Raw genomic sequence first — 464814 nt, forward strand, 5'->3', positions numbered from 1 at the left:
ACTTATCTATACAAGCTAAATTACAGTTTTTGCAGCGTATTTCTAAAGAATACTTTTCTTCCTGAATACGTAATGTCAATATTACAAGTTTTACAAAGAAATATTAGTTAACTTATTATATAAAGAAACATTAAAAATACCAGCCTGTTATATTATACCACCGGATAATAATATAATATATTAACGAACTTAAATCAATCAATTCTGTCAATGTTGATATATAAACAATTTTACTGTTTGGGCTAAACACTTTATCATTTGGTTTGGTTGATGGTTTATGTTTAATTGAATCTTTATATTTGTAACGATAAAATTAAATAAGCTTGCTATTAAAGTAACACAATATATCACTTAATATTTTCCATGCCATTCTTTTTTTAGTCGGTTATCTTGTGTTATAAAAAAGTGAATGAGTTATTAAATTTATTATAATGTATTTAATGTAAACTACTAATTAGCGTTCTAAATTATTTTAACATCTCAATGGTACAGTTAATAAAGCTATTTCAATGTGTCTACCTAAATAAAGTTATGATATTATAAATTATAGTTACATTTATCAGATATATTTTGTCTATGGCCATAAACGCGACCCACTAAAGAGGTTCTACACTTTGCCGCTAATGTCGATTGTCGCTGCAGTCGGTAAATGGACGTTTGATGTGGTGTTTGTCAAGATTGTGCTATTGTGTGTTTACAGTGATTTTTATCTCGTTACTATAATCCAAATTAAAGTATAAGCTTTTAAGGAGTAGATGAAGGTATGCAATTTTTATTAAAATAGTTTTCTGAAGTTAAGAATAATCATAACTCTGGATAGTGATTTGGCGCTTGTAGACCGTCAACTGTGCGTCGACCCATCTCTTTTATGTCAGCTGTATACAAAGATCATACGCATTTACGTTTTTATTGGCTAATTAATGAATTAAATCCGTATTTTTTTCATGAAATAGGTCTTATATATTTGTCGGAAGCCTGTGATGACCAATAATTCATCTCAATCTTTAGGTTTACCTCCCGAACTACGGAGGTTATGGAACGCTCCCGTTGTCCATATTTCTCAAGTGAAGATAATCCTTTATCACACAAAGCCTTTTTAACACCACTAATGACCCCTCGCGGTACTAAAAAGGTATCGTTCTTACTATTTAAATTCGTATACTTTAGTATAATAACAATCTCCTATCATTGTTTTTGTAGATAATTATTGCTTATATCTTTGAGATATATTTATATGTTGTAGTTACTCAGCGATTAAAATGCATCAAGTCGTCTTACGACTCGTTTAACGTTGATTGTAAGCATCCAATGTGTTCACATCTAAATTCAATGTCAGATGTTTGTCTCTGTGACTTTGGCCCCAATTTCAAAAGTAATGTTAGCTTGAATAATTCTTATTACTGAGTGCTATTTATTCTTAGGTTTCAATTCCATTGCTATAATATACTGTAAAAGTATTTACATTTGTCATAAAGTTTCAGTATAGGTTAGGTTTTATGACAGAAGTTTATATGCTTATCATTAATAGAACTATTAATAATCTCAATTTACAAGAATAATAAATTGTATACATGAAGAAAGGTTTTTTTGTAAAAATAATGCTTTATACCATATAAATAAACGTCATATTTTAAGTGAGACTATTCACACAAAAAAATTATTAATATATCAGTTAATGAACAATTTCACAAATTATTACTTATCATCCCTTAATTATACAATACTATCTATATATTATTAATTTGTTTTCTTAGTCATCGATGATTAAGATATTAGACCTGTTATAGCTAGATATATTAAGCATATGACTAATTTTCATATAAATATTTGTATACATATAATTAATGTCTAAATTAGAGTTAAAGTGTATGTGAAACTTTATATAAACAAGCCCCATGCTTAACTATTTTGTTAAAACTTGAAGTATTAAAATAAAAAGGAAATTATACACTCAAACATAACGATCAAGTAATAAGTTAACCAAGATTATTATTTATCTAATGACATTAATATATCATTTAACATTAGCTGTAATAACTTTTAAATATTTAAAGAAAATATTATGTTAGTGAATTTGTAATTTAAGGCAAAAAGGTGTCATTGAATAATCTCTGAAGGATTAATAAAATAAATTGATGGTGATATTTATTATAATGTTACTATTAACAAATCATATATTAATAAAGCGAGATGTAAAACAATCGGGCCATATTCTGTCATATCCATATATAACAGACAACCTTTAGTGATAGAAGTTTAAAAACGAAAACAACTGAAAGCAGATATAGATAGAAAGAGGAGATAATAACTATAATTTAAGAATACTTATATTAAAGTATAATAATAAACTACACATATATATATATCCTAATTATCCACATATAATAATATTATATATCCTTTAATAGACAAGATTATATTGTTGATACTTCTCTTTTTAAATGTGCACACACAGTATGGTGATAGAACTTATTGCTCAGTTGATAGGATGTTTATTATCTGTGGAAATGTAAATAATCATTAAATAGAATACCATTTCTAAAGTCCATTTCAATAAAGTTACATGCAAAGTTTGTATGTAATACATTGTTTGATATCATTAAAACAATGGCAATTGGCCAAAAATGTTAATAGGAATGTAAGCAGAATTAAATATGTTTTAATATGTCACATATAAATTGGGTTTTTCATATAACAATATATAGAGTGTTTTAATAATAATCTTATCAGAACTAATAACTATATATAAACGTGGAAGTACTTCACACACCTTTTCTCTATTGTACTATGTTTTGTTCAAACCGAGAATATTACTGATAATATATCAAGGATATATTGCTATTCATATCGTAACTAATAGTACAAGTTGAATCAGCTTTTCAAATATATATATATATATTTAGAATACTACTAAAAATTTTATACATCATTTAATATTTTTTTTTTTTAATTATTATTCACTTCAGCAATGATGGTTTTACTGTAAGCCAGCATAGCTTTACGAATGTTGATTAAACTATATAAATAAAGTAAAAATTAAAATAACTCTTATTCCACCTCATTGGTCTAGAGTTTGTTCTGTTTTTTTTACATGCAGGCTGTCATCACTAAGTTTGAAATTGTTAACTTTATATTTCAAACAGTTGATAAGACAATTTCTTCATCAAATAAAATTGTAAATGGTCCTTTTCATTACTCAATGTATATTTATTTACGTGTGAGTTTACGTTGCATCGCGTTAATAAGTATTGTTAATAAATGTGTTGAATGGAAACTTATTAGATTTCTTAGATAGATAATATTTTGTACGTTGAATCAGAGTTCGGAATATCTCAAATGGTTTCCGCGTGAAGTGAACAGTCAGGCAATTTTTCTGAAATGAAATATCAGCTCTGTATCGTTTGTTGTTCCTGAAATTCCAAACAGCATTTTTAAAGAACTTATGCATATATTGCACGCTGCGTGCATATAGTGTGCAGATAACGAGATTGAAATTCAGGGTCCGGCTATTAAAAAGTTTTCGAGTTTTTATTTTGACTTTTTTCTGTAGAAACGCGGTGTTTGGAATGTGTCATATCTGTAATCTGCCGTAGAATCTCCACCCTGCGGAGATGCTAGTCTCCGTGATGAACGACCGACGTGGCCGAAGTCGGACAAAATGACATAATCACATATTATACAAATGGAATAGTTTACGATAGATTTACTGTATTCTCTTCAAATCATGGTTGAGAATTTTTTGTTAAAAATTTAACTTACAATAGTGCTGCATCTGTTTCAAACATTTTCACATCGAATTTTAAAGAACTAACGAGTTAGAATTAATTGTTAATTGTACGCAACAAAAAAGGAGAGACGCTATGACCCAATAATTAATACCCAATGGGTTCAAATCAGAGCACTGCAGAGTACGCCGCGGTGTAGGAAAACATGGTAAGGATGCATGTATCAACACGCATTTCAGCGGCGTCGTGGAATACGCTCCAACTTTACCTACTCAAAAGAGGAAGGCTTTGCCTTGCTATGGAACGCTTACAGACTGCTTCTTGTGAGAAATATATATCATTGGTTTAGTTCTTTTAAATGTACATAAATAATAGTCAGTATCTCACAATATTAATAGAATCAGTTAGGTTAGTCAAGTAGAAACAGTTTGACGAATGCATAACATTTATACAACTAAATGTATTGTAATTTAAACCTATTTCTCGATATATTTAAAGCGACCAATTGGAGCATGAATCATATTAAAAATACGTGTTAAAATTAATTTGATCCATGTACTAAAACGAATACAATTTAATATACATACTAAATGTTTTGCCACTAGCACTAAAAGTGTGTATAAAATTTTATTGTGTAGATACACGAATACTAACAAATTAAGTTAAATAAACACTCGTTAAAACAAGCAATATATTGTAATATCGTTTATTTCATCTTCGACAGATGGAGGCACAAATTATTTCATTTAGTGGTAGGGCTTTGAGCAAACTTGACTGGGTATGTACCACCCATTCATCCGATATTCTACCGCAAAACAGCAATACTTATTATGTTGTGTTCTGGTTTGAAGGGTGAGTGAGCCCATGTAACTACAGGCATAAGAAACGCAACATCTTCGTTCCCCATCAACGTCCCCAATATTGGTGGCTCATTGGCGATCTAAGGAATGGTTATTGGCTAAAATTTCTTTCAGCGACAATGTCTTTATGCGGTAGTGACCACTTACCGTCAGGTGGCTCATTTGTTTGTCTTCCTACCTATATCAATAAAATAAAATAAAAAAAAAATCACTCAAGAAAACTTATAATTGTTATCCTAGGTCATCAATTATTACAATGCCGCGTTTTATTAATCGATAAAGTGGTTTCGCGTGACGCGACAGATAGACTTTAATACATATTAGTTGTGTAAACATTGTGTAGTTTTATTGACCATGTACATATACCTAATTAGGTAATACACAAAACCACAACATGATGTTCCGTTCATTTATTACAGGCCTTGCTAATTTAATCGCCTCGACTCTCATAAAATAAGTAGAACATATTTCTTCATGGTAAGAATACATAGTTTTTAATGAAAGCAAAAAGAATAACTAAAAATGGTTGCGTCAACAAAAAAGCATTAGTATCGCGAACGATCAGTACGAAACTGAACAGTTAGTCCGACACGCGTAAATATAACGATTCGATTCCGCAATTAGTTTAGCAGAATCTAAAAATAAAAAATAAAACAATTGATGTTAAGATTCTTTTTAAAACCTTTTAAATTAGTCAATTGCCTTTGAATGTATTTAGAAAATTTATATTTGGAAATAGAACAAAAAAAAACGTGCTGTCAAGATTCATTAGGATCTCGTTTAGCCATTTTTAGTCGGGAACTCTAAAAATGTATCGAATGTAACTAATGGTGACTATTAAGATGTAGTCAACGTAAAAACGAACGGAATACAGAACGTGCGTGGTAAAATTTCACGCAAGTGAAACCGTAAGCCACGCCATTATAAATGTTGATTAATTTATTTATATACATACATACATCATTATTTATCTGTAAATGTAAACGTGTGAAGAGTAATGTTAATATAAAAATATTTATAATCTGGTCACGTATTCTCTTAGATTTTGATTGGAGTTCGTCGGTTGAGCAACCTTTCAATCACTCATAAAGTCAATTATACATGATTTGTTTTAATATATTATTCATATTAAGTACGATGCAAATATAATAAAAGATTTTCGATTAAATAGTCATCGTAAATTTTCGTTTTGTTAATTAAATTATTATTAATAACAATTTTGAAGAATAGGGAAAGTTTTCCTGGTGATATAAATAAATTATATGTAAATAAACCTTATTTGATACGCGATATGAATGACATATTCCACAAAATATATGAATTAAATATTAATAATTTACGTATTAATGTACATCTAAGAAATAATATGTGGAGGTTATTGTTCTTTTAAAACATGTTTGTTTTTATACAAGTATGCTAATATACGAAGGTGTTCGCGTGATATCATATTATTGCACCAACTAAATTGTTATTTTCCTTCTTTTTTTAATTCTTAAATAAAGAAGAAGAAAAGTGACGTAGTCAAATTTCATACTGTACACACTCAAAGAATCTTTAAAAAGCAAATATTACGTAAACAAATCTATAAAATATTTAATATTTTTATACGTGAACATCATATACGTCGTTTTTAATATAAAACATTTTATTCGAATTCGAAAGCAGAGACTACCACAGATAAGGATACTAAAAATGTTATTATTAACATTAAAAATGTGACCACAGACGTGCCTAGTTGCGTATAAATAAATTTACATAAATGCCTTTAAACGAAATATCATTATTAGGATACAGCAATGATGATATCCTTCTGCCTGACTACAGCTATATTCTAAAAGATAAATATAATTAACAAGTGTGTGTGTTTGTGAGTGCACAAGCGCATTACCTTTTTTTCACTCTCATTAACGGAACATCCGATGAAATCCGAAAAAGTTCATCCGCGTTTGAACTTTTGCGAGTTCTTCGTGTTTATCCCAAGATACATGCAATAACTTCTAATTTGTCCGACAAGGGATTTCAAAGTATCGTTAAGTACGGTTACTACTAGTACTGTGTATACTAATAATTTAACTACATATTAGGTATATTTTAAACATGTTTGTAAAACAATGATGATTTTGAATAAATTAATATTTATAAAAACTATAACATTTGTAACTAGTTTTAATACCTACGTTATATATAAAGACCAGGTATATTTTTTGTGTAGTAGTACATTGATGTCCGTTTCTCACGTTTATTACACATAATATCTAACTGTTCGTTAAATCATTAAAATGATATAAAATTATTGTTTTCGTTTATTCTTGAATATTATATGATTATATAATCTCGTTAGATATAATCATCACTTTTTAATTATTTAAGTTCTGTTTTTGTGAAGAGTAATCATTGTTATTATTATACCTCGTCGTGGAAAGCCTCTGAATGTCATTAAGTATGTACTGTGTGAAACTTATAATACTAGGTTAGCGTAACTTTGACATATTAAAGTTTATCCAAGTTTCTCGTTAATCGATGTTAGATATATTAAGATCGAGCTGGAGGTACTGAATAATTATAAACTAATACTGATTTATAAACTAACTTAGAGCCGATTTAAAGGATTCTGAGTGAAACGTGTTGATTTCAACACGTAGTTAAATAACAAACAAACAGTCACTAACGTTGTTACATTGTTTTTGTACAATTCAACATTAAGGTGGAATCAGACGGTTCTTGGTAAATCTATCATTTGGTGTTTTACTCAAAGTTACACTTCTAAACAAAAGAATGATCAAAGGTGACAAATGATAATTTCATTAGTGCAACGATCAAATAATATTGGATACTGGCAGTCGTAGTCGTAGGCTTTGAATCGTCATGTTACGGTGTTGAATTAAATGTAAAGCTAACACTGCTTCGGAAAGTAGATTCTATCGAGCAGAATCGACAAGAACCTCAGTAGTTACTTTTTTCCATCATTTTAATTACAGATTATGTCAGTAAAGAACAATTAAATATTTATATATCCTGCCCAGAAACCAATAAACACTAAGTCCAGGATTTTTATCTTTAATGTAATCTTGTATTGGTTAATATACCTTATTGATCAATGTTTTTTTGTCATGAGCTTTAAATTTTTTAATAGGCCAAGTTAACAGTAGCTGTGGATTCTTGTTATAGAAACGAATACCGTGCACAAGGAAGTATGTATTAACTTTGCGGAGTCGGAAACTAAGTGTTATTAGTTTAACCGCCATTTACTCGAGATGTCGTTCTTCAGTGTGAATTTGTTCGTTATCAGATTAAGGTTCTAATTTTGTCGGCACATGACGTTTGGCCTTTCAAAATTAAATCCAGAACCTCGTTAGCATCTCGCATCTCTTAGGACATCACAATCGATTTGCAATCAGATATGTGAGTCAATGACGTTCAGCCATTATGAACGTCTTTCATTGACAAATGATATATGATATATTCGTTTAGCGTGGTTCCGTGCACTGCCGTGCGAGACCATGGGTTAGCCTATGTCTCTAACCTAAAAAGGCTGTATAGTTCTTCATTATATTTTTAAGACTATACGTAGTTTATATCCTTATAGAATTGTTTACATATTGCAAGCAATTTTTGAAATTTTTATTTCTCAAAAACTTTACTAAAAAATTAATTTACATGAAATATTTTCGTAGTCAAAATAATGACTTTGTTTTTGTCGTTACTAAGTATGTTTATGAAATGCTTGTGAATGATAACATATGCGTAAATAATATTAACGTGAATAAGGCCATATTATGTTTTAATACCGGCCAATTTGTTGCAGTCGTAAAGATTTGTTTTTCATTTTTATTTTCCTTGACTTTAATAAGAAGATGGCAACATTATATTACGAAATAATACTACATTTTCTTTAACTCTATTAACAATGAACATGCGAATCTTAATTAAAAGCCAAAGATTAAATAAAAGAGCAAGTATTCTCGTAGTTTTTATTTTCATTCATTAATGGAAGCCCTTTCATCACTCAGGACGAAAAGTATTATGCACACACACATACATGGTACACTAATACGAAACGAGTTTCATTTGAATACATTCCACATACCTTAATACATCGATAGAAATATAAATAGGTAGTATGAAATACTTTTTTTGTGTATAACAGGAAGGGCAAATGGGTCATCTGATAGTAAATGTCACCTCTATCCGCATGTATAGACATTGTAAGAAAAATCAAATAATCCTAAAGCCAACTGCGACGCCAATTCTCGTGTTACTTATTGTAATTAAACTTTCTATCTCAATAAAAAGTTTTAATGTTAGATGGTAGCTACTGCGGGTCTAGAAAAATCACATAGTGATTGTCGATTCCGTTGTTGAAAAGGTCACAATATATCTAAATGATATATGTTCGATTTGTCTAGTCAGCAATAATTGCAATATTGAATTGCATAATGCATACACAACGCCTTCGTGAGAGTTTAGATCTATAGATGAAAACGAAGTTAAAAATCTCTTTTTTTAAATATATAACAGTTAGGCCGACGAGCAAATAAGCCACCACATGATGGCAGTGAGTTGTCACCACAGCTCATAGATATTGCTGCTGTAAGAAATATTAACCTTGGGGTTAAAGGTGTTTATGCCCTTTGTCCCTGCCGTTGCAATGACTCAATCGCCTAAATAATATACCTTTATATGTTCTGTTTGTAATTACCGAGTATATAATTTTTCAACGATTTTCTTGGACTTAGACAAGACATTCGATTCGATTTGAAGCGATATCTATCAAATTTCTTTTGTATATATCTATTTATATTAGAGTTTTGTATCAACAAATTTCTTAATCGAAGTCGGTTTTTAGGTGTTAAGCATAAAAAGGCCTGTGTCCTTCCTTGGAGTTCAAGCTTGCTACATACGAAATTTCATCAAAATCGGTTCAGTGTTTTGGCCCTGAAAGAGCAACAGACAGACGTTTACTTTCGTATTTATATTAATACAATATATAATATATGTAAAGTTTTCAATTAAATTCTTAAAACCAATATGGAACAAGTTCTAATGCGATACGTTTTTAATTGCTAAACAATAAATACAGTCAAAGACTTAACTCGGTTTCGTTTACTTGAAGTCGTATAAATGACTAAGAACTGTTTAAAGTAACTGAAAAGCGTTACCGGTAATGTTAAACAACGTTTAGCGAAACAAAGACTCTTATGAATGGTTCTTTTTAATTGTTTCAAAAAGAACTTAGGTAATGAATATGAGAATTTAGTGATAGTTCTATTCTATGCTAAAGGAACGAATTATTGTGAAGAGAATTTTCATTTAATTAGGTAACTACACTTGTTTTTCAAAATAAGGACCCTTTAACCTTTAGAAGGATTTTGATGAAATTTAGAATTATGATAGATTATGAACGACAGTGACAGGAATGTTATTTAATACATAAGATATTTTTTTTCACTCTTCCACATCATCATAACCAGATCGCCGTACAACGTAGTCTTGGCCGCGTCATATGTTGTACGTTGTCTTTACAGTTTAAACTTGCGTAATAGATTTTGATTCAATTCTCATTAAAGTCTTCGATGGAAACGATGCACGTTCTATTCTGACGTACACGTACGAGTTACGATATCACTGAATTATAAAAATTAGTCGTTTGAGAAATAGAGTTAAATGTTTTGATTTCTTTTAAAGCAGCAAGATCTCCTTTTCCCTCGTGTGTTTTAAATTCATGACATATTCTTTAAGAAATTATCACTACACATTTTATATAGCCATAAGTATATCTTATTACATTATAAATACGTTTTTTTTGTAAAGTGACAACGCTTTATATAAATTTGGTATATTGGAGACCTTAGTTGGATGGTACAAAGTTTAGGTAGACTAATTGTAAAAACTCGTTAGAGGTATTATGAAAGCAATCTTGCTTTTGAATATTTTTGTGGTAACATCTTACATATGCTTTCCAAATGAACTTTATACTTATGTCATTATTTTTAACTTGACTTAAAGAAGAATGACGTGTGAAGTTAATTAATTTGTTTTCAGTCAGTCATTTTTAATGGGAAGGGGAGTTTGGTATGTCAATGTTTCGTTTGAAACCTATTTTTAACATATCAATATAGGCCTTGCATAAAGCCACACTAGACGTGGTCATAGGTTGATTAAGATTTCAGAAAATTTCAGGAAACTGACCCCGGTCTACCCAAACGTGTTAATTTGTTAGTTTTGTAGTGTTGCCTGTTCTGTTGTGTGTTTATGATTGCTAGTTTTTTTCCTAGTAACCTATTACCATTGTTTAAAGCTAAAATTTCACAACAATGTTAGCTCATGTGCTATTTCATATTGAACACTTATTCGAATAACTTAAATTGTGTCCTGAGTTCTGTATACAGATTATAAATCAAACTCTTCCATAATTTTTATTTTTGTTAGCTTATATTTTACATTTTTTTATTCATAAAAAGTATTAAGAAAGTAAAATTATTTTGGATTTGAAATGTATAAAATACGATGTATAGAACGTATTTCATATTGACTTAAATTATATGATGCGTATATTATGTATTATAATAAACATTTAAGACGAAAAAGTTTAATCTTTAAATTAATTACTTTAAAATATCCTCTAGATGTTATTTCGTAAGTGTGTAAATGATTTCGAAAGAAAATTTTCCGTTCTTACGTCTATTCGTGGAACGCAGTTGCTTAAAAGGATTCCTAATATATGAAATAAATAAATTCAGTACAGATTAAAAATATGTTATTAATAATCTTCAACGGAATATCTTCACAGCCAATAAAATGTAAAAACAGTTTTAAAATATAAAATTGCTGCTGAGAGTACACTTATTTGTAAATAAGTAGTAAAAATGTTTTTATTTTTAATACTATTCGACGAAGAGTAATTGATGTAATTGATGAGTAGTATTCAAGTAATTTATGATTTTATCATTCAAAATAGTCACTTTATGTATGTAGCATACGTATTCTATTACATTTTAAGAAATTAAAATACATAAATACTGAAAATATTTTGTCTAAGAAAAATTTTAAAATCTTTTTATTTAATAATTGGCTGGTGTTGTTGTTGTCCTTCTAGAATTTGCATACAACTCTACACTTCACTTGCTTCGTACCAAATTTCACCTAAATTGATTCTGTGGTTTAGTCGTGAAAGCGTAACAGACAGACAAAGTTACTTTCGCACTTATAATATTCTAGATCTATTGGTCTATTGATCTATTAGTCTATTGGATGAATTGTCACCAGCCCCAAAAGTGGGACCAACACGTTATCTCTATAGGGTTGAGTTATATTAGTTAAAATTAATGGCCAAGATTTCCCCCCACACATACACACGCACTGCTGAATATAAATGAAAGCTTGTAAAGATTGTACATCTATATGTATATGTACATATAATAAAAATGGAGTGTCTGTTTGTAATATTAAAATAACCGCTTGTTACTAAATGCATATATACGGTACATATACCGAATTGTTGCCTGTCTGTCTGTTCCGGTTAATCTCTGGAACGGCTGGACCGATTTTGACGGGATTCTCACTGGCAGATAGGTAGATGTAATAAGGAGTAACTTACAGCTACAACAATAATTTTATTAAATTCAATTTTATTTAAATTCAAACGCACACGAAATCGCGTGCACAGCTAGTAAACAATATAATTTAGAAAACTTATTGTAAACTCTAAGTATAGCACATGTGTACCGACACTTTTACGAGACTCGGATTTTCGTTAATATCTAAAGTTCGTAAAACTTTTTCCATTGGGTTGGCTTTATGATATAATACTTTTTTACCCGCGACTAAACCTCTGTGCAAATTTAGGGATATAAAGCCAATGTCTCTTTACGGCACATACATTATAACGATTAATATAATTGTCTGTTTGACCAAGTCTCCGTTGAAGGGATTTAGGAACGAAACTAAACACACTCGCATTTATTATAGAAGTAGGGATATTCTTTTACTTACTAAAAACCTTCCACATAGTCCTATATAGTAATTAGGTATAAACTAATGCGTGCGGAACCTGATTAACTATGTCGGAGACCCTAGGCAAAGCATTTCTCGAGACCCTTATACCCTTTTCTAGCTTACTATAACGTATTAATTCCAACAAGGTATTTTTATGCGAAACAGTGGCGTTTTTTTCCTATCATACGAAGGCCCTAATCAAATAAAATTTCCCAATTCCTGGCAAATTTTGGGGCCCGTAGGCAGCCTAAACTGCTTAATGGATATCCAGCCCTGAATGTGTGCTTCTGACACTGCTAATGGACTGCCACAGCAGTAAATATATTGGTTTTCTTAAACCCTTTCATAACATGGATGCATTTAACGCGGGTTCATTTGATTTGAGTTATAAAGGTACATGTTCTTTAAATACACATGAGCTAATTTACTGAATACGAGTAAAGTTGCCAGAGCGTGATTTAATATTTCTGTTTTGGTCCTTAACCTAGTAGCGAGAAGTATTCTACATACATTACTTAATAAGACTATTACAAAAATAATTATTAAAATCAAACTTGCATTTCCTGTGATAAGTGCAAACTTACAAACACTGCAGCTGTATATTATAGTCAGATAGATATGTCCCATTGGTTAAAATACTTTAATCTTAACCGATGTATCCGGACTTAAACCCGGGACTGCCCCAATGAGTTTTTATGTACTAAGGTTTTTATATTTCATATCATGTCAGCCGATGAAGTTAAACTTAGACAAGTTTCATGTAAATCTGCCACGTGTATATCATGCATTTTAGCAGCTTGATGGAAGTAAACCCAAAACCTTCTCCTCAGCTAATGTATAAAAATATCAATAAAAACTCATTATGTAAATCATTGAATACACATTACATTGTCAACAACAATAGATAGAATAAATACTTGTTTAATAACAGTGTTCATTTACTTAATTTATCATCCGTCGGTAACATTGTTACCTTTAAAAAATCTCAGGGTCATACAAAACGATGACCTATTTTGTTTTATTTGTTATGTATTTACGTTTAATTGAAAATCAATATGTCAAGGTTTGTTACAAATTCATAATATAGTTTGTATCAGTGCCGATTAGCAGCTGAACTGCGGAGTTAGGCAACCGATTTTGGTTCTGACTTGAATGGATTAGAAATTGGCCTACTTATGTACAACGGAGAATTATCGTTATTTTTGGTTGTGGTTGCAAAATCATACGCATCGCAGTTTGCAGTTTGAAATGGTGACGTAATGTCGGTATGATAATTTATATTTTATACGCAATGAGAAAAAAAAAATTTTACGCCAAGATATTGTATTGTGGTTGAGGCAATATTTAATTCTTCATAGATTTCGTTATACATTTACGAATTTTTTTTTTTTTTTTATCTATTTATAGGTTCATCAACAATCACACTTATTAAAAACTTACAACTATGTTATATATACTTAAAACAATTTCTTAGTTTTGATATATCATTTAAATTAACTTAACAATATAATAATTAAATAATACTATATTTTAGAATACTAATAGAAAATTAATTTATGTTTATAATTCCTCTCGTGCTCGGCGGTAAAGGAAAACATCGTGATGTAACTTGCATGTGTCTAATTTCATCGAAATTCTGCCCCATGTGTATTCCATCAACCCGCATTGGGGTAGCGTGGAGGAATATACTCCAAACCTTCTCCTGAAAGGGAGAGGAGGCCTTAGCCCAACAATGGGAAATTTACAGGCTGCTAATGTAAAAAAAAAATAGAAACCAAGAATGAAAAATAATATGAATTAAAGTATTAATTGTTTATTAATTTATTTTCTTAAATTTAATTAAGGCACAAAACATGTCAAGATTAAAAATTTTAGAGCTGGTGTTGTTGTACTTAGAATACAGTCTGTTCATATATTTTCTTAATATTATGCTGTAGACTAAACAATCTCATAAGAATCGGAGATTTAAATATGTATGTAATAAAGTACATCTCAAATCTGTATTAATCGGTAGATCGATCATCAATCTGCGTCCTTCTGACAAAATTGAACCGTCACAATATTACTTAACGACAGTACTGCTTTGCTTGAAAAATAATTTATATTTTACTTATTAAGTTTTAAAGTTGACTTACAGTGATATGACATCCTTTATATTTGATAATTATTACATTTAATGATGCATATCACTTTATTATATTTTAAAATCGTGTTCTGTGTTGAGTTTCCTGTTTGTATGCACAGATAATCTCTATAGATATAACACTATATACACTACCGTTCATAAGTTGGAATCACCCTAATTTTTGTCGACAGATAAACTATACCGCAATAAAACCATCAAAAACATGATTGTTATTGGAAATTTGTATTTTTATGACCGTACTAACAACAATATTTAACAAAAACACTACTTTTTTATCAATTATCCATTGTATTCAAAAAAATCCGAAACACGTGCTTTATAGATATGACACTATATATACGTATGTAGAAGGTATCTCAATGTTTTTGTCAATGAAGCGTTTGAAAACATTTTTTTTAAATTATATTTATTATGGATAATATGGATTTCTAAATTTCTAAAAGCTTTTACGATGATCATTTATTATAATTATTTATAATTAAAAAACAACGGTGCATAAAAATTGCATCTGTAATACGACAAGTGACACATATACTGATTATATGTTTTTATACAAAACGAATCTCTAATTTAAGATCGGACATTCGAAGATATTTATCCAAAATTTGTTGTGACTTAATCATATCTGACTAGAAATCTGACTTTTTGAAATCAAGAGACTTTATAATAGATTGATTATTAATTACGCTCGTAAATTTAAATGCATTTCCATTACAGAATGGTTAAGAACTTATAATAAAACTAAAGATTAACTAGCTTCTAATAACGACTTCTTATACGCGAAAGTGTAAAGCACTTAACTCACGGTAAAATAATTTTACTCAAATAAATTATGTAATTATAATATTATACGAAATCCGTATGTACTAGAAGCGTTGTTATTCGTCACGAAATAATCTCATAGTAAATAATTGGGGAGTCGAGATGGTGCAGTGGATAGGACAAGTGTATTTTAACAAGCGATCGGGTTCAAGTTCGGCGCAACGACACTTAGTTTTATGTTTTTTTATTTATAGAACTTATTTGGTATATGGGCTTGGAGCAAGCCTTTATGGGTAGGTACCACCCAATCGTCATACATACTGCCGCCAAGCACTAATACCAAGCACTAGTACGTGGCGTATTACCGTCGTAAGAGATGGTTACTATTTCTTACAGTGATCATTTCTAAGGGCAATAGTTGCCACTTACTTCAGTTATTTTGCCAGTCTGCCTCCTCGTAGGAAATTAAAAATATAGCTCGGCAGTAATTATAATAAGAAAACATCGTAAAGTAACTTAAACGTGTTAGACGAAATTCTACCTTCTAAATAGTTCCAAACGACAGCCAGCATACCCATCCAGCCTAACTATAGCTGAGAAAAGCTATTATCGCACGACTTTCCCTTTTACTCCTTCATTAATGTTTCTATAAAATATAGAATTATTCGCTCGTTTGCTTTTTAGAAGTCATTTTTAGGATCTACATAAGCCTTATAGATATAGTAAAACAGTACGTACACAAAAGGATACGCTTTACATTTAATTGTGTACGATACCTAAAGCGTATTTATAGACAACGGTTACGTATACAGACATCGGGAGAATATAATTCTGTTATCTAAACTATCTATATATTCTATCGCCAAACTATAGTACTTTATATTGTTCTGATTTGAAGGGCGAATAAGCCAGCGTAATTACAGGCACAAGATACATAACATCGTAGTTGTTATGGTTAGTGATGCATTCATGATTAAGGTTAAGGAATGGATTGTATTTCTTAAAGCGCACTGAATTTTCATGTGCTTAATTTGTGTTTATAATTCATCTCATGCTCGGCGGTGAAGGAAAACATCGTGGGAAAACCTGCTTGTATCTAAGTTCATCGAAATTCTACCACATGTGTATTCTACCAACCCGCATTGAAGCAGCGTGGTGGAATATGCTCCAAACCTTCTCCTCAAACGCAGAAGAGGCCTTAGCCCAGCAGTGGGAAATTTACTGGCTGCTAATGTAAAGCGCCTAGTATGTTGTAGATGTCGATGATGATTCTTAAATGATTTTCATGTCTCGAACTGCAGAGTACGTCAAATTAAGTCGATGTCTATCTTTGTCTAGATTTTCGTCAATTTGTTATTGCGTTTCTAAAAATATACGAATCGGTAAAGCATTTCAGTACGTTGAGCGTATTGGTCGTGAAAGTGCGAATACATCGTGATGCACGTGCGCCGGTTTGCATGTTACGGGTATAATTTTGGTGTATTACTTGGTATTGTGCTCTGGGAGTGGGTCATACAATCGTCGTGTCATCATATATTTGTATATTTCATAATTTGCTCGTGTAACGTCTTCTTTTTATCATATGATTTCATTATCTTGCTAATATATAAATGCGAAAGTTTGTGTGTCTGTTTATTGTTTAATCACGCTCGAAGATTTGGACGGATTCAGATTAATTTTTTTTTTTTCATGGTAAAAGTACCGTTGGTTATATTTACTTTGGTAGTGAATCAGCAATGTAACTGTTAATTTATTATATTACCAGAAATAAACTTTTTATTTAATGCGAACAGATTAAGCGTCCGTTTAATTGCCCTTGCTTAAATTATTTTTCGAATTTTTGTCGCTCGTAACGATTTAAAAATAATTATAATAATTACATTGCAAGCATTAACTGTTTTACTATTGTATTATATTCTAACATAAAATAGAAACTAAGATAAATACACACAAGAGGTATTGTTCTGTACAAGGTTTTTAATAGATAACGTTGATACGTTGATTATTTATCGTGCAGGATTTAATATAATTGTAAATATAAATATATTATGTACCATATTGATTAAATAACGGTTGAGTTAATTGTCGGTTTATCACTGTAGAGAGCACATCAAACTGGTGGTAACTTTGAATGAGCCAGATACATAACACTGTAATACGTTAAGTCTAATAAGAAAAATAATAATAATGATACTTTCAGGTATTACAGTAAGGTAGCCAATCGCTAGACCTGGTGAATCTTAACTGAAGATGGTGGGTTTAAAACCGAGCGAGCACCACTTAATTTTTTGTGCTTAATTGTTATTTAGTTTAATTGCAAGCCTCGAATGAATTTTTGCGTTTTCCGCCAAAAAGCATTGTATTAGCATGATGGTTAACTTCAAACCTCTTCTCCTTAAGAGTGGAGTAAGCCCAGCTGTGGGCTTACAAGCTGTTGTTTGTTGTACAAACGGGTACTATATATAATTGTATGTATCTATTATTTATAACGAAATATTCCTCTTTATAATATACTATTTGGTATCGTAAGGAGTCGCATATAATCGCATATCATAAGTTTTTATTTTTTTTATTTTAGTTGTCAAAGTAAAACAGATTTTGAAGTGGTCATAGTTTGAAAATCTGATGATTTTGAGCTTCTTCAATTTCCTAAAAAAAGCTTATATAAAACCTTAAAAATCTTAAAAGATAACTTATATTAAGATAAAACATAATATCTTTTGGAATGTAAAAATTTTTAAATGAACGCAAGACTAGTAGGCAAGTAATGAGATACTGAGTTATACGCATTAATTGGTTGAAATCCATGTTGAGAATATGATTTATGTTTGATTACATAACAACAATACCAAAGTACTTGCAAATAGCCTCCCAAAGGCGTTTATTTTAATTTTCCATACAACAACATAATACTATGATTTTTATAAAATCCTTCATTCATTACAGAAGTTTATTTTTTTATTATTTTTATTTAAAACATCTAACATAAAAATAAAAGTGAAAGGATGTAAGTTTTTAAAAGTAGTACGCAAATGGCTAACTGTATTTCAATGAAATTAGGAGGTTATTAGCAGCAGCCCGTAAATGCCCTCAACCTCTACTTCAGGAGAAAGTTTGGAGCTTACTCCACTACGCTGTTCGTAAGTGGTTTGGTGGACACATCAGAGGCAGAATATTATCAGACACGTGAAGATAATCTCAGGATGTATTCTTCAACACAAATTATTCGAATAATTATATTTTTTACCTGTCAGGTCCAGATCATCTAATGATTCTACCTTACCAATGGTTTGATCATCGATCGAAACCGTTGATTGTTTAGTCATAATCAACAACAATATAGATTGTTAAGCCGTAAACCATAGTTTTAGTTGATCGATAAAACGACGATCAAACCTCGATCGATGGATTGACATGGACTCTCTAGCAGTGTAGCGATGATTCGGTAAAAAAGTAGAAACTGTCATCGTCATCGACAATCTCTCAGACGAAAGTCTGGCAACAGCCTAAATCTACCTTGGACATAAAAATGTATTTGCATTTTTCTCGATACAACGAGAACTTATTATATATGAAATAATAAATGAGAATCTTATCTAATTGCGGAGTAATCGTATCAATTCACCCGAGACTACATTATGAAACTTACAACAGTCTTCCAAGAGAATACATCAGCGTTAACTCGATTATTATAACATTACGTCTCCCGTTTCGAATATGATCTGATAACTTCCCTTTCAAGCTAACGTTCCAGTCCAGAACGTTCTTCAACAATTATACGAGTTCTTAATAATTTTGTTATTAAATTTGTAACTTAGTTAACATTGATTACATGAATGAAATAATAGATCAGTAGCTAATAATCCATTTAATTACGTAGATAAAATACAATTTAGAAAAACTCAATGTAAATTAAGTAGGTAAAGGTATCGTAATTAACGTCTGTAGAACAAAATAGCATCTTAATGTAATCATTTGCCTCTCGATTCTGATTGGCAAGTGTCTCGTGATCTAGTTTTTAAAGAAATAGTTTTCGAATTTGTACTGAATAAAGTTTTACGTACGTTTATAATAGATATTTGTATTTGTTGTTTTTTTGATAGAAAATGTTTTTATTTTCTGAGTAAATTTGAATTTTATTAAAAATATTTTGGTTGTATGTCTTGGTTCGTACGTCACTTCTTGTTTAGACTCTTAACTCCTAATCTGACTAAATACTGAACACTGATTGGTCACCTATTGCGTCATGGTTGTCATTAACCAATCACCGTTTAGATTAAAGTTAAACTTCGATCAACGTTTTATGTTTGATATATATGCAGATATTTGATCGTTTGTTTGGTGTTCTCCGCTCCAGGTGACAGAATGTCTCGCAATAAAGACAAGCATGAGGGCGCTAGCGGGCGCACGTACCACATTATGTCGGAAGCGGAGCGGGCATCTGGCAGGCGCGGAGGCTGGACTACGCTTGAGGTGAGTGATGCTCGATATCAAATACTTCGAATTAGCGAAGTAATTAAAGATAAGGTAAGTTGCTAAGAGAAAGTCACGATTATATGATATCATATCGCGAGATATGACGATGTAAATTAAATCAAATTGAAAAGATTAGGTTTTAAAATTAGCCTAAATATTGACATTAAAGTCAATGACCTTATGTTCTTATAACCTTTGTAAACCAAAACAGATTAGGAAATGTCTGTTTTGGCATTTTTTTAATTAATTCATCATCTTAGATCTTAAGCCATCGTGTAATTGTGCTGTTTTAATTTAAGATAGTTTATAATTTGCGCATATGGATGTAAAAGTCACAAGGGATCAGATCTTTTGAGCTAGGTCCATTTACTACATTTAGAAAATAAAATAATACCAAGATTTAAACAATAGATGAGATGACTACGGGTTTAAACTCGGACTGGTAATCATGAATTGTGTGAAGGAAAAGGAAACAGGGGTTGGATTCGAGCAGATGGTAGCAGTGAGCTCAAAAACTACTCCTTATAAATAAAATTAGACTTGACTAGCCGTGACTTTGCAGGTCGTTAATGTTGAACATGTGAACATTTCGATTAAAATATTTTAAGGATATTTTCCATGTTACAGATAACAGGAGGTGTGCGCGCTCTGGCGCCTCCATTGTTCCAACTGACGCACCTGACCGCGTTGTACCTGAACGACAATTCCCTGCAGAGGATCCCGCCTGACATCAGCCAGCTGGCGAATCTTCACACGCTCGACATGTCCAACAACAAACTACGAACCTTGCCCGCTGAGCTTGGAGATTTGATACAGCTAAGGTAGTCTAAAGAATCTTTTGACTGAATTATACTTCATACAAGTAAAATCTAAAAATGCTATTTGAAGCTTCATTTTAAAGATTTCGTTTACATGTAACCGGTGTACATGACGGAGTGTAGATTCTCTCTACGAAAAGAAAACGTATTTGTTACACTTTTTTATAATTGGTAATAACTATTTGGCAATAAATAAATGTACTCCATGTTAACGCACATTTTTTTTATTAATTTTTTTTTGTCACTGGTGGTATTAATCTACATTATTCCTGAGTGCTATAGACTATATATTTACATCATATCATTTTCTTTATAAATAAACTGCACATACATCTTGTATGGAGTACCTTTCCTATAACCTTGTATCGTATTGTATGTCATCAATTTATTTATAAATTACAAAAATGATGATAAAATGACATAAATTAGTGTCTGGCTAATGTGTAGTGTTTTTTTTAAATTTTGATATAAAAAAAATACATTTTAAACGTAATCTTTGTTAATAAATACCAAGATGTTTTTAAGAATTGAATTATATATACGTAATTCTATATTCTATGATTTACATTTTATATTTACATAAACTATCTATTAAAAAGTTATTGATAAAAAATGTGATATAAGTTTGTTTTATAAAAATCATATTCATTCGAATATCAAAACGAAAGACGTTATCAGAGAAAGCGTTTCGCATGTTGTGTATAATTATTATCATTGGCGTTTAATGTTCGCGCAAACCTACAGATAAAGAATGCCGTCCAGTGAATTAGAATTGTTGATTCGTTGAATTTACTTAACCGTATATAGATTTTTTCCTTATTAATCTATGCATTCGTAAGAAATATGTACATATGGTTTCTAAATTTTGTTACTTATGATGATTATTTTCTCATACGTTTATTTCACGTAGCAAATGGCCAGTCCGATGGCAAGTTATCTTTGACCATAGACAATAGTCATGTAAGAAGTATATATCTATTTAGGTATCACAGGAACATTTGACGCTTTTAAAATTGTTGCATTTAGATTGGGGCGTTAATATTCTTAGAGAACGGGTCGAATCTATAGTAGAGTCAAAATCGTCTCCACTGATGGCAATCGCAACGGTTTAAAACGAAGTCGATTTTCAGGCTTTTTATATAAATAACGGTCACTTGACAACTAAACGTTGGGTAAAAGTATCTCCCGCTATACGGAAAGATAGAGATGAATGTTATACAATAATTCACATCGGATTGTAGATTTTCAGAATTTTCAGAAAACATACTTTTCATACGAAGTTTTGTAATAATTAAAATAAAATACTAATTCTCTATACTAACATATATTTACCACGTAATCAAACCAAAACAAAATATTTATCCGACCTGTTTATAAACAAGTTTACCTTTGTATTTATAATAAAGCGAATATTTTATTAGCATATATGTTTATATATTAGACGCTAAGTATTTTAGCATTAATAAATTTATATATAGCTTCTTGATAGAATCGACTTCACTATCACCTTCATAAAGATCATTCTGATAAATAGATTAAAAACGCCAGCGCGTAATCATATTTATATATTCGCTAAAAACAAACAGCCTGCGTATATACAAGGTCATTGAACTCTGTCTTGCCATGATAAGCGTGTTATATGACTATATTAGTAAACATATTGCGAATTCAAAACAATCGTTTAATATTTATAATGAATATATATAACGTTATTAATATTTATTATAGAACTTTTTATTATAAATGAATTTGTTTGAAAATTGTTGCCATGCTAGATTTAAATGGTTTTTTTTTTTAAATATATAACAAAACAAGGAAAATCCTCGTTTATACATATGTATGAACGAATACGTAAATTCTAAATAATGTAACCGTGGGTAACTTTTAGACACTTTATATTTGAATATATAAATAAAGGTAAGAAGTCGATGACCTGACGTAGTGGTCAGTGAACCTGTCATCGATTGTCAGTTGTTAAAAATAAAACATCTGTTTTAAAAGTGACAACCCGTGGAATATCGCACCAGGCCCTTGCTAGGCAGTGCGTTCCCTCTCAGATCTCATCAAGTGTCTTGAAACTTATTTTGCGTCGCTGTTATAGGTGGTATGTAAATTTGGTAAAATTTGAAATAAATTAACGCGGCCTTCCTTACCCATCAAACTTTTCCAAAAATAAGTACTTTTATAAGGAATTAGCCATATACCAGTCGGTATTACAAAAACAGAGGATTTATTATAGGCTGCTACTTTTATTGCTCGTCTATTTGTAAAAAATATATTCTATTCTAGAAATAATATTTTTCGAAGATGAACTCTAATTGATTGTTTGATTTATCTTTATGAAATATTATTTCTGTTTATGAAATAATTAAGATTTTTGGAGATTCAATAATAATCATTACTTCTCCGAGTATTCCTCAAATCTGTGTCGAAGGTCGTAAGAATTTCTGGCTAAGACCCCTCCATATAACCGGATCTTCGATATTTCACTTGCGTAATTAAAACCGGCCCTAATGAACGGACATCCAAGCGTACTAGGCATCTTGTGGGCTATATCAAAACTTTTCAAGATTTTGTAAATAATTCGCTGTTCTAATTATAATCATAATTAAACTCAATGTCTCTTCTCTTTCAGAGAACTTCACCTACACAACAATTACCTCAGGGTATTACCATACGATCTCGGGAAGCTGTTTCATCTCCAGCTGCTCGGTCTTCAAGGGAACCCGCTCAGCAAGGAAATGCTCTCCATTTACAACGACAACAACGGAACCGCTAAGCTGCTGACGTACCTCCTCGACAATTTACAAGGTAAGTTATTTTTCTACTTAATCGTGTTACTAAGAAGCAATTAGTATTGAAATACGCAAATATAAAAGATATAAAATATATTTGATATGTATATAGTATGTGTTTAAAGCCGCACTGAATATAAAAAATATAGTTAAGGAATGTTATATTATACAATAAGCTATCATTGTATGAAATCGCTATGCCCTTAAGATTATTATATACTAGGAGGTATTTGCGTGAATTAAAAACTCCTCTATCGCAATAGTATTAGTGCTGCCATCTATTGACAACACAACTCAAGTTGACTCATGCCAAGTGCTGAGTGCAGTATAATGAATGTAGATGTTACAAATTACAGAAGAAATTACTTCTGTAATTTGTTTGCTATAGTAAAATAAGAAACGAGACACTTCGTATAATATAGTATTTCTTTAGTTTTAATAGATGGCGTTACCAGTTTCGTGAGTTTATTATTGGATCGAAGTACTATTACCAGTGGCGTAGCTATCGTAGGGCCAGGTGGTGCAGTGCACCAGGGCCCCTGATCTCTGGGGGCCCTCTAACCTAAGCTATGAAAAGAGCTTTGAATAGAGATGAAGTATGGATTTAACTTACTAATGATATGTTCAACTCACTGTAACCTGTATCCCATTCTTATTACTATCTATAATTTTGAATGCCAATATACGTTAAAGAGGGGGCGAGGGCCCGATTCTTTTTCTATGCACCGGGGCCCTTACCCACCTAGCTACGCCACTGACTATTACGCGGTTTACAGTAGAGTGAATTGGCTGAAATCGACACGTAAGGGAAAAGAGTTTTGCCCTCTCAAAAACATTCCTGCCTTTCTCTTATATCTATTTATATTATTTAAACTTAATTATTGTTAATGTTTTAATTCATATGTAATTTTTAATAACAAGTTTAGTTCTTGTCATTTAATTATTCTCAAACGTGGTTAATTTATTTCGTTGTATTTGTTATTTAATCATAATAAATAGCAAAAGCTTCATTCATTCAATGAAAGAGTTGATTCCAAACGGGTGTCCCACGACACATTAGTTCGCATAGACGATGTCACCAGTTTTTTCGGTGAAATGTCGAATGATTTGTTTTGAGTAACGCGATATGACCTAACAGTTAAAATTAGTTAATCCTAACGTAAGATTTCGCGTTTAAAGCGACTCTTCCTCGAGTGTTGAGTGCCAAATTTGTGTTTACAATTCATATTTTAAATAAACTCTGCGTTTTCATCATCCTTATATGATTATTGAGTTTATTTTAGAAGTATAACTGTAAGCATTTTACTATTTTTAAATATTTGTACCACGTAAAAAATGTTGTATTATAGAAATAAATCGGTTCATATTCCAAAATTACATTTACAATGTTATACACACCGTATATATATTATTAATACTGTTATTAATTTTTTATTTCGTTCGTCAATATAATCGAGAACTAGTCGTTAATTACAATAACCCTTTTAACAAAAAATAAATGGAAGTAATACCTGTACGGTATCATTTTTATATCCATGTATTTTTTTCTTATACCTCTGATGCATAATGTTTTAGATTACGAGGCCTGAGTTATTCCCTGGGCAACGGCTTCCTTTTTAGGATAACCCTTATTCCAATGATGGATGGAATGTGAAATAATTTTCTTTGAAAAACGTAGGTTTCCTCACGATGTTATTGTTCACTAAAAACTACAAATGTATTAATACTGCACTCGAAAAATGAGTGGCGTTCGCCGGGGTTTAATATAAAAATAAAATAAAAAGTGTATATTTTCTCTCTACTCTAAAATTAAAATTTAGATTTACAAATTTATGACTAAGCGGTATATCAATACTGTGTACATTTTCTTCCATAATTTTCGCGAAAGTTGGAAATTGAAATAAAAAATGCCATTTAAAATAAAAACAATCCACTAGACTTACTTACACGAACGGCTTAGTTAGTAAAATAACTACCATCGATTGCTCAAATTGAGTTGTCCGCGAACGTCACGCGCCTCCATTACTTCTTTTATTTAGGCAGCGTGATCTCTCGATACCTTAATAGCCTTTTTCTTTTACACCGTATTTTCTTTATTATGATTTCATGAATTATATAGAAAGTATTATTTTGTTATTGTTATATTTATTTCAGAGCAATCATTGTGGCTTGTTACGGTTTGAATTTTTACGTCGTAATTGATTCAATCTAAATGTTCAATTTTATTTAAATTGATATAATTTCAATCTATAATACACATTAACAAGAAATATCAATGGTTTAATTCTGTATACAAATTAAGACAAAAACCTTTTTATTTCTATTTTTGTTTATTGAAATCTAAGATATAAAAGGCGGTTTTTTGTGTACCCTCCCCGGTTTTACACGGGAACGATAAGAGTTTATTTTATACACAACTTTTACATTGAACAAGAAATATAAAAAAATAACGAATAAATATTATTGTTTTTTTTTTCCGATTAGGAAAGTTGAAACTCTCGGCTTTTGCAAGAAAATATAATGCATGTATTATATGTATATGTATATGAACCTTCCTCTTGAATCACTCTGTTATGGAAATCGCATTAAAATCCATAGCATAGTTTAAAGATCTAAGCGTTCAGACGGCGGGAAGCGACTTTATTTTATATCAAGTAGAGATTTTAATTCAGAGTAATAACAGCGACTTGTTACAGTTTAAATTTTTATGTTTATTTTTTATCTCTAAATGTTCCATTCGATTAAATTGATATCATCAATAAACAAAAATCTGTACTAAGAAATATAAATAGTTTAATTTTGTATAAAAATAGAAAGAAAGAACGATTTGTTACTCTTTTATTTATTGAAAACTAAACTGTCAGATATCACATTAACAGCCTGTAAATTTTCCCACTGCTGGGTTAAGGCCTCCCCGCCCTTTGAGGAGAAGGTTTGGAGTATATTCCACCACGCTGCTCCAATGCGGGTCGGTGGAATACACATGTAACAGAATTTAGTTGAAATTAGTCACATTCAGGTTTTATCACCACGTTTTCTTTCACCGTCGAGCATGAGATGAATTATAAACACAAATTAAGTACATGAAAATTCAGTGGTGCTTGTCTGGGTTTGAACCCGCAATCATCGGTTAAGATGCACGCGTTCTAACCACTGGGCCATCTCGGCTCGCAAATAAACAAACTGTCAGATATTAAAGTCGATTATTTATACGTATATATTCGTACATTAAAAATGTATAATAATTATTGTAAAGTCGAACATATAGTGATGTCTTGTCCATTCCTCCAACTTTTTCGTTCGTGCCTTGTCAAGTTGTACATCTTGTTATTTGGTATGGGAAGAACAACAGTATAGTAATGCGTATTATTAAATATAATTACTATTATAATATGCCTCAAAACATTATTTATATATTAAAAATGTAACGAAGAAGAAATCGATAGGCCATTTATAAAAAATACATTTTCAAGTTTAAAGACACGTCCGTAAAACCATTTTAATTTACCAATAAAAAAAATATTTTAAGGAATTTTTAAATAATACATAAATACTTTATCGCTTTCAAAATGACTAAAACCACTTCGATAAGATTAACATTTAATTACTTGTTTCTTTATTCAGGCCACGGTGAGAGCAATTCTTTTGAGACGAATTGATGCACTCTGAATTGAATTCGTTTTTGTTGAAAATTCTCCGTTTATCCAATCTTTGAATTACGTACATACTTAAGGTTTTATTGTTTTATCTTTAATCATTTCATTAATTTGTTTATATTTTTGCTCTTTTTAAAAGATATTGAAATCACTTTGATAAAATTTCATGATAAGTTAATTCGTATTTTTTAAATTAGTTTACAGAGATATATACTTTTGTAATTAAATCTCTCTTGAAATATTATAGTATTTGTAATGTTTCTTAAACTGTTTGATTTAAAAATATTTTATACTAGTTTGCGTCTGCGTCTTCGTCCGCGCGTTTAAGGGAGTCAGGTATTGAGGTACAAGGCTTGCTTCATAATAAACTTTATCAAAGCCGTGAAAGCGTAACAGTCAGACAGACATACAGAGTTTACTTTCGAATTTTTAATGTTACTAATTATATATTCATTTGTTAATATAAGGAAACTAACCAGAACTGTTAGCGACTTGCGTTTAATCATTCATCTAATTTGTGTTAAATGTGTCTTTAATATTAGTAACTAATATTTATTGATTTACTAAATTAGTTAAGAAGTTATATAAAATACGTTAACTATGGTTTTTCGTTTCTTGCGAATATTAATAGGTTTATTAAATTTTATATTCTTTTGTCTTCTTTAAATAATAATTCTTATTTAATGAACTAAGAAAGCGTATTGATAAAAAAGCCACTATCGATAAGAATAGTCCTACAAAATATCGATAATACCAAAGTTTAATTAATTATATAAAGGGAACCCATGCCTTTAATTTTACTCGTTACGAATCAAATCCGAAGCGCATCGCTCGACCCACTAGCGATTGATCTAAAAATCGAAATAAGAACGCGAAGGTCGCGCGGATCACAAATGAAAGTCATCAACGAAATCCCGGTTGTTCAACAAAAATGTCTGATTACACTCGACCGAGACACAACAATAAATCCGCGGGAGATATGATTGTCTCACTCCAGCACAATAGCGTTAGAAAGTGTGGGAAGACATGCCGTCTATGTAATTGATTGTTTTATACTCCGTTACCGAGGCTATAGGAGAAAACGTCCGTGGAAATGTCTGTTACAAGGTTGTAGTTTTATTTTTGTGAGTGATATTGAAAATGTATTGTTCTTAAATGGTTCGTAGCTTTTCAATTGACACTGACCATAGAGTAACAGGCGAACAATTCCGCGTGACTGGTTTCAATGGATACTGGTCTTGTTAAACGATTGTCTGGTTTATTTTGGTCATTCGCTCTGACTGCGTTTCACTAAACGATGTACAATAGCGGATATGTGGCTGCAAAGTATTTATTGTTATTGGAATTTTACTTCAGTTATATATTTTTATATATTTTTATTTATGGTATTTATTATCGCTAATAGACGTTGAAACTGTCAGAAGTAATAAATATACTTTACACCGTCAACGGGCTGCTAAATATGGGAACGCCTTCCCTCTGATTACACTAGCTCGGTTATCCTTTAAACATAAAAACGGAAATACAAAATTATTGCTGTTTGGCGGTTAAGTAATTGATGAGTTTTACCAACCTAGAACTTAACTATAAACAGCGGACGTGCTTGCATAAAACCTTACAAGCAAATACAAAAATTTCTAGTTTCGAATATATATAATATAATATTTTGATTTGTTATTGAAATATTTTAAATACTGGCCATTTAAATTTTTGAATTATCCGTACTTAATTTAAAAGTATTTAATAATTTAATTTTAAATTTTTTCTCATAACAGGTACCATTTTACGTTGGTATTGTAAATACGTAGGCAGCTTTAGAGCGCTATTTAATTAGACCATCTGAACTCTCTACATGAAGTATGTAGTCAAGATAGATGACCTAATGGATAAAATGCGTAATTGTTAACCGAAGTTCGCGGATTCAAATCACATCTGTTTTTTTTATGCATTTAATTACTTGCTAAGTTATTAGAAAAGAAAACATGAAAAAATCTTCATCATCGATGAGAATTACGAGCCAATAGGATAGAATGTTAGATTGAACAAAGTCATCTAGACGAGGGTAGATTTAAAAAATATCTACATATATATTTAGAAATTATTTTGAAAAGTTATTAAAACCAGTTACAGCGTTCACGAAGTAATAAAACGAAGCAAAAAGGTGTCAAATTCATTTAAAGAAAGTACGAAAAAAAAACAAGCTCCATTTAACTGAATGATAAAAAGTAATAAATATTCATAAGTGAAATATAATTGATTTATGATATAATCAATAAATATGCCTCCGTTTGATCCGTTGTGTTTTGTGAAAGTTATCGTGAAGCGAGGTTGTTGAGTTAGGTTAGTGTTTCCACTACGTATTATTGCGTAAGTATTTTGAAAGTTAAACTGGTATCGAAATCGTGCGGAGTCGCGGCGAATCGCTTGTTTTTGTTAGGGCATATAGAGCAGACTTGCTTTTTACTAGTACACTAAGGTACATTTGTTTTTTTTTTGAAAATCAAGTCTTATGTAATAGTTAATTTCTTTGAATTTTTAGAGGGGAATGTGAACCATCTGAGCATGATAGTTTTCACTCCCGACTATAGAAATATACGCAACAAATAGAAGTCGTTTCTTTAATTGGCAATAAACACTTGCGTGTAATATTTTATTTTTCTTAAGTGGTCATTATTGCCTGTAGACGTTATGTTTCTCGGTTTGGCTCATTAACCCTTAAATCTAGAATACAGCAAAGTATTAATATTTGGCTGTAGAATATCTGACGAGTGGGTGTTACCTAACCCGATGGGGTTGTAGGAAACCCTATCACCAGCTATAGCTTGTTATTCAATACTATTATCTATTTTAATCTATTTTACCTCAAGAACTTATCTTTGTATCGTTTCCTCTCAGAGCACAGTAAATCTTGGAGCAATAGATTTAACTCCAGGACTTATAGCATTCACTTGCGACAAGAGTTCTCGTTCTAGTGAATCGGTCTTGCGATTCAACTGTGAAATAACTCTAGTAATATTTGCTACTATTTCTTGTAATTATAATTTGTCTTATAGTAATCATTATCTATATGATGTTTGTTACTAAATCATGGAAAATATGAAGATCTGCGACTGGACGAATTTGGGTGTATGGAATAGAAACTGTCTATCCTGTATTGACACTTATGCTTGCTAATAATACACAGTTGTTCTGTATCTATACTAATACTATAAATGCGATAGTAATAGTCTGTCTGTTTGTCCGTCTGTTGCTCTGTGACGACCAATACACTGAACCGAAGTTAATGAAATTTAAGATGTTGAACTCCATGGAAAGACGTAGGACTACATATTTATTCTTGACGATCACCCCCTAACACGTAAGCGAAGTCGCGGTTGACAACTAGTTTTTTTTAAAGTTATGTTTCAATCTTCAATGCTACAAATAAACAAACTTTGATGTTCTAATTGATTTTGTTGGCTCTCTTTGCTTAAATTTTCCTTGAATGTCATTCGCATTTGTCTCGACGTTCTGTGTCGGATCACTTTTGTGTGACTCTTGAGTTCTCTCATATCAGTTTAAAGACCTCGTTAAAATTATATAAAAGAACAATAAAGAACAACGTCACCATATCAACTAAACACGTACACAGATAAAATATAATGACTCGTTTATTGTCATAGACTTATTATGTTTTTAAATATATGATTTTAAAGACTTGTCTAACTATGGGTACAAAGTTTTAAATATCACTTTGCAATTACGATTGTTATCCACGTACGACCTACAATAGTGTTGTAAGAATATATTACTAGTTTTTGACTGGTCATCGATTCTCGTGGAATGACAATGTAATCGACACGCCCGGTCCGACCGGTGAAAGTGTTCGCGAAAGTGAAGCCGGAACCGTGCGGTGACGTCACGCGCGATTTGCGCAAGAGCACCTCCTATGGCGACATTGCGAAATGTTATCTCGTATTGTTAGTGTTGCGATTTAAGATTTAATTTATTCGATATTTAGTCTTATAAAATTTTAATATATTAAGTGTTAACTGCGTAATTTAAATAATTTCTTACCTTTTTCTTTTTCGTGAGTGGTTTTTATATTGTCCAACTCTTTCTTTTCGATGACCGTTTTAATGAGGCTAAAGTTTGTAACCGCATCACGAATGCAACCGCAAAAAAGAAATCATGATTTTTTAACAGTTTTTTACTTACGACTGAGGTCACGTTTTAATAAACGCATTTAAATTCAAATTAACGTAATTCGGCTCGGATCCTAAAAGGATTTTAAATTTTGACGAGGTTCTTTTGTCGTTCACGAAAGTAATTGAGATATAAAAATTTTTAACACGTTTATTATTATTATTTAAAAACGTACAAGATTAATTCGTGTCAGAGGTATTCTGCTGGCCTTCTTGTTCTCTGTTCTTGTTAATCAATATTTAATCCGAACTTTTATGCAAATTATTAACTTTCGAAAAATTTATTCACGATAAACAAATCCTACTTAAATTAAATAATGAATTTATTTTTGAATTAGAAATATCTCACATCACTATCAATAAGTTCTAAGCATTAATATCTAACATTGCTTCTAAAGATAGTGCGCTAATCATAGGTTTTCAGTTGTCCCAAGTACGAAGGGCGGACGCTAGATGCAAGGGCGGGACGACCTTGTCCCGACAGGGCGCAGTCTAGAGGTCGGGGATGTACCTTCCCTACCAGTCCTGTGTCAATGTTTGCGTTCACATGACAAAAGTTTTAATAGTCTATTGTTTGGTTTTTGTTTTCGGTGTCTATTTTCAAAACGTTTCATTTGAAAACTCCTTTTCTCAAAATGCGCACCCAAATACCTATTATTATTGAGATACTTTTTATTGTATTTATTTATAAAAAATATATATAAGAAATAAACATATATCGATAAATATGATTTAAACATCCCTGCTTTCTCTTACCGGGACTAAAATAACTTCAATCGTGAAAACGCGAACGACTGAATGATGATTTCTTATAAACGGCACATTTCCATCGGATTTCGCCGAACATTTTAGTGTAATATTATTACTCACGTAGTTATACTATAAACTAGTAGACCTGGTCACGCGTTATTGTGGCCACGTAACATGTTCGATAATGTTTAGTCAAAAACCTTTGAAGCACGCTGAAAATAGTGGTCGAAATATTCAGCGGTTTTTGCGCGAGTCGCGCTAAAAAACAGCGATCATTTTACAAATATAGATCACATCTATTACATACATTTATAACACTTATTTTGTATATACGCCTTATTGTATATACGTCATTATTTTGACATATTCATTGTAGGTAAAGACTTTTTCATGATACACGCGATGTTTACATTAATTAATTATCCATTCACACCAGACAATGAACCTTATCATATTTTTTTTATATAATTTGGAGTTTTGTAATGTAATATATACATTTTATAAAATTAAAAAGAAAAATTTATTTATAATACATTTTATTTTTATTTATTTTCTACCTAAGAACTAAGCTGGCCCTGATAGTGGGCCTTATCTGAACCAAAAATCATAGGTTCAAGTATGGGCAAGCACGATTGAGATTTCACGTGCTTCTTCGGGTACGCAAATTACCGAGGTTGAGTAGGACGGACATAATTTTCTCAAAGGTTCAATAAATACCTATCGAAATAATCTTGCCTTAATTTAAATGAAGTAGGTACATTTTAGGCGTACATACTTTAGGCGTATGCCTATTTATGAAAAACCTGCGTAACACTCATAAATTACCCGTTTTACTTCACCCTTGATTTGAAATATTAAAAAAATGAACAACCGGTCGAAAAGGACACGTCGACAACTGTTACAGTTAGGTCAGATTTCCAAGGGATAATACATTTAAAACGTTAACAGCACTCGGTTATCGAAGGGCGGACAGACGTCCTATCCTCATGTCTAAAGGTCGCCTTACCTTACGGCATGCATAACCTTAAGATTATTCTTCAGTCGTCTTAAAATACATGACCTTGATGTAACAAATGCTTATGAACGGATATCAGGATCACTTCAGCGTCGTATCGAAATGTTTTATTCGAGATCTAAGTGATCTTCTTGTTTGTACATCTAATATCTAGTGAATAAGTACTCGTAACGGGTGTAGACAAAACTTTATGGGTAAATCTATAGCATACCTATATATCATTTCTATTTATAATGAATACTGTTATTTTTTAGATCGTCATTTTTAAGATTCATATGAATGTAATACGTGTAGTAATTTACTATCTTGACTGCACCTATATCGATAAAATTACGTACTATATGCTTGGTTAGTTAGTAGGATTTTGTACGTCTGTGTAGGTCACCAGGTACCTACCACCAAGTCGTCATATATTCTACCGCCAAGCAGCAATAGTATTGTTTTCTTCTTTGATGTTAGGAGGGTGAGTGAGACAGCGTACTACAAGATTCATAACATCTATTTCCCAAGGTTGGTGATGCATTGGCGATCTAAGGAATGGTTAATATTTCTACACAGCGCCCATGTATATGAGCGGTGGTGACAAATTTGACTTCAAGAAATCTTTTATAAGGCTTATATATAAAAACTTACCTATGTAACATAATTCATAATCATTCTAAATATACATTAAATTAAATATAAAAATAAAAGAACACGAAGTTTTAAAAAATTTGTATATTAATGTAAAATTGACGGTGACATTACACCAGTTAATGCTTGGTAAATTAAATGATGTTGAATTCGTTTCGAATGTTTTACATACTTATCATTATTAAAAAAACTTAATTTGTTCTGGTCTTGTGTTACGTCTGTACCGTGGTCCCCGACTCTTTCAAATGTTATTTTTGTTATGTTAACAAAATATCATTTACTTTAGTTTGATATTTCGTTTTTATTTTAAAGAATGCACCAGATTTTCTCATATTTGATTTGACATTTTGTGTTGATTTAAGAGAATGAGAATTATAACTTATTATAACTAGAATTGGTTGAGAATGGTTGCCCGGCGGGGGGTGGTGTTGTGATCGGGAAGTATTGAATTAATTTATTTCTTATTAATTATAAAAGGATAGTATGAATTCTATTTTACCCGGGCGGGACGGGTGGTTTTTCATAAAAATTAAAGCTCGTCAAATACTATGAACAAAAAAAAAAGAAAATCGTTAAAAAATAGAGGAAAAAAGTAACAACTGAACTGTTTTATCGTTCCTATTTATATATGTACATATATAAATAGTTAAATAAATAATTATAAATATATAATCAAAGGGAAAGGAGGCCTTTAGCCCAGCAGTGGGAAATTTACAGGCTGCTAATGCTAATATAAAAAAAAAACAAAGCTAGTAGGTACCTACTGATGCTATAATGTTCAAGCTCTTTGTAATATGAAGCTTACATTGTATTTGTTGATTTCGAGGCGACATTTTATAACACATTCATCTTCATTGACTGGAATAAACATATAATGACACAACTTAAATATATTTATCGACTTCAACTAACGACATCACGACGTACTACCTATTTGTCTCGTACGAAAATCCTTGAATTTATACGAAATGGATACAAATAGGTATCGGAGAGTCCAGATAGCTCTTAATATTGTGATCTTAGAGGCTCGACACAGCGTTGTTTATTGCGTCGTAAACCGAGCTCGTGCCGTAAACCGACACAACTCAGAATTAAGATACGATTTCTTTGTGAAAAGGGCTTTGCTGAACGCGTCTCCGCGACGCCGCGCTCACGTATCGTAAATACACTCGGATGAGTCTACATTAAATACCCATTAGATTTTATTGTTTCCAGGGAGGTTAGAGTCATATATTATAATAAAATGGTGTTATAATTATTTTAAAGGTAAATACAGTACAGGTACAGTGGTTAGTGCAACAGACTTGCGCATACGGGCTCGGGTTCGACGAGAAATACGTATTTCAATCAGGCATTTCCAAATTAAATATTAATGGTACTTTCAAAATAAACTTAAGTGGAACGTAAATCTATTAAAAGAATTGTTTTTTTTTTTTTAATTGCTATTGAACGAATTCTGTACAAAAATTAATGTATGCAATCCCCACACATCTTCAATCATATAGGATTTAGACGATCTAATAAAATAGAGTTAAAAAAAAAAAACAAAAAATTGTATTTATTATAAAAGGAAAAATGTATTGCTCCCAAGGATGGATTACACTGACTTTGTGAAGACGGATAGCAAAGAAAGTATTCTATTGGCTATTCACGTCAATTTCCACTTGGTTTAGATTATCGTGTTTTCAAACCACTAACATATTCTTTATTATGAGATAGTTTTATAATAATTTTTAAATTAAACAGAACTTTAGATTTCAGTTGTTATATATTTATGGATACCGTACACGTATTACGTATTTTCATTCGATTCATAAACGTTTAGGTTGAATTTGGATATTTTATATAGTATGGTTACCAAGTCAAATCGTTGAATAAAATAAAGCAGCCGTAGCATAGGCTTGTAACGTAAGTGAAAGTATAGCTTTGAGCGGCGCCAATCAAAAACGCATTAGCTCGAAACGCGGCGCCGGCGCAGGCGCGTACGTTCAGTGTTGTTCTAATGTTTGTTTCGGATATCGATATATTTTAAGCTTGCTATAATATTTGAATATTATTTATTTAAACCGAAGAAGGTGAATGTATTTGTTTTATTGTCTGTATCATTAAAACATAAGCACCTTCAATGTAAAAGGCAAAAGCATAATTTATATAACTACATATTTCAAAAATTGTAGGTTTAAATTTTCTTTCATTAGCTAAATAATTGCAATTGAAATTTATTGTTATACTTTAACGACTTAACTATAAACCCCCCACCCACCTTCCGCGCCGATGAAGCTGCGGGCGGAAACTAGTTATATAATTTCCCTTTTTTTCATTTTAGTACGTTAAAATAATGAGTCGTTACGCAATCCCCGGACTTACCTAACGTTGATAAGGACTAGAACCGGTCCATACTTTGATAACTATTACATGTTCGAGCAGCAAGGAAAGGGCCATTAGGAGCCTTTATTGTACTTACAAAATGATTGCAATTGCGATAACGCTAACAACTTGCTGCTATTAGTTTCTGTTTGGATCGAGAGGACCGATGGAAAGTGGGATGCGATAATGGTAGTATAATTGACGTACAAATTCCATTTTAGCGAGTTTTCGAAGCTAACCACAGGTTACCACTACGAGTATATGTTTTGTTCATATGGCCTTTTAGTTTCACTGTGTGTTTTGTGAGTAATATTAATTTTCTAGCAATATCTAATTGTTCAGTTGTTTTGTTTTGAAGTAGATATATGTATGTTGTTGTTGTTGTTGTTTAACTTATAAGGCAACTGATACCAAGGTTCTCTATTCCTGAGTTAGATTCTCGTTAGTAAATTATTAGGGGTCTACTTCTTCGCTCGCGTTTTAGGGGTCGGTCCGGATTTTGGTACAAAAAAGCCTATATCCCTCCTTCGTTGAGGTTCAAGCTTGATTCCTACAAACTTTCATCAAATTCTGTTTTGTGGTTAGGTCAGACAGAGTTACTTTCGCATTTATTATATTAGTATAGGTTGTTTAAATTGACAGTTACAGCAAAACAAAAAAGAAAAAATAAAAAAAAATGGACTTTTTTTATGTAATGATTATTAAATTTTATTTAATGTTTATTAAATTATCTTCTAATCGTTCTTTGACACGTAAATAAAATTATTTTGCACAACACTATGTTAGAATTTTATTAATTAAAACAATAATTCTCTTTTTATTTTTAAGATACTCTAAGCACGCAATTTATATTCTCCATTCCGTCCAATGAATTCACATCACAGAAGTATTCCTTCAATAAGCGTACTTTTTGAAAGTGTGATTCATATCGAACACAATACGAAAGTATCAAAACGCCTGCCTTTCATAATAGTGTTACGTAAAGCTCAAGAGAAATCAGCTTGCTCTCCGGCGTTATAGCTAAACTGAGAGTTCGAGATCCATCACCGGAACCAATTCAATTGGATTTATCTATTAAATGTGAAACTTTGAGTCATCGTTGCTTTCGCATCATATGGTCGCGTAGTTAAGTGAAACATACTCGAAACTTAGATACTACTGACAATACATCAATTAATAACAAATTGTTAACATTAAGGTTATACAATTTTTTAATGGCTGATTGTCGTAGGGCACCGATTATTTCACCAATGTCACGTTCGAGGGAGAAGACTCGGTCGAGGTTACAGGCTTAATTTAATTTAGTTTAGCAGGCGTTATAGTAGATAGTAATACTTTATAATTCTATAATTGATTTAACATGAACTTAATCCGATGGAGGTTGGTGGCAGATTCGGCAGATCTACATCCGACATTTTCCAGGTTTCCTTACGGTGCTATCTAACTCAAATTAAATACGTGAACATTTGGTGGTGCTTGACTGCGTTTGAACCTGTGAAGTGAAGGAAGAAAGTGAAGAATGAATATATCATTCATTTGTTATAACCAGTATGCTATGTCGGCTCTTATACTTTTAAATCGTTTAATTGATTTAACTTACCCCATCTTGGCCGAGTTGATTTCCATATGTTATCGTTTTTTAAGGTATAAATTATAATTAGTTTTAACACGCGACTTCGCTCCCTATTTAGGTGTTGGTCGTAAAGTTAGGTATAAAAAGTAGCCTATTTAATTCCTGGGAGTTTTTATCAAATTATTTTTAATACGGAGTTAATTTCGTATTTGTAATATTAGTCCATATATTGTCAATACTATTTATATAAACAAATCGAGTGTGTCCGGACAAAGAACCCTGACTATGCATGTGTTGAACTAGTGTTTATAATTCATCTCGTACTCGACAATAGAGGAAAATATTTTGAGGAAACTTGACAAGAAATATTGACACACGTGTATCCGCTAATCTGCAGAGGAGCACCGTTGTGAAATAACCTTGATCATTATTATTAGCAAGAGAAAATACCTCCATATGGTAACCATTACTATTTATGGTTTGCTACTTCATATTATATATTTATATACTCTTGTATAATAATATGTTAGTTTAATAAAACGGTTCACTACACTACATTACAATCATCAAAACTGACCTATTGTTTGGGCTCGTTTAAAAAATCAAATTACTACGCGTATTCACTCATTACGGACTTAGTCTTCCTAAGCAGCTAGCTAGAAGACTATTGTCGATTCAAATCCAGATAGACAAGTATAACTCAGTTTTCATGTGCTTTATTTGTCTTAAGTTCATCATATGCCAGAAAGTGAAGTGAAACGTGTAGAAACCCGCATACGTTTGATGGAACCCTTCCACATTCCATAGCGTGGTGAGAAGAGAAGCCCTTTTCTTAACTGTGGGATGTTTTGAGGTTGATACATTTAAGATAAACCTTCTAGATTTACTTACAAATTCTCTTAGTTACATACAATTATACAAATTAATCTAATTATTTTTTTATTACATTTAAAATAGAGAAATACGTCAAGAACGATTATATTATTTTGTTTATAGTAAGTATTTAAACAGAATTCTACACGAACTTTTTATTTTAGAAATGGTTATTCGTTTGTTTTCTTTTTCATTATTTGCTATCGTCCAATGTTATCTCAACAACTTTCTCTTATTAAATTAGTTTTATTCGCAAGTTATATAACATATAAAGCGTTACGTTTAGATAAACTTATATAATATGCATATACAACTTTAGTATATAAACTGTGATAGCGACAAATGATTCGTTGAAAGATATAAAATTTTATCGTAATAAATTAACGATATAATTGTTACTATAATAATGTCTTAGTTACAGTAATTAAGTAAGGATTATGTTGAGTACGATTACAGATTATTATGTAAAATATTTCATAACGAATAGTACTGATTCTTTTAAAACCGAAGCATTTAACAATGATTAATGATACGAGCCTCATCACTTACGCAACAGCGTGCCCATAACAGACTGTAACCTTAATAACTTTCACCTAACACGAATTGGTAATCAGCCGGTTCGTAATAACCATAATAACGAGTAATAAAACTATTTGCAACGCATCCACGATAGTGAGAGTGGATGTATATATTTTGTTCGAACACGCAATGTTAAAGGTCGTCGTTGACGCCGATTGCTTTCCTTTTATAGTTTTACGAATTTCATCTAAAAGCTATGTTGTAACAAAAAGTCTGATGTTGTTAAGAGGATTATGAAAGTACCTAACAAAGTCGACCCGTAATCGAAGTTAGAATCGTCGGATTAACGAAACGGTTTCTAAAGATTAAACGATGTAGCCGTGCGTCTGCATACTTGTATAAATTATTTTTATCTCAGATATTTAAATTTTTATAACTGGTAACATGGTTAAATTTACTTTTTTTTTAAATTTCTTACACCTGATAAGAGTAAAAATTGTTATTCGAATTTGAGTGCCATATGTAACGTTTCATAGAGACGATATGGCCCAATAGTGAGCACGCGTACATCCTAGCCGATGATTGCGATGCTGAATTTTTTGAAACGTGCGTGTGTCTAATTTCAACGAAATTTTGCCACATGTATTTTCACCCGCATTGGAACAGCGTGGTGGAATATGCTCCAAATCTCGTCTTCAAAGGTAGCGGAGGCATTAGGCCAGCTGTGGGAAATTTACAGACTGATAATGTTAATGTATATGTAACGTGTCTGGTTTAGTTTCACTATAGAGTGAACGGAAGGCACTCGTTTCTATTTCTATGTTTCCTTGCCTTTCATTCACAATACTATTTACTTTTTGTAATATATTTTTACGAATAAAATAAGAGACGTTTTTTTGTAATGCCTAACTGAAAAACTGATACCAGATGCAGCGTTTTCGGAGGTTTTAGTACTTCATGTTATATATATAATAACATTAGGTATATACCTAATTAACGTGACGAGCGAGCATGTTATTGTAAAAATATAAACACACATAAAATGTTCCGTATAAAACTTAACGCTTTCAATTTCATTTAACTCGCATTTTCTTATATTTTATTGAAGGACACTGACCTAAATTGTGCTTCAAATATATGAGACTTCACTGTATTTTTATTTAAATTGTAATTAGTTTTGTGATGTCATATCCGCAACAGACTTTCGATACGACTCATGATGAAAGTTCGTCGTAAACACGTATGCAATTATGCATATGCTAAATGAGATTTCATACGAAGACCGAAGCTATCTCTATAAAATCAAAACTCACAATCCAATATCGACTTTATGTGTCACGAATAAAGAATATAATTAATTATCGATATATTATTGATATGTGGTGATATTTTTCAACGTCGTACGAACCAGGTAGACTTTTATCGAGAGAAAGAGAAGTTGACTCATTAAGTTTACTTTCACCCAACCCTGTGGGCGCGAGTTTCCGAAGGTCGATATAAACATATTTTGATTTGACGTTTCGCGTGATCTTTTTTGTAGGTACTAAAATGTTTATTTACATAAGAATGATTTACATTAATGCCTTAATTGTACACGAATTAATATTTAGTTATTGTACAAATAATGACCTCATGGAATAGAGGCAGGAATACCAATAATAATGTACTAACTGATGTGAGGTTATTAGCAGTTTTGTACTTCTCGAATCTCAAAATCGAAGTACAGTAGAACGCCGATTATTCGAAATAATTGGGACCGGGGTCAATTCGGATAATAGGCTCGTAATAAAGAATAACGAACTGTCACACATAGAATAAACTTTATTAAGTTTGACAAAAATGACTTAGTTTTAATTTTTTATATTACGCTTAGGATCAATTCGGATAATAATTGATGATTCGGTTAATCTGCGTTCGGATAATCGGCGTCATGCTGTAAATTAAAATCTTATCAATATCGTTACGAAATGATATTGAAGCTTCGAAATTTGAAAATAGAACATTCTTTTATATCTGTGACTCGCTACCCGTCCCGGCTTCACACGGGTATAATAAGGGTTTTAAAAATAATAATAAATTTAAAAATAATAATAAACACAGTTTTACATTGAAGAACAAAAGGGTTTTTCCGTTGAAATTCTAGGCCTTTATCTACTATAATACACATTTATTATACAAACAAACCTTCCTCTTGGATTACTCTGGTTATTGATGGGCACATGAAAATCTGTTGCTTAGTTTAAAAGAACTAAGCGAAAAGAGACTGTTTTATACTATGTAGATAAATAAAAAAACTTGTTTATATATAATAGTATGTTAATGTTTTACATATAAAAAACGAACGTCTTTGTGTGTTTCGTTTGTAAAGGTCTGTTTTTTTTTTTCTTGAAAATATTGGCGCTTAAAGAAATAACACGGATTTGAACATTTGATTGTTGAAATAATTGTTTTTTATTGCTAAAATGTTGCGACAGATTATATCGAGGAAGTAATTTTCAGTTTTGTGGTCGAGAGGTCAAGACCGTCTTTATCTTTTTTCCTTCATAACACATTGTTATTATTTTTAAAATTTTGTGATATCTTTATTGCTTTTGTAGGATTATTAAAGGGAAGTATTTAGCGAGGTTAATCGCGGAAGAATACACTAAATATAACGACTAAATATTTGGTCTTGGAACTTGGGTTAAAGTTTGTTTTTTCTTCCAAAAAACCTGAATCTGTTTTATTAAATATATTTTTACAGTTTATAAAATACGATTTTATATTGAAATGTTTTATGTTGGACACTTCTTTGCGACGTTTCTTGTGGTCACAATTGTTTCTTTGTCTTGAAAAAAAAAAGAGAAATATAATAAACTTACTTTCAGAATATGTATTCCTTTCTTTTAAGTTATCTGTATCAATTACTAGACTAACCGGCTCAGGTTGTAGGAGAAAGTCGAGTAAGTTAGTCATTCGGGTACTTTTAATGTATTGTATGTGTATAGGAAATTCTAGCAAAACATTATACGGCGTAATTTTGTTATTTGTTGAATACGTAATTGCTTCATTTATGTATTATGTATTTATTTATTTTTTTATTTATTTATAAGGTTTGCTAGCGATTTTTACATCTTTTCATACTTAACTAGTTACATCTTAAATTATAATCATGGTCAGCGTATGTAAAATCGTATAAAAGCAAACACTACATGCATTTAAAATTCCATTCATTAAAAATATTAGTTACGATAAAAAGTCTAAAAGCGAGTTAATAACAATTTACAACAAAAAAAAAAATAACAACGCAAATTTATACATACTAATATAAATATAGCTTTCCATCATTAACAAATTTAAATTATATTTCAATTCAACTATTAATTATTTCATACATTTTAAAATTAATAAATATATATGTATTTATGAAATAGTAATTTTAAATGCAGATATTTATTGTAAATGATATCTGATATTACTAATTATTATCATTCTTTTGCTATTGATACAATACTAGTACTATAATGATATTATTACATACTATTTTTTTCCGGCAAAAAGATTTTCAAAGAGACTTGAAACATGTTTATTCAAATTGTATTTTGTCTAGTTCCGCCGTGAGAGCTACAATGAAAACTGTGTACTGAGAATTCGGAGAATCGAAATAAAATCACTTCTTATGCTAAAATATAGAAAAGGCGTAAAAATAACTGTTTGTAAATAATTTATGAATCAGAATAAAATCAATAGTCAGGTCGCCTTAAATTAAAATTGACTCTTAAACGTAATTTGGACTGCTATATTTGAGAATTAGTATAATTAACATACGTTATGTTTGAAAAAATTGCATCAGACTGAAAAGCACAGGACGTCGGCTAACATCTATTTGCTCTTGGTTCACGGCCCGAGGAAATATCGCTTGGAGCGATAGATTTTAAATAAATAAAACCTTATTTATACCCGTATAAAATCGCGCAGGTCTTTTTTTTGTACAATAGTCATTCACGCATTCAAACCAATTACCGCTGTTTTTCCAATACCTATATATTTTTTAATTTATTTAACAAAATATTTATTTATTTACGCGCTTCACTTGTAAAACTTTCACTTACATTTTTACAACTTTTCTGTAATATGGCTAATAAATGACACATATTTATATTTAATAAAACATTACTAGGGATTTTTAGAAAAAAATATATTATATAATAAGATACAAGATGTGCTCAGTATAAAAAGGTACTGTTATATAAAAATATATATTTTTTTTGTTTCAGGTAAGCCGAAAAATCGATTACGATTACGAAGGCAGGCCTCGTTTGTTTAAAAGTAAGTTTAAAATAAATTGTCTTTTCCAAATCGGTAGTTAATTATATTTAAATGAAATTTTGATTACTTGTTATGTATATAATGAATTAACCGATATAATCATTTAATTCTAATTCAATTATCCGTCGGGATAATTATGTAGAATTATTTTTAAAGCGCCTCAAAAGTAAACAACGATTTAATTGCGTTGTGGTTAGGGTTGTAAAGCTTTCCGCTGCATCCACGCCGGCGATAGTCGCATGGTGCGGCGCGGCACTCCCACTCGTCGTTCTTGGCCGCGGCCGGCTCGCGCTCATTCACTTCAGTCCACAGCCGACTACCGCGGCGAACGCACGCGACGATTTACGCGCCTCCGATGTTAGTTTACGATTACGACATCGCGTCGCAACACGGAATTTCGCCGTGACATTGAATATAACTATTTCGAATATGGGTTAAACGACCCCGTAGACGAAATGAGTCCGGGCGAGCGCGCCGCCTTAGGGCGCCGCGAAGCCCCTCGCCCTCACTATGCGGCCACCGCACCGGGTTTCCCGCCACCGTACTATCCGCCCTATGGTGTGCCACATCCTAATGCATGGCTAGGAGCACCCCTTATATCTATGGCAGGACGTACACCGCCACCTCGTGAAAACCCTGTATCTAAGCTTGCGATGCATACACAGGGCGCTCCACTCATAATTCAAAATAGACATGATCGAAGAAAATACACTACTATACCTGAACAACGAAATCATCGGCCCGTGGGACAAACAGAAAATTTTACGAAAGACAGAATTGATGTGTCTGAAAACAACAGGCCAAGAAATCAACATCATCAACAACATCAACAACAAACACGTCCATCGCGCAGCGGCCGTAACAATAACACGGATGCAGTTAGCGTAGCGAGTGATGAAAGTTCCGGATCTACGAATTCTGAAACAATGCTACCGAGAATCATAAAACCGCGAAAGCGACGTAAAAAGGACCGAAAACCCAATAATATGGTACCACATGAATTAACATCTGCAGTATTGGATCTAGGCGACGTCGAACATTGTGCAGTTACGAATATGGGGTCAACGGCACACGGTGTTTACGAGGAATCTTATTGCCGTGATATATCGTTGCCCTATCGTTTAGACGTAAAAGTGTTAGATTACCCGGATCCAGCGCCAGAGACTTATAGAGTATCTGCGTTGGGAGAAGCTTTGGAGGCTACGCGTTTTGGATTAGTAGAGGCAGCTTCACCGTCAGAATCTGCTGTTAGTTCATGTCAGTGTCGTTATTGTGATCCTGTCGGACAGATTTGGGATGCTGATTCAATAGCCCATTTATTGGATGAAAATTCTAGTGTAGATTTTGCCCCGACTAAATTAGAAGAGTCGATGAAAATAGTTGGTCCATTGGGCAGACGTGGCGCTGACACAATGTTAAGACGAAGTTGGAGTGATCCATCGGCGCGAGTACCGGAAAGAAAAGTAAATAATAGCGATACGATGTCGGCTCCAAATCTTTATTCTTTATTCCCACCGCCGAGAAGAACCAGTATTCCGGAGCCTAGATCGCCACTGGCTTTGGAAATATCGTCAGAGATTGTTACTTCGATGAACGGACACCGTGACTTGGAAATTAAGTTATTTTCGACCTCGCCCCCGGCCTCGACCTCCGAACGTCGTTCTTTCTTCGATGATAAAAGTGAAAGTGCCGTTAACGATAGATGTGCGAACACAAATTCAAAGCAGATAGCAAACAGTGCAGTGAGTAGTGAAAAGATGGTGTCGAGTGCAAACAATATTCAAAAAAGTGGAAATATGGATTCGGGATGCATAAAGGCACTACTAACTGGCGATAATTCGCGCAACATTTGTGATTTAGCCTTAGTTTCTGTCTGAGGTCGTCGATGACCATGTTTATAATAATTATAACATTTGGAAGCGTATGATTACCAGTCCAGGGGCTTAACGCTCGCCATTTGAGCTGGACTCAAATTTTCATAGCGAGGCAAACACGGAGCGTCTCAACGCGACCCTATGATATTGAGATCTCCGAATCGGTTTCCTGTAGATCCTATAATTAATTTATTTTTTAACCATAGTTTATGAAACTGAAATGAAACTTTGTCTGGAAATTTTATAATTTGTGATTCGCCGTTATGACTTAATATTGTCATTCATTAGTGGGAGAGATGAATCTGGGTGCGGTGTGTTAAGTTGATACAGAGCGTGTTAAATACCTAAAGGTTATTATGCCAGTAAAAAATAATTAATGTTGCAATATTATTATATTGTCCCAACTTGTGTGCAATTAGCGTTTCACACTACTGACACGGTTGCGGATGCGTGCTCGCTATTGCGGTTTCCCGAGGTTTTCACCGCGCGCCGTTCCGGGTGGCGCCTCGTGCGCACCGGTTCATAGCGTTAATGACTTTTTTTTCCATTTCTACTCGTGGCTCACTTTTACCATAACCGTTTACTTTGACGACCTCCTGGTCTTGAAAACTAATGGCCTTAAATATTAAACGTTTAATTTATAATTTAATACGCGTACGTTAATACGTAAATTAGCACTTATATTCGCTATCATAATTTTTTCTACCATTAGTAAGTTATCTTCATACGTTAATGGTATGATAGCTCGAGAGGCAACAACTGTATTATATTTTTTACTGCACATAATTGAATATTTAATATAACGGTATTCATACATCACCGGTTACGTAGATATTTGAACAATATATTTAAGTCATTATTTAGTTTGCTTATAACTTTTATTAGACTAGACTATAAAAAAATGATAATCAACTTTTAGCCTCTTAAAGCTTAAACCGTGAACAGTTACCGATTTCATCGTTGTATAGTTTTTATGGAAATTTACAGTGATAAAAAATTGAGCCATATTTTTAGTTTCAATAAGACGTCGTTTTTATTTTGACATTTAATTAGTTACACGAAGACGCGCTGATAAAAATAACGATAATTTATTTTTTTAACATTCCGTTATCAATGTTTGTCGAACAAGCAACCAGTTCATTAACATTACATTTCTGTTCATAAAAACTTTATACGTTCCTTATCGTCTTTCTAGAGAATTTGACGAATTTCTCCTAAATACGAGGATTTCGGAACGTCAAGTACACACCAGATCTCTATAACGTCAACTGAACGAATTTTCTCATAATACTTCTTCGTATGATAACAAGAAATGTTATTAGCGGCGAATCAGTAATGTTTTCTTTAAGTCTACGTGTATTTCTTCGAGGAAGGGTCCAATGGGTATACCAGATAAAGTTTCATAATGTAGATAATGTGAATATAATTTAAGTTATTCATGGTTCGTACTTCGGTACACCGCTATCGTTGGCTTTTACACACTATGGGCTGTTTAGTATATTCTACGTTTTTATTTTTGTGTTGTGTTAGCTTATATTGCTCGGCGCATGCGTGGGGCGACATGATAAATCGGTTCTTGCTTTATTTTTCTCTAAGATAGGCTCGACGTAGACGAGGAGTTATTACAGTATCTTATCAACAGAAAAATTCTGATTTAAAGCGCATTAGCGGGACTGTTGATTGCGTTATATATCAAGTTATTATCGCTATTCAAATGACGAACCGGTCGTAATTATAGTACGCGAGATTCATTGCTGCTATCCAAATGTAAAAGGGCGAAGGGTTATTCATTATATTGATAAGAGAGAAAAAAAAACCTTAGATATAAATCGATTACATTGTTCGACTGTAAATATTCATCGTCAACGTCGGGTCGCTACTTGTGTTGGGATCAATATACGATGTGACAGCTGTAAAACTCAACGATACACTTAATATTAATGTAAACAAATATAGGCTATGTCTAACTTACTGAGTGAATGCATTTTATACATAAAATTATATAGGTTTATTATTTGTTTGTGTACGTCGTGAGGCACGAGTTACACGCTTGCACACTATTTTTGTACAATAAAAAACCATCATGCCCTGATAATTTTTGTTGTTTTATTTTGTGCTCGGTTAATTGAGCACAATATGTGAGCACTTTTTAAAAGATTACCCACTATATTTATGTATATATATTTAAAAAAAATCGTTCCATATTTGAATATTTCTCTTCGAATATGTTACGTTAGTCGATTCCAATTCACCAGGTGGACTCGATAAATATATTAAGGTACTGATATTCGGTAACAAAATGTTCCTTTTTTTTAATATTCAGAAACCCGTATTGTTAGTAGCGTAGCCGTTTACGTAATTCTTAACTCGACTTTCTATTGTAGTGAAACAGCTTATGGTTACGCGTTTGCTATTGTATTGTTTGTTTACAAAAGAAATATTCGAGTATGTATCACAGACGGTGGGCGAATATTTCGAAAATAATACCATTCAATTTACGATTACGAAATATGTACTACAGGGGCCGATTTTTTTGCTATTTTTTTATTAAATTGGAAACCACATTATGTCATTTGTCAAATCGCCATAAGCTTAACTTTTGTAATTCAGACGAAAATACATATGTTATATAAAACCACAAACATTCTTGTTTTGTTATTGATATTGTCTCATATAGCGCCAGTCCACAGAATATGTATAACAGTACTACACGCTATTTATAATTACTTAAGGAAAATGCAGTCATTAATGAAACATGATTTTTTTTTTATATTGAATATCAAAAATATATAAAATTATGACTTGTTTGGTATAAATCGAGAGGTTGATCATTGCGCATGCGAAATGAATTTATTTATAACTTTTTACTTTCAATATTAATTAACAGATAATATTTTTATCGCTTAATTATTTCCTTTTTATATGTCTGACATATATGTATGTTAATTTATCAAAATTTCAACAACCCGGTGATTCAGACGTCATAAGTAATACTGTCAAACTAATGATTAAAAGTTTATCTGTGCGACTTCCGTCGATGGATGACTAACGATACTTATTTTAATTAAAAAAGTTTCACTTTGAAATAATGTTTTTAGAACATATTCTAATTCTCTCACTAAGTTTATCTATTCTTGTTATGTAATACCGCCCTGGATTTCTTTTTAGATAACAAAAAATATAAGATAGACGTCAACCGAAATGTATACACATTGGAGTTCTATGTAATTATGTACAAGCTTTATCGACAAATAACCTAATAACGACCTCGGCCCAAAAAGAGGAGACAGCTTAATAGGCTTTACGGCCGTGTACCACTTCTTGGACTAGCTGGAGCTTATGACCATGAACGAGACAAATTAATAAAATTCAAGGATTACTGGATTGTTTTCTCATAATTTTAATGTTTTAAACATATTAGCTTCGGGTTCTGTTACTAAGAAATATCATATATCTATGCGTCGAGAAAATTTGATACGTGAAATTATATTATTTGGAGATAAATACATTAGTACGCTTTTACTCATAAACTGTACCAAATACTAAAACGAAAGTGTTTGCGGACGGTTTATATAGTCACCTGGCTACAAGGACAACGTAAAATGCCAGAACAAATGTTGATTTTCTAAATTTGTACTGTAACATCCGTGAGAGACTTAATTAAAAATACCTTCAAAAAGAAGGAACTCATTTATCAAGATTAAATAAAATGATAGTGTGAATTATAAGATACATCACTATCGAGTGTATCCTTCGTTATACTAAAAGTGCTTAGATTATGCGCCAAAGGGAAAATAACGCAATAAAACTATTACTCAAGTACTTAAAGAGCCACTTGGTTCTCTACAATTAAAACAATGACTTATCTCATACTTATTAACTACGCTATAGGAAATGTAATTAATTCTATGAACATTCAAACCGTAGCCGTTTTAACCAATAACAGCACTAATAGGCAATGTAAAAATTAACGAATCGACTAATTAATCATTGATTAGATCGTGTAGAACAGAAATTCTGCGAGCCAATCAAAATTAAATGCTAAATAACATTGACAGCGGTGTAAGGAGATCGGCTACTTGATTAGCCTTTGAAAAACCGGTGGTAAGTCTTCTCAAATGAAGACTAATTTCCATGAATTCGAAGTAGACATTTTTTTAAGTATACTCAAATTAATAGTTTTTTTTTTGCTCCCGCTCTTGTTAATTCGTATCTCGTTATCTAATAATATGACAAAGTGATTTCGAACATTCCAGACGTTCTCTAGGACAACCGTAAAATGTATTCGCAAATTACACGTGTTATCTGTTCTAGACTATCTCTCAATTTTGATCGACTACATAAGAAATAGTCCACAAGATTAAACCTACAATTTAAAAGTTGTCGACATTAATACACGAAGAAAAGTATTTATTAAATACTGTTTGAACCGTGTCTTTGATATAATTATATATTTTGGACGGGACATGCAGAGAACCGGATTTGTAATCAAATATATATATTTACTAGCTGTGACCGCGACTTCGTGCGCGTTTGATTTAACAAAAGTAAATTGTTGTACCCCAAGCTACTCCTTATTACAACAGCTGTCTACTCCGTTCCAGAGGTTAGCCGGAACAAACAGACAGACAGAAAAAATTGAAGAAAAAAATAAAGTTTTTTTGGTATATGTACCGTGTATACATAAAAATGCATTAAGTAAAAAGCGGTTAATTAAAAATTACAAACAGACACTCCAATTTTATTATATGTATATAGATAAATAAGCAAAAACAAAACAGTTCAGTATCTTTTTTCGCCCGTTCGTCAAGCGATTCTTTTTTTTTTGTTGGTAATTATTGAAGGATTTTAGTTGTGTCAATAAAAAAAAAACAACAATGGGAAAAAATGTTCTAACAAGCTAGTTCATATATATTCAATAATTATTATTTAACGAGTCGAATTTCGACCACTGATAATACAATAGTTATACGTCATTGTATACACAGTAGTTATCACTTGATATAGATTCGATACAGATCGAACATTACTTGGTAAAATAAATAAATTGTCTTCTCTCTTTTATTTAGATGTTTGCCGCTCAGATTCAGTAGAACTAACAAGAATAGATTTTCCCACTAGTAATATAATGCGACAGTCTATCAGATAGCCGTCTTTATTATGTACAACAAATACCAGTACAGTAAAACTGAAATAATTCATCGTGAACAAGTATCAGCTGATATAAAATTTTAATTTATTTAAGGGTTCCCTTTGGTTAGCTATTCTAACGGTATTCCAATATGATAGTATTTTTACGACGAGTGTACACATTTGTCGAATTAAATTAACAGTCTTATCATCGACGTCATTATTAAAAAAAAATATTTAATATTCATGAGAACGATATAGGGTTTTTATTATTAATAAGTCTACTAGTTATGGAAATTAGGCGATAGACCGTGAAAAACACCAAGGTGATGTATAAACAGCAACACATTTACAAATATTTGTAGTTCTTTGACGTCACATAATGTTTAATATTTATGGACTTCAAATATTAACGTATAAAACCATGGAGCTGTAACAAAGCAGTGCACATAACGCCATAAAACGCGCACGTGGCGTTTGACCTTGGGAACGACCGGGCATTGAAGACGTTTCAAAGTAAACACGCCTACAGTACAATAGCAAAGTCGCAAATTATAACAGCGTCGTAATAAAATAAAGAACTTCAAACTATTCGAGTATTTCCTGTACTTTGATGAAGATTTTCTAGTGGACGTTGTCTCGATTAGATTCCACGGAGACATTATTCCTAGCTGTAATTTAGCCGTTTCCATAAATTCTGATCTTAACTATTGAACTGAACGCTGATCTATTTTTATTACTTCATGTTTATTTATATTAACATTTTTTGCATTTAGATAAAGCCCAAAATTTTATATTTTAAATCATAAAAAAGGGCATAAAATGTTAGTATGTAATTAAATTAATCTAGTCTTATTTTTAATTTCAGAATACTCTTTAAGCTATAAAATTTACCGTTGTAGTAACTTATAACCGGTTTATGCGTCTGACTTATATGACTATTTAATTATTTTTTAACATAAACTCTAATTATTTCAAGTAAGGTGAAATAGTCATCGGCGTATTGGTTTTCTCCTACACGTCGAGTTTTCTTCTGGACGACAGGAGGCGGGGTAGAAAGCAGTCTCGTATCCGATAGAGGTTTCACGAAAGATTTCACTCGCGAAAGCACTCGTCATCTGAGATCTACCTATCGCATTATTATGATATGATTCGCTGTAGATTAGTTTTGTACGGTACTTTGAAATGTCTCACTTGGAACGCTAGAAATATTCACATTATGATAATAGTAAAATAGATGCTCAAGGCGTGGGAATTTTAAATCGAATCTCTGAAGGTGATTCTAAAATTTAGTATTAAAATGTCGTAGATAATTATAATTAATTCAATGTCCCAAATTAGCAAACGTTCCGTCCTGTGCTCTTGGCCTTTTATTTTATCACAACAATATGTGATCTTCATATTTTGTACTGTAAGGTATATTTTTGTCATGAGGACAAATGACGGTCGTTACGATATTCTCATTTGAAATGGCTTATCATCTAAATGCAGCGGTTGGGTCAACGCTCGCATGGTGATTTTGCAGATTATGCTTATCCTTATAATTTTAATACAAAGTCCTGAAGTTATTCTCATTATTTAGATATTTTTGTAAATTATTATCGTACTGCACGGTACGGTTTAACTTTATATCGCATTTAGTGCTTATAGAAAATGTTTAAGTGACTTTAAAAAAACGACAACATAACGATCCTTTTGATATACTGCTTGCTAGATGCCTGACTCCTTCGAAAAGAGATAAGTATTTATTTTAAGCGTATAAAGCGAGAGCAAAAATATATTGAATGAGAATGCAGTTGCCTTAAGCGCAGTTTTTGCCACATTTACTCCTTTATTAAGAGTTCTGTTTAGTCATCTAATGAAGTATTCAGGATTGAAAGCGATAAGGACTGGTTCAGTCCGATCGGGTCTGCTTTTATAATTCACTTGCCGCAATTGTGCTTCCTATTATAATTTATTACTGGCCACTTTGTTACAAATGCTCCACTGTCAATAGACTTAGGACGTTTCATGAATGATTACATTTTCAATTGTTAAATCATCCGTGCATTGATCGACTTTTTGTATGACATCACTAAGTATTCCATTTCCGAATACGTGTTTACGTTTAAAGAAACATCTTAATTTATAAAAATAGATAATCGAATCTTAATCATCCCACGTGAATGTACCTTATTTATCTGAAAACATTTCATTGAGCGGTCGATGACTCTCTTTCTTTTATAGACACTTACGTACGAGATGCTTGAACTAGTTCGAAATGCAATTTTAAGCTTGTTAATTTGATTAAGAATCGTTTTTTGTTAAGAGTCTTTAAATATATATGAAATTGTATATTTTTTTTCCGATTACATCTCTAATTTTATATTGAATAAATTGTATGTATTCATAAAGGTACAATCTTTTCCATATCATTATGACGGATGGATTAGTGCCGCGGGTTTTGTGATTTCATAATTTTCACCGGGCGGTTTCTATGGGCGCGGACCGATAAAGCTGTTGCGCTTGCGACTGGAGAGAAAGCAGATAGTGTTGCGTTTCTCGATGTTCTTGCACCCAACAAGGTTTGGACTAAGTTAAAGTTTCGAGCGGTAAGTTGAATATTTTTCTCTCTTAATCCGTTATCGTATTGAAATTTCGCTATCATTAATGTATTTTTAAATATATCTTTGTTTATTTTTTAATAATTTGAAAACGTAATACCATAAATCATTAGCATTATTTTTTAAAACAGTTTCGATCATAAATGTCTTCGATCGTAAACGGTGTCAATGTCCATATTATAAATTCAGTTTTGTGAATTTTATCTGTGAACTATAATATAATTATATTAAATTGATGATCGTTATATATAAAATTTGGCGTGATCGCTCGTCGTTTCACACTATAACACAAAACTCGTACGCAACACCGGTTGTACACGCCGATACGAGAGCGCTGAGAAAGTTGCCTCGCTACTCTCTCGACGCGATTGATTCCCGCTCGATGTTTCGCTCCTGAGTGCTGTAATGATATTATCACTAAACGAAAGTGTTATTGTCCTGTTACTAGACTCTAGATCAGGCGAATTGTATCGAATAAGTATTCGATTTCATCAAATCTGTTCAATCTAGGATTCTTTTTTTGGTCCAAAAAACGTGATTGATTTTTAATTTCATACAAGTTACTATATTTATTATTAATATTTATATAAAATTTAAAGTAAAGTAAGTGTGTAAAAGTACCACTGCCTGGCTAAGGCCTACTTTAAGGAAAAGGTTTGGAGCCAATTCCATCACGCTGCTAAAATGAGGGTTGTTTGATACACATGTGACAGAGTTTCATTGAAATAAGACGCATGCAGGATTCCTCATGATGTTTACTTCACCGCCCAGCACGAAATTAATTATAAACACAAATTAAGAACATGAAAATTCAGTAGTGCTTGCCTAGTTTGAACCCGCAATTATTGGTTAAGTTGCATGCGTTCCGACCGCTGCGCTGGGCTGTCTCGGCTCTATGTATTTACATAATTAGTGCCAATTCACTTTTGATAGTATAACTGGTACCATTAATGAGCGGTGTGTTCTAAATATTTATTGTCCTTAATAATATTCAATCTGATCAACAAACTGACCTTGTATTTTTTTTTCTAAGAGATGTCATGGTCAACAGTCTACATACCAGACTAACAGTCTTTTTTTATACAATGAAATACGTAAAAAAAATTATCGTCGCCATTTATCAATATAGTTAGTATATAAAATATCTGTATATTTTTTGTTAAATTTGAAACGATTTTAAATGTCAGATTAAATTAATAAATATGTATGAATAAGTCTCTTTTCATATCGTGGCAGTGTTAATTGATATTTATACAGATACTTTGCTTGAAAAGTGTGGTCATTTTAAACTTTAAATTTTTTAAACTTGGTTACTATGATCGGTTGTTTTTCTATAAGTATTGGTTTTTTTTTTTAATAATTATTATGTCAATTTTCTTACTAGTAATGTTGCCATATTAAATAAGATATAAAATATTTTGTTAAAAATCTACTTTGGATATGTTTTTGTCATTTAATGTCAGCTATGAATAAGCTTGTATTGAAATAAAAGCCAAAAAAGAGAATGTATTGAATCTCGGATGTCAATTCACCTCATTGAAGTGTTATAAATATTTTCATGCTTCAAAATTTAAATTAAATTTTTATATTCAATAAATTGTAATTTTTTTTTATTTAACTTACTTTATCGAATATGAGAATAAACGAGCAAATAATATTTAAAGATGTTTAATTATTTCAAGTCTTAACTTAAAACATGTTTTCCCAGCCAGTGAGGCGTTATTCCCTGGGGTAAAGATATATATGTATATATCACACGGATCCGTCTATTTAAGAAAATCGACTTACAATATACAAATATTAAATTACAATCAGAAGATACAGGACACAATAATGTCTAGCTAGAAAAAACAAAACACGCATGCAAATCAAAATGAAATAAAGAAATTTATAAATAAGATATAACAACGCCACAGACAGCGCGTCTGTGGAGATACAATAATGACAATAAATTAAAAAAGAAAATCTAGCTTGGAGATTAATTAATGATTCTAGTCGATTGCGGTGGCGAAGGCACTTGCAACCAACTAGAATTACTTTTGATTCATCTTATCGATGCTCATTCAAGCTTCGGCTACTTATTTTTATTGTGTTTGCAATTCACTAGCGTTCACCGTTCGGGTACAGATCATGTCTACTATTGATATATTGTCGTAAATTGATTTGTTCCATTTAATTATTAATCAATCTTGTTTTTTATCTGTTATTTATAATTCATTTCTATTATTTCGTTAATGTATGCTTTCGGATTCGCGCAGGTTTGTTTCGATTCTAATCAAATGTATCTTTATTTAAACGTATCTAACGTCTATATTCGTGTATCGTGATTAGTGTTCGTAAGTCGCTTTCGATGGTGCAATTAACACCGCATCGTTAGATTCAAATCTGTTAAACACTAGGTCACGAAGGGTCGCACCTCATGCTTTCGCTTCTTCTAACGAATATGAAAGTGTCAAATCATTATACGTAATATCTACTTTTTTTATTTATATCGTGATGTGTGCACGGCTAATGGTATTGACGCTTGTCAAAATAAACAGTTTTCGTTATTTTTAACGTCAACATCGATACGATGAAAGAGGTTATTAATAAATACAACTTCATATTCATGTCGATTATGAATAATTATTAACTTAGATGATTTTGTTGTATCTGGGGGGTGTAAACGCCGTGACATAATGAGTCACGTGATCGGAATCGTTTGAAGGGACAAATGTCACGTTTTAAATTATTTCGAGAGCTATGAGTCGGGAGCTAAATTTTTATTATAGAGAGCGATACAGTTCGGGCCTTCCAAACGGGACCGTTGGTTCACGCAACTCGGATAGTTATAATATACCAACTTTATAATTTGTGATTGCTGATTATACCTACGTTGTGGTTAATTGCCTGAGACCTACGCCATGAACCCTGTACCAGAAGCCCCTACCGATGCCGGGCATCCCGCTGATCTATCGCAGTCACCGTCATACACATAAATATAAATGATTTAAATAGCTTAGTCGTCGTTATTTACTGCGACTAGCCGATTCTAATTTGTTGCTAAATGAATGCGATTTATTGTGTTCACTGAATATATATCAAAATAAGTTATCGGTCGATGTTTAGATATTGATAGTAGATTAAAGCTCACCATCCGTATATCGATTGTGAGGTCGTGTTGCGGGAAAGTCCAGTGAAGCGTGCGAAGGTCGGATCATTTACCCTGTAATGTGATATCGAATGCGTTGCGTAACTGAGATAACAGTTACGTAACGGAGATTTGGACTCTAAAGTGTACGACGTGTGATCTATAATCGGTCGAGGTTTCGTATACCTGGTCGGACACCGATTTCGTCCATAGATAAAGTTTGAAGGCGTATCGTTAAAATAAGCGGCCGTTAATATTAAATATACTATTACGATCTTGTAATATTAATTCTTACAATACGTTTCATGATTATAACACGATGTATCGATTCTTATTCGCGCTAAGATGGTACCGTAGATATAATATACGAGTATCTACAGTAATAAAGCCGGACCAGATAGTCGGCACGTGCGTGTGTTCAATTTACAAGAATTATCTAATGGCATTAATTAAAATAGCACGTTCTATTTGATTAATTATACGCTACATCACGTCCTGTGAGTGTATGAAATGGCGGCGCGTATAATCTTGCTCATCTTACTTGTGCATAGTACAAAAAAAAAAAAGTTATATCTATAATTAACACTCCTTTCCTGGACATGTTTATAATAAATGTTGTCTATTCATATTAGTCATGCCATCTCTCTAATTTCAAATACGTTTGGATTTCTCCTCCTCCTCAGATATTTTATTTTGACTGTATATCTTATATAATGATTCTAACTTTTTATATTATTTCGATATTTTTGGATATGGCCCAGTGGTTAGAACGCGTGCATGTTAACCGATCTCGGGTTCAAACCACGGATTTTTCATGTGCTTAATTTGTGTTTAATTCATCTCGTGCTCGGCGGTGAAGGAAAACATCGTAAGGTGACCTGCATGTGTCTATTTTCAACGAAATTCTGCCACATGTGTATTCCACCAACCCGCATTGGAGCAGCGTGGCGGAATACCTTGCTCCATACCTTCTCAAAGGGAGAGGACGCCTTAGACCAGCAGTGGGAAATTTACAGGCTGTTAATGTAATGTAATTATTAAATATGACTGCATATGAACGTTATATAGTTTTTTTTTGTAGATGATTTAAAGCATTTGTTTTCGGTACATTAATTTTTAACGTTTCAATTCGAGAAAGGCAACACAAAGAGCATTTTTTAGTTTAATTTTCATTTTTAAGTACAGCTTTCGTGGTTGGTAATAGTGGGCGTTCACGATTTCCCCGGAGTACTGCCGGGTCGCGAGCAGTGACGTCGAGTGGCCTTCTGGTGCGCTTTGATTTACTGCTATTGTTTTTGTTCGTATTTTTATTATTACCACCGCTATAGGATTGTGTATATTTTCCTTTCAATTTTTTTTTTAAACAATTTCAACGATTTATTTTATAAATGTAGGCGTCGACTAAATCCGTAATACATTTTTTTTAAATCATCTTTGGCTCCGGTTTTTTGTAGAACAATGTGTGGTAATTTGGATTATATGTCTTCTATTAATCAATTTAGAATGTATTAAAACGTGTGGGTTTTAAACAATTTTAAATTTACGTACATTCGAAAAGAGGTTTTAGCAAGTTTCAAATAAAACAAGATCTCGCCCGCCTATCCTCGTGCCAAAATCTGGGTGGGACGTTAGTAGAGATATCCGGACGCTAGACCACTACCGGGGACCGGGGTCACGGCCGGGCTACACATTAAACTTTACCTTGATCTGGATATTTTATGTTCGAAGGTCAGACCCGACTGAAATATTAACATAAAATACGCTTACGACCTATAAAAGCGTAATACATTTGCGTTCTAATGTTCACTCAGAAAAAAAAAGCCCGGCATAATTAATTATATCATTTTTTTATTTATAACACAATCAAGGCGATGGTAACACAAACATTTTAAAGTAATATAAGAATGAGATACGATCCGAAACGGCAAAGACGTAAAACAAGTAAAGGATATTACCGTAAAGTATTAGTAACAGACGGAGGCATTTAAGTTTTTATGTTCCTGTAAAGCTACTATTTCCAGCCACATAGTTTGTATACACGATCCTAATAACAGTTTACTATCCACGTATTAAGTGACGTAACGGTACCCCCGATATAGAATGATACTAAGACGTCGAACAATATAGTCTTTTTGTGTAACGGACATAGCTGAATCGTAAATGTCATCGGTGCTGGATAGCGATGTGAAATACGTAGGAGATTCTCGTTATCTAGGACGATTGTCTACGGTCTCGTAAGCGTTAGTGGGTAGGTTTATGTATGACGGGTTCTGTGGGACGACTTTGTTTTTTGCCTTGCATTTTATTTTATTTAAATAAAAACATCATTTATACTTATATTATAAATGCTAAAAGTAACTCTGTCTGTCTGTCTATCGTGACCGATCTATTGTGACCGATATATTTGTATGCATATATTTTCATATAATAAATTTAACCGTCTTGATTTGTTTCGTTCACTTGGTGAGAACCGGCTAAGTGGGTAACCTCTCATTCATTAGTTTACTCTACAGTTAGACAACAATACTTTGTCTTGCTATGTTTAGGGTTTAGTTTTAGGTTGACGGCTAAATTAATGGCGTTAAGAAAGCTTTAAATTATTAACTAACTCTAGTAATTCCTTTTTCTAACTTATTAATTAATGTTGATGTTTTGGTACAAATAAAGAAATTTGAGGTTACGGATAAAAAATATAAAAGATTGATTCCAAGCAAAAGGGAGAAGACAAAATATATCGTGAAAATATGAAAGTATCTCAAAGTAACTCATAATTATAAGAATACTTACTTCGCTAACAAGCAACTAGACTACTCAGTTGTACTAGATATTAACGAACTTACGAATAAATATAACATTTTCTCGTTGTAAGCAATAAGCTAACATCCGAATGAAAAATCGAGTAACCAAACGATCGCTTCACAGCGTTTATTGGGACGGGAGTGTAACTACTCGATATGACCGCATGCCACACACGACGATCATAATGCTTATGCTATGTAATGTCGTTATGCTATGTAATTTAATATTGTAATATAATAATTTATTACAATGTTGATACAAAAAATTCGCCTCTTTTTACCGAGCGTGGCTTTTTTATCGATTTATGAATTATATTTAATAAAAGGAAAGTTATATTTTTATTTGGATACTAACGACCCTCCCCAGCAGTCTTTTAATTAAGAAAATAATATTATATAATTATAATTTGTGTCCTATAACACTCAGGACTACCTAATGTAATTTTGATAATGAAAAAGTTTTTAGAATCGTTCCGGCGATTACCCTCTTTATAATATAAGTAAAGATAAATATAAAAAAAAAATGAAGACAACACAAAGCATAACTTTTGATAACATTACATATTTATTCCCATGAATAAGTAGCTGGGACTAAATTCGTAAAACGTGTACGTGATTTTTCGTAGTCTGTTGCGTCAATATAAATAGCCACCTACATAACGCTATAATTGTTCTAAAAATTACGTCCACGTTTTCAATATTTGTAATTTACGACAACGGCAACGTAAATGGCTATTTCTGTATGTTTGCCACTAGAGTTATCCACGTAGTAACTGTTCCTTGGAATTGCTCAAGACTATTTCGTATTTGTAATTTATTATAAACAAGTTGAACCACATATGCGTTTTAATTTTAGCCTCGGTATAGTGGCTAGTTTATAGGCCGCAAATCTTGAAGTCGCGGTCTCGATTCCGAGGTCGGCTCTGGGAGTTGGATCGGGTCCCATCAGATTATGAGATGCCATTCTCCGTGGCTCATCACACACATAATATCACATCAAAATATATATTTAAAGTAAATATTTAATCTATTAATTACAATATTATCATCATCCTTCTCATCCTCCTGCCCTTATCCCAATTTTATTTGAGGTCGGCGCAGCATGTCTTCTTGCATACTTCTCTTTCTGACGTCATCTCACAAGTAACATTCTTTCCAGCCATAACGTCTTTCACACAATCTTGGTTTCTTTGGTCGTGGCCTATATACCCATTTCTTATTGATTATTTAGAATAATAAACATGTTATAAAATTTATCTGGCTGCGTGATCAGTTGCCGTTTCGCGAGTATTGGGGGAGTTTTGGTGATGTCTCCACTTGGATACACACGATCCAGGCGTGTCATGCAGGCTATACGTACTCTACGTTACAATCGTTTTGTTCGAGTTTTATTACCCTTAGCTGGAAACTTCCGAGTGGGGTCGTGGCGAAAGCAAATGTTATTATATTTTCTTGTCTGAAACTTTATTATTTGAGTTCGTGAACTTCTCCGTTGGAGTTACGAGCATTGTCAACGATATAAATGTAATATAAAACCATAGATAGATACTTGTGAATATGAAATTTATATTATTAGTTATTACATATGAAATAAAAGCCTACATACTTTTACGGTGTAACATACATATTCATAATAATATGTTATGTTATAAAAATAGTGAATGACCCAAATATCGAATATGAGAATCTGCAGGAGAAATGTTTCGGATTGTTTTTTAGGGATTAAATTTTTAGTTTAGTTTAAATTTTTTGCAGTAACAGCGTCTAGAAGTAGTCTAGCGTAAAGGAGGTGGCTACATACCAAAACCGTTGTATGTTGGACCATTAATAAGCATTTGGTGATAGGGCTTGTCTGGATAGGTAACACCTACTCATCAGATATTCTAATGTCAAACATTAATACTTAGTATCGTTGTGTTCCGGTTAAAAGGATGAGTGAGCCAGTGTAACTACAGGCACAATGGACAAAACATCTTAGTTCCCGAGGTTGGTGGCGCATTGCCGATGTAAGGAATGGTATTATGAATATTTCTTAAAGCGCCAATGTTTATATAGGGGTCGTCTGACTACACATATTTAAAAAAAACATATTCGAAAATTTAAAAGCCACAATTATTAAGTGAATATATTTATACGATTGAGATATTTGTAAACAACGTTAGTCTTGTTTGTTTACGAATACGTGACTCGCCGTAAGCGTTCTTGTACTGTACTCGCTTAAATCATGTGTGATCGGATGAAAGTACGTTCTTATCTCGATCTTCCCACGAGTGACGGATTGCGTATCCGATTAATGTATCAGCCATTGTTACAATAGATCTTACACGGAAAAAAATAATAAAAAATAATGAAATGTATCTTTGATCTAAATGCATCAAACGTGTTCCACTTAGTATGAGTAATGTATACAATATTAATACCTTGTAGTTAATCGATCATACTATCGTTCGTTTGAAGCTTGTCAATTCAAGGTATTCATAGTTCAGCAATGACTTCCCATTTCAAAATCTCAAAGAATAATTTTACAATTTAAAAACAAATAACTGCTGTAATTAATATTTTATCATATCTCCATTTGATGATCGATTGATTAAATCATATACATACACTATGTACAATGTGTACATATCACACAAGACAAAAAACTAACGCATTAAATTAAATCAGGTTCCACACAATATAATTTGCAAAATGTTAAGCTAAAATGATGTATGCAGTTTCCTCGAAGGTTTTTTAATCCTACCTAATTTGTAAATGTCATACAAACTGATGAGCACCGAAAATTTAACTTCAACGTTTATGTAACATGAAACGGGTTAAGAATGTATTGATGAAAATAAATCCAAAACGATTAATCAGTGCACACGAGTTCGAAACATAAAAAATGGTAATACAATACCCGCTTCATTGAATTAATCAGACATATCGTAATTCGGCTATCAAAATTCGACAGGTAATCCTTCGGATTCGGCGACGCGTGACGTTTACAGTCAAGGAGCTTATTCTTTGTTCTCTTTTTTGTTCCGTTTCGGCGGCATCTGAACTCCTTCGATTAACATTCTGTGTCACAATCGCCCGGTGGCGGATCCAATATATTAATCCTCTTGCTTAACGCCTTGTCCGTGCACGTGCCTTGAATTACGTGAATTCAATATAAACCAAAAAAACAGGGATTATAACTTAGAAAAACTCACATTATTATACATGATACATAGAATATTAAAACGTACAATGTTCAACGAATCTGTATGGAACTATGTATTTGTTTGTTTTGCAATAATACTGCATATGGTATGGTTTATCGGATTGGTAATGATTGCATTTTATTATATGATATTCACAACAACGGTACTAGATTCCGTGTCGCAACATCCCATACACCTCAATACGCAACGCGTGTCCAACGGAAGCCACTAATGAACGGTAAGGGTTAATAACCGACAGGACATGAGGTCCGGAAGATTCATAACATAATGACACAGCTGACGAGCTGCACCGAATGCGCTTAATTGACCCTTGCCGTCGAAGTTTATCAATGTCCGAGCACCGTCTCTCGAAATTATATTGTAATTGATTGCTTTGTATCTCTTAACATGAAATATTTAAAAGATTAAGCATGGCTCTCTAGACATTCAATAATGTTTTTATTCAAAGTCATAGTATATCCGCATTTGAAATTTAAGAAGTTAAGCTTGTACCGATCAACGAAAAGCGTACAGTTCTCAATTTTAATTTCTTTGTATAATGTTAGTACAACAATGTGGAAGCCACAAATGACATCCACAACAAACTCCACACAATGTGCGGCGTGCCCGGCAGGAGCAATTGTGGTTCGATTCCCTCGCATTTCCCGCAATAACTCGCGCTCTTTTCAATTGCCCCGGCGTGTTCCTAGCGCGTGCCGCCAACCACAGCCATCAACGTATCGCTTGCAATTTCGATAAAACCCTATGTTCAAGTTCATCTCGCGGTCTCTTCTAACGTGGCTGCGGCTTCGTTCGGACGTGTATTGCCATCGCTAAAAATGAAACTTAAATCGATCACGATCGACTCTTTAATCGTATACACGTTTACATTAGATTCCGCAATTTGACCGCAAGGGTCGATTTACCAATTTTCGCAGACAAGGCGTCTGTTGTCCACTGGAACTCGCGTGATTGATTGCTAATGACTATTGTTAAAGTCTTACGTAATCCCCGAGGCAGCCGTCAGATCGGGCGCTTAACATGACTGCCACGATTACCCTTATATTTCTGTTTCGCGAGAACATAACAATTTATCTGCAGACAACAATATATGGATGGGCTGAGCCGCGGGGTACCAAACAATGTATCATTGATACCGCTCGCAAACGACTGCTTGGGTGGAAAAGTGGAGAGCTTATAATGTTTGATGATTTGATACGGCCCTCGAAGACAGCATTTATTAAAGCAATTGTACAATTGTACATCGGTAGCAACAATGTCCTTATAATCATACAGGTGCCGCAATCTTATGAAAACATTCACATTTTACAAATACGTTCTTATAAGTGCTATTGAATATACTACATAAAAAATCGACTTGTAAATACTTCGAAACAATTAAACAAAGTTGTCCTGTCATCATTCTTGCTTCTGTTTACTTTAAGATAGTGAAAGGTTAAACTATAGTTCCATGGTCACGAAATAACAATGTAAGCTTCAATTCGCTAAGTTATTGCAAATGGAATTTCATAAATATGTACTTATAGTAATTTTGTTGCCCACAGCATTCGATTCCGATTCAACTTGTTGATTTACGCTGCAGTTGTCACTGTTTCTTAATGTATTGGTCCTGCTTTCTGCGAAGTGTCATTAGTTTAAGAGATATCGTGTAAAGTCATAGCGTGATTTATCATCTATTTTATTATTATTATTATTAACCTGAATCTACGAACTCACCGTGGTGGAATAAGCTCCAGACCTTCTCCTTACAGGAGACACCTATGCCCAGTCATTTACAAATTTATTTATTATTAAGAATTATTGCAAGCTACTTTTATTTCTTGTACTCGTTTGGTTTAGTAAAATAATAATAAATCTTAGTCATTCGAAAGAACATGACTACTGCATTATGTATTATAATAAGATGTACATTCTGTTTCTCGTGAAGCAATTATCGATTCGCGAGCATCTCGTTTAACTCGATCCAGTAGACCTCGATCTGATTCAGCACGCGGTCGATTCTCAGAACGCAACAATCTGACCAGCTTCGGAAACCGTAGGACTGCAAATGGCGCTAGCGTTGACCTTGTAAGAAACAACTTCACTGATCTAATTGTTCATGAATTTAAACATGGCTCGAGATAAATTATGACTATAAAAACGAGATTTACGGTTACTTTTGTTTAATAATAATAATTATTAGAATAAACGAATTTATCGAATAAAATTGGTAATAAATCAAAATAGAAAGTTTAGTAAAATATTGTCTTTTAAATTCGGCTGATTTACAATTCGGCCAGCTACTGTTTTTGAGAGGAAATGTCTTATTCCTGGAAAGTAAGATAGATACAAAATAAAACTACTGGATGTGTTCTGGATAATCGGAAGGTGATAATGTAAAATGGTCAGTAAACAAAAGCAATGTCGGGACAGATAGCTGGGGGAGTGGTCTTGTTTGATTTATGAGGACTGGATACCCGAGCTCTTCCGCGGTGTCCGGTGACGGTAACCGCACGGAACTCAAAGCTACGGCCCCTTTGTAACCACCGAGTTCGTTACACTTCCAAGGAAAATGTAACTTTAGTTTATAGCCTGTGGAAACTAGAGCTCCGACTGCACTCAAAGGTTTCGTTATTACTCACGCGACTCTAAAAAACCTCATCTATTCATTCCATTCGACACAGTTTGTCGATTCTAATTGCTAATAAATAACTTGCAAAACTAATCAATGTAGAGATAAATCTCAAGGCTGTATATTCGCTTTAAAATTAAATACGAAACGTCAATCGACAGTGAGAGATGTGCGTCATCGTAGATTATAATAAATTATAATATAATTAAAAAAAGAAAGTGACACTCTTACACAGTTGTATAGAAACTCATATTACAATAAGTATTTTGTCCTATAAATCTATTGACTCACTTTATACTAAAGACATTTCAAAGAGAAGTGAAATCAGAAGAAAATTAAACGCTCGACGCTAGTTAAAGATGTTCATCGTCCATTATAGGGTGCGGTTTCTTTGCGACTGGTAACATAAGTAGCTCAGGACGGAATTAATTATCTGCAAGCTCGAGTGGAAGTCGCCAACGGTTTCTCGTGTAAAACAAGACGAGACGCGCTATGGGAAAAAGGTTAACTGCACTTCGGAGACGACATAGTGAAACTTCACGTTGACAGACTGTGCTGAGGAGCTCTTTAATATTGGTGTTGGCGTTTAATTTATCACTTCTCGTTTAAGTACAATATGTACCCGTGACCTTGTTCTTACACTTTGAATTTGGAGTTACAGGTTTTCTCTTAGTGTATACGGTCTTCATACAATTTCTACTGATGACTACGAATCGTTTGTTGACTTAAAACATGAGATTAATTTAATTAATTTATGTGACAGATCATATTAATTCTTCATTTGGGATCTGTATTAATTACAGCGTATAATCGAAATTATAAAATATTTTTCATCAATGTGTAATACGTATATCAAATATAACGCTCCCTTATAAGTAGAAATAAACGCGTAAATCAAACTACACGACCCGGGTGAATATTATGCCGTAGTCACTGTATTTGGTTTTTATTTATTACAAAGTCTAGAGACATGAGTAACGGCTTCGATTCTCATCAGAAAAAATAATATTATCAATGAATAAGTGAGTTGGTGTGTTTTGTTATTTACTGGTTTTTAACATAGAATATTCGATTTGGTTCAAATTTTATTAAGGAAATACAATAAAGTGGGTAAAGAAAACAAAGTCGTTCGATTGTCTAGTAAGGTACAAATCAATACAAAGTAGGAGTTCGTTAAACTTATTATTCAAAGTACTTTTTTGCCATAGTATTTCATGGTGTGGTCCGGTGTAGGGTATCGTAGTAATTGGATACACTTATCGTGGCGGCCGCGGGCGGGTCTGTCCCCGTCTGCCGGTTGGATTTATCGTGGTCGCAAATCATTGCGCTCATCTCGGCGGCCCGCCACGCTTCCCCAGCGAATAGATCTTTCATACACGCTATTTCCCTTTAAACATAATGTAATATGTATGAAATGAATTGATTCTAGCCATTAGACAATCAGTATCCATTTTCCTTATTAGATATTAAAATGGTTTTTTTTTTAAGTCTATTACTCTTACACAGGCACTAGGGATATAACATATTGGCTCCCATGGTTGGTAGTGCATTGGTGATGTTAGGAATGATTTAATTTTTTTACGGCGTCAATATATGTTTGTCTATAGCCATCGGTTACCATCAGGTGACCCATTTATTTATCCGCCTAAGAATGATTTAATTATTAAAAAAAAAAACTTTCTAATTGTTTTTTCGCATTAAAAATAATAAAAATATAATTTACGATCTAAAAGTAAAAAGATAATAAATTGTCTTCTTTTAATTGCCTTTCGCTTGAAGCAATCGTTGTACGCGTGATAAAAGTCTAATCCGCGCACTACAAAATATCAAATATATCATCTCAGACATGAAACGAAACGCATAGATAGATATTATTTCTGACTAACGTATCAACGCTTGTTAGCGGTTGTGTAATCTGCCAAAAGTCAGACTAATATATCATTTCGTATTTAAATTTATAAATTAGAAAAATTAGAGATATTATTTAAAAAAGTAATTTTAATGACCATTATCATTATTTATTTCATATTTTCATACAGCTAATTCATTGTGATGACATCAACAATTTTGCAAAGAATAATAATTTTTCGTTAGGATTATATAAACAGTACTAATTTTATTTTGATTATTTTAATAGCTAATCGTCCTGATTTCACCTGGGAACAATAAGAGTCTATATGCAACATTGATATTGAAGAACAAACATAAGGGTAAAAAAGTTGATATTCTTGTCTTTTCTGTTCAATATGCATCTATTCCACAAATAAACCTTCCTCTTGAACCACTGTTTATTGATAAAAACTCTTAAATTCCGTTGCGTAGCGGGAACGACTATGTTTTTTACTATGTAGAGATTTATTATTAATAAATAAATGATATATATTATAATGTTGAGTCAAATCAAAAGTATACCGAACTCATAAAGCTAATTAATAAACCTCTAAAGATGTAATCGATTATAAATCAGTACTTTAATAAACATGAATTCTAAATATATTGGCATCAAGGAATATAAACCATTCGTTTTCATTGACGTCGGATTCCTAGTGGCAACCTTCTCACGCGATATCTGCGGCTGGATTAATACAGTACATAGCTCGGGTTAGACTAAATTTACGTAAAATTGCACTGCGAAATGGGCAAAGATTAGTGGTCTCAATGACCGTAATTTAAACGTTTGACCTTATATGGATACCGATTCAACGATAAATGTCAAGAATCTGCTCCTTGTTCGGTGATTATAAATGTTTAGAGCTAAGCATTGCGTTGCTTAATATAGTAATCTCTAGTTTCTATTAAATAAATGATAATTTACTGATTTTATTTATTTATTTATTTATTTATTTTTTCGTTTTCACAGCTGCAATAATTTTGTGCTTGTTTAAAAATACTCATATTTGTATAGACTAGTTGCCGCCACTTGCTAGGCAGGTGTTAGGCATAGAAACGTACCCTTCTTCCTTACAGTTTAAGCTTGATTCAATTCAAATTTTGTCAAATTATGTTTATTGGTTTGGTCATGAAAGAGCAACAGACAGACATACCGAGTTACTTTCATCAAAAATCAATAATAATGAACATGTAATTCATTTTAGAATTTCAAAACATCGCATTTCTGACAAAAAAAAGTATTTATTTCGTCATTATAAGTTATTAATGTTGTTAGGCTAAATTCCAGCGGGTCACGTGGTATCTGGGTTAAAAGGAGAAGCTTAAACTCGTGCGTCATGTGCCACGTGGGCGTATCCGTGAACTGTCGAAAGGGCAAGGGGTAAGGAAAACATGCTGCCTGCCTCGTGATCTGCGGGATCATTCTTGTATTGTCTTAAGTTTATGGAATATTTTTCGTATTGCGCATTTACCAAACGGTGCAAAAGAAGTGGACTGGAAATGACATGAACAGGAGAATTGGGATAAATTATGAAGTTATGCAATGTAAAGAGGGGGAAATTTACTCTTTAGATATTTTACCGCCAAACAGCTTAGTATTTTTATATTCCGGTTAGAAGGGTGAGTAACCAGAGTAGCTATAGGCACAAGGGACATGACATCTCAGCTCCTAAGGATAATGGCGCATCGGTGATGTAAGAATTATTTTCAAATTTCGCCTACCTATCATAGAAAAAAAAATCGTGACCTGATGCTGTGTATACCGTTCATATATATTGACACTTTAAGGAAAACAGGAAAATTTATGTTCAAATCGTTAAAGTGACGACAACGATGAGCCTGTAATTAATTACGGCAAAATGTAAATACTAGTGCTGTTTGCGAACAAGTAATTGATGCGAGGGTCGTACCTAAGCAGACGGATTCGCACAAAGTAAAAGTGCATACATAAAACATAAATGTGAATTTAATAGAACTTTAAACGCGCCTCGCCCGTTGAAATAAATAAAATACATTAACGAATATTCAAAAGGAACTAACAATAAGTACGAAGTAATTTTATCGCTTGTATGTAAGTAATTGCACAGATGCGCATAATGTTGCTCTTTCGCAGTCAGCTTGGAGCGTTTCCAACTCGTCTGTGCTGGCGGTTGCCGCTCGGCCGCTTGTTTTAGCATATTTATTTCTGTTATTAAGATTGGTGAATAGAACCTACTTCGAGCGATATAATTAAGAGCCTCGGCAAAATTTCGCGTTGAAATCGTTCAAGATATACCTATTACTCGTTGCCCGCAGCAAAACTGTCGAGTTGTGAAATTGAAAATATAATTAACTGAGACTGCGAACTGCTACATAATAAAACTGAACAATCTTTTGAACGCCTACCGTATTAATTTTAATAATACAGAGGTTGCTACGGTGTTGTTTAACAAGCTCATTCTTATTCTTGTATTCGTTTATATATTCGATTTTAATTTGAAATTTTAGTTCGAAATTGATATTTGCGTTCCGTCGCGTCCGCAAGTAATACGCATTGACGATGGCAAGCGCGAAGTTAAGTCTTATAACTATTATTTTTTTTCGCGATTTTGCAGATCTCGACAGAGCGACTTCCGTGCAGTGACGGAGTAAGAATACAATTCACTGCCCCTCTCTCTCCCATGGGTGTCGTAAGAGGCGACTAAGGGACATCTGAGCGACCATCTGCTCATCTGGTGGTAGGATGTTAATCATCCGCCTGGCTTGTTACCACCGTACGCATGGTGAAACACTCGTGAAGTGGCTGCTTGCAGCCGCGTTTCGAGATCAGCCGGCGTACAGCCAGTGCCCGAGCGCGCATTGTCGCGATAAGTGTTGGTCCGGTGGATGTTGCTGTTGAACCAATGCTGGAGGAAAGTATATTGACCCGCCGGTCAGGGAGACCCGTAGAAACGGTTGTTCCGCTGGCCGCCCGTGGCAGAGTACAGGGGCCCAAGCGTTCCTAACCAGCTCGCGAGGCTGCCCCACCAGGCCACGCATAATCCCGGTGTGGACCGTCGTGCCGGTTGGTGACCGGACGGTGGGGTCCCGGCGGCCACTACCGGGAGGGTTCGGGGGCCCTTCCGCCCGGCGGGTCAGTTTATTTTCTCTTCTGGCAACTTATTGGGGAAACACAGCTCCACACTTTGACCGTCCTTATCGTGGCAACGCATCGCTCGCTTCACGTCTCTTCCTCTTTTTTCCCCCTATCCATGACAGTGCATAAAAGAAATGACGGTCGTACAGCGGTGCACACCCCCACCATTCCCACGCTGTTTGAGGTTGAGTTCGTTAACATCCGTGGACTCCACGCTAACCTCAATGCTGTCCACCACCATCTCGAGACAGCACGGCCAGCAATGTTGTTTCTGACGGAGACTCAAATACTCCGTCCTGTCGATACCAGCTACCTTAATTATCCCGGCTACATGCTTGAAGAATCCTTCAAAGCGAAAGCCGGAGTATGCTTGTTCGTCAGGACGGATGTTTGTTGTCACCGTCTGCGCTGCTTGGAGGACCCTTCCTTCTCCCTGTTAGTGGTACGTGTGGACTTGGTTCGTCAGAGTCGGGTCTACGTGTGCCTCTACAGATCCCACAATGGTGACTTGGAGACAAGCCGACTATTTGACCATCTTAGTCGGGTGGCAGATGCTGCGCAAGAGCAGTTTCCTAACGCGGAACTGGTGTTTTTGGGGGACTTTAACGCTCACCATGAATCATGGTTGAAGTCCTCCAAAACTGACCATGCGGGAAGGACTGCCCATGCTTTCGCTCTCACGCATGACTTGACCCAGTTGGTTGATCAGCCCACCAGGATCCCAGACATTGACGGGCAAGCGCCTTCCCTACTGGACCTTCTGCTGACTAGCCACCCGGTGGAATATCAGGTTGAGGTTCGGGCTCCACTTGGTTCTTCGGATCACTGCCTGATATCTACCAAAGTGCCACAGGCCAAGCTGCCGCCACCAACGGTAAGCAAACGTCGCATTTGGCACTATAAGTCGGCAGATTGGGACGGTTTGCGCGATTACTATGCGTCAGTCCCTTGGAAGGAGCGTTGCTTCAGTGAGAATGACCCGACAGCTGGCGCCGCTGCTATTGCTGGTGAGATCCTGTTGGGGATGGAATACTACATTCCTAACTCAGACCTCGCCAGTAAGGGTACGCGTAACCGTTGGTTCACTCGCGAATGTGCCGATGCTGTGTCTTCTAAGCAGGCGGCTTATCGCGCGTGGATCAATGGCTGCGTTAGTGGGGCATCTAACATTGACTCACTGAAAGCAACCTACAATAAAACTTCCAAGTCTTGTAGGAAGGCATACACAAGAGCGGATGCACAGCGCATTGCGCGGTTTGGCCATGACCTTATTTCACAACCTAGAGGCTCCCGTAGCTTCTGGCGTCTGACCAAATCTGTGCAAAGCAATTTCTGTCAACCTTCGCTGCCACCGCTCAGGTATCCGGACGGATCGCTAGCTCACAGTCCGCAGGAGAAAGCTGATCTTCTGGCAAAACTCTTTGCGGATAATTCCGTAATCAATGATTGTAGTGCGCTGCCACCAACAATTCCTTCATGTGGCTACACGATGCCTGACATCAAAATCAGGCAACGTGATGTACGTGCAGAGCTACAATCACTTGATGTGCGGAAAGCTAGCGGTCCCGATGGAATACCAGCCATAGTGCTGATGAAGTGTGCAGCGGAGCTGTCTCCTGTGTTAACGCGCCTGTTCCAGCTGTCTCTTTCTACAGGATGTGTGCCGGATTCTTGGAGAGAAGCTAATGTGCAAGCGGTTCCCAAAAAAGGGGATCGATCTGACCCGGCAAATTATCGGCCAATAGCTATCACTTCAGTTCTTTGTAAGGTGATGGAACGGATCTTAAACAACCAACTGATCCATTACCTAGAAGATCATTGTCTAATTAATGATCTGACGATCATTAATTAGACACGACGGGTTTCGACCAAAACGGTCCACAGGTGATCTTCTAGCGTACGTAACACACCTCTGGGGTGAAGCTATCGATAAGCGTGGAGAGTCGTTGGCCGTCAGCCTCGATATCTCCAAGGCTTTCGACAGAGTCTGGCACAGAAGTCTTCTCTCCAAGCTGCCGGCATACGGTCTGCCGGTTCAGCTGGATTGCTAGCTTCCTACACAAGCGCAGCCTTCGCGTTCTAGTTGATGGTTGCGCTTCAAAATCCCATGTAGTGAATGCTGGAGTCCCCCAGGGGTCTGTGATATCCCCCACGCTCTTTCTTCTGCATATCAATGATATGCTCTCTCTTGGGAACATACATTGCTATGCAGATGACAGTACAGTGCACGGGGGATACCACGGACGCGCAGCGGCTGGACGGGCGGAAACTGAGGAGAGACGGAGGGATCTTGTTGTTGAGCTCGATAGGACGTTAGGACTCATCGCCAAATGGGGCTCTGACAATCTTGTTGAGTTTAGCGCCAAGAAAACTCAGGTGTGCGCTCTCACAGCGAAAAAGTCACCATTTTCCCCTCCTCCTTCCCTCTGTGGCACCACGCTGGAGATACATAGCAAAGTCGCCATACTGGGAATCGACGTTCGGTGCGACCTCAATCCAAAGGATCACATCGAGGCTGTTATAAAAACAGCCTCACGTAAACTCGGAGTCCTGAACAAGGTGCGGCGTTTTTTCACGCCTGCTCAACTGCTCCTGCTGTATAAAACACAGGTACGGTCCTGCGTTGAATATTGCTCGCACCTCTGGGATGGCTCCGCTAAGTACCTACTGGAGGCCTTGGATCGGTTGCAGCGACGTGCGGTTCGCATTATTGGCGATGTAAAGGTCACCAACACCCTCGAGCCTTTACAATTGCGTCGAGAGATAGCGGCACTCAGCGCTTTCTATCGAATGTGTCACGGCGAGTGCTCAGAGGAACTATTCTCCCTTATTCCTGCTTCCCCTTTCCTTCACAAGTCCACGCGTGCTGGTTCTCGATGTCACCGCCTAACTGTGACATCAATTCCATCGCGTACAAAGAAATTTGGCAACTCTTTTCTTTGTCGCACTTCCAAAACATGGAATTCTTTACCAGCGCACGTATTCCCCTCCTCTTATGACCTGGGTTCCTTCAAGCGAGGCGTGAAGAGGCATCTTGCGGGCCGGCAAGGCGGGGGCGGCTAGAGCAGATCACCTTTCCCAACTGCACTAGCCGTCGTCGCGTTTGGACTCTACTACCACTTACCATCAGGTGGAGCAGAGTCATTTGCCCTCCCGGACAATAAAAAAAAAAAAAAAAATCTTGTAAAATGTTCCAGGGCAAAGTTTTATTGAAAGGAATATAAATACAAATATTTTATTGCAATTGAGTTTGACTAGGGGATTTTTTTTCAATGTTGTTTACACCTTCAAAGACCTATCATTTCGTATGATTGCTTAAAATAGTTATTAATTTTAAGTGTTATTATGACAGTTTTATTGAGAAAATTTGCCACTTTGTAATATTTTAAATACCAGATATTGATTGTTTGATTGAACAAATATTAGTACGTATATTTATGTAGATAAGAATGTAACTCTTTATCGAATTTATTTGTGAAACCACGATACAGTGTTATAATATGTAGAGATTACTTTTTGATGTGTATTTAAAACAGTTTTAATAATAAACATACGAAATTGGTCAGACTAATATGCAAATATTATTCCAAGTCACGCGATCCGCTCGTTTGCACTCTGGATATTATATGCCTTAACGTGATTTCCAGTTAGTTAATACTTAAATCTCGAATTATATCGATACACTAATAAATAATAAATAATTGTCATCATTTGATAATTTTAAAAGTGACGTTGTTGTTGTAATTTTTTATTTATATTACATTTACAATTGTTTTTAGTTTGAAGACTTAATTCTTTTATTCTTTATATGTTTTTGATAATGATGACCGATTCTTGTCATGACGGACAATATCAAAGGAGAATTGCCAATTCCGTTGCGTTGATATTATAGTGTACAAGTGGTACTCAACACAGGTGTACTCTATCCTCAGTGTCATAATCTGATAGAACAGCAATCCTGCACGACCGAAGGGACGTTAGACTTCACGTTCTTTTCAGAGGCATGGAAGTTTCGACAAATGTTAAAATTCATTTAACATTTAATTAGCATTATTACAATTATACATAACCATAATTCAAAACTATTCTAATTTCAAAAATGTTGTATGTAATTTCATAAATTCTTTGTTCTTTTTTTGTTTTAGATTAATTTTTCATGGCGAAGTATACGCTTATAAATACTAAATATTTATTGTGAAACGATGGTTGACCTTCCTGCGGCTATTATATATACAATTTCTAAGCTTCAGATGATTAAAAAAAACGAACGGAGAACTATTAAATCGCGATAGTTTTCATTGATATGTCGATATAGGCCAGCCATAATAAATAGTAATCGCGCGGGACTGCCTTGTACGAGATCAGACAAGTTTTTCTACTACTCGAGAGGAGAGCGAGGTGATCGTGAACTATATTCGAATCAACATATTAAGTTAGAGGCGTGGGCGATAGAACATTGAATAATTTGAAAACGAGACGGACAATTTTAAAGTTTATTTTTTTTAAAGAGTGGAGAGAACGGAATGGAATTCAATTGAAATATTTGTAACACCTTCGGTCATGTATGTATGGTTATCGGTGTACAATTATACACCTACCGCAATATTAAGATATTCTTCTATAATTTATGAATTATATATAAAAAAATACACTTGATTTTTACTTACTAGCGGATTCCCGATTTGATGAGAGGGGATTTTCATATCTCTAACAGAAAACGGTGAACTACCATGCAAACTTTATTATTGTCTTTTTAACCCCTCTATATGATTAACTCAAATTTAAATTTAATTGCGCCTTCGTAAGTGAATAGGTCTATATAATACCACATTAAGTATATAAGAGTAAAGAAATATAAAAAAAAGAAAAAGAGCTCGAGTGACAGAAAAGCCGAATCATTTATACGAAAGAAAATCATTTTATTATGACGTACAGTTACAGACGTATAATTATTCGTTTATATTTTGAAATTTTTCGGATATTTATAACTTTACCAATTGATAAATTCAAATCTTATATTTAAAATAATTGTTACGAAAGGCAAATTATTTTATACATAAGAGAGACATTGAAAATTAAAAACTGTGGAGTTACTTGTTCATGTTCAATCAGGATATTTAAATATAATAATATTTTATTAACATACCTGTGTTATAATTGGTGGATAAGAGAAAATGTTCTCAGTAGAATTCATAATGACGATGATGAAAGTGCTCTTACCGAGCATAAGCATACTTGAATAAAGAAAATTTAGATTTCGATTGTTATGTTATGAAGAGACCTCACAACCGGAACAAATATGGATAGACATGTCCAGTAATTGTCGACTTGACTACACATAGAGATGAATAGAAAAAGTACTACTCAATGCGCCGACGGCAGATAAATCAAACAAGCACCAATGATCGAAGATTTATGTTTACGTGAATAGTAATAACAACATATAACCATGCTTGTTGTATTACTTATTTTGTATCCACAATGACCATTTACTTATTAAATAATTTGCAAATAATAAATACTGCAAAAATTTGCTTTCATATTTTTTATTTTAACAACATGATTTGGTTATTAGAAAACTTTTATTATTCACTTAACGTGGCTGGGAAAATTTAATGTTATCTTACAGTAGGACGAGAACGGGAGGATCTTTCGATATATATATTTTTTGTTATGAAGAGTTTTAACTCAAATGAGCATCCACTTCTGCCATCCATTATCGAATTATAAATTCAAAATAGTGTATTAATTTGTGATCAAAACAATATTGTCCTTTTCCATATTTTAAATGTGGGTTTTGAAGCCCTTAGAATATTTTATTTTACGATATTAATTCCTTTAAACTTTATAAAGATACTGCATAAACTTCTAAGGGTGAGAACTGTTTTAATTGATTAACCTTAACTCTAATAATTTTAAGTAAAATTTGAATTTGTATGGCTTACTCGAGTCAAGAAAATGAAGCCTTTAGAATACTAATTTCATTATTACTTTGTAAATAAATATTCTTGTATTATTTTTTGTACCCTGTTTCGAAACTAAATAACCAGAGTTTTTTTCCTCAGGCCTTGTTTTCAATTTAATTTAGAAATTAAAATCCTCCATTAAACTGACGTTATAGACACTTGTATTTCAGAACGTTACTATCGCCACGGTCTAGTAAATGTGATATGAAGTAATTTACTCCACGCTGATAAAGCTCTTTATTTGACAAGACTTCTATAACTACATATATCTCGTAGGAACATAAGTATTACTAACCTTTCAGACAAAACGTACTAAAGATTTCATTACAAGAGTTGAGAAAGAGGTACGAAACGTATAGAAAACTAGTATTTACTCGAGGCATAAACTAATCTCTATGCAAATAATTACGGGGATTGCTCCGCTGCGCGAAAGAAGGACAAACTAACAGACACACTTTCGCATTTATAATAATTAGTATGGACGACTTAATAATTGATTGAAAAAGCTTAATACGTCAAAATCGTTACATTAAGATTATTTTAGAAAGAATCGATATGAATTATTTTGGTAAAGACGGAAAGATTAAAATATGTTTTTCTTTTTTTTATATTGATTGCTTAATTAAGCGAATAGGAAAACGGCTATAACATACGATAGTTATTCAATTTGAAATAGTAATCCCCTATATATTTCATAGACGGTAAATAAATGTGTTATTTTTTTCAGTACAGCCACTTGGACATGTTACTTACATAACGTCAATAACTCATTCGATTGAGGTAATGAACTTTATAGATGTGACTTTGAACTAATAGAATATGATTGACGTGCGACTGTCGTGGGTGTTCGGACCAAGGTCCTCCCGTTCCCATTATCTCAAACGATAACGCGTTATTTTGAACACACGTGCTCAATTCACTTCTACGTAAAATTTAACTTCAAACGAACGAGGCATTACGATAAAATTTGAAATTTTCGTTTTTCCGTTATATTTCCTTTCCGAGTCTTCATTGTGGTTATTAAGTTTACGATTTCACTCAACACTTCTGAAATAATCGCTGGCGAAGATTGCCTCGGTTGTTGATTTTGGAATTTGTTCCGTTTGATCGTAAAGCCTCGACTGCCAATTTTCATGTTTTAAAAGATATTTAAGCCGAGGAAACCACCATCGTATATCGAGAAATCGTTTAAGCGCTATTCGTTTTACGATACGTAAATATTTATAGGCGATGAATATAAAATTTCATTATCCAATCGCTGTACAATATACATATCAATTTATTCTAGCTATAAGTGGTAATAGTTGAGAAATCATTATTATTTTATCGTGTACTTTGCAACAGAACTTTCTGTCGTACTTTCTTTTCGCGGCCAAAGTTTCATTTCCATTTCATATAATTGTAAAGGTATGTATACATACAATTATTTTATAGATTCCAATGTAAAACCTTATTTCTTGACAACCTCATTTTATTATTTATATTGTTGGATTTTTGTCAAAGCTGTAAAATAATTATTTAAATAGTGATTTACATTTACACCGTGTAAATGTAAATCACTATTTAAATAACAATTAAATTCATATATTATAACGTAACTGTCATCAAACGGTCCATTATTTAAAGGATTTGTATTTTATTTCTGACAACTGATTAACGGCTTAGGCAAAGAAACGAGAGTAATAGTATAATAGTGATAATTACTGATTCTGAATATGTTTTGAAATATTGTATGAAATTGAGAAGTATGAATGAACAAAATGTAATTGTTATATCATTAGTGCATCCATAATATGACGGATTATAAAATAAACTAACGATTAATAAAACTTGTTCTAAGTTGATATTTGTAAATAAAAAAATCTTAGTGTGAATATTTAAAGACCTATAATCATAGAGAATGGAAGGTTGTCGATGGGCACACCTAAGCGCTGCCTTTGAGACGTGCTATTAAAACTAAGCTGTCACCGCATTCCCGCCCTTAACTATCGCTTATAAGACGTAATTAGATCGAAGTTGGAATGTTCATCGCTCGCTCTGAACTTAAATCGCTTTAGTTAAAGAATTACGCCTCAATTAACGCTTACCTTTTCAGTACAATTTACCATTGAAAATAGTATACGGCTTTTTTCTCGACAGTTTAATTTTGTTTAAGTTTAACACCATTCAATCAATGAGTTGTTATTCGCAATTAAATAAAACAAGTGTTCGATTCGTTTGAGCGGCATCTCCGGTTGGAGCTTTGTTAGCCTTGAAATCGCGACCCTCACGATGTTATTTAGATGTAGGCAACATAAATTCAAAGGGCAAAGGCGTGGTACAACGTGTTCCAACTCGTAAATGTAAATCAGTAGGCGCAGCGGGCGACCTCTTAGGTGTTTTGTTCGTGAATTACATATTTATTGCATCTCGATCTATTGCATCTCGGCTCAAATGCTCGGAATAAGCCGTGACTCGATAAATCGTACGCACAAAAGAACGTGATTAACTGCAACATTTTATATTTCACGATGATATTTTTTTTTTTGTAGTAAAAATATTGCCGTGTGATTTTAGTGACTGACAGAAATAAATATTTCTTAATTGAATGATGCAGCTCGTATGTTTTGCTAACATCGTGCAACGATTGCATATTGCATTCAATAGCACCTGTGTACGAAATCCGCGTGGGAATCGCCGTAAGCCCTGCTTGTGCAAGCGGCGGTGGCGTTTGTGCCTGCTGTTACAAAACTGCGTTGCTGCCTGAGTTAATGAGCATGGTTCGATCTATAGTTTCTCGCAATGTAACGAATATCTCCGACATTCGAATATATTCCTATCGTGGAATGGAATTATCGGAACAAAGTTTAATTATCTATGCCATTATACAGAGTCGCGGTTATAGTTATCAGTTCAAAAACCGATTATATTGACATTAGACGGATGACATAACGTCGTTTATTTACGCTGTATAATGAATAACGATATAAATAAAATTGTACCATTACGAACATAAATTGACCAACTCTCGACATTTTTGGTAACAAAAGAAATATATGCAAACAATACAATCTCACTTGGTAAATGCTACCGCTGTTCACTCGCCCATTGTTTGCATAAATAGGTGCCGAACTACAGCTCTTGCCTCCGTGAATGCTTTCCACTGTACACAGATTGTGGACAATTTGGCTCTTTCACGCCATTGTGAAAGTAAAATCCGCCAACGAAATGTCCTATTTTAAAGCGTTTAGCGATCTACCTTTGTATGGCCTTTAAATAATAGCGTATTGAGTTACTACCTTTATACAACATAATCCGTATAATGTTAAATGTTAAACCATATTGTAATAGTTCTTGCGCTCCGGTGAAACAACATAATATTTTCTATAAAATAATTACAATATTTCGGCCAATGTTTTGAAGAACAGTTACGATTTAAAATGAAGACAATGCTCATGATCTAAATATGAAATGGTGTTTGTCGATTTCCATGGAAATTATTTAGTATGTTATTTCGCATCGGATAAAAGTTTAAAGTGAAAATCATCATCTATTTACGATAGGTAAAAGTTGATAAACTTAATCGATAATTAGAGAGTTCAATTTTTTTATAAGAATTTGAGGTAAAAGACCCATTATAGTAACTTCCAAGCGGGTGTTAAAAGTCATGACTTTTTATATTAAGTGTTTTTTTTTTTTTAATATTACATAACGCGTATAAACAATTTCCTCGTCAGACCAGACACCACTGAAACTGGTTAGGATTTCATAATATTCAATTCAAGAAGTTCACATAAAATATATTTTATAGAGATCTTATCTTGATTACGGACATATTTCAACAAGTGGGCGTCTTATTGCAGATCTTATAATAATACGTGATATAGTATGAGGATCTAGTTCTCACATGAATTATAATATGTGTGTAACCAGTTAGTCGTAGTCGTGATCATTGATATTCAAACAATAGCGTTGTGAACTGTAATCTAATATTTTATGCTAATCAATACTGAGTGAAAAAATAACAAAGCCATGTAGTTCTACTAATTATTAAGAAAAAATATAATTTAATTCGGTCGTTAATAAATGTGTTACCGAGATTGCGTGTAACGCAATATCAAATGTGTCGACATATTTCGTCCACATGTTTCTATGCGAATGATTCTATTGTAACGCCGTGGGATAACTGTAATTACTGCAGAGTAGATATTTTCTGCATAAATTGAAATGTCGCATAACGTATTGTCGGTTGGAATTGTTGCGTGCACTCGCTTTTGTCCGTGCTCGACTACGCTCATCCCGTTTCAACGTATCGCTGAGCTAACGGGTGGGAGAAGGACGGAGACTGTGTCAGTGGGCGCAGGTGAACGGCCGGCATACATTCGCTTATCAGCCGGCGACCGGTAGTGACGTCCCGGCACACCTGTCGATTTCTGTACGTCTTTTTACCTATAAACTCGTTTGGATTAACGTGAAAGCACCACTTCATTTATGTCGAAACAAGTCCGTGTCAGTTTAGTAAGTCTATAAGGTCAAAGAATTGCAAGCCTCTTTGTATCGAGTATCCGCAATACACTCAAATATATTTACTCTCTCATATTTAAACTTAAATAAACATTCCTGAATTAACTGTTGTTAATTATATTATGAAATAATAATATTAAAATCTTCACTGACAAATATTTTGAAGAGTTTTAAATATAGATTATAACTCTACGGAAGATTTAAGTTTTAAAAACAAACGCGACTGTTTATTACATACATACTAAACACTTAATGTAAATGATCAAACCGAAATCATATCTTCATTATTTTTACCTGACAATTTGTGACACATAAACAAAATATATCTAAAATTAGATATAAAAATCAAATAAGAATATCATGATCGATATCGATAAATATGAGTCGGCATCGACACCGAGATTTTGTCATCTCCCGGCGTTTAAAGATAATTGAATTCGCCGAGTTGCACTCCTACTTCAATGTTCAATAAGACCTCTCACGAACGTTTCGATTCCGTCGCAACTATACGATCATTATTGTCATTTCGCAATATATATTATAATTTGCCATCGTTGTGTTATTGCTTAATCCCAAATCTCATATGCCAGTTGTGGTCAGCTTTAAAAAAAAAAACTTAAGTTGACCGCAAAAATTTTTACAAATAAAGCTTTTTTTAATTTTACTTTGTGGTAGAGCTTTGTGCAAGTCCGTCTGAGTAGGTACCACCCACTCATCGAATATTCTACCGCCAAAAACAGTACTTTGTATTTTTGTGTTCCGATTAGAAGGGTGAGTGAGCCTGTGTAATCACAGGCACAAGGGACATAACATCTTAGTTCCCAAGGTTGGTGGCGCATAGGTGATGTAAGGAATGGTTAATATTTCTTACAGCGCCTTAGTCTATGGGCGTTGGTGACCACTTACCATAAGGTGGCCCATATGCTCGTCCGCCAACCAATGCCATAAAAAAAAGAAAAAAAAGCGTGTGTGACTCTTTGTACAACTAAGAATCCCACGTTGTATTGAATATGGTGTAGATTTCTTACTTTTGTGGACCGATAAAGAAGGTTAATTATTGTGTGCAAACTTCACTATTAAAAGTGCGTTTTTAATTGTACATTTAGCAATATTTACGTAAAGATGCGTTTCTATTGATCTGTTTGGTAATATTCTCATTTTACAAATGTTTTCTTCAGAAGGTCACCAACAATTACGCAACATTGTTACAATTTTTGTAAACAACTCAAGGTTAATATGGAAACTTTGAAACGTTACTAACGCATGTGATTATACAAGTGTTTTTAATTTTCCTTTTTTTCGAAATTAATCATAAAAGCTGATAAAAGAAAAATAATAATATTAAAACTTGTAATGAGATATTTGTAGTTGTAGTTTTATTTAGTTTTTCATAATTAATCATATCTTTATAAATATCGAGATGTCTTCGTCCCCTATTAATACGTCACCGCGCATCAACTTTCTACGACGAATAAATGACTCGTCGACCTCCGCAAATTAATGCACCGTGACATCATTTTACTATAAACCAATTAATTTCGTTCTGGTTTAGACTTTCATTTAAATAATGTTACACGTAGAATATGTTCAAATAACTAACAATTTGTTTGTTTTTGTTTTCAGGTAAATTTAAAAAATGGCTGATAAATAGACACGTAAGTGCAACTAAAAATTTTATGGCTTTTTCCGTAACAATTTGGTTTTGTATAGTCTTTTAATTTATATCACATGGAACTTATTCATAATTCGTGTGGATATCTCGTGCTCGTGGTAAAGGAAAACACCCTAAGGAAATTTGTATACGCGATCCCGCTTTGGAGTAGCGCAATGGAATGAGCTACAAAACTTTTCCTTAAACGGTGAGGAGGCTTTTGTCAACCCGTGGAACATTTATGGTTTGTTATTTTAAGGTACTCTCTCTACTATGAAATATAAGATCTACTTCAATATTGGTTTAGTTATTGAATATCTATCAAAAACCATTTACAACATTTTTAAGTCGAGACAAATATGTAACAAAATATTTTAACCATCTTAAATAGGTATGTTACTCGATAAATTAGATAAATTGATTCCCTGAACACTAGATATACCAAGCTATTCCGATGTACAATTTTATTTAGGCGGTTTACAGCAAAGTGCCTGAAGCGGTCTGGTTATATATTTGGGCTAATCTTTAGGTTGGTTTTGACCCGATTTTCTCTTTAGTTACACCCCGAGGAGTGTTTATACGCATCAATAAAATAAACGCACGTTGTGGTCGTCTGATCAACTTCGATTCATCTACACGTGTAATAAAACGGAAAATATTACATCCATGAAATATTATTGTACACTTGAACTCAGTAATAATTACTGAATAAAAACCGAATTCATTGTCATGTATTATGTGTAGACTATCAACTAATATCATTCAGGGATATTATTATTCGTACTATAGACACAAAATTTAGTAACACGTCTAAAGGCACGCATAACGACAAAAACCCGTATTTTTTGGCACACTTCGATCTTTCTCGTATACCTGATTGATATTTAATATTCGTTGTATAAATATTTCCAAAAAAAAACACAAGAGCAAGTCAATTGAATGGCCAACGATATTTATTTTTGTCTATTTACGAGATTTAATATATACATATATGTATCTATACATCGTAAACTGTTATAATTTTTTTTTGTAAAAGAACTGTGTTCATAACTAATTTCCAATCAAAGGAATCGCGGGTATAGTAGGTTTTCGGATTGCACATTGTCTTGTCTCCTGAATTATTTAACTACGGCGACACTAATGGTTGCTCTTACGCGTTCTCAAAAGTAACCAACCATCTGTGCGGGAAATAAAGAGCACAAGTGTGTGCACTAAAACGAGTACTGTATCCTCTTACTTTCATAATCCGTACCAGGATCGACGGCTTTAAGTGGCAAGGCCAAGGCACGGGGGTGTAACAAATACCAATTACTAGACTTTGGGCTTCTGCCGAGAATTTTTGAACAAAATTCAATAATTTTAACGGACCAGGACCTCCAGAACCTCAAGATTCTCAGCTGTATATCTAGCTATAAGACCAACGAGGCAGCCAATGCAGTATAGTACAATATTATAGTGTTTTTAGAAAATTAAAGTCGACGATGATCCTATGTCGTAAACATAACCTCAGTCATTGGTTAATATCGTGTACTTACGTTCTCTCGTGCGTTGCCTAACCCGGACCCGTGTGTCGTAAAAAGCTTTAGACTCTTGAAATTTATCGTCAGGTTACTTAAATCGGACATAAAATGTCGTTGGTAATAATTCGTTGATATTTTATTTTTCAATTATGTAACAAATATTTAGATTTTCGTTTATCTTAAGTCGTCTGTTATATGTTATACTCACGGTACCTCGCGGTTTCGCTCACGTTAAATTTGGATTATGTAATACACGAACCTGTTTTTATACAAGTTACCATATTACGTTTATGGTTACTGCAACGCTTCTCGCCTCGCTCCTTTTATTGATATTCATATATCATATAACCTTCTTCAATAAACGGACTATATAACGCAAAAATTGTTATTCAAAACATACTGAACATAAACGTAGTTTTTATGAGATTAAAATTAATAATTGTTCTCCAAATTTCTGATATAAACTACCTACTTCGCGCTGCTTCATCGAGTGCGGTAAATCATCTTCCAATAAATATAAATATATGAAGACAAAAAATAACCTAAATATCTTATTTTTTTACATATTCTCCTACTTACTTCATTTGTTTTTAATAACATTTCAAAAATAACAACATAAAGCATAATTGATTTAATTGATCCAAAAGTTCCAACATTTCGATATTACGATAAATTTCCATAGGTTTACGTTTATCGGTACAAATTCGTTATACTATTGATTCAGTTAAAATAGATTGAATGCTATCAAATGACATATGGTAAATTTAAGTTTTCGTAGAGTTAGGATAAAGCTATAGACTGAACCGTGATAGCCCAGTGGTGACAAGACGTGAATATTACCAATGATTCTGAGTTTAAACCCGGGGCAAGCATCACTGAATTAATGTCCTTAATTTGTGTTTTTATTTTGTTTATTTAAATACAAAACATTTTTTATTTATATAATTCACGACGTTCTCGGTGGTACAGGGTAACATCGTGAGGAAACCTGCACGTGGTGGATGAGATTCTGTCACGTGTAAACCTTTTCCTCAAAAGTGAGTTTGCCCAACTAGATGACGTTAACAGGCTGTTACTTTTACTTTTGAGTTAGCGTTTTGTTGAAATAAATATCAAACTTTCCCAATAATGTTACGTAATATGCTTTTAGAATTTCTTGATTCGCCCTCATAAATATATACGAATCGGAGGATATAATCTATAAGATAATCTATATATCTTGAAATGTGATGAATGACTCAATCGGAAAGTGTCTAAAAGTATTATGTAACATCGATTATATAGATCTTATTCAGTCATTAAGGCGCACCCTCTTCGTTTTATTAATATATTTTTCAATTAAATAAACTTTAGGAATGTAATAAATTGTATTTTTTGCTGTCCTTACTCTAAGTCGTCTAACGCACACTAGGACACATTTTAAGCACAAGTGTTCCTCAGTCATACTAATTCACGCCGATAATGATTTAACTTGCAGGTTTGCGCTTTCGTGACTGAATAGATCTCTAACAATTGATTTTAATATTTAAAGAATAGACATATACTTATATATATATATATATATATGTGCATCGAAATAACGTACCGTCGTCGGTTTTCAACGTTTTACGATCGGTACGAGCATTAGAGTGTCGTTGGTTTTTTGCAGAGAGCTTTACAGATCAGTAAAGTGCAATTTCATAGTTAGCAATAATTCAATCGGTTTATAGTTTCGATACAAATTTTATAGTTTAGTTTTGAGTGGCCATTAATAAATAGGTTCGTTAACGTATGCACGTTTAATATTGTACTGTGTTTGAAAAAGTGATGTATTATATAATATAAATCTTGTATGTAAAACTGAACTCCTTCTAAAAATCTTAAGTAAGAGTCCTAGAGAGAGCATTAGATACCAGTTATTCAATAAATCGAGTTCACATGTGGCCATAAAATTTTTATTTGTTAATGTTGGAATGCCCACTTTCTATTCACTCACTCTCGTAATTCGTTGGGACGTAAAATCCAACTCGACTGGTAAAAGTTCAGGCGCCAGACCAACGGCTTTAAGTGCTTTCCAAGGCAGGAGTGTAAACACGGTCATTGTCTAAAGCGAGTGATGCCAGATATGATGAACCTAAGATGAATAAATGGTTTAAACTGTGACTCAAAATATATATATATATATATTTATGATGTTTTTGTTGTAATTAGTAATGTAATAAAATACTTAATTGTTCCCTCTTTGTTTGTTCCATCTAAACAAAAAGCAAGGATATGTAAGTATATAAATACAATAGTAATATACGTCGGGGCAGAGAACATGTGTATATTTTATTGATATTAAATAGCATGACGGCGGTAATCGTGTCGCATGAAAGTTTATAATTACGTAGCGCGATCAAGATTGCATACTTCGCTAATGTCTCGCTGACACGCGATGCCCTTGCCATCGCTGGCGCTATTACAGATCACTTCAATCATAATATATGTATATATTTTAAATTGTTATTTGTATTGTTTATTTTAATAAATAAAATAACTTTTGTTATAAGTCAATGTTGCCAGATAAAAGGTGGAGCTAGATACAAGAAATGCTTTGTACAACAAATTAGGTTGAAATTTTTACACAGAATATTTTACGATCTTTCACAGCAGTTCTTTATTATCGGTTTCTTTGTAAACATTTTGATACTGACATCTTGGAATCTGCTGTATAAATACTTGAGAAAAAATTCAAAACGTGCAATGTATAGATTTGACGTACGATTATATTTTTTTTATATTGTTTATATGATGAAACTATACATTTTAATGATATTGTTGTCTCTATGGCAAAGTCAAAAACTTTATAGTTGAAAATATGTATATTTCCTATAAGTCGATGGCTGTTTAGATTTATTTTTTTAATAATAAAGCGACTGACTACATCATATACTTGAGGTTAAATAAACCTTATTTTAACATTGTGACTCTAAAGAGCCATGCTAGGAATATTTTTGAAGTATGAAATCATAAATTAGATTGTAATATTAGTACATTGAAGTGGTAATATGCTTGTATGTCGAAGGACCAATGTACTTATCAGTCGAGTCTTGGAATGGAGATTACGGATCGGCAAAGTTAAGCTCAAGTCAGGTGGACCGATGACCTTAAGAAGTTGGTGCGATCCGATTCGTAGCGGAAAATCGACCTTTAGTGAGATATTTGCTTATGTCAAGCAGTAGGACTACATTTGGCTAAATTATTATGATTTAAATAACATTTCCAAAACGATTCCAAACTAATTCGTTTTGCTTTGCCTGTAAGTAAACTGTCTCAATTATGTTTTAGCTGAAATGTATTAGTAATAGGAGCTTAATTGGTATTATAAAATAGATAGTTTATTTTGAGATTAAGAAATAAAAAATAAGGTAGTTCTTTTGGTCTCTGTTTCGTTACGATTAGTTTTAGTAATGCTATTTGTTAAAACCTTTTTTTACTTTGCGAATACTCCAACCAGACAAAAGAGCAAGAATCACGCTGGAATTGTTATCTACAGTCCTACTTTCTATTTATTTATCGCATTTTTATATAACTTAGCGCATTTTATAAATTCATTGTAATAAATAATATAAACTAAATAAGAGTAAGAAATTTATCAATGTATCGAATCGTGGAGAGTAAATTATCACTTATTGTAAAGTAACATATTATATAATGTTTACGTAGTGTTGGAAATTGTTACACTCTCGAGGTAATTAAATACAAGGCTATAAATTATCATCTATGTTATGTACTTGTTAAGTTAGTACTACAAGTACTTTTAACTACCTCGTTGGTTTAGTGGCGAGCCAATACGGAAATTTAGGCTGCTGATCCTGGGCAATCATAACCACGGGTTTAAAGAATTGAGTTTTTATTATGTCGGTGTGACGTAGTGAAACAGTTATCTAAAGTACTTTTTGAAAATAATTTATCAGTATCTGACTTAAATATTAAAACGGCCCAATCGAATTTTATTTTGATATCTTCATTGTAGCTACTTCACATATATAGGTGTGGCGTTATGTTTAAAGATAATATCGAAACCGTTCAGCTTCGCTTCGATAACTAATATAGTACGAAACCTTGAAGAATTGTATTTTATTCTAACTTAATTTTTAACCCTAATTCAGTTGTATCTGCAATTATATTTGAATTTCATAGAAAAGATATGAACTATTATTTGTGAACTAGTTGTCGCCCGCGGATATGCTCACGTTATTCGGATTGGTCGTTAGCTTTTAGGCTTTAACAGTAGCCTTTGTCCTTCCTTGAAGTTCAAGCTTGCTTGAAACCAAATTTCATCAGATCGGTTCATCGGTTTGACCGTGAAAGCGCAACAGACAGAGTTACTTTCGTATTTATAATATTAGTATGGATTATTCATTTTAAAAATGAAAAAATAAAAATAATAATTTTAATTCATATATTTTAATATTTGTACAATAAACATAGATGTGTTAGTATCTATGTAGGTACAGTTATATATTTATCGATTCGATATTCGCTTCGCTTATTTATTTGATCGGCTGCTTCGATCTACTACCGCGTGAGCATAATAAATTTTAAAGCTGCCACTTCACTGCAAGATTATTAACTTTTAATTACTTCTGGTATTCATTTCAATAATAATTAATGGAGTTTTAAGTGAAACTCGCTTGTCTGGCCGGTATTATTAAAATGTCACACCATATAAATAAAATTATACCTTCGTATGTGTGAACGCGTTTTTAACTCATTTAAATACACCCGTGATTGAATTAATTATTATATTCGAAATAAATTTTAAATGTGATATTTTATATAATCTTGTTTAAAATTTTGTGGAATTTTAAAGCGTTTTGCTATTGTATAAATTAGTTTGTCTATAAAACTGCTAGATATGATGTTGTTTTAAATTGATTACGTACTAATTGTCCATAGTTAAAATGATAAGCATTTTATTTTATTTTGATTATATATTTTTTTTTGTTTGAAATAATTATGGCCCGACCCAGAGGCTTTCACATAACATATCTTTTGAGATATTGACACTTTCTTGCGTATGAGGTATATAGATGCAGTTTGCTAGTAGAAATTCTTTTAAATTCTGTTTAAGTGTAGGAGTTGAAGCCCTCGAGAGAGAGAGTTTAGCCACAGAGGCCGTTGTCAACCAAAACTTGCTAAATACTACAGCAGACAAGTTGTTTTTGCACACAACAACTTAAACAAACACGTGTTTACTTCCTATTCCATGATTTTCATGTCGCAATGGGACGGCACTACGAGACTTAGTTACATACAGACATCAGGCGCAATATTGACCGCTTTACTTGCTCTCCGAGGAACGGGAGAGTAACGCTGTCAACTGAACTGTGACGAACTCCATGGTCGAGTAGTGTGTACACTGGTTTTCATGGGTCACGCCACTCCGAGGTCCCGGGTTCGATTCCCGACCGAGTCGATGTAGAAAAAGTTCATTCATTTTCTATGTTGTATTGGGTCTGGGTGTTTGTGGTACCGTTGTTACACCTGATTTTCTAAAACAATAGTGCTTTAGCTACTTACATTGGAATCAGATTAATGTATTTGATGTTGTCCAATATTTATTTTATTTTATTTGAACTCTGGTCTGTTTTTTATATGAGCTAATTGTTAATGCAGTGGTGTATTGTTTTTATACCTTTAACATAATAATCTTACCCTGTGTACTATAAACTAAAAATGTAATCTAAATAAGAGAGACCGAAATATTTTTATTGCTTAGATTCGGGATTTGTCGTGAGATGTAACCGTCAAAGCTAGCCATTAGACAAATGAGGCGGCTCAATATAAATTAAATGGGTGTCATAAAAGTAATGACATAAGTTTAGATTATTGATATATCCAGATACGAGTGTCGCACTACAAAATTACTAAAACAAACGGACATACTTTATTATCTTGGTGTGCGTGACAGCCAAGCTTGCACTCGCCACACGTCACACTACTTGAGTGCGTGTACTCAGTGGGCAAGTGTTGGTTACTATTTTTTTCGACGCATTCTCAGCTTTGACAAAGGACATAAGCTATTGCTATGATCAGATTTATTTTTAACTTTACATCATTTTTTAAATTTGATTTGATTTTATTGATAAATTACAGTAATACAGTGTACACACACACACACACACACACACACACAAGATGCTTTGATACTACTGATAAATTACAATACTACAGTGTATACAGTGTACGATAATGGTCAGCTTTAACTGTCCTTTATCCTTGGATACATTCTTTGATTATCTTCCTTATTATAAAATATATCCGCACTAGCCGCACCTTTTAGTCGAAATTCTTGTGGGTGTTTCGCCAACCTTATCTCGAAAAACACAAGACGTCCAAGATTATTATCACTAAAAGCTGATAACAATCGTTAAACGTAGGCAGGGCGATTATAATTCTATGTTACTGGATTGCTTCTTAACGATTGCGGTTGTCTTCTCAGCTTAGTGTTAACGAAAATAAAGCTTTCAAAATTAAAATATACTTTATTCAAGTAGGCTTTTACAAACCTACTTTTGAATCGTCTTTTTATAAATTATATTAAGTAAAGATACCACGGCAACCGGTTCGGAATTTAGATTCAATCGAGAAGAACCGGCAAGAAACTCATTAGTTACTCTTTTTTTTCTTTCAGAATTATTTCAAATATGTAGTATTATCTTATTATTTTTTGTTGTAGCATGTCCCTTACCTTTTCATAAGTCACTCTCACATAAATAAAGAATCATGTCTGTCTAGAAAATATTGTGTAAAAATTAAATGTTCGCGCTTTTAGGACGTGTCCGATCAAACGAGAGTTTTTTATCCTTGTGTATTATTTATAAATCATAATAGACTACTTTGTAGTATTTTCCATGTTGCTGACACATTATTGATTTAAAACTTGTTCGCTTGCTGAATTTTCAGCGCTTAACTTGAATAGTTGTTAAGTTATGTCTAAGTAACATAACGTGTTTCGAGCAAGTTCGTACCATATGATTACGCTGTCATGCAGTAGAATAATAGCTTCTATGTAGGACATCATTCGCAATTTTTAAAATTAATTCGTCGATATCGGGACTCGGATATCGCCTGACAAATGAAAAAAGTTAGTGGAACATTGGTTATGATCTAACAAGACCAAATAAAATCTATACTAATATTATAAATGTGAAACGTAACTGTCTATCTGTTGTCTTTCACGGTCAAACCGGTTCAGTAACCGAATTTGATGAAATTTGTTGTAAAGTGAGTTTAAAATACAAGGACAGACTAAGCCACTCATTATGACTAACCCCTGAAACGCTAGTGAAGCCGCGGGCGGCAAATAATTATGTTACACTTTTATTTTAGTCAATCCTATGTAAATCTATTTATTCAAATATTTTATTGTTATTTAATTTAAAAAATATTAATCGTTATTAATATATTATTGTTATTATATGTTTCCGTTATATGTAAATGTAAATATGATAAATTGAATCGGTATTATACTAATACGCAATCTAGTGCAAAAAAGGAAGCTGCGTGATATTGATCTTGCGTCTTTATAGCTCTAGTAACACATATTAAAATGAAAAAATACCTAAAGGTGAAAACGTTTAACCTCTAAATATAATCGGTAGGTATATACATACATGTTTTTTACAATATAGTTAGTCACACTAATAACAGTATCTTAATTGACCGTAAAACAAAGCATTTTGTTGAGTTCGAGTAAAAGTAATTACAACAAACGATAAAACGATCTGGTAAAGCGTGAAGTTCGTTTACATTGCGGTTTTTATTCGCGTCTATATTAACTGTATACGTCGTCGTCAGTTAGCCTAGCGTTTTAGTTAATAATTTATTTAAATAAAAACATTAATGACGTTTACTGTTAGCTACGGTTAATTTTCGTTGATGATATATATATTATCATCTATACTAGGTCACTTTTTGAAATATTTAGTGACGAAATATATGAAAAAAGAAGAATAAAATGCACATTACAGGCATCGAGGTAAAGAGAGCGTACCATAAAGTACTTATGCCATAAGTCCCTGTTTATTTAATAATAGCTTAGCAATATTATTAATCAATCAATATTGTACACAAATAATTATTTCAAAAAGCAATCAGCAAAAACATTCGTTTCATCTCGTATAAATGTAACCTCAAAATAAATCCCTACTCGAGTCTAGGCTCTTAAATTCAAATTAATTATTAATTGTAGTTTACAAAGGTATTCTAAGCCCTTTTATACCGAACGGGGGCATTGCTCTTCAACTACTGAAGATAATGAAGCGACTATATATGATAACCGCTATCCAACCTCATCAAACTCGTATGTCATTGGTTTTAGTTCAAGGAACAGCTTCGGAAAAAACGCCTCATCGTCTCCCGTAGTATGTAGTTACCGACTTCGATTACCTGGCTTCGTGATGTTTATCATTCATTTATCTAAATATGGTCCTTTTAGTTTTAAGATCTAAATCGAAGTGAGTAAAATTTATCTGAGTTTTACTTTGGATTCAGTGCATTTTTTTATTAGAGACGTATAAACTATTAAAGTAGTGTAAAGTTAATGTAAATACTAGATTATCCCATACGCTGAAATTAATCAAAATAGGACATTGTCAGAGAGTATGCGTACCTTGGTGTATTACCAAATATTTAACAGGGAGACACTTTGAAGAAAAACATAATTATATGAATTTGAATATTGAGAGAGTTCTTCTCTCTCATTTATATTGAAATTTTAACAACCTTCAAATATCTCGTTATTATTATCAATAATTCGAATATCGCTTGTATATGATAAATTGGCGATGACTCGTAAAGTCTTATATTCTATACGTGTTGTTTTATCGAGGTTACGGTTATTGGGTCAAACGAAAAAAATATGCGTCTGTCATTTGTTTCATATTGAAGCGCTAACAAGCCAAATATGCATAGTATAAATCAAAAGCATCTCATACTATTAATAATTTTGATAAGGTTATTTTAATGAATAATTATGATGTATTCGTTCCATCAAATAGATTGTGTGTTGCGACATCACGCGATAATAATTGAATCGGTTTTAATGTTGCTAAAACAGATTGACATGACCCAGAACACGAAGATCTAAACCGAAGGCTATGAGTTCAAATCTGGGCAAGAACCACTCAATTTTTTCAAGGCCTTATTTGTGTTAATGATTCTTCCATTCGTCGTAGTGCTCAGCGGTGAAGGAAAATCTCGAGTAACCTGTGGTTTTATTTTGCTCTGTTGTATGGTTTAGAACAACCCCATTTGGGCAGGTACCATCCACATGTTATATATTCGACCATCAAACAACAATACTTAGTACTGTTGTGTTTTGGCTTGTGAGCCACTGTAACTACATCCACAAGGGACATAACATCGTACTAACCAAGGCTGGTGGCGCATTGGTGATATGGGGAATGATTATTTTTTTTTGTAGTAAACAGTACCCTCTCACATAGAAGACTTACTATCGGATGTCCTATTTCCCGCTGTATATCTGACATGAAAAAATATATTTCTGCGACAACTGTGTCCAATATTAATGCAGTGGATTATAATTCAAGATGTAACATGAAAACGAGTTTTATTTTAGGTCGTGTCTATAAACTAAAATCCTCGCAGAATGGTCATAAAATTGAGCAAAAAGTCAGCGCCGTTTAATAAAATTAATTGATATAATCTAATCAATGTAAAAAATGTAATATTACATCCTCTGGGTCAGCTTCTTGTGTTAATATTATAAATGCTAAATTTGAGTAACTCGTGACCTTTTTCTTGCTACCTCATCACCGCCAACCACTCGGATAGTAATCAAAGGCATATTCGTTACAAGAGTTACGGGACAGACACATTTGAATCGAATGAAGTCACAAGGAAAGACTAGTATAAATGGACTGTGTTGTGTTATGCAGTAAGGTTTCTGTTATGAATATACAAAAGTCACTATAAAAATGTTTTCCAATTTTAAATCTTAAAAACTATTGGACTACTTCTGCAGAATACGATCCGACTATAATTTCGATTATGTTAAAGAACAAGAAAAAAACCTGGGCACCAATTCTACTAACAATTCGAAACGTCATCGTTGCCGGTCAGCCGTTTTCCTAATCTATTAACACAACGATCTAGTTGAGGTTCGGCCGACATTGGATTGGAATATAATTGGGATCGTATTATAACCTATATAAGTAAATAGAATTGGCCCTCAGTTACAATTAAGCTGAGTTTTATTTTTGTTAAGTATAGTCAAGGATCGGGAACGCGTCATAACCGTTATATGTTAGTAGAATTGCCTCAAATCCTTCAAAAATTAACAAGTTTTAGTATGTTCAGGATCTTGTTTAATTTTTTTTTTAAGTATCGGACATCGGATATGTAGATTATAATGTTATATATAAAATATATAACATTATAATTTTTTTAAATAATGTTTCTACACCAATTGTTTAAGTTCACCGCAGTTGATACAACATAAGACTATTCGAAGTGCAACTACCAATCTACTACCTTTTTACATCGTCTGATGACACCATCAGACGATGTAAAAAGGTACATACACACGTATGTATACTGTTGACTTATTTAGACATTTTAACATTCAAATGTGTGTGTATAAAATAGCATACGTCATTCCTAAGCCATACCACGTCAAATACTCATAGCTTTAAAAAGAAATACACATAGTATCAAGGCTTCATCAACCCCGCAGCTAATCCCCAGGCACCAGTTCGAGGCGAGCAAACACTTCAAATAAATGTACTTACCTTCGCCCCGTACAATCCTTCCATGCAACTATTAAAATTTAAAACGCTTTGCCCCGGACATCGACCCAGCCAGACAGGAAAAGATAAAAAGACCATAGTATTATAACCGTACATTATTCAGTACAGAAGTTTACCCAGCGTATTTGTTTAAAATTTAAGGAAAATGCTATTTTATATTCTTCTTGTTGAATCTTGTTTTTTTTTCTAGATTTTTTTCTGTCGATCAAAAACCATTTTTTTTTCGTATTTTACTTGGTTCTTGGAAGCACTTTTGCATGATTGAATTGATTCTACCGAGAAAACTTAAATTACTAGGATTACCATTCTGTGCTCTTCTCGTAAATATTTCGTAAGGGTATTACTTACTAATTTTATGTTTGTTGAACTATTACTAGTGTAAGCTCTACCAGCTTCTACTCAAAGGGAATAACTAACAAATTATATCTGATCTTTTAAGTAAGACTAATACAGGCTTTGATTCTTCTCTTTCCTAAACTAAACTGTGACTAAGGTTTGGAGCATTTGGCACCACGCTGTATCAATGCCGGTCAACGTATACGTTTCGCAGTATTTCATACAAATTGACCCACGATGTTATCCTTCAACGTCGAGCATGAGACGAATTAAATATTGTTCATTCATCTTTTTACCATGCACGCAATAAGCCGGACACGGGATCGCCTTTGCCACGATCGTATATAACAAGGAGTATGCTTTCCTGCTGTTGTTAATACGTTGTAAATGCAACAAATATAATAATACGCTTATTACGATCACGTCACGTACAACACGTAAAGGACATGCTATGCATAAGGGACAAGAGAAAATATATAAAACGACTAATAGTATATACCCCATCGGAATCCGTTTCAGTTCCTTAATAACTTACGTCAAGCAGACACACGGATCTTTTTAACATATCACCTAGCTACGATTATATATATTCAACGTATCATGGCCTCGACTATTCCGAGAAATCAAATCGTTTCGTCTGTTATAACGCCAGTATTGTTTAGTTACTAGACTCCTAGAATGCGGAAACGTATAGAATTCTAATGTATCGATAAATACATACAAATACTTTGATTAATGTTTCTTATAATGGAACTTTGTTCGGTTTATCATTAAAGAAATTTCGTTTGAGTTTTGTTTAATTGTACTCTAGATATATTGCGCGGTTTTCGTTTTATTGATATTATTGTCGCCCGTAGTCGATATCTTCCTTATTTCGATATTCATTATTTTTTTAAGACCTTTCGAATCGAATTAAATCAAAATATACTTTATTCAAGTAGGCTCTTTGAAAAACTTTTGAAATGTCTCCCATACGACATTTTTAATTATTATGTTTAAATTAAATTTGACGTTAATTTTTTTTTAAGATTGTTTAATATTAATTTATTTACTCTTCTTTTATAATTAATTCTAAAAATATATATATTACGTATATAGCTAATAGGGATGAAAATCCCACGGTCATGGTCAGCATCCCGTATAGGACCAAAAAAAAAAAACTTCAGAAATGTCTTATTAGCAACGTGAAGTTAAAAAAAGCTATCAGTATTTACCCTGTGGTCATGTCGGATTGCCAGCCTATCGTTATATGAAAATAAGAGAATAGAGTCCTCTCTTACTTTCACTTCACACTTGAACTCTATAATATTCTACGCAATTTACTATTCTCTGTTGAGAGAGGTCGCCGTGTCCGAAATCGGCTAGAAGGACATCATATCATTATCATATTAACATTGAAAATATATAATTATATTAAATATCAATCAATCATAACTATCATTAGCATACATCGATGTCAAATAAATTATTAATCTTTTCCACAACTTTTCAATGAGTTATCAGATCACCTGGGACGTAGAATGACCTTTATTCTTTTACGGCAATAGTAAAATTACGATATATGTACGCAACATTGTATTACTATAAAAGTAACAACTTAATAGAAGACTAGTTGTCGCCTGCGGCTTTGCTCGCATTTATGGGTTGGTCTTCAGGTGCTAGGTATAAAAAAGTAGCAAATGTTCTTCCTTAGGGTTCAAGCTTGCTTTATACCGAATTTAAAATTAGGTTTTATGGTTTGGCAATAAGTGCGTAACAGAAAGACAAAACTATTTTCGTATTTTTAATATCACTTATATAGATAAAACACATCAGTAATGAAAATTGTTATTAATAATTTTCTTTCGTCATAATATATTTTCGGATATTTTCAGTTATGAGGTTTTGTTTCTGAACTTTTAGATGATATTCATTGATTCTGAACTTTTAGATAATATTCATTGATTCTGACTTTTAGATATAAAACATAGATTCTTATAATGAATCCCTGAATCTTAAGAGGTCTTAATAATCTTTAAGAATCTTTTACAACTACGTATGCTTCACACGAGGCGACTAAAACCCAGTTAATATATTTTTTTCTTTTTTATAGTATACGCAGGCGGGCGGGCAAATAGGCCATCTAATGGTAAGTGGTCACCAACGCCCATAGACATAAGCGCTATGAGTACTAATAAAAAATGCTACATCGCCAATGCTCAACCAGCTCTCACTGTGGCTCACTCACCCTTCAAACCGGAACACAACGATACTAAGTATTACTGTTTGACGGTAAAATGCTATTTGGTGGTAAATACCCAGACGGGGTTGCAAAAAGCCCAAGAATACCATTTCTAACATAAACATTAACAGCCTGTAAATTTCTCACTGCTGGGCCTTAGCATCTTCTCTCTTTTGGGAGAATGTTTGGAACATATTCCACCACGCTGCTCCCTTGCGGAATACACATGTGGCAGAATTTCGTTGAAATTAGATACATACAGGTTTGCATGGCATTCAGAGCACGAGATGAATTATAAATACAAATTAAGCACATGAAAACTCAGTGTTGCTTGCCTGGGCTTGTACCCGCTATCATCAGTTAAGATGCACGCGTTGTAACCACTGGGCTATCTCGGCTCTAAGTCTAAGTGAATACTATACTAGTACTAATATTAAAAAAACTTGCTTACGGATAGTGTAATAGTTTAATTTATGTTTTATTTTTTTCTATTTTAACACTTGTATTTGTCGTCTTCATAAATTTACCCTACTATTTGTGTATATTTCTGATCCACAATGAGCCAATCGTAGCTTTTGAATCATGCCTTCATAGACTATAATATCTCCTATATAAAAGTAAGGCAACAAGACTTCCTTTGTTACTCGGACTGTGACGTGGCGATTTAAGAGAATCCCGTCGGTTGATCGCGTATTTGTGTTCCTTAATTGTTAATTAATGTATTGCACAATTCAAATACCGCAATTAAAATTGGTGTTTAGATTCTTTTAATACTCGTTCTTGACTCCGTTACCCGTCCGAATTAGTCGAAACTTCATTCCGGTTTTTATTTTTGTAATCCGATTTCCGAACGAGCATAACGAGTTTACAGATTTTCTTTGCCTCATTTAGATGCAACGGAGGCGGAAATAAAATGTGTCGACTGTGACTGTTTCGATAAAAATTTTATGGTATTTGAACATAATTAAAATACACTGAATTTATTGCCATGAATATACATATATATAAAATTAGAACTGGTTTTCTGTTCAATGATGTTTATGTGAGACCATCTTCGTTTGTTGTAGAGCTGCCGAATCTAAGGCTTAAGGTTTAAAATTCGAATCTGGTAAAAAGTTATGAGATTTTTCCATTCGGTAATTTTCAATAGTTTTTATGTCCTCGGACAGCACGTGAAACCGTTGGTCTTACGCCGCAACTCTGACTCTCCGGTCGTGTCGGTATACCGTCCAATCGGATTAAGAGTGTGAGGGAATAGAGCGTTCAGCTGTGTCTAAACGCACACTTACTGACTATAGTGCTTAACTCGTGCGTAACTGGCTAGCACTCGGTTTTAGCTGATCTCTTTGCATCGGACATTACACAAAATCAACAAACTGTTTACTACGCACACAATAACAGATATAAAATAGTATTTATAATATAAAAAAATAGCTTGTCATTATAAAGTAAAATTATCTCTTGTATCAAAGGAGATGCGAAAATCGTAACAATAAAAATATAAGTTTAATAAAAGCCACACAAAGAAATAGCTAATTCCAAAAAAAATTTTTAATACCAAATTCTAGTGATCGAAAGTTAAAATTAATTGTTTTAATATATGATTATATATTCCTATTGCATTTTTAAATATAATTTAAAATGTTTAAATCACAATCATACAATATATTAACGGGAAATTTAAATATGGAAAAACTTACAACATTTTTAATATTAACATATCGTTACATACGGCTGATCATTTGTGCTAAAGTTGCAACATTGTTTTATTTGCCATGAAAACGAATTGCAAAATTGCAATTTGTGTACGAAAAAACGCACAGTTATTTACATTTGATGACCAACTAACCTTCCATATAATGGGCGTATTTGTCATTTTATCTGCGTCAACAGAACAGCAAAAACATTGGAGCCAACTTTTTTACTTTATACAGAGTAAATACAGAATGAGAATATTGTTTAGTGAATTACTTACCAAATCTTTATTTATTCTATGGATTAATATTTATTTTTAATTTAGCTTTAATACTATCTACCGATTACTCTACGACTAATGATACTTAATATACGTAATAATTTAAATATATCGAGGAATATTCCATTACGAATACTACGCAGTCGATTTGACATGTGACGAATTTCAGTGAAGTTATTCTGTAATTTCAGATTCAATTCTCGGTCAGCCGTGTTCGTTAAGAACTCTAATCGTATACCTTGTTAAATGTCGAAATCGACGTAAAGTCGACTTAATGCTAAAAACTATTCTTTAAGTCTTATATTTTAAGTTAATGTCGCAATTGCTTTCCTACATTTTACAGTCTACGTTCTATCAATCTGTGTAACGAGAATTTTACAGAACAGAACAGCTCGAATCGTAAATGTTGGATATCGACATACGGTGATACATTGCTGTGATGAGACTCCTTTAAATATTAAAACTTTGAATGTCATTATCATATCGCGTTCTCTTTTATCATTACGTCTATTAGTTGGTGGTAGGGTTTAGCGCAAGCCCGTCTGGGTAGGTATCACCCATCATCATATATTCTACCGCAAAGCAGCAGCATGTTTAGTATTTTAATGGTCTGGTCTGAAGGGTGAGTGTACCCGTTTAACTACAGGCACAATGGTCATGATATCGATGGCGATATAAGGAATGGGTGGTGTTACCAATACGTGGCCCATTTGAACGTCCTCCTACCAATGTCTTAAAAAAAATACTACCGCCGTCGATTTTCGAGTTTATTCTTACTCTTAGAATCGACTCAATAAAACGTCAAATCACTTTTATGTTATATAATATCTACCTCGTACATTTATCACATGAAACGTAGCGCGTGTTATGCGATAATGTTGCTAGTTCTATTTAACTTTATGACTATGTAATAGAGCTATCAGGAATACGATATAAGGAAAATAGTTTCTACTCATTATCTAATTGCTCATTCAAGATAAGTTTCCCTTTGTGTGTTTATCTTTTTTTTTATTTAAATAAGATATATGTACATATTAATTAAAGCTATGATTGATTATTTAATTCTTACATATAATTTAAGATTATTTATATAGATGTCGCAATTATGCGTTTGAGAATTGAAAAAATGTAATAAGGTTATTTATTTCTTAATAAATCAGTTATGTAGAATAATCAGTCAGTTCTGTGAGTAACCATCGGCCGGTTGCCTTAAGTTGCAAAGAGGGTGTCTTTGGGAATGTTTACCCTGCTCGGCTGTTTCCCACCACAATTCGGGTTGAGGCGCTTATGTACCCGATTGATGACCTTAATAAATTTTCCTTATAGGGATTTTATGATACCCACGGATTAAAATGGGTCTCTTCTACCTTGTCGAAACCGCAAAGTCAGAGTTTTTTTTTTATATATTTTAATGTATTATTATATGCATTTAAATACCTGCCTCCTGCGATCCTTAAAATTTTAAAAGCATGTAAAGCCGTGAATCCTTATTTGATCTCTTCCTGATCGTGTAGGATTACAGTTCCATCCCAAGCGCACTTAGGAAAATTAGTTTTAAGATTGGTCTTAGCCGATTTTTTTTATAAGAAATAGGTAGTACTTGCTTGCAAAAGTTTGTAAAATATATTTATAAAAGCGAAATGTCACTCACTGATTAATCACAAAATCTCAGTAACTATAACACCTACAACTTGAAATTTGATAGATAAGTTCCTTATAGGGTGTAGATATATGCTAAGTAAGAATTTTACGGAAGTCCACCCCTATGGGGGTTAAAACGGGGATTGGAAGATTTTGTTTTATAAATTTCACAGGGGTAAAAGCCGCAGGTTCAGTTAGTTTAATTTAAAATATTTCGTGCAAAAGTATGATTTTATAAAGCAATGCTTACGTATAACTTTACAATTAATAATATTCCGTTAAATCTGCGCCGAATATGAGGGAGACCGAACGATAAAAGCGCTTTATTTAATTTTTATCGCATGTATCGCATTGGCTAGCTTCCAAACAACGCACAAACATTCCTGTATGCACTTTTTGAATAGAATTACCATATCATAAAACAATTTGTTTTATTATACGAATTAAATGCAATAAAACGTTTCTTTTGTAATGTATATTATTGAGTTTTTTATAGCTTGAGTTCGAATGCAATATATGCAGTAAGTATATATTATAATAAATAAATAAATAAATATTGGACAATATCACATACATTACTCTGATCCTAATGTAAGTAGCTAAAGCACTTGTGTTATGGAAATCAGAAGTAGCGACGGTACCATAAACACCCAAACCCAAGACAATATAGAAAACTAATGAACTTTTCTACATCGACTCGGCCGGGAATCGAACCCGGGACCTCGGAATGGCGTACCCATGAAAACCGATGTACACACTACTTGACCACGGTGGTCGTCAAATTATAAATACAAAATAAATGTATTTAAAACTCATTGGTAACCTCCTGCGTTCTTTTCTTATTGTTATATAGGTAGGCAAATGGGCTACCTGATGTTAATTGATCAGTATCTATATCAGTACTACTATATATATCAGTAATTTGTTTTGCGGTTAAATATCTGATGAATGGTACCTTTTCAAACTATCTTGCACAAAGCCCTACAACCCATCCATCATATATTGAACCTCCAAACAGTAAAATTTAGTAATGTCGTGTTTCAGTTTGAAGGATGAGTGAGCTCTAGTGTGACAGGCACCAGGGACATGACATCTTTGTTCCCAAGGTTGGTTACGCATTACTGATAAGTAATATATACAGTACCAGTATCTATGATCAGTGGACCACTTATCATCTGGAGGCATATATTGGATGAAATATTTTTTGGGAACCTTCGTACTGTTATGTACTTGATCTTAATATTGGTGTTTCTAGATTATTTGGAGATTAATTTACTTGTAGTTAATTTTTTTTATGACCTTTACTTCCATATATGGTTGTGAGTCTTGAGGTATTGATGATACGGGTCTTGCTAGGTTAGAAGCAGGTTTAAGTTGAAAATTTGACAAAGATACACTCCAGCATCCTATCAGTGAGATAGAGGACTACAGCTGTTATAAAAAAATAATTTTATATTTTTTTTAATTAAATTATAATTGAATAAAAATTTATTAAACTTTGTTTGAACTATTGATAATTTATTTGAAACATTATAATTGTTTTTAAATATATATATATATATATATATATATATATATATATATATATATATGTTTAATTTGTAGGTTAAGTACCGAGATATGCGATGTTTAAGTAATCGCACGTAAGAATTCTCTCGAGATATAACGGCGTCGGATGAAGGAGGCGAATTATTAATAAAATGCCCATTAAGATAATAAAAAACGTTATGTCTACTGTGTCGAATTATTTTTGAAGGCGAATCGTTGATATTAAGCATTAGCGATTTTAATTTATGTTAGTTTTACACACGACCGTGTTGACTGTTTATAAATTAGCTCATTCTTTAATCGAAGCGAATAAGTGTAGCCATTCTTAAGTATGTTTTTTTTTTATATCATTATTATTATTAATCATCAGATGGTAAATAGAACTGATTGTGTTAATTCTCTAATTTGACTTTGAATGCTTTTATTATCATTGGATGACTTCTGTTCGTATATAAAGAATTATATCAACAAAATTACCGATACCGATACCGAATACCGATATTGTATTTTAATTTGTTTTTTTTTTTTGGAATACAGGAACATTAAAACAACTTTTTTAGTTTTAATCCCATAAAAAGTAAAGGCACAACAATATACGGTTTAGATTTTTAGTTATTGTTTTTATTACCTTAAAAAACATAGTATTGCTAAAGTTATACCTATCAATGATAATAATCAAGCTGACTCATTAAGTTTCGTCTTGTCAGTCTTGAAACTGTAACTTCTTCTGTTGTTTTTAGTGTGAGATTTTTATAGATCAGACCTTGATCGAGTCGGGCGTCACTTGAAAACACAGAATTCGATATCTAACTGGACTTAATAATCCCCTTTTTTTCTATTATTTGAGATAGATTTTGGTTTGTTTGATTTGTTCTTGGGTGCTCGTAAGCTATTCAAGATATTTATTAGGATTATGTTGAGGTTAGATGAAAAAAAATCTGCTCTGATTTATATATTTCCAAAACGTGAAGAGAATAATATGAGCGTGTTTAATACTTTTTTTTATTTTGAGTAACAAATATTAAATACCCAAAACTTATAAAAATTAAATCTGGATACTTGTTCGGTGCCTGGGCCGTACATAATTGGCGACGGGAATGATAACGACGACGAATTAATAACTTAATTATTTTTTTTTGGTAAAATGTTAACTAAAAATGTGCCTTATTAATGATACATCACGGATTATTAAGAAATTTTTTAATGATATATGAGATAAAATATCTAAACAGTTAAATTGTATGAGCACTGTATGTGTACGGGCGAAGAGATCGTTTGTCTTAATACTGATTATATGTCATTAAATATGGAATAATTAACTTTAATTATCCTATTAATCAATTCAATTCAATCAATTGATAAATAATATATATGTAGTTGATATTCTTATCACCTTGCTCGTTATTGAAAAATAAAACGTGGCCATACATTCATTATTTCCCAAAAAAAGGTGTCTTTCAATATAATTATTCAGTGAACTTACGTACTGAGTCTAAAACAGAAAAAAAATATATCGCATTTTCTCGTGTTAAATGAACATATAGAGTTCAATTGTCGTCGTATATTATAAGCACTACACGATTTTACTATTTGCATACTTCGGTTACCCGCTAACAAACAGTGAGGCGGTGTTTCTTTGTACAATCAGCGGCAATACAAGCCAACATTTGTGTTTACACAAAATTATAGTTATTAAGCTCGCGTAGTCAGAATTAAGGCATACAAAATAAAATGGGAATTATCATCTTTGCAGATATCAGCTACATTAAAATAATGCTATCCCATTATGATAAACAGATATTAATTGTACCCCAACGTAATATTTCCGACGACAAGTATGTATTTACTAGCGAAATAAAAAAAAATCAAAAGCAACATATGAGCGAAATGTTTAACGGGAACCCGTTCCATAACCTGTGTTCGCTTTGTCCTAATAATTATACTTAAATACACTGATATGTCTGCGAGTTTGTTGCAATGTTTCCATTAAAATATTCTCATGTAGACGACACGAAAGACTGTGTTTAAGACTAAAGAATATGAAATTAAAAATGTCAATGTCCATAGCGTTGACCTAAAAACCCAGTCGTTTATCTTTTTATAATATATGCGAAATGTAAATATATAAAATTAAATCGAACCTTTAAATAATATATAAAAAAGAAGGTTAAAACGAATTCTGAATAACAAATTTTTATGTCGTATTTTTTTTTTAAATACCGACTAAAGTAAATGATTTTTCCAATTATGACAGTTCCATGTTAATAATTATATTTGAAACTACAATGAGACGTTTAACCTGTACCGTTTCAAACATTACCAAGCTACTGTTAAATATTCCGTAGCTTCTTTCGCAGAGAACTGCACCTTAAGCACTTTATTCATTATACTTTCAAATCATCAATCATCTCCGTTACGATTTTGAGCTTCTCGCAATGTTAACATAAATATAATATATATTAAAGTACGAAATAAATTTTGTATATAGTTTTAAATTAAACCTGAGAGTTGTTGACCCTGATCGGCTTGCGGAAGTCAAATGACAAAGCCTTAAAAACTGGTAATCTATTGAGTGTCACCTAGTTACTAACTACTAAGTATACGAGACAAAGAACAGTAGGTCAGATAATATTGTATCGTGATCGCAAGACAACGTGCCTTTCATGAAATAAAGACTTATTCGTATTTTTTTTTTAAACACGTATTATAATTCCGCGGTTTTAATATAGCATACCGACGCGGGAACAAGGATATTATCATTCGACATAAAGGTCACTTGGTTTGAGGAGACCGGTCAGCCTTGAGCCGTGTAATTCACTTTCGCACTCGACAGTACATGGCCCTTCGTGTGGCCTCATTTCTCAACACTGTTTGCTTTGTTCTTTAATGTTCTCTATAGCGAATTTGTTTACTCTGCTTTTTTCTTTAAGATTATTTGGTCTGTGCGCCCACTGCCTCGCCTCGTCGAACTACCGTGAACACTTTCTTTTGTTCCATTTTTATCAATCAATATTACGCTACTCGTTTAAAATCAAGTCGTAAATTTATTCTTTAACGTTCATAGCTTCTGTTTCGATAACTCTAAGAATATATTGTGGTAAATAGTTCGTCGTCGAATTTATATCTTATTTGCTTTGAAATTATAATAGCAATGACGTCCAAGTCACCTTGGTAAATGCGCATTCAATTTAGACTTCAGATTTCGAACTAGCGATATGAACAATGACATTATGAAATAAGCTTCAAAATATAACTCCTTCGGATGACATTCGACAAAGTCAGTCCGAAAATTAAAATGTGAATATAATACTAGAAGTCAACCGACTGAAATGTGTTTCTAATTTATCATGTTACAAACGTTATTTAAATAAATCAGCACGTTTACGAGAATTCGCTAAAAATATTATAACAATGCAAAAAGAATTCCTGCAAACAAACAATGGAATTCTAGTCCAGTCTAAGTCACTTATAAAAACAGACACGTCCCGAGTAATTGAATTAGTGTATTACATTGTTATACAAATGTATGACTATCATTTGAATACTTTAAAGTCGGGCGCTGGCTGCATAGGAATGCCAGTTGAGTACCTTCTCCCGATTGTATATTTGTAGATTTATGTTTTGATATCACTGAAATGATCGTGTCACTAAATAGAAACAGATTTTCTTTAATTAGAATTTATTATTCCATTTATTTAGACTAAAGTTTCTCAAAGTTAAGAACTCTAAATTATCCCCTTGTGAAAGAACTTCGCTTTGTTAGATATAATTATTGCTATGTTATTAATCGTATCAAAATTCGTAAGGAAAAAGATAAAATATTTTTTATGAATAATAATATATTAATAATAATTATTGTTCAAAACATACTTGTTGATAGTAATTATTATTTGTACATATAATACAAATCGATTGCTACCGATATCGGAATGCCGGCGCAAGCGTCCCTTCTCCGCTGCTAAAATCCTTGGCCGCAACGGCCCTTGCCCCGCAAGTTAGCCTAAAGACTTCACAAATAAGCAATGTTGCCTATTTGCTTAGAATGTTTACGATATTGCATTATTTATTTTTATAAATATTTTTATTAAATTAAATTTTCGGTGCGTTTGTGTATTGTATGTAAACTTGTATTAAAAATCAATACAAGTTTAATCAAACAAAGAAATAAAGCTCATTTCACATTGTATCAAAGTATGGGAAAAATATTCAAAAGACGATTAAAAGAGGAAAGTAATATCACGGAAAACGAGTTTTATGTTTCCCCGATGGATGACGAAAGCCATTTTTGCACTAAGCCAACTGTGCGAAAAGTACAGACGAGTCCATAGAAACTTGCTTATAGTATTCGTTGACCTTGAAAAGGTATATACGAGATATTGTGTCGTGGACACTCAAATGAAAAGCAATGTAAAGAAATTTGAGTATGTGTAAAGTACAGCTGATACATAGTCGGCCGGCAACTGGAATCATCAAAGGCGAAGGGTCGACTTCAAGCCCACACTTATTTTTGTTTCTTAATGGACTTTCTAACATCAGAAATACAATAAGGTATTTGTACGTTGTACGCTGATAATATAGTTAAATTAAAGGCATAAAACTGATATTGATAAGTATAGATCGTATAGATCTGTTGTGCAGTTGGGCAGCTATGGCGTCGGATAAGAGGTATGAAATTAAAATTTTGAGTTGTATGTCTAATGTGGAGAAAGAAAGTTAGGAGTTTAAAAGTAGTTATCGTAACAGAAACGCGAAAAGGAAATATTGTAATGATATAGATATTTAATGCAAAGGAATTAAAGTCATAATAAAATAATGTTAAAACAAATGTGGTTGAATATAAAGCAAGATAAGAACGAAAGAGTTAGTGGAAATTATGAGAGATATAAATTACTAGACGAGATACCAACCCCATATAAACGGTTAATGATCATTCAGTCTTGATGACGTTTTAATAAGAGAAAGATATACGATAATATGTATAATATAAATTTTAAAAGTACTGACATAGTCATGAAAACAAATATCTATATATTATAGAGAAAAAATTAAGCACTGCTGTCTGAGTCTTGAAGAACCATCCTTTCAATGGTTACCTCTGAGTCTCTTTTCCTTTTCAACGGAATATTCGTTTTAAATCTTCTGTTTATATCGCTCTCTTCTTTAATTTCATATGCATCGTTATCGTAATACCCAGCGTCTGCTTTAAATAATATATCGCATATAGCTTTTTGCACCACTTGTACAGTCTTCTCGGAATGCTTCCTCATTTTATACTTAATAAAATTAGTAAATGCGTCTATTTCCTCTGTATTACTAAGTACTGGGTCTGTAGAAGTTTGAACAGAATAAGTTTTTACAGTTGGATTTTTTTCTCGACTAGGCCCAGATGTTGGTGCTGTTGTTTGATTGCTAGATTCTAAATCAGATTCTGCATCTGATTCTGGTTCTAATTTAATATCATACTCGAAAGTGTCATCTTGTACATAAATCGTTTCATTAGCAACAGGTGAATGTTCTATTGTGTGTTGTTGACTTTTGTTATTTTGTAATTGAATTTGAGTATCAGGCAATACTTTAATTTGGGAACTGTTGAACTCGTCGCTTTCGTCCTCCTGTAATATTTTATCGATTTTACATAAAACGATATTAGGTTATAAAAATTATAACCTAAGTTTAATTAAAATTTAGTATACATTTTGTAAGGACATGATCTAGTTCATGGATATTTTGTCCGTATTTAATATTTCTGAACATACTTGTGTATAATTTTGAATAATGACCCGTTATGAAATTAAAGTTAAATATTAGACCAATATTTCCTGCAATGATAAACTCTTAAGTTTATATTTACAAATGTGTACAATGTGTACAACACCGTTTGACCGATCACGATGAAAATAGCACTTTTTTTTTAATAAGGGAAGGTATTTATTCTATCTACGTTATTGTAATTAACCACTACTTTTATGCCAGAGTAATCAGCACATAAACACAGTTAGGAAAGAATCTGTCAGGTTTTGCTAGTATACTATAATACGTATATAATTTGAACTTACTGTATTTAATAACTTTTTTCTTGATATTTTTCTATTCATCAGGAATGATAGTTCCATAAATGCAAACCATGAAGTCACATAAGATTTACCTGAATAAGAATATTTAATTAGAAAATCATTTATTATTAAAAAAAATTTATGATAATAAACTTACCAGACATCAGTCCCTTTCTAAATTTGGCCTTTTCTCTTCTGAATGACGACATTAATATGTTCATTTTGTATTTGCAGTCATTAGCTGAAATATTTAAAGCTTTCCCTATGGATTCCCACTCCTCATTTCGAGCTGCGTGCTTATAAAATAAAACTTGTTTCGAATCCCACAGAATCGATCTCGATTTGTACTCCCGTATTAATTGTATACATTTTTCCTCGGTCCATATAACGTTTTCTTCAATATTATTCATTTTTTTTTCAATATAAACACGGCGCGTGTTCGTGTAAGTTCTCACAAACGCTACACTAAATGGAAAATGGCGGACATGATCTGTCCTTGGCGTCTCGTGTAGTAAGTACCACGTGATAGTAGTGTATATACCCGTCTCTATTACGATGCAACGCGGTACGCATGAGCGAGCGAGAGCGGGCGATGTTACACGCCATTGGTGCGCGAGCCAGAGCAGTTGCTGTATCGTACAAACTGTAAGAACACAGTATACTATAGCGTTACAGATACAATTGATTTGTACGGCTCAAAACGCGCAAGCGTGTGGGTGTGTTCTGCCTCGATATGCCAACACGCGTCAGTTTCGCAACATCAAATCCTCCTTATATCTGAAACAACACGTAAAATGTATATAGAAAAATTATGAAGGAAGAACTAGACATAATAAATTATTATTTGAATGTATATTCAACAAAAAATGATTTTACAAATTTATATATATATAATACGTCGGTACGTCTTTACGTTTTAGAAAAATATTCGCAATGAGGTTACATTAAATTTATTACTTTACGATATAAAAAAAGATATTAAGTATTCACTTTTTACATTTTGATTGAACAAGGGTTTTTTGACATAAATGTAATAATTAATTATTTACGATTCCAAATGAAATATGAATGTATCAGAATAGCGTTTACCTTTTAAATGACTTTCTTCATTACATATTATATTAAAAAATATAATTGATTTACACGCTCGAGCGCCGGCTCTGTCATCGTGAGCCATTCACGTCTCTATTTTGAAACGCGTTGTTGATTTAAACAAAGTCGCGTAACATTTCGAAGCGATCATTTGACGTATAGTTTTTTTTGTCGCCAATTGTCATGTATCCAAAAAATCTCTAATTTACGATACACGATGTAGTATCGTGTCTCGTAAATGTAAAAATATACCTACCTATTTAAACATAATATTTCTATTAATCATAATGTATATGATTAATATCAGTTATGTGTTTATGTTTATATATATTAATGATAAACTTACATACAAAGTATGTGAGGTATGTTTTCATTCGTGTATGTGTGATTCGTGATATTTATTTTATACCGATATAGAGAACTACCACGCTGCTTTGCGTTTAGTGTGGGTCATTCTTTATTTAAGTAGGCTCTTATAAGCACTTTTGAATCGTCATGTTACGCGATTAAATTATTCAATTTAAGCTTTCGGAATGTAGATTTTACCGGGAAGAACCGGTAAGAATCACAGTAGTAACTTTTTTTCTCACATAAAATACATAGACAACTATCTAAATACAATCAAACGTTTATGTCCTTTAAGGAAATCAGCGAATACTAACCACACTCTTTTTAATCATCTGTATGCTCTTATAAGGTTATTTTTAACCTCTATCCCAATATTTAAATAAGTATGATGGTATAACGTAAGTATACGTACGTCTATATCAATAAAAAAATGTATAGGTAGATTAAAGAAAAAGGTAGTAAAAATCATCGCTGTAGGTCTAACTTTTCTTTTTAAAAAGTGCAGGCTTTATGAAACCTTTAGTGAAAGTGTGAGCGCGCTTCGCTTACGAAACTATTGCGGTTGACTGTCAGCGGTACGGGCTACCGTTGGCGAGACATTATCAATAGATAACGAGCTCAGATCCTTGTCGAAACCAATAAAATTCGTTCCACGTTCAAACAAACTTGTTTGCGTCCTGAACACATTCAAGGCTGCTAGTTTACGTATATTAAAACAGAAATATGTACAAATCTTACTTTTTAAAGCTATTTTAATTTCAGTTTAAAGTTGAATATGTCCAAAATCCGAATAAAAATATGGTGTACCACTTTTATCTTTACTTACTAATAATTTTATTATTAATTAATTATACCTTATAATAACTCACTTATAATTGTAACGATAAAATATTTTATACAATAAAATAAACATATAACATCAAACGTCTTAACGTTTAAAACATATAAATAAAATTATTCTTCTAAAAAATACCTGTTATAATGATTATTTATTATCCTTAGAACAATGCTTTGCATGCTTTATATAATTAATTAGTGTTTACTATTCGTTTGAGTTTAATTTAATTATATCAAAACTAAAAAAACCGCCCCGCTAATTAAATTATCTTTGTGAAGTAGAATCCTGCAAGAACCTGTTAAAGGCAAATAGGACAAGATTTAATGGACAAGGTTATCATTTACGGTATTCCGATTCCGTTTTGAGCGAAATTTTGAATTAAGGACGTTTGATGTAACGTTTTACAAAGATCTATCTCATCCACCTTCAAAATATTTAATTATCCATGAAAACCGGTGTACACACTACTCGGCCACGGAGGTCGCCATATATAGATAGATAAAATAAACCAATCGTCCAAATTTGGATAATTCTTTTCCAAAATATCGTGTGCATTCACGATCTTTCCGAACGAGATAATATATATTCAAAGGAGTAAATGAATAATGCGAATAACATGCCGATATAAATAAACCACGGAATTTCACCTTACGCGCCAGTTAACAGTGAAATTGGTATACCGGGTTGATTCAAAGGGGACATCACACGAGCGCACCGGAGCGCGATTCCTGACGTGCCCCTCGACTGTCTACATGCGACTATTTACACCTACTTTCAAAATGTTTCCCTCAAACTGCAATGCATTATAAATCTTAATACATGGATGTATGATGCACATTCCCATATTACGTTCGCAATTATGCAAATTTTCTCGACCGGTGTGCATAATGAATTTTCGTGTTTTATTCTTTACACTGGTGCAGGCAATGTGACCTGTATTTACTGTACGTACAACTTGAACTTTTAAGTTGGTTACATATATTTTCAGATATTCTACCGCCAAACAGCAGTACTCAGTATTGTTGTGTTCCGGTTTTAAGGTTGAGCCAGTGTAACTACAAGCACAAGGGACATAAAATCTTAGTTCCCAAGGTTGGTGGCACATTGGCGATGTAAGGAATGATTAATATTTCTCACAGCGCCGTTGTTTATGAGCGGTGGTGACCACTTACCATCCGGTGGCCCATTCGCTCGTCCGTCTACCTATGTTATAAAGAAAAAAACATATAAAACTACGAATTTTCAATGTATTGGTATTGTTGGTTTGTAGGAATTAAATTATTTATATAGGACTTTTTTTTTCTAAGCGCGTGAAGGTAGCTCAGAGCACTCAGAACTAAATGTTTTTTGCGTCCTTATCGCAACGCTCATACATAATTGTTTCACTGGAATCCATTTTCATTTTTCTGTCATTGGGTCTAAACAAGTTTTAATGTATACAGGAGAATCATAGGACCAATCTGTTCTCAAACAATTACATGTGGATTAAACATAAAACCATTTTTGGGTTTATGTTCAATCCAAGTTCTGTAAACATTACAACTACATTTGATACGATTACAGAACCGGGAAGCGATGCAGTATCAGTTAAAATTATAACTCACTTATAATTGTAACGATAAAATATTTTATACAATAAAATAAACATATAACATCAAACGTCTTAACGTTTAAAACATATAAATAAAATTATTCTTCTAAAAAATACCTGTTATAATGATTATTTATTATCCTTAGAACAATGCTTTGCATGCTTTATATAATTAATTAGTGTTTACTATTCGTTTGAGTTTAATTTAATTATATCAAAACTAAAAAAACCGCCCCGCTAATTAAATTATCTTTGTGAAGTAGAATCCTGCAAGAACCTGTTAAAGGCAAATAGGACAAGATTTAATGGACAAGGTTATCATTTACGGTATTCCGATTCCGTTTTGAGCGAAATTTTGAATTAAGGACGTTTGATGTAACGTTTTACAAAGATCTATCTCATCCACCTTCAAAATATTTAATTATCCATGAAAACCGGTGTACACACTACTCGGCCACGGAGGTCGCCATATATAGATAGATAAAATAAACCAATCGTCCAAATTTGGATAATTCTTTTCCAAAATATCGTGTGCATTCACGATCTTTCCGAACGAGATAATATATATTCAAAGGAGTAAATGAATAATGCGAATAACATGCCGATATAAATAAACCACGGAATTTCACCTTACGCGCCAGTTAACAGTGAAATTGGTATACCGGGTTGATTCAAAGGGGACATCACACGAGCGCACCGGAGCGCGATTCCTGACGTGCCCCTCGACTGTCTACATGCGACTATTTACACCTACTTTCAAAATGTTTCCCTCAAACTGCAATGCATTATAAATCTTAATACATGGATGTATGATGCACATTCCCATATTACGTTCGCAATTATGCAAATTTTCTCGACCGGTGTGCATAATGAATTTTCGTGTTTTATTCTTTACACTGGTGCAGGCAATGTGACCTGTATTTACTGTACGTACAACTTGAACTTTTAAGTTGGTTACATATATTTTCAGATATTCTACCGCCAAACAGCAGTACTCAGTATTGTTGTGTTCCGGTTTTAAGGTTGAGCCAGTGTAACTACAAGCACAAGGGACATAAAATCTTAGTTCCCAAGGTTGGTGGCACATTGGCGATGTAAGGAATGATTAATATTTCTCACAGCGCCGTTGTTTATGAGCGGTGGTGACCACTTACCATCCGGTGGCCCATTCGCTCGTCCGTCTACCTATGTTATAAAGAAAAAAACATATAAAACTACGAATTTTCAATGTATTGGTATTGTTGGTTTGTAGGAATTAAATTATTTATATAGGACTTTTTTTTTCTAAGCGCGTGAAGGTAGCTCAGAGCACTCAGAACTAAATGTTTTTTGCGTCCTTATCGCAACGCTCATACATAATTGTTTCACTGGAATCCATTTTCATTTTTCTGTCATTGGGTCTAAACAAGTTTTAATGTATACAGGAGAATCATAGGACCAATCTGTTCTCAAACAATTACATGTGGATTAAACATAAAACCATTTTTGGGTTTATGTTCAATCCAAGTTCTGTAAACATTACAACTACATTTGATACGATTACAGAACCGGGAAGCGATGCAGTATCAGTCAGTCCGAATCCGAAGTAAGCTCGTTAATTCCGCTCTCTGAATGAACGAACGTCGAAATGCAGTGAGCAGATTGATTAATTTCCGCTTGCGATTTGCTGACAGATAAATCCACTGTGGACTGAAACTATGCTGTTTGTTATTACCATTATGATGGACGGAATTAAAGTTCAGGACAAAACCATATTGTGATTACAGAATGTATAATAATATTCCATCTTCGTAATGTTACTCAGTTATCAGTAACTTATGATGATGATGTCGTTCTGATCGATTTCGGCCACCAATCAACTACCCAAGACATAGTATAGGTCACAAGTGTTATAATCGGATGGAATGACCCGCCTGGATCGAGATCAGGCGCAGGACCAACAACTTAAAGTGTTTTCCAAAGCATGGGAGACTCTACTTCCAGACTTGGAGTTCTAACTAAGACTTCGATAGAAAAACCCAATTTTTTTATCGACCCAAACTGCGGTTAGAACCTAGGATTTCCCGATCTCTTGCCTTACATCTAGTCACAAGCCAACAAGCCAGACAATAAACTAAGGTCATCCAAAATGAAACTCGAAATAGAATATTTCTATTAAAGTAATGTTGCAACATTTAGAAATATACGAATACATTTGAGAGATTTAAATTCACGTATACATTTTAAACCTTAAAGTAAATTAAAAGATTGAAAATCCTTTCAGAGAACTACTATTCTAGGAATTCGTAAGTATTCATGCAAATGTAATATGTTAATTTTCATAAGTGGACTTTACGAAACATTTTACTCGTATATAACCATTAAAATAATTCAGTTCATTGTCCACTCAGTTGTTTTCTTCCAGTTTTGGGTAACGGCCAATAAATTTGAGTCTTTATGTTTATTTGATGATGTTTCCTGTCTGGACACCATCCCGTTAAGTGATATATTTACCGTAACGAGTAGAATTTAATAAAAAAGTCGATCTTGGCACGGCTCGGGTAAGCGAAGCCAGATGAAACCGAGTGCTGAGTAATTATATATGACAACATATTAATATGCCTCAAGCATTTTAAAATTATCACATAAAGGCCAAGAGCAATTTAAATAAATAAAAACTGTTATGATCAGGGTATTCGGTATGAAGTTTCCTACGTTTTTGAGCAATGTCAAAACAATTTGCAAATTGGTATAATCGGATACGACCAAATTTTGAAAGGAATGTTTTGATGAGTTCAAATCACAGCTCGTGTTTTTAAATTGTTTACTTTTCCTTTTCTTCTATTTAAATCGTGTTTTGTAATCAAAAAGTGGTTTTATAATTGGTGTACCAAAGAATCATTAAAAATAGAGAAACTTACCTACCTACATTGATTTTGTTGTACTAATTTAGAATTTGTTACCTGGAATTATTTCATTTAAACATATTTTAAATAGTAAAATGTTTTTGTGATGCTGGTTTTAATGCGAAGGTCAGTTACGTAATTGTAAAACCGATATTTTATACTATACTAATTTTATTTCGGACATGATAAAACATATATTGATGTACCAAGCTGCCAATGCCCTAACCTTATTCTTTAATTGGTTTACTGGATATTATATTATGACGTAACAAATAATCTACTTACATTGAAAAAAGTGATGACCTTTCTTATGTTCAATATCATGAGTTAAATATAAAATGACCAGTTACGTAATTGTTTACTGTCTTAATATCGCAATACGAACGTCCGGACGATCAGTGCGCTTGTAAGGACAAACGGGCGCAGAACGAAAATAATTACAATACCAACGCGCTTCGGTGCGTCAATAAAGAAGCGCGGGCGACGATTAGGAATGTATACGGTACGATCAGCTCCTCCTAAAATAGTAAGGCACACCATTATATCTCTTTTTGTATGAACAATAAGAGATAAATTACCATGAAAAGCGAAGTTTATAGGAAACTGCATCACGCCGTGTGTAACATTGCAACGGTCAACAGTAATTACACACAATCTTTACGATGTGTAGACGCGCCTCCGCGTGTATTGGTTATGTGTGGTATATTCTGTTCTGAGATAAATGCTACTTTGCAATCAAGTTAAACTGTAGTAAAATTGATTTATAATAACATGTTTATTATAATTTATAATTGTGTCGTTTTTCTTTGAACGTTTTAAAATATTGTTATAAAAGTAACATTTTTCGGAAGTTCAGCCTTTGTTGTAGGATTCTATAGATTTTATCAAACGATTGTTCGCTTTCCACCGTGACGTAGCTGCCGTTTGTGTCGGGCACCTCCTCTCAATCGACTTTATCTTGTTAATTGGAGAGCAGCAATGTCGCCCGTTCCACTTGTGCTTATTGTTTGCGCCTCGACACTTTCTTAAGTTATCTCCGCTTGGTATCTGTCTTTAATGATCCCTCAGCATTATTAAACTCCCCTGTATCTATACTTCACTGCTACCGCGTTCATGTTAAGGTCGAAATCGTGGCTTGTATCTTTTCAGCTCTATGGTAATTATTCACGGAAAGATACTGAGTTATTAGGGACCTTAAGCCGGTTAGTAATTTGACTTTTACGGCTATTTAGTTTATTAATATGCTCCCTTGCAGAGACATTGTACATTTACATTGCACTATCAGTGATGGCGTGTGAAAGAGATTAGAAAATCAAAATTGATTTCAGGTATTTTGGTTTCGTAAATTCAATACAATTAATTATTATCTGTTGTATTATGTAAGTCAATTCCTCGCTGAAAATGTAATATTGACTCTTTTGTTTCTATGTTAGTTCTTACATTCAGTATTAACCCAGTTTTATTGAATTTTCACGAGTAGGCGTATTGTAGTAAATGTAATTTACAAACATTGTGAGCGCGTCTCTCATCTATTGTCTCGATTGTTCCAAATTTCTCGGCTCATTATTGACCTTAATTTGAGTTTTTTTGATTCAATTACAGCACTTTATTGTACATTCTCATGTCGGGCGGCAACCGAAGTGGGCATCTATGAAATACCTTTCGTATAATTACGATCTCAGCAGAGTTCTAATTCGTGAGTCACGGTCTAGTGAAATGGCACGCGGTTCATGATCGCGCTGCCTCTTTCAGCTATGGTGCGTGATATGACTTGTAAAGTATTGTTCCCAGTTTGGATTTGTCACCACGTCACACTCCCATAGCGGTCGCTTTCACCTTCTATTATAAGAGAAATTTCATATCACGAATCTCCCATTTACGCGGGAATTCTGTTACTACGCGATGATCACGCAGTATACGTCAGTCGTCAGATTGATGGGTCCATACGCGGCTTTTGACGTCTTCCAATATGAGAACACGTTATTGCGGAGTGCCGATAAATACACAATCATTATATTGTCACACCGCTGGCGGGTACGGCTCGGTAACGGTTCACGGAACTGGGACACTGCGACGTACGTAATCCTATTATGAGCTCGTTAATATAATCCCACTTAGATGTCGGCCTGAATATGCAAAACTAAAGAACCATCTTTATACTGTCTTAACAATCAACTTTAACGTATGAATAGATCGCTATTAAAATGTTGTTTGATTTAAACGTCTGTTTTCATTATCTCCAGTGCAATCAGTACACGTGCTTGCGCTCATTTTCAAAGATTTTATTCAATCGATATTAATGTCTCATATAATAAATAAAGCACAAAGGATTTTTTAAAACCTATATGGTTATCTTCCGTTCTGGACTATGGGCTGTATGTAGTTTTTGTGACTCATAAACAATGATAGACGACCGACAAAACTTCGCCCTTGAGAACTGATCGTAAAATAATGAGGACAAATTATCCCATTACAAGTAAACGTCTGTCGATCTGGCCGGTTGTCAAATTAAGGATGATTAGTAGAACGGATGCTCTAAATTCAGTAGGAAAATATGTTTTTTTTTTATCGAATAATACTATCGTGAAATAAATTTTATTAAATAACTTAACTTTAATAAATATATAAAACAGATCAAACAACAGTATAATATTGCGAATCAACTGTTTAGTATTTGATAAATAACAGCTTGATTGTTGGGTATGCAAGTTGTTTGATTGTCAAAGTGTCAATGTGTGCGCATGTAAATGTAGATGTGTTGTGTGAACACGTAAACGCATATTATGTAGCCAAAAAGTAGCCTATAAATAAATATCAATTACTCTTTAGACGTCGAAATTTAACAACATTATTCCTCGTACCTTTGCTATTTAATAACTCCATAAGCAATAAAATATTTTACGATTGTAGGCATAGTAACAGCGTACAGTCTGCCAGGGCATGGTACTTAAATTACGTGATCACAAAAGTCCAATTTCCTGAGGCCATTGCCGGGCGATGTTATCACTCGTGGGCGTTGTCACGATAAGCTCCATTTCTTAGATCTTAAGCTCGTTACACATACACTGGTTTTATTAGAGGAACTGTACGTGTAATGAAGTTCGTGCACGTCCACTGGTCGTGGTTCGAAGTTAGACCACAATGTGACGACACAATCGTATTGTGGTAGATTCTCTGATGAGATAGCGCTCGCGGAAATATTAGTCGCCAGAGACCGTTGTGACATTTTAAAGCGCGTTATTTTTTTCTACGCCGCCCGTTGAGTTAATTTACTTTCTGAGCCCTTAATTGGTTTTAGCTGTCCGCCTGTTACCGCTTTTACTTAAATGCCAATGGGCTTGAATTAATTTACTAAGTTATGCAAGATAGTAAGACCTCTTTCTATTTTAAGGCTGAATAAAATACAGTTTTTAATACTTAATATCTGTAACTAGCACGTCAACCCGTTATACGTTTAACGTGTTTTTTTATAACATTACTTTTTTTTTTTTAATTCTCTTCACCTAATTTAAAAATGTATTATAAACGTAAAAGTAATTTCTCGATTTTTAACGAGGGATAAGATTTGGGTATTTTATTAAATTATATATTAAATAGAACGATTTGAGTGAAGTGCTAGGTTTCTTAGTATATTTTTACTCATCTTGAAAATATATAATAAAAACAAACTGAAAAGATAGAATCGAAGCGGAGGATGATTTGCTGGAAATAGAAGTGGCTCCGGCCTTATTGACCTCACCGTGAATACGCTGCGAGGAAAAGCCGCCTGTCAATTGAAAATTGAGTAAGAATAATCCAATAAAGAGACACCAAATACTCGTTAACCTTACGATTTATATTTCTTTACATACTCACCTCATTTTAAGTTACTCATAACCTCAGCTACGAGTACACAATATGACGAAATGGGATGAAACATCAAGATTGATTTACGGTTCAAGTGGCAAAAACATAAACCGTATATAGTCAAAATTCTTGAACCGTATGTAAACGTAACCTCGTTTCTTTATAAGCTCTCAGCGACTCTCCATATATTGCTTATCAAGGGCGTAAAATTCTCATCTCATTAATATGAAAATGTGCTGAAGTTGAATAATTTTCCTTTTTGCACGTCTCGTTATTATACGTTAAGACGTTCGTGATTTAGGAGCTCGGAGAAACTTAGGACATGGTATTTCAATCTGCTGCCATGTAGGAGCGACATTATATCGACGAAATAGGTTTTCAACTCGTAAAGGAATAAGATATAGGTCAGATATATTCGACCGCATATATTTTCTGCTTTTTAGACATGAGTTAAATATTTAAGTTTATAGTTTGAGTTGAAAAAAAAATCGTTATATGTTATAAATATAAAACCCACACGATCGGAATGAGTTAAGGTTAAGGACAGCGAGTTTTACGTGCTTTCCGAGGTACGGGAGCGTAGACAATCCTAACTCCGAACGCTTCCGATTTTTTCTAAAAACACTCAATAACTTTTTATAGGCCCGATATGGTATTTGAATCCAATAACTTGGAACCCGTAAGCGCACAAGCTCAACCAAGCCATAAGTAGCCATTTCAATATCAAAATCTGATAATGAGCGTCACTCCAGGATCAAGTGATAATAAGAATATTATGTCAAATCCATTGACTCGAATCAATCTTGTCCTGGTACGAGCTTTAATGCCGAGTTATTTCATTTCATCATAATTATCCATAATATACACTATGATTGATTATTATTGTTATTTATTTGGAATTCCTAGTATCAAGATTGTTCAATGGTTAGAACAAGTGAATCTTAGCCGAATATTGCGATTTCAAACCCAAACAAGTACTTCTTAGAAGTAAATTTTATTCATCTCGTGCTCGATTGTAAAGTAAATGGTCTTGAGGACTGCACTTCACCGATGAAAATCTGCCACATATTTATCCAATCAAACAACCTTAGAACATCGTAGGGGAATGAGGTGCTTTTCCCCAAGAAAAGCAGAGGTCTTAATACATCAGTAGGATATTTTCTAGCTGTTTTTTTTTTTATTTCATTTGGTATTTATATTTAAATTGTATTATTAACTACCAGTTTTTCATACAGTCAGACTTGTATTCTTAATCTTATTATTTTATCGTTAAAGCGTACCTCTTGAATAAGAATCAAAAAGGATATAAGGCAGATCTATTTGAAATTAAACTCGTAAACGACGCCAGAGCCTTGTAAATTCTGTTGTATCATCAAATATCATTGAATACAGTCTCGTATATAGGTAGGGGGTCAATTCTACTAATAAATTGTCTTTTTGTCGCAATAGAATTGAAACGTAATCGTTGCCGTTTAGACGTTATCCTATTCTAGTAAAACAACGATCCCGTCGAATCGAGAACGAATCGTAACTGTTATAAATTAGTACAATTTTCCCAGTTACGATTCAGCTAAGTTTTATTTTTGTGAGGAATATAGTCGAAAACGTATATCATAATTGTTATAAATTAGTAGAATTGTCTTCCAGATAAAACAAATTACATGTAACAAAATCCACTCGAGTAATCAGAGCGTGGTTCGCATATTTACACAATCATGTGACCTTGCCTTAATCAGAGCAAAAATAATATCAGATACGTGTATAAGTCGCTTTTTTTTTAAATTTATTATAAGACATCAAGTTCTCGTGGCCTTGATGGCGCGCAGTGTTGAATTTTTAATAGTTTCATCTGACCTGACTTATATTACTTTTACACCGCTAATGAATGGATTAAGATAACATTTGATATTATTATGAACTTATAACAAACTATTAATTCACCTTCGCACGGTTAAAATAAGGGACCTTCTTGGTCGGCATATTTTTTTCGAACATCATTAACAATCATCAACATATTTCAGCCAATTTACACAAAATCCTAATGAATTATACACCTAAACAGTCAAACAGTATCAGTGAAAACCGTATCAAAATCCGTTAAGTAGTTTTTAAGTTTATCGCGTACAGATGCGGCGTATAATTTAATATAGTGGTGTACCTTAAAAATATAGTATTCTATATTAAATTTTATTTCGTACATTTCATTGATTTTAATTTGTAATTATCAACTCACGTCCAACTAAAGATTCTAATTTAAGGGATCAAACGGATGTACAGGAATTCTCTACGTAACTGTATAATATAATACACGCTACACAATGTCTTGTTCGCTCAAGTGTGGAAGTAAGTAACTTTACAGATTATTCGGTTTTCGTTTTATTTGATCGCGCAGTTTTATAATACTTAGTATATTTATATTCCTCTTATTTATAATAATAAAAATAAAACTTAACTGGTACGTAAGATATCTCAGACTACACTTACAGAATTTAAGATTTAAATTAAAAAAAAAAAACATTAAACACTGCGTGTTATCTTACGTAGTTAGCTTGCGTGAAAGTTTTTGATATGATTATTAAATTAATAATTTTATATCTCAATAAAACTTAATAAATTAAAAAGAGTATGTGATAATATTTTCAAATAATAAAGTCCATTGAGCTCGATTATGAAGTGTAGCTGCTAAATGTCTTTGACCATAAATGTAGATGTTGAAACAATTGTTCGAAGTTAAGGTTTAAGCGATAGAATTGGTTTTAGTCAGCAGTCGAACAATAAGAATATCATCATGTTAAGGCGTAAAGAATAACACCATGAACATATAAGCCATATTTTTCAATGGTATGTACCATTGAAAACACTATAAAAATACTATACATCTTCACCTCAATGCCGCCTTATCTTAAGATACTGTAAGCACTATCTTGTGATACAAGCGATATGCGTATCTTATATCACGGTACGAATGCTTATATTTATAATAAATTAAAAAAAAATCTTTCTTAAGGATAATAAATAAGTCAAAAATTCATACAACGTCGTATCTTATTCGTGTAAGTACGATATAATATTTTATCTTAAGTTATAATCATCATCAGAATTTTCATATAAATCTCATCTTGTCAATTGTAACGATCTTGTGCCATACGTGTCCGTGTCAACCTATCATTTTAAAATATCATCGGACCATAGAACGCGAAGCCTGTCTAATCTAGGGCACCAATCCGCGGCTACTTTGGTCCACCTACCGTCTTCCCGACTAGCCAAGTAAGCAGACGATCTCCACCTTAATCTCGCAATACAAGGGTATTGCGAGATTAAGGTGGAGATACAATAGGCAAGGGCCTATTGTAACATATAATATATAATAAACAAAAAAACTTTTATATGATTTATCATGTCTAAGCTAAGAAATATATCCTCTTAACTGTCATATAAAAGTGGGTGACGTGTGAAAAACATAACTAAACATAGAAGTACATAAATGTGTAATATATTCGCAGTTACTCGTATACCATCCGCTTAACTATTTCGTCATTCGCTACACTTTAATATTTCACTGAGAGCTACTTGAAAATCTTGAAAGAAATTTTCATATAGAGTTTCGTGTAAGCAGAACCTTACAAAATGTCCATTCACCCATATACCATAGCGTTCCACATCTCGGCGAAATAATTCTCGTCTCTTTTGAAATGCAACGTATGAAAAGTGTAAGCGGAAAGTGAGAATTAATAAGAAAGTGGTTTCAGCGCTTTCCAGCGGTTGCACGGGCACAGTTTTCTTGACCTATTTTTAAGACTATAAATTTATTGATTAGTCACGCGTACTTGTATGACCTAGATTGTATCGTATACAATCAAATTTAATTGCTATGTATAGTAGTGACTTCTTACTAATCAAACTATTACTCACTTCGATTAGTCATGATAATAATAAGCTGATTCCGCGGCTTAGTTTAAGTGGACTTTGACTAGGGAGATAAATATTGCATTTAAACACATATATGTGTGTGTAGAATGCAAACCAGGAGTATAAGTATTGTCATACACACAATTGTATGGACATTTTACATGATGGTCCTGGTGGAAAATAGTCACTTCGCTGATAGATATTGGTTCCGTAGTAAGTAAGTATTGACCATTCTTTAGTTTACCATCGAGTCTTAGATTTCAAGCTTGTCTATATTATTTGATACAAAGTATGGGTGTTTTTTATATTTTATATTCAAACATAAATAATTAAATAATTATTGTTAACTTGTAAAAATGTTTACACATATTAATAAACATTTTTACAAGTTCTAGTACAAATGTTATCGTAATACTGACATTGAGAATTATAAATCAAATTCGTTTTGTCTTGCGAATGCATTTTTATACAATAATACCATAAGGGTCGTGGATATGTAGGGAATAAAAATATAACCTAGGTTCAAACATACTTCATACCAAATTCGATTCAGTGGTTTAGTAATGAAAGCGTAACAGACAGACATACTTTCGTATTTATAATACTAGAATAGATATAATCAATCATAGCAAATCCACCCTCAATAACCAATGGTAACGACAATTATCAAATGGCGTACATTTTTTTTATATTATTTTAAATAGTTAGCCTGACTGACAAATGGGCCACCTTATGGTAAGTGGTCACCACTGCCCTTCGTTTACATTGCCAATGCGTTGGAAACAAAGTACATAATAATGTTTGCAAGTTACGAACTCACATTCATCCTTCAAAACCGTAACACACTAATACCAACTGTATTACTGCTTGGACGTAGAATGTGCAATAAGTGGTACCTACCCAGAGGGTCTTGCACAAAGCACTTCCATGACGAGAATATAAATATTTTTCGATTGTCGTATGAAAGGAAATAGTATCAAGAAAAACAGTTTTTCACAACTATTAAGAATCGTGTTTTATCCGGTGAGCGAGCAATTAAACGATGCGAGCGGTAATTCTGGATTCTTTAAAACGATGATTCCATTTTTAATTGCGTTAATTGTCATCGCGTCAAATTATCTGACTTTACCTTTGTGGGAAAAGTGCCGCCTCCTCTAATAATATAAATATCTTTAAGTAAAGATAAAATAAAACTTAAATATAATTGGAGCGCTTAATTACAATATCATCTTGGTTACAATTCATTTTACTGTACAATTCTTTTCTTTTTTATCATAAGTGGACTGACAAGTGACCCAACTGACAGTGGGTAAGTGGTCACCACCGCCCATAGACATTGGGGGTGTAAAAAATATTAAATATTATATTAGCAATGCGATACCAACCATGGGATCTAAGTTGGTATGTCCCAACAATACAATATATTGCTGTTTGGCGGTAGAATATCTGATGAGTGGGCATTACCAAGCGGGCACCCCACCATCAAGTGAAGCAGTAAACAATTATAATTTTTGTTTCGCTTTGAAGGTGGAGGCAAGCAGAGACTAGTACTTATCGCGATCCTATAGTGGCTATAGTCGAAGGTACGGTAAGGTCTATAGGTACCACTCACCAGCAGGTGGCTCATTAGCGCTTCACAGAAAGAAAATATAAAACTCATAACATTTTGAATTTCAATGTAAAAAATTCAATGTTACTAAACGAAATATTTCCACAAACTCGCAGAAAACGTTTCGGTTCATTCACTAATTGGATAATTCGTTTAAAAAAGCAAAACTGAACTCCCTTAACGAGGTTAAAATTCATTTATTCTTGTGATGAAATCGAAGAAAAACGATTTCGCCGTAAGGACGTTTCACACAACACTAGATTCATTGTACAGGTTATAATAATGTTGATAAAATGTTACAAGATATTGGAGGTTGATTATGAGAAAAATAACACTTAATATTAAAATATCACATATAAGGTTTTAATATAAAAATGAGGAATGAAGACCATGTTGTGAGAAAGGTTTTGAGAATGGATGTGGACGGATATAGAGGGGACGACCCAAGAAACGATGGATGGATTGTGTGAAAGACGATATGGTTAGAAATAATGTTACTTGTGAGATGACGTCCGACAGAGAAGTATGGAAGAAGAAGACATGCTGCGCCGACCCCAAGTAAAATTGGGATATGGGCAGGAGAATGATGAAAAAATGATGAAGGTTTTAATATAAAAAAACATATTTGAAATTATGAACTAATGGTATTGTTGATTTCACGATTGATATTTACGATAAATTGTAAAATATTACCAAAAATTTATTATTTTAATTTAAAAAAGAAACTACTCAGTTTCTTGTTGGTTCTGATGGATAGGTAGATAGATTTTAAAACGACTGTGGTTGTGGTTGCCTGGTGTTAAGAATGACGACGATTCGAAAAAGTTTTGATGTAGACGGAGAAGCAAATAGCAACACATATTGTATTAAAAACAAATGTCACATCATGTAAATACCTGAGTAACCGAAACATTGCAACACGTACTGCGTTTCCCCTGAATTCGCCACGGTGATAAAAATTATTTATATATTAAATTAGGTCGAGATATTGCACTTTTACACTATGAAACGACTCGAATCAGTTACAACATTTTTAATACAACCACAGGTAACACTGGTACGATGTGTTTTTTTGATGCATTTTTAAGATCTTTAGAAGAAATACGGTTCTCATCAATGGCGTTTCCTTTTATTCAAATTTGGAATGTGTTTCTTCTTTGAACGCGTAGTAGGATATATTTTCACCGGAAAGAGTTCCCAAGACAGACGAAAACATGTCTTCTTATTTCAATATTTAACGTCAATAGGAACAGGTCGAGGGTACAGCAGCTCGCTAAATAATTCAAAAATTATTCAATATGTTTCCCACTTCAGTTCGCCAGTATCCTGCAATTCGCAATTCTGGCTTTAGGCGACAACAGCCGCCTTCTAGCTGCCCGTCAGTAATGTGCCCCAAGGTTGGGTATTAACTAGATTAGATTCACATTATCAAGGGGAATGAGAATCGCTGTAATAATATTATAGTAATGTCTTTTTATTGCTTTATATGCACTGTTTTCTACAACGAATAATTTGTATGGATATTATATTTCTACGAATAAACTTAGAAGTATGTACCTGAGAACTGTCAAGCGCTACAACCTTGTCGGAAAACGATTACGATCGGTAATAAAACTGATTTACACATGTATTAAATTAAACAGAAGTCTAAGCTTGTATACTATATGTATCTAGAAATCGTCAAAATTGTAGTTATTTTATTTACCTATTCGTTGAAAAATGTTCCAAAATTTGATCAATGAAGACTGGAATGTTCTATATAACCTCTATGCCTTTGCCTTATTTTTCAATGAATTTCGTTCGAGTAAACAGTAGGAGAAGCACATCTTCGAAATGGCCTTCACAGAAGTACGAATAAATAATTCAATGCTGTAACCCTATTAATTAAGCTGTACACATTTCTATCACAAACGTTGTTATGTAGCGCCGATCCACGATTCATATTATCGACGGAGACCACGCCAGCTCTTGAATGCTAACAGGACAGATTAGTCATGCGATGCAGTTCTGCATTGTCGTTCACACGCAACCGAAGATCTCCAGCTCGATACCGCGGCCGACAGACGCACCGACTCGCGGATATTCTATTCAATCGATATAATTCACACATTTTATTCTGTAAATGACTCCCGGGAAACATTGCTAGGCGGCTGTCTTGTTATCTCGTCGGGTTTCTGTAGCCGAGGGCGTTGCGGCCTGGCCAGGCAACTCGAGTGCTATTACGTGAAGTTTCATGAACTTGGATATCAATTTTTATTGCTTGAAATGGCCCATATCGAATGCATACGCTGCGAATAAATTATTTCATGTTTTCTGTATTGCAAAATTTATGATAAATTCTCAAAATTAATCTTATAATAATAAGACTATTCAATTTAGTGATACCTTTTTATTTTATCAGTGTAATACTATAAGTCATCTATTTTAAGAACTCGACAAAAATATATTAGAAGAAAAATGTGGACCGTTTAAGGGGACACCTACCTTGACCCGCGTTTGACTCGTTAGATTAAATATATTCACCATTGGAAGTACCTGTAAAGCCAATATATGTATTTGGTACGATAGCAATGATTTAAATAAAACGATTATCCTGACACTGACGTTATACTTGTATCGATTAATTATTATTCATGCAAATGTCGTGACATGAATATTCATTCATCTCTTTAACTGTTGAATTTATAATTTGATTGAAACGTTGCGACGCCGACGCTCCAATCTGATTGCAATGAACGCTATACTGATCAAATTTATACAAATAATAGGCAATGGTAATTAAATTTTTCGTAAACACGTAAATCTGTGATGATTGTATCTATTACTACATAGTTTTTTTTTATGGCATTTGTTGGCGGACGAGCCTATGGGCCACCTGATGGTAAGTGGTCACCAACGCCCATAGACAAAGGCGCTGTAAGAAATATTAACCATTCCTTACATCACCTATGCGCCAACAACCTTGGGAACTAAGATGTTATGTCCCTTGTGCCTGTGATTACACTGGCTCACTCACCCTTCTAACCGGAACACAACAATACAGAGTACTGTTATTTGGCGGTAGAATATCTGATGAGTGGGTGGTACCTACCCAGACGGGCTTGCAAATAAAGATTATTATTATAAAAAATACATGTCAGAATTTCTTCTGCAAATCATATGAATTTTTCCTCACGATGTTCGCCGAGTAAAAAATTTAATACGAGTAATTATAAATACTAGGTCAACGCGCCTTTTCCATATTATAATGTTTGAGTTAATTTGTACGTGACTACAAAAGTACGTAAAAAAACTAATCATCCAATTTTATTCTACTTTTAATTTATATTCATAAAAATTTGTAAATTATTAAAACCAAAGCGGATAGCTTATCGTAAATTGTTGTCATTATTATTGACAAATAATTTGGTACCAGTCGAGCTGATCTGATGATGGAGCCAGGAATGATCGAGTTCATTTAGTTTATTTGTGGAGTCCATTCATTATTCTTAATGTGCGATGTCTTTCGAATTTATTCACTACCATAATCTAAACTAATCTTATAAATGCGAAAGTAACTCGTCTGTTGCTCTTTCACGGGCAAACCACTGAAACAAATTTGATGAAATTGAGTATGAAGCGAGCTTGAACTCCAAGGAGGGACTTGTTTGTGACTAGCACCCGACAATCAACTCCTAAAGCAAGCGAAGACGCGAACGACAGCTAGTGTTATGTTAATTGTGAAATATAAAACAAATTCAGGGTTTAACAATCACACCATTTTTTAGTCCAAGTAAATATTTAATGACTCAAATTTAAACAAGCTGATGCAACTTCCCACTCGTTTTTTTTATTAATATCTAAACGCCATTAACTCACCTGCTATCTATTCGAGATAATCTAAAAAACGTATCTAAACTGCCAGGTAGAAAAATTCCTTAATTGGTTGTCAATTAACATAAAGAATTTAACGAAATATTTTCGTCTATTTCCCATGTTTTATGGTCCGCTACGCACCCTTAAGGATATTATACTATAAAATATAATGACGTTCTTTTTTTAAATAGATTAATGGGCATATTATTTTTATTCAGATAATTTGAATATTCTCTAGTTTCGTTTTGGGTCTTTAACTTTCAAGTTGTTTTTTTTTTAACAATTCATTAAATTATAATGGTAAAGGCGCAGTCATATTGTGTATTTCTTTAAAAAGCAAAAAGTTAAATGGTGAGAATCACAGAATTGAATATCGCACAATGATAAATATACTTTCTCGTGAAATGTTATTGCCAAGGGTTGCTTAGGAAGTATAATATTAAATTTAAACTTAACGCCCACGTGATTTGGGAATCTATTCAGAGGTAATAAGATGTGGTTGGGATAGGAAACAAGTTCCATGCCATTACGGGGAGACGAATATTAATTGTAGTTTACGACGACATCTGCGAGAAATGATTTAAACGCTTCTCTGCCGGGTTACCTCAGCCGTTTTATCCAAGTTATATTCCTCTCGAATAGAAATTCAAGACGTCTACGTTGAATAATATACGCCGTATGTCAAATGAAAACAAATTAACAGTGAATCGAATTCGAAAATAAAGTCCCACCATTGTCAGACTTACACAGAGATGACTTATTTGATACGCGAGAAAAGTAAAAAGATATTGTATGCTTCCATTAAACTGTCACATGTATGCAAATATGGGAGATAAATAGCGAATGGGCTTTTTTTGCGTGTAGATTCACGATAAAGACTGCGGTAGCGGTGGCGCTGCGCACTGACACACAAACCAACTGACACTTAAATGCATGTTTTACATACTTACCTTCCTTTCCTACTCTCTGGATCTATAGAGACATTATGCTCACCGCCTTATTTGAACTAAATAAGACATCTGCACAAATATCGTTATCAAACGAAGATATATTTTTTTAAAAGTATTTAATGTATGCTAACATTTTTCTGCGGAAGTTTTCTGAAGAATCTCTTTATCGTTCGGTATAATCTGGCTGTATAACACAATGGACCAGAACACAACGGCTAAAATTAGATTTATGTTATTTTTTTTGTTATCTAAACATCCTGCTCTATGTTGACAAGATTAAAGATGGGACAAAAAATTTAATTCAAAAGAAACATTAGTTTCGAAAAAATTGGGTTAAAAGAGGGTGTATCTCTGACATAACTCTCACGCTAGTTCCCTCACTTGGTACTATTTATTTTAACTGGTATCGTGTGTGGTCGAAATTAGTGCCCTTTTTTGCGCATGTTTGGTACAAAACCCTTCGAATATAGAATTTCATACCCTTCCTTTTATAATAATCTTGCTGCTACGCCCACTTTCACCCGCATCTGATGTTAATTTTCCGCCACTTTCATAACGTGATGATATTACTATATATTAAAATTTACTTTGCCTGTCTGTCTGTCTGTTGCTCCTTCACGGCTACACCTTTGAACCGTTGACTTGGCATGGAGCAAGCTTGAACTCCAAGGACACAGGCGGGCGACAACTACTAGTCTATAACCTCACTGAATCAAAAGACATTCTTCTAGCAATTTCACATAAAATTATTTTATCAATTATGCCAAGTTTAGCTCTTTTAAAGAAACAAACTGTTCAGCTTTGTATAGTAGTATCAATAGATATTAATCTTATATTATAATTTTCTATGTTTACTTCTTAATTCATATTTTCATTGTTAATAATTATTACATTAAATTCAAACAAAAAAAAGTTTAAACACAGTTAATTTATATATATATTATAGTAAATTTATGTATAGCAAAATATATTTATGTTAATAATAAACGCACATACCGTTAGGCTGTCTATTTGCACGTCTAGCCTCTTCTAATAAAAACAGGATTTATATTGTAGTTATGCCAAAGTCAATAAATAAAGGATAAAGACGTATTATCTCATGGCAATTATGCAAAAGGAGATTAAACAAAGACATTCGATACACGTTAACCATCGTTGAATTACAAAGCAATGTTCTGATTGATTTAATTATATATCTCCATTATTTATGAGTTAAGTCGTAACCATGTAGTCATAGACGCGTTAATAATGTATAATTGACGACGCGCTTTAAATTATTTTGTCTTTATTTTTAGATGATGAACGACTTGTTATTTTCTCAATCCTACCAACGTATCTGTAAAGCATATTAAAAAAATATATGAGTTCTTATTCTTCCATTTTCAAGTGATTTAATTAGTAGAAAAGCGTAACTATGTATTTTCTCGACTGTTATTTTTGAGAGGTTTCTACTTTCCGAGCTGGTGGTATTTTTACTTAATGACAGTAGAAGTAGAATTTAATGTAGGTGTTACTGTTTTTTATGTCGAAAGTGCCTGGGTATTACCAAGACCGGCAAAAGGGTTACCCGAACGGACTGGTAAGGACCACGTGGATTGGTCACTGACCCATAGACAGTGGTGCTATAGGAAATATTAATCATTCCTATAACACCAATGTATTACCAACCTTGGGTACTTGGATATTGTCCCTTGTGCCAGCTAATACTAGTTACTCGTCCCGGCTTCACACGGGTACAATAAGGACTTATGTGTAAAACTTTTAGATTAAACAAAACAAACCTAAGATATTTTTTTCCAGCTATCAATGTAGAAATACTCCACATTTCTCTACTATACTATGCCTGTATTATACATATTTATAAACCTTCTTCTTGAAACACTCTGTTTGTTGATGAAAACCGCACTATAGTCCGTTGCATAGTTTAAAAGATCAAAGAGCACAGACGGCGGGAAGCGACTTTGTTTTATACTATGTATGTATATTACTATATATAAATGATATACGATCGTAATCGACGAATTATAACCAATTGAAACCGAAATCGATACATTTCTCAAATTTTTATTCTGTTGCTTGGATTATGACGCAAGTCGTATCGCCATGAGGGTTTAAAATAACCACATAACACCAGAGTCAAAACGAAGAACGGATCATTTATCAAAATGTGAACATTATTTCCAAAACTACACACACATCGTGTTTTAAAATCATAACCCACCTTTTAGCCTCGTCGTAGCCGAGTAGATATATTTTGTTTCTCACCGAGATTATGTTAATTGTATTGTAGTGTGCAGTCGGTACGAGTTTACTCGTAGGATAATTGTAATTGCTGCGTTCAATGAGTTTCTCGCTGTATATTCTCATTAGAATCCAGGTGCAAAACGGTGGCTTCGCGTAGGAATTTAATATGTATTTGTAAAATAAGATGTTATAGCACTCGTAACAGCCTTTGAGTGAGGTTTGAGTACGATATTACTTTAAATACAAACAAGTTATGTTAAACTAATATTGAATTTCTCTGTTTCAGGTAAGCGAAGCGTCACGTTGGAAGGTATGATCACGTATTCAGTCTGTTATTTACAAACAAAGGCTTATTCATGATGGCTTATTTAATAAATAACACAGTTTTCAGGCCTTCAGTCAACATTCGAGTTTTTCACTGTAAAACAGTTTTTAGAATGTCTATTGTAAATATTTATAGTGATCTTTGGATATTAGCTATCACTATAAAAAATATGAGAGAGATGAGATGGCCCAGTGGTTAGAACACGTGCGTCTTAACCGATAATTGCGGGTTCAAACCCGTGCAACTACTGAATTTTTATGTGCTTAATTTGTATTTATAATTCATCTCATGTTTGGCAGTGAAGGAAATTCTCGTTAAAACACCTTCATGTGTCTAATTTCAATTTAACAATATTTCTGCAACATTTGTAAGTAACAAACCGCATTGAATCAGCGTGGTGAAATAAGCCTTCTTAAAAGGAAGGAAGGTCTTAGCCCAACAGTAGATCATTTACGGGCTGTTTTATTTTACTTTTATAGGAAATGTCATATAAATCTAAACAGTTTTCTCGGATGATACATATACATAGCTATAATATATAATTGAACACACACATAAACATTTTTTAAATTCTGACGTATGTGTAAATACACATGTATGGGTATAATAACCTTATGGTTACAACTACACCAGTTACAAATTTATCGGGCACTATTCGACAAACCAGGACATCGATACTAATTAATATCCAACGAAGATCGTGTTAACAATAATTTACTTGTAAGCGGATAAAATATAAAGATATTCGTCAGGAAGAACACGGCTCTCGGCAATGCTAATGCAATGATTTAACAAGTTACGGAACTGACTGACTTAGTTACAACTAACAAGCGCCCAAGGCGTCGCTAACACGAATAATTTACATTTGCTAATCGACCCATCTGTATTCCTTATTGTATTTACATCTCTAAGAGTTTCCAAGGATATAATTTTTATAAGGATTTAACTTGGCCTATTAAATATTTAAAGCTCGTATCGAAGACATTGATAAATAAGGCATATCACTCAATACAAGATTATACATATACACAAATATACAAAAGAGTTCTACTGAGTTCCTTGCCAGTGCTGCTCTTTAGAATCGACTTTCCGAACTGGTGGCGGCTTTACATTTAATTTAATTCTAAACTGTAACATGACAATAGGATATTCTACAATGTTTGAAAAAGTACTTCAAAATGTTGATTTTCCTAATAAAAAGCCACAAAAACAAATTTCGGCAGAATAAACACGCCTTCTTACCATAAAATTGAATTAAATTTTAAACCTTTTTTATTCCCGCAAAAAAGGTTTCAGTCATTTTGATGACGTTAGATTGTTAAAATATTAGTGTATGTACGACCGGCACTCATTCAAATTAACAGCTATAAATATTTGGTGTTTTTAGGAAAATATTGAATTACATTCGCTATTGTTGGAGTGTAATGTACAAACACTAGCATTAAAACTCCAAAAGTTGTTTATCAAAGTGCCAACTGATATTGAAATGACAGTTTTTGCCTATCTGACGCCACACCATGGCGGTTCGTGTTTTAGGTCACGTGATAAACAGACGATATGCGATTTTATGACTCAAAATCAAAATATTTAAGTATATCATTCTAGATTCTGTGTCTTTTATGAACCTTCTAGAATAAAGAGTATTTTGATTAAAATTGTAATATATTTTATACGATATAATTACGGCATATTTTTACCGCCTGTTTACCTGTTTTTTATAAGGCAACTTCATTGTTGTATTAAAGGGGAAGTAGACATCCTATATTTTTTCAATTCCTCGTTTAATATCCTCTCGACTCGATTTTATCAATAACAAACCTGTGAAGTTGGTATAAAAAAGTTAATTAAAATTTATACAATTTAACAGTATTGGCCCGTGTTTTGGTTGAGCAACCCATTTACAATTTTTGCTATGTTCATTTTCTAATTGTAATATATGTAAGTATATTCTTTGTCTTCATCAAATAGCAGATATGTAATGTATTTCGTATACCGTTGTTACGGCCCATTCGCTCGTTTGAGTTCCTAAAATAAATTTAAAAATAGAACTAGAAAAACTACATTACGATAGGCTTTACTTTTTTTTACGATTTAAGCAATCACTAAAACAAGGTGACACGAAAGCACAGCCATCACTTGATTGTAATAGAAAATCTAAATTTCCCGAGTCGCGGTCGCAGCAACGCTTTCTAACTCCAAACTAAACCGATTACTTCAAAAACATCTCTTACTTTCTAACAATTTTGTCATTGAATAGATTGAATAGATTGTATCGTCCAAAGGGTGCCTTTTTGCTTTCTCGATTTATTTGATGAATAAAAGATCGTTGAGTGATATGTGTACGTTCAATCGTACATTGATTAATTTAATGACTTAAGGACAAATCTAACTCGAGTGGTCCGCGTTGACCTCAGACACGATTAAATCGATGTTCTTCTGTCGCTTAGTCTTCTTTCTATAATTCTGCTAGATTTTTCTTATTCGATACGCAATTGTAATGATTCTGAATTTAAACTTTTTTGTATTCAGAATCATTACAATTTTTTTATTTTGAATTCAATTTTGGTCTTTGAATTGAACCTTAGTTATAACTTACAATATTTGACTCATCAGAAATTCTGCCGCCAAAATAGCATTACTTAGTATTATTGTGTTCCTATATGGAGGGTGAGTCAGCATGTGTAACTAAACTAGGACAAGGGGCATAACATCTTAGTTCCCGTGGTTGGTGAAGCACTGGCGATAAAAGAACATATATAGGCGGTGGTGACCACTTACTATCAGGTGGGCCATTTGCCCGTCAGTCAACCTACATATATCATAAAAATATATGTTTTCCAAACAAACATCAGATTACACACAAACTAAGAGCATGAAATTAAGATCTGCATGCTCAGCTCAGAACCCGTAACCTTCGGGTAAGAATCTATTTTATAACCTACGACCCTTTTACGATACTTAATTAGTCTGTTTCTAAAAAAATGCACCTTTCTTAAGCAGCACATATTTTGTTGTAACTACGAAATCGTTGTTCATATATATTCTATTTCAAATATAATGAATCGTTAATAAAATAATGAATATGTTAATGAGTAATAGATATTCGATTCAGTGAACTAGAGCAGGTCAACTCCTAAATGCTATCAAGAGTATAAATCCATACTTCCGTGTATATACGAATATACCGTGTTATGTATGTGTTTGTAAACTCAACCTAGATCCGATATTTAGGCTAACGAGTGATATATTTCCACACCAGGTACGAAGCTTCTTGTTTACAGAACTTCTATGTTTCTATGGACATTCTTTTATTCTATGGACTTTGGATATAACAATAACTCTTGCTTTTCTTATATAAATTTAAACTAGCTAAATATCAGCTTTAACCCGCACTTAACCGATTCGATTTGAATTTTATTTATTTATTATAAATTGCACTCCAATTACCAGAACACATACTACGTTTTGGTAATTGAAATGTATGACGTAGCTGCAATATTATGTATTGTTATATACAAAGGTATTACGTTGGTGACATTTTCCCTAAAATAGTGATTTCATCCAGGCAACTTTTTGGAAAGAAAACCTAAGTGTTGCTTATGTCCGTTTCATACACTTCGCCATTTTCATTGACGTTTATGGTTACTGCACCGCCTCCTAGTATCGTAGTGTGAATGTAGCCTCCTAGAATAATGGCATCTAACGCACAAATAATTTCTCAAATCCGAGTTCTTGATTCTAGCGCTTTCAACTGTATTCTATCTGACGTATGAATTGAATGTAAAATGTAGATATATAAAAAAAATAACTTTATTATTAATAATGGGTAGGCAGATTAGCAAAATGGCCTCGCAAAGGTCAAGTCTCAATGGCGTCCATTGACATTGGCACCATAAGAAATATCAATCATTTAAATTGTCAATGCGTCCTTAAGAACTAAGATGTTACGTTCCCTGTGCCTTACCACTTGAAAGCAATACAAATAATTGCTGCTGTGGTAGAATATGTAATGACCCAGACAGCCCTACCACCTACTTACCATATGTAATATCCATGACTTTTATAGACCGTCTGGTTCCTAGCGACTGCTATATTTTCACGATCATAACATGTTCATAACAATTCCGTTGTTACTCCCATGTCTTCGATATTCATCTCCTAATAAAAATAAAAGTAATAAAACTGAAAATAATCTCATTATCCGAGATCCCGAGCTTCGGGACGATCTCGGCTATGTACGGATCTTCGATATTTCATTCGTTATTCCATTTATCTCTGTCCTCTGATCACGCGTCTGTTCGTCCAAAGATATCTTCGTACCTTTAAGTTTTTTTATTCGATCGTTACATCTACCTGCGAGTGTTGTACCTTATCTAAATCTTTTTGTTCCTGATCGTTCTCAATGTCCTTGAATGCCGAATATAAACAGACAATTGAAAATAAGTCGACATTAGAATGAAAATTGTTTTTAATGGACTGTCGATATAATTAACGTTCTCCTGCTCTTCTTTAGTCTATATAATTATATTGATGGCTTAGATTTGATGGTATCGTATAAGTTAATAAATTTAGTCAATATTTTTACATTAAAGAAAAGCATTGAATGAGATCGCTTGATATGTAATATGTTTATTGAAATCTTTATTCACAGTAAAGGCGGTTATATAATCTCGTGCTCACTAACGACTTGATCTATGAATATTTTATGTAATTTAAATCGGTATTTAATTATATGAACTTAGATCAAGAATATTCTGTGTTCGTACCTTCGAAATTATATATATAAATTTTATACTATACAAGTCTGCTGGTAGAATTTATTTGTTACTTGAAAACTATTCATATTTATCGATAAAAACACGTTCTACGTTATAACAATGATGTCAATGAACGCTTATAAAGGCTTTTAATTTTCGATATTTCGTGTCTTCCCGTCCTTGACGCATCACGTTTCTTGAAGGGATTGATAAAAAAAATGAGAAAGTTTTACGGGTACTTTCACCGAGGGAGCTCTGTTAGGTGAAAGTCTGTCCTTGAGTCCCTGTGAACAAGCGGCCAATAGACTATAATGGAACACACGAGACCGATAATACGTAACTAAGTATTATTTATGAACTTTGAATTTCGATGGTATAATAGGATGATGAATGCTATGATTTTATATGTCTAGATAGACTGTTAATGCTAAGAACGTGTCGAATAAAATATTGGCTAACAGTTGGCCAATAAGTACACGCACTAGTAAACTTGTATGACGTTTGACGAGCGTCAACAGTAGTTGTCACGCACACTAAGATAAAAAAGTTGGTTCGTTTTGTTTTTAGTTCTATTGTATTGCGACACTCGTATCTAGATATATACATAAACTGAGAATGAAAGTAATAACTCTGTAGAATCTGTAAAGTATTAAATTATTTATATATTAAAGTAACATATATAAATGTTTACGGATATGTTTTCGGAAGGCAGACGATCAAATGGCCTAATGCTAAGTAAGAAATATAAATCACGTCATTCTCTATGAATCAAAGTATCTCGGGTGTTTTGTCCACTGTGCTTGTGGTTACACTGGCTTACTTACTATTGATACTGGAATACAATAGGAATTAGTTTTGCTTGGAAGTACAATAATTCATAACCTAACCTAACCTACCAAAACTTCTATTAGTATAAAACAGTTGAATGACAATGTGTTCTTTTGAATTATAAATGCGTCTACATCAAGATATTAAATAATGCAATAAAATGATAAATTCAAATTATCTTCCTTAATTTTTTCCCCAATGCAGTAAGGTTAATTTTTAATCGATGGCCAGTTTACATGCGATATAAATTGATGATCGAACCACAAATATAATCGACAAAGTATCGAACTCAGGTGCGTCCCGCGTTTGATTTAGGACAGGTTAAACGAATGATATTTGTTACCATACACGTGTTATTTTATTTGTTCTATTATTTTGAGCTAATGTGAATGAAAAATTATGAATTGTTTAAATAAATGTATGGTATGAACAGATCGCACTGACCGTTATAAATTATGTAGGATTATTTTCCCCTCTAAATTTTTTGTTTTATTTATATGAATATTATTATTTAAACGCAGTATAAAATTACATATTATTTAATTTATCTTTTTGATAAATATGCTATTATGCACAAATTAAAATCATAGGTGATATAGTATCGAATCGGGTATAACAAATGTAAAAAGTAAGTTCCATAATACTCACCAAGTGACGACCACTGTGACGTAAGTACGTTTATTGATAAGGCGTGTCATTGACCTCTTCTTTCGATCGTAGTATTCACACTTGTTGATAGCGCCCACGAAGTTTTACTTTGCTATTAAGACATGTGTAAATGTTTATCACGAGTCCCTTTTTCGGTTTAAAAACTTATCCATACGTTGGCCCGATTAAATGCTATGGCAAGTTTCATTTAAATTAGAGGATAGTAGATCGTCTTATATAATTCTTTGTTTTTACATGTCATATACATATGTGACGATCTCTGTGTTCGAGTAGTTTGTACACCGGTTTTCATGGGTACGCCACTCCGAGGTCCCGGGTTCGATTCCCGGCCGAGTCGATGTAGAAAAAGTTAATTCGTTTTCTATGTTGTCTTGGGTCTGTGTGTTTGTGGTACCGTTGTTACTTCTGATTTTCCATAACACAAGTGCTTTAGCTAGTTACATTGGAATCAGAGTAATGTATGTGATGTTGTCCAATACTTATATTTGTTTATTTATTTGTATTAATATTAAAAAAAAACTGTTATTCGAAACTTTTATTTTTATACAGTATAGTTATAAAGACGGTCAAATGGTCAATTTGTATATAAGTCACCACTGCCCATAGTCATTAGCGCTGTGAGAAATACTAGTCATTCATTACAAAACCTTGGGAACTAAGGCGTTATATCCCTTGTGGCCTGTAGTTACAATAGCTCACTCACCCTTCAAACCAAAACACAGAAATTCAAAGTATTGCTGTTTAGCCGTAAAATATCTGATGCGTGTATGTTATCTACCCAGACGTGTATTGATAACGTATAAAATTGCCTATATTATATAGGTAGGTACTTTTTCTAACTGTATTTTCAATAAAATTTACATGTAACCGACACATCCTTATTATATTTTATATATGTAGACGTATTCCGGTATCACGTCCTCTCGATACATGTTGCCTTATTCATGGGGTCAGTTTTGGATGTCGAACAAATGATAACCAGAACTATATATGTATGTATGTTCGTTGCTAGTTGTTATTCGAGTATTGTTATTTTACTAGAATGTGTAACAGTCTTACGTAAATGTCTCATCGTTGGGCGGTAACTTCTTCTAAAAAGGTTTATGAATTATAAACGAATTAATAAGATGAAAAGTCCTTGACCAGATTTAAACCCGCAACCTTCGGTTACGATTTACGTGTTCTACATATATCGGTTCTTAATTTATGAGTGATAATGAATAATTAAAGTTATAATTAATTCATTATTTATCTCTTTAAGGTTTCTTAAAACAAAATATAGTACTATATCAGGGTTAAAGGTTTCCTACCAAATTTGACTTGAATGGGGTCAGTGGTTGAGCTATTAGCCCATATATATATATGTTTGGGAGTAGGTATTGTTATGAGCATTCATGCATGATCTTCCATTGTAGTGCGAGCTACCCTCGTATTTGCGCATTCGTTCCTATTCAATGACTTTTTCTGGTCAGGTATGTTTTTAAATGTAGTTTTTGATACTACGATATTCGTATACATTTTGAATATTTCCTAAAACTTTCTATTGTAGGAAAGAAATCTCCTGGGATATTAGTAACGGGAAATGTACGTGATATTACTTTAGAAGTACTTTATTGTGGTTTTAATTATGTTAGTTATCTCTAAAACACGGTTAAAACCTGACACACATAGCAAATAATTAATATCATTGCTTGATTACGGAATGAATTTTTAATTCGTTTTTACTTGCAAACTGATGTTACCATGTCGCTTTAAAACAATTATCACCGCCATAAAAAATATCAATAAATTTTAAGTAATACTCAATATACGAGGACTTTGACGAGGTGTTAAATTTTAATAAAGGTTTTTCCAACTATTACTTCAAGCATTACATTTATATTTGTTATTAATTTTTTTGTTGCAACAACTACTATTTTTTTTCGTAATTTTAATTCGTTGGTAAATCTACATTCCGAACTGGTAGTAGCTTTACTCTTAATACAATTGAGGGCATATTATTCGATACAAGATTATATTGATGATAAAAAAGCGTGGAGTTACTGCTTGTAGACTTCCAGGCAGGAGACATAACATACATATATAATTGTATTTAACTAACATGACTGTATTTTTGATGTTGAAAAAGTGTAACTACCGAGTTTCTTGTTGGTTCTTCTCGGTAAAATCTACATTCCGAGCCGGTGGTAGCTTTACATAAAATAGTTTGTTAAATGACGATTCAAAAGTGCTTGAAAAGCCTACTTGAATAAAGTATATTTTGAGTTTTGAATTCTGTAAAATGACATTTCAAAAATGCTTGTAAAATCCTACTTTGTATGTATATTGATTCTGAACTAATTAAACAAGGTCACAGAGAATTGAATACGCATTTTCGAACAGTTTGACGGATAGGTTTGCGTTTGTTTTTCTCCTGGTTGTAGCATTCCTGACATCAGCTTATTAATTTTGTAAAAAATACATACACTAATTAGATATATTTCAGAAATTTAAGACGCGTATGTCTTAATTGACTATGAATGTTATATTATAACTGTGATATTTGACCTATGTATATGTAGAAACCATCGAGTTTTATAGTCTTAGCCCCATTATATTTTTATAATATATATAGTTATGTGTCGTAAATCGTAAAACCGTATATTTAAACTCCCCGCATGACATGATGACGCCACAAACGCGAAGTGAGTCACTCAAAACGTATCCATTCCACCGCTCCGTAAACATTCCTGACACGTTGAGTATTTAGAGAGACATGAGTCGTACCTGAGGGTAAATGACCACCTGACCTATTTCCGAGTCCCGACTTTCACCGCCGGCCGTTAACCCGGGAACCGACATACCCCGTTCCAATTTCGAATTGAAAGCTCGTCCCATTAATGCCGTCCCATTAATTGGAACGCATTCCAATTACGTCCTCGTTTTAACTCCTCTTACGCAATTAGCCCGGTTTAATGGGTCTAATGGGATGTTTGGGGTTAACGTACTTGTAACACGGTAACCGAGTTGGTAATTAATTATATTTCTTTTTTTTTCATTTATCTCAGTAATCATCAAGTGCTTATGTATTCTTTAAAAAAAATACTTATAACTTATCGAGTTTTATTGTAAGTGTAAAATTGAACAGATCGTTAAGAAAATAGCTTGTTGTTGTTGCATTCTTAAAATATATTTAGAAAGATTTTTTATTATATTCAATCTATCAAATATTTTTAGAATACCTGCTGATAACAATTATTTTTATAAATTATGAAAGAGATTTGTGAGACATTTATCTATACGGACGGACTCTTAGGGTATCGTAATTTCAAGCGAAGAGGCTCAAATGTAAGTATCATTAAGAATATTTTGCAATATGTAAATTCCTTAAAACATATAAAAGATTTTTTCAAGTATTATGTAAGCCATTTGTCGGCTTTTACCAAAATAAAACGAAGAATCTAGAGCACTGAGAAATTACCCAAAATTAATTTATTAAAGTACATTAACTTAACGTAATTACATCAAAAAGGTTTTACGTAAAAAAAAAAAAAACGTTTTATGGTATCTATATATTTTTAAACGATTTTATGACTTTTTTATTTTACGAAAGCCTTATTACATTCTTCCCGCTCCTTTTGTTAAAAAGTAAAAAAAAAATGTTTAAGCCCTACTTACGTCGAAAATGAACAATACGTCCTAGCTACATGTATGCAATTTTAAGTTACGAAGCATAGTAATTAGGGATATGTCACAACAATAACCTGGTATAAACAAACAATATAGTATCCTACAACCGATTCATAGCGCTTATTTACAACGTTCTACTAAAGCATGACATACACGTACACGACCGAGCGTAGCGTTAACAAAGCTATATAAAACGTAACTTATTAAATTATTTGATTTGACTTACTTAGACTATTAGTATATTATTATGGTTTATAATAGCACTTTGGAAATTTTAGTATATTAATTTTTTATCAAACTAAATGCTTTTGCAATGCATGTAATATAATTTCATATATGTATGGATTTATTATTTAACTAACATGACTGTATTTTTAGATGTTGAAAAAGAGTAACTACTGAGTTTCTTGTCGGATCTTCTCGGTAGAATCTAGATTCCGAACCGGTGGTAGCTTTATAAGTGCTTGTAAAAACCTACTTATTTATAGTATATTTTGATTTCGATTTATAAAATAGTAGACTCATCAATACAATATTTAGCTGTGATAAGAGTATATATAAATTAAATATTTCGGTTTAGTTATTTTAATAGTGAGACCGAAGCCTAACTGATTTTTTTTTTATCATATTAGTTTCCAGCTCGCCAAGCCTCGCGTGTGTTCGATCCTTAGAATAGCAACGCGTTATTGTTTCCCCGTTACAAAGGGATCATCGCGAAGCATGCCGTATTCGGTACAATACGTTTATTTGACACACACATCTATTGTCCTATTTCTGAACAAAAGGTTTTAATATCTGACACCATCTAATTATGAATCATACACTTCTGTATGTGTGTCTGTTTTTTAACGTGCTATTAGTTTTATGGACTAATCCTTTTTGTTTAAATTTAGAACGTGTTGGGTCTCAGATAACGGTTGGTACATAAACCGCTTCATGATTGCTGTTTAATAGATTCTGACTGCCATTGTTGTGATACATGAGAGAGAAATATGAATTAATTTTATGCCTCTTAAATGTATTTCTCTTATTAAAATCAGTATACGTTTAAATTTTTGGGAATTGTTATCATTAACACATATAAAGAAATTCAGCGAATATTTTTCTTTAAACCCTTTACTTACTTTTAACATTAAACTATTAATTTATTATCTTGAAAACCTTGTTATTCTTTGGATGTAATTCTGCTACACGTATATTGCAAACCGTAGATAAGCAATACGCTCGAATAAACTACTTAAAACCCTTTTAAGGGTGAGGGAGGCCTTTGCCCCGCAGTGGGAAAGCCGGAATTCAGGTTGTTACTTTTAGTGCGTTTTTTAGTTTGCAGAATTAATGCTTATATTATTCCTAACGATAAATATTAACGACAGTGAACGAAGATGTGTTTAAAAATAAAATACAAATAAAAACTCAATATTTACGTTGCACGTACAGAGCTATGTCAACGATTTGCTAAATGCAGCCTGGTATAACGTTTATCATTCCACCGCTCTTCCTCATAGTAGAGTATTTTATTGTCGTGTACGTGTTTGGAGGTGAACCGGGTTGAATCGAAGGGACATGTGGACCTTGAGTCAACCGCCGACCGACCGCAAGACGCGGTAAAACAAACTGATAGTTAGCCTTCCAGCTAAACAAGGCGATGTATGATTCAAGTGTCGGTGTGGTTCGGTTTACGTTGAACTAGCGAACCCACCCGGCTTTCACATATTATATAAAAAAAAAAAAAAACTAAATATACATGAAGGAAGAGAAACCTTTTTGCGCAACTTTCCATCAATCGTAACTTAGAAAAGTTGTATTTAAATTTACTGTTTAAATGTACAATGAAAATTTAATTGAAATAATTTTAAACCGATCTACATCTAATTTTATAAGATATCGATGATTAATTTGAATAGTTAAGCAAATGATGTTCATTAAAGGGGAACTCCAACGTTGATATTATGGTTAGTTTGAAAACAAGTCGTAAAAATCCCCTCCGAACGAGTGTGTCGAAACTCTTAAATATTAATTTCAACACAACTCCCGTACGTCGTAAAGTGGTGATATAGGTATATGAAACGTGATTTGAGTTAACTAGTGTTCGATTCCGTTCGATTGAAGTGTTCTTTTTTTAAATAAGTAGAAAAGATTCATGACAGCTAAAGCTCGTAAATAAAAAAAAAACGAATGACAATTAACAAAAACAAATATATATATATATATATATATATATATATATATATATATATATATATATATATAAAAATAAATTCTGAACTGGTTCGTTTCTGCCTATATATACTATATGTTCTAATATCTGTTAGAAGAGAGGAGAACACGTGATATTGATTGAAATAATTTATATTAGAAAATGCTGTTGATAAAGAATATCAAATCAAAATTAAAAATACAAAATGTTTGTAGGTATCGTGCGTGTAGCAGTCTAAATATCAAACGTCACTGTACAATCTAATTTTAAATGTTTAAAAAATTATAACCTTATTACCGAGAAAAATTAATATGTATTTAGAAATTTAAACCAATCTTTATACCAAACTGTATTTTTCAAGTTTTTAGTGTTGCTTGTATTATACTTGTGTTGGATATATCTATGACGCGAGGTATTGCGAGTTAACGAAAGTCACACTGCTCAAATTATGACAATAGCTTATTAGGTACTATAGGAAGTGCACTGGAGAAAAAAATATATTAACATAGATTAGCAAAATCGTAACCTCCTTTTTCCTTCGTTGTCGGTTATAAAAGAGATCGATTTTAATATAAAAAGTTACTTGTCGAAATGGACAAGACAATTATAATTTTACAATGTTGTATCTTACTTAAATTGAATTATTTATTATATGCCTGAGTTTTAATTATTTTAATGCGTGACGTACCAAGTCTCACACTCGATATTTTTTGCCGGCACGTCGATACCAGTAAATGGTGCTTTTAATTAAATTCCGATACAACTAAATTTACAACATAATTACTTCTCAGTGGGAATCAGAAACCGTAGCGGCGTTCAACACAAAAGATATCTGTTATTAACAATTTTTATATCGATTCTTGCTTCGTTTCGATTATAACATCGATAACTGTATTGTTTTACAATAAGTCTCGAAAGGTATGTAGGATTAGCGATGAACACGCCATGCTGCAATAATTTAGATTACTGGGTCTTAGTTTGTAGAGGGAGCGAGTCAATTTAATGACAGGCACAAGGGACATTTTAGTTCTTATGATTTGCGCCGCATTTGCGGTTAATGGAATGCTTAATATTTCTTAACTGCTAATGTGTACCAGCGGTGGTGATCAGTTACCATTACATCATCAATCTGTCCGTTTCCTTTTATAAATATAAGAAAAGTAATGTATATGGTACTCTTTTTTTTTAAATATAGCTTGCCGTAATATTCCTTATTTTCAGAATATCTTAAATATATCTTTAATAGTGCTTAAATCCTTAAACCTTTTGCATCTCCAGTTGCACGTTGTCTTGATTGAACATGCTTACAAGTATAGTTGATGGACCATTCCATCTACTATACTTGTATTATGTAAGCAAAATTATATACTATTACCTGCATGCGGAAGGCGGAGTACCGGGAGCTTTGGCGCTCCTTGGGTGAAGCCTATGTCCAGCAGTGGATGAGGATTGGCTGAAGATGATTGGCTAGTGGGGGGAATGTTTTAGTGTAAAATAATATTTATATTAGGTAATAATTTCTAAAACTATATTTCATTTTGTTATATTAACGACCTGTTTCGGTGATAAATCATTATTATACTTTAAATTATTTGAAGTTCTTTCGTTATGTTCAAGCGTCACTGACCGCATCCACTGACCTTTATAGATAACGCACAGAATATAACCTCCTATTTGCTTTCTAAAAACTAAAGCGATCAAACTTGAAATGTTTGATCGTTTTTATTTAATTTTAGAAGTCGAATTTTAGAAGTCTGGGCAATGCCTTCGCTTTTCTCTGTTCCATTGCTTATTAGTGATATGACAAAATTTCCGATGCGACCAGATTTCCTGATTGAGTTTCCCTTCAACGCCGAATACGAGTTAGACACCTATTAATCCCATGAAATCTTAGTGGTACTTGATCGTATTTGAACCTGTTATCATTTTCATATCCAGTGACCACGGCTCATCACTCAATGTCTAATGTCATTATTAAGTATTGTTTAAAATGTTTCTATTCGTACGTTCAGTCGCCGTACGATATATTATGTTTGTATTAATCACAGTATCTATTTGCGGTCTGACGTGTGTGTTGAATAATCAGTTTTGCAACATCGGTCGCATTGTGGCGATGCGCGGCCGATGCCCCAGTGAAAGTGTGAAAGTGAGACGAACGAACGCGGTTACCGGCGCCTGCGCCCGCGCCGCCGGCGTCCGCGCCGCCTGCGTCGCTGTCTAGGCCTTAACGGATTTATTGCATTGCACGATCCATATTTATAATTTCTATGAACATGAGACGCTGGACGTATGTAATTAAATATAGTATCGCTTTCGATTCTTGATATTTTATTCAAATATAATATTCTGAATGCGAAAGTCTAATGCTGTTATTCAATCTCTCTCGAAAGGACGGTATCGAATAAAATTTGGCAATTGACATTGAACAGTAAACAGTTTTAACTCGTTACTTATGCTAATTTTGGCTATTTTAGTAGATATAATGTCGCTTAGGTATTGTTTATTAAAATTATCTATGACGAAATTATTTTTATTTTTTCTTAATATTAGCGTGATAATAAATTATATGATAACAAAACGAGATCACGTTCCGTTATAACGAGCTGTTCGACATATAAACGATCTTGTTAATATATTTATCAATGATACGAAATATTTTTTTCAACGAGTTCTTTATCTGGGCGAGCGCTAAAAGTGTAATTAGTTTTCATTAGAGCGTGTACATTATCAATATACAAAAAAAAGTGGAATATCGCATTATCCTTCTGTTTTCGATAATATTTGCATGTCCTGTTGTAGCTTTACATCCGATGCACGTACTGCGATTTATTTAAATCAATCACAGGGTACGTTTTCGAATAATACATAGATCTGTGAAGACGTTGGTTTTATATTATCATTTCAGTAATAAATCCTTATTGTAAATATCGAGAAATCGTGAAGTTTTATTTCGTATTAAAATCTTTGAATACACTTTTGCGTGTTAAGTGTTTTATCGCGAATGAACTGTTAGAAAGTAAATATTGTTTTATTTTTAAAAACATTAGTGGTTTTTTACAACTCTCTATGATAATGGTTGGATCTTCCACCAATTAGTCAAGTGCGGAGTGCATTTGTCATACGAATAAGAAACGCTGCCTGCTAGGTTTTGAAATTTGTTGATTTTATTACAAAAAAAAATCCCGTCGATTTCGTTCACGAGAACGTTGGATACTCATATCACTTAGCAAATTAAGTTATTACTTTGTAAAGTTTCATTTAATTTGATTACGTAACTTTCGTGATAGTTTTTTTTTATATTTGTTTCGTTTTTAGTCTATTCACGTCATCGGTAATGATGTCTTTCACAGCTGTGCTTAAAAAGCTACAGCCTCGTTGGAATTTTCTAATATGTATGGAAGTGATTAAAAGTACTCATAAAAACTATATTGTGGTTTAAGTTAATAGTCGAATTGATTACTGTAATGTATATATGTCAGTGGTTCTCAACCTGTGATGTGCAAAACGCTGATGATTTGTAAAGCTACTGTAAGTGTTTGTCGAGAAATTTAATCACATAATATTGCAGAATGTTTTAAAATTAATACTGAGTTACTTTTTAAAACGAAAATATGATTTATTTTATAAAAGTAATACTTTGAAGCACCGGCATATATATTTTATATGAAATAACTACAACCTCTATTGTTGTAAACTTATGTATGTTATCACGCTCACGATTTACGTCATTTGGCAAAATGTCAAAGCTGTTTGTTTTCATTTAAATGTTGAGAACCACTGCTCTAAGAGACTGATGGTAGGATGACAAAGTCGTACGAAGCTGTAATTGAACACAAACTCCAATCACAATTTATAGACCGTACGCGACACAGATATTCAACACTTGAATAATAACACTAAATTATCGCCTCAGTCATGTAATTGCAGTGCAATCGACGCCCCACTAACGTCTTGTGTGTTCACTAAGCGGGATATGAAATTGAGTTTAAAAATTATTTAAAAAAAGAACGCTAACGTTCGCTTACAGTCCAAACAATTATATTCAGATAAGCGTGTTGGTGTCGATGTACGTTTTTAACAATTGAGACTTGAATTTAGTTGTAAAAAATGTTTGCTGTTTTCGCCAACTTAAAAACCTCACTCCTTAAAGATGTGCTGTAACGACTCAAAACGTCACGTTCGGCCTTCAGATTTTCAGTTCTCGACGCGCTTGTTTAAGAAAGAACATTAAAAAAAGAAACTTTGAAAACCAGAGCGTCGTTAACTTTGTTTAATCTTCTACACGTCTATTTCAACTGGGTATCGACTCGATTTTAAAAATAGGTCGCCCTTGGGCCTAGTTTCTGTTCCTATGATACGCTGTATCTGACTCAGGTTTTATGAGAAGCGTGTAGAAACGGTTATTAATGTTCGGTGCTAGCTCATCGACCAACTCTCTCCATTGTGCCTCGCATGATGTTTCACAATCTATTGTATCGCGAAGCTCATTATTGTTAAACTGTTTCTACTCTCCTCTTTAATAACCGACTCGAATATAGACGCATTTCTAGTAAATTACCGCACTTGTACTTATTAATTCGAACGTATACGCGATAGAGTGTCAAAATAATTTGATATGTACAGTAATAGAATTATACATGTATAGGTAGGGCTTTGGGCTAGCTCGTCGGGGTAGGTGTCACCCACTCGTCAGGTATTCTAACGCTAAACAGCAGTACCTACTCAGTATTGTTGTATTTCGGTTTGATGGATGAGTGAGCCAGTGTAACTACAAGCACAAGAGATATAAATAACTTCTTAGTTCCCAAGGTCCATTGGTGGTGTAAGGAAAGGTTAATATCACTTACAGCGCCATTGTCTATGGGCGGCGGTGACCACTTACCTTCAGATGGCCCATTTGTTCGTCCGCCTACCTATATCATAAAACAAAAATCTCTAATATTTAACAAGTTGCAATAATACAAATCAAGCTTATGCTCTGACACAAAAATAAGCTTGATGCAATTTTACTGTGCGTACACGCCGTGCTTCAGGTGATATCGTAGCTCGTTAGCGTCTTTGTGGCGCCAACGTTGGCCCGCGCCCTAACGTTGCGCCTGTCGGGCCTCGACAGGATTACATACGAGCCATTTGAATACTTTGAATGCTTCCTTGAATTAACCAACACAGAACTACTGATTTATACACTGTTAAGTAAAACGCTGAGCGTGTGAACGCGTGAACAGGTTAATAGCAGGCCGTGGTGTTCCAGGGCCTAAGTCGTGATTCACTGACGGTAATCGACAGCCGTGCGTAGGTGTGAGACGCGCATTCGTTTCAATCCAAGGATGCCGACATTTAAATGTAATTGTGTTTATGTGTTTAGATCTAAAATCTATGTCGTTATTCGTACATAGTGTGCATCGTATTGTCAAGAATGCGAAGGGTATTCGTTTAAAGTGAAATAAAGTATACATTGAATATACCTATCGTTAAACCAATGTTTTGAATAACATTACAAAAGTCAACAGAATAAAAAATAACTTTTCAAATGATCTAAATAACAATAAGGTTCAATAACCTTTGCTCGTTGAAAATAAAGTATAAAATAGAACATTAAAGGGCATGTGAAAAAAATATTCGCCGAGAGAACGCACGTAATCTGTCTCACGCACATCAGATTTTATCGATATCCGCTTGCCGACCCGCATGACTGTTTGACGATTCACATCTTTAACTGTGAACGGGTAAAAACAAATACTAAATTGTTCGACAGCATACATAGCAGGTGTACATGCAATCACCGATGTAGTTGTCACGGAAAAAACGAATTAAATACGTATAGAAGAGTACATACATATTCAAAAATCATTTTAAACCAACAATTTGATTAAAAGGAAGGAGGTCGCCCTAAACACACTTTAAAATAACGTGTTTCGGTTTGTTATTGCATTTGATCATTATCAGATGAAACCAATGGGTGAATTTAAATTTGGCGTTGCATTCGGCGCTATTTTTAGCTAGGCTGACGTTTAAAAAACTTTCCGAGCCTGAAACTGGTAGTGTACAAAGTTGCCCACAGCCGTACCTAATATTCCTTGCATCTATTTCCGCTCTACTATTTCTTACATTGACGAATCGCTCTCACTCTTCAATTTGAATACAGAAACGTTGTCATTGTCTCGTCCTCGCTCTCGCGAGCACGTTATCTAATACATTCCCGACAATAGACACTCGGGCCAAGCGCAGCGGCACCGCTTCTACAGACATCAGTTCCGCTCTCTTGAATTGGGTAAATGGTGCATTCGACGAAAATATAGAAACTTCACTTTTCTTCAAAGTCATCAAAGTCGAATAACGACAAAGCTCGTTCGTCTAAATGATGTCGATTATTGACACAGTTAACATAAAATATAAATAAATCCAATTTTCACGGTAGCTATAGAAGTACGTTAAAGAGTCGCGGATTCGCTATGCAGATTCAAACAAATCGTTCGCACGCCAATCGGGAGCGAGACGAGTTTACTGGAGCGTCTAATATTTAAATGGACCAAATTTTTAAATTAGCTAAAGCCTAAAGCCGTCTGCCTTTATTCTTTATTCGTCGAATATTTCCTCGTCATTATTGTAGATTAATAGTGATGATTGAATAGCTTGTAATGTCCTGAGGTTAAAACAAATTAACACGATAGAACAAACTAGAACAGGTAATAATTTCACTGCCATACATGAATAATTGTTGAACGATCGTTTAATTATATGATCAAGATCCAAAAGTATAACTCTAATCTATAAATTTATACGTACAAATTAAAGAGAAATAAGAAGAATTAGCATAGTGGCTTATTAATAACCAATGCTGAATATTTGCATAGCTATTAGAAATACAGGTTGATTTTACTTACCGCTACACTTTCGTTGGCGATATGCAAATCAGAGCGTGAGCGTGCCTGGCGTCCGTGACATACCGTCTCTAATAAAATTGGTTTGGAAGGAGTACGCGACTGCATTTCTGTTTGCATCATTACTGATGTTATTACAAGAATTATTAGGAATGACGGTAATATTCTCGTGCGCTATGGCTTTCACCTACATTTCAACAATTTTCCTGACATCTCCGGTCCTGAATTTCTACTTATGTCAGCGTTACGGTCGCAACGTTCAACGAGTAATGTGTGGGAAACGGGCGTTCCAACGTTTTTTTTAATTGCCTCGTGTCGGTTCTACGGTGTATCATTATTGCGGAGTCTAATGCATCGCGGGCCACATAAGTAAGGCGTCTAGCTGTCTCCGGACAATTTCGTTGTTAATTATCTTCCATCGCCTGGCTGACTGCAGTCGGCACGTCTGGCCCGGCAACTGATGCATCGAAAGTAGGCAAACCATGTATTGCTAACACATCTCAGCTATTCTTGCTTTGTATTATTTTTTGGACCGCATCTGTTGCGGTTCAACGACCTATCTCTGGAATCCTTGTGTTATTTTATTCCGTCCAGAGGAAATTTGAACGGTTCGATTGATCTCGAATATATTATTAATAAATTCATTTAAAGCTATAAATCTGTCGTTGAGTTTTTTATTCACTTTCAGTACAGACGTTCGCGGTATTGGTTACCGTACGTAATATTCATACTATACAGTTATTTTCTGCACTTATTATTCATAGTTTCGTTTTAGTTATTATTAATGTATACACAATTACGAATGCAAATTTGCTTTAAAGCATTAAAGAATCAGTCAATTATCTAGTGTGAAGTCTACATCGTAATTCACCGTGAAGTTAGCGGATTCTGTACAAATTACTAAGCTCGCATTTAGTTTCTGATTTCGTTCTCGAAATAACATATTAAATTATTTATACTGATTAAATGCAAATACATACGCAACGAAATCGTTCTATTATTTTTTGTGAAATAATAAAATATATATAAGGAAGTGTCTCGGATTGATAAACGTAAATAATTTATATTACGTTTTAATCTAAAGATTCCGTGATGGTATAAACGCGTGTTAATAACAGTTGAACGTTCATTTTGATATATGCAAAAAGTTTATTCGTAAAGAGTTTTAATTACACATTTGTGAGAGGGCTGTCGTAAAATAATATGATGCAGGTGGCCAAGAGTATTAATACGGTTTAGATATCTGATACGATTCAGACTAATGATAATTATGTAGGTATAACTCATTATATTAAATTGCGTAATCAATAACTAGTCAGAGCTTTGAACTGGTTGAAATAATTATACACTACTAAAGAAAGAAAAAAGATTTATTTTTATAATTTGTAACAAAAATAAATCTTTTTAAATAAAAAACTTTTTATAATATTTTTTTTTTACCTAAAAGATTTTTAGGTGGGATGTACTTATTTAGTTACATTTTACATTACATTAGCAGCCTGTAAATTTCCCACTGCTGGGCTGGCCCTCCTCTCTCTTTGATTAGGTTTGGAGCATATTCCACTACGCTGCTCCAATGCTGGTTGGTGGAATACACATATGGCAGAATTTTGTTTTAATTAAACACATGCAGGTTTCCTCACGATGTTTTTCTTCACCGCTGAGCACGAGCTGAATTATAAACACAAATAAAGCACATGAAATTCAGTGGTGCCCGGGTTTGAACCCGAAACCATCGGTTAAGATGCACGAGTTCTAATCACTGGACCATCTCGACCCGATATACATATTTAGTTGAATTTGATTAATATACCTTTGTAATTTAATTGGTATATTGGTAAGAGAAAATACATCGTTTCTTGCCGGTTCTTTCCGGTGGAATCTAAGTATTCTTGCATAATCATAAACAAAGTTCAATTCGAATCTGTTTAAAGGTAAAAACTTTTCTGACTACTATATAAGTTAAATATATGTAAATACACATTAATAAGTTTTTATTATAAAAGAAAATAAATTACTACTAGTCTACTTGAAACAGAAATTTCACGTAGGTACTATATTGTCCGTAAATTATACAATCAAATAATTTTTACTGAATTTGATACCTCTGATCAAAGCATGAGGTTTTATCATAGTTTTTTTTTTTAAATATATTTTACACTCAATCAGTTTAAATCGACAACAGTTTTTATAATAATCGTTGAAACTGCAACGACATCTTTGTAAGCAATATAATATTTTTTACAAACTTTTTTTTTTGGATTCTTTGTTTCGAATACAATATAAGTTTTAGAAAAAAGCGTTTCACATCATTAGGGTCATATCGTTTTCATATAACCGTTACTTAGAAATCTAAATTACAAAACGACGGAAAAAACCTACACTTTCTGCTGTTTGACGTAATTTTATCTCGTGAATAATTATGATCATTACGCCACAAGATTTCCTAGTAATTTTATCGAATAAATATAGTATTTGCAATGTTCAGCTACAATGGCATAATAGTAAGAACAAACTGATATCAATGAAAGGTCGGGGGTTAAATTCCGGATCAGCGCCAATTCGTTTTTCATCCGCTAAATTAATGTCATTTATGCATCTGTATCGTTTGTCGGGGAAGACAAAATCGCTATCGGGAATAAATAAATTTTAAAAATGTATATTTAAATATATGAGCTGGAAAATAAAATGACCTAAAGAAATAATATTAAAAGATAGGCTATTATTTTTGTTATACAGTGAGACACAAATAACCACAGCTGGAATCTTTATTTAGTTTTCACGTGTCATTGGTCAGATGGGTGGAGTTAATATTATGATTGAACGACTGTTAATAAAATCAAATTTATTTTATTCAAATAAACTTGACAATGAAGCGTCTTTTGAATCGTCAATATTTAAACACTACAACCCTTTTGGAAGAAACGGCAAGAAACTCGCGTTTGAAAAGAGCAACTTTTCAAATAAACAGATTTACAATACTGTTATTCACAATTAGTCCTGTGATTAGCCTCATCCAAATCCAGGCGTTTTATTCATAAAAGTATTATATACTACTAATAAAAGTATTATTTTAATGAACTATAAAATTCATTAATTAATTTAGCCATAATAAACTTTTTTAACTTTTTTCAATAGTAAATTGATTATATGCTTAGGTTGCGTAGTTTAGGTTTGCCTAGGTTAGGATCGTCACATTTCCAGTGTGCTGATGATAATCGACAATTGTGTCTCGTTATTAATACTAGTTATTACTCTTGCCTCATGAGTGTTCTTAACTCCGACTCGGTACTACGTATAACAAAATAGTACTGAATTTGATTTTTTTACTTTGAAGACCTTATACGTCTTCTTATATATGTGTGTCGTGTGTGGACACGACACACAGATATAAGAAGCAGAAAGAACGAATGAAAAAATAATACACATTATTTATATGCCAAACTTAAAGTATTTCTCAAATATATGCCACCAGTGCACGTAAATAGTATAAACTATAGATATGTATTTAGTAAACTTCTCTATGATGAGTCACATGTAATAACGAAGCAATCCTGACACGGAGTCTGCAATTTCACTAAGATTTATGAGATAATTTCCTTACTATAAATGATTATAGTAATTTAGTGTTCAGTTGCCGAAATGAAAAGGTGGTTACGCGTTATGACGACGTTATTACCGAACTAAGATTTTAATGTTACGTTATATCTACTACAACTATTTTTTTTCGCCATTTTTTCTAGGAAGACATTATTTTGTTAATAAAAAATATATAGAGTTTTGCTAAATAATTGTTTCATATCAAATAATTAAATATCTTCATGATAGAATTTCGACCGAATTTCGACGCGAGAGGTGTTTAGTGATTAAGTGTTTTCGTAAATAGAGGTGCACCACTATTCTTTCCCTCTCATTGTTCAATACTATGATAATCGGTAGTGTTGTGGTCTCTAGACCAGAAAAATAAAAATAAATACCGCCGTAAATTTCCCACTATTGGGCAAAGGATTTCTCACCACGCTGCTTTAATCCGAATACACAAAAGACAGACTAGTTTGCATCCGCGGCTTTGCTCGCGTGTTACGTAATAGGTCGCAGGCTTGTCTATATCCTTCCTTGAGGTTAAAACATGCTTCGTACCAAATTTCATCAAATTCTGTTCAGCCATGAAAGCTTAACAGACAGAAAGTACTATTTTCGCATTTATAATATTAGTAATTACATTTGAATTTGGATTTACGTTTTTCTTTATAATTGAAATCCTTATCTAATTAAATATGACAGATGAGAAGAGAATACTACTAATAGAACAATTATACGAGTGACATGTATCGATACAAATAACACGACAGTTATTCGTATGACGAACTGCACATCCTCTGCACGGAGACGTGTGTAATTTTTATCTAATCACAACATTTGCTCTTGTAAGACGTGTTTTTTTTTGTATTCATAAAAACGTAAGCAAACCGTTCATTATATTAACAACGCGAATTATTTAATGATAAGCTTTCAAATCGTATCTAGTATTAACTCCAGTTATGCATATAAATTGTTTTTTGCAATAATCAATTGGCGTTTTGTTCTCGATCTTTTTTTACGCTCGATGGCCAGTTAGTAGTACGATGACATCTTCATCTTCGTGTGAACAGTCCGACGTGAGCACTTGCCAATATTGATTATGGCAAAAAACTATCGGAGACCACATCGCAACTTCTTAGAAATGAACCGAACCGTCTCCGAATCAATTTTTGATAGACGTGACAGTCATTAAATAAGATATTAAGGATTAATCTCGATAGAAGTTTTACAAATGGAGAGAATTATATGGATTGATTATTATGTTAATAGGAATCATCTATATATAAATGCGAAAGTAACTCTGTCTGTCTGTGCATAACTCTATCAAAGCCAAACACAAAACAATTTGATGACGTTTGCTATGAAGGAAGCCTGAAACCCAAAAAGTTTTAAGCAAGGCCTACTTTTTTTTCGCTTATCAATAACGACCAACCCCTAAAACGCGATGGAAGCCGCAGGTGACAACTATAGTTATTAAATGAAGAAAGATCAGGTGACGTTTTAAATGAAACTGGTTTAAACCAATTTTACTCACCGGCCTATTAAGTATTGTGTTATAATATATCGCTTCCTATAAGAAGGTCAAATCTGTAAACACAATTTCAAATTTAAAAAAATTTAAACATAAATTAATTACTCAGTATATATACTAGATAATATAGTATAAGTCCATTGTGAATTTTCTCGCAACATTTGACGTAATAGTCACAGTACTTATACCGTCGTTAACAATCAAGTGTTAAAAAAAAACATATCACGACTTCCGTCATTTCGAAGTTTTTGTGTTTGAATAGTATTTTTTACGACATACACCCAGTGTAGAACTTCAATCTAACACTTTTATCATCGTTTTGAAATTCTAAAACTATCCACCTTGAAAACCAATTCCATTTCAAGATCAAAGAGATCTAATCGCATTAAGACGGGATCTAAAGAAGAAATGTGAGATACAAGGTAAGCGTGTTCCTCAATCTGGAAGCACTCCTAACATGTTATAATACTAAATTTAGTGATCAGTTTATAATTATACTCATGAAATTTATGGTAACGAAACAGTTTTAACGTCATCGTAAATAAAATTTTGCGTTTTGCTACCTAAACCGGATTTTGATATCTTCATGATTACCTATCGTGGCTCAATAAAAGTATTATATACATATGTCGTGATCTTCATAATACACGCTTAATATGTTTAGTGATATTATATTTATATTTTTAAGTTCGTTCTTAAGTAGTTAAAAACAGCTATAGATGTAAAATGTGAAATTTTAAAAAGTACTGCATTTCTTCTTAAGTCGTAAATGATAAATGTTCTCTTATAATTTGTGGTATAGTCTGTAACCTTTAATAACTTCTCAGAATTTGAGTTGCATAAACAAAGATAACATTTAAATAGGGTGTGGTGTCTGGAAGCCCGGTGCTAAGGAACTGTGTACAGTTACGAAATTTACGATCCGACGTCGAATGCCGGACCAGCCAAAAACTTAAAAAGGAATTCTGAGTATATTGTTTAAAGAGAAGGCATTTTAAGACCGAGCAAAAAAACTTCGAAAGAAATCGCTCGTTTTTTTTTTTATCGTACTGGACTTTTTATTACTTGTATATCGTTCTATAAAGATTTCAATCTTTGTATAATTACACTGTACCCACTGATTTTAATTAATATTTGTTACTATTTAAATTCGAACCTTTAATAACGTACACTTATATCACGTCGTTAGTCTGTTTGAATTTCTTCGGAAAACAAATAAAGTTTACGATCGCTAAATTTACATGAAATTCATCGTATCGTCGCGCTATCGTCGTCATATCGTGATGATAATGATGTCACACGACCAATATAGTTTGTCTACGAAGATAAAGTTCGGTTATTCAACTTGCCACTCTTCGTGCCAGTTGAGGTATCGCATGACAGAATACAATGTATGTATTCGCTGGTTACTGTTCGAAAGCCAAAAGTACAAAGTACGAGCGGTACGAGTCGGGTTCACGGCCCTGCGCTGTTGACGTGCCGTGATAGATTTATGGGTTGAACCTTGATGGAATTGTGACGAAAACGCAACTCTATGAACCTTTTCATTTGTAGAGGATATATATGGAAAACTGTGCATCGATAGAAATTGAACAGTCAATACTCTTAACATGAATACAAAATGTATTTACTAACAAAATCGGATTGTCTTAGTAAATCTACAAATCTAACATATATACTAACTACATATACTTAACTGAAATTTGTATATTGAATACTTAATACTTATACCAGAAGATGCAGCACGATTCGAAAAAAGTTTTTATATATATTATTTTTTATGTAGCTGCGATTCGCAGTACCGCCTTGTGCTTGAAAAACAATATCGACGCGACAAGCGTGAATCTCATGTTTTCGTTTTTAATAAATAAGAGCGCAGAGTATTTACAGTACGATGTGAACTACCATATTAAATAAAAAAATATCCTGAAAACGCTTCAATCAATATACACCGTTATCGTTCATGTTACAAATATACCTCATTTATCACCGAGGAAGCCTGCGCATTCTTTTAACCGAAGCCATTATAAAATAATTTGCGAAAGAGCACTGACATGCTATTTTTTTTCTGTAAAAAAAAGTGCACGTTCAACATCAGGCTTCAAGTCGTTACTAAAGTGTGATGAAACGGGATGCAGCTGTCTCAGCCTGGTTTCTGCCCGTACATGGCTTGCAGTGATTTATACAGATCAGTTATACAATTACGTGTGGTTATAACATTAAGCAAGCATTATAATTGTACACTACCGGCGTTAACTGTCCGTGGTTCAAGGCGCTTTGTGTCCCCTTCACATACGTTAAAACATCTGCCATTGCTATGTACAATTTATATGCACGATAGTGTAATTATATAAAGCTACATAATAGAATAAATAACTTCGTAAATATATACATGTATTGTTTCGAACTGCGTTCCATATTCGAAAACTTAATAATCGGAAGACTAGTTTAAATATTATTGATTAAACAAAAGTGTAAATTGTATTTTATATTGAATGTGTTTTATCTGAAATTAGATATTTAGATATTTTAATGTGAGTCTATTACCACGTACCAAATTCCCATATTAAAATCTTCATTTCGATTGAGTTGCCCCGGACGAGTGATGAGGCAAAAGCCTTCACCTTGTACTACAAAACATTCAGCGTTATAATGATCTTCTACTATTAGCTTGTGATGTTTAATAATGAAAATTGCCAACTGTTGTGTCGTAAATTTGTGTATATGAAAAGTTGTTGTTGTTGATAACCTTGACTTGTTAACAAAAATTGTAAACAAATGTCGACATTCGTATTTAAGGCGCTGAACATCAAAGGGCTACGAGTGAGTACGTGTGTTGCTCTATAAATATTTACACTTGCTTATTTCTCGATTTGTTTGAATTAATTCTAGAATAACATTAAAAAAAACTCAGTTACTCAAGTGAAAACTCACCTTAATACGTACATATTATTCAAGAGTAAAATTATTCCTCCAATTCGCAATCAGCCTGATTGTACAACTAACGAACTACACCCCACAACTCGGTCAAAATACATCGCATAAGATTTCGTAACAAATATCGCGTCTGCAAACAGATTTATCTAATTGAAATAATCGTGTGAATCTAGTGTTCGTATTTTAAAATGTTTTTTTTTTTTTTTCTATAGAATATCTTTGTTAGTTTTGTCATTTTTTACTTAATTGTGTAATATTACATAAGTGTACTATGATTACGTGTAATTTTGTTATAAGATATATTTTTCTTGGTAGTAGGGTTTTGTTTAAGCTCGTCTGGGTAGGTACCTACCCACTCATCAGATATACCACCGCTTAACAATTATAAATATTGTTGTGTTCCGGCTTAAACAGTAAGTGAGCCCCCCAAGAAAAATAACCTTTTTGTTCCCAAGTTTGGTGACGCATTTGCGATTTAAGGAATGGCTAATATTTCTTAAAGTGGCCTTGTCTATGGGCGACCTCTTACCATCAGGTGACCCGTTTGCCCGTCTGCCTAACTATATACTAGAAAAATACTGCTAAAAATTTTTGAAACCTATCTGTTCTACTAAGGCAATGTGGTAGATATACATGTATAAGGTAAAAAAAATCGATAAATGTAACCGTGCTGTTTTCATTTACCGTTAAGAACAAAACGCAACGCAAAACGCAAATAAAGTCCATGAAAACTCAGTCAAGCTTGTCCGTATTTGAACCTGCAGCATCGACTACGATTCGCGTATTATGATCAGCTCGGCTCTCATAGAAATGGTTCAAAAAATAAAACTCTAAACAGCTTAAATCTACATCTTAAAATGTGTCATAATAAGTACCAATATCCAATTACTAACGGTTTAAACTTTTGACAGATAGCACTCAAGTACTTGAAGTTTTGAAATCGGTCAACGATTGACCTTGAATGTTACAATGTAAGCATCTCTTACATAAATGTGAAGGTCTGTGTGTTTGTCGCACCATCACGCCAAAACAGCCGAATGGATTTCAATGTATTCTAACATTTAAGCAGTTTATGCTATGCAACAGGGTGTATACCTCTATATAAAGCCTTTCTTTGTCTTAATTATTTTATCACGATTGATACGAACCCAACGAAACTTAGCTCTCATTTTTAAGATGGTATGTTACTTATGTTTGTAAAAAAAACTTACCAGAATACAGGAAACGTTGTGAAGTAAAATAATATAATGGAAAGCACCCGAGCAGACGTTCAAATAATAAAAAAATAATAACTTATTGTTAATGAGAATGTCGTCAAAACGTGACGTTATTAAAATAAAATTGATTGACAATGATGATGTATAATTTCGAGTATTAATTTTCGAGAGTCTCGACAGATCTTATGTAACATTTGTTATATTGTATACAATTCATAGATACATAAAGAATAATGTAACCTTGCTACGATTTCGTTGTTTTTGCAATTTTTCACTCGACAAACCCGCGTTTCCCATTTCTATTAGTCAGATCGTCGAACATGGTTTTCCCGAGCCGTCCGACACGCAACAACTCCATAATATTAATGAACGCTTAAAACAAAACGCCTACTATTAATAAGGCGACTTATGATTAATTTAGATCATATATAAACGTCAACGTCCAAAAAACTATTTTTTTCTTGGTCATGGTCACGTTGTGATGTTTTATAATACCTTGATCGACGTGCCTCGTTGCGGTCACAGATTCAATTATGTATAAAATAAATATTTATCGCTATTTACTAGTGATGGGCCGAATTTCGTTTTACATTCGGTTTAATCGAATTTCGGTAATCGAGAAATTTAAAACGATGTCTACTAGTGAAATAAAATAAAACTTTTATCTAATTATTGTCATTTATTTTAATGGAGATCTAGAAATCATTGATATAAGTGTGTAGACAAGTCACGACGTGTCTTTCTCGAGTATGGACGCCGAAATCAAATCGAATTTCAGCCGAATCGTATTCGGTTCATAACACATGCGGCCCATCACTACTATTTTCTCGCTGTATTCTGAGGTGAAATACATTTTGAGGTCTACTCGTATCAAGTTAGATTTACAAGAAGTTATTGACTGTGTTGATGTATGCGAATTCTGAATTAAAAAAGTTCTTAAGTAATGAGATTCCAGGATTATGAAACTGTAATTCAAATAAAATCCAACTGCGAGCAAGATTTAAATTCAGTTGTTTGACGTTGAAATGTAAAATACTGTTGGAGTCAGGGATGTTATGGGTATGTCACATCGGACCTGGATATAGACACGGATATACGAAAACCGGTTCCAGGTACGGTTAAGGATAGGAAATTATTTAGAAATTGTAAAAGAATAAATTACAATATATTAACTTGACTTTATACTATGTAAAACTAAAGTATAATAAATACCTATTTTTTCGGCTTCGGTTACGTCAACGGAGCTCCATAACATCCCTGGTTTAAATGTAACTTTAAATGTTTTAATATTTAAATGTTCTAATATTTCATATAATGTTATGACGAATTCAACTAATTGCCTTCAAACTTGGAGCGTGCCGAAGAAATACACAAGCACATATGTACATACGAAAACACCCTTTAGTACCCTAGAATTAATTAATTGGATGTTTATTTTAATCACACAACGAAATATATTTCAACTGCTTTCATATTTAATAATAAATGTTGATAAATGTATTATTGTTACATATAAATACATTTTCTGATTTCTTAAGTTCATTGTCGAGCAATTATTAATATATTTCGGAAATATTATAGAGCGTCTCTGACGGTACCGAGGATGGTACATAACGTAAGTAAAACTTGAGTATTTAATATTAAAAAATATCCATATACAATATTACCCGGAAAAAACGCCTAGTCCATGGTTTTTAAATAAAATATACTTCATGAATTTTTAAGAATTTCGAACGAATATTAAACTGCTATAAAAATTCAGTACAAATGATTTCCTTTCATCTTTATCATTCGCGAAAACCTAAAAAAGTACGACGTAAATAAAAAAAAACATACTTAGAATAAAAATAGTGATGACCGTTCTAAAAAATATAAAATGCAGTCACGACTTTATTAATAGCCAACTATCTCTATACTATTTTGGGTATACGCTAAAGCGATAATACACATGTCGAATTTAAAAAGGTAATCCATTCAAATATTGTTTTTTCAACATAGGAAGTCTTGAAACAAAACGCTTTGTGAATGTCAATACAAACAGCGTTTTCGAAACGGATGCATAGACATATTTAATTATTATGTATAGTACTAGTGTTTGCGTGTACCAGGATAGATAATATGTCACGCAAAACGTGTGTTTATATCCTCTCTATACATATTATATATAAATAATAATAATAATGAGTAGATGTGTACTTTGTAATGCCTTATTAGGAAATGTAATAAACCGTACATTAAACTTATACGGGAAGATGCAACGCGTTTCGGAGAAAGTTTTATAGTATGTAATTTTATCAGGTACATAAGTAGCTGCGCTTCACAGTTTAATCTGCTCTAAATTTAGACTATTTACGTGACGAGAGTACTGTATGAATGAAAATAGCAAATATGAGTTCGAACTCCGAAAATCTATTTTGTTTCTCACCTTTCTGACTGTGGTTTTATAAAACTAGGACTTATTATAACATAAATATACGTGCAGGAGCTGTGACACAAAACAGTCGTTTAAATTGACCCCGGCTCAGAGGAAAGACTCGAGTTCGTAGTCACCGCACGATCCTCACTTTCACTGTCTAACCATCAATCTCGACTGTCACGCCTAAGGAAATACATTAAGATACATTAGAGCTAGCGTGTTTTTTGTTTTCAAAAAAATATATCTAACGATTTGTAAAGCTTTGAAGTCATTGACTTATCAAAGCCATCTATCTTGATTAGACCGCTTTCTTTTATTAAAAGTTATGTCACTTTATTTAAATTTATCGATCGTAACATACTATTTGCGGCTTATCGTTATTTAAGAAAAATGTATATATATGTATGTTAGTATATCAGGAAAAGTACGAATATAAATGTACAATAAATTGACGAAAACCTACGTAAACTCTATAATATTTTTTTTAAATTTAAACGTCATTAGCAGTATGATTTATGGACCGTCTAGCGATGTAAAAAGTCGCAGGTTCAAACCTGACCTCTTGGGCTACTGTCGTCCCCACGGTCCCCACTACTAACACAAGCCTTAAGCTTAATTGAAAGAGTAAATAGGTATATTAGTTATTCCTTAAATAAGGGATTGCTACTTGCATTGTAACACCTTAGTCGAAGTCAAATACTTTTTTATAATATGTATAGAAGTCAAATAGTTTTTTGTCAAAAATGTACTAGTATGTTAGTTGCTGTTGATTAAAGCGTGTTGACTGCATGATGTGAATAAAAAAAAATATATTTCTACATGTTCGCTACACAGAAGCAAAAAATAAAACCAATTAAAAAAATAAAAGCCAGCTAGGAAGCCGAGGTGCCCATTTAATCCAAAGATTTCGAAACCAGGCTGGGACCACTGAACTTTTACATAGTTAATTTGTATTTATAAACACGTTAAGGAAATAATTTCCCAATAAGGAATACCTTCTTTCTCTTCCCTCATCTTAATGAGAGGATTAGAGGGCTTCAGTTCTCAGTGGGACATAAAGACGTGGCTTTATTTATTTTTATTTTTTTTATGATATAGGTTGGTAACTGATCATCTCCGCCCGTATACAATGGCGATGTAAGAAATATTAACCATTCCTTACATCACCAATGCGCCACCAACCTTGGGAACAAAGATGTTACGTCATTTGTGCCTGTAATTACAATGGCTCGCTCTCTCTTCAAACCGGAACACAACCCTATTGAGGACTGCTGTTTGGCGGTAGAATATCTAATGAGAGCGGTATCTACCCAGATGGGCTTGCACGAAACCCTACCACCAACTATAATTTTGGTAATATTAATATATTGTACATAATTTGTACTTTACCATCTTGAATATAGGTCTTAGTTAAAACGTCTCTCAATATTCTATATCGTAGTATAAAGTGCTTCCTTATTAAAAAAAACTGTTATGTAATTCTTTGATTATTATCAATAATCTCATCGAGCTCTAACTCGCGGTATAGTTTTATCGTTTTGACATTAAAGTACTTTAAGCTGAGCAAACAAAGATAATGATATCGCTTAACTTTATGCTCGCCGTTATCGTAATAGTGGTGTTGCCGATGGCCCTTTAAAAATCGGTTCCATATTTCGTTGTTAAATAATTTACGGTAATAAATTTTAAATTGAAGAATGTTATAAGATTTTAGAAATTATAGATCATCTTTAATGAAGTATCTTTTGCCAGGGATTTTATATACGAAGTAAGAAATGTTATAATGTTACGGCGGTTTATTCCATGTTAAACTATAAGGAAAGATTTCCGAGATAAACATTTGTACTAAAACTACCTTGAACAAAAACAAAATTCTTGGAATAGGTACTGCTGCCGTTATTCCTCTAATATAATCCAACGCTAATTCATTTCGTAAAAAAAAAACATTATTTTTTTTCCTTTGTTATGAAATTCCCTAATGTTACGACATAACTTCATAGACTGAGAATAATTTTTTCGTAATAAAACATTTGTTTATCAACGCAATGAATGTTCGAGACGTACCTACATATATTGGTTGTCGAAGTACATAAAATAATTGATCTTCTTCGTTACACCGAAGTAATAACCGTTCATAGAATAGGTTCAATAAATTGGAACTGGTCTATGGAGTCGATGAAGGGAATTTATGACGGACTGGGTTAAGTCAATGCGTCGCTTCTTTTGACGTAACTCGTTTGAATCGAAGGGAAAGCATAGGTTTCCCAAGACAAGTCGAAGAGTTTCCTTTAAATTGATTTGTGTTGTAATTTTGTTTAACTAAACTATGGAACTACAAAAATTTATAATTACTATGCAGATAGTTCGGGTTCTATGGAGGAATCAAAGATGAACTCTTTGATGCAATAGTATAGAACAATAAAGATTACTATTATATGATAAGGGTTATCAGTTTCAAAAATGATCAAGTTTAAATTTTAGTTAAATAAATTGTCATTTTAACGCATGAGAGTCATCAGAATAAACCAAAGGCCAAACTCTAACGAGTAGCTATTTCAAAATACAACTATCCAACTTCTAGCTCTCTCATCGAGTTAACTCGATGATAGCACATGTTTGTATTGACATCATTAGAGGTATTCTTTAACTCGAAAGTCACCGCAGAACACGACCGTGAAATGTCAAAATATGATATGCTATAATCATTATAATATTTATAGGATACACGTATCAAAATATCACCATAAGTCGGTTGTCAACATTTCATGAGTGAGCTACGAAGTGATCTCTCACAGGATCGTACTACCGAACTGCTAAGTTTCGTTCATTAATACTGGTTTTTAATTACAAGTAGGTTAATATCGTCCTCCAAGTTAAGTTAATTACATACAATTGGAGCTAATATATAATGTATGAAATTGTATGGAAATGTTTGTAGGGATAATCTGTGAATTTCACCGACAATCCTCACTGGACAAAACTAATGCTCAATTTTAAGTAGGCCCTCCGAACGATGTTTATAAATAATATGACGTAAATTAGGTACTTATAAAACGCACTGGATCGTGTCTAATCGCAGCTGTATAGAACATTTTAACATTATATAAAACAGAGATTAGTAGATAAATAACACAAAGCGTTATATGCATAGCCAATTGTGAGGCTCGTACGGCTACCGACTTCATTGGTATTATGTAGTTCGAATGGATACGATTGCTTATTTTCTTTGCCCTACTTAACATTAATCCGATTTCACTATTTTCGCTAATGCATCGGTAAATTCGTTTCGAATTTATTCAGTCACTCAACTTTCTACTGTTGATCATGCTTTTACTGGTAACGGAAATTGTTTCGTGTTTATTTTCACCGTTCATGAGTTTTCCTGTATGCTTACTTTAGATTAATTTTAATATTTTGACGATTCAATAGTGTTCTCCTCCTGATTTATCGATACTATCAAATTTGCAATTCGGTATCAAATGATTGGAGTTCTAATTCGGTAGCCGTTGTTTCGTTATATAACAGCGTTTTTATATCCCACTGTAAGGCTAAGAGCTACTTATGTGGCTGATTTTTATCTGGCTCATACAGGTTCCTCACGATGATGTCCTTCACTGTCGAGCACGAGATTATTTTTATAATAAAAAAAATACATTTCAATAGTCATGTCTGTGTTTAAACCCGTAACTATCGCTCAAGATTCATGCCTTCTGACAACAGGGCCATCTCGATCACTGAGTTAACGCATGACTAAAGGTTTGTAACGATGCGGTTACGGATGAAGTGTTTACTCAAAGTTTTAACGACGCTTATTGGAAAATATCACTGACCACCGGTAACTGGTCACTCTGGCCTACTCTTCAAAATGTTGTTACCAGTTCTAAAATCAAACGCGCTTACGATAAATATCCAACTAAATAAATCAATCCAAGACGTAACATCGTTCTTCAATTTGCCCCTTTTATGGAATAACATAAATCTGTCGTTGTTTTAGTTTACGATTCTAGAATATTCGATGCATTTTACATATTATATATATAAAGTAATAAAACTGTGTTGAAACCTAGAACACTACTGTAGGTAAAAACCCGAAGAGATAAGGGTCATAATAAATTCATGTGCTTTATGAAATGGACTCTTCTAACATCGGTATCCGAGTATTTAAAGTGAGGTACGCGCGATGTTGGACGGTATTAAACGTAGCGTGCGTGATAGCCATCTACGCGTCCGAGCAATTGCCTTGTTTGTCGTACAGGGCGACTCAGAACCATTAGTTAGCTTCGCTATCTACTACATTGGAGAAGGCAAATGAACAATGCACGGCAACAATTCGGTCCATGAATATAAATTAACTACAAGTTTAATAAATATATCTGCATATTAAATGATAAATTTCATGTCATTTTATTTTATGTACGGCTTAACGATATCGACATCAGAACAAACCATGTTATTTAAGCAGAGTTTACACTTAATAATTCCATGTTTCATGTAAATACGGCAGATAATGTATACGGACGTGCGTATCTCTGGAATGAAAGTCGTTTTCGACATGACGCTGCGTCCGTGAATAAACCGACCCAACCATTTGTGACATTTGATGAAAGATTATACTGTTTACCTGCCTATCCCACAAAATCCCTCTTGAATATAGTAAACGATTATGACTTCCTCTTACCCAACGACTCTGTCTTAACATTGTTATCGCTTCGCTTTTAAGCCTTATTTGATTTGTTAAAGAGACTACGAATATAAGAGCAAAGCTTACGTCGACTATGAAATTCCTTTTATTTGTGCCAATGTACCGCTAGTACACAATTTATAAGTAATGAGTAAATAAACAATGTGTATTGTTAGTTCATTCACCCCACCGCCAAGGTCTTGGTTAAGCGATATTTTCGCGTCCATTTCAACACACACACGCTCGTTTATGCACATTTTCAAGTACGATGCACTAAGTTAGAGGAATGGGAGCACGTGATGGGAATACGAGAGCGGCTATCTGTCAGTCAGATATAATCTGACCATAAACCCTCCTTGATGTAAGCCACTCCCCCGTGGACAAATTGAATCCTCTTGTTCGCTCGTATCGAGTAATCATACTTAACAAGTATGGGAACACTAACCTTAAGGTACTCTGTGTGTGTTATGTGGACCGCTATCGACTACAATCGATCATTCGATTGCGACCCTTCGATGTGATAAGTTTTCTTACATGTTGTTCAATTACGGCTGGAGATTGTCCCCGTGTACGGGATGTTAATAGCTCCGTGTCGAATTCCTTTCGCCTTAACTAATGGTTGCGTTTAATCTATCCTTCCATGTGTTATTAAATCACATTTAACATTTGTCGGTTGTTGTAATCATTTTGCATTTATCAATTTCCATATGACGATTTCTGATTGGTATTTGAACAGATGTTAGTCGATGTCACATGTTTTTCATTAATTGTGATTGTCGGTAATATTGTAATTTTCCAAGTCATTAAAGCTGGTCAGAGGCATGCGAAAGATCCCCACGTGGCCGCGCGCTTAGGTTTTTTTGTTCCAGTAGCACGTCGTTCATCATGACGTGTTTATTATCATTGTGGCCTTGGCCGTGAACGGTCGCACAGAGGACACCAGCGTGTGGGCTCGAATATAAAAAATATTCAAAAGTTTCGACAAATTTTTGAGATAAAATTGAATGGTTGTGTTCCGTTAAATTTAAGACAAATATAGATATGGAATTATATAGTATAAATTGAACTACATTGATAAATGATTATTATCTTTTATCGTATTGAAAATATCATTATTTTTATAGTATAAAGATATACAAAATTGGAAAAAAACACTGTACGTGTTTTTTCGATGCTTTAATCGGCAGCGTTGGTAACAAAGTGTATAGACGAGCCCCCTGCTGTGCTCACTAGAGCCGAGCGACAAACGTTCACCATTGAAAATACCTATACAGTCCGAACCGAAGTAATAGGCCGAACCCATAGTAAAGTAATCGTGGCGTCATCATACCAGTGGCTAGTAAAAGTTCGTGACTGTCGCACGCTTCGTCGCCCAATGCATATTTGAATATTGCAATGAAATCTACGTGACTACTTGTCAAAGACTCGTTTGCATAATATCAACGATTGCTTTCCTAGAAAATGGAGCATTTTTATTATTGACGCAAATAACTCTTGTGAAGAGGTTTTCCGAATTAAGTTAAAACTACACTTTGATAATGTACTCAACGGACATTTTAGTTTTCTACGACAAAAATCTAAAAATAAATTATACTCTGACAATAACTTTAGAATCATCTACCCTTTTTGGTGGAAGGGCTTTTTGCGAGACCGTCTTGATAAGTACCATCCACCCATATATTTTACCTCTAAACAGCAATACTCAACAGGCTCACTCACGCCGATCGAATTAAATCGGAACAGACAGCAGTACAAAGTATGGACGTTTATCGGATAGAGATTGAATAAATTATAATAAGTATGGTGTGCCTAAACTCTACCCAAGCCATACCACAGGTCAACATTGTATATATCGTTAGATGAAATTAAGCAAGAAATTAAATCTCTAGATTTAATGTGAATTCCATCGAGATGCCAGTTGAGATTTAGATTGCCAGTTACCGTTTTATAGGACGTCTAATCCCGGTGTCCATTTAGGTCAATTGCATCAATCGGTCGTCCGTTTGAACTACCGTCAACCAATCCGTGTTCAACGTTTGCAAAATCGAATGCATTCTTTATATGTGAATCAAGCATGCACTTAAATCGAAATGTCTCGTTATTTTTTAATTGACTCCTATCCCGTTCGTATGTACTGCGTTTAAACGAGACAGCCATAATCGAATCGAAGATACTTTCACGGTAGCATTTTACAAACGTTGACCGTTTAGTTATTTATGGTCGGTGATTGTAAAGGTTATTAAAAATGTTGTATGGGAGATTATGAATTAGTTATTAATTTGAGTCGAAGCGCCGCGTAGATGACTCCCATGACTCGTTATTGGTCATAACTTATTCCAGTTATAAACCTCTTAACTAAAAAATTAAGTATATATATGAGATATTAAAAAGCCCTTACAGCATTGAATCGATTAAATGTACTACCGATGTTTCGGAAGTACCAAAAACAACCGGTAATAAAATCAGTAGTTACTCAGTATCATAAAGTTAATGTACGTAAAAAGTTTTTAAAAAGACTATTTATCGCCTGCAGCTTCGCTCGCGTTTTAGTTGGTAGTCAGATTTTAGTTAAAAAATGTTGCGTAGTCCTTCCTCGGAATTGAGCATACTTTATAAATTTCATCAAGTTTAGTTCAGTAGTTTCAACGTGAAAGTGTAACAGACAGGCAGGCAGACAAACAGAGTTGCTTTTTAATTTATAATGTTAGTGTAGATTTTCGGCTTCTTGAATAAGTTTGACCGTTTGCTAAGTACATATTTTAGCATATTCTAAAGATATTCTATTTATAAAGTTGGTAATATACATTTTTAAACGGGTGTTTTGTTAAACACTGATGCCTCTCTTTCTAGCATCATTAATTTGACATAGGAAAGAAAAAAAACAATATTGTTTAACAAATAAAGCAATGTGTATTAGTAAAGCCGATAATTTAGCCATACAAAGCCATACAAATGCTAGGTTAATTTCATTTCTTAAGACCTATAATAAAATGCAATTATTATTAAACGGCTTATAAAAAGTGTGTAGATATCTTAATAAAGTTTACATTTAAAAACAGTCAATAAAAACTATACGTTAGCGTTTTTTGCAAATTAATTTTCTTCGTATACAATAAAATATAATCGAAATGCAAATGAAATGAGCAAGACTCCGACACAACGCCGGTTAAAAAATACTTTTCAATATATTGAAACAAGTACGTATGACGTCAGTATGATTACAGACTTACATCATACTTATTTTGCGAAAATAACACACTTTAACAAGTCGATGCTTGGAGATAAGATCGCCGCGGTCATCGACCTGAGAACGTTTCGACGAAATTGTTTATAATTTCGAACCCTTTATCGAATGTTTTCTATACGTTTAAAACCTAAACATTATTCTAGTAGAGCGTTTATTAGACCGCATACCGATTACACATAAACAGACCACGTCTAGGCTAGACTTTATTTAATCAGTTAATTAGCTATGCCAGGTCATTGACATCTGAGTTATTATTATAACAGCATCATGTCAAAACATTTCAAATGCTCGTACGTAATACATATCACTTAGCACATCCATATAACTTGAATATGAATAAGGATATTAAGAATATTGCAACGTTTTAGATTTACGTTTAACGCGTAGCAATAAATAAATTGAGACGTTCGATGAAATATTTGAATTCCGCACGCATTAGTTAATAGTTGAAATGCGAAAATCGTACGTTAAGGCTTTATAAAAGTGGTCATTTTTAAAGAAGTAACCATCGAGCAATTCGGTTTTTAAATTTAAAAAAAAAAGACGCATACTTTTTGTTCTAAAAGTTATTTAGTTCATGTGATAACACACTTAGGAATAAATGATAACCCAGGGCATTTTCGAATTGAAATTTGATTACACGTAAGGAATAATATTTAGTTTCGTCGGTTCTTCTCATGTCATCAATTATATTCAATAAACAAGTGTAATGCTTCCATCTATACTGTAATAATATAATATTATAAGTGCGTAACTAACCCTGTCTGTCTGTTGTTCTTTCACGGCCAAACCTGAACCGAAATTTATGAAATTTGGTATGAATCAAGTTTGAATTTCAAAGGAAGGACAAAGGCTTAAGCCTAACACCATGAAAAACCCCTAAAACGCGAGCGAAAGCGCGGACACAACTAGTATTTAGTTAAAGAATTAGACATACAGTACTTTTCGGTTCACTTTGGATTGAAAGAAAATAGGTTTTTTACTTCGGTTTTAATGTCTCAGATTTTACTGTCCGAGGATACCTGTTAGACTCGGCCATAACTTCGTAGCATTCACATGATAAGATATAAAATGCAAAATGAAATAATAATGTCAACGATATTTTTCTATGATAAATTTAATACTCTAATTTAAGTACGTAATATCTAAAAATGAAATTTTTTCATATTTCGAAACAAATATGTCATCATTTAAAGAAATATTGTTTTTCATTAAATATACTAATCTTTTTTCTACATATATATCTTATTTTTACAATTTGCAGGAGATATTTTAGGAGCAAAAAGAGTTTCCTTATATATTTCTTGTAACCTTATCAACTTAACTGATGAACTATTGTAAGTAAAATAATATTAATAATACAAAAAATATTTCCTCTACACCGAATAAAAGAACATAAGCAGATGTTATTTCAGTTAAAAAAAGATCTACTAGACAACTTAAGTGCGAAGCATAAACAAGGTTTCTAATAAAAATTGAAGAAGCAGGTGACCGAATATTACAAAGCAATAAATAACTATAAATATTGTTGTTGCTTATCAACGTCGAAAATTTCTACTGTATAATTATTTCAATTTAAATATAAAAAGCCATTCGTCATGAATATCATCAGTCGTATTAAAGTAATTCCGAAGTTGTTACACATAAACAATTAGTAATTACACCACTGAGCAATCATTATCTCGAAATGTTTCCGTTATATCGTCCTGTCAATTAAATGTAAGATCTGGTACTATTAAAAGGGTATGCAGAAACAAGCTTGTAAAGTTTTTGCCTTAGAATGTGATGCAACCGATAATACCGGTTTACGTTCGATCGGCTCCCCGACGTCTGGCAGTGATGCTTTAGTCAATGGACTAAAAATGTTTGCATTGAATTGGTTAACCTGGAGTTATCGGATTCTCATCTATCATATGGCTGGTTTCATGTAATAAAACTTGCATTTATCGCGAGATATAAATTTGAATAACATAAATGTTATTCTTAATATATTTTTTTATCTTTCGGTATTACCAATGATTTATCAGACATCGATATGACCTATGAATACATGGTTGGAAAGCCATGCTTCTACTTGAGCAGTATAATATGCTGTTTTATAACTGAGATTGATCACTAAGAATAGATTCTGATAAAAGATACTTTTATTTAGCGAATGTCGACTCCACACCAAGCGAACCGTTCTCACGGTAGCTCTCAAAAGATGAGCGGAGAAAGCCTTATCTTGCGTATCGGAGCGCGAACAATGTGAAGAGCAGGCCGGTGCTTATCGACTTCGGCCAATCTAGTGCTCATTCGACTTTCACTCAGCGAATTGTCCATAACACCACTTTGTTTGAGCTCGTCTTATTAGCGCTCGGAAACCGCTAGGGTTTCTACGAAATTGTAGCTTCAGCGATTCGTTTTCAATATCAACATCGAACATATTTGTACTAATGTAAACGAACGTCGACTTTTGTATTGTTTACGAAATGAGAAAAGGACATCCATCAGGCGAGCGGCGGAGGTTTTTTAGCGTTTAATATTCAATAACACATCCATACGCGTGTATTGTGTTGCGAGTTATGCCCGTTCGGGAGACGGCGGTCGCGCATGTTAAGCTAGTCGTGATTTAGTGCAGGGCCGGGCTCACAGCCCACGGCCCTAATTACAAAGTGTAATGAGATGACGCCCGCGCCTCTGCCTGACAGAGAGCCGTGAGTGCAATCTTGCTGACATCGACGAGAATGTTCACACGTCACGTGTACATCATCTCCGATACGTGTAATAACATGAAGATCCATTATTTGTAATGCAATTTATTTTGAAATTAAGTATCGAAATTTAATTTATATTTATTAAAGTCAATTCGGCTTAGTTATAATAAAATTAGTAATCTTAAATCATAATAAAATGCCGTCTACAGATATATTACATTAAAATTAATTATAACTCTCTTTATCATTATTCTCTCAAATTAATTATTTGCAAATAACAATCAACAGACTATTAGTGTTATCAGAAATTTCAATCTGTCTGTAATAGCCCTTAGAGGATATTCAAATTTAGAATATAAACGCGACACGATCCGCTATACACCCACAAAACATGCGACTCCGATGCTTCGAATAACAACGATAATGGTTTTAAATCAAGACAACTGATTTAAACAACGATCACAGATAAGGTGCTTAACTTGGCAAACTAAAAAATATACAAGCTTTGAGGCTTACGCATCAATTGTTTCATTGTTCCACAGTTTATGTTCGTGTCAATCAAAATGATAACTGTTCTTTTGTTAATGTATTAGATTAATTCGTTTTTAATTTTAAATTGGCTACAATAGACATTTTTGTGAGTTTTGTTTTAAATTGTTTGCTAGTATGATATTCTCACAGTATATAAACTACTAATCAAATATTTTTTAGAGACAATTTGTTTTATTCAGATTTATGTGTAAAATACGTTTCAGAGTATCTTCTGGGTAGGTTTTAGAATTCTTAGCACTATTTATGTTAGCACACATGCAAAATTATCAGCTAGACTAAATAATGGTATTCATGTACAAGTATTTATGTAATACATTTCAAAATATAACTTAAATTTACTTAGAAGTATGCTTGACGCATTAAACCTTCTAAAAGATTGTCATGAAATCTACCAATATTTTGGAAATTGATATCTAAAAACTAAGACGACGTTTTCTTTTGTATTTAAACGTTTCATCATCGAAAGGAATGTGAGACAAATTGGAGTGACTCATGTTGGAGGTTTTTCTACCTTAGCTTTTCTGTGGGAACACCGCCAGCTGGTACAAATGGAACGTCTACGTCTAATGTCCCGCATCACATCCGATGTCGCCAGAACAACGACCGCACTTTATTAAGTGATTTTACTTTGGCTCAGATTTCCTGCACGCTCTTTTTGTATCTTCATAATAATTTTTTCATCAAAATATATTTTTAATAATACGTAAATCCTTTAAGCTGCTCGTGGCTTTAATACATCCTCGTAATTTTTTTATAAAATATATATTTAAAAAAATACTCGGAGGTCAAGTCACGTGTCATGTATGAATTAAGTATTTCATTAATCTCTGCCAAGTTATTATTTTTAAAATATAAGTCATGGTCTCATTTAAATTCTAAATAACGATAAATCATTATTTTATGCCATCGAACGATGATAATTCCGTCAAAGTTTTGACGACGTATTCTTTTATGTTCCTTTCTTAAAACCGGTCAAACAAAATGCACCCTTATAAGTAGGCGATTAAAAGTTATTTTGAATTGCCATTTTATTGGATTAAATAAAATATAAAGCTTAACTATAAGCAAACACTTAAGACTGTAGATTCTACCGAAAATTACCGGCAAGAAAGTAATGACTCTACCGCCAATTGTGTTTCAAAGTTGCCTAATTAAAGCCAATGAATGCTCGTGATTAAAAGATTTCATCGTGGTTCACGACCTACTTGACAATCGTACGTTTAATTTCACAGATGATTCCTTATACTGTACCGAATGAAGTATTACTTTTTTACATGGCGTCGTTCAACTATTAATATAAATCAAACATGGATGATTTACCATGCGATTAAATTTTTTTGCCACTCACTGAAATATGAAACTACGATATTATTGCTATGGAATTGATTGCAAATAACTTCTTAGGAATACAGACGCACGATTTACGATTTCGTTACAATAACGGTAGCTTTTTGCCGGTTATCGCAAATGAATTTTTTGCTTCCACCCGAAAGTTGAACAGTAATAGACATTCGATTAATGCCTCCAGCTTCGTTACAGGGGTATTGTTGCTAAGCCGACGAACCCGATTAATGTCTTCGGCTGGCTTTTCGGATTGTACGATGTTATCCAGGAAACCGATTGTATTGTATGCCAACATTATGTTCCAACTTGTTGTAACAATAGTAATTAATTTATGCTCTTATCTTTGCCAATTAATATATTTGAATGTCATATCGGGTTTTTGTATTCGTTGATTTTCATGCTACATCCTACACAATTATTATATCGTATTGAATTAATATAGAAGGGTTGGCAATTGAATTTATAGAAAAGATAAGATACTACTGAGGTACTTGTTATGAACTTGGGTATATTTATTTTCTTATAGAATGACAATTCCAAAGTGCTTATAAAAATTTACTTTAATAAATTATATATTGATGTTATTTGGTTTGAATACATTTGGGAGACAAAGTTCACTACAAATCTTTTGAAGACTTATATAGCGAGTTTACTTACAGGGACAAAAGACCTTTTACAAAAGGCTTGGAGATTTCGTTTCTATTCTTTATTGTTTGTATGTGTGTGTGTGTGTGCGTGTGTGTGTGTATTACATTTCTTACAAAGTCTATATCTATTAGCTAAGCCTTTTAAAACGCAATCTTAACGCTTTTACTAAATATATTGAAGGTGTAAGTTTACAATTTAAGTATTCAATCAATGTACATATTTGAATAAGTTCTAGTTTATTTCAAAATAGTTAATTTTGTTACAGTAACTGCCACCCAACCACCGCAGAGGCCTTGGATACCGTTGACGCGACCGAACAGGACTCGCCCGACTTGTAAGTACATCGAATTCTTATTTTGGAGATCTGTGTCAATGTCGTACGTTTTGAGATAAAAGTTGTGTCGTCCTGACCGATTTCGGCCACGGCGGACTCAAGGGAGACCAGCCAACTGCGCAGGACACATTATAGTGCAAAACACGCAAACACAGGTGCGCTCTATATACCATCTCTTATTTTCCGATGGAATGGCAATTCCGTGACGACTGGAAAGAATTAAGACGTAGGACGGCTTTGCTTGCTTTCCGAGGCATAGGAGTGTACACACAAACAACTTCCAGACTATGAGCTGATACTGAGTATCTTTCGATAGAAAACGCATAAACTTATTTCTGTCCGACCTGGAGTTATAACCCAACGTCTTGAAATCAGCCGATTCAGCTACCAGCCCAACGAGACGAGATAAAAGTAACGAATACCTAACATTAAAGCTTCACATGAAAGGGTTTTTTTTTTAATTTTGCCTCAATGATAACATTTTGGAAATTAAATTGCATTTTTTTTCTTTTAGTTGGTAACATCGGTTTGTTTAAACCAAATATTGGATTGAATTTCGTCAATTATTTTTAAACTAGTTTCAATCAATACCTTGAGCTGAAAATTTGTCCTTACTTAGAGGTGATGATAATGGAATCTATTATGAAAAATTTAGGAGTATTTTTAAAGTTTTCTTGCATATATAGACATATAATTCAACATTATAATGATATAAGCTAAACAGCAACTGTATAACTGTATGCCTATCATACAAATGCATTTATAATTCCTTCGGTAAACGGTATAACTCGAGCAGCTTTTCAATATGCAGAAGAACTTGCAGATGGAATAATTAAAACACCCGCAGCCGGTATCAATTATCTACAACGTTAATTGTATATAAAACCGCAGAATGTTATTAAAAAGCGTTAATAGAATGATCGAGAACGAGTTCTGTCATTAATAATGTGTTAGTGGCACGTATGGGTGCGGCGTATGCGGTTAACCATAAATAAACTAGCAGGGACCGCCCTCAGACCGTACATCCTCATACACGTTCGGTAACATCGCATGTATGGGCGGTATCCTGATCGTAACTTCGCTCATCATTGTAATAATTCAGCTCCGATGCACAGCGGACTTGGGAATCTTGCTCGGTGTTTCGGTCCAATTCGAGACGTCTTTATTTAAATCGATATAGACTTTCCCCATCTTTATAATATAAACGTTGATTTTAAATAAGGAATATAGAAAATTTATTTAGTACCGTGTGGTTTAAATCGAGTTTTCTTTCCACGAACATAATAAGAAGCAAGTAATGAAATGTATGCTTGTATTATAAGGACGTATAAATAAAGTTTGTATTAACGTCGTTTTATCTGTACAGGATGACTCAGTGGACTTTTCTATGCTTTGCGGCGAAGGCAGATTTATGTTTATCCACCTACTTTTAATGGATAAAGTATGGATGATAATTAAGCAGAGATGGCCCAGTGGTTAGAAAACATTAATCTTAACCGAAGATTGTAGGTTCAAACTCGGACATGTACTGAATATTCGATTTCTTTATTTGTTTATAATCGATCTCATTCTTCCGGTACTATCGTGAAGAAACCTTTACGTGTCGTATGAATTTTTTTCATATATCTCGCATTAGAACAGCAGAGAGCAGTATTTGCCAGCTTGCAGCTTCAAACCTTCTCAAAAAGGAGAGGAGGATGTTAGCAGTGACGCATTAACAGGATGTTACTTTTATTAATGATGGAGCCGAATTCTCGATCAAGAAAGAACGTCTTTGCTTGCCTTTAACACTTTTATTATTAGTCAGTTTTAACTTTGTGTATCTAATAAAACACGCGATAATGATATGCAATGTCAAATTCAATTACTATAAATCAACCGCAACTTAAAGATACCGTACATAATTAATCAATAGAGCGTAAGGCATAAATTGCTTAAATCTTCAATTGGCGTTGCATCCTGCGTCTACCCACTGAAGCGATCGCATTCAGAACGAAGATGCATTATGCTGTTGGATACATTCTAAATGAGAATGTATCATTGTATACGACGTGATAAGAGTTACGAAGCATACCTTAAATATATGTAAACTTTCTCATTTGTAGTTTAAACGCTGGAACGAAACTTGGCTGGTTTTTGTATGAATAAATGTGTTAGACTCGTACGTGCTATTAACTCTATATATTTATTTATTAAATACATCATAATATAATAAAATTAATTCTAGAAATCGATGGTCTCCTTTCATATTTAATATGAAATTCAGATTCAATATAAGAAATGTTTACCATAAAAATTCAAAAAAAAAAAACATGTATATCATGCTTGAATTAATTTATTTATTTATTTTTAGCTAGTGTAACTCGGGATTATGTAAAGAATTTAACGATACCACATCCATCCAAATCTCTTTGAATGACCACCCGTTTCGCGTAAATTTTTTCGAGGCATAAAATTTTGGTCGAGATTATATCTTCTAAACTATTCATTGTTATTGAATGTTATTTACATGTTACATACATTCATCGGAATGTAAGTAAAAGACAATTATCGCAAACTGATGCATTACGATCAAAAAAATGTTTCGCCTGCATGTTCTACAAATAAAACGAAATATAATACACCTGAAAAAGATTAATTAATTATTATGAACGAATTTTAATTACTTCGTAGTAACTAATACCAATTATTAAGATTTCTCCCGATAATGTTACCCCATTATTTTATTTGCATTGTACATTCGCAATTGTCTGTCGTGATCAAAGTGAACTTTTTGTACAGTTCGCTTTTTGGAAAACGAAAAGGATATCGTTACATGAGTCATTGTTGCTACGAATGATTTCGATTACAATTATTCATGGATTACATTAATCGTCAATCAAATAGACGAAGTATAAAGTGTATATAGTTTTATAAAAATATATCGAGTTTTATAGTAATACTTCTTGAACAGCAACTATGTACGTAAAATGTAAAACATTACAAATATTTCAAGTAAATTACATCAAACTAATTAAACGTAGTTAGATTAAATTCCGCTTAGATAAATAAGAGTTTTAAACAAAATGTGTAGGATGAGCAGTATTATGAGCTGTTATATGTGTGTGTATATTATGTTCTCTCTCTGTGTGTGTATTTTGTTCTGTGTTGGTGGAATTAAATGTTTTGAAATTCGCTTCCACAACTATAGGTGTTTACGATGTTTTCGATCGCCCCCGAACATGTGATATAAATGCAAATTTAATATTTCAAAAATATAGTTGCGCTTGCCCCGATTTGAGCTCTCGATCTTATACAGAAACAACCTTATACTGTATTCGAGTCGGCTTCTTTTTATATTGGTTGGCGAACGGTTAATGGGCCACCTGATAGTAGGTGTTCATGAACGCCCATTGGTCCTTTAAAAAATATTAACTATTCCTTACGTCACCAATAGGCCACTAACCTTGGGAGCTAAGATGTTATGTCCCTAGTGCCTGTTACTACTAGTTACTCTGGCTCACCCTTCAAACCGGAACACAAGTATTTTAAGTATTGCTGGTTCACGATAGAATATCTGTTGATTATGTCGTACCTAAACAGAAGGGCTAACCTAAATCCCTACCAGCAAGTAAAACATGAACATTGAACCACACTTTTTCAAACATTGTATTAATATATACATTCGAAATTTTTATACCCTTCTTTGACCTCACGAAATATATAATTGTACATTTATTTTTCTAACTTAAATATTATATAAATTGAGCAATGTATCTTGGTTTATAAATACATATATTATATATTTATTGTTAAAGTCTTTATTTATCTTCACAAAATAATTTGTTACAGGACAAGAGAATGTTAGAAGGTCAATTCGTTTGAAAGTTTCATAATACGATATTTAGTGACTTGTTCGAATTTGAACGTAACGAATTTGAGAATTCTATATACTGGTGTCTTATTGCATAAGGCGTATCTATTTCGTCAATATAATACATTGTACCTACCTTACATAGTATGATGTAAATGAAAGAGACAATGAAAGAGAGAAACCTATTGCTTACTTCTATGTCTACACAGACATCGTTTTTTTTTCAGTCAGGTTATTATAAGATTATATAATTTATTTAAATATATATTCTTATATACTTTAGATATTTATATTTATGTTCTCGTATCAAATCGCAGTCAATTAACACTTTCCTCCTTTACATTTGAACACTCAATGTGTCGCCTTCTCTTTTTCCTTACTCTATTTTCTTGTACCTTCCCAAGAAGATTGGGTACTTTCATGTGAGATCATTGCTCATTGCTTTAGCTTTTGCACATAGAAAGGACGTATGAAGTAACAAGTGAGCCATTGTAACTACAGACACAAGGGACATAACCTCGTAGTTTCCAAGGTCGGTGGCGCATTGGCGGTTTGAGAAATGGGTAAAATTTCTTACAGCGCCAGTCTATCGGCAGTTAAGGCACTTACCGTCGCCCATGTGATCCATTTGCCAGTCCGCTTAACAATGCTATTAAAAAACCACAGTTTTATTGAAATTTATTATAAATAATTATATCGATATTTTATTGTTTCCGACGAAACAAATGAAGTCTTTAATTTTTAAGAAATTAATATTTAAAAATTGTAACGTTAATACGTTAATTATTGATACGTTTAATTTTAAATAATAAGTAATTAATTCTGATCGTATCGATAAGCTTTCTCATTACATAATCAACAAATAACCCGCTGGTCGTTAGGTAGGTAGGTGGGCACTGATACGCATGATCGGCACAAATTGAATAGATAATAATCGTTAAACGATATCCCTTTTTTGTTCGACTCCGATACAATTACACTCAATCAAGCTCACGGTCAAATGGTTCAGGAAGAGAGGAAATGCCCTCCGCAGGCCATTCGGGGAAACAATGCACAATGCGAGACATTGACTGCGGCCTCCTCGCATCCGTGAATTTGCGATCTACATATATTTCGTTTCAGCGATCGTTTTTAGTATCGATATTCACTCAACTATTACATTATTTACGTTGAGTGTTATGATCATCTTCAAGTTGTTTCTAGATATACGAGTCTCAAAATTTAAAACTTGTCACGACACACTATTTTATATGTCACGGTGTACATTTTCGAGTTGGTAGGTTGGCAGCAAACAAAAAGTTTAAAACAATCAGAATATAATCTAAATATTTGTATATTATAAATTTACAATCGCAGAGATTAAACTAAGTTGTAATTTGTTATAAGTTTTGGTTGAACTTTGATATTAATTCTGTAGAAAGTTTGGTATAATGGTTTGATAGGACTCCTAGATGTGCGGTATCGAGTTCACTATTTAATGTTTTTATTACGGTCAATTTAATTTCATTAGCTTAATTATAAGTAATCGAGTTCAAGATGATGTGTTTATAAAGATATAAATGTTCATTTGTTTATTTTGTAAGGATATTTCAAATACTTATATCTATGTAATTGCATCACCGAAATGCAGGTCGCGCCTCCTGCCATTATATTCATATGAGCCGAGACGCCGAACCGGACGTGTTTGTTTTCATTGTTGATTACATTAAATAACAAATATATCTAACTTACGATACCGACAAAAAATAACTTGTCCTGCACGTGATAAATTATTCTTCTAATACAGCAAAAAATATTTTAAAAAAAAATCGACGAAGAGCTTAGCATTCATTTAAGTAAACATCAGTTTTAGACGGAGATTTATTTGCTTTATCAATAGCACGCTGGTTTTTCGCGTCGAGCATTTCAGCATGTGCAAGTTCCCACGAAACTTCAAGCATATGTCGTCTTCATTTGTCGCATTTAAAATCGATAAAATCGACACGCTTGTATTTACGTGTTTTATTGTACGGTTGTAAAAATACTTAGTCGCCTTTATTTATGGAGCTGGCTCTACGTTTGCGTCATGGCGGAATTACTAATTTGAAATTATTTTATTATGTCGACCTTCCAGTATCATTGCTTTTTGTTCTTTTCGAGTGTGATTGATTACAACAAAAACGCTGTCCAGTTGCGTTTAAATTACATTGTGAGATAGTTGACGCCTCAATTAGTAGTCACGAAAATTGCATGATACGACTCCATTAGCTGAAGGTGAAATCAATAGAGCAGCGGTCGACAACAGCAGGCGGCCCGGTCGTATCCCGACACTCACTAACTACGTCTTGTTAGCACCTATTGAGGTTCTTACGTCATATCGACGATCGCAGCGGTCTATGACCGAAGTCAGAACCTGCTCTAATGAGATTTTTGCATTGCCAATCTAAACGTACCTCTTAAATCTTTTTTAATGAGTCTCATTGGGTCTGCAAAAAATTTATCCGACGCTGACGAATAGTTTTGAGTACGATATTGAAAATAGTTACACAAGCGTGACCGGTTCTCGAAACGGTATTAGTTCATTGTCTAATGAAATTTGAGGGTTTTACTGATATTAGGACAAAAGCGGAAAACAATGTTTGCTTAAAGTGAAACGTGATTATCGCATGAGTAAACATTGCCATTTTGGAGACGAGTCTTTGTTTATTGAATTTTGGTTTGTATTAATCTAACAGTACTTTCTTATCTTGTGGTCTCGATCTTATTTGCCCTTATTCGACAGTTTGTATTAAATATGATATATACCTGTGTATTTTATCAGTACCCTTTCAATAGGTTTACGTATATATTTATTTGCTATTGTAATCGTCTGATTCAAATGAAAAGTCATGTGTGTATTGTTTATTTGACAGAATCGCTTATTATTGTATATCGGCGATGGTGTGCTTTCGCTCGCTGTGTACATCGACTAAAAGTGATTATCAATGCGTGCATTGTTTTGCGACGTTTGGCATGTGCGCCGCGTCCCGTGCCTCCTCATCGAGCATACAATGGACGTCTTCGAAGCACGTGCTGCGGCCGTATTGATCGCAGCCGTGTGTCGCCAGGTGACGTCGACTTGGTGTCGATTAGCATGGATGCGAGCGTGCATCACGATTGCTATCAATTTGTCTTGACAGCGCCTCCGTCCCGATATTTTCGCACCGTCTCGACGTTTTGACTCTTCTCAAATGTCTATATCTGTGTCGTTGAACTTTATTTAATTTATAATATTTCAAAATTTTCCATATTTAGTTTGCGCAAAACGTTCGTGTGGTTGTCTCTATCAAAGTAGAGAAGGTGACTTTGACTTAGTACCGAAATGAACTGGATCACTTATTCATGATTTATTTTGGTTTTGAACGATATATTCCTACTTTGATGTCTAACGTGTGTCTTATATATATTGAATTGACACGTGAATAAATATAAGTTAACTAAATTGAATGTCAAAATTTTGGGTACTTTTGAATGAATTTTTTTTTATTTATTTTATCATTCTGTATATCAGCACGAATGATATTAAAACGAATACATTATCGAATGTTTATCTAATTCTCGTGGGCTCGGTGCAATAACGTAATCGATTACGAGCTCAGTCGTTTGTAATCGACTGTTCTGAAGCGTTTACGACATTACCACGTTCAACAATGTATCTAATAGACTTGAAATTACTAGCTCGAGGGATGCCCGTAGGTACTTAACGCGACTGTTAAGCTTGTAACTAAACGGCTCATTTTCTCCGCTTACACGAAGGAACAGATGCAAAAAGGTATCATCATTAGGGCAAGTTAAGACACGGTTACAGTCGCGATAATGTGCATGTCGAACGTTGGAGATTAGAAAAACAAAAGCTATTGTCGCGTGTCGCCGTACGGTCTGCCTGCAGCGTATGTGGAGCGTAGTATTAGTGCTGTTTTAATTGACGGTATTATTGTTATCGTTCTACAAGAACCGAGTGAGACATATAATTATTTAAAGACTTTATCGCACCTGAATATTTTCTACCACTTCTACTTTGATTACCCCCTTGGAAAACAAAAGTACCTTGATTAATAATAGTGCAGTTATTAAAAATATTTTGATATAACATTTGATCCGAATAGGCTATGTTATGAATTTTTTTTAAGAAAGTTTGAAATCTTCTTCTATTTCAAACCTCCTTTCACTTGGTGCTATGGCTTTGTGCGAGTCCGTCTGGGTAGGTACCACCCACTCATGAGAGATTCTACCGCTAAACAGCAATTCTTAATGTGTTACGATTTGAAGTGTAACTACAGGTAAAAGGGGCAAAACATCTTGGCTCTCAAGGTTGGAAGCGCTTTGGTGCTGTAAGAAATGGTTACTTTTTCATTCAGCGCCTATCAGCGTCTATGGGTGGTGGTGTCCACTAACAATCAAGACCTACCATGTGACCCATGTGCTCGTCAACCTACCTATCACATTTAAAAAAAGAACAGCATTATCAGCCCAACAGAATTACATGCAATTTTTTCCCAATGTAATAATTATTGGATAACAATTGCAAAAAGAGAAATGTAAACGTTACAACATATACTTTTATAATGTTTTTACTCGAGCGTAATTCATTTGTTTTAGGTATATTCACAGTAATGTGTTACAATGTTCTGTGCGACAAATACGCGACAAGACAGATGTACGGATACTGCCCCAGCTGGGCGCTCGAGTGGGACTACAGGAAGAAGGGCATACTCGACGAGATAAGACATTATTCAGCGGACATCATCAGCTTACAGGTCAGTAAGTTTAGGTGATTTATTAATAAAGGATGTTTGAACTCTTGTGATCACTTGAAGTGTGACTCTTGACATTTAATAAGGGTTGCCATTATTGCCATCAAAGTACCTCATATTTAATTTTTCCATAATGACTTTATCGTTTCTCGAAGAAAAGAACTTTTTTTTTTATTTTTTATTTCATTTGAATACGACGAAAGCTAGAATACGACCCATAAACTTTAAATAGAACTTTTGAAATATAAAATAGAAATAGGTTTACATACTTTCAATTTACTTTGAGATTTGTTTTCATTTTATTGACTTTAACATAAAATAAGGAAGTAGATTATCGAAAAAAAATTCTCAGTCCTATTTGCTACATTGCATCATTTTCTTTTATATTAGATTTATAATATTCAATGTAATTATTTATGTCGTAAGATTTATTCCCAAACAGAAAGCCAGAAGCCTTGAGAACACTTCGTTACGTGTCTCTATTGATATCTGCGATCTGTCTAATTATGAATCGCGTTTTCGAGTTTATTAAATAAATATATATGTATCGTATTGCTGTTTAATCTGAATTTTAAACATTCTCATTAATGTGAACAATATTATAATTAGGCGTTAGTTTTTTTTATAAGAGCCGAGTACAACACGTGTGACTTTATCGCAAACTGTGGGTTCACACCCGGACAAGCACCACTCAGTTTTTATGTGTTTTTTTTTTAAATGTATATTCAGGTGAAAGAGTCCGCATCAGAAAAGCGTGATGGAATAGGCTCCAAATATTCCTCAAGAGGAGAGGAGGACTCTGCTCTTACTTTACTTTTAGTAGTATTTGTGTTAAAATATTTTTTTAATAAGAATCGTATTAATTGTTAATTTTTCTTTTCTATCTACAGGAAGTGGAAACGGATCAGTTCTACAATTTTTTTCTCCCGGAGCTGAAACAAGACGGCTATGACGGTATATTTTCCCCAAAATCACGCGCAAAAACAATGTCCGAATCAGAACGGAAATACGTTGACGGTTGCGCCATCTTCTTTAGATCTGCTAAGTAAGTCTATTCTTCCATTATACTTACTATAACGACCGAAGAATATTATTTTTGGATTATACAATAAATGAGCATATTCAATTTTTAAATAACAGTTAGTTATTTTAGTTTTGGTTAGTATACACAAATCCACTTGGTGGTAGGGCTTTGAGTAAGCCCGTAAGTCTGGGTAGGTACCACCCACTCATCAGATATTCTGCCGCCAAGCAGCAATACTTGGTACGGTTGTGTTCCGGTTTGAAGGGTCAAAGAGCCAGTGTAACTACAGGCACAAGGGACATAACATCTTAGTTCCCGAGGATGATGGCATTGGCGAAGGAAGGGATGGTTAATATTTCTAACAGCGCTAATGTCTATGGGTGGTGGTGACCACTTGACATCAGATGGCCCATATGGGACCGCCTACTTAATACATTAAAAATCAAACCCTAACCTAAATTTAGAGAACTTATACCGTACTCTTAGACCTGATCTCTGTAATTATGAAATTGAAGCCTATGACATTATTGTCCTTTGGTTCACCTTTGACCAAAAATATAATGAAATGCTTGTATAATAATTAAAATACGAGTCTTAAACAAGTGACGCTCAAACATAAACCCGTAAAAAGAATCGATAAACATCTTTGACTTGATAGACGTGCGATCATATCGTGATGATAAATGGGCATGGCTTTTGTAAGGCTTAAGTTGTAGGTAGATGTTATCGTCGTCTCTTTCAGAATTTGAATTTGTTAAAACATTAATTAATTACTCATTTTGATTAGCACATCTTTTTAAAATGGGGTTTGCGTTTGACATCGATTGTGACACCATATTACTTCACTTGGTGGAAGGGAGTTGTGAGTTCGAAGTAGATACCACCCACTCAACACATATTCTACCGCTAAGCAATACTTAGTACTGTGGCGTTCTGTTTTGTTGGGTGAATTAGTGTGCGTGTAACTAGGTGCATAAAAAATGTATCATCACAGTTCCCATGGTTAGTGGCGCTCTGACGATGTGCCAATGTCTTTGGGTGGTGGTGACCACTTACCATCAGTTGCACATTTGCCAGTCTGCTCAACTATTTGAGTGATAGCATTCCTGGCAGATTTTTAACGGAATGGACGACGTAACTTTGAAGTTGCGATCAATTTACGTCTTCCAAATAACGTCAACTTCCAATAGCATAATTTTGTGCTAAATTTGACTTTAAAAAATCTGAGCTGTAACAAGCTGTACTACTCATGACCAAATGACACTCTCAACTGCCAACTTTATGAGTATTTTCTAAATTTATTTTGGTTATTAAGATTAATATAGTTCTCGGTAGAATCTACATTCCAAAAGTGGCGGTAGCTTCACATAATATAGTTTTGTGAAATGACTATTCAAACGTGCTCGTAAAAAACTATTCGAATAAAGTGTATTTTGATTTCCGTTACGACTAAACGAAGACGTAAATGTCATCCTTAACATAATCAAAAACTGTGATATAGGTTGGCGGTAATTTTTATTAATGAACATTTCAAGGCCAGTCTCATCGAAGCTCTCGAGTAAAATAAATGATTTTCCTCTAATCTTAACGTATAATTTTGTGTTGTCTAAAGTTTTATATATTTTTTTAACAGATTCTCATTAGTAAAGGAACATCTAATCGAATTCAATCAACTCGCAATGGCGAATAGCGAAGGTTCGGATAACATGTTGAACCGAGTTATGCCGAAAGACAACATAGGTCTAGCCGCGCTATTAAAGACCAAGGAAGCGGCGTGGGAAAACGGTAAAGACGATTTAATCAAAACTTTTTTTTTACGCAACTTTTTTGTTACACGATTAATTTTAATGAGCAATATCTTTAATGAAAGTAGAACCAAGTTATCTATAACTCGTTACATCAACTTTATTGTGAGAATAAAAAATTTAAAACTTATAATTAATTGGTAGCAACTCCATAATGAAAATAATGAGACCTGTTCTGATGTTATGTAAGAATGTTTTTTGTGGTTCATGAGTATTATGACTATGATATAAGACTTTTTGCGCTTCTTAAAGAATTATAGGAATTAGAAGGAGGTATTTTTATAATAATAAACTTTACACATTACACACACATTAGCGGCCTTTAAATTTTCCACTGCTGGGCTAAGGCCTCCTCTACATTTGAGGAGGTTTGGAGCATATTCCACCACGCTGCTCCAATGCGGGTTGGTGGAATACACATGTGGCAGATTGTGTCTTTGTCACAGATTGTGTAGATTAGACACATGCTGGTTTCTTCACGATGTTTTCCTTTTCCGCCGAGCACGAGATGAATTATAACAAATTAAGCACATGAAATTACAGTGGTGCTTGCCTGAGTTTGAGCCCGAAATCATCGGTTAAGATGCACGTTTTCTAACCACTGGGCCATCTCGGCTCTTAATAAAATTTAAAAATATGTAATATTAAAATAAGCTGAGCTAATATTCAATTCTATGAATTCCAGGTATACCAACAGACTCATCAACGCTCGCACAACCTATAGTAGTGTGCACTGCACACATACATTGGGACCCAGAATTCTGTGACGTTAAATTGATCCAAACTATGATGCTCAGTAATGAACTGAGATCCATTTTAGACGATTCCGCGAGAACTCTGCGCCTGTCGGGAATGAAGGACAATGTGCAGCTATTGCTGTGTGGGGACTTTAACTCTCTGCCAGATAGTGGTAAGTTTTTTGGACTCATAATTTAATGGTGGTACTTCAGTGATGAAGATGTCGTCCTGATCAGTTTTAGCCACGGGAACCATTCTTAAAAGGGACTAGCCAACTGCACGTGACAAATTATTTCGCACAAGGGCACTTTCATAATCTCGCGGAACGGAAAGGAAAATCCAACCTCCGTGGTCGATTAGTGTGTACACCGGTTTTCATGGGTAAGCCACTCCGAAGTCCCGGGTTCGATTCCCGGCCGAGTCAATGTAGAAAAAGTTCATTAGTTTTCTATGTTGTCTTGGGTCATAACACAAGTGCTTTAGCTACTTACATTGGGATCAGAGTAATGTATGTGATGTTGTCCAATATTTAAAAAAATATTTAAAATAGTCAAATGGAAGGAGACCGGGGTCAACGGCTTTACTTGTAGCCCAGTAAAGGGTCGTGCAGTGACCATTATCTTTTAAGTTTTTCTATCTCTAAAACCCAAGGGTTCGCAATTCTGTTCTCCGGTATAGAGCTCGTAATCTAAGCAAGGGTACAAGGAACTTAAGAATTTAGAGTCCATTGTTAGGGAATGTAAGGTAGTGCTTGTGCCATTTACAGTGCTAATGTCTGTGGCCAATTGTGACTACTTACCATCAAATAGACCATTTACACCTCCGCTTTGTTACTTTAAGTAAAGGAACTAAACTTGTTCAATTTATACTTAAAATCGTAACTTAACATTTTCTTATTTATATCGTATGTGTATCTCAGAATAGTTTGGAAGTACCTACATTATATATAATAAAAAAATTAACTATATATATTTATACACTTTAAATTAGTACATTTAGTTTAGTGCGACGAAATAGTCAAGATACATTAAAAATATATAATTACAGACAGCATCGTTAGTTAGGGTCACGAGCGCCTCGGGCAATATTTGAACTTTGCGCGATACAAAACACATATTTTCTAGGCAGGCAAACAATACGACACGCCTTTCCTAATTTGTTTTATTTGTGTTATCGTAATGTTTTAATTTCGTAGGACTGCAAAGTGTGTCGCTGAATGTAACGTCAACGAACTTAATGCATTATTATCTTCGATAGAATGCGATAAATTCTATTGCAAATGAATATATATGTATCGAAATAAATCAATCTTCCAGGAGTTGTCGAGTTTCTATCGGCGGGTCGAGTGTCCGCGGATCATCGGGATTTCAAAGAATTGGGTTACGCGACGTCGTTAAGACGTATGCCCGGTTCGGAACATGAATTCACGCACAACTTCAAACTGGCCTCGGCCTACAGTGAAGACATCATGCCCTACACTAATTACACGTGAGTCTCCTTTGAAATATATTTAACTAGTAGTTCAGCTTTTGACGGGGGTTTAGATGACGTAAATGATTTACAAGAACCAGTACCAGAATGGAAGCAATAGGAATTGGACTGTACTACATATCGATACGTATGCTTTTTTGACTCTTAATTTGTCTTTTACGTCCTTCTTGATAGTTATAAAATTTCCAATTAACTTGTACATGACTCGATCACTATTGATTATATAAAAAAAAAACGTCTTAAATGAATCCATACAGAAAAATACATGTAATATGTTTTGTACACTGTACTACTGTAATGATCCGATTAAAATAAATCACTGGTAGGAAGCTAAATATCTATAAATTATATTTATATCGTATCATTTTATTTATTAATAAATATTTAATAAAGTCCCGGAATATGTACACGATACAATCTCATCGCTAGTAACGCACTTGAGCATCACGACTCTATCTATGCAAAAGCGCGACCGTATCCGGGGAAAGAATGGAGGGATAGCCGGTACTGAGTCGCGCTTGCGACCCGACGGACGCGAGACGGTATCGCTGACGGGGCGAGGGCGCACGGCGAGCGACCGCCGCGACCGTATCGCTGTAAAAAGTCGCCGCGGCCGAGCGGCTTTTGGCATAAAAACATTTTTTTGCCTAAAGCCGCATGAACTCCAAGGAAAGACATAAACTACATAGTATATGTCTTTCCTTGTAGTTCAACCTTCAGACCAAATTCCATGTTTGGTTTAGTGGTTTGGTCGTAAAATAGAAACAGACAGACAAATGGAGAGTTATTTTCACATTTATAATATTAGGATAATTTCTTCTGCCGTCTGTCTTGAAGTGCAAGATTGCTATAATTTTATTTTCCTATGGTACCGTGAATGTTTTCCAACTGTTGATATTGTAATTGACATCATAACTTTTACGTTACAGATTCGACTTCAAAGGCATCATCGACTACATCTTCTACAGCAAGCAGTCGATGACTCCGCTCGGGCTCCTGGGCCCGCTGTCGCAGGACTGGTTCCGCGAGCACAAGGTGGTCGGCTGTCCCCACCCGCACATACCCTCAGGTGAACATTATGTTTAGTAGTTACTCCATGTCTGTTTATCTAAATGGTTGAAAGTATTTCTAGGGGTTAGCTTCCAAATCCTGGATCGGACCAGTAATAAACCACCGGGTTTTCTGTCAAAAAATCTCATTAACAGCCCGGAGTCAGGAATTTTAAAGCACTTACTGCCATTGATCCCGCGTGTATGTTATTGATGAACAAGAGTAGCTAGCGACTGAATGATTGAATGAATACATTTACGTCCTGAGAGAGTGATAACTAAATTAAATTTATCTTGTATTCATATTACTCGGTGGTAGGGTTTTGTGCAAACTCGTCTGTGTAGGTACCACTCATCTTATATTCTACCGTCAAGCAGCATTAGCATTAGCATTAGCAGCCTGTAAATTTTCCCACTGCTGGGCTAAAGGCCTCCTCTCCCATTGAGGAGAAGGTTTGGAGCATATTCCACCACGCTGCTCCAATGCGGGTTGGCGGAATACACATGTGGCAGAATTTCGTTCAAATTAGACACATGCAGGTTTCCTCACGATGTTTTCCTTCACCGCCGAGCACGAGATGAATTATAAACACAAATTAAGCACATGAAAATTCAGTGGTGCTTGCCTGGGTTTGAACCCGAAATCATCGGTTAAGATGCTCGCGTTCTAACCACTGGGCCATCTCGGCTCTCAAGTCAAGTCAAGCAGCAATACTTACTATTGTTGTGGCATACAGGCCCTAATATAATAGCTTAGATAAATTTCTTATCGCATTTGTTCGTTCCGTTAAAAAAGTTAATATATTTAGTAATATGAGCCTATTCCAGTAAAGTTAATAATATATTTTTTTAGTCTGTCAGAACAATGTTCCAACAGGCATTCGATAATAGTATGAAATTAAAGAAAAACAAATGAATGACTCGTTCTCAATTTCGTTTTCTAATTCCAGACCACTTCCCGCTGTTAGTCGAGCTCGAGATGTGTCCGAGCTCGAGCAGCAACAGTAACGGCCTGATCGGGCGCAGGTAGCACTCGACACGCTCCAGGCACCAGCACCAGCACCAGCACCAACACCAGCACCAACACCAACACCACCACCAACACCGCGACCGCACGTCCAACACGTGAGGGTGAGATCTACCAACTTTTAGAAATGCTCGACCTCGGGTCGCTGGGGACACGTTTGTATAGTCCGTCGGACGAACTCAATCAATACAAAGAGCATTACAGCTGATTATTTGTTTGATATAATAATAATAATATAATCGAATGATCATAGATTATGTAATGTTAATAGACAATCAAATTTTTTAATAAAATCTTGTATGTTCATACACTGTGTACATTGTATTTTACGTACGTTGTTATATAAGTAAATTTTATCTTTAGAACTATTCTTTGATGCTTTTTACAATTAAATTTAGCGACTCGACTTGCGTTTGTTTACAATTACGTTGTAAATTAGAGTTCAATTAATGATAATCTTTGAATTACTTTAATAAGCATAAAATATAATAAGTATTGAATTATGTAAAGCAATCTATTGCAAACGTGTCTCATTATATAAATAAAATAATTTACATAAATTAATGTAATTAATTATATTTTTTAATGAATGATGTTCTAAAAGTTGGTAGTGCTATAATAAACGAGATACGACATTGTGCAATCGAATGAACGTAAAAAGTAATTCTTTATCATTCGTTTCGATCGTTCGATCGTTCGATTTTATTATCTGTCGTAATGTTAAACTGAGTAAAATTTTGCTTTAGATTGATTTAATGGAATACAATAGCGTATCTCGTTAGGAAACTGCCTTAGTAATATTGTAAACCGATGTGTAATATAGGTCGCCGAGCGCTGTCTCCGGTCACCGGGCTGGTTACAAATTAGTTGACAAGAATATATAAAAATAGATGATATATCACTGTCCGGTGGCGAGACTCGTGTGATAGTTTTAGTGTATGGACATTGCTCATTTCAATCTTGTTCGAATGATTTCGAAGTTTTCTATCGGTGATACGGCTTAGTTAAGTTTGTGACGTGCAATCCCAACCCCGCGGGGTAGAATGTTTTTTTTTTTTTTTGTTTTGTATTCGACGTTAAAGTCGAAGCAACATTTGGATCCGTGTTAATTACTTCGAAAATAAATTATTATTGAATCGAGAGATGAATATTTTTTCAATATGATAGTTTGTCGGCAAATTTACGCTTAGTTTAATGATAATTATACAGTTGAGGAATGATACGATATATTTTATTGTATGTAATCGGAACCTGATGTGGAATCGAAATTAAAGAATTTGACTCTAAAACTGGTTTTATTTTCTTTATTTTTAGTTTTTCGGTGATATTTTCTTTTTTAATTTTGACATTAAAAAAAATCATTCTAATATAATATTTGATTCTAAATTTATTTAAATCAAAATCCATTCTAATCAGGTTTCGATAACGTTATGAAATTAAGTGTTTTTTACATGTTGTGAAAACGATGCACAAAATCGTCGACAAATTGACAAACGTCCATTTACTAATTAGTGTTAAAATTCCTCCACTGTATATTATTTAGGTATAAAATCTGGGCATGTTATGCAATGTTACGTAGGATCTTGAGCTTGAACATGTTTGACGACTACATTATGTATTCCAACGGCACGAGGAGTAAAGATAAACAATATATAATGACCTTAGAATTACATATTGCTAAGCTCAGCTATATTTATAATATAACACTGTTCCATTTAACTAATTTATATTCACTTTATTTTTACTGATAATTACATCGACTTTATACAAAAACGCCATTTATCTATGAATCCGTAAAAAATATCATAGACTATTTCAAATCTCGACCAATGATAACATGTCAATTCAAGGTCAAAAGTATTCCTTTATCTTTGCTACGGCCATTAGAATAGGCTAATCTTGTCATTCAATATTGTTCATTGCGTTTCGACCGATGAGACGATTCACATAAAATATTTCGATTGATCTTTCTTTTAGTTAAACTGTCTACCAAAGACAATCCCAAATTTTAACTTTTTAATCTGTGAGATTTGATATTAGTCTATCTCGAATCGTCTCTTTGATCGAACGTCGTTAAGGAATGGGAATCTTGTAATACGATTAGTCGTTGCAATGTTTGCGGCTTTGTATGGTTATAATGTCCATATTAAGTGTCGTCGTGTCGTTATAGATGTGTTGACGCCGGTTAGGTTAGAACGGTTAGTGGTGAAGCGGTGGACGGCGGTCGGTTGGTATCGCGGTACTGTGAACAAAGTCGGGTGACGCTCTTAGGTTAATAAAAACATCGTGTGTTCCAACAAACTTCTCAGCGAGACTTATTACCCCCATTTTTATCCCCTTCCAAGAGTTTCTTAGTGTTTTTATAAGTATGGTGTACGTAAGTTTAGCTTAGTGTTAATTAGTGTCTGTTTCGTAATGAACTTTCTCCTCCAGCGGCCGTCGCTGTCGGACATCTCTTTTAGTCTTAAGTAGCTCGTACAAGTGACGAACTGTTCTCCATTATAAATGATATTTCACAAATTACTTCGATTAAGTTCGTTCTAAGTTTTAAAATTGTATATTTTCTCGTAGTCACGTTTCAGTATTCACGTCGTTCCTTCTAATGGTCTGACCCAAAATTGCGATGACGTTAGTTGCATTTTATTCGTTAGTTCGTATTAGATTATAAATTTAATTGTCTGGAGTTGGTCGACAGCGAGCCGCCTTCGTTACTAATAGCGGGTAGCATACTGGCGTAGTACAAATGTCGTGTGAGTGGTGGAGTGGGCGTGGTCACTGCGTCGCGAGTCGCGAGGTTACCGTCCTCGACCGTACGAATGACACTCGAGTGCGATGTTTCTAGATTGTTAACAGTTTCTATTGAACTACTAGATATGGCAATTCTGAAATAATCAAGTGATATCCTTTACTCCACTAAAATATAACCAATAGTAGATTTATGAAACCGTAATAGTTACTTATAGCAAGCTCTGGAAAGATTTGCATTATCGAGTAGTTCTTGAAATAATATTGTCTGTCGGTGAGATGTCGGAAGTTTTGGTCAAAGAACTTTTTTTTGTTTCAAACCAGTCATAGACAGCGATCGTCTCAATCTTTTGCTCTTTGAATTGGCCCCAACATTTCTTTTACTGGAAAACATATCATGTTCAATTTCCTCGACCCTGATTTCATATGTAACTTATCCATAGGACTGAATTTTTCAAGTTGTTTTTTCTTATAGTTATTGGACAAAGGTATTTCGAACTTGACCAAACTCTCGCATCGATCGTTCGTTGTGAAGCGTTTTCGTCTCATGTGAGTGACTAGTGATATTTACTAAAACATTTTTATATTACTACAAATTATATGGACCATTGCATAGTTGTATCAACGCTTTATATTATGTCCTCTCCATTGGAATTATATAATTATTATTTTGAATATTTTTTTATTCAATATATTATATTATTATTATGTATATCAAATGATAGGTGCTGTTTTATTTAATTTAATGTTACTAGCGTTTGTGATAGGGATGCGTCTCTCTTGTATTCTATCTGATGAATTGTGAACATTATGAGCCAAATCAAGTTAAAGGGTATATTAAATTATTACTTTTAGGATTAATGTGATCGACATGGAGTTTTATACGATACAAATTTTACTACTGACGCTGGATATTGTTTTTTTTCATTTCTAATTACAAATAGATTTTAATGTCATATCATGATAATCTTGTTCCGATACGTTTTTTATGGAAATTATCGTAGGATTTTAAGATTCGTAAATGTTACCAACATTGATATTTTTCTACATGTGAATGTTACGTGAGCACAAAGTATTGGTGCGGTTTTGTATCGCCTTATCCGAATCACATTGGAAGAATTTCAAGCGAGACATAATCATAGTACCATAGAGTCCTATTAAACCGAATCTAAATTTGCCAAACATAAGGTTAAACAGACAGATTAAAAATAATAATACTTGTTTTGTCACAATTTGTGCGTCGTAGACTCTGAGAAATGTATACTTTATATAGTTCCGGATAAAAGCAATGAGTGGAATTTTGTAAATAAATATAAAAGATAAGCACTTAATCTGCACATAGCTGATTCGAACCGGTCCAATCCAGTATTGTCCGGTTTACCGGGACTCTATTGTACTTGTTGGACTCTATAGTTCTAAAACATACTCCGTGTTAACTGTGACGTTATAATCTCGACTTTATCGTAAATGAATAGTTCGATCGTTCTATTCGAATTAATGATTCCGAACATAATACATCCGATATTGTTAGTATTTTTGCATTTATCACATTTGTATATATTAACTTTATGTATAACTTGGTCCACCGATTTCGAACAACGGACAAAGTAAAGAGCAAATCTAAAGTCTGAATCCATAGATGCTAATGATATTTCTTAATTCGAAATTTGAGTAAGTACTTACATGCTGATGAGTTTATAAGTTAAATTATGTTTTTTTTTTTAATATTAAGCAAAGGAATGCGTACATTATACCTCGTTAATAGGAAATATATTCAAAATATTTGTCATCCTAGGGTAGATTATATGTTCCTTTACAATAGTTGTTTATTTACATACATGAAAAAAATTAAATTTATTATTTTATTCAAAGCAAGTACACGAATTAATACATCGCTAGATAAGTGTACGCATTCCTTTACTTGTCATTTTGTAAATTAAGATACGATATATATTTTATATCAACCGTCACTGGTTAAAGATTGTTTAAATTCTAATTAGGTTGTCTTCATACTTTTTTTGTAGTTTCTACAGATGTCAACTGTGAGCGTTTTCGATCTGTCTAGCGAAGTGTCAAACTCGTTTGGAAACCTTTAAGAAATTAATTCATATTAAACATATGTTCAGTGTCAGCCTTAGGCCTGACCCTAATGCCTGGGCTACGGGCTAGTGATACTCCTCGCCCAATATCAACTTTCTGGTTGATATGATTCGTTTTACTCCAAAAGGGAAAATCGACACCAAAAGTAAGGCCCGAGGCACCCGGATAGCTAAAGCCGGCGCTACATATGTTGATTAGTAAGATCAGTATTTGAAAACAGTAGAAGTTACGAAATACTAGCACTGCTTATGAATAATGAGAGCTTTATTGTATCAATGTTTATCTTACATGTGATCTCTTTTATTTTTAAATAGAATTTTGATGGTCAATTTTACTTAATAGTTCTAGCAGTATAGTGTTGAAATAGGAAATTATCGTCGCACATTACATTCGTTATAATTGTATATATATTTTTGTTTACACAACTGATGCCATCCGGAACATAATTTCGAGAATTCTTCTGACGCATTATTGAAAATACTCGTTTGTTATTCGATCTGTCTCGTTATAATTCGACTGTTTTCTTTGTACATATTTGTATTATATGTAATTCTACATTAATATGTGATCTTGTGATAAATACTGTTTCTACTTCATTTTATTTCACAAACATTGTTCATCCGCATTGCGTTACGTTCCGTTAAGAAGGATTGAGAATATTCAATAATGCGAAAGTATTGGATAGTCAATAAAATCACGGGAAGCCTTCGAGTTATCGATGTTTTATTTGTAAATATGTAAACAACAATCATTGCTAACAACGAGCGAGCCGTCGCATACTGTCACCCGTTTGGACTTCTGCGCAAACTGGACTAACAAACGGACACGCAAGGAAACCGGACGCATTGCGTGCAATGTTTTCGACGCGACAAACGTCCGCGTGTAACCGGCCTTAGCGTGCGAGCCTCGAATAGGTGTATCTCGACAGACATTCCACAGGCCCTATCGAATTAGCTCAATACTAAAGACTGTTTGAGACTTTAAAAAAAGAAATAATATCATAATAATGAAAAAAAAAATATTTTCTGAAGCACCTTAACGAGTTTACAAAACGTGTTTTATGGTGATTTAATGATAAGATCGCAATGTTTAACTCACTAGTATGTAAGGACAAATGCTTTACGTCACTGTGATAGACAATATAAATTTACCTGAGAGAAACACCATAGGCATTTATGTGAAATTTAGAAGAAAATCTTATGAGAAATAATGTAATGATGTAACTACCCTCAAATTGTAAACGTTGCTTGATTTTGTAAACACTTCAATTACAAATATTAAACACTGAACACGACAATTCTCCCGCGTTAACAGAACTAGATCGTTAATAATTACATAGTTATCGTGTTGCAAAGTCAAGCAGCGCGTGATGTTAAGGCCCGGTATCCACCTAAGCGGCAAAGTCCGGAGAGGAGAGCGACGTAAGTAACAAATAAAATATCGCTATTCCCTCAAACTCCCTTCGAGCACACCCGCTTGAGTGGATACAGAGCCTTAAGACGGTTAACGTTAAAGTACAAAGCGTATGTGCAGAAGTCGGTCTGGGCTCGTGTCGAGCGGTGAGGTGAGCGTGCATGTGTGTGTGTGTGTGTCGCCGGCCCGCGTCTCGCTGTGCTGTTTGTTGACACATTATGTATATTTGAATGAATAAAATTATAAGAAAAATATGAATTTTATATCAGACTTTTATTTTGTACTATCTCTTCTAGACATTGAACAATTCCCTTTATATGTTTTTATATAAATATATGTTTCTTGAAATTTAATATTCACACCATAGACGACACCTGTCTTTACAAATAGTATACATGAGGTTGGGTATACTCAACTTCAAGTAGTAGAAAATATTAAGAAATTTTAAATCAAGTAAATTTGTATCGATTGTAACTTACTTCTTCAACAAATTAAATTTGAGAATATTTTATGTCTGTATTTTCTGCTTTAAATATTTCCTACTAAAACTCAACAATTTGATGATAATATATTATTTTGTTTCAATGTGAAAAGCATAAATAAATAAATATTAATCGTGTAACTAGATATCGGGATAACAGATCTTTACCCCTACCCAATACATTTTTAATATCGTCCATTCCACGAGTTGAACTCTTAGCGAATAAAATACTTGCACCTTATTGGTCGATGTGCGCGACTAGGGATAGACGAGACGAATCCGTCATATAAAGTAATCCTAAAAAATGATTTGGCCAATTAATTTCAGGCGCATTGACCAACGAGTGCGAAACGTAAGTTTTCTTCGGGAGCTCGTTTCTTGTAATGTACTTTAATAGCCTTGGTTTCGAGTTGCGACTCTATTTGTACATTTCCAGCATACATCAGATCTTTGAAAATCAGAAAGAGAAAGATAATAAAAACAATGTCTAAATTTCAACAAACTTTTATTTCTTAATCCAAAAACTAAATTTATAATCCTATATTTTATCCTAAGTATATTACACACATTAATCCAAAGAAATTATTGGTTTAAATATATTTAAAGACAACATCTTCGTAGCTGTCAACTGTTTGCAGCTCCAATGTCACTGGACATTGTATCCATGTTGATAGAAGTTCCTCGGTGTAGCCTAAAAGGAAGTACATCTTTGTTGGAGACACTGCTCGTCTCATGATTGCTGCTATTCTAATATGATTGAACTGTCGTTTTATTATAATCTAAAAGTTAAAAAATATATTTAAAAATGATAAATTGAGACAACATTGAATACATAGATTGTATTTAAACATAGTTATGTTGGTACAACTTTATATCATACAATAGGCTGATTAAATCTTTATAAACAATAAACTTTATTAACATTATTTATTTAAAAAAAAAAATAACAGGCTATAGATAAACGTAACCTTATTAGAAAAATATCAATTAGTACAAAGTTGTAAAATTGTCTATGTCTTAATCTCATTGTCTTTGATTAGGTTAGAGTAGAGTCTATGCTAAGGACTGCAATAATAGATGTATCGTGTCATTATAGACAAAACAAACTATTTTTATACAGATAAAATAATATCCTATATTATATTACTGTTTATAAAAGTAGTAGTAGTTTCCGTCTGAGGCTTTGTCTGTATATGCGAAAGGTTAAGCATGTCTTAAGTACCCTATTTCCTTTTATGTACCACTGATAATATATACATACAGCAAATTTCATGATGTCTTGACTGATTAAGTAGTTAGTTTTGAAATTATATCTCTATTTCGCTTTTACAAAATATATTTATATTTTTGTTTTAAAAAAAAAAACAATTTGTTTAATTATTTTATAAAAACACTCACCTCGCTACAAACAAGGCCATGCCAAGTTCCATTTATGAATCTCCTGATAAACTCATCCTCAACTGCTGTTTCTGATTTCCGCAGACCATCTTTTAAACTTGCTGCAATACATATGAATATGATTTAATTATAATGTCAATAAAAATTTACAGTAAGCATTATTTTTAGGAATTTCAGTCTTTTGCTTTTTTGATTGACATAATAAATTTGAATACCTAATAGAATTTAAATAATCCAATTATTTTTTTTATTTGGAAAGTGAACCAGTCTTTGTATTATACATTGTTCTCATTGTTGGGGATGTCTTTTGAAAGTATAACGGGAGATGATCTTCATTTCATAAAGTGCCAGTATTTATTTTTATTTATTAGGCATTTAACATGAGGTAGTTCTTTAAACCTTATCAAGGGACGGCTTCAATTTACTTTGTTGGAAAACATATAACAATTTCACCAGCCAACAACAAAGTTTTTAGTTTGAGCAAATTCAGCCATTTTTGAATTATATTAACAAACAATTAGTAATACAAACAATAAATACTAATGAGAACTATATGTAGTAAGCAACAAGGTATACGCACACGTATTCCACGAGTTCCAAGACTTTCGGTGAGCAATATAGTGAGGTGGGTTAGCCATTTCATAAGTTAGTGGCCTGTCTCTCTTCTTCGTTATTCTATATTTCCCGGAAACGACTCTGCAGAGTGCTGATGATGTGTGGAATTGGGACGCAAATAATGGAGAAAATTGCGATAGTACATTTGAAGCCTACAAATTAATATCAAAATTAACGATTTTAGCGAAAATAAAATGTTCTATAGTAAAATTATAAATGCAATACCTGTGCGATTTTTATGATAGATGTATTCATTTTTTCTTTATATAATAACCAGATTTTTTCAATAAATATATTTTTATTCAATACATAACCTTCAAACTTCTGTACTACGGAATATAAATATGTCAATATGTCTTTTGATTCTTATGTCACTTTGACAATTACTCGTTTAAAAACGATCGAACAGACTAAGATAAAAATTATACGTCTTGATAATTAATTTAGTTTTAATATTAAAAGTAGGCGCTTTCTAAAGAGTGGCATTGTATGCTATTTGTTTCATTGTTTAGTCGTTTACCGCCTCAATCACAATAAATACTACTATCAATGCGACTAAACTAAACAATAAGTCTGCTATGAATTATAATTTCGTTGTGTGCTGACGTCCTATAGTCTCTATCAGATATATACAGTACAAAGTAGTATAAAAACTGACATACACATATTGTACTAGTTGTTACCCGTCCGCTTCGCAGATTATAAAATAAAACTGAAAGAAGGGGACAGGATCAATGGAATTCAAAAAATGAGTAGCCTATTCCAACAACAAGAGGACTTCGAATTGACGTGATGTTAATAATCTATGTTGAATAATCTATGATGTTAGTTGTGGATTTGTGAAAAATCAGCGTTTTAAATGTCGAGGAAGTTGTTACTGGAACTTTAGAAATGAAATTGAAGTAGATATGAGTAATTAAGTGGAACAGTTTGTATTATATATAATGATATTTTAATGAAGGACAGTATATAGGCGAGTCATTAGCAAATCGCAAGGAATACCTAAAATAAAGATTTGTGTATCTTTATTCCTTTTTCGATTTGATTATACTTTACGAACGATTTCTCCTCGATTGGTATCTCACACCGATACGTTCAGTAATTACCATATGATTGACACACAAATAAAAAACGACCATACTATATACATAAGTATAAAATACAGTCACCATAACTGAAAATACAGAAATATGTAGGTGTGTCAGTAAATATATAACAAAAATATGTGTATATTTTATAAAGTAAATAATTATTTCTTCGATAAAAAGTAAATTATTCAAATTATTTTATCGAATATTTTGTAATCAATAAAATGTATTATATACAATTGTTATAAAAGTAAGTGTTTTTGTTGTTTATCTTATATTTCAATTACAAAATTTATGGATTTATTACACCGCCCATTAAAAACTAGTAATAGGTAATAATAAAAGAGCTATTACACAAAATATCCTAATTCATGTTAGTAACAAAAATGGTTTTGTTGCAAATTTCTTTTATTTTGTCAATCTTACCATTTTTTGGTATGTTATTAGGTACTCAATATTATTCTGTAATATTTATAGCTATTTACTCAATATTTAATTATTTCAGTAAATCTCAGCTTTATGAAAGAAGAAACTGATTCGATTACGAAACAAAAAATTCATAATATAACTGACAAAATTGATAAAATAGCCCGTGACATTCAGACACATTCGTCTGACGATGAGAAATATCAAATTCTAAGGAATATCGAAAAAAAGTTGCAAAAAGCTGCAGAACACTTAGGCAGCAAAGGTAAGAACCACGTGGAATTGATTATGCAAGGGATTAAATTAAAAGCTTTCGACGGTTTGAGAGAAACCACAACCAATAATTATGAAAGGACATTAAATAAAGAAAAAATCTTTAGCATAGGTAAGCATGTAAATGCAAAAAATATGGACAAATTAGCGACCAAAATTAATTTACTTATTGAAAATGAGTTAGAGGGGCTGAAAACAGCACATAATAAACATATACTTTTGGAGAACATCAAAGAAAGGGTGCTTGAAGCTGTTAATGAGAAACAGAAAGGAATTCGAGAAAGTAATAACGATCACAGAATTGATTCAAATCTTACAAGACGCGTAGATCTAAGAGGAAGTGGTGAAGCTGAAGTTAAAAGTTATTCCAATGACAATTTACGAGAAGTCGGTAATACTTCTTTCAAAAGTGTAACAACTTCGCCAATGTGTAAAGATATTTCTGATCGTACTTGCTTACAAATAAAAAGTATGAGTAACTTGAAATGTCTTTATGATGATATAATTGTACCTCTTCATAAACTATGCGATGGCAAATTTGATTGTCCAGATAGTTCAGATGAAAAATATTGTGGATCTCAAGGTACGCTTCATACTATTTTTTGAATAATAATTATTAATTTAATATTTTGTGTTAACTTATTTTCGACTTCTATGCTAAATTTTGTTACATTCTATCCCAAGTTCAAGTGTCATGGAAAAACACGCACATTTTGTACAAAACATCCGCATTAAATTAAGAATGGTTTAAATGTCTATTTTTTTTAGCAATGGAAAGAATGCAATACTCTGATCGTGTAGTAACGAATATCAAGTCCAATCTCGGAAACAATAACTGTTTTGAAATGGATGACAGCAAAAATATTTCGTCTGAAAGTTATCAAATCATTAAAAATGTACTGAAAATGCAAGAAGAATTTAGAGAAAAATATAAAAATTCCTTTCATAACGATAATTTGATTCTGAAAAAGGATCCTAATGAAGAAAACGTAAGAGTTAAATCGAATGAAATTGCTGTAACAATAAGTTCTTTTGCACTAGCTCTGGAGAGCGCGTTATGTTCGTCCAAATCTGACGAATATCAAACCCGAAGAAAAACTGATATCTTGGACAACAATATAGGTCAATATATGCCGAAAAGACCTTCTTGGCCACCAAAAGGATGTAAATGTAACACAGAAGAATGTACTAACTGTACAAACGCCTGCAAACGTATTTGTTCGCAGCAAAATAGTCTCACATCATGGAATTGTGTGTCAATACACGGCACTAATAAAGTATCCTTAAACTCGTTATGTGACGGCAAATTAGATTGTTTGGATGAAAGCGATGAGAACGATTGCATGAAAGGCAGGTCTTATTAACAAATCTAGAACCATATTTAAAAAAATAAAGTGAATTACGAATTTTAAACACAGACATGTGTAAATTAATATCATCAAACTAATTCTTTTCATATTTTAAGGTACTGGTTACGAGAAATTTGAGGCACACGAAATATATGGCAATGTTCTCAAGATGCTAAAATTAAAATCTTCAAAAGAAAGCCTACCGACGCAAAATAAATTGTTAGAACTTTGGAATTTAATCTCCAAGTTACAGCAACTCACTACAAAGTATATACCTGATACTACAGCGATAAAAAAACTTAGGAATAAATGCTATTCCTCATTAAAGACAATATATTCAGATATATTGCTCGAATCGTACGCTGCTAATGAGGTAGAAGAGGCCTATTTATTTTTAATGTCTGTTAACGAAAATTTAGGGGCTGCATTAAAACGATCCAATACAGGAAACAGTAAAATTATAGCTGATGGATGCTATTGTAGGAACGGACTATGTGCTTCAACAATTTGTTCTAAAATATGTATTAAAGCGTGTACAGTTGAACCTAAATTAACGCGATATTATTGTGACGAAAGCTATACTGCGACAACGTCTATAGATGATATTTGTGATAACAAAACGGATTGTCGTAATGGTTTTGATGAACTCAATTGCAAAAAAGGTATGATATTTATTTTTAAATTTACTTACCTAATTCGACTTTTTGTATCTCATAGCTTCTTTTGACCTGAAAAATATATTTAAAAGAAAAATAAAACATATTTCCGTTAAAATAACCGAAGATGCGGTCATTTAATTTGATTTTTAGATGAGATTTGTCGTCGTCACCATCTCATACTTCTACGTCATAGCTTACGAGGAATCGGCGAAAATCTTAAAGGAACCGCCTTAGGAGAGCTGCTAATTTCTTGGAAAACGAAGGTATTTTAAATGAGAGAAGGCTGAGGCAATTTTTGTCTGTTATTTATCATTATGTTAGAAATATAAATTATTACCTACCCCTATAGTAACGATTTATATAATACTGAAATGAACAATATTTTTTATCACGTAGGTATAAAAAATATTTTCTGCAATGTTCTTTCAGGTTATATCGACCATAAAAGTTGTTGAAAAAAATAGAAGACCAAGACCGAGAGTTTTAAAGAACATCGTGAAAGATATTCTTAGAGATTTACTTGTAACCTACGGCACTCTTGAGGTATATCGAAGAAGCAATACCGATTATGCTTTGCCGGAGTTCTTGCTCATTGCTCAAATTGTAATGGAATCTCTGAAATCTTGTGGCAAATAAATAATGTTAACTTGGACTATAATTACTTGAAGCCCTGAGTCTAAAGTTGATGTTGCCATTTTAGTTTTAATAAAGATATTTTAAATTTATATTATTTATTTATTTATTGCATATGCTAATACCGTCAATTATTACATCGCTATGCATAAGTTCCAAATGTCGGAATAGGAGAGAAGGTTGAATTGAATTCTTATAAATACCCTACTACTAAAATTCAACCAGATATGCAAATGTTGAAATAAATTCCAACCTTTGTTGTAAGAGGAAAGGAAAGCCCGACAGATACTTAGCGAAAAGTAAATGCTTTAGTTCTAAATTTTTATTTCACGGATTCTATATATAATTAAAATATTTCGTATGATGTATGTCGTATCGAATATTTGATCATCATTCGCATACGCCTTATCAAAGGATATTATTTACTTTACCTCAATACACTACATGTTTCAGATGAAATTGTAGACTAACGCGTATTGGATCATTATTTTGGAATAGCTCCAAATCTTAAGAGGAGCGGAGGCCTATGCCCAGTAGTGGTACATTAAGTCCCTGTAGAGACACGGATTTCCGAATATTTATACGATTACGCATACTCAGCCATTCTTTTTAAAATGGCATTCATCCCTTCGCAAAACATCCGTGGCACGATAATGAATTACCTGTAAATGTTATTTATCAGTGTTAAATGAATTTTTAGTGTATTATCAGTTTAATGAGTCAGTTCTAGTACTTAAGCGATCGAATTTCTCATATCGCATCAGTCGTTTGAGAGACGCGCACGCAACATGGCAGGTGAGTGATAAGATAACTACTGATAACATAAATATACTAGAATATACTAAACGTATAACATTTTTAGTGAACTATTTTTTTAAGCAATGGCCTTTTGAAATAATGCTTTAGACTAACAATTTAGAAAAAAAAATACATAAAACTAACAAACATAACCTATAAAATACGTAAAATGTTTAATTACTGTTTTGGATGGTTTATTTTATTTATACTATATTCTAATATACCTTGAAATAAAAAAAAATGTAATTTGATCAATACCTAATTATTTAATTTTACGATTATATAAATAATTAAATCATTCATTATTATCATATCTATAGGTATGTCAAATTATCTATCGTTATCCGTTTTTTTATATCTATAAAAATAATAATTAGGTACTTAAACTTTTAGTCCACCTGCGCCAATTGCATTAAAATAAAAAATAAATCTTTTGACAAGTAATTTACAAATATTACGAAAATCGAAATTAAATTACGAATTACGGAATTACGGCATATTCCGGGTCCATTAATCACACGGCTAACATATAAAAAAAACAGTTAGGAATATAAGTCAAGCGCGTAGTTTTCAAAGAAATGCATCATGTTTTTCACAGACGATGTAGGTATGTCATAGAATAGCAATTGTTATGTTAATTTGTTCTACTTTACCTTTTAGTGTATTAAATAAAGCCAAGATCAATGTTTAATATAAGGTCCGTGTACACTAATCAGTTAAAAAACACACTTGTTTGCTGTCAGTAACCTTAACTTTAAAATATTAAATATATTACTTCTGTCCGGCGTCCGGGGAAGTAGATAGAGAATATATAGAGTTTGGGGGTCGTAGAGTTATATTTTAAACCTTGGTTGTCGTAAGTTATGTCATGATAGAGTGGAGTGCTTGTTAAGTGCATTGGCAAACCAACCTAGCTAGGCAATTCCAAGGAGGTTACAAGTAGGCAGGTAGGTGGCCGGCTGTGATTTTGTCAAATAATGTTATTTGCAACATGATAAGCGGTTTGCGTCGACCTGAAATAAATGTGATAGAACAAGTGAATGATTAAAAAAATATACAAACACGCAGACACTTATTAACGTCATAATAAAAACATAAAAGCAAAACTTTAAATGAGTATTATAATAATACCTAATCCTTTTATAGAACTTTTTTTTCAAAACGATTCTAAATTGATAATTCATAATGTGGTGTTATTTATTGACTACATTCGTTTAGTGCGCTTATTTTATCTCAAATGAAGGCTTCGGGTTGAGATTTATGTCAATATTTTTAGTGGTAATAAGGACAGTCTGATATCGTCTTTATTTTCTTTCCACGTCACGTCATTTTCGTCTGAGCAAGTGTTACAGTTGACAATGTGATAATAGTTTGCACGAGTTGCTGCAGTTTCTAAATAGAATATTAATTATTGGTTAATCCTTCATTCAAAATAAATTATTGCACAAATCTTAAAATTATAGACTAAACAATTTTTTTATTGTACTGTGCGTCATATGTGAGCAATTTTTCACAATTAATGAGTAGTTGGCTTGCTTCAAGCTAATTAAGATTATTTAAAAAGCAATATTTATTTTATGACAGGGAGTATTTTAAAACAATATTTATTGTATTCTGTATATAGTGCATGATACAACTCCTTACAATACGAATTTGCCCTTGACCGACATTTTAAAATAAGAATGGTCTTATCAATGTTTTTTTTTATAAGCAATGTCATGAGGGCTGCATTTTTTTTTTAAAAAACCATCGGCAATGACCTTGATGCCAAGTGACAGATATTTGCATCACATAAGCGATGCCTTGCGATGTCAATACGCTGCCAATAAGTTGTTATATCATATCACTAACAGTAACACTTGCTTATTTACAAATCAATGCAAAACACTTCATTTGATTAGAATGACCTAAACGAGCCTTATTCATCCAGACTGTATATTTTCTACCACAAAATAGTTTTCATAATTACGATGTTTTACTATAATTCAATAATTTCCCTTTGTGCCTCTCAACTGCCTATGTGGAGTCCCTTAGATTTAAGGTCCTTAAGATTTAGAAATCATATAATCTATAAATTTGTTTTTTTTTGTTTCTAGTTGGTAAAATTTATAAATTCGTTTTTTAAAATTAAAGAAATAAAAATCTACAATCCCAATTTGTAGAAAAAATATACGATCTTCTTGGATTTGAAGCATTAAAATGTGAATAATAATCATTAAAGTTGTAAAATTACAAATGATAATGTCATTGTAGAATGCTCCACACTTGCTCGGTATCTCCGAGTACTTTTACAAGAAAGTGCCTCTAAAGATAATCCGTGATGCTATCTTATTTGCTCAGTTTGTTTATAGTCTAGCTGATACCTATTAATCAGTATTAAGGGAATGAATTTCTAAGTCATTATATCGTTGTTTAATTAGTACAAGATCACAAGTCTAAGTTAAAATCGCTAACTTTAATATTTCATGTAATTGACTTCGTACTCGCCAGTCAAAGTTGCCAACAAACCGCCTAAAAGTGGTTAGCATTTATTCCAAACATTGAAAGTACAAAAGTCTTAGGTTGAACATTTTATGAACTTTTAAAAAAGATTTTCATATTTGTTTTCTTATAAAAAAATTGCTTATATAAAATATCTTACTGGTGGTAGGGTTTCTTGCAGGCCCGTTTGAGTGACTCAAACGGGCTATCCACCACCCACTGATCATATATACCGCCAAGCAGCAATACTTAATATTGTTGTGTTCCGGTTTGAAAGGCGAGTGAGTGTGAGTGAGCCAGTGTAACAAGCATAAGGGACATAAAGGCTTAGGTGCCAAGGTGGTAGCACATTGGCGATGTAAGATTAGGTTAATATTTCTTACAGCACCGTATCTATGGGCAGTGGTGATTTACCATAAGGTGGCCCATTTGTCCGTCCGTCAACATATAACACAAAACATTATTAGCTATCATTATTAGCAGCTATCAAAATTACACTTAGCACAGAAATTCTATAAATATAATATTACAAGTATAATGTTTTGAGATGTTATCTTTATTAAAATCGATAATTATAATTACCGTTAATGTTGCGGAACTGTAGCTACATATAATCTATAAGTACTTAACATATGCGGAATCGAAGTGGAAACCCGATTTAAATTTAGCTCATTGACGTTACAAGGGTAAATTTCATGGTATTGTAATGTGTAGTGATAAAAAAAAAATGTGTACAATTTTCGTATAAATATTATCTAGTTCGCGTACCTAAATTTTTTTACCTGATATTATCCACAATAATTTAACAGCTTAACGATAATAGTTTTGACGGGCCTATCTTCAGTTCCGAAAAATATTGATAACTATATTGCAATGATTCACAAAACACGTGGAATATTTGTAGGAAATCATTGGTGGTTGAAAATAATATGACAGTTCAATCGAATATACGTTGTTATTATTATTAGCTCAGATCTACTGTGGCTAATCACAAAATGATTCATTCTTAAATATTATGAGGATATACATACGTTGTTTCTCTTTTTACTAATATTATTAATTTTAAAGTATTACGAATATTTTTAAAACAGTACAAAATTGCTTAGAAATAATACATAATGAAGTATCATTATTATCAAATCTTAAACAACATATTTTGTGTTATACAGACAGATATTACGGTTTTGGTGGAAGACCACCACACGGCTACCCACAAGGGCCACCGGGATCCGGTGATCAACCCCATCCTTACCCCTACGGCCCCGGAGTTGTTTTCTATCCAGTTCATCCCGCGTATTTCTACCCTCCTCACCACCACTATCCCCCACCAGTACCACCCCCAGAGGCAGTCCAAGTAGTCGATTCTAATCCAGAAGATGATGTACCACAATTACCCGGAGAGACGGTCGAGTTGCCATGGAGTAAGTCATATCCGGGTATCGATAATGTCGGTCACGTAATCTGCAATGTCCACACCTTCTCCACTTACGGCCGTTCTTATAAAGCTTGTTTAGTGGGTGATTAGTACTCTTATCTCTCTCTTTTTGTTATCATTGATTCGACATTAGAAAGAAGAATGCAGCACGTTGTTTAACTGATCACCCCCTAAACATTGATAACTAATGTTTACTCTACAAAAGCAATTAATAGCTGGACTTAAGATTACGTGAAAGGCAAATAAAATTTATCATGAGCACTGAATTGATGGCACCTTTATAATCAACATATTTCGTAAAGAAAAATATTTCTAAATATACCTACATATATAAGTCATGGTTACTGAAAGTATTTTTACGTTTTCATAAATTTAATTGTTTTGCTGTAACGCAAAACTTACTGAAATACCAATTTAATCAGTAAAGTCGTAAATTGTTAGATAATTAGAAATCGGTGGCATCAATGACTTTATCCGAAAAATAATTTGTGTAACTAACTTGTAACAATTTGTGATGAGAACTTGCTGATAATAAAATCAAACTTTTATTATTATTATATATAATTTAGAAGGTGTCATTTCTTCAGTTTCGCGTATCGTCAGCCAATGTTGGGCCAATCCTCTCTATGGTTCCTAGACCTCCTCCTTTCCCTCTTCAAACCTATCTTTTATTATTTCTTAAACATTTTTAATTTTAATTTTTTGTATTAATTATTATTATGTATGAATAAAGTAAACCATATAGAGTTTTGGCCATTGCTTTCTGTTTGTCATATAAATTGTTTCGTGTTTGCTATTAATACAATTTATCTACAGATAATATTTACCTTAAAAATGTTTGCGAAATATTTGATAAAAACCGATATACTTAATAGTATCAGTATTTTATCGTAATATACTTACTGATTATAAAGGTTTTGTACACAATTTTGATTTTAAAACATATCTAATATTGCATCCTCTTTTTGTTTTAACGTTTTAAAAAGGCGTGTTCTGTTTTTCTGTAGATAATTTTATATTGCTTATCATCGTTATCCTTTTTATTATAAAGTCCTAAATTTCAATTATTAATTAACTTATGAAAATGAATAAAATTATATTCGTTGTTATTGATAACCGATTAGCGCCCTTCTGCCTAACCCATTAGCGTCTATTATAATTTAATAAAACCCTTAACAAAAATCCTTACATACAGATTAATAGTTTTACAAAATACGTATTTATGTAATTATAATTTTAGGCACATATCGTTGGGTTCCGGCATGTTTAAGCCAGAGGAGTATCCCAATGGGAGCTCTCCGTGTTGGCACTGACGTCGATGGAGACGAAATCTACGCGGGCAGAGCTCACCACGAAGGGGACATTCTCCCAGCCAAGGTCATTCCTTCCAAGAATGCTTGCTACATCGCATACAACGGCGAAGAACTACCCAAGGATCAGTTTGAGGTAATTAGGAACGCTTGAACAACATCAGAAGCCAGGCCCTAATTTATATGATTTTACATGCATACGCTTGCCATCTTTTTTGCTCCAATTTCGTAATACTACTTTCTTCAAAGAATAACGTGATATTTCATAACTTTTATAGGTACTTGTTCCCGCCATGTTCTCATGGCAGTTCTCCACCGACGGCAACGTGCCCCCAGGCGCAGTTGAAGCCGGTGTAACTGCTGACGGAGAGAAACTTTTCTTCGGAAGGGTCAACCATGATGGCTGCACCACTCCTGGAAAGGTAAATTACCCGTTTAATGATAATAACCGCCTGTTAAATTTTCGGTCAGTTTATAATTATTATTTATTAATTTCAACACATTTTATGAGGTAGGTCCCCGTGTCGCATCAAATATTTTATTAAATTTAATCTGTTGACGAATCTCAGAATATATTTCGTGTAATAAAGATTTAAATGCGTAAGACTTTTCAATCATTTGCAAATAACCCACTATCTTTACGTTCCATTGCCTCGTTTTTATTATTAATTTTAATATTAATGAGTATGATGTCATTTCATTATTTCTTGTCATTTTCAGATCCACCCAAGCCATGCAACTTGCTACTACCCCTTCGATGGTGAAGAGAGGAGCTCACCCGAGTACGAATGCCTCGTCCTTATGTAAAGGATTGGACCTAGATTTATAGTCTAATAGCAACACCAAGGACATTATAAAATACATATATTTAAGTACAATAAATCACAATGAGTATTATTCATTAAATTTCGCGTAATTATTGCTTCACGCTTACCTCAAAGAGTATACTATAATAAACTTATACGCCGATCAAATACTTATAAATCGTATATATTTAATTTAATGTATTATTTAAAATAGTTATGAAATATATTTTGCATACATTTGTCAATATGTTTTTTTTTTTAACGAACGTAATGCTGAGATATTTATAAAGTTAACAGATCCTCTAAGTATTGTAGAAAAAAAACAAATCTGGATTGGTTTAGCTTAACGATAACATAGATAGATATAAAGAACGACACTTAGTATTTAAATTTTCCTGTCTGAGAAAACGAATTTATTATATTTCTCTTATTTTCTTAAATAAATTACATTGAAACATAAATATATTTTAATTTTGATACAATTTAAAAACAAATGTACGCATATTAAATATATATTGCAATTAAATAAACTTGAGCGATTACAAAACCTATGTATACGGTTCATATTTGGTTTACGCAAATATGATCATGTTTCCGAATTTCGCCAAAAACTCAAGTGGCTCCCTATTCGCCTTCGCAGGAATACTCACATTTTAACTCTTCTCTATTCTATTCTTTTTAATCCAGCGACACCCTTCTATCTTAAAGAGCGTTTCACTCTCCTCAGGGAGACTCATAAGCGCGCTCTTCGCTCGAATGAAAATTTAATTCTCTCCATTCCTTCCCACTCTTCTTCTTATTATTCTAAGTCTTTCACTGTTGAAGCTTCTCGAATTTGGAACTCACTACCCTTAGCTATTAGACGCGCACAGTCGTTAGCCGTTTTTAAAAGAATGGTTAAGGACTTTTACTTGTTGCATTAAGCAGTCGTTTTGTCGTTGATAATTTTTTGTTCTGTTATATCTCCTTTTTTTTTTATATATATATATTTTATGTATTTATTTATGTAAATATTTATTATAGTATATATTTATATTATATATATTTATTGTTATCTGTGTATTGTGTAATTTTATATTATGTAAGTATTATATTATGACTTAAATTACTGTACCCTTCCCATATATGTAAATATTATGATCCTCTGCCCAAAGGTTGCCTGGAAGAGATCGCTGCTGAGCGATAAGGCCGCCTGTTGCACCTCATGCAACTTTGTGTAGCAATAATGTAATTTTTAGTTTAAAGTTTGGGTGCAATAAAGGATAAATAAATAAATAAATAAATATATTTACGCACAAGTATATGTTTAAATTTTCTATTTCACATTTATATACAAACCAAATCTGATATGTATCCGTATGATCCGCGGGGCCCTGGGCTGACACCCAAAAAGCCATATGGTAGATCCGGCCCGGCCCTTTGCAATTTAGGTGGTATGACCCATGTGCCTGAAGTTACACTGGCTTACTCTGCCTTCACTGGATCAAACGGAACGCAAAACTAAGCATTGTTGTTTCGCGGTAGAATATCTGATGCATATGTAGTACTTACCCAGACTGACTTTAACAAAGGTCTACCACCAAATAAATGTACCGTAATATATTCATATATTTTAATATGATACTCCTGCTTGTTTTTAATTAGCAAATATGTCTTCCCGTGTCAAATACTGTAAGTAACTTACGAGTACGCGTAGGCGTAAATACAATCAAGTGTTTTGAATACGTCAATTGAAGCCATCGATACCGCTCATTGTGAAACGATATTCTGGTTTGACCACACGTGTCTTAATAGGAATCTTGAACCGTTGAGTTATCGTATTCCGATTATAAATATTGAAAACGTTTTAATAAAAAAGTGTCAACGTTACAACCATGAAAACTTCAATATCTTTATTTATGTTAAGTAAGTATATGCTGGTGTTCTTTATTATTTTATTTGAATTTAGTTAACTGGAACCTTCACCTTATTTTTTATTTAATTTGAATGAAAAAGTTTAAACATCCCGAGTAACTCGAATCACATCAAATATTTTAAGACTTAATAAATATACTTTAAATGCAGCTATTGAGAAAAAAGTGTTAATTACCTTTTCGCTTACTAAATTGTATTTATTTTGTCATTTATTGAAAAATCTCATTTCAATAATTGAAATTATTTCCATCATTCAAAAGTGTCAATGAAAAATGAAATAAGTTTATTACAATCGAGAACAACAAAGTTTCCATTAACCATTCATTCCCACCGTTAGATTAATCCCAAAATTAATTATCCCGAAATAAACTGAGATAAATAATTTAATTTCAAACACAAAAGGTAACCAATGTAATATAGCTTTCAATACAGTCCAACAAAATATTCTATGTACAAATACTACGTAACGTTTTTGATATAATGTCTTTCACATTATTGTGTGTCATTTGTGCAGTGACAATATTTATCAATACGCGAACTCGTCCTACACAAATTGATTATTTTACCGTGTAAAAAACATATTTTCAAGTTAATTTATATTTTCGATAATGAATTCATCTTTTATAATTTAATTAGTAGAATACCAGTTAATATGGGATGATAATGGGAATGTTATTTCAGAACCTTAAGTTAAATAAATGGTAAATAAAGTCTATAAACTCTATATAACAAAACAATTAGTAATGTAATTGTTTATTTTTTATTGTTTTAAAATAAATTCAAATTGCAATTCTATGTGTATTCTATTCCAGGCATAATAAGAAACAAATGAAATACAATAATGATTTTTATAAATACATAACATAGAGTTAATTTTACTTTAAACAAATATTGAGATTAGACTTTGTTTCAAGTCAATGCTCTATTAAAATTTATTTAAGTTTAACAGTTTTATAAATTAGTTCTTTAGTTTTCATGAAGTAAAAAATATTGTGTATGATTTTAACAATGAAAAATATATGCCCAATTTATCCAGGTTTAACCGTAATCGAAGTTTTTATCGAAATTTTAGTTACTAATATACTAGATGCATGTATACATAAGTAAGATTAACATTACATTTTAATAGGTAAAGACTAATAGTGATAATAATACAGGCGATAATGACTATCTAACAAGATTATATCATTACGAATATGTAGGATCGGATTATTCATTAAGCAGAGTCCAGTAAAAGTTCTTAGCCAATCCGGAGCCCCTATGCAGATCAAATATTGGTAAAAGAATAAAAGAGCCCTAAGATGCCCATTACACCATCCCCCGCAGTAAGCCTGGTTGGGAGCGGGCTGCAAAAAGGGTTCTCTGTATCCTAGAAAATCCTTTAGCTAGGAGGACCAACTATCGAGTTGTCACGGTAACATGCGCATGCGATTTTGTGATACCCCCGAAGAAGTGGAGTGAGTACCGCTGGTTTTTATTGGGTATTTCGGCGCACTCAGTGCCAACGAATCCTACATCGCCCTCACTTCATGTAGGAGAAACGCGTAAAGGCGTTTTGCCAGTGAGAACAAAAAAAGGGGTCTCGATATGTATTCCGGCCCTGTAAATATATATCTCAACTTACATATAATATGATCAAGTTTCATGAAACCCGATCAGGATATTTACTTCAAAAATGACGTAAATCCATTGAAATCAATACCTATCATTTACATATGTGTACGCAATTTGTTACTTCTTTTTTTACTTTGTGAGAGACCTTTTATGTTATATACTATTTTACATCGCTTACATCGGCTTATATTTGAGACATCAACGGAAGTTACCGACCAATTACTTGTTTTAATATATCAACAATATAACATGTTAGTTCCCAAGGTCGGCGGGGAATTGACGATTTAAGAACAATATTGAGAACATTTCTCATAGTGTCAAAGTTTATGTGTTTAAAAGACGTGAGTTTTACCCAATTATTGTTTCCAACTTGGGCTAGCAGCACTGATTTAACGTGAACTTAATTTGTGTTTATAATTCATCTCGTGCTCGAATATGAAGGAAAACACCGTGCCGTACGTTACTCTGCCACCCGTGATGCCGATTTGTATCCAACCGTATACCGTATTCGTATTGGAACAGCATGACAAGCTCCAAACTTTCTTGTCAAAATGAGGTTTTAGGCCAGCAGTGAGATATTTACGGGATGTTTCTTATTTACTTACAATGCTTATGGGCGGTGACCACTTAACATCAGGTGAACACTTATTAAAAATAATTGAAAAAAGAGGTTACTCTAAGTGCTTGAGTTAGAAGATATTTACCTAAAATGATCTATGTAATTGGTTTTCAGTCTTTGGTTCGGCGCTGGGTGATTTAGCTGGCGAATGTGACTTGGCTGGCTATTATATGGAGCTAGGCTGCACCGCGCTACCTAAAGCAGATAACACAACGATTTGTCCGGAAGCGTTTTTGTGTCCCGATCTCCACCCAAATCCTAACATGTGCTATTATAGGTACGTAATTACCGTTACCATTGGGTACCATTGAAAACCAGTGTTGGCTTTTTGGAACCAAATTTTTACTATCATTGATTACCAAATATCTTATTTTTTGGATTTTCCTTCCTTTTTTGTAGATTAAGTAGTATATTCTTTATTTTATTTTTTTTTATTTTTTTATACTTTTTATAATAGTACCGTGTCCTAAATAAGCATTTCTTTCTTTCTTTTTTTAATTATCGTGTTTTTTCCATTCATTATTTAGTTCTTGTATTGTGTATTGAAGTGATAATTGGCAAGAATGGTGAATAGCGGCTTCACTTGTACATCTTGTTTATAATCAAAGCCGTAAATTTAATAGGAATAGCGAAACAATACTGCGTGTTTTTCTTACAAATATAAATTCTTTGATGAAAGAAAGATAAAGTTCAGTTTTTACTAAACGCCCGCTAAATGATAAGTACGCCGTAAATGCTATTTACGAAACAATATAATGACATTTTAAGAGGTTAGAATTCGTTTATTCAATTTGTAAAATGATATTGATTCTATTACGCAAGTAAACGATTCATTTAAGAGAACTTTTTTATAGCTTTTGTTCATTATTGTGTCTTTGTTAATTGTGGTTTTTTCAACTTAATACAATAAACAAGCCTTGAATCAAGCTGACCTTACAAATCGAAGAACTGACCCCGTTTTTGCATTTATTTATCACCTGTCAAACAAAGTAGTGACCTCATGACCGGCCACTTGGAAATGCTACAACCTTCGCGTGAGCGCGTACCGGCAGAACTTTGTTGAATTGTCAACTACAATAAACAGTTATTTTAGTTCGAGACTTCATAATAAATTATATTTGGTTGTTCGTTGTGACTTAAATAGCTCTAGTTGATCTAGTAGCTACTCGATACGAGTGTAAAACATTGTATACAATTTCAGAACTAAAGGTCGGTCAATAGAAGTTTGTCAAGAAATTCTTAATAGTATTCTGGAATTAAGAAGTTAACAAGTTAACAATTTGAGAAGTTGGCGTTTCAGTGTCGGACACCCGTGTCAGACAAGCAAGTTGATCCGGTGCCATCACAATTAATTAAATAGATTTAATAAAATACTAAACTTTATATACATTGCGTATCTATGTAATTGTATGACCTACCAGATACGGATAAAAACACGAAACGAACTAAAATGCCGTATCATAACCGTGTATAACGGTTTTAGAGACCGTAACATCCGCGTATCATCCGCGTGTTATATCCGTGTGGTTTCCGTTCTCTAATCTCTCGTGCATGACACGCGGCGATTTTATTCGGTATTTATACGGTCTAATGGACGTAGTCTTATTAAGTACAAAGATTAGTTTTTGTCTAACGCAATCCTAGTTCGCTCATACTATGAAAAGGTGCAGTACTCTTTATAAATTGTAATTATCATTTTATACAATTTAAAACGAATAATTCGCGTATTTTTAGTGATTCTAAAACGAAAATGACTATCCATAATGATTACAACTTTGATAAGAAAATATTTTTTTCTACGAAAAACTTTCAGAGGAACACCGTACGCTGACAGGTCAATGATCCCTCAAAACCTGATCAACAATCCGTGTTCCCAAGCGTGCAGTTGCAGCGTTACCGCAGGGCCGCAGTTCGATTGCGCTGCTGTAGACTGTGTCGAGACCTTCGATTCTGATATGCAGCAAGAATGCATCAATACTTACGAACTGGACTCTTGTTGCAGTACGGGTACTGTTTGCGGTAAGATTCATATTAATTTCTTTCTAAAAAATCCGATTTATGTATGTACTGTGAATGTTTCCGATAGCTCAATATTTCCTACGCTAAGATTAGCTTAGTCTTAATATATAATGATAGCATTATATATTTTTTATTTCAAATTAATATGGTAATCATAGTGACTTAGTGAGCTTTATTATTAGCACATGATTAAATAGGAGATCAATTTACAACGTCATTTTCGAATACAATAGTGAGCTACAGCGTTGCACCGGAACGCGAATGATCTATTGTTTGTTCCTAAACATATTCAACACATGGCTCATGAAATGTTTATACGAAACATTTAATCACCTACTATAAAATTCCATCCATATGTTCACTCAACTCTCGACCGGATTAACCATGTCGAGATTCTAGGCAATGTGTATGTCGTATACACTTTTGGTAATTACGATGTTTTTTAGTATACTACGAAGAAGCATAAGAAAAACATTTGGCATATTTAAATTATCGTTTGCAAAGAAATAAAAAAGTATCGCATTTCGTGTAAATTTATAAATTTTTAGAACGCTAAAAAGACCTGATGGTAAACTCATCCGTTGGTAAGTGGTCACCATCGCTTTTAAGCTCTGGCATTCTCCGAATTATAAGCAATTTTTGGCTCTTTTGTTATATTGGCCTAGTATATTACATTACAATCTTAATGTTTTAACCTTACATTTTTCAGGTAAAGATGCAATCGCTAGTTTGAAAACTTGCGAAGTTGACGGACAAACGTATAAAGAAGGACAGCCGTTCGAGCCAGCCAACACTCGCAAGTCTTGTATCTGCACGGCCCAGTGGAACGGCTCTTACGACGATCCATCCAGTTGTAGGGATATCAACTGCGGTTTGGAAATACATTACCAAGATAAAATTTTTGAAAACTGCGCACCCGTCTTCATTGGTAACATGAAGAGTTGCCCCATTGCCTTCCAGTGTCGTGAGTATTATATTTATCTCTTGTTGAAACTTGTTAGGACAAATTCGAAACTCAACGTAAAAAAATCGAGAAAAGTGAATGTGTGAACGTTTATATGCGGTTGGTTACCATGATTATTATATTTAAGGGATACGTGCATCAAAATAGCGTATCACTGTTAGTTAATTTTCAACATTTTACGATCAGAATCATATCAAGCATCGAATGTCAATGTTAATAGATTAGCCGTCAGCTTTTATTAGAGGATTTTATTACTCATATTACTTTTTAAGCTAAGATAGTTAATGATGCAAAAATATAGTGAGCTTAAAGTAAGATATCTTTTTTTTTTCAGAACCAAGTTTACCAAAATGTTACCTGAACTATGTCCTCGAGCGGGGTTCTTTTTTGTATCATTTGTTATGCAATTTTTGTTTCAAATTATCATCTTAAACAAACGTTTTATAAAATATTGTCTGTATTCCTTTTATGGCGTATAATACGCCATCAGTCTTTATTTACTCTCTAGGAATGACGATAGTAATCCGGTTTCCATAAATACTCATACAAATATCAATGAGTAGTATATTTAATACTGCCTCTTTAGTCTAGTCGCAAGCATAGAAGCATACATACATACATACATACATACATACATACATACATACATACATACATACATACATACATACATACATACATACATACATACATACATACATACATACATACATACATACATACATACATACATACATACATACATACATACATATCGAAATCCAGGGTCCAAATCGAATTGGAGGATCGGACCGTAAATAAATATGGTGATTTTATTTATATAAGTATCATCCTGAAGCAAGGAAATATGGGGAGTGTAACATTCTCCTTTATAAGAAAGGACCTTAATTAGTTTTGCGCCTGAGTTTTCTCATGTCTAGTTGCCATCCAGTCAAACTATAAGATTGTGATGAGTTTGTATATTTGCGCATACATTGTAATGACTTATCAAAATGTATATTTTCCTTCAGCAAACGACACATCGAAAGTCATTCGCGGTCTTAATCTCAAAAGTGTCAACGCACAGTGTTCCTTCGGGAACATGACTCTCAGTGTGGGCGACGAAGTAACAGTCGACGAGAAATGTACCAAGTGTTCCTGTGACAAGCCGCCGTTCGTTTCTTGTGTGAGGAAGAATTCGTGTGACGAATAACTTCTGCCTAATAAATGACTGATATTTAAAAACATTCCATATAAATCAATATTGTCCTTTTTTTAAATATATATTAGAATGCTCTGTAAATAAATACAATTGAATATTTAATATAAAAATAATTGCAACTAAGTACGAATAAAATTTGTTTATTACTGATTAAACATTACAAAAGTAAAAATAACCTTAAAATAAAAATACTGTTGTATATATTTACGGCTACAGTAGTTATATAAAATAATACTAGTTTAATATATTTGGCGAGGTACGACTCTTATTAGGCTAAGATCTAAATAAAAAAGGAATATTTACAATTATGTACAAAGCACACAGCCTAGGAGGATCTTTGTAAATTATTCTAAAATAAAATGTTGTGACGACTTAGAACGAATTATACAATGTTAAGTACTAACTAAGTACAATGTTATGCTAAAATTATTGTTAATTAATAATTATAGAAATTAAAATATTAAACATTTTGTTTTACTTAGCTAATATTTGAGTCATTTATTAAACCTATACAATCAATTCTAAACAAACATACGTGAATCATTTAACGATAAAATCTTAACTACGTAAGTTTTTACTAGGAGATACTATTTTTTACTAAAAATGCTAATCTGGCTAGGTATAAATTGTATAAAAAATATTTAAAAAGAATAGTGACAAAAAATTTTACTAAATTCCTATAAAATCTATATTATAACCATTGTCGATAGAAATTTCCTTTTAACTAAAACAGGCAAGGCCCATTTCGATCCTGAACATTTGGTCGTGTCTGCCGACGTCACGCACGGCGACGTCCAGCAGCGGCAGACGCCCGGGCTTATCCGTTTCGTATTGCAATATCGTCTTCGCCCATTCTTGTTTCTTATGCTGCAACAGATTCCATTTTATAGATTTCATACAAATAGCTGACACTGATCGAAATTTATCAGTGATGTTTCGCTTACCTGACATTCATCCAATAAAGCCTTATATCTAAGCCTGTTGTTAGCTTTTGGTAGAATCTCCGCATCGTTAAACGCAAGTAATTTCAACCCGTGTTTATAATTTCTGGTCGCTGGATCATAATATCCGACGGTATTGCGGCAGTGTAGCGTCACATTCTGAACTGCTCTCATAGATAAGAGCTGGAGGTATGTGAGCTGACTGTTATCGGCTTTGTAAGAAATCTGTAATGTCGTGCATATTTAATTAAAGATTTATTGGCCATAGAAACCAAAGTTTTCCCAACATATCTCAATCCTTTAAAAATTATCACAATTGTAAAATTAATTTATGGGAAATAGCACAACAACTTCTATAAGAACTTTTTGGGAAACTCAACTTTAGTATGCTGTCATCTCTGTCCAATTATATTTGAAAAATAGGATAATTTTAACAATATTGGTAGAATAAATATATAAAGTATAATAATTTCGGGTAGTAGTTTATGACAACTAGTTTAACCTTCACTTTAATTAAATTTTAATACTTTTTTAAGGTACCCGTTTAAGTAATCAGCAAATAATTGTAGAATAATATTACAATTAAGAGTAACTAGTATTGTTTTAGTTCAGTTTTTGATGTGGTATAATGTTACCGTAAATCCATTATCGATTTCGCTAAGCCATGCTTCATTTCTGCCTGTATGCGTGAGATCTTCTGACATAATTGGCTTAGGGAACACGCAGCTTGCACTAGTTGCCATATCACAATGTACCAATATAGCATCGTTGTAGTCTCCACCGTTGGGATCAATCCAATACTGACCTGAAATATTGGACGTTTATCATTAAAAAATCATAGGCAGTATCTACTTAATACAACAATCTTTGGTATCATTAAAGAAGAACTTATTGCACTTCTGTATATGGAACTGACTGAACGAACTGGGTCATTTATATTGATTTCCATAAGATTCAAATTCGATTTAGTTACAAACAATATTATAAACATGGACATACCACTCGTGAATTCAGGGTGGTGATATTTAATATCACCACATGTTTTTGCTGGAGCTTCCTTCGAACCATCGGGTTTTAAAAATTTATCAAGAGATACTTTTAGTCTTTCGTATGCTTTCATTACAATTTTCTTTCTTTCTTCTGGGCTCATGTCATCTTTGAAGAAACGTGGTGGCATACTGTTGGGATCGTCACCTAATGGGTCTGGTCCTTTGATTGATCCTTTAAAACGATATGTTTTTTAGTATTTATAAATTAAAATCTTTTTAGCGTTTTCAGCAACAACAATAGACCTATCAAATAATATTTAAAGGGTCTATTTTATGACTTCATTTAAATACTGCTGTCAAATCATACAAATTGTTGATCTTAGCTAAATAGATTGTTAAGCTTATTGAGTCATATGTACCTTGTTGTAACATAGCAGCGATAGCAGCGGCATCGTAAGCTAAACCTTCTCCCGGTGGACCAGGTGGGCCAGGTGGACCAGCTGGTCCTGGGGTGCCATGACGTCCAGGTTCCCCTGGAGATCCACGACCACCAGGTGGACCACTTGGACCAAGTGGTCCAGGATTTCCGTCACGACCAGGTGGACCTATTATTTTAATTTGAATATTATCTACCCGATATTACTTTTGGAATTTTAAATTATAATGTTCATTATATAGCGAAAATATAGACTAGTTCTTTTTTTAATATACATTATCATATCTTTGTCCTAAAAATGTTAGTGTTAGGATTTAAGAATTTTTTTATACAAATATATAATGTTTTTTTATTAGATTAGATTATTTTAATAATAGAAATTTGATTAATAATATAAAGTCATATATAATAGTAATGTTTTTACCTCTTGGTCCCGATTCTCCATCTTTTCCAGGTGGTCCAATTGATCCTGGAAGACCCCTGTCACCAGCTCGCCCAGGAGCACCTACCATACCTGGTAGGCCAGGTATACCTGCATGACCCTTAGCTCCGTCAACTCCAGCTTCACCACGTTCACCCTTTAAACCATCCGCGCCAGGTTGCCCTTGTTTCCCAGCAGGACCCTGGGGGCCATCGACACCGGGTGGTCCAGATTCGCCTCTTGGTCCTCTTTCTCCAGTTGGTCCAGGTGGACCAGAAGAACCAGGTGAGCCCTTAGTAAAACAATTACACCATACAAATATACATATTTTTATTACGTATATTTTTTAATTTTCTTAATCGTCATATTCAATCAACCTGTAATCCCGGTGGACCAGGTGGTCCTGATTGTCCTGGTTGTCCAATCGGTCCCTTGTCTCCTGGTCGTCCTGGTATACCAGGCTGACCAAGTTTTCCTGGGCGGCCTTCTGGCCCTGGCTCTCCCATAGGTCCTGAAGGTCCTTGAAGTCCAGTTGCTCCAATAGGACCCGGTGCTCCATCAGCACCAGGTTTCCCTGGCATACCACTTTCACCCTATGAATAAAATTAAGACATAAAACTTTTTGTTAATTATTATATTTTAAAAAACATATTGAGTAGTAAAAGAAAAAAATGAAACGTATTCTTAGTATTTAAATTCCTTTTGGTAATTAAACATAATTCTTAAAGAACTAATCATCGTCATAATAATTTAATTATTATATTATAATAAAATTATTTATTACCTGTATGCCCCTTAGTCCATGAGGTCCAGGAGGTCCAACCATTCCTTGTAAGCCACTTGGACCCCGTTCTCCAGGTGAACCCGGAGAGCCAGGCGGTCCCTGCGGCCCAACCTCTCCTTCACTGCCTCTTTCACCCTTTAATCCTTCAGGTCCCTGTGGTCCAGTTATCCCTTGAAGTCCCGGAGGACCCGATCGTCCAGTATCACCAGTTGACCCTTTAGCACCTGGAATACCGGGTGAACCCGTTGCTCCTGGGCTACCTTGTGGACCCTATAAATTAAAAGTGTAAAGATGTGTATACAAATTAATTATGAATTGGATCATTATAATTATACATATTTTTTAATAGTCTGTATCAAATTAAAATCTACGTTGACACTCACTGGTGGACCTAGTTCTCCTGGTCTTCCTTGCAATCCAGTATGTCCTATATCTCCCTTAGCACCCTGGTCACCTCGTGTTCCTTTGGCTCCTACTTGGCCAGGTAACCCTCTTTGACCAGGTTCTCCAGATAATCCTTTACAATTAAGAATTAAATATTTTATTGTTTTTCGTATCTTATGTGATTAAATAAATTAATCTATAAAAGTCAATTTTACCTGGATTTCCGGTAGCTCCTTGCTGACCTTTAGCACCTGCATAGCCCCGATCACCCTTTAATCCTGGCATGCCGGTTAGACCCGGTGGTCCAGATAAACCAGGATTCCCTTGTATTCCGGGCTGACCACGATCTCCCGTTGAACCGGGTGCACCTGGTTCTCCTGGTACACCTGGAGTTCCGGGCTCTCCTCTCTCGGCTGGTTCTCCTGGTGGTCCGGTTGGTCCAACAGGGCCCTGCGGTCCTTGTTCACCCTGGCGACCTGCAAATTAGGTCAATTTAATAAACTTTCTTGTTTAAATGTAGTAAGAAAAAATAAATCATGAATTATAAATGTACGAACGTAAAAGAAATGTTTAATTAATAATTATTAAACATTATGTCTAAAAATTAAATATTCATAATAAGAAGAGATTAAAGGGATAAAAAATTATCAAATCTTACCTTGCGGTCCCTCAGGGCCTTGTGGACCAGCTGATCCTCTATCTCCCTTCTCACCAGCGAAACCAGTTAAACCACGTGGTCCAGGCATTCCCATCGCACCAATCGGACCTGGATGACCTTTACTCCCTCTTGGTCCTTCAGGGCCCTAAAGTAATATAATGAATAATTAGTATTATACCTCAATTATACGTATTATAATAAAATATAATAGCCTTATATTTGTAATACGTGCCGGTAGTCCATCAAGCCCTTGAGCTCCAGTTTCTCCTTTTTCACCAGACGCACCAGGTTGACCTGGGATACCTCTTTCCCCTGAAAAGCCTCTTTCACCACGTGGTCCGATAGGTCCGGGAGGTCCAGCAGGACCAGACACTCCTGGTTCACCATCTTTTCCAGCAGATCCTGGTAAACCAGCAGATCCCGGCATACCCTACAGCAAAATGAAGCAGTTATTATATTACAAACATTAATTATTTTTATTATTTATATTTCAGAAATATTTTCATACATACAGTATATAGAAAATAGTGCATGTACTTACAGGAAAACCAGTGGGTCCAGGTGGCCCTGTAGGACCTCGTTCACCTGTAGTACCTACAGGGCCTTGTGGACCTTGAACGCCAGGGCTACCATCTCGCCCTGCGTCTCCTTTAGGTCCTATAGACCCGGGCTGTCCGATTTCACCATCTTTACCTGGCTCTCCCTAAAATAATTATTTATGAAGTAATAATATACTTTAACAGGTTATATAATAAATACCTAACGTTACTAAAATTATATCTGTAATAGTTTACCTAGTGTTTCAGAATGGCGTGACAGGAGTTTTTCTTTAAGTTGAAATAATATTTTATTACCTACCAATATATGTATATATATTTTATACTTTCATTACATGCTTCAAAAAATATATCGATTATTTAATGAAAATTATCAGCCAAAAATGTTAATAGTGATAAACACAGTATATTCTTGCCTGCAATCCTCTTTCTCCCGGGCTACCTATTAAGCCAGGTGGTCCTTGTAAGCCCTGTAATCCTTGCTCGCCAGGTCTTCCATCGGCACCAGGTATACCTCTTTCTCCAGGAGGACCCGACTTTCCAGTTATTCCTGGTCTACCCATTATTCCTCTTGCTCCAGGGAGTCCCTGAGGACCTGGTCTTCCAGCATCACCAGTACTACCTTTAGGTCCCGGAAGACCAACGCTGCCTCTATCACCTGCTTGACCTTTCAAACCCGAAGGACCGTCGATACCAGGTAGTCCTCTTAGCCCTTGTAAGCCTCTTTCACCTTGAGGACCTACATTTCCGGCTGGTCCACGTAAACCCCGTTTTCCTCTTTTTCCTTCTGGTCCAATACTTCCCGGTAAGCCCCTTGGCCCCGGAGATCCAGTTTCTCCTCTTATACCTGAGTCACCTTTTGTTCCCCTTTCCCCTGGTTGCCCCTATAAATAATATTTTTTTTAAAGTGACGTTAGATAAAAACAATTATAATTTAGTTTTAAATGATTTAATACAAAATATCTACTACCATAAATAATATATAACAAAAATATTATTACCGGCATGCCTTTAGCACCTGGTATTCCAGGATCGCCAGCGACTCCAGGAGTACCCCTTGGTCCTGGAAAACCTTGAGGTCCTGCTGCACCAGCTTGACCTTGAATTCCTTTCTCACCGGGTATTCCGTCTCGTCCCGCTAGTCCTGTTGGACCTACTTCTCCGGGCTGTCCAGGGCGTCCGGGTTCACCACGTGGGCCTTGCATACCTTGACTGCCTTTAGGTCCATTAAGTCCTTGTTCGCCTTTCAATCCAGGTGACCCAGGAAACCCAGGAGAACCAGTTTTTCCAACATTACCCTTTTAAAAAAAATATAACAATTATATAACTGTTTATTCAAAGAATCATAATATTTTGGTCTGTAGCTCTCTTTTTCAAATAATGATGTCTAAATAATATAGTTAATAAAAATATCAGTACCATAAGACCTGGTGGTCCAGGCGCTCCATCAACTCCGCGCATGCCTGGAGTACCAGGAGGCCCCTCTCGACCTCTTTCACCCCTCGGCCCTACGGGACCCTGTATAATAAACGAACAGTTATTTTAGCGGAGATAAATATTACGTCACAAAAGCATCTAATAAATAATAGAACACAACAAAACACGTAATATTATGAGATTCATATAAATAAAAATACCATAATATATATAAATAATAATAGAGTTTTTTGACCCGATATCCCGTACATTTTCTCGGTCTCTACAACTTTAGTCAAATTCCTTTTACTTTTTCCATCATATGTACATCTTTGTTAGGTATTGCCCTATTACCTTTCTAATTTCATTCATCCCACCCTTTTTGTATTCCATTCATTCTTCCATCCTGTTTCAACCTAATGGCCTACCACTTATAATACATAACAGTAGGTCGGAAGACAATCATTTTATAATTTTAAATAATTATATTGCTAATATTATTGTATAAATCAAAAACTATTTTTTATTACACAATAAAACTTACGATAAGTCCCGCTGGCCCCATTTGTCCAGGTAAACCAGTTGGGCCCTTTTCTCCGGGTAGCCCTTGTTCGCCCTTTGCGCCATCTTTTCCATCGAAACCACGATGACCCTTTAATCCTTGAAGTCCTGGTACTCCCGGAATACCACGTGGACCCGGCTGTCCGGCCACTCCTACTGGACCAGGTTCCCCATCTTCACCAGGAGTGCCCTTTAGAAAAGAATAATGAGTTTTTTATTGTACTTTTTATAATTCAAAGTAGTAGTGGTATGCAAAAAACAATAGTTTTCATTTACATCTTTTCCTGGTAAGCCCTGCGGTCCTCTTTCTCCAGGTGGCCCCAGTTGTCCCGCAAGCCCAGGTTCACCAGGTTCCCCTCTTGGGCCTTGAAAACCTTGAGGTCCAGGTGGGCCTTGTGGACCTAAATAAATGTTATAATTAATGTTTTTGCTTTGTATCTCAACTAACAATAAATGAAAATTACAAATGTTAAGCTTAATAAAACTTATAAATAAACATGCAGTGCATTCGGGAAGTGCAGAAAACAATTATTATTGCTAATATTCAATAAAACTTCTATTATCCTACCTGGTATTCCTCTAATTCCCGGAGAACCTACAGAAGCCTGCATGTAATGGTACGGGTCGAACGCGGGGCCCTTATCTCCGCCAGCAGCAGCTGCTAACTGGGCTAGGTATGCATTCACCTAAAACATTTCAATGATTCATTCATTTTTTTCCACTTATTTATTTAAAAAAACAACAACAAGCTTTTACTTCTTACATCGTTTTCTTACATTATTTATATTTTACTGAAAATCTTTAAGTTTAAATGTTTTTCTCTATCGGTGTAGTCTACATTCAAAATTCGATGCCATATTCAAATAAAACAAAAAGAAAATGACGTCTACCATATGTAAAAAACACTAATTTTGTTCTTGTGTTCTTCTTGTGTTCTTGTGTTCTTAGATCTTAGATAATGACGGTTAGCACTTATTGTTTATCAAATATACTCTCAATTAAAAGGAACCATGTTGATCAAATAATCAAATCACGGTTTATATTAGTATTCCGAAACATTCCTTTTTCAACATACGATTTTAAATGTATCTTCTATCTTCTAAATAGATCTTAGATAATGACGGTTAGCACTTATTGTTTATCAAATATACTCTCAATTAAAAGGAACCATGTTGATCAAATAATCAAATCACGGTTTATATTAGTATTCCGAAACATTCCTTTTTCAACATACGATTTTAAATGTATCTTCTATCTTCTAAATAGATCTTAGATAATGACGGTTAGCACTTATTGTTTATCAAATATACTCTCAATTAAAAGGAACCATGTTGATCAAATAATCAAATCACGGTTTATATTAGTATTCCGAAACATTCCTTTTTCAACATACGATTTTAAATGTTTTTCTAAGAAGATGCTATAACAAATCTAACTAGAATTCCTTAATATAAAGGAAATAATGTATTAAAACTTACATCAGGCATAGGTCCAACAGGTCCTGGTATTCCAGGGCTACCAGGTACACCATTCACTCCGGGTACACCTGGCGGGCCGGGCGGGCCATCAACACCCGGTTCACCTGAAAAACCTCTAACTGGAACCGTTGGTTGAGCGGCAACGGCTGGCGGTGGTGGTGGAAGAGGACGATTTGTAGTTGGTGCTGAAATGAATATGACTTATAATGCTGCAAATGTAATATTAATCGATTATCGATTCGAAATCGATTTTAGCTTCAAAAGGTATTTAAGAAATGATTAATTAAATAGTGTTGTGTGTTCTTCTTTTGAATATCAAATCAATGATTTTAGAAAAAGACAGATTAGTGTTTAAATTAAGCACCTACTGAAGTTCAAAATTTATAAATGAGGTTGAATGCGTTAGTAATTCTATAACGCTTTCTTTTGAATTGCTCATTTTTTTTTTAAATTGTACTAAATTATCTTCACGTTAAGAATAACTTTCGAATACTTTATTTTTAAAATCTTACTTGATAGACAGGATGGTAGAACAGAACAATTAACGCGGTTGCTATAACACTGGCAAAGAGTGCAATTGTCTCTCTTCCAAGTTTCACCGTCTGTGAATGACCGTCCCATATCGAAGCATCGGCTTACTGGCGCTACAAGGGAAAGATTTGTTGAAATATATACCCATAATGAATACTGCTCTTAAATTAATACATATAATTACTGTTTTTTTTTTACTTAAAAATACAAATAAAACAAAATATTGAAAAAAAAGTTGCTGTATTTCTTACCTCTATTTACTTGTGGCAATGGTCGTCGGTAACCAGGAGTAGCTAAAATAAAGTTATATTTTAATTCGTAGATAACTTAAGTTCGTTTGGCTAAAAAAGAAATGCAAAAAAGCAACATTTTAAAACGCTAAGCAAATTAACAAATTTTAATCTGACTTGTAATTGGTCAATAGCAAGGGATGACGCAATAGGCGACCAATGAGCGCATTGTATTTAGACTATGACAAGAACTTCAGAAACTGGAGTTCAACATTAAGTAATAGAGTACCAACAGCTCTCGCCAAGATATGGAGCATTGATATTACGAGTAATGAAGTTACAGACGAAAAAAAAAACAAAGTAAAACAGTAGAAATATAGGCAATTAAAATTACATACCAGTCGTTGACCCTCTGAAGTCCCGTTCAGCAATTATAGCTGCAAATAATATATAAAGTTTATCTGTAGATTGACGTAATTAAAATAGAATCGGAAATATAATACATATATGTATAAAAATATTTAAAATTGTCATGGACTACTTACACAAAACTAACGTCTAAAAGTTTCACACAGGGGTTGTTATTATGGTAATCTCTCATACTAACCTGCATTGGATTAATATGTAATATGCTATTTTGCGATTCAACGGGGAATACTGCTAGCATGCTTGCCACCATTTCACGTGATTAAGATTTATACATTAACTATTTTTAATATATTCATGGACTGAAATTTGACTTACCTGATTACTGATATAAAATTTATATGTACAATCTATATTTTGTCTATTATTTCTTGAAGATTATATTATTATTTAAATTAAATTAACCAGTATCATACCATTTTCATCTTCTCCAAATGGATTATAATCATCGTAGTTTATGAGATCTGATTCTTGAGCTTGAGGAAGTTCCTCTTCTTTGTTGTCTGCTAGATCCTTGGCAACAGCTGGCAGCACCAGCAGTGCCAGACAAGCGAGTTTCGCCTGCCACATGCTGCCTAGAAATATAATTCAATAACATATAATAGATTTATAGTAATATGTTGTACTTATTATAAATTAAATATTAATTGTTATGGTTATTAAAAATTACCAAAACACTAGTTAAAAAAACCAAATTTATTCAATATAATCAAACGCGTTGTTAAGGTTCATATGGATTTTGTTTATCTATACAAATATTATATATGCGAAAGTAATTCTGTCCGTCTATCTGTCTGTATGTCTGGCTGAAATTTATGGTATGAAGCAAACTTGAATACCTAAAACGCAAGCGAAGTCGCGGACAACAATTAGTATTTTATTAATTTGAGAAACATCGTATCTTTTTCTCTCCGAGGCACGGAAGTGAAGCCTATTCCTCTGCAGTAACACTCAATAGCGTCTTAAACAATTTAAACACATTTAAATTGTTTAAGACTCTATACAGATCGTCGGCTAGATACTCATAATGCAGCTGTTGGACCATTTTAGTATGACCATAATAGTAAGAATTATAACTAACAAAATTAGAACATCTAGGAGAGAAATTATATCACTCAATTAAATGTAACACTAATGTCCTAAACGTATCTCATTCTATAAACGCGTCCCACTAACCTTTTTAAATTCAACTCAAACATCTGTCTGAATAAACTTGACAGAATCAATTGGCGCCTTAGTAATTAATTTTAGCAACAGATAGGCCAATTGTCTCAAAGGAATTCTCATCTACTTTGTATTGAGATTTGGGCAGTTAACCTTTGAATTGATTTAACGGTTGAAATGTATCGGTGTTGAATTGATATCTATTATGAATGGTTAGTGATACGCTTTGTAGTGGTTGATAATGATATTATTTTTATAGAGCAATACCAAAAGTGGTACGCGTGGCAATGCCATTTTTTTTTATAAGTAATTATATTCGAATATCGCACGGGTGGCCATTGTGGCTTAATATACAAAATTTCAAGGGAATAAATAATACAAAATAATCTTCTAACAATTGCTTGAATAAAATATATTCTGAATTTAAAAATTGACATGAAATTCTCCTTACACAAAACTAACGTCTGAAAGTTTCACACGAAGATAATTATTATAATTAGTACCTCTTCTTTAGTTATAGAGAAAAAATTTACGAATTAAAATTAAACATAATTTTGTATTTAGTAATGATGCAAAATAATGTTAAAGTGCACAAGTATCTCCAACAAGTCTCTCAAACAGGTGCATGGAAATCTGTCACGACCGAAGAGAGTTTAAGACCAGATTAACGAACGATTTTAGAACAGCAAAGTATATTTTTAACTCTCTGAAGACTTTGACGTGACTTTTTAGTGAAATTATATTTTTTTTCTTTTTATAACTTACAAGACAGACAATCCGAAAATTTAAATAGTATGTTAGTAAAATATTTTTACGCACAAACTCTGCACAGTTTTATGAGCAAATTCAAGCACGTATTATAACGATTTATTGCGTATTGTTGTTTAATTTTAATTTAATTTAAAAAAAAAACTGATTTAGAACATAAATTATAAAATTGTTCATATATAAATATAATATTATAACTCACAACATCTGTTGTGTGTATTCACGACTGATAGAGTTTAAGACTTTACTTAACTTATAACAAATAGATTACTTCATTAAAGAAAAAAGAAACTTTTATTAACTTTATACTCGAAAACTAGAATAGATAAATAGTAATAACACAAAAAAAGCTCATAATAAAAATTAGCACTACCTTCGTGACGTAGATAGGGGTAGCGCGGCCCGCCCGCGCCGCAACGATTGCGCGTCCCGTCGCCGAGATAGCAATAAATATGCGCGCACGCAGCCTGCGTACGCACCGAATTCTAGGGCCACAGGGTTACAAAACCTTTCTTGCTATTAAATACATTTAATTAAACTATAATATATTATATTAAGTATAAGAAATAGCTTTAAAATCCATTTTTTTTAAATTAATATTATCATATTATTTGTTTAAAAAAAAATTAAATGATATGAACATTATACTCGTACTGTATCTTTATTACCGCAATGAAAAGAAAATCTGACATGTCTGAATTCAGAGATTCAGAATTTCTTAATAGAAATGCCCAATGACTGATATTGGCTCGACCTGTGATAAGAACCCGTGACCTCAACAAGATTTGCAATATCACAATAAAATTAATACAATAAGGCAAAAATAAATGTAGGTATTTAAAAAAAAATTACAGTATTTCTTTATGATTTTCAACGTAAACTTAGGGTAGTCTTTTAAAATACTTTATTTACTCGTCAAGTCTGCGTACATTTTCAGATATAAGTCGTAAAAAAGCATATATGCTATAGCAAGAGTAGTGTTATACATAACTGTAAATATTTTACATCCTTGCGGACTGTGAATAGGTTATTAATTTGTAGTTTAATAAGCTTTTAGTTATATTAGTTTACAAAATAATACATTATGTTCAAAATAAAAAAAAAATCTCAATTATACGATTTTACCTAACGTGCTCAGCGGTGAAGGAAAACATCATGAGGAAACCTGGACTTGATTGAAGAGAATCTGCTACGAGTATTCACCAACCCACGTTGATGCAGCGGTGCGATATTAAGAGGTTACATTACTTGTTTTAAGAAAACTCTTCTCCTTGTACAGATAGACATATGTGGCAACTTTTATGATAATCGGTTTAACAGTAACAAACAACTTTTGATCTCGTAACTAAATTTTAAGGTCCATTTGTGACACTTTATTGGATGTGAGTTTCGTTTCCATCACAAAATTTTCTAATAATTATTCATAACCGAATTAAGCTAAAAATGAAACAGTTTACGAAATTATATATAGTAAAATTAAACTGTTCTTTAAAAATAAATGTGAATATTAATTTTGGACATTAAAACTGTTGGCTACCCCTGATATCGATATGTAGGCCGCAAACTAATATATATCATATCATAGAGGCATAGCAATCGCGATCAGTGGCACACCAATTCTTAGACAAACGACACTTTTAAATGCAGGGGTCAACAATCGCACGCGCCTGCCTATTAGGTACAAATACAGACTAATATATATATAGAGCAAACGTTTTGAACGAAACAATCACAATTATGTTATGCATAAAGTAAATTATGGCTTTATGGACACAAAGGCTATGTGTGCCTGGGTGTTAGTACCACTCACATGTCACATATTCAACTGCCATACATATCAAAGCATATTACAGTTATGTTCTGGTCTGAAGGGTGAGTGGTGAATGAAAGTTTTATTTTTTTAAGGGTTACGTCTTTTTTCCAAAAGTTGATGGCGCATTTACGACGTATGTGATATTTCTTACAATGCCACTGTCTATGGGCTATTGTGACCACTTACCATTCCAAGTAGCCCATCGGCAATTTTTTACTTATTTTAAAGAATATATAAAAAAATATGAATGTCTTCATAACTTTCGTTTTTTTGCGTTATTTCGCTGCGTTAAGTTAATGTTAATCCATATATATTCCAACCATAAGAGAGATATATACTCTATTACACTTAATTATGATAATTAGTTATCATAGTTAAGTGTAATAGAGTTGTATTATAAATAAAGATATATTAGTCATAAACTTTTAATAGTGCACAATATAACTGAACTATCAGCAAATTGCACGAAATACGTAAATCTAAGGTTTTTTTTTATCTTTTTTCCAACTTCCATTGGAACAGGTTATAGGTCCGGTGAGTTTTAGATTTTAATATGATATGTGTATATTTTAGAGATAGTAAAGTGTTGCGCGAACCTTTCCCAACTAAATATTAACCACCAAATACCAAAACTACAAGCGTACCTACTATTACTTTTTAGTACGACTTTTAATGTCTTACTAAATAAACCACGGAAATATAAGAAAATATTATACACCATATAGTTTATACACCATAAATAAAGTTCTCTGACTTATTTTACTCTGTATATATTCGCATAACATTTGACCAGAATATTGAGAGAAATGTCCTTTGTGACAGATTTGTATTTATTGTTAGTTGCAAGACTTCGTTAAATATTGCATTTGACTGTATGATTTATGATTACCACTATTTTCTAAAGTAGACATATATACACTCCTATACAAAACAACGCAGAGACCTAGTTTAGTTTATGCTAGGTTTAGGGACAATATTCTTAATAATAAAGAATTATTGTGTCATTTGTTAAATAATAAATGTCTTTGCTAAATCGTCAGTAAAAAATGACACAGAAATTATAAATAATAATATAATTAGAACCACTTTATTTCGAAGATGTATAAATAGTCATGATAAAAAGTTAAATGTCAAAGGATTATAGCTGTAGCGTTTAGAGTTTAGCGTTAAAAACAATAGTATAAAAAAAATATTCAAAATACGTATCATAAGTAAAACTTCAAACCCCATCCCAAAAACTGTCATGTTGGCGCTTAGCGCTTTTTTTAAATATTTTATTGATAATATAAAACAGAGTATATACCTACTCGTAATAATGTAGAATAAAACTGTCATAGCTGCACATATTTTGTAAGAACTCACTTCGTATCTCTCAAAATCACCGTCGAATGTCGAAAACCGACTTAAGATGATACGCTATTTTAATAATTGAACTTTTTATGATATAATTTTATTAGTCAATTGTGATTGTTCTAACGAATATGTTTACATGATACAAAATGTTTTTACAGGAAAGATACCTCGGTTACATTTAATAACTCAACCTAATGTTGAATATTTTCCCTACATTTGAAATTTCAAGTTTCGAGTTCAAAGGACTCCAAATAAATTCAAGCGAATAAAGCTACTGTATTAGCATAAAATGCAAATTAAGATAAAGAAACCCGCGTCATATTAAAATATATAAAAAAATATAAAACCTTTTTTTTCTTTAAATTTTCTACCAAAATTAGTTTAACAAACAATATGAATAGGGTAAAATCTTTTAGAAGATTTATTTTAAATAATGACCAAACGATGACAAACAACATCTAATTTTGTAAAACATATTTTATAAATAATTAATTATATGAAGAACTGGACTTGGCGGTCTAGTGACTAGCTTGTTCGGCAGCAGGTTCCAATATGTACCAATAAAAACTTCAGTCAGTAGAAATTATTAGCAGAAGCCCTGAGTTGGAAAGCACTTAAAGCCGTTGGACCTGCGTCAATAGAGTTTTGCCAAATTATGAGAATATTATATCGATTAAGCACACCAGATATTAAATAATAATTGAAATTAACATTTTTTTTTAATATTTCAGATAATATCAAAGAAGTACTTAACATTTTAGTGACCAATTGGAGTATCTTAATTAACGGCACAATTCGTAACAATTGTCTCACTTAACCAATTTAATTAAAGGAAAACATTCGGCCGACTCCCCCAACTTAATGCTAACAATTATTTCTAAAGGTGAAATCCTTCTATTGCTATAAGAAGTTTAAAACGCTTTTTTATCTTAAAAAGTACTCTGTCTGTTTTCTATGTCCAAAAAAGGACACTTCATGGTAAGTGGACTTCTAGGTCTATAGACATTATATAGTACTTACTCTTCATAACGATCTAAACCAATTGTGTAATGTCAATTCAAAGTCAAAAATGTATTATTTTTTACTTAAATGAAGAAAAAAGTTATCTATAGAATGTTTTTTATATCTATTTTGTTAATTTAAATCTACGAATGTTGTTTATATCGGCTCACTTTATTTTGTGGATGTGTGGTGTGTCCGTGTACGTAATCATTTTCACACATTCATCATTCCTTCCTTCAAATAAAGGTTGACGCTGTTTATTAAAAAAGTTGTATAATGTATGGAATTGTATTGCAAAGCGATCATTCTTTGTTCATCTTAAGTACTCTGTTCAATTTGTAAATAAATCTTAAAAAATCAGGAATTTCATAGGCGGTTCCAAAGCCAAGTTTTTAGAATTAAAAAAAAAAAAAAAACCAAATTTAAAGAACTAAGCAATACAAACCAGATATTGATGTTTAGTGACTGGTTAAATTAAAAAATTACCTAACGAAAAACTTCTTTATTCTGTCTAATGACGTTTGGATGAGATCTTCGTAAACGCAAAAAATAATTCTTTGTTCTGATATGCAATAAGTAATTAAACTTCTATATTTATCATGTCTTATTATATTTAATTTTAGGATAATATTTATTAGAATAATCAAAAACAAATTAAAAAAAAAACAAACCGTTCTAAAATAATATTTCCAACTCTAGTTCAAATTCATAATATCACTCATAAATATTAAATAAAACTACTCAAAATAATTATACTTTGAAAAACAATCATATTCCTAGAAGTGACATCAACAATACATCTATTACTCTCAATATGGCTGACATTAACCCAAATAAACGACAGAACTGTCCTTCGAAGGGCACAACAATTGTCTTGAACCAATTCAGCTACTTACTGCTGCAGCTGATTGATATGTACATGACATCATTCTCTGATCACTTGATATGATATGATTCGCGAAATCGTGTCAAAAATATCATGCAGTAATAGTTATATATATAATAGTTTAGTCGCTACATACTCAACATACATCTCTTTCATTTATCATATCTGCCTTAACTTTGCCTTTACCCTGCATCTAAAGACAAAGATTACTAAGATTCCGTTAGCAGAGGTTTCGTATGATAAAATTAAACACAATATTTATATAATTTTTTTTTAGATCTTTTTTTTTAACTATTATTTCTAATTTATCGTTTGTCCCGTTACATATATGACAATGTCCTCCAGGTCCATATCAAATTCCATCAGGAAGGATTTAGTGAGGTAATAAATAGAAAATAGAATTCATTTAACATATAAATTACAATAACATAACGTTTATAAATTAAAAGTGGTTAATAGGGCAGAATCACTCAATTTTTTGCAGAACTTAAAGTGCCAATTTAACTTACTGTATACTGCGAAACTGAATTTATCCTCAAATACGTCGAACAAAAATTTGATAAATGCACCGGTACTTTAATGTCCTGTTTCCCAAAACTAACTACGACATCAAAACGAAGTATCGATTATTTAGTACTCATTTAGTGCCACACTTGGAGACAAATAAATATAATAATTATTTTTTTACTTTTAAATAACATAACTTGCTTATTTCATAGTATATGCTCAGAAAAATAGATATCTGAGTTAGTTATTACCTATTGATATAACAACACTAATTAGGTAATTACTAACTTATTTTAATATCATTATATAATGAACGATACGGATATCAAATTATCACTATGTTAGTTAATAAAAAACATGAGTGTGAAGACCGCAATCCGTACAAACATCGTTGAATTTACCGCGTGCTTAATATGTGTTTGTAATTCTTATCAAGCTCAAAGGCGAAGGAAAACATCTAAAGTAAAACTGCATTTCTGAGACGAATTTCTGCCACATGCACTCGAATATTATTTAATATCAATGCACTTGAATACAGTTGGCAATATTTACGACATTCACACATCAATATTACATATGGACACGAGGACCATATGTAATATTGATGAACCTACCTAGGTAGTACATTAATATTACATATTATATTATTTATCCAAATGTAAATACTAACTATTATTTAGAGGTAGAGGAACCAGTTTGTACAACGGGACCCAGTCACTCCTGATATATTCTACCGCCAAGCAATAACAATACTTGGAATTGTCTTTTTTCGGTTTGTAGGTTTGAGTGAGCCAATGTAACAGGCACATGGGACATAACATCTTAGTTTCCAAGGTCGATGGCGCATTGGCGATGTTAGGGATGGAATGGTAATGATTTCTATATGCCGATGATGACCACTTATCTTCAGGTGGCCCTTTTGCTCGTCCACCAACCTTTTTTATATAACAGCTTAAAACAGTTGATTCTCCAATAAGGCAATCCTCAATAGATAATGGAATTGCATCCAAAACATTCGGATTTCCTCTGGATGTTTTCCTTCACCGATGATGTAATCACTAAATTAATTATTAAATAAAGCACACGAAAGCTCAGAAGCGTTTGCCGCGTTTAAGCCCACGATCTTCATATTATAACCATCGGGCCATATCTAACTAACAGAGAATTAATTACTATCCTTATCATGACATGTAGGGTAATTTATTTTCCCCCTAGAGAATCGTCATTGCCATTCGATAGTATTTTCCATCCAATACAGAGCTTCTAAAACATTCCACAATACCAGAAGGTAACTAAGTATTACATAAGTAATACTTAGTAAGTAGTACATATTTAATATTTAGAATCAAAGCACTTTGTCAAATTATGTTTTTGGCTACAGTGTGGTATAAATTATAGTTTTAATTCAAATATCGCTGACCGCTGACTTTCTCCCCGTTGGAAATTCTCGGGCTAAGAATAAATACATAGTACAGACATCGCGAAATAATTTGCGACACGAAACAATAAATAATTTATAAATTCGCGCACACACGGTGTTGTAAAGCCCATTACACGTGTATATGGAATACAATAGGCGTCGTTAGTTGAATACAAAAAAAACTAACTGAGTTTAAACAACATCCCTTATCCGTTCAGTGGCAGCGCGAAAGCCTTACGAGCACGTCGTCCTTGACGTATTATATTTTAAATATATGTCTATGGATATACAAATTAATTTTGACATATTATATAGTTTTAAAAGTGATTACGGTGTTTTATTATATATTTTTTTAATTTATTATAACGTTTAGTTGAAATTTTAATTAAAAATTTTACAATGTACGGGTGGTTGTTGGAGAGTGTTCAACACTTCATAGTGGTATGTTTTTTAACACATTAATTATTTAATATAAAAATTATGAGTATTAATTAGACGTATTGTCATATAAACTTTAAATATAACACTTATGAATAAATTATAAATATTTGTAATGAAACGATCGACTCAAATTAAAGAAAAATGTTATATTTGAGGTAAAAAAGATCTCTCGCCGGTGTGTATTAGGTGTTTATTTTTCTAAGGTGTCCGAGCTGTTTATTTTTTCTAACCGGTGGTAAATTTTCAAAAGTGTAATGCTTGTACATTGAATTAATATTTAGATTTTTGATTTCGTTTATCTCGAAAAGCTCTAACGATTTGAGTCATATTTTATATTTGGAAATATTCTGCTTTTTAAGTTTATCTATTTATGACGTTCATGAACACACACGCATAAAAAAACATTTTGCCCTGAGCAATTAATTAATTAATTATTTAAATGTCATTGTAAATTTGTGTTACTAAATTATAATTCAATCGAAGAGTTAGACACTGTGTACATTTCCCAGCGTAAGAAATCAAGGAAAAACGTTAGTCCTGTCCTTGTTGTAGGTACACTGGCCCAAACTACATTCTGAGCTCAAAATCTGCCAGGAAGACTCATCGCATTTAATAATTATTATATGAATTAGTATTATTTTAATAAATATTATTCCTCGCGTATAAATTCCATTCGATTTTCGAAATCGAATTCCCTTAAAATCTATCATCAATCTCTGTATAAACTTCTCCTCTGATACAATAAATGAATTTTACTAAGTTGAGCCGCATACTTTGTACAGCATACCAGTAGTTATAGGCTGGGGAAATAATCGATTAACTGAAATTAATCGATGTTTACTTCAATTATGTTTGACTATCGGATATAAATAAAATTAATAGGATAATAAACACAACAGTTCTTTCAGAGATCAGTAAACGATCAAACGATATTCTTTTAAGTTTGCCATCGTCAAATAAATATGGTGTTATATGGTTTACAGATTAGACAAACTTGTCGCGTTTTACGCTTTTTTTATACACACAATTTTTCTATATACATTCCGCGCACGAACCCCTATTGTAGATAGTGTTGCCGTATACCGGTACTCTAAAGTCAACAAGGCATACCAAAACAATATCTAGGTTATATATCTTTATTGTTCTATTATTATATATAGTGGGTTGGGGTAAGATCATCGGGTGTGTTTGGACCGGACGAATTTCCAACTGATTCCAGCACCATTTATTTTCTCCAGGCATTAATACTAATAAAACTACTTCAATTGACTGGAGAACAACATGTACTACTTACCCCATTATATACCTGTATACTTAGCCAATTACCAACTTGACACACGCACCCTCAAACTATGATTATGATATTGTAATTTTAACAAAGTACTATTTTTGATTCCTATTTATTAAATGATATTACAGCCATATTTCAACGTGGTAAAGCTTCTAGAATTCTTGCCACCGTTCCACGCGGTCAAGGTCGAAAAAAAAGGTTTTAATACCTAAAAATATTACGAATATACCTATTTCTTTTTTATTAAATTTTTTATTTATACATATAACATATTACAAAAAAAATACTATTTGTACATACAGTATTTTTAGTACTTTTACTATTTAAAATAAAAACAATTTTGACTAGAATATTGTTCTTTTCTTAACATTATATTATACATTTTATTAACATTAACTGAACGCTATTCGTGTGAAGAAATAACAAGATAGAGAATATTGTGTTGCTTAAAATGTAGAGACGTCATAAAAGGGTCTGACCTTAAGGCAGAAAGTAGCGCTTTTGTGTTAAATTAACACTAATCCCCTACCATAAAAACTTTACTATTAAATAAGCTTAAGTAAATACGAGAGTATATATACTTATTGAAGTTCTCAATGTAAATAATGTAATAGTATTCTGCTAATATTATAAAGAACAAAGTTTGTGAGAATCGAAGTATCTTTGTTACTCTTTCACACAAAAACTAATAAATGGATTTGGATGAATTTTTAGTATTACATAATTCTGAATAACAAAAAATATATATTGCCTAAAATATGTACCAAGAGTTATTCAATGTCCACATTTATTCTCAATTACGATTTGATTTTTTTTTAAGCTCCTGATAAAATAGTTTTGGAACGTTCATATTTTTTATAAAAAAAATTACGGAATTTTTGTTTTTTTTATAAACTGTTTATACAATTTGTTCGAAAAATAATAAAGTACATACATATGTTTCACTCGAATTCGACTTTGAATTACTCTTACTTTACTAAGTTACTCTTGGTCTCATGGTAATCAAACATTTTTCAAAACAATAATTAACATAAATCTGTACTTTCATATCACTTAATGAGTTTAAGATGATATTTGTAATTCGTTACAAGGTAACTAAAAAAAAATTCCAAATGAATTAATTACAGAAAATTACTTTAAAACGGATATAATATACACACAATTATAACGTAACACGTAAAATAATTACGCAATGATAACATATAAAACAAATAGAACAAGAAATATGTACAAATGATAGAAATAGATTACTTGTAGATATTGGATTTCACATTTTCATTGACAAGGGTAAAGGGTAAGGGATGACGTATACAAAATCAGATTTTCCTGCTTAATCCAAAATCAACAAGCTCCCATATACCTCCATAAGAATGATGTCGATTGCGGTGCTTTTCTGTATAATACTATGATATTATACAATCAAATTGAAAAAAAGTACTTTCTTCAAATAGGCTCGAGCACTTTTGAATTTTAATTTTACAAGATTAATTTGTAATTGAAGTTACCAGCGATCGGTACGGAATATAGATTATACCATAAAAATCCCACATGAATCTCGATAGTTATTTTCCAACGAACAAATTTTTTAGTTATGATAATTAATTTCAAATTAATAACGTAAGAAAGTTATGGAATAGTTTCCAATTTATTGTTAATTACTTAGAATACATTTCATAAAGACAACGATAACATTTTTATTTAAAAAAAAAAACTTTATAATATTACGTGTTTTAAAGAAATATATTGTAATTTGAATGCAAATGCAACGTAAAATGTGTAATATTTGAGTGAAACTCATCTAACGTGAAAAGGTTGAACTTCAATCATATTAATATCATGCGTTTTTTAAATAACTAAGATTATATATCAAATATCTATTGGTATAATTATGACTCTATTTTAGGAAGAATGTGGAGAAGAAATTTGGGAGACGATTCTTCGGGAAGCCGGTGCAAGGAATACCGTCTTTATCACGAGACAAGTGAGTAGTTATGAATTTTAATATACTATTATCACCATGTATCACAATTACAAAAACTTGTCAATACAAGGGAACAGTAAATTGCTTATATCTAAATCAAATGATATCAGAAACAAAGGTAAGATAATTCTCCTTGTAATTATTACCTTTAAAATTTTAACACTATAACCGTTTTATGTCTTTTTTGAATCATAGGAATAATAACTGACTCTTGGATTAGTCTTTAGTCTGTTAGTATTTTAACGGTTTTGATCGCACGAAAGATAATTTACTTAAGCTTTAAAATATATTGATTGTAATAGCAATAGTAATAATTTCTACTATAAGCCAGCATCTCTTGTTTCTAGCAATATCCAGATACTCTCATGCCGCGACTGGCTTGCGCTCTAGCCAGGCTTTTGACAAAAGACCCACTTAGTCCATCACCCTCAACACCAGGAAGTCCAGCACCGAGAAAACTTTCTTTAAAATCAAAACCAGCATGGCGTAGTTCTTCAGTTCATGGTGACACCAGAACTCAAACATTCAAATGCCCCTTCACGGCCACTAATGCTCTGACAGCAGTTACAAAGAAAGAAATAGATGCGTACAATTCATCAGAAGAAATAAGATCTCCATTACATACTGCTCTATCTACTGACAAAATAAATAAATCCGAGGAATTGGCTATAGTACCGTACCAAATGGCAGTCAGAGACAGACGAAGCTTAGGGGTCCATTTAGAGCGGAATGCTTACTTAGAAGAAGATGGAGAGAAAGCTGAAGAAACTATCCCAGAAACAGATGATATTGAAGAATCTGAGAAAACTGAATGTCCTTCTTCTGTAGCAAATGCTGGAAGAAGAAGTTCGTTAAAATCCACTTTGAGGAAGAATAGCTGTACCGTAGCATTAGATATCAACCGACGACGTAGTTCTGGTGTCCCAGCCCGACCAAGGTTAAATAGCTTAAGTTTGGTAAATGCAGACCGCTTGAATACTTTGAAGGAAAAATTTGGTACACCTGAAAAAGTAATGCATTTCTTTGGTAGATGTTTCGTGAAATTCTTTTCTAACTATGGGTAAGTTATACCACATGTCTTGGAGCCAACTACTCTAATTAGCCTTTCAATTATGGGCCTTGCTGTTTGAACCGCCCGTTAAACCAGCCCACTCGTTGAACGGTCTGAATGATATTCAGCCAACACATCTTCTTTTCATAGGATAAAGTGATTTGCTTTTGGAGTCATTTTAGACTAAAAGACTTACAATTTCTCTAAAATAAATATAACTATATTGGTTATGATAAGATAGAACATAATTGTATGGTTAAATTAAAGTTAACTTATTTCCATGCGTCAGGCATCGCTTAGTAAAAAAGGCTAGACTGTTCATTGAAAGGCTAATTAAGTTAATCACACATGCTATAGAATATATAATATACATTTTATATTGATTCATAATCTCCTGTTTTCTCTCGTTTAGTTATGATACCATGATTCGCGCTACGGGTAGATATTTTTGTACGTTCCTGCAGTCCGTGGACAATATTCACCAGCGTATGCGTTTTACATTTCCGCGCATGCGCTCGCCGAGCATGCAGCTCACTAGAGCGCATAGGCATGGCGCAGAGCTGGTGTACAGCAGCGGAAGAGCTGGTTACACCCACTATCTCATGGGTATGACTATTATAATAGAATTTCAATATATCATTTATATTTTCTATATGTTTTATTATACTATAAATAATTAAATATATAATAAAACAATAAATATACTCTTATTTAACACAAAATTTATATTATTAGTTCCTGTTATTATTAATCTACTTTCTTATTTGTACGGGTTAGTAATCAAAAAAATGGCTATAAAGTTTGGAATTAATAAAGTTCAAATACAACATCAGACAACAAGCAAACAAAAATAAATTAAAAGACTAAATTTACATTTTCATTTTTTTTATTAATTAAAGGAATTATTTAAAAATTTACAGGTCAGCTATACGAAATAGCAGAAGACATCTTCTCGCTCAAATTGAAGGTATCCATCGTAAAAGAGAGCTTGGAGGGCAACTATTATGTAGCTGTTCTGAGACTCGAATTCGATAACGGCGACTATGTAAGTAATAATTCTAAGTAATTATATAATCATGTTGTACATTATTCATTTCAAGAATAATAATTTAGTTGATTAAAAAATATAAAGGTTAGTTTCGTAATAAATACAATTCATTAATTTATTAGTCAATAAATAAAAACAGATTACAGTATCTGATTAAAAATAATAATACATAATTATAATGTATACTTATTTGTTATATAATATATACATATTACTTATCTTTAAAGAATCAGCTTGTTTGTGTTGATTCGACATCAAAACTATAAATAAAATATGTATTACTCAATCAATTTACGTTTTAAAAGTAATTAAAATTATTTATACGCAAAGGGTGAACAAGCTTAGCAGTTAGAACGTAATCCTTAAAATAGTATAAAAAGTTTTATCGAATGAACGAATAGAGAATGAAACGAATATAGGCAAATACTATAACCAACACAAATGAATATTTTCATTTATTATTGTAGAACATATATGTCTATCTATACTAATATTATAAATGCGAAAGTAACTATGACTTTTACTCTTTCATATCCAAACCGCTGAATCAAAATTGATGAATTTTGATATGAAGCAAACTTGAACGCCAAGAAAGATATGTTCTACTTTTTTATTGCTAACACATGACCAATCACTAAAGCCGCGAGTGACTAGCGGTGCATTTTATATTTTTGGAAAAAATGCATTTACCTCTGTAATCTATATATATCCATAGACAAAGAGAAAAAATACTTAGGTATAGAATTATTACAACATAATACAATCCTATTCATTTTAAAATTGTCTCTGAATTATTTGTTTATACAAAGTCATAAAACTATAATGTTCCCATGATAAAAGTACTATCGTTATCATAAAAAACTTTCTGCAAGTTTATTATCATAGCAAGTAACTGAAATAAAGTTACATGTATTCCCGCGGACTTTATTCTAATAGGAATTAATGTTGGGTTGTTAAAATGAATTTCAAGCAACTTCTAAACTCCTATGTAATAAAATATCAGACAATTTTGATTGTAAAGCTGCTTAATAAAACAAACTGCAACAAAAAATAGAAAGATACACCAATGGTGTACCACAGTAAATAATTCTGTGGAGATAAGACTGATTAAAAATAATGGAGAGCATAATAATAGCATATGGCAGAATTTCGGTGAAATTAGACACATGAAAGTTTCCTTACTATGTTTTCCTTCACCGCACAAGATAAATTATAAACTCACATTAAGCACATGAAAATTAAGTGGTGCTTGCCTGAGTTTGAACCTGCAATCATCGGTAAAGATGCACACGTTCTAACCATTGTGCAATCTTGCTTCACTTGCATTTATTCCGACGTAATTACTTAACTAAATTGATTTTGCTTTGTGTATTGCATCCCATTTCTATAATAAACACTAACAAAAATAAAAATAATTGTAAGATAAATTTTCTTAGTTGTTTTATGACTAAATATTTCAATTTAACAACATAACATCACTTTATATTGTGTAATATAAAATCATGTACGTTTACAAAACCTATGATCGACGCAGTACAAATCTGATAGTCTATTTCGGTGACATATTATGTCTCAATCTACTATATATAATATATATATGTTACTGTAAAAGCTCGAACTACGGTAAATCTTAAGATTTTCCAGTAAAACCTTAGATTTACCGATTATGAATGGTAAATGTCCATAAAATTTTGGGATTTTAACTGTTACCATCATTCACTTGGTAAATCTTACGATTTACATGTTAGGTTAGGTTGGAATGGTAAAAGTCCGAAAAAGTCGTCCCTTTATAATAAATACTTACATTTACCAACTCATGTCGGTAAATCTTAGGTTTTACTGGAAAATCTTAAGATTTACCTTAGTTCGAGCTTATACAGTAATATATATACGAATTACGTATAAAGCTTAGACATTTTTACTCCCTTCAATTTCTTAACGACAAATATGAAGAATTTAACTACTGTTAAACATCATATATCGAACTATGTACTCCCACGTCATGTTTATCGACAATACACTTTTTTTTTATCTCGCGATTGAGCTATAAATAACAACATATTGAAATGCATACATAATTATCGTATCATTAATATTGCAGAAATATTCGCGTATCGACTTCATAAAATATTGTTATTCAATTACGGCAAAGAATTAAAAGTGTATGAGCCATTGTACTTGAATTATAATTGCTTACCTTGAGTAGTACAGCAATCAAAATTATTTTATTGCTATAAGACATCCTTAACGGTCATAATGTTTGACTACCATACCGCTACGAGTTATTATATTATATCGATCAAAATCAACATATATGTACTTTATTCAAGTAGGTTTTTATAAGCACTTTTGAATCGTCATTGCACAAAACTATATTAAGTGATGCTACCACCGGTTCGAAATGTAGATTCTACCGAGAAGAGCCGGCAAGAAACTTTCAATATTTAAAACACAAAAGTTATGTTAGTTAAATATAGTCATATATATGTTTATATAATATATCCTGTCTGGAAGTCAACAAGTATTAGCTCCACGCTTTTCTATCATCTATAATATAATCCTGTTTTGCTTACTATGATTTTTTTATTCATGCAATTATTATTTACCAAATGATTTGAATTTATGAATCAGCAAAGTTAAAAATATCTGCGGAATTTTATTATAGACTATATATTGTGTTACCAGTGTAAATATATAAAAAAAAAAACATTTCAGGTTCAATCTCTGATGGCTCGGAAATCTCTTCCTTGTCTTCTGCCGGCTGTGCCAGCTTCGCTCCTGCTTCAATTGTTTCCTTTCGGCGTTATGCTCGATAGAAAGATGAAGATAATAAAAGCTGGTGAAAAGGTCATTCCTAATATTATAATATACATTATATTTTATTTTTTTCCCAATAGATATGACATTGTAAAAATAAAAGACCAATCAAATTAATAAATCTGTTTACAATCCTACTATGAGAAGACATCGTTAGAATTCAATTTGCTTTGAGGTGAAAGTTGCGTTTAATTTATGTTTATTTGTTTTCTATTAGTTTTTAGTTCCAGTGTTTCGTTTCGTTTTTGTTGTTGTCTTGTGTTACTTAACAATAAGTAATATTTAAGCAGTGATAATTTTAACAAGTGCGATAGTGGATCTTATTGGCATGAATAGTACCCCTTACTATGATCAGATCAACAACGTTCTTTTATCTCCATCCTGTAGTGTCTCATCCAGCTTAGAAATTTAATACCAATATCCCATTAAAATTAAAAGTTTAAAAAATAATAATCTCGACATTGTATATAGGATGTAATTTGTGTATGTGAATAATACGTAAGACAATACACAGGTCACATTCATTCATTGCAATCGACATCGCGTTATACAGACATGTGATGTAATTAATTGCCCAGGTCGTTATTCTGATCAAACTTCGATTGAACCGCAACTGGATCGTCGTGTTACTAGAATAACAAAACAGCTAAACGGCAACTATTCGTTTGTTTTAAGTGACGATGTTAGTAGAATTTTCCCAGATCGCTAACGTAAAGCTTTTTGTCTATTCTATACATGTAATAAAATTGGAGTGTCTGTTTTTATTATAAAAATAACCGATTTTTAGATATACATATACATGGTACACATGCCAAAATAACATTTTTTACAATTTTTGTCTCTCTGTCTGTTTGTTCCGGCTAATATCTGGAACGGCTGGACCGATTTTGGCGGGACTTTCACTGGCAGATAGCTGACGTCGCCGTCTCGCATGTCACCACTTCGCCGTCACGTCGGGCGCCTACCACCAACAACTTAATATCACAAAAGCTGCCTAATACATATCTAAGAAGTTATAGAAAAACTGCGAACTGAACAATAACTTTTTTGTTAAATTCAAATGCGCTCGAAGTCGCAGGAACAGCTAGTTGATAGATATAATATGAAATAAATAGCAATTTGTTAACAATGTAATCTATTTCAGTTAAGGGAAGCGTGGGGTGGACCTTACAATCGCATTGAAAAAGTTTCTGTTAATGAGATTCTCCGGTTGAGGAAGCCTAAAGTGTCGTTCACATGGGACAAGGTAAACAAACAATAATATTACGAAAGACTTGATTGTGTTATGAAATTTTCTATCGAAAAATTAATATTTGAATATTTAACAAAATAAAATAATAATAATTTCACAGGTGCATTTAAATCTTGAGTATTTAGGAAGACTGTTATCTGATACAAATAATATTTTGTTAATATATTATTAAAGTTTTTGTTAGTGGTGAAATACAATAGCGAATTCCAGCTGACTAACGTGATAAAATATATGGGCTGCAAATATGGAGGCGTTTAATATTTTATTTTGTAGCAACTCGGGTAGCACGAACTATAATAAAATGGCTGTTTTGACGTTTTGGCACAAATAAAACTACAAGACCTATTCGATGAATTTTCCACTCCACGTAAAGATTTCCAAAAATATTTCCCTGCGAAGATTATACCTATTGTTATTTTTCGATCGATTTATAAGATTTTCTTGACTTCTTGATTAAGTTATTGAGTCATTGTTACATTTTCGAGTTGAATTTCCAGGTAGTATGTATGCAGACTATGATGTTCGAACTGGAGTTAATGCGATGGCGCGCGCGCTGCGTCAGTGATTCCCGACGCGGGTCGCAAGGCGCGAGAGCCGTTTTGCTTAAGGGACCTATTTATTTCCTTGAAGAAATTGACGCTCTTATATTTTTATGTAGTCCTATGTGAGTATAATATTAAATAGACTGAAACAATTTTATAACATTTATAATGTTACTACTACTACTAATCACGAATAGGATAATTCGAAATACACACAAGAAATAACACTTGTGCCAAAAATGCCATATACCTAAGCCGATAAATCGTCCACAATAACCAAGTGCAAGTTCATCTAGTACCTAAATACGACACAGATGATGTAGAATACGCTACCGATTTTCAACAACTTTACTACATGAAAATGAGATAAAAATGCTACGTGCCAGTTGGTAAGCGCGTACTAGACCTTGGAATATTGAACGATATAACTTTCCAAATGCAGCAAATAATTGCCCGTCGAGGTAGGTACTACCTACTCATCAGATATTCTACACTCAAACAACAGTACTCAGTATTGTTTAGTTTCGGTTTGTAGGGTGAAAAAGCCAGTGTAACTACAGGCACAAGGGACATAACATCCCTTGTTCCCAAGGTTGGTGGCATTGGCGATGTAAGGAATGGTTAATAGTTAATTTTACAGCGTCATGTGCGGTGGTTACCATTAACCACCAGGTGGCCCTAGTATATATTAATAATTATAGTTGTAATGTATTACTAAGACTAATCAGAAAAATTAATAGGAGACTATTTGTACCTGATTTGATCATTACAGCTTCAACGACCTCGAAGAGTTAAAACAAGCGGGTCTTTATCTGGCAGACATGAACGGACACGGGTTATCTAAAGAAATGCTCCTACAAGGCTGGCAACATCTTTCACGATTGGAACTGCTCTTTGAAAAAGCCGAAACAAGAAGTCTTTCATTAGAGAAATCTTGCCGGCTGGTAGAGCAGTGGAAGAAGAGAGGGGATCAGTTATTGTACTCAATGATACCTAAAAGTATTGCAGATCAATTGCGTTCCGGTATATCTTCGATGCCTCCTATGGTAAATTTATACTAAAATAATCGTAAATTTTTAATGCCTATTATACAACAAAAACTGTTCATTAGGCTAGAAATAAGTGGTTTAAGGTTGAATTCATAAATGACTTTAAAACATTTGCTCGCCTCTTTTAAATGATATGCATAAGTTTTAAATCTCTATTAAAACATTTGTAAAAAAAAAACATAATATTATTTTACATTAACATTAGCAGCCTCTAAATTTCCCACTGCTGGGCTAAGTCCTCTCCCTTTGAGGAGAAAGTTTGGAGCATATTCTACCACGCTGCGGGTTGGTGAAAATTCAGTGGTGCCTGCCTGGGTTTCAACCCGAAATCATCGGTTTAGATGCACGCTTTCCACTGAGCCATCATATTATATTTGTTTATCAGAAATTCGATTCAGTGACCATAATGTTCTGCGGTTTACAACTCAATGAGGCTATAACGAGAGCTGATGTGATGCAGACAGTCGCCTACATGAATGATGTGTACTCCAGGATCGACAGGTTGCTAGATACTCATCGGGTTTACAAGGTAACTAGTATTTTTGTTTATTATTTCAAAAAACTTAGTGTTTCGATCATATCAAATCTACAAATGGTCAACAAAACTAGTAGTAAAAGTAATAATCAAAACTTCCAACAATTAAATTTGAGACGTTAATAAAAATCTGTTAATTGTAAATAGTTATGTGACATTTTCCAAAAATAGTCAATAAATGGATACTCACAAAGTCATATTTCATATATTTCAGGTTGAAACAGTGGGGACGGTATACATGGTGGTGTCGGGCGCGCCTAAGAAAAACCGTGCACATGCGCAGGCGACGGCGAGCGCCGCGCTGGCGGTGTCGCAGGCGCTGCCCATGCTCACTATAGGTTACTTTGTTCATTATAAACTGATAGTACCTATAGGCTATAGGCTTATGAATGTACCATGTGACCAATTATTATGTTAGTGTGTATCTGTCATTTGCGGATTACAGACGGATTTAGAAGATGAATTAACGTTAAGTTTTACGTATTGCTATGTTACCACTATTAATTTTATACGTCTTTTAAAAATATCTACTTAAGTATTAAGTAACTACATATCTACTTAAGTATTATGACAGTCAATTAATCAAAGACAATGAAATTGAAATTATGTCTAAATGTAAAAACATTTATGCATAAATAATTTTACTACTTTTACATACTTTGTAATATTCCTAATATTAATGAACAAACTATGTTAACTTAAATAAATCTCACTTGTGAGATGGATTAATGATACTGTTTGCGGCGATAATATTACTGATTATCATGATCCATAAACAATAATCTTTCAGTATTTCGTTCAATGTTCAAATTCTTCCTAAAACAAACAACAAAAACTTGGTCGAGGGCAAGCATGTTATTCAAAGATGTTTGCCAATACTATGAGAATAATTTGTTTTATAATTTTATTCATACAATACAATATTGTATTATATGAATCACTTATTAAGTTTTCGTAACTTTTTGTGCAATAAAATCAAATTTAATAAATATGAAACAGAAACATATATTTGGCTGCGACCGGTCCTGCTTAATAGTAAATTAGTTTGAAGAAGGCGCAAATTCGAAGTCGAGTCCGCCCTTTCCTATCGAAGAAACGTCATTTAATTAAAAATATAGGTAATATTATAGGGATATTATTTATTTCAAATTTAATAATGGTACTAAATCTGTGTGCAGGTCTTCATTCGGGTTTGTGCTACGCCGCTGTGCTCGGTTTCCGGCAACCACGGTACTGCCTGGTTGGAGACACCGTCAACACTGCCAGCCGGATGCAAACGACGAGTGAGGTAATTAAAAAGAGCTTTTATCACAGTAACTGCCCAGAAAATATCTTATTACTGGGGAAAGACAACAGTCCTAATAAAAACCACTCATTCCACCTCGCTGCCCCTTTGCGGACACACGTGGAAAAAAATTATCTGACACAATAATGCCATAATATTCTTGCGATGTTTTCCTTTACCGCCTCTTCAGCTGAATTATAAACCACGATTTTTTTTATGAGTTTGATAGGCACTTTATTAGTCTTCCACCAACGCCAGACACTAACTAAGGCGCTGTGAGAAATAGTAAGCACTCCTTACATCGCCAACGCGCCACCAACCTTGGTAACTAAGATGTTATGGCTACTTACTGGCTTACTGAATCTACGGTTGAAATCCAAATGTTCAAATCCAATATCGTAATAAGCCAATTTAATCTAACATAACAATATTAATGTATTATTGTTATCAGCCTGGACGCATTCAGATCTCATCTCGAACGGCATCTGAACTTCCAGCAGGAAAATTTAGGCTCCGTCGCAGAGGCCTCATCAAAGTCAAAGTAAGACTATTAAGTATTTATTTTTGCTCTAGATATACATATGTATGAATGTATTCGTGAAGTTTCTTAGTTGGGTATAGTTAGTGATACTCTACAAATATAAACAGTTGACGTAACTTACTAGGTTATACCTTCATACCACACCTAGTGTGGATTTAAAAAAGTATAGTTTACCTATGTAAAAATAAGTTTATCACAAAACATCAAGAATTATACTAATATTATAAATGCAATTATAACTCTGTCTGTAGATTGTTTTAAGTTGCAAAAATGATCCAAAATAAAATGACGCGTTCAAAATAAACGACAATAATAATTTTATTATAATTCTTCATCACACCGTCATAATCGACACTTTTCATCACAAGTAATGACAGGTCTATATGTAGTTCTAGTAATTATTACATTTTAAAAATCAGTACATTTTTGACGACGTTTATTTAAAAATTAAATACACAATATAATAATATTATCGTTTGTAATTTTTTTTTAATTAAATGTTTCAGGGCAAAGGCATGATGGAAACTTTCTGGCTTGAAGGAGAAATCGAAGAGAAAGAGCAAGACGAAGCCCTGCAAATGCTATCTGCTCTCTGTGGCGAAGATTGAATAGTATCCATTGAAAAATGGATCGAAAGAATATATTATTAATTTTATTGTTCTATTATGTTTTAATATACTTCGAAAAGTAAATTTGATAATTATATCAAATTAGCTCCCATGAATCTCCTGTAGAATCCGCAAGACATAGACAATTACTTACTACTACTACTACTGGCTTAACTGCTTAACTTAACTGTTGAGATATACTATCTAGGTAACTTAGTAGCAGGGTATCATAAATGCTCGTCTGGGTAGGTGCCACCCACTCATCAGATATTCTACCAAAATTAAGTATCGTTTTGTTCCGGTTTGAAAAGCGAGCGAGCCAGTGTAAGTAGCGTGTGTGACATAACATCTTAGTTCCCAAGGTTGGTGGTGTATTTGCGATGTATGAGATAGTTATTCTTTCCTATAATACCGAACGTCTATGGCGACCACATACCATCAGTTGGCCTATCCGCTAACTTATCATATAATAGAGAAAAGTCATATAAAATCACATTGAAAAATATATTTATATCATTAAAAGGCAATAGCCAATACTTGTACCACTGCTGGGCAAACGTCTCTAGGAGGAACCTGAAATTTGGACGTTTTTTCGCCAGGTTATGTGAGGGTTGGTATGATACACGTACATGTTACACTATATCAACATTCAATTGTTCCCTTGTGATGTTACTTCACTGACAAGTCAAGTAATTCAAAATTGTGTAAAATAATTTAAGTTTGGTTAGCAAATAGAATATTATCACAAGCTATCGTAAATCGTTAATTAATAGATTTTATGATGTTTGATGTGAAATTATGACTAACTCAGAATACAAATTATTATTATTAATAAAATTACACTATATTATTTATTAAATAGTTTACAAATAAAGTCGCATATAAGTAAAAATTGTTAACAATAAAAATTAAACCAAATTACTTAATAATACTTTTAATATCAACAGGCGAATTAAATTCGTATTTATTTATTAACGGGATTTACAATAATATTTTAATATCGTACTTATTTACACGATTACATAACAAAAATCATAACATATTACATAATAAAATTATTTAGCAAAAAAATATAGATATATATAAACGTAGAAAATATAATTGTAACGTAATGCTTAAAGGTGTTTATATATTATATGTTCCGTAGAAATAATTTATATTATCTATAACAAATGTCGAGATATTCGAAATTTAAATTTTTACATGTTTTTTTTTTTAATAATGTATTGATTCTACATATAAACGTGCAATATCAACTAGTCATAATTTACGAATTATTACATGATTTTGTTAATAATAATAAGGTTTATCGTATAATATAATTTGTAAACGGGAATATCTTAAGTCATAATATAATATATAATAAAAAAAAAAAAACTTTCATCAATATTACAACAAACATTAAAAAAATATGTTTTCAATAAAATTGTATAGACAAGTATAAAATTAACTTGTTGTGTTAAAATATAATTAATAATATACAATTTATTCTTGAATGCAAATCAGCGTTAAGATATCGTAATTTCATACTTTATACATCGAGGTTACCACAAAATGACACATGCACGTGGTCTTTATAAATATAGCCGATACGATTATTAGAATTATACATTCATACAAGCATATAAACATAAATATAATCAAGTCAACGTAAAATTGCAAGCAAATAATTTATTTTAATATACATAATTATATAAGTAATTGCACAATCAACAATTTGCAATGAATATAATTTATTACAAATATTTTGCAGAACAACACCGTAACAATTATTTTGAATTTAAATTGAAGTATCATGAATTTCTTATATAATTAACCTCGTTTGTTGGAAGAATACTTAAAAAAAATTATCTACTTAAGGCGTTCCCGTTTAACTTGACGTGTAGAAAATACATTGTGCAGTTTTGATCTAAATGTTTGGTCTAAATAGCTTACAATTATCTAATATATATTTTAAATATATCAACAGTTTTATTTACTATGAACTACTACCGTGTTATTAATAAATGACTCATGATAACGCTTGTATATATCACCGTAGATTTGTAAATACCGTTAGATTGTAATCTATCTTGCAGATTGTAAACTGCCGAAATATCGTGAACGATGACTTAACTCAAAATAAAACTTCAAAAACTTCGATAGTTTATGATATTTCGGTTAGATTAGGTTAGAGGTTTTATAATTTAACTTTTCGGTAGATTATAATCTACCAAAAAGTAATGCGTTAAATTGTAAGCAGTACGTTATGGTTCACAATATCGCGAGATAGATTATTATCTAACGGTATTTACAATTTTACGATGACATATATATATAGTCTGTTACTGTTTAACACGTATAAGCCTGATAATGGGAGAAAGAGACAAAACAAAATCATCGTTACATTTCAACGTTTACTAATAACACGGTATACATTATTGGCACTAATGTACACTAGGACGGTGAAGTGAGCTGAGAAAATTTGAACGATAGAAATAACCGCAATATATACGATGAAAATCTACATTTTAATATCATGATTGGTAATTAAATGGGAATATAGAAACGGTATGGTAAGGCACTGAGAAATAGTAACGAAATTGTCATTTTAATATTAGTGACATTTGTGTTTCTCTGACAGGACACTCGAGCACCAACCATTTTATTACTGAGACTTCAGATGTCAAATTTATTAAATGACCAAATTAATGTTAGAAAAAGACAAAAAAACATTTATATTAAACACGATAAAATGTTTATAATAATAATACAAGGCAAGGAACAACAGAGCGAACTAATACCTTCTCTATAACATTTAATATAGTTGTATCCGTGGTAAGTACATAGTATTATAATAAAATATATTTAACGTACGTTGGTTTTCAGTCTTCCTAACCTTAATCCGAAATCGAAGAAAGACGATTTCAATGAGTAAATACGAGGTCCATTAAAACTTTTCCCAAAGATAAAAAAGTTTTTAAACGAACAAGATAATACAATTTCTATCACAAATTGTTTGTGTACACTTATTGCAATAATAGGTTCTCTTACATCAAAGGAATGTTGCTTAGATTAAATACTTGAGGTATCATTATTTCTTAAAAAGAGCTGTCACTTCTTCGATAGTCCTGTTCTTTGTTTCGGGCAATTTGAAGTAGGTAAATGCAAAGAATATAATCAAAAGTACTGTAAACGGCAAGAAAACAAAGTTACCTAGTAGATCTGATAGTGGAATGAATGTTAGACCGACAATGAAATTAGCGAACCAGTTCACAAGCGCTCCGACACTAACAGCGGCACTTCGAGCCCCTTGTCCGAATAGTTCAGATAAAATCATCCACGGTATGGAACTGGGACCGACACCGAAAAAGGCAACGTATAATAGAGTGAACAAAACAGCGAATATGCTCATGGTGGTGTTGTTCTCGTATGTGAAGAACGCTATTGTCATTAGAATTGAAAACAGAGTCATACCACCGAGACCACACAACTGTAGAGTGCGCCTACCTAGACGATCCATTAAAGGAATAGACACTAACGCCATTATAAACAACATGCTGCCGACACCGATCGAAGCCAATCTTGCATCTCTTTCCGTTAATCCTGTGCTGACAAAAATTGATGCCGAATAGTATAGAACGGCGTTGATGCCTCCAAGTTGTTGCGACAGATGCATAACAATTCCAATAATCATAGGAGTTCGTAAACTTTCCATTCTTAATAAATCACCGATACTAAATTTCTCCTCTTGCTTTTCTGCTCGATCCTCATCGTGCATATCTTTAATTTCATCATCAATTTCTGTCGTACCTCTTATTTTTGTTAACGCCCTCCTCGCTTGTTCCTCGTCACGCTGTACGAAAAGAAGATATCGAGGAGACTCTGGAGCAAATGGCAACATTACACACTGAACTGCCGACGGGACTATAGCTAATCCGAGAAGCCACGGCCAACCTTCGTTGCTACCCAAAATAACGTCAATGCCTAAAATCTGTCCGCCGACCAGTCCAAAGGCAACGGCCAGCTGATTGACAGTTCCAAATGCACCTCGTAATCTGACAGGCGCAACTTCAGACACGTAGGTAGGCGACGCCGTCGTAGCAAAGCCGCAATTTATACCAATGAGAAACCTACCGATGATCAACATTGCCAGTGACGTTGACACTTTACTAAAGCCCATAAACACTGCGCCTATAACACCGAAAGCTGCGTTCACAATTAACGCAAATTTGCGACCACGTTTATCAGCGATCCAACTGGCTAGTGGACAGCCAATCATACCGCCGATAGCAAATATGCTCACGATGACACTGAAGACGGTGCCGGAGTTAACGGAATAGTTTTCATTGATGAAGTTTTCGATAAACTCTCTCGGTGCGTTGATGACTCCAGTGTTAAAGCCGAATTGAAGCATTCCCAGCACTGCCGCGGAGACCGCGTACAGCAACGCTCCGGTCGTTCCTCCACCCGACATCTTGCGGCCAGTCGACTCTGTAACGAAAAATTATTAAAAATAGAATTATTGTAATACAGTGTACCAAATTAAACGTTTGGTGAGTTAGTAAACCCCAGAGGCATGAGAAATAAGTTTCCAAGATTTGTATTGTCGTTGTAGAGAATTGCTTCAGCCTCTTATAATATCACTATGTTATGAGCAGAGGCAACCATATGAATTAATACTAAGTACAAGGCTAAAAGTAAAATATATTTCGAATTACATCGTAAAGCGTCATTTTTATCAACTCATTGTTATCTCTACTATTTGAAATTATTGGATTATTTCTTGATTGTGCTTATTAATTATTCAATGACCGCTTAATCTTTTATATTACAATAATAGTAGTAGTAAAAGATCAATTATTCCAAAACCAATTACTAGAGAACGAAGGACGAACATCTGAACGGATAAATACTGCGAATAAATTCGTAGGACGCGTCATCTGAACGGATAATTGCTATTGCAGATGTTTGGACACAAAAATATCGGACTAATATTTTTTTACAGAAAATACTATAATCTGCCACGTACAGTTATTAACAAAAAAAAATCTTTTAATGATAATTAAATAGTTGATAGCGAATTGCCAACGACACGGTGCGCTGGTGATATTCCGATTTCTGCTTAAGCAATCAGATAACTACCATATAATTACACAATTATGAATATATAATTTTCACAATTATAAATATGTTCTTATTAAAAGATCTCAATTTTAGGTAGTAGGTAGTTAGGTAGTCCCGTCGTAGTATCTCGGAAGTACCTTAAAAAAACCTAATAATTGATAAAATATCAAAGTTTTAGTCGCACTGCCTGCAACCACATTAGAAAATATCGGAATAAATGAATCGTTGTCATCGAATCTTATACAATCGTATGTGGGAAATCCCAGCAGCTGGCACTAACGCGCTTTTTTCCACTATATTTTAATATATTATTTATAAAGTAATAATATATTACCAATAGATAAGATATAACGCAAATTCAAAGACTACTCCTGTAGTCGAGTTAGTTAAATTGCCAAATTAGAAATTAAACAGAAAAATTACATTTTGCAAGCCAATACCTTGCAAGGGACAGTTGCTTTATTATATACCTATAGACACTAGGATTGTATGCATATTGCGATAATATCTTATGAAGAGAGCAAGTATTAAATTATTCATTTCACTATTCGAAATACATATCTATAGTTTGCAAATTACAAATGTAGATCGGTAGGTGTATGCGCTTTATATTTAATTTTACACTGTAACGTGACGATTCAAAAGTATTTTTATAAGCCTTCTTGAATAAAGATTTGATTTTGAAATCATTAAAATATTTATAATTATTGTACGTTAACAAATAACGGTATATTGGTTTACTGAAACAGTAAACAAAGGAAATTAACGTTTGGATGCTTAAAACAGTACTTAATTTACTTTTAAACTTGAAATTACCCTTTTGTTATATCTGCGTTTTTCAGATATCGGATATTACATAGGATATTAATTTATAAACAACTAGTACTTGTTCAAAAGTTTGAAGTTGAAATTATTTTTGAACGAAATAATTAAATGCTTGTTAAGAATGTTAGTTATTTTGTAAATAAATATACAAAGAAGTTTTTACTTTATATATTATTTTTTTTAGGTTCATTCTAAAATAATATTTAATAAATATTTAATAGATGGCCCAGTGTTTTGAACGCGTGCATATTAACCGATGATTTCGGGTTCAAACCCAGGCAGGCACCACTGAAATTTCATGTGCTTAATTTGTGTTTATAATTCATCTCGTGCTCGGCGGTGAAGGAAAACATCGTGAGGAAACCTGCATGCGTCTAATTTCAACGAAATTCTGCCACATTGTATCTGTGTATTCCGCCAACCCGCATTGGAGCAGCGTGGTGGAATATGCTCCAAACCTTCTCCTCAAAGGGAGAGGAGGCCTTTATCCCAGCAGTGGGACATTTACGGGCTGCTAATGCTAATGCTAAAAAAAAACATTCGTTCATGTATTCACAAAGATTTTCACCAAAAATTAAGTTGTTTTTTTTTTGTAAATTATTATTCTAGAATTATATATTCATATAAGTCATATGTATAATATTTGTAGCATACAACACATAATAGAATAAAAATAAATACAATTTGTTACAAAAATAGTTTCTTAATACTTATTAACAAAACTACATATAATTAAAAACATCGCTTCGCCATTTTAACAATAGGTACGTCTTGGGAACATAAAACTCAATATAACACGCTGATTATTTCTGACATTCATTGTTACTGAAGTGTAACGAATGATGGCATGAATTTTTACTTTTGTAAATTCATTGTTTTCAAATATTATTTGAGCACATACGTTATCTATACTAATACTACAAAAAGATAAAATTTGTTCGTTTGTACGTTGGGAATAATCTTCGGAAATAATGATCAGTCTAAAAAAAATCACTGGAAGGTAGCTAGATTATTCCTGAGTGCAATAGGATATAATTTATATAACATGATTTTATTTATTAATAAAAAATAAATCATTTTCATAATCTCATCTCTACGTATAAAAATTACTATAGTTTGGTCTTAGTTTTTTAAAGTAATTGTTCTTTATCCTATTTTGACTCCATTCAAAATCAAAATATTGGTTGGGCTTTGTGCAAGCCCTTCTGCTAAATATTATTTTGTTCCGATGTGAATGGTTAGTGTTCAACACCTCAATTCCCGAGGTTGATGGCGCATTGGTGGCATAAAATATAAATATTTCTTAAATGAGCAGTGGTAACCACTTAAACTTAATATGTCCAATTTTCCACTCTGTCTCACTATACGACAAAGAAATAATTTAACTAAACTAAATTCAATGTCATATTTATCTAAAAATCGAGTAAAACTTGTTTTGTATATCTTATTATGCTTGTAGCGTGGAATCGCGATGGCGTGTGAATGTAACTATGCATATGAAATATATCGACCATTCTGGAAATAAATGACAAATTCATAACTTCTTAAGTGTATAAAAGACCACATTCTATCGTGTAAACACTTTTGAGTTATATAATATCGAATGTTTTTTTAGTTAAACCGGTTAGTATGAATATTTATATATCATTCGTCTATATATTTTTTTATTTAATCGGTAGTCAGTTGAGCAAATAGGTCACCTGATGGTGAATGGTCTCCATAGATATTGACGCTGTCAGAAATAATTACCTTTCCTTACATCACACAAATGCGCCACCAAGCTTAGGAACTAAGATGTTATCTTCCTTGTGCCTGTAGTCACACTGACTCACTCATCCTTTAATTATTTTTGTCATATCGTAATAATTATTGCTGTTTGGCTATAGAATATCTGTTGAATGGGTGTTACCTTCCTATATAACATAGGACAAGCGTTTATTATTATTTACTACGCGATTATTGTGGTTAGGAAGGTCGTGCTAAGAAACCTGTTACTGTAATCTCAAAGATATATTATTTATTCGTTTCAGTGCATTGATATGTTTACCTTCTACGTACTATTATTAACTATATAAAGAGCGCGTTAAGACGTTGGCCCTGCGTCTGATCTCTATCTGGTATCGTTTATATATGAATAGTTATGTGAACTATTAATATCGTGTGATACATAAATTAAAATAATACCATCAGGGACTTTTCTGTGTAAATTTTGTGTTAAACTAAGATTTAAGAAATATATTCTCTAACGTCTTCGCTTCGTCGACATAATAAAACGAAACAAATGCAAACGAAACGCTTAAATGCAGTTCCCGATAAAATAGCCTACAATCTGATACTATAAACTTGAACAAGTTTGACTATAAAAGCAGGCACCCCGAAGAAACTAATAAAGATTATGATATCAGTATGATTTGAAAATAACCTTTGAACGTTGAATCGACTTTGAAGACATATCACAATATTCAAATGACGATCAACGTATCTACATAGGACAATCTAGATTAATTCATCTGTTTTCCAAATTTAAAATATTTCTTTTTTTTTTGTAATTGATAATACTTCAAATTAATAATAGAATTATAAAAAAATGAAATCATTAGATCTGTTTCGATATTCGATTGTTAATAAGCCTAGTAACTGGACATTTACTATTTATTTATATATTTTTAAGCATTTACAGTTGCTACGTTTGAGGATCATTTTTTATTTAAGCGATTGATTAATTATTATGTATGTGGGCAGTCTAACTTCGTACAATTATTAATATACAAAAAGGAAGTTCAAGGAATACTTACAGAATATCAAGAACGTTCGTCACTATTGAATAGTTAACTAGAAGTAAAATTATCTCCAAATATTACTTCACTGATAACAAACGGTATCAAACCATTCAGATTAAAGATACGAACGACATTATAACAATAAAAATAGTATATATGACGACAAAACTATATTGATCGTTAACAGAGATCTTATCATATTATACAAAAATTATCTTTATTAGAATGATATTATTTCAATGTGTTATAAGTAATGCCTACATTCAAATATATGTGTAAATAATATACCATAATAGCCCTTGCATTTTCAATGCAAGGGCTATTATGGTATTTATTTCATGCTTGAAAGTGTCTTTATTTTGATTGTGATAAAAATATCTCAGACGAAAATTGTAGATCATACAATTATCTACGAAAATTGTCCTTACATTTAATCCCCTAAGTTTTGCCACGAAAAAAAAAGCCGAATTAATACAACCTTTTACCCTTGTCTATTTTGACCGGACTCTAAATCATTTGACTTTTAAAAATAAACTAAGTCTATCTTCTGTTCGGTGTAGGAAAGCTGTACCGCTGTGGATAGTACAGCTAAGCGCTCATACAGAAAGAACTCCGCATAGCGCTAGTAGTGATATGACACTAATTTTAATCGATATTAATAATAACCAATCGAATCCATGTTATTTCATATAAAATTATGAAGTTAGCAGCAGCAAACTATCGATTAAAATTACAGTATTTTTTACCACACATAATCCAGCTCAAGAAACTTAAAAATAATTTATAAATTTGAACTTCAAGAAATCAGCCTTTAAATTCTGAAAGGGGAACTAAGGGTGTTATTAAAAAAATAACCTTACTTGCTCAAAGTGAAAACCGACCAGACACGCTCCGAAGAATAGTAAAATTAATAATTAATGTATTGATTATGGACGTTTGGTGGGTATTTGTTCGGGTTTTTTGCGTTGTTTGCAAATACAGGCACTGTACATCAGCCACTTTTTATCATATCAAGATATTTTATCTGTACATAAAAAATGCATAGCCACGTAGCTAGCAGTCTGAGACTGACACTAACCTTGATATCTTGACACCGATATCTGATTATCAATGTTACAGTAGCAAATACTGTTTTTACATAACATATCTTGACAGAAGAGACCGTCTTCGCCTAAACTAAGTATTAATTTTACAAGGCAGAAAAACATCTATAATATTATTATCAATGTGAAAGTAACTCTGTTAATTGTATCTGTTTCTTTTTAACGGCTTGAATACTGAACTGATTTGTTACGAAGGAAGTTTGAATTTCAAGGAAGGACATAAACTAACACCTGACAACTATCCCCTAAAACGCAAACGAGGTTACGGGCGACGACTATTTTACAATAATTTAGGCGCAACGAATGTTCTCGTATTCGCGTAATAATTTCTTATATTAAAAACTAAGGTGACATGTTTAGTGTTATATCACTTCTTTCATAAACCGAAAACCAAATTCCTCTAGTAAAAGTCCGTACCAGACAGAATAAATAAAATATAGCTTTAGAAGTTTCTTCTCCCAATAAAGATCGTCAATTGCTCAACGGCATATTGGCTGCCTGCCTGTTGCGCTTAACACACAAGACTTGAATAAAAAAAAAAAATTATAAATGACTAACCGGTAACTAAGATTTATTTACATAGTATTAGTAACAGCATCAATTTCAACTGATAAGATAAGCTCTCTCACAGTAGAGTGATATTTTACTTGATTATTAAAAAAAATACTGAAGTTTCCTTCCGTATTTTACCATTATAATGTTTAGTCACACACCCTGCACAGTTAAATTTACTTTAATAATACATAATTCAACAAAGATTTATTTTAAATGATATGCAAGAATTTTATTCGCGATCATACTTTTTATGTTGCTCGATGATACAAAGTTAAATTGTCGAATTCACGAAGAAACTGTCGATCAAATGAGGAAAGGTATGATCACAGATTTGATTATTTATGTGTCTAGATAGACTGACAAAGCTGAGAACGCGTTGAAAAAATTAGTGGCCAATTGTTGACTAAGTACACGAATACCAGTAAAGAAATATGACGCTTAGGTATTAGAATATGTCGCACCGTAACTGTCACGCAGACCACGATAATAAAGTTGGCCTTTGGTTGATCATTTGGTTCTCTTGTAGTGCGACACATCAGTGATTATAGCAGAAGAACAATATTTATATTACAAAACTGGATAGTTTTTAAACAGGAAAGTTAATCTCGGTAACTATGCGTCCCGATTTGAAAAAAATATGGTTGCGTTAGATGGTCAATAGAGGAAAGTTTTAGGCTAAATAATTTCACGCTACGAAGCTAAGGAAGGGAGCGGAACCATGCATGTCAACCGATATGCAAATTGACCGCTGGCGAAACCGCAGGGTCAACTAGTAACTGATAAATTAGACAGTAAACAAATGAGATTCAAACAAGAATTATTAAGAATCAGGTAAGCACGTGATCGTCAGTAACTATCTGTAAATAATCTTATCTTCTTACGAAATATCTTATACAATTCTTACGTAAAACAGGTTTGCTAACCACTCAGACCTATTTCATTATTCCAATGTATTTTCTAATTATTTATTAAAACTGCCAGGCTTTTGGGAACATCAATTGCCTAATATTTAAAAAATACCATAATGTTTACGATTGCAATCAAATTTAATCAACTTATAACCATAGCCATTACGCTTTGCTACTAATATCGTAAGTCCAAATCATCTAGACACGTGTAAGTATTATACAGAAATTCTTAAAAACTAAAAACATACTTTATGATAATAATTATAATATTTAAAATACGATTAGGTCATTTATATTGTAAATATACATCATTAAAAATATGTTTAGTACAGATACTAAGTTAGTTTCTCTAAAGATTAGCTATTTCCGTAATCTGCTTGACAAAGTATGATTTTGTTGTAGAATAATATTGAGAATAAGGAACTTATTTTAACGTTCATTTGACAGCATAAACACCACGATAATTTAATAATAATATTTCTAAGAATTTCTAAGAATGATATTGTGAGAATTAAGAAAATATTTGCTTAACTAGTGTTTTAAGATAAAATTGTATCAATAAAGTACTGTAGAATATCTGAGCTAAGAAATTAAATTTACACGTAAAAACACCTCTAAGTTAAGATTGAAATTAGTTCTGCATTGGGCTATTACATGGCTAAGAACTATAGTTTCAAAAAAATTAAATTAAGTATTACGACATCTTTTTCTCAGTAACGTTATACTGTTGTATTTTTTAAACAAGACAAACTGTTTTCACTTTATTACAACAAGCCGATAACAGGTCGAGTCACGGTTTGCGACCTAGGTCAACTTCTATCAAAGTCAATAAAAACAACTATAATGCGCCTCAGACACACTCTAAATCACCTGCACAAAAATGTCCTGTACATTATTTCGCCAGTTCTTCTCCGGTCTAATTTATTCCTTTCCAAACCTACCACCTAACCGGTCTACTACTTAATATTGAATTAAGATTTTAGCCTTGACTTTTGACATTGGTGTAAACATTTATTTATCTCAATTAAATTAATTCAAAAATCATCCAGAAAATTCTACGGAATACTTAATTTAAATATTATAATAGGCTGTGAAGAGAACTGGAAGACATACCGGTTTAGTATATAATTACATGCAGAAACAATTGCGATTGAGATCCTGCTGTCCGTGAACAAGTGTCGAGGTCGGACACTACAACTGAACGTAAACAGTAACCATAACCTGACAACTTGATATAAGTACCTTATTATTGTTTTATCAAAATATATACAATCAGTATCAACATAGGTTGAAATATTACGCAACTGTAAATATTTACAAGAATTATTTTTTATAGTAATATTTAATTTCGTTATTTATATTTCAAAAGGCTTTTCTTTTTAACATTGGCAATTAATATTATTTTTAATTCTAAATTTAAATTTACTAAAAAGATTTAAAAAAAAAACAAATTGCACATCAAATTGAGATAGTGTCCGTTTAGCAATAAATAAAACCGCCTTTTAAGCGAGTATTATTTTTAACCTTTTCAATTCTTGTTTATGAATTTTTCTCATGTTTTATGTATAAGAAAGCATACTGTATTTTATTTGCATTTTATATTACTCGTGTACATTCTTGAATCCATATGGATAAATTATTTACTTTAAAAATACGAAAGCAATTATCACACAGTTACAATTTACAATTAAGAAAAAGTTTTAAAGTACACTTTACTCACGTTTGTCAATTTAACGTTTATTTCACGTTGAATAACTAATTTTTGAAGACACAACACGATTAAACACAACTCAACGGACGAAAATGCGACGCGAGCGGCGAAGCGAGACCGACTGGCTTTGCTACTTGCATGACTTAAGGAACAGGGTTGCCAGCGTTTTAATCATATTCCTTAAACTTTTGTTGCAACGTACAACCTATAAAATTAAGTAAGTGTTTAAAGAAAGGTGACGTGCTAACTTGGGATACTCTATTATAATATTATAAATAAGAATGATATGTACATTAAGTATGTTATATGTATTTAAAATACTATGTATTTGGATCTTTGGTTTGTTGGTTTTTAAAAGTGTATTATCAAATTTTTAAATACTTTAAGAAGTGCGCAAAACAACAATAATAAAAAAGATTTTTACTTACAATTTTGTCTACAACGAAATGATAAGATTTAAGTGAATACACTATGTAGGTATATTTTAAGGTTTTTAAATACAAAACGATAGTAATGTCACTCTAATAAAAAGAGGTCTTTCTGAATCTCTTAAATAGAAAGTACCATACCGAGAAAGTAACTAGCATCACGCACTCAGGCATATTACCTAAAAAAAATCAATCATTTTCGTTGTGAGATTTAATTTCATTTTATATTACAAACTTTAGACCAGATTTAAATTATTATTAGATTACTACTGCTACCCGCGATTTTTTCCCTTCCTCTTTTTTCCCAATTGTAGGACATATAACAGATGAAATTATTATAAAAAATTATTTAAATAGTATGCAGGTTATACATAAACTAAATGCCATTAAAATTGCTCAAGCTGTTTAAGTATATAAATTTAAGAATCAGAATTACCCAGACAATATCTTACCCATATTTGTGTACGAGAATTATGTAAAAAAATCACAAAATGATAAAAAAAAATGTATCTTTGTTATTTTAACGAAATTATTAAAACCATATATCTCTATTAATACTATGCAATATTTTTTCCAATAAAAAATTATTATTTTTCAGTTACGTGCCATTTTGTTCGTAAAAAAAATTGGCAACCCTAACCTAAGTAAGAACCAAGATTAACCAAATTCATAACCAGATATAATAGATGCTGATTGCAAATTACATGCTACATATCTCATCAACTAACTTATATAAGCCCACCACCCCCACCAGATAGCTTGTTAGTTGGTAATATTGTCAGCATTTTATTTAATATTTTGTGTTTGAATTTCAGTATTACTTGAGAACAATAATGAATTATTAATAATAGTAAGCAATCTAATTATTTGAAAATTATTAATAAAAATCTATAATAAGTATATCAATATATGTTATGGTATATATTTTAAAACAAACGATGAGCAGTAAATCTATACCATAAGCAGGGCCGGATCTACCATATGGCTTTTTGGGCTTCAGCCCAAGACCCCGTGGATTCAAGGGGGCCCCAACTAAGTAACGATACAAACTATAAAGCAAAAGAATCCATAACTTCATTAAATTAAACAGATCGTATGGTTTCAAGTCTACGTTCAGATATGTCTTAGGTGGGCCTCTAAGTAGTGTTAACCCAGGGCCCTCTAAACTTACGGTCCAGGCCTGACTGTAAGAACGTCGAAACTTACCGCAGAACGATAGAGAAATGTCAGAACGTAATAAGCGGCATTAGCTATTGAATTGTAACGTAAGGGTAATCCAAATAATCATCAGACTTACAGAATAACATTCCATTGAATCGGTAAATCGTAAATCGGTACCTATTTTATTGAAACGCATCTCTACTTATATCGTAAATCAACGCGAGTTTGATGAAATTGATTGTAAGGAAAGCTCGAAATCCTTATAAGAACCCTTTTACACTTAACACCAAGCCTTAAAACGAGCGAAGCCGCATGCGATAACTAGTACATTATTAAAAAATTATACGCAAATAATTCGAAGGCTACTGCACCATTCAATTGCAAATAGATATAAAATCAAAGTTTATTCAATGAAATGACAATGATCATTTGAAATAAATTAATGAACTCAACCACACGCGATACTTGCACATTTGAAATTAATAATCGCCAACAGTCATCCTGCCCAAGAAGGTTATTTCTGTGAATATATAGATAGTACTATAAATAGTAAAGGTGTTTATTTAGAGGCGGAAAACTTGAAACTGAAATATAATAGAAAAAAATTATTAATATCCACGAAGATGGTTTCATTTGACGGAATCTTTTTGGAATGTACGTTTGAATATGATTTCGGGCATGTAGCCGCCGTGGTTGGCGCGGACAAGGCGTAATCTGGAGATCCTATTTTCACATCAAATCTAATTCGTTATTTGTAGTAGGAAAAAACCTTGTAAATATCCCAAAGCTAGTCTAATGCTTCCTCTTCCTTTGAGCTTATTAGACTACGCTGCTACAATATAGGTTCGTGGATACAAATGTGTCCGAATTTCATTGAAATTATACACATGTAGGTTGCCTAACGATGTTTTCCTTAACCTCCAAGCAAGTAATTAATTATAATCACAAATTAAGCATATGAAAATTTAGTGGTACCGATCTGATTATGAAACCGCAATCGTCGATTAAAAAAAAATTATTATGAAGTCCTTTCGAATGAAATTACATTATAAAGATTGAGTAGAAGAGAATCAATCTTGAGTAAAGTAGACGATAATATTCAAATATCGTGCAATAAATAACCAGGCGTACCTTGCTTATCGTTCAATCTACAGAAATGTGGAATACCAACCCCACGTTTAGTGTCTCACGCCTTCAGGTTTTCCCCGTACACCCTGAATCTTAATTTGCAGGTCTTTATGAAGTTTCTTTTAGGACTTCGCAAATCAAAGTTGGAGTTTCTTTCAAATTGTTTTCGAAGTTGTTTGAGATCTTTGTGTTCCGAAGCTAAACAATAATCTTATTTTACAGGTTTCATTTGTGTCTATACGTGGAATTTGAGAGAATACTAACAATGACTTTTTTTTTAATAACCCTTCTTTTACCTATGTATACGTCAAAGGTCTAGGGAAAATTAAATATTAGTTTGAAAGAGGGGGGCGGGGTGCGGGGTAGAAATTTGAGAAATTAATCAATGTTTGTATGGGAGTATAATGGGGGTGAAGGTTTGCTGTGTGCTATAAAGTTTTATAATTTTCGCACGAGTAAATCCACGGGTTCGGTTAATTAATTAATAAGAAAAAAAAAGTTATTTAAACAATATCGACTATTATAGATATCAAGCAATTTATAAAGTTTCACTGTTTGACAGGTCATGTCAATGACCCCGTTATTTGTTGCCGAAGTTCCTATAACGCAATTAAGAAAATTTAAGTTCAAAGACCTCTAATAGCATTGAACAGGTAACCTCAATAACTTGTAAGTAAATAAAATACCAAAGTTTGCGTGCAAGGAATGTTCAGAAAAATATATGTAATTAAAAAAGTATATTGTTATAATTTGACAAAAGTCGGCACTTTTTTGTTATTTTAATAATATTTGCTTAATGTTCTGAAACAAAACATTTTGGTGAATGATATAACCGTGAACGTTGATTAAAATGATCGTTTTGTAAAGTGAGACTTGACTTTGAAGAGAACTTCAAGTATTTTCAAACGTCTCCTCAAAGCTCCTGAGCGAGCAATATCTCTCTTTTATGTAGAAGACCTGTATACAATTACTAGTGGTTTAACACATTAGATGAATTAATATATGCCAAAGTATGATAATTACTTAACCTACCACGCCTCTCCACGTTACAATATCGGCGTGCATTAACAAATATAATCTAAATTATATATTTACGTTTAATTTACTATCTTTATTCGTATATTATTTATCTCACGCACACAAAGACATCTTATAAGAACGAGCGTCACTCACTACTAAAGCAAAATAATTAAGCTCAGAGCGGCGCGTCTTCGTGAGTGAGATCTATACAGTTTATTATTAATTACATCAAAATCGGTCGAGTCGATCAAAAGTTAATCAATTTAAAATTTACATATATATTTGTTTACCGTTACTTAAGATCTATGAGTAGGATTACAATAACCAAACAAACTATTTTCAGGACGATTTTCTTCCGGATTATTTATTATTTCAAGTTTAATATAAATTAAAAACTACTAAAACCACGGAGCACAGGTAGTAATATAAATAATGATAATGTATGAACCATAAACAAAACCGATCTAATACAAAATAGAGGCATTGTTATTTAAACACGATTAATCGCAAGCCATAAGTAGAAAAGAAACGTGATTCCTCATAAGTTTAACGACTTCGTAAATGATAATAGCTATCGTAGTAATAAATACTTATTACAATATATCATTCTATTTTTAAAATACTGCAATATTTATTAAAAAAAAAATCGATTAAACACAATTGTTTGAAAATTATATTACATTGAAAAGTAAGTATGAATTTTTTTTGTGCTTATCAAGATTTAAAACAATCAAACTGTGAAAAACCTAGTTATTTTATGATCTATAGCGAAAAGAAAATCGACTTCAATTTTATCAATCGAAATGCTTTCACTTTAGCAATAATTTATAAGTAATAAAAATATTTTTGGTGAAGCATTTGAATTTATAGCCTATTCCAACAGAAATAGGAATAAAAATAAACAAACCTTATACCAAATCGATTTACGTATTTCATGTTACTACTAATAACTCAGCTATATTGTGCACTAATAAGAGTTTATTATTTACATATCTTTATTAATAATACAATACTATTACACTTAACTACTTATAATTTATTTCAAAATTTTCAAAAATTATGTTTTCCTCCAAATTCCGATAACAGTTTTGTCGACATTCAAAAGAGCATTTTTTCGCAAATCCATAGTGAAAATCATAGATTAGTCGAGCTCTCGACTATCGACGCCTAAGAGTGAAAAAAAAAAAACAAATTTGTACAATATTTGTTAAGTTTATGATATTAAAAAATAATTCATCTAGGTCGCCTTTGTTAGTGATAAATATATAATGTACTTGCATTATACTTGACATATTTTCGTCAGTAGGCGTGTTATTTCAAGACAAATCAGAAAAGTCGCCTGTCTGGCGCCGATAAAGCGTGACGTCTAAGGGTACAATCATATAGAATAACATTTACAATCTTAAAACTAATATAAAAAACTACGATGGAATTCATGTCAATTGTGAAAATAGTTTTTAGTTGTTTTTTTTATCCAATATAGAAGTATTGATTATCGGAAATCGCCAAGTCTAAATGAAATACCCCCGACTTACTTGAAATATTCACTGAAACTCAGTATCAAGACAATAATCAAAATAAATTTGGTAAGCTCGTATTTTATACACTTGATTGAATTTTGATATTATTAAATCTCACTGGAGACTCAATGATTTCCCTTAACACAAGTTGGTAGTAAATCAGGCATCATTAGGGGAGTTAAATAAATAAATGAATGAACAAAACATTTGTTCATTGATTTTCTTAATTTATTTACTCAGTCACTTAAGTGTAGCCGCACCCTAAGGACAAATATGTATGAACAACCTTATCTATGATGTTGACTTTATTTTTAATAATGTGGTCAGTAATCAGAGCTTAAATATCTAACTAATAAAGACATGTACGAAAAGAACAGCTCTTTTGTTTTTAATTTTAATAACACTATTCAGATAATCATAATTAGCAATACTCACGCAATTTGAGTTATTATACATTGGGTTTAAGTGAATTTTGACACTAATTCACAACTAACAAAATCAAAGCAACTACTCAGAGTACAATTTTATTATTACTTCTACGAAATTAAAATATTTTTTTAATGATTTCTTGAAACGTTTATTCGAAAAAGCCTTATTCCGATGTAATAAAATATATTTAATCCATGGGCGAACTGGTTAATTTTCCACCAAGAAAATCGGAATTCGTGTTTAATTGATTAACGGGCCTTAGGTTTCTTACCACTATTACTCGTACAGGAACAATTTTTAATTTTATTTGTAATACTTATTTAATTTCCCAATATGAGTAATATTAAAAGTAATTAAGGATAATATACACTTAACAAGAATTTAGATGTTTATTATTCTAATAAGACAATGACATTCGGATAAAAAAATATTATGAGGTTACAATTAATAAGGTAGCAAATTTGAACTTCTACCGACTAAAAATAAACATTACACTCAGACCTCGGTCTTTGGAATCTAATAATTCGGTATGACTGTGTTTTTTATTTTCCTCATTGTTGCACGTCATGAACTCACATACCTATTTTATTACTAACTGCATGTATGAATACAAATGATATACTAAATTAACAAATTCCACTTATTACAACAAAAGAAATATTCGCGATATGGTTTTCAGATAAAAATAGATTGGTAAATGATATTAATCAAATTACAACAAGATCGTTGTTTCGAAATAAATAAACATCGCTTACGATACATACAGATATGTATGCCACTAAAGTTTCAAAATTTGTTACTTTATGGTACAGCCACACGTTTGCCAGGCCCGGAGAACATTTGAAAACTGTAACGTGTAAATTCTAAATTGGGTATTTGACTTGGCTAGCTTTTGTAAGCTAGCGAGCGCTTACCGACGATTCGGCAAGAGACTTCAAATGATGCTCTATCTCTATCTACGAATACACAAATGTATGGATACTAGTAAATGCATAAACGGTTTACAATCGGTACTATGAAAATATATAACATAAATAGGTTACTACAAAAGCCACCGCCAAAGGTACCACATATTGGTTGTGTGAGGCGGAAAATGCCTTACACATCGCGCTGTTAGATTAAATATAGATTTTCGGACATGGAGGTGGAACTATAGCACTCGCAAGCGTATGGTGATCAATGATTTGTTGCACTTGTTAAATATTATGTAAAAGCGTCAAACAGATTAAACAACTTGATATTTAACAATTGATACAGTTTGAATAGTATATTTTGGTTATTTCATAGTATTGTCTTATGACATAATATATCATTGAAATAACGCTACTGATATTGAAACTCTTTTTATTTTCAAAAGAGAGCTGTCTGTCGTATTTATAATCTTGGAGCTCAAGACTCCTTAACCCCTACGAGGAATACTTACCAATTGCTTCACAATATATTTACACAACACAACAATGTATACTCACAATAATATTGATCATTCTGATAGAATCAATGTGAGTCGTTGTATGAACAAAAGAAATAAGGATAAGCCAATAACGCCGAGCATCCGACTCCGCGAAGTCAATAATTCCTTACTGGAGCAAGGTATTCGTTACTATATAGTATATACGATATATACTTATCCGTAGAATCTACATTCCGAAACGGCGATAGCTTCACTTAATATAGTTTGTAAAATGCCGATTCACTAAAGTGCTTGTAAAAGCCTACTTGAATAAAGTACCTATATTTTGATTTTATAATTAAATTCTGCAGTAGTTTATGCCTTTGAACATTAATACATAAAGTATATTACTCAACACTAGACTATTTTTATGATAACTAGTTGTCGATCGCAGATTATCTCGCTTTTTAGGAGTTGATCGTCTGGTCAATCATAAAAAGTTGCATAATATGTCTCTTAGTGATCAAGCTTGTTTTGTACCGAATTCCATCAAATCAAAGCAACAGATCAAGTGGTTTACTTTTAGTAAAATTCTGTAAATATTTAAATAAAGTATTCAAATCAAATCAAATTGATTTGATTTGGTCATGTTTGTTTACTAATATAATGGTACCTACAAGACTAAAGACAAATTATATTCTAACCTCAACAAGACATAAAGCTTTATTAAAAAAAAAGACATTTATAACTTTATAACGATACTGAATATATGCTGGATAGGCTTTTTTAGGATATTTTCTTCTGTTAACTCAGATTAAGTACATCCTATGATACTTAATCACGAAAAAAGAACGTGAGCGAATGACTAGAGAGAGTCTAATGACTTAATTGTAAGAGCGATTACTTGAAAGTCGTCATTAACCACCATTATGTACCATCGAATCTAGATATGTATTACAAGCTCATTTGCATTAACGTTGCAAGTGATGATAACATCCATTATCATCATATCATCAATTTGATGCTACCTGACAGTAAAATGAAAATGTTAAAATAAACTTAAAATTATACATAACATAACAACAGCACGGACAGCAGGCCTGCGGAAATATATAATTTAAAAAAAAATGATCATCCAAGTTTATATTTTTGTCAATTGCCGATAATAGAAGCTTAAATACAAGAAAAATCGTTACCGCCTCCAAAGATGAAATTCACTATAACCATTTGGTAATTAATTTCCTTTTTAACTAAAGTCTTAGAACCTAACTGTAACGTAAACTGCTACGTAAAAGTTAACTTTAAAACAGAGAGGGATAGAGAATACAATAACGACGGTGGTCTGTTTCGGCAAGATCCTAATAGCATTACGTCAACCACTCTCGTACAAATTTATCGAAACAAAACACTCCTAAATAATACATATAGTGTAAATTTTACTAAATGTTTTAAATCGTCTCTCCGAATTCATACATTGTGACGTTATACCAATAATATTTAAGTTTGCTGAACGGCAACGGTCCCTTTGCGAATGTTAATTAAGACCAATTGTTTATTAAGTCTAGTGAATTAAATGCACATATGGATCTGCACGATGATAACTGTTCTCGATGAAATGAACTAAGAAACTAATCTTGTTTATTTATGGTATTTTTTTTCCGTATTCAGCACAACAATCTCTAAGGTAAGTAGTACATACATACAACTAAATATATATTCCTTAAATATATATTCCTAATAAAGCCATGTCGTTTTATTCGCACGTGAATCGATACCCTTAACTTATTCAGTCATTTGAATTTAATTATCAATTAAATTATCTATTACGCTTATTACATCGATTGGAAATAAATACAATACTTTTGTTTCAATATTAATTAATTAATTTGCTACTAGAAATTTTAGATTTTTATTATTATAGGTTTATAGCTATACATATAAGATTATATTGTAATAATAGAAGCCACAAAAATATAAATTGTAATTTGGAATTTAAAATGTGTTTTAAAAAAGCTTTGTATTTTACTTACTTACCTATCCTTAAAGTTATACTTTTAAAACTACTTTGGAATTTATTTGCAGTACAAAATCATATTCAATTTAGAACATATTTTATTCAAGTTCAGGCACTTTTGAATCGAGATTACATTGTTAAACCCAATACTACCGTAAAAGATTGAAAGTATATTTAATACGAACATCATCATTCGATTTATTTCTGCTGTTTATCTGTTTTGCGGTGCACTTTTTTGTAATTGTGTCATAATTAGCATCATTTTCGCTCGGTCATCGTCATTGTCATAATAACCTACTTGAATGTCGCATAATTAATAATTGTATCCGCTTACCTTGGAGCAATTTAATATAGCCTCGGTGAAATTAAATTTATGATTAATATTTTTGTCTCCAGTAAAATTTAACTCAAGAACATTTATTGTTGATTTTTCTAAATTTTATCCAAAACTTTCTAATAATTTTAACTACTCTGTAATAATTTAAAGCTGTTAATATCTGTATGTTTTTTTTAAATCTTGAAACTGAATTTTACATTGGAACTTGTTTGGAACTCAACTGTTTGTGCTGAATTTTTGCACATCATTCCAAAGCTGACAAAATTTAATTTTTGAAACAAAATGTATTCGTTAAATTATTTGATACCAAATTTTATTCATGTCTATATACATTAAATAAATACTTCTTTTTAGTGATTTTTACGTAATTATGTACATATTTTTAAAAACTGGTTTCGCGTGTGGTCTGTACGCGTCGATATTATTTTTCAAACGAAATTTTATTAATTTTTATTGGCACAGTATCTGTCGAATGATAGAAAATCAATTTAGCTATTTTTGATCATTAATAATAAAACAATTTTCGATGTCCGCGTAATAATAATATAGACTTTACAGAGTTGAACGAATTTAATTATTTTCACATTTTTTAAAATCAGTTTCTCAAGTAATTTGAACAATGACCGAAGTCGTTTGTTATATTTTAAAAGAAAAACAATGACTGATTTTTTATTTTTTAAACATAACAGTTAACCGCTCAAAGTACGTGTGACTTTGTTCTTTTATCCTTTTATTATATTTGGCTAATGTATATATTACACACATATAAAAAGCCTTTTTTTCTTCGTGCGTCAATCCCGTGAAAACTACTGAACGAACGACACGGAATCGTCCGTAGATTGTCATATAGCCCATATAAGTATTTCATGTGATTTGTTAATAACTTGTTTAATACATCTTTATTTATAATACAACACTAATCCACGTAACTACTATATATCCACTTTAATTTTACTTCTGTAGTTCCGGTAACAGCTTCATTGAAATTCAAGAGGTAACTTTTCGCAAATCTACAATTAATCTTATAGATTATTTACGCTCTTGACCAATAATATCACGTCAATTCGATGTTAAAAGCTTTTTATTTGTCTTTTATCCATATATGATTGGTATAGGCAGTATGCTTCTATTTTTTTTAATTCAATTGATTCTTCCCCCTTTTATTGTTTAATGTCCAAAGCGGGCGAGTAATAGTTAATTATCAATATTACAAAATTGTGAAAGTAAATATTTTTGATACATTGATGTGAATAAATTCGCAGACGAACAATTTATATCAACGCTACATCTCTGTCAGTGTTAGAAGTCCAAGGCATTATAGTGGGGACAGCTGACAATTGGATGGAATAAAATTATGTGTCCTTTTTTAAATAACAGCAACTTAGCAATTGATATGATGCAGATTTATCTTACTAAAAGAGATCGCCTGAATGAAGACTAATAGAGACTAAAGCCTTGAGCTTGAACGACTTATATTATTTAGCGATATTCGGCTTTGTAATTTAAAAAAAAATCTTCCCTACAGACTGACTTATATTAATCAAATTATAAAACAAGATTTATACCGTTTCTTTAAGATATTATTTTTACAATTCTATAGAAATAAAATGCTGCTAAAGCATGCATTGATCTTGTGTGATTGATTTTACCAATGTGAATATAACCGTGGCAAGAATTACTTTTGTAAACAATAGGCAATAATTGAAAGAATAAATTAAATAATTGATTGAACCATGGGAATATTCTTTTGCGTGCGTGATAAACTATTTAGCTAATCAAGAAATTTAAATCAAGATTTGTTTTTTTACGAGATACCAAAGCAGGCAAAGGACTTGTTTAATGTTCTTCAATCTGTTTCCTCGACGCTTAAAAACTTTTTATTGTTATAATTAAATGCCATTTTTATACAAGACTATAATGGGTATTTATGGACGTATTTTTATACAATAATAACCTATTTTATATGTTAGATGTATTAAATGTAATTCTCATCAAATCTCTCATTTCCAACTAAAGACGGAGAATACTTTTAGTATGAATTACGTACACAATAGCCATCACACATAGACAGACAGACAGTTTTTTTAGTCTAGCACTTTCTATGGACATCTAATGATAGATCTTATGTCTTAATTAAATCGTCAAATTATGACGAATATTGTACATTTTTTCGTTCGATAAAATACTTCCGCGGGATCACGATTCATCAATCCTTTAGAATGATTGTATGCATTCATTTTGTTTCGAGATCCTGTGTTCATGATATTACATTTCCTATACGATAGACCACTTTATGGCTTAATTTATAAAATCAGTTACCTTTTTACTAGAAAATATTTTATATTTTTCCATTATTCTATTTTAATAATATATGTCATTATTTAACAATATAAATATTCATAAAGATTATTAAGCGAAGATTGGTTTTATTAAGGTTTACAAATTGTTTTGGCGTTTCACGTATCCAGGATACCGGTTATTCAAACATTGGAAAGAGTGACGCCTTAAAATAATTAGGTAAGTCTTAAACTTTGACATTCCAAAAAATATCTCACAAAAAAATGCTCCTTAAGTTTATGCCTGAGTTTTACTTCGGCAAGGCTTAAGATAGACTTAATTCTTATTTAAAAATACATGAAACTTAATCCTTGTGAAAGCGTACTACTATAAAAAAATCTTATTCAAATTTAATCGTTTTATTTAAAATTATAAAAGGACAAATAACAAACAAACCTTGTCTTTGAAGGAGAGATGAAGTATTTTCACTATACATTTTAAATCGTTCTTAAAACAGCCTGCTACAACACCAAAAATAAGTAACGTAACTTCTACGTAAGTTGAAGTAACTGGTTTGTATTCGTATAGAAATGACATAAAATATTTACTATTAAAAGTAAGCATGCATGTCAAATCAATTAAAGAGTTTTATAACTTTGCGCAACGCTAAATGAGCATAGAGTAAAACATAATCACGTTTACAATTGACTTATTGAGGACCGAGGATAGTAATCACACATAAATGTGTAACAACCGCGAACAGACTGAGTTTGATCAACTGGTCAACTTCAACATGAATATTGAATTGTGAATTAGCATGTCGCCCTCGTCGCGTCGCTATAACCATAGTGTTAATATTATTAACTAAATAAACAATAAATTAAGTTCAAATAACTGATTATATTTATATTGTCAACGAAATCTGAAATAAAACGCGCAGTATCTTGAGTACATAATTTGAGACCATAAAAAACTATAATTGTGTATCACATGATATCGTTAAAGATACATTTTTAATAAAATGATAGATGCTTAGCATAAATTTTAAAGGTTTTTGTAAACAGAACCAAAGTATTTTTTCACAAAATATAAAAGTTAAATTATAAGAAAATTTTGTAAACATACCTCAATTATTGAAGATTTTATCAATGTAGATGGTCCATCGTAGGGCACTGAATATTTTGAGCGAAAATGAATCGTTTATTTCGATTTCTTACTTAAATAAAATAGATTTTTTTAAATTCATAAAGATAATAATTATTATCAACTTGTTACCGGTAATATACAAGGGACATATTTTTATTGGCCAATTGCATAGCCGATAGTCCGAGGGATAGATAATCAGAATTACAGATAAATAAGATGTTAAATCAGTATCGCATCAGTGCGACTCCACAGAGTGTCTTTGCTTTACAGCTATATTATACAGATAACAAATAATTTTAAATAAGGTAAAGTTTTATTCGAGTGGCCAGATAATTTACAACCGCATTGATTATTATTATTATATTTTCACGTTATATTATTGCTCGTTGTTTCGTAAAAACTAAATGCAAACTAGGTCCAGCAGGGACCCAATATATGAGTTTGTTCAATTTGTGTATTTTTATTGCTGGTCGACCAGACTAAAGTTTTGGTACCACATTTTACTCTCAATATTAATGTTTAACGTGTCTTTTTGCGCTTTCTTTCGCGCGAGACGCGCGCGTATTTTTATATTAAAATTATTTGGTGTACCATAACGACATCAGACCGATTCATATGCCATAATGGCAAACGGCTTGAAGCGCTCCTATGTCACCTCACCACCACTGCTTTCTACTATACTTTGTTATACGTTATTATACCAATTCGAAAAATGTATTCATTTTAATAACATCAATCCCGATGTTTTGAATCTATCATCTGGATGTGAATAAAAGAGTACATTTACAAATTAATAACTAACGCTTTTCAACTAGTCTTACAGTTATCACTAGTCTAATTTTCTTAATGGCAATTATTATCTTCGAAAGTTTGTCCCAGTGTATAGGAGGCTTAAGGTCATAATTAAAATTTTATAAAAATTGCATTGTACGGCGGTCATTCAATTTTGAAATATTAATGAGTAGTTATTTACATATAATTTAGATATTTGAATATTTATTATATTTTTTATCGCCATTCTGATTTAAAGAGTATCACATATTGTAGAGATAATGTATAGTCTGTGATCAATCAAATGTTGACATAACTTTACTATTTGTTTGTTGCGCAATAGAAAAAAGTCAATACAATACAGTTGAAAAATAAAAACATTAAAAATATTACTGCGACCACAATAAAATCATCGAGTGCTTGACAAAATGTCTGATTATACGTTTATGGATAGAATTAGGTCATTCTTGGGAATACGACCTGAGCCTCCAAGGAATGACTTTCGCAACCCTATATGGGGGTCGGACGACGATGATGACGGTGATGAACTTTACACCAGACAGCAACAAATAGATGTTTACAGCAATCCGTTAGAATTGCATCGTGAATTTGCCAAACATATGCATGATATGTTTAGCAGTTTCGGCAGTATATTTGGAGATATGAAAGCCTTTTTGGGCCACGATGATCTTGAATCTTTCGGAACTATGACAGATTTTCCATCATCAGAGAATGAACCGGAGAATTTCGATAGCAATCGCATCAGAGATTATTATTTAAAACCTGGTTATCACGATAAATATAACTATCCCAAGGAAGACACCGATCTAGATGGTAAGATATCTTCAAACGAAATATCTGGCTTACTGCAACAGAAAGAAGATGGACCAATAGTGCCTCATACTCCATTTAGTGGTTCTCTTGTACCTGGGAGATCATTTTGCCAAACAATAATAACAACAAGTGTCACCAAACCCGATGGCACTATAGAAACTCGTAGAATTGTTAAAAAGGGCAATGAAGTAATTGAAGAGACCACAACCTCGACGGAACCGGACTCTAGAAACCCTTACAATCCTGGCTTGAATCCTATCGAGACTACTCATTTGATGCTGTCACAACTTTCAACATTTCTGAGAAACTTTTACTGATGTCATTATATTCATTAGCAATCCTAAAAATTTTAGCTTTTAAGACCATAATTTATTACTCTATGTGATAGTTTAAAATTGAATATTCTTTCTAAAGTCACTTGGACGCAGTCATATATTAAAGACATTGACATATTGCACCTACCACTTTGATGTTGTAGTAACCAGTAGAAAAATTATATAAAACTGATAAATTTATAAATCTATTAGAATGTTTCAACCACAATAAGTATTAATTGTAAATTTAATATAAATATTTTCATCTTACTTTAAAGTACCAACAATATTTATTAGTATTTTTTAATCCTATTTATGTACTAAAGTAAAAATCTTGCTTTGGAATACTATAACATATGATAAATACTATAAAATATGTCTTAAAAGATTTTTTTATCATAGTTGGCTGACTACAATAACTTCATAATTCCATTACTTTAATTATTGCCATTGTAGAAATAAAATAGTGTCAAATTAATGTAGATTTTTTTTTATATCCATTCATTATATTCTGCGGTATATAATAGAGTACCCAAAAACCTTAAAGCTTACTAAAAATACTCATCAAAATAACATCATCTTAGAGAACTTTATTGATCAATAAATAAATATAAATAGTAATTATTAATAAGTAATCCTATTGACAGTAGCAAGCGTCCCGAGTATTGCTTTTAATCCATGTTAGGTAGCGGTTGACTCGGGAATACACTCCCGGCCTGTTTGGTCGTGCACATCCCTCACCCCATGACACAACACCTGAAACAATATAATTTTCTCTTAATTTAAATTATTCCTACAGCAAATGTTTTATCAGAACATTTGTTTTGTTCAATTATTGAAATCTTGTGCAAATATGTATGATATGAAAATCATTATCAATTTGTTATTTATGGTCAAAAACGGGCATAGAAATCATGTTTTTAATCTTATGAACTTCAATACTAACTTTCAGTGCTATCAAGGACTTTATACAAGATTAATATAATTTTGATAAAAATAATCCTAGCAATTTATGATATGTATAGTAATGTTAATCAAAGTCATACTTCAATCAGAGAAACTTGAACATTATAATTTTATTTTTATATTGTGTCATTCAGTTACTAATAGACAAATTTTATCATATATTTAGAAGGAGCATAAAAGTTTTTTGAAAAATGAGATTTTTACAATATAATGGGTCAACTATAAGTATAGAACTGATCAAAGACTTCTTTCCTCATAGACAATTTTTAAGCTTTTACTGGTTTAACATATTCCAAACAAGTACGTTTAGGTACTAAAGGTTTTGGTGATTCTACTTATATAGGGGTAACACATATAGAACTATAGCCTCTTACAACCACAAGAGGACAAAACTAAAATAAACAACATTAGACATCGAGACGCGATTTGTGAAAAAAATGCGTTAAGACGTTGGATATAAGTGTTTAAGTGGAATGGTGTTGATTATAAATAAATATATCTTAATCGAGAACGGTTTACGTAACGGAATACGTAAAACTAGATTTGTTGATCTTTATTCCTTCTTAGATTGGAATAGACTATATAAGTATATAAGCAACTGATATTGCAACTGATACCTACTTTTTTAATTTCATCAATGTCATTGTGAACGCAAGCAACACCAACTTCAAATCAAAACTTCCAATAGAACACTATACACGAATACGTGTTGACTCACCAACAATCTGGTACTTGTCAGTGGAGTTGAGCACATGCAGCGGCCCGCCGGAGTCCCCCTGGCACGCGTCGCGCCCGCCCTGCTCCTCGCCCGCGCACAGCATATTCTCTGTTATGCGTTGCTTGTAAGCCGTCTTGCGACACTCCGTGTTCGAAATTATTGGCACACGCACCTATAGAATAGCAATTCAATTTCATTCTTATTGTATGTGTAAGTCAGAAGCTCAATTTTCTCATTTCTTATATACATTTAGATGAGACGAGTTTTGTACATACTACGGGTATGAATATATAAATACATATACAATTTGATTAATGTTATTTATACCTCTTGGAGCGTGTTTGAGACACTACCCCCTTCTTCAGTAGTACCCCAACCGGCCACCAAGCCGGTATAATTGCTGTACGAGTCCCCAGCAGCAGGCAGACATACGGGTCGTATTCCTGTATCTTGATCCCCTTCAACTTCATCAACACGTGCACTCTTAAGAGCTGTACTAAGATCTACCTGTTAATAAAAAATGAATGCTATAAAATATTTTTGGTAGTGCTATAAATACCTACGAATTCCCTAGGTGCAGGTATAACCCAGGAATAGTAAAGTTACAGCCAAGACTGGGCCAAAGCTTTCTCTCGAATCGAATAATTACATAACCAAAACTTTTCCTAAAGTTGAGATTTAGGGGAGTGTAAGCGGAGCAACTGTCTTGGGAGCCTCCATAAGTGAATCACAAACAAATGGGATTCCGACGAGTTAACAAATTTAATGTAATATATGTTTAGATCTAGATATAGCCAAATTATAATTATATTATTAATTATTGTTTTAAAAGTGAATAATACAAAGCGTGCACATATTATTGACAAACCCGATTGACACAAATGATAATGTTCAAATTAATTTGTAAAATAATAATCTCCCCTTTTTATGGCAAAAGGGCCTCCAGGACCTTAAATCCGACTCTGCAGCCGTGGTACATAAATGTGCTGCTCTTCTTCTTCTTCTTTTACTTAAGTGACGAAAATGAGAATATAAAAGTCAATTGTTTTCGTTTTTTATATCGTTTTGTTAGGTGAATGGACAACCTGATGGTGTGATCATCACCATCCAGACATTAGCATCACCTAGAGGAATTTTCGATATTGCCATTCAATAGGCAACTTCTGCTGGCATTATTGCTATTATTCCACGCTAGACCGTCATTTGGACAAGAGTGATTTCTAATTCCTATATATTGTACAGTATATAATTATGTTAATAATTCTTAAGGAATATATAATTTATAAGTTTAATAAATTTATTACCCTCTTGTCTAACTTCAATAAGGCGATATCGTTGTCATAAGTGCCAGGGTCGTAGCGCAGGTGACGAATAATGGCGGCAACTTTTCTATCAATTGTTTTAGTCTCATTGGCAACAGAACGATCATGTTCCAAAAATCTTACTGACATTTTCTCTTTGCGGAATCTAAAAAGACACAAAAATCAGTCACACTTTTACCACATTTTTTTGTACCTTACATTTATCTCAGATTATCCATATTATTATTATTTATAATCTAAAAAATGTTCACAAGATATTTACCCAGAAGTACAATGCGCGGCAGTGAGAACATATAGATCGTTGATCATCGATCCACCACAGTAGAATCTTCCATTGTACATCAGCACAACTATCCACGGTATTTCCAACTTCTTAGTTTCGTACCCGCCCACAATTCGCCTACGAGTTCTAGCGATACCGCACTCTGTAATAAAATATGAAAAGTTATCCACAACATTGATTACTTGATTAACAAACATTGGAAGCCATGGAAAACAAAATTATTTATGCAATATCTCAAACCATATATTCGTATGTTATTATTTGTATATATACAAACAATTATACACATATAACTTTAAAACAATATATGTATATCATAACGAGACAAACCTTAAGTTCGAGCTGAACATGAAAACGTAAAGTTTTTAAAATACCAATATTTTATTTTGATAAGAATGGCGCGAACATACTATTTTTTGAACAATAATGAGGCTGTTTATAAAATTACCAAAAAATATTTCTATTTTAATCTCAAGCTCGAGAGTTTTAATCCGGGTACCTTATACGCATAGATCTCAATATTAATAATGAATATCAACAAATCACCCTTCTAGACGTAGAAATAAACAAATTAGTTTAATTTAAAAATCATGAAACTTAAATAAAATACTAACGGCATGTAGGACAGTCGTCTGGCGGTAACTCCATGGAAGGCCTCGATGTGGTAGAGGAAGTGCTTAACCAACTGTTGATCCAGTCAACGATGCCTTTTTCCTGGGGAGGAGGCGGCCCTGCCTTGGTATTGTGACCAACATTGTGACAGCTCGTAGCGCCAATCAGGCAGACGAGAGGTATAAGCCAGTGCATGTTTTCCTGCCATTAAAATAAATTATTAGTATTAAACCGCCTAACTTAGGCTATTACAACTCGATTACATGAAATATATATAATATTAACTTATTGAATTGCAACTCTTTCTTCTGAAATTAAATCTATGAAGCTCTAGCCAATCTAGATCACGTTATATTTTAAAATAAGACCAATGGATACACATTAAAAAATATACGAATTTGTATAAAAAAATATCCTTAAACGAAAATAGAATGAAATAATCACATACGTTTTGTCTAGTTTATTTGTCTGTTTTTGTAATATTTAAACATAACACTTATAATATAAAATATAATATCTCGTATGTAAAAATAATTAAAATTGTTTTTTTTTTTTGTAGAAGTATTACAATGCGGTACAAATTCAATTAGTAATCTTGTATGAATCAAGGACACTTGGAAACCGGTAAAAACTGTTCGTTATCCGAGTACCGTTAAGATCATGCGTATCATCAGCTCGATTAAACACGTTTTTGTTGTATTTGCGGAATTAGCACTTGATAATGATAATGATTGTAAGAGATTTTTGCTCGTTAAATAAATAGTATCTGGGCGACCAAGCTTCAATTGGCCCTTTTTTAAAACGTTTTTTTAAAAAAATATCTTTTTTGCTGTCGAATTTTGCGGTTTTCAGGAAAGTAACATATATACACAAAATCGAAACGGATAACATTATCTAAATACAAAATTTGAGCCAAATCGTTAGAGCAAGATACACAAGTTAAATAAGATTACTGTACAGTATTGTGTAGATAACAATAAGGCAATTAAATCATAATAATTATTATTGTATTTTTTTAATTGTAAAACGTGGTAGCTCTTAGAGCAAGCGCGGCTGGGTCATACATCAAAACAGCTTAGTTTCCAAAGTTCCCAAAATTAAGGAAATGTTTACATTTCTTGGACCATCGTCCATAGACAATGACAGCATTGTCTATGGACAACTACTACTTACTAATAGGTGGCCAATATATCTTACTTCTTATTTAAAATTTTATTTTTTTCACAATTTTAAAATAAATTACGTTAATAGTTATTGAAGTATTATAATTAATTATCGTATCAACCTTTAAAATACTACATGCAACTCAACAGGTATCTAATTATGTAAAGCACGTTCCTACATATTTATGATATTACACTGGAACTTTGCCTAGGCTTTCGATTTGGATATATGCCAAACCATTTATAAACATTAAGCCTGCATATCTGTGGAAAATCCTAAAGGAAAACATTACTTACTAGTACAACGAACTGTAATTATTGTAGAGAAAATAATGCCGGTATAATTATATTTGTAAATTATGTTAAGTGTTATGTTAAGTTATCTAATTGTGCATTAATTTTACCATGCAAAACCTTGAAATATTCAAAATTTGGACTTCGTTGATTCGTAAAAATTTACAGAAGCATTTGCTACTTAATTTAAGGCAGTAGCAAAACATTACAATCATTCAGTCAATCATTGTCAGTCAGGTATATTTGTACATATACATTGTATATTTCTACATGATGTTCAATTAAGTATATATTATTAAATGTTTAAATAATATATATACCTGTTATAATTTTGTATATTGTTTCTAATACATGTTTATACTTAATTTATGATTAAGATTTGATCTATAAATTATATTATGTGCAAAAATTAAACATTTTAATATCGACTCAATATGTGAAAATAAATAAAAGTATGTTAAAAAATTAAATAAAATATAATAAAAAAAAAATCCTGTCTCTATCTCAACTCTACGACAATTCCTTTCAAAGTCGCTCTACAAGGTACCCCGATGGTTAATAGTAAAATGTTTACGATTATATCACACGTGGAATCGTGATTGGAATAAAAATAAATCACGCTATGTTTTGTATGCAGTTAACATCGATTCCTGCGACTCGTTCTAGGAGAGAGTTGCCAGTTTTCCTGTACCTCTATAAAATGGTCAATAGAAAGCAGTTATTGTAGGTCATTTCTTATGTACTTAATCGTAAATTTTATTTTATTTTTGGAACGGTGTGTTGCGAAACGAAACTTTTTGGCAACTTTTTTTTATAAATATTAAATGACCACAGATTATAATTACGTTTTATTTATACGTTCAATTACTTGACAGCTTAATTTATTTTTATAAAGCTGTGCGTAGAAAGCTCTAACTTAACGGTATACGGCAGATATATTTGTAACTTTTTGTTCAAATTATTCACTCCCCCTTTTTCCTATATTTTTTAGCCGTTCAGAAATAATAGTATGCGATAAATTTTATTGAATCTGTTTCCTATGCAATTATCTTAAATAAAATATATAATAAGAATATTTTACCGTAACGAACAACTGAGCCTGGCACGTCCGCGCTTTTGATAATACTTACAAAATATTAAACCCAAGAACCAGTTTCCTCCAAACAAGACTAAACTGATAACAATTAAATTTAAAGCAAATTATTTAAAATAAATATTTCTAAGGCTGGCCATTTCTATTTCTTTTACTAATTGTCTCTTTTCTTTAAAGCTGGTTCACTTCACAATTATAAACACATTATCACTATACATAATTAATAAAAAAAACTCACAGCAGTAAGTCGGTCCCGTGTTGATAGAGGAAAACGAGTGATCACTAGCAAATCCGTGCAGCGCGACTTGAAGACGGACAGAGAAAGAAATATCTCCGCTTTCACTCAAGCTGCTCCACTTAGTCCTGGTAAAATCGCCTCCGATGTGCACCACACGGGCTCGCACCTCCCATTTTATGCTATAAATCGCCATAAATTCCTAACAGTTACAAGGTAATTTCAGCAGAATCATTATCGGTTAATGCTGTAATTATTACCATTTTTTCCTTTCATGTGGGACGCTAATCTCGGCTGACATGCAATGGCCAATACGCAGATAAATCAGTATATACGTTAAAACTTAATTGCACTAAACCTATCGAAAGGTTATTATCGACATTTCACTTATTTAAGTTTACAGTTTTAGTTAGTTCACAAACTAAATTTTATGCTATCAAGCTCAGTTGATAATATGCAAAAAAAGATCTTGAATTAAAACAAAATAATTCAAAATTCATTGGTTTTACTATTCTCAAGCTATAATCTTTTTAAACAATATCAAAAAAGGGTAAAATATTTAAATTATAATGTATATTAGTATATTAGTATAAGTAATTTTTTTTTCTATCGATCTCGACTCTACCGAATTTTATAAACGAGACACAATGCACGGTGAAATTATTTCTTCAAAATAAATCCTTTGTTTATCTTTCATTTGTTTTATATTAAATACATTTTTTTTATATTTTATAAGTATTAGTTGTATTTTATCGTCAGGTATTTAAAAATAACAACATTAAGTAAACGTTTAGAGATACACTTAATTTCGAGCAAAGTTAAATAAAGAATTTGAGCTAAACCAAATTTCAAGGGTCTAACAATTTGAAAAATATTTTGTTTAATTACTTATCAAATATTATTTAAAATACAATAAATGAACATTTTTAATACAGTAAATGTATATAATAATTTAGGAGGAAACAAAACGAAGTGTAACTTTTCGAAATAACCTTAATAACGAAATTTCATCAGGCGCTATATAATAATAAAATATTTTAAGATTACATCATAAAACACAATATGTATGAAATAATTCAGACATAATACATATATAATATCCGTATGCGCGTTGGTGGAATGTCTCCTTGATACTGTTTGATGAATATTATTTTTTAATTATTTCTGCAGCGAGCGTGACTTTTATCGATTTTAAATAGCAATCACACTTAACTTGGTTTTTTTAGGTCTTAATATTATTGCGATTACTTATTTTTAACATTTCATGGCCGTTGGGGGGTGAAAAAGTAATCGTAATAAATCAATCGGTAGTTCAAACCTTTGTGGATAGATACACTAAAAAAAATTATATTTAACTTTTTAATTACCAATAACACTTACAAATTTCTAAGGGTAGAACTGTGTATGGTTTAAGTTTAGTTAAAAGTCATGATGTACTCATGACTTTTAACTAAAACATCATTACTCAAAAAAATTAAAAATCGAAATGTACTTATTTTTTTAAACTATTATATGCATCATATAAAAATTGCTATATAAAAATATGTAGGCGTTTTAATATCGCAAAATATTACTAAAGTAAAACTTATAATATACCCAATATTTGAGATTTACTTTTATGTGTGAGATGTACTGTACAACAAATGATTTAGACATTATTACATTTTTTTTTGTATTAATTGAAAATTCGCTTTTATTATTATTGATATTTTTTTTATTATATTGATATTTTAGTTTGTTCGTAGACCAAGCAGTACTCTAATAAATAACTTTTATTTATAAGGTTCAAAATGAACCATATAAAAATGCAATGCAATACGATACCGTTTATAACTGTTGCAGCTTCGACTGTATTTTAACAACTTTAAAATTATACATTATTTATCTTTTTATTAATTATTCATGCAATACTTCTAAGTAATAAGGAAAAATCCGTAAAACTGTCTAATATTTTTTTATATTACGATTATGTAATAAACATCTTTATTGAAGCGTATATTTCTTTGACCTCTTAACTCTGCAAATTGGATACGCATAAAATTCAAATATACCGGACATTTACGATTTCTTTAAGAATTTGTAACGATTGTATTAAACAGTTACAACTAATTAATATTATAAAGGTATAATTTTTTTAACTTATTCAATATTGTAAAACATTGAATGATAAAGTCAGGGATATTTTTTTTTTACATATAGCAGCTATACGATAGCTACAGATTATACTAACGTTATAGAAAGGTTAATTTTGGTTTTTGTTTTCCAGATCACAGAAAACTACCGACCTGATTGATATATCAAATTTAAATGGTGGTTAACACTTCGTACTATACATCACCAGTAATCCGCTTAGCTTGCTCACCTTGTCAGACTGGTTATTTACTATGTCTATTCGCTATCGTTCTGTATCAATGAACCGAGTTACCGAAAGACGGAGAAGATAAGAAGAGTATTTGTGCTATCGGAAAAAAACGATTGAAAACTTAACATGTGTCCAATTTTGTTCCTAAGTTTCAAACCAATATTTGTTTGTTTTTGAACACACAGTTACAGCCTGTAAATTTCCAACTCATCAGCTAAGGCCTCCTCTCCCTTTGAAGAGCATATTCCACAACGCTGTTTGTTGATATACATTTGGCAGAATTTAGTTGAAAGTAGACACATGCATGATACAGGTCACATCATCCTCGCGATGTTTACCTTCACCGCTGAGCTCGAAATGAATTATAAACACAAATTAAGCACATGAAAATTTAGTGGTACTTGACTGGGTTTGAACCCGCAATCATCGTTTAAGATGCACGCATTCTAACCACTAGGCCATCTCGACTCTCAATAAGTTTACTGTCTAATATTTGTTCGTTTTTGAAACAATCTTTCTAATATGTTTTAAAGAATAGCACATCATCACTGATGAGTACTAAATCATGATTAAACAGCCTTAATATACCGCGATGATACCGAGGCGATATATTCCTTTATTCGGTGATATGGGCGTAAAACCTAACTGGTTTTCCAAACCAAACCACTTTCCTTTCTCAAGTATATCTCGATAACTTTTTCATATACTTTCATATTATGTTAAATAATAAGAGCTTTATTTCTTGATAAGTATTGCAGTCTTCTGCATTATACTTCTTCATCTTTAGTATAATTTACATGTGAAATATGTTTAATTCTTTGGTTTCTGTTATATTTTAAGTTTCTAGCGTTAGGATTTATTTTTGTGGCTGATCTTGCGCTGCAACTGTACAAACTTCTACTGCAACTTTCGCTTTCTTTTTGAGTTCTTTGAACACAAGTTTATTTTTACCTTTATCAATTACGTTCTCATTTTTATTCTTTTGTCTTTCATTGAATAGTAACTTTTCTGTCTCAACTCTCATATCAAGTGTTTTTATTGATTTCTCTTATTATCTTACATACCAATTAATCTCTTAACTTTCGTATTATTTTTCGAAAATCTTAAAAATCGAATTAACTCGCATCCTTATTCGTCTCCAAACATACATACATAAGTCACTTAATCTTGGAAAGTGATCGTTCTTTGTTTCTCGTGAGCCGAACTGAGCGATTAATGTTTTGTACCAATCACTTTTATACTATAGGTTTTTAAGGTTATTATTTTCGTCTTTCTAAATATTTAAAAATAACATAGTTACTACCAATTACTACCTTTCAAACAGAGGGACATATCTACATGACATACATATGATGACCTTCAATAATATGATTAATGAAATTGTATTAGCACAGTTTTGTAATACTACAGTCCTATAAATAAGGCATCTATCTAGGACGTGGCACATGGTCGAACGTCGCATGCAGGCTGATTATCACATCAATGGCGATGCATTCTACCTAAACATATTTTGTCACAAATAAATTATAATAAATAAACTCCTATTTTCATAACGTACGCATCCTGTGTTATGAAAGTTGATGATCAAATGTCAAGAGTAACAAAAACATCCTGTTGAGAAAATTTATACTGTTATATGAATTCTACGAAAGCTCGTAGCATCTAAGCAGATTTTATTTCCTGTCTTCATATTTACTTACTAGTATTACCTGACGCCGTTTTTCAGAACATTTACAATAAATATATTAGTTGTTTTTAACCCGTTTTTCGTTTCGTAAACCATATTTATTTGTTTTGGACTACTTAAAAAATGACTAAATCGAAAATCAATTTGAACGAGTGGTGTAGTCTAGGTTAAGTAAAATATTGAGGGGTCCAGCGCTAAACTTAAAATATCGATGGACAAAAATCTCCTTCCTACCAAGTACAAGGTTTTGATTTTGACTCAATACGATGGGTATCCGAGAGAGAAATTAGTTACAAGATCCACCACTACCTACAGGCTCTATCAGCTCTTCAAGGTATAACAGTGAAACACTGAGAACTTCCCATCTCCATGATGCAAATGAGATTTATTGACCAAAAATCAATAACCGAACCCAGTTGGTGGTCTGACGATGAATTTAATTGTAAAAAAAGTATGTAATTAAATAACATCGTGTAAATGTTCTATTGCTGGGTTGAGGCCACAGAAGGGTTTAAGCCCATTGAAGCAGTACTGAATTTCCATGTGCTTAATATGTTTTTATAATTCATTTTGTGCGCGGTGGTTAAGGAAATCGTAATGAGGAAACCTGCATTTTAATAAAATTCTGCCATCTGTGTATCAACCAACCAACATTGAAGCAGCGTGATTGAATCAGCTTGAACCTTCCTCCGAAAAATTGAATAATTTCTAAAAATTAAATTAAAATTCAAAACAACGAAAGACAGTAAAATTATATCAATCGATGCTAAGGCTATTAAAACCTAAGGCTATTTGTAGCTCTTTTTGTAAATTAAATACTACACTGAATATGTTTGGTTGTCCAAGTAGATACAAACAACCCAAGCGTTACTATAAGCAAATGGATTTATACCTCATAGGTAAGTGTATATGTAGATCCGTGTAGGTGCAGCAATAATTGGGCAACGTGAACATAATTTTATCAAACATAATGTGCTTGAGCAACTAAACATTTAGGTCAGGTTAATTTCTTGCCCGAATTGTCTACTATTTGCCAAATAAATTAATACCTCTTACAACATTTGATAACTTGTTCTAGTAAGCTTATTAAAATTTTCACCTGTAACTTAGGGCTGCCAAATGTCCATTTTTGACTGAGTCTTTTCTTACAGGACATTCGGTCCATTTACGTGCCTGACTTAAATTAGGCTAGTTAGAATATTACACTTTGTTAGAGGGAATAGCATGTATACAGAGAGAGAGAAGGCAATACCGGATATTACAAAAGTCCAGCTTTATAACCACAATATCGTCATTTAATATAAACATCTATTTGGCTCTAAAAATCTGTCCGACTTTTATGACAAAAATGTTTGACTTAACTGAATGCCGAATCTAATTTATATCGTCTGGCAACCCTGTTGATATATTAATTATAATATTCATTATTTTTGAGAAACCCTATAAATATAAATTAACTTCGTAATATTTTCTGAAATTCAATTTGCGCATTCCAATCGTAGGTTCTAGAAAATAATATTGACTTAGTCCGTATGGCACATGTATTAAGAATACAATAATTAGACTACAGATAACGATAAAGAAACTTAAAAAAAATATATATTGTTACTTTTGTCACATGCAGAAGGCTGCATCGTTATCAATATACGGGCGCGCCATTGCCTTGGCACAGATACGCGGTCTTCACTGATTCAGGCAGAACGGCTTTTTCCACCGCACACACCCACACGCCCATCAAACCGTTCCAAGGCCAATATTGTTTGTCTACAGATTCTGCCTCAAATAGTGATAGTAATCGCATAGTCCACCCTTGACAGACCCTTGGACCCATAACTATATTATCTATGTGTCAAACGCATACCTCACGATTATATAGCACTTAATATGGGTTTTTCATATGGGTTACATACATAAAGATACCTTGAACTTATTAAATTTACAATCATTTAACAATAACGCTTTCTTTGACACATTATTTTGAATAATTGTTTTTTTTTTTTTTAAATATGTCAATAGATTTTTATAAAATATCTAAAGCTAATTAATAATAATAAAAATCTTTAAGAAATCAACGTTTGTTATTTGTTGAGACATTGATAACAATTATACGAAAACTGGACATGCGAACTTTCGGCTGATTGAATGTGGTCAAGGGATATTCAGTAAATCAGTAATTGTATATCATAGCGACCGGTAAATAATTAAGAAAGTAGGATGGCGCCAAATTGCTGTGGCGCTGTATGCAAGTTAACCAAGAATTTGTGTGAACTCATTCCTTTTAATGCATTCACATACTTTCAACTTAGTAATTGAATTATGCTTTTCAAATAAAAATATCGCTTTTGAAAATTTCGAGTTATGTAATGGGAAATCGAATGCTCGCCAATAATGACTACACTTTCTCTTAAAATGTACTACAAAAAGAACTACAATTATACCGTGATTGCGCTTCCAATTTTTTGGACTCTTGCCATTTTTTAATCCAATTATTATTGATACAAAAAAATATCACAACCGACTGATTGTGATATTTTTTTGTATTCAGGGTTGCTTAATTGTAACATTGTAGAAGACGTTTCGTCTTAAAGAGAAAAATATGTATTTAATCACAATCCTACCACAATAATCGAAATATTAATACATTCATCAAAACAATTCTTCGTATTCTTATAATTCTTTCATTATTTAAATGAAACGATGAAACTTGTTTATATTGTATCCGATCACATACATGGAAGCAACTCTACTCTTTAAAAATTTTATGGTAGGTCAATACAACTGCGCACAAGACTGTGTCGCAGAATATCGAAAAAATTGCAAAACATTAAACGTCGCTTTAGTCCTGGAATTACGTAAAGTGTTGGGCAAGATTGTCCAAATATAAAAGAAATAAAGAGAGCCGCTCGTCCATCCGGTAGCGGGTAAAATTACGTATGTACACATTGCGTAACAAAGCTCGAGCGAGGATTAATGCGCAAAAACAAACGAAACCGAGTGCATCCTAGTCATAACTATGATAACAATGTTGTTGATAAAATACCCCACTGTATTTATTTACAACAAATGGTCATCCCATTTGTCTTACATCGATTAATTTACACAATAAAATGATGTCAAAGCTAATACGTATTTAAACAATAATATTCTGTAATAATTATTGTAATTATAATTAAATGAAACGTATGTAAGCAATAAATAAATTCCTGTAAGTATTAATAAAAACCACAAATAAAAAAACTTTTTTCTCTATTTTTATTTTAGTAAAATCTAAAATTGATAAAACAATGGTCAGGTACATTTATTAAGTGTAAAAACTTTTTTACAAATTTCACGATTTTATGTTTAAAATTTAATATAAAACCAATTTCTGTGTGAAACTGCGAATTTATAAAAGTAGGGCGTTAAACTAAAACTTTATCTTACGATAAGTAAAAATGAAGTTTAAATTGTAAAACCGCTTCATTCAAGCTGGTTTACTAAAAGTTTATTTTATTTGCTTCAGTTTGATTTCATTTAATCGGCTATCCGATATTTTCACTTTTACGATACCTAAACATCAGTAAAAATCGTGAAGAGATGTAGATACATTTTATCTACCTGATTTATTTGATAAGAATATAATTTCGATCTTTTATACGCTCTTAAATTTTGTAGTACTATTAGAGGCTAATCCTAGAATCGATCTAGGTCACAGACGTCTCATTTGCTGCAACAAAAAATTACGTAATAAAATGTTTTACTGCGACACAACGCCATACAAATACATTAATATTATGTGATGCAACATTATCCTGAGATGAAAGATGTTAATTTAGAAAATTTAAAGAATAATTTCATTTATTATACATGAACGCACGCAATGTGACTTTTCATTTCTCTGTCTTTCAATAAAGTGAATGTGTCACTACTTTATTATGCCAATTATAAGAATCGATGAGGAATTGGGCGAAACTTGTCGCAAGGTGTCTCAGTTCCGTTATACTGGTATACATTACTCGTGCCGCTTATGAATGGCCATCTTGCAATTTTTAATGTTATAACATGCCTTAGAGCTGATGCAAGTGAACAACAACTCGATGATGAATGACCGATTTATTTTCAATCCACGTAATAAATAACCGGAAATAAATCTTTCATCAATAACAAAAGAATTAACACAACTATAAACGAAGAACGTAATCCTTGAATATAATGCAACAGTTAACGGGGACCAGAGAAATAATTAGTGGAATGTTCACAGAAAATTTCGAATATCGGTCGCCTAAATTTCGGTGACCCAATGACTCGGGTGACCGTAACTGAACTATTGAATAGATATGAAGGTCACTATCTAATCCTTCCATCCTCCAGTGCGATGTACCCGGGCCGCGAGAGCAGTGGGGTGACGCGTCGCCCACCAGTGTCACTCGGTCTGCGTTCAGTCGTCGCGTATCCGTGAACTTGGCCTGGTCCGATCACCCTGGCCCCGAGGCCTTATCAGAGGCGCCGCCCGCGGCCTATAATAGCTGGGCCGGCGTCTCCCTTTGCCTCCAGATTGGACTGCGACTCCGGCAGACATGTTTCGCGCTTTGTGCCTTCTAGCTGTGCTTGCATCCGCCAGCGCCTGCAAGCCCTGCAGTGAGTGTTAATATCAATCTAATTCCTTATAATTAAGATCAAAGCATTCACGAAACTTCAGTGGATGCTTCACGTGTTACGCAGTGTTGTGTAGCAGCCTCGTACAAAACAAATTGTGTTCGAATGTATGTGAATGTTCATTGTGTTTACATCTTGGTAAGTGATAAGCGTAATAATGGTGGTAATTAATATACATATTATAAGTTTTTTTTTTAATAATTTAAACGTCACTTCGATCGGTCGATTCGATATTCAATTAACACAAACAAAGTTAAAATATATGCCCATTAAAAAGAAAAAACATATTTGATTAAATATTAATAAATGTAAACTTAGAATTAATTTTACTTAAAATTTTAAACTTAATAAAAAAAGTTCCAATCACTCAATTATCGGAACCAAATTTCCTATTAAATTAATATGCGGAGATATCTTGATGAAATGTTATAAAAACACTTAAAAAAAGGAAATCGATTAATACACGCATGTGAAGTGTTCATTTTTTATTTCTAAATAAACTCAGATTCGGTTCCTTATCTTACGTCACATAGTGAGCTAATATATTAGTGTTTTTAGAGAGTCTTCCACTGATGTGTTGTATAAACCGCAAAAGAGGTGGGATATATAAAAACAAACAAACACTAATAATATCTATAATTAATTATATTATTGTGTAAATAGTTAGAGTTAAATTTAATAACAATATATACTAATATATATTTTTTTATAAATCATATTCAAATATTGCAGTAAAATACAGGAGCAGGAAAAATAATTATCTCATATTCTCGTACAAACCTTTTTATATTGACTCACCATCATAATGAGATCAAATTTGTGAAGTTTATAATCTTTTTAATTTATCTGTAATCTTTTTTTTAAATAAATTTTCAACAACTCTAATTTTTTTTTAACGTAAATAGATAACTCTCGTAATTTTAAATATATTGGTATTAATTGTTTGTGTAAAAAAAATATGTTTTTTACTAATCACATTTGAAGTTTTGTTATAAATTGTATCGGTCAACTTGTCTTGGTAGTAAGTACTCTTATGGTAATTTTATTTTACTAAAAATATTAGCAAAGATGTCAGTAGGGCGCGAAAGATTGAATTATGTGACCTTTGTAACCACAGGCTTCACTTTGATTAAAATATATGTAGACATAAAGCAATTTATTTCTTCGTGTGATTTATATATTATAACATTTTTATTATTAAGTAAAAAAATACAAGTAAAAGTTACATAGATTGCAAAAAGTATTTTGATTAAAAAACGTAACGTGGTTCGAAATTTAAAAAATAATCTTGTGTCGTTTAAGAAGTATTTCGCTTTAGAAGATTTCGTTTTAAATTAATTATTAAGAAATATGATTCATTGATATAAAGAAAAAGTTACACTTCGAAAACCTATAGCAGGTTATCGAAGTAGTATGCCCAAATAAATAAAAGTCTGATGACTTAGATAATGCTTATACCTATTACGTACTTAAGTTTTATCTATACCTAATACAATTTTTATATTATAAGTAGATAGATAATAGATACGAATAAAAAAGTATTACGTACATATATTTTCTATACCAATATTTCACCTAAAGAACTGAAATTAATAATAATAATAATAATTTATCTAGTATCATCTTAAGTATAATGTACACGATTAATAAGTATCAATACCCATAAGATACTTATATACCTATTACGGATCTATTGGCCAGAAGGAGAAAAGTAAAGTTGAAAGTTTCTCTGTCATGAAATTCTTATTTGCCAGAAAATGGAAATATCGTAGGGATCAAAGTCCGTACATCGGTTATTACTCTTGATATCTCTCCAGTAGTGTCGAATTGCCGACCAATTGATGTCGGTAATAATGAATACGCCTGTGTTTGTTCACACTTTTGTGCCCTAAAAGAGCATCTACAGTGCAATTAACTAGTTTCCGTTCATTCGCCACAGTGACCGAAATCGGTCAGTAGGACATCAAATGTTAGTGAATATTTCATTACATAAATATTTTGAAACTATGTCAATGCCATTAATTGTTAATAATATCGGACCACACATTGCGGTAATTTTTATTGAATGATTTACAATAGTCGTTAATTGCCCCGAATATTTTATAGTGATGTGACCGATTTGCCGAGTTATTTCTGTTCCATTGATAAAGTTTAACAGATACAAAAGACACACTGCGCCTACAGATTATGATCTATCATCTATTGATACCTATAATAAAATTGTAATTGGCTTTATATAAATAAAAAAAAAAAACATTTTCTTCGTAAAAGGTTTTAGTAGCTATTTAATATAACGAAAACAAATAAGAATTAAACAACAACAAAAAAAAGTTATAAAGATTTTTTAAAATGGGAAAATTGTTAAATTAAATTTGATGTCTCTTAATTTATAAAAACTAAGTACTACACATCTGTCTCATTTAATTGAGTTTTTGATTATTATATACATGTAGATGGAGCCCACGACTCCGTTCGCGTAAAAAAAATGAAAATTTTCCGATTCATCTCTTTTATATGTACTTTATATGTCTATATTAAAACCTTCTCAATGCAAATCTCATAAAATTCTTTAGAATAACCATGTTAAATTTTCAAAAATTTGGAGCCACCAGTCCGAAATGTACATTATACCGAGAAAAAACGACAATAAAGTCAGCAGTTACTCTTTACCATCATTTTAATTACAGAATGTATGTGAATCAAATACAATTAAATATGTCCAGATCCTGTTCAAATCTAGGTCCCAAGCCACCTGTTTGTTTAAATTTCATTACGATCGTTAAGTGGTTTAGAGATGACGTAACAAACAGACGGACATTTAATTTCTGTGTTACTGAATTTAATAGAATTATATATACCTGGCTTTATTTTTTAAACGTATTTAAATTTTGATACTACTTACGTATTGTAAGTAGAATGTTTTTTTTTAAATATATTATTTTTTTGCAATGATCATAAAATATAATTACTTAAGGTAGGTGCCGTTGGTGAAAGCCATTTAATAAAAATCCATAAAGTTGTGTAAATTTTTGTCTATAGTTGTGTCAAAGGTTGAATTTAAAGAGCTATCATATGGTGAAGCGAATAGCTCTCTTAAGATATTTTATTATTTTATAGCCTTAAATAAGACTCAATATCATAAATCAGTGACTTCCTTAAGAACGTTTGCAACTTTTTCATGAGGATATACATAGACTTTTAAAATTTTAATACTAAATTAATTGCAATTATCACTCTGTTAACTTTTTAATACTAAGTACTCAGAATTTCCTTTATTGACGACAACCACAATTGTAATTCAGAGCAATCTATCACGTGGACTAATATTATTTAAGTCTATTCAATGTTTTACGTATTTAATGTGTCCAGGCAGACCGACAGATAATATAAAAAATATGTTTTTTTTTTACTAAATCTTTTGTATACGAACAAAGGCCTGATATAAACATACGTAAATAAATAATTTAAAATGTTATAAAACCATTTCATTCTCAACGAAATATTTAATTAAAAAAACAAATATTACATCACATTGACACACAAAAGATTGACAGCTAATTTAATTCAACTATCTTAAGATTTATTTCATATAATTTTATGCATATTTAATAAGGTCTAGGCACTTGACATGGAAACTTTCGCCACTGAAGAGCTTATTACTCAAGCATAATATTGAATCATGGAATTACGGCGTTCAATAAGTTTGCAGTTTCCTTACCAATGCTTCACGTAATAACAACACGTTACTAGTACTTACAAGATCGCTACTTTACATTAAGTAGTTTGAAAGGAACCCAACTCGGTTAAGAATTGCCTGATGTTGTTAACGCAACTTGCGATACCCAGACTAATTTTATAAATGCGAAAGTAATTATGTCTGTCTGTATATGACTTCATTGAGTTTAATCTCCATTGAACTGACTGTAATGTAATATATCATAAATATAATATGAATAAGGACGTAGATACTTGTATATATAAATTACGATTCAAGGGATAAAGTCGCAAGAAACAGGTAGTGTTTAACTACTGTTACACTGTTTTTTTTTTTCATATACAACACTAGTCACTTTAAAATATACTAACTTACTTCTATATAACACGTACGACGAATATGACAAAGCATACTTATAAAAAAATAAAAGTCGTAACAGTAAAAAAAAAATTCGAATACTGTCAGAAGTCTAGTACATAATGGTGAAAAAAAGATACATAGAAAATTAAATGTTTTTAAATTCTCTTAAACATTTTCTGTAATTATGCAGATAGCTCAGGTCTTCATTTTCGTTATCGCCGAGAATTAACCCACTTAAGCTGCAGTTAAACGCAAAATTTTGCAATGTTCATACATTGAGCTCCGTTATGATTGTCTCCGCAAACAAAGGAACTGTTCACTGGTTACTTAACGTCATAGATAAATGTTTAATTTTTTGAAGAAATGACCATTAAACTTTGACGTGTTATCTTGTGTGGACATATACTTAACATATCGGTGTTATTTTAATGCAGGAAAAAGTATCTATAAACTCATAGAATTTTTATGCAAATAATTTTCGGTCAAATCTACATTCCAAACAGGTGCTTTATTTATTCTGAATAAGAGTATTAAGCAAATAACTTTTTATTTAATTTGTAGTATTTATCTAGTATTATCATCAATATTACACTATTTTGCCGCTCACCTCAGAATGCGATGTCAGTTGGGATCAGGCGCGTTCTGATCGAATTAAAATCGTATACGTTAAATTCAAAACCTTCTAAAGATAGATAAGAAATAAATAAGGAATTTATTGTTTTTCGTAAAGAACTTAATTGAGAGCAAGCAAGATGACCGTAGATGTCTCAAATTTAATCAACTTGCCTATAAGAATAGAAGACCAGTAAAACTCCGCAATAATTATAAGATGACAAAAATCTTTAGCTGCAAGGAGCTCCACACTGTGATTCTAAAAAAAAACTGGCTCACGTACCCTCTAAGTCTTGGGGCATAAGATTGCGACCTCGCCTGCTAAGAAGTTGTCATGAGTTCACATTTTCCAATTTTTTATCATTGTAAACTCTCAGTTTTGAGAAACTCTAGGTTGCTTAAAGATTTTTTTCACAGAATTGATCAAAATCGAAACCCTTGAAGCTTTTATTTCAGTTCGACTGTCAGAACTATCTTTTCCGAACCTACTAACCGAAAACAGTTTAAATTTGATACGTTAAGTCGATACGGTTAAGTCACTCTTAACTGATACTAAATTTATAATTATTTGCATAATATGTATTGCAGAAATGTAAAAAAATTAAAAAAGAAAGGTTTTTTAATACACTGTCAAGATTTATCTGTGTATAATAAAATACTTAATAATGTAATTATTTGTTTGAGCTGAAAAAGACGCTGTGATTTCTTTTTCAAGCAGAGATAAAAATCTTTAAAAAGACTGGCATGAAAAAGTTTTGTATAATATCATATTACATTTGTTGTAATTGGCGATTGTCAAAAATAAATACAATAAAGAGAACAAAAACTCTTTACACGATGAAACATGATATGGAATAACGGAATCCCACTATCTTCCTCATACCTACATTAAGAACGCACAGTAGGATCCGTAATATAGGATGATATGTCACACAAGAGCAAAATAATATTTATTTAAAAATTCAAGTGATTGGCATAAGAATTTCAAATTATTCAAATGACAGTTGCGATCAGGTTAATTCATTTCTCAGCAGTATATATCAATTGAAGTTTATGAGAAATTACGTTTAAACAAAGCTTTACTTAAGCTCTTTGTGGGGTAAGACAATTAAACAAGTAGAGGGTAAGTAAAATGTATGCACGGGTTAACAGAACAAGCGCAACTCACACAACAGCAAGTGTATTTATTAAATTTTAATATAATTATTTTTGATAAGGTTTTGCTTGACGTTTTATTTTTTTATTATAATTATATAGATGGTTATTCAATTAAGTTTAATAATTATTTAAAAAAAAAATTTTTTTTTTAATAGTAGATCAGAAGTTTTTTGAATAGTAATAGTAGTGTTTTAATTGCTTTAATGTAATTAGGCAATTTGTTGTGTACAATAGTTGGGCACTTCCAAAATTATAGAATTATAGAGTTTAATATCGTTGGCAGATCTTACTTTGATTTTTACTAAAATATACAGATCATAGTCATCCTCCTGCCCTTATCCCAATTTTACTTGGGGTCGGCGCAGCATAAGAATAAAAATATAAATATTTTATTTATACTAAAATATACAGATCATCAATAATAAAGGTAAAAATTTATAGTTAAATAATTTATCAAAGTTTACTTATATATAAATAATTATTTAATGTTATAATAATAATTATTTAAATGAATGATTAGTCAAAATCAAAATACTCTTTAGGAGAAATAAAGTCGCCAAGAAGCTTTACATAAAACGTTGAATTTACTTTCAAATAAGCTTTTGAAACCGCTACTTAGTTGAGCTGAGAAGGGAAAATGTAGATAAGCTGAAATGTTTACAATATTCGCATTTTCATTTTTTTTATTGGTAAATATTTTTCAGCGTGTGGGATTGTTCGTGGCGCACGGGTGGTGGGTGGAAGAGCAGTCACTCCTGGAGAATTTCCCTGGCTGGCGGCAGTGAAGAGAGACGGTAAGCTGATTTGCGGAGCCACTGTCGTCGCTAGAGATCACCTCATCACCGCCACACATTGTGTCTACGAGTTGGTATAATTCTAATATTATAATATTTCAGATCACGCCATAACATAAAAATAAGTATTATTAATTAACTTAAAACTTAACTTACTTAAATAACTTAATATACTTATTATGCTGGCTGCACAATATTTAAAATTTAAAATTGCATAGTATTTAAAAGTGTGTATAGCTATACACATAGATAGGGAATAGGTTGGCGGACGGGCAAATGAGCCACCTCATATTAAGTGGTCACCATCACCTAGACATTGGCCACGTTAGAAATATTATATACAACACCAAAGCGTTACTAACCTTGGAAACTAAGATGTTATGTCCTTTGTTACTTTACATTGACTAACTTACCCTTCAAACCGTCCATACCAAACCAATATAAGTTCTGCTGTATTACAGTAGATTATGTGATTAGTGGGTGGTACCTCATTCAGTAGGCTTCCATATGGCCCTACAGCCAAGCCGTATATATTAAAAAAAATATATGAATGAAACGTCGGATTTCCGGAAACAGTCGACAAATGAGTTTGTATTATTCTGTATCATAAATATGGTCACATTTGTCGCGAATATTAATATATTTCACCTTAATAAATATTATTGAAACTTTCCCCGCCCATATGACAAAAAATAAAAGTTAAAGTAATACTTATTTCTTTCTTCTTAAAGTTTTATAAGAATTTAGGTTAACAAATTTGAATTTTGACCGAGATATGCAATACGTGGGTCAGACTGAATAAATTGCCGATATAAACTCCATAAAAGTTCCAACGAAACAAACCTTTACATTCCCGATACAGCAGCGCAATTCTGTAAAAAAATCACTTCGTTTCTCACTCGTGATATGTGTAACTGACTCACTATGATACGTCATTTTGATACGTGTATCTTATAAATTTCATAATTATTATAGTGACTGTCGCATATCACATTCTGAGATTATGCGCTCGTGTTCTGAGATGTTTCGAGTTTTTTCTTACAGAATAGCCCTACAGTAATGGGGTTATTACTTTGCGTCGAGGCAGACGATGCATTCGCATTTTAACGGCGCACTCTGCAATAAATTTGTTTTTTCTTGTCAGATTGATTTATTCATGTTTTCAATAAAAATTATTTGTAAACACGTTTTATTTTAATCGAAACTACGAGCGAAGATATTGATTTTGGAAGTTACAAGAGTTTAAATTAGTATAAATACGTGTAATGTACAATTTATGAGTAGATATAAGATTTTTAAACATTGCCTATTAAGAGTAAAATGGCGCATGGCATAACATAAGGATCTTAGAGCTTATAATTTATGCAGTAGATGGTTATATAAAAAAGAAAATATTTTTTAAAGCCATTACATATGTCTGAATATTTAAGCAAACATCTCATGACTCACTATTAGTAAATATAATTTGGACACCACATTTGCAAACAATGGTATTATTTTAGGTGAGGCCCCTCAGAAGGTGAAAGTTGATAATTATTGGCTAAATGCATAACCGTTATGTCAATACCGAACATATTTTAATTAAATTTCACTTATTTATTTGCTTTTGTTAAATGAATGTGTGTGAAGAGGTGTTAAATATGCTAAATTATTTGCTTTCATAAAACAAATCATTGAGCAATGTTTAAATTTGAAGAGCTCACAACCAAACTCCTTGTTTGAAATAAATATCAATTAAAACAATTGCATAGATTAATGTTATACTTACTGCTTATTAATATATATAATGTATATACTACTTATATTGAGAACAGTTTGGGGTCGGTTCGAGGGCTGTAAGTGTGCTAGGATTTTTGGCATTAACCTAAACTGAAACCACTTACAGTCAAAGGATCTAGTAGTATAAAAAAAATAGAAATAAAAAAATTAAAGTAGTGTTAAAGTAAAGTAGGAAACGGTTATTATGAACCTCTTTAGTAAATCTTTTGTAATTTCAAAGCTTGCTTCATCACGCTGCGTTTAAACGATTTTGTGGAATTTCAGTAAAACTGTGAGTAGTTTACAGTCATTCCATATCTATCCTAATGTCTCAATTTAAACTGGAATTTAACAGCGCAAACTTTTTATCGATGTATTCTTTTATCTTTATCGCGTTGGTAAAATAATGATAATATATAAAAACATAATGAGTCACTTTAAATGTTGTTTTAAATTCAATGTAATATTTTACGCTGCTATAACCCACTTACTTGGAAAAATACTCGAATCGATACGCAAAAGTATCGACAGCAATTAAAGGGTAGGTAATATCCATTGGTTTTCATATGAAAGCTCTTTGATACTTACGTATATATTACTTACGTAGTTAGGTATACCTACGTACGTAAACTAAATAAATAAATGTCTTCTTTTGTATAACTAAATATAGTTTTTAGTATATTTAAGTTATGTAAAAAGGTTAAACTAAATAAATAAACTAAAGAGTAGGTACGCGAGTACATGCAGATATTTTATTCATAGTGTCAAAGAATATTTTTATATTAATGACTTACTTTAAAACAATTTGAGATCGGAACAACGGTTCTGATGACTAATGTTACCAAGCATATGAATGCGATAATTGAATAATAAGTGTATCAGGGTTGTCAGGCTCTAAAATGCAAGTCAGATTCGACAGACGACTTTTCAAAATCAGGATATAGGTACGTTTAATCTTACGGTTATGATATCAATAATACTCAGCATTACCTACGTTACTCATATATATGTACAATCGTACATATAGTATTGAAACGACCGTAAAACCCAACAAATGTTTCGGGCTTAAGCCTGGACATCTGACAGCCCTGTGTATCTCTAAATCTGAATAACAAAGTACATTAGCGGCCTTATTTTAGAAACAATGAAAATTGTAAGTGTAATGAAGTGATTTTAAGAAACAAGTGAAATTAAAAGATGATTATCAAGTGCATTAAAATTAAATTGCTTATTTCTGCAAATACTATTAATAATACGAACCTATCATTCATAAGAATAATTTGAATCTTTTTGTTTTGTTAAATAATTATGCAGTCTCTCTTTGGGCAAATTAGTATACAAATAATAGTTTAAGACACGAAAAGATGTACTGGATTTACCATACTACATATAATATAAAATTTTATTTCCATTAAAAACATCTACAGCCACATAAGTAATATTCTTAACTCGAATTAGTACAATACATGCGGAAACATTATAAAAGATCAATAAAAAAATCATACGTTGCATAAATTATGACGAAAAGTTATCGAAATTAGTCTTATGATTATATAGGTATTATAATTCACTTAAAATGTATTATTACCTACATACGACCTAATAAATGTTGTTGTTTTATGATAGAGTCCGATTGATTGTGCGTTTATTACAATGATTTCAAAATATCTTTAAAGTAATGATTATAAAAAACTTTCCCAAATTTTATAATTTTAATAATAACACGTTAACGATATATCCAAGATCTTTTTATTATATTTTACGTAACAAAAGAACTTTCAAAACAGCCCTTTATATAAATAATGTGTCCTCTGCCTTAGGGCTCTTTCAAATTACACAACTGACCTCAAAGTATTCGTGTTATGCATGCTAAATGTTTGTATAAGTTGATTCTCATCTTGTGTAAAGACAGCTCGTCTTAAATGAGAATATTTTACAACGAGAAACTTATATAAAATAAAATTAAATGATGTAAGTAATTTTTTTAACTTTACAAAGAATATATTAGGAATTGTACATAGATCACCATTCATTATTTGTATGCTGAGGATCGGACCAGTATGTTTCTATGTAGTACCAAGGTCAGACTTGGCAAATCGGGTCTAGGTCAGCCAAGTTGGATGCGCCCGCGCACCTTTTCTTCGTTTCGTCACGCAATTACTGATCGTCTCGCTCATTTGCGACGTGCTTCGACTCCGTTATGTGGTTTTTGTTAGAAACAAATTTAAGCTGGAGCTGAATTTGCTGTAATTTCGCAAAAAAATATTTTAAATCGACATTTATCTAACAATGAAAGTAATAACCGCGAAATGAAAGCGAAAGTTTGTTTCCATTTGATTCGAATTAAATTTCATCAAAACGAGGAATTGTTGAAAGTTAACTAAAAAAAAAAAACTTACCGATACTTCGTACTTTAAATTATAGAGAACATACTTCGGTACACATTACAAAAATCGATTAATTATTTTGTATTGTATTGTTCGCAACTCACGAACCTACTTCTTTATACGTGTGGTTAGATTGTGTTAATGATCTTATGTGTATATTTGTTACAAGTCCCCAAGCATTCTTGTTTGTACCTAACTTCCGACTTTCTACATGTAATAAAACCTAGTGCAAGTCCATCTGGGTAGATACCACCCACTCATAATTCTATCGCCAAACACTTTGTATTGTTACGTCCGGTTTGAAAGCTGAGTGAGCCAAGTTGTAACGACCATAAAATCGTACGTTAATTAGCACTTAGATAGAGTTACACTTCTAACAACGGCTCATGTCTAAGGGCGTTTGTGACCACTTACCCGTGTTTGTCGTCTTCCAGCTGTTGTCTACAATATACATATATTTATTTATATTAGGAAGGTAGACAGGTCAATGGGCCACCTGCTTCTATGTTATAAGCTCATAGACATTGGCATTTTAAGAAATATAAACTTTTCTACCCGCAAGCATGGGATGGAAGTATTATATCCTTATGTCCTGTACTTAAACCACGTCACTCCATATTTATATAAAAAACAAAATGAAAGTGTAGTACTTGCGCAACCTCCAGTAAATTTATTTTAATTCAATATTCTAAAAAAATATTATAAATATATTATTTTTGAACAGAGTGGAAGCTTCCCGCCTGACTGTACTTGTGGGAGAACATGACGTAAACAAATCAAGATCAGAAGGCATCCGCGTGTCACACGTGTTCCAGCATCCAGACTTCAATCGATACACCTACGACAATGACATCGCTGTACTGAGGCTCGCAGAGCCTATACCTGATAATCTTTACCGCCCAGCATGCTTGCCTGGTATGTTAAAACTCATATCTTGTTAAAATCAATATTTTCTATAATCCTATTTGCAATAATTATATGACACCACTGAATATTTTTTTAAGCAACACTTTTCACATATATTCTTGCTATGTTTTTGTTCTTGAAAAGAATAAAAATTGATGTAATACTTTCTAAAATATATACATTATACAGCTACAGTTAAGTCTTCCTGACCGATTATGCCTACAATCTACTACGACCATTCTCAGGCATTATATTACAAAAGTATGTGCACAAATAAAAGTGCACTATCATAATCCGTTGGAACGGCGAAAACGACTCACAGGCTGCGACTTCAGGTGCTGGACTGACGTATTTACATGCTGTCCAACGGGAGTTCAAAGCCTGCAATCGCTAGGCAACTACTGAAAATGTATCTACTGAAAAAATATATAACTATTTATTTCGAGCCCAGAACCCCTGAATCTCTATCCGTATAGTCTAGCCAATAGATCAACGATATTCCAATAAACAGCAAGGAGGAATAAAAAGCAAAGTACCTAAGCAAATTAATTTTCTAGATGATGAAGATACACTTGCAGGAGTAGATGCTGTTGTATCTGGATGGGGTAGCACAATTGAAAAAGGACCTCCATCTAATATCCCCATGAAAGTAAGTTTTGAATTAAGACAATGTGACAAAGACAGTTAAGGCTATTGGTAGGATAATGTAGGTAAAGTAAGTTTTCGGAAAGCTTAATGACATTATTAAATAGAGAAGAATCAAGTGATTAAAAATATCTTCTTCAAAATACAACTTAGGTATTACTCGCGTATAATCTTTATTAGCACTGTCGAAAATGTTTCTACAGTCTACATATCTCATCATCATCATGTCATATCTATATTTATATTTCCATTATTTGTACAAATATGGTAAAGGCAGCAACACTTTTTATTATTGTTGATTTATTTCACTCAGTAGCATTGTATCGCCATTGTGAAGCAAATATTTTGACACACAGATTTGAATTTTTTGAGAGTTCAGTTAGTGTAATTTCTTATATCAACCCGTTTTTGGAATATACCTTATCCACAAAGGGAGAGGAGGCCTTAGCCCAGCAGTGGAACATTTACAGGCTGTTGCCTTCTTATAAACGTTTTAAACGTTTCTAACTAATAAACTTACTACTATTAATAACTTGCAACTAATGTCATCAAAGATTTGATTTGATTTTTATTGTTAATTTCAGGCGGAAGTACAAATTTGGTCACAAGAAGAATGTAGAGGCGCTGGATACGGTCGCCGGAAAGTTACACCACGTATGTTGTGTGCAAACGCACCCGAGAGAGATTCGTGCACCGGGGATTCCGGTGGACCCTTGCTTATGGCGCAGCCACATTATACTATTGTTGGTGAGTACATAAATCATTTTCATTTCTTTGTAGACGATGAAAATGAAAATACATTTAACAAAATGCTTAACGTATTGTTACATCTCATTAATATTTGTTTTTCCTTTACTTCATAGGTATTGTATCTTGGGGAAGAGGATGTGCAAGACAGGGCTATCCAGGCGTCTATGCGCGAGTGGACCGCTTCATGCCCTGGCTACGAGTAGCTTTAAGACACGCTTGCACTTGTCTACCGCCGTCAGCATCTTACAAATAACAATAGAGGTTAACGTAGAGGCTAAATAAATAAATTGTATACTTAGATTAAAATGAATCAAACTAGATTTTATTAGTTCACAAACATACATTAATAGAGGCTCGCTGAAATCCACTGTTAATTTAAAATGCCAAATAATGAAAAGTTATGTCTATTACAATGAAACGTTTACAAAAAACATATTAGAGGACGTAATCATATAATAAGTTAGAGTTTTACGCCTTTTATCACATTGGTTAAAGCATAAATCCATTGCATCCATCGTTTTATACAAAACTGCAATGGAGTTTTAGCCATTTTTAATAACAAATAACGACTGTTGACTTTAATTACTTATATGTCTAGATAGAGTGTCAAAGCTGAGAAGGCGTCGAAAAAATAAAATAGAGGCCAACAGTTAGCCACAAAGTACACGCACACTAGTTAAATAATGATAACGTTTAATGAGTGTCAGGCGTAACTGTCACTCACACAGAGATAATAAAGTTTGTTTGTTGTTCTTTTTAGTTCGATACTCTATATAGATATATAAATAATAATCTAAGACTTTTGATATCGATTTTTTCACTACAAGCTGATGGCAATTACAAGTTTTTATTTATTGTAATTGTTAAGGCTAACCGACAAGAGAAAGAAAGATACGAAATAAAAACTATGGAGAAGGTAGAATAAAGGTACTATGTTTAGGCATACCTATGAATTCTTCGTTATACGCCTATTTTGTTATAAGTATATAACATAAATGTTATATGTATATAAGATTTGAGGATAAAGGAAAAGCTTTAAATTAAACCAGATTGTCTTAGTCGTTTTACGTAATATAGCTGGAATTATCCGAAGTAATATCGCCATTCAAACCAAAGTGATATTGCAAATGGCGTATAATTTATAATAAAATTAAATGTAAGGATATTATCTGTATACATAATTATCAGTATTAAGTTTAATTTTAAATAATTTTGAATTAATATTAAAAATGGCTGTGACTTATATTAGAAATTAATTAATGACGTATTATTATAAGGTTTTATTTTTATATTTTTTAACATATTTATTGAAAAAACATCATCAACCAACTGTTTGTTACCATAACACAAATCTGTTCCTTCTAAACCTATTTAATTGTTACCGTTGTATATTTTCTAGATGTAATAAAATCATTTTTTATAATTGGTTTATTTTTTTTCTGACTGACCTCGTGAATATTTTAAAAACTAGCTGAACCTGCGGCTTGACCTACGCGAAATTTATATAATACAAACATTCAACCCCCGTTTTACCCCGCTAGAACGGATTTTACGAAACTCTGCCCGAGTTTCGTGAAATCCGTTCTTAGCGGATATCTACACCTATGATGTCTATTTTAAGTTTGGAGGTGTTAGTTTCTTAGATTTCGTGATTAATCAGTGAGTTGTATTTAGCTATATATATAGATTTCGTAATAAAATGATCCTGAAAAATAAAATAAGTTTTAACATGGACAGTTAACATTTACCACTAATACTATTTAAGAATTATAACTTATACCAGCAATTAAATGTGGCGTCGCCTGTGTAGTTATTAGTTTATCTTGTATTTTATATTTCGGTTATGTCAATAATATCATATATTATTATCTCATTTAAAAATACATTACATTTGATAAATCTTAAGTTAGAAGTCTTCGATTAAAAGTTTGGAGCAGTGAATTTTATTTTTATGTTATGTATTTAAAAGTAAATTATTGTTCACCTCGTCATGTAACAATTGACATTTTTTACTTAAAAATTAACGAAGTATCATCAGCGAAAAATACAATCTCATATTTATCTCCAACCAGACGTGGCAGCCACTTATAAAAATGAGAAAGAGACATGGATCAACAATAGATCCCTGGGGAATCCCCACGTGTATTGCAGCCCTGGGTGATCTCTTATCATTTACATCAACCCTTTGAACTCGATATTTCAGGTAATAAATCAGAAAAGTGGTTTCTTTAATATCTCAGTGACGTAAATTCTGGACTATTGTTTCATGTTGTACACAGTTGGGCCTTAGATAGGAGGGTCACAAAATATCCCTAAAGTTTAGCACATATTAGTTCGACCGGAAATGTGAAGTAAAAACCTTGGGATTTTCGTTCTTCTTTGTTATTATACAACTAAGAATCAGTTCCTACCCAAGCATAAATAAAATAACCTGTTTGAAATTCAGGTATCAATCCCAACTTTTGAATGAGCTCTATGGAAGCTTACGTTATTACGTATTACGTAATTTAGCTATTGTTAATAATGCCCCTGTATACTATACTACTAATTCGATAAAATGTATTAATAGTAGCGACGGAAATCTGATATGTTTATATAAAAGTAAAGTATGAAGGCGTATTGAAAAATACCCCACTTGTATTTTATTTAACTATTTACCCAATTAAAAAATACTCGGTATAGCTAATAACTTTTGATTGTTTAAATATATTTTTTAAAAAATCTTTTTAATATATTGCATAATATTTAATGTCATATTTGTTTCTCTAAGAATTTAATGAAACTTATTAATCTGTTTAGATTATAGTTTTATTTATCAAGCTTTGCAACACTTTTGCGTCAGTGGAACTTGGTTTCTCCCGCGAAAATTCGACATTTGACGTTTAGGACGCCACTGCCAGCTGATAATGTCGCCTTTGTGAGAAAAAGTGATAAATATTAATGTATTTGTATTAAACTAGGTATTTTGTTTATTTGAGTGTGATTATTTTAATTAAAAAAAGCTTATAGAATGAACTTTTCGGACAATGAGGCCGTAAGTACAAGATCTTTTATACCTTCCTTTGTGACTCAACAACATGACTTTGTACTCACATTGGAATTGAATATTAATTTAAACAATCATTTTTCTGTATCACACTATCTGTAATACTAATATAATTTTATCCAATTAAAATTATTACACAAAATATGCGAAATAATCTATTATGTTTATTTTCATACATTTTTTTTTGAACTAGGATGATACTTCGAGCGTTGACAGCACATCAAACACAGATAATACGTCACGTAGCGAAACACCAACAAATACTCGCGTGAAAAAAAGGAGACGAGGGAAAAAAAAGGTTACTAAACAAGTGAAACCTCCATATAAATTTAAGTATGTGATTATAGCAAAGTCCATTAATGTGTATATAAATAAATTGTAATCTTAACTTTTGTGGCTTCTAGTTGTAGTGCAAAAGAAGACCATGGTCAGCCTTTATTTGGGTGTCAATTTAATCACCATCTGGGGGAGGGAGAACCTCTTATATTTGCTGTTGTTGGGAGCAATAGGGTATCTGTATATGAATGCCCTGAATCAGGTGGCCTTAAGTTTCTTCAATGTTATGCAGACCCTGATGTGAGTGAGAATTTAAAATACATAAATCTTATAGATAGTAATTTAAATTGTGAATGCATCACACTGTTTATAATTTATTCAATGTAGTATGATTACTGTAAGTGTCCCCGTCTGTCTTGTCACTTATGGAGTGCTAAGTTTTATTACATGTATTATTTTAGAGCATTTAAACATACAGAATAACTTACATTTTAAATTGCATGAGAAATTTTTCTTTTATTGATATAAATATTTGTAACCTAGAGATTTATAAATTGAAACTTGCAATTCCGTCGATTTACTGCTAGTAATATAATAATATTATATATTTTTAAAATGTTATATAATTTCATGCTATGTGCTTAAGTGTGTAAGTATGTGCAGAGTAGTAACCATAACTATAAACCAATCTGACAGATTGTCTAAATATTTACGTAACAAGTTATAACATATGTGAAACTGCAATGAAAAACTTTTTAATTTTATCTACAGTTTTTTTCATAAAAGTGAAAAACACTATAATTTCAGGTTGATGAAACATTCTACACATGTGCATGGTCTTATGAAGAAGAGACAAACTTACCTCTTTTAGCAGTAGCAGGATCACGTGGTATCATACGCGTCTTCCACACAGCGACACAGACTTGTATAAAGCACTATGTTGGGCACGGCCATGCTATTAATGAAGTCAAGTTTCATCCTCGCGACCCTAATCTCCTTCTCTCAGCAAGCAAAGACCATGCTTTGAGACTTTGGAATATTATGTCTGATGTTTGTATTGCTATATTTGGGGGTGTAGAGGGACATAGAGATGAAGTTTTGAGTGCAGATTTTGATTTAAAGGGGGAAAGAATAATGTCATGCGGAATGGATCATTCCTTAAAACTGTGGAGATTAGACAAGCCATCAATGAATGAGGCTATAAAGCAGAGTTACAATTTTAATCCACACAGAGCCTTAAGACCATTTAATTCATTAAAGGAGCATTTTCCAGACTTTTCTACAAGAGATATACATAGAAATTATGTAGATTGCGTAAGATGGATGGGAGATTTAATTTTATCAAAAGTAAGTTATTCTTTATATATAAATAAATACAAATCTATATTAATTTATTGGTAGGGCTTTGTGCAAGCTTGTTTGGGTAGGTTTTGCGACTTATCGTATGTTCTACTACCAAGCAGCAATACTTAGTATTTTGTGAAGATGAGTGTGTAGATTCTGGTATAATGGGTAAGTGAGGCAATGTAACTACAGGCACAAGGGACTTAACATCTTAGCTCCAAAGGTTGGTGGTGCAATGGGTATGTAAAATTTCTATCATTTACTGTTTGGTGGCTTACTTCTCCGTCCGATAACCAATGCCATTAGAAATATAAAGCATTGATATATATTTAAAAAAATTATATGTTTTAATTTTCAGTCATGTGAAAATGCAATAATATGCTGGAAGCCTGGTCGCCTGGAAGACACTGAAATCCGCCCTGGAGATAACACAATTACAATTGTTCACAGGTTTGATTACAAGGAATGTGAAATATGGTTTATACGTTTTGCAGTCGATTATAGCCAAAGGGTAAGAATACTACAAGTTTAATCGACCTTCTATTAATACATAGAAGTCAGTACTATCATAGTCGATCAATTTCTTAATTGGTACTGGAAATCATATAACTATTTAAATTTTTTTAATCTTATTATTAGTTGAGATGCTTAGTGTCTCTTTTGTACATTGTGGCTACCTATATGCATGGAAAAATATAGCACCCCTTAGATTTATTTTATACACTGGTCATTAGCAATCCTAAACGAATAAATGCTACAATTGTCAAAATGTCAGGTGATAGCGTTGGGCAACCAGTGCGGCAAGACGATGGTGTGGGAGCTGGGCGGCGTGGCGGGCGGCTCCCGCGTGTCGCAGCTCACGCACCCGCGCTGCGCCGCCGCCGTGCGCCAGGTACAGCCGGGCACCCCTCGTGCTCGTAATGATACTTTTTTGAATTGTGAACATGGTACATGTCGAATTCTCTAAATTAAATTTTATCAAAAACTTTTTAACCAGTGTCTGATCAAATTTAAAATTCCTAGTGAAAGCCGAATATGAGACAGACCATGTCCAAGTTTATCCAGACGCCTGGCAGACCCACACGTGACACCCTGCTGCCCTAGATACGCATAGTGTAACCACTGCCTTACACGCGTGCCTTATTTTTCAGGTTACACTGTCAAGGAGCGGCAGAGTGCTAATAACGTGTTGCGACGACGGCACGATTTGGAGATGGGATCGGGTCAACAATGGAAGCAATTAACTTAGTTGAATCTCAAAAGATAAGTGGATTTATTATACCACTATAATTTCAATAAAAAATAAAGGCTGTGAAACAAGTTTACATTACAGTCTTAAAATACAATCCGTATAATTTTGTCAATATTTCAGATTATACAAATTTACATGAACATTTTCAATATGAAATTGACATACGAAAACTGATATCAATGAGTCTTTAATTTAGTATAGAGATTATAAAAATCAATAATAAGACTGGTTTTAGTCAAATTAAAACATTATTTGTTTCATTCAATCGACAACCTGTATGTGTTCAAGTTACCATCCAATGCTGCCTTTTTTAAATAAATTAAGAAATCGATGTATAATCATTCAAATGCAAATGTTAAAATCGCTCGACAAACAATGCTGTTGACCGAAATGGGTCAGTACGACATAATCAGCATTGGTGCTTTAAAGTTTTAAAGATCCTTAAACGGTTTTCTAATCCTATAAGCAACAAGTTCGAGATGGTAGCCTCAAGAAAATTAATCTATCACTAGAAAGACCAAGACTTCGATATTTTTCTAGCAGCCTTCACATATGATCTTAAGGTTAAAGACTTTTTTTGTGTTGTGTTATTAACGATTTTAGGTAAGTAACTATCAAGCAAGCAATCCTAACATGACTGATTTCAGTTTTTTTTTTTTATACATCGTTAGATTATGTTCTGCCACCGAATACCGATGCGGCGCCCTCAGCGTATGACGACCATATGTATTGCATATACATGACCAGTTGTATGTTGCAAAGAACATTAATGTAACATTGGGATAATATGACAATATTAATTAATCTTAGATATGGCATGTCATCTTAACCGATGATTGCAGGTTCAAGCCTAGGCAAGCACCAATTCATTTTCTGAAGAACGTGCTTAATTTTATGTTTATAATTCATCTCGCGCTCGGCGGTGAAGGAACACCATCAACCCGCATTGGAGCAGCGTGGAGGAATATGCTCCTAACATTCTCCTGGGAGAGGTAGTGGAGGCCTCAGCCCAGCAGTAGGAAATTTACAGCCTATAATTATGGTCATCGATTCTAATAATAATAATTAGTAGGTGGGGACCTATTAATAATACTTTCAGGGTCAATTGTATCTCGAGCACTGTTAGATGTCATAAAACATGTGTTTAGCAAAAATAACCTGTATTACAAAAGATAATGACAAAATGTCATCCAAAGAGTAACATAATATAACGGGGAATCTTTCGCAAGGGTACCAACCTTTAAAAATATAAGTAATATTACTTATAAGTTTTAATAAACTAGTTACACAAATTCCGGTGTCGTTTATTGTTTTAATGTATTTAGAATTTCGTTCTTCGGATAATATTTTAGGTATACATAATTTTTTCTTCATTTTATTGCGGTGTTTTACATGTATCGGCGAAATTAACTTCGCAACGTTGGCAGTAAATAGAGAGTAAGTACACTTTTGCACTATATTACGAACTGCGTAGTTGGTTAGTATCCCTTGATATTGAGCACCGTAGCTGTAGTTGGTCAATAGGAAATCTTTACTATTTTCTAAGTAAAATTTTCCCATTGATATTTTAAAATGCATTTCAAGGTCAAAAATACTCAAACCGGTACCATTATTATAAACGATGAACGTGTATCCAACAAATCACGTAGAGCTTGTAGAGTGAGATAAACACAAGAAAAAAACAGTACCTTTATGACAAATGTCGTTTAATTACCAACAAATTACTACATATCAACAAAATGAATCACAGGGGCCTAGGTGTTATCTCGTGAACTACTCGTTACTTCGCTAATCACGTGATCTACAAAATTGCACCCTTTCATAGCCCAAATATGTACATTAGTACAAACAAAGTGTATTAATAACCTTTTTTTTTGTGTGTAATGATACATATTCTGAGACACTGAAAGGGTAAGCCACATACATACATTTTTAATAACTGCTATTTGTCTAAACACCGATACACGATCCTATTTATGCTACGTAATACATAATATACATTTCGACACAACCTACAAACTAAATTACACTTAATGTAAATGACAGAATAATTGAATTTAGTCAACTTTTCATTTAAATTCAGTCTTTAAAATTTTCTAATTAAACGTACAATAAAGACCGGCGTACAAAACAACCTAATATTTGCAATTTTACATCATCAACATTTAATTGAAATACTTTTTATCGTCTCACTATTTTAACACTATTTTCTCACTTAATTTATTATTAAAATCGTATGAATGAATACTGAAACCCCTGCAGGACGAAAATGTTTTATTCGAGTGAATTTTACCATCATAAGAAACAATTTATCTTAACTATAATATAAATCTACGGCGAGTATCAGATCTATATTTTTTTTTTTTTTTCTTTCTATTACTGTATGAAATATTCATGTTCTGTATTTTTAATAAAGTTACTTCATATCCTATTTTTAATTAAAACCAACAATTTTAACACCAGTTTTCACTTCAAAGGCACGGCTGTAAATTATTAAAATATTACAATCAACAATTTATTTATTAAATAATTATAATATCAACGTTCTAACATTAAATAACTTTTGATAATAATTTAGGTTAATATCAGGGAGGTAATGTACTTCTATACATACTATGTAAATCAGAATAATCTTTTCAACAGAATATTCAAATACTTTTTTCATGGACTTGACATTCAATACTATTCAAAACTACAACAAAAAGAAAAATAATAAAAAAGAAAAATACAATTTCTGCATACTATATGTATAAAACCTTTTTTGTTTGAATAGATAGATTTTTCAAAATTTATTAAATACGGGCTTATCGAATCGAATGGTAAATCCATATATCATAATTCAACAAAATAACTTTGAAAGCTGACTCCACTAGCGCCAAAAAGCCCCCGCAAAGCTCGTCTCCCAACTTAAAACTTTTAAATACAATAATTATTACACAATAAACATACACGAAAAGTTCATACACTCATGCTACTTCTACATTCGAACGACTATAAACCAACGAAAACCTTTCTGGATATAAGTTTTTATTATTCTCACGATTGCTATTGTTGTCAACTTTCAACAATACCGGAAATAATAAAAGGGATCCTGCTATGATAAACTGATATTAAAATCTTTTTAAACATATTTAAAAAACGAAATATCTTCATGTATCATATCCGTCTACTAGTAATAAACTCGACCTGTGACGTCACAAAACTAACCAGTGCGTTTAATGTAAAAGTAACAAAGGCCCGACTACGTAAATTTAAATCATAGATCAACTGTACTGCCCAAAACTGCGAGAGATAAATTTATCTTTTTAAATTGGCGACATGCCTCTATATATTCTTGCTGACCTCACATTGGGGTCATACAAGACTCTTCTACGAAACACCTTAATCAATAAAGTACAATAACCTTCTTATGTTTACCGTAGCCGGGAATAAACACAAAAATATCTACATTCAAAAACAAAAAAAAAAAGAAACAGTTTGGTAAAAAGTGTATTGTTGTCATTGTCAAAATTATAAATAGATATAATACACATCACACAATAAAAATTCTATTTACATAGTATGGTATTTTTACAACAAATTATAGCTTAAATTAAATAACTCAAGAGAAACAGTATATCAAATATCATAAATTGATCATCATATAATATATAAACAATGTATACTTATATACGCCATTGTATTAATGTCATCCAGATTTTGTAAACAAAAGTGGCACAGAACATTAAAAATATCCGAATACGGACATGACTTAAAACTAATAAAAAGTTCTTCTGACATATCACCAAAAAATTTTTGAAATTATTCCAATCATAGACCAAGACAATGCTTTTTTAATATGCTGAGGGATATTGTAACCAATAACTGTTAAACGTCAATAAATCTAGCACCAATTGTATTTATATAAAACAAACGTATTAGTTGATGATTTATAATGCAAAGTTTCTCAAAACTATTTCTTATGACTACAAATCATTGCAAATATTATACACAGTATCTCAGCATCGGGAGCTATATATTTAGCAAGATTTCTCTACATATATGTCAAGATATAATTGTGATATTAACATATTTCAATTAGCTATTTCATATAAGACCAATGCAATTATCGAACTACATACACACGTACTATTTTTTAAGTCTGGTGATATGTGCGTAGAACTATAGAGTTAAGATGTCGTCTATGGTCAATTCAAAATTATACGATTTCGCTACTAATAATCTTTTTAAAAGTATTTGATTGCAGTATATATTTTAAAATGTGTTTATTACTTAAAATAAATTGACCATAAACTACGTCCAGCGTGAAATTGAATATTTAATTATTTTCAATCTGTAACAAATATTTGGCTTTGCTTTTTCGCTTATCGTGAGTTTAACAACATTCTATGAATATAAATTCAGTGTCACTAGTTAATATCACTAATATGTAATAATATAAAATTATTTATATCACTTTATTGGGGCGGTTAATTAAATATTATAAAAAATACAAGCAATTAGAAAACGAAACTACTAAAAAGTATTAATACATACATCATTTTCATTAACGAAAATATTCACAATAAAACCATTTTTATAAGTTACTTGGATGTTTCTGTGCCGTACAAAAAAACTACAACCCAACGTTTAAAATAAAGACATATTGGTAACTAAAAAGAGGTCACCAAAGATTAAGGTTTTATATGTTACTTTATGGTTTGTTAACTTGTAGTATGTGCCCAACGCTGTGCGCCCTTAAACATCCAATATAACTTATAATCGTAGTAATACTGCATATAACATTTAAAAACTATACATAACGTACCCTGGTTTATAATATATCTTTATTATATACATATTCAAGTATTCAATATGCATATATATTAAGAGAAAGCTAACATTAAAATTTGAAAGTATGAACATTAAAAACTTTCAATTTTCTAGTCTACACTGTCTACTGGATATCACAACATCAATTTAAGTAGCTTATAAATATTATATATAGGAAACACTTTTGATATTATGTGTTTTGTAAGAATCGGAAGAGATGACGACAATTTCAAGAACTTTAGTGTGTAGCTATTGAATATATTTTTTTGAAAATACTCTTTGAGCACTCTGAATGAATTTCTATTCGTATTCGTGTTATTGAATTCTGTAACATATATGGCATTACATATGTAAATCTCACTTACTTTGCATTATCATTGAACATTGTGCTTGTATTGCCGATAAGCTTTTTAATTCACATAACATTATTTCTACTACTAAACTTTAAGAATAATTTTATATTATGTTTATTTTAAAAACGCCTCAAATAATTTGGAAATTAATTTTGGATTAAATCCAACCTTTATTAGAGAAGTTGACAAGGTCACAATAAATATTGTTTTAGGAACGCAAGGTGTGATTTTGTAAACAAATAAAAAATTATATAAATATATACTATTTAATAAATATTACTAGAAATAAATAAAATACAACTAAAACAAAATTAAATCAAAACATAGTCATTTTATCTTACTAACTTTAAAAATTTTGACAGCTTGAGATTCAAACAATCAGTCTGAAAGTGAAAACAGCCAACTTTCCAAACGAAAAGTAACCAAATTATCTGCAGGTTAATTATTTTCTGTGTGTTTTTCGTATTAAAAGTTATATTATTTTTATGCAATTTTAGAAACGAAGCTTCATTAGTCGGTAATATTACGATATTGCCATCATAGGTGCGTGTGGATTGCATCTATAAAAATAGTTATCCCTACCTATTACTTATGGTAAAATTGTTGTTTTTTATCTATTGTGATTTATATAAAACTTCTGATTGCAATTGTGATTTTAACATATTCGTTTAAAATTTTATCAGCGACATATTATAATCTTAGAATCAAATTATATCATTCCAACTTTCTTGTTTTCAAAGTTTTGATTTATTTCTAATCGTTTTCTAAGTTTAAAGATGTAATACTTAGCCGTTTAAATAAATCCGTTTACGCGTATCGCAATTATAACGATAGAAGCGTCACTAAACGAAAATATCGAATTTTACAGCGAGCGAATATAAAAAATATGAACTTTTTCGCAATAAAATACACGGTACTTTGAGTCTTTTTTTGAGGTCATATTATGATCAATATTTATTTACAGTTTAACATATCATTCAGAAAAGATTAATTTAAAACACTAGTAACACTGTTCAAAGAATTCGTTTAGTGACGGTCTGATTTAAAAATGCAATATTATCTGTTTTGAACAATAAAACATAAAATCGCATCGGAGAATCAAAAGAGTATCCTTTTAAACGCTCTTCGAACATGTAATGTGCTTTAAAAGGTTAAAAACATCTCCCAGTCATCACTTAGACATCAACATAATTCACATCCAAATATATCAACCATATAACGTATGTTCTTCGTTAACGCAACTTATATACAAATATTAATAACCCTAAAATAAACGCAACCAGATCAGATCCATAAAAAAACGCATACGATGTTAGACTTTATTTATAATTTTGAGCTCAACTTCTCTCCTTCGATATCTCAATCGTTGAAATGTTATGTCGTCGAAATATAATAATCTCGATTCGTATACTCGTCACGTTCGCTTGCCTTCGCGTAAAAAAATAAATAATTTTCATTGTTTCGATACATATTTTAAATATCCATTGATGTAATAAGATGGAACGAAATACTGTAATAAATAATCTATAATAATATTAATCATTTTACTATCCAACATCGCAAAATGGATTACCTATGGACTCTCCAAATGTATCAAACCTCGACGAGGGTCTTCGAAGGAAAATAATCAGATCACTCGAGCGGAACACGATAAGGGGCGAGATCGGTAACGATGCCGAGATATCGATTTCCGATCGCATCTGGCTGGCATGCGAGACTGTGGATGCGTTACACCGACCGCGGACATATAATTTCAAACGTCGAGCCTCAACACCCACTAACATCCCCAGCGAACGACATCAAACTGATCCACAAGCTAGAGCACGAACCGACGAACCCAAAATTCACGAAACTCAGTCGCTCCTCCGGAATCATAATTTCTAACATCGAAGTCGGCCGCCCCGATTCGAGGCGACGCCCGAAACGCAACGAGACACCGAGGGAGGCGGCGGCGACGGCCGGCAGCGGCCGCCGTCACGGCGGAGACGGCTTCCCGCCGGGCGGTCACCGGACGCGGCCGGACGGCGAGCGCAGGTGCGAGCGGATGTAGCCCGTGCGGTAGTCCACGGCGTCGCGGCTGCGGCCCGCGCCGTCCGCGCCGCGCTGGCGCCGCCGGCTCCACCTGTCGGGGCGCGCGCTGTACTCGGGCGAGGCTCGCGGGTCGCGGTAGGTAAATAAACTACATCTTTTTATCTGACTTTCTTTATTGGGTACAAACTTTACATCGTATCGTATCGCAGATCTATCGCTCCTCCTGGATCGTTTTCTTTCATTTATAATATCATAGGGGGCGCGGATCGAGCGCGACTTCAACGCGTGAGGCGGGAGGCGCTCGGGCCGCGTTCGTCACGCGGCCGCGCCGGAGGGAGCCGGTTTAGCCGGCGGGCGGCGTGTACGCGCTCGGCGTGAGGGCGCGCACACGCCGCCGCCCTGGGCCGCGGTGTGCCTACGGTGCGCGCTCGTATCAAGCTTAGCCTGCGCGGGCGCCGGACCAGTAGCGGGACGAGGCGTTGTGGTCGCGGGACCCTACATGACTATTTACTGACGACAATGATGTACAGTCGCCGTTACTGTTCCGTTAATGCACGATAATACGCAACTCGATCATTTAACCAGTAAACATTATATTCTACTGAGTCTATATATGAGAAAACGCCCAATAAGTTAAAAACAAAATAAGGTAAAATTTCATTGTCTTTGTTAATATTAAAGAATATTATGAAAACTATCGGCTAAAGCATTTTTAGTACTCTTAGAGCGTATCGACCTCGTAATTTCGAATAACAAAATATTACTCACCTCAAAAGTCTCATTATGTAATCGGGCCAGTTGTCCGGAAACATGACCAGGAAAAACCCAACTGCTATCAATATGATCCCGGCCAGTTTCATACCCTCGAACTCGACGCCGTACAGCACCACATCGAGCGCTTTATAAGAAAATATGTAAATAAAAAATCAGATATATTTCAAATTATTAAAACAAGACAAACTCTCAACTTACCGGCAGATACAGGAACAGCTGTAATAAGTCCAAGAGATACAAATATATTGTACGTCATGAGATTACCAAACTGGAATACCAAATGAAACACTGAAACAAACACATAACACAATATTTTAATAATAAAAAATCTAAATTCATATATTTTTTGTTCCAGTTGGCTCATAGAAGCCCTTTTGAAACTCGTTCATTATTCATTAGCAGCCTGTAAATTTTCCCACTGCTGGGCTAAAGGCCTCCTCTCCCTTTGAGGAGAAGGTTTGGGGCATATTCCACCACGCTGCTCCAATGCGGGTTGGCGGAATACACATGTGGCAGAATCTAGTTTAAATTAGACACATGCAGGTTTCCTCACGATGTTTTCCTTCACCGCCGAGCACGAGATGATTTATAAACACAAATTAAGCACATGAAAATTCAGTGGTGCCTGCCTGGGTTTGAACCCGAAATCATCGGTTAAGATGCACGCGTTCTAACCACTGGGCCATCTCGGCTCTTAACTTTTGAAACGTCACGTTACTTTAGTAAATTAAATGTACCATTTTGGGAAAGTGACAAGAAACTCAGTAGTTACTCTTTTCAACCATTTTAATTACGCAGTATATCACTTAAGTACAATTATTTTATTATATATCCCACCTAGAAATCATAAACACTATGTCCACACGGTATATGTTATACTTTTAAATATAATATTAAAAACGTATAATTTATTCATAATTATCGATAGCGATAAAAATCATCACGCTATAATATTTCTTGAAATAATTTGGTAACCTTCTCCGCACGACCATGTTTTTATTACTGCGATTATCGGACCAATCGAACGTTTAGATTAAAATTATTAACGACTAGCCGTTTGACGTGACTCTATTTGCGACAAATGTCTTAATTTATACCAATGTTTTTATCCAGGTCCCATGCATACATGATTTCATTACGATCGGTTCAATCGTGATGAATAAAAGGCAGAAGTTATCATTAGACTTCGAACAGTAAAGCAATAGTTTGTACTTATGTGTTTTAGTTTGAAGGGTGACTACTCCAGCGTCTGCCTCATTGGTATATTGGCTAGATATCAGGACGAATATCCCAAGATCAAATCGCCAGGTCAAGCCCATAAAAAGTTATTGGGGTTTCTATCGAAAAAATCTCAGTAACAGAGAAGTGTGTACATTTCCGTGCCTCGAACAGCACGTGAAGCTGTTGGCTTGCACCTGAACTCTTTACATTCGTCTCGGATTTGCCGTCGGATTATGAGAGTGAACGTTTGTTCGCGCACACTTGTGCACTATAATTTGTCCGGCGTAGTTGTCTGGTATCCCTTGAAATTTGCCGCTGAAGCGGGAATCGATAAGGACGACATTACTTTTACTCCAGTGTAATTTCATACACAAAGTACATAACATCTTTATAACATTAAATTAAAGGTACGACGCATTTAAGGTGCAAATGGTGTAGAAATTAAGGTAACTACAATCAGATGAAACGACTTATAAATTTATTAAAAAAAATATCTTCAATAGAGACAATATGGTACGTAATAATTACTTTACTGTACACACTCGCATTCAATTAAAATATTCTAATCATATTTAAGTAATATATTATATTGGTACTTTAAAGAGTCAAAACAAACGAAAAAAAATTGGTCTAACCAAGTATACTTTACACATAGTCGTTTAGGTTTGTATCTCTCGACCTACATTCCCGAGGGCTGGACACCGTCTCTGGCTTTCAGAGCGAATAATGAACGCATTTATCTTGCATGCACCGAAAACCTTGACATTATTTTATAACTGTGAGCCTAAAAATAATATGACTCGTTTTAATTTTATTAAAATTACGAAACATTGTATCTGGACGATGAGTATAATATTATAGGTGACTGAAATTTTACTTACAATGGATATTGAAAACTAGGATTGTTTTTCATACAGAAAGTATTATAGACGATTTTCAGTCCTTCTGACCTCAGCCAGAACACTGCAATCAACAACGTGCAATTACGTTTAGCTAACAATTATGCAAAACATATTTGTACGTGATGAGGTTAAAAATTCAAGGTCGTTTATACACGAACCGCTTTACTTTTATCACGTGAGCCGAGGCAGAAGAATGAATGATTGCCTTTACCAAACTAACGACAAATCTGTCTAATTAGGTTATGTTCATGAGAACATCTGGCAAGAATTGGTAGTCACGCACCAAAAAATTGTAGAAAGATAAACGACACAATTACTTTGAAAGTGTTGTACATTTAATTATAAACGTAGTCCTTACTACTATGTAGGAATTAAATTAATACAGTACTAGTTCGTTCCACGCCATAGTGCCTATCTAACGATAAGATATTTTTTTTTAATGTTTTATGGGGCAAACGAGCAGGATACTCACCTGATGGAAAGTGATTACGACCGCCCGTGGTCATCTGCAACACCGGGGGGCTTGCAGGTGCGTTTGCGAGTGCAAGTTTATTTGTGTAACTAGTGTTTTAATATATGAACTTGTACCCCAGCGGCAATCGTTCTGCGAAGCGCTTACCCGTATTGTTGTATGTGGTGTACACATAATATCCTTACAATAACACTGTACACGGTGTTCAAATTAAATCATATCAAAGTCCTGTATCATAATCAATATATACGTATCACGCTTACTAATGTATTGTGAAAATTAAAAACTATCTCTGTCATGGAAAATATAAAATCCTGATCTTAGAAGAGCCAACCAAATAAACTCTTAGCACATGTGCTGCATTTTTTAAAGATTTATTGTTAGGGTTGGGGATTATATGAACTTTTTGTCCGTTCTGAAAGCCAATCCAGTTTATTTCGTACATAAACGATTCATTGTTCCGTTTGGTTATGTCGAAAATGTTTAAATTTAGATGTGAAGGAGTCATCTTCTGGACCCTAGACCGATGTCAGATCGACAGCGAAGGCGAAAAGGTTGTGTCTACAACGCACTTGCACATTTACTCCTTCTGCTTAGAAGATATTAATCTTCCAAGGAGAGGTCACCATATAATAACATCTGTCGCGTGCTAAAATCGCGCAGCGCATGCTGGCATGTTTAAATGTAAGCTTTGCGCACTCACCGAGCAGCGCCACGCTGGCCAGCAGCAGCGGCAGCCACGGCATGCGGTGCGCCGGCAGCTGCTCGGAGCCCGTGAGGTACAGCGCCAGGCACACGGGCCACAGCAGCGTGGCGTTCACGACGCCCAGGATGGAGAAGAACAGCGCGCGCTGCCCCGTGCTCACGTCGCCCATCACCTTGCGGAACAGCACCTGCGCGGGAGGCCCTCGCTTTATTATGATTTACTCTACATTATAAAACAAAAGCTTTATAAACAAACGACAAACGTTTAATAGCCTTTAAACATTATCGGGACCGAGTGAACGCGTTTTAATTGGGTGGGTTGATAGGATCGCGCCTCGAGTACGATGTGGCACGCGATAAGTCTACGATACTCGATTCGTGCTCGAATTTTTTTTAAGAGTGAAAATTTCAATCACACCTCGGCTAGAATTAAAAAGTCGATTAGGTTAGTTCTTATGAGTGAGCAATTTAGGTATAGCGTTCTTTATAAAAAACTTGGAAAACAGATAAACAACAAATAATAATTATGGGATTCTTATCATTTTATCAGTAATATATTAGTGAAGATGTTGTTTGTGTTTTTACACAAAGAGCATTCTTTGCTACTACGTCATACTACAATTATAACATACATTTTCATTCTTTGTTAGTTTTTATTAATTTTACTTGTAAACAAATCGATTTGTGGATTTATTACTTTCAAGTTATTGTCTTTTTTTGTAAAGTTCTGTTCTGACTAAATGACTCCGTTCCACCTGATGGTAAATGGCAGTGGAGTCCTAACGCGAAGACAGCCAGTACAGTCTAGCCGCCCTCGCCACACCAACCAGCCATAGAACCCAAGTTATAAGAGAATTCCATTTAATTCCAAGGATGAATATATACAATGCAGTATGTATATTTTCGGAAATATATTATCTAATCTTTGAGAAAATGTGATACTCATAACATTAATACAAGTAACAAACGCAAAGTTATTACCATCTAACCTGCTAAAGGTCAGGTATCCTTTAACAGTACAAAAAAAAAACAAATAGTCTTACATATTTTAATTCAGATTTGCTTAGTAGTCTTAACACAACTTGGGACTGCAGTAATCGCCTAGATGTTTCTCTATCATTATAAAATCGACATAATTTGATAATTATATTATATATTGCCCTATAATATATGTCAATTTAAGTTAATCATAAAAATATTAATATCCCGTCGCCCCTGAATGCACATTTGTCACGCACTTGTCCATGCACGGATATTGCGTGTTTAGAGAATTATATTTTGCCTGTGATCAAGTTAACTAACGAAGCTAATTAAATAATCGTGAAAAGAAAAAACATTATTTATACAAAGTAAATCCTTACATTAAAAGTTTGCCACAACATGACCTTTTCCAAGGAAAAAATATCGTAAAAAAATATTTTCGTAAAATGACTGTATTATGTCAATTTTACATAGTAATTAAACTGGTATTACCAAACATTGTATGCTAAAATTGTTTGTTTGTATGCAGAGTAATCTCATAATTATCCAATTCTTAAAAATTGTACTGGTAGAACAGATAAGTTCTGAGTGCAATATATTAATTTAAACTCAACGGTTACATACATAAATATCATAATCATATTACCTTACTATAATGTCTTGTACCTAACTAGTATAACTAACATCATACTTTAATAAAATTCTCGGTATTGTTAAACTGCTTGTATGTCTTGTGCTGGTAATACTTAGCTCGCCCTGGTAGTAAAGCTCAGTTTAGGCAAAGTACTCTGTGTGAAATTTGTCAGAAATTAAACGTACTTTTGTATTGTCGTATTATTTTACAAGAAGCCGAGTGACCAGTGTAATTATAACGAGCAGTAATAACTAAGACGCCGATTCTATGTTCAGAAGTATGTGGACAGATCGTCGACTGAACGTCGAGTAAAAAGGCTGTGTACCCTAAACCCTAAGATTTACATATTCCATGCGATTCGCTAAGCAATCGTCTATATTTTATCATGAATTTTAACACGACTTCGCCGCCAACCTAGTTCAGAGCGTATTGTTTTCGGGAATCCCTACTGAGCACCAGAGAGACCTTGAATATGGCGAAGCCGGCGGCCGCGCACGCCGCCAGCACCACGCCGCCCAGCGTGGAGCTGCCCGTGATGCCGTCCATGTACGCCAGCAGCGCGATGCCCGTGTCGCACAGGATCGCCGCCACGATCTGCGGGCACTCCACTTTATAACGGACCATTTTATCATTTTTTTCTTTTATTTTATGTTAGTAATTTTTTTTTAAAAAGTCCTTTGTTTTTTATTCTGGTAAAATTATCACTTAGGGTTTTATTGAATGCAATATTATATTTAATTGATTGAATTAAACGAATTAATCGATGTAGATAAAACCTACTGTTTTCTTGGACGACTTCCGTTCGTCCAATGATTTTGAGCTTATTATAATATATATCTTCATAATTATGACGATGGTGAAACATTTAACCTAATAAATTAATCAGATCCGAAAATGTAAACTTACCCTAACGCCAACAAACTGCTCGTGCAAAATGACCCACGAGAGCAAATAGACGCACGACACATTGGTGGCGAAGAGAGCCACGACATCGGTCGAGAGAAGTATCTTCAAAGCGTAAGTATACATATATATGGTCACCACCCACAGCAAGCAGAATAGACCACAGCGACTAAGAAAGCGGGCTGGTGAAATTGTTAGTTTGTTAGTTGATGAATACGATACATATATTTTTATTAGTATAATTCGGGCTAATAAAGAAAAATCTTATAAATCGGCAAGTTCGGATTGTAAACAATTTCTGAACCAACCATCTGAAGTTATGTTCAATGAATTTATTACATAAAACGTCAAAAAAAGGACTCGTTACTCATAAACGGCTAGACAAAGGATGCTTTATACTTTATTCTATTAAGGTAGGTCTCATATATCGTTTTATGTACACTATATCGTTTTTTGCAAATCGAGAAAAACCATGTTTATTACACAATGAACGTATTTCACTTTTATTCTCTTTAACACTATTCAAACTGATTTATAAAAATTAGCATATTTTTTATTTTCTATTATCCTCTTAAAATTATTTTGTCCTCGATTTATGATCGTGAACTTTTTTCTAACCATACAGTGTGCAACAGAGATGCAAATGGGCGTGCGAGTGGGATGGAACGATGTCAGCCGCTATTTATAAATCTTTTCTTTATTGGCACTGGTTATTATCATAAATTAAAACATAGATTACTTTCTTACCAAATGTGAATCCCTTTTCCTTGAAGTCTGTGAAAGCGTCTGCGACAATGGCATTCGCTGATTTACACTTGTTGTGTATGAGCATGATGATCAGGTACAGAGGGTAGAAGAATATGAGCCAATTCGTACAAAACCATGCTGTGAAGAATGGTGCATTGTAATAATGCTGAAAAAAAAAACAAAGTTAAAATGGTGTTATCAGGGAATATATTAGTCTTAACAAATAAATGTTTTGTAAATATAAAAGTTCTTTTAATGTATTAAAATTTTATTACAATATTCAATAAATCGCAGTTGTCAGATGTATATGTTTATTTGTTACTAGCTAGACGGTGTCCTGTCTAAGCTATGAATATTGAAATAACATATATATCAATTTTAACACCTTCTAGTCATAAGACTCTAAGCTTCTGTATACTACATTATACAATAATGATAAGAGTAAATCAGGACAAACTATTTTATAAGTACATGTTATAATTTAGTAGTGTGAACCGATTTTTGTCCCAGTGATAATGGGACGATAGCTGCATTTAAAAAATCGGTTTTGGTCTCATTTCGAAGAGCTCCAGCCGTAGATGTGCAAAAAAAAAGAAGATTCTTAATTCAAATTTACTAAATTGTAACAATTAACAAATAATTAATTTTAGAGAGCGGAATAAACTGGACCATAAAAAACGTAAACAAAATTAAAATAAATTGATATAGACAAACTCCAATTGTAACAACTAATGTATACTATTTGACATTAATAATTCAATTTCGCCAAATGGAGATGATTGACTTGCAGTTTACAATTAAATGAAATCAAAACAAAACCTAAAAAATCTTTTGAATAAACACGGAGTTTTGCAGGTGACCTACTATTATAAATGTTAATGACCAATCTAAAGAATAACAATTTTATTATAAATTATGTCATATAGATACTCGTGTATCTATATGTATATATAATAACAATAATTAAAAATATCACTACACTCACTTTATTATAAACTTTCATTAAAATTACCCAGTTAAAAGAGTTTTGAGCCAAACTTTGGATCTACTCAAAAATTATTCTAACACCAAGCATCAATACTCTGTATTATTATTATCCTCTTTGAAGAGTGAACTAATGCAATACAGAAATATTACAATTCAAACCATTGACATGAGCCAGTGTAAGAATTGTTTTAAACTTCTTGTAATGCCATTGGGTATGGGTTAAAATGACCACATACCACAAAGTCCTCATATAACATCTGTTTGGCCAATTTCAGAACTAGAGTTAATTACTAGCTACTTAAAGTGAAAGGTAAGTAACAGTCTGAATGTTTCGTTTTGGTCATAGGTCCCCTTTTCCATAGAGATTTAGAGCTTGTTCTACTCTATACCATCATACAGCTAATGACTAGAGCTTGTTCTACCGGTGTGAAAATAAATACATGTGTGATATTATGAAATGTTTGTCACAACTTTTCCTTCACCGCCAATCATGAGAATCAAAAATTAAGTAAATAAAACTCAGCATAGTTGCTCTAGTTTAAATCAGTAATCTTTAGTTAAGATTCATCTGTAACTAATTTAACATAAGCTCTGAACCATATCAGCTCACAACTAATATAATTTTTTTAATTGAATTGATTTCATATCATTCTAATATATCTATATAAATCTAATATAATAAAAATATTTTATATTAAATAACATGTGTATTTTTTCTGAATAACCATTTCATTATAGACATCATACAGCTAATGACTATATTGTTGTTTTACCAAAAACAGAGTCTGAGCACATCAATTACAATGTGTGGGCTTAATATATTCACAAAAATACAGACTGATGTTATATCGATTTAAAATGTAATAACATGAGGTAGAAAAAAAGACTAAGTTATTTCTTATTAATATAAAATTCTTTAAGCAATCATAATAAATTGTTATTTATTTCAAAACTTTATTTTTTATTTATCCTATTTATTATTACTAATTTATGACACATTTATAAATTATGGTCATATCTGAATGTCAATATTATTTGTTTTTAAAAGTATTACACTTAATAAGATGGTAAGATTGTTACAATCCAACCATTATTTAGAGGACAAAAAGAACTTCAAACCCATACCAAGAAAATCCAAATATGACCATTTTATTATTTTCACAAGTACAGCTCACGTATGAAATGAAGGCAAATAGTAACAAATATAATACAGAATGAAGTTGCATTTTTCATTTATTTTTTGTAAAATGTTTTTATTTTTATAAAATTATATATCTCAATGTAATACAATATTTATTTCGCCACTTATCTAAAATTATTATAAAATTTAATAAATTTTGCTATACTTACATGTGTGCGAATTCTGGAAGTATAGTTATTGTTTATAGGAGATTCAGTGCTGCTCAATGAGCTATCAGTGTGTGGGTACTTCTGATGGTACATGTATTTTATGCAATGTGTCACAGTTACCCAGGATGCAAATACAGTAGTTGTGACACAAAGGCCATAGTACATCTGAAAAAAATACACAATCAAAGAAGATACCCTAGTAATGCACACATTACATATAGAATACTGATTATGAAATTATATTCTTAATATGTTAATAACATTTACAATATTATAATTTTATTGAACCTATTTACCTTCTTGGCCACTTTTGAGCAGCATGAACGCGGGCATTTTTTATCGCGTAATTGGCGCTCTTCATCTTGACTACTTCCTGCGGATTCGCTATAGGCTTGCTGTAATGAAGGCTGTGTTGTGAGCGGAGGAGCTGAAGATACAGAAGTTTGCGGGGTAAGCGGCGCTCGAGGACTAAGTGGTGTGGGGGGACCATTTGGACGTTCGCGCTCACCATCACCACTCTGCACGCTTTCCGCTACCTCTTCGCTAGTTATTATAACAGAAGGTGTGCGTACTCTCTTCGGATTGAAAATGGTAGGCACGTCCCCATCCCTAGCCATATTTCTTAAAACCTGACTATGTAAACATTTTTACAAATATGTTTTTTTACTCCAACAGTACGTGGATTCACTAAATTCAATTTACAGCGTAACCATTTCGGTGCGTATAAACTCGACCATTTCTATTTCTCCTCCACATTTCGTATTTAAATAAAATAAACATTTATCAACACATTGCATGACAATATTATTACGAGAAAAAGACGTCTCTTATCAACTGAGTCTCTGAAATACAAATATTTTCCGACCATTTTCCACTTTTCCCCACCTATTCATATCTTACACTAGAACGTAGACGTTGAAAAGAAAATGTTATATATACGATAGGTTTCCAATACGCCATTTAAGATTTTATTGAAATTGAGTTAAAGACTATGATTGAATAATCATGAAGTTTTGACTTTTTGACTAATGTCTTTAGCACTTCCCAACATTTCAATAGGTAATACTAGAATATTTTTTAAAGATTTTGTTTAAACTAATAAATAAACATTATTAATATCAATGAATTCTATCTAAAACTTAATAAGGGGTAGAAATATGTCAATATTCTAATAATGTTTTACATTTTTTAACTTTTTATGTACTGGTGTATAATAACTAACAAAATTATTTAAAGGAATTTTGTAAAAATATTTTATGGAGTATTAAAAGTTAATAGATTACTTTAATTATTTATTATATTTTCTTGGCCTACAAGTTCATTGAACTAAAGTAAATTTGACTAATTATTAAGATCCCAGACAAAAATAAAAACAGAATATTGTCTATGGGCAACATATTGCATTTTTTAACGCAGATGGCAGCACAAAAAAGTTCAGAATTGAATCGCCAGAGGGAGATAATTGGTTAGCCTACTTGAAGCATCCGGGAACCTCGCCATAGTAGTAGACATGGCGGGTATCAGCCTGACTAAATGACGAAATAAATTTGTTTGCTAATATAAGAACGTGTTAATTTCGTAGAACAAGTGTTGATACTAAAAGACTAATTAAGTTATATTGGATTAGGATAAAAATGCAGAATGTCGGACAGTCTGAAAACCGAAATATCGATAAGGTGAATGTGCAACTTGATGTGGTAAAATCGTCCACTCCTCAGAGTTCGGCTTCGAGTCCGGCCAAATCTGAAACCGAAACGTATTCAGGAGCACCTGCCAAATACATGACAGACTCTTCGGAAAGCGAGGATGACTCTGTGTCTGAGGTAAAACGTGTTTTGTTTTCGACAGAGGCGGTGGCAGTAGTAAAGGATTGTGATTATCTGTACCGCTAAATGCTGCAAGGGACATCTTGTACGTGACTGACCATTCAGTTTCTTTTTGTAACAAAATTGCTTTTCCATTAATTGTATATGCCTATAAACGTGCGAAGCGCGTTACAAAGAAAAAATTTTACATTCTCGTTACGGTACAAGTTGCTTGCCAAATATTCCGTAAAACGTCAGAAAGTCATAGGTACATACGTCCTACTGAGTAATGCATGAAATTATTTATGCCACTCGCTCCTAGACGATACTCAATTGATTCTTTGTAATTCGACGAAACGGGCAAAATCGCCGTAAGATAGTTTTCATTGTCTATTTGTGTTTTGGATGAGGCTCGATCTACGGTGGCCATGTTTCCGAAATCACATGCATAATAGTCAATGCGAAGTGCTGGATATTGTTTTCGTGACGTTATTTCAATATGATTGAGTGAATTATATAATTTTTGTGTGAAATAGTTACAAATATCGTAAACGATGTTGTGTTTTGTGTCGTCACGCGTACACGAGTATTTCACTGTGGCCGCTACGATTCGCGCAAAAATGTTGGTTACTGGTGAATTACAAGGACCATTTTCACTAACAATTAGCTATAAGCTCGTCCGCAAGCACCACATACGCGGTATATCTCACATTTTTCTCATTGGTGTTATAGATCTTGCTGGCTTGTCTGTGCCTTAGCAGGCCAGACCTGTTGGTAAGTGGAAGACCACATTGGGTGCAGAATAAATGCTTCACCAACACCAATAGCTGTTGCAGTTTGAGTGGCTCTTAACTTTAACCAGCATAATGTGTGTGCAATGGACAAATTCCAATTCCATATAATGTTTTGTTTTAATACTGAATGGTCCTTGTGATTCTAACAATTTACATGTATTTGTGTTTATTTCTGCTTCATTTTTAGTGCTTGTCTTGCCTTTGATGTTCTAACCTATTTTTATGTCTAAACTTATATGTAATGTCAGCTGATGTTATTAGAATCAGAGCAGAGAGACTAAAATAAGACTAACCTATAAGCAGGATTTATGACTGTAAATATTTCCAAACAAAGAATAGCCATCAGAAACAAAAAAACATTTGCATAATATTCATGTTTGTTTATAATATTAATAAGGAATGAAGTGTGTGAATTTGTTTTGTTAGAGTAATTGTTGACATTGTAACTAATTTGTTATTTCACCTAACTAAAATATTTGTTTTAGACTAATACTAATTTGTAAATATTAATACACATAAATATATCCTCAAATATTATATATATCATATTAATTTTATCCAGGCGGAGATGGAAGAAGAAGGAGGTAGTGCAGAGTCATCTAAGTTCCTACTATCCCATGATGACCCCGAACGGGCCGTTGACCCAGAAATGCAAGCTCGTCTAGAGACCCTCCTTGAAGTAGCTGGTAAGTTAGCTCTTGACTATATTCTTAAACTACTATCTTATGTGATAAGATAAGCTTATTGTAGTCAATTATCTGGCGCCACAAAATATATCACCATAACAATAGCCTCCTTCATGATGTTATATAGAATGACCTTTGCAAAAGTACAAATACAATAGCCTGAAAAGGTTTACTTTCATGCTGTTTATGAAATAAATATAAATTGAAAGATAAATTTATGTTGTTGTCATTGTTTTATATGTGTTGTGTCCCTATATTGCACACAATACAAGAATACAAACATATTTTATTTATAAAATCAGGATAACCCATTATCTTAACTAAATGTGAAGAAATTCAGTGTCAATAACATAATATACACAAATTATATTTAAAACTTTTAGTTAATGGGTACATGGTACATAATAATTGGTTTCATATTTGACGTGTAGTGACATCAGACAATAATTTAGTATTTTTGTTACTACTACAATAATCCAAAGCATAAGCAATGTACCTGACATTTCAAATAATCTAAGATCATTCTTATATTCAAAAGATATATTTCTCCAGTTTTATGAAGAGTTTCATGAAACTATATCATAAATCAATGAATTTTCAAATGTACATCCATATTAAGAAAATAATTAGCATAAAGATTATTTTGAAATAAACAAATCTGTTTTTAAAAATTAGATAAATTTAAAGTTGAGACAACCTTGCTCTGTGAAATAGATTTTTAACTCCAGTGCTGCTACAATTAACTGCTTTAGAAATAGGATGTCAATATAAACATTATTCACATTGAAATTCATCCTTTGTTTTTCTTATATCATATCTGTCATCCCAGAATTCTATTCTTGTATCTATGGTATCTATTATTATTATTATAAAGGAGTATAAAATAATAATTTCCCTATTTAATTAAAAAATATATATTTTGCTTCAAAAAGTTGTAATGAAATAATGGTAAACAAATAAAAAATGCATAAAATATACCTTAAAATATGGAATGCATGCAATATTAAACTTTTAAAAGTTAAGATGCTATCTCTTTATATATACTGTTTAAAATTATATTGTATTTTTGTAAGCAATAGAGTATAGATATTATTCTTAGTAGACCAACTAAAGAATTCATTGATTAAAACATGTTAAAATGTATCTATAAAGAAACACTTTAACATTACACATCTTTTTTCAATGTTTCATATAAGATATTAAAGCAAAAGTTCATGTCACCGATGAAATCACATTATTTGATATTTGTGTAGAAATTTTGCATACAAATGAATATTTCACCAAACTTGCATTCCATTTCTAAATATAAAATGTAATATTTACATTCTTATCATAGATTTAAAATTTTATCATTTTTATATTTAAGGAAAATGAAAAACATACTACTTTAATGTAGATCATTTTACTTAAATCTAAATTGTATTATATGAAAATATCTATTTTATATGATCAAATTAATACTTTCCTCGCAAGTTATATTAACTACACTTAAGCTTCTTAACATACTGCATAGCTTATGGATGTTCCAAAATTTTAAATATATAGAACTTTAATTATCATTTACATCTCAAGACTTACATTGTAAAATTTAGTGTAGCACAGATTGAATATGATTTTTTTCTTTTTTTTACTGTTAATTATATATGTCAATGACCAAAACCTTTTAATCCTAAAGAATAATTAATCTGTGTATATGTATGCAACTTTAACCATTAGAATATTGCAGAGGTTATAATGTCAGTACAATTAAGAAGGCTATTAGTAATAGTAGTAGTCTATACACTCCTAAACGAAATAATTCGTGATCCAATGTTGAAAAAAAAATTAATGAACTTGATTAAATTAATTTTAATACTCGTTTAAGTTTGGAATGTGACATGTACGGTGCAACGTCACTTCTAAGCAGAAATGTGGAGTGCAAACAGTTGACGCCTATGTATTGGTATAAGTTAAGAGATTTTTGTTTTTTAATGTTATCACAATGAATAGTCGTGGCTTAAACCGAATCGCGCTCTCTTAAAATAATTATCATAAGACCGCTGATTAATGTATTAGATCTATAATTACCTATCTAATCTGAATCTAAAATATATGTATTTCATAAGAAACCACAAAATTACGTTTATAATAAATTATATTAAACTATTAACGTTAAAATAATGATACGGCGCACTTCCCAAAATAATTATTATCTTTATATGAAACAGTAAACACAAACAAGATTTTGGACATAATTCCATTATCGTTATCACTTATAATTTGGACCGCTACCCTCTCCGTACGAAATGATGAGCGGTGGGCGCCTGCATAGGTTCGGCTTTACGCGACCCGAGCCACGACGCGCCTGCCAGATGTTCGGTTGCCGCATCGCGCCTATCACTGAGTAAACAACGCGATTTTTTTTTTTTTGTAACATGGCTCGTATCATTCGAGCGTAATTGTACTATGATAAATTTAGTGCGTGTCAATACGCCCGCATGAAGTAAAAGCGTAAAAAATAACGTCACACAATGGTCAAGCTACAATGATTTCAATTTATTGAAGAAGTCGTCGTTAATCGTATTACACGTATTTTATTATGCGACCATGATTGAACTATATTTTAAAGATTCATAGACATTATTGAGATTGATAAAAGATTTCGTCACAAACAATCAGCTTGCACTATTTTAATTGAGTGCGACTTTTTTTATGAATACAATTGGAACATAAATTGTCTTTGTGAAATAGTGTATTGACCTTTTGTTTTTTTTATTCGCATTGAACAAAACAAATCTAGTTTGTGGTGGTGCCTATTTTCTTTCTCGCTAGTTAAGTTTTGTCAACCTATCAATTCAGAACATTCAATTAAAAAAAAACTGATTTTAATAACTTTTCGTAAATTGTGTTTTATTATAGTTTTTGAATATTATAGATTAAACGATAGTTTCTATATCGTCGGATGATTGCTTTAAATGAATTCCTAGTTACTACGCAGATAGAGTAATGATTATCAAGAAAATATTTGATTAGCAGTAATTTGAAAAGTCATTGTTTGAACAATGATAGCGTACCTCATGCCTTGACCTTTTTATGCACTTGCGAACGCTACGCTTGCCTACATATTTACTGAAATCGATCGTTAATCTACACATTATTCAGGACGTTCCATACCCTGTAAGAACCATTGCACATAATAGATAAATACATAATAGAAGTATATAAAGCGGGTATGGGTATTTTGTTTTTCGTGTATAATATTTTAGACATATGTATGCGTTTGATAGGGAGTTAAGTGCTGTACTTAAATATCTGAATACAATGGCAGCTCAATATAATGTTGAACACTAAAAATATATAAAGTACCTCGAAGTAAGTAAACAACGCTAAGGAATTTTTTTTTTTATTATATTTACCTTTTATAATGTTCCAGATATTTTTTGGGTTTTGCCAGTAGTATAGTCTTAGGCCTTCTTAATAATAACAAACCAATGAACACAGCAAAATAATTTAATTTAGCGAATTAGTGACGAGCACAATTTTTTTTTTATCAGGTCTTCTGTACCAAATTGTCTGTCAGGTATCTTCGAAGGTAAAAAAATAAACACAAAGCTAACACAAAGTATCGATCGCAATAGTTTTAAATGTCTGAAATTGGAGTAAATTATTCATAAGAGTAGTATATAAGTGTCCTTCATTGGCCATTGTATTAACAATGAAAGCGAATAAACGATAACGTTTCTTTTAGACGCATTTCAAATATTATATAACACGTAATTGCCCTTAAAGGACCCCACAGATTAAAGACTTAACTTAAAATCATTGCTTATATGTACATTCCCGCATAGAGTAACTATGCTAATTAAAATTAAATCAATTTAATCGAAAGTCTTTAGTCTGCGATGGCTCTAAGCGTTAATTCGCAGAAATATTTATATATGTTCGTATTCAATATGTACCTTATTTCAACGTTGTAAGGGTTAATTAACGAAATAATTAAAAGCAATATATTATACTGTTAAATACCAATATTTACATAAATGCATGTCTCTTTTATATATTTTATACGAGAAACTTGTTAGTAACGCATCGTATTGATTGGAGTTACAATTTTAAATACTTAATTTCGATTATTTAAATAAAGTTTGTATTATCAAAAACGTATGGTTTCATATTCGTCATTGTTTTATTATAATATTCACTTATAAGTTCTTCGTTATTCCGGTTGAACAGATTCGAATTCTGTTTTGGATCAGTAAAAGTTATTACGTTTATTTAACTAGTAATACTCACTAGCAGTCCGGAGTTGGAAAGTGGTCAGTGTTGCTTAAATAAATAAATAAATAAAAGAACACGTAAATACGTTATGTTCACTTAGAACTGAACTCTTCTATCAGATATATCTCAGTTCGTAACGAATTGCTACACAATCAGACTATAAGACTGGGCTAAATTTTAAGGTTGGATGACGTAACCAATATCCGGTCGAAAGGACCAATAAAAAAATGATACATTTAAGTTGTAGAATTTTGTACAGAATAGCTAGGAAGGTAGTGCAATATATTCACTGTGAACGTTTCGTTGCAACCTACTCATTATTAAGTAGCTAATGATTCAATAAAGAAACAAGGGGTATAGTGTCTTAGGCCCCATGCTTGGGAGCGCATTGACATAAGGATTAGCTTATACATGTACAACAACAATGTTTGAACATAGTAACATCTGTCTTCCTGCTATTAGTGATATCAATTAAAAAGAATAAAATGAGTTATACCCATAATTGTATTACTTATTGATAAATAATTTGACATTTAAATGAAATTGCCTCTCATAAATTATCGAATATATTTTATGACATCATTTAACGTCACTTTTTTTCAGTATTAACTCAGTCTTGACACCTAGTATTGCTATTACTCTTTACAATAGTATTCATTCTCTTTGTTGTTGTCGGGTAGAAATTCAAGAACACGCTTGGTTTTTTTTTTTTTTAATTTAACCATGTTGATATATATTGATAGATGTTAGTGTCACTATACAGTCTTAACACAACATAAGTTATTCAATAAAGTTGGAATGTATACTTTTTATGTAATTGTATTATTATATATATTTTCCGAGATATTTATTTCCGCATCAATGAGAACATTACGAGTACAATATATTGAAACACATACGATTTTAAAAGTTTATTTTTTTCTAGTAGTTACTCGACCACATGAATCAATCCGTCGGTTGGTGAAAACCGTATGATAATCCGTTTGGAATTTTTTGAGTTTATCGCGTTCAAACAGTCAGATGCGCGGAGTGTACAACGTTTTATAGTATGCAGTTGATTAAAAAAATGAAGCGCGTGTAACATTGCATACAATTGAAATCTTTTGCGTCAGAAATATTGCACTCAAATTCGACCTCGATGTATACTCTGCTTTCAAAGAAGTTTTCCGTATATAACATCTAACTGATTAGCAAGAAGAAGTTGTAGTACTCAATCTACGATTTTGTAACATTATGGGAAGCGATCGTAATATACATCTCCGATTTTCTTACGACACGTTTTGTGGAACATCACGACATTTTTATTGCGAAGTACTAGATGATTATTGTAAAACGAGTATTCGTTATGTCCAGATTTAAATTATTACAATTAAAACTCTGAGTGCGACACCTATGTACTGTAATTTTATCAAAAGGGATTCGAGATATTTTTTAAATTACTTATATTTTTTTCATACTACATAATAACCGTTTTCGATTGTCACAATATAAATATAACCATATGTAAACACGTCAAAATTCATTGGTAATTGATTCGTTAATCATAAATAAATAATATACAATTATAAATGAGTGCAAAGGGACTCTCGAGTTTATTGAACGAAAAGACGTACTGATAGACTACATATTGGCACCGTCTACTGTGATTTAAATTTTGCCTCCTATTTTTTTTTTTTTACTTAAAAGCAATTAATCGTGTAATAAGTTTGAAAATGTCGTCTATACATGGCCATTATAATGGCTTATTGTAATCGAATAGGGGGGGGAGCATCTATACTAATATTAAAAATGCGTATGTAACTCTGTCCGTTAACTCTTCACGTTTAAATTGCTGAACATATTTAGATGAAACTTGGTAATGAGATAGTTTTAATATGGCAAGGATATAGGCTACTTTTTTCAATTTACCCCAAATGGCGGTTGACGGTGTGCTAAAGCTAAAGTTTTTTAAATTATGCTCTGAATAAAGCCGCAGGTCAAGCTAGTTTTCAATATATATACCTACTGAGTTTGGCATATTAATAATTGCTTAAGTTTGTAAGGTACAATAAAATATGAAAGGAAAATAAATCATTTCTGCAATTTCGACATCCCGTACGCGCTATAAATATAATACCCTAGCGCGCCACCCTCCTGGTCGATAGGAAATTTTACATTCGAACTTACGACGCTGTAACCTAATATATTATCTGTGTCTTTATGTCTTGAACTAGACAGGTATCTTTTTTTTTTGTTGCCGCTGGTGGGTTCATTTAGTCTGGCGTTGGTGTATATTTACCTACATAAGATAAATTAGTTTTTTGAGAGATATAGTAGAGACGTATTTATAGTACGTAAAAAAAGACATCAATATAAAATAAATGAAAATAATGATATATTAATATATAAAAGTTTTCTACCCCGGTTTGCCTGTGTGTTAGGCATTGGCGGATTAGCTTCGTAGGTTAAGGGTATAAAAAAGTACGTCCTTTATTGGGGTTTAAGCAAGCTATGTACCAAATTTCGTTAAGTTCGGTTAAGTGTTTTAGACGTGAAAGCGTTATAATACGGACAAGCAGATTTACGTTTACATTAATAGTATTACTATAGATAATTTCTTAAATACATGAAAAATGTATGAAGAGCCAGCTTCAAGTAAACAGCAACGTCAAATAAATAATGAACAATATTCAATATAGTTTACAATATTTATTTTTCCAGTTTTTGTTACAGTCATCCATTATCTTCGGTTTTTCAACCCAGTTTAACAATTCCCATGTCCAATTCAAAAATATTCTTTTTCTACTTCTATTTATAAAAATGTCAAACCAAAAAGTATTCATTACATTTATATAATTCTGTAATTGAACATAACTCAATAGCTAGAAGCTATACAACCTTTATGATAATTTATAAATATTTTATATAAAATAATTTATAGACTTTACATGTATGATTTAAATAGTATTTCGATTTTTATTTCTTTTATAACGAACTGTAGTTATTTTTGTGTACAGTTTTACTGGCGTTATTAAAACTATAATATGTAAATAGTTTGATTGATATTGTATAGAGTTGTTAAATGATTTATGATAAGCGCCTGAAACCAAATTTGCCCTTGTAATACTCTTACACTATAACGCTGCTTGCGAGCTTTGACAGTGATTGGTGTATGTCCGTTTATTTAAAGGACATTTCCTTGATCAACTTTAGATTTATTAAAAATTAAATAACCGTTTTATCACTCAGCAACATTTCATTATTATGTGATTACAGATCACAGACATATATATATATTATACACTTAAATCGTAATACATACGATATAATGTGTATAATCTTGTAATATATAAATGTTACCTTTCAAACCTTTAACTACCACTGGGGTCGATTTCGCCCCATTGAAAAAAAATACCTTTTCAAAATTGAATAATTAATTTTACATAACTAAAGCTGCGTATAGTTTCGTTTTTTTTTTTAATTAACAATATATGTTATGATTATTAAATATTATTCATATTGTAGAGATTGTTCTACTGTACCTGAACTCGCATAGTATAAAGTGACATAAATTTAAGGCAATCAATTGGCAATGCCTGCCCAGTCCACATTTTTCATGCCAATTTACAATCGGATGATACATATTATTGTTTATGTTCATCAAATAATATTTATTCGGTTACGTACAGTAACCTCGACGGGAAATCTATGACCGATAAAAATATCGATCGATTCATCAATAAAGTTTTTGCGACATTAACTACTCGACTTACAAATCGCCTTTACTATTCGACCTAGGCCGTTTATTTATACATCTTTGAATTTTGATATAATTCCGTTAACTCAAAGTACGGCTAAGTAATAACGTAATTGAATGAATTTAAAAGGAAACATCAAACCTCTTTGGAGATTATTAAAGTTAGTAGTGTAAATTTTATCTACTATATCTCTAACAGTAGGGTTACCTATACGACGTGTAGTGAGAGGTTAGATAGAAATTATGTTCGATTAAATTAATTTATAAACAACTAAATTGTGTAATATTACTCAATATAAGTTTCAAGCGAAGCTTTGCAAAGCCGCATTTAAGATCGTTCCATTTTAATCTTTATTTATAACTGTATAAGATTGACCTTCGTATGGGTATTCCGTTCTCTACTATGCACGTTCAAAAACCGCTCGAAGGTCGTTACTATAACGTTGCAGGTTTAAACATAGGATTTTTTTCAAATGTCAAACTCACAACACTACACTTATAATTGACATTTGCAATTAAGAACAACGCCTGGCCAGATGTACTCGAGGACCACAGTACTAATTTCTTTCGAACAATGACTCAACCTTTAGCAATATTGTGTTAGCAGAAAACATCGTGAAATTTAGTATTCCGTTGTTGCATAGTTTCGACTGGCGACTCTTATTTGAAAGATATATCGATTTGCACTACAGCGAAGCTTTTTATCTTGGCCCTAACGAAAATTTTAATGAAATAAATCAAATTTAAATGGACATTGTTCAAATAGATCTCGTAGAAAATTTAAAAGTTTTGAGTTTCAAAACAAATTCGCTTGCATATTTTTTTAAACTTATTTAATATTCATTTACTTGTTCTCTTGAGAAGTAAAAAAAATCGCAGGAAGCGTCTTTGTTTTTAATTAATATAAATTATACTGGTTAATAAAAATACTTTTAAATTGTTATTATGGACCACAATGACATAGTGGAGATAAAATTGGTTGATATTAACAGATGGTTGCGGGTTCATATCAAGGCAACCACCACAGAGATTTCACCTGCTTCATTATGGTTTATAAATGAACATAATCCGTTCATAATCAGCATAGAATTATATTAGGAATTTATAATATGTATATTGTATATATACCGTACCCACAACTAGGCAAAATTATGGATATGCGACATTATTCCCTATCTACTTGGAGACGAGGTTTTTGTCCAGCTTTGGGGCTCGGTTTTGGACTTTACTGTGAATTATTATTAGTCCATGTAACTAACGTCATTAGTCTGATATTACGATAACTTAACTTACTGTACACAAATTAGCTTATGCCTGTGTACCCGCCGGAAGCTCAGTTCATGTTGATAAACTTCGTTATTTAAATGAATAAATAAATAATGTTTCATTATCACATTATTTAATTCATTGTGTTTCATTGACAGGCATCGGAAAATTGTCAGGTGAAGGTAAACACCTGGCGGACCCTGAGGTGCTCCGGCGGCTCACTTCTTCTGTTTCGTGCGCGCTAGACGAGGCGGCCGCCGCCCTTACTAGGATGCGCAGCGACCAGCCTCCCGCGCACCACCGCCACCATCACCAGGACAAGCCGTTAGTACCACTAGAATATTACACTCCATACTTTTTTATCTCATGTGTGTTTTTTTGAGGAATATATAAACATAAACGCAACATTGTTGTTCCATTGTTTCCACCTAGGAAACCATCACGATATACTGTTAACGAGCAAATATTACGACAGTTTCACTATAATGATTTTTACAATGAGTAAAAACGATGCCATTTCGATAAATTAAACATTCCAAAATACTATGTCATTATGGTTAAACGATAAAGAGGAATACAATATTATTTTTTAAATAATTGTCTGTGCATGTATCACGCGATAACTATTTAATGGATTTTTAATAAATTACTAAGTAAAATAAAAAATAATAATCTCCTGTCCAAAGTCCACTCGAAGTCACGGGAAGAGCTCGACCGTAATAAAAATACATCACATCTCAGATTTGACCTTGAAATATATATATAAACCTAAACAATACAAAGTCAAATTTTGTTTTCTATTTATAATATTTAAATTGACAAAAACATTTCCTTTAGATAAAATCATCCGTATTTAATAAAATGATATTAAATTTAACTTTCGTTATTCCTATTCCGATTAGAAAGTTACAATGATGACAATCCGAGATTGAGTCGTAAACGCCAGACGCCTCTCAGATCGATCACGATCGAGTCAACGATTCTCGGATCGATTTGGTCGAGGCCGGCGCTGACTATGATTTGTTAAGCTTTGATCTTATCTGACATTTTGGTTGATTCTTTATGCATCAAGTAATTTTCGTAATATACTAATACTTCGCTTTATTGCAGCACGCAGTGCGGTTCTACCGCAACGGGTACGACGCCCACCGTGGCGTCCTCGGTCGGTGCAGACGGAGCGCCGTCGCTGGCGGAGGCATGCTCCGATGGTGACGTGGGCACGGTCCGTAAGCTCCTCACGGAGGGTCGCTCCGTGCACGAGACCACCGAGGAGGGCGAGTCCTTACTCTCACTCGCGTGCTCCGCGGGATACTACGAACTCGCGCAGGTGCTGCTGGCGATGCACGCGAGCGTAGAGGACCGCGGTATTAAGGTTAGCAAGAAGTACATTTATTGGAACTATATAATAGTCAATATTGATTTAAGACTTAATGGCTTGCGATTATTTTGTTTGTATACATGAACATTTCTCACTATATTAGGAAGGAAAGGTATATTCGTTTAAGGTAATTTTAAACACATCTTATTCGATTACAGGGCGACTGCACGCCATTGATGGAGGCGGCGAGTGCCGGCCACGTGGACATCGTGCGGCTGCTGATCGCGCACGGCGCGGACGTCAACGCGGTGTCGGGCTCCGGGAACACGCCGCTCATGTACGCGTGCGCGGGCGGGCACGAGGAGTGCGTGCGCGCGCTGCTCGAGAACGGCGCCAACGTCGAGGACCACAACGAGAACGGACACACGCCGCTCATGGAGGTCTGATACTGGCTTATGCATGTTAAAACGAATAACCATCATCTGATCATTATATTATATAAACAATGTTTTCCGTTTGTATTTCTTTAAAAGATTTTTGTGCATTTAGATTTTTTTTAAGTAAAATAAGCAGTACATATTCAATTTAATGAATATATGTGAATGAATATTTAAAAAAAATATATTTTATTGTAAGCATAAAGATCAGTATAGCTTTTTCCAATGGAAATAGGAAAAAAGATAACAAACTTTGGATTTACGTAATTCATGCGATTTGCTAATAACTCAGCTATATTGTGCACTACTAGGAGTTTATGATTAATATATCTTTATTTATAATACAACACTGTTGCACTTTAGCACTTATTTCCATTTTAATTTTACTTCTAAAACTTCGATAACAGTTTCGTAGACGTTCAAAACGCCATTTTTCGCGCATCCATTGTGAATATCATAGATATATTATATATCATATTGATGTTTGATTAAACACCAATGAAATCGCAACAATGTATGTCAAATGTTGTTTATTTGGCTTTTTTCCTGTTATTGTTGGAATAGCGTATTCCAATCGAAGAAATAATAAACAAACTGTAGATCTACATATTCAATTTGCTATAGTTCAGCTAATATATCTTTTAATACAATACTATTTCACTTAAATACTTATATCCACTTATATTTTACTTCCAAAGTTTCGTTACCAGCTTCGTCGACATCAAAAACATCACTTACGCAAATCCATAATGAATATCATAGATTAGCCTTTAGTTGTTTTAATGTTGGAATAGGCTAAAGATGATAAGTTTGAATGTTATATACATTTAAAATTATAAATTACAAAATATATTTTCGATAAATATTTTGTGGCTATAGTAATTGATAATAATCATCGATAATGGACAGGCGGCATCGGCGGGTCACGTGGGCGTGGCTAAGATCCTCCTCGAGCACGGCGCGGGCATCAACACGCACTCCAACGAGTTCAAGGAGTCCGCCCTCACGCTGGCCTGCTACAAGGGCCACCTCGACATGGTCCGCTTCCTGCTGGCGGCGGGCGCGGACCGCGAACACAAGACGGACGAGATGCACACGGCGCTGATGGAGGCCAGCATGGACGGACACGTCGAGGTCGCGAGACTGCTGCTGGACTCGGGCGCGCAGGTTTGTTTCTGGCGTTTCTGTCTCGAGTCGGGTCGACCAGGTGACCCGTGGCTATCATTGCGATTAGTTTATTCATTTATTTCAATTACGTAGCTTATAAGCGATCTTTCGAAGGTTAATACTGTACTGACATTTGTGTTTGTTCAAGTGTAAATAATAAAAAAGTTCACAAAATTAGAATTGTTGCAGTAATACGGTTATACTTTTTTAAATTTTATATAACCGATTACAAGTCCATCCAATAAACCTTCTCGCCGTCCTCCCGCATATATTCGTAGTTATCGTATAACGGGCTGCCGGCGCAGGTGAACATGCCGACGGACAGCTTCGAGTCTCCGCTGACGCTGGCGGCGTGCGGCGGCCACGTGGAGCTCGCCATGCTGCTGCTGGAGCGCGGCGCCAACATCGAGGAGGTCAACGACGAGGGGTACACGCCGCTCATGGAGGCCGCCCGGGAAGGTGAGATCGTTGATGAGCAGTTTTTCTTTTTAATAATACCAGTATAATTATACCACATAATATATATTTTTCTATAAAGTATGTGCTCCAGCTCTAACCATACAAGATTCCACATAGATTTCACATAGAATTCTTTGTACATTCCAAATTCTTCATTTCAAACCAATTTGAATTAATATCTACTATTGTATGAATATTTAAAAGTGCTTATAAAAGCCTTCTTGAAAAAAATTGTGGTTAGTATTGCACACCTCGAGGCGCAATATTCTAATATTGGCTTAAAAAACATGATGCACTCACGTTTTAAATATTTAGATTTTCAATTTTATATATTTTGTTAAAGGTCATGAAGAAATGGTAGCGCTATTATTGGGCCAAGGTGCTTCGATAAACGCGCAGACGGATGAAACGCAAGAGACGGCTCTCACACTTGCCTGCTGCGGTGGATTTCTTGAAGTCGCAGATTTTCTTATTAAGGCAGGTGCGGACGCCGAGCTCGGAGCTTCCACTCCCCTAATGGAAGCGTCTCAAGAAGGACATCTAGAGCTTGTACGGTAAGTCTTATATAATACGGTATGGTAGCTACGTAGTCTTGTCTGTTTATGGTTAATGATTTACATGAAAATAGTTTCCGAACAGTTTGTTCACCAACTCTGGCGAAGATATTGCCCGTAGCGAATTATATTTAATATTATTTTGGGGCGCGCAGATACCTACTGCAGGCCGGCGCGGATGTACACGCGCAGACGCAAACTGGTGACACAGCTCTCACGTACGCGTGCGAGAACGGTCACACGGACGTGGCGGACGTTCTGCTGCGCGCCGGGGCCGTGCTCGAGCACGAAAGCGAGGGCGGCCGCACGCCGCTCATGAAAGCGTGCCGCGCCGGACACCTATGCACTGTGCAGTTCCTCGTGGGCAAGGTGAGACATATAATAAATTACATACTTGCAACTACTTATTTACGAGCATTCAAAGTTAATATCAAAATTGTTTGTTATATATCATGTAATGTTATATTATAACTAGGGTGCCGATGTGAACCGTATGACAGCAAACGGCGACCACACGCCGCTTTCTCTGGCTTGTGCCGGTGGGCATGCCGACGTAGTCAAGTTCCTCCTGGCATGCGACGCAGATCCGTTCCGCAAGCTTAAGGATAACTCGAGCACACTCATCGAAGCCGCCAAAGGAGGACACACCGCCGTCGTGCAGCTGCTGCTCGACTATCCGCACTCCGTCATGTTGCCTAGAGGTGACTATAAACTTAAATGTACAAATTCGTGATCTCATGATGTATATGTTCAGTTATAATCAATTTAAATATACCATCGATCACTAATAAATGACAAATACTTATGAAATTTAACTTTTATAATAGTCAACGCGCGGTCGCAATCAGGTAACACGGGCACGGAGGAGAGCGGAGGTCTCAGCTCAGCGCAAGCGGCAGCCCTGGGGCTGAGCCACGCCCCGGCGCCTGGAGCGCCGTCGCAGCGCGCGCTGCTGCCCGCCCACATGGCGGGCGCGCATGCGCCGCTAGCTCACCCCCACGTGCACGCGCACCCGCACGCGCACGCACCTCACGCGCCCCACCCGCACGTGCACGTGCTCGCGCACGGTCAGCCCCCTCACACCGCGCAACAGGCTCACCCGGCCGCAGCGCCACAGCAGGAGATGTCTCCTAACTTCGCTAAGGTTTACTTGGATGGTTAGTTCTGTTTACTTTAGTTTTCTTGCTTTTTTGTTCTTAATTATAACAATATTTATATAAATTCTTATATGGGAGTTAATTGAATATAATCATGGTATCAATAACTCAGGGCGCAAGAAGCAAAGCAGCGGTAACAACGGCAACGCGCAGGTCGCGAATCCCCCTGCGGCGCCGACGGGCGGCGCGGGCGCGGCTAAGCACAAGTGCGGGCGCAAGCAGCGTCCCGCCGCGCCCCACTCCGACCACCACTTGCCGCCGCCGCCCGACATACTGGACGACCATGTAAGTAGACAATGATTTTCGGATCATAGAGGCGTATCCGGTTGAACAGTCGTAGAAAATGATTGGGAGCTTTTGCGTGCAATGTGCTGTACGCGGGCATAATTGAAATAATCATTCGTAAAAGCGCGTATTCTTGAGCGATCTCGATGAGCGGGCTGAATCGATTACAGGATTATCGCCGCAAATTAGTATTTTATTTATGTAAGGCAAGCAGCGTTCGAGAAAGAAACTAACGCAGTTGTAGGCCAGTTAACATTCATAATACTCGCTTGCTTGGTCTAATTTAATACTGCACAACCGCACGCATGCCTTATGGGTTCGCTCTTCATACGCATTACATAGCAGAGTGTCCGCAACCTCCCTTAGTTACGTAGACAAATATCATCCACTTGAGTAACATTAAGGCCCTAATGCAATTCAACTAATTACATAACAATATATAATATCATGCTTACACATAGATATAATTAACTTTTTATCAATTATGGATGGTGGTCAATTTGATTCGTGTTTATTTTTAAATAACGAATGTTATAGATCGAACATTAATTATTTTTTCACCTCAAGTATCCTTTCGAAATGTAAGCCGCCTGTACAGTCTCATAAATGACTTGTTTAATTTTGTATGATTAGATATCATCACTATCTATAAGGATGCTAAAAATTATTATTAGAAATTATTGTTATTATTTTTAATATTGTCTCTGAAACGGATTATAAAAATATATATGAAATTAATATTTCATTCGTATCTTTAACAATTGAATAAATAGGTTTAGTATAAGTTCAATCGCAATCAATGTTCGCGGTTTACAGACTACTTAATATATTGACGCGATAATTTAAAAAAATGATCAAATAATAATTGGAAAAGCATACGAATTGATCATCACTCATTATTGTTCTTATTGGCTTAATTTTAAAATACTATCATTTGTGCTTGCTTTCCACGGTGTAGATGTGCCACCACAACATGGTGCATAAGCATAAGCTATCCCTCCCGCCCGGCTTTACGTGGAAGGATGTTAACAAGAAATTTAAAAATAAAAACAAAGTTGAAAAAAAATCCAATGTGAGTGGACACATTTCTAAAATATCATGTTTCGTAGTGTTGTGTCTGAAGTTATTTTGATTTAAATGAAATGTAGATTTATTTTCGTACAATATGGTGATTACGTTGTTTTTTTTTTAATCGCTCCATAGTAGACCATTAATATAGAGCATGAAACTGTAGAACATTATAATATGTTTAAAATTAACCCGAAACCTTTTGTGTTCATCGATTTTTGCTTCAGTGGGTGTCTTGGATATTTTATTATTTCAAAATTCATTATTTAAGTATTTTATGAATGTGTAGAATAGCTTTGTAGTATGTTTTAGTCGTGTATAATTAAACAAATTGTAATTTTTCAGAGACCTGAAGCTCTTGCAGGTCAACCTCGAAATGATTCATTACCAGAAACCGAGAGGAACATCCTTGAATTAGCCGAAGCGTCCGGTAAGAAACCTACGATCCCATTATTATATCTGTATATCACATAATTATCATTAATAATACATAAGTAACAGAAACGTTAATCATTTACTTTATCATTATATAAAATGCAATAATACCCGTTTACATATTAGTATAATTAATATTCAGCAAAGTCAATACGACAGAAGTGAGTGCTTTTCGCAAATAATTAAGTCAGTCTGAAAAGTAATTTATTTGAAAATTAAAATGTAGCGTATACACCTAAATAATAATGCGTATTAACGCACTCAGGCGCGTCGCCCGCCCCCGCCACGCCGCCCTACCCGCCGCCGCAGCCGCCGCTCCCCGCGCAGCAGCTCAGCGCCGACATCGATCAGGTACTAGCGCACCCGTTTCCAATTTATATATTCCAATTCATTGCATTCAATCTCTCATACCTCAAATATTTCATAATATCTTTGAATACTACCAGCAACAGTTTCAAGAGTTACAACAGCAGCAATGGCAGCAACTGGTTGCACAGCAGCAGCTGCAGCAGAAAAAGCATCAGCAACAGCGTCAACAACAACAACAACAACAGCAACAGCAGCAGCAACACCAACAACAACAACATCAGCAGCAACAGCAGCAATATGTGCAAGAAATGCAACAAAGGCCAGAAGCATATGTACCACAGGTAAAGACAATAGATCCATTGATATTCCTTATATTATTTTTTAATTTAAAAGGATTATGATTATGACATCAAATGTATTACGTATTCAATAACATGGAAGAAACTCGTTCAAGTTTTGGAAGCTCATATAAACATTCGTTTAGTTACTCATGCTATAACCCACCTAGCTGACCCTTAAAAGAGTGTAACTACAGGCACATGGGTCATAACATTTCAGTTTTTAAAGGTTGGTGGTATATTGGCGAGGAAGGAATGATTAATTTTTATACGAAGCTACTGCACGTCCGCCTTTAGACATAATAAAAACTCGAAACATATTATACATAAATCTATCAGGAATATGATCGTCCACAGACGGAGGAAGGTGGGTCAGTCGAAGCACGCGAGCTTGGCGCGGTTCTAGCATACCTCCAGCGTGAGGTGCCATCGCTTGTCGCTCTGCCGCCTAACGAACTACGCTCCCTCGTGCTGCAGGTACAGTCGACTAAAGTCTAATCGAATCAGATCACACAGAAGCATAAAGACACTTATCAAGACATAAAATATTCTCTATTAAGCGTGCTGTTGCCGGCCAGCAATTGTTCCGATACAACACTAATGATATACGTGAATATATTCGAATATATTGTATGAGATAGTATTTTTTATATCTGTTCTTGTAAGATGTCTGCAACGAAAACTGTCTTTAGATAATCAAACCTAATTAATAAATTAACACCTGCTATATTTCTCAGGTGATGCAACAGAAGTCTCACGAGATTCTGTCGGGCAAATGCGGAGAGGAAAGTGCAGAGGAAGGCGCGGTGGGTGAGGGTGAGGGCGATGCGGACGGCGACGCGGAGGGCGAGTGTGACGAGGGTGACGAGCGCCGCGCGCGCCTCCTGCTGGCCGCCGCCGAGGAAGCGTTCGCCGCTGACTGGCCCAGGGACCACGACCTTCCGGTTAGCATTGGAATTAATATGAATATTTTAGTGACACAAAAGTATATGTAACAAACTTCTAACACCTACTTTCCGTTTACATACGATACAGAGAATATTTTTGGGCAATGGAAAATATAATCAATTTACCATTTCCAAAATTAAAAAAGTTTATTAAGGCCAAATTAATAAATAAATTTATTATTATTCATCAAAAGAATACTTTTTAGAAAAAAACGCCTGGATTGAGGCTCGGGTTCCATCCCAGGGCACTAATTATTGTGAAAAACATTGTAAATCTGTTTATTTGAAAAGAGCAACTATGCAAGTTTCTTGCCGTTTCTTCTTGCTGGAGGCTGCTTTCCGAAACGGTGGTAGTGTTTAAATATTAACTTTTCAAATACGCTTTATTGTGAAGTTTACTTGAATAAAAAATTTAATTGATTTGAATTGTGTTATATGTTTATATATTTTTTGAACAGGGCGGAGCTGGTTGCCAGTACCGCGCTCGTCCACCTTCTCCCTCGGGCATTATGGACGTCTCCGACCTCTCACCCGCGCAGGCTCCCGTCCCCGCGCCCGCGCCCCACGATCCGCAACCTCACTTCGCACTACCGCCTCCAACACTGCCCTACGACGACTATAGGTAAGCAAGTTGTAATTAACACGACGAAAACAAGATATGGTTATCCCTTACCAGGGCAAGCTAAGTTCTATAGTACAGTTAATATAATTTATATTTATTGCGAGTATGTTATTTTAATGATTAGTTCAGTCTTTAATTATTGCTATTTTTTTATTTATTAAATATCTCGTGGGACTCATAATAAATGCAACTGATATTGTTTTGATGTGAAAGTGTAAGAAACTATGAGTATTCCGTTACACGATACTTGATACATATTCACTGTCAACATGTAATATATTAAAAGTGTTTATAATATTCAATATTAATGTAATTTTTAAATTGTAGATCGTCAACCTTTGGTCCGGCGGCGGGTGGGGTGGCCGGTGTAGGTGGGTTAGTCCCAGTGGGCGCCGCGGGAGCGGTTGGCGCAGTGGGTGCGGTGGGTTCTGGCACTCCGCTGGCCGCGCCTGCCGCAGTCACTCCACCACAAGCGCAGCCCCACTCCAAACGAGATCAACACCACCATGCCAATAATGCTGCTCTTAAGAAGAAGGTATACAATATTTTTAAAGACATGTGAGTTCGGATGAGTTTGGTTGTTTTTTATGGTATTTTTCAAGCCAAACTCACGTAAATTGTCTTATGTTTATTGTTTTGTCGACCATTATTTAATAAAACTTGTCGTTCTTAGGGTCGGTTCACCGGAGGACCGAGAGCCCGGGTGGACGCGTTCGGTGCGCACGCGCACGGCGCGCACGCGGCTCACGCCACTCCCCCGCAGCCCGCACCCGCGGCCTATTCTGCGATGGACGTAGACGGCGAGACCGACTCCAACCACGACACTGCGCTCACGCTCGCCTGTACCGGTGGCCACGAGGACCTCGTCGAACTGCTTTTGTCTCGCGGCGCAGACATCGAACACCGCGACAAGAAGGTATGACAGAATATTACGTTGATATTTTAAAGAAATAAGTTATCTTTCAAATATCGACGTTGTTATTCGTGAATTATTTATCAATATCTAAAATACTGATCAATGTTTTTATTCGCAGGGTTTTACTCCCCTCATCTTGGCGGCGACTGCAGGGCACGAAAAGATAGTGGAAATCCTTCTCAACCACGGCGCGGACATCGAGGCTCAGTCGGAGCGTACAAAAGACACACCGCTGTCTCTAGCGTGTAGCGGCGGCCGCTACGAGGTGGTGGAGCTCATCCTTAGCCGCGGTGCTAACAAGGAGCACCGCAACGTGTCCGACTACACACCGCTGTCACTGGCCGCGTCGGGCGGATACGTCAACATCATCAGACTTTTATTGCACCACCAGGTGATTAAATTAGTTTGAGTTTTTAATTATATAGCATTTTGAAGAATAATAATTGAAAAATAAGAATTACTTCACATGAAATGAAAAAAAACTAAAAAAAATTTAAATATATATATATAGAACTAAGCATTTTCATGACGTGAAAACCAAATTCAATAATAGATTATTTTTTTTTTGCATAATATAATAGGCGGAGATAAATTCTCGCACGGGGTCCAAATTGGGCATCTCTCCTTTAATGCTGGCTGCCATGAACGGTCACACGGCGGCTGTACGGCTGCTGCTAGACTGCGGCTCAGACATTAACGCGCAGATCGAGACTAATCGCAACACTGCACTCACACTCGCCTGCTTCCAAGGTAACCAGATCGTTGCCTTATTTTTAATGAAAAGTTTTTATATGTCGTAGCACTACTTTATAACAGTGGCTAGTGAAATAATAAAATGAAAACTTACCACAGGATGTCTAAACTAGTATTGACGGGTTTATATGATCACTGAGACATTCAAATATTGATACATATTTAAAGTACATAAAATAAGATACGACAATAACATTCGCATAAAAAAGACAAACCAAACGTAGACTAGACTAGACCATAGTAAGATAAAACTTCCGCCACCAGGCCGACACGAGGTCGTGAGTCTGCTGCTGGACCGCAAGGCGAACGTGGAGCATCGCGCGAAGACCGGCCTCACGCCGCTGATGGAAGCGGCCAGCGGCGGCTACGTGGAGGTGGGCCGCGTGCTGCTGGACAAGGGCGCCGACGTCAACGCGCCGCCCGTGCCGTCCTCCCGTGACACCGCGCTCACCATCGCCGCAGACAAGGGACACACGAAGTTCGTCGAGCTGCTGCTGCAGAGGTACGTCACACGCATCCTAATAACAAACTATTGTTTTTATTTATATTCGGCTAGTCTTGCTATAGTTGATAACTATGTGATTAGAAGCACAAACGACAATGACGACATCTTCTTATTCAGCATCAATGCAAATGTCTGATGGCCCTTATAATCTTATGAGGTTACCACTTGGATTGAAAACAAAAATGTAAAAAACATATTCATGAATATTTTACACTCCTATTGCTGTACAGAACAACGACATTAAAGAATTATGTATTTGACATAATGATGGATAGATACGATTAAAAATAGATCTGACTCAAATAATACACATGAACCTGCTCTTTCTACTGAACCTTTGTGATTGTCAGACGAGCGGCGGTGGAAGTAAAGAATAAGAAAGGCAACTCCCCACTCTGGCTGGCAGCAAACGGAGGACACCTCGCAGTTGTAGAAATGCTTTACGCCGCTGGGGCGGATATTGACTCACAGGACAATAGAAAGGTAACATAAATATTTATTAATTATCTCATAAAAATATGTAGAACATATCAGTAGATATTATTTGAACGTTAATTAAATAGTATGTATATCAGTAGGTACAGAAACAATAAAGTTCCAATTTTATCCACGATAGAAACTTAATTTAATATATATATTACAACTTGTAAAATGCTTTACAGGTATCTTGCCTAATGGCCGCTTTCCGCAAGGGTCATACTAAAGTCGTCAAATGGATGGTCGGCGTCGTGACACAGTTCCCCTCCGACCAGGAAATGACCAGGTTAGTAAAGCTTCTTGACGTTTGACTGATAATGTTTCCATTGTTGTTTACAGTTTAGAATTTAATTTGAACGTTGGTTTATTATTTTACGTAGCAAATTTAATTAATTTTGAATACAATTTCAATAATAGAAGCTACAACGAGGTTAATCTCGCTAAAATATTGGGGAAGTGTTATTGAAAGACATAAAAATTTCAATTCTAATAAACAGATATAAAATACTAGAAATAGTGTATAAGTGCGTAATCTGTACCCACAGGTACATTTGCACAATATCGGACAAGGAGTTGCTGGAGAAGTGCCAAGAGTGCGTGCGCGTGATTCGCGCGGCCAAGGAGACGCAGGCGGCGCGCGCCAACCAGAACGCGACCATTCTGCTGGAGGAGCTCGACGCCGAGCGCTGTCGCGAGGAGAGCCGCCGGCAGGCCGCCGCGCGCCGTCGCGAGCGCAAAAAGAAGAAGAAGCTCGAGAAGAAGGTGCGTCGCCCGCCACTATCAGTAAATCAACTCAACGCAACATACCGCTTAATTGATTTATAGTGATACGTTAACGATGATATTTTATATCAAAAATCAAAATATTATTTATTTTAGTAGGCTCATAAAATTACTTTGAATCCCCATGTTAGTGATAAATTAAATGTTCATCTACCAGTGATTCGAAAAGTAAATTCCTTCCAAAAAGAACTGGCAAGAATCTCAGTAATTACTCTTTTTCGCAAGTTTAATTACTGAGTATGTCAATAAAGTACAATTAAATGTGTATACATATATCCTATCTGGAAATCAACAAAGTCCATGCTTTTTTTTCATGAATCTTGTAATTTGTAGTAGGCCAAGTTAAAATTACTTAAAACTGCAATATAGGTAACTGATGAGTTTCTATGCTTTACTCAAAATCTTTATATTAAACTGCAGTTTTTTACTTTTCGATATCTTTACCAGGAGGAAAGACGCAAACTCCAAGCGGAAAACGAAAAAAACTCACTATACTGCGAGAAAGCGCTCGGCGAATGCTCGGAAGGCGGCGAGGGCGACGACGAGCCCGCCGCGCGAGAGGAGGGAGACTCTGGTATCGACGCCAACTCGCAGGTACATACACGCTAGCTATAGCTAGCAATATTATATTTCATTCATACCTATGTTTCACCTCAATCTTCTCGAATTTCCTAACAGTATTGTATATAGTGATAAATAAATATCTTCACAGGGTTCCTGTTCATCATCGGATGTAAAAGTACCACCCGCGCAGAGCGCAAAATGCAAGAAAAAGAAAAAAGAGGAAAAAGCTCCATCAGCGCCGCAGCAGCCGCCGCCTAAGAAGCAACCGGACAAAGTAATAAACCCCCTAATATTTACAAATTAAGCAAGTTATAAAATAATTGTTATGTTAACAGGCTAAAATATGTAATAACTCTTCTTGTTCTTTATTTAACCTTTTGTATTATATTGTAATAACATATACTTTTTTAAATTATTATCTATTAAGTCCTTCTTTATTATATATTTAGTATAATAGTATAATGTATCGTCATTTGTTTACTTTTAACAGGTAAAACCGAAAATAGAGACAAAACCAGAGAGAGAAGCACCAACCAAACCAGATAAGAAACAAGAGAAAGAAAACGTAGCTCCAAGCTCTCCTCCTGCGACACCCGTCAAGCCCGCCGCGCCTGAACGACGACCTGAAAAGAAGGAAAAGTGAGTAAAATAGTGTGACATGTATACTAAGCGAGTCTCTTGTTTTGGTATGAATTAATATTTTCAATGCTTACATTTTACGTCAAGCATTAGTCACAAATGCAAACCATACTATGGATTTTTGTTGATTATATCTATTTATATAACAACTAAGTGTAGTAAAATAAAAAAATAAAAATTACCCTGGAAATAGCCTATAGGGCTATTTATTTATGGTTAGTAAAATTAAATATTAGCTTAGCTTAATTTGTTTGACAAACAAAAATCTACGAATTCTAATAAAATTTATTATGTATAAGCAACCCTAAAATTATGTTAATAAATATAAAACTATAAGGTGCTATACATATATGTATATATGGTAACTGGTTGTATGGACCATACAACAAATGGAAAAAATGTCACTTCATCCATTTTAACTATAGTGGTACACCAATATGGAATATCTTATGATCTTTCTATGATACAAATGAATCATCATCCTTTGTTCTGATTATTGTTTTACATCATTTTATTATTTTATCAGACAACATGTACTTGCATGGATTTATTGCTACTCAATAGTAAAGCATAGTTTTTTTTTTTGCATAACATAATAACTAAATAATTGATTATATATTTACATAAGAATTACTAAATAGTACATAATATAGTTCTAGCTTATAGTATTGGGGGTTAAAGAATATTGAAAATTGTTGCAGAAAACCAGAGGAGGATGCAAAGAGCATCACAGTACAGAATGTTAAATACGGGAATTGTTCTCGTAAGAGTCAAGTGTTTGAGTCCAGTAGGCACAATGTGGACAAAGACGATGATGCTACCGATAAAAATAAAAAGATTCACACTAGCCATCAGTAAGTTATACACAATCATAATTACCTACACAATTGCAGTGAACTACACGAGGGCTGGTAGAGATATGGATTTACATATGCTAAGAATTTTTATTGATAACATTAATATAGGTTTTAATATATTACTAATATTACATATACTAAATATATCCCTTAAATTTTAATTTTTGTTGATGGATGGATATGTGTATACAAGAATGCCGCATTTTAAAACAAAGCTTGGTCGGTACATTATATGTTCTTAACTATTTATTTTTTTCATAAAGGCAGACTGGCTAGTTGGCCAATTGATGGAAAGTGGTCAGTGCGCCCATAGACGTTTAGCACTATAAGAAATATTAGCCATCCTTTACATCGTCAATGCACCTCAAACTTTGGGAACTAAGATGTTGTGTCCCTTGTGCCTATGGTTACACTGGCTCACTCACCCTTCAAACCAAAATACAGCAATACTTAGTATTGATATTTGGCAGAAGATGATATATTTGATTGATAACTGGGCTGTCCAATGACTTGACTTGCCCAAAGCCTCGCCACAAATATGTGTTCATACTATGTATGTAACACAGCACAAAGGATGTTTACTACCACTTTTAATAATATGACAAACATGTTCTATAAAAAATAGTAGTAATAATCGTAAAAAGAAGAAAGCCAAGAAAAAACAGAACTACCTAAGTTGTTTTTATGTTGGAATAAATACTATAACTTTAAAATTAATTATGAACTATGCAAACATCTTGTAAACTTGAAACTTTGCATGCCAAATTTTTATTTTGTTCATAATAAATACATACATATACATTGCTCATGCATGTTCAAAATAACGACACATTGTCTTCCTAATTAAGTTTTATTTAAACATGACAATGAACAATTATTTAATCAAATTATAATGTTATTGGTTACATTTAGTTAGAAATTGTATTACTTTTTTTGGCGTTTAGCTCATTTACAAATTTTATTTTTCACCTAAATTAGTAATATAAAATAAAATAATTTATATATAACACAACATTCTATATCTGTATTAAGTACAACAAGAATATTTGATAACAATCAAATGTATGTAATTAAATATATACATATTATATTATTTACAATCCTATTTAATGAAATGACGGAGTTTATAATATTCTTATTCTATACGCAGATGGGAGGGCGACAACAAGAGTACATCTCCCAAGGGGAGTGGAGCGCGACGCGAGGACGGCTGGAAGGAGGTCGTGCGCAAGTCCAGCGTGCAAACACTCTCCACACTCGAGCCGGGGTGAGCAGTACATACTTTTAATGTTCTATATTTCATTATATCTAACTTTAATCTCTTAAATAACTAATCGAGCTCAAGTATACTAACTAAAGACCCTGGACACAATAAATTTGACATAAACAAGAAAATCTGTACAACATTAAACATTGAAATAAAATAAACTATAACGAAATCAATAAATGTTCAAAATAAACAGATGCAAGAAGGTGTCTGTAGCTGCACACGCGATATCACGCGTTATCGGTCGTGCCGGCTCCAACATCAATGCCATCCGCTCCGCCACCGGCGCGCACATCGAGGTCGACAAGCAGGTCAAGGGACAGGGCGAACGCATCATCACTATTAAGTTAGTCATTTGTTTCTCTTGTTGAAAACAATAGGTTTATTTGTAATGTTTTAAAAATAATGACCAAACATAGAAGTCAGCGATACCTTTCCCATATTGTTGACTTCTTTATAAAAAGATTACCTAAATGGAGATATTCAATGAATAACCATTAATTTGTGCGATCCGCAGAGGGTCATCGGAAGCGACGAAGCAAGCGGCGCACCTGATCGCGGCTATGATCCGCGATCCCGAGGCGGACATCGCACAGCTTTTGCCGCGAGCGAAACTGCCGCCCGCGCTGCCCGCACCCGCGCACCCACACACGCACGCGCACGCGCACCCCGCCAAGCCCGCCGCGCACAAGCAACCCGCCGCCAAGGTAATTACTCATCTCAAATCACTTATCATCTACTGGCATAAATCGATACTATTATTGATTTTGTGTGTGTAAACAACAAACTGTGAGTAAAAACCAACAACAGCGAGATAGATAGTGACCATATAGCATCTCCAATATGAAAAATATTTTGTACTTGAAATAATGTAATTATACTGTGAATGCTATCTACGCAGCAGACTGTAAACTATTAAACATATATTATATTTTTAATTAATTACTGGTATAATTTATCAACTTCAGACAACACATTTGCATTTTGAGTGTTCATCTTCTATAGCATACAATTGTAACGTCATATATCTGTTCGTTCGCCAGACGAGCAGCGTCGCCGTAAGCGCGGGAGTCACGTCGGTGGGCGCCAGCAGCAGCCGCGCCACGCCGCCCGGCCGCGCCGCCGCCAAGCCGCACCCGCAGACTCGCCCGCCCATGCCGCGTCTGCATGCGCAACGTACGTATTCACATACGCCTATATAAATTATTTACCAGCGACGCACTTATCGAACGAACAAACGTTTATTTATTAATTTTCATGCTGTACAAATATTGCCTTTAATATTAAACCATTAAATTTGTTTTCAGCGATAACGCTACCCGAGAAGCGCGTATCGAGTGCACCGAGCACCATAACGAGCATTGCGGCGAGCTCCGCCAGCAGCGCGGTTAAGACGGGTGCACTGTCGTACACCGGCGCCATCGTCGGCGCTAGAAGCCACACATTCGCCGCCAAGCTTACCGCCACACCGCCAGTCGACACCAAGCCACGACCCGTGCCACAGGTAAAATGAAATGAAGTGACACTAATTAATCTTTATTACACCAGTAGTCCGTCGACTTAAAATCGACTTTTATAAATTGTGTACTTTTATATTTCTAATTTAGATTAATGTCATAGTTCATCCTATTACTATGAATTGTTCATGAAACCTCATTTTGTATTAGGTTGTGGGCAGCCCAGCGCCCAGCAACGTAGTTGTCGGTGCAGTCAGCGCAGGAGGAGCTTCTCCGCTCAAAGCGCGAGATTCTCCACCCGCTAAGGTTGAAGATGAGCCTCGCCCTGTTCGACTTCATACTGACGCGTTGCAGGTAAACGATTAAACTAGTTAGGTCATTGGTAGTATATCGTAATTTTTGACGAAATTTTTTGACGAATTTTTGATTCGGGTTTCATTTATTAATTTAAAGAGTTGAGTTTAATAACAAACTAGTTTCGTGTGTACTAAAAAATCGTTGTTTATTAATTATATTCAAATTGAACCAATTTTTTGTACATTTATTCATGTGAAGCTTCAGAAATATAACATTAATTTCCTTCCTACTAAATATTTAATAAAAATGCTACGAAAAAAGCTTCAAATATATATGTCAAGTATGTATTGATAACATTTATGGAAATTTCTAGTTAAGCCCAGACAATTCAAGCACATGGAGTAACGAAGAAATCCCAGTGAATTCCTCTTCGGCTCTTCACATCAATACTACACCGCAGGTAAAAAGATAGCACTATTTAATTTATTTTTACGATTGTTTTTTTTTTTTAATATATGGCGTAAACTAATGGTAATATGTAACAGGCGACCGTTAACGTGCCGTGCTCGAGCTCGTCCGGCCCCTGCGCGGGTAGCGGCAGCGGCGGCGCACAGGAGTACTCGCTGTTCAAGGACCTGTCGGTGGGCGCGGCCGCTGTGTGGGGCGCCGCCGAGCCCCACAACGTCGACCCGATGCCGCCGCAGGTAACTATATATAAGTTAGTTTTAACGTAGTCCTGTTTCATTAATAGGAGAATATCAGAGAAAAAATAATGAAATAATGACCCAATGATCGGTCTTCGGTTGTATGAATCATTAGTTATTGTTTATATCATCAATCCACTGGCAACAATAAGATCTCAACTTTTTTGTCATCGAAAAGCGTATATGAAATTATCAATTGTGAAAACAACACTCAAATTTCTTGTTTATATCCCACATTCGTCATTCATCAGTTGTCAATTATGTTATGTTACAGGCCGACGCTAGTAAGGCGCCAGGCTACCGCGGCGGAGGCGGAGGCTGCTCGCCCTGCTCGCGCACGTCCTCACATGGTTCCACACCGCCACCACCACCGCCGCCTCCCTACCACCACCCGATGCCCATCGGTAAGCTTGACTGCACGCCATACAATGACACTATCATATAAACGTCCGAACTTCTACATATAAAGTTGACTACGCCAAGCAACGGTTTACATTTTTAAAACATATTATGAATGACTGATACAGAAATACACTACCTAATTTCTACACCACCAGGAATAAACAATAACCTTGTAAAATGACATTACATTACTTTTGTTAAGTTGTAATTTTAATCATATATATCTATATAAAACAATATTACAATTAGATGGTAAAATCAAAATTTGAGCTCAACACTAGTTTCAACAAAAGGCATAATTTTTATAGTTGCAATGTTCATTGTTGGCGTCGGTATCGATCGCTACAATTCAAAATTCGTCATACTCTTTAATTGCGAAGTAAAATCTTTACCCAATTCCCAGGCAATGCGGTGAATGCAATGGATATGAGTGGTCTTAGCAGAAACGGGCCTATTTATCAAGACAATTCTCGTAATGGACACAATATGATGGCAAGTATCACTTATAAGATTTATTATTGTGATTACATCTCTCCTTTAGATATCAGATTTAACCTATAAATAATATTATCTTTCGTGTGTAAGCAGGTAGGCATGTCGAGTGGCGTGTCGGGTGTATCTGCGCTGGGAATGGGTTACGTGGGCGTGGAGAGCGTGTCGCGTTTGAATCCACGAGCGCCAGACTTTGCGCAACGACACCCTCTGCTGCAGCAGCAGCAGCAGCAGCAACAACAACAGCAGCAGCAGCAGCAACAGCAGCAGCAGCACAAGCATGCAGCGCAGGTACTACATGTTTTAGTTATTAACGATATACTGTTTCTTAATAAGTAAATTAGGTTTAGACCAGCGATCGAAAATCTATAATGGTCCAAGGGGCAATGTTATGTCACTAAAGTAATCCCGTTTTTGTATATTTAAGATCTTTAACTAAAATTTGATGTTTCTGTAAACAGCAACTGTTCCCCGGTGGTAGCGGTGGCAACCTTAGCTCGATGCTGGCCATGTACCCTCAGAGCGCGCCTAAGATGTCGCACGCGCCTCACGCCACGCACCACCCCTACCAGGTCAGTCATAATTTTGTAAGTATCATTGAAACCAAACTTTTTTTTTAAGTCGCGGTGGGAGACGGCACTTTTAATCTTAATTGAATATTGTGAATTTTTATGAATTGAGTTTTTGTGCTGAATTTGAGTTTAAAATTTTCTATTTTGGTGAAGGAAAATATTTAGAATTCCTCGATGGAAATTCTCTTTAATGTGGTCTAAACTCTATTAGACCAGTGTGGAGACATTACTTACAGGGTCTTGCTTACCATTCTATATTTTATGCCATAATAATAATTGACTATTGGGTAGATTGTCTGATATCATATATACATATTATGTTTTTATTTGTATAAATTCTTTGATTTGATTTTACGTGTAAAGTTTTGAAATAAATGGAGTTAATGTCGTTTTAACCTTGTGTTTCCAGTCGCTGATGGACCGCGGAGTGGGTGTGGGTGTGGGTGGTGTGGGCGCGTGGGGCGAAGAGGAGGAGCGCAAGCCGCGACCCATCGGTACCGAGCGGGCCTGGAAGCTCACAGCGCCCGACGACTGGCACCACGCGCACCACCACCACCGTACCGATCACGACAGATACCAAGTATACATTGGTTTTATTTTGTTATCAATTCAAGTTATGATTATACTGAGTATAACATTATTTTTATTGTAACTTTAAATATGAGATGTTTGACTTTCTCTATTCCCTCGCTCTTCCATGTTCTCCAAAAACGATGACTAATAAGGGCAATATTTCCGCTGCAGCAAAACATGGGCATGGGCGGCGTTGGAGTGGGTGTGGGCGTAGGCGTGGGTGCAGAAGCATACGGCGGCGCCGGAGCGGTTGGGGCAGGCGCGGGGGGCGCCGCCACCGCCGCCGCACTCTCTATGATACATACGTTGCCGCTGCAGTACCTACCGCCACCAGACCATCACCACTGGGACCAGCCGCCGCACCACGCCGCCGATAAACAGGTGACCACGAAACTACTATGCTTCCGCCTCAAGTTCCACGTTGGTATCAATTGACACAGTAGTAATTGAAAAATCGAGTATTTTAGTTTAAAATGGTTAATTATTATAATATTGTTTTTGCAGCAGGCCTGGAGCAAGTGGAGTCACTAGAGCGCCGACAGCCGCGCCTCCGCCTGCGGACCTATCCCACGAGGATTATATATAATTGTAACCCTTGGAAACGGTGTAGATATTAGTGAGAAAGAATTATATTATACAGATTATCTATATACATAATAGAGAAAATGTCCTATCGAGAAGAGAACTACTTATACTGTACGATCGACTGAAGTGAGCATTAAACGATTCATTATAATGAGACACGTGAGGGGAGCCGGATGTAGTTTTATTTGTTACTGCCGCTCGCGCCGACTGTAGCTGTAGAGCGTAGTCGCGGCACTCGCCTGTAGGCCGCTTGGAATGTGATTCCGATCGCTACGCGCGCCCTCTGTTATAAATATTTTACACTATATTATGGCATACGATATTGAGTTCGTTGAAAGGTACGCTCGCAGACCGTGACGGATTATTAAACGTGTAATAATAAATTTGCTTGTACATGAAGATTAAATATCATATATTGATGCACTGTAACCACTGGTGTTTTTAATAATACCACCTGTTTTTTCAATGATTCTTTTTTTATTAGGTTTATTTGGGTAATGTGTATTATATTATAAGTAAATTATTACCGAGGACTTACAATGTCTCGAATATGATTAAAGCAGGATAAGCGGTAAGTTCTAGGCAAATAAACCGTTATTGAAACATAATGAGTGTGTTCTTGAATAGGTCCTCACATAGAAGACATATTAATTACTCTTATATTTACAATTCCCATAAAACAAGAAACATAATCAAGTAAATTTCATATTTTATCAATTCTTTGCTGATTATATTGAAAATTTATAAGTTTCATTATAAACTTACAAGACAATCTTATCTACCTCGAAGCATAATCGATAGCTTTGTATATGTGTTTGCTACTGAATGAAATTTGTGATGAAAATTTTAGTAAATTTCACATTTAACTCAAAAAATACTGAAGTAGATAAATTTTATGTTATTATATACTTGCAATTATGATGACTTGTAGTTATCAAGATTTTTTAATAATATTTAACTGAGTTTTGAGAAAACAACCCTATATTTAATAAAACTTTTAAAAGTGGTTAAAAGCTAACAGAAACAAAATAAAAGATTGGTAAATTTTCATCAGATTTAATAGTTAAAATAAAACCTTAGAGATTCTTACTTATATTGTAAACTTATCAAAAGGAACAATTGTAAAAATATAATATATTATGAAAAATAACTTAAATAAGAACAAATTCTCAAATAGATTTTTTTCTCTTTTCTTTGACAAACTTACGAAAAGAAAAGCATGAAAATTTTCCAGCATTATATTATAGTTCAGTGTGTCGTGCCAAGATCCTGCTTTCGAGATCTGCGTGCAACTTCTCCACCTTTCGAGTGTGTTTCTTTAACATTTGCTGCTGGTCAGCGAAGTGGTCCATCTTGTCACCGGCGGCTGCAATCTATTATAAGGATGAAAAAATATCTATAAAAACGTCTTCACTGACATAATACTTAATAAAATGTATTTTTTTTTAAATACATTACAAGTGAAAAAGATATTATAGGGATTGCAACCAAATTTTACTAAATTTTCGGCCAAACAAGTTGCTCTACCATATAAAAATAGAAATTAAACTTCTTGCTACTATTTTAAACCAGCAGATGCTCTACTAAATTCAATTAAGCAAACATTTTTTTCTTAAAGTAAGCCTTAATTGATCACACACTATATTTGCACTAACTTTGGATCCTCAAAAACTTGTTACATGTCGAAACGAATGGCGAATGGATGATATTTTCCTATTTTCAGCAGAACGAGAGTACACAATGGCACCAGGCCAGTTATTCATATGTTAAACTGGCATTCTATACTCTTAACTTTGCTTTACTTTTAAAAATAAAATATATATATAAAATGAAAAAAAAAAAAGTAACCTTACTATGATGTTTTTCATAATTGCTTACTTGGTCTGCGTGTAATGTGCGCAGTTTTAAAAGACGAGATTCATAATGTTGAAGTTCAACCTGAAAATAATACAAATGGTGGAAAGAATAGAAGAATAAAAGTGTACAACAAACTAAGATTATTCATATCTTATAAAAATGCTTTGTGTATCATGTATATTGATAACAATATTTTTTTAACGATGCTGGCATTATACCAAGTCCGCTGGATATTTTAACAAAGAAATATACATAATAGGCTATTTGACTGGTTTTTAAAATACATTTTATATTATTTAGTAGAGGTTAAGGAACCCAGTAATTTTGTTTTTTTTTTTAATTCTAGTACATATTTGCAGAAAAACATCAAATTAAAAATTACAATTGCCTGTATTATAATCTGTAGCACATACAGTAGGCAAACGAGGTAAACAAGCAAATGACGTCATCATAAGCCTGACCAATCAGGAGCGTTTTGTGTCATGTGACAAACGTTTAAAAAAAAGCATTTTTATTTATGGATTTTTTAAACTCATAATATATACTGATTACAATAATTGACACTTATTTTTTTGCATTATCAAATAGCCTATTCTTAAACAATACGATTTTTTTTAAATACATTGAAATTTTAAAATCAGCTTACTTTTAATGATGCCAATTCTTCAACAGTAAAATTAGCAGCTGCTGCGATACGCCATAATCCTTGAACTTTTGGCTCAATAAATTCTTTATTATTTGGTCCTAGAAGCAAAATAGATATAATTATTATTAAAATTTACTATTTCATCAACTCAGCAGTGAATATATCAAGTTCAACCCATACATTTTCAATGTAACTAAAACCATTTTTGTTAATTTTTTGTATAACTGATATTTTTTTATTAATATTGTAGTTCCTCAAATAATTGCAATATTATTGAAAAAAAATGGACAATTTTTTTTTAATAATACTTATTTCAATTTAAAAAACACTATATAAAAAATATATCCAACCTTTAGCAGCAATCCTCTGTAACCTGTCATAACCGTCTCTCAAACCTCTGTGCTTTTCTCTGACTAAATTAGCTCTATTGACAAAATCTTTACTAAGATTCTCTCCATTGTCTTTCTCATAATTAATTTCATTAAACTTATCAATTTCTTCATCATCTACTGCATCTTTAATAAAAATACATTTTATTTAATTCATACAAATTAATGATTCCAATTCGCAATATGATACAAGCCTTTTGTAAAATAATCCTTCACAACAGATTACTGTTAGGTACTGTTGATAGGTTTAAAACAGTACATTGCATTATTAAAAAAAAATTAACTATTAAGGTAAAAAAGGTTTTTGTTTTCTTATATGTATCTATAGTTGAGTACAAAGGGAATATTTTTAAACAATTAATAAGCCTTTCAAGAAATATTATTTACACAGAATATAAATTACATAAGTTTAATCCTAACTAATACAATAACTGAAAAAAATGAGTTTGTTACTTATGCTTTCACTTCTCAACAGACCATCATGAATTAATGTTGATTATACATCATCAGATGTACAGAATAAGCCAAATAATGCTACCTAAGAAGCAGGTGAAAACTAATGAAATATTAAAAAGTATATCTGCTTAAAAGGTTAAAATAAGTAGGTATAAGTCGTACTTTTGTGAGCTTCTGAATCAATTGTCTCCATATTAACTAACAAATCATGGTATTGATCTATTTTTTCCTGATGATGCATAAATTCTTCTCTTAAAGCTGATAACTCTTCACTCGTAAATCCAGAAGCCTCGGCTTTAGCCCAGAGCATGTTGAGTTTTTTATCTTTAAAAAGGCTCTTATTGATATATCCATCCATTGCAGAGTTGTACGCCTAGAAATGATTTTTTTTGTATTTTTACCATACATTCTTAATTCTATTATTTCTTCAAATTTACATAAAAATTATGAATAACTATTTTAAAGTAAATCGATTAATTGTTAGCAATGTACAGATATATACATTGTGTATATTATATTATCTCACTATCAGCTCAAAACAGATGTCAATGACACTGAAGTCACTGTAATGCTCCTCTTATCTGGCATATCAATCATAATTATAGTCTCTAAGTTAGTAATACTCTGTTAAATGCATGTGACTCTTATGTTTAATAAATGAAATGTAATATGCAGAATCGGCATGACTTATGGGGGCGGAGCAGTAACATTCATTGTAGGGGAAATCACATGCAGTAACAAGATTTATATAAATTTAATGATGGATGCTTTGGAAATGTCATACTGGATCTTGTTTTTGCCTTTCAGGTACTTCTTCAAAATTTTCTAGTAGACCATACACAGACATAATGTTCGTTAATTTACGCCGCAACTCTGCTTCTTTCAGACCTTCTTTATCTCCTCCTTCGCTTTTAACTCTCTTATAAGTAATTTCTTCTTTGTCTTGAATCATTAAATCACTGTATAGCGATTTTAATTTCGGTTCTGTTAAGCGCTGTAATTTGCAATGTGTTGTTAAAAATACAATAAACGTTAAGAATATGATAATATGCGGCTATAAAAATAATAATGCATTAAATTACCTGTTGCGCTTTTATCCAAACAATATTCAATTTATTCATTCTAAATGGCTTTTCCAGTGTTCTAAAATTGACATCATTTATCTTCTTTTCGTTAGATGAACGACTATACTTGTTTTCACTAAAAACGCAAGTAATAAACAGTGTTAAAATAATAAAACTTATACATCTCTGTCGAATCATGTTAATTTCTTCTAAGAAATCCTGCAATACAAATCTTCTATCTAATCAATTCGCTGCACCAAAGGGAAAAAAATTAAGCGTTAGTTAACACAAGAAATAATTAAATGATCAATGATACATATTATGTTCAATCGCGGTATGTTATATTTCCTTCAATGAGGTTTGTCGTTACTGATTGTCGGATGTCAGACTGTCGGTCGATTTATTTTGATGGTTCTGACTTTTCTCAAAACGTAGTGGTAAAATTATATGTATTCTGTGACAGGGTATATATAAAATTCTAATTATATTACTGATAGTCAAAACATTAAACCCATAACAAATATTACTTTATATAGTATTTATTCTTTTCTGAATAAAAATAATATAATTTGAGTAAATAATTATGTAGCTTACGTACTCTTCCAAAAAAATAATATGTTTAAATATGGATAGTTAAAAACTTATTTATACATAAATAAATTCTAAATTTTTACCAAGCATTTCTACGATTTATTTCATACCTTTATTTGCTATTGCAATTTTGAATTTAGTTTTTTTTCTGTATTCTTAAAAAATGGGATACACGAATAGGCAAATTTATAATTCCATAAACATTTTTATTTAAAGTTAATATTTCGTAAAAAAAAAAACTGAATTTTCATTGACCTTTTTGACAAAATAATGAAAAGAATTTAATTTATTAAGCACTTTTTTTCTCATTGTATTACTATTAGAAGTATCCGATTCAATTGTAACTTCAAGTTTTACAAATGACATTTGAACGGAAAAAGTAGACATTGTATTTGTAGTGTAGACTTGTAGATGTACGAAAGTAGGTACCTTCGTAAACTTGCTATTCGCTACCTACAACTAGTGTTCGTGGTCAGTCGGACTGTTGACGCTCTGATTGAAATATTTTATTTTGATAAAAATGGCTTCGATTCTCTGATAATTTTTGTCTGTTCTCATTTTAGTTTATCCTTTAAACAGTTTACTAAGCTTATTCATAGTTATACTTAAATAAATATTAAAAAACTCATAATGGGAGTCTGCTATCTACTATCTTCCTGTCTAAAACTGCATCTTAAATCTTGAACGTGAACGATACGTCCAATAATCGGAACTTTCTCTTGATGCGTTGCGACTGTGAGTGAACTGTAAACTGTTACTCAACACTCGGTTGTGTAAAGAGGTCCGCGCGATTTAATTCTTATGATACATAACGGTAGTTAATAATTGACGTCAGGCGTGTGAAGATCAGCTTGAGGATATTCGTGCGGTGTAATGTTTAGAGTGTTGTGATGGTGGAACGCGAAGGGATGAGGCGCGGTGGCTGTGGCTGGGGCGGCGGTGTTCTTGGCCGCTGGTCCCTCCGCCGATTGCTCTTAGACAGCCCTTTAGTTGGAAGGAGGCTGGCTCATTCTGGTAAGTGAAATGATAACAAAATATAAAAGTTTCAACAACTGATATTTCTGAAAGGAAATAGTTATCGCTTTGGGATAACCATATTTATTCATTTGTTTGAATTGATTAAGATTTATTAACCTTTTTTTTTAAATATTAAAATTACAATTATTTTATAGAACAATTTTATTCATATTTTCCCCTAATATGTTTATTGCAATAAGCAAGACTAGCCTTGACAACTGTTTTGGTACTCCATTAATCTCAGAAATATTGAGAATCAGTCAAGAATTAGTATTAAAATAAAATATCATCAATATTGAAAGACATTATCCCATTACCAATATAAACTTTGTTGTTTTCTAATTTAAAAAAAAATCATTTTCGACTCAAAATATATCATAGCAATAACAACATGAGTTAATTGTTAATGATAATTATTATTTTTTAATTATAACATAACATGCACTGCCCGTTCATTCAAGGAAGATACATCAGTTTTTATTGTTCTTAAATTTTTATGATTACAATCAATTGTGAGACATTGAAACAATATAAGGTCTCCAATCAAATAGGTCATTGCCATCACTTTGTCATGCTGTTTATATTAACCTCTATACTTTATTTAATATGTAATATAATCTATTAGTCCTGTAATCTTTCAAACTAAAACAATATCAACTGCCAATAAATAATTCCTTAATATGGCAATATGGCAAAAAACACAATAAAAAAAGTTTTTTTTAATTATTTAAACTTTTTTAGTTTTAAATTACACATAAAATAATGAATCATATCTATGAATGATACTTTAAGTCACTTTTTATATTAACTACTAAAATATTTGCATTTCAATTTCCTACATTATTTTTAAATTTTCAACTATGGAGTATTTGTAGAACAATGAAGTAGTTTTTACTTTAATGCATGGTGATTCTTACTATGATTTAGTTATAAAAATCAGTCATTGTTCTTATTAAAACAATAATGAGACTTTTTTTTATTGTCTATTAGATTCATACATGCTATAAACATGGAAGCTATGAAGTCATTCTATTACAAAGTTCATAGCTTTACTTTTTGTTAAGTCAGTATCTGTAATTATATATTTTTAATAAAATGAATACAGATGCAATGTATCAAATTGCTGATTGAATCAAAATGTATGTAACAACTAGCAAGTACTTTGACCGAAGACTGTCTGATATGTTAATGGTTCTATTAATTAGGCATTTACTTTGACATTATGACGGTAAAAATGTTGCTTTACTTACATATGCATATATACAATTAAATAATTAAAAAAGTTGTGTAATTATTCTGTTTTCTTATAGTTGATGTTATTAATAATTTATAAAGAAATATCTAATATATCTATAAACAAAACAGTTTGTAATGTATATAATCAATTAAATAATTTCCATTTACAAGAAAAATTATCTAATAGTAAATTCACATTACTCATTCAATCATCTTTGTAACAGTCACGGCGTTTTCTTACACTTAGGTGGGTATTTGTTTCATAACAAAAAATCTGTTATGGAAATTTTTAAACATAAAAATACTGTAACTTCAAGTCCTTTTTATCACAAAAATATGACTACATTCAGTTCTATGTATATTTACCCAATTAATAAACAGTTAAATTTAACAGTGCCACTAGTGAATGTATAATTCATTAATAGATGACACATTGCACAACACCTTAACCCAAATACAGTAAGGTCGACCTTACCATTTAAATAAAGAAACATTACTTAGAATGTAATTAAAACAAAGCTAAGGAAGCAACCAACAATTAACAAAAAAAGGTACATAATTAACAATGCCCTTTTTTTCTAGTTAAAATAATATATGAGCTAATTGTATCACAATTATTTAAATGTATAGATTATCTGTGTTCATATAAGTAATTTAAATACAATCATATCACTATCTTATCTGTGGGTTATTTTGATAATTCTATACTTATATTTATGTGTTAATAGGAAATTGATTCATTTATGAGAGTTATGATTTTAGATTGGAATGATGAATATTAAAAATTTAACAAAACCTCATTGGTGTTTGTAATTTTGAATCAAACACTTCTCAGAGTGTTTAATATTTAGTGTTGATAATTGCAAATGGATAATTATACTCCTACATTAATATTTTATGCCATACAATCAATGTGTAGATAGCACTGTGTTAATTATTTAATTTACTGACTTATTTAATTATTATATTTAATCGTAAGTAATTTCCTTTTAATTAAAATTGTGTAATTATTATTGGCCCCTAGCTAATCAGGCCAATGATCATCTAGCCCAATGTTCACCAAGAAAAGTGAAGCATAAGAATATTTACAATCTCTAAACAATTTGTTTGGCTTGGTTTGGTTATGAATTAATTGTAATTCATACATTTTATATATTTCAGAAGGCAAAATTCAACTATTAATTTGATACAAAGGTTAACTTCAAGATACCATATAAACACTTTGTCTTTGATCAACCTTAAGTTTATATGAATAAGGTTTAGAATTGCAAAATAAGCAACAAGTTGTTACTTTGAAGTTTCGTTTTATTGCTGCCTTGTCTACAAATAAAATGGAATGATCCTATTAATTATTATGTATTGAATTTCTGATTTAATTTCAAGTTAAACATATTATTTTTTAACATTTTTTAACACAACAAGGGACATTATTTTAAAAGTTAATTCATCTATAATATGAAATAAAAAAAAATGTCTGGTTCATATTTTATAAAACATATTTCGTAAGTCTAGTCTAGTCTAAAAAGATATATGATATATGTGGTGAAATAAACTTTTATCACCAACGTTGAAGCACGTGTAAACTTATTCAGCCGTATACTACTTATAGGGAGGTGCACATGACCACACCTGCTTCATTTCTGTCAATCTCAATATCAAATGTGTAACAATAGGTATCAATAGTTTTTTTTTTAAATAATTGGCGATAAACAGCAAAGGAAACTGAAATATTGTTTTAAAAATACACTATTGAGTACAAGGCTTTACATTCACTCGTGTCTCATCGGGCCTCGTCTCGAATTGAACTTGGCGATAAATTATTTATTAAAGATTTTTTACAAAGATTTAAATTATGAAATTTACGATATAAAATATAGTTTTATTCTTTAAGAATTAAGTGCTTGTCTTTATCTTATTTTCTTGGGGTCGACACTTCTTTATGTCAGTAAGAAAAAATATTTGGCGCACTAGCGCGATCGGCCGCCTGCCTGACGCCGTCCCTTCTGAATGTTTTTCTAGTGGATTGGTTTTTCAAGTGTTATTGTCTTACATTACTAAGCCAGCTCTCACGATACCTGCGGTTTGGAGCTGTCGGAAATCACACGTCCTAGAGAATTAAATCATTGACTGGACTTCCCGAGTTCGTCGTAAACACACGCCTTCGTTTCCTGTTAATAATATTAAGGAAACATACAATATATTAAGTAATCTATGATGAATCTAAAGCATTTTTTTGTAGTTATTCAAAGTTCGTGTTATCTCTACACTCACAGTTACCACGCAAAGTGAGTAAGCTTATATAGATTATTTTCCATATAGCAAACACCTAATTTACCTCAGTAGTATAGTATAGTAGTATATACGTTGACTATATTCTTATTATTTATTGTATTTATATCTCTATAATAGCTAGCGAAATTTATTTTATTTATGTCCCACATTTCGTTCAAATCAAATGCACTATTAACGGATATCAATTTGTACACGTGACCTCTTAATATTAGCCTCATAATGTAGGTTTTATATTTATCTCTCTTTCTAATTCTAAAGGTACGGTGTCGTTTTCATATTTTATATCGATAGCAAAATATATACATCTACCCGCAAACAAATCACCCGTACCGTTACGAACTGAAAGTAACCAATCGACAGTTATATTATTAATTACAGAACCGTCACATTGTATTTTATTACTGCAGAACTGTAAAAATAGTAGTAAAAATAGTATTAATAATATGTGACTCTTATTTTAAATTTAAAAATCCGTGTCTACGATCATTATATATAGAATATAATTGCAAATGCGACGATCTCCATGGTCGAGTAGTGGGTACACCGGGTTCAATTCCCGCCTGAGTCGATGTAGAAAAAGTTCATTAGTTTTCTGTGTTGTCTTGGGTCTGGGTGTTTGTTGTACCTTCGTTACTTCTGATAACACATAACACAAGTGCTCTAGCTACTTACATTGGGTAATGTATGTGATGTTGTCCAATATTTATTATTATTTATTAATGCTTAAAAGCAGGTTACAACACGGGTGCCCAAAGTGGGATGAAACATATTAAGAATATAAATAATTTGTGTGTATAAAATCGTTTGTCCTCACCGACTATCCATCAATGCACAGTCAAAACTAATACTAGAAATCTTAAATTTTGAACTCAAGTTTCTTTTATAACACATATACACATTATAAGATTTTTTTTAACTCTATGAAGGAAAAATGGAAGGAGTAACTTTGCGTGAATTATACACTCACAAAGGACGGGCAGCAAGTCATATAAACATGTGCCAATGGTCACGGTAATCGGTCAAACGTTGCCGAAGTTTATTCATCTCGAAGAGATCACGCGTTTTTATTATACTTATATGAGATTATTTTTATATAAATCTGAATCGGTGTGAAACTAGACACGTCTATATGTAACTTGTCATTGTTAGGAATAGGTTTATGTAATTAGTTATGCAATTCATTTGTTAATATTATTATAAATGTGAAAGTCTGTGTTCGGATGGTTGTTACTCGATCACGTCAAAATTTCTGAACTGATGCGAATGAAAATTAATACCTGTTTAGATAATTGTCAATACTAGTAGGGCACTTTTTAATTGAAAAAATACTCCATTTTAATATCCGTCTAGCAATACTAACTCACGTTAGGTGGGATTGTATTATTTATATGTAAGTAACTATGGCCTTCGGTCTTGTCCTTCTCATTTGATTACATTCCAAGTTTTTCAACGTCCTTGACTTGTGCCAAAAGCGGGCGGATAAAAGCTTGCTTCTTTTTGTTAGTGCATAAATATGAAATTAAAAACATTTTTGCCATAAGTGATTTTATTTACGATGGTATGTAAACACCTAAAGCCTTACATCGTGCTCTAAGTAATCTTTGTATTCCGTTTATATATTAAATGACTACACCTTTAGGCATTTGTAACGGTGTCTCAAAAAAATGTACATATTTTTTTTTTAATTCACCGTTACAGATGTAGGTATATTTGCCAACGGTAAAAGTTTTCGACCGTATTATTTAACATTTTAATAAGACTTAATCTTGTGCCTATTAATCATAATAATAATTACTCTAGTAGTGTCACGGGCGTTTTTGTAATGCCTCGTCGGAATGTGAAAGACGCAAAACCCTACTACCGGTAGGTGCAGGCAGGCAGTTTCCGGTGTAAGGTATTGCTTAAGTTACACTTTCAATATCAACGAAATAGGTGGTGATCACTTGTATTAGACACACGAACTCGATTGCAAGTCCGCAACATAATTAAAAAATAAAGTATTATATTTTATAGTGTCTGGCCATTGAATAAAATGATTTTCTTGTATATGATAGAACAAAGTCAATGAACCCATATTCTTACTAATACTTTTATGTACTGTTATAGTTCTCTAAATGGTTTTTTATTTAAACTTAGTGCATTTTCCAATAAAAAAACCTGGATTTCATTTGAAAAGACAAACTTTAATTTGTCATAGTTTAATCATTTTTTTGTATTACAAAGCATGTATTCATTATATACTATGATACTTGCTACAGCTTTGAAACATGGTCGATTATAATTGCATTTAACTATATTCCTTAACTATAAAACTAAATACGGATTGATTGTTATAAAAATAAACTTAGAATAACAAATAAGCGTAATTATACGCCTCTGTAACTTTTCTATATATTCCGTATGACAAAGCCCCGAAATGTCTCCACGATATCTAGACATGGTTCGTGTAGTCCTAATATTAACAAAGTAATTTCTGCTATGGCTTTGATTTTATTTACACAACTCTTAAATAACCTGTCTCCTTATTTGTGTGTTTCTCGGATACCCATAAATCATAGATTTCCTTAGTCATCAGTGTGATATCATCGGATACTTAACTTGACCAGTTATGGCTCGTTTTTAATTCGAGAACTATCCACGGATATCGATGATACGGTTTGTTGTATGTGATTAATATGCCTTGTGTTTTTTTAGTATTTATAGTAGTATTTAGTACTATTTCTAGAAGTTAAATTTGTACTAGATCTATACTAATATTATAAAGTGGTAAAATTAGTATGTTTGTATGTAAAAAAACACTGGTTTATATAGGTAATATATATTAAAATTATTATATTATAATTATTTCTGAGCGCTATATGATTTGAAGGTATAAATTATATTTATATCTTCATTTTCATTATTAATAAATTGCACCCGTGCGAAGCCGGGTTAGTTTGCTAGTATTATATAAAGCTAACGAGTTTGTTCAAAGCGGTAATCTCAGGATTTACCAGTCCGTTTGGCATAAAGTTTTTTTTTTAGATAGGACATTTATTGGGAAAGGTTATGGGTTTATAGCATTGACTTATATGTATACTACTAGACAAGACGTTCAAAATTAAAATTGTGTCACAGTTTCGGAAAAGAGAAAAAAAGCGGGAGGTTAGTAATCTCTGAAGATTTGCGTATATGGCACAATAGTTTTTATCTATATCTGATTGTCTCTGAGAGTATTATAGTGAAATTATTTTATTAAATACTCGTAAGTATATTTTTAAGGGTATAAATTAGACAATAATTATAATGTTTGTATAATCAACATAACATATTTAGGTTATAGAATCTTGAATAAAACAGAAATCAATTGAATACTTGCTTAAGCAAATGTATGCCCACAGAAGACTTTATTGCTCTGAGAGAGAATTTATTACAGTATCGAAAAATGTAATTTTTAATAGTATTTGTTAAAATAAATTTATTGGTATATCTGTTTTAAGTATGTTCGTTAATCTATGGCGGCATACTGCTGTTGTAATCTGTTGTACTGCTCCCTCTTAGGTAAATCTAGTAAAGAGTGAACGAAATTGCATATCAAAACATCTGTCAATGTAATGCGTGTAATGAATTCCATCAATTTTTATGATCCAATAAAATAAAAAGTCCGCATTTATAAATAATACTCCTCATGGTCGCTCGCATTCGACTAAATGACTTGCAGTCAATTGACCGTAATTTGTGCGCGAAATCTTTTAACCGGATACCGTGTCTCGTAGTATAAGTCAATGGCTTATAACATTACGGTACGACGCAAATGAGTGGAGCAGTAACATTTAACGTGGGCCGAACGGAGAAACTAGTTATTATATAAATATGTGTAGTTGTAGCGCAGACACTGTCAAAGCGAGCAACATACTCACCTGGCATAATACTGTCGACCATGAGACTTTGGATATGGGTATTCTCCGTGTCTGTAATCGCCCAACTAGCGTCTACTTACGCAGACGTATTGAAAATATATGATGTGTATAAAAACAATCTAATCGCGGCAAGATTGTTATTAATAAATCTATTACTATCTTAATAAATTACGAATATTTTCTAAGTATATCATATCAATAAATCGAAATTTAAAATTTATTTGTACTCGCTATAAGCATGTGTCATAGTTATTATTATATATTTAATTAGTTATGACCATATGAGGAAAGTGATTACTATTTCACGGTCCAAGCTGTGACGTCAAATGTTTGAGGTATTACGACACCGTAAAATATTCTAGTTTATTATTCCTTATTTTTAATATGATAAGTCACATTATTTATATATACATTACATAGTATTTGCTATAAATTCAAAAGAGATAAGTATTACCTAATACATATCGTAATTTTACAATGAAAAAACCGCTCCGCTATGCGTTAAACGTTGGGTGAGTGTTTCCAATAAAGCAAATTATAGTTTATAACTTGCTAGCTGCGCCGCGCGATTTCACACGCTCTAAACATTCCTGCTCCGCCCCGTGGACTAATCCTCGTCGAGGATTGTCGAATCCAGAGATTAACATGTTGAAACAAAAACAAAAAAAAACAACCTATTCCGCTTTTATTTTATATGTTACGACTATTATTATATCGTGTACCTTGATAAAATTAATAAATTATATCAATTAATATTTACTATTAGTTTTTTTATTATAATATTTAACGTTTAAGACATTGTATTTATATAGTGTTGTTTGTAAAATATTTTGGAGTCAGAAATCGGGACAAAATCATAATCTAGCGAGGAATTAAATATTTAAGAAGTTGGCACATCGCCTACTATTTGCAAGTGTCTTGAAATTGTGTATTTGAGAATGTGGTTAATAAATAACGAAGCCAGTGATGACACGACACGACAGCCGACGTTTTTCCATAAAACGCTTTTAGAATGTGCTTAGTGCCAAAGATGTACGCAGAATATTAAATCGTCTCGAGAATTTAGCGTTACCTAAATTTAGATTATAACAAAAATAATTTTCTAAATATAGTTTAACCTAAATCTGTGAAAAATATTTTGGGATCATTCGATTTTCTCACTAATTCGACGAAGTTGCTCCAGTACCAGTTGGTGGATACAAATGTAGCAAAATTTCACCTGACACATCAGATATGCAGGTTTCCTCACGATGTTTTCCTTCATTGTCGAGCACGACCTGAATTGTAAATACAAATTAATTACGTGAAAACTTAGCTCAGCGATCCTCGGCTGATGCCATCTCGGCTCCAATATTCTTGTATTTTATTCGATTAATGCTTTTTTTCGATTCATAGTGTTAATCAACACTCGTTTTCGTTTTTCGAGCCGACGCGAGAGGTAGGTGAAAGTGACGTGTGTCGTCGTTCTTTCGTTACTCTTAACTGGGTTACCTTAATTTATTTAAAAAAATAACGAACTCTATTGTGAAGTTGACGTTTTGTTCGGAATTTAATAGTCAGCCTCCATTTTTCTCTACCGCAAAAGGCTTGAATTTAAACGCTGGCTTAATAAGCGGCCATTGAAATTTTAAACATAGTAATGCTGCAAAATATATTTTTTTAACCTGAAAGCGAAAGGACTTTGCTCCATCAAATAAGCTATAATAGTTTATTATAGTAGAACATCAAATTTCCTCTTGTAATTGTTGAAAATACAAATACGAATCTTATATAAATATATTATATACTAAAACCTTCTCCAAAACGCGCTGATTTTCTGGTATAGGTTTTTCTGTTAGGCATTCAAAAACACTCTCATATACTAGTATAGATTTATTTACATTAACAAAAACTACTAAACAAAACATGACCAGTGACGTGATTAAATAAAAACATAGAATTAATATAAATCTATAAATGTTTAATAAACAATAAAAAGTTATTATAAGTAGGCATTATTGTAGGAAATGAATACGTATTTACCTTTTGAGGACGCTAGAGAATGAGGAAACACTGTTTCTTATGCAAAATAATCGTACGAGACAATAGGAACTTCTTGAGTAAGTATTTATAGATTTGTCCCTGTTCTTGGTTCGTTGTTTTATCTTTTATTGTTTGTAACGACCCATCATTGGACTTCCGCCTGGTATCTGGTTCCAGTTCAGATGCAGTTCTAAAGAATAATATAATATACAATAAATTACTTCTTTCAAGTTGTTTAATTCATTTGCATTTTATTTCTTTTTAACTCTTATGTACACATAAACAACGATTCTAAACTTTCGAGAGTAAAAAAAAAAATATTTTTTTCAATAGAATGTATTTTATTTATACGACCAAATAAAAACAGCTTAAGTTTTTTATTTAGTCGTATATGCTTATATAGTGAAAGACATTTGACATTTTTAATAATTTACCAATTTGTGTTGGTGGATGAGAAAGGTCATTTTAATATCTTTACTAAAACCTTCTCTTATGTATACAGATTTTCCTAGTAAGAGAATCGTAAGTATTGACCCTGGTGTTTCTGAATAAATAATACGTTCAAAGATATGAGGGACGATGATAACGTACCTTTTTTTCTGGCGTTTAATAAATATATATGATCCACACGTAATACACCATAATACAGATATACGAAATATTTTCGAAATGTATATAATAATACTTAAGGATTTTGACTCGCCCTCTTCCTTTGTTGTCTGCACAATGACCTCCCATTTTCAATCTACGAATGTTTCAATTTATTAAATATATTATAAAAAATCCCAACATAGTTTTTCTTGCTTCTCTTTTTATTGTATTTTTAAAAAAAAAAAATAGTGTAGTTTTTGTAAATATGTGTTGCTATTTGTAAAATTTACTCCCACGTATGAAGTTTAAAATATTATGTTCTACGTGGCAGTTTCATCCGTATTTACTTTTGATTATACAATTTACATACATCTTACTGTTTCATACGTTTTGCCACATTGATCGATGTTTCTTGTTCCTGTAATGGTAACATGATGTTATATTTCCTCAAACCTTCCTCATTGAAATTTGTAAGAATGATGTAAAAATAATCATTTACAATCGAGGTCGGTAGTTCCCGAGATTAGCGATTCAACCTTACAACCATTTTATAATTAGAATATTAGTATAGATTATAAAAATTGTACATAATTCATGTTGTATTAATTGAACCTAATTGTAAAATAAGCAAAGAAGATTAACTTATTTGAACACTTATAAGTTATACTGTACTTTATGTTGAATTCGGATTGGATTATAAGATAACATTTATAATCCCTTGCGCGCCGCGGTGTTTACATCTTAAATAAAGTTTATGATTACGATATTTTAATGGCTTATGAACATGGTAACAATGAACATTGTAGTCATTAGCAGCCCGTAAATGTCCCACTGCTGGGATAAAGGCCTCCTCTCCCTCTGAGGAGAAGGTTTGGAGCATATTCCACCACGCTGCTCCAATGCGGGTTGGCGGAATACACATGTGGCAGAATTTCATTGAAATTAGACACATGCAGGTTTCCTCACGATGTTTTCCTTCGCCGCCGAGCACGAGATGAATTATAAACACAAATCAAGCACATGAAAATTCAGTGGTGCCTGCCTGGGTTTGAACCCGAAATCATCGGTTAAGATGCACGCGTTCAAACCACTGGGCCATCTCGGCTCCAACATTGTAGTAAAGCGATTTTATTTTATGTAGGGCAGATGAATGTTTGTTACGCGTTCATTGTGTTTCACCAACTCGCATTGGAGCAGCGTGTTGGAATATGTTCCACACCTTCTCTTCAAAGGAAGAGGAGGCCTTAGCCCAGCAGTGGGAAATTTACAGGCTGTTAATGTGTCTTCTGTCTATGGTTTTTACATCTATACCTGTATTGCTAATATTAAGAAATATAATGAGTTCTTCATAGAACAAATAATATATTTCTTATCTTATTTAAAAAAAAAAGACTTCTACGCGTTCATTGACTTTTGTCTATGTTTACAAAGCAGTGTCCATGTTGCCAATATAAAAAAAAACTGTGTGTTTTTTTCATATGATAAAAATATATTTTTCTTAATTAATTTGTTTATAAAGAAAGACTTTTAGTGAGTTTGTTAATAAGCGTTCATTGACTTCTACCCATTTCTTAACATATTGTCACCGTATTGCCAGTAAAAAATACGGGTGTACTTTTTTGATATGTATTGACTTAGATTATTTGTTTAAAATACAAGTATCTGGATGACGTTAGTTAGTAAAGAAAACATATTATTTAATATTTAAGGAAATAATTTATTTAATATATTTATATAAATTGATGTCTATCGTTACATTCATACGAAACTGGTTTATTATCAGAGAAATATGTAAAATACGTGTAATGTAAATAAGTATGACGGTATTGGCTAATTTATTTTATATAATATATTTTCTTTGTTTAGCAGAAAAGAGTAGAGAATCTACGTTGTCAAATTTTTAAAAGCTAATTAGCTTTTTAAAAAAAACTCTCTTAATATAATTATATTAAGAGAGTTTTTTTTCTCGAATATTAAAAATAAGTTTTACTTGGTGATAGGTTTTTGTTCAAGCCCGTCTGGATAAGTTCACGAATACTTGGTATTGTCGTGTTCTTGTTTTAAAGGGTTTGTGAGCCAGTGTAACTATATGAACGCATGACGCAATGAAAATATTTCTTACAATATCGAGTAACCCAGTGCCATATTTTTGTCTGTATATTTAAAGTAAAAAAAGGAAACAATGATTTATTTTGTTTTATTTTTTCCGCAGCAAACAATTAATTAGAACGCTTTCAAGTAATAGGCATAATGCAGAATTATTACGAATGTAAACAAAAAAAATCTAAGCTAAGAAATGGAAAAGTGGTTCATCAGAAACCGATGTTGAATAGCCATTGTTGCGAAGTGCAAGATGAAGCCGGTACATTTAAATTTCGCGTAGGATTAGCAAAGAGACACTCTAGAAAAATCTCGCGAACTCGTTACGACTTGTCTCGAATATGGTAATCGTATGAGCGTGTTTTCCGATCGTTCTATTTTTTTTGTAGAAAATTCGAATCTCGTTATGTATTAAATTTGACGTAAACAAAGGACTTGTCTGTTTTATGTATGGAAGTGTTTTTTATTGTAAAACTGATCAGTAACTAACTACTAGTATTAAATTATTAAAAATATGTAACGCCTTTTTAATTTAGTGATTTATATATAAAATATTTATAAAATTGTATTGTATTGATAGAACGCAGCACTAAATAAATGAAAAAATATCGCCTTTCAAATATTTTTGGGCATAGTGAGTAGTATTTTATTCTTCGGCGAATTAGACTATGCGCATAAAATTGAAAATAATCAACACAACAACCTCTTTTGAAGTAATACTTTTTTAATACCAAAAATCGAATTATTTAAATATTGTACTACGTAATTGATTGCTTTTAATGTGGGTCGGATTTAACATTTTTAATTATTAATGAATTTGAAAACAAGTTATTTTTGTATTTCCACCTGATATTGGTTCGACATTAATTAGATTTTTATATTAAAGCGTACGAATAGTGAGAGAGTTGTAATGGTTCGAAATGTCAAAAATACGCAGCCAGCACATCAATACGCCCGGAATAGTTACCACTTTGTTCAAACCCGTCTAGCTAGGTACCAACCAGTCAATATATTCTACCGCCAAGCAGCAATACTTGGTATTGTTGTGTTTCGGTTTGAAGGACGAGTAAGCCTAGTGTAACTCTGCCTGACACACACACTGGCTCCTACGACGGACATTATTTTGTTGCATTGGCGATGTAAGGTTTTCACGATTTTCAAATCTTCGCTACTATACTATCCAAGTGTTATACATATAAATTTCCTTTTGAATTAATCTATTTATTAAAAAAAAAACCGCATCTAAATCCGTTGGATATTTTAAAAGATCTAATAGTACAAAAGTCGTGGAGCGACTTTGTTTTATAATACGTAGAGATTAAACTATTATTCTGAATTCTCACGTGTTTAATTTGCGTGGCGTGGAATAGGCTCCGTCCAGCAGCAGTAGAACTTATCTACGCAGTTTCTTACTTTATATGTGGTTAGATTTTGGTACTTATTACGTGTTACGGCACTGATTGTTTTTGAGATCTGACCTCGTGACTTTGGCTATTTCAAGTTATAACATCTTACGTAACTAATTTATTTAGTATGTAAGAGTTTCGAATGTGAAAATATATAATCATATTCGGCGTTTGACGGATGTTAAAATGATTAATATTTATTATATTTAAATTTCACACCTTCGGATCAGATTTTTTAAGACATTTCTTGGTTTTTATATAGACGTGATATTGTACTGTGACAAAGTAACATAACTCGTCAGTGAGAAATGTGTATTGTTACAAATGAAGTCCTGTTTGAGACTATGTCGTTCTTATGTAAAAAAATTGTCAATGTTTTAAATGTATTCGTATAGGTAATGTTTTATATTATCTATTGTAGTACACATAGTCTGTTCTAATAACGTCAAGGAGGTCCAAATTTAAAATTTAATATTATTTTAATATATTGTCATACAATAATCATCTTATATATAATCTTCTTTTAAATAAAGATCGAACCTGATGATGAACTATGTTTTTCATTCGCGTTATTTTGTACGAATCAATAATAAATACAATATATTATACAATCTCTACCCAAATAAATTATATCTGTTCAATGTCATTGTTGTTTACTTGTCTATATCCTCTGGTCGGAAAAGGCTATACCTACTTACATATAGAATATTCGTAGTTGAAATGTCACTCATAGCGGTCGAATGCTATCGATGTATTTTATCTGACTTGAACTGATATGTTTTGAGAAATAGAATTTACTTGGCGGTAGGGCTTCCACCCACTCATCAGATATTCTACCGCCAAACAGCAGTACTCAATATTGTTGTGTTCCGGGTTGAAGGGTGAGTGAGCCAGTGTAACTACAGGCACAAGGGACGTAACATCTTTGTTCCCAAGGTTGGTGGCGTATTGGTGATGTAAGGAATGGTTAATATTTCTTAGAACGCACTTGTCTATGGGCGGTTGTGACCAGTTACCATCAGGTGTCCCATTTGCTCGTCTGCCTACCGATATCATAAAAAAATAGAATGGATTCCCAAAGGCAAGTCAAAATGTTATCCTACATTTAACGTCCATGCAAACAGTGGAATGCACATTCGCTTGTACGCAATAAAAACTCCCCGTTGCCTTTGTAAACGGTCTCGTTTGACTTTTACAGATATTGGCGTTCGTTCTATTGACTTGGAAAACGTCATTGTTTAAACCCGCTTTATTTGCATTGATCTTGAACGAGTTTGTTCGCGTACATTTGTTTGTTGACGCGAAATTAGCGAATCGTTATTGTGGATGTACGGTCTTTTTGTTATTATTTTATGTTAATCCTTACTATTTTTCACAGACGAGTAAATAACAATAAATATTCCTTCCGTAAAATCATTTCTAACGAATGTACTTTAATGTATGTTGTACTGTGTACTTTAATGTTCTATTAGGTGGACTTTTTAACCAGTTTCCAAATGTTCGCGATTCGTCTGTACATGTATAAAGTTTATATATATGTTTAGGATTTTAAATCGATCGTGGTATCTATGGGTCAATTAAATTTATACGGTACGTTGAAACTACCTGTGAATACTTCACAGATACATCAATTTCTTTGGTTTTGGGCAATGTTTAATATTTATTTTGAACGTAACTTCAATTTAAATTTATAAAGAAAATCTAAGATTCTTGTTATAAAATTGCCTCCTTACAATATTGAGCGTCATGTGCGACGGTCTTATTTGCTTTTACGGCCTGTCGATGTCGGGGCCCCAATATTGACATGTTGAAAGAAGAATGTAAGTAAATTTAGAATATACATATTATATTTATAACATTTTAACCAAATAGGTTTTACACTGAATTTGCCTGAATAAGTTTATAGTAAAACTTTTTAGTTCGGAGCAGTTCTTAAATGAAGGAAGAAAGGAAGGAAAGTGCTTTCTTTAATAAGCTTAAACCATTCGTTAAATTTTACTACAATATTCTCGTTACTTAAGCTGATTCTGGCTAAAACTATATGAATTAAAGTATAACAAGAATTAATTTGTTAAAATTGAAAACTAGAAATTTGTATTTATTTCCCAGCCTCATTTCGGTATCGACTTCTATACCAAATGTCATAAGAACCGGTCCGGTCGTTCTAACGTGATTGAGTAATCATCTTTACACACACATTTTCGTATTTATCATATGAGCAGGCTTTATATAAGCATATTTAAAAAATCGAATGGCAAAGATCTTAATTTAAATTCTTAAGCTAGTAAAAGAAAATGAACGTTACAATATATAATATAATTTAACTTCAGTGATTAGTGTTTCAAAGTTAAAGAAACCTTTAGATAAACGAGTTCGAAATTAAACTAAAATCAAAGAGTCCACCCACTCTTGCATCTTGGTATTCATTAGGAAGTATAAAGCAGTGTGCCAGTAATTAATTCCGACTTGGAAAACTTTAATAGACGTCTTTTGACTATAGAATTATAGATTCCTCATGGAACTTCCATTGAAAATGTCAAGACCCTTATGGTAACCCCGTTGCCTACATCGCACCTTGTATTTTCCTTCTTATTTTTTTTTTGCAAATATCTACATACTTTACATATTAGTCATTATTCACAAATCATTAAAAAAAAAACACGTCTCCTTGTTTATTAGAAAGCGTAGATTATATTATCGTACTATATGTTCTTGATTAGGTAGGCAATTTAGATAAATATTTTTTGCTTTGTTGTCTTAATACACAAATAATAAATTATTGCTATGCAAACTTGCGTAGTAATAAGAAATTGATTACACATGTATAAAAAAAATCAGTAATAATATAAATAGCCTTATTTATATAGATAACCTAACATCGCTGATCGATTAGAAATTAATTGAGACCAATAATATGTTTTTCATTATTTCTTTTTAAATATTTGCACAGATTAAAAGATAATAAAGTATTAAAAAAAATAAATCGACGCTTTAAACGAATTTATAAAATTCAGAATATACTTTATTCAAGTACCATCGCACTTTTGAATCGTCAATTAACAAACTATATTAAGTGAAGTTACCACCGGTTCGGAATGCAGGTTTGACCGAGAAGAACCGGCAAGAAACACAGTAGTTACTCCTTTTTAACATTTAAAAATGCAAAGTCATATTATCTAAATACAATGATATATGTATGTATATAATACATCCTGCCTGGAATTCAACAAGTAAAGTTATAAATCTACATAAAAAAAAATATTTTGTTTCGCCTTTAGTTCAAAAGCGAATATATTAAACGATTCACTGAATAACGAAAGGACGCTGAGTAGGAATGTTGCAAGAGAAAAAAAAACTTATTAAGTTTATAAGTCACTATTACATAGAATATACAGATAAAATTTAACTCTTTTTCATACAATACAACTTGGCATTCTTCTTAATGCCTATGCATAAAACGAGTTTTAAAAATACAATACAAGGTCTATCGTTAGCCTTTGTAACTGTTTTATTATTTGTATGTGGCAATACACGTGCATGTTGTGATAAAAACGGGCGCGGGAAACGCGTATGCAATATTGCAGTTTTTGATTATTTATTATTGATTTTATCTCAACTAACACAGCCTATGTACTATGCCTTTGCCTATGCGGTTATCAATAAACCGCTATCGAAGTAGTTAACATATAAATATAACATACCGTTCCGAAACTTATGTTAAATAAGTAATTCTAGTGTTCACCGTAAATGAAGTGTGAAAATATTTTTTTATATCTAAGTAGGTTTGTTATCGTAAATAAGTGGGTTGTTTTTTTACTATGTCACAGTATATAATCTTCAATTTGAACATTCAACGTGAAAAACAACCAATCAGAAAGTTTGTTAACGGCGTTGAATAAAATTAACGTGGATCACGTAAGATTATATAAGATGGTGAAATGACGTAATTATAACGAATTTGCAGCATCGGAAAGCAATAAACCGAGAGATAATGATGACATCGGTATAGCGGCCATTCTTAATGTAAAGCAGCCTACTGATGTTATAACACACGTGTGAGTGTAAAAACTAATGCATTCTCCTTTTCGTTTTATCTCATAGCCCGAGGCCTTGGACAGAAAGAAATGCTTTACGAACTAACCGAGGTGCAGGAGTGTAAGACTGACAACTTTTCAACCTCAGTTGCTACTGAGAATTTCGAGTTCGAAACCAGAGCCACGTGATTTGTGACCGTATGAACTACTATACCGGTTAATATAAGTTAATTAAATAAATACGCGTAAACAATCTGATCGCTGTTTCTTGTATTTTTCTTCTGACGTAATATTGCGTTTGTATTTGTTTGTACGCAATAATTTGCGTTTTTATATCCGGAATGTTTAAAAATATCACGACATCTTCATCAATGCCGGTTCTCTGGTAGCATATTTAATATGCGGTTTACGTTCAGCCCGCTTCCATGTCAGTTAGCACGGAAGTGTATGTAATCACTCACTGCCTTTGACGCTGCAACAAAAGTATTTTCAGAAATAAATACGGCATCGTGAAGAGTACTGCAAATAGATACAAATAGCGAAACACACACTTCCTTCGCTGTTGTCTGAATCCATTTTCTAAGAACAAACTCGAATCTCGACTTAAAACTCGATCCTGAAATGTCATAGACTTAGTGTTATTAACTTGCATTCGACGCGGACATTAATTTTCTTTTAATCTTCACAATAGAAGGAGAATACACTTTCAATCGTAATAGTGAGGCGTAAGCTATGTCCACAAAAAAAAATCTTTGCCTGTCCTTCAATATAGACGTTTTACGTAGTTATTCAACAGGTGTGAAGCCGGGACGGGTAGCTAGGAAAATTGTAATAAAAAAAGGAAAAAAAATATAACACAGTAATTTACAAACCATAGCACGTCGACTGTCAAATTTGTTTCGAAAAGAATAGCTTTTACAGAAGTCAGGCAAATACTGCTGTCGTCCGTTCTATGACCGTTGCATCGTATCAACATTCCACGTGGTATTATAATATGTCATGACTGGGTCAGACACGCTATTATCGGCGAATGGAAGGCCAACGTTAGCGACTCGCGAAAAATAGATTATCGTTTCAATTTATCACTGGTTTTTTAGAGCTAGCGATTAAATTCCTTTGATTTCTACTACATATACTACTATTATTTAAGAATAATTTTGTTTTATTGTTTATTGATATGGTCTTTGGGAATATATACATAAGGGAAAATCAATTAAATACCTGATTGAGTAATTATTCGTGATAATAGGTAAGTAGTGTTTTGTATGATGCTGTATTGCACATTTCGAACTTGAAGCAAAAAGTAATACACATCAATATGAGCAAAAAATAATAATCGCTATTCATACAGCTTATACTAATAACTTTATATAGCAAATATTTGGTAAAGAGTCATACTAAAGAGCACCGATAATATATTGAGGAGGGTCACGCCTTCGTGAGCAATCGGATCTATGCATTAGACTAATTTATTCTTTGACATTGCATTTTAAATAATACAGATATTAAATAGGTCAAACTTTAACTGCAGTTTGTGTGATATCTAAGTATTTATAGAATAAAGAAAATCTGTGGATTAAAAAAATTGTCCTGATTTAGAAAATTTCTTCATTATATTAACCCATATCGATGGGTTCATATGATTTTTCGGCCCCCGAAAAAAAACACGTTTAAAATTTATAAATACGGATGTGACTATTGTGCTCTTCTTTAAGGTCTTCAATAAGTAGTTATTCAAATTGTACACGGTAACAATTTTTAAATGTATTTCATGATTAGATTCAGGGCCGGATTCAGTACGAGCGCCGCGCCGCCTGGACAATAAAAATGTCACCCCGTTATCGTTTTTTTGTTTATAGTGAATAAAGTTTGGATGAATTTGAACTGGATGCGGAAGGCGGAGGACCGGGAGCTTTGGCGCACCTTGGGAGAAGCCTATGTTCAGCAGTGGACAACGATTGGCTTTTGATTGATTTAATAAAGTTTCGTTACAAAATTATTGTTATATAAATAAAATGACTCATTTATATCAGTAAAATTATAATATTAATTATTACTCATATTTGGGAGATAAGAAAATCATATGCATATACCACAAAAAACTAATCTACAAATTTGCCTCCCTGGGCACTAGCCCCGAGTGCCCTCAGTTTAAATCCAGCACTGGCGAGATTCAAAACATAGTAAATTTTAACCCTGTTAATAAAAAATGTACGCATACTTAATAGGTGTACGTGATGTTTTTTAGTCATAAAGACCACTACTCACTGAATATATAGCGCTAAAAATATTTAATCATATCATTATCATGCTTGCCCTTATCTATTTATTTTGGGTCAATGTACTGTGTTCCAATAATACTTTAGAAAAATAATTTAGCCCGACGTCAATTCTTCTTGTATGTGCTTTAGCGGGTTGGTTGATTGGTAGGTCAATATGCAGTTTACTTGATGTTAGGGCTTTGTTTAAGCTCATCTGGGTGCCATCCAACAACAATACTTATTACAGTCTCTCACTACAGTCTTGAGGGACATAACATCGTAGTTTCATCTTATGACAAAAAGGTTAGGTATAATGAAATAATATAATGATATAATATATAATGAAATATAAAATATCCGGTTGCCGTAAAACTACGCAACGGATTTTGTTGTGGTTTTTTTTAATAGATAGAGTGATTCAAGAGGATGGTTTAAATGTATAATATAGTAGAGAAACAATGCTAATTTTAGAGTTTCTGATGTGATGTCATAATTAAACACATTTTTGCGCTTACATTGCAAACGCTGGCTGAACCCTACGAGATAGATCAAATAATGTACTACATTATTTTTTACTATTGTACATCTTAAAAAAGGTCTACAAAAATGTCCGTAATGGTATATTTCTAATTCTTAGGGATAACGCACAATAACTATTTTTTATCGACAAAAAGGGTAAATAATATAGAGAAGATCGTGTGGAAAGAGTAAATTTAAAATTAGTAATTATGTAGCAAGTCATTTCAAAATAACGCATAATGGCAGTCTTATCGATTAAAGATCGATCTTTCCACAACCTTTGGATGAAAGACATAAAGATTGTGATTAAAAGGATAAGTCAATGAACGATAGCTAGAAAAAAAAAAACAATAATAATACGAAATAATATAATGGAAGTAAATAAAAAAAAATTCAAAAAGGCTAACGATAAATCAGTAAATTACATTTAACAAAAAAAATGCTTTGTAATCTCTGGTGTGTCCTATAGTATTTATAAATACCACAGATAAATAATTCACACAAAATTATAATGCTATAAAAACAAATATTGCTATTTATACTTAGTAGTCGACAACCCTTATGTCGTTTCATCCTGGTGGTATTACTTATTCACGTCTTATTCAGCTCCAAATAGCGGCATTGTTTGTGTGATAAATTGTTTCCATCTCGAGGAAATAACTGGTGTGGAATGATAATGTTACATATTTATTACCACGTAGTTCGTACTTATCGACCAGCACTCGACTTGCCTGCCCTTGAAACACAAAGCAGACATGCATTTGCATGTGTTTTAATATTAAACATGCTTGGAATATAAATCCGTCGCCATGAACAACTAAATTTGGTACATTTTTTATATTTTGTTTTGGGGGAATTTCGTCGAGATCACATATTATTTATAATAGAAATTCAAACGAATTAATTGATCACCTAATGAAATCTGCTCCGCCCGTATCGACATGTTCTAACACGCTAACACAGGATTTGATATGTTATATCCCTTTTAACAAGACGTGGCTAGACATTACGTCGCAGAAAAAGGTAATAACTGCTAAGATCTTTTCTTCTCTTATGTCCTTTTGAAAAGAAAGGTTGAAGTTTAATTCACTTTGCTGCTTCAATCTCAAGGTCACAAATTTGTCATTTCATCCTACGCCTAGAGTACTCAGACACAGTAAACAGTTCCCGGATTTAAACAAAGTTCTTAAGTTGTTTGTAAAGATGACCTTTCATGTTTGTTAACTAGTTCGATTTAATCTCAGCTTTAGTTGAAATGTTAGTTGAAATATTTTTAACAAAATATAATTATATTCTTATATTAATACTAAATTCTAATTTATTTTTATGCTTATGAATACTAGCAGACGAGTGCGATAAACCTGTATTGATTTTACTTGTGCTAGTAATACTTTTTATTTTTTAATAAATAATCCGTCATTTTCATCGTAGGTTTATAAAATGTCAATGATCTGATAACTTTCTGATCCTTTATTCGTTAATTATATACATCTTCTAAAATAATAACGATTGTAATCAACGTACTATAATATTAGTTTTTAATTTATATAGCACACACTAATTTTCTTTAATGGTTTATGTGTACATAATACCATAGCAAAGTAGCGTAGCCTTTAACGCCTTTGAATTAGCTAGACAGATATTCGTTTCGCCAGACGGCTGTGATTTTTATGAGTTCTCTGACATGTGAGTGTGCGACGTGACGACGTACCCAGTTTATTACGACCCTCAAACGCCTAGTAAGGATGTAAAAGTCCATTCAGTCATTGTACTCTCTTCAATGTGTGATGTCTTAAGCCGATTTCCGAGTTCATAGCACTCTTTTATAAGTAAACTCTGACGCATTAAGATGGCTAATATTTTCTAGCATATCTCAAGAAATCTTATATCTTCAACATTATGAAATAATATACTAACAATAGTTTCATATTATGCTTAACGGTAAACTCTAAACTTCAACAAAGATTAAACACCGTTCTTTAAGTTTTTATCACTAATATTTATCTTGGATTTGATAAGAAGTTTACACTTAAATCATAGTGTTAGTTGCTGGCCCTTGCGGTACTTTTTTATCATCTACTGGAGGATGAAGACAATCTTTAATATTTATTGTACCGTTATAAGGAAAAGCTTTATAGGGTTTTCAATCGTTAATTCAAGCAATATGTTTTTTTATATTTGCTTCATGTTTACATCGAGAAACGTATAAATACCCTTGTCGTCTGTTTTATCAGTGATCTTAATACAAAACCAATGAATCTATACTTAAAATATATTTTATTAAGCCTTCTACAAACATTTAAATCACCAAGTTGACATAGACACAATATAGAGTTTATAAAGCGTCGTACCTACTAGGAAAAAATTGATTTTTTAATAAGTGCATTTAAATTCGGTATTACTTCAAGGAAAAATGAAATTAATTCATACGGTAAATCCGTATATTCGCCAAATTGTAAATTCATATATTTTATATGAATAATCCGAGACAGCAATTCAATGCTTTTTCCTGTTAGTTCGCAACGGAAACGGAAGGAACGCCTGTGATGCTTGTTGCTTTTTTTTATACATGTATTTTATATGTTAAATACATATATTTGTAGATAATTACGTATTTAATGATTTTTTTAATGATATTGAAACTTGTCCGTTGATTTCATGATTGACAACATATTATATTTATAAATCCCAGACGTATTTCTAAAACAGTTAGATGTTATGTCATAGATTGCATTGACGGGAACTGAATAACATTCACAATAACCATTCTCATCAGCAAAAAACGAAGCAAAAGGAACGTGGGATAGTCGGTTTCATCAATCAAGATCTGAAAGCGATGTTAGGATATGAAAAAACTATCTTTTAACAATTAACCTTATATATAAAGCGGCTTTACAATTAATTAATCGTTTTGCTCGTCAAGATCGAGACGTTAAACTTGATCTTCACAATCCCATTTTTTTTTATGGGGACGGTATTTTGCTTACGCCTCGTAGACAATTCAACTATCCATAAGAAAAGTGATTCGTTTTGCTAATGTATTCACTTTGCTTATTGCGTAGATGTAAATCGATATTAATGTTTTATAAATATGAACGTCTCAACCAATTTATTTCAAAGAAGCAATTTCGACCATGACATGGTTGATCAATTCGTGTGTTTATTATGCACAATCACACAATAATAAATTGTACGATTGCGCCACAAAACATATATATATATAACATAGGCTACCTGGTTGTTAATTGAAACTGTTTTTAGGGTTAATTATTTTAGTTTGTGAATCATCGTATTGTAATCGATAATAACCATAATTTCTTCACTCAAGTAGAATTTAAGGACTTTTTCTCGTTTCGATGGATCTTCTTAATTTGTATAGAGATTGTTCATTTAACTTTTGGTGATATGTATAAAATATACATAATTATATAATTATTTAGATTGGAAAATTTTAACACAACAATAACCGGCTTCAAATACCGAACGAAAAATAATTTTCCAAATTGATTCATAAATAAATAATTGTCTAGTTAACAAAAAATAAAAAAAATACAACCAAATATATTATGTCTGAAACGGAAATATGTAATTGTTAAAAACTTAGCAAAGGGATATTTGAGACAATATTTTTCTGCCTTTGCTTTTTATTGACAATGATAATTATATAATTAGTATTAAATTATTAATATCTAAACTTGTATTTCCTAACCTTGTGAAAGAAAATCGCGATCGTTGTCAAACTCATTTACACAAGGAATTCTATAATTAATATCAATTATATTATTATGAATCTATTGTTTTCGCTAATATTCTATTTATTAATGTTATGTAATTTATTAGTATTGATAAAGAATAATAATACATTATTATAGATCTTTTTCAGTGTTTTATGATAATGAATGACTCCTTCGGCGCAAATTTAGTGTAATTAGTCAAAACAATTACCACCATACGTACGATAAGTAGTGACCAAAGGTCGCCTTAAATGTCTCCTGATATAAATACAGTGATATCAAAAATTTTTGTTTATTGTTTACGAGACGGTTTGTGAATTCACACGTTTGAAAAGAAAAGTTGTGTTAATATGAACGATATTCTGTTTATCGATCAACTGAAATGGTTGATCGGACTTGTGCGTTTGAAGAGTGATCTATGTGAGTACTGTTTTGACTTTATATATTCACTTTCAATTATACTCGTGACGTATATGTATATATTGAGACGTTTTGTTATAGTACAGTTGCTTCATAATAAATATTAATGTTGTGGTTATACGTCACGTACACTAGCGAGAATTCAATCTGTTGAAAGGATACGTTCTAATAGCGAGTCGACTCCTTTATCTAGTGTCTAAGAATAGGCTTAATGTCTGTGAATTTGCATCGAATACCGGATCTGAAGCGGAATGGGAGCGGTGCGAGCACGCGACAACTAGTCCGCCCTGATGTCACTGATCTATTCAGCTAATAACTTGCGCCCGCGCATTTTTAACTATAGCGATTTTGAATATTCTGATTTTTGATATTTCAATGCTATCTGTGGTTTGTTTTTGATTAATACCTTTATATAAGGGGCATTATTGCCTGCTTCCCGTTATCTCATCTGTATTCTACACAGTATTTATATTTGTTTGAGGGAACTTCTTGTGTCGTATTAACCAAGGAATCTCTTTGATCAATGGAACTCTAACATCATAAAATAATAATGGGCGCAGGAAGTAAACTACTAATGACTAACAATTGATTTGTTTTACTATCCGAAACATAAAGACGTATGAAATAAAATTAGAATGAGAATGAATTAACGAAACGTTTGTATTTCTATGTAAAATTTTTAAGGTTTTCTAACAATCTATTTGATTCGAACGTGCGTGTTGTAAGTTTTCTTTGCAGTGAAGTGATGTAACAGATTTAAATGACATAAGTACGTGTGTTCGTAAGGATGATCTGTCTATACGTTATTGGATTGGAATTTTGTTGAATACTTTCTGCTATTTATAACCTTCGTGTAATAGTTTGATCGACTATTAAGTATTTCGAATTGAATCTTTGGAAAATCATTGTATTAACATTTTTTCAATTATTTCGTTTTATTTCCTTAAATTATTTATGCTGATATAATAAATTGTTTTTGTTATTTGTTTTGGTATTTTGAATATTAGTTATCGTTCCTAGATAGTGTTATCTATGTATAATACATTCCTTTTAGTTTCAGGATGAGTGTACTTAATAACGAAGGTTTATTTATCGTTATCGTCTACGATTATTTTTAATATCTATAAGTCAATAACAATTTTAATCGATTAAAGATAATAAACAATATACACAATTTCAACAAAAAATTGTGATTTCATCTCCACGTGGACTTTTTATCTTCTTTATTGACTATTGTATCAACAGTGTTATTTAAATAGTTGAGTTTATTAAAAAAATACTTGTATTTGTTCCATGCATGTACTAAAACAAGTCTTTATTTAGTACTCTGGAATTTTAATGTTTAACATGGTGATGAAAACTACATTACTTAAAATAAATGCATTTAAATATTACATAACGTTATATAATAGATAATAAATTGATCCAGCACGTTGAAGTGTTAGAAAAAGACTAGCAAAGAACGAAGGTAATAACGTTTTTGTATATAATAGTATAATGAGTTCAAAATTAATAATTAAAAACAATTGGATACGTAGAGAATAATTAAAAAATATTCATTGACGTATAGTAACGTATAGTTAATGCTAAATTTCAGCTAAATCGTTTGAGTAGAAATGTTATCAAATTCTACACATTCTAACAGCTGGTGACGCTACATAGAATGATGTTATATACTTGTATGTAATATAGTTGTTAATCTTTAAAACAATAAATTTTGTTTGATTGTGTTCAGTGTTCGTGTATTGTCAATGTTAATAATAATCGATCCAATGATACGTTATTGGATCGTTAATAGGTATCCATTAGCGTGTTCACGCTGCACAATTAGACACTCCTTCGTGTGACCAAAGGTGAGCTCTAAGACATTATGACGATATTATTTTTATTAGCAATCATATTTTTTGTATGAAACAACAAAGCATTGCTGAGAAATATGTCTTAATTACATCTAATTCGTTTTAATCTTTAGTCTAGGAAAATGAATGTTTTGATGATTTATTTAAATTTAATTTATTACATTAATCTTATCTTATTAATTTTTATAATCCCAAAAGATAATCCCGCTTACTGTATTAATGTTTAGTGACGCGTCTTTTTTGTTAATACGGCGACGATTGTGTCGCTTTTAATTACTAAATTATTAACAAACTAGCTGTCGCACGCAGCTTTGCTCGCGCTTTAGTCGGCAGGTGTTAGGCACAAAATGTACCTATGTTATTCCTTGGAGTTCAAGCTTGCTCTAAGCCAAATTCCATCAAATTCAGTTCAGAGGTTTGGTTGTGAAAGAGCAACAGACAGACAGCCAGAGATACTTTCGCATTTAAAATATTAGTAAAGGTTGTTAATTACTACACACTATACAATCGTACGCTTTTGATTTTGTATAAGCTTTTGTTGTTTCACAATAGGGTCCCGCGCGCTTTAATCTGCCTTTTGTTTTATAATCTGAGTTATTTAATTTCTAAAGAGGTACTATTTTTGTTTAATTTATTACTTCATATGTTGAAATTATTTAATTTTCTATCGAAATTTCTTTCGCATGAGCCAGACTTTCAAGCATATTTTGTTATTTAAATTAATATTTATCGTTTGTTAAAGTGAACTCTTGATCTTTATACATTGGCTTTGAAACACTATTAGTAGTTACAAAAAAATAATTATACGTAGTTATAAATCTCGTTCTCATCATTACAGTTTTTTTTTGTTTGAATTCTTCCTCATTTAGTCATTGGTCTTTCCCAACTACGAATGTAGGTCGATGCACCGCAATTTGGGAAACTTATCCGTGAACGTTTGTTAATCTCGTGGAATTGAAATCGACATGTGACTGTGACGAATCTTTATTACAAGTAATAAAATAGAGGCACGTCAAATAGTCCGAAGATACACCAAAGATTACGGAATAGACGTTTGTGAAGTGAATGTGTGTGTTTAACTTGAATATTGAACAAAACTAAATCTATTTAACACTTGGGGTTGTTTCATAGTTACATTGGTTGAATGTTTGCTATCCCTTAGTTAAAGATTCGCTATGATGATACTTTTATTATAACTGGTAGTCGATGCGTAATTATACAAATATGAATTCTTAAAATTTGTTGTGACATGACATGTGTTGGTGTCGTTGAACTATTTACAAATATATCAAGACTGACGGTTAAAGGGGGCAATTCGTTAAATAACTCTGTCTTCTTTTGTAAAATGTCAATCAATAATGACAGAGAAAAAATAGTTTTATCTAAACATACACTAAACACCGTTTATTAGGGCGTTAAATATACACGATTGGTAATTACCTTTGTTTTTTTTAATAATTGTGCTTTTTCGTCTAGATCAGGTAAAAATTTGCCAAGAATACTAGCAGTATTTCCCTGCTGAGTCATAATAATCTCAAAACGTCCTAATCTTGTTTAATATTATTCGTTGGTTCCCATGCAAGATAAGTAATTAAATTGTATTTATTGATTCAAGTGTTCGCAAGACTTGAATAAAATTGGTTTTGATATAGTTAGTGGAAGCTATTAAATAAAATGCTAAGTATATGATTGCTTGGAATATATTGCACCATACAATGTTATAAAGTAGTGCATTATTTATATAATTTCTAATAATGTCAATAAAATGCCATATAAAAAAGGGATTTCCAGAAGATTTCGAAGACGTCACCTTTAACGGTATCGGCAAAACATACCACACCTAGTTTCTGGGCTATTCCCGGGTGTAACCTAAAGCGATAAATAAAGCGACTTTCCTTGTACCGAGTTGTTTTATGTTTTTTTTAATGTACAGTACAGTACATGCTCTTTTATATTATTAACTAATAATTCCCAACATCGACAATGAAATCTCGACCGTTTCAGTTGTTACAGACAAATTGCCGTAATTGCTATACAAAGATTTATAGATTTTTTATGTCATATTTATTGCTTGACTGTTTTTATCATTTATTATGAATTAAGTTTATGTGTAAACTTCTAATAGTCCAGCTAAATACCGTTTTTATTTTAAACTAATAGTCGGATGGTCCAAAGCACCTGATGGTAATCACTAACCATAGACGTAAAAATAACTATTTCTTACATAGTCAATGCTCCATTAACTTTAGTATCTAAGATGTCATCCTTCCAATATAAACACAATACTTAACAATGGCGTTTTACGATAGAATATATGACGAATGTGTGGAACCAGACGGATTCGCACAAAGTTCTACCATTAAGTAAATATTTCGGCATAAATTGCAAAGATTCTTCATATTCCTCACGCGGCTACTATTCTTTATTGATAGAACTATGTCACAAAACTTCAAGCACGTACGAAGTCCACAACAAGCTACAAATTAAGCGATACGATAACGCGATTACTTTTAAAAATTAAACATGAATCCTATGTTTTATAAAATCACAAACTACATATCTCTTATAACCGGTATTCAAGTCTTAGATCGTCTGCGAACATCACTTTCTCTTAAAAACATAATTGTATAACTCGGCTATGTGTGGGAATTATTGAGTTCCCATGGCACATTCCTTCAAGTTTCCTTATACGTCACATTTTGTCTGAATGTCTGAATGATAGGAAGTAGAAGAAATTTCGATTCGAAATAAAGTTCGGTCAATAGCATTTATTCTTGCCCCTGAGATATTTTCATTTTAAACGTTTTTCTTAAATTTACAGGGTGTTACCAAGTGGAGCTCTTAAATTTATATCCTTAGTGCCTTTTTTCACATTAGACAAATTTACTATTCATATTGGAAAACAGCAAAGTAATATATAAAAATGCACACACGTGATCAATAAAGTATATTTAAGAAAAAAACGCTTACATTGCTTCATTATAGAAAGGTCAGGTCTATAAGAAATACCCCCAATAATATGTGTTTTCAATAGCATTGCGTCATAATATACAATTACGCAAAATATAATGGAAGCAAGTATTGAAAACAATTTCGACCCAGATCAAAAGTAAACTCTTATGACTTCCGTTGAATTATATTTCTGCTGATACGACTAGGGTTACCAGGTGTCTAGTGTTTACTTGGGACACTTTGTTTTTTTTTTTGTTTCAACAGTGTAAAAATTTACAATAAAACACAAAATCAGTGGCTAATCTATTTCCTAAAATATTTTAATCGATCTTAGACCGGATAAGATGAGAGTATAATTATATTTGATAAATAGACGCATTATTTGTAGCACCTTATTCACTTTTTGCTATTTTTCTATCTTTCCTGTCAGTGTCAGCTTTCTATCCTCCTGCATCCGGTTGTTTTCAAGTATATCTGGTAAACTTGGATATGGCAAATTGTGCAAGATTACTTGCCGACTATTCGATTCTTGTTTCGTTTCGTTTACCATCACACAGCCATCGTTATTTATTGTCCGTCTCACCGACATTGATTAAAGAACGACAGTACTACCATGTTTGACACAGTTTTGGATTATTCCCGAACTCCTTATTGAAATACTTTTTTTTTTAATATTCACGGCCTTGCTTAAAACTTGAGCCGAGAAGTACAGAAGTGAAACCGAGAAGTGCCTAAGTTAAACTATTTCAATAAGTAGTTCAACTTAGATTAGTTTAAGTTATCACTTCTGTCGGGCGCCACCTTATTGATTGCGTTTAGTAGTTTATTGTGCATATTTTTAAATTTCAAACATCATCTAACTATTGCAGGAAAAATATTTTAAAAAATGTATAGTATTATTCATAAATATTTTTATTAGTGTTTTAATGTGTAACTGTTATTCTATAATTTGTTACCGTAACTCATTGACTAGAGTTACTGGTCTACATGATGTAACTTCAATGTAATATCGTATTACAAAGGCTATTGACCACACGAAATTAACAAGGCGTAACGCACTGTTAATAAGGACGAGTATTAAACCGCACTATTTATATCAACGATTCAACGGTGTCTCATATAATAAATCGTGGCATTACTACTATATCTGGAACTATTCTGTGAATGCAATGTCCAATCTCGACTTAGAACTCGATCGTGAAATGATAGAAGGCTATGGAAAAACTATGACAATTATTATGACAACAAAATAGTACCACAATAAAAATGTAACTGTAAATTTGTTTATGTTTGGAAATAATTCCACTAGGCCGGTGCAATGCGTGTTGGATACACATGTGTTAGTTTTAAATTTACGATATGAATAATAAACCCCGATTGTACTTGATATGAAAATTCTGTGGTGGTTGCCCGTATTTTAACCCTCTACCGTCGATTATATTTTCTTATTCCTGTGTTGTAGCCTCTGCGACCTCTCTTAATAAAATATATACAATAGGTTGGCTTTTAATACACGATCAAGTTAAACATCGTGTGTTATATTTTTTTCTTAGAGTATATTGTACTCAGCGAGCTGAGTCACAACACAGCGCTTATCTGGAGTTTGTTTATACCGCGTGTTTACGTTGATATTACAATCACACTCACTTTAACTGCGGCATGAGTTCAAGGAATATTAAGTATGAATCAGACAAAAAAAAAGTATATATTTAGTTCAAAATAATCGTAAATTAATCGACATTAGGTAGCGTGTAGAGACAAAGTAAGTTTTAATATACATGGCGAAAATTATGAGTTCAGATCTGGACAAACATAACGCGCACGTGTTCTTTATATGACAACATAAATATATATTTACGTTTGTCTGTCGGATGAAATCTGTCGTATGTAAAACCACCACGCGAAGTCGAATAAACTCCAAGCTTTCTTCATAACCCTCCCTTAGTTTAGGGTTTCCCCTCAGTTAGACGATAACAGGATGTTGCTTTATAGCTCGTTAGTATTGCCACTGTTACTTAAACGTAATTACATACGACTGAAATTATCTTATTTTTATTTTAAGCAAAATCTTGCCATACGATATAGTTTTTGAGATAATCGATGTATGAGATGTTACATTTATTGTAAATGAACTTACAAAATATACATAATTCAAGGAAGCTTTTATAAGCCTATTTTATGATATAAGTAGACGGCCGAGCAAATGGGCCACCTGATGATAAGTGGTTACCACCGCCCATAGACAATAGCGATGTAAGAAATATTAACTATTCCTTACATCGCCTTTGAGCCACCAACCTTGGGAACTAAGATGTTATGTCCCTTGTGCCTGTAGTTACGCTGGTTCACTCACTCTTCAAACCTTAACACAACAATACTAAGTACTGATGTTTGCCGGTTTATATTATTTGATGAATGGGTTGCATCTACCCAGATGGACTTGTACAAAGTCTTGCCACCAAGTAAAACGCCTGCATCGTGTTTTACAGGATTATATTAAACGTAAAGCAACTACCAGTTCGGAATGTAGATTGTACCGAGAAGTTATGTCAATATAGTGATGTCAATCAAATACCTTTGCGTGTAACGTCCGTTAGTCAATCGGCTTTATATTTGTTTCAGTATTGGACCAGGGGGAGCGGCCAGTTAAAATCAGCACAGAAACACAGGCAAAGCCGACAGTGCAGTACATCGCGGAGGACGAAGAGGTAAACGATAACGATATTACGTAATCAAATTTAAGTGATATTATAACAAGATTGTTTTAAAGTAAAGGTTAGCCAATTGCAAACGTTAATTTTACTATAACAAGCTTGTTTCAAAGTAACGATAGCCAATTGCAAATGTGAGAGTTTTATGTTGTTCTATTATTTCGAAGTCACAAACCTTTTCAAAGATATTAAGCCTAAAGAGTGTTGTGATTACAATATGCGAATCGGTCCGAAAATTAAGCCCTCGAACTGGCACCAATAACAATTTTTAAAGTGGTTATATTTTAAGGTGTCAGTGTGCCGCTTAATGTGAACTGGCTCAAACACGATTCATATTCGCGTTCGCACTGTTTCATGAATGTTCGCGGCGAGAGTGTGGTGCCCGCATAATATAAAACTATAAGTACGTTGTTTATGTGCAAGGAACCTTTCCTCTAATGATGGAACAAGGACGTTATAATACAATTAGCTCTTGTTAAGAAGAAAATTGTTATCATAATACGATATTACCTAATAAAGTTCCGTAATTTAAACTTGCAGCCAATAAATAAAGTCCATCGAGTTATTAAAAATAAAAAATAAATCCGATATTAATATAATCCTACCTATTTAATACTCCGTATCAAAATGTAAAAATGCATGTAATCGTCGATTTCTAAGTCTCGTTTTGTAATAAAAGTTTTGTTTACTGAATTACCTAATCATTTATACGAATTCGTATTATACATCGATTTCTTAGAAAGAAAAACACGAACCGAGTTTCTCGGTGGTCTTTTTCGTTAGCACTGACATTCCGATTTGGTACTAAGTGATATATTCTTTACCAAATTAGAATAATACAATTAAGACTTAGTGTTGGAATATGTACATGTATGAGACATATCTAACAATACCAAATACTATATAAAAAAAATATACGATTTATATTCCCGACTTATTCGACTTCTGTCAATTATGATTCGATTACCCGTTCGAGTATGATTGAGGGACATACATACAAAGTAACATATTTCACATACACGTTATTGGCGAGATTAATAAGTGATATATATTTTACCGACAGCCACTTTGTTCATTTTTTTTATTGTGCTTTTATTTGTACCGAGAGGGCACGGATTATTTCGCCAGTCACATGCGAATGTCAGATACCGGGCAATTGTTAACTTGAGTAACATTGACAATATGACGTCACTAGATTCTGACATATTTTTGAATGATATTTATAGTCTGTAATTAGTTTTTAGAGAAATGGTGTCCATATTATTATAGTGAAAAATCGTGATATATATATATCGTGATATATAAATAATTTATTTGCTATTTATTATAACGAAAAAGAATTTAATGATATGCATAAAATAAAAGTATTACATAATATATACCTTTGCCTTCAGCGTTCGCATACCAGCTTAAAACTCGATTTGAAACAAATATATTGTGTTGTAATATTACATCTGTAACTTAGACTGTTATATCTATGATACCTTATATCTATGATATAACAGTCTATTTTTTTGCATTCCCTTACTGAAAAATCCTACAAATATACAAGACATACGATAAAGATGAAGTGTGTGAGAGAGAGTGAGTGAGTGGGAAAGAAGATGCAGCTGACGGTTTTGCTTGTTTTACATAAAGGCTTTTTCACGCTAACTGATCTTGCTCGCTTTCCTTTTATTTATATAGATTATGATAAAAAAATAAATATTTTAAGCGTCTTTAAATATAACGCTACTATAGGATTTTTTAAGTTTTAAACAAAGAAGTAAAGAAAATGCTAGCAAATGCTCTAAAGTCCAGCGCTTTAATAATTTGTCTAGACAAATTTTGTCGTGTTGGTCTAATCTAGTAAAAGGCGATTTCGTCCAACTTGAAGGGAGACGTGACTAGCTTAGCACAGTACGTGATAAATTGCTTCAAGAAAACAATTTAATTCGATAGTTATCTTTGTTACGTTAAATTTTTTATGTTTATTTACAAAGGAAGCTACTTCAAGTACATATATATGTATTTTTATAACTAAGTTATTTAATTTTACTTTTATGTTGCAGCGGTTGTTGCAATTGTTTGGTTGATAAAACAACGGAAACTGTGTTTAACGTGTATGTGTAATATAAGTGGTTTAATACCAAAGGTTTTCAAATGTTTCGTTTTTTTTTTTTAATTTGAAAAATTATCCTCAAATCATAAATAAATATAGGTATAAAATAACCTTGGCTGTAAAATAATCATGAATTTAAAAAGTAATTTTTTAATGGCATTTTTAACCTTTAGTGTCCTGGTTTTTTTAATATTCGTTGATTATAATTGTATTATAATTGCGGTCTGTTTATTGTTTACATAATTATATGCATTGTTTATTTTAAATTAATATATATTTGGTGGAAATATAAATATAAGGACGTATTTTGCATAATCTTTTAAGTAATGGTTAATCTTGTTGCTGAGGACGTACAAATTTTGGTCGTTACCAGTATCAAAAGTACTAAGTAAGACTAATAAAAGCGACAACGAAATCCGCCCGGGCCATTGACCTTTACAGTCTACACCCTTAGGAAAATAACAGAGTGGTGCTAATTAATTCAGTGAAAACGAAAATCCTCACCATATAGACATTGAAAAAGACACTTCTTTTTTTAATCTAACACGGAACTAAATCTAAATCGGAACACAACAATACTGAGTAATTCTGTTTCGCGGTAGAATATCTGATGAGTGGGTGGTACCTACCCAGACGGGACAAAGCCCTACCACCACATATTAAACACATGAATCTTGACTGGAGTTTGTCTGGAACCCGCAATCATATTCTAGCAACTTGGCTCAGCTTTAACAATAATACGATGAGATAAGTCTTAGACCCCTTTGAAAAATATTTCGGATGATGCCGTTTTGAGGTAAAATAAATAAACCGTGTTTTGTAATTGGAAACGATTTGTTTTACAAGACAAAGGAACAGTGCACGGTTTTTTCATTTTGAACTTGAACATTGACTTTGATTGTCAATAATTTAGTGTTAATATACCTTAATAAAAAGGTATAGGTACTAATGATAAAAAATTGAACATGCTAGTTATTTTAGTCAACTTTGTAATCTTCAAGGCGTTTGAAATGATATTTTCTCTTTTTTCTATATAAATATTTATGATAAGCACTAACAAAACCACTCAATAAGAATCAGAATAGAACAAGAATCATTAAAAATGATTTAAGATATCAATTAATCCACATTCAAGGATGTATTCCTGCCACCGTTATTATAGCTATATGAATTTACCTATTTTAATAATTTTACTCTTAAATAGACTCTTTTAACCTAATCATTATAGTATATTGTATAATCATCAAAATGAGTTCACAATCGGCGATAACATCACGTAAGGTATGAAACAAAAAAACAGCTGATTTGATAACCTACTTATTTTATGAAGTTTGCTAAAAAAATTCCTTACGTCTGTTATCATGTTTCATGTAATATGAATACAATAACAATAAACACAGTTTTACGAAGATATATTTATATATATGTTTATATATACATACAAGATTTAATAACGACATACGACGTTTTGAATTATAATATGTATTGAAGAATTTGTTTACAATACAATATGTGTATACGTTTTGTATTAACTACGTATAAAATATATGATAATTGTAATAACCCAAGGTTCTTTTTTGTGTTTTCTAAAAGCAGATTGTTGTTTCTTAAGCGCGGTATTTATTTTCTTATGAACCTAATTCGAAATATTAATATAATTGCATTGTCAAATCTTCAGAGCCATCTTAGAATCCTCTCATTGTATGATAAATCTTTATTAATAATTAATAAATCTTTGTGTCGGTTCTTAACGAGAATCTTATTTGAGATCTCCAAATTGACATCAAAATACCTGTTTTAGGAACTCTTCAATAAGAAACATTGCAATTGTTATAAGGCACCCTTCTCTCTTTTCTCTCAAAAATCAAGTCTCACTATAGAATATTTTTTGTCCCGAATTCTAAATTCCCGGCACATCTTAATGAAATCAAAATGCATCGCGTGCGTTGTCTTAAACATCACTTTCTATCGGCTATAAACACGCTGCGCGGACGCATGCAAAGCGATCGTTGCGAAAGCAATAACATAATCGAAACTCGATCTTAATTTATTGCTCGAACTAGCTCTGCCTCTTCATTTCGCTCGCGTTAATTTGCCATTATAGAAACATGTTTCATACGTGGTGATTACACAATCACGTGAATCACATTAACTGAATACAAGTAGAGTTTGTGCCAAATTGGTTTACATTTACGGTGATTGATCTGCTAATTAAGGTTACAGTTTGAGGGTTAAGTTTACATATATATATTTGCATCAAATTCCATGATTTGCCTGTGATTATGGAATATCTCCTTTTTTAAAGTTATATTTATGTCATAAGCTAAAGCTTTACATTTTAATTAACACCGTAACCTTATTATTCGAAAGTGCTTTTATGAGCCTACTTTAATAAAGAATATTTTGATTTTGATATTGTCATATTATTTTCTTTATTAATAAATTACGCCCGTGAGAAGCCGGGCCGGGTCGCTTTTAAAGATAAACGTAACGTAGTATAATTAGGCTTAAATAATGAATCAGTATTTAAAGATACTTATTAATAACATTACCTTGTTTTTTTTTATTACGACTTTAATTTAAAACAATAACTTCGTTACAAAATATTAATTCGTTATTTCAACATTTTCAGTTATTTTTATGTGAGGTTATTTGATTTAACATAATTTATAATATCAAGGTTACATTTATATTTCTATGATTAACGTACATTGTATATTTGTTACTGAAGTTATTAAAAATGAACAAAGAACGAAACGGATAGTCAACGCTTGTGGGCAGAGTCATGTCTGGTTGGAAGCGGTTAAGCGAACAAATGTTTTTTTTTGTTTTTAATAAAAGGATTAAAGTCATGTGGACGTCACTACTTGAAAGTTTATTGCGATCTTTTTTCTGATTGACGTTGATGTATTTCGATGCTCGATAATTGTAGTCGGTTCTATAACATTGGTCTTAATTATATGATGGGGGTATCCATAGGATACTCAAGAAACTATATTTCCATATAGGTATGTATTTATAATACATACAAAACTTGTCTCTATAAATACTTCCTATTAAATGAATTCAGAATGTAACTAAAGTCATTGGAATGCAATAGGAAATGGACTTATTTCCAAAAATAAAAAGTCTATTTTAAAGTCCTTTGTTAGGCGGTGTTAAATGACATTTAAATATATTTAGGGCCGTTTAGGCTACAGAGACTCGTAGACACATAAAACAAACAAAAAATAGTTTAGCCTGTTCAGGTCCTTATCATACAGGGGCCCTTGCCCCTGGAGTTCCTTTCAGATAAAAACGAACTGTGTATATTACATAATATATATTACGATTATTACAAGTCATTATATAAATAACGAAGTCTTATTTCAATCTCTTGGTGTAATTAGTCAAGGAACTGATGTTTGGAAAGAATCATGGAATATGTTGAAAAGCATATTCAGATATGATTACGTCTATACTTATACGAACTATATGAATCGTCGGAATATTTGACAAGTATACTGAATGCTAAATCCTAGGTGGGCGTAATCCAAATTTATCCTAAATAGTGCGGTTTCATTAGTACGACTTGTTCACTGAACAGGAAGGTTTGACAACGCTAAATGTGGGCTTCGCTTTATTTGCAAAATATTCTAAACGACGCGGTTATCTGTAAAATAATTTTACTGCCTTATATATATATATATATAGTGCGTTAGGCTAAGTACCACCAACTCATCATATAATCTACCCTCAAACAACTTGGTACTGTTGTTTTCCTATGAAGGGTGAGTTAGCTAGTCTCGATTATGGACACGAGGACATTACATCGTATGGTTGGCGGATAAGACAAAAATTGCAAACAGTAATCAGTGATATGCGACGTTAAGTAGGCATCATTATTAGCTCAGCTTTTAGTTCAGAATATTTTCCAATTGAATAATTTATTATTTCGTAGAAAGTATCACAGCTTCGTTCGTTAATAATTTAGCTAAATCATCATAGCGGTCAAGTGATCAATCATGAATCTTCTTGCTCTAATGAACCGAAGAAATCGAGCTCAACTCTCTCAGAATTATGCTGAGATTTTGTTAGCAATTTTTTATTTCATTTATAATAGTTAGGCAAACTGGCATTTAGGTCATTTGATTGTAAGTTGCGACCGCCGCTCACATTGGCAATGTAAGAAATATTAATCATTTCCAGTGCTTCACCAACTTTCGGAAATAACTAATTTTATGTCCCTTGTATGTACTTCATCCTTTAAACCGGGACAATAATATTAAGTCAATAACTTATACAGCTGTTTTACGGTGGAATATGTCATGAATGGGTAGTATCGACACAGGTAGACTTGATAATGAGTTTTGAAAATCCTTTTTACGGTGTGATCATATCTACATTTGTATTGACGCTGTTTAGATGTCACAACTGGCCAATATTGCTCATGATTGAGAAATATAAAGTCTACTTGTTTGTGCACTTTTACTATCTGGTATGTTTCTTATGGTTAGAACTAGTCCTAAGTGACGAATTTCCTAGTTTTACACGTGAAAACGCTTTCGTCGCATGTATGGTTTCTGTGGGATGTTTTCGTTCACGAGAATCACGAGAAATACTAAGAATCTTTTGATAAAAAACCTTAACTTTATTCCTTGATTTATTAATCGCTAAAGCTAAACAGAATTTCAATTTCTTTTGCTCGTAATTATACTCCACGTCATAATTTCTCTGTTATTTTATCATTACAAACTTGGTTCTCGTGTAAACGATATAACGTATTAAATTTAACCCTTCAGCCATTTATGGTTTCTTGGAAAATGATATCTTGAAACTTTTAAGCCAAGTTGAAACTTAACGGTTTTATATCTCCGTTTCTATTTGTAACTAGGATTTGATATTGTCTTCGCTTATCTGTACTTCGAGACTTTCAACCTTTTTTCGGGTTGCAAGTATGTATATATTTATGACATTGATATGTGTAATAGTTTGGACATGTCAATATTTTTTTTATAATACCTTTGATACAGTTGTCGTGATGTATGGTGGTTCTGTTTATTGCTGTCAGTGATCGTGATTGTCGTTTGGTTATAGTAAACGACTTTACCGATCTATGCTATCCGGTAGGTGGCACGATCTGGACCCGTTAGGTGATGCTGTGGTCTAGTTCCTATGAAAATCCCGTGATTTGCTGGTAATATAATATAAATTAATTAATTAAAGTTAAGTATTATTATATATACGTTAAGGGTCTAATTTAAATGTGTACTTTATTATGTTTTGTTTTTGAAATTTTCATCTTTCGTGTTTATTAAATTGATATACCAACGTAATGAGATTAGAATATTTTTAAGTACTTCGTTAATATTCAGATAAGTACATTTTCTAGTTAAAGGTACTGGTGTAAATTTATTAATGGAATAGAGTGAGGAGGTACTAATGTTCTTAACGGTTTTTGAAAAAAATAATAAAGCTTGAGTGAGTACTCGAGTGAAGTAGGTTCATTTGATTTTACTTAAGTATACAACGATAAACGTTTGTAAGTTGAGAGCCTAATTCCAAGATTGTCTAGTCATAGCATAAATAATCCACGCAAGTCACAGTTGGTCAAGCCAGCCGCATTAGGCTAGACTGGATCACCTTTGCAATTATGTTGTAATGGCACAGACTCCTTTCCCTTGTATACAACGCCAATTACATAAATTCGTATTTCGTAATCAATATCAATCAACAATTCATTATAATTTCAAGTAGAAAAAGTTTTCATATATATCGCAAAATATAAGTATATACCTAGTATTCTATTTTTATAGTCTATTCATATTCGACGAATTAATTAAGGTATACAAACCTTAGATTTTCGTATTCCATGTGATTTGATTAATGTAATGTACACAGATCTATAATAACATATTCATTAGTATTAGATTTATATTTTATATAAATATATATATTATCTGTGTTTTTATGCATATTTGCATCTCGAGTGACACACATCGCGAAAGCGCGGGAAAATGAGGCAGGATATTATATAAAAATGGGCGCGCGGTGAAGACGGTGTGTGCACAGCGAGCTGATATTTAAATATAATATTTATTTTATCTAATTGGTAAATCGACCTTACATGTAAACATTACAATTATTATGGATTTATTTATTAACTTAACTACATGTTTATATTCTTATTCACTTTAATTTTATTTCCAAAATTCCGATAAAACTATTGTCGATATTCAAAACGGCATTTTTTAATGAATATCATTCTATTTATTGGTTATTCAATTCGAAGTCGCATGATGTTTAATTGTTTTTTGACTTCCTGTGGTTCCAAATATTATGAAAGATCGAATTTGAATTGGTATTATTTGACAGTTTCGTTGTCTTCGTTCATGATATTACATTTTTGCGAGTGCTTAGGTTTTGTTTTTTTTTTGTGCATATTTATAAAGTATATTATTGCCATAAAAATAAAATACGTTTCGATTACTCTGTATCTTCAAAGTACTTATTACTTGTTTTGCAGTTACGCAGCTTTAATCTTAATGTCATATTTATTACGTAAATAATTTGAACACAAGTCAATTAAATATCATTTAATTTTTATTGTGCTATTTAACTAACTATTGAGTTAAGCGAAAGTCTGAGGTTTGAATGTTTAACACTTAATCACGCTTGAACGGATTAATTTGTGATTATAATATAATCTTGCTCTGTGCATCGGTTTGGATCGGATCGTGAGGAAACCTACATATTTATGTTGATTGATATTCTGCCATGTTTCCCGTATTGGAGCGAGATGAAATAAACTCCAATAAATGACAAGGAGGCCTCGGTCTGGCTGCGGGACATTTACGGGTGTATTCGTATTAATTACTACGTATATAATTTGATTGCGTTTCCATAACGAAGGTCGGTCAAATAGAATTAATTTTTAATAACACTCTTATCTAAGAAAGTAATTGCTATAATTACGACATTAACTAACAAGGTGAATTTTTCTTAGTAATGTTTAACATTTTTAATATTCAATGAATTAAAATCATCTTCCTGTCATTGTTCTTGATCCTTCGTTTATTTTGTATGAGGTCGATTTTCAATCACCCTTGTTATCTTATATTTGGTGACTTCGTTTGACATTTTGACAGTTATATGTATATGGAAAAATAACGGTTGGTAGAAATTGATATATCATGAAAAATTAATTACACATTTTTATATACGTGCTATTAGAACAGCGATGGATAAATTTCCAAATTTCCAAATCTTTCGTTCTAGAGAGTTCTAGAATTCGTCTGTAATTTGAATGAAGTTATTCGTTCGTCATTACCGGCGCGGAACTCAGCGGGGCATTAACGGCTGTTCCTTTGACTTAACGAGGTTGAGACATAAATACTTTGAACTGTTCTGATAACTGAGCACAACCTTTTCATAAAATCAAAGTTTAACCCGGTTTCTGAAGCGAGAGGTCATTCGTTTTGAATAACTTCCTCTTTGTAATTTTTTTTTCTCGTTCGTTTATCATTTAATAGTTTAATCGTTTCAATTCGAAATGAATTATTGGAAATGAAAATTTTTGCTATGGTGCTGTCTGGATAAAAAATAAGCACGGACAACATTTATCTGGAGATTATAAAGATTTAATGTGTACAATAAAAAATGTATATTACGCAATTCGGTCTTTGGTCCATATAAAAATGGCTAATTAATACATTATGCAGATTATAAGATCTTTCTGTAGTGAAAAAAAGTCTAAGCTTCGTTTCAAAAAAAAAAACATTGTGTTATGTTCGTTACAATGAGAAATTATATACGTAATAGGTACCTTCTGTTTAAATTTACATATCTTACCGAACACTAATCTTACGCATTCTACAGTTATTCCTAATTAAAATACACGAGTAAATATTATTTGCAATAATAATGTTTATGACAGTAACTTCAGCTTTATTTATTATTTAATAAGAATTACTAACTAATGCAAGGGCACGCACTGCAATGCCTCTGAGTCTGATGCCATACAAATAGCGCGCCATCTATTGTATGTTGATACTACTAAGCCACAATCCCTCAGTACCCATAATACGCTTAGAAAATTTTAACTCAATCGGATGAACGATTCGTGAATGCATGGAATACAAACCAAGAACAATAATTTATCAATATACGTATAAATAAAAGGTTCGTATCGATCGATATTTTCTTATTGTCTATTTTAAATTCTTAATATTAACAATGATTGATGAATGATGAATGACTGAAATGAACGAATGAAGGACTCGCAATTTATTGGTTCTTTTAAATTCGTAGTTTAATTAATAAATAAATGAATACTTAGATATTTTAATCAAAATATACTTTATTCAAGTAGGCTTTTACAAGTACTTTAGATTCGATCGTCATTTAACAAACTATATTTAGTGAAGCTACCACAGGTTCGAAATGTAGATTCTAACGAGAAGAATCGGCAAGAAACTTCAACATTTAAAAATATAGGCAATTATTAACTCCACGCTTTTTTATCATATGTATAATCTTGTATTGAAGGCATATTATTTTATTTACCAATCTATTTTTTACAAATGATTTGAATTTATGAAACGGCAAGGTTAATTAAAGTATATGATTCTGAAAATGTATCATAATTTAAAATATGGAAAGGAATTTATTAGTAATATGTATGTGTGTGTAAATGATTGTGTATATACTAACAGTAATTAATTCCCACATACCTACTTGTTTCTTTCGTTTCGCATAACGTGAGAACGAATGATAATATCGACTTCAAATACATTTGACACAACATAAAAAAAAAATCATAAAGAATTGTAAAGTTATATTATTATTACTTCTAAGGAGGTTTTAACAGGAAGTGATTAGTGAAGATACATTTTTAATAATATTTCACCCCCAGGGTTTGTTTATTTCAATTTAATTTCTAATGTATTCACTAAGAATGATTTCTATCTGACCTCAATTCTTGTCTAACAACTAAATAACCATATAATTAGATTTTTTTTCCACTATAGCCCGAATTTTTATTAAAGTTGTATATACTTTATTTAAAACAATTTCCCATTACATATACTTAAACGAATTAGAAATTTTATTGGTCGGTTCAAGCCCGGGCAAGCTCTGCTGAATTTTCTTGTGCTTAATTGTGCTTTAGTTGTGTTTATATCAATTATGAATTAAATATGAAAATCGAATACATGTGACTCTGCTAATTTACGTTCATTATGGCGGAATAAACTCCTAATATTCTCCTAAAATGAGGAGGAACCCTTAGCCCAGCTAATGGCTCCTCCTCGTTCGATTGGAATATTTACAGACTTTATACGAATAATTGAATATTGACAATTAATATATTATATTTATTAATATTCTTTTATTAAAAACAAGTCAAGTTGTTCCAGGAAAATTCTCCTCTTATTGATAACTAGAGCAAATGCGTCTCACTTTACGGTTATGATAAACTTTTTTTTTATTGACGTCATAGGAAAATTAGTCAGTCGTATCGAAATATGTTTTGTATACGAATGCTAAGTAACAAAACTGGTACCATCGTTTAGTGGCAAACGTCATTCGATAATACTTGTATCATTGTATTTGTTTGTGTGGTGTATTTTGAAACACGATAAGAAGATGGTTTTAGCGATTTTTAACGGTATCCCTTGGCCTAACTATTAGACTCACGACGGGTTCTTAAGGCACTACGAACTGATAGTTAACACACGAAGAAAAAAAAATGAAGCTTATTCGACTTATCGACTTTCGTAGAAATAGAGTTCCAGCGAAATAAAATGTAGGTAGACTATCTCACAGCTTTACCGTTAATGTTTAATCCATTTGAAAATAAAATAAAGATAAGTTAATTAAAAAACCAAACAATTTAAAACGGCATTTTTTTTTAAATCCTAACTACAAAAAGTTTATACAGATAATTAAAAATATTAAACTAATAAAAAAAGATCTTTAAATATACTTAAATATTGATTGTATTCTGTTTTTCAATGCGGCAACATAAATACATAATTTTAATTCTTTGAAAATTTCAAGTGTCTATCACGGTTTATGAGATACAGCCTGGTGACACAGAGACAGGACAGACGGACGGACGAGACAGCGGAGTCTGCGCAATAGGGTCCGTTGTACCCTTTGGTTACGCAACCCTAAAAAGTACCATAATTTAAAGACAGATTAAAATTATTAGTACGCCGTCTCTCAAAGTAATAAGAATTTTCTTTTCGACTTATTTTAATCAAAATATTTAATTATTTATGCACAATTATATTAAAAATAAACGCGTCACCGGGTTTCACACGCAAGATAAAAAAACATATACGATTAATTATCTTGAGGTCACAATTGCTGAAGTCACTTTCAGACAACATATCCTTTTGATTAAATATAATATAATTCAATCAATCGATTTTTATTATGACGATAAACTAATTAGTCACGATTCAACGTATTATCGTAACAACCGTGGAAATTTGAAGAAACTTCCATAGTCCGTGACGGATTATACAATGATGTGTATGACTAACACATAACTAGTGATATACATAATTGATCATATAATATATTGTTATCAGAGATTTGTGTATGGATTTAACTAGTTTTGAAGTAAATATAATTGATAATTTATTTTGATCAAATTTTCTTGAGATCTTAGAGACTTTATCTGGCGTTTTAATAAGTCGTCTGTGCTCAAACAATAAACAAATTAATCAAGGATCGTGAAAGATATTCGTCAGTCAAAGTAATCGTCATTACCGAAATAAATTACAATCGTATCTCGTGTGACACCAACACATCATATGCAAAATACCTTGGATGTATTGTAAAAAAAAATAATTAAAAACTGTATGTGAATATTGGCAGCAAATTTTCAGTTTGAAATTTTTGAAATTCGAATGTTAAAGTAAAATTATTTCACAAATCAAAACTGGCAACCAGGTCAGATTGACTGCGTTTCACAGATTATTTGTGATAACGTAGACAAGATATAAATAGATTCGCAAACAGAACCTCATGCGTATCTGTCGATAATTTCTGACCATTGAATGAATTTAATGGGTGAGACTACCGGTGCATTCGTAGTGTAAACTCCATTGGAAACAAAATCGAGCATTATTCTTTATCTTATCTGGCTCTATCCTAACTTTATAAACAGACTAGCGGTCCGTCCTGACTTTCTACGGGTAAATTTCATACAAAGTAACCACTCTCATTTCCCCACTTGACTTCTTAGTAAGCGTTTGTAACGCTTAAAGTTTCGCGAAAGGATTAGCTGTACTAGATTTCACGTCAATCGAGTATATATATATATATATATATAGTTTAAAATAAAATGTATATTTATGACTTCTTTGTCTATGTTGCCTCACCCCTGAGGGTCGTAGCTTATGTTATATATTCTATATTATTTCTTAACAGATGCGCTTCTCGCTTTCCCATACGAATATTCCGATAATTAAATGAGCCCATTCAAAAAAGTTAAAAAAATGTCTTCAGCTTTATGTTTGAAAAAATATAAATAACTCATGCTGTTATCATTTTATTATCATCTTAGTACATGTTATAGTCAACTTTAATAAATATATTTCGTTTTTGAAAATATTCACGTCTAACGACGGAGAAATTTGCTACATGAGCGCCAATTCTATTAAAAAATTGGCCCTTTAACGCAATCGAATCGAAACGTAATAGGTGCCGGTCAGCCGTTCCACTAACACAATCCGGTTACTGTTCGGTCGAAGTTGGATCGAAACATGATCGGGATTGTATCGTGGCCGATATTAATAAGTAAAAATTGGAACTCAGTTACGATTAAGCTGAGGTTTATTATTGTGAGGAATAGTCGAGATTGGTTCGAAGTTGAATCGGGAACATATCATAATCGTAATAAGTTATTAGAATTGCCTATAGGACTAGACTATCTGCTAAGAAATTATTACAAAAATAACATACAAGCCAAGATGGCTCAGTGATTAGGACGCGTGCATCTTAACCGACGATTACGGGTTCAAACCCAGGCAAGCACCTCTGAATTTGAATGTGCTTAATTTGTGTTTATAATTCATCTCATGCTCGGTGGTGAGGGAAAAGATCGTGAGGAAAGCTGCGTGTGTCTAATTTCCACTGCCACATGTATTGGAATAAGCTCCTAAACTACTCCTCAAAGGGAGAGAAGACCTTAGCCCAGCAGTGGGAAATATACAATTTACATTGTTCACGGCGAAATCCTCTTTATATTGATATAATTGTTTCAGGGCGAAGTACTCGACTGTCCACTATGCCTGTCCACATTCACCGCAGTCAGTATGGTGCGGCTAGCGTGGTGCTCCCACCGCTGCTGCGAGTCCTGCCTACGTCAATACCTCGCCATCGAGATATTCGAGGCGAGGGTGCCAGTCAACTGCCCAGTTTGCCATGAGAGCATGCATCCGTCTGGTGAGTAATCTCTTATTTCATAATATCAATGTTTTATATTGAAATAAGGTCTTTCTATATTTAATTTTGAAGTGCAAATGAGTTTCATTGATACAGTCATGATTCATCTTAAAATAGACCTAATTGTATGCCAATGCTCATTGCCAAACGTTGGACAAAATTTAATTTTGTGCCTGTAGTTAGTCGGAAAATATCTAAAATACTTTATAAATTACGAATTATTTAAATGTACCAGACAAATATTCATGTTCTAAATTGTTGATCCAGCAGATTGAATATTGAAGTTATTTTGTAATTTAAAAATGGAATAAAAATAGTTAATAATGAAAAACGTGTAATAAAATGTATTATATATAACATTACTCTGTCTGTGTTTTATATAATCTGTAATTTAAATAAATACTAATTTGTATAAGATATGCTTGGCAATAAATGAATCCTACTAATATAATAAGCGACACGTTCGCGTAGGTCACATTTATTTTAGTTATTACCTTGGCATTCAAAGATTCAATACTTAGTCAGGCTATATAGTATATATTTGAATACAATTAATAACCTGTTGCAGGAAATAATTACTAAACTAACATTGACTCTTGGCGTTATGCCCATTTATCTCTAGGATTCAATGTTAACAGATTATTTAGATGATAATTGTAATCAGCAGCGCGATTCTGTAAGAATTCACTTCGTATCTCGCCTCGTGAAATGTTGACAACTGACTTACGGTTATACGCCATTTTGATACGTGTTTTCTATTATTTTTATTGCTATTATAGTCAATGTCGCATATCACCTTTTGATATTTCACGCTCGTCTTCTGCGGTGAGTTTCGAGTTTCTTCTTACAGAATAACTTTTGTCGAATCAAACATTACACTATTTATTTTATATACAGATGTTAAGTTAAACACTCATTTTTCTCTTTCTGTCATCATTGATTTTTCATTTGGATGAATATGATGGTATTATTTTGCCTATTACCAACTAAATACAATAATTGTCTAGTGCTTGTCATTTCAATTTAAAAAACAAACATTCATTTGATTGACAAATTAGGAAACAAAGAAACCGAGGTTGTTTGGTGGATATTAACTAATGATTACGGGTTTAACAGTCCAGCACGACTAAAGTTTCGGGTGCTTAATTTGTGTAGTGCTTGTCGGTTAAAGAAAACATCGTAAGGAAGCATGTGTTGGATGTTAATATGCCACATAGGTAAACCACCCGAATTCGAACAACGTGGTGGAATAACATGACCTTGTTTTCAAATTGAGAGGTCTTAGTCCAGCAGCGGGATATATACAGGCCAATATTTTATTTAACGAATTAAAAAAATGATGAATCATATTTGCGACTTCATTCAGCCTACAGTATTTTCATATTACTGTTAAATATCAATTGATTTACAATTTATTTATTAATCAGGTTGATTAATAAACCAACGCAAGCCATAAATGTGTTGCTTTGGAATCAATAATTATTTATATTGGTTAAAAGTCACAATCAAATATCATTGAACAGAATATTTATGCGGAACTTAACAAGAAATTATCGGGAACCGTATTATTTGATTAATTTTATTAATTGCCTACTTTGAAACGTATGATATTTAAAAAGTAATGATTACAACATACTCATATACATACATGAACTTGTTAAAAATACATTAATTAAAACAGGAGTGAAATTTCGGTAGATGCACAAAAAAGCGATAAAAAATAGGTTTTTAAATGCTTCTATTGTTCGTAATATATTTTATGTTTTAAAATTACTATAATTTAGAAACACGCCCTGGTAAAAATTGGTATCTTTGAGAATATATAAAAAATTTACTTTTTGCGCTATCGGCGACATAATGTATCGTATATATTATTTATTAAAGTGCAATACATATATATATATATAAAATAAAATGTACACGCTAGTTAAGTAAACATTGAGCTTCATAAGTCTATTTGTATTCTGGTATAAAGTATTCCAGTGGAGCTTAACTAATGTATTACACTTGTAAACGAAGTAGAAACGAAGCCACACGACCGGGAACAGCTAATAAATGTTCAGTTCAGTTGAGAACGAGATGTGAACATCTGATGTGTCTGTGTGAACACTGATGTGTTGCCGAGTTGTTTAACAGTTTTTTCAACATGAGAACTCAGATTTACTGATTGTGTCAGCATCTTGACTCGTCACCGACTCTTCTAATCTTTTAAACAACTCATTAAGATAAAATAAGTGAATGAACGGTTTGGTTTGAATATGTGTAGTCTCTCTGTCTTGTAAACCAGTCGCTATCAGCTGTTCTCTATCATATGACAACGGAAGTAGTTGGACGAGCAAATTCCATCGATAGACTTTTAGGTCGCTCGTGTGCTCCGGAACATGTATTCGACAATTATCAATTCCCAGTAACAATCGACTAACTCAGTTAACGTGCATCTGCACTCAAAACTTATTACTTTCGTGGTATTTTCACTCTAATAGCAGGTCAACAGTCTTCGATTTTAGTTTACCATTTGTTGCTTGTTTTATGCAAGACTAGCTGTGCCCGCGTCTTCGTGCGCGTTGTTTGAATTTAAGTTATTTGGACTATTATATATATAATTCTAAAATAAAAGTTAGGCGAAGTTACTCCTTATTACATCTGTTATATGCCAGTGAAAGTTCCGTCCAAAAAATGTTATTTTAGTATATGTACCGTGTATACATACATATGCATTTAGTAAAAATGGGTTATTTTAATATTACAAACAGACACTCCAATTTTATTATATGTATAGATTAAATTTAACTGTCCGAGTTATATATAATATGTTAACGTACATTTATTATACAACAGGCGTGTATAGTAATTAATGTAGTATTTATTACTGTTTACATACTTAAGAAAGATATTATTAGAAAGAACTACGTTGTAACCGCTGTTTTGATAAGCTTATCATTATTCCTTTGTTATCTTGAAATATTTGAATAACTGTTTAGAATAATTATGATTTGCTCCTTAACCGAATGTCTACACTACAAAGACTAAGCAGGATATGGTATATATATATATATGTAGTTCAAAATCGAGGCCTTGAAGTGTCAACAATTACTTTCTTAATTTGCTACTGAAAATGTATTGATGTTTTTTTTTCATATAGGAAGGCGGACGAGAAAATAGGCCACCCGATTTTAAATGGTCACCATCGCCCATAGACAATGTCGCTGTAAGAAATATTAACAATTCCTCACATCGCCAATGCGCCACCAACCTTGGGAACTAAGATATTATGTCCCTTATGTCTGTAGTTACACTGACTCGCTCACCCTTTAAACCGGAACACAACAATACTGAGTACTGCTGTTTGGCGGTAGGATATCTGATGAGTGGATGCTACCTGCCCAGACGAGCTTGCACAAAGCCTACCACCAAGTAAAATGACTGAATGACTAAAAAATCCTAATAAGCCCTACCGGAATTGTAATCGCAGACTCCGGATCTGCATTCTTGTAACCTAGGTCTTATTATTAAATAGGTTACACAAGCGAGTCAGCTGAGTATAATAATAATCTTTATAATAACCAAGAGCAATAATTTGCATAAATTTATCATAACTTGAAATGTTACATTGCTAATTGGGAAATTAAGTATGAATCATTGATTTTTTTTACGTTCCTTTGGTCATACATCGATGGTGTTTACGAATTTGCTTTCGATGAATATTCGTATATGAATAACTAGTGATCTGCCCTGACTTCGCACGAGTTCAATTTATTGATAAAGAAAATGATATGATGTAATTAATATTATTATTATTTTATACCGTATAGCTGTCAGAAATAATGTATCTTTCTTTAATTGGACCATTAGTTGCAGTTTACCGACATACGAACAAACAAATTTTACCTCATAATATTAGTACAGATGAAGTTTTAGTTATTCGTCGTCGTAGAATATTAAAATAAAAATGAGTAGAAGTTAGTGTATTAGAATGAGTTAATTATATTTAAAGCATTTTTTACGACAATTATCTGTTTTACTTAAAAAATGCGACTAAAAGTCGTTTAATTTCTTTCAGGAGTCAATAAACTCCTCAAGCACGACATCTTTAAATTATCTTTATAAAAAAAACGCTATTTTATACCGATAATTTATTTAATCAGTAAAAAATTTATAATTTTTTAATATTACACTTAACACGTTATAAATATTTCCGATGACGAATAAAACGATGATTCTCTAATTGTAAATATTTATTAGAAATCTGTTACTAATGAAACAATAGGAGAAAAACAGCTGTAGTTCCAATGAAGCGTGATGAAACAAAATTGATTCGATACGCACTAAATAAAACTTGTTCTCTATTTATAGCGATTAATGTCGCATAAAATATTTGTGCTCATTTAAATAGTCAAAAGCTAATTCATATGTTAAATATCATGTCAAATGTTTAAATAGTTAACAAACTTAACAAACAGAGAAAGGAAAATTCTAATCACGGAAGAGGGGAAACAAAGTATTCGATAATTTTCGAAGTCTTTTCGAATCTCACTTTTCTCAAGACCCACTTGAATAAGTATATTAATTATGTCAATTGTTTATCATACATTTTGGCCTATAAACAAAATCGACAATCGACAATCTGACTTTGTCTAGGACTTGTCTACTATATTTACCACTGTAGGTGAAATTATTCAGAAGCGATACCGTTATACAGCGATAAATAAATTATTAATGTGTAGACAATGTAATTATTTGATTGTACTCGATCGCGAATGTCTATAGACAAAGGTGTAGGATAATAACCACATTACCTATATATGTTTCGTTAAAAAAACAACATATAAACTGATTATTTATTTAACCCATTTCATAATACCGTACAATTTAATATTTATTTAGTTGCAATTGTATTGTTAAATGAACTCGCTCGTTGGCCTGTTGGTTCGTTGAAAACAGTTTCACGTAAATTGGTCAATGATTCGATTGCTTTTATAAATAAATAAGTCAGTTGTAAAGAGGTTTTATTGTGAAATTTCAAATTTCTTACGATTGATAATTCTTTTAAATTTAGAACATATTTTTGACAAATAACAAAAGAAACCAATATATTATAATAATGATATTATTTAATTTCTAATCTCAGATATCCCAAACTGATAATACGAAAACGACCTTTAATGATACAACGTTCAGGGTATAATATTTATTGCTCAACTAAATAAATAATTATACTAGTGTTTGTCCGAGATAACGAATGATGATAAGTGTACGTTGATTCTTCCATATTTACTCACGAACGAGTTGATTGCGAGAGGTCATGGGTTAGACTAAATATAATAAACAGTGGATTATACATATAGAATATTATATATTTTAGACCTTTTATATAACCATAAAATGTGTGAAAAAAAAACGTCTTGTCACAGCGGGCGGGTAACATTATTATTTATATGTGGAACATGCATACCGTTACGGCAAACAGCATGACGTTCTCTTATGTGCGTACGCGCATACTATATTTATTTTATTAACAAAACTCTTATGTTCATTTTTGTCTTACTCAATTTCATTTATCTTTCAATAACCATTAATTTTAAAGTTTCATATCTGCCGCGCGTGACGACCACTTTTTTAAATACTAAAATGTTACCTACTTTTTTATTTTGATACATAACATTACTTTTCTAGAACATTTATTTAAATTTGTCAAAAAATGTACTTTTAATTTCCATTATATTAAAATATAAAACCATAAAATATAGTAAATTTCCAAGAAGCTATTGTTATTCCGTGTATTTTTAATACGATACTTAAATGTCAAAACATTTTGATAAACTCATAATGATGTTTGCAGAAATTTAGACATGACTTTTACTGCGTTTTTACTAGATCAAAAGACCACTTAACTATGAGTGATCATCATTTTTTTATATGAGAAACAATAAGCGTTTATTTACAATTGGTAAAAATAAAATATAACTAGAACTTAAATAAAAAATGGGTCGAAGATATTTATAGAAACATGAGCCATAGTGTGTTTGGGTTAAGAACCTTTAATATTAGATGTGAAACGGTATCATAAATCTGGGCGTCACAGTTGTACGCGTAAGCGATCCCTTTCCGGCCCACGTTGACGGAAAAGGTACCGCTGGTATGTAATAGGTAGTCTCGCATTGATACCATTCTTCTGGTATCCCCCCCCCCCTTCCCTCCACCCCACCTTGCAGTATAAAAGCTGTACGGACACCCTTTCCATCTTAAAAAAAGGTTCGTTATCTGAACAATCTGTTAATTATCCTACATCTGTTGCATAGTTCTTATAAATATCTATGTAATTATTACATAAAATACGCAGGTGCATAATTGTTATAACTATTATTCAACTCAATCATATACTGAGTTATTGATATGTTGTTCTAATGTCTCGAATGAAACTTCTTTGGGCACAATGAGACTGAAATTAAAAATAATAATTTGGAATGCAACGGTACGATTTTATGACGTTTGAGCGAATCGTTTCTGTAGTGAAAAGGTTATACTTCTGTCACTTGTGTTGCTTGCTTGCGTGCTGAAGTATTTTTTTTTCACGTGACATTGGCCCTCTCGGCAAAAATAAAAGCCAAAATTATATTTAAAAAAAAAATATTTATATTTTTTATTTTGCTAAAGGATATTGTAACTGATTGATATAATTTATATTAAGACGTTTCAGAACGAGACAGTGAGTATTAAACAAATCTGGCCGATTTCTTTCGATATTCCTTTTCACCCCTAGCACGAAACGAATTATAAACACAAATTTAAACACTAGAAAAGTAATTTGTACTTACGCGGTTCGGAACACGCGATATTTTTTTAAGATCATACTCATAAGAGCCGAGATGGCCCAGTGGTTAGAACGCGTGCATCTTAACCGATGATTTCGGGTTCAAACCCAGGCAGGCACCACTGAATTTTCATGTGCTTAATTTGTGTTTATAATTCATCTCGTGCTCGGCGGTGAAGGAAAACATCGTGAGGAAACCTGCATGTGTCTAATTTCAACGAAATTCTGCCACATGTGTATTCCGCCAACCCGCATTGGAGCAGCGTGGTGGAATATGCTCCAAACCTTCTCCTCAAAGGGAGAGGAGGCCTTTAGGCCAGCAGTGGGAAAATTTACAGGCTGCTAATGCATACTCATAAAACCAAAATAAAAACACACTTATGTGGTGATTATTCATTAAAGTATAAATTAATAGTTACAATGCATTCCACAGTGTAATGCCTATTAATTCTTATACAATGTAGACATTTATCGTAACGAAACCGGTTGTTTTATTGTTTACATAAATAAATATATAAATAAAAAAATAAATAAGCCTTTTTATTTTATATCTGTATGTATGTTATATTTTTAATTAACATTTATTATAATTTTCTTATTTAATTTAATTTTTTTTTTTACATTTATGAGCTGAGAAACCCCCTGCGGGTAAAGGCCTCCTCCAAATTTGTCCATTGTTTTCTATTTTCCGCCTTTGATTGCCATTTTTCTCCTGCTATATATTACATTGAATGTGCCTTTTTTTCTTCAAAACGTCTTGTTGTTGTGTTGAAGGGTTGTAGTCAAGAGAAGAATCTATTTTATCTGTTTTATTGTTTACAATGTTTTAATAATCAAAATCGGTTTGTCGAAGACCATTAGAGGCATCATATCTATGATGTTAGTGTCTCCAGAATGAGAAACAAGAGAACGAGACAACGCGGCAGACCAAACAAACGGGAAACGAGATTTGGAAGCTTGTATTATATCTACATATATGTATTTAACTGATATAATGTATCTGAAATGTTATAAAGAGTTTCTTGCCGGTTGTTCTCGGTAGAATTTACATTCTGAATCGCTGGTAGATTTCCATAATGAAGTTCTGTAAAATTTCGATTCAAAAGTGCTTGTAAAAGCCTACTCGAATAAAATATATTTAGATGTTCCGTTTAAATATATGCATATAAATATACGTATTTAGACTTTTGTGGCCTTATTCGGTACGTTTCAAAGTAAAACGCATTACGCGTAAATTGTTGTAAATCGACACTTAAAATTGATTGCTCGATAAAAATGTCACAGTGATGTCATTTACGATTTTCTATTTGAACGATCGCGTTTAAATTTAAACGTTTTTATTGATGTTCCTTTGTCTTAATTTTAGCTATGCGCGTACTCTATGATAACTTTTAAATGGATGACTAACCGTTACAGAAATAAGATTTCAAAAATAAATTCGAAGAGAATAATGTTTGTTTATGTTTGACTGTCGCATCGTCACGAACTTTATCAATCTTTACGACGTTGGAATTCGGATGTTATTTTGTTTAGAAAACTGGTTGTAAATATAATCAGCTAACAAATGTGATGATTTGTAAAATATTAAGTAGGTAATATACGAAGTTAATGTCAATCAACGTAGCGATTCTTTTCAGGGTTAGTAGACGCAGATTGCTATGACAACGATTTATCATACGTATTAAATAAATGATATTAATGTTTTCAAAATTATTTCCTGGTCAAATATCCGCAGTGGTCAATATCAAGAATGAAAAACCAGTTGCACAAGTGTGTGGTCCAGTTACCTCACTCTCTTCTTCAATACGATGACCATCTGTGACGACCAGAGAGACATCAACCACGTTACCAGCTTGACGCGATTTCCGAGACAGTGGTGTAACACCAACAGTTAAGCGAGACTGTTAAAAATAACACAAGAATTATACGAATCATTACGAATAATTAAACACTTATAAACATGCACTAAACTAATAATAATTGCTACATTTCCGTATGAAGATTTCACGTTTAGCATTTTTCATATCGGAACTTCAGATACAGTAACGTCAAACTACCGAATAAATATATACATTATTCCCAATAGTATTAAATCCTATGATTATGACATTAAAGGTAGAGTAGGAGCATACTAAACATTAAAGTGAAGCAACAAAAGCGAATACAAAATCACTTTAATGTTCTTGTGCGCAGATGGACTGCCTTTTAATTTATAATAGAAGATTTTAAATTACTTAATAAAGTTGGGAACGGCCGCCGCGTTGAAATCGGCGAGAAGAACATCTTCATCGCCACTCGTAAAATCACGCTTGCCGAGATGAGAGTCTATTGAAAAAAATATATTTCATTTAAAAAGTATATATCCCGCTGAGTTTCTTTCGCCGGTTCATCTTAAACCCGAAGCGTTTATTTCCGAAACGGCAACGGAAACGGAAGTGGCAGATTTTTGACTATCAATAAGCACTTGCTTACATTTGTAACACGTGATTTTTTACTTTGATTTTGGATCGTTTGTACCCTTTTCGCAATATTTACTTAGAAAATACTAAAAAGGGGGGCGCAATTAATATGAATCGTGATATATTAAAACAATTAAAGTTACTTAATAATTGATCAGATTAAATAATTATGTCACGGGCGGCGACAAAATCAATGAAGCAGAACTATAACGTCTGTTTATAGACCTAGAGGGGAGTCCCGTAATAGATAAATTGACATAATTTCGCAATTTTAAATCGATTAAATTACTTTCAACTCACCTCTTTGCTTCGAGGGATTTATATTTTTTATTCCTGTCGCAATGAGGTTGCATCTGTCACATTACAAAACTCTTTTGTGATTAGGTACATTTAGGCGGTTGTATTCCTAGGGTGTAGGGTTTCGTGTACCCGTCTGGGTAAGTATCCACTCATCACATATTCTATTTCTACTGTCAAAAAGCAATGTAAAGTATTGTTGTGTTAAAGTTTGAATGGTTAGTGAGACCGTGTAACTAAATGCACTAGAGTTCACAACTCAGTTCCCAAGGCTGACGGCGCAGTGGCGATGTAATCGATGTAATATTTCTTCCCGCGCAACGTGTATGGACGGTGTAACCCACTTATCACTAGATGGTGAACGATTACCAAGTCCTCCTACTGTTTTTTTTAAAAAAAAACTAAATCACTTATTAAAAACAAGGTTGATATTTTGACATCGCTTGTTGATACGTCTGTTTTAGATTAACATAATAATATTCTCTAATCACCATAAAAGTTGTGCCAATTTTCATGGTAATTAGTTCTTATATATATTTTTTATTTTTATGAAATTTTTTATACCGTCCACACTGCTTTACAATCGCAATAGAAAAACACATTTAACGTGTATAGAAAAAATGTCATACAACGCATAATTGGATTCAGTTTTGATTAAAATTAGGTTTGATTTAAAATATATTTTATTTGCTGGCTTGTTAAGGGTTTAGGCATTAAAAGTCCCTATGTCCTTACGTATAGCCGTGAAAGCGTAACATACAGACAGACACAGTTCTTTAACTACTTATACATGTGTGTCTCCGAGAAATAATAGGTACATAAGTAAGTGCATCTGATTAACTAATTGCCGGTACAACTCGCCAGATTGGCTGACGTTTATAGTTACCATTGCGCTCCTGAGGGCGGAATATAACTGCCGCTGATAGTTCCTTAGAACAGTATGTTTTGACAAATAAACCAGCTTTATAATATACGTATATATTTTCAATTTGTATTGTGAAATGCACAAATCCGGCGAATATTTTAAACGAGATTATACTTATTAAGTCTGTAAAGAATATCAATAATTTCCGGAGTTTAACAACATGTTTTCCGTAATCGGTATAATATGTTATCAGCATTATAGGCTTATTGATAACGCTCGCTGGATGTTGATTTATTTTTATGTACTCGAGTTACCTGTTGTAAGACAATAAGACTTTTATTTTTGGATACTTGTTTGTATTGAATTACTGAGATATTAACCTTATCGTGATGAAAATGTACATTCATTGATTAAATGATCTTTTTTTGTTTTTAAGTCAACACAAGCTTAACGGCGTAGGAAATTAGAACGTATAAATAAAAAACCATATTCACCCAATATAGGATTATTTAAATAAATTTCTATATAAATGTTATTTTAATTTCAGATGTCCGACGAATAGTCGACAACCCTGCGCTCTACGATAAATATGAAGAGTTCTCAGTGCGTCGAGCGCTCGCCGCGGACCCCGACACGCGGTGGTGTCCGGCGCCGGACTGCAGGTAATGACGACAGATTTATCACGTACTAAACTATATTATTCTTCCAAAGAAGAATCTATTTCATTTTTAAATCTTTTCCTAAAAAATCTTAACGTCACGGTTTTGTAAGTGCTAAAAATGTTGTGCATTGCGTGGAGGTTTGGAAAACTAATACGTGTTCCAAACTTTTATTATTTCGCTTAATGTTACATAAAGCAACATAAGCCTGTCCCTATATATAAAAAAAAATGAGTAAGTTTTTATTTGTCGATAAATTAAACAAATACACATAGAATACCGACTATAGCCTATTTCCCCTAGAGCACTAAAGGCAAATAAACGACAATTGACATTGAATGGACGCGTTATCATTGGTCCCGAGCTGGAGTAATCTATGATATTCATTATGGAATTGTGAAAACATGGCCAATGTTGACGAAATTAATGTCGGAAATTTAGAAGTAAAATTAAGGTGAAAAATACCTACGTACGTAAATCTAAGGTCTGTTTGTCTTAATATATTGCTAGATTATTAAATCTTTCCGTTGAGCTGAAATGGTTAATGTCGTTGCAAGATTTGATCCAAACACACTAACTTGTGACGTTAAATAAAAAATAAATAATGCAATATTTTAGTCGTTTGCTGTAATCTTAGGAACTGACCAAGTATGCTTTATCATAATTTTATATCTGAACACGTCATACGTGTTTCACTTGAGGATTTTTGTTTAAACACTTATGCAAAGACACTTCTATAATCAAAACCATTTATAATAATCACCGTGTCCCGACCTTTTAATCTAATTAATGTAATCCAACGGTGTCCACCGGCTAATAGACACTTGCCCATTAATTCGTATAATTAAAGCCAAGTGATCCGGCGGGTTCACGAAAATTGAACATTCGCTTAACGTCGGGACTGACGCGAGCTTCTCTACTGGTTAACTTTTTGTACTATACTATACCGTGAAAGTTTGATTGCCTTCAATTACAATATTTTTTGTTAATGCATCTTTCGTATCAGGTCACTTAAAAACCAGGATAAGTTTTGTAAACTTGCTCTACATTTATCGCTTGGATTTCTTAATAGTTTATCGGTTGTCTTAAAACAGAAAAAGGCCTCGTTGGTTAAACTCAGTCAGTGTATAAAATGACAGAACCTTCAACGATCGAAACAAATCGACCCACGAATCGCTCGCCCATAAAATACTGATCAAATGTGGAACAGTTTCGCAGTGGTGGCCACGGGTTGCGCGTCGTGTCCGAAGCTGACGTGCCTGGCGCCGGGCTGCGGCGCGTCGTTCTGTTACCACTGCAAGGCGGCGTGGCACCCCACGCAGACCTGCGACGCGGCGCGCCGGAGCCGCCAGCCGCCGCCGCGCGCGCCGCAGCCCTCGCACAACGAAATGGAACACGGTGAGCCCGCTTCTCAAAATACGACCGTAAACGTTTAACTGCTTGATGCATGACACTTAATTACTATTCTAATTAATAGTCGCTCTTATCTTCTACTCGATTCTTAAAATTGGTAAATGCCATTATAATGTCACCGTTCCAACATTCACTGTAGTAAAATTTCAAAACCTGATTACAAAAGATAACGACTATCACCTATACAAAAACAATTTTTTTTTTTGTTATGAAAACATTTAAATTGGTTACATGTCAAAATTGTGAACATTGTGTAAGATCATAATGTTTGCTAAATGAAAAAATCTGTTTATATTTCAGGTGAAGTAAAGCCATGTCCGCGGTGTTCAGTGCTCATCGTCAAAGTTGAGGACGGTTCGTGCAATCACATGGTATGCTGCGTTTGCGGCGCGGAGTTTTGCTGGCTCTGTATGAAGGAGGTCTCGGATCTGCATTACCTAAGGTACTACCTACCTTAAAAGTATATTCTATAATCTATCATGTCAATTGTACTTTCAAGAGTATTAAAATATTGTTTGATAGGTGGCTTGAAAAATAAAAAATATTGTTTTACCTTTTCAGTCCAAGTGGCTGCACATTTTGGGGCAAGAAACCTTGGTCACGAAAAAAGAAGCTACTCTGGCAGTTAGGGACTCTCGCAGGAGCGCCTCTCGGTATCGCAGTGGTAGCGGGAGTCGCGTTACCTGCGCTACTGGTGGGGCTGCCGCTGTGGGCCGGACGCAGAGCACACCGCAGGCTGCGGCGCGCGCGCCCCGCCCGCCGCCGGGCTGCAGTCGCCGCCGCCGTCGCCGCTGCGGTGAGCAACTCAATCAGCCAGCAAATATAATATACAAACTTGCTGAACGTATCCATCACGACGCCGTCAATAGTCACTCGATGAATAAGGAGATATTTTCTGGTACAGCTGATCGTATCGCCGCTGGTGGCGGGTCTGGCCGTCGGTATCGGCGTGCCCATCCTACTGTTTTACGTATACGGCGTGGTACCCGTATCGCTGTGTCGAGCGGGGGGCTGCGCCGCGCCGCCCGACGAGCGCGACCACCCGCTCGACCACCCCCTCGACCACGCACTCGACCTCGACGCCGCATCGCGCCGCCTCGAACCCAGCATCGGTTAGTGATCCACTTGTTTCCTAAAGATTAATTAACTAGAAGCGTGTAATTTTAATTAAAATATTTGTTCGAAAGCGATTACGAATTAACAGAGTTCCTGCTATAATTCAGTCGAATCATTGAAGCGAGACGTTACGTCGATAATGTTATCAATTTAACTACCGAAGCTTTCACCTCGACGTCGAAGGAAACGACGAGACCGGCGATTATCGAGCGTCTGTTTCCAGGCGACGCGTCGCTGTCGGCCGGCTCGCAGCAGGCGGAGGTGCGCGCGCCGTCGCTGGCGGGGCTGGCGGGCTCGCTGGGCGGGCACGAGGCCGCGTCGCCCGCCGCGCACCGCCTCGAGGTGACGGCGGACGTGGCGGCGTCCGACACGGCCAGCGCCGCCAGCTGGCCCGACGACCTGCCGTCCACGTCGTCGCGCTCGGCGGCGCGCCTGCGCAGCCTGTTCCTGTACGGCTCGGCGCACCCGCCGCCCGACCCCGAGGCGGGCCCGTCGGCCGCGCCCGCGCCCGCCGCGCCGCCCGCCGAGCTCACGACCGCCTGCGAGACGCGCACGCCGTCGCCCGACGACTCGTAACGAATGGCGTCCCCGAGCGGCCTCCCCGGGGGACGCTCGCCCAGTCGGCTCGGTCGGCTCGGTCGGCTCGGTCGGCGGCCGGAGTGAGGCGAAACGGAGCCGCGGTGTCGCTTCGAGGACTGAGTGTGATCGGAGGCGGGTTTCGATTCTAGAGAGATTGCCGAGCTTCGCCCCATTCTCATTATATTTAAGATGCCGATAAGGACTATTGTGTCGGTCGTTCCTTTCCTTCCTTCTGAATGTTAATTAGTATTATTTCAAAACGACTATGACAACTTAATTAGTTTTAAGAATCGCCAAAATTAACGAAACCTAGAAGATATTTACGGCGCCGACCGGCGGTCCCTACGATAGATGCTTCGCGCTTACAGTGCAGTGTTATTCTATCTGATATTTGTGATACTTTGAATAATAAATACTATAATTATCTAAATTATTTAATTTTTCACGTTTGTAGGCGAAATGTAATTATAAGCGATACTATGTTATGTGAATCATATTAAATGTAAACTATGATTAAAATGTGATTAAATATACTTTGAGTTTGATTCCTTCCGACCCATATTAAACATATCCTATGAACTTGCGTACGTACGTTGCGTACTGAAACGTACGTTAGCATATGCTCTGACCTGAGAAGAAACAGTGACAGAATTACAGAGAGAATATTTTTTTCCAACGATTATATTATTTATAGATATTGCGAGGGAATTGAATGGGAAAATTCAAAAACGCTTCATTGTGAAGTTTACTTGAATAAAATGCATTAATAAAGGTGATGTCCTCAAGAAACTAAACCTAAAAAAATAACCTTTTATAAACTATCGATCCAGTTGTAAACAGGAACAGTTTTAGTGGGAAATGTTAAATGGAAGTCTTCTAATTTTATTGGCCAGTTTATTATGTTTAGGACATGTGTGGATAAGACTATCATGGGTAACACACTTGCTCTCAAGCAAGGTTTTTTTGCAGCCTCAAGAAATCCCGAAATGACTGTTACTCTAGTCTAATCCTGTAGACAGGTTATAGCAATATCAAGCTTATGCTTGTACCTAGTTCTTATCATCTCACGACTTTTTGAGTCTTTTTTACAAACATAATAAATCACATTATCAATTATATTTTGAATTCAATAAATAAATTTAATTTTAATTTAATGATTATGGATATTTATAACTTTTTAAAGTAAATTAATCTAGCTCTTTCTGTTTACATGTGGCGTAATGAAATAAAATTCGTAAAAAAAAACGATATTTATTTAAATATCACTTGTCTGATTTATTACTTTATCACATTATGCTTATAAAATACATAAACGTTACCTTGCACTTCTGGGAATTATTTATTGCATACTTTCATAATCTATAATAACTTTAAGAGGATTATATTCCGTAGTTCGGTTATATAAGGTATTATTAATTCAAAACTCACATTAAAGCATTTTCATATAAACCAGAGATATTCAAACATTCGTCAACTGATTGCAATTTTTTTTTTGAGATATTCTATCCGCACAGACAATTATAATATTACTAAAATAAAAATGGATAAACATCCTATTATTCTAGCGAAGGTTTTATCCACTAAAAAATATATGTATCGTAAGTATATATAAGCATTTATTTGTATGTGATTTCGTAAAAATTAGACAATAAAAAAAGATAATAAAAAAATTTTATTAAAAAGAATGCCGATTTTAAAAAATAAAAAAAATATATCACGTAAACAAAGTTTGTAGATCTCTGGTTCACAAGGCTCTTAAACCATACACAATCGCATAATTTGTTATCTATAGTTTTATAAATCATTTGTTTTTGGCAGCAAACTCTTAAATGCACTATTTACTACATACAATTTTCAATAAGGATTCATATGTAATATAAAATTAAATGTTACAATTATTTAAAGATTTTACTTGTAAAGAAAGAAAGAAATGTATATTACAATTATATATGTAATTTTGACCTTTGGCACAAAAAACTACCATAAATTAAACCATCATATTTGAGGAAAAAAAATTACAAACATAGTTGTATAATAATTATGTACAAATAATAATAAAAATAATAATAATTGTAAATTTCACAATTATTTCAAAAATCGAATAGTGACCTTTTAAGAATTATTAAAAAACTCAACTTACACAAGCCAGTTCCAAATCGAATCCTCATAGAAAATTATAGTAATAATTTGAATAAAACTAATTCTATACACGGAGAAATCAGCTGTTACAATAATTAGGGTTTTATTGATTTTAATACACTTTGATTATATAATTATAATTCAAGTAACAGCAATATTCAACATTAATCTATATCATATTTTTCTTATATTAAGGAACAATTATATCTATTATTTACATATGTACAAAAACTGTACATTTATATATAAATTAATATAATAAATAAAATATTGGAATATATGTTTTTGTTACTTACATCGTCAGGCGCATATGCCAGAAAAAATTCCAGTGAAGTGGAAAGTAAACAACATTGGAAAGTTTTTATCGTTCAAATTGCACCAGAATTTTATATTTTTTCTTTTAAATACATACACAAATTTATTATCTGTGCAAATTTTGAAGGAACTACTTATTCCCTTTAATTTTTATGAAATAATATATAATTAATAATTTGTATTGTAAACTTTATATAAATAAAATTTTATATATTAAATACAATTAGGAAAGGATAGGAATTAAGTTCCCTACTAAAGAGAGCAAGAAGGAATGAATATTTATAACCTCTATATATATTAGGCCCGTAGCATACTTAATATAATATTGATAAAACACTGAAGTAATTCAATTTGTAGACTTAAAAATTACAGTTACTGTCGCCTTATAAAATATCCAATGACATCACGCACTTTGAGGTCGTTTGAATTTATGTCAAAATTAATTGAATTGATAAGTAACATTAATATCCAGATGAATGAAGAAATTAAGGCTATTCGAAGTCAGGCTTAAAAACAGAATACATATATCGCCTTTGATAATACTTCCAAGTCTAAATTGGATATATTGTAAATATATAATACATAAGACTATAATTAACTTTGCAGTTAAATACCCACCATTTTATTTTCAAAATTGCATTCTATATGAACATTTAGTACTTAAGGTTATCCACCTTGACTGAGATGACATTTTGACTAATTGTGATAAATTTTTTTAATACATCATTTGTGGACAGTATTTATGTTTTTGAAAATATTTTAATTTTTTTAAAGTTCCATCTAGAAATCAATCACCGTTTTTGTAAACTTGTAAAGCTTATCGCATTAATATAGAATTATTTACGTATTTTATATTATTTCAATAATTTTAATTTATTTTTAGTGTACTAGCACAGAAGATTTCCCTGTCAACTATTTATAGTATACTTTAATAGATTAAATTAGCAGGATATATCTAGTGCATAAGAAATTACTAAAAATATAATAATGAATATTATTTCAATCTTAGTACCAGTTATCTTAATATTCGCTAAAAACAAAACAAAAACCAGTGAAACGTCGAACGCGGCATGTTAAAAAAATTAAGTTAAACTGAGAGAAAGGGCACTAGTTTCCTGTTTCACAATAAAATTAACAAGTTAATTTCTGGATAAAATGATTAAGATATAAATAATAGTCTTGAAGACTAAGGCAATGGTTCCTATTTGATGGTCAACCATGAGAAATTGAAGGCAATCTTGTTTTATAAAGCTAAAGGGCTAATGGCGGAGTACCGCCTGCCTGCCTGCGCGTATATGAACTGAATGATATTTCATTAATTTTATTTAGAGTTAGTTGAGATACAAAGGTGCTTTAAAAATCTTGTAAGATATTACATCTAAAGTCAATTCCACGAAACGAACTCATAAAGGAAATTACTCTTTTGTACTGATTGGTTAATCCGCGTGACCTTCATTGGCCAAATCGTTTCTTAGGAATGTCTTATATGCTGGAATCGTCTCACTTATCTTTAAACGCGTAAATCGACTTGTATTTTTTTGCCTAAGATTTCTACTCGAGGAGTGGCCTATAATTTTGTGGATCTGATACATCCGATAATGGTAATAAAGTATGTGCTTTCATTCTATCCAGTTAGTTAACATAGTACTATAACAATCCGATTTATCGTAGATGATAATGTTCGAAATCGTGGGTGCCGCATGTCTTCCGAGGGCGATTTTAAAGATATAGATACTAAAAATAACGTGCACGGGTAAACGTGGGAGGACTCGAATGAAAACAGTGAGAGGTGAGAGGTGCGAGCGCGGTGGGGCGGCAGCGAGCTAGTAGAGCTGGAAGTCGTAGGTGGTGGAGCCGTCGCGCCACGTGGGCTCGTCGGCGACCTTGGCGCGGCACAGCGGGCACGTGTGCTCGCGGTCCAGCCACGCCGCGATGCACAGCTCGCAGAAGATGTGCGAGCAGCCCAGCCGCACCGGCGTGCTGTAGTCGTCGTGGCAGATGGGGCACGCGTCGCCCGCCGACACCAGCTGCTCGCACGTCGGCTTCGTGCCCAGGTTCTGGGGGCCGGTCGAACGTTATCGCCTCTATTTTACGCACTCTCGAACATATAACATGGCCTTTTATATATTATGGTTAAATTTCTCGGACTTATTTCAGCCCTGCGTTGGATGTGCATGTAGCAGATCGTGCATGATAATATTGAGAATAAATATATTACATAGACATCATCCGTCGTTTACAATGACTGATATAATTGTGGCCTATTTTTAGCAATAAATTAAACTATTTCAGTTTTTTATAGCTTTTTTTCTTTTATTTACCAAACTATAAACGTATTTGACTAAATATAAAAAGGCAAGGTAATCGTAACGTTTGTAACAGAGACAGTCGTCTAAAGTGCAACAATACAATACGAAATACTTTGACGTCGCAATGGACATTGTGTGTCAATCATAATTGTAATTGAAGTCTGATACCGTAAACAAAGACGGTTGATTATTTTACATTTTATATATTTTAATATAAATACTGACTGATTACTTCGTTGTTCGGTCATCCTGAAGTCCCGAGTTTATATGTCGGGGTCAGAACAAAGCCAGCAATGAGTGCGGGAGTAGTCAATGTTTTCCTGAACTTCGGAAACCACTTAAAACTTTTGCACCGAAATCGCATCCGATTATGAGATTGAGGGGTACAAAAGGGAATCTGTTTGCGCAATCGTTCGTACCCAACAGAACGCAGTTGGTCTTGAGAATAGATACACTGACCAGTCTTACAGAACATCAGTAATGTTAATATGGCCAATTATCATATACGTCCTGCATCGTTGTTACTATTAATTATTTAAAAAAAATCATTGCTTTCCTCGACCTCCTATACATAATAACAATAAAATCACTCACAACACTCTGCAACAGAGTCCACGTAGCATTTTTAAACAATTGCAGCCGAACCAGTATCTCCACGACCTTCGCGATCCCGTACACGGACGTGAGGAACATGCCGACCATCTTCTCTGAACCCTCGTAGGATTGCATCAGGTAGAAAATCCACGGTTGAATTGTTATTAGTGAGCGGTACAACTGTGACACGGCCTCCGTGAACAGGTACACCTTTCCCTGAAAATTATGTACAGTCATGTTACATGATGAATTGAACATGACGAAGAACAGGTCATATAAGAATATAATAATTTTAAGTATTACAATTTTTGCTATAATGTTAATTTTAAATCTCAAATATATACTTTTTTAATATAGCAAGTAGTTAGGCGGACGGGCAAATGGGCCACCTGATGGTAAGTGGTCAACACCGCCCATAGACACTGACAAGATATATTAACCATTCCTACCATCAACAATGCGCCACCAACCTTGGAAGATAAAATATTACGTCCCTTGTACCTGTATTTACACTGGGTTACTCACCCTTCAAACCGTAACACAACAGTTCGTTTTACTGTTTGGTGGTAGAATATCTGAGAGTGGATTTAGAGTATCAAGGAAACGGTTATTAATAATAATATATAATTTAATTCCTAAAACAAACTTACCCTCTTCTGGAATGGCAAAATGAAAGCTGGCATCATTGTGATCACAATTTTAATGTTAACGGTGATGATCTTCACTATGAGATCGGTGAGCACAACCAGCCACAATAGCTCCCATACATCGATTGGCTCCGTATATCCCGGAAACATTATCACATTCGGCAAAAGTTTCCCGTGACCAAACAGAAAGTGAACGATGAAAATGCAACTGGATGCAAGAATTAATTCACTAAACAACGCTAGTATACTGCGATTCATCTGTTTGCCATTTTCTCTGAAAAAAATATTTCATATACAAAATCACAATAAACTAGTTAATTATTCGTTAAGTTTACTTATAAACTACAAATTTAGTTATCTACCTAATCAGTGAAACTACTTAAAATGAAGAATATTTTTCTTTGCTTTTCACTAAAATTACAAAAAAAAAAAACTGCTGTGCAGTAGTCATATTATGAAAAATATTGAACTGACAGTGACTGTTCATGTAAGATATTAATATAAACAATATATGACACAATATTGTAAAAAATATATGTTTTTATGTGACTAAATGAGAGGGACCATTGGGAAACGGGACAATGAAGAAGATGAGCTGATAACATATTTGAAGTTGCAGGAAAATACAGGAGGAGCCAATGCTCCTCAATAGGCAATCCTAGGACTAAATATGTCTACTTTTTTCTAAAGAAAATCATTAGAAAAAAAGCTTAACTATAGTAAATATTTTTTCAAAACAACTTACCTCCTGACAATACTGTTACTGTGTGAGAATGTGCAGAACAAAACAAAGAATGTGAATATACCCTCTCTGCTGTCATACATATATTTTATGAATAATATGAAATAGAACGGAGCATAGCGTAACAACAGATTTAATGTCGCCCGAATATCCACCACCTGTAAGAGAAATTCAAATAAGCACTAAACATGAAAATAATAAATAAATACATCAATGGTTATTATATTTTCGATATCTTTTTTTTATTTTCAACCAGGAATGTTATGTTAGTATATCTTCGTTGCGCCTGCAAAAGTTGCTATTGTTTTTTTCTTATTTTTAGATTGTTATGCAGTTTTAATCATTATTTCAATATGATAACTTCAATAATTTAAAAGTTTTAAAATTGAAATAACAATTAAAACAGCATAAAAATCTAAATATAAAAAAAAACACAGCAACTTTTGCAGGCACAATGACAATATGTGAATAATATTTTACTGGTTTTAGATATGGTTATGGATATTAAATTATCTAGGACTATCCGTTTGCAGTTTCAATTCGATATCCATTTCAGATAGTGCATAATTTCAGTTATGGAGCTCCTTAACATCCCTTTGCTACGAAGTATAGTACCTAACCACAACATGAGTTATAAGAAATATTCTTGTTTACCCTGAATTTTTAAATGGTAAGATTGTGGTTGGAGTTGGGACAATTGGCCAAGGAATTCAACAAGCAAACATTGTTCATGAGACTCTTTAAAAATAAAATATTGCAAGCCACAAAGTAGCATTTATTACTTTGTGAGTAATTTCCATGAAATAGGATATGTTTGTATTAAGAGATTATATTATATAATAAAGTTGTATTGTGTGTGCGCCATTTGTTGCCAGTATTATTGTGAGATAAATCTTATAATTATTGTCATAAACAATTACAATACAATCGTAAAGTAGTGTCACTTCACCTGTTGTGTTCCATCTTCGCTCTGACTATCGTTATCTGCATTGTCATTAATATTATTATTATTCGACGGATTTACAGAGACATTTATGTCAACATGTTCTGGTGCCTGCTCAGAAATGTTAGATTCATTCGATGGACTATTACTCATGCCATGACTAATACTCCTTTGTATAACTGGTGTTCCTCTTTCAGTTACAATATAAGTTTGAGCTCCGGGGCCTAAATTCACATGTGCTATGGAACTTTGTGGTCGTTGAGGTCCTTCGCCAGGCTGGTGTGTTCCGGGAGGATTCCTTGGTAGCCATGTAGGAAGTGACAATCTAGCATTATTGCCCTAAAATAAAATATAATAACTTTTGATTTGTAAAAGTAAATTTTCCATTTAAAATTATGAACAATTATAGCTAAATATATATTAATACTTTCAAAATAAGATATATTTTACTTGATGAAAAAATATTTATAATGACATAAATATAAGTACAATTCTTTTTTAAATCATTAAAGTTTTTGAGATTCTGATAATTAAATGATAAATAAATCTAGGGTACATCCCTTAAAATTTCAGTTATATTTCTAATAGCAAAACTATATTGAATCTTATCTACGTCTAGAGTATCACAAAATGACAATAAATCCATCATAAAAACAAATATGACTAATATTGCTAAAGCATTTACCTTATCATCTCAGTCATACGTACAAAGAATATACTTATGTTCTTTTTCTAAATTTTATTTTAATTAACTTTAATTTAACAATTAATTTCACTCAAACGATTTTAAATGTATTCAATATAACGTGTAAACGGCGCAGCCTATTACGGAACTGCGTTGCGTCATAATAATAAAACATAACAAATGCGGGACTCACCATTCTGGCATGTTCTACCAGGGGTCTAATTTCCCTAAACACACTGTTCAGTCGATCTCCTAGACCTAAATTATTTCTATTTGGAGCCAATGGCCTGGTAACCGAGTCCATTCTATGTATAACATTATTACGAGTACTACTCTCTGCTATCGCCTCATCGTCTATATCGAGGTTTACTTGACTCGGTTGAGCCATCACTGCACCGCATAAATTCAACTTATATACTTAATATGACTTCAAAATAATCATTTCAACATATTATGTTAAAATTCGGCGAAGGTCAAATTAAATCTAGACATTTAAGTTGTTTGACACATTTTTGACACTGTTAACTTTTTTTTTCTTCAATCTTAGTAAACAATAGAATGTGATCATACAGCCATTTCATATTGTATCCGATAATAAATATTATAGTAATAAGTGCATGTCATTTCCATTCGAGCCAAGATGTCACAATATTTAGAATACATCAATAGCAATCGATGTCTGCATGTTCAAATTCTGAATTTTTATAATCATTTTAATAATATAAATTACATAGAATAGCCTTAGCTTCCAAGTCATTGGCTCTAAATGAAAATAATAACACATCCGTGTTTGTAATTTATCTCGTGTGGTAAAGGAAAACTTAATTAGGTTTTTATGTAATAGGTAGGCGGATGGGTGAATAGGTCAACCGATGGTAAGTGTTCACCGCCGCTCATAGACATTGCATTGTAATAAATAAGCACATCATACCAACCTTGGGAGCTAAGAGATTATCTCTCTTGTGCCTGTAGTTACACTAGCTCACACATCCTTCAAACCAGAACATACCAATACAAGTATTGCTGTTTGACTGTAGAATATGTGATGATTTGGTGGTAACGACCCAGACGGTACTGCACTAAGCCTTACCATGAGTATACTCTATTCCAACCATAAAAGGATAAAAGCTAAATAAACACCATTAGACAAAAAATGGACGCGATATCATTGGTTCAAGAGCTTGCTTAATCTATGATATTCAATATGGTTTTGCGTTTTGAACGTCGACGAAACTATTATCGAAATTTTAGATTTAAAATTATAAATAAAAATATATTGACCATAAACTCCTAGTAGTGCACAATATACCTGAGTTATTAGCAATCGGATGAAATACGTAAATCTAAGGGTTGTTTATGTTTTTTCTACTTCCATTGATAATAATCTTTAACATATGAAACTACCTACCCTCATTGAAGCAGCGTGGTGGAACAAGTTTTAAGCCTTCTTCTTATAAAGTAAAGGGGGCCTCAGCCCTATAATAATAATATTTATCATTAATAATTATTAAAATAACCTTGTAAAGTTAAATCGTCAATCCAATAGAATTAACATTATTTTCTTTTACAATTATAAATTGGTAAGGAAAAGCAATCTCTTTACTTTGGTGATGAATATTTTAATTTTGTTCTTTTTTTAAATTAATTTGTGTATAATTTAAGTCATCGTTTAATAATATATTTAAAATAAAACAGCATATGTAAGTACCAATAATAATTTATTTTCATTTAAATAATAGTCAATAGACCGAAATCAATGTTCGTTTTGATTTGATACGATGAGCAATAGTCACAATAATTACCACACTTTAGTATGTTTTAGACATGATTTAATTAAGTAAATTCAGTCTTTCTTTAGGCATCGTTTCACGGCTAGGCTAGGCTAGGCTAAGAAACGTCTCCATTAAACAATCGTTGTTACTACACAAATAATATAAATAATAATACACATATACGTAAACATTATTTTGTGCTTATACCGAAATAAAGGTCTAGACGCTATGAAACTGGACTTAATCTGTGATCGTAACTTCGAATACGTAATATTTTCTTGGCACTCGTTGTCGTTTTACAAAATCTCACGCATCAGAGTCAGCTTTTAGGGCAAGTATACCTTGCGCGTGAAGATCGCGAACTGCTTCTAGCAGTCTTCTCTCCGCTCTTGGTTCCCCGAGAGCTACGTCCACACTGCCCGCACACAGTAAAAGTGCGCGTAACGCCGCTCTGGGCCAATCCGGTTTCAGGCTGCGCCTAACAATAGTACCTGACGAAGCCGTCCCTAATCTTGCACATTCAGCTTCTAGACGATTACCGTAATCTTCTATTAAGGACTCGCCAGCTGCTCTTCTCATTTCCGGTGTGAGAGAAGAGAGAAGCAATAATGCCACGTCATCCATCGGTCGTCCTAATGATACCATCTGCCAATCGAGTGCAATGCATTCGCTTACTCCTTCTCTTTCTCTGAAGAGGAGATTGCCACTCCAGAAATCTGCGTGAGCGAGGGATGCAGGTTCAGCTGGTCGAAGCAGAGTCTCGAGAAGTGAAGGCGCGCGCGCACTGAGGGCTGACACTGCAGCGGCTTCTTCAGTGCAGTCTGTACGACCTCTAAGAAACGCTTCAAGCTGGGGTAATCCTCGTCTAACTAACCGAAGATAGCCAGCTGCAGCTCGCTCGCATGGAAATAAAAAATCAAATCTTTGATCCAAAGGACCTTCTCTATCTCGCAAAGCAAGAGAAAGAGCATGGAGTCGTGCCGCTGCATGAAGTGCTGCTCTAGCTTTTTCTACGGTGAGGCCTTCCGCAAAATCCGCTGATTCGAAACCCTCAGCCGTTACATCTTCTAAAACAAGCTCGCTATCTCCGCCAATTTCATCTGTCAATTATAACAGAATACATATATCTAATATTACAAAATATATAAAATAACAAATAATTTTGTAGTAATTACTTATGCTAAAAATAAAACAAAGTTAAGTTATACTGAGTGATCAAAAAGAACACCATCAAAGCGATTACATTAAAACAAGAGAATTAACGATAGTCGAGCGGATTTGTCAGACAAATTTCCGTCTGGTATCGTAGTCACGTAATTTTTAGTATGCGAAATACGTAAAAACGTACGAGCAAAACATAATGACAACTCCGACAGAGAATTTAAATGGTATGATTTATGAATAACTAAATCAGTAGATAAGCTTTTAGGTATACTGCAATCATGTATGACAAATTATAGTTTAACTAGTGACCCGCCCCGGCTTCGAAAGCGTGTAAATGATTAAAAAAGAAAATGAGAAGTGCGCTTAGCAAGAAAATATTAACTAGGTATATATTTTTATAACGTTTATATTATCATACCATACAATATGAATGATATAAAAAAATATTGGAATCGTAATTTTATTGTATCATATAAAGATCGAAACGATGAAAAACTGTTTCATTAAATTACCTATAAAAAAAAAGATATTTAGGAAAATACAAATTAATTTCAATTTGTCCTATTTCTGTCGAAAAACTTGACCCTTGGAGTAGTGGTGCAAAAAGCTTCAACAAAATTATAACACCTAGCCTTATTACCTCTACTGGTGAAGAGGATCGGAATTGCGATACAACGGGGAAATGCTGCTAGCATTCTTGCCACCATTCCACACGGTCAAGATTTATACAGTAACTTTTTAATTCATATTTGTATATACCTAAGCACTTAATGTTATTAATACTTATATTAATAAATGTATTTTTATTTCAATTTTATTATTTTATAGCGATATTAAATTGTGGACGCATCTTTATGTATTAATGTGGTGGTTATTAATATCCTATGGCATCATGACGGCAAAAATATTTTTATCCCAGAAAGCATGACGAATCGCAATTGCAGTCAAAAATATTACTACTCGACGCGAAATAATTATTTTGTTTTCGTTTGTTGTTCTCGTATGGCACCTTTGTTTAAGGATAAAGCATCAAATATCACTTACACACATTATTATATCTAAACAAATTTAAATAATTTATTTAGTTATCAACACTGCTCATTAAAATACGTATACATACCTACATAGCGATGAAAATTACAAGGTTTTCGAGTAATTTGCCATTTTGGCTAATTTTGTTCAAATGGAAATTTTTCAATAATGCTCCTTGGGAATACGAGATTGTTTTTATACTAAACCTACTAACTAATATTACTTTTTATATTTAAATATTTTTAGTACCTGGTAACCTAGCTTTAATACATCTTGGCACAGGAAGCCCTTCGCCTGGTCCTAAGGCTTCTTCTGCTAATCTATTGAGCGCTGGAGCCAGTTCTGTATAGAACAAGATTTCCCTGGTATCGAATTGAGCCTCTGCCACGAACAATCGCCCGAAAGGGTCTCTTGGAGGCAATTTGACCACAAGAGGCATCGCTCTGCGATCTCCGCTGCTTTCATAACGGACGGTCACGGCAAGCACTCTACTGAGTGCTCCGGCAACACCAGCTCTAGATTCTACTCGAATCTACAATAAATAAGAATTGTTATTTCATGCAAGTGGTATGAGCAATTCAAATAGACTTTTTATTTTGAAATTTAAAAAAGTTCCTATTATTTACATTTAACTTAAGAAAATTAAATTGTTTATTATATGTTATATTGCCAAGTAGGTCATTTTAATTTAAAAAAAATACCTCTTGTGGGGCGACCACGCCCGCGCCTACTAAGAGTTCTCTCGCCCACTCCTCTGTGAGTGCGGCGTCTGCATCGGCTTCGGGGCCCGGTTCGCAATCGGACTCCTCACTGCCACTGCTGGGGGCTTCCGAGACCGCAGCGCTATCCGGCACCCCGGCTTGCATTTTAAGCACTTCACTCTATACCTCACTGATATTTTATAACACAGTCATAGTTTAATGTATTTATTGCGACAAAATACTAATATTAAAGTAAATAAATAACTATAAGCTTACAACGGTTTAATACAGATTATTCGCGTTAATTGGAATTGCATAGAATGTTCCGAGCCGTCTGTAAGGTGGGTACCGCGCTTGCGCGTTTCCTCCGTCAATTATTCATAGGGACTCCCATACTGTGTCACCCGCCGCTCAATGCGAAGTTACGAGATAGCTATGCATAGAAGCGGTCTTACTATTATGTCCACCAGACTTTTAAACGAATACACAATATACATACACTAGCTATATGTCCCGACCGAAATCTTTTTTTTACCATTAAAAATATGTCAAAATATTTATCATGATATTTTCGAAATAATGAAATATGTACAAAATTGTTGTATTGTTTGTACAAAAATTTGTGTACAAAATTGTTTTATTATGATACAATCTACACTACTTGGATAGAGTTCGCACTTATGAGCTTTTAAACTCAATTTTTAAACTCATTCAATATACCATATCAGTCACCTGAACTAAAATTATAAATTGTAAAAAGTATATTATTTTTAAAGCAAACGATCTCCGTATTAATATTAATATTGAGTTTTTCTCCATTTCTTAAACCTATACCTATACTTATTATGTTATATGTATAATTTTATTTGTGACTTATCTATAAACATACATAATACTATATTGGAATTAGTAATTTTCTGTAAATATTTTAAGACTTTATTCAGTACTTTATTAAGTTGATGAACCTAAAATTGTTTTTTTTTCAATGACTTAATCGCAAAATATAATTTTATTAATATTATAAATGCGTAAGTTAAATTAAATGGATGTATGTTACTTAATATTTAATCATGCCTAAGTGGCTGGCTGGAATAAAATTAAATTTGACACAAAGGTAGATTATAGTCTTGGATAGCACACAGAGTACTTTTTATCAATAACTCTCTCTTAATTTCCTACTGCGAAATTACAATTCTATATTTTCTATATTGCTTAATTAAATAAGACAGTATTATATATAACATATTATATTATATATATACCATCTTAAATAATAAAATAACACTTTAAATCAAACTGAAAATAGCATCAAATTCGATTGCGTGATTTAGAAAAATATGGGCAAACAGAGCAGTAGCTGATAGCGTAAGCACATCGAATAATATTATTGAAGGATTAATAAATAAGTTACAGTACTACAGAAATAAATCTCTTAGTTAATAAATAATATAATAATTTAATTAGTTAAAATAATTTATAAATTATAGTAAAGATAAGAAATTGATTGACTTGTATGTTTAAAAGTAAAAATCTTTAGCAGGTTTGATCGCTGTTTGTCTTTGAATTTTGTAGAATGTGGTAATCAATTTTGAGTTTGACAAATGACATTGACTTTTTCGGCTTCTGAATTGAAAATATATTTCCCTAATTCAATTTACTTTATTATATCAAAATAACATTACATTAACATTATGGGAAAAGAAAAATCGAAAAAACGCCGGCGTTCCTCGTCCTCAAGTTCAACCAGTTCTGATTCAAGTCGCGAAAAGAAAAAACTACGTAAATTAAAAAAGAAATTAAAGAAAGAGCAAAAGAAAACGGAAAGAATTCTAAAAAAGAAGCTTAAAGAAGAAAAAAAGAAACTTAAAAAAAAGAAGCAGGAAGATAGAGGTCAAAGTATCGAAAGTGAACACAAAATAGAAGAATCATCAGCTGATATTCCTTTGGGTAACATTTGCAAAACAGTTGCGAAGTTATCCTTTAAGTCTTTAAAATTATTTATCTCAAATATAGTCTCTACTTTTAATATTATGACAAAATATAATTTGATTTATGAAAACGTTAACAATCTATATATGAACAACTATTTTTGTAAAATTAGAGTCAACCATTATTAGACACATATATTGTTTTTAGAACTAATGGAAAGGTCTAAAGCTATGGCTCCTATGACTAAAGAAGAATGGGAAAAACGACAGAGCATAGTCAGAAGAGTGCAAGATGAAGAAACGGGCAGATACAGGTTATTCTATCATTCTATTTTTTTATTTTTAACTTATTTTAAAAATTTGATGTACAATTGTCCGAGTCAAACTAAAAAATATACATTTGTCACTTATTTATAATAAGAAATAATTGGCTAAAGACATTAATATTTACTGTTATAATAAATACATAAGTCAACTTAAAAGTAATTTTTAATGTAGTAATATAATTAAATTTACATAATGAAATCTAATCTTTTATATTAATATAGGCTTAAATAATAATCAAAAGATCTATTACTGTGCCTCAGTTCTGTCTTCCTTCCAGGTTAATAAAAGGTGATGGTGAAGTGTTAGAGGAAATTGTCTCAAGGGACAGACATAAGCAGATCAACAGGCAAGCCACAATGGCTGACGGAGATTTCTTTCAGTCTCAGACTGTTGAAAAACAAAGGATCAAATAATCCTTGCTCATGTAATAGGAAATCTTAATACTATATTGAATCATTTTGTTAAAAGATTCTTTTAGCTAATTTGAACAGCTTTCATTTGTTATGAGGTAAGTACAGGGGTAATAAAAGTATATTAGTTTGAAAATGTAAATAACAGAGGATATTTAAATATTGCCTAATGATTGTCTTCTACAGATATAATGAATATTCTATATTTTGTATCTGTAAAGATGTCTTATACAGTACACATTTTATTGATAGTTTGCACAAGTTATGGAAACTTTTTTCTTTTATATATAGGAAATTTTAAATGTTTGTGTCACATGCACTGGGGTTTAATGTATAGGTGTTCTTTGATTTATTCAATAAAATATTGAAATATTTACTTTGTTTTATTTTGTTTATTAGAAATATTATATTAATAAAATTAAATATGCATCAATTTTTTGAAATGATTAATACCAATTTTTTTTCTAAATTAAGTTTTAGTTATTCCAATTTGAAATAAAATCCTATTTTCTTGCACCAATGAATAATCTAATAAGGGTTGACCATTAATCATGTGATGTTTTTAGTAACTCTTTAAACACCCCTTATCTTTATTGAGGTTTAAGAGTAAACAAAATAAATTATAATATTAAAATCATATAATCTTATAATTTAGCTAGGAAGACTAGAATTTACTCTATAATGTTTAAGTTAATTATTACACCATAAGCTATATTTTGTTTTAACTAAGTATATGTATAATTTGCTTATGTGAACTGAATAAATATATTATTAAATACATATATTATTTATCAATGAAAGTAGTCCAACTCCTATTAATATTAGCTATTGCAAACTAGACCCTCCCAATAAGACCTGTTCAAGCTAGTCACTATTTAGACAGTTTTCTTATTTGTAAGGTCATTTTTTCATAATTTTTTTTGAGTATTAACAGTAAAATGAAAGGAAAGGCAGTTTGTTGACAATTTTATATACATGCTTTTTTTAAATATTTTTTTTTTTATTGTTCTACCTAAACATAATTTACAGTTCATCTTTGGATGGTAACTCTTCTTGTGTCATGTTTTCTTCTGGAGTCGCGGTAGTTGTTGATTCTTCAAGATGTTCATTCACCAATGTTATAAGGCTTTCTAATGGCCGCCCTCCATGATCCACACTAACCACTTTTTTATTTTTATATAGAATCAATGTTGGTAGTCCATTTATCTATAAAAAATACATAGGTAACAGATATTTATAACATATACCTCATTAAAAAAGAAATTACTTTCTACAATTATTAAGAAAGTTACTATATTATATATTAACCTTTTCCATTTCACATATTGCTTTTGACCTTACGCAGTCAATATCAGCGATTAAAACACGACTTTCGTTTTGAAATTTTTCACCTAATTTTATCCAAAGAGGATTCAACTGCATACAATGGGCGCACCTGAAATTATATTTATAATAAAAGTTTATTTAATATTAGTTTCAGCCCGCAGCTTCGCCCGTGTCTGATGGGGAACAGGGGCCTTTTATGTACCTGCATGCAATACCATCTTTACCATAGGGCACATGGGGGCTGAGAGGGCCCTGACGAACCAACAATTTACCAAATTAAACCAAAAAATATCTAGCAAAAGGGCCCCAAATGGGTGTCCAAAGGCCCCAGCATAGCTTGAGATAGCTCTGCCTGCATGACTATGTGTATGAAAAATTTCAAGATGATTGGTATAAACTCACATTTGTATTTATAATATTAGGATGAATAGTAATTCCACAATTTACTTTATTTTTAAAATAACATCACTTTTAAAGTGATAATATTAAATGCTTTTCTATTGAACTTTATGTTTATGGCCTATAAAAAACGAAGAATGGTATGTTTTATTGCGGCGCTTATTTTATATGATGAAGGCATATTTACCAAGGTGCAAAGTAATTAATGAAAACTAAATCCTTCTCCAAAAATGTTTCAAATGTTTCTTCAGATATTCTGGCAACAGGGAGAGCTTTCTTTTTCTTCATAAACTTATCTGGATCATGATTTTCAGCCAGCAACATCCTTTCTACATAGGCCTTGAGTTCCTCAAATGTATCTTCCTCTGCTCGGCCCATCTGGAGATCATATTTTAAAAATTATTCACCACTGATTTTGAAATAAAAAGATAACTTTAATTTTTTAAATCACATTGATTAAAAAGAAAACATATATACAATATGATATTAATTAGCATCCAATTTGAGTCACAATATTTCAAAATTTGACATATTTGCAAGGTAGAACACCTTTATTTATGTATGAAATTGTAATAAGAAAGAAGATTGCTAATGTGTCATCAAAAGCACTTAAGACCATAGGAATAAGACAAAAATGTAATTATTACTTACTATTCTTCCATTGACTATCCAGAGTAAGAAAGGATATTGCTTGATGTCAAAGTTCTTACAAGTCATTTCATTGTCCATGCAATTCACACGTCCTATTTGTATGTATTCATTATGTGCAAAATGCACAGCTAACTCGGCCCATTTAGGTGCTAGACGCTTAGAAAAAAAAAACACTAGATTATTTACTTTGGAATTAACTATAGTGCCTTTAAATTAGTAGGTATTTTCATGTTTTAACTAAATTCATATAAGCTGTTTTTTACAAAGTAACATCATAAAATTTGTCTATTATAATATTATTTTATTTAATTATTTAAATAAAAAAGTTGTATAATATGAATTAAATTGTATATCACTATATATAGTGTGAGGTAGGGTAAAATATTTCCAAATAGGGATAATAATAATATAAGGATAATAAAAAAAAATTGTGTCTTGTCAAAATGTAGTAGGTATATTTTGACTATAAATAAGCAAATATAGCGTTGAATTAAAATTGTGTCTTTTTTTAATGTTGTTTCATTATTATTTTTTAAGGATTGAGGGATAAAAAATAATAAGGAAGTAATTATAGCTACATACTTGCATACCTGAGAGGCTTTGCACCATGGAGCATAAAACATAACAAAATGCTGCCCCTTGGATATGAATTTTTCAATATTGTGGTCATTTAAGTATGCCATGCCGCTATAAATTTTGACTTCCGATGAAGGTTTTTCAGATTCTACACCCTTAAACAATAGTAAAATAGCATTTGTTATTTTTTTTTTTCAAAAATCGAATCTGTATTTAAAATAGAAATAAAAATTAAAGTACTGTATATACCTCTGATTTCATAGCAAAAACTTCACTCAGGAATAGAGTCAAGGATGGCAGATCTCTGGTACCTTTGTATTCTACAGGTGAAAATGAGTTCTTGTGGAAGTATAATAGTGTAGGATATCCTAAAAGAAATTAAAAATACAGATTTGATACTAAAATTTCTAATAAATTCTATAGACATGACAAAATTTAGTTTGTCTGTTATATTATTCAATTATAAATTTTATTTAATTGGTCTGTAAATTTCCAATTTTGTTCATGGACTTAAATTAAATTTGACTAAATATATTAGATACCTACCTGTAATATCATTTTCATGACATAATTTTGAATGTATTGTACAGTCTACTTGAGCAATTGCAAACTTTGAATTTGCATTTACAAGCTCTCCTAGTTCTGACCAAATAGGATGAAAATCTGTGCAATGACGACACCTGAAAATAAGATTAAATTACTTTGACAAAAAAAATATTTTTAAACCCATATTTACGAATTATTCATATAAATACGAACCATGGGGCATAGAACATTATAAAGTTTCCGTCCATTTCTTCTATTTGTTGCTTAAAATTATCTGGTCCATATTCATACACAGGGTTCTCCTCTGGTGCCACATAATGCAATAAAAATAAGCAAGGAAAAAATAACAATAGCCTTCGATACATTATTAAATAGATTTGTTATCGTATCCTTTGATAATGTGGATTTTAATGTATTAAAATCAGTGTTTAATATGAAACAAACATCATATTTTACAACCGCTGCGCTTTTAACTTTAATCACTATAATGTCAAGTACCAAGTAGATCGCGATATTTAATTGCTGTAAACATCTGATTTTGACATTATTTTTTGACAATCAATGAAAAGAGTAATAGAGTAAACAATGATTTGTCTACAGTCAACTCATAATCATATTTTTTGTTAATAGTCTGTGTAATTATATGTTGACTATAATGCTAGCACTACACAGTAAATTAAATCAATTCGTCGGTGTTTTCAATTATTTCTGAAAGTATTTTTAACTGCTCACATTAAAATATAGAATAATTACCTAGGCTAGGTGATATTAAGTTTGAAGTAGGCTTAATCATTAATGAAAACAGTTTTATTTTCTTAATGATACATATACATTTTCAAACATTACATTTATTTTAATAATAATTGTCTCCTATCTTCTTAAGTACTTGTATAATACGTACTATACACTTAATTGCATAATGCAAGTGCCAGCTGTAACATTTGATTTTTATTTTATACGACACTTTAAGTAAAGTAAAGCAATATTTTTCTAAGACTATTAAATTAACCAGTAAGTTTTGTTTAATTTTTTTCACTTAACAACACAATCATACTCTTTTTAATAAATATTTTATCATTCTTAAACCTATTTGAAACTATAGATATTCCTATTTGTGATTTTTTTGTCAAAATCTGAAGAGAAAAAAAAATATTTTAAATTATTAAAGGCGAATAGAACAGAGATTTAGAAGCTTTAGAAGTTAAGTAGTTATAACTAATATCTTTGTTTTAGAATATTTAATACGTGTATATGTATAATACATTGTTTAATTTTAAAACAAAAAATATATAAAATAGATATCATTCAAGAATCGTAAACATCTATAAAAAATATTCCAATCGTAAATGTCACTTTGGCGTAGCTTTTACGGACACACTATGGAATGTGGTAATTCTTCAAAATGGTCGCTTTGTATGGTTTGCCAACTTGCATGTCTGTGTTTTAGAGTCCTTTGTTTTCGTTATTTGTTGAATATAGTTTAACATTAAGGCCGAAACCTACTCTATTCACTACTGTTTCGTGTATGCATGAACATTTATTCTATATTCATAATTTGTGGTGTATAAGAAAGATGTCATCGGTAATGTGAGAGCATTCTACTACATTTTTATTTTACGGGATTATGACGTCTAGGATTCACATTTGGATTTGCAAAGAATAAAGAAAATCAGGTAAATTATGAACATTACGACATATTAAACTAACATAAGGGTCACTACAACGACCACTAAAATATATTAAACAAAGCTGGCTCTAATTTTGGCATTCCTTAGCTCCCTGTCAGATTGGATTGTGTAGAGTACGACAATTTTGTTACTGCTAATTCGGTTTTTAATTGAAAATAATTCGAATTTAGATCCTAAACTAGATAGACTGCTATATAGTGTAATTTGTAAGAATAACTTTGTCTGTAAACAATTAAGGTACAGCAACATAACATTACATTGTTATGATGTAGTACGATATTACCTTCTGTCACTGGTTGATGCTAATCAGACTAAATTCTTATTAGTTTACCATAACAATACATTTCTATTAAATTCCATTTTATCTTTTCAGTTTTCAAGTTGATTTAAGTTCAATATACAATGTTGATATATGTGGAACATTGAAACAAAAACACGTTACAATACACAGTACAAGAAACTTAAGACTGTTGAAATATAAGTGCAAATTAAGGAATACAAATGCGAACTGTGAGTGTTTGTGGGAGCAGGATGCTAATGTGATGGGAGGGGTGGGGTGAGAGGTGAGGCGCTCGGGCGCGGGCGCCATGAACCCGCCGGCGCCCGGCAAGACGGCCACGCGCTCATCAGGGTACAACCAGAAAGCGCTCGCCGAAATACGTAATTCATTACTCCCGTTTGCGAACATCGGGAGCTCTGAGCCTCCTGGCTCTTCAGCGGCCAGTACAGTCAGTTCTGGAGTCAGCTCTGGCTTCAGCTCATCATCTGGAAATGGACTTGATAAAGACTTGAGTGTATTACCTCAGTCACTTAACCAGCCAATAACACTAAACTATGATGACGTAAGTACATAGATATGATTTTTTCCAAAAAATATATTTACAAATTGTATACTCACTTAAATAAAAGCATAAATGTTATTATAAAAAAGCAATACCTGATATGATTTTGGATTCAAAAATTTTTTCCTAAATTTATCATTAAGTTTTATTATTAAATTTATGGGTAATAGCACTACTAAGCTTAAGCTTTTTTATTAATAAAACATACTTAATGCTTACATATTATAATTATTAATTTATATAATAATACTCTATTTGTTTGAAGTGTTTTGAAAAATAATGCTTAATAGCTATGCTTTAATGCCTAAGAAACAAATGATTAAAAAGGCAATTACCAATTGCATAAAGGTCCCAATGATTACTTAAACTTAGGCACTAAAGCCTTCTTTCTCAACTTTTTATGAGATACTAAAAACATATTATATTCTTTAATTAGTGGTAGCCCTTTTTAGCGTGGAGGTGGTCTATATAAATTTGTAAATGATGTAAATTTGAGACATTAAATACTTTGTGTGTTTGATGTAAGCTTTCTTAATTGATATCATACATTTTTGAACTATTTCTTATAAGTAGAATTTAAATAGAGCTAGGCTAAATAACCAATCAGGCTATAAATTATATAAATATAATATTAGTTTTTTTTTATATGGCATAGGTTGGAAAACAGGTAACTTGATGATAAGTGGTCACAACGGCCCTTAAACATTAACAAAGTAAAAAAAAAAATTGTCCTTACATTGCCAATGTGCCATCAACCTAGTTACACTAGTTCCACTCACCCTTTAAACTGAAACACAACAATCCTTGCTTGCTGCTTATTCGCAGTAGAATGAATGATGAGCCCGGGCTTAACCAGATGGGCTTGCGCAAAGCCCTACCACTAAGTAATAGTAATAAATATATACTACTGTCATTTACATCTATTTATTCTATTGATATTTTTTCAGGATCCAGCAGTTAATGCTCTTAAATATGCAGGTGGCCGTTTTGATACGGCCCTTGAATATCTCTCAAAGAAGCAAGAACCACTCAATGGTGTGCTTAAATCGAACAATTTAAGTGCTCTTAGTACAAAGCTTATAAGAAAACCTAGCTTAGAGCGAGAAATTAACCTTCACCGAGGAAGCCCAGCTCTAGATTCAGGAGCGGGAAGTTCGAGGTCGGATAGTCCTCGACAATCTGACGCCCCTCCTTTGCCTCACGAAAAGTTGAGTCGGCAGTATTCACCGTCAGGTTTTTCTGAACCACCCCCACCGCCGCCGCCGAGATGTCCTTCCACGCCTCCTGTTCCGCCTTCGGTGCAACAGTTCATGAAGCGCATATCTCCAGCGCCCCCCTTGCCGCCAGCCCGAGGGACCAGTCCTGTAGCGGCGGGAGCGCCGGCGCCACCGGCGCGACAGCCGATGATAGTTCAAAATGGGCCCCAAGTCCAACAACAACTGACGCAACAGATTCAAGCATTGAGTATATACCAAACGGGCTCTGCGGGTGCGGAGCTCCCGCCGCCCTACCCTGTGTCCGGCGTTCCGCCGCCGCCTCCGTATTCTATGTCCATGCAGAATCGACAGAGCCCGACTCAATCTCAGGACTACAGGAAGAGTCCCTCGTCAGGTATTTATTCAGGAGGAACCTCGGCCGGTTCACCGAGCCCGATTACAGTGACGCAATCGACAGGCTCGGCGTCCGGAATGACTCGCCCTACGCCTATGCAGGCGTGGACAGCGAGGCAAGCCGTTCAACCTCCTATAATCATGCAATCGGTCAAGAGTACGCAAGTGCAGAAGCCTGTTTTGCAAACTGCCATCGCGCCTGTCGCCCCACCGCCCGTAGCGAGCTCCATAGTCCAACCGCCTCCGCCTTCATATGCTAGTTCGATACAACAGAAGCAGGCGCAGACGCCACCGAGTTATCCCTTGGCGCCCAAGCCTTCTTCCCCCGGCTCTACGCCGCCTGTCATACCAACTGCGACCACTCCCACCGTACCTACTACTGAACCCCCAAGTTACGCGAGTACGATGCAAGCTTTAGCGGTACAGAGAGGAATGCACCCGATCCCTCCGCCACCATATGGAAACCCGAACGATAATACGACGACGGTAAACTCGCATCATTCACCATTACATAAAAAGTTTTCCAATAATTGTGATATCAAAGGTGAAACGTCACAGATGGAAATAAAATGTCAGAATCAGAATTGCAATCTTCTAAAAGATAATGCACCGTCTGGTTCCGATAAAAGTTCAAACGGTTCGTCGGAAAGGCGACCGAAGGACGGATCTGAAAAGTTTAAACATCAATCACCAATACCCGAAAGAAAGAATATTAGTAAAGAAAAGGAGGATGAAAGGAGAGATTGTAAAGTTAGAAATTATTCCCCCCAAGCATTTAAATTTTTCATGGAACAACACGTCGAAAATATTCTTAAGTCTTACAAACAACGTACGTATCGTCGTATGCAACTAGAAAAAGAAATGACAAAAATTGGTTTAAGTTCGGAAGCCCAAGATCAGATGAGAAAAATGTTATCACAGAAGGAATCCAATTACATAAGATTAAAAAGGGCGAAGATGGACAAGTCCATGTTCACGAAAATTAAACCGATAGGGGTAGGTGCGTTCGGTGAAGTTACACTGGTGAGAAAGATCGATACTAGTCATCTATATGCCATGAAAACGCTTCGAAAAGCTGATGTTTTAAAGCGTAATCAAGTAGCGCACGTCAAAGCCGAGAGAGATATCTTAGCGGAGGCTGACAACGAATGGGTGGTGAAACTGTATTATAGTTTTCAGGATAAAGATAACCTGTATTTCGTGATGGATTACATACCGGGTGGTGATTTGATGTCACTCTTAATAAAATTGGGTATATTCGAGGAAAATTTAGCAAGATTTTATATAGCGGAACTAACGTGCGCGGTGGAGAGTGTACATAAAATGGGATTTATCCATAGGGATATTAAACCAGATAATATTCTTATTGATCGTGATGGACACATTAAATTAACCGACTTCGGTTTGTGCACAGGCTTTAGGTGGACGCATAACTCCAAATATTATCAGAGAAATGGTAAGTGACTTTTTATTTAATATACATTTATGTACGTTAGATTCCATATCAGCATGTAATTCCTGTCAATCCATCTAAAGAGATTAGATAAATTAGGTTTTTTGTACATACAGAACCATTAGTAGAAAAAAAATTTATATTTGGTAGGATACCATCAATTTAGAAAGTATGAAGTAATTAGCTATCGAAAATTTTATAAAATTTGTTTATTATATTAGTGTAGTACTAGTTGAATTTGCGGCTTTATCCGCGTAAAATTTAATAAAACTTATTAGCACGCAAACCTTTATCTTCTCGAGGAAGTTTTAAAAAAGTGGCCGATGTTCTTTCCCGGGACCTAAACTAATCCTATACCAACTTTTATCTAAATCGGTTCAGCTGTTTAAGCGTTAAGAGGTACCAGAGTTACTTTCGCATTTATAATATTAGTAGTTTCATTTAAGTTTAGTGATAAATATTGAAACTGAAAGCTTGGGAAAAAATATCAAAACTTTAGTATATAATACGAAACTCGCCGACATTGACCTGTTTGGCCATTATATAGAAAAATCTTTGAAATGCACTGCATCTTCTAGTATAAGTTTTATGTACATTGGTTTAGTAGATTTTTAGTTTGCAAAAACATACTTTCGAAATCTAAAAAAAGTAATCTAAAGTTTTTAAGTTCCAGCGTCAGCACAATTTAAATGTTCTCTTCTCAATTTAATAATATAACAGTTTCTGTTCTCAGTGTTTTGGGTTTATTTTACGGTCCCAAATAAAAATAAATTATTAGGTTTTCTTGTATATGTTTTTGTGATAAGTAAGGATCTATTCTACAACTAGAATCTAATGTCAGCATAATTTATTTATTTTGCCAAAGTACTTTAACGTCCTTAAATAATAATGTGATTCATTGAAATTAATAAAATGGAGATATTCAATTATGAAATTAAGTATATTAATTCTATAAGTATTGTAATTTTGAGATAATATAATCAATCAATACTTTTTATAAATAATTCTCCCTAAAACCTAATTTTTATATATCGACACAAATCATGGTAGTGTAAGTTGTATATGTCGGAGAACCAATATATTGAAGCGTTTACACACTTAATTCCAGACCACGGACGGCAAGACTCCATGGACCCGGTGGACGGCGAGTGGGGCGCCATGGGCGAGTGCCGCTGCCACCAGCTGAAGCCGCTGGAGAGGCGGCGCAAGCGGGAGCACCAGCGCTGCCTCGCGCACTCGCTGGTGGGCACGCCCAACTACATCGCGCCCGAGGTGCTGCAGCGCACCGGCTACACGCAGCTGTGCGACTGGTGGTCGGTGGGCGTCATCCTGTACGAGATGCTGGTCGGGTCGCCGCCCTTTCTGGCCGCCACGCCGGCTGAGACTCAGCTTAAGGTCGGTTGCTATTATGATTGTGACGATCACGTTTGTAGACATTTTCGCCATAATGACAGTGAATTCACTCGTATCGCGTTTCTTTTTATTCTTTAAGTCTTGGATGTTTGCAATTTTTTATTGTTTTCCTAAATAGTTGTTGCGTCTTCTTCAATTACAAACCACCTAACAATTAACTCAAGAATAAATTAAATTACGAGCGCGTATTAAATCACAGAATTACTGAGAGTTACACAAACACCTCTGATCATCAATATGTAATACCAATTTCAAATAAAAATCAATCAAACGAGATTTGTAGGTGTATGCTGACCGAGTAATGGGATGACGCGATAGAGATAAATAGAGATGCGTTTTCTGTCACTCGGTATCTCGAGGGCTCTTGACTTGGTCTGACAATAAGACGAAATTTTCACCTAGCATCTAGCTGCTGCGACTGGATATCCGATTCACATTCATGTGCCCGAATTCATTTAAAAATGGAAAACAAATTTACGAACTGATCCCTTATGTGGCTACCAATGTTGTTCTCCCTCTTTGATATTTGCAAAACTTTTATTAATTTGTATTGACTGTCTGCTAATGCTCGTTACTCTTGTGTCAGAGGAAACTTTATAAGTGCTATGTACCATGTCAGGTGGAGTTCTCAGCTAGTGGTAGATCCCTTAAGTACATTAGCGAGTATAATGATAAACCGATTAAAATAGGTGGTCCAAATCATATCTGATTATGGTCAGGGCCGGATCTTCCATATGGCTTTTTAGGCTTCAGCCTAGGGCCCCGTAAATTCAAGGGGGCCCCAGCTAAATTAAGTCAAAGTCAAAAATAGACGATAATGCGCAAGAATCCATAACTTTATTAAATTAAACAGATCGTATGGTTTGCAGCCCTTCGAGTCTTGTAATTAATCAAACCGATTCAATTAATTTAATTCAAGTCTACATTCGAATATGACTCAGGTGGGCCCCTAAGTAGTGTTAGTCCAGGGCCCCCTAAACTTACGGTCCGGCCCTGATTATGGTAAATCCCAATCTATTAAGTTTAATTGAACTAAGTCCTTCAACTCTATTGGCCTACAATTCTGTAATGCTCATCATACAGAACAAGGTTAAGTGACACTTCAGGCTACAAACATTTTTCATATTATACCAAGACCAAATACGCTCTCGTATTAAGTATTGCATCTTTGCGTTGGGCCAACTAAATTATCAGCTTGTAGCATTGAATTCGGTATTTTATTTATTTAATTCGGCATTGGAGTCGTGCCAAGAATATCACTAATTCAGACTAAGCTCTTGTCTCAATCATCTTTGTGAATGTGCGAACCTATAGGCATTTTGCAGAATATTTAAGGAGGATCTAGAGGTCCATACTCATGTTATGGATATCCTTATTATTCTCGAGTACATTGCTCCATTGATATGAAGGGCCATGATGTGGCTCTTCAAGCGTATGAATTTCACTACTTACGAACTAGACTGTGTTAGTGAGTTTCATCCTAGAAATACTTCGAGACCTGCCATCAGACGTAATAGCAGTAAAGTGCGAGCTATTTGACTATAAAAAAATTCAATTTTAGACAAAGAGAGAGAATAAGTAAAATTTGGCTGCAGCGAATTTATGACATAATATATGGTAATTAATGCTTTTGAAACTAAAATTAGGATTTTATAAATTAACGTTTTTTTTAGAGAATTTTAACTTCTTTTATATAATTAAGCACGAAATTTTGTTCCCGAAAGTTATACTGTGCTTTTAATTTACTAATTAAAATATATTTTTTATTGATTTTTTGCAAAGTTTTCATGAAATTTTACTAGAGCTAGAAAAGTAAAACGCCATCTGCAGCCCCCAGCCCCCGTCCCCCCGCCTCACGTGGGCGAAAGTAAAGCGCAATAGTAAATATGGGAATAATTCTTTTTCAGGTGATAAACTGGGAAAGCACACTTCATATCCCAGATGCGGCGAATTTGTCCCGAGAGAGCAAGGATCTGATCCTTCAACTGTGCTCGGGACAAGAGATGAGACTCGGGAAGGACGCGAACGAGGTCAAGAACCACCCTTTTCTCATGAGCATCGACTTCGAGAAGGGTCTTCGGAGACAAGTAGCGCCCTACATACCCAGGATAGACTACCCGACCGACACGTCCAACTTCGATCCGATCGACCCGGACAAGTTGCGCAACTCTGGTAGCTCGGACTCCAACAAATCGGACAGCGAGCTGCTCGACAGTGGGAAGACGTTCCACGGTTTCTTCGAATTCACTTTCCGAAGATTCTTCGACGACGGCTACACGAACAAAATCAACCTCGACGACAACGACAACCAGGGCCCCGTGTACGTGTAGCGGCACAGTGACACAGACACAGACACAGGTGCAGTGCGTGCCTTGACTCTCTATTATAACGATAGATTCCCTGTAAACATAACGAATGTAACGTATTTAAAATTACTTTTAGAGCCGTATTGTTAATAATCCCGGTGATAATGTTGTAATATTGTATCGTTATGTATTTGTAAGATTAAACTTATTGTAATATATGTAACGAATGGATCACAGTAGTACGTAGCCGCTGTAACCATTGGTGCTGTCAGCCCGCGTGTCGGGCATCTAGCGTCGTTCCATTCACTGTATACTATTTTTGTAACTAGAGAAATTATTTATGAGATAAGAACAAGCTTACGTGAATTAGTGAATGATATGTCACTATATTTTCTTATGTATTTATCGAGGTAGGTCGCTTATAAATGTGTGTTTGTTTATATAAATTTAAACCGTAACATATGAGAGTCATTAACGTAACGGAACGGTTCGACAGATTGGCATAATTGCGGTTGTGTGGAAGTGCTTCCAGTCCGTTGGACTAGGTCTCGTAACGTGTGCCTTATTCACTGTAAATCTGTTTACACTGATATTTAAGGAGAAAGAATTTCAGAAATATTTTTACTAAAACGTAGGTCCGAATTTTATAACTCGATATAATGTAGAGTGCAATAAATATTTATTAACAAAAAAAAAAAAGAAAAACGAAATCGCATGTCTTTATGACACGTTTAATTTATGTCGAAGGAGGTTTTAGTTACGTTCCGAAATACGTAAACTTTGTTACGTCATTCGAGTACACATTCAGGTTTAGTTTTTTTTTTTGAAATTGTGCAAAATGTATTTTTGTTTTCACTAACAACATCCAATGTTAATATTAAGTCGCGAATAACGTTAAATTATATAAATCCGAGAACAAATATCGTGTGACTAGCAGCTATAATGAGTTAGCTTGTTTGTGGTCTTAAGGACAACTTTTTTGTACAGTATGTTATAAACGAGTCACTTCACCTTAAATTATGTGTTATTGAATGTAAATTGTTTTATTCTAAAATGAAACATGCTTTTAAGTAAATGAAAATAAAATATGGGAATTCTGTTGATTTTTTTTGTTTACACTCCAAACTTCGAAAACATCATTGACGTGAATAATCGTGAGTTTGTAAACGTCATATAAACTATCGGTCACGAAATAACCGTCTGCTACAAAACTTGCATTTTGGACGGGACTGATCCTTCAGAAGCTCTCAGACTATCGACACGGATACAAAACTAGCCGATTGCCAGCCTCTGCCAGAATTAATGCTGTATAACGCAACACATTTAACTTATATATATTTTAACAAACTTTCATAATTATCCGTCAAAACAGACGCCCGCGAAATAAACGGAAGTTCTTAAGGCAAGAAAACTTGATTGAACAAGTTTTGGGGATGATTTACAAGCATGTGGGCTTGTAAATAAAACAAACATCATCAATGTACCCTTAAGGAGCACCTATTGAAGAGTGAGTGAGCCAGTGTAACTAAAGCCACAAGGGACGTAACATCTTAGTTCCCAAGGTTGGTGGCGCATTGGTTATGTAAGGAATGACTAGTATATCTTACAACGCCATTGTCTATGGGCGGTGGTGACCACTTACCGTCAGGTGGCCCATTTGCTCGTCCGCCTACCGATACCCTAAAAAAAAGTGTTCCTTAAGGGTATATTTTAGGTCATTTTCTATTTATCGTGTGATATACTATTACTACAAATCCGAATTTACCTTTGTTTGACTAAATCGACTTTGATAAAATAAAATATGGAGCGAGCTTGAACTCCAAGCAAGGACATAAGTTACTGCATTATGCCTAACACCTACCGACCATCCCCTAAAACGCATGCGAAGTCACGGACGACAACTAGTAATAACATTTAAAATTAAAGTCAGAAATACAGGTAATGTGAGTTTTAGCTATTGAATTTTTTTATCGTGTTTTGATACGTTCGATATATTTGAACACTATGACAAATATCGTGTGTGGTATATGATATTTACTAAAGTTATAACAGAAAAAGGTAGTAGCTACTGACTATACAATGTTATTCAAACGGTTTTATATAGTGGATCTAAGACAAATAGTTTATAAACTAAATGACTATGACGAGCTATTGCATTGTACAATAGTTTAAGAGAATAGGGGTGAACTCCCCACCAGACCTGAGACTGCTCTAAGGACGTTAATGCCTTTTTCAAATTTTTCGTTAATATGCTCAATCACAACGTCTTGGTTGATATCGTTCTTCGTTTTACGATTAAGTCGTCTCATTTTGATTACTTCACCAAATCCATGAGGAAGCTCAATCGACTAGATGCTCCATAGATCAGACTACTGGAACGCCTTTCACTAGATCCATTCTAGTAATATTGTGAGTTGCTAAAATTGCTTCGTATATATACAGTTCTAATATAGGGGTTTTAAAAAAAATATTTAATGCTTGAGCTGAGGACTTCAATTTCGTTGCTAGCAATATTTTTAACCCTATCATTAACAATTAAGCCAATTCAGTGCTTATGTAAGAATTGACCGAATTTGATGACTCGAATTGAATTTCCTACAGCTGGGTCAGCGACATCCTTCTGGAGACATAAACAATGAAGTGGCCTTTATCGTCATCAGCATAACTTTTAGGGCCGTCAATAAAAGAGGGATTAACATAAACCGTTTGGATAGAGAGATTTGCAGTAGTGGGATGCATAACTGTTTTCTTTGAAGAGGAATCAGGATCGGAGTACTTATCACCGGAACGTTTGCGAGAGGAAGATTGAAGGGTCAATTTGAGTTTCTGAGCCCTCGGGATCGGGATATTCGGGAGGGGATCGACATTCATTATTTACTACTGTAACTTAACAACTAATATACTATAACTATAATAATAAATGAACACTTACCTTAACCGAATAATGTAAGTAAAACCCAGAAACCATATAAATTTACTAATTGCACAAAATGATTATAAATCACAAATATCTCACTAACACTTTTGTCAACCAAAGCTAACCGAAGCGAAAAAAACTTGTAAAAGTTTTATTTTGAAACTTTTAATATTAACCGTTATCAAGTACCTAATTTAATTAAATTCAATTAATTTTGAAGGAATAAATAGATATATTAAGCACAAGACTATTTTTTTTAGCCTTTTAATATTACAAATAACGTTATGCATTATTATGTATTTTTAGTCACATTAATAGAATAATATTTTTTCATGTATACTTTTATTTACAGTTTAGATTCCAAAATTAACAATTCTTTTTTTGTTTCACATACAGCAAAAAAAAAAAAAAATTTCTATACGCGTTTATCTTTATTCGGTTCCAGTAAGAATTCTTGTACTCTTTTATTGAAATCGTCGGCGAATCGAATGTGAATATCATGTTCCCCGTCTGGATATATGAATGTTCTATAAAAAAAAAAAAAAACATTTTTTCATCTCCATATATTACTCACAAAAAAATAGTTTATGTTTTAATTAGGTATATCTCTAATAAATACTAAATGAATTTAATCCGGCTTGAAGATAAAATTTTGATGCCTTGCCTCAAAAATAAAATTTATATCTTGGATCATAGAACTTTATATTTATTTGTCCGTTTCGTCCGTTCCGAGAAATAATTATTTGTCCGTTACATAAATAACGAAGAACAGTTAAATTTAAAATATATAAGTAGAATTTGTAATGAAAAAAAAGAAAAGACTACATATTCCGCGGGCCTTGATTAAAATACACAGTTATGGAGGTTTACTGTCAAAAATTTTCAATAGTAACCTGGATTGGGAGTTGTCTGTCTAACGCGTGCGTCGGAGAGCATGTAAAGCCGTTGGTTCGACCCCTAAAATATCTCTTGTCACGTCGATTTGTGGTTCCATCAGATTATATTATAATATTGTACTCATGTAATATATTACATTGGTGTTGCTATTCATAATAAATAAGAATTCAATCATAATAACAATTCTTGGATTCGATATGTATCTAAATTATATGTATAAGTAATTGTTAAACT

General features: G+C 33.0%; 21 protein-coding genes across 36 annotated transcripts; 12 read left to right on the forward strand and 9 right to left on the reverse strand.

Moving 5' to 3' along the window:
* Positions 1-610: 610 nt before the first annotated feature.
* LOC125067421 (CCR4-NOT transcription complex subunit 6) lies at positions 611-197983 on the forward strand. 3 transcript variants are annotated; one of them, XM_047676024.1, is made up of 12 exons: positions 611-761; positions 19846-19961; positions 20592-20785; positions 23418-23593; positions 175620-175703; positions 184174-184331; positions 185219-185373; positions 186986-187137; positions 187843-188067; positions 189212-189383; positions 190316-190455; positions 191386-197983. In XM_047676024.1, the coding sequence occupies exons 2-12, from the start codon at positions 19854-19856 to the stop codon at positions 191463-191465; spliced, it is 1644 nt and encodes a 547-aa protein (XP_047531980.1). In that variant the 5' UTR covers positions 611-761; positions 19846-19853; the 3' UTR covers positions 191466-197983. The 3 variants fall into 3 exon arrangements, with proteins under 3 accessions (XP_047531980.1, XP_047531981.1, XP_047531982.1); XM_047676025.1 differs by having other exon boundaries at positions 175635-175703; XM_047676026.1 differs by lacking the exons at positions 611-761; positions 19846-19961; positions 20592-20785; positions 23418-23593 and adding an exon at positions 131486-131502 and having other exon boundaries at positions 175635-175703.
* On the forward strand, positions 43716-47424 carry LOC125067422. The gene has a single exon (XM_047676027.1). The coding sequence runs from the start codon at positions 43911-43913 to the stop codon at positions 45330-45332; it is 1422 nt and encodes a 473-aa protein (XP_047531983.1). The 5' UTR covers positions 43716-43910; the 3' UTR covers positions 45333-47424.
* A 706-nt stretch (positions 197984-198689) lies between the features above and the next one.
* LOC125067304 (28S ribosomal protein S24, mitochondrial) lies at positions 198690-200572 on the reverse strand. Its single transcript, XM_047675821.1, has 4 exons — positions 200440-200572; positions 200180-200366; positions 199600-199700; positions 198690-198980 (listed from the first exon to the last, which is right to left on the reverse strand). Exons 1-4 carry the CDS (start codon positions 200467-200469, stop codon positions 198792-198794), a joined length of 507 nt encoding a protein of 168 aa, XP_047531777.1. The 5' UTR covers positions 200470-200572; the 3' UTR covers positions 198690-198791.
* A 1564-nt stretch (positions 200573-202136) lies between these two features.
* LOC125067536 lies at positions 202137-211572 on the forward strand. Its single transcript, XM_047676196.1, has 10 exons — positions 202137-202584; positions 202770-203351; positions 203467-204012; positions 204160-204272; positions 204439-204637; positions 205381-205437; positions 209091-209342; positions 210597-210802; positions 210945-211088; positions 211387-211572. The coding sequence occupies exons 1-10, from the start codon at positions 202137-202139 to the stop codon at positions 211471-211473; spliced, it is 2634 nt and encodes an 877-aa protein (XP_047532152.1). The 3' UTR covers positions 211474-211572.
* A 1665-nt stretch (positions 211573-213237) lies between these two features.
* On the forward strand, positions 213238-219897 carry LOC125067275. Its single transcript, XM_047675765.1, has 5 exons — positions 213238-213377; positions 215734-215896; positions 217433-217638; positions 218348-218602; positions 219613-219897. The coding sequence occupies exons 1-5, from the start codon at positions 213347-213349 to the stop codon at positions 219792-219794; spliced, it is 837 nt and encodes a 278-aa protein (XP_047531721.1). The 5' UTR covers positions 213238-213346; the 3' UTR covers positions 219795-219897.
* A 563-nt stretch (positions 219898-220460) lies between these two features.
* Positions 220461-231943, reverse strand: LOC125067354 (fibril-forming collagen alpha chain-like). Its single transcript, XM_047675901.1, has 25 exons — positions 231921-231943; positions 230032-230190; positions 229588-229626; positions 229211-229252; positions 228941-229072; positions 228429-228613; positions 227519-227636; positions 227227-227351; positions 226934-227140; positions 226393-226491; positions 225975-226271; positions 225390-225857; positions 224958-225119; positions 224649-224846; positions 224417-224561; positions 223974-224234; positions 223758-223891; positions 223375-223644; positions 222968-223183; positions 222594-222882; positions 222153-222338; positions 221744-221965; positions 221380-221549; positions 220748-220969; positions 220461-220670 (listed from the first exon to the last, which is right to left on the reverse strand). Exons 2-25 carry the CDS (start codon positions 230183-230185, stop codon positions 220524-220526), a joined length of 4488 nt encoding a protein of 1495 aa, XP_047531857.1. The 5' UTR covers positions 230186-230190; positions 231921-231943; the 3' UTR covers positions 220461-220523.
* Positions 231944-238759: 6816 nt separating this feature from the next.
* LOC125067232 (soluble guanylate cyclase 89Db-like) lies at positions 238760-253096 on the forward strand. The gene is made up of 14 exons (XM_047675705.1): positions 238760-238969; positions 242164-242241; positions 242589-243301; positions 243705-243898; positions 244213-244337; positions 247056-247187; positions 248302-248403; positions 248907-249073; positions 249724-249997; positions 250386-250529; positions 250750-250873; positions 251714-251823; positions 252272-252361; positions 252868-253096. Exons 1-14 carry the CDS (start codon positions 238928-238930, stop codon positions 252967-252969), a joined length of 2397 nt encoding a protein of 798 aa, XP_047531661.1. The 5' UTR covers positions 238760-238927; the 3' UTR covers positions 252970-253096.
* Positions 253097-253949: 853 nt separating this feature from the next.
* On the reverse strand, positions 253950-279009 carry LOC125067234 (glucose transporter type 1-like). Of its 3 annotated transcripts, none has more exons than XM_047675710.1 (2): positions 278787-279009; positions 253950-257442 (listed from the first exon to the last, which is right to left on the reverse strand). In XM_047675710.1, the coding sequence occupies exon 2, from the start codon at positions 257423-257425 to the stop codon at positions 256043-256045; it is 1383 nt and encodes a 460-aa protein (XP_047531666.1). In that variant the 5' UTR covers positions 257426-257442; positions 278787-279009; the 3' UTR covers positions 253950-256042. The 3 variants fall into 3 exon arrangements, with proteins under 3 accessions (XP_047531666.1, XP_047531664.1, XP_047531665.1); XM_047675708.1 differs by lacking the exon at positions 278787-279009 and adding an exon at positions 278118-278380; XM_047675709.1 differs by lacking the exon at positions 278787-279009 and adding an exon at positions 265967-266082 and having other exon boundaries at positions 253951-257442.
* An 879-nt stretch (positions 279010-279888) lies between these two features.
* On the forward strand, positions 279889-281204 carry LOC125067238. Its single transcript, XM_047675714.1, has one exon. It carries the CDS (start codon positions 280007-280009, stop codon positions 280727-280729), a length of 723 nt encoding a protein of 240 aa, XP_047531670.1. The 5' UTR covers positions 279889-280006; the 3' UTR covers positions 280730-281204.
* Positions 281205-281332: 128 nt separating this feature from the next.
* Positions 281333-287432, reverse strand: LOC125067236 (trypsin-1-like). The gene is made up of 7 exons (XM_047675712.1): positions 287416-287432; positions 284630-284828; positions 283995-284157; positions 283715-283877; positions 282738-282917; positions 282411-282582; positions 281333-281482 (listed from the first exon to the last, which is right to left on the reverse strand). The coding sequence occupies exons 2-7, from the start codon at positions 284820-284822 to the stop codon at positions 281364-281366; spliced, it is 990 nt and encodes a 329-aa protein (XP_047531668.1). The 5' UTR covers positions 284823-284828; positions 287416-287432; the 3' UTR covers positions 281333-281363.
* An 8476-nt stretch (positions 287433-295908) lies between these two features.
* On the forward strand, positions 295909-309619 carry LOC125067237 (trypsin-1-like). The gene is made up of 6 exons (XM_047675713.1): positions 295909-296078; positions 302646-302805; positions 307605-307795; positions 308344-308435; positions 309016-309178; positions 309295-309619. Exons 1-6 carry the CDS (start codon positions 296018-296020, stop codon positions 309432-309434), a joined length of 807 nt encoding a protein of 268 aa, XP_047531669.1. The 5' UTR covers positions 295909-296017; the 3' UTR covers positions 309435-309619.
* Positions 309620-312051: 2432 nt separating this feature from the next.
* LOC125067235 (polycomb protein EED) lies at positions 312052-315333 on the forward strand. The gene is made up of 7 exons (XM_047675711.1): positions 312052-312215; positions 312421-312560; positions 312632-312803; positions 313311-313850; positions 314206-314358; positions 314623-314739; positions 314999-315333. The coding sequence occupies exons 1-7, from the start codon at positions 312192-312194 to the stop codon at positions 315089-315091; spliced, it is 1239 nt and encodes a 412-aa protein (XP_047531667.1). The 5' UTR covers positions 312052-312191; the 3' UTR covers positions 315092-315333.
* Positions 315334-316788: 1455 nt separating this feature from the next.
* LOC125067233 (putative thiamine transporter SLC35F3) lies at positions 316789-332921 on the reverse strand. The gene is made up of 9 exons (XM_047675706.1): positions 332268-332921; positions 331972-332136; positions 329635-329800; positions 328891-329069; positions 328450-328578; positions 326368-326557; positions 323268-323357; positions 323064-323193; positions 316789-322386 (listed from the first exon to the last, which is right to left on the reverse strand). Exons 1-9 carry the CDS (start codon positions 332586-332588, stop codon positions 322269-322271), a joined length of 1488 nt encoding a protein of 495 aa, XP_047531662.1. The 5' UTR covers positions 332589-332921; the 3' UTR covers positions 316789-322268.
* Positions 332922-333445: 524 nt separating this feature from the next.
* Positions 333446-365622, forward strand: LOC125067480 (ankyrin repeat and KH domain-containing protein mask). Of its 10 annotated transcripts, none has more exons than XM_047676128.1 (47): positions 333446-333794; positions 334509-334550; positions 335133-335256; positions 344674-344839; positions 345626-345887; positions 346052-346273; positions 347180-347437; positions 347743-347896; positions 348240-348450; positions 348606-348819; positions 348926-349151; positions 349278-349607; positions 349720-349892; positions 350851-350964; positions 351306-351390; positions 351661-351746; positions 351842-352045; positions 352400-352519; positions 352780-352986; positions 353448-353611; positions 353939-354146; positions 354285-354527; positions 354646-354918; positions 355109-355277; positions 355545-355782; positions 356136-356268; positions 356448-356548; positions 356808-357024; positions 357493-357639; positions 357758-357883; positions 358100-358248; positions 358950-359102; positions 360256-360372; positions 360569-360718; positions 360890-361079; positions 361416-361548; positions 361680-361876; positions 362040-362183; positions 362500-362586; positions 362672-362830; positions 363105-363234; positions 363636-363724; positions 363821-364015; positions 364186-364311; positions 364706-364876; positions 365041-365250; positions 365374-365622. In XM_047676128.1, the coding sequence occupies exons 1-47, from the start codon at positions 333606-333608 to the stop codon at positions 365398-365400; spliced, it is 7833 nt and encodes a 2610-aa protein (XP_047532084.1). In that variant the 5' UTR covers positions 333446-333605; the 3' UTR covers positions 365401-365622. The 10 variants fall into 10 exon arrangements, with proteins under 10 accessions (XP_047532084.1, XP_047532085.1, XP_047532086.1 ...); XM_047676129.1 differs by having other exon boundaries at positions 365377-365622; XM_047676130.1 differs by having other exon boundaries at positions 364186-364296.
* An 872-nt stretch (positions 365623-366494) lies between these two features.
* On the reverse strand, positions 366495-370254 carry LOC125067202 (alpha-2-macroglobulin receptor-associated protein). 2 transcript variants are annotated; one of them, XM_047675654.1, is made up of 7 exons: positions 369885-370254; positions 369587-369796; positions 368965-369175; positions 368308-368472; positions 367958-368055; positions 367333-367392; positions 366495-366827 (listed from the first exon to the last, which is right to left on the reverse strand). In XM_047675654.1, the coding sequence occupies exons 1-7, from the start codon at positions 370062-370064 to the stop codon at positions 366696-366698; spliced, it is 1056 nt and encodes a 351-aa protein (XP_047531610.1). In that variant the 5' UTR covers positions 370065-370254; the 3' UTR covers positions 366495-366695. The 2 variants fall into 2 exon arrangements, with proteins under 2 accessions (XP_047531610.1, XP_047531609.1); XM_047675653.1 differs by having other exon boundaries at positions 367303-367392.
* A 608-nt stretch (positions 370255-370862) lies between these two features.
* On the forward strand, positions 370863-432781 carry LOC125067383 (E3 ubiquitin-protein ligase RNF19B-like). Its single transcript, XM_047675945.1, has 9 exons — positions 370863-371471; positions 403422-403507; positions 417869-418049; positions 429029-429143; positions 430351-430538; positions 430854-430995; positions 431115-431349; positions 431458-431665; positions 431893-432781. Exons 1-9 carry the CDS (start codon positions 371348-371350, stop codon positions 432243-432245), a joined length of 1632 nt encoding a protein of 543 aa, XP_047531901.1. The 5' UTR covers positions 370863-371347; the 3' UTR covers positions 432246-432781.
* Positions 432782-433524: 743 nt separating this feature from the next.
* Positions 433525-441111, reverse strand: LOC125067359 (RING finger and transmembrane domain-containing protein 2). 2 transcript variants are annotated; one of them, XM_047675912.1, is made up of 7 exons: positions 440816-441111; positions 439944-440276; positions 438998-439152; positions 438256-438526; positions 437606-437821; positions 436500-436759; positions 433525-436461 (listed from the first exon to the last, which is right to left on the reverse strand). In XM_047675912.1, exons 1-6 carry the CDS (start codon positions 441008-441010, stop codon positions 436526-436528), a joined length of 1404 nt encoding a protein of 467 aa, XP_047531868.1. In that variant the 5' UTR covers positions 441011-441111; the 3' UTR covers positions 433525-436461; positions 436500-436525. The 2 variants fall into 2 exon arrangements, with proteins under 2 accessions (XP_047531868.1, XP_047531867.1); XM_047675911.1 differs by having other exon boundaries at positions 433525-436759.
* A 1210-nt stretch (positions 441112-442321) lies between these two features.
* LOC125067242 lies at positions 442322-445736 on the reverse strand. Its single transcript, XM_047675720.1, has 3 exons — positions 445292-445736; positions 444840-445122; positions 442322-443494 (listed from the first exon to the last, which is right to left on the reverse strand). The coding sequence occupies exons 1-3, from the start codon at positions 445454-445456 to the stop codon at positions 442701-442703; spliced, it is 1242 nt and encodes a 413-aa protein (XP_047531676.1). The 5' UTR covers positions 445457-445736; the 3' UTR covers positions 442322-442700.
* Positions 445737-446910: 1174 nt separating this feature from the next.
* On the forward strand, positions 446911-448290 carry LOC125067316 (ADP-ribosylation factor-like protein 6-interacting protein 4). The gene is made up of 3 exons (XM_047675851.1): positions 446911-447238; positions 447428-447533; positions 447824-448290. Exons 1-3 carry the CDS (start codon positions 446983-446985, stop codon positions 447957-447959), a joined length of 498 nt encoding a protein of 165 aa, XP_047531807.1. The 5' UTR covers positions 446911-446982; the 3' UTR covers positions 447960-448290.
* Positions 448291-448744: 454 nt separating this feature from the next.
* LOC125067217 (thioredoxin domain-containing protein 5 homolog) lies at positions 448745-451989 on the reverse strand. The gene is made up of 8 exons (XM_047675679.1): positions 451668-451989; positions 451455-451588; positions 451158-451276; positions 450923-451063; positions 450333-450488; positions 449869-450059; positions 449265-449391; positions 448745-449162 (listed from the first exon to the last, which is right to left on the reverse strand). The coding sequence occupies exons 1-8, from the start codon at positions 451817-451819 to the stop codon at positions 448980-448982; spliced, it is 1203 nt and encodes a 400-aa protein (XP_047531635.1). The 5' UTR covers positions 451820-451989; the 3' UTR covers positions 448745-448979.
* Positions 451990-452851: 862 nt separating this feature from the next.
* On the forward strand, positions 452852-461863 carry LOC125067136 (serine/threonine-protein kinase Warts). The gene is made up of 5 exons (XM_047675508.1): positions 452852-453127; positions 453516-453984; positions 454932-457050; positions 458156-458442; positions 460368-461863. The coding sequence occupies exons 2-5, from the start codon at positions 453730-453732 to the stop codon at positions 460788-460790; spliced, it is 3084 nt and encodes a 1027-aa protein (XP_047531464.1). The 5' UTR covers positions 452852-453127; positions 453516-453729; the 3' UTR covers positions 460791-461863.
* The last annotated feature ends 2951 nt before the right edge of the window (positions 461864-464814 follow it).

This window comes from Vanessa atalanta, chromosome 11, assembly GCF_905147765.1.
Source record: "Vanessa atalanta chromosome 11, ilVanAtal1.2, whole genome shotgun sequence".
NCBI lineage: Eukaryota > Metazoa > Arthropoda > Insecta > Lepidoptera > Nymphalidae > Vanessa > Vanessa atalanta.

Excerpts from the sequence above, each read along its gene's own strand:
- LOC125067235 (XM_047675711.1), top strand. The coding sequence starts at position 312,192 with ATGAACTTTTCGGACAATGAGGCC. Across the intron at positions 312,216-312,420 it reads ACTTTTCGGACAATGAGGCC|GATGATACTTCGAGCGTTGA; the intron begins GTAAGTACAAGA and ends TTTTTGAACTAG. Across the intron at positions 312,561-312,631 it reads AAACCTCCATATAAATTTAA|TTGTAGTGCAAAAGAAGACC; the intron begins GTATGTGATTAT and ends TGTGGCTTCTAG.
- LOC125067480 (XM_047676128.1), top strand. The coding sequence starts at position 333,606 with ATGCAGAATGTCGGACAGTCTGAAAACCGAAATATCGATAAGGTGAAT. Across the intron at positions 346,274-347,179 it reads GACACACGCCGCTCATGGAG|GCGGCATCGGCGGGTCACGT; the intron begins GTCTGATACTGG and ends GATAATGGACAG. Across the intron at positions 363,235-363,635 it reads CCACCACCCGATGCCCATCG|GCAATGCGGTGAATGCAATG; the intron begins GTAAGCTTGACT and ends CCCAATTCCCAG.
- LOC125067316 (XM_047675851.1), top strand. The coding sequence starts at position 446,983 with ATGGGAAAAGAAAAATCGAAAAAACGCCGGCGTTCCTCGTCCTCAAGT. Across the intron at positions 447,239-447,427 it reads ATCAGCTGATATTCCTTTGG|AACTAATGGAAAGGTCTAAA; the intron begins GTAACATTTGCA and ends TATTGTTTTTAG. Across the intron at positions 447,534-447,823 it reads GAAGAAACGGGCAGATACAG|GTTAATAAAAGGTGATGGTG; the intron begins GTTATTCTATCA and ends TCTTCCTTCCAG.
- LOC125067237 (XM_047675713.1), top strand. The coding sequence starts at position 296,018 with ATGTTTCGCGCTTTGTGCCTTCTAGCTGTGCTTGCATCCGCCAGCGCC. Across the intron at positions 302,806-307,604 it reads GCCACACATTGTGTCTACGA|AGTGGAAGCTTCCCGCCTGA; the intron begins GTTGGTATAATT and ends ATTTTTGAACAG. Across the intron at positions 307,796-308,343 it reads CCGCCCAGCATGCTTGCCTG|ATGATGAAGATACACTTGCA; the intron begins GTATGTTAAAAC and ends TTAATTTTCTAG.
- LOC125067359 (XM_047675912.1), bottom strand. The coding sequence starts at position 441,010 with ATGGCTCAACCGAGTCAAGTAAACCTCGATATAGACGATGAGGCGATA. Across the intron at positions 439,153-439,943 it reads GCGAAGATGGAACACAACAG|GTGGTGGATATTCGGGCGAC; the intron begins GTGAAGTGACAC and ends TTTCTCTTACAG. Across the intron at positions 436,760-437,605 it reads GGACTCTGTTGCAGAGTGTT|AACCTGGGCACGAAGCCGAC; the intron begins GTGAGTGATTTT and ends ACCGGCCCCCAG.
- LOC125067242 (XM_047675720.1), bottom strand. The coding sequence starts at position 445,456 with ATGCAAGCCGGGGTGCCGGATAGCGCTGCGGTCTCGGAAGCCCCCAGC. Across the intron at positions 445,123-445,291 it reads GCGTGGTCGCCCCACAAGAG|ATTCGAGTAGAATCTAGAGC; the intron begins GTATTTTTTTTA and ends TATTTATTGTAG. Across the intron at positions 443,495-444,839 it reads TATTAAAGCTAGGTTACCAG|ATGAAATTGGCGGAGATAGC; the intron begins GTACTAAAAATA and ends TATAATTGACAG.
- LOC125067232 (XM_047675705.1), top strand. The coding sequence starts at position 238,928 with ATGTACGGGTGGTTGTTGGAGAGTGTTCAACACTTCATAGTG. Across the intron at positions 249,074-249,723 it reads ATATTTTTATGTAGTCCTAT|CTTCAACGACCTCGAAGAGT; the intron begins GTGAGTATAATA and ends TGATCATTACAG. Across the intron at positions 252,362-252,867 it reads GAGGCCTCATCAAAGTCAAA|GGCAAAGGCATGATGGAAAC; the intron begins GTAAGACTATTA and ends TAAATGTTTCAG.
- LOC125067234 (XM_047675708.1), bottom strand. The coding sequence starts at position 278,157 with ATGTATAGTGAAAATACTTCATCTCTCCTTCAAAGACAAG. Across the intron at positions 257,443-278,117 it reads ATCTCTCCTTCAAAGACAAG|AGTCGACTGGCCGCAAGATG; the intron begins GTTTGTTTGTTA and ends TTTTCGTTACAG.
- LOC125067421 (XM_047676024.1), top strand. The coding sequence starts at position 19,854 with ATGTCTCGCAATAAAGACAAGCATGAGGGCGCTAGCGGGCGCACGTAC. Across the intron at positions 20,786-23,417 it reads GGAGATTTGATACAGCTAAG|AGAACTTCACCTACACAACA; the intron begins GTAGTCTAAAGA and ends CTTCTCTTTCAG. Across the intron at positions 190,456-191,385 it reads CCACCCGCACATACCCTCAG|ACCACTTCCCGCTGTTAGTC; the intron begins GTGAACATTATG and ends TTCTAATTCCAG.
- LOC125067354 (XM_047675901.1), bottom strand. The coding sequence starts at position 230,185 with ATGTGGCAGGCGAAACTCGCTTGTCTGGCACTGCTGGTGCTGCCAGCT. Across the intron at positions 224,847-224,957 it reads CTGGACCCACTGGTTTTCCT|GGTATGCCGGGATCTGCTGG; the intron begins GTAAGTACATGC and ends ATTTTGCTGTAG. Across the intron at positions 223,892-223,973 it reads AGGAGCTACCGGAAATCCAG|GATTATCTGGAGAACCTGGT; the intron begins GTAAAATTGACT and ends TTAATTGTAAAG.
- LOC125067136 (XM_047675508.1), top strand. The coding sequence starts at position 453,730 with ATGAACCCGCCGGCGCCCGGCAAGACGGCCACGCGCTCATCAGGGTAC. Across the intron at positions 457,051-458,155 it reads CAAATATTATCAGAGAAATG|ACCACGGACGGCAAGACTCC; the intron begins GTAAGTGACTTT and ends ACTTAATTCCAG. Across the intron at positions 458,443-460,367 it reads CGGCTGAGACTCAGCTTAAG|GTGATAAACTGGGAAAGCAC; the intron begins GTCGGTTGCTAT and ends ATTCTTTTTCAG.
- LOC125067236 (XM_047675712.1), bottom strand. The coding sequence starts at position 284,822 with ATGCACTGGCTTATACCTCTCGTCTGCCTGATTGGCGCTACGAGCTGT. Across the intron at positions 284,158-284,629 it reads AGACGACTGTCCTACATGCC|AGTGCGGTATCGCTAGAACT; the intron begins GTTAGTATTTTA and ends ATTTTATTACAG. Across the intron at positions 282,918-283,714 it reads TATTGAAGTTAGACAAGAGG|GTAGATCTTAGTACAGCTCT; the intron begins GTAATAAATTTA and ends TTTTATTAACAG.
- LOC125067217 (XM_047675679.1), bottom strand. The coding sequence starts at position 451,819 with ATGTATCGAAGGCTATTGTTATTTTTTCCTTGCTTATTTTTATTGCAT. Across the intron at positions 450,489-450,922 it reads CATGGTGCAAAGCCTCTCAG|CGTCTAGCACCTAAATGGGC; the intron begins GTATGCAAGTAT and ends TTTTTTTCTAAG. Across the intron at positions 449,392-449,868 it reads ATTAATTACTTTGCACCTTG|GTGCGCCCATTGTATGCAGT; the intron begins GTAAATATGCCT and ends ATATAATTTCAG.
- LOC125067238 (XM_047675714.1), top strand. The coding sequence starts at position 280,007 with ATGTCTGATTATACGTTTATGGATAGAATTAGGTCATTCTTGGGAATA.
- LOC125067275 (XM_047675765.1), top strand. The coding sequence starts at position 213,347 with ATGAAAACTTCAATATCTTTATTTATGTTAA. Across the intron at positions 213,378-215,733 it reads AATATCTTTATTTATGTTAA|TCTTTGGTTCGGCGCTGGGT; the intron begins GTAAGTATATGC and ends ATTGGTTTTCAG. Across the intron at positions 215,897-217,432 it reads CCTAACATGTGCTATTATAG|AGGAACACCGTACGCTGACA; the intron begins GTACGTAATTAC and ends AAAAACTTTCAG.
- LOC125067536 (XM_047676196.1), top strand. The coding sequence starts at position 202,137 with ATGGACAAATTAGCGACCAAAATTAATTTACTTATTGAAAATGAGTTA. Across the intron at positions 203,352-203,466 it reads TGAGAACGATTGCATGAAAG|GTACTGGTTACGAGAAATTT; the intron begins GCAGGTCTTATT and ends TCATATTTTAAG. Across the intron at positions 204,638-205,380 it reads GGAATCTCTGAAATCTTGTG|CGATCGAATTTCTCATATCG; the intron begins GCAAATAAATAA and ends CTAGTACTTAAG.
- LOC125067383 (XM_047675945.1), top strand. The coding sequence starts at position 371,348 with ATGGTGGAACGCGAAGGGATGAGGCGCGGTGGCTGTGGCTGGGGCGGC. Across the intron at positions 403,508-417,868 it reads ACATCGCGGAGGACGAAGAG|GGCGAAGTACTCGACTGTCC; the intron begins GTAAACGATAAC and ends TAATTGTTTCAG. Across the intron at positions 418,050-429,028 it reads TGAGAGCATGCATCCGTCTG|ATGTCCGACGAATAGTCGAC; the intron begins GTGAGTAATCTC and ends TTTTAATTTCAG.
- LOC125067202 (XM_047675653.1), bottom strand. The coding sequence starts at position 370,064 with ATGATTCGACAGAGATGTATAAGTTTTATTATTTTAACACTGTTTATT. Across the intron at positions 369,797-369,884 it reads TTTGGATAAAAGCGCAACAG|CGCTTAACAGAACCGAAATT; the intron begins GTAATTTAATGC and ends TGCAAATTACAG. Across the intron at positions 368,473-368,964 it reads TGATTCAGAAGCTCACAAAA|ATGCAGTAGATGATGAAGAA; the intron begins GTACGACTTATA and ends TTTTTATTAAAG.
- LOC125067304 (XM_047675821.1), bottom strand. The coding sequence starts at position 200,469 with ATGAATACATCTATCATAAAAATCGCACAG. Across the intron at positions 200,367-200,439 it reads CTATCATAAAAATCGCACAG|GCTTCAAATGTACTATCGCA; the intron begins GTATTGCATTTA and ends ATTAATTTGTAG. Across the intron at positions 199,701-200,179 it reads TTGGAACTCGTGGAATACGT|CAAGTTTAAAAGATGGTCTG; the intron begins GTGCGTATACCT and ends TATGTATTGCAG.
- LOC125067422 (XM_047676027.1), top strand. The coding sequence starts at position 43,911 with ATGAGTCCGGGCGAGCGCGCCGCCTTAGGGCGCCGCGAAGCCCCTCGC.
- LOC125067233 (XM_047675706.1), bottom strand. The coding sequence starts at position 332,588 with ATGGCTAGGGATGGGGACGTGCCTACCATTTTCAATCCGAAGAGAGTA. Across the intron at positions 329,801-331,971 it reads CTTCCAGAATTCGCACACAT|CATTATTACAATGCACCATT; the intron begins GTAAGTATAGCA and ends TTTTTTTTTCAG. Across the intron at positions 323,194-323,267 it reads AGCTGTTCCTGTATCTGCCG|CGCTCGATGTGGTGCTGTAC; the intron begins GTAAGTTGAGAG and ends TTTCTTATAAAG.